We start from the raw sequence: 540,000 nt of genomic DNA, 5'->3' as shown, positions 1-540,000 counted from the left end.
GAAGGCGAAGCAGAGTAACGCATGAGTTGTTTCTTCGTCTAGCCGAACCAAATATAGCCAAGCAACAGGAGCTCACCAGGCTAAACAGTGCTTCAACAACTAAAATAAAGGCTAGTATGCTTCGCATCCTGGGCTTAACCTTAGCTAAGCCACAGCCATTTTTTCTATTCTCTTCTATTCTTCTATTCTTTCTTTCTTTCTTTCTTTCTTTCTTTCTTTCTTTCTTTCTTTCTTTCTTTCTTTCTTTCTTTCTTTCTTTCTTTCTTTCTTTCTTTCTTTCTTTCTTTCTTTCTTTCTTTCTTTCTTTCTTTCTTTCTTTTTTCTTTCTTTCTTTCTTTCTTCATATTTTGACTTTTCATTCATATCCGAGTTGTGCTACTCCTCAAATGACGGTGTGGAGCACATGGCTACATATATCTCTTTTGAATAAAGCTTGTCCTCGCGAAGCAAGCTTTGCAGTTTTCTGCGTTTAGAAATCTGAAAGCTTGATGCCATTTCTTAGTCCATGAAGTAAGGAAAAATCTGTCTTGTTCTATTTATTCGCTGCGAAGAGGTTTGGTACAGAGACGTGGAAAAATGAAGGACCAAGATAACGCACGAAAAATTAAGGACATAAATTTGATAGAAATATTTAAACAAGGGTTGAAACAGCACGCAAGTAAACCCCTGCTGCCCAGGAGGAACAGCGTCCTGGCAGCTACCAGGCGTCCCACAACGCTGGCGTGTTGAGCGCCGCCAGTGGCGGTGCTGCAGGCGTCGCACCTCGGCGCTGTACGAGAAGTGACCGACGAGAATCCGTCGGCGTTAGCCAGCACCCACTAAGATATGAGATAACGTTAGCTTAACGTTTACAGTTCAGACCAGAGCATATGCACAGCAGCTCAGCAGGAACGCTGGTGCACTAATAGTGTACGTGCCCACAACGCTCCCGCCAGCAGCGGGAAGCAGAACACTGTCCTTCTCGCCGCCACCGAGTAGAATGAACGTGGCGGTGACGGTGCGTCCATTTCGCTTTCTCGTTTTTGCAGCCAAACGCACTCCGCGTCTCGTAAGACCCTCTAGGCCTTGCGCGCGCGAGAGAGAAAACTATTCAACTTGGCCCCCTGTCCGGGACTCGCATGCAGGAAGGAAAAAATATAGGGGGGAGCATTACGTCACGCAGTCAGCCTTGGCAAGCGAACGCTCCGTGAAGCCATAGTGGTGGCCCAGCACGTGACCTCTTGCGCCGAGATCACGAAGCAAGGATCGAGATTTGCTGAGGCGTTTGGTTCCCAGTAGCTATCCTAGTACGTTGTTATATTGCGCTTAGTTTTATACACTGACGATATTAAGTGAAGGACAGGACGTGGACGTACGTAGCGCAATATAATCATGAACGTTCACCAACTAGCCCCCTTCATTGCTTTACTATCCTAGCAGTTTTTATTCGGCGCGCACTTGCTCGGCTGCCATGCCGCGGCTCTGCCTGCTGAACAGGAACAGCAAAACGAACCGCGCACTTTGACGCGTGATCACATGCTGGGCCGACAGGTTTGGCTTCACTCGTGTTGCGGTGTGCTACACGAGAACGAGAAACAAATAAAGAAGGAAGGGAGACAGCAAAGAAGAGATACACTCTGAGGATACCATTACATGAGTAATTAATGATATTAGACGAGCTAGCAACTCGTTTGTTCGATGAAACATACCACCAGCGTTTGTGGTGCGAGTGTCTTCTCTTCGTGGCCAGTTCGATTTCGCGCTGGTTACGTCTTTTGTCATGACATTAGTCTTGGGAAGCGCTAAACACTGTTTTTGTTACTCGCCCGCTAGTGCTACATGGTCAAGTTTCGATAAAATCAAGCCTTGAAGGTACATCTCTGCAGAAGGATGCGTCCAGCTGGAGTGTGCGCCTGTGGCGATCAACCTTTGCAAGCGTTCTCGGCAGATAACGAGCAGCATTCTCGGCTTTTCGACTGTAGAGGGCACTGCAAGCACCGAACTGCGCTCTCCGAGCACAGTTGCATGCTTCAAGCTATTCTCAACTGGTCGCTGTCTCGGTCAGTTCGCACGTGTCACCACGCTGCGTGAGCGAAGCTGCGCCGGCGTTCTCTCCTCTCCTTCGCCCTGTCTCCTCTGCCATCGTCCCACCCCCACTGCCTGACTTCCCATCGAAATATCTCGCGTACCTTCATCCCATGGTACAGCGGCCTAGAGCATGCCGGCAGACATAACGCCCGGCGCATTATACCGTCCGCCCGTTCTGTTTCGCGCGACTAGCGCGACTGCGAGCTCGTTCGCTGCGCGAGCTTATTCAGGCAGTCGAGAAGGGCGCCAGAAGAAAGCACCGGCGGTGGTGGCGGCGGTGGTCGGCACGTATTTACCTGTCACCGGAATCCCCATTCATCACGGGAGCCCGAAGGCGAGAGAAAAGAGCTGCGCGCGGAACAGCGAGCGGCTGCCTCTCGCTTCCCTTCTCCCTCGCGCGCTTGGCCGTCGCCACGCCGCGCTAACAATGCAGCGTGTCATTCGTGCGGTAATTGGTGCAATTTCCACGTCACCTGAGCCCGCGACTTATCTCCCTTGCTTTACTCTTCTCCTCCTCCGCAGCCTACCGCCCCCGACTCCCGGTCGTTCCATGCAGCGTTCCCGCCCGTATGACTTTCTCCCCGTCCTATAGGCTTGCTCATCCAGCAGCGCTGCTGCAGGCTTTTGCACGCGCTCAGAGTTCTGCGCTCGCGCGCTCGCTTGGCTGCCTTTTTCCAGGTCGGGCGAAAGCAGGTTGCCGGAAGGGACGACGAGGCGGTTATAGTCCTTATCTAGGGGCCAGCACCGGGTCTTCTTCCCTTCATTCCCAAGCTCCCGCCCTGCATGCCGAGCTCTATACGCTCGCTCGTCGCCAAATGTCCGAGCGAAGCTTGGACCGGAGGGATGGGTAATCTCTCGCTCCGACTTCGTGAGGGAGTCGTTTGCAGCGCACTCTATTATGTGTGCTACACATAAATACGCGTATACCCGACCTAGGGCTATAGCTAGACCTGCGTCCGTGGCCGTGGCGTTTGCAGTTCTCTCCTTCGCCCCCTCCGCTCTTCTCCTGGCAGGCAGGCGGGCAGGCCGTCACTGCCGGTGGACCGGTGTAGTTTCCCCGCGTTCCAGCCTTCCTGCAGCGTTCCCGCCCGCTTCGGTGAACGAGGCGCGCGAAGCCGTTGGCCAGTGACTCACTCATCGGCCTTGTGCGCGGCGTTGATTTCTATCTGAAATGGCTGCAAATAGGGACCTGCCTTGCTGAGCGCACAGTGACGTTAGAACAGCGCACCTTCCGCCCTGTCGCCCGCTGCCGGCGCCGCGTTGATCGGCTGATGACCGTTATTAACGGACAGGAGAAGCACGTCGCAGATTTGGTACTTAATCTCTCTCGTTGCTCTGGTCTTTACGTTTGTATTGCATGCACGGTGGGACCCCTGCTGATTAGAACGTCTCTCGTGCTCTTTAGCGATATAGTTCCGGCAACTCCCAAGTTCTGGGTAACGAAAGAGCGTAGCGTAACAGATATCATCCAGGCAGTGTCCTCGTTTGATGCGTAGCGCGAACGCATTGCCTAACAACCAAGGTCGAATGCAGCCATCCAGAGCTGTCACAAGCTGTAAGAGCGAGAGAGTCGGCCCTATCATCGAGAGAAGCTCGGCACCGCAGCGGTGTCTGGAAACAAGCTGGACAGACCTAAGTCACAGACTTTAGGGGAAGGAATAGAAGAAAAACAATACAGCCTCTCCGGACATATACATCGAGACTTGACCAGAGGATCGTGCAAACGTATACACTCATCGTCTGCGCGTGGGTGCAATCCGATGGGAACGAAGAATCCAGGCTGCTCGGAACGTTTTCGCCTGCAGTAAAGAAAAATCAGAAAAAGCAAAGCCGCATTGGCCAGAAGACGACAACTGGACCCATTCACGGGGTGGCCGGGCAATCGGCTAAATAGCCCCGACGACTCGCTCGCCGTGCGGCCTTCTTCGACGCAGGGCTTCTTCCTCCACCTCCCAACGCAAACACGGACGCACTGAGTTCGCGTCCTGGCACGTCGTCGTCACCAAGGAGAGCCTCGATGCTCGCAACTTTGCCTCGCCTAACCCCCCACCTCACGTCCCCCATGCCTGCTTGCCGGACGACCCATTCCTCTGCCGCCGAGTTTTATTTTCCCTGGCCACCACCACTACGGCGGCCTTTCCCTGCATCCGCGCTTATATATACTGTCGTACAGAGAAAGAAGCGTTCCCAGATGATGCCTCCGGTGGCGCTTCTTTTTGTCTCTCTAAATACGTGCCAACCCTTATTCCCACTTCGCCTGATTGGACTCACCGCGGTGCCCTCGGTGTGTGCGTGTGCACCCGTCGAGCTGTCATCTGCGCACACATGGTCTCGCGCGTGTGCGCTTACACACGTGGCAGCCCAGCCCATACAGTGGCGCTGCGTATGAAGGGGGGGGGGGGGCATACCGAGAGACGATGGACTATGTGTGCGCCCAGGAGCGGACGCTATTTCTGCGTACATGCTCTGGAATCAACGGCAACAAGTAGGAATTGGGAAAGTTCTCTGAAGCTGTAGGGTACCGCGGCCAATCTAGATGAAAGAACCGCTGCCAGCATTTGACGCGCGTATCCCGGTGTCTTGCGTGATTTTACTGTTATTTTTGCTTTCGTATAGCTCACAGGAGTAACCGTGACGAAGCGTGTTAAATAAATAGCGTATTTGCTGCAAAGTTAAGGTAAAGGAAGGCAGTAAAGTGAGTTTTATTTATCTTCTAAGAAGTTCGCGTACTGTTTGGCGTGTTGAATGTCACGCCAATATAATTTTAGATAAAAAATCCAGCAGCCACTCTGCCAGTGGCGTGATCTGTTGCCGGACCCCGTCGCATGACTTCTCCAGCGTGTCTGGCGTGGCGAAACTCATCATAGCGAAAAATGCCCTCCCTTGTCGGTACCTGGTGTACAGCGAGGAATGCACTCCCTGACGATACTAGGTTGTTGTTGTTTTTTTTCTTTTGAAGTTGAAGCACTAGGCGCGAGCGAACCCCAAAACGCCCAACGGCCTTATTTCACCAATGTAACACAATGCGCAGTCAGGCCACGGAAACCTCCGAGAGGCCATTCCTGACGTTTAAAGATGTCATGCGATGGGAGCGAATTATTCCTAGCGTAACGGAGGAATCGATCCACCGGCGCAATCTTGCATCTTCCGAAACGTATCGCCTGCGGCAATTTATACGAAACGTAGCAGTACTTCCATGAGCAGCGCAATCGTCCGTAGAGTGTACATGTACAGGCTTCGTCCTTCCTATATGTAGGAGGGACGTTCCGAAACTAACTTTATTGCCAAAAAAAGAAAAAAAAGAAATACATCATGGCATCATGAACTATATACCTTGCACTAGTTTCCCACATAGTCGCCAACGACATTGAGACATTTGTCATAGCGTGCGATCAGTTTGAAGAAACCACTCTGGTAAGACTCGGTGCCCTGCGATGAAAGGCCTGAGACATGACCTCTTCGCCGTACACGATCCGTAGGCGTTATTGATGACGTACACAGTGTATAGTCCCACATTCCCATTCATACCGGATAACAGCATGCACTTCCATTGGCGACCACGTTGTCAGCACAAGTCTGTCTGCCATCGTGATTTGTACTCAAATATAACCATGGGCACGTTAATCTGCTGATACTCTCTCTTTTTCGGTGCACTGCGCATGCGTCATTCCTCCTCCTCTCACGCTCCTTACGTCGTTGATTCAGCAACGGCCGTGAGTTCCTATGGCAATTGTTGGTTTCACCTGGTTGACCATCTTCTCTTTAAAAAAAATGACACAACTTGCTTTCGGAACGTCCCTCGTATAGTCAAGGCATTCTGGGAGATCCACAAGGCAGCGTGGACAGCACGTATTGTAGCCGCAAGGTTAGCAAAACTCGATCAGAGTATGATTATACACGATCAACAGGGGTCGAACAAGGAATGTCACTGGAGCCAACGTTTCAACGAGGGGATTTGTCTTCGCCATAATTCTGACGAAGCAAAGTCTCCTTGTCCTTCCCTTCCTCCTTGTCCAAATATTGGCTCCGGCGATATCCCGTGTTCGACCATTTTGGATCACTTCAAGCCGGCATCTTCACGCGAACCTCTCTCTCGTTACGATATACGTGTAGTTTCGCGCTTCTTCAGAGCGGCTTTCAATCGCCCCGTGCTGCCGTGAATTAGACTATATCTATATAGCCGCCAGCGTATACGCCGCGAACTCCGGGCCTTCGACCGGACGTGGAGGGGCCCAGCTCCAGAGTCACCGTTCGGCACGGGCTGCTCGGCGTCTCGATTGGAAGGTGTGCGCCGCTATACGTGACCCGCCTGCGCAAGAAGCGAGACTGATTTGACGCCGTTCTCTCTCACTCTTTCCCGGCGCTCCCTTGCTTCCCGGGACGGTACGCGCACCTTGCGCGACGGCGGTCGTGTGTACAAACGCGCCGCACGGAGAAGAGAAGCGCGCGACAGGGCGATGGGTGAAGAGAGAGAGGGGGGGGGGGCGACGACGGAGAGAGGGGGCGAGGAGTGTATGCCAACCGGTGGCGGAAACCGTGGACCCACGCTTAGTGTGCGCACCTTCGTGGTATAGACTTGAAAGCCAGTAGCTCCATGGGTTGCGTTGTTGGGAGGCAGGGTCCTCTATCGGCGCGTGGCTTGCCAATGGAAGAAAGCAGGCGGAACTTAATTACGGAGAGCCCCAGCCCGCGGAACCCTTTGTTTACGGTGTCGTTCAGCATTCTACGTGCGATGCGTCTCGTCTGCATTGTGGCTTCGGCAGCAACGAGCAGCTGATTTCGGCTGCTTCCAAAGCTATGTATAGATGCAGATTTCCATGCACTATACCTGAGGGTCCACTTGTTTCAACTTGAAGTGGCCTTGAAAACTCATGTCCGCCCTTTACTGCGTATACTGAGTTTAAGTGAATTTTGCAGAAATGCATGACGTACAGAAAGTTTCTGTGGAAGGGGAAATTGTCTTCTTCTTCCCGGCGAACCGGTATTGGTTTTCCACTTAAGCTTCATGCTGATGCTTTAGTATTATCTCGTTCGATCGTCGCTTCCACTTTGTGCATACGCACTCTGTTTCGTCAACTGCAGCTTCACGAGTGGACATTTTTGTACTCTCACTGCGAAGGAGAATAACCCACGACCATGAACAAATACCCCCCCCCCCCCCACCAATATTATTATTAATAAAGAGAGAGAAAAAAATCAAACGTACGAGAAAGAAAAAAAAGAAAGAAATGGATATGGAAGATTTGCCTGCCTTCGAAGACATTGCAAAAGGTTGCGCTGGACCTGCGCCCGAACCACCGGTGACGCTTGGAATGACCACACGAGAGCGAAAGTCTCGAAATCACAAACTGTGGCTTGGACGAAACGTGTATTTCGGTGCCCTTTAAGTGATACTTTCCTGCCGTTACAAAGATAATTCTCGGCACGTGCTTAACCTTTCCCTCTACACACAAGACGGCACAAGTCCTCAAAGCATAGCGCGCACGTCTGATCCTTTCCGGGAACTGTCACCCTAAGTGGCTTTTCTTTTTGACAGATGCTTTCCTCGCCGTTTATTAGAAAATTCTGTCCTCGGTGCAGCTTGTCACGTACACGTAGGTGTTGTAGGTACGACCGTAGATGTACACACCTACGTTTGAGTTGGGAATCAAGTCGTCACCTCGTGTCCTCAGCTTCTGCAGTTGCGTGTTATTGCTATTTCGTATAGTGTTGTCCGCCGCTGGCGAGAGGCCGACGGCGCCCGGAATATTTTTGCAGCGCCGCGAGCGTGTGGAGCTGCGTACCAATTGAAGGCTACGCGAACCCTGTTCCTTCAGGCAACTTACATCGCTGAACGTGGCGACAGCGGAGGCAATTTGTATTTTTTAAGTCACGTTTGTTTTATTCCGCGTATATTTTTTTCTTAGCAGTTTCCGCACCAAAAAATTTAAGTAGAAAGAAGATGTGTTAGTTTAGAACTTAAACCTCTGTTTCGTACTGGGAGGACGTGCTTTATCGCTCGTCGAGTATATGTGCAAGTATTTTATACCGTTGCGAGGATATCTTGTGTCTGTGCGCCAATCATTGCAGGTGCTTCGAGGAGTAGAAAAGAAGCAAGGCGTTGTCAGTACTTTCATTCATTCATATTTACCAGTTTGCGACGATGAAAGAACCAGCAACAACGAAAGAACGATGGCCTTCAGCGGACGTTAGTGAAAGGAAGTCTGGATGAGAGACACATTCGGTGTCGCCTGTGCGAACGTTATCCCTATCGCCGGAAACAAATTCTCTGCTCCGCACATATTCCTGGTCGCCTTAACACAAGCGTGCGCAATGAGCTTTTCTCACGAAAAAGTCAATAAAAAATTACTCTGATTTATATCGCATCACTGGAGTTTGTTGAAGAACTTCCTCTACTGCGTTCGGTTTTTGTGATCACAGTGTTGCGGCACGGATAGCCACACCTGACTTTATCATATCCCCAGTGAAATGAGCATGTGCAGCACACCGCGTGTACCCAATAGGAGCGCTAAGAAAATGATATATCTCGCGTATAGACGGTGAACTCAATGCTCTCGAACGTTTTCACACTCCGCAGGAGTCGTTGAAAGCTACAGTGACTGCCGCGCACAGGAATAAACCGTAAACGTTTCTCTCCCCCCACCTCTTCCCTTACCTCACACCTTTGTTAAGTGGGTTTGTGTATGTAAGTATGACGCTGGGGTCTGGATTGGTGGGAGGGGTAGGAGGGATTAACGTGTGTAACTGCACAGCAGGTCATGAGAGCGCCGTATTGGACGTCTCTGGATTACTTTCAACAGCCTGCGATTTTTCTTTTTTTCTTTTTGACCTGCAACTACATTTTAGTACAAGAGCGTCCATTTCGCCACCATCGAAATGCGGCCGAAGCTTGTGAGCCTCGTCTACGGGAAAGTGCGTAAAGCATTCCGGCAATGCATTTCGTTTCGAGTGAGCGTAGATGAGAATTCTCCGTCAGCCGCGCATCGCCCAGCCGACGGCCCATAGCGAAAGGATGAACACGCGCCGGCTTCATCATCTGCAGCGCGTTATCAAGAGTCTGCTGCATGGGCTATCACCCACGGAGGTTACGAAAATACGCCACTCTATGGAACCCCGTCGCTGTTACCCCTGTTTACCCTATAGCGTCTATAGACTCCCCTCGGAAAAAAGGCAGTCCTGTTGCGACTCCGTTTTCTTCTGCCTGAACAAAAGGAGCGGGCTTCTCCGCTGCCCACCATACATAAGTACAGCTCATCGCCTCCTCCTGGCCCCGAACTTCCGCTTTTTTTTCGCTACACGCGCGCGATCGTGGCGGCAGTGGTGGTCTCATATCCGCAGTGTGTATGGGTAAAACCGCAACGCGAACAAGAAAGAACAGCGAAATAAGAAATGCCGCATATCGCCCGTCGCGCCGAGATACATGCAAGCTGGACTGAGGAAAAGCTTCCCTCATTCGCGGCATTGATATTCAGGAATCCGCTCGCTCGCTCACTCACTCTCCAGCTCACTTCCTCGCACTAGTCATTTCCTGTTCCGGTTGCCCGCAGCGCCATCTTTGAGCGGCCCAGTGTCATTGGGGTCGTTCTTGCGTACCCACGAGCCAGGCGGGGCAGCCAGGCTACGTCGTCAGAGCCACGCGAGAGAGAGAAAGAGAGAAAACAAAAATTAATGTACGAAGAACGAGCATACTCTTGATCGTCGTCGATACGAATACCCCACGCCAACTTTTTTTTTCTTATTCATCGTTCTTCTCATGATCGCTGTCTTTTTTTTTTCTCTCTCTCTCTCTCTCTCTTGTCCCCCGCTCGCTTCACCGTAGTCCGCTTCAAGCATCACCAAAGCATGCGCGCATTTCGCAGTGTACTTCCATACTATCTTCGAGACCCGAAGGAGCTGGAGGACGAAGGGCCGAACAATTCACGCCGTGCCGCACGACGGCCCGGTCGCTAATGCGGCTCCCATTAGTCTGTTTGAAGAGGACCGCGAGACGTCTTTTTGTGCTGGAGCAGCGGGCGACACTGTGTGGACGACAAGACAGCAGTGAGGAAAGGTCGGAGAAGAGAGTACAGCGACGGGCCTTCGTTGGGCAACAGCGCTATCTCTTCCGGATTCGCGTGCGCTCGGTTTCCAGTGTTCCAACTCTCGCACGAGGCGCCACTGTTTGGCTTCGGTCCCGCATTCAAACTTCTGTCGTCCCGCAGAGAGCAGCGTTAAATTTCTTGCTTTCACTCTCTGTGTTTAAACTTTCGCGCTCCCGTTCCCCCCGCTCCCCCCGTTCCCTCCTCCCCTGCGACATATCTTCTTTAAATATTTCTTTTTTTTTTCAGCTGTTACTTTGCTATGACAATGGGCGCGCGCTTTGCGAAATTCTTTCTCATAAAAGCTCTAAAGGAGGAAAGTGAATGTTCGTCACGCTAACGAGAATGTTCTCAAAAGGAGCAGCGCCTTATAGTAGTGCGTGAGCATATGTTCCATGGCCTTGTCCTCTGTAGCACAATGTCTCGTTGCTTAAGTTAGTGCCGCCCTGGAAAAAAAAAACTCACAAGAGTGTTCGAGTATACACAGAGTGCGCTGTCATCAGATCATCTCTTCCTTCTTCTTTGATGGAAAGAGGGAAGAAAGGACGGCTTGCATGCGCTTATTCTGGGAGACTCGTGTGCAGTACTTAACAGGGAATGGGGAGGAAGATGGAGTGAAGCTGAAGCGGCCCCAATGTGGAATCCAACTTTCAAGGAGAGAGAATGAAGAGGAAAGGCAGGGAGGTTAACCAGATATGAGTCTCCGGTTTGCTACCCTACACTGGGGATGGGGGATAGGGGTTAGAAAACTTTCAAGGAAATCAGCATAATCGTACAGTCCTCGAATCCGGCTTCCGAACAGAGAATGCACGCAAAACCGACCGTTGACGTTGTCCACGTGGCCTATGGTAAAGCGCGTGGTGCGAGTGTGATACTTTGCTCTCGGTACATAATCGAAGTATCTACGAAGCGACACTCAAGTGTTGCGAATCTCAGTGCATTAGCAGTTCTTGTATCACACAACAGGACACAAATGGCGGTGCTTGTGCCGGCTCTTCTTTTCCGTGTCTCTTCGTTGCGCTGTTACATAGTTAATGTATTTTAACTCGGCCCTTTCACAATTCTTCAACAGGCCTGAAGCCTGAAGCTGAGCTAAAGATTCGAAGAATGGTTTGAACGTTTTGAACGGTTCAAAACTAAATTACCAGAAGGACGCGATATCTATATGAGTGACCACGTATAGACGTAGGTTATACGCTATTGAAAAAAGCTTGACTGGGCCTATAGATTGCGTCAAAAGATGGCAATCTCGCGCCTTTGTTTTCTTTCCTTCTCTCTCTCTCTCTATATATATATATCTTTTTTTTTTCATTCGCATAAAATGCGTGGTTCACAGCGTGCGCTCAGGTGTCCAATTTAGCCGCGCGCGTTGTCGTAAACCCACGCCACGATGCATTATACTCGCCACGGTTGTTTGCACGTGCCGGGTTCCGCAGATGCGACTTGTCGTCGGCAATCGGCGTCGCTCCACGGCGTCTGGCATCCCGGGTCATTACGCGACGCGACGGCTTCGCCAATTCGCAGACGCCCGCATGCACCGTACGGGAAGGGCACGGCACGCATATAAGGTCCGCTCCGCGTCCGGTGGGCGCACAAATGGCACGGCGAATTTAAAACTTCGGCGGCCCACTGCAATCAGTCGCACAACTCCGCGCGTATTACTACACGGCGGAAGGGGGGGGTGGGGGGTGGACGTGGTGCGTCGCGCGGCGGTACAGCATACTAATGGCCGCGCGCACACGCTCACGTGTACGGCGCGTATACGTAAAGCTCGACCCTCAAGACCCTCGGCGCGTAAGCGGCGGGCGGACGCTGCGGGCGAAGCACCTGTTACCGGGATGAAAAAAATTAATTGAAAGCGGCGCCGCACTCTTCCGCAAATGGATTCCCGGGAGTCGCCGAAGTTGTCAGCCCCTCGCGCTCCGCGCGTCGTCCCCTTCCTGTGGCCTGCGTTGTACACCGTCGTTCGCGCGGCTCGTCAACAGATGCCGGGAGAAGTGCGCCAGCGCTGGGGCATACAGTCACTTCGATTTCCAAGAGTCAAATATTCGAGGGATGACGCTTCGAGCGCCCGGCGCCACGTGGTTATCATACCGCTGCCGCCTGTAGTCTGTGTGAACTGCAGGGAATGAGCATCGGCGCACTTTGCGTGAATCGTGTGTGTGGAAATGTAGACATTGTGGCTTGTTTACGGGTGAGAGATATATTTTATTCAAGGCAAGAGCAATCAGGTCGGTCAGAGTTTGTGTCGTCTATAGCCTGCTCTCCAAGAAATATTTCCCCTATTTTCTTCGCGAGCAACGGTATGGTTAAGGTATGTATGGTATTATATATAGATACATAACCACATGTTCTTACACACCCAATGCGTCCCGTCGCACTGTGCCATTCTAGAGCGAAACTGTCCGCTTCGACCCTCGCTATGTCGCCTTTTGCATTCTCAGATGCAGCACGCAGCTCGGCTTTCGGCCACCGGTCAGCGCCGGTCACCGCCGTCCGGCGTGTCACCGCCGAGTACCGCAAAACTGGCCGATCCATCACTAGCCACAAAAAAGCGATCCACTTTGGCCGCACACGTGAAGCTCTCCTTGTTTGGGAGAGACGCGACCGCTCCACTACATCGTGCGTCCCCTCCCCACTCCTATTTCCCCTTGTTCATTTCTTTTACCCGCTTGTACCGAAAGAAAAGATCCTTTCTTCCCGGCTTCCCTTTTTCTCCCTCGCCGTATTCCGCCTGCCTGCCTCCTTGCATCTGCTGCCCGAGGAATGAACGGAAACGGGCTCTCTAGATTGCTCCGATATAAGAGGACCGATCGTTTACTTCCCGTTCTTCGAATGCTGCTTGCTGCTGCATGCGGGAAGCGGTGCATCCTCACGAATGGCACGTGCAACCCTTCCCCCCTCCCCCTCCCCTCTTCTTCAACTATCCGCGCGCTCTTCGACAGCAATTGTCGAAGCCTCCGCGTGCGTCTTTTTTGCGGCGCGTGCTTTTGCGAAAACGTTGTTTTGTTCCCGATCCCGCCATGCTGTCGAGAAATGTGGGTCCCTGACTCGCCTCGGACGAAGTCGCATCCCATTTAGCGGTTTAGTTTTTCCTGGCTCTTGTGTTGCAGTAAGCGGAAAGCGTTTCTGGCGAATGCTGAGGCAGGCCGCATCGACTGCCTCGCGATTGAAGCCTCCATTTATGGCTGGCACGGAGAACACGTTATACGGTGTTTGAAACTCCCTTTGGTATATATCGTTGTTTTTAACTGAACGAAGTGAATATTGTTACCACAGTACTTTACCTACCGGGTGATAGTGCCGTCCACCTACATACATAAGGACTCACTGTGCAGGTCTGGCTATTTAATCGGCTTATATTTGTGTCGAACCAGAGAGAGAGAGAGAGAGAGAGAAAGGCAAAGGAAAGACAGGGAGGTTAACCAGAGATTATCTCCGGTTGGCTACCCTGTTCTGGGGGAAGGGAAAGGGGATGCAATAGGTGAGAAAGAAAGAAAGAAGGATAAAAAAAAGGGGAAAAAAAACCTAAGCACACACACGCACGAACCAGAAGCTTGTATCTCAGTATAGCACATAGAATATACCGTTCGCTATAGCTGGAAGGTGTTTTTCTAATCATATTGTGTTTAGTATTTATATCATAGCTTATTTAAAAAACACCAACGAGATTCTTGTCTCAATGTACATGTGAATACGCTTAATAAAACATGCCACCGAAACTTTTTCCTTTTTTTTTTTTACATTTGCGTCACACTCTGATAAACAATTATGCCAAAGTAGGGCATCAGCTTTCACCAGTATTTTCCTTTTTTGTCCGAACTAAGAAACCAACTTGTTCTATTTGTTAATTTTGGTTTTACGCGTTAGGTACACTACCGAATAACCTATCAGAAATAATAGCACCGTTATGTAGTGATAAGGCGCAGTTGAATGAGTGAAAGGGTTTGTTTTACTTTTTCGCATGACTGTACAACGCGTATGCATACACGGATGTAGTAAGACAAAATACTGTTGAGGCTTTCGCGTTGCACGAACTCATCTGTAGTACACCGAACATATCTGCTTGTTGGGTCACCATGTTCAGTAGGCGTAAAACCGTGCTAGCATATTTTCGCCACGCCATATTTCACATTTCCCCTACTTGCGTTATCCTCCGGGTGCCCATGGTTGCTGGCGTTACGCAAGTCTCAGTGACCCGACATTGGCTTTCCCGCACTAAAAGTTTGCTTGTGGTGAAGTTTCCGAAATCTTGCCGTTGATTTCTCTCACTAACTCTTTAAAAACAAAAGTGAACTAAGTAGCAGCTCTATCGTGAAGACTGGGAGTATTAAGCTTTTGTTTTCAGCCTGCTTGCTCAAAAGCATTTAGTAAGTGTTAGCGTCCTACTTGCCGCTGTTGCAGCCCCAGAGTTTGAGCTGGCGTTGATTGAGAGGTAGTTTCTCTTCCCCTGTTCCCGTGTAAAGTGGTGTTTACGAGTTTAGAAAACTCTTAGGCGTAAAAATGTAGAATATGTGTAGCTAATTTATGTTCACAACTTTGGATAGTTCTCAAGCCATATGCTCGGTTCTGACGCTGCACTGTTGAAAACTGCTGTCTAGCTCCAGAAGCCAAGACCCTCCTGCCCGCACCTATAGTCCTTACATTTTGTGACTATATTTTCCCTTCCTTATTTTTTTACTTCCTGTATTTCGGTGTTCTTGTTTCTCTCGCGTCGCGCCATCTTACCCTGCTCGACCAAGTATTGCTAGATCAGCGACTTGCCGATCTACGGCGTTTCGTGCCGCTGCCCCAGTCGCGGAGAAATGTGCTGGAAAGGAGTTGCTCCGAGCGGTCCGGAGCCGTTTTCTTTACGCCTTCGTGAACTAATTGATAATTACGTGCAGGTCGCCACACCTCCTCCCTTTCCTTACCCTCTCTCCTGGCAGTACAGTACACTGGTGGACCACGTGCGAGGCAGCGTAGGACCGTTCTGTGAAGTTTTGCCGGTGATTAAGCACGTTGGCTTAGCGAGCCCTCCCCCCGTCCTCTTCTTTCCGACAAAGGAATAGCGGCGCAAGAAGTGCGGTCCTGCAACTAATACCGTATATTACGGCAACTGAGGGCGCTCCGCTTATTGTAGTTGTCTCAGAGGTATTGCCTTCATTTTGCAAGCCCCCTTTTTGACGAAAATTTGTTGGTCCTTTCCGCCGTTCCCACTAAGAGTGCGTGTGTGTTCGTCGCTGCCATCGCCGTCGCTACCAACGACTTGTAACTTGGCTTGACGCATGTATATCACCTTACTTAAGTTATGAAGTTTTTGGATCCTCTGTAGACTTTTGTAGAACACTTTCTTTTCTCCCTCACCGTCACCCGACTTGTTCCTTTTTCTTGCGCTCTTTTCTTTCCCAGAGTAGCTGGCTAGCGAATGTACCTAAAGCCAAACTATCTGTCTTTCTTATCATTAAACTTTTCTCTTCTATGAACACGTGTACGCAGTTGGGCGAACCGCAGCATTGAGAGCTCTGTGGCAGATTATGAGCATATATTCGCTGTTGTTATATGCGGTCTTGTACATTATTGAAAATGAAAGCCGTTTCTGGAAAATTACATGTAGAAGTCTCTCATTGCTAGCTTCTGTTGTGTCAGTGAGAGCGTGGTTTTATGATGTTATTAAATATAAGGCGTATAAATGGCGTCCGCATATAGTGGTATCTGAATGACTTAATCTCATTTGCAAATTTGGTACAAAGTCCTTGGAAGATAACTAAGAAAGCGCGGTAGCATTCAAAGATCACTGACTCACGCTTCCCGGTAACTTCAGCTTACGTAATCGGAATTTTTACCGGGGAAACTATCTGCGAACGCCATGCACGAAGGCGAGCGTTCTGGTAGAAACGCCGCCTCTTGCGTGGGCGGCAGGTGCTCGTAGGCGAGCGCTATCTGGAGGTGTTGCAAGGAAGCAGGCGCGCCACTCTGTGAAGGTAGAAACGCTGGGAAAAAGGGGTTTGTGTAAGTTTCCGCGGAATAGAATTCTGTTTTCTCGTATATTCAAATTACACTTCGACGCTATCTTGCCTGTAGGTTGTGTGTAAGTCGTACTTTACAATTTTTCTGACGCATTTTACTTTGGGAAATTCGGTTAGTTCAGTAACGTATCTGCGCTACACTGATAGCCTGCGTCGTTGGGTATGCGTGGTTCGGAACGATTGTTCTCTAAAAAGTTGTCGACGCGAGACGCGGGATGCCGGATTTTCTGCGACACGAGTCCCTTAACGCTGTCGCGTTAAAACGCATCACTCTGAAGCGCCACGCAGCGAACCCTTCGTTCAGGTAAAAAGACGGGGGGGGGGGGGGGGGGGGAGAGGTGCGAGGCGACGCTGTTACGAGCAATTGCGCTCGAACGCACCCGCCTTCGCACCCGCATCTGTGAGCGCGGACTGCTGCGCTTCCAGGCGTTAAGCGGTTCACGTGCACAAACGCGCGCGCGCCACCCGAGGCGCTTCATAAACATTACCTTCTCTTTCCGGCCAGGTCGTCCCGCGGGGCATAATACACAGCTCGCTTACGCACCGAGCCAGCACGCGCTCCCTCTCTCTCTATATATATAAGCACACAGCGTTCACCTCGAGGCGTTCAAACAAAGCGTACGCCTAGCTATGCGCAGTGACGAGAACTGCCGGAGGGTATAAAGGATTGTGGAGGCGGGGGAGGGCAGGCTCCGAAAGCGCAGTGTTTCCGTGCGAGGGGGCAAATGAATGAGTGCGCCCGATTACGCCTGCTTTCCAGCGGGCCAGCGCGAAAACAGACGCCGCCGCGAGCCGGCTCATAAATCCCGTCTTTCCACGTATTAGGGACCCGTTGCTTTCGCCACTGTGCTCCTCACCTGAGCTGCCAGCCGCTTCCCTCCCGGCCTTCATCCCCAACCATCCCCATTCCGCTGCCCACCGACCTTTTTTTATATTCTTTTTTCCTTCCGCGTTCACCCACCTTTTCCATTCGCGCACCGCCGGCTTTTCGGCCCCGGGGTCGTCGAGCCAAGCGCGCACCGCTAGGCTCCACCGGGAGTCTGGCGGGAAACGCTGAGGCGCTGCCTGAAAGGTGCGGGGACGGGAGAAAAGGGAAGGGCAGAGGGATTACACTCAGTTAGTTAGGCCGTGTTAAATGGAATTATCCAGCTTAATTACACCCTCCTCGCCCCTCCAGTGCCCCGCTCTGTGCACCTTCCTTCTCTTCTTCGGCTGCAACGGCGGAACGGTGCGCGGAGCTCCTTTCGTCACAGAACATTAAGCCGCGCTAGCCTTTTGTGGGAAGTCGGCAGGAACGGTAGCGGGGTATGGGGAAAGAAAGGTTAAATCTTTCATTACTGGGGTTCCCATTTTTCTTGCAGCAGCGGGTATTTGCTGCTACTATCGTCGTTGCTCCTGCTGTTTGTGCTTGTTCCGGCGACGCAGCCGTTTCTCTTGTTTACGTCATTCGAAACTATTTTGCCTCGTTCTGCTCAAGCATGTTACTCCTCTTATCGTTAGTCTGTTCGCGCACTTTGTTTCAGACTTTGTAAGACTAACGTGGCCAAGCTACGGCGGGCACTTTGAGTGGTCTTCATTCAATCTCATGCACACTTTCTTCTTTGGTTTGTGTGTTTCTTTGTTTATTGTTTACTCTCTTCTTTGGGAAGCCATGTTTTTGTTCTCGTTTAGACGAAGCCACTAAGCGAGAACGGGAGGGCAAGAGAGGTGGCTATACTTTGTATGGGAAGAGACGAGAGAGAGATTAGGTAGGCATGATGCGCCGCGCAGCGGTGCATTCGGGAACCAAAGTAATTAAAGGGTCTTCCAGTCGGTTGCTCCGCGTAATGCGGCCTGCGGACGACAAGCCGCACCCGCTCACCACCGAAACCAAAAAATGCCGACGAGCTTTTCGTGGGACACGCCCGTCGACGCGTACCGTATAACAGACTGCGTGCGCTCGAGTGTGCGCGCGCAAGTTGACACATATGCGTCGCTGGCGTCGCCATTAACGCTCACTGTCTGCGCCCGCATTGATTATTATATCAGAAACGAAGAAGGAGGGAGAGTTCGCGCAGGGCAAGAAGGCCGAGAGGGCAGTGGTAGATGTCACACCTACATTTTGTTGCCCAAGTTTTCTTTCTTTTTTTATCTCTCTCTACATCTCTTTCTTGTGCCGCACAAGCTTTGACACATTCCGTGAGGCGTCTGCTTGGATCGCTGGTTGGCTGACAGATCGTTGATGTGGAAGCCTACATGTTTCCCTTTCCCCCCTTGTTCTCGTATCTTCTTCCTGTTCTACTATTTTCGATCCATTTCTAAGCTCCGCCTTCTTTCTTGCTGCTTAATGCGCCCGCGAAAGCCGCTCTGATCCGTGATGCACGGTTAGCGTGTTATTAATTAACCCCTTGCAATCCCATACTCGCGTTTCCGCCTGACAAGGTTTGGCACGCGCAGCCAATCTCTGCGTCCCATCCTAAATGTGGGTTTATTTCCTTTCGTTGGCGTCTGTGGCACTTGCTCTTGCTTCTGGGTATCCCGGTGGTGCTTCGCTGTGGTTGTGTGCGTGTGCGGCGGGCCTATGTAGCGTGTGGACTTAGTTATGTACACGCACGAAACCGAGAGCGCGATAATTCAAAAACAACATTTACACCACGCGTAGTGACTTAACGCCAGCAACCGTGGTGGCTGGTAGATAACAATCGGTTTTCGTGTTGCATTCCACGAGCAAGAAGCGGCAGAGAAACAGAAAAGAAACAAAAGTGAGAGGTTGGCGTTTTTGCACCCTGCAAAGTCGGAAGAACGGGCGGGGCGTGCATGTTTCTTTCTTTTTTATTTTTTCTTCAGCTTCGTCGCAAGCGGGCTCGGTTGCCACGACAGGCGTGCTGTTTATGCGATCACTTCCAGTAGAACAACTTCGCGAATACGGCGCTTTGCGCTAAGATAGTTGCCCTTTGCGAGGGCATGCTAACGCCACTGCAAGCCATCACGTGGACGGGCTAAAACGTACTGCCCCAATGGTTTTGTTCATTCATCTTCGCTCGCATACACTCTCGGCGAACTTTGCTTTGTCTAGCACCGGGATGTCGTGCTGCACCCTATTGTTTGTTTGTTGCGTTGCGTTTGGCCATTGCGTTGACCTTTTTATCATTATCTCAGGTTGTATTTATGTTGGCAGCATTTTATTTCAGTGACATAGTACGCAAATCAATTTTTGCATGGTCAATGCAGTTGAAATGAAGGCAGAAATATGGAGGTCCACGTTGATGGTTTGTTAATACTCACTACCGGGAACAAGAAAACACCGCTTCCTAGTTTAAATGTGATACTAAATTGACATTGCTAGAAATGGATGTACAATGATAGCCATTCGTAATAGGTATCCTAAGACAAAAAAGGCTATGCTATCAAAGCATTAACTTTATGTTCTTCCAGAATTGATTTATATATAGTAATCAAATGAGGGATGGAATGACAGCGTCGTTTCTCAGCAATGCAGCCAGCCGGCGCTGAGAGGACGTCTGCCACCTGCAGCTGCTCTTACGAACTCGCCCTGCAGTGAATGAAATGTCTGAATTTTCGAAGTTGGTGGTCTTTCTTGGCACATGCTTTTTTTATTATTGAAATTAAAATAAAAGAAAGGACGTAGTCAGCTTATAATGGTGACGGCTACTCTTTTTCTCATAGCGGAAATAACAATGTAAAAAGTATGTAGGAAAATGAAAAGGGATTCACTTCATACAGTCAGAAATCCACAGCACAGTCCTATACGCCCATGAAGACAACAGTATAAAAGTGAAATGCAAGTTGTACCACAATGAGTTTGTAAACAAAATCACGAACACACACAAAGGGCCGTGATGTAGACTTCGATGAGCACGTAAACAGATGAGGAATTACACAGTGTTAAAATAATTCATGCAGAAAAAGAATGTATAACACGTTATATACAGGCACTGATATTTTCATTTTCGAACAACCTCCTGTCTTGGCACATGCACATTTAGCGTAACTACGATAAAAAAAATCTGTTTTGTTTCGATTGACAATGCTGGCGTGACGCAGAGGTGAAACGTCGAGTCACTTCACAATATGTTTCGCTGGGCAATGTGCTACAGCCCAGTCATTCTACGCTGCCTATTACGCCTCTGTGGACACATTAGTTACGCGCCAATGCTAGCCATGAAATGAGCATTGTAGGTCGCGCCGCAAAATATCAACACTTGGATCAATTAAAGCCCAGGTAGACGCACTCTGTCTTTTACATTCTCTCCATTCGTGTTATATTCTGTGTCCTAGATATCGCCGTATGTTCTTCGCAGAATGTTTACTACGGCGTGCAGTCGGGCACAAAAGTCTACTAGACACGGTATTTACGAAAAATCTGGATTCCTGCGAAGCCTGGACGCATGGCTTTGGAGTCCAAGTTGCAGGATATGCATGGCGGGTTTGCTCGTGAAGCTTAGGAGAGTTCGGTGCCTACGATTGTCTTTTTTTTTTCTTGAGGAGTTGCAGCCAATCCACTCCTTCGGTGCCTAAAGCCATCGACGTGCTAACTAGAGTGCCTCTGGGCAACTTTTCCTAATAGTACAGGGCCGAGGAAGACACGTATGCCGCATCGCTGCCATCTGGTGAGGGGCAAGAGCAATCGGCGAAACGAGGCAGTTCGCCGCCAAACGAGCCCCGTGGCGACAACCTGGCGCCTTCGTGTTCCTCGGGAAATAAGTAAATGTATAAAATAAACGCACGAAATGAAGAAGCAAGAAGGAGGAACAAAGAAAGCTCTGGCTTCGCCGGTGCCGAACGGAAGACAGAGGAGGGCCGAGGTAGCTCATTGTCCCCTGGCCGTGTCACTCCACGGTGTGGCAGGGTCGTCATTCAACCAGAGCCCGAGGCAGCAGCCTTCAGTTACCGCGGGGGATGACGCGGACGCCCACGGTCGTTGCGATGAAGCCGCATTACGTGGAGAGAGCAGAGTGCACGAAGTTCGCCGGGGAACCGGGCGGCAAGAGAGCCGTTTCCGAAGTCCTTCCCCGGTTCCGCTATTCATCACCGGCGACGCGCCCAACCTATCGTGGCAGCGGCCTCTTTCTCTGACCCGCGTCTCAGTGAAGCGTTGCGCGCGCACGCACGCACACAGAGATGCTTCTGCCGCTTTGTGAGGAGGATTGTGAAGGGCTGGGATGGCGTGTGAAAGCGGGCGTAGGAGGCGCTGGAGAGGCAACGGTATACGGACAAGGCCGGTCCCGAAATCGCGCACGTCATAATTTGTCCCAAGAGGAGGGCGGATAGACGTACACAGCTAAGGCGAGGGGTCACTGCTGCAAGGAAAGAGCGTGGGGTGGTAGTAAGAAAGTGTTGCCAGTGAAACTCCAGGCGCGAGGAAAAAAACAGGATACCACAGCGCTTCCCGGTTTGTCATGTGAACTAATGACTTCGACGGTGTTGAGCACGCCCTGAGATAAAAGAACCTCAGCAAAAGAAGAAAAAAAACAGTGTTTGGAGAGAGAGAGTAGACAAGAGGTATAGTGCGCCCTCGTGTACTTTTTTTTTTCTTTTTTTCATGTCAAGTGCCGTTATATTAAAAGGATTCCTTCACTCGATTCTACTCCTCCCCGGTCAGCCGCCGTTCAAGGCCGGCCGATGTCGGTGACAACGCAGGCGGAGCGAGGCTCGGACCAGTGACCAACTGCGAAAACAAATAAAATTCGAATAGAACCGTTGCATAGCCCTGGACGAGGGTTGTTTCGTGACGCATATGCGACGTTGTTAAATCTGATGGTCCGAAGAAAAAAAAACCCGAAACGCACATGACGGCCGCGGCGATGAAGGAGATTGTCCGAGGGCATCTGTCTGAAAGCATCAAGATTGGAATGTTAATAAAGAAAACACACACAACGTAGAAAAATAAGCCTTCAATTTGTTCATGTTGCGAACTCCAAAGTTAACTACGTAAGTTTGAACTGTGCTTCTAAACTACTTACCCATAACAAATATGACGATACAAATTCAGGTGGCAGCCAATCCGTGGTGTGTGCGATATAGAACTGTAAGGGCTGTTGTGGACGGACATTCTCTTGTATAGCACTAGTGATGTTCTGTAAAAAGCCTACGCACATGTGATGCTTCAAATTAAAACAGATTTGTTTCAACTTTCTCCACTGCACAGGCTTTTCCAAAAACGCTAAGCCCGCCGAAAAGTTGCCGGTATGCCAGTGGCATGCTGGGGGCATCACGTATCGTGTTTCATCCTTACGTCAGTGCGTTTTCACAAATCGGTTTCCGACATAACCTATCAAGGTCAGTTACACTATCGACTAGAATCAACTCTTCAACATCTGGGGCACGCAGCAGTAATGACTATACCTACACCGACCGCCCTTACGTTCCACCAACTCTTCAACTTGCGGCGACCGCAACACAGTGTCCATGTATATTTTAACGGACCTCACATGTGTTCCCCATGCGGTGCAGCCCCATGCTAAGAACCAATACCTCAAGCTCAGAAAGCCACCCCCAGCCATAAGCGATAAAGCAGAGTCGCCTCTCTTCGACGCAGTCCAGTTGGCATATAGAGATGCATCTTACTCCTTCCGCATTGGAATGGCCGACAACGATCTCTGTAATGCCTGTCTTTGCGAGGAGACGCTGGAACATGTTCTGTGCGACTGTCCTGAATATAATGTTCAGCGACAGTCCCTGGCATCTGTTCTAGCGCGCCTTGACAGTAGACCATTGTCCCTCGACACGATTTTCACATGCCGCCGACAGAAGATATCGCAGGTGAAGGCGACAAAGGGACTACTTCGGTTTTTGAAAGAGACGGGATTGGACAAGCGGCTGTGAGAGTGACGTCGCGTACCATGCCAGATTGATGGACTCCAACGGACGATGTGTGTGTGCTGTGCTATGTGCTCTCTCTCCCTCTCCCCCTTCCCCATCTTTAATCTCCCCCATCCCTCTCCCATGTGTAGGGTAGCAAACCGGTTAAGCCATACTGGTTAACCTCCCTACCTTTCCTTCTCCACTTTTTCCTTCCTTCCTTCCTTCCTTCAAGCTCAGAAGCCAACCTCTACAGATCTTTGCGAAAAACTGTGGTGTCGACGCGCAGCTCCGGATGAAGTCGCGCCTCTTAATTTTTGTCACTTACCCTCTACCTTCTATGTAGGGCAGCAAACTGAACGCGCCTCTGCGTGACCTCCCTGCCTTGTTCTCTCTCTCTCTCTCTCTCTCTAAGCCTGCCAGGCCTTGCCCAACGTAATACCGAAACGGTGCCCGCTCTAACAGAGGTGTGCTGCATCCCAACGTTTGTGTCTGCCTTTCAAGTTCGCTCTCCCACATACGCGCGGGGCGTGCTCTCACGTCGTCGCCGCGCGCACGGTCAGAGAGCGATGGAAGGCGACCACGTCTGGAGTACTCTTAATGGCCCACTTCCGATCGGTCTTCCCCCTCCTGCGGGCTGCGAGCCAGGGTGCGTACCCGTGGCAACCAGTCGCGTTCACGCTCTTTCACCACACACCGATCCTTTCTTCATGTTGTTCACGGACAGTCGACTGCAGCGCTTGCACGCCAAAGTGCGGGCCTCAGGACCGTCCGCCTCGCCCCTTCTGGTCATTCCACTTTCTCTCCAGTTCCGATGGCTTCCAGGAGGCTATCTCTCCGTCTGCCATCGAATAATTGCAGCCCTGCCTCGATGAAGGATGCGGCTTCGACGATGTCGAAGGGTTCGCGCGGCGTCGTGTTCCCCGGTGCTCCTGCGGCCATACCTCTTCCTCAATTTCCTCCTGCGTTTCATTTTTTCTTGTCTACCGCGTTATATATGTTGGAATTGCCGCTCGAATATGTTGCGTTTAGCCTCTCCTAGATCGCGGGTGCGTAATTTCTTTTTTTTTTGAAGTTGTTTGTTTTCTTCCCTGAGGCGACACTGAAGTCACTCGCTCCGCAGCGACGCCGTCTGCTCTCTTCGCCCTGACAGCTGTGGTTAGGCGCGTCCTATCCTGAACAACCGGGGCGAACTAGTGCTGGAGACGAAGTGATATGGTGGACCACTGCTCGAAAGACTGGAGGGAAAAGGACAAACGTGAGCTCGAGAAACGAGCGAGACGAAGATAGAATCAGGTTTGTCGTAATTAGGAGGCGTGCGCGCGCGTTCCTGGCGGGGTCCAGAGTACCATTCGTGTGGATGACAAAGTGGAGCACCCTGAAGACGACGGTATACGTGTACTGTAGTAGTGGGCTCATTTCTTCTTCTTTGTCCCTCTCTTTTACGTTTTCTGCTGCGGTCGTCTGGACAAACTCCGTTCCGCGAGGTCTTCAGTTTGATGTCAACTTCTGTGTCCCTTTACAGAAGGATAAATAAAACGAGGGTGGGGGTTGAGGCAGGGGAGAGGGGGCAGCGGGGGAGGGAGTTGTAAGCGTGACAGGAAACTGCCAGGCAATACTCTCCACACTCGATCGTTTCTCGAGTCAGCGAAAGTGAGAGAAACTGCGTCAGTATAGTTATAGCGTGAGTTTTGCTTTCTTATAGTAGTCGCCACTCAGTCCAATTCGACGACAACGGATCGCACCTGATCCGGTGCAGATCCTGTGGTTGACATACTCGCATTTCTTCTCACCGATTCATTTTTCGTAATGTCTGAGCGTCTACCCACCTTTACTTTGTGTACAACTTCACCGCGTATGTTAACTTATTTCAAAACACATAACTATAGTAGCGCAGCAGCGGTTTTCTCGGATGCATTGTGTACCAAAGCGATTTTCATATTAGTGGGAGAGCAATTGGCAAGAAAGCTATAACACCTAGTTCTACCTTCGAGGACGGCCTGATCTATAGAGTTTATGTTTCCTGCTGTTGGCACGCATTGCCGTATTTGGCTATGGGAACCGTAACTCAGGATACGCTGTACGATAGTCTAATGCAAGATCGTGACCGCAAGAGGCAATTCGGCGCTCCCCACCTCAAGGGGATGCGCGCTTCCTTTGTTTCGGTCTTCTACCTTCGACGCAGTCGCGCCAGCGCAAGCACAAAGTAGAACGCAACTCACTCGCAACAAACGAGGAAAAAAAAATCAAGGAGAATCTTTAGAAAACTAAAGCGCCCCAGCTGGAAAAGGTGCTCCCACACTCCATACCTCCTGAAGGGGCTGCAAACGCGTGCCTCACGCACACACAAGCACACGTGAGGTCGGGGAGAAGAAAAGTCCCGAGCGGAAGGGAGCCGCCGAATTTCCGGGTCCCATACTGTTGCGCACCGCCTATAAATTCGAGGCACGCGCGACATTGCGGAACAGAGGCAGGAGTGAGCCTGGACCGGGAAGAAGCGAAAAACAAAAAAGGCAAATACATAAAGTACGGTGCAGTAGCCGTCTTGCAGCGAACGGTGGGGCCGGGACTCGTCCGACCCAGCCTGCTCTGGAATGCGGCAGCAGGCGCCCACCGGAGAAGGCAGTAAGGTAGCTAGGAAAAGAGGGAGATGAGGAAGGGATTGCACGCCAGGTTGGCAGCGAGAGTGGGCCTGTTCCTGGCGTGCAGCCTTCGTAAATTTCAACCCGCACCGCGCGAAGGTATATTGCGAATCTACGCTGCGGAGCGCATCTTCCTCGCCAAGTTTTGGTCGCGCCTCCTCAATGTCGCCTTCACCTTGGGGTGAGGCACTGCGCGGTTTTAGCTCATCGCATTGCCCCTCGCGGCACGTCCTTCCTTCGTGCCCTCTGCTTGCTCCTCATCTCTTTGATGCGGTGTGATGAGCTCACAGTGCCGCTTTACAGCTAACGCGCGTTCTTCCAGTGCATTCGAAGTGTTACACATTAAGTTTGGTTGCTATTCAGGGGCATTAATTCGAAGCGCCTACCAAGTTTGTCGTAAATGATCGAGTTGCTCGAAAAGTGGACGTCTTGGATCAGTCGCTCGTCGCTCAGATTTTCGGCTTTCCTACTGCAGTCACAAAGCTGTTGAACCAATCAGCGACGCAGGAGCAGGACGTTAGTGTGCGCTGAAGCTTATTTTACGTGACAATGCTGGTGGTAGCAAACGTGATTGGCACCAATCACGAGAGATTTTAGCGTGGCATCTGGAAGCTCGCACTTATAGGTGTGAACATCGGCCGTCGTGTCTCAATACATGATCGCCAGTCTTTGTCGGTGGCGCGACCTTCGTCAATCACCGATACGAATGCCGCCTTCGCTCGATGGTTTAGAAAGTTTTTTTTTTTTTTTCAATGACAGCCAGTGCGATAGATGATGGCTGATATGTACTGATTGCACTGAGTACATGCGCTGGGAGTGACGCCATCTTTTTGGTAAAGGGGCCCTGCAGTCTTTAAGTACAACTATAATGTGCATATACGAATTAAGCTGTCCTTCAATGAAAATTGATGCAGGACCCATTTAACTCCTATCGCTAATGCATGACGGCTAAACGAAGCAAGCTATGCGTAAAACACGCACCAACGTCACTGACCATGGCCCTTCACAGTGAGCTATATATACTTTTATGAGGATAGCGCCATCGTTTAAGATTAAATAATCCCAATTATATAAGCTGCGTACAATCAGAGCTCGCAATTCATGATGCTCAGTGTCTGCCCTTTATTAAATAACAAGGCTGCCCGAAACGCTCCTGCTACACTTCCCGATATCTTTGAACTTTTTCACGTGTACACAAACACACACACACACACACACACACACACACACACACACACACACACACACACACACACACACACACACACACACACACACACACACACACACACACACACACACGCACACGCACACGCACACACACACACACACACCACAGTCCTCTTCCTCTTCGCCGAGACATCACATCATCCCGTACTTCGGTTTTCATCCTTCCTGCATGGGATGATAGCGCATGACATTTCCCACTGTTGTTATTTCAGTTTTTCTTTCCGGTCCCATGTAGCGTAGCGATTTCAGAATTCCTTGTTGCTTGATGGTCTCTATCATGGCGCAGGGAGCAGGAAATCTTGACTTTGGTTTTTCTGAACTTCTTCGGACTAACACTGTATATATATATCTCTCTCTCCGTATATATATATATATATATATATATATATATATATATATATATATATATATATATATATATATATATATATATATATATATATATATATATATATATCAGCAGTATCAGCAACAAAAGAAACATGAACGTATGAAAGTGTTGCACATGCATCGTGCGCCCTGCCTGCACATAAAGTATGGTTTTTGGAAAAGTCGGTCTCTTCGCGGTGGCCCATTTTCTCAAGCTCGGATCACTTAATAATTAAAAAGAGCACTTCAATCATATGGCTGCGTAGAAGCTGTGACGTAGTACAGAACGTCGGTCTGAACAAAGACCCGTCATCCAAGGCGCGCTTTATTTCGCGAACCCAATTTCATCAGACGTTCCCCTCTCAACCTTTGCTTCACATGCCCAACTTGGGCCGGGTCATAACAGCAGCTGCCCTTCTCTCCGCGTAAGCGCAGTCATCCGTGTGCGTCCTGTTAATGTCGTTAAAGAGCGTCATCAGACCAGTTAAATGTAGTGCGAGCTCGCGGCAAATTAAGTGTAGCGAACGGCAACCAACGCGGCGCGCCGCGGGTCACAGACAACAGCCGCCGGAGACTCCCTCCCCCCCCCCTCCCCACCCACCGCCTGCGCTGCTCAGTCGCCGTGACGGAGGGACTTTCTTGCCGCAAAGTGCGCGTTGTCTCTCGACTGTGGCCTCTATGAGCTAGGGTTTGGGGCTGCTGCCGTCTCTGCGCTATACGCGTTACTGTGGCCCGACGCTTCATATCCCTGCTGTGGCTAATCCGCTTACGGGCGGCCCCGCGGAGCCGTTCATCCCCGGAGCAACAATGCCTCATTAGCCTTTGGCCTTCTCTCTTTTTTGGCTGCCGCGTCGAGCGTCCTTTTGTGATCGGGAGCGCGCCCGGCCGCGCAGCGCTTCCCCTGTTCCCGCAAAACGGGCACTGCTGCAACGCCTCCTGGACCACGCCTCGATCCACGTCTTCTTTCCTTTTCTTTTCCTTTTCCTTTCTCTCCCTGTGCGACACGACTCGTGGCAACGTTTGGCTTTCGTCGCGGAAGGCGACATTAGCGTAACCGAGTTTACTTTTAAAACTACCCCCGCTCGCGAATATATATGTCCGTGGGACACCGCTTACGCTTGCATGGCCGCCCCGGCTTTGTGCGGAGTGGCGGCGCCCTAGTGTTGGCGCTGTGGTCAATGGGTCGACGATGACAGCACGTGCCCGAGCGGAGTCTTCATTGCGTGTAACTCGATTGTGAGCGGGCTCTCGAATATCATTCTTGTGAGTTCTGATGACTCCGGTCGACTGATATACCGACGAGTGTCATTGGGCCGGTGCCTTTTCGTGCACGACGCGTTTTGCCCGATTAGTGTTGCGCAAACTGTTTTTCTTCGGCAGCTGGTGCACGGGATTGTACAGATACGGCTACGCTCGTCTGGAGCACGATGCGCCGCTTGCGATTAACGTACCAGGCAGTCCTGCGCCTCGATAAAGCCACCGCGCCCGTACCAGCGTGTCTCTCTTGGCGCCCTAGCTCGCCTACAGATATCGTACAGCAGCAACCGCCAGGCGTCGCCGGCGCGGCCAAAAATTAACCCACTGCAGGCATAGGTAACTTTGCAAAATAACGTAGAGATAGGGGAAATGCTAGACTGCATCAGATATACTAAGCGAGATAGATAGAGGAGAGGAAAGGCAGGGAGGTTAACGAGATGCACGTCCGATTTGCTACCCTGCACTGGGAAATTATATCGAGCCGTTTCTTAGCGGATTCCACGAGAAATTGTGATTGTGAGCGCTGGCCGCTAGGACCCTCCAGACAAGTGTGGCCGTAGCTGCACGTCAAGAGAGTTAGCTTGGGCAGTGCGATAGGTTTGTGATGTCAGTATCCGCAACTTTTCCAGCGGTATATCATGTTATATCATGTTATATCATGTTATATCATGTTATATCATGTGTTGGCGTTTCGTCGCTTTCGCTTCTGTAGTACGCCGTCCTTGAAACGAACCATCTTTTACGTTTTCCAACTGGTTCAAGAGGAGAACGAGCCAAGTCAGTGTTATCTGAAAGACTTCGAGGAAGCAGGAACCCGATAAAGAAAAAGCCGCATTCCTCACCTCTTGCCACATGTGTCAGTAAGTTCCGTTTTAGAACGAGAAACAAAGCAAGAAGAAAGGCAGGGAGGTCAACCAGATGAGCATCCGGTTAACTATCCAAAACTGGGGGTGAGGGAAAGGGAGAATAGAAAGAGGAAAAGAGCGGCGCTCTAGAACGCACAGTGCACTAAACTATGCGCCAAAAAACGGACCTCTATGTCTACACCCAAGCGCTTGCTCTGTCTACGGCGTCCTTAATCACGCTTCGTTTACCCGTACCAGGCGATGACTGCTGTAGGTGAACAAGTTCGCACGGTCTTTCTCTGCATGACCAATGCCGGTGAATGCCTTTTCGGCTTCCTCGTTAACCACTGTTCTATCCTGCACGCGGTCTTCCCGTACAGCAATACACTACCAGGCCTGTTTTATGGCAGCAACCATTGTTGCTCGGCGAAGTGGCGCGTGGGGAGAGCACGGCTCGTTCTTTGCCACCGAGCGCCGTTCACACCGCGCTCTACCGTGCGTGACGTCGACAGTCACGTGTCGGTCGGGGGTAAGGATGAACAGTGTGCACGCATCAGAGAGAGAGGGAGTGAGAGAGTGCCGGCATTAAAAAAAAAAGAAAAATTGCTACAGCCCCAATGCTAAAATAAAGGGGGGGAAGACCACCCCGTAGAAGTGTCCCAGCAATGTGGTGTGGCATCGCCTGGTAACTGAAGCCCCGAACGTACCCGGGTACAGTTCGCCGTCCTAACGCAGACAGTGAGGCGGGCAGCAAATCAACAAAGAGGATCGAGTGCTGTGTAGCCTTTGGAGAACGGAGCTGTTTGAATGCCGGGTGATTTAGGTTGGGAGGTACATCGGTAAAGAGAACGACGCGTTAACGGTGTGGTAAAGGAATTGAGGGCGGTTCAGGGAGGGTAACAATTGGAAGGGATGCTCCCACGGGTGGTCCCTTCTCCTCTTGTTATCGCCACGTGTTCCACAATGGCTCCCTTCCTGTGCCTATAAGAATTTCTCGCGCAACCATTGTTCTGCGCACTCCTTCCTCTTTGCTAATGAAGAATCAAGGTCACGCAAGCTCCAAAAGCACTGCGGATTCTGGCGGCAAAAGCCACGCCAGTTCGGCGGCGGCGTCAGAAAACCTGAATGAATTCGCAGTCACGCGCTCCCGTCTCGCTCGCCCATCGCGGAGAGTCGCGCACAATCAAGAGGGTGTCGCGGGTTGGGAAGTCGTGAAAACGCTCCCGCACCGCACTACTAGCTCCTGCGGCGTCGGCTCCAACAGGCACGTATGCGGCCGAAGAGGCACCCAAGCTGTTGGCTTCCCTTGCGCGACCGTCCATCATACGGAAAGCGCGACTTAACCCAATTAAGGAGATTCGAAGGGCGTCCGGCTCGTCGGGACATACGTCCTCTAGAAGAGACAAAAAAAAAGAAAGAAAGAAGCACACGGGAGGGAGCTAGACACTGCAGCCAACGGCAGGATGACTCGTCAAGTGGCCCGTCCCCGACTCGCCGTCTCGCGTTAGCGCAGTCAACGACTCTGCACGTGCGGGGTTCCCGCTCGGCTGGCGACGACGGCGTCTCCCGGTGTCGCTTTTCCGTGCTTTTAATTTGCCGTGTGAAGTATGACCGCGGCGCGATCCCACCCCAGTCACCGTGCTTACCCCGATGTTCCCTCTTCTGATATGTCGATGCAAGTATATGGCAGTGGTTTGTCCTTGTTTCTCTTTGCTTCCTTCTTTTCTTCTTCTTCCTCTTCCTACCGCTTAATATTTCTTCGACGCCAGACACCTACGTCACTCAGCATGGGAGCGCTCGGTGTCCACGTGGCGTGATTTTGTTAAACGTAACCTAATTACGGAAGCCCTTATAGCGCTAATTGTGTTTGCACGAGATGTACGTGTTTTCGTCATCCATTGTAGCGTTAAGTGCGCCATGCCATATTACTTGTCAGTAGACGAGAAATACACGGAAATTCGACTTTGCGGGGCAGTCCTTTATTTTTTATGTATTTTTATTGTGCGGCTCCTTCTATATATGTGTGAATGTAAAGTATAGATGTATTTCCGAAAGCCTGTTGTAGCGTGTCCAAATTTTGCTCGTCATTTATTCACCCTTCGAAGCTTATCCACGACGTGTCGTAAAAATTCACGCACTAACCGCGTAACTTAAAACCTGACTGTTATGCCTGCGCTCCCAAAGCTATAGAATACTCGAAGCGCGTTGTATATCTTTGTTGGTTCACATGTAGATAGTGTTCACAGCTGGGCTATAGCGAATGCGGATTGACAGGAACTCCTACGCTTTATTTATTAGCTTTGCAGGGATAGTATATACTGCTGGCCTCGGTGACCGCCTTTGTATGGAGGAGTAATGCAAGAAAAGCCTGTGTACCGTGCGTTGGGTGCACGTTAAAGAACGGTGGTCAGAATTTATTCGAAGTACCCACTGCGGCATGCCTCATAACCAAATCGTGGTTTTGGCGCGAAAAACCGCAGTATTTTATACTGTTGACTGCCTCTTTGGTGCCAACAACTTACCCGCCGCGGTGGCTTAGCGGCTATGGCTTAGCGGCTACGCCGTTGCGCTGCCGGTCACGACAGCCACAATTCGATGGGAGCGAGATGCAAAAGACGCCCGCATCCCTTGCAGTGGGGGCATGTTAAGCAACCCGAGGTGGTAAAATTATTCCGGAGTCCCCCATTACCATGTGCCTCAAAATCATATCGATGTTTTTGCACGTAAAACCCTAGGAACTTATTTGCCAACGACTTCTCGCTAGCCAATTTTAGCGCTTTCCGTTCTAAACCATGCCTTCTAATAGACGAAAGGCGAGCCTCATAGTTTCGGTTTGGATTAACAATGCCGTTCGTTTCCAGCAACGCTTCCTACGAACAACATTGCGCTGATTGTGATGGTGCACGAGATGATTTAGTGATGACAGCGCTTTGTGTGTCGGCTATTTCTTATCGCCGGGCCTGTCTTTACGGCCATCCCAATGCGAGACGATAACGATGGCGACTGCTCAATAGCCCGGACAGATACGAACAAAAACGCCCAATTAATCCGCAGCGCTTCGTATTACACCAACATCCGCATCCCTTTCGTTGCGTAGTCGAAAGCAACTCCGCGTAACTCACGCTATATCTATACTCCGGGAACAACGTCCTCAGTTCCGCATTCTGTATCGCTTTTTCTTACTTCCTGAATCCGCAACCGCCATATACGCGCCATATAGCAGCGTCGAAGAACACTGATGGATGTCTCGGAAATGCACACTGCTGAGAGGGCGACCAATGGCGATTGAAAAATAATCTTACATAAAGTGCAAGAAGCTCTTTTCTTTCCCCTTGGTACAGTAGCACACCAACGGCCCCCAGCGTCAGCGGTGTAGAGCGTCGACATGAATGCTCGCTAGCGCGCTCGCCTTGTCGACGCCATGGGGATAACGCGCGCGCGCGCGGCGGGTCTGCCGAAACCGGAAGCGCGACGGCATGGGCCACCGGCTTCAACCCTGTCGTCTCTGTCATCCGTCGTGTCGCATTCATATTCAGATGCGCCGCTACGACGGCGCTCCGATTATTTATTCCTTCCGAAGCGATCGCCGGCAACCAATAGCCCCGCGTGCTTTCTATACACGCAGTGCATACGTATACATCGACAGAGCGGGTGGTCTCTGGCGACCGTACACACGAAGTGCTGCTGGCGCGACAGCGGCTTCTTGTGCGCCATTAGTTGGATCTTCTGCTGCGTGGGCCACTTCTCTAAAGTCGAATTCTATGGGTGAAAGTACTTTCTTTTTCGTCCCACATCCCTTTAAAAGCAAATGCCGGCGCTGGGCGTTTGGTCCTCTCTTCAGTATACACGCGCGCGCGCGCTGATCGTCGTTACGCGGCTCGAAACATGAATACGATGCGATGGAGAAATGACGCTAAGAGAAGAGGGAAGGGAGAGAACTAAAGCTTTTGCCGTCGAAGATGAATACGCCGCTCTGAAAACGAAGTCGGGCGCGTACGTGTCTGTGTCGAAACCACTCGCGCCCCTTCCCTGGCGAGGCTGGTGTCTCGCTTCGTCAAAGTCTTTCGACGACGAAAAGTTGGCCTTATTCATAAACGGGACCTATTTCGGTCACATGGGCATCGCGTTTGTTGTCCGAGATCCTTCTCATACTTCTCGATTCTGCCGTTTTCTTCGTAGGTCTCTCTCTCCAGATCTATCTCTCTCTCTCTGTCGTTATGCCGAGAAGGCGCGTGAATGAACACAGCCATCGAAACAGCGTAAGGCCGACCAGTGTCCTTCTATGCGAGCGCGTAGGCATCTCCGTGGGCGAGAAAACGAGCTCGTGCACGTCTCTTTTCCACGACAAGGAGAGCGTACGACTCGATGGACTTCAAAGCGTGCATATTTTTCACCTATTGTTAGCAGCCGCGGATGCTTCCCGCCTCTCAATTCGGTTGCCCGATATTATTTCGAAAAGTTGAAGCCGGTGTACTATACGGGACCACAATCCTTATGCATGGAATCATACGCTCTTTTCGTGCGTTCCCTATCCTTTTCCCGGTTTTCTTTTTTTTTAAGCCCTCCCTTGTTCGCCATATGCGGGATCTCCCATCGTTGAAACGCATGAAACTATACACTGGTCGCGCGCCGCCTTCGCCACAAAGCGCGTGGCGATCGTACAACGTGGAACCAGGAAGGCGGAACGCGTCGTGTACCCCGTGGCGTGAACGCCGTGCAGCAAGGCGCAGTGATAGTGCGCAAATAAATAAAAAACTTCGCTCTAAAAGAAAACAGAAACCTTAGAACTCTTGAGTCGTCGCCGCCCTCGCACTCTGGGCTTCCAGATTGCGAGCAGAGGCGGGACGACCGCGGGGATGAAGAATAGATCTCGGGTCGGGACACTCGGGCAGCGCCGATTTCGTCCCGAATCGGAATCCGCGTACCACAAAAGGAACGCGGCGCGTAATACAAAGGGACAAATTTCTGGGGGACATATTTCCGCGCTTCGCGGCTGGGAAGCAGCAGCTATAGCTTACGCATGGAGAGAAAGAAGAAGTGAAGATATATGAAAAAAAAAATTCTTGAACTGCGACAGACGTCGCTGTAGTCGTCTCGCGCGGGCGCATTCAGCGACGGAGCGATTTTCGCCGCCAAATCGGATTTAGTTCGCTCGCCTTTTGTTCGTCCGCGAAATCGGGAAGCACCGCGGGAATAAGGGAAAAGTGCGGCGTGGGAGGGGGGTTACCCTTTTGTGCGATCTGCATTGCACACGAGAGACGCGACGTGCCCGTGTGCGTGTGTCTTCCCGCTTCGGGACGCTGAATATGCATATTTCGCTCTCGTGGCATAGCCTATACGTTTCCTTTTTTCTTTCCTTTAAGGACATCCCGCGGTTCTAGAAAGTCGTGCTGATCGGGCATTCGCGTGTGCGGTGTAGTCGATGGGCACAGCGGCGACCGTTGCTCGGCGAGACGAGGTCGAGTAATGGGCCGAAACAGGAGACAAAAACTTGGAGGCCCGTTTCCGCCTTCTGTGCGGGCGCCCACACTGTGCTATCCGACAGCTCGCCGCTGCTCGTCGGGTGATTTCGTGCCACATCGCTTGCCCCCGAGTAGACGGGATTTCCATGTTTTCATTTCATTTACTTCTATGTCATTCTCCTGAACCGCTTTTCGACATTATTATAATATTTTGGGCTACGCGCATCGCCACTGCGTGGTTCCATCCTGTTTCTGTCTCTCTATTCGTGTCGTGTATGCGCTTCGGAGATTACGATTTTATCGCTTATGTGATGCCTGTTATACGGCCTGAAAAACATTTGTTATTCTGATGAAAACATCGTCTTTGTATTGTTTGTGTCTGTAGCATAGTGCAATGTTATGATGCTAACGTAGATGCTGACGTAGATGCTTCTCTAGTGTCTCCGATAGCACATGTGCTGTGCCGGCCACCCTCACCGAAGAGCGCAATATATATGTCGCTATACGCGCTTCATGAGATTGCTGGCGCTCTTCATGGTAATCGAGCTTGTAAGTCACCTGACACGTTGACGTCACGTCACGAGAGCTAGTCATCACTAACATTCTCGTAGCTTTTACTCGTACGAGTCCAGAACGAAGAAGCTGCTCTCTGGCTAGTGCACATGATTCCAGCAGACGCCTGTTTGATTAGTGTGTATATAACTTAACTTATAACTCTCTATATAACTTAAAATGTTTCAGTTGTTTTAAAGATATTTACGGCATTCGGTCCGTCCGCCAGAGGCGCGGGGAAAGACATCGAAGTACTTAGAAATGCGGAACAAACTCACCCTTTGATTAGCGAAATTTACTTGAACTTTCTTTCCGCAATATTATCTTTCTTTTCGGCGGGCCAAACGCGGCGTGCTTCCTGGTGCACCATTCTTCGACTGATCTATACTATACTTTCATGACTTCGGTGCGTCCCTTGGCATCAGCTGTGCAAACGGGGTATAGAGCACTTCAGTGTCGCGAATCCGACAACTTCAGCGGCGTACACGACAGCTTTATCCTCAGTCGCAGCGCTGTTCGGAAACTATCCACGCGCTTCCCGGACGGACGACGCTGTCGCTTCAGCGCACTTCCGAGTGACCGATTTGTTTCCGATGCACGCCGCACAGCGTCGCTTCAATCAAACATCGACAGGCGGAACCGGAAGACACGTGGCCGCACGCACGCAGACCGACCTCGGGAGCTCAAGCGGCTTTCACTGATGTTCCGAAAAGCGCGGTTCCCTCTACTCACTGATCGGCCAGCAAAACTGGCCAGGCAGGACGCCGCCGTTCTCTTGGTTTCACCTCGCTACAGAGAGTGGAAAGAGAATAAAACAAGCAAGTGTATTCCCTCCCTCCTCACAGTGTATTCTCTCTTGCGCCAAGGCTATGCATTCAGCGTTGCATTTGGTGGCGGCTCTTTACTGGGCACACCGAGAACGCCCGACACTTGATGAATGTTCGCCTCCCCCCCCCCCCCCCCCTTCCAAAGCGCTTGGTCGACACTGGGACCAACCGGCAGCAAAGCGAAGCGCAGCCATCAAGAGCACAGGGAACGCGGAGCGATCCAGGAAGGAAGCTTGCTTCCAGTGTGGCGCCGTCTAGTGGAAGAAAAACAAAAAAAGGCCTCATGAAAACCGCCCCCCAGGGCGCAAAGCGGGACCGAACTAAAAATAATAAAGCTAAATTGTTCCTGTCTATCGGAGAGCGGTGAGAGGTTTCGGACGCACCGTGTATCATGCAAAATCGTAGTGGTTGCTCCAGTAGGGGAAGAAATAAAAGGGTTGCAGCAGTACGCGGCGGGAGGAACACGGCACAGTCGGGGTTTCCGTCTAAGTTCCGGCGTTGTTTCTTTTTCTCCGCAGTGGCTCCGTAACGAGCCGTCTCTTCGTGACTCCCGGTTGCAGCGGTGAGCGGTAGAAAAACTGATGCAGCCTAGGAGGGAAGGGATCAAGAGAATACAGGGAGTTGGGAGAATGCAAAAGGAGCACCCACACCGTCTTACCCCTTGCTTCCACTATTCCCAAACGGGACATTGGAGTTTCCACGTGGCGTCCCAGCGGGGGCAAGCAAGGACAGCTCTGTCCGTGAGCGAGCCAGGCAGGATCGCGAAGGAAAGTACGCTGTGGCTGATGATGCAAGTCGTCGCGACATCCGTCCATCTTCATTGCCGGTGAAAGCGCGCGCCATCTTTTTCCAGCGACTTCGCCAGAACACGAGCGCGTGTGGTCCCAAAATACGGCGCGTGCCACCGGCGCCACGGTTGGCCTTTCCTTGACTACGGTGCGCAGTTTCCCCAACATCCCCCGCCCTCCTCATCCCCCACAGCAAGTTCTATGGAACCATTACCCCCCCCCCCCCCCCTCGCTCCCAAACCGACGAGCGCCCTTTGTCCCTGAGGCATCGCCGGCACTCCGCGAGACACGGCTTGCTTCTTTGTGGAGCGCTTTGCTACACGAGACCCCGTTACCCAAGAGCGCGTGTGCCGTGTACTGCGGGGGCGCGTTCTACCGAGAAGGAGGTCGACGACGCCTGGCCGACTCGCAACGTGCCTGCAAGCTGTGTGCCGGCGGCGACTGATGGTCATGGCGGTCATCCGTTGCGCGCGCACTTCGGCCTTACGGGCGAGCGCCCGGTCTCTTTGAAACGGTGATGGGTGGACCTTGCTGCGCCCGAGGTCGGGCCTTGTACCGAGCGGAGAAACCTCTCACCGCTTTCGCGACACTCCGGTCCTAGTTATGTCACTCCCGTTGCATGCACGGCCGGTCGCTCGTTCTGGAGAGCTCGTTTCGCTCGTCACGTGGATGGATCCAAGTTGAGAGCGCTGTATCGTCGTATACGCCGTTAGCGGGACACTGACTCTAGGTTTCCGACTCCATTTTTCAAATTTTGCTTAGTGGGCGGCGTCCAGGGAGTGCAGCAGTTCAGAGTGTTTCACAGCTGCGCGTCTCGAGCTTACAGTGACGTTAAGCTACTGACATAATCACGGTTATGTGTGTTAAATATTGCTGTGTGTTGCATGTCATCTCTGTCACGAGCTTATTATCTCACATTTCACTCAGTTCAACTGTAATTCTGACAGGTTTATGAGTAACTTGCAATTCCCTATTCCTATTTATTTATTTATTTATTTATTTATTTATTTATTTATTTATTTATTTATTTATTAGGACATGTTCTTCCATCTAAGGGTTGATAATTAGACTAATTGGAGAAAGCTCGAACAGTTGTGTTGGAGACTCCTCTAATCAGAAGAGTGTTCGCGGCATTCATACTAATTAACCATGCGCTTATCTGCAGTTGTAGAGGATACTGTGTAGGAACACATGTCCGATGAACTTCATCGTGCCTATAGGCTACAATCTGCAGCTTCTGTGCCCTGCGTTCAGAAGCGCGATACGCTCGTGTTGTGGATGGCTGCGCCGTCAGGTCACCGAGAGTCACAAAAGGCACCTTCAATCTACAATTCAAAATATAACAGGACGACTTTTTGCGGGGGCAAATCGGAAGAACAGACAAAGACAATCACTGACTAGCCCAAGTTTCCACGTTGCCGGGCTTAACAGAATGCTATAGATAGAGGCACTTATTCCATGTGCGTCGACCGAGCGGCTGTGTTATATAGGTATACACACATCCCGTGCGCTCATCAGTCAAAGCCTCGTCATGCTTGTATTGTCCCACCGTCAGGCCAGGACGCAGCACCCTCTTCACAGACATCCCGGTGAGGCAAATGCGGATCGAGCATTAAAATATAGAAAGATGGGAAAAAAGAGGACGTGAGGGGACCCGCGAGGGGGCAGCAGCTAATACGAATATCTCTGAAAGGGTGGCTCGCGCTGGGGCACGCAGATATCGCGTCGGCGCGCTCAGCTCGTCCCTGCGTGGCTCAAAGGGCAAACATGCCACTGAGGGAGAGAACTCCGCAGAGCGCGCCTCCAACTCATCGGGGCCTCGAAAACGAATCCATCTCCCTCCAAGCGGGCAATCGGGCGGGCTGCGTTTGTCTGCTCCTGCACTCAGAGCCGCGCACACGGTAGCCCCACGGTGGAACTCAACTCGGCAAGGCGGGAAAGAAGCCGCGTGGATGAGTGCTGGGATGAAAGAGTGCGAGGAGGCTAGGTGGCAGAAAGCGGCCATGCACCGCGGCCGGACCCGGGCGCGACTGCGGTAGACAGGTGGGACGGCTCCCTCGACCCAATTGATTTGGGGGAGCCTGCGGACGGGCCGCGTTCCTGACCGCCTTCTCGTCGTCCTGGGTGGGGCTCAGGTGTCAGCTGCAGCGGTGAGCGCAGCGGCCGCGGTGAGAGGCGAGCTCGTGCGCGCCCTCTTCTCCCGGCGGTGCCACGCAACGACGGGTGCGTGCCGCTGACGCGCCGACGGCTGTGCTCCAGCAGAGGACGCCGGGACCGACCGACGCCCAAGTCTGCTTGTTTCACCGCTGCCTCGTCGGTGCCCGCTATTTCCGTACAGCATTTGCGAAAGGTGGGGGTAAAAAAAAAAGAAGAGGAGACGCAATTCAGTGGACGAGGAGCTCGGGCCTCAATACCACCTTGAGTGTGTAAAGCCTATATAGATATATACCTCTGAACCGGCATCACCTATACGTTTTCGTGCGTGCTGACGAGATGGACGTTAAGGAATCAACCAAGAAAATATTTTATTGTAGGGGGGAATTAAATCAGGCAAGTTTAACAGCTGCTATTCTCTCGAACACCTTCATACCTCTGGTTTGTCACTCACAATGGAAAACAAGCCGCTGTCGCATATGAAGGCACGCATTAGTTGACTCAGTCGCGACAGCCTACCACCATGACACCGCTTCACACTGCAAGCGCTCGCAGCACAGTGGAAAGAGCAGCCTTCTTTTATAAGCTTAAATAACCGAACTCGAAGATATATGTATGAAAGCCAACATTAACTTTATCAGCGAGCGCTGAGCGCACTGCCTGCAGGATGACAACTGCGAAATGGTAAAATATATGCCCACGATATCTATACAAAGAACTCAACAACGGTTCTGTCAGAGCTAGTTGGTACAGAGTTACTGCAGCGCACAGCCTAAATTTAGAGACGACATAAAGGATCGTAACATGTCTTGTGTTGCCTCGTCTATACGTCCCGTCTGTAAATTTAGGCTGTACGCGCGTAGAGCTCAGGTGCGGACCCAAACACAGCGGCGTCGTGGTACGCGGTTCGGAAGTCACGTGTGATTGAAGAACCCACCTTGCTGGAGTTGCCCGAACGCTGCACTTAACAACCTGACCCAATCGCGTATATACCCTGTCGCATGCAGCACGGTTCCTCTTGCCGCCGTAGTTGTGGAGACAAGTGACGAATAGATGAAGAAGTACAGACGCTAAAGACGAGCATCGTGACCACCCAGCAGGCACAAATGTATGCCGTCGCGCTGTTATTTCTTTATTTTTTTTCGTATGTGGCTCGTCGGCGGTACGGTCGTACTCGTCCATGCGCGCAGGGCAGGACGTGAACGGCCTGCGGAGAGATATTGATGTCGCGCGAAAGGAGCGTGCCTCACGTTGCGTTCCTGCCTTATGTATGTGTGGCTGACGCTGCGGTCACTCCTGCGGGCTTTCTCGGCAGTTCTCGTTTGGTGATTGTGCACGAGCGCGGAACCCACTTCTGCTCGAACAGTGAGATCCCTGTAACCGCTGTGCCGGGATAGGTGCCGCATGTACCCGTCGTTGTTGCATTTGACTGTGGGCTTGCTGTTGCTAGTCATCTATAGTTAGGGTATATAACTTCGAAGTTTCCTTCCTCCCGTTCTCTCCTCGTCCTGTCTTTCTTCGCGTGCTTTCTGCGAGTCACCGTGTTGGTTACCACGCGCTCTCCGCGTGTACACGCTGATGTCACCGTCAGCCCCTGAACTTAGTAAACGATGCGGAGAAAGCGCACGTATGCGAATGCTACGCGTGTAAGTAGTCGGTCTTATGTACGCTATAGCCTCAGCACATATCGGTATTTATCAGTATACCGATTCCTGACACAGCTGCCTTTAAAAAAATTGTTGCAATAAAAACATCTAAGGTACACTGTAAAAATATTCACACCCTTAAGGGTGTTTTCTTGTTGCACTGGTTAGGGACTTACCGTTAAGGCCTTACGAAAATTGATAGAGGCCACCAACGGAACTCGAACGAGACGTGCGATGGCAAAAGAGGTAGTTGAAAACTATGTAATCATTCTGACAGCCTTGGGTGCACACAAATATCCGACAACAGAATTTCACAGGGAGAGATATATGTAACTCTCCTGTCGGATATGTATTCTTAAGCGCAGCGATATTCTTCTTCTGCTGCACCTTCTCCTCCTCCAACGCCCTGTTAATTATGCTAGTTGCCATGGAGCGTGACTGTTTCAGACAAAATACGCCGCAGATAAACACCAGCTGCTCGTAACGAACCATGGCACGAAGTGGAGTCAATGGCAAAGTGACTACAAAACACGTTGCAACGTATGCGCAGCTATAGCGCTATAAGGACAAATATAGAATATGTTCACTGAAGCTTATTGCGAGGGGAACAGCCTCGGCATCAGTTCGAGCTTTAGAGATCTCATTGTAATCTATTAAATCGAATCGTCCGTTATGTACAAGGAGAGATCGCGCAATAGCAGTTTGCCTCCCAGCAGTTCTTTTCACATATATGTTCTTCTTGCGGGTGGTGACTTGTAATATATACAGCATGTCCAACCAGTTTCCTACCATGCAGAATATAGTACGCTGCACATTAGCCCCGTCCCCGGCAGGCTTCCCGTGCGTCAGCGTATACGTCGCCAGGCTCACCTCGCCTCAAAAGAGAGCGCAACTCCGTCCCACACGCAGAGGCAGCGGAGCATATATGTCGCCGACGACTCGGTCCTCGAATGCCACGGCCAGCTGCACCCGGTCGCGGTTGCCTGTGTCCCGACGCGCACGTGCCTTGGCTGTACATACACACATGTGTACTATATGTTTATATACACGTGTCTGCAGATGTGGCTACACACACATCGTCGAGATACCGGACGCCTTACTTCTGCTTCTGCGCGTTTAATTAGGTCCTCGCCTTGGCGCCGGTGTATATGTCGTTCGCCGCACCTCCGTTGGGTATACGCCACGCGGTCTCGTCACCGCCGTTGAAGCGAAAGCTTGAGCAAGTAGATGCGGTAGGCGAGGTTGGTCTAGACGGGTCGCTGCACGAAGAGGAGTCACCACTCTATAGAGCGAGATATGCCGTGGAAGAGGCGTCGTTACCTTTGGCGTGTTGCGCTTTATTTTCTTTGCGTCCATTGCCAGGTTAGCTTGTCCAACGAACGCAGCCATCAATAGCAATAGTACACTTGGCAGCAAATGATAGATGTTTCTGTTAAATGCCTCGCCAGTGATCATGCTCATACTAACTTTAGAACTGAGATGGCCACACTGACGTTCTATTTATGCTTGCGTCGCGATAGCTAACTATAGTCGGGTACAACTTTAGAAAAAAGAAATGGAGGGGAGGCCCCGCCCAGATGACCGAAGCGCGAGAGCAGATTGCCTCAGCGACTAAAATAGTCCCGCTCAAAAAACTTCGCTTCTAAAACTCATAATTATGGGTACAAAAAACGACTTTTGTATCTTGATTACTGGTTTGGTAGAGCTCTCGTCATTGTAATGCTACAGCACAAGCCGGATCGCAAGAGAAAAAATAACCCCGTGTTTTCTACAGTGCTGCACGTCGTCTGCTTGTTAGTTTCATTGCAAGGGACAAAAGATAGAGCAGCTCTGTATGACTTTTGCTCTGGATACTGGTACACGGCACATTTACTACTCGTTTTCCGAGCTTAAATACTTAAAAAACAAGTACTTAAAAAAACAATGCATTTATCGAAACCATTACAAATCTGTGGCGAGAAGACGATCGAGGCAGGAAAGGTACAAAAATGCTTCATTCATCGTTTTAAATAGCGTAAGATTTATATATTTTGGCTTTTTATTTTTACATACTTATTTTCAAGAATTCAAGTATGCAATAGGTTTTTCTTTCGCTTCTTCTCACTTTTCTTTTTTTTTTTTTTTTCTTTGCAAGCCTGCTGTCTCGCCAGTTCGCGCAGCGTAGCGTCAGCGATGCTCGCCGCAAGCTTTCGTCGCCAGATCACGGATCAGAATAAACGCGCGCGACACAAGTAGTGCATCGTAAGCTGTCAATGTTTCCGGCATTATATACCACCACAAACAGTTTGGGAATTCACTCAGATGAGGGGCAGTAGCACACGACTGACGCGATTCGGCCTAGATCGAAGCACGGTCGGCCATCTTTTCCATCGATGGGGTCACCGGTCGTCTGGCTAGTGACGTCAGTCTAGAGTGCGCGCCCATTGGTGGCTTCTGTGCATTGGCTTCTGTGCATCCGCCTTGGAGGAGTAAACGCCCCCTTTTTCTAAAGTTGTACCCGATGTAGACGACTGTATAGCTCCTTGGAGTGTTTGTGAGAGACCGGCCATGCTCACTCAGCAACAAGTCGGCCGTCGGAGTTCGCTACCTACTTCCGTTTTTCCCTCTGTCGTGCTCTTCCCTGACACGAGCGCAACACTACACACTGTAAACGGAAATAACTCCGAGGTGGGAGTATAACGCTTGTCCTCTAGCGACCCCCCGGTTCGGAGTTTATTATGCTCCGTATGATCGGAGTAGAATTTTTACTCCGTGCGAGCGGAATTCTTACGTGGAATTATGGGAGTTATTTTTTCTATCTTTTCTTTCTTTTTTGCTTTGCAATGGACGGAGTTTTTTCGAGGCGCAACGGGAGTATAAAAACAGGCATGCCGCGAGTTCGCGCGAACATCTTTACATACAGAGGCTGCTGGTCAAATTTCGAAATATGCACACGAGACCGCGTCAAATTCGACGAAACAAGTCAATGAAAGCACATATATCATGACATACAACATTTCAGAAACGCCCAATGCAGAAATTTGAAAGACATCCCACGTACACGCGATACTCAAGAAGCAACGGTGCCAGTATATATAGCCACGATACTGCGTGCCTCGTAACCGCCTAGGGAGCAGCTGTGCTGTTTTCAGAATTACGACTCACATGCTCGTTCATACGAGATGTGCCTCTCTGATATTAACAGAATACCTTAATCAACACAGAACTGTTAATTCAGAATAGTGAGAGAAAAAAGTTAATGGCGTAAATTTTCACAATTAGCATGCCATTTTATGAGTGCTGGAGCGACTTCGCACACCGCCGGCGTTCGCGGCCAAAAAGTAGTGCGTTAGTTACAGTAAGCAAGAAAAATGTAAAGCGCGTCTCCTTCATAGCACAATTAAATTTTTTGCGATATTGTGGTAGCGTAGCAACAAATTATTAAGTGTGAGCATGACCCGCAGCAGCCGACGTAACACCGAAAAATGCGCAGTCATACATTTTATACGCCGCACTACTTGCTCCGCGTCCGAGCAAAATCTCTCGGTTGTGAAAAGGAGCTACATCGCTGACCTGTCGAGTGAATCCTTAAACTCGGAGCCAGCAGGCATGCGTCTAAATCAGTGTCTAGGATAGAGCGTAATGTTAATGCAATATCGGAAGCAACGCGTCGTGACCAAAACCTATATGCGCGATAACAATTCGATGCACATCGCTCAATTAGAAGCTTTATTTACAGTACGCATACTTATTTCCTACCGTTTTTCTTCTGGTGAGAATATCCGTTCGCAGATACATAAAAACAGTTGCTTGCACTCCGGTCTTTCTCACTGGCAACACAGCACCGCAACGAACTTGGGGTACGCCATTCATGTGCGACTAGCACGGATGTCGTCGCTCGAACAGCGGCTGCTGTTGCCATTGCTACGCGGTCCTTTCAAACATTGCACCGGACGTTGTCAGCATGTACCCAAAAGGACATAAAAGTCGTATTTCACGTAGTGAAGAACACAAGCCAAGGTAACGCAGCACGAAAACACAGTCAGAACCTGAGCCAACATCACGAGCCAGTGAGCAGCTTCGAGGTATACCTAAGCCTTTTTCTGCACTTGAAAACGTTGCTCTTGCATTCATCGTTGTCAGCAAAGTGATCCACGCTAACGTACTTGAAGCTGAGAAACAGCGAGCTGCAGGCATGCCTATAACACTTTCTGGAAGGAAATACGGGAAACAAATTGACGAAACGCTGTCACGGAACGACACTTCACAAATGTAAACAAATCGTCAGCCATGAGCACTGCCGACTCCGCCGAATGCGCCCGGTCGCTGGCGAGGCGCACAGCCTCATGGGAAGCGCCACGTGACCAAACTCTTTCGGCGGAGGGGAGTTTTTAAAACTCCCTGTCGGAGTTTCACGGGAGAACAAGATTTTTAAGCGGAGTAAAATCGCGTCATGTCGCCCTAATACTCCCGCAGCTAGCCAGCGGAGTGAAACGAAGGGATGGCGCTGTTTTGCTCCCATACATCGGAGTAAATATTTGAGGAGGGGAGGTTTTAGGGAACAGCACCTGTTAAAAACTCCCAGGTGGGTTTATTTTCGTTTACAGTGCAGTCCACCAAGTTCATGGCTAGAGTCTATCGTGGCTTTGGCCGTGTATCGCGCCCGAGCAGAGCACGCCAAGGCCTAACGCCTCGAAAACCGACCAACGCAGCGCGTTCTTCGGCGGTCGTCACTGTCCGGCTGCCGCGCTAAGCACTGACGCCAGCGCCACCGAGCGGCGGCAACTTAAAAACAAACTGCCGAAAGCTTCGAGCGCTTGATGCGCCTCCCGCGCCTGACGTCACGCGAACGAAACGAAAGCGCGCGCGCGCGCGCTAGCTAGCTCGCTCGCTTATTTTTTCGCTTCTTCGCTCGCGATCGTCCGGCCGCTTTCGGGCGGGTCGACACAGCGTACGCCACTTTCTTCTTCCGCCAACCCTTCGCCTTCCTTCCTCGTCAGTGCGTGTTGTCCCGGCGGGACTGTTCCCGCCTCCGGGACCATTAGCATACGTGTCCACTTGCTTTCCAATCCCGCGATTCACTCGCCTTCAACAAACCCTCGCCCAGCTGTTCAAAGCCCGACGCGATTTTGGGGACGGCTCAGTCGACTGAGGCCTGCAGCTGCCGTCCCGGCGAACGCGCATCTTTAAAACCATGGGGCATCTAAAGCTCCGCCCATGATAGCAGCCGCGTTCCTTCGGATTCCTTCGCCACCCTATCTATCCCCTTTTCTCTCCTCTCTCCTTTACCCCATTCTGTCTCAGTCACTATATTTCGTACACACACACACACACACACACACGCTCTGTTTTTCTCTCCCTTCAGCTTCCTTCCACAGTTTCCGTGGCCGTCCCGACATCCTTCCACGGCCTCATCACCCTCCGAAACAGCCGCCCCCTGCTTTTCTCTAAACTCAGAAAAGAAACGGCCCCCTTTTCGTTTTCTTGTCGCGCGCACGCGGTGCTCGACGTCGTCGCGGCATTGAAAGTGACGTCGAAGACGCGAGATCTTCTCATAGTCGTGGCCAAGCGTCCCGCAGAGTTTTCCGTCACAATCTCTCTTCGCGGTCTTCCTCGTTTTACTTCGTTGCGTGTATCCTTTCTTGCTGTTATCCTCATTCTGTGTTGCTGCCGCTGTAGACTGTGCGCCTCGCAGAGAGCAGCAGCAGCGCAAGTATACTGAATATAAAAGAAAAGAAAAAGCGTGAAGATGGGAGTTCGAAACGGCGGGCCGTTATATAGCCAGGCCGTAATCACGCGGTTGTTTTGAGGAAACGACGCGCTCTCCATTCTAGATAGATGATGGGTTGGCTGGTCGACGTGACCGGAGCAGCGACGGAGGGACGCTTCATAAACGACGGAGGGAGTCGACTCCGTAACGTTGCCCGGTTGCCCGTAACACATGCGTGAGGCGGCCGCTTCTTTATCGGTGCCGCTTGCGCGCATTCGTTTGACCTGTGTGCCTATATATGTCGGACGCATAATAATATCGATGGTCGCGCTCATTAAGTCAGTGTTATTGTGGCGTTTGTAAGTGCACGTAGTTCCCGTCAGTTACGGCGTGTAACTACGCAACGGCAACAGTCTAGTCCGATCCCGTCACTTTACAGTGTTTATTTTACTGAGGTATTGTGCAGGCATCTGTTTGCTATATATGTGTGGCTGTAGCGCGTAAAATAGCTCTGCGTCGATTAGCTCGCTTTATAACATTTTCGGTCTTCCCTTCCTGATCATTCGTTCTTTCCAAGGTTGCTTGACCTGTGGGCGCACTGTGCTTTGCCGAATAACACCGCTATGTCCGAAATTTTCGATTCGCCGCGATACGATCTATACACACGCTACGCTCAACTGTAAAACAGCTTAACGCGCTAATGTTAAAGCGGTGGCATATTACCATTACATCTACCACCCTCTATTCACACGCCAAGAAGTTGTCACAGAACTCGGTTCACAATCAGCAAACGTCTGAGTAAGTGAGGAAAGCGGGAAGGAATAAAATTGTACGTGACCACTCGATAGAGAGAGCGTGGATGGGTGGAGTGATAAAGAAAAGGCAGGGACGTTAACCGGCTCAGCCCGGTATGCTACCATGCACTGGGGAATGGGGAAAAGGGGACTTGAAAGACGAGAAAGAAATGAGAAGTTCACACTTTGCACAGTTGCACAGACAAGCGTGCATCGCTAGGTTAGTCGCAAGTGGTCATACGGGCTGGTGCATTTGGAAAAAACGCAGCAGCCAAGATATCCAAAAGTGTCAGCCAAAGGAAATTCAGCTGGCTCGGCGACGATAACTGCAACAACAAGGGCACGATCGACGACGACAGGGGTAACGGAGGCACAAAGATGAAAATGTAGACCGCGATTACGGGACGACTGCGACAAGGAGGACAACGCCTGCGAAATCGCGACACCTCACACGTCGCGGACACGAGATAGGCACAGATAAAACACGTTTTCTTTCTTCTTTTTTTTTTTGCCACGTCTCCTTCTGTCAGCAAGCGTGCTGATGATCGACATGATGAAAGTTCTTGTGACAGACTGGCTAGAGCGCCCTTAAAGGTTGGATAGAATTCCCTTATCTGTTCTCGCTGCATGATTAGTTCAAGCATGGCAGTAACAGCTGGGACGTTTTCCGCTGAGGAGATAATACAAAATTGCCCGACAACTCGTCCCTGTCCCTTTTTTCGCTCTCTCTCTCTCTTTTTCCCCTCTGGTCTTGACACGGTGATTAAAACAATGGAATGCAAGAATTACCTGATAATTACCTCGAAGATTCTTCGTTCACCTACTTTGATTTGGAACTCTAATAAGACCTTTTTTTTTAATGTGTCAGCATATTAGGAGCACGTGTCAAAATGGAAATAAGTGTATTTGTGAAATGTGGGAAGCCGCGGTCACGTCATATACGTAAAAAGTGCATGGGACAGCTTAGAAGCATATATATATATATATATATATATATATATATATATATATATATATATATATATATATATACGGCTACCCGTTCGCGCCCGTTGCTAATAAATCTCTTAGCAAGTGGTGGAGGTGCGAGGTTTCGACCACCCTGGAACTTCGGAGTCGCACTCGACCCCCCATCATGCCCGACGACGCACGCACTCCTCCAGCTCCTCCAATGGCGTCGGCCACCTTGGTTTGTGCCTGTGCCTTGCATCAGCGAGATCCCCCTATCTTCTCCGGCACAGATGACAAAGACGTTGAAGATTGGATCTCGTCTTATGAGCGAGTGAGTGCCCATAACCAGTGGGACGACGTTACCAAGTTAAGAAACGTCGCAACTTGCTAAGAGATGCCCATGTGTATATATATATATATATATATATATATATATATATATATATATATATATATATATATATATATATATATATATATATATATATATATATATATATATATATATATATATATCATGGCTCCGGAACCTCTAATGAGCTGCAACGTGATGCTGATGCATTTCTCTCGCATTTACCGATAAACGGCAACTGATCTTTTTTTTTAAGTGTTCAGATATATTATAAGAAGGTGAAGTAACGGAACTCATCTTCCCTGTGCGTGCGTGCCCTTACTCTGTCCTGGCCTTTCGTGCTGTTCCATTGCCAGAAATTACTGCCCTGTCAAGTAGTTCTGGTAAAGTGCGCCATATTGTAATACATCTAAACATAGCTATGCTGTTTGGCTCTCTCTTGATGCGTTCTCTCTTGTTTCGCCCGGTATATATCCGTGACATCGGTTTCGAACATCGTGGAGCATTTAGAAGTCCTCACTTTTTTAATTCTGCTGTTTATAAATATTAGGGGACGGTGACTTCAGTTTGTCGTAACATTGCCGTCCTATACGAATCCTCTCTATCGCGGCAAACCAGCATCCTTGGGGTATCAACGGAGCTTCTCATTCGGTGTTACACTTGGGCACTTCGATGACTTCAACTAACGCGGCGTCACGGTTATTGGCTTCCTCTTTCCGTCCAGGAGGCCACTCATTTCCCGTCGTGATGCAGGCGGTAGAAATCAAGCCGTGTGCCGTCACGCGCACCACACGCTTAAAGACAGAGCTCACCGCACCGGCACCACCAACACCGACACGAAGGGCAAGGAGTTCGCATGGGTCTGTCCTGACGTCAAATGGAAACGAGCGTCGCTATACAACAAGCGTACGTGGGCCACAGTGCTCATTTCCGTGAACTCGTAACGTGCGCAGAACTGTAACAACGCTATGATGGGTCAACTATTATGGGAATGACGGTTAGTATACATGGATTTGTATAATAATCCTGTATTTGGCTGCAAACGTTCCAGTGACGCTATTTATTACGCTTTATCTGTATAAGTGTCTCAGCGCGTGTATATATATATATATATATATATATATATATATATATATATATATATATATATATATATATATATATATATATATATATATATATATATATATATATGTGTATATATATACACACACACACAACAGGGCAACTAGCCCTTGAACACATGCGTAGTCATTGCGAATTGTTGCGCTTATATCGCAATATTTCGTTTACGTGATCAAACCACGAAGCCGTTTGAGGCCAGAGATTCCAGGTTTAGGAAAAGACACGCACTGCGCATCATTTTCATGCTGGCCGGACCACAATTTTTCAGCTCATGTGTAGTCACTAGCGCCAGAGTTTCCCCTAGTAATTTTTATCGCAATACTACAAATGGGGAAGACCAAGCGCATGAAGTGACTACATAGTTGTTTTCTTTCCACCTACAATCGTCAGTATTAATACAAAGAGCAGTACGGCTTCTTTCATTCTGAGAAAGCATGCAGGGCTAAAGCCCTGCATGCTTTCAAGGTGTGGTGGCTGACAGGCACGTATGCAAAGTTCACGCACCTTCTTGTCTCTGGGAAACGTGCGCGACAGCGTGTCACGACCGATAATGCTGTTATAACAGCCGTGGGCGCAGTAATGTCTGGGCATTTTCTTCCGCCCCGATGAATGCTCCAATACCGATCGACGACCATGCGAACACGCGTGTAAGATGCACCACCTGCATGGAGCGCTGACGGGGATAATGTTTCAGACGGACCCCGTGCGAACATAGCCGACGGTGATAAACAAACGCTGCGAGGGACCGACACTCCGGAAAGACCCCGCCGGCTGTGGCTGACCTTGGCGGCGCGCGCGCGGGCACGTGGGAGTGTCATGACGTCAAGTTTCAGCTTGTCCCGATGGTCGCTTGGAGGCAAGGCGCAACAGAAAATCGCAAAAGAAAGGTGTTTCTCGCTCTATTTTTCTAAGCAGCTTGTTGTATTCGTCATTTCTAACAGTTCAGCTTTTGTTCTGACGCAGAAAACCACCCACCAATTTTCGTGTCCGTATCCCTTTAAAGGAGCGTAGCTCTTGGTGCATACAAGTGTTCAGAGAAATAGTGGCAGAATCCAAAAGAACCTTCACTTAAAGTTATTTAGATGAGGTTTCACCACGTTTCGGAATTAAATAAATAAATAAATAAATATGTCAGTCAATTGGTCAAGCAGTCAATCGATATATTTATTCCAGTTGTCACAAAACTGAAGATTCGGTACTCCCAGTACCCATTGCTACTTCATTTGTTCTGTTGGTTGTTCTGTAGTACGCATCAGGAAGGAAGGAAAAAAACTTTATTTAAGGCGAACACTAAGGCCCAGTGAAGTAGAGCGGCTGCCCCGCTAAGGCTCGTTGTTCATCCTCCGAGTCCGAGTGAAGCCAAGCACTCCAGGAAGGAGGGGAAGGGTAAGGAAAATGAGGAGAGGTATATGGCAGTGTTACATGAGTACAGAATGTGTTCTGCACCTGCCATTATCTCCGGACAGTTGGGGCAGTGAGCTGTGCTACGCCAACCGATGTAGAGCATTAGTGGCGTGAGAAGAGTGTTCGTTTGAACTTTACGAAGGACATGTGCTTGTTCCGTGTTGAGTGAGGAGTGAGGTTGGGGCAAAATAGTACGGTTTTCCTTGATGTTCTTGTAGTGTTCAGCTATTTGCGCTTTGTACGTGGCAGCGTCTTCCACTGTCGTTGGATTTGGCCAGGGAATCGAGGGCGCCCGGAGGTTAATTTCGCGGGCACGTTGATGAACCAACTCATTTCCCTCCATCCCAGCATGACCAGGCACCCAACGCAGGGTGATTGTAATGTTCGGTTTGCGGTTACAGGATTCTGTTAAGATGACATGTAGGTGTGTTTCCAACAGTCGGTGTTGTATGTTGCGAATGGCTTTGCTGGAGTCGGTATAAAGGTTGATGTTACTGGAGTGGTGCTTAGTGAGTAGCGAGGCTTCTTGAATGGCATATATTATCGCGTGAGTCTCCAGAGTGGCTATGTTGGGAGGGTTGGAAAATGGCCCAGCTGTTTGGATGATCGGTGCTGTCTGTCCAGGTGTATATATTGCATACGCGTATGATCCCATGTCAGAGCGTGTGGCGTCCGTGTATATCGTGATGCATTTCCTGTCTATGTGGTGATGTTTTGCTTGCGCTTGACGTCGACCGTCATGTAGGTGTGGCGTCATATTTTTTGGTATGTTTGTAAATGCAATGTTCCGTGGTAGCGGAGGGCTTTGGTTAACTGGTGTTAACTGGATAGGGGCGATCCCTGCTCGTTTCAAGATGTCGCATCCTTGCTCCGTACAAGACAATCGCGCTACTTGTCTGTCTCGGTGTTGCTGTGTTAGTTCTGCGAAAGTGTGAAAGAGGCCCGTTTGTTGAAGGCGCTCATTTGAGGTGTATATCGGTAGGCCCAGGGCGGCCTTGTGAAGGGTGTTGAGTGAAGATTCGAGTTTTCGAGTTTGTGTTTGGGTCAATGTTAGGAATGGGGCGGTGTACAGAAGCCTACTATACACGAGCGCAGTCCGGAGCTGTGTTGCTTGTTCTTCTCTCAGTCCGTGTTTTTTGCTAATGATTCTTCGCATTAAGTGCGTGAGATTTCGGCAGTCTTTTTGATATTGTATAACGTTAGAATTAGCATTGTTGTTGTGATTTATGATAAAGCCGAGTATTCGACACGATGTAACTTTTGGTATCTGCTTGCCTAATAAGGTGAGTTGTATCAGGGCGTTTGTTTTCTTTTGGTAATGTGTTCGATTCGTGAGGAGAAGTTCCGACTTTTCTGCTGAAGGTTCGAGTCCGGCTTTATGTAAGTGGTTAACTATGGTCTTGACGCCTTTCTGGAGGGTCGTTTCGACGTTCCCTGGAGATCCAGTTTCGCACCATAGGGTAATATCGTCGGCGTAGAAAGTGTGGTGAAGGTCAGAGATTGTGGATAGCTGCCTTGATAGCGCTGTCATGCAAAGATTAAAGAGGGTGGGAGATATAATCGATCCTTGAGGTGTTCCACGGGAAATATTGACGGGGGAGGAAAGAGACTGCGCTGCCTTGAAGCGTGCTGTCCTGCCTTTGAGGAAACTGCGTATGTAATTGTACATGTTGGCGCCGCATCCACAGTCGTGAACCGATTTGAGTACATGATCATGTGTGACATTATCGAATGCCTTTTTTATATCTATCGCCAGAAGGGCTTGGGTCTGTGCTGTCTTTGGCTGCAGAAGCGTGTTCTGTAGTATGATAAATAAGTCCTGTGTGGAAATGTTCTTGCGATAGCCTATGAGCTGGTGCGGAAAATGTTTCGTGTTATCCAAATGTTCTTCTAGTCTGTTCAGTGCAAGCCGTTCCATTGTTTTGCCCATACATGATGTTAAGGATATGGGTCTGAGGTTGCAAAGCGTGGATTTTTTCCCTGGTTTTGGGATTATGGTAATGTGTGATGTTCTCCATTCGTCTGGGAGGTTGCCCGCGTTCCAATGCTCATTTATGTGCGAGAGAAGCGTTTCTTTATCTTCGTCGGGCAGATTACGCAGAAGAGTATATGTGATGCCGTCAGGACGGCGCCGTCGCCCTATTGTTTTGCAACAATGCTATGTTTAGTTCTGCCGTAGTGAAGTCACCACCGATGTTGTCGTTTGGAGGGCCCGTATAGTCTGTGTACAGTGACTGATGTGCCGCAGGTATGTAAAGGGTCCGAAGTTCATCAAATGTTTTGTTTATACCTTGTGTACTGGCGTGTTTCTCTATGGTAGGGATCACTTGTTTCTTTGTGCCGAGCAGGGCACGCAAAAGATGCCACGTGTGTTTTTTGTCTAACGTATTCTGGATGCTATCGCAAATATGGTTCCATTCTGTCTGTTCGAGCGTCCGGGCATGATTGATCGCTCGAATAGTTATATCATCTACCTTTTCACGAAGCTGATTGTTATGCGGTTGCTGGGTTAAGACTCTCAATAGTTTTTTGCGCTTTTTCCAGACGCGTGTGAGGTGCGGGTCGGGCCGGTCTGCCGGCGCTGAAGTTGTGTGCGTGTCTGTGACTGCTGTCTTAGTTTCTATGAGGCCTTTAGCCCAAGTGTCCAAGTCATGCCCTGTGTCAGTGTTATTCTGCCTCAGTTTCCAGAATTTGTCCCAATTTGTGAAGGTGACTGTAGCGCGGCGCTTTCGAGGCGTCATGTGTATAATGATGTTTAGTATGTCGTGGTCGCTAGTTAGGTTTTCATGGGTGTTCTCCCAGCTCGTAGCATATTCACCTTTGTGCAACGCGAGGTCCGGTGTAGTAGGAACTTGATTTTGCGCCCCTGCGCGAGTTGTTACCCCCGGAGTGTTGAGAATTGTGTACTGAAATTTGTTTATGTTGTCTTCCAGCAACCTGCCCGTTTTCGTGTTCGCCTTGTATCCCCATGATGTGTTGGGCGCATTGAAGTCTCCCATGATGTATAAATGTCATGAGTCTTCTCATCTTTTCTAGCGTGCTTGAAGATCTGACTAAGGTTGTACGTGGATTTTGGTGGATTGTAGACGTTGTACAGCTTGACAGGTCGTTGTGAGTTGTCCGGGTATATTGTGGTTATTAAGACATACTTTGCTAAACAGTCTAGTGCTATTTCCGTGTAGTGTTTAATGTTATGTTTTACGTACGTTGAAATTAATGGTAGGTCGTATTAATTGTGCGCTGAATGTGTAGCTGTGTATCCTGGGATGTTCTGTTCTTTGTATGTTTCTTGCAGAAGTAACACATGTGGTGGGTTTTTCAATTTTAGGAAGTATTGCCTCATTATTGCTTTTTTGTTACCGAGACCGCGGCAGTTCCACTGCCAAACGCAAAATTTTCCGTCCCTTACTTCTGCCATGGATTAGCGACCTTTGCGGTCTTAGACTGGGTGTTGGAGGTGTCGATTGGGTGATCAGGAAGTTGTCTCTTTTGCGAATGAGACATGTGGTCCATGTTTTCGGAGCCAAGATCTTCATCTGGAAGAAGGCGCTTAAGCATGCGGTCGACTCGTTGTTCCAGCACGGTTAGGCGTGTTTCGTGACGTTCGTAGGCTGAGTCAAGTTTTTCGACAATATCAGTGAGGCGGTCGAGTTTCTTTTCTATGCTTTCAAAGCGTTCTAACAGGGTCTCTGATTTGTTTAGACGAGACTCTAGTGTTGAAGGTGTCTTGTGGGAATGCGCGTGTAGGACGTGTTGCTGATATTGTAGTGCTTCGTAAATTGGAGTAGGAGACTGTGCTTGTGATGTTAGGGTCTTGAAGGATGGGGATTGCGGGATGATAGGAGTGCTTGGCTTACCAGGCGCCTTGGGTATGATGGTTCTGCCAGACTGTGGGGTGCGCGCATGGCTTTTACTCGAGGCCGGTCGTTGCACGTTCGGTGTAGCGCTTGCCGAAGTCGTCGGCTGTGACAGCAGTGTGTTAGGTAGCACGTCTTGTTGCTTCTTCTGGGGCTGCTGCGTCTGCGTTGTTTGCTGTTGCTGTCCGTGCGATAATAAAGCAGGGTATTCGCGATGGTAATCAGTTGAGGTTGCGGTGTTGGGGTCGCTGGAACCAAGCGTAGGCGGTTGCTCGTTGCGCAGTTTGATGCGTCGCAAGTAGGCTCGTTCTGTCTTGTTTTGGTCTTTTTGCCTTTTAATTTGGCAGCTGGGGTCGTTGGTTCTATGATCGCCACCGCAGTGCAGGCAGAGGAGAAAGCATTGGTGTTCCTCTCCTGCCTGCTTGAGTTGTCTCGTGCAGTCAGGACATCTGAAGATAGTTGATTTGGTGGGGCAGTTGTCAGCACGATGATCATACATCAGGCATAAGGAACAGAACTCTGCTTTGGGGTGGTGTGGCAAACGTCGGAACATAGCTCGATGATAGAGGACTTTCCTGGGGACAATGCTTCCTTCAAATGTAATAATAGCAGTCTCTGAACGGCCCATCATCCGGGAGGCTACTATGGTGGGCCCAAAAGTGTCCAAGTTCTGCATCAGGTGCTCCGAAGATGTGCCGGCGTCAACTCCATGGATAACCCCTCTGCAGGAGTTGGCCGGCGCGGTTATGTATGCCGTGACAGTGTGCGTGGTTGGTCCAAGTGCGAGTTGAGACATGGCAGCGATTTTCTCCGCTGCTATTGAACTTGGGGTCTTGATAACAATTATATTGCTTCGCGGCTTAATATGCAGTGAGAGATCCAGGGCTTCGTGAGGGCTGAGGGGGGCTTGTTGCCGCACGGCTTGTGAGATGTGGTGCAATTTGTGCTGAGGGAGGTGCACTCTGAGGCCGAATTACGACTGTGTGGAGCCCAGCAGGGTGCAGGGGGGCGGTAAGATTCTTCTTCTTGTATTGAACTGTTGTCCAGCCGTCTTCAGCAGCGTTCTCGGTTTGCTGAGTGTCCATTACATTGGCTGGCTCGGTTGCGGCGGCAGGCGGGGTAAGGTCCATTCTAAGTGAGCGAGGCGCCTCCGATTGCACGTTGGCGTCTACGGCACCCGACACCTCATGGCACGCAACCGCGCGCGGTGGCGCGAGGCTGGCGTCGACGGAAGTGGGGGCAGGTTGCAGGATTGCGTCTCAGCTCCGGCGTTAGGCGTAGCGACGTGGTCGGATAAAAAACCCTCGTAAAATCCAAAAGATGGGCTCACTTGCGGAGGGCAGGACATCCAGCCGTTCCTTGAGCGAAGCCCAGTCCGAGGATAATGTCGTCGATAGGCTGGTAGCAGGAAAAAAACGATGAAACGCATGACATTGTCGGAGCTCAATGCGAAGGCGTCTTGTCTGGTCGACGCCACCTAGCGTCCTCAAAACCCTTGCGACTTCGGCCCCAGCTGTTGTGTCTGAGTCTGGCTCTTCCTATTCATTTGAGGTATACAAATGTCGTCAACTCATGTTCGCTATATAATCCACGCTACTTTAAACTTGTACTCCTAAGATTAAGTCACGGTTGCATGTTTTGCTGGGTTCTCCCGCTGTACATCGTACGTGCTCGTCGATGGGGTGTGTAACGCAATGCTAATTACACCTACACAGTGTGCGCAGCCCTGAGAACCTGTACATGGAGAAAAGCGAAGCTCGAACGTTCACAGAAAGCGTTTCGTCCACTAATACGCCATACTTTACGACGAGCGATACCTTGTACTGTGACAAGCGAATTTGGCATTCCAGCTGTGTTTATATTTCTCAGCAAGACAAAAAACACAAAAAAGGGTGGTGGGGAAGGGAGAGAGGGTGATTGTTAAGGAATAAAAAATGGTCGTTGTTTGATGTTGCGTTTTTATCACGATTAACGAGGATGAACAAGCAAAAATTTAATAGTAACAATAATAAGACGCGAACAGAAAATCTGGAAACAATACCGCGATGTGCAGATAGAACTGCACGGGCGGAGAGAGACACCTTTTTTTAACGACCCGCAAATAATGATTCATTGTCTTCAGAACGAAACAAAATAAAGGAAAATAAAGTAAGGTATTGAACGCGCGACTGTAACGGTGCTTACGGCACGCAGCGCTTGGACCAGGGGTCCCCTGCCCTGGCGTTGTTTCCTTTGTGGTCGCGGCTCTCATTTGTTTAATGAAAGTAACCGCGTCCCCCTTCGACGTCATTCGCCCCCGGCGCATAATATAAACCCTAGCGATGTCCCTGCATAAATACGCTCAGTCGTCGCGTCCCCTGCTTCGTGGCGACACCCAGCGTAAAGAAAAAAAAAAGAGAGATACGCGATTTAAAAAGAAAAGACAGAGGACAAAAGAGTGATCGGAAGAACAAGTGCACAAAGGTGCCGCTCGTTTGCTATATACAACGCGTGCAGTTTGAATTCCGGTTTTTTTTTTCTGTTTTTTTTTTCAGTCGACCTGCCGGCATTCTTTTTAAGCCTGTTTCTTTTTCGCAACTGGCGCCCCCTCTTACGAGTCTTTTCTTCTTCCTTTTCTCTGTGGCGGATTGTCTCGGTCGCGACGTTTATTTCGCGTGGCAGGTGAAAAAACCTGGAAGGGCCGGCGCGTCGCGCGCTAAAAGCGCGCGCTGCATCGTGCGGCCGAAGACAACTGCGCGGGGTCCGGGCGGCTGGCCGTAATTACAATTTCATGCCGCGGATACGTGGTCATTAATGGCGTCCGTTATGAATATTTGTGAGCCGTCACGGCAGCCGTGCAGATTAGTATGTTACAGTTCATTGTCCGCGCAGGGAGGGGGAGAGGAGAAGAGGGGGGAAGGGGGGAGGAGGCGTTGGAACGGTTCTGACTTATCTCGAATGCGGTGCGAACGAATAGGGAATAACAGAACAAGAAGAAGAACAAAGTTAACCCAAAATTTTGTATACTAAAAGATGAAGGGTGATCTGGCATGGGAGGATAACCGTGGAGTATGTATACCTTTGTGGGGATCGATAGCGTGGGACAATAGATGCCGCAGAGTAAGGTATATATAGTTTGAGCATTTATCCTTCTCTATATTTCACTGTCTTTTCGTATGGTTCTTATTACTTATCGTCGACGCGGCGCGGCTTGCTCTTTGTGCCTCCATGTCTGTTTGCTGTTTCTTTGAATTTAAATTTTGTGTTCATTGGCACGTGTGGCTATTCTTGAACAGGGCTGCTGCGATGTGACAACGCTAGCGTCTCTTTAAAACATCGACCAGCACTGGTTAAATGGTACACGTCAGTCGAAGGCAAGCCACAGTCGATCACGCTGAGCCTTTTATTGCTACTGGAAAAGGGGGTGGCGGCTGTTAACGCTCTATCTATCACTGAGGCAACAGAGAAAGGTAGAACACGCAGCTGATCTAGGTATTAGTACGAGGTTTATGCTTGTGCATGGTGTGAGGAGTCGTGCGCGACCCTTCATCACATTCCCATGTAGTGTAATGAAACGGTGTATGATTGTGCTAGTGTTTTCACATGCCCTTATAAACCTGAAAGTATACGACAAATAAAGTATCATTTAACTGTTTGATAAAATACTTGTTTTTAAGAGCCTTGCGTAACTCAGCGGCAGATTGAAAGTGGCTTCCACCTTCAAGAAGAAATCGCAGGATATATGAATCTCGAGGCAAAAATTCAATTTAACGTTTCACTTCTCGCACGCCAAACCTCACGGATGGGCCGCTACACATTATTTAGACGTTGACCGTGACGTAATTTATTGACGTCAAAGGGGCGTCGGCTGGTCGTGACACGACGTCCGAAAATTGCTGCGGCCGGAAACAGTGCGGAAGGTTCTGTTAAGCATACAGTGATTTTAGCAACAACAGCAAAAAAAAAGACTTTCAGGAAATTGAAATACAATGTCAAATATTCGTTAGAAGTAATGCAAAGAAGCACTTCAAGTTGAACTCTTGCAGGTGCGCCATCACACACACACGTCAGCAAATACATAGGCAACTGTCAGCCCATCCCCCCCCCCCCCCCGCTTAGTTGTTCTTGCATATAGTCATCTCCTCAAATGGACAACTCCACCATCGCCGAAATCCGACACATTGACAGAAAAAGAAACAACGTTCTTACTCTATAAAACTGTATAAGAAGTTGTCTGCGGATCGTGATGTTGGCCGCGTTATTAGCGATCGAAGGCAGCCGGCCAATAAAAAACAGCTCTAACGAATGACAAGTTTTATTAATTCGGCCCTCACATAGCGATGTTTCGTCTTGTTAACTGCATGCAGTGCAGCGAACGTCAGGTCCCCGCGTCGGATAATCAGTAACGAAAGCAGAATGCGCGCTTCAGAGAAAGGAGTAAAGCTTGCCCGTTTCGCACTACTGATCCTTTCGTATAGCTTTCATTCAGTCTGCGCCACGCTGAGTGCTATATCATAGGCCGACAATGGAGGAGCCCTGCTTCAGGCCCTCTGTTCTGATTGGGCTTACCTTGCCCATAATTTTCCCTGCCCTGCATGAAGTTGCACCGGAAGATCGTAGTACACAATAACCTCGTTTCCGAAGTGACGTTCTTCACACAGCCTCCACGCTATGCTTCCGTATACATGACTCCTATATACGGGAATCGTGCTGAAACAAGATCGGTACATGCGGAAGGCCTAGATGGAGCCTGCGCTCGAATCCGTGACGAAGACTTTCGTATCGTTTTTCTTTTTTCCCTCTTAATCTATCTGGCTACATCTTCCTCTCTCGCTTTAGACTTTGTAGCTTGAGATCAGCGCGCGGAAGAAAGTTGCGCGATACGCCTTATCGCTCTCGGGTGGGCGTGACACCGTGCAGGCAAAAGTCTCCCCGTGCGCTGCGTGTGAGAGGCGGGCGTGGGTGATCCATTTCCATCAGGCGAGCGCCGCTGGGCGGCGTATAGCTTCTATCTGCAAGAAAGGGAAGATGTGCAGGGACCGAGGATCGGCCACTTCGCGCCTCCTCGTTATCTTTAGCTTAATTGGCAGCCCTCCTTAAAGATTTCCAGGACGCCTTCCCGAAGGCTCGCCCGTGGCGGCTGCCCGCTTTGCTTTTTCTTACGTGCTTATGCATAAAGGTCTCGGTGTTTCAGGCGTCAAAAACGAATAAGAAAGAAATACGGCGAAGAGAATGCATGTTAAAGAAACTTCTAAGCGTAGCTTTCCCTGTTCCCTTCCCCCTCCTGTCGCCCAGCCTTTTTAAGCGCCTTTTTATCGCCGATGTAACTTCATTTTCACTCGAGGATGCTGAGGCGGCTGAGATTTTCGCGCATGTGTCCAGTATTTTAGTGGGAGATAGAGCTTGCGGACAACGCGCGGGGCAATTAAGATTGGATGACTCGTTAACGAAAGTATCAAATTCGACTTCATCATGTGAAGCAACGATCCTGCTCTTTCTCGCAGCGATCGATATACTGAACTCTCATGGCAAGAATCTAAATGCAAACGCTTAAGTATTAAGGGCGCGTGCACGTCATGCTTTGATTAAAGACAAGCGTGTAATAACTAACCAGATGAAAAAAGCTCTCTGCTGTCTTTTTTTTTTTTTTACACGGAGCAAAAGCTCTGTAAGCGCGTAGCATTTACGCTGCCTTGTAGCTAGCGGTCTGTGGAAAGGACACGCGTTTGTCAACTCATCTCCATGATCGTTAGCACTAATGACAAGCATACGGGTAGCAGCACGTGAGTGCGAACCGGTAGTTATCACTGTCCATTAGGTAGCACTACTGGCACGCACGGTATGCTCTACTGCAAAGGTCTAGCGCTAAACACCTCTGTGCAGTTATTTCATCAGGGCTGAGCTCTTCCTTTTTTTCCAACCTGCATGCAAATATATAGGGCGCGCCATATGCCGTAGCACTGCATTCATATTCAGATATTCGCATATTCATATTCACACACACACACATACGCACGCACGCACGCACGCACGCACACACACACACACACACACACACACACACACACACACACACGCGCGCGCGCGCATGCACACACGCACGCACACACACACACGCACACACACACGCACGCACACACACACACACACACACACACACACACACACACACACAGAGAGAGAGAGAGAGAGAGAGATAGAGATAGATAGATAGATAGATAGATAGATAGATAGATAGATAGATAGATAGATAGATAGATAGATAGATAGATAGATAATAGATAGATAGATAGATAGATAGATAGATAGATAGATAGATAGATAGATAGATAGATAGATAGATAGATAGATAGATAGATAGATAGATAGATAGATAGATAGATAGATAGATAGATAGATAGATAGATAGATAGATAGATAGATAGATAGATAGATAGATCTGTTTTAAATTTCAGCTTGCAAGATTTCGTCTGACATGTTCCACACAGCTGGTATTACTAGTGTTGTGCTTGTTCGGGCAATTGTTATAAGCACTTCCATCGAGCTGGTTGTGCGTACCTGCTGCCTTACCTCTCCCTTTAGTCTTCATTGCAAGTGCAAGTTCTGTAGACAAGCCGCAGAGGGTGACGTCAGCAGAGTGCGGCGGCCCTATATACTATCACATACCGTGCGGACTGCAAAATGTTGCAGAAACTTCAATGGCATGAAAGTTCGCGGTAAAAATTAGGTTAACAAACGAGTCAAAGTTTACAGAAGGTATTTTCAGCAGAGACTCTTGTTTAGAGAAGCGAACAGTGAAAATGCGAAGTGGCAATGTAGACGTATGCTCTGTAAATTTGCCCGTACGATATGCCTACTTGTTTACAAGTATGCAGCTTGTCTAGAAAACCAGCACTGTGAGGCAGGTATACGTGCTCATCGTCGTGGTCTATTTGAGGTCGTGCATCATCATCACGCTGCCCGTGCTTCATCCCCCCTCACTCCCCCTATTCTATAGATCACTGTCTGTAGCAACTGTTATACATGTTTGCTTGTAGGCTCTTTATTTAGCCTGTAGTCGCAAGGACAAACAGCCGTCCTTTATGCCACAGTACTAACTTAAGAGTGAAACAAACGAAGAAGCTCACCTGTCAAACTCATGTAACACACGATGCGAGCGTCGCACAGGTGTCCTGTAGCACCGAGGAATATTTACAATTAACGAGTTGAGATATGTACATTGTTTGACCTTAATTCCCCTGTCTCCACTGTTCAAAAAAAAAGAAAAGAAGAAAAGAAGTGCGATAGTTGGAGGTGCGCTTGACTGCTTGAGCATCAGCAGTCAACCTCCCGCTTCAGAAACAACCGCGTCGGTGAGATTGAGCATTAGAGCAAATACCAGACAAGCATAGATTATGCACATAAAGCTCGAGAACGCGCGCGCGTATCACGGAACCGCCTGCCGGATCTCCAAACTAAGCCCTCGCCGTGTAAACGTACTCCCGACGGGTCGTACTGCACGTGATAGCGCATGCACTTAAGCTACGCGTACGGGGGTGTTGCCGAGTTCGCGCTTCTCAGCGCGCGCCCCGTGCCCGCTGCATCCACCAAGGCGCCGACAGGCCTCGTGGCACCGAGCGAAGCCGACTTTGATGGAGCCGCTGTCGCCGTATCCCCTTGCTTCTTTAACGCCCGCCTTGGTTTCTTTATCTCGCTCCTTCGCCGGGGGTTGCCACACCGGAGCCCACTGCGCGCCTAGCGCTCGGTCTCGGCGCCGGCGGGATCGCGCCCCGCTGAGCCTGCCGCGGCCAACCTTCGGGACGTCCTGCCGGGCCTGGGCGCAGAGGGCGCGGAGGCGGCGGGGCGTGCGCGGCCACTGCTCGCGACGGCGCCGCGTGCCTTCGGTTGCGGCTGTGCGTGTGCGCCGTATAGCAACGCTGCTTGCGCCAAACTTGGGCATTAGTCTAATGGCGCAGCGCCGGCCACACGGCAGGGGCACGCGCGCTCGTGCCAGCGGTGCTTGTGCTGCTTCTGCTGCTTCTCCCTTCCCCCCCCTCCCCCCCCCCCCCCCGGTTTCCGGCCGTAATCTCCTAGGCGAAACGAAAAAAGGCTCGCTGGCGCCGCAGCAAATCACACAAGTGCGCGTCGCACGCACCCCCCCTCCCCCCCCCCCCCTCCTAAGGGAAAGTGTGGGCATGCCGGCGGTGAAAACGCGCCGTAAATTACTCTGGCAGTGTTCACCATTCTTCGAGAAGTCGACGCCGCGCGCGCCTGAAATGTGGGGCGAAGAAAGAAAAAAAAAAGCGGTTCAAGGAAAACGGAAGTTAATGCAAACGAGAAAGGTCGAAAAACGCCGAAGAGCTTGCTAGTCGAAATGCACTCCTCTGCCCTGCAAATAATTAGTATAGGAAAATCATTCGCTTGCCACACTCACAACGTCTATCATCTCTGATCTCTTAAGACTGTTTCACGAACGGCTACCATTTCTGTCCCATTGTGCAGGGAAGTAGGCCACAAGCATGCTTCCTCGCTTGGTCGTCCTCTCCGCAATTAATCTCATTAAACTCACCCTCATCTTACTTTCTTTATGTAGAAGGAAACACGGAAGAAGAGGGAAGGAAAAAATTGATTTACTACCATAGCGGCAGCGCAGGGAGAGGTAAAAAAAAAGAAACGGGAACATGTAAGAGAGTAATAACAATTGTACACTCGTACAGGGCTCAGCGCAAGTCAACTAACATACATCAGGGGTTCATTCATTCATTCGTTGTGGATTACAAATGTTGGTAATAAGTACAATATGTCGTCGGCTTCTCAACAGCGTTAACTTATTAAATGGATAAAGGATGACAGATGAAGCGAAATATTTCAGCTATCTAGCAGTTCGCCGGTCAAGTCGGCATTAAAAAATGTTGTATTCGTTAAACATTCGGTTTGGTCATTAAGACAGCTTATTGTCACGAATAATCATTTGTGTGCACAGGAACAAGTAGGGTCGCCAAGAATATGTATCGTGTTGCCCTAGCTGCTATATAGTCCTTAAATGCAGCGTTGTGGGTCATTTCGACAGGCAACGCAATAAATTGTCGCTCTTGCTTGCATATATACATCCAGTTCTCGTAGTGAAAAATACCTCAGGATGTGGATGGGAAAAAGGCGCCGCGTTAGCTGAATTGGTAGAACATCGCACACGTAATACGAAGACGTGGGATCGCTCCCCACCTGCGGCAAGTTGTTTTTTCCTTCACTTTCATTTCCCTTGATTTGTCATATCTTCACTTTAATTATTGAGTACAAGTAATTTCCCCTGTGTTGTCCTTGGTGTCTTTGTTTGTTGGCTTCTTATGACATAACAAAACAATCGGACCCCTCGGTTGTTAACTCCCTTTCTTCTCGTTCATATATATATATATATATATATATATATATTCTTAGAAAATGTGAAACAGGTCACTGACCAAGACAAGTTTTCGGTAGCGCAATGGGACTATCTATTTTAATCGCTGCTGCAAACCTAACGATGGAAGCACTTGGAGTCATTTCAGCCTAGACCCAAATTTTTCTTGAGGTTACGTGGACGATTGTTCCTGTGTCATAGACTAGAAGAACGTGCAACGTTTCCTCGACAGCCTTTCATCCAGTTTACTATGGAAGAAGAAAAAGATGGCTGCCTCCCTTTTTCGGGCGCACCGATCAAGCATGCTTTCGACGGCCTTACATTCGGCGTGTGCCGAAAGCCAACGCACTCGGGTAGACACACCCCGGTTTCTACTCGGTTCATCCGGCGGCCCACCAACGGGCAGTGGTTCGTTCGGAACGCGCCATCCTTACTTGTTCTCATGCATGCAGCCTGCAAGAGGAGCTTCGGATCATTGAAGAGGACCTAACGGAGAACGGGTACCCCAAGCATTCTATTTGGAGCTCAGCGAAGTTCCTGATGAATAATCAGCAGACTGACAGACAAGCCATGGACGCTCCAGCATAGAGACAGAAGTGCGCTGCTGTCCCGTATATATATTCGAGGTGTTAGGAAAGCTTTAGCTCGTGTTTTTTTTTAAGAAACGCGGTGTACAAATCGCGCATGTGCCAGCAAGCAAGCTTAAAGGTGTCTTGATGAACGTGAAGGATCCTCTCCCTCGGGCACGTTTTCCTGGCGTGGTATACAAGATTGCATGCGCCGATTGCGAATCGGTGTATATTGGCGAAAGTGGAAATTTCTGCGGGCGTCTCAAAGAGCACAAGAATGATGTCGCCAAAAGCCACGCAGTGACAAATGCCCTCGCAGAGCATGCCGAGAAGACGGGGTACGAGATTAACTGGGACAATGCGCGTATCGTGGCCACAGAGAAAAACTTGACAACGAGGCTCAATCTCGAATCGCTAATAATTCAAACGGCAAATGACACTATCAGTAGATCATCTAGCGCTCTAAAGCACGTGTACTCCCGAACTTTGCGCCATGTGCTGAACGTTACTTAAGAACCTTGTGCTTAGCCAACATTCTATTTTGAACAAGGGATCCGTACGGATACCGAAACGTCATTTTATATTTATATTGACCTTGGTCAGTGACGTGCTTCATTTTCTAACGATATATATATATAACATTGTAAATTGATCATCTTCAACGAAATATTACGTTATAAATTCGGGAATTCGCAATGACATTGCGTGTACGCAGAGAATTATGGCCCTGACATGTTCAGCAAACTATGGCTGCGTTCCAATACTCGCCGTAGACGGAAAAGTAGGCGGCTAAGAGGAGAGCGGCCATCTTAAATCTCGTTCAAGTTCTCACGAAGACGTCAAAGTAGACAAAGTTCGCGAAGACAGCGTCGAAGTCAATAACGATGCAGGCTACTTTCCTGTCCAAACAAGATGGCGGCTGAGCAGGACGCTTGGAGGGACGACGGGAAGGTCATCTGCGCACAAGAAAACGTAGAAACGCTTTTCCGTGCCCTTAATGTATAAGTCGCATCGAATTCTTCACAGGTTCGCAGGCGCAAAGACATAACATAGGAATAATACGTGCTCTTCTCAACTTTTTCTTGTCGCCTCGAGGTGGCGTCATGTCGCAGAAGCGTCTTTCATACGTCTTCTAGAGGATTCCGAGCGTGTTCCATTACATGGCCTCGAAGCTGTCTCGGCTGTCTATATATACAAATACATATATATATATATGCTACCGATCGTTACAGTGGTAGCCAAAGAATCGAAGCGCCATAGATCCCTCTGTGGTAATTTTTGCCGGAGACTCTACGCCTCGGGGCATGCGGCCACCAGGAACGGCCGCCACAATTGCGCGAAAGACGAAAGCGTGTGCGCGGCGGCACCCTCGTCGCACACCGAGAGCGTTTCCGGCCTTGGCGCGTGTGTACGGCGGTGTGCGTGTGCGTGTGTGTGTACACACACGGTTTCGGGACCTAATTAGACGATTTCCGCAGTTCCTGCCGCGGTGCGCGCGCCTCGCCGGTAACAACCGTCGCCGGAGACGACGGCGATAACACTTCTCCGTCGCTGGACGCGTTTCCTCCGATCTCGCTGCTCCGTGCGCGAGACTTCACGTATCGAGTCCCCCGTTCGGCTGCTGACACGTAAAGCGAAGGGCGCGCGGGAGAGGGTTGAAGCCGGTGCCTCCTAACGATCGAGGTGGAGGGGAGTCAGGAAAGGAAGCTTTTTTTTTTATATGTTTGTATTCGGCACGGAAACGGCGTGTGTAGTCGCCGCGGTAGCTTGCGTAGTGGCTGTGCGGCGTTGCGCTGCCGTGTTCGAGGTCGCGGGTTCGATTGCCACCGCGGCGTCCGCATTTCGGTGAGGGTGATGAAATGCAAGCAATGTCTCGTGCGCTTAGATTTAGCTACACGTTAAAGCACCCCAGGTGGTTAAAATTAATCCGGAGTCGCCCACAATACGGCGTGTTTATTGGCCGGTCCTCATTTGTCGAACGCTCCCGCGCAGCCTGCCATACGGTTCATATTTATATTAAATTATCTGGTTACCTTATGGCACATATTGCGGTTTACAAATTCTCCTAGCCGGGGAGTTCGCAAGGTGAATCCACTTGGAACGAATTCTCATGATTACGCCAGTCTCGAGATATTAATTCCAGAACTTTGCGGGGAAACGTATTGGCGTTCCAGTGGTCTTTGTGTTTCAATGCATCAAACGACGTGCTTTTAAGAAGTGTCAGTGGAACGACCGTGTATTTTTACCTCAAGTTTGACGGCGCGTATCTCGTAAATGGTGTCATTCATACAATTATTTTCAAGTGGATATGCTTTGCAGTGTCACGTGCTAGAATTTGTAAGCTGCAACATGTGCCATAGGGTAATTAGTTAAAAACCTAATTAGTGAATTTCTATTAATTTGTCGATTGTGCATTTCAATTTTTTTGTCTAAGTAATGCCTGCCTCTTCGAGTAGACCAGCTCATGGTCTAGGAATGTGTTAACTGCCACAGGCAACTTTTAAACATCTTTGAATGTGTTCGCTGAAGCATCCTGTACAGTTTCTCCATCATTCGGGTCACTACGTGTCTTATCTCCGTTCGCATGAAAGAGAGATTGAGAAATCTGAGTGAGGACTTTAAATCAACAAAAAAAAAGAGAGAAACGAGAGAAAGAGAGAGAGAGAGAAAGCTTTCGTCGCTGATATGAATTCAACAAGCCGCTTATCTGACTTCGACAAAACCAGCGCGGCGTGCACGCTTGCAAAGGGCGGCACCAAAGGACGGGACAACAGCAAAATCTGCACGCGAGCGCAGCGGGAGACGAGCGACCCGCCCCGCGGTTGACCCTAGGCCGTCGGACCCGTCTAGGGGTCATCTTAACAAGCTGCCGAACAGTTTTTCCCGCCTCGCTCCTTCGACCACTTCCCTCGGGGCGCTTCATGCTCTGGTGTAAATAAAGTGCTATCTCTCTCTCTCTCTCTTGCACGGAGGCTGTGGTGCGCCGGAATATGCGAGCTGTCCCGGCAGCGCGGGCTCCGTTCAAGGTCGTTCCAATTTGCGTGCCTGACGACGTCGGCACCGGAGGTCCGGTCCCGTGCCGAAGACGGGAAGACGCGTACGCTGCCTTCACCGTTTGTCGAGGCGATGGCGGCGGCAGCGACGGAAGGAGTTCGGGCCGATAAGCAGCCGCGATGGGGCCGGCAACAGCAGGGGGGGAAACGAAAACCGTCAGAGCGAGCCGGAAGCCCAAAACGAGGGTCCTGCCGATTGCGGTCTCGTTCTGCCGGCGGCGAAATAAAGTGCGGACGCGGGTGCGCGCGTATGCTTGCGCGCCGTTTTGAGGAGCACGCTGGAAACTGTGGTACCGTTCCTGCTTCCTTGCCTACACGCCTCCCTTTTGCGATCCTGCGCCACCAGCTGTGGACAACGGGAAAGCGAAGGTAAAGCGACCCTGGAAGCACTTTGTACACTTAACGCTACTCGTACTCGTTATACGCGCCGCACGCGACCCACTCGCGCGGGCGCTCGCCATGGGTGGCCCGCACATCTGGGCGCGTGCCCGTTTCGCGTGCAACTTAACCAAACAATCCTTCTTAACTTCCAACCCGCAAGACGAGATACGGTTGGTGGAATGGGCTGATAACGTCGCGGCAAAGCAGACGGCCACGCTAGCCCACACCGCTGGGAAAAAAAAATCCACTCACTTGATAATAAAAGTTTTCTCTCTCTTCTTGACGGAAAATGCCTGCAGAAAGAAAATAATATTGGATCAGTGCTGAATGTAGTACTGTTACCTGGAAACGTGACGCTATGTAAAAGAAGGATGAAAGCAGATTAGACTGCGTGCTATTTCGACGAACGGAAGGGAGGAGACACTCGGTGTAGTGATCCTTTCTTTCTTTCTTTCTTTCTTTCTTTCTTTCTTTCTTTCTTTCTTTCTTTCTTATGTGATGTGGGCCTTACTGCTGTGTTGTCGGTTTCAAGGGAAGACTCTCATATAACCGCCTTGATGTGCATTCTCTCTGGAAGAAACATAACTTTGGACAGCTTGATGTTAAAGTCGATACGTACGCTTACTTTGCAAGATAAGTTAAAGTATATCCAAGTCACCAAGCTTTACTCTGGTCTCTACCTCCTGATATATAATTTTTGTTCTGACCTGGCGGGAAGGCTACTGCATTTTCGCTTCGGCCCTGCGTGCAACTGCTCTGCTATTGCCTCAGCGTTTGGCGTGCTTGAACATGCGGCACCTGCAACCCTGCGGTCTGTAAGATCCATATGTTCCCTGGGAACACGTGTGCACCTTTCACGTGAATGCAAACAGTGCCTGCTGCTGCTTCACGTGAGGGAAACTCCGCCATAAGCACAAAGCAACTTCCAGAACATCCCAGGTATATGCGTTGAGCACGGCCTCCGAGATTGCCTGCGCTAACAGGATCTCGGAGGCCATGTCACGAGCGAGGTAGTTCTAGTGTCCGCCACATGAGTTCTTTGTGCAGCTCTGCTGCATGTGCTGATGGGACAGAAGAGTGCGTTCATGCTCGGACAAGATCAGAAACATTTCACAGCAAACGGGCGTGAAGCGGACAACGTTCTGATTGGGACGGCCATATATTTAATATTGTACGTGCGAAAATGATTCGGGTTTCCGTGCATGCCGAAGCTAAGACTTGGCTTAATGTCGAAAGGATAACGATAAAAGGAAAGCAAACGAGCAGCCGATCAAGCGTTCGCGTCATACACGCTTTCCACTCATCTATAAAGCGTCGTCTAAGCGTCACGGTGCTGAAGCCTGTCGGTACAAATGACTTCGCACCATTACTCGCGCTCAGTAGTACGCCAGCGTCTGCGCCGCGAATAAAATTGAGGCAGATAATTCGTACCCGTGGTTACGCGGTGCAAACTGCTGCAAACCGTCAACGCTACATTGCCACGCGGCGAAACCCCGCTGAAGAGCGGCGCTAATCGTGATCGTCCAACTTACGCGAAAGTGACAAAACGAAACGTGGCGTAGCAGTGCATGCGCTTGTTGACAAACGACAATCGCTTTAGTGGCCTCTGTATGCAGCGGAATCTACAAAGCTTGTTGTTGTTGGTGCGCGTCGTTAATCTGACTCGGTTGACGCGTGGGCGTGCAGTATACACACGATACCGCAACGTGATTGATGCGTTCGGTTTAGCGGCGATGCGAAAGAGGCCCCCATAAAACTGAACCCTGAGAACTGTACCGCTGCGTCATTAAGTTTTATCACACGCTGCGTGATTTCGTTTAATTATGACTCGCAATATTATAGGGCAGGAGTTAAAAGGAGTCAGTAAGAGAAACAAGCACCAATGCATTGTGCACGCTCTGCCGAAGTCGTCGATCGATTCGATGCTGAAATAATATTAGAGTTACCCCAAGGTCTAAGAAGGAATGGGTGAAAAGGCAGCTGGGGTTTCAGCCGTTGAGGGAGAGGAGGAATTATGCCTAAGGCGTGATAGGAAAGAGAATGAATACTGGCTGAGCGCAAACTATTGGGCTACCAACAAACGTACCGCTTAACGTATTTTCGTCTAGCTATTTTGTGAATGAAAAAGAAGAAAAAACGCCACAGGTGATTTTCTTGTTGTCGGTCAGGAAATACAACAGGGCAGAGCTCGGGGTTTGTGTGCTGGATTGATGAGCATGCCAAGAAATCATCAGCCGCCGTGGTGACGTAGTCTAAGACGTTGCGCTATACTAAGTCCGAGGGCGCGGGATCGAATCCCGGCCACGGCGGCCTCATTTCAATGGGGGTGAAGTGCAGAAATCGCCTTGTACCTTGCATATGGCGCACGTTAAAGAACACCAGGTGGTCAAAATTAATCCTGAGTCCTTCCCTACGACGTGCCTCATAATCAAATCGTGGTTCTGGCACGTAGAACGCCGGGCTTTTGACGAATTTTTGAATTTTGAGAATTTTGAGAATATTGAGAATTTTTGACGCTAGCTTGTGCGCTGTCGCACTCGCGTTAACGTTATAAGCTTTGTCTGACAACGTGCGAAAAATTAAGGTGAACACAACTGAGCGAATATAAGCAAGAAACTGCAAGCTGCGGCTACAGTGAGCGCGTCTTTGTACGCCGTGCTTTTGAGAGTCCGGACGGCGTCCGGCAATCGAAACCGAGCCGCGGAAGGGGCTGTCTTTGTGGCGCCGCCTGTCGTTGAAAGTGAGAAGCTGTTTCGCCCAGCAAAAGGGTCCCGAAACCGAAACCCTCCGTCCGCCGTCTCTATTCGGAGTGCAGATTCCAGGGTCCGCTGGACGCAGCGAGAGGTTAGACGGGAATGTCGGTGAGGAACGGAAAGCGTGGGAAATATTCGGTCCGCCTAAATCAACACTGAGTTGAGGTAAACAAATGCCCCATTGTTAGCTGCCCACAACCTGAACACTTAATATTCAGCGAAAATGATATCGGCAACGACAAAGAAGAAAAGAAAGGAAAGGACAACATAATTAGTACTGTTCAAGATGTGTGTGTGTGTGTGTGTGTGTGTGTGTGTGTGAGAGAGAGAGAGAGAGAGAGAGAGAGAGAGAGAGAGAGAGAGAGAGAGCAGAGGCAGGAAAGGCAGGGAGGTCTACCAGATGATCAGTGTGAGAATAGCTACCTCAACAGGCAGCCGGCTGCCAAGCGTCACCTGACTGTTTATGCAGTCAATATACTTGACCGCTTTATTGGCTTCTCTGAAAAAAAAAGGAGGCATCTTCGTACGCACATACGCTTGCTAGCACACACAGTCTGTCGGTCTTCCAGTCTTGGCAATGATCGGTGACGGAATTCTAGGTTTTCTCTTAAGACTGAACCATAAATAGAGTACACATTGAACCATCAAATTCCGCATGCGCCCAGAGAACCACAGTTTGCTTCTCCATCCCACCCGGCACCCCGTTACTTATGCTTCCCTGCCGACGTAGTCAAATTGACGAGCGCGCGACCGGCTTTCCAAGTTGCAGCTTCCTCACGCTGGAGGCCACTGTGCCGTTGCAACCCGGACGCGAGCAAACACACCTGACGATCGTTGCCGGATGCCGCGGCGACACTTTCGTGTTGCCACGAGACGCGTCATGCTCGCGAAGCGGGAAACGCATGCAGACGCCTCAAAAAAACGCGGGGAGTGTCGGGGGAAGTACACACATAAGGAGAGAGGGAGGCGAGACGGAAGCTGGAGCAACAACGACGTCCAATTCGCGCGCTTCTTACAGGCTCGACGGCACGTCGCGAGAGTGAGTCACACTCGCGTAACCACCCCAGCTGCAATGGCATCGTATCAACAGAGACCCAGTGGCTGACCTCTTTCATCCTGCCGTTGCGGATGTGACTCTGGCGCAGATTGAGACGAGTGGAGATTGAAGAAAGAACGAACTTACATGAAAACGGAAGTCAGAACCCTTTAACACGTATGCAAGGGTGCTGAGGCTGCGTGGCCAAACCAGCGAATATCCGCGGATGTGCGCAATTTCTCGCCGTCGTGTGTGCGTGCGCGGGTGACGGCGCGAAGAACAACGCAGACTGCCTGTCGACGCGGCTGCTTACAGGAGCGCCGCGAAGTGTCGCATCCCGCCTTACGTGGTTCCGCTATGGAGGCTATAGTTAGAATCACGGTCGCGAAATGGATGTCAACAAGGGTGCGATCTTGTACGCGTTCCAAACTCGAACGGAGGCGGTCCGTTCTTTCCGTCGCGAAATTGGCGGTCCGTTCCGTTGCGTTCGTCCGATAGCAGACAACACGGAATGATTGACAGCAGATATCACTTCACAATTGACGTCATGGCGTTCGACACCGTTCAAACTGACCAAGCGTGTGCGGCTCGGTGGAACGGACCGCCTCCGTTCTATTTTGGAACGCGTACAAGATCGCACCCCAAATGTCTGGTTTGACAGCGGCGGTCGGGGGCCGACCCTTGTACCGTTTCCTCTGGGACTCAGATTTCGTTCGTTCCGTCTTCACGTGATTGTGTTCAGTGGCTTGGGAATGCTGGGCAATGCGCATCTTGGCCTGTGTTAACAAAACTTCTCTTACGTAGGAGGTTTTTCGTGATTGGCCGTTATATACGAGAGCCCTGCAACCGTTATAGCGATCGGCTTGATAACGAGTCGGTAGCCGCTGTATAGGCAGTCGATCACGGCATATACGCGAGGACAGTTTTGCGAATACGGCGGCTTATTCCCTCTTCACTTACTCTCCGTCCTTTCCTTACATGTTACTGCTCACTTTGAGTACACCCAGCGGTAAACTCAATGGGAGTTTCACTTTGAAGATCAAGTCACGTTTTTGGCCCGCTATTGCAATTTAAATTATGTTCGGTGGCTTTACTTGCCAACATCACTATCTGATAATGAGGCACGCCGTACAGAGGGGTACTCCGAATTAATTTTGACCACTTGGGATTCTTTCACGGGCACCTAATGTACGGTACACGTGCGGTTTTGCACTTCGCTCCCATCATATGCGGCCACCGTAGCCGCGATTTGATCCCACGACCTCGTGCTTAGCAGCGCAACGCCTGCTAAGCAACGCAGCAACTAGCTATACCGCGGCGGGCTTGACACGCGATAAGTTGGAACGGTGTGTCACGCAAGTTGGTAATCGCAAACCAGGTAAGGAACCGTATATATGGGCATCGCTTCGCTGTGCGTGTTACCCAGCCACTACAAGAAAGAGATAATACGTACATTTAGATCGCTCCTTCATGCTGGCCCCCTAGGCTCGCGGACTTCGCTCACTCACTCACTCTCGCTAGGATCGCTTATCTCATCTCTCTCTCTCTAACTGCTATAAATATTTACCAGACCTTTACATAACGAGTTTACATATAATCAGTTGCTTGAAATAATTACATTTTGAGTAATATTGTTATGTAACGATTACTTTGTTTATTGTGTAATTAACGCTCACTGTAATCCACTAACTTTTTTTTTCCGTAACCATTTCCGTGTAACCGGTTAAATTTAATGACCTGACAAGCTGTGCCGGGCGTCGCAGGTTTGAGAACCTGAATTTGTAGAAAACTACTGAATGGCGCATGTGTGCCGCGCACACTGTAAGATAATTTACGCCCTAAAAAGTCAGAAAGGGTGTAAAGTTGTCTATAACTCACACCCCTAGGGTGTCCGTTATGTAGACAACACCCTAAGGGTGTGAGTTATATAAACATTTACACCCTTTATCACTTTTAAGGGTGTAAATTATTTTACAGTGCAGCAGCCTCGCAGATGCGCATGTTCAAACAGACCCCTTGGTGTCAGTATTTCTTTGCTCGTTAAACCGTTGATGGTGTGTCTCGATAGCGAAGGCCACTTAGGACGTTAGTGCCAGGAAACTATGTACGGACAAATTTTTTCGGCTTTTCATTGTCCTAATCGGGGGAGTTTTCTGCGAGTCTCAGCAACATCGAAGCTCATTGCGCCTCGCGTAGAGCCCATATGCCGTGTAACCGCAACGTTGTGCTGAAGATCCGCATGCATTACCCCACCATCCTGTCCCCGGCGCGCGCATTGAACGAACTCTCTAACCTCCGTCTTTTCCTCTCCTTTCCCTCCAGAATCAGTTTTCAGTGTCGCTGCTGATATCTTCACAACAAGTACGACGGCCGACGAAAGTTTTGAAAAGTAATTGTTGTTTGCCGATACGCACTGAGAGTACCAGACCAGTTCGTTGTTTACTGCATTTATGCAATATCAACAACAGTTAGGAGGAATGCAACGTAAGCGTGTAATCAAATACTTTTGAGTAATTACTGAGTTACTTTCGTGGGGTAGTAATTGGTAACCGTTATCATTACATTTATGAATGAAGTAATTGTAATGGGTTACTTTTTTTTTCTGTACTGATATCTACCGGCACTGTTCACGTCCTTCGTCACATCGCCACAGTTGGAGAGAACATGCAGACAATTAAACGCGTCGTTTTTACTTTGTGGTCTCTTTTGCAACGCTCAGCCTATCAGCCTAGCAACATGTGCACAGGGCTGGTTCTCATAATACAGCTGTTATGATTGGGATCCGCTCCCTATACTCAATATAGTGAGAGTCACTCCAGGGTCGCGACCCAAATCTTGAGAACCACTCCTGCACGAAATCCCTGAAGTTTGCCTGAAATGGAGTAAAATATATTTCTGCCTGCACTGAATCCCACGGTCGAGCTCACATGAATGAAAAAAAAAAAAAAGGAAAGGCTGTGTTAGGTAGCGCGCGCTTCGGTTTCGCTTTCGCGGGAACGCTCGTTGCAAGTTATTTGATTTGCTTAAATTGTCAGTAAACTCGGTGTTTAAAGCTTGCTTTCAGCTTTCTAAAGGCAAGGGTGAAAAAACTTCGTCCTTAATCAGCGAACCAGTAGATCGCACCCAAAAGCATCGGATATTCTGTAAACAATCAGTAATGCTTGCGTCACTCTTTGCCATGGAAGCACGCCGTAAGTCCTCCTGCGTGGTGAAAATTCCGTAGGGGTCAATGTCCGCTCGCAACCACGCTTGAGAGAAAAGGTCACCAACCTATATCGAAGGTCCAACGTCCCCTTCTGTGGTGTTTCGAAACTGACAGCAACGGCATGCTTGAATTTGCGCGTATACGAGCGCAGTTCGGTCCCCCCACGCCCTTGCGTGACTTGGAGTTAAGCGAGACCAGCTGTCCCGAGCTGGAGAAAACGGAGGCTTGGAAACGCAGTGGGAAACAATACTGCGCATCTGGAACTGCTTACAAGGCGGTTCGTCACGTCTGACTGTGCGACAGAGGCTTTCGAGCCGCGAACATTGATCAGAACTATTCGCTGCTCGTTTAAAATATTCGGCGCGCTGCCACGCAAATAGCGGGTGTGAGTATAAGAGGCAGGGTGAATTAGAAAGCAAGCACTGGTAGCTAGGTGAGACCAAGAGGAACAAGTGGAGCTTAGAAGGCTTTGCAAAGCGCGGAGCAAATTACCGGTGGTCAATTAGATTCACAAAATGGGACATTAAGAGAAACGCTGTCGAAAACGGTATAGAAGACTATATATGCGTGAGGCGGTAGGATTAGTAAATTTCCTAGCATCACATGGAAGAGGGGCGGGGACTGGTACTGGTCGCTTGGAGAGGCCTTCGCCCTGCCGTGGACATAAAATAGTTCAGTGTTGACTACGACGACGAAGGAGAAGAAGAAGACAATGATGGTAACGATGATGATCCCAAAGTCAAACTAGCGGTTATTGGGACGCCGCAGGGGATGACTCAGGAACAATTTTTGGAATTTTCGTTATTTTTCCTAAACTTGTTTCCACGAGCGGTTTAGCGCTTCCTCCCATCCAAATGAAGTTTTTTATGTTAGGTATGGTTGTAGGTTATGTTATAGGTATACGGCTATGTTATGTTAGGTTAGGGTGATTTAGGTTGGATTAGTTCAAGTTGGACTATAAGGTAGGAAGTAGAGCCTGGGACCTCGGGCTCAGCAGCAGAGTGCATGCCACATACGCTGAGCCATTGCGAATAGTATCCAGTACGTGTTGAGACAAAACATAGCTGTCGCGTTGGGAAAACGCCCATACAGACACGCATAAGTAAATTACCAGCCCCTCGAGCCCATGCTTCTCCACCATGGCCCAATGGATGAAGCCATATGCCGTGCGTTCGTCTTTGGTGTTGTCTTGATCGTCTTGGGCTGTACGTTGTAATTGTGGCCTCATCTCTTTTGTAACAAAGGCTTTGTGTTGACACTACGCATAGCAAGGTATTTGGCACTTAAGGAGCAAGCGGAACAGAACCTGTTGATGGGAGTCGGTCGGTGTGCAGTGAGCTGTTAATCCAACATTAATCCAACATTAATCCAACATTTCTGCAAGTCACAGCCGACTTTTTGGTTTCCGACGGGCCATCGCTAATGTCGGCCGCGTCTAATTTTTGTCGAAAATGAACGACATGCGAGATTCTATGGACAGGCTTTCCCATGCACACGTCTAAGTTGCCCTAACGAAGATGGCCGCATTACCGCTAATATACGGTGTGTCCCAGCTAACGTTAGCCAAGCTGTTCAGCGAAAAATAAAGAAAATGAGAAAACACCGTGCAAGTTGCAATTATAAGCCTTGCGGTGTTACGTCGTCAGACCGCTAATCTTGCGGCGTGTTCTTTAATTTTTTTTTTTAATTTCAGTTGGACAGCTTGGCCAGCGTTAGCTGGGACACCCTGTATAACACCGTTGAAGCTGAGACACGCGTTTTGAAAGCTTTGGGTGGTGCAGGAAACAAAGGGTGGTACGAATAATGTCACCAGCCCGCTTGTTAACATGTAGCCCGCACGTTAATTACTACTCTAATCCGAAGTCCGCTATCTTGGTTAAGTCAAGGTTAGGCCTGGGGAGAGGCGCTAAAATACATACGGCACTTTATTCGTTTAGTCGGTAACTGGCGGAGCCGTATGCAACATATTACTGATACAGCGCTTAATCATCACACCAATGCCGTCATTCCGTCGTCGCCTTGTCGCTGTCGTCGTTGTACTCGTCATCTACGTGTCATATCGTCTTAGACGGCAGTGTCATGCCGCCGTGATCGTATCATCGTCATCGTGATCGTCATGCCGTGATGGTCTTCATGCTGTCGTAATCGTCACGTCGCTGTCATGTCACCGGGCCTGAAGAATCGGCGGCCTAACTAATTTCGAAGAGCTAAATGGGTTCAGAGCTGGTGAGGGCGCTGAAGTCTAATGTTTTTTTATTTCCTTTATTATCTTTGGCATAACGTATACTGCTTTGCGCCACCTAGGCAGAGAAGCACGAAGAGAACTCCTCAGCATTTTTAATAGTTCATGGCAAGATGGTGTCGTCCCACAGGAATGGAAACGCAGCCGCCTGGTACCGCTTCTAAAAGCAGGAAAGTCACCGCTCGAACTGGCATCCTATCGGCCCATAGCTCTTGCCAGCTGCGTCGGGAAGCTCATGGAACGTATGATCCTCATGCGTCTCGAATGGTACCTTGAACACCACAAGGTTTACCCTGACTCTATGGCGGGATTTCGACGGGGTCGTTCATCGATTGACAATGTCATCGATCTAGTAACATCTGTGGAACAACAAAAATATCGGAAGCGATTATCAGTAGCACTCTTTCTTGACGTGAAAGGCGCTTACGACAACGTTTTCCATCAAACCATTCTAGACGCATTTTTGACAATTGACCTAGGAGGACGAGTATATCGTTGGGTCAGTAACTACTTGACACAAAGGTCCTTGTTCGTACGAACGGAAGATGGTCCGACTACCGACCACTACACATGCCGAGGCGTTCCCCAAGGTGGTGTTCTAAGCCCTATTCTTTTCAACTTCGCGCTTCTTGGGCTGGCCAAATCCCTACCAGAAACAGTGAGTGTTTCAATCTACGCCGACGACATCTGCATCTGGACATCAGCGGTCACTCGCCTGCAGGTTCGCGCACGGCTACAGAAAGCAGCAACGCAGGCATCTGACTACCTTCACGCACAAGGCCTTACCATCTCAACAGAAAAATGTGCGATAGTCGCTTTTACGCGAAAAGCGATGAGTCCTTATCCGGTATGCATCAATGGTCAGCCTATCTCCTACAAGAGAAATCACCGGTTTTTGGGCGTCATTGTAGACCGAGACCTCACTTGGAGCCCTCATGTTGCCCACTTAAAGAAGAAGCTCACATCTATTGTTCACGTTTTCAAGTTTATCGCCGGTAAAACATGGGGATCGTCAGTGGGCTCCATGCTACAGTTATATAGAGCACTGTTCATCGGATTCCTACGCTACAGTTCTCCCGTGCTTGCTAAAACATGCAAGTCAAATCTTCGAGAACTTCAGAGCGTGCAGGCGCAGGCACTACGTGTTTGCCTAGGCCTTCCGCGCAGCGCCTCAACAGCTGGAACCATTGTAATGGCTCAAGACCATCCCATCACGACTTATATTAGTACCGAAACGCTTAGAGCCCATGTTCGTCATGTTTCACGGATGCAGTCAAGCTCTCTTGCGTGCCTGCCGGAACGACGACCACAGGCGTCCTTCTCCAACAAGGTCAACATCCATCGTGCCTCCTTACCATCGGGTTTCACACCCTCTTCACGTTCAACCTCAGCTTTGTGGTGTTTAAAACAACCTCAAGTGCGTCTTACGGTTCCAGGAATAAGAAAGAAGACCGACCTGCCTACCTTGGCTTTGAAGCAAGCAGCTCTGGATTGTTTGCACACTTTCTACTTTGATCGAATACACATATATACGGATGGCTCTTCCACTCAGACCAGCTCCACCAGCGCAGTGGTTATACCATCACGATCACTAAGCATCCAATACAAGATTTCTCATTTGACAAACTCGACTGGTTCGGAGCTTGTTGCCCTCCGAGGTGCCGTTGATTATATTAATAACCAACCGGCTAATCGGTGGGCTATATTCTGTGATTCCAAGGCAGCCTTACAATGTCTTCTGGCATCTCTTCGTCGCGGGTCATGTGAACAACTCGTGTCGGAGATACGAGAAATGCACCATCTCATGATCGCGAAAGGACACGACGTCGTGTTTCAGTGGCTGCCTGGTCATTGCGGTATCTCCGGCAACGACCTCGCTGACGAAGCTGCTAGAAAAGCACACGAAGGAGCAACCCTTGTTTCAATACCTTTATCGCGGACCGACGCAGCCCAACACTTAGGCAAGCTAGCGCACTCTTTGACATTGGAGAAGTGGCACACATCTGAATTCACTCACCATCGCTTGCATTCCCTCGATCCCTCTATGCAACTGCGGCTGTTACCAGGTCTTCTGCGAAATGAGGAAACAGTGCTGTGCCGCTTACGCTTGGGAGTCGCATTCACAAATGCTTATGCATTTCTGATTGGAATGGCTGATAGCGCCGAGTGCAATGCCTGCGGTGTCGAGGAAACCATAGAACACCTACTGTGCTACTGCCCATCTTATGAAAACGAAAGGCAAGACCCCTGCACAGCTCTCAATCAGCTGGATGGGAAGCCGTTCACCTTGAAGAAGATCTTGGGACCTTGGCCTCACATATCGCAGCTACAAAAGGCCACAAAAGCGCTGCTGCGGTATTTGAAAGCGACCGGATTGAGTGAGCGCCTGTGATTCGGACTGAGTGACCGACTGATATCTCCAGTGGACTTTCTCTTCTTTTCATCTTTCCGTCCCCCTTTCCCTTTCCCCAGTGTAGGGTAGCCAACCGGGCTCAGTCCTGGTTAACCTCCCTACCTTCCTTTTATCATTTTCTCTCTCTCTCTCTCTTTATTATCTTTCGTTCACGCATTTTATTGCGATAGCAGTTATCCGGACACTCCAGCCGCATTTTTTTTGTCGCCGTCGCCGCGATGTTCCGTATAAAATACGAGGGCTGTAACACCGTGGCCGCGCTCCGTATGCTGTATGTTCGAGTGAAGGCATGCGAGGGGAGCCGATGATCAGGGCTCAATCTGGCGCGCGCGAGAGAGAAAAGCGGAGAGCGAACGCGCTGTCTTCTGTCGCGCGAAGGGCCGTGGGGGGATGAGAGAGAGAGGGGGGGAGAGGGGAGTGGCGTTGTGCTCCTTCAGCAATTGCGTATTTCACGACTGGGCGCCAGGGGAACTGGCTATCCCGGCTCAATCTTGCGTGTGAAAGGGAGGAAAGCGGGGAGGCAGCGCGGGAGGAGGGGGCGGGGCGCCTTCTACTCCTCCAGCAAAACCTACATTGCGCGGCAGCGTGCGGTTGTTCGACCCGTATCTTGAAAGCGATCTTCAGACAGCTCATAGCTTTGTGCGTGCTGTTCAGTCGCCGCTGTTTGCTTCGAAGCAATAAACAGCACGAATGTCACTTCGCTCGCTGCTGCTGCCGCGCTTGTTCACACTAGCCTTTTGACAGCGAGTGTCCGCGCTGATCGAGTGTGATGTGTTCATGTTTGCTCGTCATCGCGTGATACCGTGCTTGTTGATTCAGTTAGTAAGCAAATATTTCCAAGTTTATATGGCCGATAAAACTATACTATCCTTATTTCGCATAACTGTCTATTAATTTACTATCGCAACCGATGCTTCGCCTTTCGGGCGAAACTTCGACATTTTTTTTTTCTTTTTTGAGGCACCAACCGATAACAACACGGGGTAATTTAAGGTGACGTTATGCTAGGACTTGTTATACGTTCCGTTCGAGTTGCACTGTCAACCGAGGGAATCTTATAAGCAAAGCCGGTGCGGTACCCTGAATTGTGGTTTTACCTCGTGTAGTGCACCTGGTATGTATAGCTATATGCATATTGCAGTCAGGAATTAGGAAAACAACGAAGGACGCGGCTGCTATATACATACATGCCAACACTGATTGAAATTAGAAGGTTGGTTCCTTTTCACTCTATCTATCTATCTATCTATCTATCTATCTATCTATCTATCTATCTATCTATCTATCTATCTATCTATCTATCTATCTATCTATCTATCTATCTATCTATCTATCTAAGCACACACACACGCATATATATATATATATATATATATATATATATATATATATATATATATATATATATATATATATATATATATATATATATATATATATATATATATATATATAGTTCTCGCTTTCCGCAAGAAGAAAACGTACAGAAAGTACACAGGCACGGATGAAGACCTGGAATGATTCCGTTGGATCGTGGAGCAAGTCGAGCAAACTGTCCATGAACGCGAAGGCACGCACACCAGAATGCCCGTAAAATCAAAAACTGATCCCCTTAACTCTTCCAAAGGAAGCCCGCCTACACGATTGCGTGTACCATGCCGGAGCACCTCCGATCCGCCCACTATCAGTGGCGTAATCCCATTGCTTCTCTCAGCGTTAGACACTTTGTTGCCAGCAGCTCAGAACCGCTTCTTCTAAAGGCAACACAAACGCGCCCCTTTAGCCGGCACACAGCATGAATCGTCTCAATCTTTCGTTTTCGCGTATCAATTTTTTCTCGTCTGTTGAACTCCTTGAGCCACCTTCGGGTACACCTCCCCACCATGTGCAGCACACGCGTCTCTCGTAAACGTTTTTTTTTTTTTTCGGCACGACGGTGGACACCGCGTGTGCTTATATACTGCAACGTCCCGGCAAAACGCCGTTTCCCTCTGTGCCATAGATACGATATACTACACACACCTCGCCTTCAATGGAGCGTTATGCAAAGACAGCGCACTATGGAAAGAGGTGGGCCCAGGGACCTTGCCTCGCGAGGTGCGCGCTTCGCTCGCTTTCTGACTCCGCATGGATGCAACAGAACGGGTGCTACGTATACGGGCTGGAGATGCCGACGAATAGCTATAGTGAGGCGTCGCTGGCTGATCGCGATGGACTGGCTGTCATCAATACCGTGCAGTACTGCGCAAGTCGTAACGCAATGCTGGCGTCACCCAGCAAGTGACTGATTTCACGAGCTTTATTTTATATGTAAGGTCAGTTTGTAGTCAGTCGGACGGCGTTCCGTGCCTTCCGCAAGCCATTCACGATAGCTGGCCGTCGGTCACAACGATCATTCTGGAACAACTTAGCACAAGGCATTCGCAAGCTTCGAGTCCTGACGTCACACGAATGGACGGGCCGCAGACTATTAATCGATAATGGCTACTGACAAGCAGTGGCGCATATCGCGTACGTGATTTCGTCCCAATGTCCTTACAACGAAAACTTAAGCACGCACATGCCTTTTGTTGTCAAAATGATGTTCGTCAATCGGAATTCATTCGCGCGTCCGAAGAGATTCAGAATTCGTTGTGAATTCTGAACTGATAGTCTCGCCAATTATGCCGTTTTCGTGCCTGCCTGTTCGTGTATGGTACGGCTGTACCGGTGTATTCTTGGTTGGCTATACTGCAGCCGTCACACGGTAAATTCTTTTGAGAAGCTAGCGGTGAACGCAGCGCGTGAATTCTAGAACACTGCACAGTTTTGAGTAGGACGCAAAGTACGAACGGCAGGTCTTCTTCTGCCTGCGATTCGCACCGCCAGTGGACCACGGTGCCGCAGACTCCCGTGCGCGACGATTGATGCCACCCGTCCGTACCTAAAGCCCCGGACACGGGAGAGCAAGAGCCCAGCCGTAGCCTTTCCTCCCGCTGACCGTGTACCGATAAAAACCGGCTGCGCGGGCGAGAGGACGGAAGGCGGGGACTACACTCGATACCGGCCCGACAAGTATAAAGCAAGGGCGTTCCTGCCGGCTCGTCCCTTATCGCGATGCCGCGTGCGTGTGTGTTAGCCCACCGATCGCGCGCTCACCGCCCCGGCGAAGATTTGTTCGGGGCTGGCGACTCCTTGCTCGTAGCAGGCTGTACGGAGGCGTTCTGCCTGGCCGAACCGGAAGGGGGCGACGCGGTTCTCTTCTCTCGGCTTTTGTTTGACAGCTGCACAAGGCGCAAACCGGTTCCAGATGTGCACGTATGACCATCTTACATACTTGTCGTAAATGGTAACGTGCAGTCTTTGTCAGATGTTTGGGGGCCATTGTCAGCGTGACCTAGGCTGATCTCGGGCTCTGTATACTTCGGTCGCCGAAACTACTTTCTTTGCTTCGAAAGCGTCGGAGGTTAAGAGGTAAAGTTGCGCTAATTCTCCGTAATTGCTTCGAAGTTGGAGGCATGTTGTATGGGGACGCGGACCGGCGACACGCGGACCGGCGACACGCGGACCAGCGACACAGGCGGGTGGCATTGCTACATCAGTCAAAGTGTGCAGTAGGCAAGCATCGAAACGAATCATAATTGTCCGAGTGCGTATTCCATTTTGCTTAGAAATAACTACGTGAACGATTCACTATCCCTGCCGTTTGAGCGATACGTGGTTACAGTGCTTCCATGTGGAGCAATGAGTGGAAATATCGGCATCTGTTGTCGTAACTGAGATTTCTAGCAAATAGTTAAGGACATTTCTGTCGTACGCAAGTGTCAGACAAAAAAAATATAAAGGAAAGAAGAAGCTAAATCATAACACGCAGTCGTAGATATTACTCGCACCATATTTACTCCAGCGTCAGGTCCGATTTCCTTGAGACCTATTTTTCGCACGTTTTTCTTCCAGTGTGTGAAGTGTGGGAAGGCGGCGAAGTGGTGAAGATCTATATATATATATATATATATATATATCTATATATATATATATATATATATATATATATATATATATATATATATATCAAATAAACAGACACCAAGGACAACACAGGGGAAATTACTTGTACTTAATAATTGAATTAACGAAATTATTGAAGTGCCGTCGATTGCCAATGGAAATTGTAAATCAGCAGCCACCGCCCGATCGATGACGATGCTGCGTGGATGCCACGTAATGTTCCGCGCACCTGGGAACAAGAAGGAGCGTGGCCTCATTTAATCTAACGCCAAGGATCGAGGAGGGGGGGTGGAGGGGGGGGGGGGAGATTGCGACGGGCCGTTGCCGGAAGTGCGTGTATGTGATGCGTGCGTCCCGCGTCCATGCGCCAGGGCTCATCAGCCAGTGGACAGTAACTAGGATTAGAAGAATTGGACAAATTAGTCTTGTAGTATCGAATCCGTTAATTCGAATGCGAGATCGATCGTTTCCCGTCAACTATTGCATCACTCCATTATGTGGTCTCTCTATATTAAATTCAAGCGAACGTATAATACGTTGTATAGCAGTGTACTCCGGGACTCGCTATGCAGCGGCAGTTCCCGAGAATCCATGATGCCGCGGAGGTGGTGTACCACCGCGATGCATTCAAGCGGCGCGAAAAAGGGAGCGGACGCATACATCGCCGTGAAGCCCGGGGGCAGCTTATATTGAGACCTTTCCAATGCTGTATCGGAGTCGGCGTAACAAAGAAACGTGAACGGTGTTTTTTTTTTTTTTTCGAAATCGGCACCTTCTGTCGCCACGGACATTTAAAGCGCTATTGTGCTTACGTGTGCCCGCGGAGCGAGTTTGTTTAATTGTTCGCTTGCTGCGGTTGCTTCTGTTTCATTTGTTTTCTTCCATCGTTCGGCACCTGTCCGCGTGGGCTGCTTAACTACGCAGGCATCGCCGACATTTCGTTTTCAGATCACGTCCTAACAACAAGGCGCGTGGCCCCTCATTTCCCAACAATACTGCGGAGCTCGATGCTTCGCACATTTATATATGACGCCACGAGCTTGTACACCTGTCAGCGGGCTGTGGGATACAATCGTGTCGAGCGAACGATCGATGGTGGCATTTCGGCGTGTTCCACCGTGCGCTCCGAGAATCTTCGCGTCATTTTTGGGCTCGCGGCTCAGAGCAACTGTCGACGGCCGTCACCTGCGCCGCACCGCGGCGCGTGTGTAGGCACGCTGAGCTGCACGGGAACTCGTAGTCGTCACGCCGCGCTCTCGTTCGCGCATATGCGCGGAAATGTTTCCGCGGGAAGTCCGTTTCCGAAAGCGTGGTCCATGTTGAGCGATAGCCTTCTTTCGCATGAGAGATCGACTCTGAGATGACCGTCTGCGGTGAGTGCTCACTCTTCTCTCCTTGTTTGTGCGTTTATATATATTTCTTGCTCTCTTTTAATTCACTGTTATACTGATTGACTGATGGGGATTGCCGTCCCGAACCACGACGCACGGCTTATGGGAGAGGCAGTATAACGAGGATTATGCTCTTCTTTTTTTTTTTTCGTTCGGTGCTATAGGACAAGTTCTCATTAAGGAATCAAAGGACAAGGGTTGGGGAAGTTATTGTTTACCATGCGCGGTAGAGCGATCGTGCAGATTTCAAAGACCTCACCACTGCCCATGACTCGTTCCCACGGGCAAACAGTCCATCGTGGGACACCTCGGCACTCTCTAGCCTTCCTGGTGATCTCTTATCGTTCCTCTGCAAGGAGTGCTCTGGAACCAATAGCAGCTGCTGTTTTGTCTCCTTAACCGCAGTTGCCGTGCGTATATACCTTGTTTGCAACTCGTCTGCTCTCTATCTTCGCGCCCGGTTCCGACGTCTTGTGTCGAAGCTGGCGTATATATCGGTTGTTTGTGTGGCTCGAAGACGTGTTTACCGATAAGGAGAAGGGCATGTGGAACCCGAACCTGCGCGGGGGTCAAAGTAGTGAGTAGACTGTATGGCCGCTGCCTGAAACCAGTGCGCGTGTACTCCGACAAGTGAGCTTCGTTGTTCAAACCGCGATCACTATCTTCTCATCTTAAGCGTCCCTGTGGCACTTATAACTCGAGCCCCTGGATCGTAGGGGGCTGGGCAGAGAGGGGGGGGGGGGGCGATTGCGTTGTTAAGTCGCCTCGCCTGCTGTATATACATGCCTCGCGTTCTCCGCGCATCCCGAACGCTTGACGCGCGACTGCTATCTCGCTATGCGAGTGTATGCATGCAGCATGCAGCGAAACCAGATACACGGCGTAATAAAGCGCTTCTGCATCCCCTCCCCACTTTCCCCCTAGAGTCGGCTTCTTCTCATTGTCGCGGTTTAGTGGCACAGATCGCGCTCTGGCGCCTCGCCGATAGCCATCGTAGTACGGACCCGCCGCTGGTCAGCGAGCTGATGGCCGATGCCCGCGATGGTATATACGACCCCGCACGGCATCTCTGAATCCGGGAGAAGAGGCCCGCGTGGGAGGGTTCCATATTTATAACCAATCGCCGCCATATATGGCACAAATGCGGAGGTCGGGGGAGCACCCGGTTGCCATGCGGCGCTACCCCTACAGGTCTCGGACCGCTAGGCTTTTTCGGCGTCGCAATTGCCCGGACAGAACGACAAACGGACGAGAACGCTTATTGCTGGATGGCCTTGACTAATTCGCTGATAGCCGTCCTGGCTTCGGGCATGGGGGAGGTATATACGGAGGGTCGGCTGTACACTTCCAGCTTTCTCTGATACTGACGCCGTCGTCGCTGCGAGGGCAAAACCCGGGGCCTGAACTCAAGTGAAGATGGGCTTGCCATTTCGCTGGGGTTCGAAGTCTCTCCTCCCTCCCTCTGTCTCCCTCCACCCTCTGTCTCTCTTCTTTTTTTCTCGCACTCTTGTCTTTTGGCGGGATAGGGAGGACATGGGTTGGGCAGGGGGCATTCCGACGGTGACTCATGGACGGGGTTGTGGTCCGGGAAGCGGGCAAAGAGAGGCGAGGGGTTGAAGCGAATGTGCTTTCCTTTTGCCTATCGTCGCCGCCTGCGGTGGCTGGCCGGACGGACGGATGCGAAGCGCGCTTGTCGCTGTGATCGTCGAAGAGAGAGAGAGAGAGAGAGAGAGAGAGAGCGGCGCGAGGGAGTAAAGAAACAAAGGAAATTGGAGACATCGGTTGAGCTCTGTGCCTTCTCTTGCGTTCCCCATCTCCGCTGCCCCGGCCCCATCGCTTCTCACAATTCTCTATTCGTGAACGCTGTGCTTGCTTTATGTGTTGTTATTGTTACTTTCCCGTGCACATTCGTGTTTGTTTACCTTATACCTCGCTTGCTCGTTTCTTTTGTTATTTCTTGCGGTCGTTGATACCTTTTCTGCTTCCACAGTGTCCTCGCATCAGATATATATGTCCCACCTCGTTTTTTTTTAACCTCGTCAACGTTTGTAAGCTTTCAGCATGCTTTACATAGTCATGGTTAAGCGCGAGAAAAGCTCTTCTTGTGACTCTTTTTAACTGTCAGCTTACTTTTTAACTATCGACTATCACCTCAGAGCATTTAGCGCAGCGCCGATCTGTTGCTCAGTGCGAGCTTAATGTTTCGATGTAGGTGCATTAGGTGCATAACCAAAGGATGACCTGGGCTAGGTGCTGCTGTCGTCTATTGCATCTACTTTATTGTGAGCAGTTGCGGCGATGCGACATCGTGATGATGATATATTTTTATAAACTCTTTTTTTTTTAACGGTCACCTGCGGCGCTTCTGTACTGCCTTGTATACTGCCAATTCTTGCCATAATTTGTACAATTAGGTACACCTATAGATATCGTCAATTAGAAGGGCTCCTCATGTTTGCCGCACTGCTAAGACGCTCATTAGAAAGGTACCCACGACCAGATAACTTCACAAGTTGAGCTCACTTTCTATAGATCGTATAGCCGTCAGCTCAGAATGGCCTATGGTTGCGGAATACAATTTCTCATACTCTTAATTTCCTAGGTGCGGAAAGTGTTGTCTTTATTACCATTTATTTAATTTAACAATTTTAATTTTATTGCTATTTATTTAACAACAACATCACTCTTTTACCACAGGCATCATGACGCGGTATGCTTATCAGAGCTAAGAAGTGAAAAAAAAAAAAAGAAAAGAAATACGAGTGTTGAAAGAACCTGCGCATCGATAGACGCTGAATCGCAGTTCCAAGAGCTTCTCCGCTAGCGCACTCCCCTCCCCGTCAGCTCGCGCGTGAAAGAGCGCGAGCTAAGGTGCCTCGACGAGCGCAGCGCGAGCGCTACCATAGCGCCATCTCTTAGCAGCGATGCTCACTACGGGAGCACCTCTCCCGTCAGCTCCGTCTGAGTGGCAGGAGCCATTGCGCCCTACGGGGCCGCGAGCGAGAACTTTTGAAGTGACATTCGAGAATAAGAACGTTCAAGCTGTAATCCTGCATTTCTATTTTAATTATAACTCCATGCCCGAGGTATTTGCAAGACATGAAATAGCATGACAAACGTCGCCAGTTCTACGGAAAGGCATTATGCAAAACTTCAGCAGCTGAGTATACCTGTGGCGGATATAAGTTATTTTCCTGTTTTTTTCTTATGTAGTCGAAAGGGGTTAGGTTAACTGCGTTAACCTAAATGTTCGCAGAAACTTACATGGATTCTCTTTGCCCGCAAACCGCGCAGTTCCGTAAGGAATCAGTGGCAAGACGACGTCAGCATATATTGACGTATTGCCTGTTATGTGGTGCTTAATATTTTTGTATGATGGTCGGCTCTATTGTGGAATTTTCAAGCGTTTAACAACTTTAGGCGACTGGCTTATGGTCCGAACTTTCTGCTTTATATCACTTGAATGCCGTTTTGTTAGACTTTCACTGCAATGTAATGTAACGTGCGCTTTAAAGATCAGATGAGTGATGTGACGACTCAAGAAACAAAGGAAAACTGCAACTCCTGTTGCAATTGCAGCATTTATCCTCTCGTCTATTTCGTTAATAACGAAATGGAGATCCGACCCACATGTTACAATCTAAGAGGAGCAAAACTTACGTAAAGCGGGTAAAGAAATGTTTTTTTTTTTTAGCTAACCGCGATGCGTACAATTCGTTTGCTTTAATCCTGTGCATTGTATAACCTCACGGAATGTTCGTGTTTATCTGCCACAGAGGTCACAACATTACTCTCATGCAATTTGTATATTTAACTACTGCGTTCACGCCGAAATGCAACCTCCAAATCAGGTGGATGCCCAGTGTAAGACATATACACGCAGCCATGTCGCAAGGACGAAGATGACGTATGATGCTTGTTGAGGGAAGAATGGTCATGACGGTGTATGCACAGAAAAGTACGACACGTATCAAGCAGCGTTTAGAGTTTCTGTACCTCTTGTGTCACATTGGCAAATAAACATTCTGTAGAACTGAACAAAAGCTGGCACATTTCCAGTGGCACATACGGAACGGCTAAATCAAAGAAAGCAATGCAAATCAAAGAATCTGTGAAATATAATTCACCACTCGTTAACAGATCGGCATGCGTTAGATATCTGTTAACTAAAATTATATGTTCATGTAGGAATAGTAGTAGGACTTAACCATTCTGGAGGGTTGGCCAAGCGCGCGCCCACACCCATTGGCACATACTGAGTGGCTAAATGAAAATAAACTAAAGAATCTGTTAAATATTGTTCACAATTCCGTTAACAGATCGGTGTGCTTTAGAGATGCCTGTGAGCCGACGTTAAATGTTTTTTTATGCTCAAAGATATTTTTTATAAGCAGAACGAAGGCGTGTATAATTGGTCAGCATACAAGGGTTATATAAGGCACTTCGCGCTTGCTTTCGTATAAACTTTGCTACAATTATATCAGGCGAGAGAGCAACAGTCAGGCAGCCACGCCAAACGCGAGAATGTAGGCAAAGAAATCTTCATTTAAAATTATTTGCTCATTTCAGTTCTCTCCGTTGCCTTCGTCTTACCTTTACCAGTAATTTGTGCGCGACACTCTGATATGGGATGTCATGGGAAATGATATAGCTGACTTATTTAACAAGTAAGTTAGGTAGTACATAGCAGTAGGTGACGTTTCAACTTCTTTGTCTTGAACAGTCGCTGTTGGAACAATGATTGCGTTTTACCATTCATACGGGCGGCCATTCACCTTGACCTTCTCCGTTGCTTTGCCATATTGCACTGCCTCTTGTTACATACATTTACTTGTTGCACGTGCCTGTATGTGGTCCTTATCAGATATGGCATTTCGTAACGACCCCTTTCATTTTCCATAATTTGTATTTACTTAATTGACTCGGACGCCACCGCTCCGCTGTAATCAGCCGATCGGTGCTAGCGGGTGTTAAGGAAATACGGTCCCAGCTTTCGCTCCTACGCTGAGCGGCAAGCAAAGAAAGGGAAGCAAAACGAAACGCAAAGCGGGAGAGGAGGCGACGCAGCGGCGAAAAGCTAGCCGCACGCTGTCAAGTGCGCAACCGCCCGCTGAGAGCGGCAACAACTTGCTCTCTTTGCCGCCAGCGAGCGAGGGGTCCCGCGCGCGCTTCTCACGGTGCCCCGCGCCGAAAACTCTTGCCCCCTTTCGGCAGCGACCCACGGAGTAGTGGAGAGGGGGATCGAAGAGAAAGAGGAAGTAGCGACGGCGCGCGCAAGCTGCACTCTACTGCTCTAGGAAGAAACGAACAGGAGCGCGCACGGGCAGTTCGGTGCAGAAGAAAAGAGAGGAAGAGAGAAAAAAAAAATGAAGAGCGAAGCTCGCGCAAGAGAGCGTCTCTCCTCCCTCCTGCACCGAGCACCCCCGCACGCCTGAGCCTCCGTTACCGTTCTCCCGAAGTACGGTCGCCGTGGCCGAAAAAGATGCGGAGGCGAGAGGCAAGCAGAGAGAGAGCGATAAGGAAGCAAAGCCCCAGTTTCGGGTCCGCGCGCGGTGGAGGCGAGGGGGGATAGGAGCGCCCCGGAGTTTTTGATGGCGCGTCGGTGGGGAAAGGAACGCTGTAGGGGGGTCGGATCGAGGCGAGCGAGAGAGAACAGCAAGGGTGGGGGAGCGGGCTCCTCGTGCCCCATTCCTGAGGGCGAGGAGGAAGCGCGCCAGTCAGGTGGCCGCTGCGCCCTGCGAGGGGAGGTACGCCACCGGCGCAGACCGTTTCCACGCGCGGGCCCGCTCCGGTCGGTCGCCGCTCGCTCGGCGGTAGCGCCACCCACCGCTGTTTCTCTCCGCCGCTGCCCCTGCCTGCTCGCTACGCGGGCAGCGTGCGCGCGTCCGCCGCGTGGCTTTGCTCCCGTGTGCGCCGGGTTTTTCGCGGCGTCGTACTTCGTGCGTGTTGTGTGTTGGCGTCGGCGCGCGCCGGTGTGGCGAGGCAGGCGCCGCCATGTGCGTGGTCAACTCATACCCGACGGCCAGAGGTGAAGCGGCAGGCTGAACGAAGGCCGTCCCATCTACTTCGCCTGATTAGAAACTCGTCGGACAGGTGGGGATCGGTCGCCGCAGGACCCTCCTCCTCCGTACAGGTGGGTGCGCTGTGTTCGTTCAAACTCCGCCCTGCGCCTCGCTTTTGTTTGGCGCCGACCTGGCTTTGCGAGCCTTGCCGCGCTTTGTTTTCTCGCACGGCGGCGGTGGCGATCGGTGTTGGTTTGGTGCACGGACTGTGGCAGTGGTGATGTCATCGGCTGCTGTTAACAGCTCTCCGGGTTGGCTCACGATTCAGACGCCTCTCACGCTTCGCGCTCCTGGCTTGATGACATTTGACTGGACGGAGGTCGTTGTCGTTGGGCGGGAGGCGGTTGACAGCTTGACAACCGGCGTCTCGGGACAACGGTGCGGAAGGGCAATTACTCGCTGCTCAAGTCCGAATAAAGCTTAATTGATTCCGAGTCCGTTTGACGTTTCTTATGGGGTGACTTCGTATTCGGTTACTCCCCCGGCAACTACAGCGTTCGCTAGTTTCGGACTGCAAGAAGCAGGTGTTATAAGCGACCTGAACTGTAATCGCCTTGGCAGGTGTTACTTCTCAGGACGTCCTCAGCCCGGCAGCTGGTCAGATATCACTCGCGAAGACGTTGGTGTTACCTACGCTTCATTATTTGAAATACTGTGATCTTACGTTACTATAGTACCACTAGTGCACATGTCGAAATCGTCACCTGCGTTTTGTTTCACAGTCTTGTCATTCCAGCGCTGCATTTACCGGTGAGGACGCTGATTTCGGTGCTTAAGTGTTGACATTGCGACACTGCATGCTTTTTAAACCTGCAACAAGGACGCGTATTGAAGAGCACGTAGGCCTTAGAAATCAAAATTTCTTGTTTCTGAAACGTTTGCTCATGTTGTTGTGTCCTTACGCGCGGATGTGCGACACGCGGGTGTGACATGATAGTTTACTACGATACGTCGCGTATTACTACGTTTATTACTATAGCCTCAATAGCATATAATGAAGGCGCAGTGCTAACTTACGCGTTCATAGACATCACTGAGGAACTCATTCAAAGCTGCACCTCGGCGCTTACATTTGCGTGTGACCAAGAGTCACTCGTGGATTCGAATAGACATTTCGCAAGCTTTCGGGTCAGGCACTTTCTGGTGGTCAGCATTGGTAAAGATGGGAACTGAAGGTGCGACAACATTTTTGAATCACTGAGTCGCCGGACCTTCAGTGCACTTAAGTTGCTTCTAGCCTTAAAAGCGCTCTTAGGAAAACTACATCTTCATTTAATTACAGTTCCACTAACTTTGTGTTTATTCTGTAAAATGTTTAATTCACAATACTCACAGCATAATGAATGTCGGCACTGCGAAGCACGATCCCGCAGAGCAGTGTTTGAACTGCTTGCTTTTTGTTTGTTGCATATAACGCGAGAACTGTGGGTGCGTGAGAACTGCGGTCGACTTCAGCCAGTGCTTTATATATAGGCTCGAATCATGGCTTTGAGAAAAATCAATTATAACAGTTCTATTGAAGCATCATGCCTTTAAAGATAAACGGTTACCTGTTCATGACAGTAACCTCCAGTGGCAAGATCTTTGTTTCCCTCTTGTAAACGTACATACCTATCCGTATACGTATCTTTATACAACATTCCAACTCCCGAAAGGAGGATCAGTCTACGTCACAAGGTTGTCTAATAGCAATGCGTAGGCATGCAGTCATGACACTTTGTGCGGCAGAATAGACCGATAAACGAGAAGAAAGGGGATTAACCGATGGGCCCGATTTTAATAGAATATATTTAGAATAGACTGATGAATGTTGTGTTGATTACAACAGTCAAGCGTTCTGTTTATTCTCTTAATCGTTCTTTGCCATTCCTGGAGGAACACTGACTTTTCTTTTTTCACCTGAGCACTTATCTTAACATAACCCCTTTATTATAGTATATACGTGGCTACAGAACTAAGGAATGATGTTTTCAAATTCAGAAGCAGACATACTAACCAAGCACAAATTGCAAAACAGTCGCATTCCCCTACATTCAGAGTTACTTCGGATTAGTTTTATCTAGAACATATTCCCTATATTCAGAGTGATTGCGTAGTTGGGTATAATTGGCTGTTTAACGACATCCCTCTCATTCAATGAGCGATTGAGCTGAAATGTTGCGAGCGTTTTTTCTCCTATCTAAAGCTTAGAACAAAACATGCATTATTTTTTTATTAGAGTCAACCATCAACTCTCGCACTAAATGCCGAATCGAATCAAGGACGGTAGCTTCGTAACACAGCTCTTTCTTCGAGTCAATAAACAGCCCTTGTTGTCGTCTGCATGTCTATACATTTTTGTGCGTGTCTCATTTGCGACAATATACATCTCTCTATGAGGTTAAGGCTTGATTTCTTGAATTAGACGTTAATCTATATTTCAGTTTATATACTTTTCAAGTTAGCAATTAGTCGAGTACTTAGCATGCTACCAGCATTTCATATGCTTTTTAGAAGGCTGCATTCAGTGCTTACATATTTACATACTGCTCTATAGATATAACTTCAGTACATCCGTTTATTTCATAATCGTAATCTTGTATCTTGTACAAATCTCCCCTGCAAGAAAGGAACTCTGCTTGGTGCTCGATTTGCCGCCCTACGGTTCATAATAGTCCATGGTTCCAAAGATAAGGTTGTGGTAGAGCCTCCACGGCTACAAGAATAGGGCTGTCTGCGCATGGCTGTGTGTTCCAGCTGAACAGGCAATAATGTAAGATAGGGCTTTATAGTAAAAAGACGTGACGTATACACTTGTCTTGTATCATAACATACTGGAGTTTGTCAGCGGTGTGCGCCATTCTTTGTGCCATGCGTTAGTTGATGTTTGCGACCGCCCATTAAATCTGCCCATGCATTTTTTTTTCCTGAATGTCTGCAAGCACTCATTCGGTAAATGCCAATGTAAAGTAAGACCTAATCCGGATGCGTAAGGCTTTTGTGCGACACAGAGCTCCTTGCTGGTTGGCTGACTTGTTTATTAGGCGCGCCCACACGACACAGACAGGTCTGCTCTTCACTGGGGCTGGACGCTGCTTCAGGCTTGTAATGCTTTGCATTAAGACATTGTCGTAAAGCGTCTTGTCAATTAACAAACTGCAAACGAGAAACTCCGGCGAGCGTTCATCAGGATGAAGAGGCGAAGAATCGCGTGTTTGATACGCTCTTTCATTATTTTTTGGAAAATTATCCACCAGTTGTCGACTTCCTCAAGCTGACATGTCTTAACAGGAAGTCTCTGCACTCAGAACTGTTCGCCGCCTCTGTAATTTACTATTTTTCACGTATGACGCCTATGCACGTCAAACAAGTGATCAGCCCATCTTAAACAATGCATGCATCGATATATATGACTTATACACCAGGGGATCACGAAGTATAGACCATTCTATATGTGCAATCTAACAGCATAAGCGTGTCGTCATGGCATTACCAGCTCCCCATGGTTGGGTTTCCTCCCATTTGTTGAAATGGTGAACGTAAGAAGACGTATTCACTTAGGAACTGCCGTTTGCGACCTGCCATCACCGTGGCTACCTTTTCGTTGGCACACTGCTGGCTATCACGAATGGCTTACGCTCAAACGCTCGTAAATCAAGAAACTCTCTTACGTAACAGAAGTTTTGCGAACACTGGCCCCCAAAAGCGATTTACGAAGGTAATAGTAGTAACAGGATAGGAGCTGCGAATGTCTCTACTCCTTGACCTTTTCCCTCTTGCATTCTGCGCCTCAGCTGAAGACAGAACACTCCAAGCACGCGCGGAATACATGTTACCTGCACAGCGGACAACTATCAACAACACCGTTGCGAATGTGTTTTCCCTTGAGTGTGGGCTTATCGCATGCCCCTAGTTCCCGTCTTGCTCTTCTCTCCACCCAGCTGTTTTGAGTCTATTTAGAATGGCCGTCATTGTTCTTTGTCTCTTTAAAGTACGCGTTGCTTCTGCGGTAGAACTCATTGCGCAACGTTCTTTATTCTATGGCACTGTGAAACGCGCGTCCAACGGCCGCCTCCCTGCCCGACGCGTGGGCTGAAACAAAATCGGGAGTATTTTTTGAGGTGGTGTCGCCATCTGGCGGCGCTTTGGTGAACTATTTTTGTATTCTCTCCGCTTTCGTTCGCGTTCGTACCCTGCGAGACCGAGCTCATCGCGCGGGTACGTCCTAGCTCATGCGTTATCCAAAGGCTCTGTATGAATTTAATAAAAAGGACTAATCTTTCTGGTGCTAGGAGACTAGCGTTAAATTGCAATAAATCATAAATAAAACCACTTTTATGTGGTATCGATATTTCTGCCGACAACTTCAGAATCGTGTCTGTTTCTTTTATTTATGGGAATAAACATTTAAGAAACGGATGTAGTCACCCTATATCGATGACGGCTGCTCCTTTTCGCATAGTGGTAACAATAGTAATAAACGTATCAATAAGATCGTTCGCAAGGCATGCATACCTGAGAGACGTGATGGTCTGTTACTTCACATAACTTGGACTTTCATAATATATATATATATATATATATATATATATATATATATATATATATGCGTGTTTGTCTATCAAACACGCTGTCATTTGCTATAGTACATTATTGTGCGTTGCAAGCTTTCGCACATATCGGCGTATCGCTGCCTTGAAGTTTCTTTTCCTTCTTTATCACGGGCACATAAATATTGATAAAACAAAGTACATTAGGCCACCCTTCCAACATTCCGAAAGAACAAATCACCGTAAGTGCATCAGGCAGTTTTCTGCGCGTTGCAACACATTTAAATATTCATTTTTTCCATCTGCAATTGAAGCCTGGAACCGTCTGCCGGAACCAATTGCACAAGTTGACTCCATTGAAGTATTTGCAACCAAGATACGTGCACTTTTTTATGATTAGGTCTGTTTCCGATTATGTACTGCTTCGCTACAACGTTGTGTTGCCCAACTGTGTTTTGGCCGTTTCCCGCCACATCTTAATTGTTCGTAGCTCTTACCACTTCCCTGCATTATATGCCTTGTACTAATTGCTTTCGTCTGTCGTTTTTTTTTTCGCGTGTTATATCTTTCAATTGTAATAATTGGCGTGTTTCATTGCCTTCTACTTAATTGTTCGTAGCTCTTACCACTTCCCTGTATTATATGCCTTGTACTAATTGCTTTAGTCTGTCGTTTCTTTTTCGCGTGTTATATCATTCAAATGTAATAATTGGCGTGTTTCATTGCCTTCTATTTTGACCAACAATGTTTCGTTGTTTTGATTGTGACCCACTCCTGTATGAGCCTGTAAAAGGCTTACAGTATTGCTAAATAAATAATAAAATATGAACAGGCGGTCCATGAATAGTCTGCTAGCTGGTACTTACATTGACGGAATTATTTATTTTCTACGATTGATCATATGGTAATGTTAATGGCGAAAATAACATTATTCGCCGAACGTATGTGTACAGCAGTAGAGAATTAATTTTCTTCTTCTCATTATTAGGTAAGCCATCAACAATTTGTGTCCGCATGACAGAAGCCGTTATCGGGTTATTTCGACGTGTTGAAGCCGAATTGAAGAATGAATACTCTGTCATGTAACCGTCTCTGTCACAACCTTTTTAACATTTCAACAGTATTTGAAAACAATTACGGTATCGTTTCCATGTCAGCCATCTCGTTATACTGCAATATTGATCAACATTTTCAGCAAATGTGAAAGCTCCGTATGGCTATGGCGGCACCTTATATACGCGCGCAAACACACACACAGACACACTCAGTGACTACCTAAAAATTGAGTACAAGCTCCGCCCATACAACTGCCCTACACTTACCCCTTGCACGGACCTCCACATTCCAAAACATAGTTCCCGGGAGACGCAGATGCTGTATGAGGCTCACGTCCACCATGACGCCACCAAGGTGAGCTAACGTAATTGGCTGGCGTATGAATACAAATCCTCTTTGAGCCAGGGAGCAGTGTATTTGCCCCTGGATTCTTAGATTGGCACCACTCCACTGTGCCTGCGCAGTGTCGTTGTCCGTTGTCGATGACCGTTGTCGTGTGCCATCTCTTGATCGGCTATTTCGCAAACTGCTTCACTTTTCATCAGTAAGTACCCGGCATGCAGGGCGACGCAGTGTCTATAAACGTTGGTGACTACGACGTTCTGTTGCTGAGCATGCGAGATCGCGGGTTCGATTTCCAGCGGCGGCGCGGGCGGAATACAAAAGTGCTCGTGCGCTTAGATCTGGGCGCACGTTAAAGAACCGCGAGTGGCCGAAATTAATCCGGACTTCTTCCACTGCGGCATCCCCTACGTCCAGTGCTGCTTCGGGAAGTTAAACGACGTGAATAGATCGGCTAGTCGTCAATAAATAGCGTAGGCTGCTGCGGCCGGGAGTCGAATCCTCGACCTTGGGCTATCAAAGGCACCGCGATATGGCTCTGGCTCCTTTCCTTAGTCACGAACTGCTCGCTAATCTTTTGCCAATCGCAGGTTCCTTGCCTTTGCTCCGCCGTCTTCCCGTCCTTTATGTCTGTCGGCTGCATGAGGCTCTACACTCGAGTGCTTGCAACTGCCACGCGTTTCAGAACACGCTCGCTCGCGATTCTGCGCGTTCTCGCTCGGCGTGCCGCCTGCGTGTAATAGCTGTTATTACGTCTGAGTTTACGACTGGCGCGCGCTGTCGAACAAAGGTGCGCACACGTTTGTGTACCTTAGTTTAGACGTGCATCGGGAAAAGAAAAGGGCGCCGTGGAAAGAATAGACGCCTGGAAACTAAAGCCACACGGCGCACGCACATCAAAGGTGGCACGTATATATGCAAGTTACATAACGCTCGCTATGGGCAATGCATATTTATTGTACGAGATTTTTTAGGCTGCTTTCTTTCCTCTCCTGTTAGCGCCTCAACTCGCATGTCTTTTGTCTTCCGAGAGTATAAGCCGTAACTTCTTTTTATCGCTCTGTGTGTTTTCTTTGTCCCCTTTTCTGCCAAGTTAAACGCAAGGCTTCACATAACTAGTTCGAGTCGGTTACGTGCGCAGCCAGAATTCTACGAAAAACTGAAAGAAAAATACTAAGACTGCAGCATCGCTTTGCTTCCTCCTATGGCTGCCAGCAGACCTTCGGCACGATGCAGACTTGCCGGTCAGTTCATTCCTGTGTCCTTGTCGACGTCGACAGATAACAGAGCTGACAGACAAGTGCGTCTTGGTCGAAGCTGACAGGTATAGCCCTTGAAAGTTGCGATAATTATGGCTCGGAGAGGCCCCTTGAGACGCCGTGTTTGTGGGTCTTGCTGCCGGAGAGTAAGAGGGAGAAAAATAAATAAAGGAAGCTGCAGGGAAGTTAACCAGGAGAATGCTATCAGTGGTTTTCTACCCTGTGATCAGCGGAGGGAGGAGCCGATTGTAAAATATGAGAGAAGGGATAGTGCGACACTATCACTGCTCAAACATTCCAGCGTTTCATCGATGGGGTCTTGAGAGGCTTGTCGGTTTTCTTCGTCCGTGACCAGGCTTGCTGCTAGAAAAGGACAAAGCTGTCTCTTATCATCTACTGGCGTCTAAAAGGGGTGACGTCAGCGTTTCTTTTTAATGTTGCCAGCTCGCAACCCAGAACTCTCCATTACCAGCAGAAGTTCGCGATGATGGTGTTGACATCTCTGGAATTTTGTCTTTTTTTATTATTTTTATTGCTCCGAGACGTCTTCCTTGTTTTTTAATATCTTAACTATAATTTCAAATTGGCCTCTTCGGTAACTAGCCTACTGTCAGAATGCGGAAAAGGAAAATAACCACCGATTTGCGAGAATGATTATGATATCTCAAGATTGTGATTAGCCTAGAAAAGCAGTGCTGATGCGCTCAGGTGGCTCACTAATAAACTGTTCCGCTTGTCTTAAAAAAGGAGAGACAAATGGATGTACATATGGAGGCCTTGTAGTAAATATCGGTGAGGCATTGAACATAGCCAACATCCCTTGGGTCATTTTACCAGTGCATGTTACTGGTTATTTAGGTGACCAAAATGTCGCTAAATTGAACAAAATGAAAATCGCGAAGGCTCCAAAAAGGTAAAGTTGTCGTTGAAGTGACCAAGAACTCGCTAAATTTAGCAACTTTCTCGCTAAATTGCAGGACTGCGTGATGGTATGAACATTAAAACGTACAAGGGAGGCTCGTTACAAAGGAAAGCACTACGTCTGTACAGTCATACACATGCGCATGGAGTCTGGTGCCACATGCGCATGTGAACGTGAGCTATTTAAGAGCTCACGCTCGCAAAGCACGACCCTGTGGACGTTTTTTTAAGGCCATCTCCATAACCACGCGCGAAACCGTATCGCGACGTGAAGGAACTGAGTAGACCCTACCCTATGTGCCTACTGGTGAGTGCCCCCACGACTTTAAAGGACATGGCGCCTTTACGTGGTACCGATTACTCCTCCTCGCATGGCAAACGAAATGAAATTACAATACACGGACGTGTACATTTCGTTTAAAATGTTTTAAAAAAGGTTTTGCGCTTACCGATGTACTGTTCTTGCTCAAATTTCGCAGAAAGATCGTGTTTTGGAGTGCGTATGTTTCAGTATAACGCCTTCACTGTTAATTGCCAGGTTTTTCTGAAAAGAAAAATGCAAAGTTGCTTTCGTTTATGTGGATGCATGGCTACTCCCGGGATTGCGCTACCATAAATTTGTGTCGCCGCCTGCCTGCATGCTGCAGCTGCAGAAAGCAGCCCTTCAGGAAGGATTGTCGCGTGTTGCCCGCTATCTGGAACACGCGACTATCTGCAAGATGCTATCGCCGTCGCGATAGCATCTTGCAACCCATAAACGAAGGCAAATTTGCATTTTTTTCTTTAAGAACAGCAATTATCTATGCCAAGTGTAACACTGAACAACGTAGACTCTAAAACGCGATCTACGAAATTTGAATAAGAGCAGTGCAGCGGTAAGCGCAAAACCATGTTTCGAACGTTTTAAATGAAATATGCACGTCCGTGTATGTGTCCCCCAGAAATTACGGGATAAAGTCAGAGATCACGAACACATACAAAGTTCTACGCACTAGTCCAGGAAGCAACAGAGGATGTAGTGCATGAACACGCACTAACACGAGTAAACATCTTGTAAGTCTTAATTTTCTGAGTTTTCACATGTCTGCTAGACATCTATTTTCTCTTTTGCACGTTTTAACCGTCACAATAGGTACACAGACAAAGCTAAAATGTAGTGAGCTATAAGCTGTTGCGGCTCGATTTGGCGTTTGGGCTGCAGGAATCTACCAAGCCTATTTACGAGTACGTCTGGTAATAGCGATTAAGGAAAAGTGTTTATTTTACATTACACTGGCTCCAAGTACGGAAGCCCACTCCATGCATAGGAGTATATTAAATGGTTGAGTTCACATCAGGACACCTCAGCACCTCTCACTGCTCCAAAAATCTTAATACCGTGACTAGGTAACTAGACTCCTTAGGGAATCTGATGATTGTATCGCGGCCAAACACAATTCTCGAATCGGTCGCAATATCCCGCCCATGGTATCGCACCATTCCTCCGAACTCCGCCTCCGATGTTGTACCTTCGCCCCCGCATGTTTAGTAACCTGGGAATCAGAGGTCGAAGCCGTTCCCACGGTAGCATTCGACATTGGCCCTTTTCATCGATTAGTTCAGGTTGTCGGGTTCAGATAGGGTTGTCTTTTGTTGACCCGTCAACAGTCGGCGTCAGCGCTGCGTTGACTTCTGAATAGGCGCGGACGAATGCGTGGGGTTGCATCGTGGTTCTAATTACTGCCCTTGGCCGTGTTGAGACGCGACAAAGCCCTTTAACTAAGTATTTTTCAAGTATCGTATGTTCCAAAGTGTGTCGTGGAAAACCAGAACACTGCAAATAGGTCCATGAACACATTTCCGCAGTGCACTCAGTCGAGTAGGCATATTCCAGCCTTCAATTTTATTTAAATAGGGGTGTGCAAATAGCATATTTTGAGACCGAGACGAATACGAATCGAGCAGTGTCAGAAACGAATCTATTCGAATATATTTTTTCGTATAATGAACAGCCCTTTTCATCACTAATAATAAACAGTATTCACATCCTATAGCGTAAGAAAGTGTCTGTCGTCTATTCTATTTCTCTCTCTCTCCCTCTATCTCTCTCTGTCTGTCACCATACTGCATATTACGCAACTAGTTTTATTAGAAGCGCAAATTAGGCGGCAGCAGCGGATGCGCAGTTTTTTTGCATACCAAGGACTTCTCGGTGAAGTACACAGCCCATACTCTACTATGTTGTGCTCACTATGCATGGGTCAGCTGGCCCATAGTAAAGGTTGCCGTATTTTTGCTCTATAGTTCCATGTTTCATTGCGCACAGTGGCCTGTGACGTATTCGAAAACCATACGAATACTATTCTGATGTATGAACAGTCACTGTTCTATTCGAGGGCCGCATTACCCGCCGTGGTTGGTCAGTGGCTATGGTGTTGGGCTGCTGAGCACGAGGTCGCGGGATCGAATACTGGCCGCGGCGGCCGCGTTTCGATGGGGGCGAAATGCGAAAAACACCCGTGTACTTAGATTTAGGTGCACGTTGGAGAACCCCAGGTGGTCGAAATTTCCGGAGTCCTCCACTACGGCGTGCCTCATAATCAGAAAGTGGTTTTGGCACGTTAAACCCCATAATTTAATTTAATTTTAAGGGCCGCATTGAATAGGGTGTTATTCGATACGTTGTTCAAAAGGTTCGAGCATTCGCACGCATGTACATTTAATGACGAGCTCTTTGTGGGAAGTTCCGAGAGCCGCGTGACAAGCATGACTTTGTCAGCGTGGAGATAGTGATATTTCGCTTCACTTACTTCATTCTTATCGTAAGGCATGTCCTACATTAATAGCATGCCTGCTCGTTTGTGTGCACACTGCATGCCAATCCACCCGCGTATATGCAAACTCAAGGAGGACGTCGTTTCGTTTTTTTTATCTCCTCTCTCTTCTGTGAGAAAGGACTCTCTATCTTGCCCAGCGTTTTGTACAAGTAATCGTCAAGATGGCCTTGCATGCAGTTGCCCGGACCGCTTTCGGCAGTATTTCCTATGCTCGCTGTTCCTTTTCTTGTATGTACGTTGTTGATAATCCGTCTGAAATCTTCAGCAGGTCTTCGCTTTGAGCTACGCTTTGCGGGAGCACACCAGCACTATGGCGCTGCTTATGTCTCGTAAATCTGCGAGATAAATCTCGCCTGAAATTAAGAGCTTCTCACACCGGCACTGGTAAATTCTCTGTGTGCAACCCGAGACAGTGAAGCTGAAATGTCGCGCTCGTTTCACAAATAACAGTACTGGAAAATTGAAACTTTCTTTACTGACTATAGTTTTCCTATGGATAGCCGTTTTAATGAGCTAGATTCACTTGTGACGCCTGGATGGAAATTGGCTTTGAAGTAATAAATATACTGATACGATTTTTTTATATCCGCCAAGTTATCAGTGTTCATAGCGAACGAGAAGAAAGCGAACCGAGGGGCTCTATTTTCGTTAAGCACGAGCATTTGAAGACAACAGGCAGGGAAGCCAAGGAAAGCGCAGAATAAATTAGCTCTAGTTTTTAATTGTAGTATACAAATAATAAGGAAATCTAAAATGGCGCCTATGGTTAGAAGAATATGCCACATCCGTCGCCATCGCCACGAGTGGCGCTGGCTAACACTCCTATTGCCATAGCTAGTGCACAATTACCCAGCCAAGTGAATGGCAGGATAGCAGCTACCGTATAGCTGAATTGGTATAGAGTATCGCACCCGCAACGCGCAAGGTGTCGGCTCGGCTCTCATCCAATGGCAAGTTTTGTTTTATTATACACTTTGATTTCTCTTTTCCTTATTATTTTCGCATGTGAATTAAAGCCACAGTTAATTTTTCATTGTATGTTGAATCACCTCTTTTGAGGATAGCCTGAAGCCAGTTTTCCTTCGAATTGTACGAGTCGTATTTGGCTCGCTTATCATCATGTGCTTATTCCTGTCTGAATATTTTCTCCCAGATTTCCGGTATGCTGAAATCGACTGTCCTCAGTGGTACGGACCGTATAGGTGTGACGGACAACAGCACGGCTTCACACTGCCATAGTGCATTCCTCTTTCCCTCTCTTTTCTTTCTTTTCATCCCTTAAGCCCCTTCCCCCCGCGTAAAGCAGCGAACCGGACGCGAGTCTGTCCTGTCTTTTCTTTCTTCATTTCCCCCTCCGACTTCGCAGTCAGAAGGACGAAAACTGAGACTGTGTCCTTCAGAAATAGGAGAGCGTGGCAGAAATGTGTGCCAGCTACCTTTCGTTGCAGGCAATCTTCCGGGATTTGAACACTCGCTTTTGGTGATACACCAAGTTTAAGGAAATAGGGCCAAGAAGATTGCGATATACAGAAGAAACGTGGGCAGAAGAGGCGCGTAGGCATTATCAAAAATATAAGAAAAAGAAAACAAGAAAGAAAGGAGTCGTGTACCGGCCATGAGCTACAATGTGTCTTGGGTAGGTTTAGTGAGAATAGTTTTGTATGAGGCCCCCATTTCGTATCCTAACCGCTTGTAGGTCAGAATGTGCATGCTTCCTGATTCCCGTATACTACTAAGTCTGCATTATTAGGCTAATTATCTGAGCTTGCTCTAAGCCTTAGTGCATGTTTCCCTTTCGCGAAAGCAGGAGGAACCTGGGAAGTCACGGCACTAGATGGCTTCTGTGGCTCCCTGCCTTTGCTATCTTCGTTATTTGTTTTGTTTGAAGGCTACTTTCGACAGGACTTCAAAAACAGCTTGTTTCTGTCGCCTGGCTTACTGACGAAACGGGGGCCGGTCGTCTGCATGTCGAAGGACAACCTTTGCAATATGTTCTCGGTGCGTCGCATATGTTATTGCGCCGCACAAAGAGAGCAAGCTATACATATTTTACTGTAAGAATATTTTGGGATATACAATTAGCGAACTCTCTTTAGCGTTGTTCGACCTTGTAGTCGTTATATACGTCAGGATGATATACGTGTCGTACCGATCGACCACACATATCGAGTCGTTTGTGTAACAAACGCCTGGCGATTCGGATCAATTCCCATTTGACTTGAAAAAAAATTTCCATCGTACGCTATCTGCGCCTTTTCTAAGATCGACATGCCACGTGCTCTACAAGGTCAGTGCACGATGCGCTTCCAGATTCCTTTGTGCGGATATCCGCCGAAAACCTGAATCACGCTGTGATTCTGCCAGACACTGACGTTGCTTAGACGAACCACATCATGCCGTCGTGCAGCTTTCGCTGCTTTTATATCGCTTTGCAATCGCCGTATCTTGTCAGCTTCGCCAGCTGGAGTCCTGCTGTATACCCTGATGGAGGCAAAAGGCGTAGCGCATCAGAAACAGGACAAAAGAAGAACGCAGACGACACACACGTTTGGCGCTAACATTGGCGTTGACGTGTGTGTCGTCTGTGCTCTGATTTTGCCCTGTTTCTGGTGCGCTACGCCTTTGACCTCCATCATGATATATACCGACAAGCCCAACGTGCCGCCTTAGCACTGTATACCATTGCCTTTTGTCCCCGGGCACCGGCTCTTGAGAATTCAAGTGGCCTTTGAGCCCTACGCACTGTTAAGACAATGTCGACCTTGCACGCGGGGACCCGGGCGTCGGTGCGTCATATCAGACGTGTCCCTGTGGTCTCGCCGTATCGCATCCTGGCGCGCCTGTGCCATGGCGCCCGGTATGTTAACTCTGCCTTCAGGACGTGCTCGCGGACTCGATAAATGAGAAGGCTCACCGCGGGGGAGATAAGCGACCTCTCCGTGATACCGGTTTTCAGTTCTGACCCACCTCGTATCGGCTCGTTTCCCAGAGCGGTATACGTGCCTACCGATAGGGCAGCTGGTGGAAGTAAGTCAACAAACATTCGCCGCGCTGGTTAAAAGTTGAGACTGTCCGCGCACCCTGGCCAGTTGCTAGGCACCTCCCGGACTTGTACAGGGTGTCCGCCCCGTGTGCATCCACAGGTCGCATTTGCGGGCCGCGTTTCCTCCCCGGACAGACCGTACAAGAAGCCATGACTTGCGCTGGCACTCGTTCCCCTACTCGCGCTCAAGGTATTGTGACGAGGCCCGATTTTCCGTTTCTAATGTTGGAAGTGTCATTTCGCGCTGATGCATTTATTCGAGGTGCTCGTTTATGGCCTTACTACGCGACATCATTGTTTCCTTCATTGTTATTTCTACATACTAATTACTTTCGCAAAACGAAAGCCTTTGCGGCTGTATATATAGTAAGTGGCAGGGTTAGAATCTCCTATGTCGCCCGCGTATACAGTCGAACACAGGAAGCTGATTTTCTGCAGTCTGCTTTCTGCTCCGCTATAGTCTGTTTAACGTTTCTTGTGTTTTGCCTGTTGGCATTGACTTGTGGATTCATACAAGTTTCGACAAGTCAAGCTATCAAGTGTATGCTGGCAGGACTTCATCCGATCGATATGACGTACAGTATGGTACACATTTAACTGGAACATTTTATTGGTATTTAGCGACCGATTAGGGCTAAAATGTGGCATACATGCACGCAAAATACTTTTCTTTGTATAGATGTCAGCCCAGTATGTTACATCAGTCGCTTTCCTTTCTCGTTTATAAGTGTTTGAGTTATATTGTCTTTAATAACAACTGGGTTTTACTTTTAACAGTGGACCACCATGAATAGATCTTCAATCGAACAGTATGACCCGAGGCTTTAGTGGGGAGAAGGAATACGGCACGTCGAGGCTAATATTGACCCCGCATGCTATAGCTTCAACGCTGAAGTTCCGCAGCGTGATTAGAGCAATGCGTGTGTTGTGTTCAGGGTACAGCTAGTCGTTAAGATCCCGCACTGTTGGCTTGCGCTGATCTCGGAGGAGCCTTGCGGGACCTGAACACACCTTGAGCCGGCCAGCTGCCCGAACTGTAAAACCTAATTTGTACCTACTAACAGAACAGAGCCTGACATTTGCGCTAGTTGATACAGATTCATAGCGAAATAATGGTGCAACGCGATGCACAAGGAAGAAGAGGCATAGACATCCATAAGTGGCTACTCGGAACTAAAAGTACAGTAAAGACACTAGCGCGGACACAATTTACGGCGTCTGCGCAGTATACTGGTTGCCTTTAAATACGTCTTCTTCTCTTTTTGTTTTCGAATTAACTTTTAGTTGCGAGTAAGCGCTTGTGGTGTCTATTCTCCTTGCTCCTTTGTCTACACTCATTTCACGGCAGCTCAGACTTTTTGCACTTCGTTCAAGCTTTTAGTCAGCGACCGTCGCGTTCGGATGCGGTTCGCATAAGCATAGCGACCTCTTCCTTGTCTCAACTGCTGCGAGTGTGATAACGAAGAAGCGATCGAAGGAAGCGAGAGGCAAGTCTGGGCAAATCTCGGCTCCGTATCGACGCTGCGACTTCGGCTCTCGCGTCGAGCTTTTGTATACGCACCAGACGCAGTGATTCACACACGCCTATAGAGGTGGCATGTGAGATTGACTAGCGGGAAGTGCCGGCGTGACCTTCCCGTGCCGCGGAAATACCCGTCCTTCCTCGCAGGCTATAGCTTGCGAACGCATGCGCGTAGAGTCACCCCGTTCCGCCGGTTGGCTGGCGGCTGCTTCCTTTGTTTCTTGCTCGGCCTCGACAATCTGTGCGATGTGTTTCCCTGAAACTGCGCGGCCTGACGCGGTAATGTTCTTGACCCTGTATCTATGTGAGCACCGCCTGCCGCTTTTAATTTTATTTTTCGTGCTCGCGGGCCAGAAGGCGTTACATGCACTGCGCCATTTTGACCTCTGTTGCTGATGCTAAAGGGCCCAGTGGTGGAGCCAGCAGCGACGGTCTTCAGAATGCGAGATCGTTTCGAGTGGTCATGTACATGAAATGTGCATCACGATGTTGGCCGCTTTAAAAGGCCCTGTAGTGCGCGGGTGGCAGGAGCTTGCACTGACATCGTCGCAGCCGCCATGATGACGTACCGCCAACACGACGATTAGAACTGCGATTCAATGCTATTCGCTTGTAGCTACAACTGGAAGCTGTGAATGGTGCTCCAGAGCGGCAACCGTGATGTGTGCGCGAGCACGCTTGCGGGAGCATTGTGATGAAGTCCGCTGGCAGAAGTTTTGTTGAAGAGCAAGATTAACGTATGACGCCAACTCAAAATAGCGTAGAATGAGCGGAGAGTTAGCGTATTTGTTAGTGCTTTCTTTGTGCACAAATGTGCAACGATGTCATCGTGGAGTTTACTAATCAGAAAACGCATTACAACTGGCTTGTTTCCGGTTTGTGTAGGGTCCCGGTGCAACCTCCGAATGTGGTATTGTATTGTCACCCGCAGAAAAATGGTCAGCCGAGAAAGATAAACAAGTACACGCGTCTTCATTCGGTGCACCCTGTCACCTATATGTACATGGTTTGCACTCGGTGTCGAGCTACGGTATTTGCGGTAACATTTACCAAAGCCAGAAAGAAACAGAATTAACACTCGCAGTACTACCCAAGATGGCGGCTCACATAGAACTAAAGTGGTTTAGTTGCCTTGTCAGGCAAGGAAAGCTTGTTGGGTGCCGCCACGGTACATAGTGGACTATGGAAAGCGCTTGCTGGAGAGAACCTGAAATGAAAGAGGAAAAACGGGGAGCTTAACCAGAGTAAATATCTGGTCGACTACCTGTACTGGCTATACATTGCACTTGCGAAATTATACCCCATACAGCGCACTCTGTACTGGTGAAAGGGCATCCTGTGTAGGCTACGCTGTGCTAACGAGAAGGTATCTTTGTACTGGCGAAGGGCAAAACCTGTTCGTTCTACATAGCGATGCTACGGTGCCGTAGGAAGGTCTATACAGAATTCCGTCTCTCTCCTCTGTGCGCAGGGTTGGCCTCAAACGGCCGTGCCGACGAGGAGTCGGCGAGCCGTGCGAGCCCCGTGGCCGTCGCCGCTGGCGGCGACGGCACTAGCACCACCAAGGACAACAGCACCGCCATGCTGGAAGAAAGCATGGTCCTGCACTGTTCCCACTGCGCGCTCAGCTTCACGGGGCCCAGCGCGGTGGTGCAGCTCGGGGACCACCTCATGTGCGTGCACTCCGGAGGCGGAGGACAGCCGGAGGACTTGGTGCCCGTGAAGAAGGAGCCGGCCGACGAGGTGCGGCCGCCCTCGCCGGCACCACCGCGCCCCGCTAGCAACGGGCCCGTGGTCGGCGCGACCACCTTCACCTGCACCAAGTGCAGCCTGAGCTTCTCCAAGAAGGAGCACCTGGAGAAGCACGACCTCGTGCACGCAGCCACCGGTCCCGGCGCACAGGTGAGCGACAGAAACATTAGAGGGGGAAGATTTGTGATTTACGGCCATACTGCATGGTCTATCGGAGCCGTGGATGGCAGGGTGGATGGATGGATGGATGGTATGAGCGTCCCCTTTGAGACGGGGTGGTGCGTTGCGCCTTCGCGGGCTCTTGTTCTTATTTTGGCAAATAATACCTATCTTTCTGAAACTAAACAAAGGAAAAAAGAAGCAAGAAAACACACACATACAAGAAATTCCAAGCATCTAACTTTCTGAACCGCAACTGGGAACTTTGTTTTTGTACGCTTCCGTTGTTTGTGGTCTCCCTACTTTTCTGCCGACAAACCTTCAATCACCTCTTACTAATCTCTAGTGCGGACATGTTTACTATCTCCCCGCTATCCTTGAACCCAAGAGCTTCAAGGAGACCCGAGGAGCCTAAACCGACAGCGGGGTAGATATATTCACATACTAATAAAACATGTTCCATCGTTTTCCTAGCTTTATCGCAGCAAGCACGTGCTTCTTCTTTCTCAGTGTACCTCGCTTTATAACTACGCGTTCTAAGGCATCCTGAGATCGCTTCGAAAAGTAAGGAGCTTCCCCTTGAGTTATCATCAATTATTTCTTTTCTGATTTCGTTTTTTCCCTCTTAGGTAGTTACTCATAGCAGGCTTCTTCTCCATTGCCGCCACCCATGAGATTGTATTAGTGTCTCTGAGTTTACGTTTGTCGATTTTTTTTTCCATGTTGCTTACTATACTGGTCGCATACTTGCTGGTAAGCTTCCTAATACCTTTTTCTTCCAGTGTGAATCAATGTTTCTCCTGTACAAATATCTGAACACTCTCGCAACCGATTTACTTTCTTTCGTACTCCTCAGTCGTTCCTAATATTCTCTATATTCCTCAGTAGTTGCCATGCTGGCAGCGCCGTCTTGCGCTGCTTTGTCCAACTATATATATGACGCGTTTGAAGCGGTTTTGTTTTGCTGGAGTGTTCACTTTCGCGATAAGTCTAAGGGCAACGCACTTCTTCTTGAGGCTATAGGACAGGCCTGGTCTATAATATAAGAACTCGAAGTCATGGAAGGGGGTTTATAGCGAAGAGGATGACCTGCATTTAATATGCAAAATATACTGCGGTGACAATTACACATATCGCGCTGGAGTGTCAGATTATGCGTGCACAAGTTCATACATATGTGATCAGATAACATGAATTCCTTGGATAAAGAAACAGTCGTGCGACGGCTACAATTGGATTCAGGGAACACGAGCAATCGTCTGGAAGTATAGTGAATCAGACTGACACAGAACACAAATCGGTACATAGCCTCAAGATGGAGTAAAGATGAAGTTATAAGGCAAGTTGCATCCTATGTACTATGCTAGTGTGTGGTGGCAAACGCCGCCGCCCCGTTTGAAAGAGGAACTCACTTATCAACCGGTTGTACATTTTTCCAAAAGAGCAGATACGAAAGAGCGATTTGCGGCATCTCACATTTAATCCAAAGGACACCGTATACAGTGAAGCTGTACTCTGTAGCTTCTTGACGTACGCAGGAGCGGCATGGTCTTGCAGGGATATTTGTAGTCAGTAGGCTTGCGATATCGGATCCATTCAATGATTATTGATCAGCACCTAAACTGGAGAAACATGCTTGGTTTAGAAAAAAATAAGTTGTATGTAAGTATAGTACGTGTAGTTTTCTTTTGTTTTGTCCTTAAACAATGGCCATGATTGAAAAAAAAATGGCATATCAAAGGACCAGCTAGAGAATATTTAGCGCAATGACTATATATGGTGAGAAGGGTGATTGTGCGGAAAGAAATTATGGGGATTATACTGTATCTTTACATAATATGTGTAGCAATAGATCAGGCATTGTCGCCCAATATCGTAGTCGATTCGCCTGCACCAGTACTGTCGTTATTGACCGCTAGAGCGTGCTCGCAACGTTCTTCGCTTTGTTCGCGCCATATCATCTGGATCTGGCCTGCACATTGCGACGCATATTTAGTCGTTCTTGGAAAGCAGTATCATTTATCTGTATGTACATCACGCGGGCGCTTTCAGTATTCGCAGGGAATGGGGACGTGACTGCGGCCCGAGAGCCGTTCCGTCGTTCCTTTATATACATCTATTTCGGCAGAGGACGAAGGCGGCGAGAGGAGCGGCGGCTGCGGCGACTATAGCGTATAGCAAGTTCCCGGAACAACGCTGCGCGTGCCGAGCTTGCGCCCCGAGCACGCGCTGCGCATCTTTATTTTTCTCTGAATTTGCGGCCAAGCTGTGAGCGTCTCCGCGTTTCGGCGTCGGTGGGCGCTACAGGACCTCCCCGCACAGACGGGAAAGTCAAAATGGCGAGCCAGTGAAACCACGTTTTAAAAGTGTCCGTGGCCAGTCCAACTTGTCAACGTGAAGGGCATCGTGTCACTGCCGCAGAGCTCAGGCAGGCGGCGCAGTGTTAACGGGTGAAGGACGCGATGAACGGACGCGAGGGATCAACGCGCCAACTTGACGCGATGATGGCCGCCAAATTTGTCCCGAGGACGAAGAAACGGCGAAGCCCACGAGGCCACTGGTACGTCGACGATGCCCCAGCGACCGTTGCCGTTGGCGTATCACGGACCGCACCGTTGCGCGGAGTGTAAGGTGCGCGCACGAGCAATCGAGTCGAAGCGCTGGACGAGCCAAGACACGTGCATTGCAGGTGGACGCTGTGCACCCTTTCGGGAGGCGAACGCGATCCGGCGCAGCTGGCGTTGGGATGCCTCGCGAGTGAGCCACGGGCTGGCAGGACAAGGCAGGGTCAAAGCCAGCGAGAGTGTCCGGTGGTTCAGTGGTGGTGGTGACCGACGCGGGATGCAGTGCAGCTGGCACTGCGACGTCGGAAAAGCTGGGAGCGGGACGTGGCCGTAAGGCGCACAGCGACGTGGCGCAAACGTCCGCGGAGGCAGCACAGGTGAAGACCCGGATAGAGTGGTTAGCTGGAGTGACCTGTGCCAACAGCGTCGAGGACTGCACTGACCGCAGGAGATATGGTCCAGTCAATCTCGGGCGTCGCAGAAGGTCGTGGTCTGTGTGGCGACAGCCGGCAATAAGGTCGGAGGCAGCGGAGTCGGCGCGGTGCAGAGCTTGCACGTCGGATCGGATGTCGTCACAGCGGACGGCGTGGACGGATCGGGTAGAGGTTCTGCCGGGGGCCCAGTGGTAGAAGCTATGTCGTTGAAGACAGACCCGATGGCGTGCGGCATAGGGGCCAGCGTTCGGAGGGCGGTTTCACCACTGCCACGTGCCGTCGTAGGTGGCGATAGAGGCGATGTGACCGGGGATCGCACGGTAACGCATCTGTCGGCCGACGAGTCTTCATCGTGACAAGCCGAGGAAAGAACGCCAACCTGCTGACGATGGCCCACGGGCACAGGAAGAGAACGGCCTGATGCCCGCCGTGGGGGCGATGGCAGAAGTGAATCGCGTACCGTGCGGTCAACCTCTGGAAGAGCGCGGTACGCAGCGCCGTATAAGTGCAAGATGGACTGCCGTAGCTCGTCGTATAGGGGCGCGGGCCAGGCGATGGAACGCTGAGGCGGAGCTGGAGGTCAAGCGGCATGACGTCCAGGAGCACCGGGAATTTGAACTCTTGGATCCAGATGTTCTGCTCCAGAGCCGCCTCAAACTGCGCTAACCATGCGCCGACGTAGCTAGACCGGAACGGCGGTAGAGGTAAGCAGAACTGTGGCTCGAGGCCAGTTAGCCATGGCAGCCTGTCGCTTGATGAAAGGCGCGTTCTATACCAGGTCACCACTGTAGGAGGACGTGACAGCGGCCCAATAGCCGTGCCGTCGTTCCTACATTTGTTTCAGCAGAAGGGTGAAGGCGGCGAGAGGGAACAACACTGCGCGTGCCGAGCTTGCACCTCGAGCACGCGCCGCTCATCTTTATTTTTCTCTTCTTTTGCAGCCGGCACCAAGGCGCCGGCTGCTTTCCTTAGCCAGTAAGTTGTCCAGCTCGCCTGCAGCAGACACGAATTGTTGGGAAAAAAAAAAATGCAACCGCTTGTGGCAAAGTGCTGCAGCATTTCACACGTCCTTGGCTGCTGCTCGTTTGGTCATACATTTCGAGAGCAGCAGATTTATTCGAAATATGTTGGCAATTAATATGAGTCATTCGTAAGCGTTTGAAGGCTTCAAGGCCCGCGTTTACGATGTGCACATCAGGATCTTGGTTCTCAGAGGTCGATGCCGATGGCGTTCACTTGAAACAGTCAACAACAATCGCGGCTTCATTACTGATGCCACAGTGTCGGTATTTAGCCGATCTCATGAATATGGTTCACGCTGATTACGGGCTGCCACTGCGGAGATGCACCCGGTTTTATTTAAGCGTGTGCAGACAATGACGTTGTTTATACTCGTCAAAGTAAACGAACAAGTGGTTAAAGGCCGCCAGAACTGACTGCGCCAGACGCTCGGTGTGTATAGCTCCCTTTGAAAGGCAGCTGCTCTGAGTAGCACCGAAGAAGACACGCGCGGGAAGAGTTCCTTGTTTCGCCGAGTTTTCTTCGAGGTCCGCGGCGTGCGGGGGCGGCTTGCGCGATCGTATTGTGGGCTGCAGGCACGCGCGGCTCGAGTCGGGGCGGTTGCCGCTGCCTCCGCTATCGAGGGCGACCTGTTTACGCGCCTGACTCGCTACTTCCTGCGGGCCTCGGTGCCGGCTGAACGCAGACAGCGCGCGGTAGCTCTGATTGCCCGCGCTCTTCGAAGGAGGGGGAGAAAGGAAGTGATTTCACCCCTTTTGTAATGCCATATCCTTCTGGGGCAGGGACCGCGCGCGTGCCGCGCTGTATAGAGCGAACTGTGGTGCCCTGTCATTTCCCTCTCCCCGTATAACACACTTGTTCAAGGACGTCGCGGCGCTCTTTTCGGTCGCAAGCAGTGTACCTGCGGTATACGAGGTGGTGTCGCATATGCTCGAACGATCACTTACAGGGATACCTTCCCGCTCGCGCGATGTTACGGCGCACCTGAAAACAGGTAAATAGATCAGTACTGAATCTCTATCATGTGCAAAACCGACGAGCTGGAGAACTCTGAAACAGCGCAGCACAACACGCCACGGAGCATGCGCATGTCTTTGTGAAACCGCTCTATGGCGTTGGGCGGTTCCTTCGTTGCACGGCGTGAAGCGAATTAAATCTGTTCCAAGAATAGTTACTGGCGTTCCACAAAGCAGCAACACTGGACGCCGCTGCTTTTTGCATGGCAGTGTTTCGCTTTAATATGAAATGCTCTTGGAGGTGTCACACAGAACATGCAGCTCTCTCGTTTATTTCGACCTTCGTTCGAGTTGTTTTGCTTGCACCAAACTCAAGTGCGCAGCGGGCGAGGTTTCTTGCCTGCGTATACGAAGCCTGTCCGACCTACATCCGCAACTTTCGTCGTGACATATTTTGTTAGCGCTTGGGTCATCCGCCGCGTTCTCGATGTTTCCATGCAGCCGCGGCCAAGCCAGGCACCCGCCCAGCCGAGCGTGGACGAGAACGCGGCGGTGCGCAAGTTCAAGTGCCCCGAGCTGTCATGCGGCAAGGCGTTCAAGTTCAAGCACCATCTCAAGGAGCACATTCGCATCCACAGCGGCGAGAAGCCGTTCGAGTGTCAGCACTGCTTGAAGCGGTTCTCGCACTCGGGCTCGTACTCGTCGCACATGACGAGCAAGAAGTGCCTCATCGTCAACCTCAAGGTAATCCGAAGCTTGTCCATGCACCCCCATATATGAACACTTATTCAACAATACTGAATCAGTCAAGATAGGTAAAGCATCCTCTCAAAACGCAGTTTTCATTAATTTGGTTGCAAGCGATTGATTGTCGCTGGGTGACGTCAGTCCAAACCTCTTATTTAAATTTCGCGCCGAAACCGGAGGTGACCGATGGGACGTCACACCGACGTCAGGGATGTGACCAGACGTCAATGTGGCGTCATGGATGACAAAGTTTTCTTCTTTTTTTTTGCCATTTCAGCGTAGGAAATGTTCTCCTAGCTTGCTGTTGGTCGAAGCGCGATTTCGAGTGTGTCATTGTGCGACGTCATGGACAGGTTAACGTAAACCCACCGTGCTGGAGCTGGAACTGCAACCTGACATATGTTCATGTTGGCTAGCGTGACATGACGAAAGCATGCTAGACGCCGTTGCTCGCCAGTCATTGCCCCAATCTCAATGTATGGGTTATCGGTCCAGTTGTTTGATACTAGGAGTTCAGAGCAGAAGCGTTGTGTTATCGACATTATTCGTTGGTTGGGGGCACGCTCCTTCTTCTACAGAAAAAAAGAAAGACACATTGAAAAAAATCTTCCAATGCCGCGTGATTATCTGTTGATAATGAACTGCGTGCACTCTTTCCGAATAATATGTGACACTCAAGTGGAAGCTGCAGCTGGCATTAGCCAATGAAGGCGGTGTTTATGAAATTACATGTGACTCCATGTAGTGCGTGCGAGCTGATTTACAGCGTCGCCTGCCCATTGTCGAACACAATTTCAAGGTCGACAAAGCACGGCTCGTGTGCTACATTTCACTGTCAGATTATTGTGACATAGAGTGTATATCACAGGGGGACATTGTCACATCTAAGCTGTCACATTACATGTAAGGAGTTAAACGAAAAATTAGAAGGCGGCGTCGGCGCACACGTTTCGTCTTCGCGCTGTATTCTGGCATTCGAAACGTGTGACCTAAGCAAAAAAATGTACTTATTTGATGCTGCTTGACTGAACTATACCGTCAGGGATGGCATTTTATTGGTGTGCCTAAGTATACGACCTCTTCGCAATGCCGAAGCTGGTTGAACTATATAGCAACGCGTTTAGCACCACACCATTCACGTTGGCACGACTGTCGTGTATATTAAAAAAAAAAGTTCCGGACGTTATTTTACTAATACCTGTCTGACTGCCAAACCCGCATATGCACGCTTGCGCCTGTTTTGGCTCGCGCTCTGCTTATGAATAGACGCTACAAGTCGGTGTGGCTGCCTCTACCCATCAGCATTTGCTTCTCAAATCAAGCAGCACAGCAAAAAATATCGCTTTTGTCGTTTCGCGGCGCACGACTATACAGAACACTCTAGACAAACCTGCGTATGTCCGTACACGAACCCCGCGGTTCGGATACACGAAGCGCGCGTGGCGTCTTCATTTGCGACTCCACTCAAGGAGGTGCCCGGCTGGCCCCCTGATCACACCCGCTCCTATATCTACGCGTCCCGGATTGCGTTCGTATACGCTTGAGCATCACATACCCTCCGCGGACGTCGCTTTTTTTTTCTTTTATCCCGTGCATGTGCATCGGCAACACATGCGCTCGCTCGTGTACACACAGGGGCGCGTGCAGCACACGGCCGGAGCGGACCACCCCGATGCGCTCGTTTAAACCTGGTGCGAGGGCCCCGCGCTCTCTCGCCTCCGCGAGCCGCGGCACGGGACGAACGGCGAGGAGACAGCGTGTCGCCTTCTCACCACCGCCTGCATTCGCTGAACGAACCTTCTGTCTCTTGCGGTCGGTCCCGCTTCGCGCCGCAAGAAAGCTGCCGCTGTTGGCGCAGGCTGTGACGACGGCCACCCGCGGTCACAAAAGGAACGGCGGCGACGGGCTTGCCGCGGAAGTCTCCGCTAAGCGCTCCCAGATGCGAAGTGCGAAGCCCTCCTGGGTTGCATGCGGCGCGTTCACTTTTGAGGGTCGCCCGCCCGTTCGTCCTCCGGCGTGTCTCGAAGCGAACGGTTTCCGCGCACGGATGTTCACCTCTTCGTGAGGGTCTCAGAGATGTCGCCAAATATGTGGACGGGGTCGAAGTGGAGACCCGACCTGAAATTCCGGCTGGCGAAAGCAAAAGCGCTACCGAGACAACACCTGCGCTGCAGAAGCCAGCTGGTCCCCCTATTAGGAGCCGCCAGTTACTGAGAGATAAGATGGCCGTCGCCCACGGTATACATGCCGGTTGGCACTTCCTTGGCCCATCATGTTCCAGCTTTGCTGGGCTTCCTGTGATCGTTTCGCGTGCGCTTTTTTGAAGTCGCCTCGTCGCTTCGTCGTAATAATTTCCAGTTGGTTCTTCGACAACCTGGTAAGCTTTCTCTTACGGCAAACGCCGTCGTTCGGAAAGGAAGTAAGCAGTAAAGGCTGCAGTGGAAAATGCAACAATGCGTACGTAGGTGTTTCCTTCTGTGTGCGGGGAAACGCCAACGCAAGACAAAAGGGCTGTTTTTAACGAGGTTTCGATGTCAACAGCGGGCGTAGATTGCGTGGTGTTCCCCGTGCCACTATATACTTTCCCGTAATAACAATTTGGCTGTTAGTTCATCGAGATTGAACACATTTTCGCAAACATCTGATGAAAACATATAGGTGACGTGAATGCATTGCGTGAGCGGTAAAGGGCAATGATGTTGTTTGCGGGTCCACAATATTCAAATTTCTCGCAGTAACGCTTTCAGCTAACGTTGCATCGCGGGGTCGGCAGTCATCTGTTCGCCCCTATACTCTTCTCTCGTCGAGTTGGTCGGTGACTCAGTGCAAAGACAAGGCCTCACCTTTGTACAGTGCCGGAGTTTATGTATTAGCTCTATTTTATGGAGGCGAACGAGAAAACAAATACCGGCATAGCCTAATCGAGCTTTGTTTGCCTTCTTTCTTTTTATGACGTCACAGAGGTAGAACATCTGCCCTTCGTACTCGTCGCATTTAGACCGGAAACCACCCACGCATTCAGATTTCACAACACGTTTCTTGCCATTCCAGGATCTCGTTATAGTCTAAACTAAACGCGACTGTTCGCTTCGCCGCAGCGAGCTACACCAGGGTTTATACAACGGGGCACAGACGCGCCCTCTTTCGGAGAAGCGAGAAGAATGGAAAGGGAAGTAAGGAGAACGGCGCTCACAATCTCCGCATGCCAGCAGGTGCTGCCCGGAGGAAACACTCAGCAGGCCGCCTTGTCTCCGAAGGGACAGCTTCCGAGTCGGGCCATCTTGGCCACAGTCATCGCCGTAGGAGGAGGTAGGCGCTCGTAAACGAAGGAATCTGCACCCCCTGATGATGCAGCTCGTCGTAGCCCCCTCCCTGAGTTCCCCCTCTCCCTTCCCTGCGGGCATGCTGCTCTCGCGGGGCACTAAGGTCGACGAGGAGGTGGGACGCAGGTCAGCTGTAGTCGAAGCGTATACACAGGCTGACTGTGAGAGAAACCGCAATGTGCCGCGATTTCCGCCTCATTGCCACTGACTCTCCGCTGCTTTCCACACTACCAACGAGAGCGCAGAGCACACGGATGCGTGCATCACCGGCAGCGTCCTCTGCACAGCGACCTTTCTTTATTAGCCGTGAGGTATGAAAAGTTTGGCCACTGAAAGAGCCGTCTATCTGAAACTCTCACCTAAGAAAGGCAACAACAAAAAGAAATGTAATGAAATTACAAAACAATATCAGAACAAATCTATGACGAACCAACAAAGCACTAACGAAGCAAGGCTATGAACTGTGATTGTTATAGCAGTGCTGAATAAGCAGGGTGTGTTTGCGGTCACAACAGAAACACCCCCCGCTCGAATATTTATTGAAGACGCTATTCTAATAGAGTGAAAGTAGTTACGAGCTAGGAGTGCAGATTTTTGGAGTAGTTGGTTCGTTGCATCAATTGAAGTCATATCGCTGGATTGACGTGAACAAGAAAGATGACAGGACGTGCGCTATCCTGTCGTCTTTCTTGTCCCTGTCAATCCTACGACTTCAATTAGTTACGAGCATCTAGTAATCTGTTTCGCTTGGCTGTTGAGTGCCTCATATATGGAGTGCTCACTAGCCCCGCACAATCTCTAGTGGTGGCCATGGCTGTGCACGTTGGTAGTGTCTGAACACTGTCGTGACGAAGTTAACCGTGAAGGGCAGCAAACAATAAGCACTCCTTGTGCTGTTGTGTTTCGGTTGAAGATATGTGTTACTTTTTAGACTCGTAGACAGCCGCAGTAGATTATACAGCCATAATCATTCAGCACGACGTATTCGGCGGAGCTTGACCTCGCAGGTGCGCGAGTCCGAATTTCGGCGTAACTGGAAAGCCGGGGCGTGTCGCTGCGGCTTCAGTGACGTGCGGTGCCATCGTGACAGTGTGCCCAACAGGGGATCGTTTCGTTTTGCTCGCCCATACAGTATGTCCGCGTCTGTCACCGCTCCTTGATGACTTTAGTCAGTTTCAGCTTATTCAATTTCGTCGGCGCATATACGCTTGCAGCCTAAAGAGCACCATTGTTGCAGCTCCTTGTCGAAACAAACCGGAAAATGTGGTACCCTTCGTGTTTCCGCATCACGAGAAAAAAAAAATCATGGAAAGAAAAATGCGGGAACGAAGGAAAACTGGGAGTAGAGCGAATTCCTTTTCGCAGCCTGCCGTGTCGGCTCCCCTGCCGCCGCCGCCGTCTTTTGTTGCTGCCTGCCGCGCTCGGTGCTTGTTTTTGTTGAGAACCGACGTTTGTGTCCGCTCTTCGCGGCCGCAGGGGGACGGTGCTTCTTGCTCGAGATAGGTGCACGCGGTGCCGCCAGGTTCCCACCGTCTTCTCCGCGCGGGGCAGTGGGACAGGCAGATCGCGGGACAGGGGAGGGGATTTGTGGGGGTGTAGAGAAGGCGCTTGGCGCACGTGCGCTCGCTGCCTCGCCTTGACGCCCCTCCTTCCGAGGAGGTTTCAGCCTATCCTTCACGACACTTCAGATGTCTCGCTGTTTGCTCGCACCGCTGTCCTTTATTTGTAGATTTCTTTTCTTCCTTCCTTTTCCGTACATCCTTTTCTTTGACCCGTGCAGTTTCCTTTGAGTCCACGCTCGGTTGCCCTTTGGCGGGTGTGCTTTCTTTTCAAACCTGTTTACGTGGTGGACGGGGCCCAGGACGGCCGCGGCATCTTGAGTCTCCGCATCCGGCCCAGTCGGGAATAATGTGTACGTCCGGTTATTCCGCCTACCTGCTGAATATGCGCCACTGGACGGCGGCGGCGTCGTTTAGAGGGATTGCTGCGAAGGGTAACGTTGGCTTCTTCGCGTTGTGCGCTGTTAGAATCTCGCGTTTAACGTGCGCCTATGGAGTCACGCAATTGTAACGTGTACATGCGACGAGTAACTACGCTAACGGGAGCTGGTTGAGCGCACCTTTGAGTCGAGTGATTTGGATTCGTGGCGTTGAGTAAATGAGAATAATATATGCTGATGTATTTTTTTTTTGTTGTCACGAGTTTGTCTGCACTGCTATGTTGATATATACCTTACCTGACCGTTATTATGATACTTACCTTATGTTATGATACCTACCGTTATACTTACCTGACCGTTATTATGATAAATCTGCGCTGGCTATTCGACTGCCTATGTGCGCGCCAGACTGGCTTGCCTAACAGTGATTGTATGAGTAACGGCGACGAAGGCGTATTTATGTGAGAGTCGCATTCTGAGTGCCTTCCCTGATCCTTGTATGGCGACGGTAAATAGCTCGTTCTCTTTCCATCGGTACTATTTGCCCCTTTCTTTCTTCAATGCGCTAGGAAAGCAGGACGATTTCCAAACAACGAAACATCTATATACATTTAAGTCGGATACAACTTTAGAAAAAAGGGGGCGTTTACTCCTCCGAGGCGGATCCACCAATGGGCGCGCACTCTGGACCGACGTCATGCGCCGGACGGCCAGTGACTTCGCCGCTTCGGTCATCTGGGCGGGGCCTCCCCTTTTTTCTAAAGTTGTATCCGACTATAGGTATGGTGACAGTAGGCCAAACAGAGGATCGTTTCTATTTTAGTTGTATACCTTATTCCTTACTCTGCCTTGATATCGCTTCGTACTTCGAAATATGCGCGCCGTTCTCTTCACAGCAGGCGTTTAAATACTACGCGGTAATACAAAGTACTGTCGATTCTCTCTGCAGGTGCGCAAGATGGACACCAAGGCGGCGCGGCAACGTGCTGCTAGCGGTGCCACTGGCGGCGCCCAGAGCAACACCTACCGGCCCATCATTCCAAAGTTCGGCGCCGGCGGCGAAGTGTCCGTGTCTCCCCTGGCGAACGCCTACCTCCAAGACCGCTTCCCGTTCCCTGGGGACTACACTGCCCGCTCGCCATCCTCTGCGAGCCAACCGGGTGTGCCACCACCGTTCCTGCCATACGCGTCTCCGCTCAGCCTTCAGCACCTGCTGGCCAGCCAGTTCTCGGCGATTCCGCCCCAATACCACCTGCCCGCTCTGCCGCCCTCGTTCACCGAAATGGCGCAAATGCTGCAGGCCAGCAGCGCCGCCATGGAGAAGGCCTCGACGCCCGCCAACAACGGCGACGTCAAGCTTGCGCCGCATGCTGACGCCGTCAAGAAGTTCATCGAATTTATGGACGCCGCGGCTGCCAAACGCAGCAACGGGTCTTCACCACCGCCGCCGCCCAAGAAGAACGGTCTCCTCCCCGGCCTACTGGGCGCCGGCCCTCTTCCTCTCCAGGCCAGCCGCGACGATCCCCCGTCGAGGCACGAGTACTCGTGCGTCCACTGCAAGGCTGCCACATTTGACAATCCGCTGGCACTGTGCCACCACGAACAATACTCTTGCTCCGCTAGCCGCGACGTGAACCGGAACCTTTACTCCGATCTCAAAGGCGCTCCTCATCCCCTTCTGTCGCTGGCGGCTAGGGTCGAGTCGGGTCGTGAATCGACCGGTGGTAGCGACATGACCGACGACGACGACAGTGGCGAGGATGGTAGCGGCAGGCGACCCCGACCGGACACTATATCGGCACGAGGAGAGATGCTTCTGCAGGCCGCCTTCGTGATTAACCCTTCGCCGAATCGCGACCAGCTTTCCAGCCTCGCGCGCGAGATTGACTCGAGCACGAGGACCGTGCGTGCCTGGTTTCAGAGCGCGGTGGCCCGGTCGTCTTCGGCGCCGTCTCGCCAGCTGTCGTCGCCGCCATTTTGTTCGTCTCCCGCGTCCAAGCCCGGAGACATCGCCGGCTCCCTGTTACCGGTTGCATACACGTCTCTCGGCGTAGCGCTTAATGGCGGTGCGTCATTACCGGACGGGCAGCCATCGGATCCAGCCCTGGCGGAATCCGAACAGCCGTTGGACCTATCGGTCAAGTCATTTGGCGGCGGCTCCGGTTCGAATACCCCTTGGAGTAACGGCGCTCTGAGCAGTGGACACACTGAACCGGAAAGCGACTGCGAAGTTCTGAACCTGAGCCAGAGGTCTCCGCGGACATCTACGCCCAGGGAGAGCGACGCGGTGTTCTTTAACGGTGACATCTCGCAACGGCGTAGGTCGTCGCCGTCGTCGCTTCGCGGTCCCCTGGGGCCCTACACGGCGTCCGAAGATTTCAAAGCTGCCATGCTTCACCCGTCAGGCCCGCTTCTGTCCTCCTCCGCGAACCGGATTCTCGCCCTGTCGGCTCTCAAGGGCCTCGATTTCGAAATGCAGGCCGACTTGCAGCGGTTCCGCGACTTCTCCTTGCGGGAGAGGCATCCCGGCTACCCATCGGCACCACAGGAACCCAGTTCCGTCATGGGGCTCCTGCTGGCCTCTCCGCACGCGGCGCTCTCGCCGCCTGCGAGCGCAGACCTGATGCGCTCGTCGACGTCATCGGACAGCCGCGAGGCTACCAACAGCCCTCCCTCACACGGCGCATCCGGCATCAGGGATAGCAAGATGCTGTCGTCGCCCATGTACTACGCCGACGGGGATGACCACGGCAGCAGAGAACCCGGCAGCCCCAAGTGCTACCGGAAGAAGAACTTCAGACAGGTGAGCGTTTGCAGTTTGCTCCGCAGACTTGTTTCCAGTTTTCATAACGCTTAAAACGTCGTACGCCGAATGATTTACTCCCTGGTTCACACCCTTCTACGGGAGCACTTGTGATGGCTTTATTGTTCCATCCGACCACGATCCTTCTCTTTCTGCAGTGTGCCCCGTAATTCTTGCAAGAATTTTGCTGATATGCTGAGTGCATATGAGATGGGAGACTAAATTAGCTTCCTAATCGAGTGAGCCGTGCCGTCTGGTCCTATATGTGTTACTGTTCCGCTTGTTTCTTTTAGTGGCATTTTTAAGCCGCTCTGGTTTGAAGCTGCAACTGTAATCGAAATATGCACGTCATATACTTGCGGACAAGGACAGTTGGGAAACGCTTGCATTTTACTTCTGGTCTGTGCTGGCGTATTGCTTTCAAAATAGTGACGTTAATGGAAGATGTTTAAGATGACAAACGGTGATAATGATAGCGTGACAATTAACGTTCGACATGAAGGGCTGTTAGGTGGAACGGGATAACTGGGGCATTTTTAGAGCTTTCGTAAAAGCTATATATAGCCGTCACTGACGCGTAGCCAATTGATAGTCCATCATGACTTGGTTGACAATGTATGCTATAAAGCGACTACTAAGAGCGCGGTCCTTTTCTATCATTGGCAGGGCGATGCGGAGTGCTTGGCGGACGATGACTACCCTTCGAATGACGAAGACCCACGCCACCCGGGCTCCAAGAAGCGCAAGCCTTCGGCCAAGGGCGACAGCGCCTCGGAGGAAGGCATGTTCTCCTGCGACCAGTGTGACAAGATGTTCAGCAAGCAGAGCTCGCTTGCCAGGCACAAATATGAACACTCAGGTCAGTGATCTGCTGTCCGCTATTGCATGCAGGGATGAACGTTCATGTTATAGCGTAATCTATCGCTTAAGTTTTCTTCGGTGAAGTTCTTCCCTTCATGTTAGCATCAGTTTTTTAAAGGGTTTATCGCAGTCATCACTGCCGCTGTCTATGTGAAACTGCGACTGTTAACTTTGAAGATGCAAGGCAGTATTCATTACTCCGTGCGGAGAAGTAGAAGATCTAAGACGCAGTTCGTGCTGAGCATTCATTATTTTTTTTTCTTCCTTTTCGTTCTTGCGGGGTAAACAGGTAGTGGATAGGTGCCTTGTCGTGTTTGTTAGTGGCAAGGCGAAACTTTTTTCGGAATCGAGAAGTAGGTAAACAGCAAGGAATCAGCACAAACTTGAATATGTTGAAGAATGATGATCAAGAATATGAAACCTTCTAGCGTGAAAGTCTGGCGATATAATTCTGCGTAATAATGGTTTATCATGCAGAGACACACAACTCTAATAATAAAGCCTGCGCATACACTGCGCACGGCTCTGTACATAGACCTATACGTATCGCGTTGTCTGCTCGCCTCACCTTGTTATTTTGAATAGACTGATTCTTCAGTCCCCGTACTTCTTGCGCTCCTTTATACGAGTCTTATCTTCTGCTTAGATTACCAGCTGCATTTCGGCACTTGCTGCTGCTCGAATTGCTATGCTATAGTTCTTGCGGGGCTTTGACGCGGTGCGTTAGTACGCCAATGTTTAGTTACATGCACTGGATTAGCAGTGTGAGACGTCTAATCCCAGCAGTGTATATAGTCAAGGGGACAAGTGCGCGTACCAGGATGGCAGCGCACGATAAAGGACCTCGTCTCGGTCGCACGACGCTACTATAGACCTAGCCTGCTGTCGCTATCGGGACAGCGCCACTTCGGTATACTTTCAGAGTTCGTGACTACCCTTGCGCCCGCTTTTCACGCTTAATCATGCAATCGCTTGCCTCATCGTTTCGGTCTTACACGGCCGCATAGCGCTTCTCGCTGACGAAATCATAATGGTAGCTTCTGTCACTTTGCAGGCCAGCGACCACACAAGTGCGACGTCTGCGAGAAGGCCTTCAAACACAAGCACCACTTGACGGAACACAAGCGGCTGCACAGCGGCGAGAAGCCTTTCCAGTGCCAGAAGTGCCTCAAGCGCTTTTCCCACTCGGGCTCCTACAGCCAGCACATGAACCATCGCTTCAGCTACTGCAAGCCCTACCGAGAGAACGGCAAGTAGGGCAAGCGCCGCATCCACCCTTCGCCCTCCAGCGGAGGACTGCCCCGCCTGTCCGGCGCGACCCTCCGAACCCGTGGGGAGAGCGCCGGTCTGCGCGGGACAACAGAGCCAGCTGCTTGACCCTGAGAAGCCACGCGCCTTTCCCACTGCACTTTGATTCAGTGCAGTGGCGGACGGCATATTCAAAACCCGCCGTGGGCGCAAGCAGCCGGCCTGACAGGCAGTCCACACTCCGGCGAAAAGATAAAATAAATCGGCGCACTTGTCAACGCATTCCAAGGAGCGGGTGAGCTGGGCTCAGCGAGAGTGCGGAAAAGGGCAGCCGCTGCTCCGTCGACAGAGTTCTTCGTGGGTTCAAGGTTTCGCGTCAGCTTCGTTCGACGGTGTTCCTGTAGCCTAAGCTGTGGGACGGGCTTTCTTCCCATCTGCCGCCCCGGATGTTCAGGCCTGAACTAGCGATGCCATGCTTCGTGGTGGACCGCGCGATTGGCCGGCGTTTGAAGCCGTGCTCGTGCCCAGGGAGGGAGACACCGGACGATCCGCTGCGCTCCCTGACAAGCTTGCTTCCGGCGGCGCGATTCCTTTGGCAAGGGTCGACGCCTGCGCGAAGCACCGGTGCACTGTTCCTTGACATCTACAGCTATCGAGACAGTGGTTGAACCAGCGCCGGAAGCGGATCTTGAGGACATCGGATGCGTGCGTGTGTTGTTGTGCGAATGGAACGCGTGTGTGATCGCAAACTTTATAGAGAGCAACTGGCAGTATGAGTGCTCCGTTCCGGTCGCCCCGACCCCTGCTAGTCTCCAGGCTATCGGTAACTCTCCGAGGCAGCCGCGGGTTCACGTTCTCGACACCTCGTTCCTCCATCCTTCCACGAACAAGAGACAAGCGAGGCTCACTTCGTTTCCGCCTACGACTTGCAGCAGCTTCACGGGATCAAAAGTGTAATCTTAAGAGTGGGCATGACTGATTGACTGAGGGCGTGTTTTGCCTAAACGAACGTTGTTGGAACTCGCTCTCCCCTTTTTTTTTTTGTTCTTTATCGGTTTCCTCTTTCCGTGTACATCGCTATCTTTCCTCTCCGCTGACACATCTAACACAGAAAGAGCTGTTTTTACGCTGTGCCATAGTGTTGTATACATGCTGTTCGCAAGCGTTCTTTAAAGTGTACCCTTCGGCGCTTGTATGAGCATAATAATGTGCTTGTGCGCGCTTGTGTGTGCGCGAGTGACTGTTCGCTGTTTACCGCGCTTTAGTCGTCTCGGCTGCTTTATTCGACGACCGCTCGTTTGTGCCTCGACTGGAGGCTTGTGCGAGACGTTCGTCGGTGTTGTTTCGTTCCTGAAATATTCTCAATTCAAGAAGCCACTATAGCGCCTACGGAGTCGCGTAGGAAAGTCCTAATCATCCGTGAGTGCTGAGCTACTCGCATTATTTTTCCGCCTCCTCTTCTTTCTTCATTGTCGTCTTCGTTGCTGGTTCCGTGTGTTCAAATTCTCGAGACGCAGGTTACAACTGCGACATTGTACCTGGTTTTTTTAAAATAATTTTTTTCTTAAAGCACGGTTGGGATGATGCACGATGAAGTCACAATTGCGTGGCCGACTTTTACTTCTTTTCAGAATGGGCAGGTTGCATGCGCGTTCCGAGAAAGGTGTGAACGTTGAGCTCTTTTCTTTTCAACAAGCAACATTGTAGTGAACCTCCTAGAAGTTTCAGTGCAAGGCGTTTGCCGAGTGCAGCTGTCAGTATAGACAACAAAACTCGTTAGTCGCACGTTTCTGGTCTCCCGCTCTACTTACTGCATTGTAATTCTTCGTAACATTTTAAATCATTACTTGTCCAGGTCCTCAAACGTGCTTCATTAAGTTTTTTTTTTACTTTGCCTGCTGCAAGAAGGTGCTACGATATTTTGTGTTTTTACTTTTTGCCAGCCGAATGCATTTCAACAACGTAATCTGACGATTGTCACGCTTTCCACATCAAACGAACACTGTTCAGCACCGCTACCACTTATTCTGCTGGGCACTAGTCAACTGATGCACGGCTAGTCGTTTTCATCGGGATTGACGTGCAATTTTCTCGAAAGCCAAAGAACCCAGGAGATCAAGTCGTTTTCCTTACTTTCCGCATGCGCCACTTCCCTGTTCTAGAACGACGTAGCAAACCGCTACTGCTCTGCATAACCTTACTGCCATTGTTCCTGCCTGTTGAGCGCTCTGTATAGCTGTAGCTGTACCGTTCCGCACATGCGCATTTGGTATCTGGTAATGGCGGCATCTGTATAGAGCGGTAACGGTTTGTTATAACGTTCTTGACGCTCGCATACAGAGTCGCGAAGAGCTTACTCCATTTTTTTTTGTTTTGCCCCTTGTCCTCCGAAGAGCTACAGTCGCAAGCAGCACGAAAGAAAAAAAGAGAGGCAAACTGGCATTTAGTGGTATGCAATCAACTCGTGTACATAGAAGATTCCATTATGCGTCATTCATTTCTCGCGTATTTGGCATTTCGTTTCGAAGCATTCGTTTCATGTGCAGCAACATCGCGCCGTCGCAGTTGTCGCAGTTGAACATACTCTAGAGGAACATGTACAGAAGTGGGGCGAAGTCGATACGATGCGACGAGAGAGAGAGAGAGATGCGCAAGACCGCGTCAGAAATGCAATCTCACTGCTTATCCTTCGCAGGCTTATTTGAAGATATAAATATATAAATATTATATGAATATATATATTATATATAAATACAAACAACACGAGGCATGTGCCAGTTTGAGGGAGCAGAACCTATTACGCTCCCTTCCTTTTATTTTTTTTTCTCATTTGCATTTAGGCAAGCGTTGTGCAGTGTCTCGCGGCATAAAGGCACGTTCTCTCTCGTCTGCTTCTCAAACGTTTGTTCGCAGAAGCCAAGCTTTATTCAGTATTATTGAGCAAACGGTGCCACAATTCGGTTTCTTAACATCAGTTAGTGGTCATTGAGAGTCCTCGTCAATACCGCAGCGTGGGCGTCAGATAATGACGTCAGTTGCCCATCGTTCACGGTCCTGGAAACCTGACGCTCTTTCCTGTACAGTTGTTGCCGTCCTCCGTCGGCTCGCGCACTTCCACAAACGAGCAGCGCGTCTCGTGCGAACAACCGTTGGAGAGTACAGATGAGATCGAACGACGCACGTACAGTCTCTGTCAAATGTTTGCGGGCCGTGGAACGCGCGACCGGAGCTCTTTATACGGGGACGTGGGGATGGGGTTCCGCGGCACTCTTTGGAACACCGAAAGCTATTGAATTAGATTGGCTTGAGTTCGTTCGTCCTTAATGCAATATTGAAATTTGCAAGGAGAATCGTTGATCCTAGTCTAGTCGCGGCTGAATTTTTTTTACTTATTTCAATTTATTTGGTATGTCCCCAATTGGCGACTGTATTCTCGAAATTTGTACTCGCTTTCGAACTTGTTGGGGCGCCGATAACGCAATAGGCGTATACAGGTACACGTCGTATGGTATCGGTCGCGGTCACGAGTGAAAGGTTGCTCTGACGACACGGGCTGTGCCTCTCTGCCCGAGCACATCGCAACGCGCATTTTGTAAATGACATTGTACGAGTTTCCCGTACTTTTTTTATTATTAATTTTCTTTTTCCTCAAGTCTCATACAGCGAGTGCATACCAAAGAAGGCTTGGTCTTTCGACATGGCGTCGATGACTGCGGCTGCCCCCTGTATATAGACACACGCGCGAACGACACGCCGCAATGCAGGTTGTCGTTGCGCCGAGCTTTGTTTTCACCAGTATTGTTTTATATGTCAGTTAACACTTAGTCGTTTTCGTTTCTTTTCGTTCCGTGTATAGCGTACATTGCGAGGGCGTATGCTGTATTGTTCTCGCGTTCTCATTCTGGACGCACGCGTCGCCTATTTCATCTGCCAGCGCTTTCACGAACCTTTCGGGACTGTCGCACATCGGAGGCGACTCTTCTGAACCGTTGCGCCGAAAGGTATCGGTTCGGGGGTGCCAGCCTCATATTCCTTAACTCGATTTCGTTCATTGACTTCACTTTTGTGTCGTGGCTTGATTCCGCGCTGCACTTCCTCCTACTCGCGTTAACTATGAACCACGGGATAAATAGGAATAAAGAAAACGAAAGTGGCGTGGTCAGTGTTGGTATATGCGGTATATGTCTGGAGAAGGCTTTCGAATCACAGGTAGCCGTCGCAGGGGTGGTCGCGCTCTGGCACATCTTTTTTTTAATCGCGTGTTTTACGGGCTTCATTAGTCATATTTAATCTCTTGCATCCTAACAGCTGGCTGTGCATTTTCTTTGCGCTCTGTCTACATCATTTTGTTCGTTCCTTTACGTTACGCCCCATCCTATGTGGAGGTGGGAATCTTTTGTGCAATATATATGCCATTTAAGGTATCGAGGTATACACACCATCGGCCGCAGCACTCCCTCGGCCTCGACATCTTAGTCAATAAAGGACAGGGTGAATTGCGATACTCATCGAAACGCAGCATTTCGCGGCTTCCTTATGAGGTCGCTCCCTTGACATGACCCCCGCCTCGCTTTGTCGAGCGTGTTTCTAGTCCGCTTTTTTTGGAACCGCTGTTTTCCGCGGGAATGCAATTATTCCAACGAAATCAATGCTACCGGATATTCTTTAATGGAACAACCACGGTCGCGCCGACCGATTAGGTTTCTCCAAAGCCAGAGCTATATAAACGTGCCTGCCTGGCTGTCATTGACTCATGAATAAAAAAATCGTGCCGTCTATTGAGTCTAAATTTCTCCTGTATTTAGAATGGTCCGGCGAAGTGGCAATTGAATGCAGCAAGTGTGCCCTTCTTTCGCAAACAGCTGATTTAACTAATCATTAGAAAAATGTGCATTCGTAGAAGCTTGTTTCTTAGGGAAATTTGCAGGCTGGAAATATCATCCTCATATTACGCGAGTTATTATTCCTATTGGTACCTCTCTGTCGATCTTACTGTCTTTATGAGTAGCGCTGAAATTTGTTTTTCTGTTCCTGCATTAATCAGATTATTGTAGCATTGGGCGTACAGAATTGTAGCCTGATTGATGAGTGTACCTAGTCACTCTGTAATATAGCTGATTATCGTATCTTACTTTCTGTTTCTCTGCATTTTTTTTTTTGTCAATCACGCGTCCGTCAGCCAGGTCAAGGTAAAAAGTCTGTTGACAGAGTAGCACACAACGAAATTTTCAGGGAAAATTGTCGCGATGGTGATGCTCTATGATGATCTGTAGCGTCATCCCGTTCGTTTCAGTTTAGTATACACCTCAAGAGCTCCTGAACATGTTGCTTTAGTTTTTTTTTTTAACGTAATGATGTGCCGAGGTATTTTCAAGTGTTGACGGATGAGTAGCACGTGAAAACCTGCAGTGTGTGTGTGTGTGTATTTCTTTTTTTTTTCTCCCTATCTCGTTCTTCTCGCTTGTTTGCTCGCTTGTCTGTGTTTATGTAACTGACGCATGTGCATAGGGAGAATGTCTGCGAATTCTGGCTCATCTCCCAGAGCAGATATTCGAAGTGCAGTATTACGTGAACCTGAGTACGTCGGTGCCTGCCGACGAAACGTGCCAAATAGTAGTGGTTCGGTGCCAAAGAGAAAATACACTGTGATGTTTTCTTTTACTTCGTTTCCAAAACTTTATACAGATTTCAAATGTTTGTGCAAGCAGCCAAACTTTGCATTCAGACAGTCAGCGAACGTTTAGTCTCGTATGGGGTATAATCTAACTATGATAACGGTGAGAAATGTGCCAAAGAAAAGAACTTCAGCAAAACAGTTTACTTTTGTGTTTGTGTATGTGCGCTGGAGGTAAATATGACAAAAAAAAAGCTCTTGCTCTTGATTTTGCTGCTAATTACTGCTTACCAAGAAGTGCGACGTTTTAGTGCAAGCCTCTGTTTAGGTGCAGTTCACTGAAGTGAACGTCTGATGCTCCTCAAAACGAATAAGTGTGCTATTTACTGGTTAACTGACTGTTTGGCGCCCTGCTGCTTTGCGGTCACGAAATTCGCAAACCAGACGTGAGCAGCTTAACCAGTGGACAAATCTAACTGATTCTGACAATCCGCGGCGTCCATGTGACGCGGGCGTGTTGTCGCAGCGTAAACTTGCTGAAAGAAGTAACTACTTTCAACACACGTCCACACTAAAGTTCCCGTGTTTTATTGAACCTGAAGGCAGCTTTTCACCACAGCGATTTGTGTCCAACGTCCCAAATGTTTTTCGTGAGAGGTTCGGGCTCTAGCGCCGACTCTTCCTGGCGGCGTTTCTTAGAGATTTTACATGCCTGTCGCTTTTTTCTTTTTTTGATGCGCCTGCAGTTGCCTGCACTGATTACTGGCTTCATGCGATCGCCGTGCGCCACTTGCGGTGGTTACCTGTGGTATTGAGTCTTGTTCAGGTGTGTTCAAAACGAGTGGAAACATTCGTGTTACTTCCGTGTACTGCAATGCCAGTTGATGGAGTTGTAATTATTAGTTAATTACGATGCGGATGTGGTTTTTGCTGGTTTCTATATGTTTCGCCGGTGACACTAACGTTCTGATTGGCTCTTGCTCATTCCTTCGCTCAAAACATGTCATGACACTGAAAAAGCGCAAGATGTTGACGTGCTACCGCTTTCGTAAATTGTGTCACCAATTGTGGGCTGTTAGGAATTCTCGAACGAGCATTGTTTTGTGCTGATGTTCACACCGTGATTACCATTGGAAACAATATACCGTATATGAGTTGAGAAACTAAGTTATCTGAATGCGTGCGAGAGAACGAGGACTCTGTGGCCGAGAACAAGCATATACTTCTTCAACCTTGATTCTTCCAAGTCCCTGAGCTTCGCTGATGACGTCATTATTGCAGTAACTTCTGCTTTTATTTTCGTTCCAGGGTCGACAAAATTTGTTGTCGTCATTTACGCTTTAAACCACGGAAACTGTAAAAGAAAAGCACGCACACGACGCAAAGTGCATTGCCCGATGTTTTATTACTGAATTTTGCATCACCCCCCGTGCATAAAATAATGTGCACAGGTTTTAGTTTTTGTTGTTTCATTATTTTGTGTCGTATGTGTAAGATTTATATTTTGTATAAAGCTTTTTGTTACCAACTGAGCCCATACTGTGTGGACTGTTCCTTTCGGCTGACCTTCAACGCCCTTGCACTTCATCGCTTCTTCATTAGACCTCAAGTTGAGCACGGATTAGTGCGTGCGTACGTGCGCACGTGTGCGCGCACGTGTGTGTGTGTGTGTGTGTGTGTGTGTGTGTGTGTGTGTGTGTGTGTGTGTGTGTGTGTGTGTGTGTGTGTGTGTGTGTGTGTGTGTGTTGTGCAGACGCTTCTGACTGAGTATCGTACACGCTTCACACCAAACCGAACTCATCCTTCGCAAAGTTTGAGCTCTTCGAAGTGATCGCAGTGTGTTATCATGATAATTCACGCATTGTGGCACACACTCACAATGGAGGATTGGCCAGGAAGTGGGCGGTACATATCGCGCCAACAATCACCTGTAATGATGATGATGATTAACGTCTACCATGGCTCGTTCCCACTAAGGCGGATAGGCCAAGATTAGGGCGGAAATAGGTAGCTATAAACAGCCTATTTGAGATGTTCACCGCGAGTTGATGATGATAATGATTTCCATACTAAGGCTCATCTCCACAACGGGGGACTGGTGAAGAAGCGGGCCGTATATCCAATCAAAAATAAGAAGAGATGAACAAATACTTCGCATTCAATGCAAACAATCAATTCATGCGCTTGGAGTCCGACATAATTTATGGAAGTCTGTACAACAAATCTGCCAAACCACGCACACACACACACACACATACGTACAAAAAACGAACAAAATTAAAAAAGAATCTGTCTTGAACCGGTTGTCAAAGCACGTGGGTCAGCGTATTTCTTCTGTATCGGTATATTTAGTGCTGCACAATGAGTGTTGGCAGAAACGTTTACAAAAGTTGCACAGGGTTACTAAAAGTTGCAAGGATATGCTTTCTGTAATGAGCTGATTGGCTTCAATAAGCTTCGCTGCGATACAGTAGTGTACTGCGGTGAAGCATATAAATAGGAAAAAGAACTTACTGTAATAATAATATTTGGGGTTTTACGTGCCAAAACCACTTTCTGATTATGAGGCACGCCGTAGTGGAGGTCTCCGGAAATTTTGACCACCAGGGGTTCTTTAACGTGCACCTAAATCTAAGCACACGGGTGTTTTCGCATTTCGCCCCCATCGAAATGCGGCCGCCGTGGCCGGGATTCGATCCTGCGACCTCGTGCTCAGCGAAACTTACTGTCGTGAAGTGAATGATACTAAGAGTAGAGAAGGCGAACTGCTGCCTCATATGGCGCACTGTGCCGGATCCTAGTATGCGTTAGTTAATTATACACACGCGCCCGCGTCATCTCCGGTTGCAGTACTTACGAACAGGCCTAAGGAGTACCAGATTCTTGTATGTACCAATGTGGTGAAAACAAAGATCACCCCAAGTGCACTGGCAGACTGCATAGATGTTTTATTGCGATGGCAATTATATGGACACTCCAGGCGCATTCTTGTCGTCGGCGCCACCTTGGCTGTGATGTTCCATATAAGTGCAAGGGCGATAACACCGGGGCCGCGCGCCGTTATGTGCGTAAGCTGTAGCTTTCGAATAGTTTTCGAATAGTTTTCGAATATTCAACAGCCGTTGTCACAATTAATATAAAACGATGTTCACATCTTAGTATTCCTAAAGTTAGCACGTTTCTGCGACTATATAGCACGTTATGAGTCGTTGTTTATTAAAAACACAAATGGAACATTAGGAACAAATGAGTAGCTTCTGCACACGCGCAGGACTCTTCAGAGAGCGCGAATGATCGCTGTAAAGAATGCAGAGTACGGCTACCTAAGTGACGCAGCCTGCTCCATTACACTGCTTTTCATGTTTTATGTCTATACTATGTCCGCGGGGGGGATGAAGTTTAACGTACTTTTGCTGCAATATTATGTTCCATTGGATGAAGTTGATGTTGTGATATATTCGAAAAGTATTGGAAAAATAATCGCATTTACGAATAGTGACTATTCGATTAGAATACCGAATGCGATAGGACACTATTCGATTCGTTACTTGACCGTTTCGAATATTCGCACACCCCTAATCAATATTGTTCAGAGCAATACGGTGTGCGTGGTGAGGGTTACCAGGTCACCTCCGACATTACTGAAGGTATACTATATCACCCTTGTTCATCTAGAAAGCTGACAGAAACCTAACAGTTACGTGTATAAAGCTATTTCTGAAAACAATTTTGAATTCATCAATGAAATTAGCCAGAACTTTGGCTGACCTGACCGATCCTACTTGGAAGAAGCTTTAACTCGCGGGTGCAACTCCGATGCCGCCTATTTAAGTACATGTAAAACGCAGAAAAGCTTTACTGAGATAACCACTTGGCCGATTTTAAAGAACCTTGTGGCATATGAGAGAAAAAGTTAAGTTCTAGCAACTGTTGGAAGCGGAATTTTGATTTAGGGCCTGAATGTCCTAAAAGGAAATTTCAAAACTAAGCAAGCTGGAAAAATATAGAAGGACGAAGTTTACAAACCCATAACTGTGCACCTAGAACAGATATCGCAGGTCTGTAAACTGCATCTGTTAGAACCTCCACAGAGGACAAATTTAACATGTCAATTTATATCTTACGTGAATTTGTTTTGTTGTTTACAAGCGTTTTGCAAAAGTTCTACTCACACAATGGATGTTCAAGAGGAAGTTTTAGCTCGGGTGCTCCTGTCTAAATACATGTAAAAGGAGAATGCATTTTTCTCGGCAGCCACTGTACCAAATTTGACGAGGTTTGTTGCATTTGATAGAAGAACTTAAAATCTAGTGACCATTACTTTCGAATTTTTTATTTCGATCGTCATTTCATTTCTAAACATTGGCGAAAATCTCGAATAATTAGGAAATTGAACTGCCGAGCTTACAACTCTGTAACTCAGCAATGAAAAATGATATCACAGTTATGTGAATTGCATCTAATAGAAAATCTTAAGCGGACAAAATTGATATGTTACGCATGAATCTCAAGAAATTTAGTAATAAGGAAATACACCTCTTGCAGAACCCTTGTACACAACGTAACGAATTCGCATAACATATAAATTGACATGTCGAATTTGGCCGCTTTGAATGATCTAATGGATGCCGTTTACAGAACTGCAATATCTGTTCTCGATGCAGAGCTATTAACTTGTAAACTTCGGGCTTCTATTTTTTTTTTATCTTTTGAGAAATCTTTTTCACAAAATTGAGGCCCCGCTTCCAACAGACACTAAAATTTACCTTTCTCTCTCAAATTCAACAACTTTCATTAAAATCCGTGCAGGGGTTACCTCACAAAAGCGTTTCTGCGCTTTACATGAATTTGAATAGGCCGCGTTAAAGTTGGACCCGAGCAAAAGCTTCATCTTAAGAGCCATGTATAATGCATCAATTTTTTCCGCTTTAGATGTGCTCTTAGGTGCAATTTACCAAATTGCGATATAATTTTTAACTGCTAAGTTACAGATTTGTAAACTCGAGTCACGTTTTCTCAAACTTTTCGATTTTTGGCAAATGTTTACTAAAAAATTGACTTGCTTAACCGAAAATTCGCAAGCAACAGTCGCTAGACTTCAGCGTCTGCTTTTATACGAAACATACCTCATCATTTTTGGTGAACGGGTTGCCGAGAAACACAATTTATCATTTCCCATGTATTTATATAGGTGCCCCTACAGGAGCGAACGTTGAGAGCACACTCCCATCTGGCGTCATTGGGGAAGAGCTTCCCCGCTCTGCCGTGGCATTTGCTTCGACAGATGGCAGCACAAGCGTCGGTCGAGAAAGTCGAGAATGATTGTGTCGCCACTGTATTTCGCCTGCGAATATTCAATATTTCGAATGCGAACCGAACATTTCTCGCAAATTGACTCAAAGATATGGCTCCGCATACTTATGAATGTTCGACTTCACCGGAAACCTTATAGTACACTTACTACGGCATGCCGGAATGCTTGTTTACCATCGGAAACATGAATGGTTACCGCCAGTGTGTAGAAACGGAACGAAAACAAAACCCGAAAAGCTAAAGAAAACGATATTTTTGGATGGAACGAAAACGCAACAGAAACGTTATTTGAACATTTATTATTTTGTTATGAGTATTCAGTTCATAGGGAAAGTCGGCAAAAATGTTTTTCTGAGATAACCCCTGGACCAATTGTAGTGAAATTTGTTGCATTTAAGAGAGAAAGCTAAATTCTAGTGACTACTTGAAGCGGAATTTCGATTTGGTGCCTGAATTTTGCAAAAGAGATGTTTAAATATTCGAAAACTTGAAGAAAATAGAAACACGAAGTTTACAAATTAATAGCTCTGCATCAAGAACTGATATTGTGGTTCTGTAAACGGCATTCATTAGATTATTCAAAGCGGACAAATTCTATATGTCAATTTATATATTAAATGAATTTATTACGTTGTGAACAAGGGTTCCGCAAAAGCTGTATTTTAGTATTAGTAAATCTTTTGAGACTCATGTGTAACATATCAATTTTGTCCGTTTTAGATGTACTATTAGTTGCAATTAACATAATTGTGATATTGTTTTGCGTTGCTGAGTTACAGCTTTGTAATCATGAGTTTTGTTTTCTGAAACATATAAATTTTTGCCACTTTTTGATAGAGTATGGTCGACCTAAATCGAAAATTCGAGAGCAACAGTCACTAAATTTGAAGTTTTTCTTTTGAATTCAACAAACGTCGTCAAATTTGGTGCAGTGGTTGCCGAGAAAAACGAATTCTCCTTTTTGCATGTCTTCAGATAGGAGCACCCGAGCTAAATTGCTTCCTCTTAAGTTCGTTTTATCGCAACAGCGGTCTCGCATTTCGGCGAGTACACTCGATGACGTGCTGCTTCTGAGATGACGTCCTTGTGTCAAGGCACTGATACAAGGCACTGAGAATGTTCTCAGAATTGATAATTCACTTGAATTCACTTCCCCATTTAAAAACGGTAATGTTACTTGGTGAGTGTGTCCCGCGATAAAAACAAAGCAGAGCTCCGTTTGTGAGTCCGGGACGCACCTTTCTTTTCATAGCTGATACATGTGATCAGGTCATTTGCGTCCAATCACTGGTGCTTGTTCATAGTTGCAGTACACAGTGTTCGAGGTAGGGCTCGGGCTTGAGAACGCACCAGACACCCGCCGCCCGTAGAAATTCCCAAACGCTCCTGAAACATGAGAAGTGAGTAACAACCAATTGGACCAATTTGTGTTTCTTCGTCCACAAAATTTAGCGAAGGTTTTCTTTTGGGCAAGGCCACTTGTTTAAGTGTAAATGTATGGCTTCGAAACTACTTGACCTAGCTGTAATGCAATTTAGGTGTGTGCAGAGCATCGGAAAGGGCAAGTTATAGCGGCCCTGTGCGCAGGTCGAACGCTCCGAAGCTGGAACATGCGCTGTTTGCTGCTCCTTCAAAATTTCTTGTGAGCAAATAAACTCACAACACATCGCGTTGAACGAGAAAACGGTATCTTCTGCTTGAATACTGAACTAAAGTATGCTATCAAAACGCTATGCTGCGCCGCGCGGAATAACACGGGACATGATCAACTTCAGAACTTCCGAGGCAGATCTTATCATTCCTGCTGCCGTGCCTGAAGAATGCTCATCCGTTGTGCGTACAACCGTTTAGCCATCTTCAATTAGCATCAACACGTGCCTGGGTAACGATATATGCGCCGAACCAGCGCTTTTGAGGAAGTGATTGGACAGTACAAAAACTGCATCGAGCTATAGGCTTACCTTCATTTAAATCTTTATTTTTTTTTGCGGGTGGCACAAGCCAGTCTGCGTATATCCTTTTAGGAATCTTTGAAATAAGCATCAGCCCGTACATGCGGAGTGATGTATGCGCCGAAGAAGCGCTTTCCGTCCTCGCGAGGTGGGCTGTCAGGCTCATGGTTAGCTCAGCTGGTGGAGCGACAGCCCCTGTCAAGGTGTCGCTCGCGGGTTCGAGTCCCGGATGAAGACGAATTTCTCCTCAAGAGCGAAGCGTTCTTTCTGAGGAACCCGCATGGTTTTTCGTATTGTAGCTTCGTGCGTACAATCGGGTGTATGATACCTTCTCGCTTTCATATTCTTCCTCCACCGTGCGGGATTCCGCACAACTGATTTGGCTGTAGACTTGCCATAACTTTTTTTGTGGAACGCCAATCTCCGCTTATCCGTTTGTTAATCTCTGTAGTGAGCCTCAGCCCGTGCAGGCAGAGTGATCTATGCGTCGAATAAGTACTTCTGGGAGAAGTGACTGGACAGGACGAAAGTTGCAATAAGATGTAAGCATAAAAACGTTCTATAGAAAAACAATTTATCTCGAAAGCGCTGGTTCTTCGGATAAATCAACCCCATGCATGTGCTGACACCGCTTTACGCGATAAATAGAGGAATGGGCACAGATTAATTTTCTCAGAAAAATTTAAAAAAGAAACAAACGGTAAGGATATACAGCCCAGGTAACTATCCCATCAGCCAGATAAAAAAGGTTCCCTCGAAAGAGCTGATTCGTTGAATAAATCACTTCCCACGCATGCTCTGACGCCGCTTTATGCGATAAGTAAGCGAATGGGCACAGATTAGTTTTCTTGGAAAAATAAAAAAAAATGGTAAGGCCCAGGGAAATATCGCATCAGCCAGGTAAAATAGGTTCCCTCGAAAAGGCTGGTTCGTCGAATAAATGACTTCCCCCGCATTCTCTGACTCCGCTTTACGCGATAAGTAAGCGAATGGGCATAGATTAATTTTCTTGGAAAAATGAAAAAATGGTAAGGCTATAGCCCAGGGAAATATCGCATCAGCCAGGTAAAATAAGTTCCCTCGAAAGAGCTGATTCGTTGAATAAATCACTTCCCACGCATGCTCTGACGCCGCTTTATGCGATAAGTAAGCGAATGGGCACAGATTAGTTTTCTTGGAAAAATGAAAAAATGGTAAGGGAAATATCGCATCAGCCAGGTAAAATAAGTTCCGTCGAAAATGCTGGCTCGTCGAATGAATGACTTCCCACGCATCCTCTGACGCCGCTTTACGCGATAAGTAAGCGAATGGGCACAGATTAATTTTGTTGGAAAAATGAAAAAAATGGTAAGGCTATAGCCCAGGGAAATATCGCATCAGCCAGGTAAAATAAGTTCCCTCGAAAGGACTGGTTCGTCGAATAAATCACTTCCCATGCATCCTCTGACGCCGCATTACGCGATAAGTAAGCGAATGGGCACAGATTAATTTTCTTGGAAAAATGGAAAAATGGTAAGGCTATAGCGCAGGGAAATATCGCATCAGCCAGGTAAAATAAGTTCCCTCGAAAGAGCTGATTCGTTGAATAAATCACTTCCCACGCATGCTCTGACGCCGCTTTATGCGATAAGTAAGCGAATGGGCACAGATTAGTTTTCTTGGAAAAATGAAAAAATGGGAAAAAATGGCCCAGGGAAATATCGCATCAGCCAGGTAAAATAAGTTCCGTCGAAAATGCTGGTTCGTCGAATAATTGACTTCCCCCGCATCCTCTGACGCCGCCTTGCGCGATAAGAAAGCGAATGGGCACAGATTAATTTTCTTGGAAAAATGAAAAAAATGGTAAGGCTATAGCCCAGGGAAATATCGCAACAGCGAGGTAAAATAAGTTCCGTCGAAAATGCTGGTTCGTCGAATGAATGACTTCCCCCGCATTCTCTGACGCCGCTTTATGCGATAAGCAAGCGAATGGGCACAGATTAGTTTTCTTGGAAAAATGAAAAAAATGGTAAGGCTATAGCCCAGGGAAATATCGCATCAGCCAGGTAAAATAAGTTCCCTCGAAAGAGCTGATTCGTTGAATAAATCACTTCCCACGCATGCTCTGACGCCGCTTTATGCGATAAGTAAGCGAATGGGCACAGATTAGTTTTCTTGGAAAAATGAAAAAATGGTAAGGCTATAGCCCAGGGAAATATCGCATCAGCCAGGTAAAATAAGTTCCCTCGAAAGAGCTGATTCGTTGAATAAATCACTTCCCACGCAAACTCTGACGCCGCCTTATGCGATAAGTAAGCGAATGGGCACAGATTAGTTTTCTTGGAAAAATGAAAAAATGGTAAGGCTATAGCCCAGGGAAATATCGCATCAGCCAGGTAAAATAAGTTCCCTCGAAAGAGCTGATTCGTTGAATAAATCACTTCCCACGCATGCTCTGACGCCGCTTTATGCGATAAGTAAGCGAATGGGCACAGATTAGTTTTCTCGGAAAAATGAAAAAATGGTAAGGCTATAGCCCAGGGAAATATCGCATCAGCCAGGTAAAATAAGTTCCCTCGAAAGGACTGGTTCGTCGAATAAATCACTTCACATGCATCCTCTGACGCCGCATTACGCGATAAGTAAGCGAATGGGCACAGATTAATTTTCTTGGAAAAATGAAAAAATGGTAAGGCTATAGCCCAGGGAAATATCGCATCAGCCAGGTAAAATAAGTTCCGTCGAAAATGCTGGTTCGTCGAATGAATGACTTCCCCCGCATTCTCTGACGCCGCTTTATGCGATAAGTAAGCGAATGGGCACAGATTAATTTTCTTGGAAAAATGAAAAAATGGTAAGGCTATAGCCCAGGGAAATATCGCATCAGCCAGGTAAAATAAGTTCCCTCGAAAGGACTGGTTCGTCGAATAAATCACTTCCCATGCATCCTCTGACGCCGCATTACGCGATAAGTAAGCGAATGGGCACAGATTAATTTTCTTGGAAAAATAGAAAAATGGTAAGGCTATAGCGCAGGGAAATATCGCATCAGCCAGGTAAAATAAGTTCCCTCGAAAGAGCTGATTCGTTGAATAAATCACTTCCCACGCATGCTCTGACGCCGCTTTATGCGATAAGTAAGCGAATGGGCACAGATTAGTTTTCTTGGAAAAATGAAAAAATGGGAAAAAATGGCCCAGGGAAATATCGCATCAGCCAGGTAAAATAAGTTCCGTCGAAAATGCTGGTTCGTCGAATAATTGACTTCCCCCGCATCCTCTGACGCCGCCTTGCGCGATAAGAAAGCGAATGGGCACAGATTAATTTTCTTGGAAAAATGAAAAAAATGGTAAGGCTATAGCCCAGGGAAATATCGCAACAGCGAGGTAAAATAAGTTCCGTCGAAAATGCTGGTTCGTCGAATGAATGACTTCCCCCGCATTCTCTGACGCCGCTTTATGCGATAAGTAAGCGAATGGGCACAGATTAGTTTTCTTGGAAAAATGAAAAAATGGTAAGGCTATAGCCCAGGGAAATATCGCATCAGCCAGGTAAAATAAGTTCCCTCGAAAGAGCTGATTCGTTGAATAAATCACTTCCCACGCAAACTCTGACGCCGCCTTATGCGATAAGTAAGCGAATGGGCACAGATTAGTTTTCTTGGAAAAATGAAAAAATGGTAAGGCTATAGCCCAGGGAAATATCGCATCAGCCAGGTAAAATAAGTTCCCTCGAAAGAGCTGATTCGTTGAATAAATCACTTCCCACGCATGCTCTGACGCCGCTTTATGCGATAAGTAAGCGAATGGGCACAGATTAGTTTTCTCGGAAAAATGAAAAAATGGTAAGGCTATAGCCCAGGGAAATATCGCATCAGCCAGGTAAAATAAGTTCCCTCGAAAGGACTGGTTCGTCGAATAAATCACTTCACATGCATCCTCTGACGCCGCATTACGCGATAAGTAAGCGAATGGGCACAGATTAATTTTCTTGGAAAAATGAAAAAATGGTAAGGCTATAGCCCAGGGAAATATCGCATCAGCCAGGTAAAATAAGTTCCCTCGAAAAGGCTGGTTCGTCGAATAAATGAATTCCCACGCATTCTCTGACGCCGCATTACGCGATAAGTAAGCGAATGGGCACAGATTAATTTTCTTGGAAAAATGAAAAAATGGTAAGGATATACAGCCCAGGTAACTATCCCATCAGCCAGATAAAAAAGGTTCCCTCGAAAGAGCTGGTTCGTCGAATAAATCACTTCCCACGCATCCTCTGACGCCGCTTTACGCGATAAGTAAGCGAATGGGCACAGATTAATTTTCTTGGAAAAATGAAAAAATGGTAAGGCTATAGCCCAAGGAAATATCGCATCAGTCAGGTAAAATAAGTTCCCTCGAAAGAGCTGATTCGTTGAATAAATCACTTCCCACGCATGCTCTGACGCCGCTTTATGCGATAAGTAAGCGAATGGGCACAGATTAGTTTTCTTGGAAAAATGAAAAAATGGTAAGGCTATAGCCCAGGGAAATATCGCATCAGCCAGGTAAAATAAGTTCCGTCGAAAATGCTGGTTCGTCGAATAATTGACTTCCCCCGCATCCTCTGACGCCGCCTTGCGCGATAAGTAAGCGAATGGGCACAGATTAATTTTGTTGGAAAAATTAAAACATGGTAAGGCTATAGCCCATGGAAATATCGCATCAGCCAGGTAAAATAAGTTCCGTCGAAAATGCTGGCTCGTCGAATGAATGACTTCCCACGCATCCTCTGACGCCGCTTTACGCGATAAGTAAGCGAATGGGCACAGATTAATTTTGTTGGAAAAATGAAAAAAATGGTAAGGCTATAGCCCAGGGAAATATCGCATCAGCGAGGTAAAATAAGTTCCGTCGAAAATGCTGGTTCGTCGAATGAATGACTTCCCCCGCATTCTCTGACGCCGCTTTATGCGATAATAAGTGAATGGGCACAGATTAATTTTCTTGGAAAAATGAAAAAATGGTAAGGCTATAGCCCAGGGAAATATCGCATCAGCCAGGTAAAATAAGTTCTCTCGAAAGGACTGGTTCGTCGAATAAATCACTTCCCACGCATCCTCTGACGCCGCATTACGCGATAAGTAAGCGAATGGGCACAGATTAATTTTCTTGGAAAAATGAAAAAATGGTAAGGCTATAGCCCAGGGAAATATCGCATCAGCCAGGTAAAATAAGTTCCCTCGAAAAGGCTGGTTCGTCGAATAAATGAATTCCCACGCATTCTCTGACGCCGCATTACGCGATAAGTAAGCGAATGGGCACAGATTAATTTTCTTGGAAAAATGAAAAAATGGTAAGGATATACAGCCCAGGTAACTATCCCATCAGCCAGATAAAAAAGGTTCCCTCGAAAGAGCTGGTTCGTCGAATAAATCACTTCCCACGCATCCTCTGACGCCGCTTTACGCGATAAGTAAGCGAATGGGCACTGATTAATTTTCTTGGAAAAATGAAAAAATGGTAAGGCTATAGCCCAAGGAAATATCGCATCAGCCAGGTAAAATAAGTTCCCTCGAAAGAGCTGATTCGTTGAATAAATCACTTCCCACGCATGCTCTGACGCCGCTTTATGCGATAAGTAAGCGAATGGGCACAGATTAGTTTTCTTGGAAAAATGAAAAAATGGTAAGGCTATAGCCCAGGGAAATATCGCAACAGCGAGGTAAAATAAGTTCCGTCGAAAATGCTGGTTCGTCGAATGAATGACTTCCCCCGCATTCTCTGACGCCGCTTTATGCGATAAGTAAGCGAATGGGCACAGATTAATTTTCTTGGAAAAATGAAAAAATGGTAAGGCTATAGCCCAGGGAAATATCGCATCAGCCAGGTAAAATAAGTTCTCTCGAAAGGACTGGTTCGTCGAATAAATCACTTCCCACGCATCCTCTGACGCCGCTTTACGCGATAAGTATGCGAATGGGCACAGAAAATTTTTTTTGGAAAAATTAAAAAATGGTAAGGCTATAGCCCAGGGAAATATTGCATCAGCCAGGTAAAATAAGTTCCCTCGAAAGGACTGGTTCGTCGAATAAATCACTTCCCACGCATCCTCTGACGCCGCTTTACGCGATAAGTAAGCGAATGGGCACAGAAAAATTTTCTTGGAAATATTAAAAAATGCTAAGGCTATAGCCCAGGGAAATATCGCATAAGCCAGGTAAAATAAGTTCCCTCGAAAGGACTGGTTCGTCGAATAAATCACTTCCCACGCATCCTCTGACGCCGCTTTACGCGATAAGTAAGCGAATGGGCACAGAAAAATTTTCTTGGAAATATTAAAAAATGGTAAGGCTATAGCCCAGGGAAATATCGCATCAGCCAGGTAAAATAAGTTCCCTCGAAAGGACTGGTTCGTCGAATAAATCACTTCCCATGCATCCTCTGACGCCGCATTACGCGATAAGTAAGCGAATGGGCACAGATTAATTTTCTTGGAAAAATGAAAAAAATGGTAAGGCTATAGCCCAGGGAAATATCGCATCAGCCAGGTAAAATAAGTTCCCTCGAAAAGGCTGGTTCGTCGAATAAATGAATTCCCACGCATTCTCTGACGCCGCATTACGCGATAAGTAAGCGAATGGGCACAGATTAATTTTCTTGGAAAAATGAAAAAATGGTAAGGATATACAGCCCAGGTAACTATCCCATCAGCCAGATAAAAAAGGTTCCCTCGAAGGAGCTGGTTCGTCGAATAAATCACTTCCCACGCATCCTCTGACGCCGCTTTACGCGATAAGTAAGCGAATGGGCACAGATTATTTTCTTGGAAAAATGAAAAAATGGTAAGGCTATAGCCCAAGGAAATATCGCATCAGCCAGGTAAAATAAGTTCCCTCGAAAGAGCTGATTCGTTGAATAAATCACTTCCCACGCATGCTCCGACGCCGCTTTATGCGATAAGTAAGCGAATGGGCACAGATTAGTTTTCTTGGAAAAATGAAAAAATGGTAAGGCTATAGCCCAGGGAAATATCGCAACAGCGAGGTAAAATAAGTTCCGTCGAAAATGCTGGTTCGTCGAATGAATGACTTCCCCCGCATTCTCTGACGCCGCTTTATGCGATAAGTAAGCGAATGGGCACAGATTATTTTCTTGGAAAAATGAAAAAATGGTAAGGCTATAGCCCAGGGAAATATCGCATCAGCCAGGTAAAATAAGTTCTCTCGAAAGGACTGGTTCGTCGAATAAATCACTTCCCACGCATCCTCTGACGCCGCTTTACGCGATAAGTATGCGAATGGGCACAGAAAATTTTTTTTGGAAAAATTAAAAAATGGTAAGGCTATAGCCCAGGGAAATATCGCATCAGCCAGGTAAAATAAGTTCCCTCGAAAGAGCTGATTCGTCGAATAAATCACTTCCCACGCATCCTCTGACGCCGCTTTACGCGATAAGTAAGCGAATGGGCACAGAAAAATTTTTTTGGAAAAATTAAAAAATGCTAAGGCTATAGCCCAGGGAAATATTGCATCAGCCAGGTAAAATAAGTTCCCTCGAAAGGACTGGTTCGTCGAATAAATCACTTCCCACGCATCCTCTGACGCCGCTTTACGCGATAAGTAAGCGAATGGGCACAGAAAAATTTTCTTGGAAATATTAAAAAATGGTAAGGCTATAGCCCAGGGAAATATCGCATCAGCCAGGTAAAATAAGTTCCCTCGAAAGGACTGGTTCGTCGAATAAATCACTTCCCACGCATCCTCTGACGCCGCTTTACGCGATAAGTAAGCGAATGGGCACAGATTAATTTTCTTGGAAAAATGAAAAAATGGTAAGGCTATAGCCCAGGGAAATATCGCATCAGCCAGGTAAAATAAGTTCCCTCGAAAAGGCTGGTTCGTCGAATAAATGAATTCCCACGCATTCTCTGACGCCGCATTACGCGATAAGTAAGCGAATGGGCACAGATTAATTTTCTTGGAAAAATGAAAAAATGGTAAGGATATACAGCCCAGGTAACTATCCCATCAGCCAGATAAAAAAGGTTCCCTCGAAAGAGCTGGTTCGTCGAATAAATCACTTCCCACGCATCCTCTGACGCCGCTTTACGCGATAAGTAAGCGAATGGGCACTGATTAATTTTCTTGGAAAAATGAAAAAATGGTAAGGCTATAGCCCAAGGAAATATCGCATCAGCCAGGTAAAATAAGTTCCCTCGAAAGAGCTGATTCGTTGAATAAATCACTTCCCACGCATGCTCTGACGCCGCTTTATGCGATAAGTAAGCGAATGGGCACAGATTAGTTTTCTTGGAAAAATGAAAAAATGGTAAGGCTATAGCCCAGGGAAATATCGCAACAGCGAGGTAAAATAAGTTCCGTCGAAAATGCTGGTTCGTCGAATGAATGACTTCCCCCGCATTCTCTGACGCCGCTTTATGCGATAAGTAAGCGAATGGGCACAGATTAATTTTCTTGGAAAAATGTAAAAATGGTAAGGCTATAGCCCAGGGAAATATCGCATCAGCCAGGTAAAATAAGTTCTCTCGAAAGGACTGGTTCGTCGAATAAATCACTTCCCACGCATCCTCTGACGCCGCTTTACGCGATAAGTATGCGAATGGGCACAGAAAATTTTTTTTGGAAAAATTAAAAAATGGTAAGGCTATAGCCCAGGGAAATATCGCATCAGCCAGGTAAAATAAGTTCCCTCGAAAGAGCTGATTCGTCGAATAAATCACTTCCCACGCATCCTCTGACGCCGCTTTACGCGATAAGTAAGCGAATGGGCACAGAAAAATTTTTTTGGAAAAATTAAAAAATGCTAAGGCTATAGCCCAGGGAAATATTGCATCAGCCAGGTAAAATAAGTTCCCTCGAAAGGACTGGTTCGTCGAATAAATCACTTCCCACGCATCCTCTGACGCCGCTTTACGCGATAAGTAAGCGAATGGGCACAGAAAAATTTTCTTGGAAATATTAAAAAATGGTAAGGCTATAGCCCAGGGAAATATCGCATCAGCCAGGTAAAATAAGTTCCCTCGAAAGGACTGGTTCGTCGAATAAATCACTTCCCACGCATCCTCTGACGCCGCTTTACGCGATAAGTAAGCGAATGGGCACAGATTAATTTTCTTGGAAAAATGAAAAAATGGTAAGGCTATAGCCCAGGGAAATATCGCATCAGCCAGGTAAAATAAGTTCCCTCGAAAAGGCTGGTTCGTCGAATAAATGAATTCCCACGCATTCTCTGACGCCGCATTACGCGATAAGTAAGCGAATGGGCACAGATTAATTTTCTTGGAAAAATGAAAAAATGGTAAGGCTATAGCCCAGGGAAATATCGCATCAGCCAGGTAAAATAAGTTCCCTCGAAAAGGCTGGTTCGTCGAATAAATGAATTCCCACGCATTCTCTGACGCCGCATTACGCGATAAGTAAGCGAATGGGCACAGATTAATTTTCTTGGAAAAATGAAAAAATGGTAAGGATATACAGCCCAGGTAACTATCCCATCAGCCAGATAAAAAAGGTTCCCTCGAAAGAGCTGGTTCGTCGAATAAATCACTTCCCACGCATCCTCTGACGCCGCTTTACGCGATAAGTAAGCGAATGGGCACTGATTAATTTTCTTGGAAAAATGAAAAAATGGTAAGGCTATAGCCCAAGGAAATATCGCATCAGCCAGGTAAAATAAGTTCCCTCGAAAGAGCTGATTCGTTGAATAAATCACTTCCCACGCATGCTCTGACGCCGCTTTACGCGATAAGTAAGCGAATGGGCACAGATTAATTTTCTTGGAAAAATGAAAAAATGGTAAGGCTATAGCCCAGGGAAATATCGCATCAGCCAGGTAAAATAAGTTCCCTCGAAAAGGCTGGTTCGTCGAATAAATGAATTCCCACGCATTCTCTGACGCCGCATTACGCGATAAGTAAGCGAATGGGCACAGATTAATTTTCTTGGAAAAATGAAAAAATGGTAAGGATATACAGCCCAGGTAACTATCCCATCAGCCAGATAAAAAAGGTTCCCTCGAAAGAGCTGGTTCGTCGAATAAATCACTTCCCACGCATCCTCTGACGCCGCTTTACGCGATAAGTAAGCGAATGGGCACTGATTAATTTTCTTGGAAAAATGAAAAAATGGTAAGGCTATAGCCCAAGGAAATATCGCATCAGCCAGGTAAAATAAGTTCCCTCGAAAGAGCTGATTCGTTGAATAAATCACTTCCCACGCATGCTCTGACGCCGCTTTATGCGATAAGTAAGCGAATGGGCACAGATTAGTTTTCTTGGAAAAATGAAAAAATGGTAAGGCTATAGCCCAGGGAAATATCGCAACAGCGAGGTAAAATAAGTTCCGTCGAAAATGCTGGTTCGTCGAATGAATGACTTCCCCCGCATTCTCTGACGCCGCTTTATGCGATAAGTAAGCGAATGGGCACAGATTATTTTCTTGGAAAAATGAAAAAATGGTAAGGCTATAGCCCAGGGAAATATCGCATCAGCCAGGTAAAATAAGTTCTCTCGAAAGGACTGGTTCGTCGAATAAATCACTTCCCACGCATCCTCTGACGCCGCTTTACGCGATAAGTATGCGAATGGGCACAGAAAATTTTTTTTGGAAAAATTAAAAAATGGTAAGGCTATAGCCCAGGGAAATATCGCATCAGCCAGGTAAAATAAGTTCCCTCGAAAGAGCTGATTCGTCGAATAAATCACTTCCCACGCATCCTCTGACGCCGCTTTACGCGATAAGTAAGCGAATGGGCACAGAAAAATTTTTTTGGAAAAATTAAAAAATGCTAAGGCTATAGCCCAGGGAAATATTGCATCAGCCAGGTAAAATAAGTTCCCTCGAAAGGACTGGTTCGTCGAATAAATCACTTCCCACGCATCCTCTGACGCCGCTTTACGCGATAAGTAAGCGAATGGGCACAGAAAAATTTTCTTGGAAATATTAAAAAATGGTAAGGCTATAGCCCAGGGAAATATCGCATCAGCCAGGTAAAATAAGTTCCCTCGAAAGGACTGGTTCGTCGAATAAATCACTTCCCACGCATCCTCTGACGCCGCTTTACGCGATAAGTAAGCGAATGGGCACAGATTAATTTTCTTGGAAAAATGAAAAAATGGTAAGGCTATAGCCCAGGGAAATATCGCATCAGCCAGGTAAAATAAGTTCCCTCGAAAAGGCTGGTTCGTCGAATAAATGAATTCCCACGCATTCTCTGACGCCGCATTACGCGATAAGTAAGCGAATGGGCACAGATTAATTTTCTTGGAAAAATGAAAAAATGGTAAGGATATACAGCCCAGGTAACTATCCCATCAGCCAGATAAAAAAGGTTCCCTCGAAAGAGCTGGTTCGTCGAATAAATCACTTCCCACGCATCCTCTGACGCCGCTTTACGCGATAAGTAAGCGAATGGGCACTGATTAATTTTCTTGGAAAAATGAAAAAATGGTAAGGCTATAGCCCAAGGAAATATCGCATCAGCCAGGTAAAATAAGTTCCCTCGAAAGAGCTGATTCGTTGAATAAATCACTTCCCACGCATGCTCTGACGCCGCTTTATGCGATAAGTAAGCGAATGGGCACAGATTAGTTTTCTTGGAAAAATGAAAAAATGGTAAGGCTATAGCCCAGGGAAATATCGCAACAGCGAGGTAAAATAAGTTCCGTCGAAAATGCTGGTTCGTCGAATGAATGACTTCCCCCGCATTCTCTGACGCCGCTTTATGCGATAAGTAAGCGAATGGGCACAGATTAATTTTCTTGGAAAAATGAAAAAATGGTAAGGCTATAGCCCAGGGAAATATCGCATCAGCCAGGTAAAATAAGTTCTCTCGAAAGGACTGGTTCGTCGAATAAATCACTTCCCACGCATCCTCTGACGCCGCTTTACGCGATAAGTATGCGAATGGGCACAGAAAATTTTTTTTGGAAAAATTAAAAAATGGTAAGGCTATAGCCCAGGGAAATATTGCATCAGCCAGGTAAAATAAGTTCCCTCGAAAGGACTGGTTCGTCGAATAAATCACTTCCCACGCATCCTCTGACGCCGCTTTACGCGATAAGTAAGCGAATGGGCACAGAAAAATTTTCTTGGAAATATTAAAAAATGCTAAGGCTATAGCCCAGGGAAATATCGCATAAGCCAGGTAAAATAAGTTCCCTCGAAAGGACTGGTTCGTCGAATAAATCACTTCCCACGCATCCTCTGACGCCGCTTTACGCGATAAGTAAGCGAATGGGCACAGAAAAATTTTCTTGGAAATATTAAAAAATGGTAAGGCTATAGCCCAGGGAAATATCGCATCAGCCAGGTAAAATAAGTTCCCTCGAAAGGACTGGTTCGTCGAATAAATCACTTCCCATGCATCCTCTGACGCCGCATTACGCGATAAGTAAGCGAATGGGCACAGATTAATTTTCTTGGAAAAATGAAAAAAATGGTAAGGCTATAGCCCAGGGAAATATCGCATCAGCCAGGTAAAATAAGTTCCCTCGAAAAGGCTGGTTCGTCGAATAAATGAATTCCCACGCATTCTCTGACGCCGCATTACGCGATAAGTAAGCGAATGGGCACAGATTAATTTTCTTGGAAAAATGAAAAAATGGTAAGGATATACAGCCCAGGTAACTATCCCATCAGCCAGATAAAAAAGGTTCCCTCGAAGGAGCTGGTTCGTCGAATAAATCACTTCCCACGCATCCTCTGACGCCGCTTTACGCGATAAGTAAGCGAATGGGCACAGATTATTTTCTTGGAAAAATGAAAAAATGGTAAGGCTATAGCCCAAGGAAATATCGCATCAGCCAGGTAAAATAAGTTCCCTCGAAAGAGCTGATTCGTTGAATAAATCACTTCCCACGCATGCTCCGACGCCGCTTTATGCGATAAGTAAGCGAATGGGCACAGATTAGTTTTCTTGGAAAAATGAAAAAATGGTAAGGCTATAGCCCAGGGAAATATCGCAACAGCGAGGTAAAATAAGTTCCGTCGAAAATGCTGGTTTGTCGAATGAATGACTTCCCCCGCATTCTCTGACGCCGCTTTATGCGATAAGTAAGCGAATGGGCACAGATTAATTTTCTTGGAAAAATGAAAAAATGGTAAGGCTATAGCCCAGGGAAATATCGCATCAGCCAGGTAAAATAAGTTCTCTCGAAAGGACTGGTTCGTCGAATAAATCACTTCCCACGCATCCTCTGACGCCGCTTTACGCGATAAGTATGCGAATGGGCACAGAAAATTTTTTTTGGAAAAATTAAAAAATGGTAAGGCTATAGCCCAGGGAAATATCGCATCAGCCAGGTAAAATAAGTTCCCTCGAAAGAGCTGATTCGTCGAATAAATCACTTCCCACGCATCCTCTGACGCCGCTTTACGCGATAAGTAAGCGAATGGGCACAGAAAAATTTTTTTGGAAAAATTAAAAAATGCTAAGGCTATAGCCCAGGGAAATATTGCATCAGCCAGGTAAAATAAGTTCCCTCGAAAGGACTGGTTCGTCGAATAAATCACTTCCCACGCATCCTCTGACGCCGCTTTACGCGATAAGTAAGCGAATGGGCACAGAAAAATTTTCTTGGAAATATTAAAAAATGGTAAGGCTATAGCCCAGGGAAATATCGCATCAGCCAGGTAAAATAAGTTCCCTCAAAAGGACTGGTTCGTCGAATAAATCACTTCCCACGCATCCTCTGACGCCGCTTTACGCGATAAGTAAGCGAATGGGCACAGAAAAACTTTTTTGGAAAAATTAAAAAATGCTAAGGCTATAGCCCAGGGAAATATCGCATAAGCCAGGTAAAATAAGTTCCCTCGAAAGGACTGGTTCGTCGAATAAATCACTTCCCACGCATCCTCTGACGCCGCTTTACGCGATAAGTAAGCGAATGGGCACAGAAAAATTTTCTTGGAAATATTAAAAAATGGTAAGGCTATAGCCCAGGGAAATATCGCATCAGCCAGGTAAAATAAGTTCCCTCGAAAGGACTGGTTCGTCGAATAAATCACTTCCCACGCATTCTCTGACGCCGCTTTATGCGATAAGTAAGCGAATGGGCACAGATTAATTTTCTTGGAAAAACGAAAAAATGGTAAGGCTATAGCCCAGGGAAATATCGCATCAGCCAGGTAAAATAAGTTCCCTCGAAAGGACTGGTTCGTCGAACAAATCACCCCGCATCCTCTGACGCCGCTTTACGCGATAAGTAAGTGAATGGGCACAGATTAATTTTTTGGAAAAATTAAAAAATGGTAAGGTTATAGCCCAGGGAAATATCGCATCAGCCAGGTAAAATAAGTTCCCTCGAAAAGGCTGCTTCGTCGAACCAATCACTTCCCCCGCATTCTCTGACGCCGCTTTACGCGATAAGTAAGCGAATGGGCACAGATAAATTTTTTTTGAAAAATTAAAAAATGGTAAGGCTATAGCCCAGGGAAATATCGCATCAGCCAGGTAAAATAAGTTCCCTCGAAAGGACTGGTTCGTCGAATAAATCACTTCCCACGCATCCTCTGGCGCCGCTTTATGCGATAAGCAAGCGAATGGGCACAGATTAATTTTTTTGAAAAATTAAAAAATGGTAAGGCTATAGCCCAGGGAAATATCGCATCAGCCAGGTAAAATAAGTTCCCTCGAAAGGACTGGTTCGTCGAATAAATCACTTCCCACGCATCCTCTGACGCCGCTTTACGCGATAAGTAAGCGAATGGGCACAGAAAAACTTTTTTGGAAAAATTAAAAAATGCTAAGGCTATAGCCCAGGGAAATATCGCATAAGCCAGGTAAAATAAGTTCCCTCGAAAGGACTGGTTCGTCGAATAAATCACTTCCCACGCATCCTCTGACGCCGCTTTACGCGATAAGTAAGCGAATGGGCACAGAAAAATTTTCTTGGAAATATTAAAAAATGGTAAGGCTATAGCCCAGGGAAATATCGCATCAGCCAGGTAAAATAAGTTCCCTCGAAAGGACTGGTTCGTCGAACAAATCACTTCCCCCGCATCCTCTGACGCCGCTTTACGCGATAAGTAAGTGAATGGGCACAGATTAATTTTTTGGAAAAATTAAAAAATGGTAAGGTTATAGCTCAGGGAAATATCGCATAAGCCAGGTAAAATAAGTTCCCTCGAAAAGGCTGCTTCGTCGAACCAATCACTTCCCCCGCATTCTCTGACGCCGCTTTACGCGATAAGTAAGCGAATGGGCACAGAAAAATTTTCTTGGAAATATTAAAAAATGGTAAGGCTATATATAGCCCAGGGAAATATCGCATCAGCCAGGTAAAATAAGTTCCCTCGAAAGGACTGGTTCGTCGAATAAATCACTTCCCACGCATTCTCTGACGCCGCTTTATGCGATAAGTAAGCGAATGGGCACAGATTAATTTTCTTGGAAAAACGAAAAAATGGTAAGGCTATAGCCCAGGGAAATATCGCATCAGCCAGGTAAATTAAGTTCCCTCGAAAGGACTGGTTCGTCGAACAAATCACCCCGCATCCTCTGACGCCGCTTTACGCGATAAGTAAGTGAATGGGCACAGATTAATTTTTTGGAAAAATTAAAAAATGGTAAGGTTATAGCCCAGGGAAATATCGCATCAGCCAGGTAAAATAAGTTCCCTCGAAAAGGCTGCTTCGTCGAACCAATCACTTCCCCCGCATTCTCTGACGCCGCCTTGCGCGATAAGTAAGCGAATGGGCACAGATTAATTTTGTTGGAAAAATTAAAACATGGTAAGGTTATAGCCCATGGAAATATCGCATCAGCCAGGTAAAATAAGTTCCGTCGAAAATGCTGGCTCGTCGAATGAATGACTTCCCACGCATCCTCTGACGCCGCTTTACGCGATAAGTAAGCGAATGGGCACAGATTAATTTTGTTGGAAAAATGAAAAAAATGGTAAGGCTATAGCCCAGGGAAATATCGCATCAGCGAGGTAAAATAAGTTCCGTCGAAAATGCTGGTTCGTCGAATGAATGACTTCCCCCGCATTCTCTGACGCCGCTTTATGCGATAAGTAAGCGAATGGGCACAGATTAATTTTCTTGGAAAAATGAAAAAATGGTAAGGCTATAGCCCAGGGAAATATCGCATCAGCCAGGTAAAATAAGTTCTCTCGAAAGGACTGGTTCGTCGAATAAATCACTTCCCACGCATCCTCTGACGCCGCTTTACGCGATAAGTAAGCGAATGGGCACAGAAAAATTTCCTTGGAAAAATTAAAAAATGGTAAGGCTATAGCCCAGGGAAATATCGCATCAGCCAGGTAAAATAAGTTTCCTCGAAAGGACTGGTTCGTCGAATAAATCACTTCCCATGCATCCTCTGACGCCGCATTACGCGATAAGTAAGCGAATGGGCACAGATTAATTTTCTTGGAAAAATGAAAAAATGGTAAGGCTATAGCCCAGGGAAATATCGCATCAGCCAGGTAAAATAAGTTCCCTCGAAAAGGCTGGTTCGTCGAATAAATGAATTCCCACGCATTCTCTGACGCCGCATTACGCCATAAGTAAGCGAATGGGCACAGATTAATTTTCTTGGAAAAATGAAAAAATGGTAAGGATATACAGCCCAGGTAACTATCCCATCAGCCAGATAAAAAAGGTTCCCTCGAAAGAGCTGGTTCGTCGAATAAATCACTTCCCACGCATCCTCTGACGCCGCTTTACGCGATAAGTAAGCGAATGGGCACAGATTAATTTTCTTGGAAAAATGAAAAAATGGTAAGGCTATAGCCCAAGGAAATATCGCATCAGCCAGGTAAAATAAGTTCCCTCGAAAGAGCTGATTCGTTGAATAAATCACTTCCCACGCATGCTCTGACGCCGCTTTATGCGATAAGTAAGCGAATGGGCACAGATTAGTTTTCTTGGAAAAATGAAAAAATGGTAAGGCTATAGCCCAGGGAAATATCGCAACAGCGAGGTAAAATAAGTTCCGTCGAAAATGCTGGTTCGTCGAATGAATGACTTCCCCCGCATTCTCTGACGCCGCTTTATGCGATACGTAAGCGAATGGGCACAGATTAATTTTCTTGGAAAAATGAAAAAATGGTAAGGCTATAGCCCAGGGAAATATCGCATCAGCCAGGTAAAATAAGTTCCCTCGAAAGGACTGGTTCGTCGAATAAATCACTTCCCATGCATCCTCTGACGCCGCTTTACGCGATAAGTAAGCGAATGGGCACAGAAAAACTTTTTTGGAAAAATAAAAAATGCTAAGGCTATAGCCCAGGGAAATATCGCATAAGCCAGGTAAAATAAGTTCCCTCGAAAGGACTGGCTCGTCGAATAAATCACTTCCCACGCATCCTCTGACGCCGCTTTACGCGATAAGTAAGCGAATGGGCACAGAAAAATTTTCTTGGAAATATTAAAAAATGGTAAGGCTATAGCCCAGGGAAATATCGCATCAGCCAGGTAAAATAAGTTCCCTCGAAAGGACTGGTTCGTCGAATAAATCACTTCCCACGCATCCTCTGACGCCGCTTTACGCGATAAGTAAGCGAATGGGCACAGAAAAACTTTTTTGGAAAAATTAAAAAATGCTAAGGCTATAGCCCAGGGAAATATCGCATAAGCCAGGTAAAATAAGTTCCCTCGAAAGGACTGGTTTGTCGAATAAATCACTTCCCACGCATCCTCTGACGCCGCTTTACGCGATAAGTAAGCGAATGGGCACAGAAAAATTTTCTTGGAAATATTAAAAAATGGTAAGGTAAGGCCCAGGGAAATATCGCATCAGCCAGGTAAAATAAGTTCCCTCGAAAGGACTGGTTCGTCGAACAGATCACTTCCCCCGCATCCTCTGACGCCGCTTCACGCGATAAGTAAGTGAATGGGCACAGATTAATTTTTTGGAAAAATTAAAAAATGGTAAGGTTATAGCCCAGGGAAATATCGCATAAGCCAGGTAAAATAAGTTCCCTCGAAAAGGCTGCTTCGTCGAACCAATCACTTCCCCCGCATTCTCTGACGCCGCTTTACGCGATAAGTAAGCGAATGGGCACAGATAAATTTTTTTTGAAAAATTAAAAAATGGTAAGGCTATAGCCCAGGGAAATATCGCATCAGCCAGGTAAAATAAGTTCCCTCGAAAGGACTGGTTCGTCGAATAAATCACTTCCCACGCATCCTCTGACGCCGCTTTATGCGATAAGCAAGCGAATGGGCACAGATTAATTTTTTTTGAAAAATTAAAAAATGGTAATTCTATAGCCCAGGGAAATATCGCATCAGCCAGGTAAAATAAGTTCCCTCGAAAGGACTGGTTCGTCGAATAAATCACTTCCCCCGCATCCTCTTACGCCGCTTTACGCGATAAGTAAGTGAATGGGCACAGATTAATTTTTTGGAAAAATTAAAAAATGGTAAGGTTATAGCCCAGGGAAATATCGCATCAGCCAGGTAAAATAAGTTCCCTCGAAAGGACTGGTTCGTCGAAAAAATCACTTCCCACGCATCCTCTGACGCCGCTTTACGCGATAAGTAAGCGAATGGGCACAGAAAAATTTTCTTGGAAAAATTGAAAAATGGTAAGGCTATAGCCCAGGGAAATATCGCATCAGCCAGGTAACATAAGTTCCCTCGAAAGGACTGGTTCGTCGAATAAATCACTTCCCACGCATTCTCTGACGCCGCTTTACGCGATAAGTAAGCGAATGGGCACAGAAAAATTTTCTTGGAAAAATTAAAAAATGGTAAGGCTATAGCCCAGGGAAATATCGCATCAGTCAGGTAAAATGAGTTCCCTCGAAAGGACTGGTTCGTCGAATAAATCACTTCCCATGCGTCCTCTGACGCCGCTTTACGCGATAAATAAGTGAATGGGCACAGAAACTTTTTCTTGGAAAAATTAAAAAATGGTAAGGCTATAGCCCAGGGAAATATCGCATCAGCCAGGTAAAATAAGTTCCCTCGAAAGGACTGGTTCGTTGAACAAATCACTTCCCACGCATCCTCTGACGCCGCTTTACGCGATAAGTGAGCGAATGGGCACAGAAAAATTTTCTTGGAAAAATTAAAAAAATGGTAAGGCTATAGCCCAGGGAAATATCGCATCAGCCAGGTAAAATAAGTTCCCTCGAAAGGACTGGTTCGTCGAACAAATCACTTCCCCCGCATCCTCTGACGCCGCTTTACGCGATAAGTAAGTGAATGGGCACAGATAAATTTTTTTTGAAAAATTAAAAAATGGTAAGGCTATAGCCCAGGGAAATATCGCATCAGCCAGGTAAAATAAGTTCCCTCGAAAGGACTGGTTCGTCGAATAAATCACTTCCCACGCATCCTCTGACGCCGTTTTATGCGATAAGCAAGCGAATGGGCACAGATTAATTTTTTTTGAAAAATTAAAAAATGGTAAGGCTATAGCCCAGGGAAATATCGCATCAGCCAGGTAAAATAAGTTCCCTCGAAAGGACTGGTTCGTCGAATAAATCACTTCCCCCGCATCCTCTTACGCCGCTTTACGCGATAAGTAAGTGAATGGGCACAGATTAATTTTTTGGAAAAATTAAAAAATGGTAAGGTTATAGGCCAGGGAAATATCGCATCAGCCAGGTAAAATAAGTTCCCTCGAAAGGACTGGTTCGTCGAAAAAATCACTTCCCACGCATCCTCTGACGCCGCTTTACGCGATAAGTAAGCGAATGGGCACAGAAAAATTTTCTTGGAAAAATTGAAAAATGGTAAGGCTATAGCCCAGGGAAATATCGCATCAGCCAGGTAACATAAGTTCCCTCGAAAGGACTGGTTCGTCGAATAAATCACTTCCCACGCATTCTCTGACGCCGCTTTACGCGATAAGTAAGCGAATGGGCACAGACAAATTTTCTTGGAAAAATTAAAAAATGGTAAGGCTATAGCCCAGGGAAATATCGCATCAGTCAGGTAAAATAAGTTCCCTCGAAAGGACTGGTTCGTCGAATAAATCACTTCCCATGCGTCCTCTGACGCCGCTTTACGCGATAAATAAGTGAATGGGCACAGAAACATTTTCTTGGAAAAATTAAAAAATGGTAAGGCTATAGCCCAGGGAAATATCGCATCAGCCAGGTAAAATAAGTTCCCTCGAAAAGGCTGGTTCGTCGAACAAATCACTTCCCCCGCATTCTCTGACGCCGCTTTACGCGATAAGTAAGCGAATGGGCACAGATTAATTTTCTTGGAAAAATGAAAAAATGGTAAGGCTATAGCCCAGGGAAATATCGCATCAGCCAGGTAAAATAAGTTCCCTCGAAAGGACTGGTTCGTCGAATAAATCACTTCCCATGCATCCTCTGACGCCGCTTTACGCGATAAGTAAGCGAATGGGCACAGAAAAACTTTTTTGGAAAAATAAAAAATGCTAAGGCTATAGCCCAGGGAAATATCGCATAAGCCAGGTAAAATAAGTTCCCTCGAAAGGACTGGTTCGTCGAATAAATCACTTCCCACGCATCCTCTGACGCCGCTTTACGCGATAAGTAAGCGAATGGGCACAGAAAAATTTTCTTGGAAATATTAAAAAATGGTAAGGCTATAGCCCAGGGAAATATCGCATCAGCCAGGTAAAATAAGTTCCCTCGAAAGGACTGGTTCGTCGAATAAATCACTTCCCATGCATCCTCTGACGCCGCATTACGCGATAAGTAAGCGAATGGGCACAGATTAATTTTCTTGGAAAAATGAAAAAATGGTAAGGCTATAGCCCAGGGAAATATCGCATCAGCCAGGTAAAATAAGTTCCCTCGAAAGGACTGGTTCGTCGAATAAATCACTTCCCACGCATCCTCTGACGCCGCTTTACGCGATAAGTAAGCGAATGGGCACAGAAAAACTTTTTTGGAAAAATTAAAAAATGCTAAGGCTATAGCCCAGGGAAATATCGCATAAGCCAGGTAAAATAAGTTCCCTCGAAAGGACTGGTTTGTCGAATAAATCACTTCCCACGCATCCTCTGACGCCGCTTTACGCGATAAGTAAGCGAATGGGCACAGAAAAATTTTCTTGGAAATATTAAAAAATGGTAAGGCTATAGCCCAGGGAAATATCGCATCAGCCAGGTAAAATAAGTTCCCTCGAAAGGACTGGTTCGTCGAACAAATCACTTCCCCCGCATCCTCTGACGCCGCTTCACGCGATAAGTAAGTGAATGGGCACAGATTAATTTTTTGGAAAAATTAAAAAATGGTAAGGTTATAGCCCAGGGAAATATCGCATAAGCCAGGTAAAATAAGTTCCCTCGAAAAGGCTGCTTCGTCGAACCAATCACTTCCCCCGCATTCTCTGACGCCGCTTTACGCGATAAGTAAGCGAATGGGCACAGATAAATTTTTTTTGAAAAATTAAAAAATGGTAAGGCTATAGCCCAGGGAAATATCGCATCAGCCAGGTAAAATAAGTTCCCTCGAAAGGACTGGTTCGTCGAATAAATCACTTCCCACGCATCCTCTGACGCCGCTTTATGCGATAAGCAAGCGAATGGGCACAGATTAATTTTTTTTGAAAAATTAAAAAATGGTAATTCTATAGCCCAGGGAAATATCGCATCAGCCAGGTAAAATAAGTTCCCTCGAAAGGACTGGTTCGTCGAATAAATCACTTCCCCCGCATCCTCTTACGCCGCTTTACGCGATAAGTAAGTGAATGGGCACAGATTAATTTTTTGGAAAAATTAAAAAATGGTAAGGTTATAGCCCAGGGAAATATCGCATCAGCCAGGTAAAATAAGTTCCCTCGAAAGGACTGGTTCGTCGAAAAAATCACTTCCTACGCATCCTCTGACGCCGCTTTACGCGATAAGTAAGCGAATGGGCACAGAAAAATTTTCTTGGAAAAATTGAAAAATGGTAAGGCTATAGCCCAGGGAAATATCGCATCAGCCAGGTAACATAAGTTCCCTCGAAAGGACTGGTTCGTCGAATAAATCACTTCCCACGCATTCTCTGACGCCGCTTTACGCGATAAGTAAGCGAATGGGCACAGAAAAATTTTCTTGGAAAAATTAAAAAATGGTAAGGCTATAGCCCAGGGAAATATCGCATCAGTCAGGTAAAATAAGTTCCCTCGAAAGGACTGGTTCGTCGAATAAATCACTTCCCATGCGTCCTCTGACGCCGCTTTACGCGATAAATAAGTGAATGGGCACAGAAACTTTTTCTTGGAAAAATTAAAAAATGGTAAGGCTATAGCCCAGGGAAATATCGCATCAGCCAGGTAAAATAAGTTCCCTCGAAAGGACTGGTTCGTTGAACAAATCACTTCCCACGCATCCTCTGACGCCGCTTTACGCGATAAGTGAGCGAATGGGCACAGAAAAATTTTCTTGGAAAAATTAAAAAAATGGTAAGGCTATAGCCCAGGGAAATATCGCATCAGCCAGGTATAATAAGTTCCCTCGAAAGGACTGGTTCATCGAATAAATCACTTCCCCCGCATTCTCTGACGCCGCTTTACGCGATAAGTAAGCGAATGGGCACAGAAAAATTTTCTTGGAAAAATTAAAAAATGGTAAGGCTATAGCCCAGGGAAATATCGCATCAGCCAGGTAAAATAAGTTCCCTCGAAAGGACTGGTTCGTCGAATAAATCACTTCCCACGCATTCTCTGACGCCGCTTTACGCGATAAGTAAGCGAATGGGCACAGATTAGTTTTCTTGGAAAAATGAAAAAATGGTAAGGCTATAGCCCAGGGAAATATCGCATCAGCCAGGTAAAATAAGTTCCCTCGAAAGGACTGGTTCGTCGAATAAATCACTTCCCACGCATCCTCTGACGCCGCTTTACGCGATAAGTAAGCGAATGGGCACAGAAAAATTTTCTTGGAAATATTAAAAAATGGTAAGGCTATAGCCCAGGGAAATATCGCATCAGCCAGGTAAAATAAGTTCCCTCGAAAGGACTGGTTCGTCGAACAAATCACTTCCCCCGCATCCTCTGACGCCGCTTTACGCGATAAGTAAGTGAATGGGCACAGATAAATTTTTTTTGAAAAATTAAAAAATGGTAAGGCTATAGCCCAGGGAAATATCGCATCAGCCAGGTAAAATAAGTTCCCTCGAAAGGACTGGTTCGTCGAATAAATCACTTCCCACGCATCCTCTGACGCCGCTTTATGCGATAAGCAAGCGAATGGGCACAGATTAATTTTTTTTGAAAAATTAAAAAATGGTAAGGCTATAGCCCAGGGAAATATCGCATCAGCCAGGTAAAATAAGTTCCCTCGAAAGGACTGGTTCGTCGAATAAATCACTTCCCCCGCATCCTCTTACGCCGCTTTACGCGATAAGTAAGTGAATGGGCACAGATTAATTTTTTGGAAAAATTAAAAAATGGTAAGGTTATAGGCCAGGGAAATATCGCATCAGCCAGGTAAAATAAGTTCCCTCGAAAGGACTGGTTCGTCGAAAAAATCACTTCCCACGCATCCTCTGACGCCGCTTTACGCGATAAGTAAGCGAATGGGCACAGAAAAATTTTCTTGGAAAAATTGAAAAATGGTAAGGCTATAGCCCAGGGAAATATCGCATCAGCCAGGTAACATAAGTTACCTCGAAAGGACTGGTTCGTCGAATAAATCACTTCCCACGCATTCTCTGACGCCGCTTTACGCGATAAGTAAGCGAATGGGCACAGACAAATTTTCTTGGAAAAATTAAAAAATGGTAAGGCTATAGCCCAGGGAAATATCGCATCAGTCAGGTAAAATAAGTTCCCTCGAGAGGACTGGTTCGTCGAATAAATCACTTCCCATGCGTCCTCTGACGCCGCTTTACGCGATAAATAAGTGAATGGGCACAGAAACATTTTCTTGGAAAAATTAAAAAATGGTAAGGCTATAGCCCAGGGAAATATCGCATCAGCCAGGTAAAATAAGTTCCCTCGAAAAGGCTGGTTCGTCGAACAAATCACTTCCCCCGCATTCTCTGACGCCGCTTTACGCGATAAGTAAGCGAATGGGCACAGATTAATTTTCTTGGAAAAATTAAAAAATGGTAAGGCTATAGCCCAGGGAAATATCGCATCAGCCAGGTAAAATAAGTTCCCTCGAAAGGACTGGTTCGTCGAATAAATCACTTCCCACGCATTCTCTGACGCCGCTTTACGCGATAAGTAAGCGAATGGGCACAGATTAGTTTTCTTGGAAAAATGAAAAAATGGTAAGGCTATAGCCCAGGGAAATATCGCATCAGCCAGGTAAAATAAGTTCCCTCGAAAGGACTGGTTCGTCGAATAAATCACTTCCCACGCATTCTCTGACGCCGCTTTACGCGATAAGTAAGCGAATGGGCACAGATTAGTTTTCTTGGAAAAATGAAAAAATGGTAAGGCTATAGCCCAGGGAAATATCGCATCAGCCAGGTAAAATAAGTTCCCTCGAAAGGACTGGTTCGTCGAATAAATCACTTCCCACGCATCCTCTGACGCCGCTTTACGCGATAAGTAAGCGAATGGGCACACAAAATTTTTTTTAAAAAATTAAAAAATGCTAAGGCATTTTTAATTTTTGCCCAGGGAAATATCGCTTCAGCCTGGTAAAATAGGTTCCCCCGAAAGGACTGGTTCGTCGAATAAATCACTTCCCACGCATCCTCTGACGCCGCTTTATGCGATAAGTAAGCGAATGGGCACAGATTAATTTTCTTGGAAAAATTAAAAAAATGGTAAGGCTATAGCCCAGGGAAATATCGCATCAGCCAGGTAAAATAAGTTCCCTCGAAAGGACTGGTTCGTCGAATAAATCACTTCCCACGCATCCTCTGACGCCGCTTTATGCGATAAGTAAGCGAATGGGCACAGATTAGTTTTCTTGGAAAAATGAAAAAATGGTAAGGCTATAGCCCAGGGAAATATCGCATCAGCCAGGTAAAATAAGTTCCCTCGAAAGAGCTGATTCGTTGAATAAATCACTTCCCACGCATGCTCTGACGCCGCTTTATGCGATAAGTAAGCGAATGGGCACAGATTAGTTTTCTTGGAAAAATAAAAAAAAATGGTAAGGCCCAGGGAAATATCGCATCAGCCAGGTAAATTAAGTTCCCTCGAAAAGGCTGGTTCGTCGAATAAATCACTTCCCAAGCATCCTCTGACGCCGCTTTACGCGATAAGTAAGCGAATGGGCACAGATTAATTTTCTTGGAAAAATAAAAAAAATGGTAAGGCTATAGCCCAGGGAAATATCGCATCAGCCAGGTAAAATAAGTTCCCTCGAAAAGGCCGGTTCGTCGAATAAATGACTTCCCATGCATTCTCTGACGCCGCTTTACGCGATAAGTAAGCGAATGGGCACAGATTAATTTTCTTGGAAAAATGAAAAAATGGTAAGGCTATAGCCCAGGGAAATATCGCATCAGCCAGGTAAAATAAGTTCCCTCGAAAGAGCTGATTCGTTGAATAAATCACTTCCCACGCATGCTCTGACGCCGCTTTATGCGATAAGTAAGCGAATGGGCACAGATTAGTTTTCTTGGAAAAATGAAAAAAATGGTAAGGCTATAGCCCAGGGAAATATCGCATCAGCCAGGTAAAATAAGTTCCCTCGAAAAGGCTGCTTCGTCGAACCAATCACTTCCCCCGCATTCTCTGACGCCGCTTTACGCGATAAGTAAGCGAATGGGCACAGATAAATTTTTTTGAAAAATTAAAAAATGGTAAGGCTATAGCCCAGGGATATATCGCATCAGCCAGGTAACATAAGTTCCCTCGAAAGGACTGGTTCGTCGAATAAATCACTTCCCACGCATTCTCTGACGCCGCTTTACGCGATAAGTAAGCGAATGGGCACAGAAAAATTTTCTTGGAAAAATTAAAAAATGGTAAGGCTATAGCCCAGGGAAATATCGCATCAGTCAGGTAAAATAAGTTCCCTCGAAAGGACTGGTTCGTCGAATAAATCACTTCCCATGCGTCCTCTGACGCCGCTTTACGCGATAAATAAGTGAATGGGCACAGAAACTTTTTCTTGGAAAAATTAAAAAATGGTAAGGCTATAGCCCAGGGAAATATCGCATCAGCCAGGTAAAATAAGTTCCCTCGAAAGGACTGGTTCGTTGAACAAATCACTTCCCACGCATCCTCTGACGCCGCTTTACGCGATAAGTGAGCGAATGGGCACAGAAAAATTTTCTTGGAAAAATTAAAAAAATGGTAAGGCTATAGCCCAGGGAAATATCGCATCAGCCAGGTATAATAAGTTCCCTCGAAAGGACTGGTTCATCGAATAAATCACTTCCCCCGCATTCTCTGACGCCGCTTTACGCGATAAGTAAGCGAATGGGCACAGAAAAATTTTCTTGGAAAAATTAAAAAATGGTAAGGCTATAGCCCAGGGAAATATCGCATCAGCCAGGTAAAATAAGTTCCCTCGAAAGGACTGGTTCGTCGAATAAATCACTTCCCACGCATTCTCTGACGCCGCTTTACGCGATAAGTAAGCGAATGGGCACAGATTAGTTTTCTTGGAAAAATGAAAAAATGGTAAGGCTATAGCCCAGGGAAATATCGCATCAGCCAGGTAAAATAAGTTCCCTCGAAAGGACTGGTTCGTCGAATAAATCACTTCCCCCGCATCCTCTGACGCCGCTTTACGCGATAAGTAAGTGAATGGGCACAGATAAATTTTTTTTGAAAAATTAAAAAATGGTAAGGCTATAGCCCAGGGAAATATCGCATCAGCCAGGTAAAATAAGTTCCCCCGAAAGGACTGGTTCGTCGAATAAATCACTTCCCACGCATCCTCTGACGCCGCTTTATGCGATAAGCAAGCGAATGGGCACAGATTAATTTTTTTTGAAAAATTAAAAAATGGTAAGGCTATAGCCCAGGGAAATATCGCATCAGCCAGGTAAAATAAGTTCCCTCGAAAGGACTGGTTCGTCGAATAAATCACTTCCCCCGCATCCTCTTACGCCGCTTTACGCGATAAGTAAGTGAATGGGCACAGATTAATTTTTTGGAAAAATTAAAAAATGGTAAGGTTATAGGCCAGGGAAATATCGCATCAGCCAGGTAAAATAAGTTCCCTCGAAAGGACTGGTTCGTCGAAAAAATCACTTCCCACGCATCCTCTGACGCCGCTTTACGCGATAAGTAAGCGAATGGGCACAGAAAAATTTTCTTGGAAAAATTGAAAAATGGTAAGGCTATAGCCCAGGGAAATATCGCATCAGCCAGGTAAAATAAGTTCCCTCGAAAGGACTGGTTCATCGAATAAATCACTTCCCCCGCATTCTCTGACGCCGCTTTACGCGATAAGTAAGCGAATGGGCACAGAAAAATTTTCTTGGAAAAATTAAAAAATGGTAAGGCTATAGCCCAGGGAAATATCGCATCAGCCAGGTAAAATAAGTTCCCTCGAAAGGACTGGTTCGTCGAACAAATCACTTCCCACGCATCCTCTGACGCCGCTTTACGCGATAAGTGAGCGAATGGGCACAGAAAAATTTTCTTGGAAAAATTAAAAAAATGGTAAGGCTATAGCCCAGGGAAATATCGCATCAGCCAGGTATAATAAGTTCCCTCGAAAGGACTGGTTCATCGAATAAATCACTTCCCCCGCATTCTCTGACGCCGCTTTACGCGATAAGTAAGCGAATGGGCACAGATTAGTTTTCTTGGAAAAATGAAAAAATGGTAAGGCTATAGCCCAGGGAAATATCGCATCAGCCAGGTAAAATAAGTTCCCTCGAAAGGACTGGTTCGTCGAATAAATCACTTCCCACGCATCCTCTGACGCCGCTTTATGCGATAAGCAAGCGAATGGGCACAGATTAATTTTTTTTGAAAAATTAAAAAATGGTAAGGCTATAGCCCAGGGAAATATCGCATCAGCCAGGTAAAATAAGTTCCCTCGAAAGGACTGGTTCGTCGAATAAATCACTTCCCCCGCATCCTCTTACGCCGCTTTACGCGATAAGTAAGTGAATGGGCACAGATTAATTTTTTGGAAAAATTAAAAAATGGTAAGGTTATAGGCCAGGGAAATATCGCATCAGCCAGGTAAAATAAGTTCCCTCGAAAGGACTGGTTCGTCGAAAAAATCACTTCCCACGCATCCTCTGACGCCGCTTTACGCGATAAGTAAGCGAATGGGCACAGAAAAATTTTCTTGGAAAAATTGAAAAATGGTAAGGCTATAGCCCAGGGAAATATCGCATCAGCCAGGTAACATAAGTTCCCTCGAAAGGACTGGTTCGTCGAATAAATCACTTCCCACGCATTCTCTGACGCCGCTTTACGCGATAAGTAAGCGAATGGGCACAGACAAATTTTCTTGGAAAAATTAAAAAATGGTAAGGCTATAGCCCAGGGAAATATCGCATCAGTCAGGTAAAATAAGTTCCCTCGAAAGGACTGGTTCGTCGAATAAATCACTTCCCATGCGTCCTCTGACGCCGCTTTACGCGATAAATAAGTGAATGGGCACAGAAACATTTTCTTGGAAAAATTAAAAAATGGTAAGGCTATAGCCCAGGGAAATATCGCATCAGCCAGGTAAAATAAGTTCCCTCGAAAAGGCTGGTTCGTCGAACAAATCACTTCCCCCGCATTCTCTGACGCCGCTTTACGCGATAAGTAAGCGAATGGGCACAGATTAATTTTCTTGGAAAAATTAAAAAATGGTAAGGCTATAGCCCAGGGAAATATCGCATCAGCCAGGTAAAATAAGTTCCCTCGAAAGGACTGGTTCGTCGAATAAATCACTTCCCACGCATTCTCTGACGCCGCTTTACGCGATAAGTAAGCGAATGGGCACAGATTAGTTTTCTTGGAAAAATGAAAAAATGGTAAGGCTATAGCCCAGGGAAATATCGCATCAGCCAGGTAAAATAAGTTCCCTCGAAAGGACTGGTTCGTCGAATAAATCACTTCCCACGCATTCTCTGACGCCGCTTTACGCGATAAGTAAGCGAGTGGGCACAGATTAGTTTTCTTGGAAAAATGAAAAAATGGTAAGGCTATAGCCCAGGGAAATATCGCATCAGCCAGGTAAAATAAGTTCCCTCGAAAGGACTGGTTCGTCGAATAAATCACTTCCCACGCATCCTCTGACGCCGCTTTACGCGATAAGTAAGCGAATGGGCACACAAAATTTTTTTTGAAAAAATTAAAAAATGCTAAGGCATTTTTAATTTTTGCCCAGGGAAATATCGCTTCAGCCTGGTAAAATAGGTTCCCCCGAAAGGACTGGTTCGTCGAATAAATCACTTCCCACGCATCCTCTGACGCCGCTTTATGCGATAAGTAAGCGAATGGGCACAGATTAATTTTCTTGGAAAAATTAAAAAAATGGTAAGGCTATAGCCCAGGGAAATATCGCATCAGCCAGGTAAAATAAGTTCCCTCGAAAGGACTGGTTCGTCGAATAAATCACTTCCCACGCATCCTCTGACGTCGCTTTATGCGATAAGTAAGCGAATGGGCACAGATTAGTTTTCTTGGAAAAATGAAAAAATGGTAAGGCTATAGCCCAGGGAAATATCGCATCAGCCAGGTAAAATAAGTTCCCTCGAAAGAGCTGATTCGTTGAATAAATCACTTCCCACGCATGCTCTGACGCCGCTTTATGCGATAAGTAAGCGAATGGGCACAGATTAGTTTTCTTGGAAAAATAAAAAAAAATGGTAAGGCCCAGGGAAATATCGCATCAGCCAGGTAAATTAAGTTCCCTCGAAAAGGCTGGTTCGTCGAATAAATCACTTCCCAAGCATCCTCTGACGCCGCTTTACGCGATAAGTAAGCGAATGGGCACAGATTAATTTTCTTGGAAAAATAAAAAAAATGGTAAGGCTATAGCCCAGGGAAATATCGCATCAGCCAGGTAAAATAAGTTCCCTCGAAAAGGCTGGTTCGTCGAATAAATGACTTCCCATGCATTCTCTGACGCCGCTTTACGCGATAAGTAAGCGAATGGGCACAGATTAATTTTCTTGGAAAAATGAAAAAATGGTAAGGCTATAGCCCAGGGAAATATCGCATCAGCCAGGTAAAATAAGTTCCCTCGAAAGAGCTGATTCGTTGAATAAATCACTTCCCACGCATGCTCTGACGCCGCTTTATGCGATAAGTAAGCGAATGGGCACAGATTAGTTTTCTTGGAAAAATGAAAAAAATGGTAAGGCTATAGCCCAGGGAAATATCGCATCAGCCAGGTAAAATAAGTTCCCTCGAAAAGGCTGCTTCGTCGAACCAATCACTTCCCCCGCATTCTCTGACGCCGCTTTACGCGATAAGTAAGCGAATGGGCACAGATAAATTTTTTTGAAAAATTAAAAAATGGTAAGGCTATAGCCCAGGGAAATATCGCATCAGCCAGGTAAAATAAGTTCCCTCGAAAGGACTGGTTCGTCGAATAAATCACTTCCCACGCATCCTCTGACGCCGCTTTATGCGATAAGCAAGCGAATGGGCACAGATTAATTTTTTTTGAAAGATTAAAAAATGGTAAGGCTATAGCCCAGGGAAATATCGCATCAGCCAGGTAAAATAAGTTCCCTCGAAAGGACTGGTTCGTCGAATAAATCATTTCCCCCGCATCCTCTTACGCCGCTTTACGCGATAAGTAAGTGAATGGGCACAGATTAATTTTTTGGAAAAATTAAAAAATGGTAAGGTTATAGCCCAGGGAAATATCGCATCAGCCAGGTAAAATAAGTTCCCTCGAAAGGACTGGTTCGTCGAAAAAATCACTTCCCACGCATCCTCTGACGCCGCTTTACGCGATAAGTAAGCGAATGGGCACAGAAAAATTTTCTTGGAAAAATTGAAAAATGGTAAGGCTATAGCCCAGGGAAATATCGCATCAGCCAGGTAAAATAAGTTCCCTCGAAAGGACTGGTTCGTCGAATAAATCACTTCCCACGCATTCTCTGACGCCGCTTTACGCGATAAGTAAGCGAATGGGCACAGAAAAATTTTCTTGGAAAAATTAAAAAATGGTAAGGCTATAGCCCAGGGAAATATCGCATCAGTCAGGTAAAATAAGTTCCCTCGAAAGGACTGGTTCGTCGAATAAATCACTTCCCATGCGTCCTCTGACGCCGCTTTACGCGATAAATAAGTGAATGGGCACAGAAACATTTTCTTGGAAAAATTAAAAAATGGTAAGGCTATAGCCCAGGGAAATATCGCATCAGCCAGGTAAAATAAGTTCCCTCGAAAGGACTGGTTCGTTGAACAAATCACTTCCCACGCATCCTCTGACGCCGCTTTACGCGATAAGTGAGCGAATGGGCACAGAAAAATTTTCTTGGAAAAATTAAAAAAATGGTAAGGCTATAGCCCAGGGAAATATCGCATCAGCCAGGTATAATAAGTTCCCTCGAAAGGACTGGTTCATCGAATAAATCACTTCCCACGCATTCTCTGACGCCGCTTTACGCGATAAGTAAGCGAATGGGCACAGAAAAATTTTCTTGGAAAAATTAAAAAATGGTAAGGCTATAGCCCAGGGAAATATCGCATCAGCCAGGTAAAATAAGTTCCCTCGAAAAGGCTGGTTCGTCGAACAAATCACTTCCCCCGCATTCTCTGACGCCGCTTTACGCGATAAGTAAGCGAATGGGCACAGATTAATTTTCTTGGAAAAATTAAAAAATGGTAAGGCTATAGCCCAGGGAAATATCGCATCAGCCAGGTAAAATAAGGTCCCTCGAAAGGACTGGTTCGTCGAATAAATCACTTCCCACGCATTCTCTGACGCCGCTTTACGCGATAAGTAAGCGAATGGGCACAGAAAATTTTTTTTGGAAAAATTAAAAAATGCTAAGGCTATAGCCCAGGGAAATATCGCATCAGCCAGGTAAAATAAGTTCCCTCGAAAGGACTGGTTCGTCGAATAAATCACTTCCCACGCATTCTCTGACGCTGCTTTACGCGATAAGTAAGCGAATGGGCACAGATTAGTTTTCTTGGAAAAATGAAAAAATGGTAAGGCTATAGCCCAGGGAAATATCGCATCAGCCAGGTAAAATAAGTTCCCTCGAAAGGACTGGTTCGTCGAATAAATCACTTCCCACGCATCCTCTGACGCCGCTTTACCGCGATAAGTAAGCGAATGGGCACACAAAAATTTTTTTGAAAAAATTAAAAAATGCTAAGGCATTTTTAATTTTTGCCCAGGGAAATATCGCTTCAGCCTGGTAAAATAGGTTCCCCCGAAAGGACTGGTTCGTCGAATAAATCACTTCCCACGCATCCTCTGACGCCGCTTTATGCGATAAGTAAGCGAATGGGCACAGATTAATTTTCTTGGAAAAATTAAAAAAATGGTAAGGCTATAGCCCAGGGAAATATCGCATCCGCCAGGTAAAATAAGTTCCCTCGAAAGGACTGGTTCGTCGAATAAATCACTTCCCCCGCATCCTCTGACGCCGCTTTACGCGATAAGTGAGCGAATGGGCACAGATTAATTTTTTTGGAAAAATTAAAAAATGGTAAGGCTTTAGCCCAGGGAAATATCGCATCAGCCAGGTAAAATAAGTTCCCTCGAAAGGACTGGTTCGTCGAACAAATCACTTCCCACGCATCCTCTGACGCCGCTTTACGCGATAAGTAAATGAATGGGCACAGAAAAATTTTCTTGGAAAAATTAAAAAATTGTAAGGCTATAGCCCAGGGAAATATCGCATCAGCCAGGTAAAATACGTTCCCTCGAAAGGACTGGTTCGTCGAATAAATGACTTCCCACGCATTCTCTAACGCCGCTTTACGCGATAAGTAAGCGAATGGGCACAGATTAATTTTCTTGGAAAAATTAAAAAATGGTAAGGCTATAGCCCAGGGAAATATCGCATCAGCTAGGTGAAATAAGTTCCCCGGAAAAGGCTGGTTCGTCAAGTAAATCACTTCCCACGCATTCTCTGACGCCGCGTGACGCGATAAGTAAGCGAATGGGCACAGATTAATTTTCTTGAGCGAATAAGTTCCCTCGAAAAGGCTGGTTCTTCGCATAAATTACTTCCCGCGCATGCGCTCATTTCGATTTACGGGATAAATAAACGAATAGGCCTAGAATAATTTTCTCGGAAAGAGGAAAAAACGGTAAGGCTATATATAGCCCAAGAAAATATCGCCTTTAGGCAGGTAAAATAAATTCACTCGAAAGGGCTGGTTCTTCGCACAAATCACTCTCCATGTATGCGCTGTCGCCGATTAACGTGATAAATAAACCAATAGGCATGATTAATTTTATCCGAAAAATGAAAAACGGTAAGGCCAATCCCCACGTACTGCTTTTTTTGCGACATTTTACCGCCTTTGCCTTTTAAAGCGAAGCTTGCATTGTCTCATTCGTGTTCGCATCGGCGTTGCCGAACAAAAGTAGCGCCACAGCGCGCGAATTTGAAAATTGCTTGTCGGGCGGCAGATTCGAACCTCCGACCTCCCCGTTGCGAGACCGTTAAGCTAACCGATTCAGCCACTGTCTATTCGTTGCATTCGTCCTTTTCGGGGTTTTATATGCTTGAGGAAGTAGACGCAGCGCAAGTCGGGAGCCAGTCAAGGCGTCTCCTCCCTCCGGAGGAGGGAGAGGGTGTGATCACGTGTTCCGTCGCCTCGCGCCCGCCGTTTCCCGCCAATTGAGGCCCAGCAGTCAGATGGGGAGGCCGCGTTTGGTTCGTTCTGCCGAAGGCTGGGCTGCGTTGAAGGAACGGCAGCGGAAGCTGGCCGCGTGTAGTACGTTAGTCGAAGGAACAGGCGGCGTTTGATGAACACCCCCTGGAACTCGCTCGAGAAACGGCTCGTTGTCGACTCGCCGACGGTGCCGTGAGGGAGCGCGAAGCCGAAGCGTTACGACAACAAAGAGCCGCGGATCCTGAACTTCACAGTATTAGAAGGGCGGTGAATTTTTTCATTGTATTGGGTCAAGCCAATCTGCGTATATCCGTTTATTCATCTTTGAAATGAGCATCAGCGCTTGTATGTGTAGTGATGTATGCTCCGAGCTAGCGTTTGAGAGAAGTGATAGGACCGGACGAAAATTGTAATGGGCTATAGGCTTATTCTTTTTTATATTCTCTTGGGCTTAGCTTTCTTTTTTTTTTACTTGGGCAAGCCATTCTACGTATATTCGTTTAGCCATCTTGTAAATCGGCGTCAGCATGTCCATGGGGAGTGATGTGTGCGCCGATTCACTACTTTCGAGAGAAAACGTTGGTCCGGGCCGGACGAACAGTGTAATGGGCTAGATAGGCTTACCTTTTTTCAAATATTTTTCGAGCAAGCCAATCTGCGTGTATCCTTTTATCCACCTCCTAAATTGGCGTCAACACGTGCGTGGGGAGAAATGTATGCGGCCAACAAGCGCTTTCTAGAGTGGGTATTGTAGTTGTCGTGGCCAACATTGTAATGGGTCATAGGGTTACCTTCTTTTTATTTTATTTCGTGAAAGAATGTGCTAAAGCCCTTTTATTTATCTTGTAAATAGACGTCAGTAGGTGCGTGGGGAGAGATATAGGCGCCCAACAAGCGCTCTCGAGATTAGAGATTGCACCTGTCACCGTGAACATTTTATTGAGCTATAGGCTTATCTCTTACTTGTTTTTTGGAGCAGGCCAATTGGCTCATATCCGTTTACTCATAGCCGAAGTCGACGTCATTAAGAGCATGGGAGTTATGTATGTGCCGAACCAGGGCTTTGGAGAGAAGTGATTGTGTCTGGCTGGGCCAACATTGTAATGGGCTATACTCAGGCAGAACACCAGCAATGAACCAATCGTAGACCAATTCTGGCAGAAATGGGTACCATCGCCTGCCCAACGCTGGTATTCGGGAATGTGCAACCCATTACTGTACTGGTCTATATTTAGAGCCAAGATACGGTGAACATTAGGCCACTGCAGCAACCAATCTGGCGCTAGCATCGGAGCAGCTCAGGGTCATATCGTTGCCATTATTAATGTCAGGTTTGAGCCAATTCTTTTGAGCTAATGACCTTTTGCAAGTGGCATTTTTATAGTAGTTTTTCCCATAGCGTCTATATCAATGAGTAGCTCCTGTGCCCACCTTCTCTGCGTACTTGTCTCCTGTGCGCGCTACAAATTTCACCACGAATAGTAGCTACGCAGACGTGATAGTATACATTAGTCCAAGTAGCGAAACTGCTACACACATGCAAATAATAAGTGAGAAGGATTCAGAAAGACGTTTAATGACAGCTTATTAACAAATAAATATTTAACAAACAGATTTCTTGCGGGCTTTGTGGGTGACGCTGGGTTATTTTAAAGCAACTTTTTCAAATAAATAAGTGTGATAGAGCCATCTTTCTTTAAGCTAGGTGGATGACGCTGGTTTAGGCCGGGTCCCGAGGATAGGAATTGAGCAAGGTGCCGAGGACGGTGGGCTGGCCAGGACTTTGAGGACAGGGAGCTGACGTCAGCGGGCTGGTCAAGCCCCCTCGATGACAGCGATTAAGCAGGGATTTCATGGCACTGTGGCTTCCTTACACAGCGACTTCGCCCTGGTTTGGAAGATGTTCTTGTGCTGGAAAATAAACAAAGACATTATCAGAGAGGTCAGATTAAAATAATGTATGTGACAAGGTTTTCATGTTGAAAAGTATCCATACTACAAAAATAGAACTTTAAGCCGAGTATTCGAAGGTGTGACGGGATAAATTTTGATGGAGGAGATTTGTGAGACAATGTTTTTTAATATCAAAACATATATTACACATTTCCTATAATGTGCTGCAGAGCACATTTAAAATACAAATATGAAATCCACAGGATCCGTCCGCCATGTTTACATTACAGTTCTTCACCACCAACCTAGTCATCGTAGCAGTTCATAATGAAAGATCAACTGCAGCAAGCTTTTGCACAGCATAAAAGCCTAGTTTCAAAAACTTAGTCACTTAAGTATCCTTACGTTACTTGAACGTGAAAGCCTTGTGACTTCTCTAATTAATTGGTTACGCCCATGACACGTGACGTCATACATTGTCAGGTGTCGTTCACAACTCCACATTAATCCTCCGCAAGGAGGATTAATGTGGAGGATTAATCCTCCTTGCGGAGGCGTGCGTATGACGGCCTCCTACACACATCAACTTTGAAGTTCGCGCTGCTTGATGTCCGAGAAGCAAATCGAGCGTGCGTTAAGTCAGTCTTCGACAGATGGCAGCACCAACTTCAGCAGAGCAAACGTGTGATACGTTTGGCCAATGCCGCTTCGGCGTTTGGATTTCTTTTCTGGAGAATTTCCGCCACGTTTGTGTGCCGTCTTTTCAGTCACACTAGCCCACAGGAATTGTTTCTCAAGGGGTACAAAAGCTAAAAGAGCACTGGTGTCCTCACGACGTCGGCCGTAAGCTGTCGAGTGGTTTTTCACTAAGTTGAAAGCTTTACGACACCACTTGTTGCAAGGCCAGCCACGTCTGTTGCGAAGTTACCGCTTTCGGCGGAAAATTGACGCAGCACGGAACACAAACAAGAATTGCTCTGAGCTTTGCGACAGATCATACTCGCTCCGGTAGATCAATCGAAATGCCCTAAGCAAGGCGTCGTTGGAAGGCGGCGACGGCACCGCATCGCAGGGCCATGGATCTGCCCGAGATTGCGAAGCGTTTGGGATACCTTGTTTACATCGTCAGCCCGAATGAGACGTCGTTCGAGAAGCTCGATGACGTTCCAGACTACATTGTACAGGCGAGTGGCGCAGTTATGTCTCCAACTTCATGGATTCTGAGTTACAGATTGACGCGCTTTAAATTTGTTCTAATCTGGCGTGCTATACTCGTAGGTGTTGGTCATAATTCGCCTAGCTTAGCTATGCGGTATGCAGCTGTATGTTGGTTGCTATGCGTGGATTTCAACAATGTATAAACACTTGCACTGACGGTATTCTGTGCGAATAAAAAGGCGTACACGCGTAACTGCAGAGAGTTTATCATCTATCATGATGAAGGCGCGGACCCTACGTGCATGACGTTCGCAACTAGCCTGAGAACTGAAAAACAAAATCGTGTCGGCCAGTGGCGACGCTTTGCCGCGGTAACGGTGGGGAAGAGTGCGGCGTGAACGACGAAAGTAAATTAAGTAAAGTAAATGTAAAACGAAAACACCGCTCATCTGCATTTCTTTATTCGGTTAGTCTTCCATTCGCTCGGCCGGGGCAGTGTCGTCACTGTGGTTGTGTGCCTGCGTTGGCATACGACTCTTTGTCGTATGACTGTCGACTTTGTAAATAAAGAAAAGTGGTTTTCTTTTATTTAATTTTAATGGCTAAATGAATTCTATTATGAAAAGATCCACGCCTCGTGTGCTGATGTTACGTAGTTAACGTTTATTGAGTATTTGTCAGAGTAGCGCTTCGTAAATGTTCGATTACCTGCGGAATATAAATGTTGGCAGGTTAGCCGGACTATTTCCGTCTATCTCGTTGGCCGCTAAACTTGGCGGGCGGTCTGAAGAGGTTAGATCGAATGTCTTTATGGGCCATTGTGTGGAAACAACGAGAGGGTCTATGTCCTTTATTATTTATGCTCCACAGACAAAGCACGGGTTCTTAGAGACAATATTAGGAACATGAATACTGCAGGTTATGCAGCTTCTTTGCTGCATTAGAACGCTTGCTCGAGATGGTTGAGCGTATACAGTTGTTACGCGCACTATATATATATAGGCTCAGCTTGGATTGATATATCAACTCAAGCACTGTCGGCGATGACGGCTGTACCAGCAAGTATTGGAACTTGGAGAGGCTGGGCGGTCGGGCCAGTCTTAGTTCCGGCAGAATTTGACGCCGCGGCTTCCATCACTTGACTTTACGCAAGTTACAATTCAAACTGACATTATCGATGCAATAAAATGTCAATCGTACAGAGTTGGGAAAAGAAATTCAAGAAAGCGGATCTAGCTTCAACGGAGCTTAGTTATCTGCTCTCCAGAAGTTCTGTCAAACAGTGGGATGAAGAGCTGGGTGTACCAGAAATCTAACTACAGCAAATATGCAGTGGCGGCTCAATGGAAAATGCGGTTCTGATACTTTTCGAGAGTTACAGTCGCCGGCCAAGGCGGACTGTTTGGGCCAAGCTTGGCAATGTAGGTTGGGCCAGGCTAGGGGGCTGAAATCGGCGTCACGTTAGCCGCCCAACGGGGTGTTCGGCGTTGTGCGAACTACTGGCCAACGTTAAGCCTCGGATGGCCCAACATTAATTCTTGGAAGGCTCCGATTTTTCCGATTTTTTTTTCTCTTTATTTTACACTGTCTCATGCGGGCGTAGAACCTTGTCTGCGAACGTTACATGCCTAGTCTAGGTAACTGGTCAAGGATCTTATGCCTAATTTTCTATTCGCTGACATCCCTCTCTTCTTCCTTACAAAACTGTTCCATGTACGAGCAATACCATTCACACACAGCCGTTCTCATCGAGTCAGCAAAAAGCGTGTCGTTGGGATACACCAAGGGACAATGAAGGGACATGGAGCGACAAGGGACAGTGGAAGAGGACATGAGCGCTGACTGGCAACTAAACTTTATTTTGGAATAACAGTGGTAATATAACAAAGAACATCACGTATGCGTGCTTCGAGCTGTCAAAAAAAAGAAATACACACAAAAAAGGCACAAAGAAAAGCGGGGGGGGGGGGGGGCAACAAACAAGAGTAAACCAGACATGCAAGGCATATAGAATATATTATCGGCAGTCAAGATGCAAAACTACTTTTTTGTGGAGGGCAACTGAAGGCTAACTAATGCAGACGTGCTTGTTCTTTTAGATGTGGTATGCTTCCTTGAAAAGGCGTCACCGTTGTTCCAACATAAACTTTAGCAACGATTGAGCGCTTGTTTATATCTTTTTTTTACGGTCCCTTGTCGTTTGCGTTGTTCACTTTTCTGTAAGGATGTTCCAGTTTACCCAGCTATCAATTCCACTGCAGTCGGATATGTTAGACAACTAAAAAAGTCGCAGCCCTATAGTCTGTACAGAAAACTTGCTGCATTCTAGCAGAGCCCCCCTCCCCTCTCCCTCTCTCTCGTCTCTCTCTGTGTTTCTTGTTGTGTGTAGGTATATGGTAAGGCCGCGTGGCCTTCTTCTTGGAGCTTCAGGTGCAGCTGGTCGCACTCTTGCAGCGGCACTAAATTCTGCTAGGAACTGCCAACATGTACTGAACCGCCTACTTGGAATCGAATAAAGTCTATCTCTCCTTTCACCTATGCTACTCGCAGGTTGTGCCTCTGTTTACGGCGTTCCTGCTGGTCGAACTGATATTCAACGTCCTGCAGAAGAACAGCGACCGTTTTCAACTCGACGATGGCCTGACCTCGATAGGACAAGGCATTATACAAGAGTTATCCCGGTGAGCCGTATGCGAGTGGCGAGACAAACGTACCCGCAGAGAACTTAAAGAAATTGAGACTAGAAATATCGTTTTTGTTTATTTAAAGATTGTTGTTTTCTTTTCGTGAGTGTGCGTGGATACCAGTCGCATATCAAAACAATCGCACATTATCTGTATGAGTTGTTAAAGGCAGTACAACAGCTACCGAATCTGTACTCGGTCGACACATCGCTAGTATGGGCTGCAGTGTATATGCAAAAGCTGTGAAGAACTCTGAACAGAATTAGGACCGCCCATTGGCTACAGCGCGCCTTCTCGTTCGCAGCGCGTTTGCTAATAAATATTCGCAAAAAAAAACAATAACAATCGCGAGTGATATTTCAGTTGTGAAAATTACTTCTATTACGTAATCGAGTGTGCAGGCGGGATACATTGCCTCAGAGCGAGCGGAGCCGTTGAAGAAATCGTCTGAGTCAGTGTTACTTTCTTCATAAAAGCCAGGGGTAGCTACCTAAACATTCAATAGTTGATTATCAAAGCCGTATTTCCAGTTCGTGCTAGGCAACATTTCTGACTGTTTGCCTCTGAAGATAACGTATTGTGCTACCATAGCTTCTTCGGGTCAGATCTGGAAGCTTTAGCTTGTCCGTGCACGTATGCTGTCATTTACGAAATGCTGGAGATGAAAACATCAAGAGCATAAAAGATGTGCACGTCAACAGCAAAAAGCACCACAAAATGTCGTTGCAAGTGCTGCTGACACAGAGAAGAACATGGATGAGTTTCCTACCACAGTATGCGAATATAAGGAACTGGTAGACGTTATGCAGCAAGAGAAAGACAGACACGGCAAAAAAAATTTTTTGTGTGTGTGTGTTGGAAAGAGGAAACAACGTAAGTGGTAGAAGAAGGAAATAAAGCAAGCTATAGGAGAGTGTAGGCAGGTCTCTAGGGATCATCGAGATGACAAAAAGTTGGGATTACAGGATGAAAAGGGACTTCTTAGATGGAACAAATACCGAGAAAAGGAAAGAGTGGCTGGTGAGCTCGTGCAAGTAAAATTAAATACGCAAGTGAACGTTGTGCGCTTAACATTCACAAAAGAGATAGAGGTGCGCCAAAAAGATTCCAGAACCACGTAAGAGCACTCGGAGCTCCAACTAAACATTCGCAAACGACTATAAGGAATGAAGACGGTAACATCTTCGAAGGTGACGATACCCTGCGGTACATCACAGACGTTATTAGGGTTAACTTCGGCACGAAAGAAAGCGTAGTTCAGACTCAAACATATCCATAATAACAGAGAAGACCGAGATAAAATTTAGCGTAGAAATCTCTTACAGGAAAAAAGCAGAAGTAAATGTCTCTATTAACACGGCCACCGAACCCGATGAAATCCCTATACAGCTAATCAGCAACCTCGGTCCAAAGAGAAGGCGCTGCTGACTAATTCCATAGAGCAAGTGATTAGAACGAAGAAAATTCCGGTTGGAGGGCGTGAAAACAAGGTGAACCTCATTTACAAAGGCAAAGGTGACAAAGATAAGACGAGCTCGTACATGCCAGTTACAGTAACATCAGTGATAAATAGAATGGCAATGCAGTCATCAAATTAGAACTGTCGATGATGATGGAGAAAAATGATGTACTCGTGGAACTACAGAATCTGTTCAGATCTGGCAGACGCTTAGAGGATAATATATTTGTACTAACTCAGTACATAGAGGTTGCAGTAGCTCAGAAAAGATCATTAAGGATAGCACTTCTAGATATTAAAGGAGCCTACGACAACGTAGATAGGGTATTGTGATGGGATATTCGCAAGCACGAAGGCATAGATGACGATTGCGTGAAGCTGCTGATATATGTGTGTGTGTATATATATATATATATATATATATATATATAGAGAGAGAGAGAGAGAGAGAGAGAGAGAGAGAGAGACAGACAGACACCCGAGTACAAGTTTCACGGTATGGCCGAAAATGTAATGAAGTGGCGGAAATTTACTAAGGACTGAAGCAAGTATGTCCACTGTTTCCAGTGTTGTTCACGCTGATGTTAAGGACATTAGGCTTTGATTTATCATACATTCGTAATGGACAAATGGTGCAACAAAAGGCCTCCGGACTGACGTATGCGGACGATATAGGGGAATTAGCAGACAATGCAAAAGATTTACTGACGCTTGGGAATACCTGTCCCAATGTAGCGACAATTCGAGGCTTTAAGTTTAGCACAGCGAAATCTAGAATTATCATCTTTAATGAAGACGCGAGTAATTACGTGGACTCAATTCAAGAAGCAAGTCACAGCCATATAGTCAAACAATATAAATACCTCGATGCATGCACGAAGAAAAGTCTTACTCAAGCACTCACCAAGATGATCTGAAAGTAAAGGGGAAGCGGAACGCAGCAACATTGACAAATAGAGCCCTATGGGGCACAATAAATATGAGGCGGTGCATGGAATCTGCAAAGCAGTAATGGAGCCAGTGCTGACGTTGGCAAGTGTCATTATGGGCTTAATATATTATATCCTGTGGGGGTTGAAAATTAACCAAAGATCGGTAGGCAGTTGGCTTTGGGAGCCCACAGTAGAAGCGCAAATGAGGCAGTACAGGGTGACATGGGTTGGGCCTCTTTTGAAGTCAGAGAAGCGCACAGCAAAACTAGTTTTGAGTGAAGTCCCAGGAACATGGATAAAAATAAATCGGTGGCTAAAGGGCATAAGTATCTCTACCTGAAAAGCGTGGACGCATAATGGAGGAAGAGGTCAAGAAAGTTGTCAAACAAGTACTGGGTAATTGAAAGTGTAAACTGACAACCAGGAATCATCAGAAAGAAAGTGAGAGAAACAGAAACAACGAACTAGGTGCAAGGAATGGAAACAAATAAGATCGTGCAGTATTACAATACTCAGCAAAATATATTAGAAGGGAAAGTCTGTACGACAACACAAAGATCAGTGCCTTGCTATTTGAAGCTCGAGCGGGTTGCCTCAGAAGAGAAACATACCGGAGCAAATATTCGCAACAAGATGACGCATGTGTATGCTGCAGCGAAAACCGGGAGACCATTCAGAACATCATAATCGAATGCAACGGGATTCCCCCATTGAGACCTGTAGGTAGCGTGCACCTTCCAGAAGCGCATTGATTTAAAGTGGACGTAAGCGTCAACTGGTCAGCAGTCGAGATAGGCAAGGGACGTTTAGAGTGTTTGTGAAAAAAAAAGCAGGGAAGAGATTGATACGACCGCATTCATTACATACATATGTAGCGGTACAAGGTCGCTAGAGAAGTTTCGAGGAAGAAAAACAAATATTAAGAAGATGTATACAATAATGTTGGAATGAAAAATATGTATAGCATACCTGATTAAATCAAGCTGGCTAGGTGACTATTTGTCACCGCCCTGTTTCAAGGGGGATGCCAATAAATTATCATCATCATCATCATCGTCGTCGTCGTGGTCATCATCATCATCGTCGTCACCATCATCATCAATGTATGCTTTTTCCATTCATATATCCGGTGCTCTGGTATTTCGTATGTCTACGGACCAGCTACAACTATATATAATTGAAGTTTCTGAGCATGCTCAACACCCGGTTTTCCCATGGAGTAGCTACGAACATACTATCAGGTCGATAGAGGTTCACACTTTTCAACCTTTATTGCAAATTTCGAAAGATGCAGCTTTCTTTTTCCATTAGCGAAAAATGGGGAAACACGTGCCGTCTTCGCTTCTAAATTTAGCCTATTGAATCGCCGTTATATTGTATTGCTTGGAAACGAAGAACGATAACAGCTACAAAAGAGAGTAGGTGCTTGACATTTACACATATTTATTCCTCCTTCCTACAGCCTCTTCACGGAAGGCACCCTCCTGGCCGGTTACATCTACGTGTACAATAACTTCAGGATTCTGACGCTGCCTTGGAATTCTACGGGAACATGGTTCTTCGCTATGCTCGCCATCGACTTTGCATACTACTGGGTTCACCGCTGGGGTCATGGCGAGTGCATGAAACTCATTTGTCGGCCACATTATTGGCACCGCGTTAAGAAAGAAAAAAAACTTTAAACAACTAGCGCTACACTAGTTGACCTTATTCCGTAACGTTAGAACCGTCCAAACATTTGCCTGCCTAGCTAGATGTCTACCCAAGGGGACTAAAAAAAATCCAAGGACACCTAAGCTCTTGTTAGGAGTTGTGAATACGAAAGCATTAATGCTGAACTGAATGCCGCTGAGCGGTCCTTCTAGTTGTGAACTCCTCACAAGCAAGCGAGCGCGTTGAGCCGCTTGTCCAGCGCTTCCAAGGCCGATTCCCTTCGATCCGTGACGTCGTGCTACCTTGCTCAACTGGCCATAGAATCTAGTGGGGGATGTTCCCGAGTAAGCAGCGGTGATTTTGATGTCACACTATATCGTCACGCCGGGCTTGACAGTGGAAAATTCGGTCCAAGTAGCATGACATCATAAATCAGAGTGCACAGGCCTGCTATCTCGGCTTCTGAGCGCGGGGACATATATGTTCGAAACGCACTACCACCAACGTTTTTCCATTCGAATTTGTTCTGTTTTTTGTGCACTGATTTTAATTCCGAGACACCGTTTTCCGTAGCTGGATAGCCGCATCGGTAAGACAGATTAAACTTTTCAGGAAGCGTCTACTTGGATATCGCCTGTGTTCAAAACAATGTTTGATATCCCATATTCGCAAACACTGTGGCAATATAGCTTCGCACAAAGAAGCTTCGAGATTTAGACGACAATAAGTCGTCTTTCTAGCGAAGACTAATTTCTGTATAGGATAAGCACCGGTGTAACTTCCCATTATTTAGGCACATTTGGTCTGCCATCTTTCTCGATCCCTTGTTGCATGCAGAGGTCAATCTGGCCTGGTCGGGCCACCAGGTACACCACAGCTCCGAGTTCTACAATCTGACAACGGCCATGCGACAATCGGCTCTGCAAGCTTACTATGAACCCGTAAGCATGCGCGCTGATTTCCTTCGTATACAATGGCCAGGCTGGGTTGATACACTGATAGTTGGCATTGATCATGTGACACCGGGAAGTAAACTATGCAAATGCTAAAGTAGGCAGTATTTGTTTTAATGTCTAGCATGTGAATATTAGGTAAAGCTCCGACTAAGTTTTGAAAGGAGCAAGAAAGGCAAGAAGCTTGAACTACCGAAACTACTGTATTTTAATGCGTAGCATTCTTTGGCTAAGTGCCCGGGATAATTTTCTGCTACATTCCTTTCAGTACTTCCGCTTTCTTGTCTCCCCAAAAGACCCCTAACGCCATCTAGGCTTGAATATGTGAATACACAAGCTTCTGTACCCTTACCGGTTAACTATTTGTTGGCTCACTAGCCTGTGATGCGATATTTTGTCCGAAAGCCGCCAGGTGCTGACACGCATCCGCCCAAAGCATATAGTTTCATACGATAATTACTAGAGGGAATCCTGGCGCTAGTGTCTACAGGAGCTGGAAGGGAGCTGGTTCAGTTAGCATGGGATTGATGCTTACTGCATATACTTGCCTAAAGTTGGTCCAGCAGACAGCGGAGCCCTGAAATAAGGGTCCCGACCGTCGATAAGCTTGACATGAGGTCAGTTCAAAAATTAATAATTCAATAAAGTTTACTCGCTCACTCATTCTGGCCTCAAACGGCTTCGTCATTTCGTAAATTGATCATTTTAAACGAAATGCTGTTCCATAAATAATTACATAAACACCATTAAAATTGTCGGATGGCAGGGTTCGAACACACGACGTCCAGTACAAAAGCTCGATATTGAGACCATTACCCCACGGGCGCATGCATCGACAAGCGGCATAGAACTCGCGGGTAAGTGGGCGCGTTGATACGCCTGACGGGTTTCGAGGTGCAGTTCAAACGTAGGCGAGAGCTTGCGTGGACAAGGAACACGCGAACAACGCAAGCAACTAGAGAATTGCGTCGCGACAACAGGGAGAAGCTTCAGATGGGGATGGCGTTGCAAAGACGGCAAGTGCGTCATTGGACAACTTATGCGAGAAGAAAAAAGCGCTACAGCAACATTTCTGTCATAGCATGCATGGTATTATTTGCAATTGCTTATCTCTTAAAATACGGCAGTCTTGGCTTCACGACAACAGCATAGGCTTGATAAGTAATCATTACAAAGAACGCTATACGCACTATATGTGACAATTCCGGAGTGCGGAGTTTCTGTCCAATCTCTTGTTCTTTTTTCAGCTCTCTTTCGCGACATGATTCCTATCGTAAAAAACCATGACATGGGTGCGAGCTTCTTTATTTCTTCCTTTCTTTCAGGACGTAAGTGTAATAAATGCAATAGAGCTTTAAGGCTGCTTTCGATGCCTCGAACTATCGTCGCTGACCACGTGAATGCTGTCTCCCAAATAAAAATACAATGCATACAATTGTGTTTATTTTCATTTCACGAAACGTTCGATTTATGCACCGCGCAGGTCATAACTGTAATGTCGTGCAATGTTTCTTTTTATGCACTACTGTAAGCATGCTGTGCCGACATGCAGCCACGAGGTCAGGAGGACGCACAATGTGAGACGTCGGCAACGATTGATATGTGCCTGAGGAATAATGTTGTGGAGATATGTACGTAGAGAGAACAACGACACAGTACCTAAAATACCGCTTATGTATCAGTGCAGATATGTTGGTACATTTAAGACTTGTATACACAATGTGTCACGCAGCGCGTACCATTCTGGGGGGTTGACCAGGAATGACATGTACACAGTGACACATACGCAATGACCCGAGAATGGGGGCAGGCGGAATGTAAGAAATTTCAAAGGTGCATATAAAAAGCCTCGTCCTAAACATTGTGTAGGTCAAAGCTTATCTCTTCTTTACATGTGCTTTCACATTGAATCAGGTCTGAATGACGTTCCACGTGATTCATACTGAATATAGCTACCACTTCTGAAGCCTTTCAGCCGTGATTAAACAGCAGAGACGGCACGCCGGAATACAGACGTGGCTGCGCAACTATAGCTTAAAATACGCAGCTAATGTGCCCGTGTGCTCTTACTGGGGTTGGCCGCTAGGCTTGGTAAGGCATTTCGCGGTGGATATAATGTGCGTCCCAGCTAAGGTTAGGCGAGCCGTCCAACGAAAAACATGAATAAAGAACATGGTGCAAGATACTATTTTCGGTTGCAAGAGGTCTCACGACCACACACCGTAGGTCCTAAAATCCTATCCTGCACCGTGTTTATTCAATCTTTGTTTTTTTCGTTAAACCGCTTGCCTAACGTTAGCTGGGACCTACGGTGTAGTGATACACTCTATACGCTGTCTTGCGTCGTCCCGGCCAGAAGTACAATTTATTAAGGATGATAGTTGAGGGAGTCGATCGAGTAGGTATTAATGCACTAATAAGAAACGGCACTTCGTGTACCCAAGAGTCAAGATGTCATGTTACAATCGCTATCTCTTTATGCCACGCTTTGTTACGGGCTTCGCCGCGCAACGACATGCCGGAAGTGCTGCTGAGATTTCTTCGGAGTTTGGCATCTCCAACATCGCTGACAAAGAAGGTTCAGTATCTCACGCCATCCGCTAACATGCACAACAGCGCCTGTGATACAACAAACACAAACACAATTTGGTCAGATAGTATTTGTCGTTCCGCTGACCCTCTGCTGTGTTCCAGGCCGTTCATGTGAGAGGCTTCACGTGCCGCCTTAATCTCACCGACACGTGTGTTCCTTGCAGGTCCTATACCTTCCCCTGGCGCTGGTGGTGTCACCGAGCGCCTACATGGTCCATCGACAGTTCAACCGACTCTTCCAGTTTCTCATACACACCGAAGCTGTACAGACACTGGGCCCGCTGGAGCTAGTGCTGAACACTCCGAGCCACCATCGTGTGCACCATGGTAGGCTATCGCTATCTCGTACGTTCAACAAATACGTTTAGATATCATCAATGCTAAAAAATAAAATAAAAACATAACCGTGTTCCTTGAACCAACAGACGGCCATTCAATAAAGGCGTTTGCAAGGGCGCCAGACGTTTGACGACTGGGAGAAGGAGGGGGAATGGGGAAAGAGAATGCTTCGATAAAGATAAATGGAGCTTAGAGAGCAGCTTGGCGGGGAAGTAAGAAAACTTGAGCAGAGCAGTGGATTCTGAACGGAAGCTAAAGAGAAATTTAAGGTAATATATATAGGTTGATTCTAGTACAGAAATACCAAATAAGGTTACTGATACCATGAGCGGAAACTCAGAAAACCAAAGAGCACGTTAGAGCGAGAAATGAGGGTTGACTAAACCTTGTAAAATCCCTGTTAGCGCTTGTGTTGTCTTGACTTCTCTGTCCCTGTCTCAAGTTAGCGCTATTGCACCGATGTGATGTACCAAGAAGCCCAAGCTGCTCTTGTGTCCTGTAAATCCGGCACTTGTTCGCCTTCGCGTTGCGGATTTTGACGGCATCTGTTCAGGGCTAAGTAAGTACTGTTTTTAGAGGGAGGAGTGATTGCACTGCATTCCCAAGCAACAAGACTCTCAACCTGACCGCTTATAAGAACTTGCTCTTAAGGTCGGTTAAGACCGGCGAAAATCCCGAAGTATAACGGCGTCACATTGAGCCGATGGACGTGGTTGTTCGGATGCGACATTCAAGAATGGCAGATCCTCTTCTATAACGAAACCTATTCCGCCAAAAAAAATGCGAATATAATTTTGAAAAAAAAAGTTCTGCCACTGTACACTAACTTAACATTCCCTCTATAAAGGGGACATTTGTGTGCTTGTTAAGCGCAGCGACTTGCCAGTCTTTGACTTCTATTCTTCGTATTTATACTTACAACTGTGACGTGCCTGTGTTTTTGTTAGGCAGGGACCGCTACTGCATAGATAAGAACTACGGTGGCACGCTCATCATCTGGGATCGTCTTTTCGGCACGTTTGCGGCTGAACAACGCCGGCCGGCGTACGGGCTGACCCATTCCGTGAACACGTTCGATCCATGGACTCTACAGGTACGACGTTGTCTCTGGTCTCCTGCGTATTTTTCTGCGAGCACGATCGCCTTAAAGACTGTTTCCACGAACGAAGTCATGCTATGTCCGTAATTTCTGCAGTGGCCAAACAGCATTCTTAAGTAATTTTAGTAATCAGGCACAACAGGTATTCCATCACATTAATCATAAAATTTTGTTGAATGAGCTTGACAGATATGAGATAAGAGGACTTCCTCTAGATTTACTTAACTATTACAGCTACAGTAGACGTCAGCGCGTATCGACTAATGGCTTAGGTTCACACACGCACAAAAAAAAAAATGAAATAGCTTGCGGTGTGCCACAAGGAAGCATTCTATTAATGGCACCGAATATATATCCATCACACTGCAAAATTAATACTGTAGGCTGACAATACTAGCATATTTATATCCTCAGCTTCCCACTCACACTTAATAAATATATCTAATGACGCCCTACCGCAAATTGCTCTAAGTTACGAAGAACATTGCCTCAAAGTCGATTCAACTAAAACCAAAGCAATAAATTTTCCGTACAAAAGCCACATATATCTCTTCAGACCACACTGTAGTGCTAAATTTTCAGCTTATTGAAATTGTTGACACTGAAATTACACTGGGCAACTATTTATCATGCGCATTACAGTGGAATGAACATTTCAACTTTCTTCTTTGCAAATTGTGCCAGGTGATCGCCTGGAGCCTTAAATCGTAATAACGCGCTCCCCACAGCTGTAAAGTTGCTTGTATATAACGGTTTGCTTGCTTCTCACCTTAATTATTGCTGTTTAGTATGAGCTACAACAAATGAGGCCAACTTGAGCAAATTCTTTTTTTTTAATTTTGGGCTTATTCCGTGCCAAACCCACCATCTGATTATGAGCCACGCCGTAGGGGAGGACTCCGGAAATTTTGACCACTTGGAGTTCTTTAACCTACACCTAAATCTAAGTACATGGGTGTTTTCACATTTTGCCCCCATCAAAATGCGGCCGCCATGGCCGGGATTCGATCCCGCGACCTCGTGCTTAGCAGCCCAACACAATAGCCACTAAGCAACCATGGCGGGTAGAGTCTTATTTGTACAGAAAAGAATGTTATGTGCAATCGCTAATCTCCCGTACACTGCCCATACTGACTGTGCAGTTGTTAAATTCGATATTCCTAACGTTAATGAGATATACGAAACCAGAATTATGCGCAATATATACTCTGAAAATAAACAGAATTGTACTGTCCTCAAGAACATTGTCAACGTAATCGAAAGTACACCTTCCCGTCTTACCCTTCACCCCGAACCGTAGAAGGTACTGTTCTCGAGAACAAATTATGCGCTAAAATGCTTGAGAGCACTCTACCAACGCTCCTTAACAAATGCAGCAAACTGTACATCGATGTGCGAAATTTTGAGATTGCTTTATTTTCACCATGCTTGCGCATCAGTAGAAGAAATGTACCTAAATGATGAGGACAGCGGGAAAAAAAGCTACGTTTCAGCAAAGCTTCACTAGCCTGGCCATCCCCTGCTTACAAAGGCATGCAGCAACGGAAACATGCTCACACAGAACTATAAACAGGGTGTCCCAGCTAACGTGGACCAAGATTTTAAAAATACCCCAGAGCTCTAGAGAAATCGTGCCGACTGCACAGTAGCCGTAGTCGTATGTACTTACGGCAAGTATTTTTTTAATCACGAAGTTTTACTTAATTAGGTACTTTTCATTAATGAACTTTTTAATTATTGCTTGAATCGCAAACATATCAATTACAAAGTTTTAAGGCACCTCAAATAACCTCCGAGTCAAGCATTTGTTCAGTGCTCAGCTTTGCCTCGTTGGTTTTTCCGAGAAAAAAACAAAAGCGCGTGAAACATCCAAAATACGAAATAGATAGGCGCTCGCGCGCCGCTACTCAAGCGCTCCCAAGCGAATAGCCACGGATACACGGCTTTACTAGCGGAGGCAGCTCGATACAGGGCTTCACGCTATGTGACGGTCGCAGCATCAAGAGAACACGCCGCTGACGCATCGATAAGCGTTGCGGAGCCTTGTACGATGCGGCGATAAGAGAATGCAGCCGTATATATTTCAATCGTTGCTTGTAGGCGCTTGAGCAGCGGCATGCGAGTGCGCATCTATTTCGTATTTCGCGGGCTTTTGTTTTTTCTTGGAAAAAACAACCAGGACCACTTCAGCACGAAGCAAATGCTTGATTCGGAGGTTATTTAAGGAGCTCTACAACTTTATAATTTATATGTTTGCGATTCAAGCAACAATTAAATAGATAACTAATTAAAAGTAGTTAATTAAGTAATACTTTGTGATGAAAAAAAATGCTGACCGTAAGTACATATGACTACGGCTACTATGCAGTCGGTACGACTTCTCTTGGGTATTTTTAAAATCTTGGTCTAAGTTAGCTGGATCACCCTGTATATATATAATAGTGAGTGTGAGCCAGCCATGTGTTGCTCTTATCGCAACAATACCGCCACTAACGCTGTACGGTTCAGAGCTCTTCTGCAGTAGGCTCTTCCTTGTTACGTCCTTCTTAATGCTATCCCAACGTAGATCCCTTTATCACCTAGCTTGCGCTTCTTATCTGAATAGTTTCTCAGTTATCTACAGGCACTTCCCGCAATTTCCTGGATAGAAAGCTCTATACAGTACGTTGCCGCCTTACAAGGACACATCACCGAATCATTTCGCAAGTCAACCACATTGATCATGTTCACGCGCACCAATACATTTTTGTAATTTACGTCACTGCTGCGGCTTAATAATATTTGCTGTTCCCCTTGTCGATCATTTTTTATGGACCTTTACTCTGTGCGCATGGTGTCACCTGATGCGCGTGGTAGTTTAAAATTTTTTGTCAGACTAATTGTGAAGCGAAACAATGTGCTGACTTGATGCATCGCAGGCAGCCAGAAAGTTGGCCACGTCACTCTTTCGCGTCAGTTGAACTTCGAGGAGGCTCGATCATCAATTTTATTGCCATCACCTATAGAAACGTTTCTATAGCAGCTGTGACTACATCAAAGGATAGTAAAGGGTTATAATCGCGAAACATGCATGGTCCTCAATGGGGCGTTGTGAAGAACATTAGAAAAGAACCATGTCCATGGATTACGTGTTCGTCGTGGGAGAACAGCGACTAGCGCTAATGGGGACGTGGACGTTTATGAGAGGCCTGTTCTTGTATCGCGGACAAGCATCTGTGAATGAAAGAAAGCCACAGGGTCGGAGCCTCTGCACGTATGTTACTGCGCCAAGTAGCCGGCAGATTTTGACGACACTTTCTGCATCAGTTCTCGAAGTAAATAAGGAATCAGCGTAGCTTGCTTCTTGCGATGGTTTCGTATTTGCCAAATCGCGGAAGAGCGAGGCGGAACCTTAAAATTCAGATTTGACACTGAGTGGTGAATTCTGTCTTATTAGTGGTAAGTATACTATGTGCGAGTTTTCTGCACCTCTGCTTAAACATACGTGAATGAATTTGCGGGACTATTTTCACGAGCGCTGTAGCGCATGTGCTTCTCCGTAGCTTTCCTTTCGACCAATGATGACGTGAGGCATTGCTCAAAGGCTCTTGATGTCTACCCTCACCATGCCCCTTGGCCTCTTTTAGATGCACCACTTTCTGCACATATGCCGGCAATTCTCGACCATCAAGGGACTAGGCAACAAGCTTTCCACCTTGTTCAAAGGTCCTGGATGGCAACCCGGCAAGCCGAGATTGGGAGATCCGAACGACATCCCAGACGTGAGTCACTCAGCATTGTCGCATAGTTACATCTTACAGAACAGACACGTAATGTTTTGCAGCGAACACACCTTTAAACCGCACGCACTACTCGTCTCTTAAAGCGAATATTTCTTAGATAAGCTTCCGGTCTCTCCTGAGCATGGCTGCTGCTGCTGACTTGCCGTATTAATAAGCGCGTGCCCCGCGTCGCGTAGCACGTGCGCGGGAGAGCACGTGCACGAGTGAGTTTTGATTAAGCCATCGACGAAGTGAAACGGCAAAAAATAATATTATTGCTTGTCGTACTTCTCTCGGCACACATCTGTCATCATTCCTCCCTCGACGAACGTCACCTTGGTCTTAGTGACCTATAGCTGCGTCGATGCGTCCGCCTCACAGTGTGCATTCGCACGAACTGCTGTTTAAGCTTAAGCATAGATTGTGAACGGTGTAGAAGATTAACATGAGCACGGCATCGCATTGAAGTTGTAACCGATATGGCGCATAATCATAAATATTGATTGAGACTGCTCGCTGCATAGGTGACAGTAAAGACAATTTCTCATTTCGTTTTATAGAATTTCAGTGACCGGCTCACGAAACCTTTCATTCACAGAAATTCTGAGATATGCGTTGGATCTGCATTCTTTTTTTTTCATTTTCTTAATAGAGGGCTAGGGTGAAAAGTGGAGAGTGAAGCGTGGAAACATGTCTGTGTGCACAATATAAGCAGCACTTTTGAAAAAGATCTCGCCCCGGGCTTTCCTTGTTTATTAAGTGCATATACCGACCGAATTTTTGAACATTGAGAAAATCATGGAGTGAATAAATTAGAAGAAATAGTTTGGGGTGCTGGGCATGTTCGAGCTTTCGCATTTAATGCACATTTCTAGCATTTCGCTGTTAACTGAAGATTACATTTGTTATTGTGCAGGTACGCAGGCCCGTGGAAACGTATGCGCCAAAAACCACGCTGATATGCAAGATTTATGTAACACTGCACTTTGCCATTATAGTCATCGGCTATGTGAAGCTGAAACATTGGAGTTCAGTGAGTAGTGCCGCTTTTCTTTTCTTTTCTTTGTTTTTCACGCGCATAAGGAGAAGCAAAATATGCGTCTTGGAAACATTCGGTAACTTGCTTCTTATGCAGTGATGTTTACTTGTGATCACTAAGCACAGTAAGAATGTTGACAGTTCGCCATTATGCTTTCTTTAGAGGTGAAAGTAAAGCATAAGTTCCGAGGCGCTGAAAGCGCATAGATTCACTACAATGTGAGACCCATTAAAGTTCGTCACGCAGTACTACACAGTCCAGATCCCTTATAAGAGGCGAAGCATGTTATGTTTGTTTGTTTGTTTGTTTGTTTGTAATCGGTGTACAATTTTAAATTTGAGAAATAGTATACACAGGCTGCATAGGCAACGCTATTAGAGGGTGACGTGCCATCACTAAGCGCGTGTCGGAATTAGCAAGGGCTTGTTGCGCGCTCCAAGCGCGATACTTATTCACAAAAGTGAAATGAAACCCTGGCGCTAGCGTCTACGGAAGCTGTAAGCACAACGGTTTAAGCAGCGTGGCAAGGATGGCTAGTACATGCCATTAGCATAAACTTCATCCTTTTGGCTTCAACCAGCATCGTGACTTAGCAGATTATTAACTTTCAACAATATATCACGTTCCAACGGGAACATGTTGTAACTGGAACATGAGAAAGGCAAATTTATTGCCTTGCTGTTCATGCTTGAAAAACTGTGTTTGCTGGAAGGTATCGAAAGAGTAATAAATAATGTCGCAGGAATGTCTGATCGCCACAAGCACGAAAGTGAATGAAAAGCACGCGAAGGCCATCATTCCAATAACAGCTGAAAGATCGCTCGAGCAATTTATGTCGGAAACGCTACGCTTGTCCCCGCATTTCCAGAACATTCTCGCAACGGACGCTCCACCTCGACTCAGAAAAGTGCAATGCCGCACAGCCCCGTTGCTAAACTGGTAGCTGCGCGCTTCATTGATACTCCACCTCGACTTCTGAGCGAAAACACTGCAACCGCGCACTTTCAAGCTGTAGTATGTAACTCCACTTGAGCGATTTCTCGTGCATGCGACATGACTGTACACAATGGCGACGAGCGGCGCGACTTCTCGTCTCTCGATCGCCGGTTCTCGAATTTCAGAATCCGTCGCTCGTCGCCCGGAAGCGCTGCCTCTACGTCGTCGCTCCTCTTTCGGGTGTTGTTGTGGCGGAGCGAGCACGTGTTTTCCTCTGTCGGTGCAGCTCGCTCGAGTTGTCAGGGCTCCTACAAATGCAGCGACTCGAGCCAAAAAAAATTTCGTTGCTGCCGCGCACGTCGCTGAGTGATTTTCGCTGCCACACGCGGCATGCTCATCGCCATTGCATCTTGTGCAACTCCAGGCGAAATGTGAACAAACTTTATTGCTATTGCGTTGGGGGGGGGGGGGGGGGGTTGAAAAGTCTCAAAGACGTCATCGATCCGGTGCAGCAGAAAGCGCAAATATGACGAGGCTCCGTTGGGGATAGTCTTGCAAGGGGTGGTGTGCTGGCTGCGATGTATACGACCATTTGAATTCCCGAGGTCGGTCTTTTGAGCGATGGGAGCGAAATTGGGCGTGGCACAATTGCCGACCGTGTCGTTTCCGCGTTATGATTATGGCATTCCTTGCGACATTTGAAGGTGTCGCACAAATCTACGTCGAATTACATTATGCATATCCAGTGGCGTCGATCGGCTTCCCGACACCCACTGAAGTTCTACCCTTCCCGACACCCGGCGCGGCTGCTCGGTGTGTAACAGACCTCCCCTCTTCTCCTTCTCTTGCCACTCCCTGCTATTTCTTAACGCACATTTTCTATAAAAAATATGAAATAATTTAAAAGGGCGACGCTGCTTTCCTTTGTCGCATTCGGCTACGAACCGCGGAGAAAACAAAGGCTCGGCTGGAGACCACAGCACAGCCACCGCTCAGCGGGCTGCACCCAGTCAGAGGGCCGCACTATATATATATATATGTAAGTGTGTGTGCGTGTGTGTGCGTGTGTGTGCGTGTGTGTGTGTGTGCGTGTGCGTGTGCGTGTGTGTGTGTGTGCGTGTGTGTGTGTGTGTGTGCGTGTGCGTGTGTGTGTGTGTGTGCGTGTGTGTGTGTGTGTGTGTGTGTATGTGTATGTGTGAAAAGAAGTATAGTATGTGGGTATAGACCGGTAAGTTTTTAAACTTGCTATATAAATCGTTAAATTCCTTGAGAAAGAAGATAGCTAGTCGTTGTTTCGCAATAGGCCGTCAACGCAGTGCCCGTGGGAGTTGAAATTGAGAAGTCTATGATGGAAAGAAGACGCAGAAAAGTCGAATCGTGGACAAAAAATTATTTTAAGAGGAAGCTTTATCTCGGGTGCTCCTATCTAAATACATGTAAAAGGAGAATTCGTTTTTCTGGGCAACCACTGCACCGAATTTGACGAGGCTTGTTGCATTTAAAAGAAAAACTTAAGATATAGTGACTGTTGGTTTCGAATTTTTGATTTATGCTGTCAATTTTTATTGAAAATTGGCGAAAACCTAAACTTTTCTAAAAACGAAACTATCAAGTTTACAACTCTGTAACTCGTCAACTAAAAATAGTAATACAATTCTGTGAAATGCATTTACTAGTACATCCAAAGCGGACGAAATTGATATCTTACACATGGGTCTCAAAAAATTTAATAACATGAAAATAGAGATTTTGCAGAAACCTTCTAAACAACGTAACAAATTCACGTAAGATATAAAATGGCATATCTAATTTGTCCGCCTTCAATGATCTAATGAATGCCGTCCACAGCACCGCGACATCTGTTCTTGGTGCAGAGCTGTGAATTCTTAAACTTCGTGCTTCTATTTTTTATAAACTTCCGAATTTTCGAAAATTCTTGTAACAGAATTCAAACCCTAAATGGAAATGCCGCTTCCAACAGTCACTAGAATTTAGCTTTCTCTCTAAAATGCAACAAATTTCATTAGGATCTGTCCCGGGTTTATCTCGAAAAAACGTTTTTGCGTTTTACATGTATTCGAATAGGCCGCGTCGGAGTTGGGCCTGAGCTAAAGCTTCTTCTTAAGTATGTTTATTTTGAATAATTCGCTTAAATCGAAGGCCGATGAAACAAACGATTTCATGGTTTCACGTGTGCAGGTTATATCCAGCGGCACGCTTCTTAGTGGAATTGCCTACATCTTCTTCTCGCTTGGCACAATGGGCGCCCTCTTGGACAACAGGTGAGTAAACGAACAGCACGTGTTTCGCTAGCCTTCTTCTCTCCTTGCAATGTCTTGTTCGCTTCATTCGCATTATTTGAGTGCCTCGCTCTAGACTGACCGAATATGTCCACGTGAAGTATTTCATTTCGACAAAAAAATATGTATGTTCCACATTTTCAGCCTCAAAGAACCTATAGGAAGTCCGCCTTCTTTCTATATTTCACTTTTGTTTTCTTTTTGTTTTCTTTACAGACGTTTTTACTGGAAACGAGTTCGAGTTGCGGATAACAGCCATATATTGAATGCATCAACATTTTGTAAAGCAAGTCGAATGTCGATAGGTGGCTTGTGACCGAATGCGTAGTATACATTCTCATCTTCTAAAGGCAGGGCAGCACATGGTAAGCCTAAGTGAATCCTGGCATCGTCCTCCCCCTCACGTTTGAATGGCTTCGCACACTGGGAGGTCTAAACAGGCCCTGCCACGTTTCTCGCCGACGTCACAGTTTCCTTGTCATGCGACAGCAATCCAGGTCTTGGCGCACATATATATATATATGTATCGACAGACACTGTTGACAAGAAAGCAGGTCAGAGGTAGGAGGAGTGACAAAGAAAAAAAGAAATCGCACACCACCAGCGTCATGACTATTGTTGTAGGGCGGAAGTAGATCTCAAAGAGAGTATTGTTGTTCTCTCTAACAGTGCGTAGCTTCTTGTTGCGCGTCTCGCTCAAGCCGTGTCTGTTGGTCAACACCGGGTCTTTTACAGGAGCAACGCCTGCGCAGTGGAGGCGCTTAGGTGCGCCCTGATGCTGGTGCTGGACGCCCGCGTCTTTCATTTGTCAGCGATGGCCAAGTCGGCGGCCGCCATCGCGTTCCTGAACATCGTCAGGGCAACGTACGCAGCTTCGTTGCTAGGCTGTGTCGCCGTCAGTGTTCGAGGTGTCACGTGGAGCGTCAAAGAAAAAGCGGCCTGAGAACGTCTGCATGCTCGTGTGCGTGCATGCAGACGAAGTACTGGAATGCCGTGCTGCGGGCGATTTTATACGTGCTTAAATACATTACCGGTGACTTCTCATTTGCTGTTATTTTCGTGGCCACGTTGCGCATATATCGTGAGCTCAGATTTCCAAACTCTTTTGCTTGATTTGTCCAGACGGAGAGTGTGCCTTAGCCAAGTTTTCATACCTGTTAATGTGATGGTAAGAAAGTAGAGCGTCAAAGCGTGATCCGGAATGCTGAGATGTCTTGTAGTCCTATGTGTGACGAAGGCCTCAACGAAAGAAATCAGGGAGGCATGCGATAGTCACTGCGCTTATATGTTTATGGCAAATGATTCAGACGCTTCAGATGAGTTGCGCTACACTATAATTGTGCTGTTGTTTTGGGGAATGAATCATCCAGTATATTGCCTAAAATATTACATTGCATATGATCTTCCTGGCTAACTTTACGTATTCACCATATGGAATTTTTTTATTTTTTATTGCACCCGTGCTCAAAGAGGTCAGTTTCAGGAACAAAATTTGTGGCTGTTAGTCATTGCTACATGCCGGCGGAAAAGGCAAATTGAAAGAAGGTGCATTTTGTGGGAATCTTCACAAAGGAAAATATTGCTGCAGCGGAGCTGCAATTAACACATGTTTGTGGTGCATTGTCAAGGTACCATTGTACTGTGCCGGTCATCGTTTACTTCCTGCCTTCCAGCGCTGACACTTTATCAGTTAACTTTGCTGCTTAATCCATGTAATCTTTTTATTTTTTTTAAACGAACATCGTATACTGCGCATAAGTGCATATGAAGGTATGAGGATAACCTAGTCGTTATAAAGGTGAATGAAGTTCAGTGTTTGACGGAAGCCCGTCACGTGTACGAAAAATAAACGCCTTTGTTTATTTTACCTGTGAACAAGGCTCCCGTGTGGGAGCCGAAACGTCTTCTTTTCTTTTAAATTTTACTTTGGTCGGCGTAGGGGCCGGGTTTTTGTCTGCCTTTTCACCATATAAAGCTGAATGATCATTTAGGTTAATTTTAATCGCAAGCCTAACCATTAAAATTTAATCCTACTTCATGAGCACCGCCATTCAGAGTGCTTGAAGTTAAAATGCTAACGTTGTTTCTCAATTATGAAGTCCAAATTTAATAATTTTCGATAACTGGATTATTAGCCCCACACACTTGTAGCGTCTCCTTTGTTTAGAGGATGCCGCTGTGATATCTGTTTCATATAGCACATGCCTCTAGGCCCTTGTGTTTCTAGGGCTCTGGCGAGGCAGTGGTGCTCCAGGTAATTTCACCATCTAATATATTTTCTGTATTGCATCACTCTTTCACGATGGATTTTATTACACATAGAACACGTCATTTGTCATCGACATAATCTTATTACATATAGATTTTACGCACTCTAGAGCGACTATTTTTAAGGCCCCTATACAGCCACTTTACATTAACCCCATAGAACTCATAACTACATTGCGAACTTATCAACACTGCCTTGGCGCTCTGTGGTCACACTTGGCCCTTGCGCCAATAAACACTACATATCATCATCATCATCATCATCATCATCATCATCATCATCGATAATTGGAAATTATCACCGCCTAAACCTTACGCTTCTCGATGCTCGTAGAAACATGTTTAGTCTTTATCCATTACTCTGATCGATGGATCCTTCACCTGGAAGTGTGCTCTGACAATCGTTTGAATTGTTAGCAACTGATAAATATTTTGAGCGCTGTGTAAGCATTACTTTCTGTTGCTTTGCTCACCGCCAACTTCTGCTATTACCCTGTGTCGGACTTAGTGCGTTGATATTAAGCAACAAGACAAACATTCCGGCTAACCTCATGACTGGCTTTTATCAATAGCTTTTTATGCCTACATCAATCTGGTGTTGAACAAATATTTCAACAAGAAAATTTTTTGTTACTAATGCCTTTCTGCCTGTCACAAAGAAAGTATATTGTGCACCGTGCCAACTAAAAAAGAAGCTCAAACAATGCATATAAAAAAAGAACATGACTTGGCTTTCCATCGCACTTCGTGTCTCCTTCTTCAGGTTTACAGTGGAAGCAACAAAAACACGTGCGCCCTTTCACGGAAATAAAAAAAAAACTGTACATAAGCAATCAATAAAACTCACGACCTATATTCACAAAACTTCCTTTTCCCACGTTTTGCCGACGTTGTCCACGTTTGGTAATTGACTCGCTGATCGCCTAGTTATTTGGTTAAAACGCAGCACGACCGGGACAAAAACATTAGACGCAAGAACACAGATCAAGCACTGACATACAACTATAGTCTTTATTGCACTCGAAACCTGTTTTTATTCGCAGATGGCTGCCATGTATATATATATAAACGGGGCACAATCAGACAATGGTGACACGTGATCGAGCTGTAATAACCATATATCAATATCGTGTACAAATGTTCTGATTGTGCCCTGGCTTTGGGACACGGCAGCCTTCTGCGTATCAGAGGTTAGTCCCTGTGTTCTATAAAAAAAGACTAGTTGTAAGTCGGTGTTTGTTCTGTGTTCTTGTGCCATTGTATTCGTTCCAGTCACGCTGTGCTTTAATCAAGTATGAACCAACTCGCGCAAATCAAGGTTTAACTGCGTCTGGTTATCTCGCCGATTGATAAAACTACAGGCAGGCGACCTGCCGTCTGCCAATGAGGAAATTGAGATACCAGGGTCCTTGTGTACTTTTCTAGAAACATTGGAGTACCTTACGTTTCAGGGGTTTGTGAATACAAGCCTCTTGCTTGGTGCAACATCCTCGGCTTCCTTCTTTTCTTCCTTGAAGAACTGCGAGTCGTATTCCACCATCGATTCTGAGGTATGATGCCATTGGGAAAATGAGGTCAATGCTTAAATGACCAGCATAATTGTCCATCGACAACCATAAGGTGGCAAACTTGCACTTGACTTTGTCCATGGGGCCTCTCAGGAAACTCGTCTGTCAAGTGAACGTGGCCTCACTGAGCGTTCCCGCATTTTTCCTGCGGTTTTGACGATCTGTAAGGTCTTGCATATAGTCTCGTAAATTTCGTGATTAAAGGCCCATCCATACCTTGTATTTTTGGAATAATGCGGTAGGAAACAGCTCCTTTTTTTCCAGCGACCGGAAGAAATAAAGCCGATAAAAGGAAAGCTCCCAGGCCTTGCATCATCTACGTAGTAAGTGGCGTTGAGCCTGACATGTGGCTTTCAGTATGTCCTTACTTATGCGACTTACCAGCAGTTTACTCCAAAGAGTGATTGGCCGGCATGCAGGGCTTTATCTGCGCCTATTGCACTGTCTTTATGCTTTGGGCGCGCTAGTCGTATAACATTTACTCAAATTCGCTGAGTTTCCACTCTTATGGCCATGGTACGCGCTAGCAGTGCTTTAATGTGCAAGAATTTACGGAACAAGAAACCGCACAAGACAAATAAAGTGAGAGTTACTGTTGTCTTTCGTCTCATTTTCACCATATGACAACCACGTGTATTTTTTTTCTTTTACAGCCGGGTTATTGTCCGATAATCTCAGTTTGTTCTGCATATTTGACCACTGCCGAATATCCGAATAAATTCGTATTAACATTCGTATTTCGAAATTCGTAGTCGAATTTCGAAAGTCCTGTTTATAAATTCGGGCGAAATGCGAAAACACCCGTGTATACTTAGATTTAGGTGCACGTTAAAGAACCCCAGCTGGTCAAACCGGAGTCTTCCACTACGGCGTGCCTCATAATCAGAAAGTGGTTTTGGCACGTAAAACCCCATATTCTTTTTTACAAATTCGTATTTAATGTTTTAGTTTGTAAATATTCGATCCAGAATCGAAATTTTGCGTATTGGTGCACACTTTGCGATAGCACTTGAACAGCGTTGACCTGTGGCGCTGTTAACAATAGTTCTTATCAGTCTCACAACTTCGTCGCGAAAGACCCGCCCTTAGCTCGGCATTTACGTAGTTGCGAAGGCAGGACGTGAATCACCTTAGGCGTCACCGCCATCGAATAGACCGAAGCGCGTGAGGCCAGTACGCGGGTACGCTTTCTCAGTACCTCACTCTTGACGCCTGTTAAGAACACGCCCACTACACACGACCTTTCCGCTGAGTATCTTAATGAGATCAGCTTCCTGGACTGCGGCTAGCGAGATGTGCTATCTTTTTTCCGGTAGAAAATGCGTCGTGAACACGTGACCTCTGACGGTCCGTGCTTTCAACATCCATCGCCCTTAACATTGTGCAGAACGCAGCCGCTGCTGACGAAGGGGTTGTTACTACATTTATTTGACCGGCGCCGAGAACTCGATCTATTTTGTGGCGCGGAAGCGGCTAAGCAATGCGATTTGAGCGTCGGTCATGATTGCGCAAGCGTATGGTGATGATCCGCGTAGGAGACGACGCTGTATACGTTCGTTTTGTTTCATGCTGCGAAAATATGTTGAGTGAAATCTGTTAAAGTACTGACGCTGAAGGAGGAGCACGAATCACATACGTACGCCACCTATTACTCTAGTTGGGAAAGTTTTGTTCTGAAATTGAAGGAAAAAAACTGGTTTGTCGCTTTACTGAGCTTATTCTGTAATGCGCTGACATCTTGAAAGCATTGTGTCTGTTGGGACTTGACTGGGAAATCAAGTGCCCTCTTTTTTGGTCGATAAAGGAGCATGGAAGTATGTGGGCACACAGTAGATGAACCTACCTGTATTTGAAAGTTATTTGAAACGCGCACGGTATGAACGGTGGTAAGAAACTTTAGCGATATATCGCTCTAAGAAAAGTTTACACCCTTTGGAGTGCCCCATCTGCCACACAACAATAATAGTCATCTGCCTTGACGCGTTTCCTTTCTTTAACGCTGCGAGCCCGGTACTTGCCAGTAACGAACGACATGCGCGTTATCACCATGATAGCATTCCCGACAGGAAAGTAGCGGGCGCGGCGTTTTCAAGAAAGGAAACGCGTCAAGGCAGATGACGAATATTGTTGTGTGGGAGAAGGGGCACTCCAAAGGGTGTAAACTTTCCTTAGAGCGTAACATGGCTGCGTTGTGCGGACAAAAATTATGGGGTTTAACGCGCCCAAACCACTTTCTGATTATGAGGCACGCCGTATAGTGGAGGACTCCGAATATTTAGACCACCATGGGGTTCTTTAACGTGCAGCTAAATCTAAGTACACGGGTGTTTTCGCCCCCATCGAAATGCGGCCGCCGTGGCCGGGATTCGATCCCGCCACCTCGTGCTCAGCAGCCCGGCCAACACCATAGCCACTGAGCAACGACGGTGAGTGGCGTTGTGCGGACAGCGCACTGCTCGTGCGAATGTCAAGGTAATTCCGAAGACGACAACGACGATGATGCACTACAAGAACGCGGAGCGCGCTCGAGCCAGCGGTGCACGCTCCTTACGCGTCTGGCCGGCAGCACGGGAATTCGAAGCAAGAAGCCTGAGGTGACATCTTTTGCACAGGTGGGTACAGCTTTCGAATAAATTTCTTTCAGTAACCCTGAGGCGATTTCGCTGCACGATATCATACAATTAAGCGAGCGTCTCATCTGGATGAGCTAAGCAATTTCGAGAGAAGGGCCTCTCAATGGACGCGTGATCGCTCTGTGGCAAAGCCCACTGGGTCGCCTTTCGTCAGAACCACCGGCCGTGTCACGCTGAACGCACCGGTTCTCGTCGGGTCACGAAAACCAATGATAACGAGCCCGAGCTAGTAGGGTAACGGTTCGTGGTCTGAAAAAAAGTGGGCATAAAAAATTCGGACACGACAGCAACGCTCCTTGTGCGTCCCCGATCTATTCCTGTTACAACCGTACTTTTTGGGGGGTGATTTTCGTAAACTCTCAAAACGAGACAGCGTTGTGATCGGCATACAGTTGCGAAGGAGACTACGCGTGCATCTGGTAACGCGCTGTTCTACTTCAGTTATACGCTATGATTCAAGTACGTTGTCCCCACAAGGTGATACCTCTCCTCTCAACAGACCACTTTCCTCTTTTTTTCCTTTTTTTATGAAGAAAAAGCCTCTTTAACCTACTCTTCAAAAATAAACCTTATTACGTTCATATGAATTACTACTGACGATACAGCGTCTGAGTTAATACATACCGGAATGTCCGTGAAGTCGACCTCAATCTCAGAAAAGCTCTGCTGTCGAAGAGAAATGGGGAAGAATAGGACTTGTTGATAGTATTATTTAATTCAATGTGTAGTGACGGTGCAGCCGTTCCAACTGTCATGCGCCAGGGCCATTTTTTTTTTCTACACTAACGCAGGAGTCGAATTATCGGAAAGTTCTAGAATATAAGGCAGGGGTTTCTCTCTTAAGTTTCAATCGTCCTATCACTTCGTGCGGCTGTATATGTTCTCCAAGTGAATTAGTGGTTCATTACAGATTGTGATGGATTGAGACATATGCGGTATCCGCTAAGTACATCGGTAGATTTTAGCCCTTACCTTTTTTATTGAGTGTAGTCTTTGAATATGTGCAAGATTGTTAGAGGCTCTGGTTTGACAGAGCGCTTTGTACTTTAGTGCGTATTACGTGGTGTTGCCCGACCAGCGTCTGCTAGGCGCTGAAGCATGATTCACGCCAGCCGTGCGCGCAGCGAATGTTTAAATGCAAAAAAAAGAAAGAGATCGTGTTTTCCATGTGTTGCCCCTGTGTAATTCGGGCCCGACATTGTATCATTTGCGCAGCATGGCTACTAGCAACAGACAGTTCTAGCTAAACGTTTAGCTGAGCGCACGCACACACATGCCGGCAGCAGAAAGTAGAACGAAACCGAATGAGTCGCTCATGACGCTGCGACGTATGCGACGCTCAGCTATGCACTGTCTGGTAATTTGCATTATGTCAGGTTTAATTCATTAATTAATTAATTCATTCATTATTTAAAACATATTTTACAATATACGAAAGCATTACTGGACACAGCCATTGGCTAGTCCCGGGTCCATAGTCAACTTAGGGTACAAAAACCGCAGGGTACAAATGGTTTGACGCGGCCCTGCGTGTTCGGCACCCTGTACGAGTAACTTCTTCGAAAGTCCACAAAAAATACTTACGGCCCGTGGTGTAGCGATTTACGTGCCGCTTTCTTTGTTCCTTTCTCAAAAGTCGGGCTTCGGACTGGAAGAATGAAGACCATCACGGCCTGCGCGCTGCTGGCGGCCGTCTGGGTTTTGGTCGCGCTCCCCGCCGAATCGAACGCTTCGTGGAGCGGCTGCCAGTACTTCAACTGCACACTACGAACACCCGTGAGTACGCTGATCTCGCAGCCAGCGCTGTCGCGTGCAAGTGCACTCACGTGGGACGCAAGTGGAAAACGTTGCGATGCCGGTTGCAACTCGCTAGCGTGCACATGACATGCTACAGCAGACCTGCACGCCGGATAATTTGACAAGTCACTGTGCCCGATATGGTCTGGCCACGTAAATCATGGCATTTGGGCCAGTTCGTGCGGTTGCGCCTGTTTTCGCGGCACACTATACGGTCTGTCTTCGTGATTAAATACGGCAGGAAAGCAGCTGTAACCTTTCTTTTATGGCGCGTGATCGCATATTTGTGCCAAGGAGGCACCTTTGCGATTTGGCTTCTATATGTTACTTGCGCACGTCTGTCCCTTCTTTTCGCTTTTGTCACTGTGTGGCTTTTTGCAAGCATCAAATCTTTTTTGCGAACCCTCTTCGATTTTTTCTGGCCGTGGCTGCTGTCTCGCCGAGTGGTTCACACTTCTAAAACAAGTTAATTGCATCTCCGATGCTGGGATCTAACCTCGGTGCCCCAGCCCAGCAGCTTGATGCTCTGACCACCAGGCCACAATCGTACGCGTACTTCCGTCGCGCCAACGCCGATTAGCCCTTCGAGATAATCGCTGCGTGTGTCAGGTTGCGTAGCACGTGTGCGCACGAGAGCACGTGCGTGCGGTCCAGTTTCCTTTATACGCCAAATACGCAGGAATGAAATGGGCAAATATAGTGCATTTGATTAACCACTTCACGAAAGATTCGCTTCACACAGATTACGAAAAAGTGCGTTGGATCTGCATATTTTCTTTACCTTCCTTTTCCGTGAGCTTTTTGTGCCGAGGGGCTTCTTGTATTGTGCACGTGCACGCACACCCAGTGGCGTATTTTTGAAGTTATAGGCTCCAGCTCACTAAAACAATGAGTCGTTTTGACAAATGTTTGACGAATTCTCCATTAATCTATAATTTGGAAAACTTTGCTTATTGCGCGTTTTTTGACACCTCGTAGGTGCGGCCAAGCGACATTGGAAACTTCATGGAGGCTTTCAACACATTCAACTCTCATCCGTGCATCAACTGCACCTTCTACGGAAACATCTTCCACGCTCAGCTCCATTCTGTATGAGCCCGACGTGACAAATGTCTAAAAAATTGGTCGCAAAAATAACTAAAAGAATGTTTGAAGAAAACGCGTTGTTGTTTCTTACACCTCACAATAATCTGCGCCACCAAGCGCAGCTGAAAGAGTTCCAGAGCTTGCTGTGGATAATAGTCCCTCTTAGGTTCATTTTCGAGCGTCCGAAATGTTGCATGCAGTCCTGCAGAACGAACGTCTGAAGGCCATTTCTTTCTCGTGCTTTTTTGCATGCCCTTAAAGTTCTTTGTCAAAATTTCCTGTGCAGAGGAGCAATGGTAACAGGAAGACATTCACTAGCGGCTAGTACTTTGCATAGATAACCAAATTTGTCTGTCTCGCTCGTTCAAGCAGAGACAAGCAGAAGGCACGAAGTTAATCACTTTCACTGCACGCACAATATTCCGTGTCTTCCAAATAGACACAGAGAGAATATAACTTTATTTAGTATTTATTAGCGTGCCACCGTCTTGATGTTGTCCTGGTGACGAGCAGCAGGTGTGGGGTCCTCGGTGCAGGCTCCCAGCAATCTGGGCTACCTCTCGCACCCACTCCGCCAGCTGTTGCTGGTCATGCAGGTTAGAGCCTTCCCACTGATTTTGGGTGTGTTGTTACGGCTACCGTACTCATGCGGAGCGAGCCATTGACATTAAATTGTTGCAAAGTACCAGCACCGCAACGAATGAGCGCTTTCTACTAGAGGGCAAGCTTGTTGCAACACTTTGTGGTAATTCATGTTTTCATGGCTCGTGAGAAGGGCGGCGAGTGATGAAACCTATCGTAATGGGCAAACATGCATTGTACTTCGTATAAATGATAGTGCTGCTTTAATGTATAGGCGGACACAAATTTGCTGCAAGTTTACAATTCACCTCTCAACCGAGTACGGTCATCGACAACATAACGCTGTAACCGCAGCTCCTACAATCAGCTTTAGCATCCGTACGTCTTTGGGAAGGACACCATCCGTAGGCGCCCAACACTGGTAGCTCACCATGTACATTGAAATAATCCGCGCAGTCAACAAAAGAGAGAGCTCCGGCGTCCACAACAAAGCATTCGCCATTCCCTACCCATAACGTCCCTTCGCACCAACGTATGCTTGCCCTATGGGTGCTACTTTGAAGAAGCTCCAAGAGCCAGAGTGCCACAACGCAGGAAGATGTGACGGAGCACTTACATCGTGGTTTAAAATACTGATTCCCTGTAGAAAGCAGTTTGAAGTCAGTAACTGCCAACTTTCGGCATGGCCATCAAACAACTTTGCATGTGCAACGCCGATTGCATTTCTCCTTGTTTTTTTCCGTGCCTCGAACTAGCCGGAACTTTTTTCCGAGGTTGCGCTATGCGTATTCGCGGCACTATGCCTAATCGACACTCTTTCTTTAATCCTTATCAAGGCGACGCAATAACAGGTTTTATGTTCTTTTATTTCCATGGGAAAGTACTTTTCAACTGGCCGCAGCTACAAAATGAAAACAAAACAGGAACTTTCCGAAGGGTCTAAGAAGACTATGTACACGCTCTGTATGCAAAAAGAAAGTAAAAAATATTAAAAAAATTTCTACACCGTCACATGATTCGGCAGCTCGTGCAGATTGAGGGCTCCTCTTCGAAGTAGACATCGTCGTTAAGGTGAGTGCTTTCAAGAAAGCAGTCACGACACTTTCGTGCGCAGCGGACGCCCTTACTGATCTTCTTTCCGCACACTTCGTTGCATTGGGCGCGCACCTCGCTCGCATTGAGAACGGCCGAGCAGGGGACCCTAACGACGTGGTCACAGGGACTCAGCGCGTTCACCATGACCTCGCACTCACTTGGACAAGGTTCTCCACACAAAGCCTTGCAAGGGTGATCGCACAAGAGCAGCTTCTTGCAAGGCTTGGTGCACACGGTCTGCTGGTGGTCTTTGTCCGTAAGGTGGCATGTTTTGGGACACAGGTGACCGCAAGGCAGGGAGGCATTGCACGGTGTACTGCAGCCGCCGTCGAGCACATCAGCGAAGTCCCTTGCCTTCGACACGGCTGTGGTCTTCTCCGGGTGTAGGTGGCAGTTGAGCTCGAGCGGCCCCACCAGACCTTCTGCGCAAAGGACGGGAGCAACCTGCTTCCATGTTTTGGTGTTATCCGACAAGTACGTAATGTTGCCGATGCAGTACAGTCCTATCGTAGAAGACGCGATGACGTTGTAGTGGTCCCTGCAGGAGGCGTTGATGTCGTATGTCGTGTTGGGACACGCGAATGACATGAGGACAATGGTGTTTTTGCAGCCTTTAGCTTTCTCCAATGTAGTGACCGGAGGCTCTTCTTCCAGGCCGCACAAGTTCGATTTGATGAGCTCAACTTGATCCGCTGTGGGCGCGTACACGGAGATTTGGCTTGGGTGGTAGCCCTGCAGGAGCAAGTACTTCGCCAACGACGCCAGGAATTCCGCTTCGAGAGCACACGCGATAATATTGTCCCTGTCGTAGCTCACGGAATGGTCAATGAAACGCAAGTTCGACGACACTCCCCGTATGTCGGAAAGTTCGGTCTTGAACTCGTACCTTTCAAGAATTTTTTTCGTCTTGAAAGCATCTAGAATTTTTACTGTGCTTGGGTTGAGTTGGTACTGCGTCAAAAGCTGACAGCAGGCGACCCCTTGTTTCACAAGACGGTCAAACAGCGAGTCTTGAGCTGCACCAACATCTTCCTGCACATCGAAAACGTTTTGTGTATCACTAATGAAAACAATATGGTGAGGGTTAAGTGTTATTACTGGAAACATGAAAGGCTCCGGAATTGAACGTGCTTCTAGCACAATAATAATCTGTGGCTTAATATCTCTGAGTGCCTTCCATATTTTAGGTAGCGAACAGAGAGTTACTCCTACAATCTTCGGTACGCGAAGCGTCTCGAATTGCAATTTTTCTTCCACTTCTTCTTTCAGCAAAAGTAGTGTTTTAAACTTTCCTACCAAATCGAGCCACTCACGTGATTTCCTCTCATAATACTTGTCCCTCCAGTAACTGTAGAGCCGATACCTACTCTCCATGTCAAGCGCCCACACATCACTGACGTAACAGACTTCATCCTCAGATAGAGAACCGCGGTGGCCTGAAGAAAACCTTGCTACAACATCTTCATTGTCAGCAAGCAGCCAGTCTCTCAACTTGTCTTCAGCCCCAGTGACCATCGTGAAAAACAAGCTCTTGTAGTGCTTGTCACTCATCACGGATTTAAGCTCGCTCTCTCCTAGAAGCCTAGACGGAATACGCCTTAGATGATCTTGCTGGTTCCTAGTTCGTGACTTCAGTTGTTCAAGCTCGTCGACATGTCGTCTCAGCAAGCGCAAAGGTGTCGGCTCGACTACTTCAGGGTTTGGTCCGGCAGACAGCACTTTCTTTGTCGTTTGAAAAAGATCGCTGTCTTCGCTAACGACTTCAACGTCGTCCAGCACTCCTTCAAAGTGCGCCATTAGCGAGCAGATGCTTTCCTTGTCCTTCGATACGATCAGAATGGGACCTCCACGGGAGACATTGATGTTGTCTAACATTACAGATACAAGCCGCGTGGTCACGAACGTTTTGCCTGTTCCAGGCATTCCCTCTACAAGCGTGACGGCCCTCGAAACTGCCGTCTGAATGGAATCGTATTGGTAGCGGTCCAGTTCAGTCTCTTCGCTGTTCGGCCAATCTCGGTCCTTGTGCGGGCGTATAAATACACTCTTTTGGAACAGTGCTTTCATGTCAAAAACGGTGTTGTTGTTCATGTAGCCAGGCGCAGCGGCATCGCTGCGCCTGTCGACAACGTATTTCCTGAAAGGGAGCTGCAGCTGTGTCTTCTCAAACTGTTTCATCACACCAAAAACAGAAGCATAGTCTTCATAAAACTCCGGACACTCCGTCATGACAAAGCCTCGAGCGGAAGCCACGCCCTCAAGCCTCCTAGTATCGGGAAAGGACGCAACCATGTGCCCCCGTTCTTTGTCTTTGAAACTTCGCCAGAGTACCGTGCCGAAGAAGACTGTTTCAAAGCCGTCGTTGCTTATGCAAATCATACATCCTGGCTGCAGCGTGGACTCGCAATCTCTGCTATCTACAATGGTGAAGTTTATTTTGTTGCCGACGCCATTGAACGTGCATATGGGAGGACCAATCTTCACTTTTGTGTAAATGACAGGGTTGCGGACTTCAGCCGAGGACGGGAACGACTGCAACGTGGTCAGTACTTTCTCTAAAGGAAGCAGAAAGAGCTGCTTGAGGCGGCTGTACTGGACCTTTATGTATTCAGCTGTCGTGGCTGGACGAAAAGAGTCGACTTCTACTGTTTCGCCCAGTTGCACGCTTTGAATGAAGTCCGCTGGCAGCACGGTTGTCTTCTCTCCAGCGTCTCCGTCCCCGGGAAACGAGGCGTAATGTGTCCTCCCAACGACTCGCTGGAACTCGAGCTTGTTCGCCTCAGCCAAGTGTGTGCCAACACTTTCTACCGCCTCCACAACATTCGCGTCGATAGGCTGCGTGTCCTGCAGGCTGCTGTTGACTAAGTCTAGTAAAGCAGCAGCGACGCCACAGAGGTTATTCGTTCCATCACGTGGAAGCAGTTTCACTGACTTCTCCACGACCGTCACCAGTGGTACCACGAACTGGTCCCAAAAGGCCGGAAATCTCCGTCTGTGAAGAAAAATTAAAAAACCACTGGATATGAAAAAAAAAGAAACATTGTGCGGAAGTAAAGTGTGAGGAAGTAAATACGAGGGGAGATCAAAAAGTTTTGTAACTTGGCTATAACCAAATTTTTGACAGTGATATCTCTCTACCTATTGTTTAGGTCATCTCTGCAACCTAGCAAGGTCTGAGTATCAAGCCTTCCAGTTCGTTACTTGGTCTGCATCAGTAAGTCAAACATGGCGTCCTCTCACGATTTCAAGCTCGAGTACCAGAGCGTTATCAAATTTTTGTGCAAAGAAGGGAGTTCCGCCAAGAAAATTCACAGTAGGAAAATGGCGAATGTGTATGGCAATGAATGTCCTTCCTATGCTAAAGTGGCTCGGTGGTTCAGTGAGTTTAAACGTGGCCGTGTGCACGTGGAACACGACCCAAGGTCAGCGCGTCCGACCACTTCAACCGATATGGACCATTCAGCCTCAGCAGGGAACCTTAATTATCATGAATGCTCACCGAATCAGGGTGTCTGAAGTTGCCGAAGAATTGAGCATTTCTTATCACAGTGTTTTTACTATCATCCACGATGTTTGGGTATGTCGAAAGTCTTGGCATGGTGGGTGCCACGGAATTACTCAGCGCAAGATCGACGCCACCGCGTGCATTCATCAAGGGAACTTTTTCACCTCTATTTAAGCGACCCAGAAGATTTTCGCTCCCGCCTTGTGACTGGGGATGAAACGTGGCTGTATCAGTGGGACCCAGAAACAAAACAGCAGTCTATACAGTGGAGGCATTCGGGGGTCCACTCCTCCGAAAAAATTCAAGAGCCAACGCTCAGGGAGAAAAGTGATGGCGACACTTTTGGGGGCGCAAAGGGGATCCTGCTCATTTGAGTATCTTGAAAAAAGTAGGACAGTTACAAGCGAATACCACGCCAACTTTCATCGAAAAGTGCGTAAAGCCATCGTGGAAAAACGCCAAGGATTAGTGACAAGAGGTGTCCTCCTCCTGCACGACAACGCCCAGGTTCACAGGTCTCGTGTTGCCCAAGCTGCCATTCGAGAGTGCGGTTTCGAACAGCTGGACCACCCACCCTAAAGTCCCGAACTGGCCCCGAGTTACTTTTATTTATTTCCGAATTTGAAAAAAACACCTCAAGGGAACGAGCTTTGATGACTTGAACTCGCTTCAAACTGCCGCGGAGGAGTGGCTTTGCAACCAGGCAGATACTTTCTTTTTGCAAGGTATCAAAAGCCTTCCAGGAAAATGAAAGAAGTGCATTAGTGTGCGGGGAAATTATGATGAAAAATAACGTTTTTCCAAGGTCTGGCAGTTTTCCTTATGTGCGAATTGCTAAACTTTCTGATCACCCCTCGTAGGCATACAACACGACAATTGGGCAAACCAAAAAGACCATGCGCTGATGACAGCTCATTTTTTTTTACTTTATGCGAAAGCCTAACTATGCAGCCTGTGAGACAAGGCATAGCCTTCCACGTGTTTGTATAACCTCCGCAAGACAAAAACATTGATTAATCTGTAATACAACTGTCAGTGTCGGAGTTTTACGACTCCTTTAGCACACAGAATTGTGCACCCGGCCATTTGGTAAGTTCAACGCTACTAAACAACAGCTGCAACGTTGTGACTAATGAAACGCAGTTCTATCAGTGCATTAGACAATGAACGCCGCAATCAACTAAATTCAAGGGATTGTGGGTCTATAATTGATAGCGCTGAAGCAAAATACACGATAGCTTACTTCCTTTAACAAAATAGGCTAATAGGATCGTCCACGTGGCACTAACGCCAAGTGGACGAATGGATCGCCCCAGTTGTCGTAGAAAAAAGCCAACAGCTTGGCAGGGGACAGTATAATATCTGTATATTGAAATCAGATGTATAGAAGTTATCCGTACACACAACACGCGCATATGCACGTACACATGCACATACGCTTGCTTGTTTGCTTCCTTAATAAGTGGTTATCTAACACATAGGTAGAGCATAAGTTTTCATTCTCAAATCTCTGTATAAGATAGCGAAATTTCGAACGATTTTAATTGAATTCGACTTATTCCGAGTTCAACTACGTCCAGAAGATAAGAACGCGCGTTCGTTGTAAGCTACCTGCAGACAAGCTGCTGCTCGACGTTCCGCAGGAACCTGTTGTTGGCCGCCACGGTTCCCAGCAGCAGTCTCAGGTGTTCAGTCTGGCGGCACGCGCACGCCTTGGCGAGCAAAGCGAGGAGCGTGTTGAGCGCTGCGCAGTCGAGCGCGGCGTTCTCCAGCAGCGCGTCGAAGTTGACCCCCATGAGGACGAGCGTGAAGAGGGCCTCTGTGTCGGAGCAGTCGAGCAGCTGAGACAGCACGTACGTGTCCGCGGTCCTGGAGATGTGCCTCCACGACCTGTTTCGCAATGAACGAAAATATACGCAGATCCAACGCACATTCTGGAATGTATACGTGAAGCGAAGATTTCGTGAAGCAATTAATTAAACGCTATGAAACACTTAATTTGCTGCGACGAGTTTTGTGGCATAGAGATTACGTGTCTGCCCGGAAAACCAGCAAGACGCGGAAACCTAGCTCCACCAGCCGACCCACGTGATCGACGTGACTGCGGATTGCACGGCCTCTGGGATCGGCCCAGTTTTCATTACGCCATCTCTGAGATTAGCCTCGCTTACCGCTGCACTTTCTTCAGGGCTGGCCCACCTTACTCGACAAAAAAGCTGACGACCGCGCAGACGCGCCAGACTACGAAAAAGAAGGCATAAAAATAATCGCTTTGATAAAGTAATTGCGTGTTTGAAGGGGTGTGTTTGCTGCAGTGAAGGTATTCAGGCACCGTTTGTTGTTCCATTGCGTTGAGAATGGAGCCGGCTACCGGCACATCTGTAAGGTTAGCGCAGCTGGGGGCTACATAAAGCTGATATAAGCCGATTAATTACATGACTGCTACTCTGTGTGTGTGAACTCGCCAACAGCAACACGCAGCAGCAATGTCCAGCAATGTCCAACAACGTTCAGCAATGTCCGAGACGGTTCGCCCGGGACACTTCCTTTTGAAAGCATCATGTCTGCTCGACAATTGCCACATACTTCCATGGCTTCAAGGTCTCCATCTAGAATAGTGCATACAAACGGCCGTTTCTTACATCAACACTTGACATGCTCCTTACGACAGGATTTCGGCTTTTGCAAACAGGTCACGTCTGCTTTTGAGACTTTCCGGCCCACGAAACAAGTGACGATTGTAACTTTCTCTTGTCATTTTTTCGACACGTCTGCGCTGGTGAATTCCCTGCAGTTCCACAGCGTATAGGCGAAAGCGTCAGCATTGTGAACGAATGAATGAAGTATAGGTTCCTTCAGCATAGTCCATAGTGAAAAATGAAGGAAAGATAGATTAACGAGTAGAAAGAGGGTAACACGGGAGATCTAGCAGGGCATCGATCTTCTCATCAAAGCATTTATTTATTGTAGCTAGGTGGTAGTGCTCACCCGCTAAGCTGACCTCATAAACAACTCCAGACTTTCACTGCTTTCGAAATTTACCTGCGTGTTGCTTACATAGAAAACAGCCACTATTAATTTTTCTTCGTGCCACAAAAAATCACTAAGGACATGTCTCACTTTGCCGTAGACGCTAAACAAAATGCCACATCCCATGGCTCGGGCATTATGATGTCATGTGTGGACTGTTGCACGGTTTTCGGTGTTGGTGTAGCGTTCTAAAATACTTATGGCGTCTGTAAGTATATTAACTATATAATAACACAAACACACTGAAGATGAGGTATGGCGTATTAGGCGCGCTACGTACCCTCACTGTGCCTCAATTCAAGGTCAACACATAGTGAGTATGAACCACTTGACATACGTAACGCGCCGCTAGCCGCGTGGGCGCCAGCAGGACGTTCTCGTAAATTGTGCATGAAATATTGCTCGTAAGACTCACAGTTAGGTCATTCAAGATTTAACGACCCCTTTCATATTGAGCGTTTTCATTAGCAGGTTGGCATACGTCGGGACGTGAACACAAGCGAAAACTACACGCACGCGTTCGCGCGCTATTCCGCCAACCTGCGTACTTTGCGTAGCACCAACCGCAGTGAAGAGAAACGTGAATACCTATCCGGAAATTCCAAACGTTTGGACACCATTTTTACGTTATTCTTTTATGCGAAGCATATTACGAGAGCTCAACCCAGCTCCTCAGGCGCGGCGGTGTCGCCTTGAAACCACGTGACACCGTGACGTCACGACAGAGGAGAAGTGGCTTTGGCTCAACTCTTGCAAGACGGGCTGGGTGGGAATCGAACCAGGGTCTCCGGAGTGTGGGACGGAGACGCTACCACTGAGCCACGAGTACGATGCTTCAAAGCGGTACAAAAGCGCCTCTAGTGAATGCGGTGTTGCCTTAGAAACGAGCTGTTTCTAAGGCGTGCGTCTCCTGCTCAGGCGCACATTTCGTTGCCGCGCCGAACGCTGCTTTGCTCGACGCTCACCGCGTCCAATGCGGGGCGCGTAGTCGCTGCCCTGTAGCCCATTGTCTTACACCCCTTGGCGGGTCGACGGGAACGCTGTCGCGTTCCACTCTTGAAGGCGAAGCAGTAATGCATGAGTTGTTTCTTCGTCTAGCCGAACCAAATATAGCCAAGCAACAGCAGTTCGCCAGGCTAAACAGTGGTTCAACAACTAAAATAAAGGCTAGTATGCTTCGCATCCTGGGCTTAACCTTACCTAAGCCACAGCCATTTTTTTATTCCCGCTTCATATTTTAAATCAGTTTCTGTCAGCACTTTGGCCGAAGACAGGAACGAAGATCCCTTGCGATACAAGAGGAGTTAGGCTTAGCACCGCAAAGCTAGAATGGTCCTCCACTTAAAAATCCACTTCGACTCAAAAATGTGCATGGCAGCGCCGCGCCTCGACACAAGCGGTCATTGCGTTCCCATGAGGCACCACAGCAATTCTTGAGAGGCGTAGCGTTATCTTCAGTTGAGGGGCAACGCTATGGTCAACTCGGCAGAGTGGAGGAAGAGTTTCGAGTCAAGAATGGTTTCACAATACGGGGGACAAACTGGTGTCGTCTACCAGAACGACTTGTCCTGCTGTCGCTCACAGATCAACAGCTGTGGCAGCTTGCACAGTCGTTAGGAGAAAAGGAAACGAAAAACAGGTGCGATGAAATTAGGCGAAGCGCAGTAGAATTGGGAAAATTGCTTTTTGAGTTCATGCATGTGCGCATAAGCGCGGGATGGGTGGGAGGAGCACCAAAGCCAACGGTTATGACCTAGGCTGTCGAATCCGTAAATACCCATTAAAACTACCGCGTCATTTGCGCGCTCGCTTGCAGCTGGCATTGAGGAACTTTAGACGTCACCCGCAAGGTGTGCCCCGCATTCCGGCTAACTACTGCACTCTGTGTCAAAACAGTGACTGCGCATGCGCCGATATTGCACCATTACGATACCTCGCAAAGAAAGCGCGACTTCCGTGGAGTGATCAAACAACATTTATAGCAATTATTGTCCGTCCGTCCATCCGCCTGTGTGCGTGTGTGTGTGTGCGCGTGCGTGCGTGCGTGCGTGCGTGCGTGCGTGTGTGTGTGTGTGTGTGTGTGTGTGTGTGTGTGTGTGTGTGTGTGTGTGTGTGTGTGTGTGTGTGTGTGTGTGTGTGTGTGTGTGTGTGTGTGTGTGTGTGTGTGTGTGTGTGTGTGTGTGTGTGTGTGTGTGTGTGCGTGTGTGTGTGTGTGTGCGTGTGTGTGTGTGTGTGTGTGTGTGTGTGTGTGTGTGTGTGTGTGTGTGTGTGTGTGTGTGTGTGTGTGTGTTGCATGCCCCTCATCTCTCACGCACGTACTGGAGTCTGAAGTACTGCCCGGAGAAAAGGAGCATTGCCTAAAGGAGTCCTGCCTGCTAGTGGAGTACTATGTTTGAAGGAGTACTGAAATTACAACAGGTTAGACTTTTCGCTTCCTGCGCTAAGCGAAGGTCCTGGACCTTGAAACCGCGGAAAAAAATGCTGGCGACACCCTGAGCAGCCTAACGAATGTGCTTCCATAGCTTTTCTTTTACGGACAGTTTAGGGTTCCTTTTCCAGGTGGTGTATTTCTCGTGACGTCATAACACAGAACGCGGTCACGGGGGTGCACGACATTAAGAAACCACCGAGCAAGCCGGATCTTGTGTCAAAACGTCGCGACAACTTGCTACCAGTGTTACCGCCTTCTGCACCATGCAGTTACGACGCGCACACCTCCTGGAAATTGAAACCCAAGCTGGTTCGCAGTCAGCCATTGCAGGTACTCACTTAAGGTGCTTTGAGGATAACCGTTTTCTTTTTGTTTCTGTTTTTCTATGGTTTGGAGGTCAGCGATCTTGACTTGTCAAAGATAAATGAAGAGTAAAAAAAAGTTGTGGTCAGTACTCCTTTACCGCACTACGGAATCAGTGGGGCTGCTGACCTTGATTTCGTCGTTGGCGAGTGCGACGAGTCGCCATCGTTGCCCAGTGAGAAGCCTGCCCCCTTGCTGTAGGTGTGGCAGTTCCTGCCCTGCCGCCCGGTGTCTCGGCAGCCGGCCTTGGCGAGCCTCAGCCGGGCCACGGATTCGTCCCTGAGGCGCGGCAGCGGGGACTCGAATGGCGCCCCGTCAAGCGTGACGTCGTCGTCGTCTTCGCTCGAGCTCGAAGTTCGGGAGAAGTACTCGTCGGTACTCGCCGCGCCGCCATGCTGTTTCAACCGGTGCATGCTGCAACCATTGAAACATGGATGCGAATGATGATTGACGCCCGAATTGCCTGCTTATACAAAGGAGGTCGAGACGCTTATGTATATACATTGAGTCGCAACACAATTTATTTCGCATGCTTCCGCAGTGCACACTTCTTGCGGAAAAAAAAATTATGGGGTTTTACGTGCCAAAACCACTTTCTGATTATGAGGCACGCCGTAGTGGAGGACTCCGGAAATTTCGACTACCTGGGGTTCTTTAACGTGCGCCTAAATCTAAGTACACGGGTGTTTTCGCATTTCGCCCCCATCGAAATTCGGCCGCCGTGGGCGGGATTCGATCCCGCGACCTCGTGCTCAGCAGCCTAACACCATAGCCACTGAGCAACCACGGCGGGTAAGCACGCAAGAGCTTGGCAGAAACAGAAATGGAGAAATTATAGAAGCGTTCCTTTACACAGTCACAAGATTCGGTGTGCAGATAGAAGCTTCAGAAGTAGCCTCAGCGTCTGAGTTTCCAAACTGAGGACTTCAGATAAATAAACCATAGCTACAATGAGAACTTGACAAACTGGGAGTTCCAGGATTTAGAAAAGGAAATAAAAGGTTTCGGTGATCTAGCGTACATTGGCAAAGCGTTCAATTCAACGCATTAAAGGACAATGCATTGTAAGTAGTGCATACGATTCGGGGCTTATAAATTATTTCAACCGTGCCAGAATCTGTAAAACCACCTTTGCGATTTTAGAGGTGCGAGTTGAGGTATATTTGAGAGGGCTAAGGTCGCCACAATGGCAAAAGCGGTGCCTGAAAATAAATATCAGTTCATTATGGATGCGTTCACTGAGGTCAGAACTGGATTTGCACGTTCCGCCCTAAACTACAGAGGCGTACTCTAGTAGTGGAAGGCACACGGTAGAATAAAACTTCAAAAAGGCAACAAGGGAGTGGAAATCATACGATATAAGACAATACCAAGAGCTCGAAGCGCTCGTTGTTTCGCATACTTAGCGTGTGATGAGAAGCTTAGAGTTTTGTCGAGATACACACCAAGAGCTTTCATTTCATCGACCATGGGCAGTGGAGCATCCCGAAGGGTGTACGGATATTGTACATGGGGTGTTTTCTGGGTGTAACTTAATACCATAGTTCTAGAAGCATTTAAGAGTTTAGAAGAGTTAACTGCTGGGCTAGTTGGTGATCTTGCATACTGAAAAGATTTTGCGCCAAAAAACAACACACACAAGAGGAAAGACGACGACACCACGGGCGCTACTTCAACTGTTTAATAAGGGTGAAAGCACTCGACATATATAGCCCTCCAAAACACCGCGCATGCGTACAAGGCAACATGGAGTACAAGGTTTTATCAGAATAGGTGCGATAGAAACTTCAGCTCAGCCTCGCGTTGTTTGTGTGCGTTGTTTTTTGGCGCAAAATCTTTTCAGTATGCATTTAAGAGTTGCTTATTGTTTTTGTCCCTTGCGTTCCTTGGTGAATAAATTTCTTTTTGGAGGTCCATGCAGTACTGAACACTGTTGACTGTTTTAAATAACTTTAAGTTGTCAGCATATAGAAGGACTGAAGAGTGTCTAATTGCTGACGAAATGTCATTTATGAACAGCAGGAAGAGAAGAGGGCCAAGAACAGGTCCTTGAGGAAGTGCGTTAGTGACCTTATAACTAATAGAACTCTGTCTGTTAATGCCAATGAAGCACGTTCTGTTGTTTATGTCATTTGATACCAGGGCAGTGATGTAAGAAGGTATGTTCATTTGCGAGAGCTTTGTCATAAGACCATTGCAAACTAACTCAAACGATTTACTTATCTCAAAATAAAGAGCATCTAATTAGCCCCTATTATGTACCAAACTGGAAGCATGGGTCATAAGTTTGTTGCTGTGGAGTTCCCCGCTACAAAGCCGTGTTGTTAATCTATTAAAATGTTCTTAGCACTAACAGAAAGCAGGAAATGTAGTAAAGATTCAAACACAGCCGAACAAAAAACATGAGTGTATAGGGCTAAGGCGAAGACGAAACCTAATTACTTATAGAACCATTCTCAATATAATGTCTTGAAGGAGACAACTCCCTTTGTCGAAACTTGGGACACCATGCTGAGCATTTGTTCGCTCACTGTTAGTCATTTCGTCTCTACATTCCTTGACCCCGTTTTCTTCTTCAACAAGTTCAACAAGTTCAACAAGCAGTGATTAGGTAAAGATAGTATGCAGACGAGGGTCCCAAAGTCAACGCCTGCAATGGGACCTTCAGTTTTAAATATATGGTGTACAACACGTGAGTTTAATAGAGCAAAATTTTAAAGATATACACAAAATAAACAAATGAACGCACAAAATGCAATAAAGGCTTCGGTTACACAGAGTCGTGAACGTGCAGTAAAACGAAGAAAACAAACAGGTACAGTCGTGCTTTGAAGTGCATTTTACCACTCTTTGAAGCCACTGTTGTCTCTTATACCTTGCGTTTCTAAATAACGTCCTGTGATCGTTAAGGAATGAACCGTGTCATTATCATTAGAATTGGAGCGTGCGAATAATTTTTTTCGCCAAGTAATCGAAAAATGCCAGATGCAGATCGAATCAAACATATCAAATAGTTTTCGTATAGTCAACAGCCATTCTTACTATCAGCATAAAATAATCTTCAGATCCTAGTGTATTCAAAACGTTACCACGTTCCTGTAATTATCATTTACGTTATGGAGTGTTTATTAAAAGCACAAATAGACCATTAAAAGCAAATGAGCAGTTTATTCGCATACTCGGCACTCAGTGGAGAGTGCGAATGATAGCGATTGAACCCGAAAAGCCTGGCTCCCCGAGAGGCGTAGCGTGCTCCACTACGTAACTTGCCGTGTTTTACGTCTGCCATGGTTGCCGAGATGACATTTACTGTGCGTTTGCTTCAATTTTATGCTTGATCGCGAAGAATTAAACGATTTGAAATATTCGAAGACTGTTCAAAAGCAATTCGTATTCACGAATAGCGACTATTCGATTCGAAGACTAGATTGAACAAGGCAATACTCGTTTCGTTAATCGCAAGTTTTCAAAATTTGCACACCCCTACAAACGATCGATTCGTGAGAGTTAACATCCTTATATGGGAAGGCTCCGGGTTTTTTTCTTTTTTTCCTACAACGCTCGATGCACGGACGTTTTTCTATTCCACTACCTTTTGCAAGCGGATGGAAATCGTACCCGTGACATCGTGTACACAAGCAGAATGCACTTCGCCACTGAGCCACTGCGTCTGGTTGCGTCATTATCGATTCCGGCTCCTATGTATGCAGTTCGAATTGGCAGACGCCTCATTCCCGCGGCTCCACTTTTTTTCTTTTACAGCCACGCGCAACATCTCATTCTGTCTCCTTGGATCGACGTGTAACTGATCTGATATGAACGGCAGATGGTCGCGTGCACATTGAGTACGACATCGAACATGACGAAACGCTTACCCGTTTAGCAGGAAATGGAGGTTGCAACACCATAAGTCGAGTCAATTTTGGACGGATATTATTGATTGAGAGATGAAAAGCTGCAAGAAAGAAAACCAACCTTAGTCTTCATCTTCTTCGCCAAATAAATTAACAGTGTTGGTGTCCGAGACAAATACTACTTCTCCCGCCGCTAAATTCAGCGGTAGTGCGTTGACAAGATATTTGTAAAACAGCTCAAAAACAGAATTTCGAAATAAAAGTGAAATCGAAAAAAAGAAAATAAATTACGAACGCGTGCGTAAGATCTTGCTCATTCTTAAGTATTCTTCTTCTTTTTCTTTTGTACGGTATGAGCCAGTCGGCGCATCACCATCTCTTAGATGACCGCGTCGTTTGAACAAGCTCACCAAGAGTGCATTGCTATTGGCAAAGCTTAAATTCGAGGATACGGTGAGCATAGCGAACGAAGCTATAACGTGGCGATGTTTCCCCCATTGACAAGGAAATTGGTCTCCACAAAATGAAGATTTTTTGCCAAGGCACTTGCGAGAATGTGCTGTAAGCCTAACTGGCTTGACGTAACAATATTTTCCCGCACAGGAACTGGACAGCCGAGATCAGACGAGGCAGAGCACTGTCTTGTCTTGTCGATGTGGTTGACTCGTTTTTGTGCAGGAAGATATCACTAAGCCATGACCGTGCCATTAAGCTGCAGCTTTGTTCAACTGCAGTCATGAACGCAGCTGAACAAACACTGAAACGACTGAGCAGAACAGAACGACTGAAAGTTTAGCAAAAAGAGAACAACGGCGTCCGAGTTGTCCTGTTTCTACTTGCGTCTGTGTTCGAATGTCTGCATTTAAGTAGCCGAACACACTGTTTGCTTGCTTTTAACAACACAAAGCTGTGCTGTGACATATAAGAAACGCCACTAAAAAGGACAGTGCTTAACTTTGGTCACCCGGAAATCCTTGCCACGCACATAAATTTAAGTGGACTGGCCAGTGTTTCCCAACGTAAATCTAACGTTAGTCCTGTTTTTGACAGAGTGTCGCGCGTAGCGAAGTGGAAGTTGCAGGCGGCCTAGACTTGCAATTTGCTTTGTACAATGTAGCCGCGGAATAGCTTCCACGAACAGTGTGAAAAGACTAGGATCAGAAGAGAGCACACGCACTGTGCAGCATAACACAAAAATTGCCTGCATGTAAGCACCCTAAATTGAGGGAACGGCATCGCGCACGTAGTCATGCCTACGCAGCAATCGAAACGGTGGACCCAATTTCAGAAGCATTTGACCTCACCTCGTACCACGACCGTGTCCACGCCGTGTCTTGAGCAGCGAAGTATGCGTCGGTCTGTGGACGATGAACACGTACATACGTCAGGCCACCGAGCCGTCGAGCTTCCTTTGTATCCGGTTGCGGACGTCGCCGATCGAAGTGCGCGTCCGGACTTGGCCGGACTATGGCACGCTTTGATTGTTACACCTGAGAACGTTCGCTGCACATTTCCGCTGCGATACATCCACAAGAAGGCCCGCTGGCATATCTCCACGTATATGGAGGTCTACATGGAGTATATAAGAACGTCAAACACTTGCTTTTGCTTCGTGTTGTCGACAAATTTGACTTCACCCTGCCGTCTGCTAGCCGCCTGGTTAACTCAGATGGTAGAGCGGCTGCCCCGGAAAGACGGTGGTCCCGGGTTCGAGTCCCGGACGAGAACGAATTTTTCTTCAACTCTGAGGCTTTTCTTTCGAGGAACCCGTTTGGGTTTCCTTTGTAGCAATTGCTATGAACGGGTGGATGTCTGATTTTTCCTTTATTCTCCACGTATAATACAACCATATGATGCGAAGTTTAGTTCTTTCAGTCTGAGTTGAGTCTAATCTCTGATATTTAGTCTTATGGTAGTTATGTTGACGGTTTATGTAGTGTTCGTCTGCGATGCTAAACTAAATGCTTCCTCAAAGATAGCAAGTACAGCCTACGAATGGGCATTGTTGCCTTCATAAATCAGCCATCTTACCCCAAGCATTAAAAGCAATGCTTCCAACGTTACATCTGCGGAGGACCAATGAGGCTCTACCAACCACGATGCAACCACGATGCAACCACGCCCCAAAAAGCGTTACCTAGGGGCATAAAGCAGAATGTTCTGAATTGCCAAGATATTCCGTATGTCCGTGTACATCGCTACTTTCGCCCACTTGAATCTCAAATTACGAGGACTACCCCGAAAGTATGATCCGATTTCACAACATTGTTTTCAATTTGTTAGTTTTAAAGCGCAGCCCTTAAGCGCCTGTTTCTGCGGCGAGTGTCGGCGTCAGCCTCGGCGTAACCAAGCGAACGAGCAGAGCGAAAGATGAAAGCGAACGCGGAGGGCAGCGGGCGGATGAAAGAGGCGAGGATGAAAGCGGAGAGAAGGGCGCAGCGGAACCGTAAGGCAGAAAGCGGAAGAAGGTATGGCGAAAGCGTGAGAAGGAAAGCGTAGTTCGATGACGATGTCTATATGAGATGGGAGCCAGAGTAGCGCGCATTGTCTGGGAGATCTGTCTGGGAGCTATCTGCGCGCTATCATATTATATATGGTGTAAAAAACATAGTAGAAAGCTTCGGCTCGGGTCTAAAAATAAGAGCACCGAGGAAAGCACGTACACACAAAAAAGGGACACAGACGCGCGCAAAACAAACACTTGCTATCAACTGGACAAATGTTCAAAGAATGGGGCGAAATACAAAAATCACAAGTAGCAGATTTTTATTTTTTTTTCTTTTACTGCTGATTCAGTCGACTGCCAAGGCTGCGTGTGTACGTGAAGTCCTATCTTAGTTTATTAGAGCGCAGCTCTTTGGCGTCCGTTCCTGGGTTTCGCGTCGTCGTCGGCGTTGTCGTCGGCCTCGTAACCAGCTCCGCCCCCCTTTCATCCCCCCAGCGCTAGCAGCGACCGACTGATACCGCTGGATGCCGCTGACGCCGCTAGAGAGTCAAGATAACGTGACTGCATAGAACACCGTCGCCGCCATGCAGAAAGAGGAGGAAAGGGTCCCCCCCCCCTGTTCTTGTGTGGCGGATAGGGTGCTCTTCAGTTGCCGACGCGCCGGTTATTTCACGTAGGCCCCGGCACGTCGACGAATACGTGACCACCTTCCCACGGCTAGACCTGGTTCTTAGCGCTGCGGAAGCGAGGGTATCATATTGTTTGTGTCGGCATCGGCGGCGTTGTCCCTGAAACCAACTCCGCAGCTGGGGTTGACTCACTATCGGCGTCAGCGGCATCAGTCAGTCGCTGCTATCTCTTCCCTCCTCCCTTTATCGTGTTGTCCGCTTGCTGCGCGCGCTTCTGCCCCCATCGTTTGCCGCTGGGTGTACACGCCGCCCCCCTCCCCCCTCTTCCTGCGAGTCTCCGGTTGTCAAAGCGCCGGCTCGAACTTAATTCCTTTCTTCGCTCCTCCTCCAATGCAACCCCTGTGCGGTGGCAATCAGAGAGCCAGATCGGTGGCGGCGGATCTGTATATGTGCACCGCCCGAGCCGAAATTGCCGCTGCCGTTCGCCCTGTGCGGTGGCAATCAGAGAGCCAGATCGGTGGCGGCGGATCTGTATATGTGCACCGCCCGAGCCGAAATTGCCGCTGCCGTTCGCCACTGCGAAATTATCTGCCAGTTCTTTCTGAGCCATGAGCGAGACGACCGATGGAAGTCCTCCGTCTGCTGCTGCTGCTGCTGCTGCTGCTGCTGCTAAACGAGCTGCCAGAGCAGAGGCCCAGCGCCGTCGCCGTCAGAATCCAGAGGTGCGTGCCGCCGAAGCAGAAGCTTACCGTCGCCGCCGTCGAGATGATCCAGGAGTACGCGTCGCCGAAGCAGAGGCTAAGCGCCGCCGCCGAGAAGACCCTGCCGTTCGCGCCGCCGAAGCGGAGGCTCATCGCCGCCGTCGAGAGCAACCAGCAGTAAGCGAGGCTGAAGCAGAAGCTCATCGCCGCCGCCGAGAAGACCCTGCAGTTCGCGCCGCCGAAGCGGAGGCTCATCGCCGCCGTCGAGAGCAACCAGCAGTAAGCGAGGCTGAAGCAGAAGCTCATCGCCGCCGCCAAGAAGACCCTACCGTTCGCACCGCCGAAGCGGAGGCTCATCGCCGCCGTCGAGAGCATCCAGCAGTAAGCGAGGCTGAAGCAGAAGCTCATCGCCGTCGCAGAGAAGACTCTACCGTTCGCGCGGCCGAGGCCGAGGCCAAACGCAAACAAAGGCTCGCAAACAGTCAGGGTGCAACAAATGCTTTCCGGCGACAGTTTACAGACAATCCGTTTGGAAGTGTGTGTTCAGTGTGTGATCGGCTCTGGTTCCAAAATGACGTGAAACCGCTTCCGGACACGTGCCGCGAGAATCTCCGGTGTGCGTTTCCCAACTCGGACTTGTGTCAATTCAGACTGTGTTCTTCATGCATGCAATCTGTGCGGAAAGGTGACATTCCTCATTTCTGAGTCGCAGGTTTCTGAGTCTGTGATAGCGCATACATGTGTTGCTCGATTTCTTTGCCTCAATCTATCGAAAAGGTGAAACAGCTTATTTGCTGCGCTCAAATTTCGCATTAGGAAGTAACGTAATCGTCGGTAATTTTTTTGTTTTCTTTATCGTTTCGGTATTGTTTATTTTACGACGAATTCCATACATATACTTGTTCATTCATTTATTCGAGTATGCGTGAAATGCAGAAATTATCCCATAAAGGGCGACCACTGCGCCAATGTCACTGGACGTTCCTGCGAGAAAAAAATAATGACCTATTTTAGCGCCTGAAGATTCTAAAACTTCAATTTAGGTGGTCGAATATTTCGCAGTTATGCAGACAGCACCTGATAAAGCAAATGTCTCACTCTATAGCGTCAGGCATCTCGCCACGCGCGTCGTGCACAATACGCATACATCGTGCTCCACACGAGCTGAACCGCAGCGTGTCGTGGGCGGTGTCGGTAGAGAAACACAAGTCTTAGAAACTTAGAGGAATGTGTAGAAATGTACGGGAAGACCGCGCAACGTAACCACGTGTACGGCCTTGATTATGCTACTCCCATTAGAGCGTCATTTAACCGTCACGATAATCGCCGTCATCCTTGCCGGCACTTCCTTGCTCCAACGCTGTGTGCCGGGTACTCAGCTGATGACTGAAACGAAATATGTGCGTACCCACAGCATTCTTCCAGGAAAGCTGATAGCCATTAACCTACGGCGAGAGTTTCCTCCAAGCAGTTGATGCCCTTTTCATAACAGGGTGCCTGGCCGGACATCGCTTGCAGCTGTTTTACCGGTGAGTGTCCGGCGATGGGGTTAGAGCCCAGCGCTTCCCGCAGCCGATTACAATGCACACTGCCCAACGCTCAAACGAAGTGCTCAGGATTGTTTTGTGAGATGAAGTTGTATTTCTAAATTATGGAACATTTTGCAAGAGAGACGGGCTTCTCGGCCAATATATACATGAAGGCCTGGCTGTGACAGAGCTTTTACAGCGAACAAACTTTATTTAATCATATTTCATTTTGTATTGCAGTGGTGTTTTGCGAGTATAGCCAAAACCAAATTCCCGTAACCGATGTAACAAGTACTTGTCGCCGAAGTGTAGTTTATAACTATACTATTGCCCGCTCAGAGGCATCATGAGGAGCAGCTTGCAGAGCTAATGTGTGCTTCCTTGGTGGTACTTGCGTAGCTTAAAACTTAATTCCCTTGCGATATTTGGCATCCTTCATGAAACATTTCAAGGCTTGAATAAGAACTTGTAATCGTGAGTGGCGGTGCGTTTGTCTGTGTTGGTTTAGTGCAATAAATTTGAATCCAGGCAGTTATGGAGGGGGGTATAACACTGTTAGAAAATTTTCTACTATATATATGCCTCCTAACCACATATATAGTCATCCAATGCAAATATATCGCATACTATATCAAACTTGCGTGTCTCCATAAATCATATGGAATATTAAAGCTACGCGGCATTCCTTTTCCATCTGGTAGCGCTAATTTTTTTTTCTTTTACCTCCGGGCATTTAAGCTCACCCAAGAACATAAAGCAATGCCCATCTCTCAGTTACTTGTCTCAATTCCTGAGCCTCGGAGATAATAACTGCACGTTCATTATTTTATTATTCCCCGTCACAGTCAACAAGCACTGCACTTGGGAGGTCGTAGCGCTTTGAACATCGACAAAAGAGCGACAAAAGAGTTGAATGCCTTCTCATGCTGGCTGTCTTCTAAACCACTAGCATGAGGTCTATGTGCGGGTACTGTACAGACATTACGCAGTATTTCCTGAGTCACTAAAGGATATGAAAGGAAAAGAAACGATATAATGGGGTATTACACCAGTTGTTCCTTGGGGTTTCACATTGTGCTGCCCCGCGTCTTCTTTATCCTTCGCAGTGTGGTGTTTACTCTACTTAATCATGCAAGGAAAGACACTCTTGTATAGAGAGGGGCCAGTGTCCGAGCAAAGGTCACATCTCTTGCATTCGCTGTGAAAATATGCAGCTGCTTTCCTCTAGGAACGACCACTCTGCCGAAAGGGACTCGCTGTCGGTCTTTTTTTCTTTTCTCTTGGGCCGCCCCTGCAAAACGGTGGCTCAAGCTAGGCCACGTGCCACAAATACTCTCACGCCGTCGTGCTGTGACCGAACGCCACACCGTTTTAAATTTGAATACTTTAAAATGTGTAAGCCATGCGGGGGCGTTTTGCTACCGTAAGCGATTCATCCTGTTGAGTTCAAACCGTTACGCCCTGGAAGGTCCAGAAAGGTATCAAGATTAAGCCTTAAACACTTGCCATGGGGAGTGACAGCGCATGAGCAATCTCTACAAATCCTAATATGGCCTCGACACACTGCGAGATGTCATAAGCGCGCTACGAAATGCTGGCGTAAATTAATTTATCGGAAAAAAAGTGACACTTTTCCTCAGCTACCGCCATTACACCTCATTCGCTCTCAGAATGGACTCCCGCAGTCTTTTTCATGCGAAGCATTCTTCGCAGAGTCCGGTAAATTTTTGGCGAACGCGTATGTTTCGCCACCCGCCGTGGTGGCGTACAGTCGCTTTGGCGTTGCGCTACTGAGGGCGAAATGCAAAGACCGTCCGTGTACCTGGAATCGGCTACTTTAATAATCAGTCTAATATTCAATTTAACGTCCATCCAATTACGTAAGCGGGAATTGCGGGCACGTTAAGGAACCCCGGCGGGTCAAAACCAATCCGGAGCCCCCTACTACAGTGTGTCCCATGATCAGATTGTGGTTCTGGCAAGTAAAACCCCAGAACTCATTTTTTTTACATTTGTTTCACCGTTTTAGAGGACCGATCCCGGTGATAGTGCAGTCTAAAATTACAGGCCACAGGGATGACATGATATCTGTGTCTGGGTACGTGCACTGATGCCACTGGGTATGTACGACTGAGTATGTGCACTGGGTATGTGTCCCTTTCAATGTTATATCTTGCCACTGCAAACATTCTTTCCTGCTTATTATCAATATAATGACAACAGCATATAATCTTTACACGTACGTTCGCTTCACAACAGTTACATTATTCCGGCAACTATTCTCCACAGATCATGAATGCTTCGCACTACGTAGACGTCAACTACAATTGAACCTTTCATGCTGTTTTCTTTTTGTCTTTTTACGAGCGAACAAATTGTTATGGGCTCTAACACTGTCGATTAGAATGTTTTCGCACTGCCGCTTTAAGATTAACAGAGACGCCACAAACAGAGGTCACAAAATCTTTCGTTCGCGTGGCTTCAGCGACCAATTTTGTATATTCAACATTATGTGTTCTACTCTCACTTGCAAGAAAAAGGTTGCACACGTAAGCAGTAGAGAAACCTGCAATGTTTTTGTTTGCTTGTTTGTTTTCTAGTAAACATGTTCCCGTGGAAGTGTATTAAAATTAGCAATGGAGTGTGTAGTGAACTATGGCACCGAAGTAATTTAAGTATATTTGGACAGGGGTTTCAGATTGTTTGGGAACAATGGCTCAGAGTGAATTTGCAAACAAGTAGCACTTGTCAGTGACTCGCAAACTTTGTATCTTAGATGGCATATTTTATCCTACAATGGTCGCCGTCAGAAATACAGTACATAGGCACCCCCCCCCCCCCCACACACACACACACCTCTACATGCACCACAATGGACCAGCCAATAAATTAATCAGTGCAAATTGCATGCAACCGTCTACGTTTCCGGGGGTTCACTTTGATAACGAAATTGATATTAGTACAACTGCACAAAGGAAAAGTCGCCTTATGAGACTAAGTGGTGCCCAAACATGTCGTTGGAATTAACACTGCATGGTTCTGACGCAAGCTAATTTTTCACGGGCCTCTAACAACAACAAAAAAAAAACGCGCGCTTTCAAGGAAAAGAATCTAGTTGGTGCCTTTACGAGAAAGTGAAATAAGCTTAGCCACGCGTACAACTCACACACTCTTTCAGACGCGAGCAATAAAAGTACGCGGAAACTATTTCACCGCCTTTCCTTGAGAGTAAAAATAAGGAGCGTCCTAGTACTCCGTTTTATTTTATTTTTCGTTCAAGAGATAAGTAAGTCACCGCAAGCTTAAACAGACGAGCTCCCTTTCCTCCTTGCCCAACTCAGAGACACTTCAACCTAACTTCTAAAGTAGGTGTATTCTGTGCCGTTGCTCCTTGGGGCGTGTCGGGGTGACTACTAAGAATCCCCGGAGGTATAACGATGCGATAGCTCGATTGGCAGCGGAGCTACGCAACGCACTTAACACTTCGCTCGCATTCTTTTGCCTCTTCTTAGCGAACAAAATACCTGTGCCGTAATTTTTTTTTTCTTCACCGTCGTTTTCCTTTTTTCTCACCCAGACATTCAAGATCGGGCCTGTCGCGTAGCCTCGCACATACCGTCGTACACCAATAGCGTGCAGCTAAAACGGGTTACGTTCATATATATATCTCCTTTTCATCTGTTTCGAGCAGTCAAAAAAAAATGGCTGTGGCTTAGGTAAGGTTAAGCCCAGGATGCGAAGCTTACTAGCCTTTATTTTAGTTGTTGAACCACTGTTTAGCTTGGTGAACTGCTGTTGCTTGGCTATATTTGGTTCGGCTAGACGAAGAAACAACTCATGCGTTACTCTGCTTCGCCTTGGACGCCCCGCATTGGACGCGGTGAGCGTCGAGCAACGCAGCGTTCGGCGCGGCAACGAAATGTGCGCCTGAGCAAGCGACGCACGCCTGAGCCTTAGAAACAGCTCGTTTCTAAGGCAACACCGCATTCACTAGAGGCGCTTTTGTACCGCTTTGAAGCATCGTACTCGTGGCTCAGCGGTAGCGTCTCCGTCTCACACTCCGGAGACCCTGGTTCGATTCCCACCCAGCCCATCTTGCAAGAGTTGAGCCAAAGCCACTTCTCCTCTGTCGTGACGTCACGGTGGCACGTGGTATTCAAGGCGACACCGCCGCGCCTGAGGAGCTGGGTTGAGCTCTCGTAATATGCTTCGCATAAAAGAAACGGATCCACGTACACGGTCGCGTAACTGACGGTTTGCGTATACGTCCGCACGCCTGCCGGAGCCGGTAGTGGCGGCGTCGCCGAGCACCCCTGTGTGTGACGCACGGCGATGCGCACGGCGGCGTGCGGTCGTCGGCTCTGAACCGGATCGGAGCGCGCCGGCCGCAGGAAGCGGCGTCGGCGCACGCCGGCGCTTGTCGCCCGCGAGGAAGCGACGCCAATTAGCGCGGTGGCGCGGCGGCGGCGCTCATCATGTGGAGGCGCACGGTTGGCGCGCTCAGACGCGGCGTGGGGTGCCCCTTGCGGTTTCTCCTCGTGGCCCGGAACAGCGCGTCCGCCTCTCGTTACGTTGCACTGTTGGCAGCGGTGACATCACGCTTCTCGCTTTCCTCCTCCTAAGCTGTTCTCGTGGCGTCCTCCTGCAGTGGCTGAAACGAGACACAGCGGAGCAATTAGGATTGAAGTTGACGTCAGGCGATGAAAGCGTTGCGTGGCAGACGTACAGTGCTTTCGTGTAATGCCTCTTGGCTAGCGGTGCGTAGGAAACGCGGAGCAGTATACGAGGAAGTGAAAGTCGCTGCAGTTGCTTGCAGGGCGCGTTGGCACGCGAATAAACCGGCACAGCAAGCGAAGAACATGCACGAGGAGCATCGGGCAGGGCAAGAGCGGGACCATTGTTTTCTTCCCAGATCCCGGCACCATCCGGGATGCGCGAAAAGGAAGGGAGACGACGAACGCAGACCGACGTCGAAGCGACTAGCTGTGCGTCCAACGATGCGTTGACTCTGTTTGTCGCCGTGAGCGCGTAGTGAACTACGGGAGCTCGGCACAACGCGCCGCTCACGCCGAAACATGTTATAACGTCACGAAGCAGGTCCACCCTAACCTCCACTCCCCTAAACAACAGTCCGGTCCGTTCACGCAGAGGCGGTCACGCTTGAGCACCCGGCCAGCCCCTTCAACAGCCATGTCTACTCGTCCTCGTACTCCCTTTTCCGATCATTAATGCGCGCGACTGTCTCGTCATTATTTTCGCAGCCATAATTTCCTTGTTGCGAGTATGCGCACTCGTCCATTGACGTACGTCGGGCTCTTCACGCGAAGCAGCGGCTCTTTCCTGCGCCTGCACTCGCGAACCGGCCGAGATGTATCAACTTGACCAAGATGCCACATTGTCAGTCTTCTCTCAACAGCTGTTCACGCTTTAATCAGAGCAGGAAACAAGTGCACTCACAATCCTGTCTTTTCGCAGCGAGAAGGGGAAACGTCCCCCCCCCCCCCTAGTGTGCAGAATAGTAGGCTAGAGCACGCTAGGTCAGGCGTTCCTCTCTGCCTTCCGTCAAATAAATTCCCTCTATTTATTCGATTTCCTAAACCGGAGGCATATGGCCAGGTCACGTCGAAGTGTGTTGGAATTTGTGTCCGAACACTCCCGTCGTTGTTATAACCCGCATGAGAATGCTATCGATCTTAGAGAGAGAGAGAGAGAGATTACTAATAAGAATGGCAGCGTGGTTGGACTAAGAGTATATATCTTCTCGCTACCTATTACGCGTTGGAAAAAAAAGCGAAGAAATAGCACCATGGTGTGGGGTGAAGAGGACAGAGGGAAGTCGCGAAGTCCATAACAGAAAGAGCACAAAAGCGGGTGTGTTCCAACCAGCACCACTTCCAACAGCGGTGCTGGTTGCAAGTTTTGGAATGTATCCACTGACTTGGAAGCATTCTGATAATAATCCACTAGTTATTTGGTTGTTAACAAAGAACAGAAGAAAGCGCTAGCGCGAGGCGGTACTCAATAACAACGCGTCGATGTCATCGCCGCAAAATCAGGGCGCTTCAGATCGGGAAATTTCCGAATCGAATACGAATATTCGAGAAATAGGACTCCCGAATATCGAATACATTATAGAATATATTCGCATATCCGAATTAACGTCAAATACAAAGTTTATACAAAGCCCGTTTTGTAAATAAAAAATGAATCAGGCTTATTACATCGACACTTCCATGCAATATTATTGTCACTTAGACGCAAGGATAAGCGAGGAGCTTGTAGATGATAAACAACTGCTGCCAATTACATGGAGCACCATGGTAATGACAGTGATGAAGCAACTTGACAGAATGTTAACAGATTCACGAACAGCGGTGCGTTCGCTGAAGTAGAGAAGTCTGTTACTACAACATCGCACACTGTGTTAAAGAGGCGCAGACACGGGGAGACTGGGCAAATAATAAATTGGAATGTAATTCGTGTGTACGTTTTGCAAGAATAGACTGCCTCAAAGCGAGCCATTCTTACTGAATGACTGGAAATTATTGAGCATAAATTATCCGCGCCGAGTGCTCGCCCACGAACTGTGCGCCACTGCGCGAGAACCGCAGCTATCTTGCGGCAGAATCATTCGAAAGTGTCCTCAAATCCACCGTCCTGTCTCCCTCAATGTTCCAGTAAGTATTTCTAGCCCTTAATATATTCGGAAGAAACGAATATTTCAACAACATTGACTAGTTGATTCTCGAATCGAATACGAATCGCGCAGCTGCAACCATTCGATTCATATTCGAAATTTCGTATATTTACACATCCCTATACGCGGAAGGCATCAATTTCGAAGCGATTATTTTCCAAGGCCGCAGTTGCCTTTTCTGTGCTGCTACCGCCGCACCTTTTAAAACAGTACAGACGGTTGAATGAAGGGCCAACGTAGAGTTACGCGTATATTTTTCCAAGAGGCCGGGATGAAAGGTTTCATAACCCCTGCGAGAAGCTGTTCATGTGCCGTGGCTTTGTTTAACAAGGCGCTCTTCCTCGATTTCGCGCGCTGATTTAACGTTAAGCACGTGACTGCACTCATTTTCCTCCTTTCGCTTACGACGCTGAAACGCCGCCAAACGCAGACTGCACGCCAACCTGCGTAACGCCGCGACTAATGCGCGCTGAACCGTGAAAGCCCGCACGACTCCGCCAGACACCGGAAGATGTCGCCCTCGTCACGAACGCCCAGAGTAACGTGTGTGACGCCGAGCGCCATCAGCGCGTCCACGGAGTGACGTCATCAAACCGGCAAGGCCAGATAAACCCGTTGCGTAAACAACAACCACCACCAACCTAGGCGCAGGGTGAATGCTTTGACGGCGCGGATCCGGCGGATCCCCTGTGCAGGATATATATATATATATATATATATATATATATATATATATATATATATATATATATATATATATATATATATATATATATATAGACTAATTATGCAATTAAGCAGAATACAAGAAATTGTGTGACTTTCTCCATACAATAGTCAGCAACATTCATTTGGTCGTGACGACTCAAATTGCATCGGCATATTTTTAAACTCGATCGCGCTAAAGTTAGCCGGGATAACACACACACACACACACACACACACACACACACACACACACACACACACACACACACACACACACACACACATATATATATATATATATATATATATATATATATATATATATATATATATATATATATATATATATATATATATATATATATATATATATATAAGCTGAGCACATTAGCCAATAAATAAAAGAAACGCTCACTGTTGTGCCATTTGAAATTTCCTAAAAGGGCTCAACGCCCTTTTGGCAGCTGAGAAGCTTGCCATGTGTCGCCGAACGCAGATACAACTTGCTTTTGCAGCAGGAAACAATATTGCATTTTGCCGATATACGAAGCTAGAACTCAGAGAGGAAGCCGTGAATGTCACTCTCCCGGCCAATACGTGTATGTGCTGCGCGCTTGATAAGAAGTAGAGGTAATCTCGAGGGATGGCACGCGATCGCCGGTCGGGCGATAAGCTCACTCTAATGTAGCTATATATGCAAACACCGCCGTACTGAACGCCTCTCGCATAATGGATCTTTGCGGTGCGAAGTTCGAGGGTAAAAACGACGTCCGGATGTAGAATTTTTCAGCTTACTGGTTTAATGCAAGCTGTCCGCGTGCTTCATTGCAACAGATACTCTTTTTTGTGCGTTTTGTTATGCTTTTTCTATTCCTTTTTCTTTTGTTTAGAAAATACACTACTCTGTCCCAACACGTGACATGTTGATCTCTTATAAGCACGCACCTAAATCTCGGCACACCTGCGCTTTCGCTTTCCGCACACATCGGAATGCAGCCTCCATGGATCGAACTGGCGACCTCGATCTCAGCAGCAGAATGTTACAAAGGCTGAGTTAGGTCGCAGCACTTTAGCAGTGTATGCTGACAATCTCGCACCATACAGAAAAGCCAGGAAGGAGTACCAAACACCACATAAATCCCTCAATAAGTTGGAAGAGAACACTCTTAGGAGACTACAAACTAATACATACCCAACGCCAGCTAAGTTACACCAGTGGTACCCTACACTATACTTCCCGCAATGCCCACACTGTGCAGAGGTAGCTAACCTCTACCGCATGGTGTGGGCTTGCCAGTTTAATCCCATAGTTGACCCCAATCCAAATCCCTCAAAAGAGCAGTGGGAGGCTATTCTGATCAGCGATGATCCTGACCGTCAGCACTGGCTGGTGGGGAGGGCCAGCGCAGCAGCAGTAACCAGTGGGCTACCGGAATAGGCGGCCCACCCACGAGTTCTACGAATATCCTGCAAATAAAGATGTTTTCAATCAGTCCATCAAACAAAGGCTGAGTGGCAGCGGTGTACGGCTCAATTCAAGGGAATTACTAAAACGCGATTCCTATAAAACGTGTACCTTTAACACAAGAATGTTAGCATAGAGAGCGTGTTTACTAACATCTTTATACATCCCGCACAGTGCAAAATGTTATACACCTCTCCACTTGTTAAACATTTCAGAAAGAGGTATTGGTGCCGGCAAAGTAAAGAAAGAAAGAAAAGAAAAGAAAACGTCGAATCGAGGCTGGGTGATTGCGTTATACAGTGGGTTAAAAAAAAAAACGCTTTACACCGGATTCCCAAACGGAACACCGCTGCGTTCCCCGCGTTCTTTGAATGCGTAGGCGTGTCGGCACCGTCCAATTAAGAAACGTGATGCGACTGAGGCAAGCGGCACGGCAGGTGTTTTGTGCGATGCCGCAGGGTTTTTCCTACGTCAGGAACTGTAACGAGCCAACGTACGGCGCCAGCGGGTGCCGCAGACCGAGCGGCCTGTCGAGGTTGGGGGCGGCGTGTAAGAGAAGCGGCGCGATGGAAAAAGCGCCAAGGAACGAAACGAAATTGACTCGGATCCCGGTTTCATCACGAGCTTGTGGAAAACGCTGAATGCATCACAAAGCGCTGCTGTCGTGGGCGTCTGGAGGAAAATAAGTTTTCCTGCACTACCGTTCCTAATTTTTCCCCTAGCACTGTTCGCAATCCACCGTTTTATAGCCTAACAAATAAATATGCATTTATTTATTTATTTATTTATTTATTTATTTATTTAAGTAAATATGCAATTTAATTATTGTTAGCATATTAATATTGCATACATTTACGAGCTGTTTCAAGGTGAGGGAAACGAGAAATACATCTCTAGAAAAGCAGTCCACTTACAGATTGGATTGGATTAGAGCAAACTGTATTTGTGCCCCTTACAGAAGAAGTATGTCGACGCGATTCTTACAAACCGTGATAAATACCACAGATGCCTCGAACTTCGCAAGTGTAAAGAAAGCAGTCGTCGGCACCGTTTTCTTGGATGAGCACAGCTTTTTTTTTATTTTGTGGCAGGCGGCGCGAAGAGGAAGCCGCCGCGGCCGCGGTTTATTTAGGCCGGCCAGCCATGGTGTCGCGGGATCTCGGCATCGTGCGCCGATACCGCGACCTCTGAGGTCGAGTGCGCTAGCGTGTTCTATCCTCGCGCTACCTGCACGAGAGCCCTCTTCTTCTTTGCCGACTTTGGATGCGATAGTCGTGCCGCCACAGGGTCCCCCTCCTAGTGGGAAGCGCGATTGAAATAAAGTGCAAAGGTAAAGTCCGGGTAAAGTGTGCAGATGGTGTCGTCGTTGGTATACTGTCGGGTTCACGTAAGCCGAGAGAGGTGTATCACGCAGCACCGGCAGCGTAGGGTGGTAAGCGAGGCAGAGCCACAGTGATGCCGTAGTGCGAAATCGCGACCTGCCGCAGGTTCCCGTAGATGCATGCCCGGGCCTGCCGAAGTCGAAGCTCCAAAAGTAGGATCCCGAGCTGCCAGAGGATCTCTGGCAGCTCGGGATATGCGTGGAGATAGCGCAAGTGTTGGTCACTCACGTTGCTGTCGTAGAAGTGATTCGCGAGATGAAGAAACCAGATGGCAGAGCTTCTCCAGTAAAACTTCGGTACGCTATGCATCCGCGGAAGATGTGGGCACGGAACATCGGAAGGCTTAGCCTGCTGCAGCTTGCGATGAAGTCTCGATCAGGGTTGCGGTGGTCGCTGAAGGCATCGGGAATGTTGTGACAGCTTGAGGGAACGTCCAAGGAAGTAGAGTGCGGACCGTAGAATAGCCGAAAGAGCTTACATGTGGCCCAGTCAATTCCTCGAAGAGTCGTGGCGCAGCTGCCTTTGAGCTGGGGAGGAGGCTCACGGACCAAGTAGAGGTTTGATGCTAGGGCCGGCGCCTGCTGAGGATCGGCACGAATGAACGCAGGCGATGTGGGCCGATAATACGCAGAATGACGCGATGGTTCAAATGCTGAGAGCTGTTGTGAGTGAGCGCTCGAGGTGACGTGGTGAGCAAGTCCGCGTAGACGTCGAGGCCGGGGGATGACAGCCGAAGCCGGGAACGCAGCCGAAGCCTGGAAACTTCTTGAGAAGAAGATGGCTGTCCAGCTGGATGAACCAGATGTCTGGCATGTCGATGTAGACTTCGTAGACACCCTACAACCACGGGACGTCTGCCAGACTGCGTCAGGCCACGTCACTCGCCTTGGTAGAGTCGGTGCGCCGATGCTGGCATGGCTGGGCTCATCACGCCCGGATCACCAATGCCGAGAACCGAGGGGTTGCAGCGGAGCGCCAGGACCAGAGGACCAGCGTAGCCTTTAGGGTCCGCGCGTAGCGGCGTCGGTGGGCGCTATACACGTTGCGACCGCAGCAACCTCTCGGTTTCCGACACTTTCAAGACAATAAAAAGAAGAACGCACACTACCTAAAGCTTGCTCGACCAGAATTATCCGCGGCTGTAAAATATCTCTTTTCTATACATAAGTGTACGATGTATCTTTATGTGTGTGGGCAATCTAGGAAACGTTGTATACGGAAGTCGAAGTGACCACAGAATATATATATTCATATATACTTCATATATGTTCCCTGTCTACGCAGCGATATTATCATAGGATACAGCTGCATGTCCTCCTGCTTCTTCATTATTCACCTTATATCAAAAGAGAGACGCTATTTCGTTTGAGTTGAAAAGACTTGCATTGCTAGCATGCTGCTGCAAATTAACGCGATGATATATTGTCGCGTAGTAGTGACGGTAAAGAACACAGTATCAATACTGTGAATGACGAAACTAACTTTTATTGGGCGAAGCTGTGCCCACAAAAAGAGGCTGCACTCAAAACACAACGACAGCGGCGAACATAGTCGGCGATCGTCGAAATCTGATCTGCTGGTCAAGCGCGTCGGCTTTTATGCACAGGTCATCGAATGTTCCAGAGTAATCTATGGTGCCCGCGTGTGCTCCAGAAAGTTCTACACACTTCGCGTCATACGTGCAATCGGACTACACAAGCTATGGTAAAAACAGAACAATCGATAACATTGGAGAAAATTCCAATACGTGCGGGCGCGTCCCGCGCTGAGCGATAACATTTGACAGACGGTGAAAAGCACTCACCCGAAAAAGATAAACAAGTCCATATGTCAATTCCCCCTCTCAGAAAGCATCGACCCGATGCTACAAACGAGAGCGAAACACAAAAAGACACTTATCAAAGAAACAAAGTCCAAAGTAACATACTCCAAAAAAAAAGAAGGTCCAGAGTTCAGCTACGCAGAGTCCCAAAGTTCATTAGCGCTTGTAGAACGGCTTAAGTCGCACAACGTGGACTATTTCACGTTGAGAGTGGCGCCACTGTGATAGCGAAATGCCGTCTGGTACTACCTCGTAGTCGAGTGCGCCAATGCGTCGGATATGATCTTCTAAGGTCCGAAATAGCGGCGTAAAAGCTCCTCGTTAAGTCCTCGTCGGCGTATAGGGGTACAAACTAGAACACGATCGCCTGGCTGGTACTCGACGTAGCGGGGTCGAAGGTTGCAGTGTCGGCTGTCGGTCTTCTGCTGGTCCTTGACCCGCAGGCGGGCGAGCTGTCGGGCTTCTTCAGTGCGCCGGAGATAGGTGGAGACGTGAAGATTCTCTTCGTCGGTGGCGGGCGGCGGCATGGCGTCTAGAGTCATTGTCGGGTTCCTGCTGTAAACCAGCTTGAACAGTTATCTGGATTGTTTCTTGCACCGCCGTGTTGTAAGCGAAGGTTACGTACGGCAGGACGGAATCCTAGGTCTTGTGTTCGACGTCGGCGTACATTGCTAGCATGTCGGCGAGGGCCTTATTCAGGCGCTCCGCAAGACCATTCGTCTGCCGGTGGTAGGCAGTTGTCCTTCTGTGGCTTGTATAGCTGCATTGCAGAATGGCTTGCGTGAGCTCCGCTGTAAAGGCCGTTCCTCTGTCGGTGATGAGGCCTTCTGGGGCGCCATGTCGCAGCAGGATGTTCTCGACGAAGAATTTTGCCACTTCGGCTGCGCTACCTTTCGTATCAGCGAAGCGGGTGAGGTAGTCGGCGATGTCACGAGGGCGCTCTCCAAGCTGTGGACGCGGCGCGTTGACGGCGAACCCCCCCCCCCCCCCCCCCCCCCCCAGTCCCAAGTCGCGGTATGGGCATCGGCGGTACACATGGCCGGCTTCTCCGCAGTGATAACAGAGCGGGTGGTGGTCGGAGGCTCGCCAAATGTCCGTCTTCCTTGTGTAGCTGCGCTGGGTGACGGGTGGGTGTTGTGGCGTTACAGGGCCCTGCCGCGTTCGCGGAGGGGGACCTTGACGACCGGCGACGGTGGCGTAGGTCATCATTTCTGGCTGGAGCTGCGGTGATTGTGGTTGCACCTCAGGAACTCCAAGCGATCGCTGAACCTCTTCTTTGACGATGTCGGCGATTGAGGCCACTTGAGGTTGCGACCTTGAAAAGAGTTTCTGCAGTTCCTCGCGAACGACCGCTCTGATAGTCTATCGCAGGTCGTCACTGCCGAGTGCTTGAACGTCGGTGTAGTTCGCGGTCAGCGGTCGGCGGTTATGCTGCCTTGTCCGCATATCGAGCGTCTTCTCAATAGTTGTGGCGTCGGAAATAAATTTAGCAACGACCCTAGGCGGGTTGCGTATCAACCCGGCGAAAAGCTCTTGCTTCAAACCGCGCATCAGGAAGCGAACTTTTTTCTCTTCCGACATGTCTGGGTTGGAGCGCCGGAAGAGGCGAGTCATTTCCTCCGTAAAGATCACGATGTTCTCGCTCGGCAGCTGCATGCGGGTTTTCAGCAGAGCTTGGGCTCGTGAACGTCCGCAGGCAACCGTTGCTGAACAGGTCCCATGTAGTCAGGGTTGGCTCTTGGCTCTCAAACCACGTCCTGGTGGCGTATTCTAAGATGAAGTACACATGCCGGAGCTTACCGTCGGAGTTCCAGTTGTTGATTGCATCGACCCTTTTGTATGTTTCCAGCCAGTTATCCGAGTCTTCAAATGATGATCCACAGAAGGTCGGTGGCTCTCTGGGCTGTTGCAGCCCCATGGTGGCCGCTGGGACTGCCACTGGGGTTCACTTGGCGAGGATCTTCCTGGTCGTCTCAGGCAAAAGTCCGTGCTTCGGGGGCAGAGTTTGCAGCCTGCGGCTACCTGGCTGGTTCTTGGCGACGTTGGTGTTCTCTTCCACGTTCGGGCTTGGGTCACGGCTTTGTTGGGGCGTCCGGTACATGAACGCAAAGCACCTCCACCAGATACACGCAGTAGTGACGGTGAAGAACACAGTAGCATTACTGTGAATGACGTAATTGGGCGAACCTGTGCCCACAAAAACAGGCTACACTTAAATCACAGCGATAGCGGCGAACACAGTCGGCGATCGTCGAAATCTGGTGTACCCGTCAAGCGCGTCGGCTTTTATGCACGAGCCATTGAAGGTTCCAGAGTAATCGATGGTGCCCGCGTGTCTTCCAGACAGTTCTACACACTTCGCGTCGTACATGCAGTGAGATTACACAAGCCTCGGCGAAAACAGAACCATCGATGGTATGGTATGGTATGGTAAAACTTTATTAATTAAAGTCCTGCAGATCGTGAGTCTTCACGAAGCGGGCCGCTCCCACGTGGGAACCGGAAGGCCGAGCCTCTCGGCCGCATCGTGGGCCTGCTGGACAGCCCAGAGTTGGTCAGCCAGAAGAGGGCTGCGGAGAACCGCCTCCCATCTGGCCGAGCTGTTAGCGATGATAGAGCGTGACCGAGCACACCGCCAGAGCATATGGTCTAACGTGGCTATATCTCCACAATCGTGGCAGGTAGCGTTGGTGTAAGTATGCGGATAGATTTTATTTAAGAGCGATGGATTCGGATAGGTATTCGTTTGTAGTAGACGGAGCGTTAATGCTTGAGCTCTATTGAGGCGCGGATGAGGAACAAAGTAGGTTCTACGGCTGAGATAGTAGTGTTTAGTTATCTCGTTGTAGGTGGAGGGCGTGTCCCTGTTCTCTAGTGAGTCGGCTTCCGATTGGTCGAGGGTAGCGCGGTGGGCAAGTTCACGCGCAGACCCGTGAGCCGACTCATTGAGGTTGGGAGGAGCACCCTTTATCTGACCCTGATGTGCCGGAAACCAATAAATGAAGTGGTGCGTGATTGCCTTGCCCCCAAGAAGTCTGAGGGCCTGTTTGGAAATGGTGCCTTTTTCAAATGCTCTGACTGCAGATCTTGAATCACTATAGATGGCATCCCGTGAGCTATCTAGCAGGGCTAGTGCAATAGCCATTTGTTCAGCTATTTCGGAGTCCCTCGTCCGAACCGAGGCAGCATTGGTGATTCCTTGGCGACCATCAACAGTGACGATGGTGAACGCCTGACGTCCCTTACAAGAAGCGGCATCCACAAAGCTGACCTGTCGCTGATCATTGTGTATTTGCCTAAGGAGGTTGGCCGCCCTTGCCCTCCTTCTACCGCGATTATGATCGGGGTGCATGTTCCTAGGTATTGGCGCGACCGTAATGTTCTCACGAATCGACGGAGGAACGTCAGAGAACTCTTCTGCTACTCTATCGGGGTGATATCCGAGTTCCTGCAAGATAGATCTCCCTGCCTTCGTTGTTGTGAGGCGAGATAGCTGTGCGCGCTCCTGGGCCTCTGCGATCTCTTCAAGAGTGTTATGAATGCCAAGCTGCATTAATCGCTCTGTACAAGTGTATACGGGTAACCCGAGAACCCGTTTGGTAATCTTCCTAAGCTGTGCATTCAGTTTATCCCTCTCTGCCCGTTTCCATCGATGCATGGCTGCCACGTATCTAAAGTGGCACAGAACGAAGGCATGCATTAGTCGAATGAGGTTATCCTCCTTGAGTCCATGATGCCGATTTGATACTCTCCTGACTAAACGAACAGCACTTTCAGTTTTAGTAATTAGCTTGCGTATAGTCTTGCCATTTGTACCCCCTGACTCAACGATCATGCCCAAGACCTTGATTGAATCGACTTTGGGTATACGACAACCGGTTTTTGTACATAAGTTAATATCTTTGTCTTCTAACGATGTCCATCCCTTGGGCCTTGGACCGCGTTTCTTGGGACTATACAACAAAAGTTCCGACTTCAAGGGGGAGCATCTGAGACCAGTGGGTTCTAGATAGGTTTCAATAGTGTCTATTGCCTCCTGTAAGGCGCCCTCAACCTGACCGTCATTGCCTCCTGTGCACCATATAGTTATATCGTCAGCATACATAGTGTGTTTGATGCCTTCAATCTCGAGAAGCTTTCTGCTTAGGTCAACCATGGCTATATTGAATAAACAGGGGGAAATGACGGACCCCTGTGGGGTGCCCCTCTCGCCAAGTTCCAGTAATTGGGATTCGAGATCGGCCACCCGGATGGTAGCCTTCCTATCCGAGAGGAACGATCTAACATAGTTATAAAATCTCTCACCCAGATTGAGCCGAGATATCGAGGCTAGGATATGCGAATGTAGAACGCTGTCGAAGGCCTTTTCAAGATCAAGTCCCAAAATGGCTCGAGTGTCGCTAGAGTCGTTGTCTATGATTTGATTCTTAATCAGTTTCATGGTATCTTGTGTGGATAGGCCTGGTCTGAATCCTATCATACTATGGGGGTAAACGTCGTTATTCTCCAGGAACCGGGAGAGTCGATTCAGGACCGCGTGCTCCGCTACCTTACCCACACAGGATGTAAGCGAGATGGGCCTCAAGTTGTCAACGCTAGGTGTTTTTCCAGGTTTGGGTATGAGTACTGCGAGGGCAGTCTTCCAAGGTAACGGGACGGTTCCACTCCTCCAAATTTCATTAACCATCGATAACATTGGAGAAACTTCTGGTACATGCGGGCGCGTCCCGCGCTGAGTGATAACATTTGCTAGACGGTGAAAAGCGCTCACCCGAAAAAGATAAACAAGTCCACGTTTCAATATTAAGTGACGCACACACGCAAAACGTTTGCAAACATTCCCTTAACGTACACGCAGACGCACTCGCCTAGTACTCCTTAACATAAGTAACGCGAAGAAGAAGAAAAGAGTGGCCTCTTAATTTACAACAGACAAACGGCAATGCTTCGATGTCGGGCGCCGTGTGCAGCTCGTAACGTTTGCTCAAGACGTTATTCACGGCGCTCGCTATGGTGAGCCTTTAGACTTGCCCTGGCCTAGGCCAGGGCAAGTCTAAATGCTCACAGTTTGTGCTAAACGCATACAGGCATGGGATGAAAGTTAGGCAATACATTGCACGCAGCACACAACGACGCGTATAGGATCGCTCCTGGCAATACTACGCATCATGCGAAATGAGCTCTATTCATTAGAAGTGGCGCCTTCAGTTTTTTCATAGAAGAATGCCGAATATTTTCTCGTTTCCTTTCCTTCTTTTTAAATTCTTGCTTGAGCAAGGAATTTGGCTTTTGGCATAGCCGTCTCTGATGTACCCTATCTTCCCCTGCTTCTACATCAACATAACTAAAGAAGGACTTGGAAAGTGGAGCTTATTGGTGATGCATAATTAGACGTAAGTGCAAGAGAACAATGTGAGCGCCATGCAACAGCGGACGCGAAAGCTTATGTTGTAGCTTCCTTCAGATGAACGAGTCGTTATCGCGAGCCACTGCGTGCCACCTCACCAAAGAAGTCAGTGTAAGGGATGTTCAGGCGGAGTGACTGCTGGCCAAGCACGCCAGGCTAACCCCGCCTGTTGCAACACTGCCACCACCACCGCAGTCAGAGTGAACGGGTGGCCCCAGTGGCACAGCCAGCGGGCAGCTACTCCGTCGCAACCCTTTGCCGCAAGCAGCAAGCCTCGGTCCATGTAAGACAGCTGACACCGCTGACAAGCTGGACATTCACCTGGAGATAAGTTCAAGGATAGCCGGGCTATATAAATCCCCTTGACTGAACTCATACAGCTGCGGTAGACGAACCGTATGTCAGAGAGCTAAAAGTGCAGGCGCTATATGGCATTCTTCATGGCAACTATAATTATCCTGTAGAGTTAAAACACTTCGTATTCTAACCCACGCGTATGTTTATATTTTTCTTAATTTCTGACAGAGACAATGAGCGCACAGTCCTCAGCTTCCATTTAATTAAAACACCTTACCTCTGGGTAAGGTATCTTTAAATGTTCAAAAGCTTTTCGGTACGCAACGCTGTTCTGTAAAAGGAAGTTTTCGCCGTGTTTATTCTTTATCATATACGAATGACTCGGCATTAAATGGTCGTAACTAGGTGAGGACAACCACTGCAGATTTGGGCGACGTGAGGGAAATCATGAGCAAGATGGAAGCAGCTGCTGCACAAAAAAAGGAAAAAAAAAGGCATCTTCGGATTGTTGCCACGTTCCGCGTAACGCAGTAAAGAAAACAAAAACAGAGTGCGAGCGAGAAAGAGAGATATTCACAGATGCAATCTGTCGCCTTAATTGACTCGCTAGCCCCGTACCGTCGCAGGTGACGTGAAGCTGCCGTAACGCAATTTTAGACACTGGGTTGCAGCAGAAAAACAGGAAAAGAAAACAATGCGCTTCAGTATACTCTGCTGCTTTGTTCCATTTCGTTGAACCGTAAACAGGACGCAGCATGCAGTAACCCTTTTGCCGCTGCAGGTGACGTTCAAGGCTAAGGCTAACAATTAATGACAGTGGTGGCTACGCTATGGTCGGAACGCATCGGAGCCCTGATTACAAAAGCAAGGCTTCGAGCGCGAAGAGATACTGGTATGTTAATGACAGCTACGACGTTAAGTGCATATATCCGTGACTTCTACTATATGTCTGCGAACGCATGAAGATAATTGGAAGAACTTGACTTTCAAAATTGACAAAATAAGCTTTATTCGGGGAATGGTGCTCGCACTCGCAACCTTTCGGTCCCTCGACAAATGCTTAACCATATGAATCACAATATTTTTTTCTCGTGCATCAAATTTATAACAATGGTGGTATATACTATGATCGTTATATTATGTGTTTTTCTCTATTACAGCTATTACATGCCGAATGTTTGCGCTTTGAATTCACCGAGGTACTGACGACAAGGCTTTCTGTCATGTTATATGCCTGATACGTCGCACCGCCTCCACAAAGCACCCGCAGTAGAAGGCTCCGAAGTTATAACACTGCCGGCACATGCTCAGAGGGCTCACTAGGCTGAGTGTCTTTAACTGGCAGCGCATTTAGGTCGATGCAAGCAACGTCAAAGCGTTTCTCAAATTTAGCTAGAGTGGTCGTAAAATACGCAACCTGTGACAGACATGAGTGACAGCCTAATTTTAACGAATGATTTCGTTGTGTATTTAGGTCTGTGCCAACTTTCGTCCCTCTTGTACGACCAGAATTCCGTGTTAAGCTTAGTGGGCAGAAATGAATCGGCAGCTCAATATATCCGGCCGGCTTGCCTACACTGATTTTGCAGGTGCAGCGACTCGCAGGACGTCGGAGAGACCGACCTCAAGAATGCATGGGAATAATCAAATTAAATTATTGGGTTTTACGTGCCAAAACCACTTTCTGGTTATGAGGCACGCCGTAGTGAAGGACTCCAGAAATTTCGACTACCTGGTGTTCCTTAACGTGCACCTAAAGCTAAGTACACGGGTGTTTTCGCATGTCGCCCCCGTCGAAATGCGGCCGCCGAGGCCGGGACTCGATCTCGCGACCTCGTGCTCAGCAGCCCAAGACGATAGCCACTGAGCAACCACGGCGGGTAATACATGGGAACACAGGCTAACGAGCTAGTCTCACAATTATCGTCATGCACAAGGTGCAGACGCGGCAGGCATTTGGCGGACCGAGAAGAAAGCCAGCGCGCACAATGTCATTGCCACCATCTCCGCAAGAGAGAGAGAGAGAGAGAGAGAGAGAGGGGGGGGGGAAGGGGGGGCTTTTTATGTAAATGCAGATAGGTTTGCCGGCGTAGAAGTGCTCGCCTGCATGCTGCTCTGCGAGAGAGTGGAAGAAAGCAGAGAAAAGCCCTAGGAGGATGGCAGGAAAAAAATTTAAAGAAAAACCATATCTTCATTTCGCTTTGGCTCCTACTTGTCCAAATATATGAGTCGTCTTGAATTCACTGATGGCTTTTATGCGATGTAACAGTCCGAATAACAAATAACAGAGTTTTCAGAGAATGCCAATTGATTGAAGGTAATCAAATGAGAAGTCGAGTACTTGACACTCCGTTGATGGAGTGGTTCCTCCCCAAAGCAAGCCATGCGCAGTTAGGACTCCCGAAGAGCAGCGCTAGTACGATGAGCTACGAAAAGAACAGCAACGTCCATACGCACGACGGCGTAGTGCTCGGGCTCGGCATGATTCAGTTCAAGGCTACGTCGCACTGATCTATCGGATCAGGTGCTACCACAGCTTTGCTGGCCAACCACCTTCATAGCGTGGATTGGAGCCCATTTTCTTTAGCGCCTGGGCAAAAAATAAAAAAATAAAAGTTAGTTTACAGTAGTTTACGACTTTGAGCTCTCGGATGTATGAAAAATATTGCGCATCAATGTGTTTTCGTTGCTCGGCATTTGAGAGTATGCATAGTGTTTTACATTACGTTTGCCTCATTTCTACGGCTTCCCAGGTGCCTCTCACGACACTGCCCGTGCTTCTCAATGTGTTTCCGAATTACATGCTAAGTTGTCCAACAATACATGGACATTGGCTAGGTATACTTGATTGTGGCGCGAAATACATTTCTTGAAAAGGGAAAGAAAAAAGAAGGCTTCACTGTCTTCTTTTTTCTGTCCCTCTTCACTAAACAGATTTCGCGCCACAATCAAGTATACCTAGGAAATATAAGCACCAACTTACCCAAGAAGAGGTCCTTTTGGAATATCTGGAATGGGAATGGGAATTTGGAATGGGAATCAACTCATCTGCAATGTGTGCGTCTACTTATGGAAAGTCACCACACAACAGAGTCAATATCGACTGCACCTTCTAACAGAAACACCAATGTCTTCTACATACAACTCTTAAAAATCACCCCGAGTTGAAAGCAGGGTGAAAAAATAAACCCATTCTGCATAACCCTCACATTACGTAATCTCATACGATCATATCAGACTCCGAAATAAACAAATAAGGTCATTTCAGAGAATAGAATAAGGAGGATTTGAGCATAGGCTTGATATCATAGGCACCATAGCTGATAGGCTGGCGTGAAAAATTTTCGGGAAATAAGTTTTATTACACTCTAAGAAGGCAGACTTGTCGCACTTAAACTGGGGCGCTGATTTTTTGTCGGTCGTGATGTCTTTTCACGGTCGTATGCGAAGTCGTTGCACAATCAGCAAGTCAAACGATGCCCCGCTGGCATGATAATAATCATCGCCATAGAGCACACGCCACCAGTCTATCAGCACGTCGCTCTATACTCGTGCTCGTATATTCCTGTATACTCCGTTTCCTCCTTCATCAAGGTGTGCCGACCTTCCGCCAGAAAGCTCTGAACGGAGGGCAAAAGCAGGGACACCGAAGCCATCGCCCAGACGCTTTACCTTGAGTCCGACTATGCAGCAATAACATTCGGCATCGGCAATGTGACTGCCGGCAGCTTTGTGCAAATGCAGCCGCATACGGGAATCATTCATGTTGCCGCACGTCTCCGAAGAAACGGCTCGAAAGGCTTCCGCCGTGAACGCGCAGCTTCCTTGAAGGCTCATGGATGTATGCATCTTCGAGGTCTAGCTGAAAGATTATGGATGCTTCAGCGCCAACCACTCTTTTTCCCGACTTGTTGAAGAGCTTGTCATTCTAACAGAGGAAACACTTTCCTACCTCATTTCGCTTACGCCGCAGCATGCAGAACTATGCACGGCACTTCCAACATCTCCACCTGATTCCCTAGCTCAAATAATCTACGCGATTTCAAAAAAAAAAAACTTTAGTTTCTTAGTCATGGGAGAAAATTTGAGCCTTTATTGCCTTCCTAATGGTCAGCGATATGGGATATACCCTGCTTTAAACAGCGTCAGGAAGAACGGGGACAAAAAAAAAAAAGGAAGGACACTAACTGCGCTGGCTTCCAACAACAATTTTATTTCGAAACAATGATAGGCAGACAGACAGAAAAAATCAACAACTATAAAAAGAAACTCACATGCTTTCAATATAGTACAAATCTACGAAACACTCCAGGCTTGGCATCGCACGTGTCGGCACGCCGATTTCGCACCATGCGGTAATTAAGTCGCTATATCAAAGGGCACAAGCGTTATCACGGCGGAAATTCGTATACCATGGAACATCCGCTCTAGTTCGTACGACACGAGAGGGATAGAGAGAGAGACGGAGCATACATATATTGGCCGGACACACGGTCATCGCATAGCGTAAGATGGACCGACGGGTTCACGGAATCATCACTTCATTATTTCGCACGCTAGATCTGATAAAGATCACCGAGTCATCCAAAGCATAACACCGATGACTTGAATTTACAGCTTAAACAAAATTCATCTCAGTGCGATATCGACCGGCCGGACTGAATTAATCGACCGTGTATGTGTCTAACGGTTTATGCATTTTGTTTACTTTCGTAAATGTACTCAATAGCACCAGGCAGAGCAACTACATAGACATTGCACGCCTGGTTATCTTCGGAGTGCATCCGGACAACCACGAGTCAGCCACGGTAAATGTCGTACTACGATGTAACATGCCGGTAAGCCCGGTGCGTAGCCCAGACCTCTTGGCGGCCTCGAGCGTGTAAGTGGCAATTCGAGAGAGCACCGCTTTTCCTCTATGTTGCTCGATGGTCGATGGCGTAACTCCTGCCAGAAGACAACAGAGCGCACGCACGCTGCGGTAAGCACACAACTTGTCATTTCTGTGCAGCACAACCGAGGCGTCTTCATAGGCGAAACGACACGCCCAAACCTGTGCGAGAAAGTACGTGTGGTTTATTATTCATACAGAGGCCTTCGGCTGCCGTCGGCGCATGTGTGCAACTGAGACAGCTGACCTTCGAAGGCAGCGTCTGCTGCTCCTTTCTTTCGCGAAGCGAACGCCGGCGAACTAAAGAAGGCCGTCGTGAGGTCGAGAATTCGGTCTGAACCGAGGTTGTGACGGGGCCGAGGATCGGAGCTCCCAAGGACAACTGCACCTAACCGCGCAATGGAGCGGCCTACACCAGCACCGGCACCGGCTACTAACTACCGCACCCGGCCACGGTGGTGCCGTCGTCGACGCGGCTGGAATGCAACAGGAACCGGTGCACGCCGTTTTGTTCGACTGCGCCCGGCCACGCTCGAACTGGCAGCGAGGATGCGCGCGTTCCCCGTCGCCGACGTCGCCGTCACTGCAGAGCCCGGCCGCCGTGATCATCGCTGAGGCTGCTGCGTGTGCCGTCTGTTGCTGCACACGCACATACACACACACACGGCATGTACGCGTATACGCACGTACCGCGAGAGCAGCGTACACGTCGCCGAGGCCGCGATCGCTCGCTCGCCCGCCCACTGCTGCTGCTGCTGCTGCGACTCTCAGCCTGACTGCAGCTGTGCCTGATACACACGAGCGCAGTCACGTACGTACGAGAGAAGAGCCACTTCAAAACCGAGTGTCATGTGACTACCTCTGTTTGTTTTTTTAGCCGAGCGTTCTGCTGCCTGTTCCATACGTTGTGATCAAAGACGTGATGGTGTTCTTTCGGACGCCTTGTGGTCTCAAAGAAGAACTGGACCGTGACCCTTCCTGAAGTTGGCTTCTGGAACGTGTTTGTAATCTTTCTGGTGCCACGAACTGTTGCATCTACGGCGCGGATTATTCTGAGGTGAGAACACTTTGCTCTTAATCAAGGACAGTGGTGCGAGGGCTCCTGCCGTTTGCTCATTCGGCTGTATACGTTTTGAAACGCACGCGCCTATGTAGGATGCGGAGTTTTCTGCCCTCCGTGGCCTTGCATTGCGCCTCGTAAAACACCGACATAATTCTGTTTCTTCTTTTCTGCTGGCATGACCGGAGAAAATGTGACCACTCCCGGTAGAGAATGTAGGCGGCCGAGTCTACAGCGCGTTTCTGTGACGTCGCAGCACTGCTTCGTAGCCGCATGAACGCTCTCGCTGTAGCGTGCGTGCGTCCCTGTACCGTTTTCTCCGGCTCACCTGCTTGAAACGCACTAGTGGGTGGCGGCAGCCACCGCAACACAGCATCTTAGCAGTGGCACCGTGAGTCGTCTATTCGTGCGAGCACCGCGGAGTTGTCGAAGGCCTACCACGCTGCTGCTACATTGCCTCTACAATCACAGTTTACAGGATGACTGTCCTCCCGTCATTTCTGAGTGTTATGCGGTGCTGTGGACAGAGCCCTTCGCAAGGACTTTTGTTTGGATAAGACACGGAAATGATAGGACCGCACTGAGAAGAAGTTGTTGTCATTGTTTTACGAACATCGCGAAACGTTATTAGAAACAGCTCGCATGAGCAGTCTCTACATGAGCAGAATTAAGAGCGCATCTTCCTGTCTGTAATCTCTCTCTCTTTCTATCTACCTCAGACTGTTGCCGTTCGCGTATATCTGTATAACCTGACTTCAGGCGCGCAGGTGGCGCTGGTGGTGCTGGTATTCTTATTGCAGGTGGCATTTCAAGTGCATAGAAATATGCAAACCAATGCACTCGAAGCTGGAAAAAATGTCGTCAGGCTTGTTCTAGGCTTGGCATTCGTGCAGCCTCATAAGTATACTGTTTTCATCGTCGCAAAAGTTAACGACGAACATTTTGAGCACAAACATGGATGCGTTTGTATTCTTGCGCAGAAATTCTGGACATTCAGTTCAGTTTGACCACTCCCCTATGATGCCGCACACTGTTACGACTTCTAAATTCGAGTCTTAAATTCGAGGCTTCTAAAGCTAAGATTTCTAAATTCGAAATTCGGGATCGTCGAAAATATCTGCGTTCGATTAATCAATGAACGTAATTAGTGATCGTTGCTAAAGAGTAACAGATCGGTGCCAGAATATAACCCCAACTATATTCCATGTGAGTGCATGTGATTTAATGACATGCGCGCTCAGATGGTGTCTCCTTTTCCCTTTTTTCTGCGCTTTTCTTAATAAACTTTAGTTGTTAGACAGCGCTCGTCCTGTGTTCTTCCCTTTTTCTACTGCCCGAATTCGTTTTCCGCGCTGATCCAAAGAATGAAACTCTTTTGTTCACCTGGCTTGGGCCAACCTATATCTGCGGCAATTGAAACCACTCGGCTACCTACTTCGGTGGTAGTTCTTCGCGCTGACATGTCTTCAACTCGGCTACACGGTGGGAGTGCGCTTAAATAACTGTCACTTGCTATCGACAGTGGGGGACCAAGAGACTTTCCTTCGTCGTCCACCAATGGTATCGCCTAAAGCAATAGTTTCAATGAGGGGACTTCAGGGCAACCACTGTTTTCCTTGGCAGCGTTTGCATAGCTCACTATCCCCCAATTTCTCTCAAGGAAAGTAGTTCTATGCCGATAAAGATAAGTCCCCTTGTCAAATTCTTGAGTCTACCACAATGCGTTGGTGGGAGTTGGCGCGAATCCATAATTACATTGTTTAGCACGAAACAACGGACACAATAGAGACGACAGGACAAGGCGCTACTCTCAACTGACACCATTTTGTTGCGTCACGCCTTTATAGAGAGCAGAATCCAGAAGAACATGCGCAGTGAGTACCATGTGCAGGAACCACCAACATCCGATCACCAGAGCGCACTCATGTGACAGAACCACCAAAATCATATTCAGCGCTGTACAAAGTTAAAGAAGGCACACTAATACGCTGCGAACCTAATGATTGTGTGAAAAAAGCTTCCGATAATTCTCGGGAGGTGGTATCACCGTTCTTTTTCAAAAACGTAGTATCACGAAACATAGCTTTGCACTTGCATACTTTACAATGTTGAGCTAAATGGCAACCTGTGCCTGTCGGCATGGATCGCTCATGTTATCTAAAGCGCTTGTTAACACAGCGGCCTGACTGCCCTACATACACTTTGCCACAATACAACGGAATCTGATATGCCACACCGACGCTGCAATCTACAACCTTCGCGTGGTTCTTTTTACAATCTGGCTTTTTTCTTCTTTTACATATACGGCTGCAAGACATTGACAGCTTCTGAGGAGTGGAAAACACTACCGGAATTGGGTGTCTAGTGGCGATATTCTTAAATTGTGAGCCACTCTATGGCAATACGGCACGACTTCAGGCCTCTTCTTTTGTGTAACACACAGTTACTTTTGTGACGCTTCCCTTTCAGTTTTTGAAGCAATACCTCAGAGACTGACGTCACCACCACACTTGGGTAACCCGCAGCCTGCAGCCTATTTAACTGTGCAATGAAACTCTGGTTCGCAGAGTGATGGCAGGATTTCATTAACAAAGATTCTAGACACATCAAAGCAATGGCGCGTTTCACAATCTTTGAGTGCGCAGACGCATCAGGTAAAAGTACCTTACGTGCACATGGCGAGTACATCCGACTGGCGTGACCTGTTTGTAAGGATAGCTGCAAATCTAAAAACTAGAGTTTACCGTCCCTATAGGTAGCTCATGTGTGAAAGTTAAACCTTTGCCATTGTCATTGAACAGAGTTAAAATATCAGCTACCGTAACGGAACATTCGTTGTTGGTCTGTTTTATTACAACAAGAAAATCGTCAACATATCTAGAAATTTGAACCAAGTCGTTGTCTAATGCACTCTCAAGAGCGCGGTCGACAAACGTTAAAAAAAATATTACAATTAGCAGGCGCAACATATGAATCAATACAGACACAATTTTCTGAATAAATAGCTTATTTTCGAACCAGATAAAATCTGCACTTAGATAAAATTCGAGAAGAGACAAGAAATTTTCCGAGGACAACCCGATTGCATTGCGAAAATCTATCTCGCCACTTTGTTCGATGCCCGTCATCACACTACGAAATAGCTCATCGTACGGTATTAAGAAAAAAAGATCTTCGATGTCCACAGAAAAAATGTCGGGTACTGAATGGTTGTCTTCAAGAAAGGAAACAACACCGAAATAATTCTTTATGCTATGAGGATCATCAATAGTTCAATGCTTCAACTGTTTTTGCAAAAAGCGGCTAACCAAAACCTGCCAACAGTTGTTTTCCCTGACTATTGTACGGCAAGGCACATTCAGTTTGTGCGGTTTTGCAGTAAAAAAAAAAAAAACCTCTACGACAAGCACCTTACATTGTTTGACATCTTTCACAATTTTGGTGAGGCCTGTATTTTCCAACAAAGAAACGGCTATGCGTTTTAGCCTATGAGCTTTCTCGTTTGCCAGAATGAAGTTCTTGTCGACAGCCTGAATGGCTTTTTTGTTGAAGACAGCAGCGGGAGTTATGACAAACCCGCCGTCCTTGTCACTCACTAACGATCGAAGTTCATTGTCTCTAAAGAAAGATACTACTGTCTTGATCACAGCTGTCGAATGTGGCGCGTTCTTGGTGACCATCCTACGAAGGCAATCCACTCCATCCAGGAGGCACCGCTCCTGGTCTTCTAGTCCTGCTTTCCTTGCGATGCGCCTGTTCAAGGCCAGTAGCTCATGTGCAGGAATTCTTGGTTCCGGGCTAAACTTCGGCCCATTCTTTAGCAATTCAGCAACTTCGTCAGGAAGCCTGACGTCACCGTGTAGCTGAAATCCAGCGGGGACAGGTTGTCATTCTTCCTTTTTGTGCGGGGCTCTGGACCGGCGGAATAGCAACAGCTGTCTCCACCAGAATTCTGTAGTCTGAGCTAATAGACGCCTGTAGAGACGAAACTTCCTCTCAGCCACAATTGAAGCGTCCCGCGAGTAGCAGACGGCCCTCGACCAGTCGTACAAAAGACGTACCTGCCGCCAAATTTCAGAACGGAGAATCCGACACATACGCCGCGCTTGACCAACGGAAGGCTGCCGAAGAGACCCGCCACGTCTTGAGGAATGTGTACATTCTTCATGCAGAACGAAAGCATCCTTGCACGGCAGACAGCAAACGCTATGTGACTGACGAGAACAGCAGGTTCAGGGGATGACACAGACGCACAAATAACAGGGCCCACAGTAGAAGAAAGATGGTTCAGCACAATGCGCCTGTTGGATGTACTCGCAAGGTGCACGTAAGGGATTTTCGCCTTATTCGTCTGCGCACTCAAACATTGGGAAGCGCGCCATTGCTTTGATGTGTCTAGAATCTTAGTTAATGAAATCCTGTCGTCAGACTGCGAACGAGAGTTTCATTGCACAGTTAAATAGGCTGCGAGTTACCCAAGTGCGGTGGTGGTGACGTCAGTCTTTGAGGTATTGCTTCAGAAACAGAAAGGGAAGTGTGATAAAAGTAGCTGTGTTACACAAAAGAAGAGGCCTGAAGTTGTGCCGTATTGTCATAGAGTTGCTCACAATCTAAAGAATGTCTCCGCTAGATACCAAATCGCAGTAGTGTTTTCTGCTCCTCGGAAACTGTCAGTGATGTACAACCGTATCTGAAAAACAAGTAAAAAACCAGATTATGAAAAGAACCACGCGAAGGTTGTAGATTGCAGCGTCGGCGTGGCATATCAGATTCCATTGTATTGTGGAAAAGTGTATGTAGGGTAGTCAGGCCGCTGAGATGACGAGTGCCTTAGAGAACATGAGCGATCCATACCGACAGCCACAGGTTCCCATTTAGCTCATCATTGTAAAATATGGAAGTGCAAAGCTATGTTTTGTGATACTACAATTTTGAAAAAGAACCATGATACCACCGCCCGAGAATTATCGGAAGCTTTTTTGATACAGTCATTGCGTTCGCAGTGCATTAGTGTGCCTTCTTTAACCTTGTACAGAGCGGAATGTATGGTTTTCTAGAGTCTGTCACATGAGTGCGCTCTGGTGACCGGATGTTGGTGGTTCTTGCATATGATGCTCAGTGCCTATATTCTTCTGGATTCTGAATTAACACGGCAAGCTGGCCGAGTTGGTGATTGAACATGTTCCTGTGGGTGGGCAGCGCAACCCGGACGAAGGACGAAAGGAAGTACACAACACGAGCGAAGACTAACAACTGATTTTTTATTTCAAGCAACGGACTATAATATACAGAAAATGTAAACACGTGTAAAATGACGTTTACAAGGGTGTTAGCCTATCTTGCCATTCAAAAAATCGGCTTCTTTATCCTGTAGAGTGATAGAAGGCTGGATGACGCATGCGCCTGAGTTCACATGCATAAAGTAGGCCTCTACAATCTCGCGGTAAATTTCTGCTCTCTATAAAGAAGTGACACAATAAAGTGGTGTCAGTTGAGGATAGCGCGTTGTCCTGTCGTCTCACTTGTGTCCGTTGTTTTGAGCTAAACAAAGTACCCTTGAGTATGCTGAAGCTTCGACCCATGTTGATCTCAAGTCTCAGTCTTCCCGAGAGTCTGTGCTTGGGAAACCCGCTGTTAAAAAAAAGACACTCGATATATAAATGCACATGTCAGTTTCACAATGTGGAGTGTTTTCCTGGTACATTTTTTAAAAATTGATTCTCGAATGCTGACAAGTACCGCAGTCTCACATTGTTGGCACTGTGCATGTGATGTGAGGTAAAAACAGCAAGCTTCAGTGATTTCTTTGGCTTTGATTTACCGGTACAGCGGAATTTTCTGACAGCCGTGGCAGCCATATTTTGCTTGCTTGTTCCTCAGTCGAACATGGCGCTTGCCCGCTGCGAGGGTATCACTACAATCCAGCGGTTGTAAAATATTTCGGGAGTTGCGGAAGAAGAATAATGCAGTAATTCAAAAATATGTGTAGGTTTGGCGTTCACGGTACGCCCACATCCTTTGACGCTTGAGTTACTATTTCTAATGGCACGCCTGAGCTTTTCGGCCTTTGTGAGTCGTCTTGAGGAACCAGGCTGCGGAATATCCACCTCAGGACCCCAAACGTGTTATATAACGGATCTCCCGAGCGAAACGATGCAGTGCCACCTAAGTTATATGCGCAAAAGAATGCACTTTCTTACTCTACATTTTCTTGGCGGCATAGAGGCCACCTGACCGCTGTGAATTGTGCGAGCTAATTTGCAAAACAAATCGCAGCACTGTCATGGCAATATCGTGGCTGCAGTGACTCCGTCGATGATTTCGGCATCGTTTTCCGCGAACTTTCTCGTTTTCGGTACTCCAAAGAACTCCACACTCCGAGGAGCTTGTTCAGTTGAACAATGTTCTTTTTTTTTTCTTAGTGTCAGGCAGGCATGTCCGGCAAGGGACGAGTTCTTCACGAAGGAACCTTAGAATCGGGTTCAATTTTCGGCCACAGCGACTTTATTTTTATCTGGTGAAATGCAAAAACAGTCGCGCTCTTAGATTTAGGTGCCCATTAAAAAAAAATCCTAGGTAGTTAAACTTCATTCGGAGCCCTCCACTACAGCGGCACACAAAACCTACTGTGGAATTTCAGGACATTAAACCGGCAATTTATTTTAAAACATCCGCTACGGCGTCTCCAGTTGCTTTGGAACGCCAGGCTCCTTGAAATGAAAATGGTCCATCTGAAAGCATTCATCTTATTTTTGTTTTGATATCGCGCTCACGTCCACCCTCGGTATGCAATGGAAAGCACCAGGCCTGGAACCGTTGTTTTCGCTATTCCTCTTTCTCTTGTATCTGTTCAGCCATCTGACTTTTCTTCTTTTCTTTTCTTATGGTTTTATCTGTTTGACTAACGAGCGAACATAGCCATCTCGCTAGCTTACGAGGTGCAGCGTCTGGGACTGACTACCTATCATCGACCTTGCGCTGTCGACGCACATTTATGCGAACATTCCCGTTACTAAATTCCGATCACGTCCCATCAGCCATTTATTCAAGCTGCGTCTGAGGCGCGACTAACGGCACAACTTAACAAGGAAAATTCGTCTCCACCGGAAGGTCACCTTCGCGACGATACGCTGTTGTTTCTGATCGCGCATCAATTTTTAGTTCATCGCTCCGCTTCTGAAACGTTGAGGCACAGCGTTCTTGCTTTTCTTTCGCTTGCCCTTTCCCTTTCACTCCTTTGTTTTATTTAGGTGTGTCATACCGAGACTTGCGACAAGTTAACTGCTGGTGCCCACCTTCAAAACTAATAATAAAAAAGCCACAAAAAGTTTGACGCGTGTTAAGCCCTTAAATACTCCTTTCATTCATTGCTTCCTTTCTGAGTAGACAGGTAAACATGTAATAATAGGCCCAATTGTGTGCTTTTGCGTTTCATTGCGCTGTCAGGACTTTGCCGTCGCTTGACGAGAACGCAAATGAGCGCACGTGAAACTTATCTTACATAAGTGGTCATTCGCCGATGTCTCTGTTATGCAGCACACTTTATATGTGATCACGGTACATGTGCTGTTTCAGTAACGAAGCGCGTAGTTCGTTATCTTTGTGTAAAGAATCCACCATGACTTCCGGTAACCCACTTCTAACTGTGTCACTCTGTAGACGTGTGGCGTGATGGTCGGGCGTCGCAAATGATTGCGCACATGCGTACTTCTGTCATTCTCTCTCTATGTGGCGTGCGCGCGAGGAAGAAGGATCATACCGGATAGACCATGCCTCATGTTTACCGGAAGCTAAACCTTCTTAGATAGGGTGCACTAAGTAACCAGCACATTTTTAAACGATAATTACATACAGCGGTTGCATTGTTCTTGCTATTATGCTGCGCACTTCTTCCTCTCGTCGTCGATAGGCGAAAACCACAAAGATGCACCAGCTGCTCAGTATCCACCTTTGCCCCATATGTTGGGCAATTGTGCAGTGCGAGAAAACGTGCCCCTAGGGTTACTGGATATGTGCAGCTGGGCCTATTAGGGATGTGTCACTATATGGTATATGCAACTGGGCATGTGCTCCTGGTGCCTTAATACCTTTCAAAGTGGACCAATTATTCAGGAGAGAATAGACTGGAATCGCTTGTGAAATGGGAAGGTATGACTCACCTATGTATCTGCATGAGACATCTTTCAATGTAACTAGAACTTGTGGTGGTTTCGCTGTGATCCCCCCCAAAAAAGAGGAAAAGAAAGTCGCAACTGGCTCGTTCTTCGTTTATGCTACGCTATTCGAGGTTTCTCTTTCTTTCTTTTTTTGCCTCGGGTCTCAAGAAAACAAAAAAACGTTTAAAATGTTAAAAACTCGCGCGTGAGCACGCGGTTCCCGGTGGCTCGATCCCATCGCCTGTAATCGTGCACTGCTGAAAGAGAGAGAGATGAAAAGGAAGGATAGGCAGGGAATTTAATCAAGGCTGTGCCGGGCTGGCTACCCTACACTTGAGGAAGGGACAAGGGTGAAAGATAGATGAGAAGAACGATAAGAAAAATAAAAGAACGAGGCAGTCATGCACAGCTGCGAGTGCTGTGAACGCGCATCTGCCAGCGGGCCGAAAGAGATCACGCATTTTATCCAAACGGGTCAAGGTTCATTTGCGGTGCAAGCGGTATACCATTCTCAAATTTCATCACCAGACTCTACAAGCACTTCTCTCAGCGCTACAATATTTAATGTTTTCACGAATTTCTGGTCGTTATGATCGTAGTTAAGTAGTAGTCTCTCAATAACTGAAAACTTAATTTACCACGTATATAACCCCAGCGATGCGACTGCTAAGGCTTTGCGCAGGTTTAAGTCGGGGACTGAGTTCTTACCGTCCAAGCTGTATATAGCATTTAGCATACTTGAATGTTTCCCGTTGTTCCTATAATCTTCGAGCTCTCTGCAGCCAACGCGAACCGTGAGTAAAGAATATTCAGCACACGAAGGATGACCGCCGATAATGATAGGTGGCGATGTATGTCCTTGAAGAGCTCTGCCGCCGCGTGTACCTGTCACCATCGTCGCTATCTTCGGTTGATATCTGGCGTCTCCACCGTTCTCCGCTAAACAGTCGTGTACGTGGAGAGACTGACCAGCACGTACACAGCGGAGTGTCTACGACAGAACCACCATGTATACGACGCGAGGAGGCGTGCCGCGTCTGACCCCTCCGTGCCGGCCGCGCTGCTTTCAAGGCCGCGGTTACATCACGCCTACGTGCTGCCAATCTCGCAGGTCGATGGACGGGCTAGGTGACAGGATTCAACGTGTGGACAGAGCCGAAAGTGCGGTGCAATTAACTCTCGACGCCTTAATGCAAACTATACGAAGACGACGTTCACTGCGTCTGTGTGCACGCCTATAAGGCACGTCATACGGCGCAACCTCGCACCAGAACATTGCTCCCGCGCCTATTGTGTCTGCCAGCGAGTAAATGAATTCACGGCGTACATCAGTGCTGAACGAGGCCTTGCAGTTACCCACACCGTACGTGTTACGAGAGAATGAGCCGTAAACAAGTGGATGGCTGGGGACGAAACGAACAAAATAGGCTTTTCATCTTGGCTTCTCTTGCCTTGTGTTGCCTGCGTAATACTGTTGAAGTCAGGTTGAAAGCAAACATTTTATCCCCCCATCCACAATGCCCATTTGACCTGTTAAGTTTCTCTGAAACTTTCTGTTTCCTTCCTCGACTTAACATCGATGTTAACGTGCAAGAGCTAAGCTTTGCGTCTGCCATTGTATGAATTAGCGAGTAGCACTCGGCTGCGCGCCTTCCCTTTCAAAAACCTTCTTTGATCGTATTATCCCAAAGATGTATCATTTGTTGATTAAATCATTCATTCAATTCATCGTTCATCAAGCGGTTGCGCATGACCGATACATACGTGATTTACACGCGAAGAAAAAAATGCGGCATTCACCTCCAGCATAATAAATCATGTCCCTCTCAACAAACCTGTGGAGCGCATCCTGCATGGCAACTGTTCTTGAGGCACACACTATAAATTTCCCTGTCGAGATTCTCCTGGCGTTGCTCTAGAATTATCCGCTCTGTGTTTTCCGTCGCTGCTGTCGAATTACTGGCCTGCTGCTTTGATCCCGAAAAGCGTGCTTGTATTGCAATCGTCTTTATTGTCATCGTGAGCAAGATAGCTCCTGAGGAGAGATTGGGCCGTACTATACAATACGTTGGTTTATATGGCATTGTCGCTTTTATTTAAAATTATTGCAGCACTTCTTTTCTTCCCCTCATTAGTGCGAACGTTTCGATTGCTAGGTCGAACTGCCTCGTTACCGTTATCAAAAATCACCTCTACATTGGTAGATAGAGTTCCTGCCGCTAGGCTTCGTTCTGCAGGTGCGCAGCCAACGAATGACAAATTACGAGTTTAGACTTTATTGCATTGGAACAAAAAGACTGAGTCCGCTCTCGCAGGAATACTGCATTGTGCGTCGTCGCTCTGAACGGATGCGTTCACAACACCTGTTTCCGTTTTAAAAGGAGCAGCGCTGTGGATAAAGCACTGCTGCTTTTCCAACGTGGAAACCAAACTTATTTTTGAAGCATTTCCGGCACCGGGTCGACGTTTGTTTCACACTGCGCAGTGATGGCGGCTCTTTAAAGACTGAATCTTGTAGCGCGTAGTTCGTGTTCGGAGGGATTTCGTACGTGAAATACAACATCTGAGTTGTCGTGATAGCTCAGAAAACTTGCAGTGCGAAATGGAGGGGGCTGCGCTTAGAATTCGCTTGAAACACGTTCCATTTGGTTGCTGCTTTTGAAAAGCTTTTTTTGATCGCCGAAGAAGCACATAGAATAATCGACAGTGGAGTAATCCGTCCGCATACTATCACGTGGTTCCGGGCATGTCTCGACCACCGGCTGGATTCCCTCCCCAACCTCAACGGCATCGCAAACGCCCAAGCGCGCGCACTAACCCACCGCGCGGACGCGAATGCGAGTCGAGGTCTTGTCGAACCTAGGCTTGTCGGGTTCCGAGACATTCTTTCCACCTTTAACGAGGTAACTAAGCACTATTACCTTGGCAGGAGACTCTACTCCCCCCCTCCCCCAAGGCAAACTAAACAGGCCACAAGTTATCACGTTGCGCATGCTTCAGACAGGATCGTATCCAAACTTGACTTTATTTCGCTCCATCAGTCCAGACGCCTTTAGTTCGGACTGTCCAAGCTGTGGACAGAGAAGTAATTTAGAACACATGCTCTGGGTATGCCCCTCGTTACAGAGAAGCCCGCATAGCTGTATCGCATAAGAGTGGAGCTCTGCGCTGCGGAGCTCCGAGCTTTTACGTCAAGCATGGGCTGTACAGAGAGCCGACGATGCGGCGGTGAGGCTTGGCCTTCCCGTCCCAACGTGAGAGAGGCCCGCGGCTTCATCACCTCCTCAAAAAGGTGATGAAAGGGGGCATCGGAGCCTCTCAGGACCATCAAGAAAGTTCCTCGACCTTCCATGAACAAACCGACAGCAGTGATGGGCACCCATGCGGAAAAATGGCAAGATTAGTGCGAGTTGTCACGTGTATATAGTACGCACTTCTACGTGTGTGCGTCAAGCCGTGGCTGCCAGGTTCATCGCAGCAAAGCACGAGGCCAGACATAAGCCACGAAGCGCATATTACATACGATGGAAACTCCTCAGAAGAGGCGACAGGAAAGGCAACATTGATGATCCCTAGATGATACATTAAGCTCCGTCTAGTACCTGTACTGCAGCTCAATGACCAAATGTTCAGTTGACGGTAAGCACCGATGTACAGGGCGTATACGTTGGACGACTAAGCCGCACGAGAAGTACGCTGACGCAAAGGTCATCAAGGCAACAAACAAAACATCTGTGTCGACACTTCCAACAAGCTTTGGTGTTTGCTTTCTTTCCGATATGCACGTGGGCATCTGTTTGTCACAGGAACGGAGCAAAACAAAAAGAAGGAACGATGAGTCAACGAACAAGGTCAGCTTATGTCATATTAGCGATTTCATTAAGAAGATAATCAATGCTTGCGAAACTGCGAGGCGCGATTACTAGACAATCTGCCACCTTTACATTCTGAATGAAATGATACAGACAAGTTTTTGAGCTTCAAAGAATGAGCAACGAAATAGCCACCAATACGACCACTAAAGAAGTGAGTTCCGGAGTAAAATGAATGAGCATTGTCTTGGTGGACAAGCGAATATGGGGAGAGAATAAAACAAATTAATAATAAGAAAGCACAATGCTCAGAAATTTGCGAAGATATGCAACCGCAAGAAACATTATGCTTCTGTTAGGTATCGATTATTAGTTTCTTTTTATTGTCGTTTTCTTTCTCTTCTTTGCTTTTTTTTTTGTCGAATACTTGGTTGTCCGACCACACGTATGTTGCTGGCGCGAGGGCAAATAAACAACGCAAGCCGTAAACGCAAATTTCTGTATGTTCGGTTGCTGCACTCGCGCGTTATCAGTTCAATCTGGCGCTCTTTATTTTTAATTTGTAGGTAATTGAGTGACGCATTCGGTCACGCTACATAGTAATATATACGTTTTAACTCTCACACTGGCGAACATATGGCGATCGGGGAACAAGCGGCAGACCAAGCGTTGCAGCTTCATCATGTTCTCCCTCCAAGCCGACGCACTGCAAAAGAAGTAGACGCTACAATTTAAATTGCAGAGAAATGGAAAGGTGGGCCCCTTTAGGGACGGCTATCCCAATATTTCAAATGCCCTACTCACGTAGTAAAGTAAGGAAAAAAAGCTGCGTAGAAAGAAATCTGAATACTCACTGGAAACAGACACAAATTACAATTAAGCACACAAATAGTGAAAAAAGCTGCGAAGAAAGAGATCTGAATACTCACTGGAAACAGAGACACAAATTACAATTAAGCACACAAATAGTGTTATCACTATTTGTGTGCTTAATTGTAATTTGTGTCTCTGTTTCCAGTGAGTATTCAGATTTCTTTCTTCGCAGCTTTTTTTGCTTACTTTACTACGTGAGAAAGGCATTTGAAATATACTATACCAGCATTAGCAATGGCAGCATAGTCCAGTACCTGGGACAGTCATCTATCGCACAAGAGATGTGAAGTGTACACAATTCCTTTTATGTATACATATATATGCAGCACCCGTAATGGCAAATATGCGAAAGGAACGGAGCGGAAAACGAACCGGCGAGGAGGCTATTGAAGCAAACAGGAACTCGTGTATCTGCGACTTTGAAACAATGGAAGTAAGACACAATGGGCAGCAATATTGACGACTTTACTGGGGTCAGCTCATGACCTTCAATATGTGAAACACGGCCGTGAGGTCAACATTCCTGACAGCTTGCTAACGCTACTCGGGTTCACACTAAACAGCATCATCTCCAAAATAACCCTGGGTTATTCCCAGCCTGCCTCGCTGCGACGCCGATAGGAATAATTGCTATCCTATAACAAACACGATACGGCCCCTAAGTATACGCCAGCCTTGCGCCACTCGCGGCAACCCCGTTGCTCGACAACTCTTTATGCACACACACACAAAAACGGCCACAGCCTTTCGCGAGGAACCTTCGACGGATGTCCTATATTTAGCGGCACACTACAAGACGAGAGTGAAAGGGATGCGAAAGCGCGGCGTTCCACTATCCGACGTGACGCAATATTTCGCGCCCGCGCACGTGACGTGATGCAGTCCGGAAATCCCTACGTTCAGCCGCGCAAGCTCTTTTCCTTGTCTCCCTCTCTCTCGCTCTTTCCGCTGCCTTCCTACTTTTCCGCTGTCGGGCGTCGCAGCCGCTCCGGACTGAGTTACGTTGCCAACTGGTCTGACGTAACTGAGTGCGGATAATGCCACACGGAAGGTGAGCCTAGGCAAACACTGGCTGCATTACGTAGAGTAACCTGGAGAGAGAGAGAGAGAGAGAGAGAGAGAGAGAGAGAGAGGGTAAGGGTACAGGCAGGGAGGTTTAACCAGAGGGCAAGATCTGGTTTGCTACCCTACGCTGGGGAAAGAGGGGAGGGGGAGGTAAAGTGATAACACAGTAGAGATAAAGAAAGAAAGGCGCTTAGACAGACAATCACAGTCGGTCACTGCCACCGCATACTGTCACCGCACAGCACAGTAACACTTACAGCACTATAAACATCTGTTATAAATCTACACAAGACCAAGGAGTCAACGATTGGTGGAAACTTGATGTGGTCACACCATTTTCGGCTTATTTTGTCCTCAAACAATATCCGTCTGGCTTGAGTGCACTTCCGTTACTAAACGCTCTGAGCTCGCTGCTTTTCGTTCAAGAACGTGGTGTCATGCTGATAAGCACTTGCTGTTTGTGACCCAGAAAGTATCCACGGCGTAGCGTTAAAAAAATAGAAGGCGCGCAAGATAGATGACGATTATTGTTTGGGGACAAATAAGCACCCCAAGAGGTGCTTACTTTTGCTCGTCTTAATGTAAACAGTTCGTTAGCTGCCGCTTATCTTAAGGTGCTGCCGTGACAAAGACAAGTCACATTGTCGAAACGTCACCTCGTGGCCCGTCGTCTCGACAAGCCACCTTGTTACCACCATGCAGAGGCTTCCGCAGCTTGTTCGGGAACTCTTGATCAATTGACAGAACTGTTTTCTTCCCGTAGTAAAACCGTCTTGTCTAGATTAGGAACTAATTATGGTGACCGCAGAATTGTCTGTTGCAGCTAAATCTGCGAAAGCTATTTCGTAAACTTTCGTGGCGTCTCTGGCATATATGTTTATGTTTATCCTCGTAAGGTCAATTTGGCAAGTGAAGTCAACGCGGGAGAAAGAAGCGGCTTCTCCCCACCCACGATCAGATCTCGAGTCCCTGACGGGTCGGCCATCGTGCCGGCGTCGTCGTTATTTGGCGTCACCGTCGTATGACAAACAATGGCAGGTTTGGGCGGCGCCGATGTTTGGGCGGCCTTGAGCAGCCCAGTTGTCGCTATAGCTAGCATTTCTGGAATTGTGTGTCTGCGTGTGTGTCTGCGTGTGTGTCTGTGTGTGTGTCTGTGTGTGTGTGCGTGTGCCTGTGCGTGTGCGTGCGTGCGTGTGTACGGCAGCACGCAACATTTGTCTTCTGACGTTCACGTGCGAGGCGAACGCTCCTCCGCGCCCTCCTACGTCTCTTCATTCGCCCAACTGTGAATGAACGAGTAAAAAAAGTGCGGCAGCGTAAAACGAAACATTAAATTTAGCGTGCAAGTGAAGAGGAAAACCATCCGCGCGCGAGCAGCCAAGCGGATCGGCGAAAAAGAAGCGCGCGGCGCGGCGACACGAGGCCGTCCACGCGACGGTTGCTGCCCGTCTGCCGCCGGCGACGTCGAAAGCGAGGAAACGGTACCAGCAGGAGAGGGAGCCATTACGTCGCCAGCGTGGCGGCATAGGCAGGGGAAAAAAAAGACCACGCGGCGAGGCCACCTTGCCCACTAGAGGCGCGCGTTGTAGCATACGCTGTGGAAGCGGCACGTGCCACGTGCGTTCTTTCTATAACCGGACGCCCGTGTCCCTGAGCTGCATGCCGATACACGCGCCTGTGCTACAGCGCACCCCCGCTTTTCGATGGGGCCAAAATAGCGCGTTCAAGGTGTGCATTTCGGAAGGGCGCGAGGGTGGACGGAATGCCCCGTTAAATCCAACGCGTTCGAGGCGGGTACAGCGTTAGGCTGCCAGTGCCCCTTGTACTGACACATTATTTGCGAGAGGGGCAGAGAAAAAAAAAATTAAAATAAACCTGTCATTATTTTGACCGTTGGAGGCAAGCTCAAGAAAATGGCGGATGACGGAAGTGCGGAATGTAGAAACGTAGGCTTTTTTATTATTATTGTTATTTCTTCTTATTTCTTTATTTATTCTTTTCGTCTTGATTTGTCGCTTTTGCGAGGAATGAAGCGATATACTCACCGTACTTGTAAGGAACTCAACCAACTTGCGCAAATTTCATCGCATGTTAATCAAGTATAAGACACTAATTCAACGCACAATGATTCTGAAGAAAACAACAGTCAGGTTAATTATTCACTTCTGTGACTTTCTTTGGCTCACTTGTGTGCGAAAACGCATGGGCCAGGAAACCGCGAGCATGCGTGCGTGGTAGGTGGGGGGCCTGAGGAGGGGTACGCGTGCGTGTGTGCGTGTGTGAGCGGAGGGAGGGAGGGAGGGACGGGGGGGTGCAGACGGTGCGAGTGGAAACGTGTTTGTTCAGCTCATCTGTTGACAAAATGCGCTGAACAACAAAGCGTCTAAGAGTTTCGCCACGGCTTCGCCGATCGAAGTATTGGCTTACATTGGCTGCGTTTTGGCCGTTGCGGAATGTCAAAAACGCCCGAATGCAGCATTGTCAGTGCAAGCGTGGAAGCACCTGCAAGACGAGACGTCTCTGGTTTTGTTGAACACAAGCCCCAGTGCATCAGTTGAGCAATATTCACGCCAAACTGATCGTGTTATGCGATAGGTAAACATCGATTGATTTTCCAATGTGAGTTTATAATTCGGTAGGGAATGAGCGTACGTTGTCTTCTGTTCCCATTTCAAAATGTTCCTACCTTAACATAACACATCGTAAAAACGCATAATCCGGAGACTGGCTTGTCCTTCACGCGAGTCGTCTGTGACCGCGTGAAAGTGACCGTATATTGAGCATCGCAGCGACAGTCCACCAAGGCAGCATCTGTGCATTTAGTTGTTCACCTGAGGCAATACTCGCACGTATACTATACCACAGGAGGGAAACACGAATGGAGGAGCGCGTGGCTATGCATGCTAAGACGTCGAAGCATGTCTGCGATGAACCACTGCGCACCCACAGTTAGGCTACGTAGTTCACGGCTTCGCGTCAGGCTTTCATTTTCGCTACCATCGCTCGGCTTATCAGCGTTTCGTGAGCATGCCGGCGGAATAGTGCATTGTTCTACTTTCGTATATTAGGAACCAAGGAAACTGCTCTCTCTCTCTCTCTCTCTCTCTCTCTCTCTCAGGGGGTATCTATGGGGCCTGTATCTGCCAGCGCACAGTGGCGAGCATAGATCATTGCAGTACTCCACCGGCAAGCTCACGTTACGCTGATTAACCAAGCCAAGAGCCATATGAGCCCGTGCCTTAATGCATCGCGCGTGCTGCAGTGTTTTGAGGGCGCGATTACACGGTGCAGCGAAGTTACGAATGCTAAGCTCTCTACTCTTCGCATTTCGTTCCAATGCGTAACAATTAAACCCATACAAACCCATACAAAGCGCACCCCACGCTCTTGTGGCCTGTTGGATCAGCGCACTTAAGCAGCTCTTGTAACAGATATAACAAGTTTTCTGGCGAAAACAGAGAGTAACGTACAGATGTGACAAGTGCAGCACCCTAAATTGTTACGTTGGCTGTTCTCTGGAAGCAAGGGCATGATGTGAGTAAGTTCAAGCCCTTCTGCTCCACTAAGTGTATCGCAGGAAGGAGGCAAAGACAGCGAGGTGATCGCTGTGGCGTATGACTGCAACGACATGCTGACGTATATTATACGGCGCATATGAAACTACGGACGAAGGACACAGTCGTTTCGTGCTCTCTCTCTCTCTCTATACATACATACATATATATATATATATATATATATATATATATATATATATATATATATATATATATATATATATATATATATATTATAACCATGTCGAACCAACAATGTAAACATGCCATGGAATGGTAAGTTGTCAAATCCCCCATGTAGCCAGGTAGCAGTACTCAACTGACCTCGGCGCACGCGAAAACACATTACGTGCCAAATTCATCGCTTGCGGGCGGTTGAAGCGCGCGAACTCCGGAGTGTTTATAAACACGGAGAAGCGCGTGAATAGATGCTTCCGCACACACTCGGCCGCGAGCCTTGCACGTGTCCCGCCACACACGCGCGCGACCTACGAGATCTTGTGTATACGTGTGACCGCGTGTTGCGCGACAGAGTGAAATAAGGGTCAAGTCCAAGACAGTTGCGTATAGGTCAGGCACGTGGAAGCATGTACACCGAGGGAGAGAAAGCGGCGCAGATTTCCCATTTCCCGCCCTGCTGGCAGAACCTGCAAAGAAAATAGGGGCTCTCCACCAAAAGGAGCTACAGGAAGATCTTACGGAGTGGCAGTGCCCGCAGCCACCTTCAAAAAACGGGCCATGACATACACACGATTGAATCCTATGTGAGCGACAAGCAGATCGCATATAATAAAGTGTCAGGAGATTCTACAATATCTTTGAGACGGGCTTGTATTTATTCTAGAAAAAATAAATAATAAGAGCCTGTCGTTTAAATCTATAACGTTCACTTTTCTTGTTTCTGAAATTGGCGTTTGTGGTAAGCAATTCCTTAGGATTTTCTGTTGGCTAAGCGAAGTCGTGACACCAGGATACCTGTCAGTCATGTATTGATCCCAGTGAACCTGCGAAATTTAAAATTTGTAAGAGGTCTGGACATGGCACCGACGAGGAAGGGGGGGCAGGGAGAGACGATAGTGACCGTTTATTTATTTATTTATTTATTCGTTCAGCAAGCTCTGAGCAAAGACCTCTGGAGGGATACGTAAGCACTTCATTAAAAGGAAAAGAGGACAATGTCGTCGACGGTGAAGACGATGAAGTGGCAACAATATTTTACCTTTAGACGCAGCACACATACAGCAGCCAACTTAAAACAGCAGAGGCTAACAAGCAACGCATTATTTTCAGAGCACAGTTACTTTACCAGCAAATACGCTGTTGCCAGTTTCGTTTGCTTCAGGAATTTGCTCGAAGCACGTACTCCTCTCGCGTCCTTTCACCGTCAAAAACCTCCAATGAAAACTTCGGAGACCAACGAGGAAATTGATTTTTCTCTCGAACCAAATTTATTTTTCATAAATCTCGACGCAGACATCGCAAAGTTGTCACACGAGCCCAAATGCCTAAACGTTACGAACGATTCGGGAGGATTAACGGGAACGTTAAATCGGCTGGTACAGTTGGGAGCCTGCGCGTAAGCGGAAGAGGAAAGCAGTGGCCGCCACCACTTCTGCAGCCATTCTGCTACGGTGTCTGTAGGGATTCACACTTCACAACTGCGGCGGCGCCTCCGTTCCTGGAGCTCTCTCACAACGTGTTCGGTCTGCCCCAACCGTGCCAGGCCGTAGCCGCACGTGCGAAAGGGTGTTTGTGCGCAACGTGTGTACACCCGTGTCGGGTGCGAGGACGTCCCGCGCAGGTCAGGCATCAGGAACCGCCGAGATGCGGCGGCAGCGCGCGGAGAGGAGGCCCAACGGCACGTGTCTTCCCCTCTCCTTTCCCCGTCTAGCAGGAACGGCACGCGTTGCGCAACTCTCGTTTCCGAGAAAGCACGCGACCTAGGCGGGACAAATGAATCGCTCGGCGCTCAATTACGCTCGCAGTATGAAAAGAACGCCAGCCGGTCTATCTCCACTACCCACCCAGACAGCCACGCATCTTTTTGCACATCATCCTTTATAACAAATTATGGAGTTTTACGTGCCAAAACCACTTTCTGATTATGAGGCACGCCGTAGTGGAGGACTCCGGAAATTTCGACCACCTGGGGTTCTTTAACGTGCACCTAAATCTAAGCACACGGGTGTTTTCGCATTTCGCCCCCATCGAAATGCGGCCGCCGTGGCCGGGATTCGATCCCGCGACCTCGTGCTCAGCAGCCCAACACCATAGCCACTGAGATCATCCTTTATCTTCGCGCGTTCAACACCTCCATATATCCGCCTCTGCACGCTCCCGATACCCCTGCAGGAAACGCCGTCTCGGACTTTCTGCTGTGCCATATTTGCACCCTGCATGGACAATTTTGGCGTTGTCTTTCGTACTTCGCTCTTTCTCTCTGCGCAGAGGTTACCTTTAAAACACCATCTTTTCCTGTGAATATACGTCGCATAACATCATGTTCATTTTTCTAGAAGGAGATTATAAAGTGGTCCATGGCGACCACCTAATGAATTCGTAGGTCTTACTCTAACACCTTGGCAGTAAGCTGAGCGTTGCAATTTTTGTTGAAACGCTCAGAGAGACCAAAACGTGAACCTACGGCCTCGAATGTACGTGCGTGCAAGAGTGCACAGAGACCTAGACATGCACACAAGCGAAGAACGGGACACAGACAAAAGATACGCAGCCTATCGAGAATCCACAGTGTTACGTCATGATGAACGCTGCGAAGGTAATCGTGCCGTAGAAGCCGGAAACACGCTGAATTCAACACCTCTGCCCTTTCCAGCCCTCCACCGACGTGCTTCTTTACCACTACTTCATCGTCACGCTTACTATGAGTCGTCCTCCGCCGGCGTTTCACCTTTGTTTGTCGCGCGTCTCATCCAAAAGATGCGCCTGAACAATAAGAGAGACTATAGTAAATGTTTTCAAGCGTGCATACTTCAGAATACCGTGATTCACGGTGGTAATATTAATTTTAGAGGTTTCCAAATACCAACTTTTTCAAATACGAATCAAATACGAATAGTATCGAACATCGCATTGAACATGGAATAGTCACATTTGGATGCATATATCTACAGCACGAGTATTTATTTCGGTAAAATTAGGTACCACGCCTGCATTGACTACAGTGAAAAAACAACAGCTAACTATCAAGGTAACAGGATCAATTTTAAAAACAAGATCACTAATTGCCATTAAAAAGCTACACGCAGAGCCTCTCGACATCTCTACTGCCTGGTTGCAAACAACCTTTCGAAGAATGAATGGTTGTTGTATGGAATTGAGCTTTCCAAGTGCGCTTAGTAAAAATTTGCCGAAAAAGATCGGTAGTTGAGGGGGGGGGGGGGGGGGTGAAGCTGCAGAATGACTTGTGTAGTGTAAACACAGCTAAAAAAGGTCCGCTGCGCGGAAAGTATCACTCAGCGTAGCGTAAAATATAAACTTCACAGCGTGAAGCAACCGTTGGTGACATGCCTTGAGCAAGCGTTAGCGTCGGTCGCAGATCCACTCATGTACAGTTCTTTGACGAGCGAAATAGCTAGAACTGAATTTATGAACATGGAGCTCTAGTTGATATATTACAGATAGAAAAGCAGCAATTAAACTATAGGAAGACTGGGAATTCACATTTTGACAGTGCTTACATAGACGACTTGTACCGTGGTCTACGAGTAAACTGCAGTAAAAGACAAACATCTTCAGAGAACGCTTCTTACTGTACACATGTTCAGATAAGTCTTTGTGATAAGGCGAATTTCATGGCGATGTAAACACTGCTGACTTATAGATGATGTACTATAAGCGGCGTTTGAAAAGAGCTCCTCGTTTAGACCTCCTGATCATGGTGGTACAATACATGAAATGCAACTTCTTAAAATGTTAAAGACTACGTGAATAAACTGCTTTTTAATAGCGGAGCGGACACCAGTAATGTATTTAATAAGATATTATGGCATTGTGGAAGCCGGCATCTTTTATTTTTATTTCGTTTTTATTACTGTCTTAATTCTTCTGTTGCTGACCAGAGGAAACCAGGCGAGCCAAGCTATTGACTTTCTCAGCCCTTTCACGACACATGTGTAAATAAACGGAACAGAAAAAACAGCGCCAAAATTACGAAGGACAGCGAGAAGCAGCAGTCGTATGTAGTTATCTCTGTCTTTTCTTCTTTCGGCGATGTCTCAGCCTGTTTCAGAATGTTCTTTTGAGTAGTATCAAGTTAGAATGATAAGGTAAATGTTTAAACTAACCCAAATCCATGTTGATTTTGCGGCGTCCCTGTATGTTATGCGAACGAACAACTCCCCAGATAACCCGCCGCGGTTGCTCAGTGGCTATGGTGTTAGGCTGCTGAGCACGAGGTCGCGGGATCGAATCCCGGCCACGGCGGCCGCATTTCGATGTGGGCGAAATGCGAAAACACCCGTGTACTTAGATTTAGGTGCACGTTAAAGAACCCCAGGTGGTCAAAATTTCCGGAGTCCCCCACTACGGCGTGCCTCATAATCAGAAAGTGGTTTTGGCACGTAAAACCCCATATATTATTATTATTAACTCCCCAGATAAGTTTTTTAACAAAAGCGTTCATGGGCATCGCACACTAGCCGGTTGTTATCACACCTGGAACTCTAAAAATAGCTAGATTAGCGTGGTCTACGTGACATTCGATCCGGAACTAACAGTGAGTGGACCTGCGCGTATGCTGCGACTAGAGTCGGGCATTGTATCCGCTCTGCTACATTTAATGGAGCATCGGTGTGACGTACATCCCAGCCGTTATCTCTGTAGTTCATTTCTCTCCTATCGCAACGCCCTTTGCGGCCCTTAGGAATCATGGCGACCAGTATTTGAACAACGGAATTTCGTATGCGAAACTTCGCGTGTGAACCTCCGAACTGCATAGATGCACCACTCTTAACATTGTTACGCTTATGTTCTAGCTATGGGTGTAAAATTGTTGTACATACTTTTCACTCTCATAAATGAAACGGTGTTCCACACAATATCGCAATAAACGTGGAACGCCGTTATACGTGTTGGAACCTGTTATGTTAAAATTCACTTATCAATAAATATCTAGAGCAATGTTCCCGTGAACAAAGCACTGTCATCCTGGAAATTCATTCCGCAAATTTGCACCTACTATCTGAAAAATTATTCCATACACTTGTAACTGTAACCATGTTTAAGTAGGTGTAAGGATGTCCCACGTACTTAAGCATGCTTCCAAGTATAGAGGTGTTTGAAATTAAGTTACAGCTAATATGTACAAGTATGTGGGGCACTGTTCGATAACAGTGACTATTTAATTGAAACATAGTTCCACATATCTATTGCTACGTACATGGTGAAAGAAAAATATTCCAAATATGTGGAAAGCCGTTTCATATAGTGTTTTTATGTCGAACGTCGTTTCATTTAGGCAAGTGAAAAATAACAGCAAAACTTTTCCGCTTATAGCTAGAATCTATGTGTAACAACGTTAACAGTGTATCAGTGCTGTCGCGCCACACACGGCGAAGTCGCCGGACATTTGCGATGGTGGTAGCATTTGTTGTTGGGCTCTGTTGGTTCACGTCGAACAGTAAGCATTCTATAGCGCCAAGAACACGATCACAGAAGGACATTAAGACAGGGTGAGCGCTTGTCCCGTTTTCACGTCCTTCCTTCTCCGTGAAAGTGTTCTCGGCGCTAAATACTTCACTTCTCGATTTGTGCTGATCTTCGAGAGTTGGCGTCACTGAATTTTGCAAGCCTCCACACGCGCCGCGATCGAGTTCGATCGGAACCGGTGCGGGGCGGGTTATCCTGCGCTGCAGCGGTTTATTAGTGGCAGCGGGCGGTTTCCCCGCGATGTGGTTTCTATAGGCGAGCCGACCTCGTATTCCCCCGCGCGGTTTCTCAGCCGAGAACGTCTTGAGAGGAGCGCAAACATGCGATCGAAAGATATCAGCGTGTTTTCAAGGTTGTTTGTACAATCGGAAGTGAGTACTGAAGCCGTAATATGTTTTTAGAACAAGCCATGTCTGCGCGTGGCATGAACCAGGTTTCAGCCACGCTTTCCTGGCCTGTCCGGTCTGTTAAAATCACGCGCAGTCTAGTCAGTCTGAAAGAGCATCCGTCGGTCTCCCGCAAGTCTCGACAGAAACCCTCCAACAAGTGCCCATAACCTATCGAGGCAAACCGAAGCGAAAAAGATCCCGCTCCTTTAGTCTAGCCGACGATCACTCAAAGTTCTCGATTCCAGCAGAGACAGGTCATGTGTATCGACGAGACCTTGCACAGAAGAGTAGACTCTTCGCGCTGGTAACGTTTAACTGATCAATATTTTGACGAAAAAATCAGAGCGCAGTCTCGAGCGAAGGGTCATGCACGAATCACGTTGTTCCGTAACCGCTTGCTGGCCACAATTCTACGTATGTGCGCTAGGTCCGTTCACATAATCCGTGCTTGCATTCTGTCATGAAAGTGACATGGTTACCGCTCACTCTAAATATGCTGCCATGTGCAGACGCTGGCGCTGCTGTACCTGGAATTCGTTGGAAACACGACTGAGTCCCTGTTTTTCATCAAGTGAGCTCCGGCAAATTCTTCGCCGAATCGAGTTTGCGCGCTTTAGCATAAACAACGGTGGCCTTTACCTTCTTATGACAGCCCGATGATTTCTTTAACACCGCTGCACCGGCTAGCGATGATCAGGAAGCTCGTATTCGGCCCTGAACCAAGACAAGATGTCCGTCTCCCCTGTTCGTTTGTTTATTTAGGAGGGGGGGGGGGGGGGTCGGTTCAGGACAGCGCTGGACAGAGTGTATTGTATTGTATTAATATTGTTTTAGTAACACGCATATGTACCGTTTAAAGCGTGCGACATCATATGGCATAATGTACAACATCTATGGCAAAAAAAAAATGCATAGTATACTATAGTGTACCATATGTTTCCTAAACAGTGGTTCGCATGGGATGGGCTGACTGCATACGGGGCTGTATTCGTACGGTGCATTGATGCACATATTGGATCGCGCCACTGCAAATGTTTGCTCTAATTGATAGTGCGCGACACACGGCGGCTCTACTGCGCCTATATATAGCATTAAACTTGCTACCTCACTAGCTGCTTCACACTTTGGTCGAGACTGCGGTTTTTCTTTCCTTTCTTGCCTCGCTTGGTACACATAAGAACTAAATGTTCGTTATCAGACCCCCCGGGAGTTGGAGAGGAGCGTTAAGGCAACCAGTTATTGAACTCAAAGTGCACTAAATCATTTTGTAGAGTTCACTAACTTATCAAGATCCTTCATAACGGCCCAAGATTGTACAATCAGTATTGTTTGTTTAAAGCCTTAAAGGTGCTTCGCTGGTGCCTGTAAATTCCACGAGCGTCTGTACCTCTATGCTTAATCCTAATCCTAATTTAAGTCCCTGCAAAGCCAACAAATGGCATGGAATCCCATGTTTTATCGTGGCGAGGTATTTCTTCTTGAACGACAAGCGGACACGATTTATCACCCTCTTGAAACATTACGAGGCAGTTTAGGCCGTACGCCCTGCACTTCGGTACAGCGGTGAGGCTTGGATTCAATGTTCAATTATATTTCAGAACGTGACCTTCTCGGTAATATTCAGCCAGAGTTTGCTTTATTATATAGGAAAGCCTGCATTTTTTTTAAATCACCTCACTCATAAATATAATATGAAGTTTATTCGCACGTATAGTTCTCCTTTTTCATTATTTTTCCTTGAATCTCTTTAATTCCCTTCTGCACAAAGTTTCTTAAATAATTGCCTAGAAGGGAAACTGGTGTTGCAGTGCAGTTGTATGCACAGCAATGCAGGAATGGGGTGCCCTCTGTTTGACGTCCTTCTCATATATCTAGGGCACCTGGAAGACGCGCAGGGACTAACACCATTCCGTCTGTTCTAATGGTTCATTCCTTAATAACATAAAAAATACCACAACACATAAGTACCACAACAAATACCACAACAGAAATGACTGTACTTTTTGTTATATTGCACATTAACATTTGTTTTGTTCAAATATGAGGAGTTGTGCTTGCATATACAATTATATAAATAAAAGGCAAAAAGTATCAGCGGGGCACAAAATTTAACGGACAGAAATGATCAGGTCTGCGCTCGTCACAGTTTGTCCCCGTTTTAGTTTTTTACTCGTTTGCTTGCGCACTGTAGATAAATAAATTTCAGTAAAGACTATAGTATGAGTGAATGAAACCATTTTATGGTGGTTTTACTTGAAGAAAGATTTATCTGTGCAGCCATGACCATGCTTTAGGGCAAGCCATGTTCGAGACAAAGCCTCGCACACCTGCGTGCCCGCATTACCAAGGCGGCACAGAGGCCGGTAGGAAACTCGCATAGAGGTTTGGTGCCAGATTTCCATCTAGATAGTGCTGTAAGAAACTCCGTACCCCACCCTATGCACAGTAGCGTTGCAGGGGTCATAGTGCCGCCGGCAGAAAGCTTTTCTGGGTCTCCTGCTGAAAATCACTGAAGGTATCTAACGGCCAGCACTTCCTCCGCTGCGGACTTAGTCTAGACTTCGTCACCCTTGTTTGATAGTACTTGCATTCGGCGCACATATAACGTTCGTTTTTATATGCACAAATATATCTGCCGGTACGCAGGTAGCAGCGGCCACGTCGAAACCGGGAGGGTAGGCAATTAGAGTATTTCTTTAATAATTTGTATCGATCATTTGAGCGGCACTACAAACTTAGGACACACTTAAAGACAGTACAGTAAAAATCGTACAGACGAAATAGGAATTTGTGCATTGGTTTCGTTACGTACAAACTATCCACATGCACGGCTAATCAGGGGTTTTACGTCCCAAAGCTGCGCAGCGGGTTCGGAGGAACGCGGTAGATGTGGGGTCCGGGTTCACCTGGCCTGGGGTTGTTCTCCAACGTACAGCTAATGCACGGGTATTTTTTCGATCGCCCCCACCATTATAATGTGACAACCATGGGGTAGAGTCGAATGCGAAACTTTATTCGACGCAGCAGGACGCCATATGCGCTGTAGTCACCGCATGTGGCAGATCGTTTACGCTGGCGGGATCACGTGTACAGTGCGCCCGGGAAACCGGCAAGGAAGTGCACGCGCGCGCCCCCAAGGCTGGCTGCCGCGCTTGCATTCCACTGGATTTCTTTTTTTTTTCCTTTTCTTGATTTCGCTCATTCGGGGATCTGAGATGCACGATTCAGATAGGCCGGCTTTGCACGGCGCGTTCTTGGGCGAACGGGAAGTCCCCGTGTCGGCCTCCGGTGCAGGCGCGTCCCTCTCCACCGAGCTCGTTTAACCCACGTTGAACCCTCGCTGATTTGCACTGTGTACACGTGTGTATACGTGTGTATACATAGTGTGTGATCGCGTACATGTGTCTTTCTTAATCAGTGTTAACGAAAGAGGTTATAATCGCAGACCTCTGACCTCGGTGCAGTAAGCGAGCAACTTGCGTGCTGAAATTGAAATATTACGCTCATGTATACCTAAAGGGCGCGTGGCCTCCTTCTTTAACACGACTGTGTTTCATGCCAGGCTCCAGTGAAAGTCTGTCCCATGTACATACGCACATCCGCGAGCTCGCGATATTTGGCCCTTTTTGGCGCCCACACAACGGTTACGCAAGTAGGCGTACAAGAATTGTAAATGTTTTCTTTAGTAAACGAGATTTCATCTTGATGACGCATATTTGCTGCAGTAATGGTATCTAAGTATCGTTGATGTCGTCACTGATTAATTCTGTGGGGAAAATGGCCGGCAGCCTGGACACCGATAAGGATAGCAAAAAATAATGGTGCTCGAAAGTGTCATGTGGTCTAAATTAGTCCGCGGCCGTGAGCGACTGCGTTTGAGGCGGTGCGAAGGTTTTTCGATGGATTTCCAAGGTGATCGGCGCTCGGTGGAGCGGCGGTGGCTCACGTTTGACCATCTGAGTGGGCGCGCACCCACGATACCGCCGGAGCTCCAACGACTTGGTTTCGCCACATGCGCACTCACCGTCGCGTCGGATATACGCTAGGACGCCTGGTAGTCTCCGAGGTGCTGTTTACGCTGTGAAGCAGCACAGGCCTCACGTGCTTGTTGTCTTGTCATTTCTTCGGATCCTGTAATAATGAAATACTGCTCACATTTATGCATGTGTATTTCTGAATGTGCACCGACGCTGGCACATGCTTCTTAGAATATACGTTTCACCCTTGTGCTACAACTAGTTCCTCTGAAGGAGGAATCAACCATTTTTTTATTTACTACATTTATTTTACATTGTTCCTTTTAATGGTCAAATACATTGAGTACCATTCGAGGGTTGTTCGCAATTTTCTTGCCTGCATGCATTCTGGTAGAAATGGAAACACAGCGCGAAAATTTCAAGATTAAGTTGTATAATTAACTCGGCAAGAAACAAAGGGCGACGCTGGCAGTGCCAAACCTATCGTCATTCATATTTGTATATTTGTATTTGTATTGTATGGCGTATTCGTCTGGCTGGCTGTAAATATGTTCTGCAGCAAGCACCAAATAATCCCAAAACAAATTTCCTTTTTCTTCCTTTGCCAGGATACTTAACATAGCCCAAAATAGTGAAAACATTATTCGGCCACTAGTCCTTGTATTGCCTATTAAAGGGTTAATGAGTTATTTGCCTCAGTCGGCAGCGATTTGAATTGATTCGCTCGTTGAGAGGGATCATCCGCAAACACGCACATACTTCTGCGTGTCTGCGATACGTTCTCCTGATTGGCTGCACAGAATCAGTCGACGGAATAGCGAAATTCAAGAGCGAAAGCTCTATGGAGAGACAGCGCCGAAGCACAGAACGCAAAGGCGAAAATAAAAACAAGCATTGCGCTGTCACCTTCCTGCCTCGCTGTTTCACTGCTGTCGCTCTTTTCATAGAACGTCTCGCATAGTGGCCCGGCAATAATTCTAGGCTAAAAGCCACTGAAGCCGAGAGTTACTTTTTGTTTTGTCTCTATTTTGGAATTTGTTCGGTTATATAACTCGTGTTTGCGTCATTTTCGTCCTTCGTTAGCACGCGCTGTATTAGACGCCGAATTCACAAAGCATTTCGTTCGTATAAGTGCTTTCTACCATGGGCCGGCCACCTTCGCTGATAATACGTCCAGCATTAGGATTGGCTGAGATGTTCGCTTATGAACAATTCTAGCTTAAGATGTTTGTGTGAATACGCGTCCAGATACGTAAAACTATGTCAAGCCAACTACAATCGGTTTCGTAGATAGTAAGCAACGTTTCGAACGCTGTAGAGAAACTTCCCTCGTTGCTCGCACTTAGGACAGAAAAAAAGAAAACAGTGCGTCTCATATAAACGAAAAAATATGAGTATGCCTCATGTAATTCTATGCGACATTAAGTGTAATACTTTTATGCGGCAAACATATGACGTAATCCTTACATGGACGGAGTCGCAGATCTTAACCAAATTGCGACTGAATCAGCAGAGTGACGCATTTCCGAGACCAGCGGCTACATTACGCAGTCCTAAAATAAGTACACTGCGAAACGAGAGTAGTGGGACTCCCGTGACCTCACTATACTAGCTTAACCTCCGCAGGCTTGCCTGGCAAGTATGAACTGGAGTTCTAGCTCGCCAGGCATACCTTTACGAAGTACTAATCTTCAGACTTAATCTGGAGCTCATCCCTTTCAGATTATGGAAACAGATGCGGTACTAGAATAAGAGCGCTATAAGAAAGTTATTCACGTCATCTTTAAAAGTAGTTTGCCCATTATTTTCGTGAAGCGAGCTTGTGAGCAATACTTGAGACCACCAGCCACATCTACCTATAGTCTGCAAGCCTGTTCTGTATGAGAGAAACCACGGCATGAAAGATAGCAAAAGTAAAAATAAAGAAGTTGAGAGGGATACTGAAGGCGAGAATGACGCCAGCATAATATGAGACAGACTCATGGATCCCACTAAGCAGTGACATACACTAGGACCTTGTGTTGTCGGTACAATGACGCCACTATCACTGCAAGCGCCGCAAAACCTCGAAATCTGGCCTTGCGTGTATAGTAGAGGCGTGTCGTATAATTTTTTGACGCGCTTCATTGTAATTCAGGCAACGCTACAATAGTAACTTGTCTTGCTGTCTCACTTCCTAAAGCTTGCCAACGTACTGCCATCTTATGCGTCCTGGCGTGCTGCTCACACCTTAATCGGGTGCAAGCAATGGACTGTTGCCTGCCTACTCTCTCAGTTCATTTTTTTTTTTTTTGGTCAGCATTCGTGTTCTGAACAATCTGCTTACTTGGGGAAGGTAAACATGGCAAGAACAAGAAAGATACAAGAATGGGTTGTGGTAGGAACTCTACGTTCTTCATTCGTGTGCCTTCAACCCAACCCGTCGCCTTTCTTTTGTGTGCCTCGTGCGCGCTACCTTTATTTTTCTGCAGGTACGAGTCGACTCTCCTTGAGAGCAAGTACCGCTAAGCTGCTTAGTCTTAAGCAGCAAAAAACCGTGGGGAACGTTTTCCTGGTGTACGCGTATTCCGCGCTGCGTTGACGGGTCTGTCAATCCACGTCGCTTGGTTGGCGGCATAACCATGCTAACAGCAGCGCTCAAGGACAGACCAGACAATAGCAAGGCATGGCTTATAACAGCAGCACAGCAACTGAACATGCGTGTCGGAAATAGTAATAGAAAAAATAAAAGCTTTCGAGGGTGTATGCAAATCCGAGCAGCTCATGCATACGTAAAATACAGATTAAACTGTCTAAGAGACATCTCGCAACCCCTTTCGGAATGTACGTAAATCCAAGCAACTCGTATGTCAAAGACAGCAAGCTGCCCTCGCACTCTTCGTAAGCCCTGGCTATCTGGTTGGGCCGGCCCGGGAGATCTACCCAAGACTTTGCAAACTCTTCGCTATGTGCAGTGCAGTTGCTACGCTATAGACCCGAGTATTTTCGAGCGCTTCACTGTATCCGAGCTCAGAGCCGCTATATCGGATGCATGTCCCTGTATGCTGAGCTCGCTTCGCTACAGTGCGCCTGTGCCTTTTAAACCCCGCCTGTTCCCAAGGAGGTTTAAATAAAATTGCTGGAGCGGAGCGGGCGCCCCCTGAGTTGAAGCCACGCACCACCATGCAGAGAGCGCGCCTTCCGCCACGGCAGCCACACTGCGTAGTCAGCGTGGTAGCCTCAGGATGTTGTAATGGTTAGATCGCGCGTTGCTTACTGCTGCACAAATCGAGCGAAAAAGGACTCTGGGATTACGTCATACTTGTAAGTAGCACATCTTGAGCTTCATGAAAACTTCTCTGCCTGTCGCAACCCAAGCTACCAGCTCGCAATCTGTCTCCAATTTCACATCTGACGGTCATTGTTTTTTCCAGACAGGTTTCCTTAGGACCCAAATGTTCGAAATAAGTGGAAGTGGGCTGTTCGGTGGGAAGGCTGGAAGCCAACAGACGGTGATTACATATGTTGGAGGCACTTCACGCCGGATTTTTTTGACCGGACCGGGCAGACGAAACGGTACCGAGGGGGATGTTGGCCGACCGTGTTTGACGCATTTCCAATACACATGCAAAAGCCAGTAAGTACACATTCTAGTGCTAGTTGATATCGCCGATGCGGAGCACGAAGAGGAAAAGAGCACACCATTTGCTATTCGCTGAAATTAAATATTTCAGCGGTTCTCATATACTTCTATAGTTCTCATATTTGTTTTCGCTTTACGCAATGCAGCGAGCAAAGCCAGTAGCTTTAAAATGTGCAATTATTGTTCCAGCTGAAAAGAAAACGACCACCACCGAGGCCCCGGAGTAATCCAGCGGACAGGGTGTTGAAGTTGGCAAGGTTGTCGAAGATGTAGCAATTGCATCATATACAAAGCAGCATTACAAATAAATTCTTCATGTTTCTCAAGAAGAGATAACGCAGCTCAAGAAGAATATCAAAATTCTGCTGCAGAGCAAACGGAGATTGATTAAAGAGGACGAGACTGCTCAAGAGATAACAAGGGATATCAAGAACCAAAAGCTCATGTCTGAGGAGGGCATGAAGGTGTTCACTGCAGCTTTCTCCCCTGATGTACCGTAAGTCCTCAACAGGGCAGGAAAAGACCAGAAAGGCACGTACCTAGCCGAGCTGCGTGCATTTGCGTTAACGCTGCACTTGTATTCTCCGTCAGCTTATGAATATGTACGCTCAAAGTTTAACGGAGCACTGCCAGCAGAGCGCACTATACGAGAATGGCACAGTTCCATCAGCGAACATCCTGGCTTCAAGCTGAGAGTCACTGTCTTTCTTGAAAAAAGCTTGTTCAATGCCGCACGGAGACTATGCTGTACTTTGATTGTCAATAAAATTTCGAACAGGGAACATGTTGAGCTTGTGGGCCAGAAAATGGTTGGATATGTGGACTTTGGGACTGGAATGCATGATGACAGTCTGCCTGAAGCCAAGAATGCACGTTTGTATATGCTCAGTGGCTTGGACTTGCGACTTAAGTTGCGAGGTGGGTATTTTTAATTCGTTGATTGAAAGGAGCAGAGAGAGCCGGGATAACGAAACAGTGTATTGAAAAGCTAAGGTAAATGGGTGTTGAGGTTGTTTCACTGACATTTGATGGCGATGCATCAAGCATCAATACAGCTAAGTTGTTCGGTGCAATTCTCCGACCATGCTCTGGGCACTTTTCAACATCTTTTGAGAACCCCTGCGACCCTAACAAAAAGTGTACATAATCTTGAATGCGTGTCACATGGTGAAGTTCATCCATAATTCCTTAGCAACCGTCAGTCACTTGTCTGATGGTGACGGCAACTATGTGAAGTAGGCATGCATACATAAAAGCACTTGAAGCCCTACAATGAGAAGAAGGGCTGCAGCTAGGCAATAAATTGGCGGATGCCCATGGGAAATGGAAAAAGCAGAAAATGAAGGTTAGGTTCATAGTCCAGGCATTGAGTGTGTCAGCTGCTGATGCTCTGGAGTATTGTGAGACTGAGCTAAAGTTGCCCGAAGTCAAAGGTGCAAGTGGTACTGCAAGGTTTATAAGAATTTTTGACCACCTTTTTGACATGCCCAACTCCAGGAATCACTTCGCCAAGTCGTTAAAGGCACCGTTGAGTAAGAAAAATGAAGCTTGCTGGAGTTTGTTCTTTTGCAAATGCCCACCTAATGTCTGTGAAAGACCGAAAAGGGCAGCTCATCATAAGAAGTGCAAAAAAGTCTGAATTTGCTGGCTTCCTCGTGAACATAGAAAGCACTGAAAAAATATTTCACAAGCTGGTCGGTCAAGCCGATCTCAAGTACATCCTGACACACAAAATTATTCAAGACCACGAGCAAACATTCTTTGGATGTATTAGAGGACAAGGCGAGTATGACAATAACCCTACAGCAGTGCAGTTCATGGCTTCGTACAAGCGACTCATGGTGTAAACTGAAGTAAAACCTTCAAGCAGTGGAAATTGCACACAAGACATCGTGTTCGTTCTGAGTGGCACAGCAGCTCTTCAAGAAAGCGTAGGTGCAGCTGTGACTGCAGCAAGGCGGTCGCAAGTTTTGCAGCTAGAGGACCATGACTACACACACCGGATAGACTATCCTGAGAGCCTGTCATCTTTTGTTGAATCTGTAGTTCCTTGTATCGCAGGCTTTGTTGTCAAAAAGGTGACCATGACAAACAGTTGTGAGGAATGCGTGGTGGCTCTGCAAGCAGATCAGCAACCACACCTTCTGAAGCAAAAGAGCTGAGGTGGGCTTGTCTCTACTTTGCGGGACGTGATCGGGATTTGCACTGCTGCTGAGGAAGGGTTCCGATGACTGCAAGCTGAATGTACAAATTTGAAGTATGTCCATGCAAAGTAAAAAAACCTGGTTTTGGAGGCCCTGAGCTTGTCTGAGCTTGTCTTCAGAAAAGAAATTATCTTCAACCCTCGATGAGCATATCCTTGACTGTGATGCTTTGGACAACCGCATTTATATTCTGTGCCAAAAAGTGGCCGAACTCTGCATAAGCATCAGACTCCATCACATGAAAAAATAAATAAACAGGGAAATGAGTGTCGTAAAAGTCAGGTCTGCTATTGTGAGGCTTATTATTTTTAAGGATCGGTGATAATGGCCCTTCACCGGTGTTCATGTTTGCAAGACGAGTGCCAAAAGAAACAAAATAAAGTTGATTGCATTGTTATCTGCCATTTGACTTCTTATTATTGACTACACCCCCTTAGTGCTCGCCATAACAGTTAGCAATCACGGCGGGGGGGGGGGGGGGGGGGTAGGGGGGGGGGGCGGGCGCTGTCAGCGCGGCAGGTGCGCTGCGGCTCCCGTTACTTGCAAGATGGCCGCCGTGCGCGCGGCGCGCCTTCACCGCCGCTTATTGGTAGATATAGGCGACCTCCGCTCCAGCAGTTTTATTTAAACCTCCTTTTTGCTACCAGATGCCGCTGCGGCAGAGCAGAAACCATTGTGAACTTCCCCTAAATGACTGTGCTGTTAGATGTTCATTTGTTTCTAGATTGGGCCTGTTACTTTCTTCATCGCTATACATCATCTTTTCATATGGTGCATACAATGTCATTGTCATTGTGAGCTCCGCGTGGAACATACGCAGTATGAACCAGGGTTAGAATTCACGAAGCCTTTCGTTTGTTTGCCCTATTTGCCACTGTTCAAGTGCATGGTATGTCCGACATCACGACCTTCTGGCGCCTGCTCCTAAAAACTGCTCTAGCGTAAGAACGTGTTTGAGAATACGGCCCAAGATTTTTTGATCGCGTGACTGTATTCTTTCTCTAAGCCGAAATAAAGGGAAGAAAGAATTTTGTTGCGTGAACGTTGTTCGGATAAACCACGGAAGATCATCTCAACGCATTCGCAATTGTGCGCGCTGTAATAATTAAGGGACGAATTGATAGGTGGATGTACAGTTTCCTTCAAGTTGCAGATGACTTCGTCAACAAGGTGCCTTTTGTGAGCCAAGTGAATAGCTACGACACTATGGCAGCCGTCGCTGTCTCGTAAGTCGCCACTCGGCACGTATACGTCGACGTAGTGGACCACCCTGCACAGGCGTAACTGTTGACTGTAAGCGCTCAAGGATCGTCCCCAAAGTGAATAAATGAATGAAACTTTATTTGAAACGGCTCTTCGTAGAATATGCATCGCTCCTTCAGCTATGCTATACTCTCTCAGAGTGCCTCGACGTGTTTGAAAGAATAATTCAAGGATTTCACGGACCTGTAAAGCTAAGCAAGTACCGAATGATGGGTGTCTGGAGTTCGCATTCTGGAGTTCGATGGGTGTCTGGAGTTCGCATTCAAGGTAACGTACAAGGCAAAAGGACAAAATTTTATAATAGGTAAGTTAGAATTGTAATATAGAGATTGGAGAGCATGTATTATTTCATGAAAATGAAAAATTGTACCATAAACATAAGATAGCCCTATTCAACTTCAATTTGGATGAATGAAAAGGAGCCGTATAATTTTTTATTTGGAGTTTAAACCTCATTGATCCTCAAAGAAGATGTTGGATGGCAGCGTTAACCTTCCCGTCGGTGTGCCCAAGTGTAGAGGCATCTAAAGATAGTAAATTTTTAACAGTTAAGTCTAATCTAAGAAGGCGAAGGGTTTTTCTAAGTTTAAGTTTCTTAAGCTAATAAATCTTCGACAAGAAATGAAAAAATATGCTCTATGGTCTCATCTTCCCTATGCATACGACAGATGGGTGAGGGTGGGTCCTGTGTAAATAAAAATTTAAAGAAGATATGCTAGAGCTAAACCTACTAATAGCTATCTCATTTTTTCTCGTCTGACACAGATAACTTTTCCAGGGGTACAATGAGTATTTGAAATCCGAGAAATTTGTTGTAGATGGCACAGATAATTCCCGCAGCATCATTTGAATCCGAAATCTTGCACCTATGATCAAGGCTGATGTAGGGAGAATTTGAGCGGTTGGGCCAACTATCGACGCCTTCGCCAATTAACCTGCTATTTCATTTAGAAGTAGGCCTGTACGCCCAGATACCCAGACTAAATGGATATTAGTTATTAGTTATTAGGATATTAGTTAAGTGTTGAGGTACTAATGATTTAAACACTCGCAGTGCCTGGGACTCATTAGGTGCTGTGAATGAAGTACACAAGGATAAAGAATCAGTTACAATGACTACCGAATCTACCGATAGGCTTAGTTTACGAAGGGCCAGAACCACCGCTAAAAATTCTGCAAGATTGGTACGAAATCTGAAAACTGAAGGGAAAATGATCAATCAAGAATAGGGGTGTATATACTAATACCACATTTTTTTCTTCGTTTTGCGTGGCATCAGTCGCTATGACCACATTTGTTTGTGATTTCATTAAATAATGCTGTAAAGCAGCAATTAAAATACGCTAAGACAGGTGTTTTTTTGCCTTACTTGGAAAAATATGAAATGGTATGTCAGCAGAGTTTTCCCCGTCACAAACAGACTTCACCTCCCTGATTCTAACGTTCAACAATTCGAAGAATCTTTTCACAAATTTAACTTGAAGTGTATGGAATCGAGGCGAATTTACATCGAAAAACATTCTAGGCTGAGAAATGAACACGGTTTGGCAACGTCTTATTGGTGACTCGTACGCCCTTTTAAATGTTTGTATGGCAAGTACACGAAACCAAGTTACAAGAGAAGGAAATGTTTGCTTCTAGATACAAAATATTATTTTCAATAAATTTAGGCAGCCATAAACACACTCTTAATGCCTACTTTTCCAGAAGAACAAGGGGCGAAGCTTATAGGCTGACACCCCAGAGTATAACACTCAACCAAGTTTCAGGATAGGGCGTACATACATACGGTCGACTGATAACAAGGTAGCCCTGTACGTAAGCATACTCAAGCGACTCAACTTTGATGCTTTGAAGTGACTTTGAAGTGAATCAACAGTCGCGGCGACTCAGAGAATATATATACAGGGTGATTCTTTTCCGGAATTTCCGGGAAAAAAGGAGGAATGCGCAACGAAATTTTATTCGCAACCCTCCACTACAGCGTCTGCTATAGGCCCCTTGTTGGTTCGGAACCTTAAACCTCGCCTATAAGCCTTGTTCTTTGGAGTAAGTCTAATAATAGCCAAATTCTCTTTATATAAAATTATTCTAAGCTTATATAAATATTAAAGGCGACAATTTTGCATGTTCTGTTCTCTCTTTAAGTGCATAAATTGCCTAGAGATCGCAATGGGGGAAGACACCAACATTTCCATGTTCAGGTCTTGTGCGAAACATACAAAGACAGGCTTTTCTGCTCTCGGTTAATCGCATGCGGAAGCGTTGGCGTCAGTGAGAGTATCATTAGCATCTTCGATCACGCCACGTGCCCTCTTGGCCCACTCCGCACTATTGTGCCATGTCCGCATGGCGTTCGGACAGCCGGAGTACTGCATCAGTGAAACCATTCATTGCGCAACACAAGGTGTTCGCAATGCCTGCGCACTACCGTCTGCCGGGACACGGCTGACATCGGCTGCAGGGTGGATCTTACATTCGCGTGTGAAAGGAGGAAATTTCGTCATCTTATAACAAGGCAGCGGCAGACTTGCACCGCGTGCGTCTTCCGAGCAACGCCGCGATGTTAATTCGTGGCCGTGAGGACCATCGCATGCAAACGTTCTTGTCCACCTACGAATAAGCATACGTTCTCTCCAGTCTAGGCACAAATTGCACAAAAAAAATAGAAAGAAGAAGCAGCTTTAATTAAATGCAAGTTGATCTGCGCTGAAGCTCATCCGCAATGTGGGAAGCATGCTGTGGTCCTGGGTGGGCGTCACCTCTCGCGGGGAAGCATAGACAGCTGTCTCCAATGGCGTTGTTGATTGCAATGCGCCTTTCCTTTTTTTTCTTTTTTTTTCACATTCTCCTATCAATTCTTCACTCCTTCGGGGCTCCTTCGCTTCGAGACCGTAGACGACAGCGCGCACAGCCACCTCTTACGAGTGTCAGCGTTTCTTTTCCCCTTCCTTGAGACATCAATCTCCATCCCACTGATGCAGCGGCTGTGCCATCTCATTACGTAGTCAAAACCACTTCACCGTCAGTTATTAATTCGCGAATCTCGGTTGTGGCATTCGAGACCTTCACCACCCATCGAATATGCTTGTTTCGAACTCAAGTGCTTCCGCATCGCGCCACACACCTACCTTGAATATGGAGAAGTCGTACCTGGAACTTTTGCATGATGGAATTCTTCGAAAGAAGCGTCGCGTCATTGCGCGTCGCACAGCTGTCGTCCACACTTGGCCATTCATCTTGAACGATGCTTCTCTGTCACACGTCATTGTGTGCCTCGTCCCTTCCTATATTCCTATATCGCTTTGGCGCACGTTACCACAGTCCTACACCATTCGTAATTGTGGTTAGAAAGATTAAGTTATCATCAACTGAGAATCAAGAAGAAAAAAAAGGTGGGAGGGGCGAGGGAAGGCTACAGCAGCTACAAAAGCCATAAAACCAATGCTCAAATCAAGCGTGAAACCAAATTGCCACTTTCAACGAAGGCTAAAAGGAACGTGCTTTCCAAGCGTTTATCAGACATCATTCAGCCGTGACTTTTGCTCGCAAACGGGCAAGGGTTCGATTTAGATATCATGAATGCCGCGAGCAGTTATTAGCAGTGCATAAATTATCTTCGACAAAAGTTTACAAGATCGGTAGTTCCAGGCAGGCCATATTATATGTGAGCCATTCTAATAAGTAGTGTAACAGGTCGTTTTCTGACGCTCGCAGTTCACATATGACGCACATCTTCACGTGACGTGGCCTCGAAGTGGCTCCATTGAAGTTGCCTCAGATCATAACGTCAAATTACAGGGTGTTTCAGTGACACTTGCAAAAAAATTTTTTTCAACTTGCCTGGGGCAGATAGCGCAATTTTAGACCGTGGGCTGATCTACTCGAAGAGACGGACATTATTCGCACAAAAAAAAATTGAAATGCATAATCGTGTAACTGGAACGCCAATGCATTTATCCGCAAATTTCGGGAAGTAATACCTAGAAACTGGTGTCATCCTGATAATTCCTTCGAAGTGGATCCACCTTAGGAACTCCCCAGCTGGAACTTGAAAATTGCAATATATGCCATAAGCTAATTAGATAAATATTAATTAGTGAATGCTTGTTAATTAGTCGATTATGCATTTTAATTTCTTGTGGAAGTGATGTCCGCCTCTCCGAGTATAGAACAGCGCATGGACTAAAATGGTGCTCCCTGCCACACGCAATTCTTAAATTAAATTATGGGGCTTTATGCGCCAAAACCACGATCTGTTTATGAGGCACACCGTAGCGGAGGACTCCGGAAATTTGGACCACCTGGGGCTCTTTAACGTCCACCTGCAATTCTCAAAAAATTTCGAAAGTGTTCGCTGAGACACATTGTATATGTCGCGGGTAACTCTTCATGGGCTCCATATCACCATTGTAAAAACATACCAGCGCTCGAATTGAAACCTAAAGCGATGGTATCAAAGGACGACTGCCACTGAACCATGATGCCGTTTAATTGCTGTAACCCATACTTCGTGTTTTCTTCTTGAAACTTTAGAATTGTCAATGATCACAAGGACTATATTTCCAAATTTGTTTCTCTAAAGTACCGATAAATAAAAGATGCTTAACTACCAATGAAGACGCCATATTGGCACTTCATTCAATATTTATTTACAGAGAGCTAATACAAGGTTAGCACTACGCCTGCCGGTCATCGCTTTCAAAGCGCCACTTGAGTTGTGATTAAAGAGGAGTCGAAGTGCTAATATATATTCGTTCCATTGTTTTCGTCAGGTGGAGAGCTGCCCCGATGACTTTATTTGAAACCGACACAAAGAAAGGGAGAAAGAAACAACACGGAAACTGCTTGAGGTGCCCGCTGGTAGAGTCAATTGCGCAGAATTGCTAATGCCGTGCTAGGGTGATGTCCAAAGGCGTCCTTTGGAGCAAGGAATTGCGCAAAAAGGAACATTGAGGGAAAATGTGACGATCGTGTTATGATGCGCCCGGTAATGTGTTGTCCATTATGAAACACAAGGTGGTCAAGACAAGCGAGTCTACGGAGACCTATAAATTGAGCGGCCCTCGTCGTCTTGACCACAGCGTGAATATATTGAAATGAACCAAAGGTTAAAACCGAGTAGGATTAAAATGAGATACGCGAAATTGTCAGAGAACCGCTCTGGTGTGTGTCTCAGCGTACTTCTATATGTATACTATAGGCACAACCGTAGAAATTAAGACACCCACTTTTACTTCAGCTGCCGCGGACATGATAAATCAATGCTGGCCTCAGCGGCCGAGTGGTCACTTGTTCAAAAAAGATTGTTTTTTCTTCTTTTTATTTGTTGGGGCTATAAACACGCGTGTTCTGTTCACATACATGTTATCTTGCATCTACACACATTGTCATAGTCTGTGTACCGTGCGCGCATTTAGTTATTATGAACTTCTCAAGATAGACTGCGTCTGTACAGCATTGGGAAGCCAAGTGCTTAGTTCACTGTATTATTTGATCACCTTTCCTTTTATTTTATACTGCCTTCTTCTATATGCCGCTTCCCCTCTGTCCCACTGGGAAGTAGCATCCTCGTCTAATCAACGTCACCTGCCTTTCCGTTCATTAAAATTTTGCACCTGGCTATCTGCTGGTCAAAAGCAGTTAGACCCTACACTGTTTGGCAACCATCAAAGACTACAATAAGGTACCTATCGGTGACGGTGACGGCAATTTTTGGGCACTTGACATCTTCAACACGCACGCACAAAAAAATATTAAGCCGTTTCACCCTGCACACGACACGGAGGTGACAAATAATTTTGTACAAAGGTAAATACTAATATATTGTATTGACGGGTGGTCACCGTGACAAGGTATGCACACTCATTTATTGTCTTGATCGGTGGTCGTTATTTCACTCGCAACTGCAAACCCATTCTTTGATAATGTCGAATCGATGCACGTACGCCACTGGGTGATCGGTTGGGCCGGACCGGCGTGGCATCGCAAGGGATATGTCTGCAACATGGAACGCGCAGACCGCTCCCTTTTCTTTACACACACATCTACATCTAAATCACCGACAACGACAACAGGGGTAGTGTCATCGCAGCTAATTCACGCAAAGTGAACTTGCGGGACTATAACTTTGCGGGACTATAAGTCATTGCATTTTTTGCTTGCTTACGAGGGTATGAGTTATTGCTCACTGGGGTAGGAGCCATTGATGATGACAGTTTTTGACATGCTGTTCTGTATGTCGTATGCATGATTAGAAAGAATTTAAGCACTGTTCGCTTCACTTTGCTGAGTACTTGCAGCCTCCGCCTTACTATGAGTCATTGCATTTTGTTTGCTTACGGGAGCATGAATGCCTACGGGCGTATGAGCCATTGATGATGATAGTTTTTGTTCACGGAGAACAAAAATGTATGAAACGCTAGCAATAAACTTTGCTGTAAAATTAATCTGCTCGATATTTCAGCTCTCTACCTTTCTGCAAAGACAGGGATAACTGAAGGTCGCTGGGAGAGGCCGTGGGTCTGCAGTGAACATAAATATGATGAGGAAGGAGATGACGATGATTATGATGGTGGTGGTGGTGGTGGTGGTGGTTACGACGATGATCATCTGATGATGCTAACACATTCGTAGTTATTTATTTATTTATTTATCTGTTTGTTTGTTTGTTTATGTTTGTTATGTTTATATTTATGTTTGTTATTTGTTTATGTATAAATACTGCAACCTCGACTTGGAGTTTTAGCAGAGTCAAGTTGCATCTCTTGGGTTTGGCAAACTGGCAAACAACTGTAACAATAAAATAAATTTTATATCACAATTTTATATCAGACTTATAGCAATTGAATATAACTATTGGGTGTCATTTGTCCGCGGTCGCTAGATGACAAGTTAGTCTACATTACGTCAGTAGATGGAGTATAGACTGCTTAACTATATTTCTGTAAGGGACCAACCAGACATATCGCAAGCAGACCAGTGGTAACGCACACAGTGCTGTGCTGACTTTTTCAAAGCGCTGCACTTGAGTGCATCTCTTGTGGCGTTTACGGTTCACAGCCGCGTTCAATAGAACGACTGAGTGAGATGCTGTGCTCGAGCAGCTAGCGGATAAATGACACTTTGCTGACGCTCGCCAGGCAGCTCCTTCTGTGTGCTTCCTACCGTGACCTCCAGGGCGAGGCCGTGCCCATCAATTCTTTTCTAGAAGCACGCTTGGGTATATTCGTATTCCGGGCGCGAAAGCGCCACCCGTACATTAGGGGGATTCTCCCACTTCGACATTGGCAATGACCCGGGCATCGGAAAACTACCGGCATGCATGGAGGCCCCGTCTTCGGCGACGCCCGCGGGAAAAAAAGTGGGAGGCAAGAAAAAAAAAAGAGCAAAGCAGAAGCCAGCAGTGCCTTCGCACTGCTACCTTGTCCGCGACACTGGGACCCAAACGACCAGTGCAGACAGCCAGACGGGCGGTCAGCGAAGCAAAGCCTAACGCTCACAAACAGCGAAGACGATGCAATCACGTATGACAAGCCGGCGTCTGACACAGATACCGAGCCAGCTTTCGCTCTCACGTGGAACACGCCGTCAAGAAAGCCACTCAGAAGGAGAGAGCGCGCCGAGGTGCTCCTCTTTCCCATCAGGTCTTCCTCTGGACCGGCCACAGAAGAAGCCCACCCGTGACCTAGCCCGCAGCAGGAAAAGCGGCGCGTACACAACAGAAACAACAGCAAGCATCCCCGAACGGCCCCCAACAAGGAGGGTCATTCCCCGAACAACCGCTTTCGCGTTCACTCCGCCGCCGAGCGTCGAGCGGCGAGGAACTACTGCCAGAGAACACGACCGGGGAAAAACCCGCCAGCGCGGGCTCGAGGACTGGCAGCCACCGCGGCCCCGGAGCAGCTCAGCGGCTCAGCCCTTTTCCTCTCCCCTCATCACCAGGCTCTCGCCGCGCAGATCCGAACCGACGAAACAGCTGAACCGCCTGTGCTCCTGCTGACATTGCAGTGGGATCGCGGCCGCTTCAGTACGGGCCGACGGGCAGCTGCTCACATCGGAGTGCTAGCACGGTGACCGAGCCACGCGACGCGGAGCGCGTGCCCCGCGCCTGTGTTTTGATTTCGTTCTCGTCGTCCTGCCCTCGGCGACTGCGTGGCGGCGCCTGGAACGTTCTCTGCTGGTTGCCGCCGAACTAACCGTTGCCCCTTCCGACCCGAGTCGGCTGTTTCCGTTCAAGGAGATCCTAGCTGCGTGTGAGGCCGTGGTCGCCAGCTCGGCGAATCGGCGACCAGATGCCAGGATCAGCGTGCACCCGCGTCCGCGTCAGGATGTTTCCCATCCACAACACCAACCTCTCCCAGCCTCGCATCACCCGTGAGTTCGTCTTTCTCCGTCCACATGCTTGGCCGTAGCTCCGTCGTTCGTTACGCCAGCACTAGCTGGGACCACGCGAGACTGCTGCTGGTGCTTTAAGCGCCAGAAAAGTGCTTTTGAGTTTCTTTGTGAACGGGGGGGCCTCAACGAGGTCTTGCTGAGTTATTCAGTTCGCGTATCTGTGTACCATTTTTGAGAACGTTTTCATATGGTTTCTGTGCGTACGCTCGCGAACTTTATCTATTTCATCTATCTTACTCGTTTCGTTTTTCATTATTTTTCCTATTTCAGCCCACTCATTCGAAGTAGAGTTTCACGCGCATATTAATGAGCCAACGTATCCTACTCTTATCACAATAATATTCTCCTGCCCTTTCTTTTACCTGAACTTATAGCACTATCATTATAGTACGCGATCGCTGTATCCTCTCTCGTAGCTTTACCGGAACGCGAGTTTCACGATTATTGACGAAGAAAAGTCACCTAAATAGAACCCTGGCTATGTGGGCTTCCACGTCAACGTGGGTGGGCTTAATATTATCTTTAGTGATGCCTTTATTTTAGCTGCCGTAACGGATCTTATCTTCACATATGGCTTTCGTTCATGTTGAAAAGTAAATGCATTGCTATATGTCAGTATTGCAATACGGAATTTCTAATGCTACAATTATGCCGAGTGTATGCGTGCTCATCGAAGATATCCAAGCCTCAAGGAATCACACGAAAGCTTACTGAAGACTGAACTCTATTACAGAGCCATTTTCGCTGTTCAAGCTCAATGTATACTGGAATGTGAATGTGCCGGGGGGCTAATACCGCTTAACTTCCGGCGCACAAGGGCCCAGGCTGAGGTGACCCAGCGTTGTAAACATTGTGAACAAATGCCTCTTGTACAACATAGTCGATGCTAATAACTCCCACTTGGAATTAATGCCACCACAGAAAACGATGAATTCATTAACTTGGGTCGCGCTTGAGGCCACTTGCCTGCATTTCGGCCGGCGCATTTCACTCTATAGGTTGCTGCAAACCGAGAATAATCATATGTCTACCATCCCAACTTTCTATGCAGTTCTAGGACATTACAGGTAAATGTATATGCAAAAAAATCGCAGTTTCGCCCGAAAGGCGAAGCATGGATTGCGATAGCAAATCAGTGGACAGCTACACGAAGTAAGACTAGTTGCTTTATCGGCAGTATAAACTTGGAAACATAGGCATACCAACCTAATCAACAAGCATGGTGTCACACACGCACAAGCCAGCATGAACACATCTCACTCGACGACCGCGGAAACTCGCTGTCAAAACACTGCAGTGAGGAAACGCGGCAGCAGTAGCGAGCGGATTGACCTTCGTGCAGCCGCTCGCAACAAAGTGAACTACGCCGCGAAAACACAGCGCAGCGCGGACTCTGTACCTGCCGCAGATGGCTTTCGAGATACAGCGGCCCAGCCGGGACCGCGCGGCCGCCCGGGTCGCCCGGCCAGCCTGGAGTCGAACGCGCCGCCTTTACCTACACTTCCCGCGAAGCCTCGCGCCCAACGGAAGACGGCGCGCTTCCTCCCCGCTTGCCGCGAGCCGCGGTGGGCGGCTCACCCTCGCACATTTTCACCCGCACATAAAGCATGAGGCGCGCGGCGACGATTTTATCGTCCTTGGACTTTATGCTGAACCTCACGACGACGACGACGCCGACGGCGGAAGTGCGCCTCGAGTGGCCGTATAATTGCTTCGCAAATAAAAAATTTTGCTTAAGTACAACACAATTAGTTTCGCGCTTCCCTTTTCTAAATTGCGCCGTTTAAGTGCAGGGCACTGCAGTGACGTCCCGTCTCACTGCTTTGCCTAATGCCCGCCATATTTACAGTCGACACATATGCCACACGAGCGGACGGTTTGTTTTCGTTTAGCGGAAACCGCAGTTCAATGTCTCGACCTGCGCAGCTGCCTGCACGGATATTTTTTATGGCCAATAGCCGCACTGATTGGACAGAACTAAACACAACCGTTTGGTTTTAGTAATAGCGAACACCCAAAGCACACAACGTCTAAAGAAGCACTTCAGAATGAAAATATATATACACACACACACACACACACACACACACACACACACACACACACACACACACACATTATATATATATATATATATATATATATATATATATATATATATATATATATATATTGAGACAAAAGACATTTGCAAAGGCTCTTCTACCATGGCGCGCGCTTGCCATTCCACCAGGTTATTAATGTATCACCGAGGGCGTATGTAATAACTTACGTCACTATAATGCCCCTGAAATTCATGTGTTAGTATGGGGCCTGCCCTGCCCCCACCTCCTCGTCCTTCCCCTCACGCTCCCCGTCTCTGGTCAAGTGTGTGCCCTCCCGCTCCCTCCCTTACTGAAAAAAAAATTTCTGGCTACGCTACTGCAGTAAGGCACATGCAGACATGCAAACAGAGTATCCCACGTGGCACTCTTCTACGTTTCACGCGCAGATAATACATTAAAAGAATGCGTCAAGAGTACAGAAGTATGAGCTGTGGTGTGTTTGTGGGTGTTGTGCTGTGTTCGATCACTTTTCCTCGTCGGAAAATGTCCCAGCCGTGCCAAGTCAATTACCTATAGCAACTGCAGCAACGCAATAAAAGGATCAATTTTTACCTAACTTCTTGCTGAGTCCCAATTATTGCCACCCCCTCCCCCAGGCTCTCAATATTTCGAGAGAATGGGCATTTGATGTTGAAGCGCTAAGGGAGGCGAGGGTCGCAGGGACGGTGTGACCATGGTCCCCATGCAGGGCTGGGCAAAGATACTTTGCAATTGTATCATGATACGATACAAGATACCCGGGCAAGAAGTTTTTGAGATACAGATACAAGATACTACCGAAATTACTGTATCCGATACGATACTTTCCGTTTGTATCTTAATATACTTCGATACATTCGCAAGTTTCTTATTTAGATCTATATAATGTAGCATTAAACGTGCATGCACAAAAATTTTTGCTTGGAAATTTAACTCCGACCAACCTTGTTTCATTTAAATGAAATGTCCGTTGGTATCTCAACATTTTTTCTTGTTCAAAACGGCCGCCTTATGCACAAGTCACCCAGAAGCAGCGCCATCGACGCTTTTGTTCGCAACAAACTTACATCCACGAGATCCTTCAAATGGTCGGTGTGTGAAAGCAAATAGATGCAAGGCAATCCCATTCCTGCATTCTTCAGACTTCGTAATAAAGCACCACGCAAGAGAAACTTCGATACCGATACTACAGCGGCATAAGAATTTGCGCTAAAGACCCCGCACGTATTGGCGTTCACAGCATGGTACGGTGGCTGCGAGCAAGTGTCATGGCACCGGCGCAACTAAACTTTTTTTTTTAATTAAGAAAACAAAAAGTCGGCGGCGCGCAGGCGTTCGCGTGCTTGTTTTTGTGTAACGTGGCGCTGCTCCGCCAATAGGGACGCGCAGGCTTCATCGCCTGCCGTCACTGGAGAGCTCTGGTGGAAAGATAAAAGTCGCTACTTTTAGTTTTATTCAGGTGGCTCAGTGGCAGCAGTATCAGCTTGAGAAGCAAAGTTCAGCCAACGTTTAGAGTTTCGCATGGTGACGTTGGGATAGCAGTATCTTAAGATACACGATACAGTGCGACGCATCAAGAAACCGATACGAGATACTCAAAAAGTATCTAAGACAGTATTTAAGATACGTGTATCTTCGATACTGCTCAGCACTGTTCCCATGCCACGACGACCATGCCGGATCAATAGGGAGAACGATTATTTAGATGTGAAGCCAGAAATTGCGACTAAAAGTGCATTGGTTTGATCATCTAAATGTAACTTCGTAGTGAAGCTTACGAACAGAATTAGAGAAAGATAGAGACGAAACAAAAGGTGACGTATACTGGGAAGCAGTAGATAAAGGTCGTAAGAAGAATACGATGCAAGCAGTGATATGGACCGTGTGGAGACTGTAGAGGTACTGAATATGCGACCAAATGAAGATAGATAGATAGATAGATAGATAGATAGATAGATAGATAGATAGATAGATAGATAGATAGATAGATAGATAGATAGATAGATAGATAGATAGATAGATAGATAGATAGATAGATAGATAGATAGATAGATAGATAGATAGATAGATAGATAGATAGATAGATAGATAGATAGATAGATAGATAGATAGATAGATAGATAGATAGATAGATAGATAGATAGATAGATAGATAGATAGATAGATAGATAGATAGATAGATAGATAGATAGATAGATAGATAGATAGATAGATAGATAGATAGATAGATAGATAGATAGATAGATAGATAGATAGATAGATAGATAGATAGATAGATAGATAGATAGATAGATAGATAGATAGATAGATAGATAGATAGATAGATAGATAGATAGATAGATAGATAGATAGATAGATAGATAGATAGATAGATAGATAGATAGATAGATAGATAGATAGATAGATAGATAGATAGATAGATAGATAGATAGATAGATAGATAGATAGATAGATAGATAGATAGATAGATAGATAGATAGATAGATAGATAGATAGATAGATAGATAGATAGATAGATAGATAGATAGATAGATCTATCTATCTATCTATCTATCTATCTATCTATCTATCTATCAGCTAGATAACAGCGGAAAGTACAGCTTGCGTTATGTAATGTGTTTGCAATCTGACACGAAGCTTAATTCAGTTTTGTTTGAGCAACCTGTCGCAGTCTATTGACGTCGTACTCATATATATGCGGTTCTCTATGTATACCCAACCATTTCGCGATGGGTGCTCATACTGGCCGTTACTGCGATATCCTGACGTGGTAACAGGAAAGAGATAAAGAGTATCCCTCTACATAACATTGAATGATCTCACGCTGTGTGCGCAACCTGAAGTTTCCCATCTGCTAATGACACCAGTATCATTAGCGACGCCTTTCCATTCCAGTTTTCCCGCGTAGGCGTTTCTCGTGTACTGCCGCCAGTGGAAGCTGATCGTCCTTCCTCTTGCTACAAGCTATAATATAGCCGGCGACGTACTTTTGCTTTATTTTGAAATTGGTGTAAGAAACCACGGTAAATCATTTTATGTTTACCATTGTTCAAGTGAATAAACGCCTTGATGCGTAGACAATAATAATTACCTCCTCTGGGGCTGATTCTGGCCTTTCTTAATGTCACTCTGTTTTCGAGCGCACTCGCCATTACGCAAGAACTTGAGGAATAAAAAATATATATATGGGCTGGAATATTTCTTATTCAAGTGCTGAAGTAGGTGAGTTGGAATCGCGAATGCGTATTAGCTAACCGGTGCTCTGTCTACCTTTCGTTGTGTTCTTGTATGACTGTGAATTTCTAAGCTGGCTAGCTAATACGGAATATTTCGTCAGTGGGCGAAAATCTTGCCGCGTCTTTTGCAGGTCGTATCGCAAGCCAGGCGCCACACGTGTCAGTGAGAGCTCGCATAGAAACAAACGAGAAATGTCGGTGCGTTATTTGATGACACCACCCTCTCCGACATCTCCTACCCTCCCCCTCATCGCGTCCTCTCGCACTAGCCGACCTTGCCTATCTTGACCCTGCACTGGAATTCTCTCCCCGCCAAGGGTCGTCGGGAAGAAACTCGGTCTCAAGGACCAATGACGCCGCTTTGCTTTCTTCGTGCCAGCCTGTTGCCTTCCATTCGCACTTTTGCATTCATTGCGCCCAGACCATCGGGAGGTACCGTAGTTGCTCGCACTTAGGCCGATGTAGATATGCAGGCCAACGCAAAAGAAATGAAAGGTCTGTAAATAAAGAAGCTTGCTCGAGTGCAAACCGACTCGGAAGAAGAGAAACTAACAACGAACTTAAAGTGATTTTGTCCTTCTCCGTACGCAACTAAGCCATGAAGGTGGCGTTGGTGCTCCTCTTGAACGCCGAGAAGACCGGATTTATCCAAAACATATCAGAACACCTTGCTGCCTAAACCCTAGCGCCAACTCTTGTTTTTCCCTTTCTTTATCTCATCTGCGTTTCCTTCGCTAGGGCATGAGCCATACTTATCGAAATAAATTCATTCATTCATTGAATTATTCATTTGTTCGTTCAGTAATTTTCTCCGCTTATACTAGTCGAAAGTAATTTGTATCTTGAGCTCCCTCTGCAGTGTGGGTTGTAAGCCGGTGCATGGTGCGCGAAGCGTGCTGTGGAAGCCGTATAGAAACCAGATCTTCGAATTCAGGCCGACCCAGTTCTTTCGCGTTCGATATCTCTTAAGAAATGTACTGTGTCAGCCTACATCCGAGTAAATGCGGTATCTGCGCGAGCCACAGAACCCGTGCAGTCGGCCAAGCAATAAACAAACCCGACGGAGATCCCTTACGGCGCGCGAGACCCACTTGGAGTGACCGTGACGGCTATACGCCGCGGTGAGAAAAAAACGCGCCACCGAGGGTTTCCTAACCGTCGCAATCGCGCTGGAAGAAAACTGAACGCGCCGCTATCGCCGACCCGTTTTTCTCGAGTCGTACGATTGCGGTCTAGCTTGCTGCTAGGCTGGCTTGCCGACGCCGGCACCGCTGCGAGCGAGAATAACAGCCTACGGGGTCAGAGACTGCAGCGCAACTCTCAAGAAAGTCCAGCGACAGCCCAGGAGTCTGTAGCGAAACGTTGCGTGGATGTCTAGAAGAGCGTGTGGCATCTGGAGAAGCGAGTAGTTGAAAGTTGGACGTGTATGACGTCGCCTGGATGCCTAGAAGACTGTGCACGTTCCTCTGGAGGAGTGAGTAGGTGAAAAGAGAAAGTCTACCCAGCAAGGCGCCGTCTGTGCGCTTCTAGGGAAGCGAGTAGTCTGCTGGACGTCTGCAGCAAGACGTCGCTTGGACGTCGAAGATTGTGCTCTTCTGGAGAATCAATTGTTCGACAGGAGAAACGGACCGTTGTTCTCCGGAATGTGTCTTGAAGGTGAAGATTTAGCAGTGAGCATACCAGGCCATGAGCAGTGGCGAGAACCTATCACCACTGCGAGTGTTTGCGAGAAGCGGCTGCGGTGACCATGGCGAGGAGACGAAGCGAGCAAAGACGGTGCCTGTCTTCCCGGTTGCACATGCGTAAGTGGACACGAGTTCAAAAGCAAAGCCGGCATTTGGGCTATAGTCACGCGAATTTGGCGCCGCCGTCGTTGAAATCTAAGAACACGCGAAAAAAAAATATTGCGACATATCTGGCCGTGCTCCCTTAAGTCCATTATTTGAACTAAATATAGCTAAATATAACTATATAACTAACTTTATATAAATATATATATAACTAAATATGTAATGAAGAGAGAAGCATGTCGAAACGGCTGTCAACAGCTAGCAGTTGCCTAATGTGATTGTTTTCTTTCTTTCTTTTTCTTTGTTTTTACATGATTCAGGATCAATATCAGCTATTTTACTACTCATGTACTTGACCTATACGCGTCAGTTTGAATATTCTTGAGCACGCCGATAAGACGCTGTAACGAAGATATTCGGAAATCTGCTTGCGTGGCTTGCTTATTAGTAGATTTAAAAAGTGAAGCCTCTGAAATTATTATCTAACACTGGTTCGGCGCGCCGTATCCACGGGCCGTATTCTCGGATGAATACCGGCAAAAATTTACTATATACCACTTGACGTCCAGAAATGCTTGTACAGTATCATCGTGGCTTCGGTTTTCATCATGCTTAGGCGATTTCCGAAACGGTTCTCTAAAACTCTGCATAATTTGTGGCGAGGCCTTTTTCATGTTCCTTGAAATCTGTGCGCGCACACAGTAATCATACGCACAGTATTGTGATCTTAGCATGAGATGGGAGGGGACTAGTTGAAAACAGCGCATGGTATTTGCATAGCGAATGTGTTCTTTAACGCACTGCGTGCATACGCCTGTACCGTTCGTACATCTTCGCGCATAAGTTTTCGGAACGCGAAACGTCTCCTCTACGTTAGCAGTCGTGGTACGCGCTCTTCATTTCACTGACATGCTAGCTGCTTGACTTTGCAGTTAATTTGACGCCTGGGTTGGAACAAATTACAGACCGACCTTTTTCGTCTCTAACTCTTGTACTGAACCATCACGCGAACCATAACGCCTACAGCTATGACCGTTCGTGCTGCGTCTTGTGGTCGCATTCTCGGTCGATAACTCTCTCAGGTGTTAATTTCAATGGCGCGTTGATTGGCTAGATCAGCTGAAGCAGATGGAAGGACCGGCGTTACTTTCACCAGCGTTACTCTACAGTCATATAGACCGAATGCGTTGACAGCACACCCATTGCTTTAGGGGGCGTCGCACTGGTACCGTTACAACACACAACGCACTAAAGTAGGACGGCCTGCCACAAAGTGATGTCGATAAGGTTCCTGCTTACAGAACTGGGGCAACATATGTCGGGAGTAAAAGACGAGCTTAAAATTGTTTCTCCTGTTCTGTTGCTTTGTACTAACACACTTCGCGCTCAGCTTCGTGAAAATGCGTAGTAGCGTCGCAGTTGAGCGTAGTGCTAGTGAGCAGAAGTGATGAGTACCGCTCTCGAAGGCAGGACAAACGAAAGGGTCGATAGCGGCGTGTGTCAAGCTTTTGTCTTAGCGTTCGAGAGAGAAAACTGGCATTATCGCTCAAGTCTCCGGCAGCCGAAGATTACGGTCGCCACGACAAGCGCGACCAAAACCGCGAAGTGCTCTCGGGACATCAGAAGGGACCGTCTTGAAATCTGAGAGTACACGAAGCTATCGGCGCTGGGCGGAGAGACGCTTTGGGCTGAAGTGCACACATGTCCAGCGCGTGTTGTTAAACGGGGCGTGTAACATGTGCCGCTGACGCCTACGCGGTCCCGGAGGAGTGTCTCGGTCACACGGTCCCATACAGCACTGTCCATTGTGTTCTTTCTTCATTTTTTCATTATCACCATTGCGTGCGTCATTACGGGCTAGAGCTTTAGCGGTACTGTGTGTGAAATTCCTTCGCAGACAATCGAACCACTTAAGTGGAACGCGAACGCAATTGTGCAGGGACTGAATTAGCGTCAATACTGACGTCAGTGCTGTCACTGAGACAAAATAAGTGATATATAGTAGCCTAACAATTAAGAAAAGAAAAAGTGACAGCAAGGCATTTTTGCGAGCAATGATTATTAACTGCAAGAATGAGTATGCTGGTGAGAAAACGCTGGCGAATATGAGGCCATGATCGACATATAAAAGGCACTGAACATATCAACAATCTAATAACGCCCGTTATTACATCTCACGCTGCTAATGTTCCTGCTTCACTCATTTATTTTACTTATTTATTTCTTATGTCGGAACTTTGTGGTTAGCCTATCTGGGTACGTTCGGAAATAAATGTTTTGTATGTTCGTGGCGTGAACGCCGCCATCGAAGTATTCTCGGTATAGCGCACAATCTCATATGATGCATAGGCCGACGCTAACAGAAAGCACAACAACGCGGCACTCTTTTTATACCATTCATAGGTGTCGCTTCATTTGGTAACCGGACTCTAATGACTGTCAAGATAGGTCGCTTATCAAAATTTTGATCTTGTATACATACGCTAATCACACGGATGAAACCCGATCATTTTAGCACTATGGCGTGTAATGTGCACTCTGCACCTCTTTTCAGTTGGATGGGAACGCTATCATTCAAGAAGGACCAGTTTGCTAATCAGATTTTCCCTGCGTACTGGTGTGCGCGCGATCGAAAGCTCCGCTATCTGTAGCAGAGATGGTGCGTCGGAATTCTCGTGCTTCATTAGTTGATGGTTGTGTCTGCTGTGACTGAATGGCAGGGCATGCCAGTCGGCCGCTGCAAGCACTTGGAACTATATTAGCGCCGTTTCGTGCAAATTCCCTTGTTTCAAGTGTAAAATTCAAATTTTTGTTTCATCTCTACAGCTAAGCCGGGCATTTGGCACAGGAAGTTTCGTTACGTGCGTTACGATCCCTATGCCTTAATTGTCATGATGCCACTCGCTACGGTCTCGACCTTTCGGGTCGTTATTCCCCTAGCCATTCGTCGAACTCAAATGCAAAGGCACCGCTTTAATGTAACGGCTATCGGACAGCATAAATTTTCCTGCATCCCAAGGCCGGTGTTAATATTCCGATTCGAGTGGGGTCGCAGCGTCGAGCCCTCTCGACGCAGATGTCTATCTATCGGTCATTCATTGACTACGATGGTTTCTGCTGAAAAGATTGTATTGCGTTGTTCTTTTTTTTTTTCACGGTTACCATGGAGTTTCATCGACGCATCTGCTTAAATCTACAAAATACATCAATGCGTAGGGGTCACGGCTTTTATTACTTTCACCCTGAGGTGGCTTGTGTGCAGAGGGTGGGCAGAAAAATAATGATAAAACAAATCGGCTGACTGTCGGCTTTCTTTTTTTTTTTGTCGAGATTAAACGAAAATTATTGTGAGTGTCCGCATTAACTGGCGCTCCCTGGCGTTAATCAGGCAGCCCCGTGTTACGCACATGCCGACTAATTTTTATTCACGAATGTGCGCGATGCTGGAAACTTGTAATTACAAGCCCTTCGATTAATTGTGCGGCTTCTTAAAAGCTGTTTGCTATGCTGGGCGAACCCCACGTGTTGTTCGACAGTAATACGCGCTATGTATCTCTTCTTTCGAAGTAGTAGTAATAATAATAATAATAATAATAATAATAATAATAATAATAATAATAATAATAATAATAATAATAATAATAATAATAATAATAATAATAATAATAGTAATAATAGTAATAATAACAATAATAATAATAATAATAATGAGAAGAAGAAGAAGAAGTCTAAAGATCAAGAAGTAAAACAAAATGAAAACAAAAGAGTTAGTACGAATGTTAAAGGCACCTGACATAGAGTAACGTTTTTCTTTCTTTTTTCCCAAAGGAGCTGGCAATAACGACTAACCGTGGCTTAGGTGCAACGACGTGTTCCAGATGCGCGTTTCCTTGAAAAGTGAAGTGACATCCACAAGCCTCGCGTGCACACTGACGCCCACTTCTCAAACGTGACGTCAGCCCAGGGGCACCTCGAGTTTGCTTACTCACAAGTCCCTCATTTAGAGGAGTCAATTCGCTGGTGTGGCGCGGTCGCCCTGGCCGAGAAATGACTAACGCTGTCGCCTTGGCAACAGACGGACAATCGACGGAGGCTTTTGTTAGCTGTCCTGGCTCCACGTGATAACCGTCAACAGACGTGCCTAAATCACAGCGCCAGAGTTGTCAGGTTGCAAATTCAAGTGATTGCCATGTTCTGGCTTCCGCTTCCTGAGACCCTCGTACATTATAATCGACAATGGTTTAAACCCCTTTCATGTTTATTTAGGAAACGAGTATGCAAAATGTTCATACAGAATACGAAGTCAGATGCCCCCGGAAGTCCATGGAATCGGTTTAGTTATATGATTGGCGCCAGCTTCCGACAAATAAAGTTCACACTAATTTGACATAAACCGCTGCATCGTCGCAGACGACTATGAAGTGAGTTTCCAATACCGCGAGATGTCGCGAAAATCCAATATGGCAATCCACCACACGATGCTGCACCTTCATTATTCTGTTTATGCGAAGGAAACAGCTTTTTATCATATCGAACACGAGGAGTTGGTCACTTTATCGAAAAACGGAGGCCTTTCCTCTGGCATCCAACCCGGATATCTAAACAAACCAAAAAATCATCATCTTCTTCTTCTTCTTTATACTTTTTTTTGAGGGGGGGGGGATGCGTCTGTACCATACTATTCAGTAATTATAAGTGACCTAAAAAGTTATTATGTCCTCAAGCTGCCTTCGGTTCTCAAAAGCATATATTTAGTTCCCCAGCGGCAGAACTCAATACGCATTCACACTTATCTGCGTTTTATTTTTGCTAGTTAATTTTGCTTGCTTGCTTGCTTGCTTGCTTGTTTTTGGACTCTGCGGTGTGAACTTCGTCGCGCATCCCCTGGTCACGGCCGCTGTATTCCGGCTCAACTGTTTGTTTTCTTTCTCGGTTGCATCATACTTCTTATTTTTTGCGGAGTAAGCTGAGCGGAAATGGAGGGGGCAGCAATTGTTGGCGGCCAAAGGAGGGCGCGAAGTGCGGTTGCCACTTCTCTGTAGCTACAGCACCACGTTGTTTGTCGCGCCACATCGATAAGAACAAAGCCTCCGTGTGTGCGTGTGCTTCCGGCGAGAGAAAAAAAGAAAGAAATTGGTGTCGGGAGCAGCTTATCCATTATCTCCAGCCAAATGCGAGCTCAGAAACAATCGATAATTGTTCTCACCGCATCTTCTGCTCTCCCCCAGTACAAGCAAGCGGACGTTCGCCGCCGTCGGAGGCGATGCAAGGCAGAAGCCCGATTTCCTATCACCACGCACGTCACACAATGTTGAAGCGCAGCTGAGATTGTTAGGAAAGCCCGTGGCTCATTTACCGACCGGTGAGAAGCTCGCGCTGTGTGGAGACACTTTGTAGCTGGGACAGAGCGGAAGGACCGAAGAGAATCCCCTGTGCGCTGTTGCACCAGTGTGGAACTCGGAAGCCACTGCGACCGCAGTGGCGACAGTAAGCTGTTGGCCAGGCCAGAAGCTGTCTTCGCAGAGTGGAACTTTGCAACGTTTCGGGTTGTGGAACGTCGCTCATCGGGAACAGCCTCGTCTGAAAGAAGATCGCGCGAGATTTCGCCAGGAGCAGGCGTTGTTGCGCGGACCTCGGTGTTTTTGACGAGAAGATCGTGTTAGACACGTATTGGCATCGCTTGAACCACTAAGTTGCCCAGAGTGTCAAAGCGTGATGTTCGCGTGACGGCGTTCTTCTCAAGTGACGTTTCCACCGCCCTCAAGGATATTGCAAGATGCAGATGGGTTCGAGTCGTACGCGCAAAATCAGCGCTGGCTCCGTTCCGTGCGTAGTATGTCGACACGCCAGCTTCGATGTGATGCCCGTAGGTGCACGGTATGGCGGCTGCATCGGCAGGCGACCTTCCAAGGCCAACCTCATGCAAAGCCGGTTGCAGCACAACGCGAATGGTCTGCTGCGTCTGACAGGCTACCGCAAACGGCGAGGTAAGACGACGACTACAAAGTCACGCGCGCGGAGTCGATCTTTTTAGCTGCTGCTGCTGCTGCTGCTACTAACTGCCTTCGCGTAGTTATGCATGACTATATTTAGCATCGCTTCCTGCTGGCTTCCACAAGTACCAAGAATAACCGAGAATAACTAAGCTGGGTATGACACTGTCGGTCGTCCAAGTTGTTTTTCCACTCTCTCTAGCTTCCATGCAGATAGATTGTATAACCCGAGTAGATTTGCTGATTCTCCGAATAAAGGTGCACGTGACAACGAGCGCATGATTTCCGTGATCCTGCATAAGCAAATCGAATAATTCGGTTCGGCTGTCAAAGTTCTTTTCGTTTGTCATACACAGCTGTCAATGAAATATTCTTCGGTTGAGTGTCCCAGGTGATTTTTCAGGATAAGCGATATGAGAACCTGCAGGTTTCAGAAAAAGCCGGAAATCGTCCAGTATTTTCACAGGTAATCGCTACATGTTGAACCTGAAGCGGTGCCACCTGCTCCGAGTCATCGAATGCCGGCGTCGTTGTGAAACAATGGGGCGCCCAGCCGAAGGCCGTGTTTAGACTCGTTAGCTTCCGATGGAACGTACCGAGGGTGATAGCGAATAGTAGGACAAAGGGCGCATCGTAATTTACGATCACTGCAGGGCGCCTCGGCGATCCCGTAACACCTGCCAAAAAACCATTGTCTCCCAACCCTGAACCAAACCAACAGCAAGAAAGGCCTCAGCAGAAGCGCGTGTCTGGCACAGCTTCCGAGTGACGTCAGAACTGTTTACCGGCTCCCTCGTCCTTTCGTTGGCACCTCTATCTCTGCCGCTGGGAGTCGCCGGTGAGCCTATGGTATAAACATGTGACCTATACGTAGTATACAACAGTACACCCCCACATCATACCGTGTCGCAACTTTAACGGTGAATGCGAAATCGTAGAAATGTTACCAGTGAGACATTGATGACGGATTTCGGGTCACTGATCGGCTGATGAGATTCGGGGTCCGCCGGATATCTCCGCGATGGTGAATAGTCCGTTACAAAAAGGTTAATTGGCCCGTAATGGTCGTCAGACCGCGAGTGTACTTAGGCAACGGGGTAGAACCTTGGTGGAAGTGAAATGCAAAGAAAACGACGTATTTTGAGACCGTGGCGTACCTTGTAGATGCCGGGGTTAACGAGTGATCTCACGAAACGCGCGCTACGAGTTACGTCACGAGATTGTAAGCTCTCTGTGACGTCAAGTTTAACGATGGGAATGTTATAAGCATGTTCCTATCGTTTCAATGACAATACATTCTCAAACGACGCATTGTTGGTTCATGTTCATTTACGCATCTGGATGCGCGTCTGCAACACAGAATGGGACTTTCTGTCTCCAATTAATTAAAAATTGGGTTTTACATGCCAAACCCACGATATTATTATGAGGCGCGCCGTAGTGGGGGACTCCGGATTAATTTTGACTGCCTGGTGTTCTTTAATGTGCACCCATTGCGCAGTAGACGGGTGTTCTTGCATTTCACTCCCATGGAAATTTTCTGTCTCCAAAGCATCGACGCAGTGTCGTAGAAAACAGCATTTTCCTTTGTCTAGTTCGTTTCGTCAGTTGTCTAGTTCATTAGCATCAGCTGAGTCAAACTGTGCCCTCCCGACTTCTCGACTGTTGAACTTACCCTGCTTTCGTAATACCCTGCTTTCGTGATACTTCGCATAACTGTACAGATCCTAAACATCTAGGGTATTGCTTATAAACGGCAGCTACATGTGTAGTCTATGTAAAAATGTTTTTGTACAGTAAGTCTACTTACCACTCCCACACGGCTGTATCCTAGACAATCTTACCCCCATTCTTCTATCATCCTTTCTTTCACCCTCTCTCCTTCCAAAAACGACAAAATGTCGAGCTAGTTGCTCGGGATTCACATTAGAAAAAAAAGTTAGGCCTGCAGTCACGGACACAAGTATAGGAAAACGGACAACATACATGCCGTTTGTGTTGCAGTTTCTCTCTTCTTGCGTCCCTGTCCTCACACCTAGCTTTTCTTTTTTTTCTAACACGTCTCTCCCTACACCTGTCGCATTTGCCTTTCATACATTGATGCACTACATAGCTACCTTTCTACCTTTTCTCGCGTTGTTAAACTATGCGTACTTCAGTGAAGCGGGAGCGGCAGTGTTCACGCAAGCGCATGCTCGCAGTGGTGGCGATGCAGCGAGTGTACGCAGGCAGGCACTGCAGAGGCGCGGTTTCTGGGGGGACGGTTGCTGCGCCGTCTTTCCTCTCGCACGTCTTTGTCGGCGCACCTGCATACCTGTACACGGATCACGAGGATGTTTACAATGCCAGACATGGCGAGTGGACAAGGACGTGGCACAACGCCTGTTCTCTTGGCAGCGTCTCGCTGCAGAGCTTCACGCGCAGCGCAGTTGTGTGAGATATGCCAGCGCTGGCAAATCTTCTCTAATACGAACTATGCGTTGCGCAGAAAAAGAAATGATAGACTGAGAAACGAGCACCACGGCAGCTTCTGTTATTATTGCAACTTTGTCTGAACTGGTGACGAAAGCGCCTGTACAATATTATTCAGCTGCAACTTTTGCAATTTTAGACGGCAGTTTACGCGATACGCCAAAATAAGTTTTTCGCACTTCAGATGCGTTGTCCGCGTTCCCGAGCAATTCGTAGAAGTTCCGTGCTGCGAAGTCGGCTATTATGTGTAAATTGCTTTAAAGAAATTGCTATAGGGAAAGTGGGTGGCCTCGAGGCTTCTGCGGAGGCAACGAGGATACTCTTGTCGCTTTTGCGAGTAATTCGTTATGCAAAGTGAGTTTGGGAATCCGCTTGGTGTACTGTCTGCGAATAAGCCATTTTCATTCCCGCATCATTTTTTTTAAATTTAGGCGTGTTGTAGACATTTTGCGGGCGTAGTAGGGGTGTACACTCGGTATTTATTTTATCCCTCTGTCCTGCTGCTGTTTGTCTTTAGTAATTATGAAGCTGCAAGGAGTGCATTACAGACTCTCTGTCGACAAACAAGCTGGCGCTCGAGCGGTTCGCGTGATCATTTTCCGTGCTTCTGACGCAGAGGCGATATTTTGCCAAATTTCTACAGCGCACATATCTAAAGGAACGCTGTGCAAAATATTTTCTCAGGTCATGCTAATAGTTCAGTCTAAACCGTGGGAGCGAATTCTCGCCCAAATCGGAAAGGGCGCAATAAAGAAAGATGCGAAAGGCGGGCGACGGCGTCACCTTGAAGTTACAAAACCAATTTCCGGTGACGTCACAGACTGCGACACCATGTGGCATTATATGCTCAGGGTAGGTTAAGTGCTTCAATAAGAAAATAATGCATTCTAAGGTAAGCAGACTCTGTCTAGCGACCTTCGTAGACTTTGCCTATATGCCAACGAAACCCGAAATGCGGGAAAATACTGTAAGGTCTGTGACGTCACAATAGTGTCATCAGCGTCGTAGATTCCGAGATCATTTCAGTAAAGGCAAGTTTGGTGCTCATTTCCTCCGCTAACAATCCACCTTTCTCGAGTCTGACAGACCCAATTATAGTGTTTTCAAAACATGATATGGTTGCATAAGGCAGAACTGTGTCTCATTAGCGTGAAAATGTGAATGACTCTTAGTATAAAAAGATGTCTCCTTACTTACACACTGGTATATGTGAACGCCAATATTTAGACGTCCATCCATGTGTCTGCAACAGTTCCCTGCGGCTGCTTGCTCTCTATTAAGCACTGCAGCTCGGCCTCGCAACGAGGTAGTCGCACAGCTCGCAGCCCAGCGGACGTTGAGCGGCCACACACAAAGGCTGCTGCAGCGGCAGGCAACGCTTAATTGAAACCGTCGCTTGCCGCACAATGGTGCAATGTCTCGTCCTCCTGATGATGTCCACACAGCGCGAGGCGTAACGTGCCATTGTCCTTCCCAGCGATCTGAGAGCTGTGGCTGCAGGAAAAGAAAAAAACTCACGGTCGGTGGTATAGTCGCTGGAAATTTCTCAAAGGAAAACAGCAAATCAGGGGTAGGGAGCCAGCCTGGTGCGCGTAGCGCACATCGTGACGTGCGATGTCACGCAAGCTACGTTTTACACGAACACGATGAAGCGGGGTCGAGCCCGCTTGTCGGGCCGCTATCGGGTCCGGCCGAGCAAGTGTCGAGGCTCAATTCGGTCAGCCCACTTGCCAGCGCGCCCAGCCCGCCTAACAAGATGCACGTAAATGCGAGCGGGTCAGGCTGGGTCAGCTCGACTTCTGACTCAACCTGCTCGCGTTATATTCACATAAGCTTAGCTATAGTTATAGGCTTCCCCAAGCGTTCACTAAACTCGCGAGGTGGATAGTTGGGCCAGTTGGTAGGGCAACGTCTTTCATCGCCCTGTGTTTCTCATCTGCGTCTCTTCGCGCTGCAACGAAGTTATGTGACTAAACTCGAGTGTGAGTGATTCGAAGTGATTTGCCCCCATTCCCCTATGCCTCTGACAAAAATCTATTGTGCAAAGTAAAAAAAAAGGCAAAATATAGAGGATTGGCAGTTTCAGCGAAGCTGCCATGGATTTCAAAACAACTAGAACAGCTTTTTAAAAGGGGGGCAAGCTAAGTAAACGAACATGTAGTTGGAAAAAAATGAAAGCTTTGCTTATGTGCCAAACTTAAGGCAAACGTAAGAAATACCACGTAGCCAAAATTAATCCGTAGTCCTCCACTGGGATGTCTCTCATAGCGCGATTGGTAGCCCTATGTTAAAATTAAGCCCACTCAGTTAACTAGCCCACCATGCCTTCAATAAAAATCGATCTGTTAATCAGTTATTCATTTATTCGCCCTCACTTTTCTGTGCTCCGTAGCTGCAGGCTTTTTACGGCAGTGCTACAACCCCGGGAGCCAAATAAATACAGTCACATCGAACTTTTTCAAGAAAAAGCTCCGCTCAGTTTCCTCGCTGTAGCTGCACCCGCATTTCATCAGGAACACTTAACTGCTTGATTCCACCTGTCTCATTAGAAATTTTACTCACGCGACGTCAGCGGCTCCTGAAAATAATGAAACAATTACTCCCGGTCTCCTCGGCTTCTGTAACTTTACTTCTTTCGGCACCTTTTCGGCAGCGGCTAAGTGAAAGCCTACTTTCTGAGTCCTTTCTGTACCCCGAATGTGCCTCGTGCATTAATCTCCGCCACTGCGGGTGCAGACGCCGGCAGGTACCGGTTTATCTACGCTGTGTGACGCACTTGACCCCTTCCGCGCGTCATTCTTTCTTCTTTGTGCCTTTTCTCCGCGCACCTTTGCTTCTCCCGTCAGTGGCACTTTGTCGTGCATGGGGCGACGCTACATCCGAGCGAGTGAAAAGGGGCGACACAAGTTATGCGCAGCGTCGGCGAAAAGCAGTCGTTGCGGCCGTTTCGATATCAGCCTTGCTCTCCTTCCATCTCCCACCCTTTCCTTGCCCTCTTCCTCCTGCAAGGTGCGGTAGATAGAGCTTATATGCACTAAGAAGCGCGTTCGGCAAGCAAGGAAAGAGCGAGAGAGAGACAGAGCAGGTGGACACAGCAGCGGCCACAGGAATGTGAGCAGTATGTAATGGCCAGCTCGCCTTTTTTTTTCTCTCTCTCTCTCTCTTTTCTTACGAATGCCGTCGGTGCCTTCTCTCGACCTCGACGCTTTAGGTTCTCTCAGCAGAAGAGATAAAAAACTGAGAAGTCAAGTTTGACCTCGGCACCCTCAGCGATTGCAGGGCAAAGAAGCACTCTTGTTCGCGGTTTTTATTCTTTTTCAGGGGCCGGACCGTCCCTCGAGCTTACCGTGCGCTCACGCTTATCTCAGTGGAAGATAATGAGCTCTTCATTTGCTGAAGAAAAAAAGAGGGGGAGGAGGGGCAGAGAAGATCCCGCTTGAGGTACGATAAGCGACGGGACGGCGCAGCCCTTCCCGTCTCTCTTGTGTGCAGCAAAGAAGAAAGAAGCATTGTGTGCAGAGTGGAAAACACAGAGCGGTATTAAAAGCTGGAGAACGGAAAGAAATGAAGAACGTGGAGAACGTGATGTTCTTTCATAACCTCGTGTTTTCGTGTTTCTTCAGGCACCTGTTGTCTCCAGGAGGGCCTCAGTTCTGTGCCTCGCCAATGACAGGCTCGGGTGGCCGCCGCGCCGCCTCTCACTTCCTCTTGCCACAGCTGAGCAGCTACGCTCGTGTCACGAAGTCATATCCCGCACAATGCGGACGTCCGAGTCGGTGTGAAAAGCTAGGCGTCATGATGCATTATCAGTGATACTAAGCAGCACGACTAAACAATGACGCGAGTGGAAGAAAAGTAGCTGTCCTGGCGCCTTGGGCTTTCCTGGACCCATTGTTTAGCCGCTCCATACCTGGTTTCATGAATATCCCTGCTCACAACGAGTCACATGTGTTTCTCTCTAATGACAGTCTCGGCGCTCTGAAGGAGCTGAGAGTTTCTTGCGATAATGCTGGACATTGAGCATGCCACGTGGCGCACTTGCGACCCTGCCCGTGAAGCTCTTCGTCGTTCGCAGGTGCCACAGAACAAGCCCGCAGATGAACGTTGCGGGTGTGACTGAATGTCGCGCTCATGGCTGGCTCACTATACTAGCTAAACACTTCTGACACTCATATACCAGTTTAGACAGCAGCGTGCAGTCGGTGCAGCACTGCAATAGGCAGATGGGGGCCGTGGGCTCGGTCCCCTAACTAGGGCCCTTTCATTTAGTGCTCCGTTATTTGCCTTGGGTAAATCGTGTATGCTGGTGTTCGTGCTGTAAACAACGTCCGCATTTTAAATTCCCTCTTCGCCATGGCCCCATCGCGTCATTTGCACGTTAACACTTTCATTGTGGCAGTGCGATGATGACAGGACATGGATGCTTCGTACAAACCGTCCGCTGTTATTTCCAAGCGAGTGGGATGGAGGCCAAGTGCAAATATTGCCGCTGCTTGTCGGCGTTTAGAGGGAGAGACGACGAAGTCAGCCGCGAAAACCTCAGCGGCACCTTTTAGCCTTATCAATGTGTCTCACACCGCTGTGCATGCGTCGCGTTTTCCGTCCTTCCTTCGCCTGTTTCGCCTTACTCGTCACATCACCTGCCGCCACGACAGGTCGTACATTACTATGGAAGTTGCCCAAAGCCTTACTGCCAGAAGAGCTCCCTCAGTCAGTTACGAAGAGATAGAATGCCTTCTCTGCGTCACCACATGCGTACGTCTCACGCCTCCACCTCATCCATCTTATTTCCATCGCTGCATTTCATTTCCCGGCTCGTAAACCTACTATCTAGCTATCTGCTCACAATACAAGCCGACTGTTTTCTCTATAAATGGAATATTACTAGCTCGTGAACGTTTTCTCACAGCATCGTCACGCTATACATGTGTTGTACCGCGTAGCTCATGCTCGTACACAAGGATGTTATCTATAATGTGTTTAAAAAGGCGTGTTAATACGTGTTCATGTTATTGCCATTACACGGGCTGAAATATCCCTCATGTTATAACTTTATTAAGTACATTAAGGTTAATTAATAAAGCAGCTACCTGTGATGCATAGAAGCAATAGCTACGCATGCGCAGATGACGCCACGATTTTGCGTCGTCACGAAACCATCGCTACCAGCGCTATGCTAAGCGTTCTATCAAGCAACAGTCAGATGCGGCAATTCTAAATCTGTGCATATACGTGTAATGCCTCCGAGGTGTGCGCCTTGCTCTCCAAGGTTGCTCTGGGCACACCCTGCTGCAGACAGCCCAGCCCATCGGCGTCAGCAACGAGGCTGAATTTTATCGGTGCTCCGCACGTCACACCACCTGTTTCGTACCTGAGCGGACTTGCCAGGTTGGTAATTCAAATTTAACCGGAAAGAAGATATGCTGTCTTTGCTTCCATTACACATTACACATTGAATGGTTGATTTGCGGTATGTTAAACTGTCATGCACTTAAGTACATTTGGCTTACTTCAATCGGACTGGCTTTGCCTTGGGTTGTGTTTTATCACTTTTTAAACACTGGCAATTGGGACAACAAATGTCTCATTATTTTATTTATTTTTATCTGTCTTACAAACCATAAAGACCGACGAAAGGTAGTTATGTACGTGTAATAACACTGGCACATTGCAGAGGGTACATTAAGCTCTTGATCCCTATCGATATAGTACGGGCAAAGTGGGGTTCTCCACCTACAACCAACAATATTCCAAAGCGTTCTGATGTGCTAAAACGTCCAACAGCGATGACAACGAAAGCGTCCAATAATGTGCTAATTCGGTGTGTGAAACCACAACATTGCTACTGCAACACGTGCAAGTGAATCAGCAGTAGCAGCGTACCTTATGTCCATCTCAGGACGAAGGCACTTCTCATCGATTTCCATTTACCTCTGTCAGCCGATTACATACTACACTTGCAAGTTTCCTAATTTCATCATACAGTCTTAATGCCATGCTAAACTAAGTTTTCTTTCATTTGGTACCGGCGATTATCTGTTCTACGCCACCACACGCCCAACTGCGCGCACTTCTTTCTCTTAAGGTAGGGGTAGGCCAAGTTGTACAACAGCGGCGGCACAGTCAATCAGGGAAGAATGGGCGGCCAAAAAGTCGATTCCGAGGATCACATTGTGAGGGCAACGTTCTAGTCCACTAAACAAAACGGACGTGTGGCGACCGACGACACTGATACGAGCAGTACACATTCCAAGCACAGCCCGAGTTCCACCGTCGGCGACTCGGAACAGTCGAGTCGGAGCAATATCAACTATGTCAACTATCAGATAAATCCTGTTTGCTCTCTATTAATACCGTCACATTACATCTATCAATTTTTCGTTGCATCGCTCCTTGCGCGGTCTCAACACCTTTTTCTCGAGATTCGTTAGCCTCCAAGTTTCAGCCCCAAAGGTGCTGGTAGAACTGATTGTATGTACTGATTGTATGTGCAGTTTTCAAGGATATCGGCATAAGCCACCGGACATGACGTGGGAGCGCGTGCCATTGCGAACAAATATGGGTTGGCGCGCGTACATGCAAGCATCAGTGGAGAGTCTGCATACAGTCGCAGAGGTTTTGAGTTGGCCCCGACATTCGCGCAGCGGAAGCGCTTCGCGTTGGGAGCACATAGACGAAACAAGAGCGGAGCTTGCGGTCGGAAGCGGTGGCAGTGGAAGCCCCTCTTTTACGAGCCTCCTTCAGTAATGCGCGTCATTTCGCTGCTGTGACGTGGCATTAACACACAATGGCGCCCACTGCGTCGCCCCGCTGGTCGCGCGGCCAAGCGCGCCGCTGAACAAACACTAATCTATGCGGTGTGCGAACTCCGTGCCTCGTATGACGTCTCGCCGCGCGCAACCAACTTGCTCGTCGTCGCTGTGTATATGCGACGTGGAGGCGGTCGGAGCATCGACGGCGTCGCGGCAAAGGTTGCACCGCTCTCGAGCGAACGTCTCTCGCCCAGCAAGCGGGGTTTTTTGTGACAAGTGTTTTTTTCCACCGCACGCACCGCACCCGCATTGCAGAAGCAGCTCGTCTGTGCAGCATAACCTCCGGTTGTTCGTTCGTCCGTTTGTTTGTATTTTGTGTCCGGCTGCGTAATGTAGCGTGACACTGCGTCTGCCGGGAGGATGACTTTCCTGCCACCGTAGTGACACCATGGAGTCGGAGCCGCTTTCTCTTTTTTACTGTGAGTGCGTCCATGTCGACTGGAAGCCAGAGGAGCGTTTTGGAACTGCAGTCGGATAGCCAGGTACGTCCCAGTACGAGTATACACATATAGTGTATGAGTTGCTCTATTAAGGTGACGAGTTGGTAGCGAACCACCGTGAAGCAGGCGCACTTAAAGTTAGGCCATCAAGGGAACCACAGGAGATGCGCAGTAAGTGTGCTGTTCTTCTCCCGTGTCCTTGCCCTTACGTTCCGCCACTTTGCAATGGCTCGCTTATTGTTCGTCGGATTTTGATGCCACTTCCTCCATGCCGATTCACCCCTGCACCCGGGTTGTGGGTTTCATGATTGTAAGAGATTGCAGGTCTGGGTTGTTTCGTGTTATGATCTGCGTATATGAACTCCACTATGGGACAAACGCCTCTGCCAAGGATATTTCCTACTTCCTCTGTCCTTCAGAGTCAACCAAACGCACCTTACCGCTGATTTCCTAATCTCATAGCTCCGTCAAAATCTCTGTTGCCCGGCGACTCCGCTTCCCCTGCGTTCCGACTCTCACCGGTTGTCTATTCTATGGAATTCGTTCCATATTTCACGTGTGTACTGGTGTTGTCACTCGGAATACCTTGGGGACGTCGTGCCTATATACACGCGAGAAGCTTTGGAGCTATTTGTGTGAGCGCCGCCGTGATAGTTAAGGAGCACTTAGCTGGCATTTCGTTTCATTGCACATCACTGGAATTGGTTGAGAGAACATGTTCTTGCTCACTAAAGCTGAGACAAAGGAATTAACGGGACAGGTGGGCAGTGACCTAAACACTAGCACGTGATCTTATTGCTGTTTTTTTTCCCTGCTTTCCTGGTATAGGCCCATTGTGACTTCTCGTTAAAGACCTACTGTTTACTGCTGCTTCCTGCCCTCTTGTGCCTGACTGAATTATGCGTGCGTGTGGTGCTTGTATAGAGGGTACAGTGTTTGCTGCAATATTTTCTTTCTTTCTTTCTTCAGCGGCTCCGATGTCTCTGTAACTTTCAATTTTGCGTGCACAACTTGTGGGTCCAAGTGCCCAAAACGGTTTTCCTTTCCTTCTTTCTTTCTTTCGTTCTTTCTTTCTTTCTTTCTTTCTTTCTTTCTTTCTTTCTTTCTTTCTTTTTATTTATTTCATTTTTCAGGGCCCCGTATCGTAGGAGCGATCAAAATCGGGGCGAGCAAGAGAAGCCTCAGGCTGAAAACAACGTTTCGCTCACTACTGATTGCTTGTAGGGTTAAGTCAAGTTTAATCAAGTTAACCTTCGACGTAACCAGCCGCCCAGCTGCCGATTTTCCAAGCTGTCACCACTCACTAGCAACTTTAGATATGAAGTGCAGTAAAAGCGAACGATCTGTAACCGCAATGCGGTGTCTGGATTTCCCCATCAGTGACCACTAGCTGTCATGGCTACACTACACAAATTTTATGAAATTATAAACTTATATTATAAATTATGAAATTATAAATGCGATAAAGTTTTGACCGATTGGCTTGATAGTATATGTACCTCTGCAAGGCGTGCGGTAACAGAGCGTCCCTTTCGTTATTGTCTCTGCACACTTGAACTCCATATATCAGCCCTTCAGGTGGTTGCTGCGCTGCGATATGTTTTAACGAAGTAAAAACAGACATTATAGGCAGCTAGTCCGGGAGATCGTCGTCCACTATTGTCATTCGACTACTCGTGACGAGTGTTAGCTTTCGAAACAATAGGTATCTTTGTACGTGAGGTGTTTTGTCTCACCTTATCGCTCATTATATTTTATCATTTTATCAATCAGCCCATCTCCGTCGGCGCTAAACAAAACACTTTCACAATTATTACGTTCTGCTGGTGGCGCAAGCTCTCCATTATGTGTCAGTTAAACGTTCGGGACTTCTTTAAAAAAAAGCCCCTCAGCAGGTTACATTGCAAATTTTGGTTTAGGTTGTTGTTTGGGGAGCGTTTCACCGCAAAAGATTTTCAGATCAGTTCATCTAAATGTCGTGTCGTCATGCTGTCAGGAGGCGAGCTTCACTGCCAATATAGGCACTTGTCAGCTAGCAACATTTTTTTCCCCTGCCTTCCTCTATATCGGAGGCGAGGGTCCGAGGCTAGAACCACCTAGACTACCTAGAGGCCGAGGGACCATGGCTCGTTCACGCCGCAAGCCCCGCCTCCTTTCTTTCTCTCTCTCTCTCTCTCTCTATCTCTCTTTCTGTTGCGCTGCGCACTGCCAGAGGCTTCATTGTGCGTTCTGAATTGAACGATTCACAGATGTCACGTGCCATAATCGGTGACGTTTCAGGGTATGCGTTTTACGCAGAGGTATTCGTACGTGCGACGTGACTCTCTGGCTGCAACTGGGGCTACGTATACCACGACAGAACGGGCGCACGGGCTTTACTTCCGAATTTCAGCTGTTTCTGTGTTGTGCAGCCACCTGATTGATCATTTGCAGACACGATTTCCATTGCGTGATCTACGCGCCGCGCTTCTCTGTTTGTTATGCCCGAAACATACACTACTTTCATTTTTTATTATTATTTTTTGTCTATATTATATTGCATCTCTGGGCTGTCAATTCAGCGCACTCGCGCCGTTACAGAGTTGTGAAATACGTCGTACAAGCTGCCGTTTGAGACTAAGCGGACTGTGTAACAATGTAAGTCACTGTTCGCAGTACAAAGCGGGATTCGTCTTGTAAAAAATTCAGTCGGTGCCTTCGAAGAACATTGTGGCGCCGTCTGAGAGCACGTTGAAGGCATTGCTAGACAACTGCCTCGGACGCCGTCTGATAATCGCGGGCGAACTTTGGTCCCTGTAGCTTTTATTCCGTATCTCCTGCGCCGGCTATCTTATCCTTCAGCGCGGCTATTCAATTATGGTTCGCCTTCAAGGAAGCGAAGCCGGACAGGCAACGCCACCGACAAAGGGAGCCAAGGGCGACTCACGCACGCAAAAGAAATAGCAGACGCCGGAAGCCTAAAGCAAGCGCTGCTCTACAAATAGCTGACATTAACAAAGTACGTGAGGCCTCAGACGCACGCGCATCCAGGTAGGTGCAGTACGCTCGGTTTCGCGTGCCGTTCGATCGTGTAGAGACGACTGCAGTCACGTATAAATTTGCAAAGCAGGAATCGCCATCACAGGCGATCAAATCAAATTGATTTCGACATCGCAACGATGTACAGAAAAACGCCCCTACGAAGGCTTGACTGTGGGTCTGTGCACATTACAACCTTGTACCAGGTACACATGATAAACAATAATGAAAGTGATAAGTTATCGGCAAGAAGACGCATGGGAAAATTAAGCTAAGAGCTACATGACATGAGAAAAACAATGCGATAACAATGAAGAAACGAAACAGTAATCAGTAGCTCCTAAATCCAAAGCTTAAGCATAACTAAATATGCACAAGAGATGCACAAAGCATAGGCCACACACTAATGGTAATAAGGTTGACATGTACTTGGTTTAGGAAATTACACCAGAGTTACTCGTATACTTTAGAGAACCATTCCATCCTGAAGCATTCAAGGATGGGCACGGTGTACTTAACGATATGCATGTCAAGGCCGATCGCGATAACAGCTATCAGTGTTGGTTGGCAGCGATGGAAGTAGTTTACCAGTCTCCATGAAGCTATCAACGCGTCGCAGCCTTATTGGGCATTGTGCCTCACAGGTGCTATATTTCACCTGCGTAGGCATGCACATACCCGACGTTATGGTTATGTGTAGCGGGGTGACGAATGTACTTGGGTGAACTATGTCGCTGGATCATGCCATTCAAAGGGTTTTTCGCGAGCGCCTTGCCGGTTATATTTGCGACAGATATCACCTACGTACCTCGAACGAAATGGCGAGTGTGCGTAGGCAGTATATAGACAATGCTGCGATGATGAACACATTGTTTCTTTGCTTGCGCTCGGCGGTTCTTGTTGACCGAGCCGTCTCTGATCTTGTTTCTTCTTTTTTTTTCCTTTTTACGTAGAAGATATGTTTGACTGCAGAATATGAAAGGCCCTAAGTAAGTTATCCTATAGCTAAACCCCCCGCGAAAAACAAAAGAAGAAACAAAAGAGAAATGAAAGCTTCCGAATCAGCACATCGGAGTCGCAGCCTCCAGAGGTCGCCTATAAGTTGACGGGAACTAAACAACGCCGTCTTTCCTTTTTTTTTCTTTCTTTAAGCAATCCAGATGTTAAGAATGAATTAGTTGACTCCCTTCCGGTAGCTCGCAGTCGTGACGCGCGTGCGCTGTGAAGATACGAGGGCGATCGACGTCACTCGGCGCGCCATGGCACGCGTTGATTATGCGGTGCAAGCAAGCAAGCAAGCTCTGCCGCATATATATGGTTCTTTCACCGGAACAACGCGGTCTTTGCTCTCTTTCTTCCTTTGTTCGCTTTTCGTTCGCTATACGCCGTCATTTCGGGTCGGCGGCGACGCGGAGGGAGGGGGGTGCCGGTCGTTACGCAAGCGATCTCGGGACGAGCACAAAAACTGCCTGTTATAACAACACGTACACACATCTCGCGCGCGACGACGCGTCAGCGTCGGATCTCCCGACGCCAGCTCGCTTATCACGCCGGGTCCTTGACGTCGTCGCCTCCAGCTCCCCTGGAATATGTAGACTCGGCAACGTCGTCCCGTAGCTGTACGGGTGCGCGCACGTGCGCTGCTGTAACGGCACATGTATCGCGGCATATATGCACACGGTGACGGCCCCGCGCGCTGCGTTATGTAACTGTCGCAAGACGCCATACCCCCGGCGCCACAGCGAAAGCGTGCGAGGCGTTCCTGCAATAGCTGTCGCTGCATTGCGAGTCCGGGTGCGACAGTCTCGCTATTTGGACGCGCGTCTGCTATACGCCGGCGTCGTTATCGCGATCCGCTCGCGGATCGTATACTTTGCGCAGCGGCAAGTCGCACGACTCCCTCCGCCGCCACTCGTTCTGCAGCGATCGCACCGTTTGAGTGAGAAGGACGCGCCGATCTCTCTTGTCGTAGTGGAGCCTCAAATGGCGCTTCGCGCCCTACGTGGATGGCCAGCCGTACGTACATGCTTATACGTGTTTCGTGTGTATGTTGATCAGTTGCACTGATTCTGTTTGCACTTGCGTAAGGGCGAACGCCTGTTCCTTCGGCGAGTCGAATTGTGTACGCTTTAACTGGGTGGCAGGATGTGCTATAAGTACGTCTGGACTCACGATAATGTTCTACAGCTTTCGTTTGCCGCATGCATGCACTGCGCGCATATGTTACCTGATGAACGCTGGCGGCGGGCCGAGAGTTTGCAGCCTTCAAGCTCATTCTGGGGCCAACCCGTTTGTACGCGTAAACAGCATATAATTACTCGACATGTCGCTTCTCGATAAGCAGCGCGTTTACAATGTATTCGCTGCCGCATGCTACATGTTCTTGGAAAGAGAATGACGTTAGCTCAAAGCACAAACTTGCATCGCACTGTTCCCGCGAGACTCTGTCCCAGCTCTCTTTGTAATGCTTGTCAGAAGTGAAGAGACCATTGCATTCGCAAGATCAACAGCTATCGCACGTCAAGTTATTCATACTTTGTCGTACACCCTTGACAAAGTTATTCCTCGGAATTTTGAGAACGGGTGCCCTCAAACAAATGTTATGAAACAAAACGCTAACAGCGCATGCATTTTGTGTTAAATCCTCTCAGACCTAAACATTAACAGTGCGAAACAATAATAGGAACGTGAAAATGATGTAAATTTTTTTTGGCGCGGCTGTGAACTACCTCCGGGATCGACCCATGCAAAAGGCTCCGTTTCTGCCAGAAACCTCGCCTTCCTGCATAGCCTTCGCCGCCAGCGTTCCCTGGTAAACATTGCGGTTACATAAGCTGCAGTGGCCGGGAAGTGTGAGAAGCAGTCAGGGATCTTTGCTGTCGCATTCTATTCCTTCGTCTAAGCGTCCTCCAAATTTTTCTGAAAAAGCGGTTTGTTAGAACGCGGGTGGAATGCGGGTGCTATGGGAGCTCCATCGCGTTGACCGGCACGTGACGTCATTGCACATTGATGGCACGTAATACGAAGTGGTTTATTTTTACCTGAACGCGTGAGAGGACGTCTTATTTTGTTGTATTGTTTTTGCCTGCTTTATTTGACTGTACGTCTTACACAACGCGCCCTCGTATATTTTCGTAACGCGTATAGTTTTACGCTTTTGACGCGCAGCGTTACTATACTCGCGGACAACTTTCTGTGGCTACGAAGGGAAAGCTACGAAGGCAAAGCGCGCACAAATGAGAGCGCTTCTGAAAAGAGTCCCGCGTTTTCATCCGGGTTATCCTAAGCTGGTGAAGGCAAAACATCAATACATTATTAGCAACAGTTGAATAAGAATAGACCCCTGCGTGTAAAGGTTTAGTTATTTCGCGGCTTTTTCCTTCCGCGTCTGGGGAAACGCGAGACCGTCGCACGTGGAAGCTTCGTCGATTCAGCGTCTAGTTCCGAACAACCAAAAGCACTGCCAGACGCTGCCGGACTACTTGGCGCGACAACAAATGTGCAGCAGCCACGTGCCCATAGTTTTTCCTTCATACCCGCAGAAAGTTGTCCGCAAGTATAGTGAATAACGTTGAGCTTCCAAAAGCGTAAAACTATACGCGTTACGACAATATTCGTTACTAAAATCAAATTATAGTGTTTTATGTGCCAAAACCACTTTCTAATTATGAGGCACGCCGTAGTGGAGGACTCCGCAAATTTTGACCACCTGGGGTTCTTTAACGTGCACCTAAATCTAAGCACACGGGTGTTCTCGCATTTCGCCCCCATCGAAATGCGGCCGCCGTGGCCGGGATTCGATCCCGTGACCTCGTGCTCAGCAGCCCAACACCATAGCCACTGAGCAACCACGGCGGGTAACGTAATACTTTTACGTTTGGTTGCAAAAGCTAAACTAAAACTGTCTGTTGTTTCCCACTTTTAATATTTCAGTCTAAGATTGAACACACAAGACATGCGCTGTCGGTGTTTTGTTTTATGACATTTATTTGTGGGCTGTCATTCTCAAAATTCCGAGGAATAACTTTGTCGAGAATGTAAGACAAGGTATGAGCAACTTTCGTGATAGAATGGTGTGGCAATATAACCCGCATATACCGCAAGTCATATGGCAAGGCGTCGCGTATACATATGCCTAAATATATGCTAGTATTTTCGCTCACAGAACGCCCACGCCGGCTACGACGCCGACACCAGATTGTCTGCGACGCGGGGCCCCCAACATTGCAAAATAAGTTACACCCTAAAAAGTGAGAAATGGTGTATATGTGTCTATAACTCACACCCTTAGGGTGTTATCTATATAACGGACACCTTAACGGTGTGACTTATAGACACATTTACACCCTTTTTCACTTTTGAGCGTGTATATTATTTTACAGTGAATGCTATCGCGTTAAAAAGGCTTAGTTCATGTGGCACGTATGCCACGACCACCTCGCAGCGCGTTTATAATTTTTTATAACGTTGGTATTAGGAGAGAAAAATTCTGCTAGCCGCACTTATAGCTGACAGCTTACACTTGAACATCGGCCAGCGGAACAGGGGAGGGGGGTGGCAACGATTTTGAATGTCGACAAAATATATGAAGGAAGGTTACAGCGAGGATGAATATTAACAATAACGGGGCTATCTACAATATTTTACAAAAGCTTCGGGATCGAAGTTGCGGACTCCGCGTCTGCTTTCTTTTCTCTCTTTTTTTCTCCAGGTGAAGCGGAGTATCGACAGCTCCGACTTCTCCGTGAAGAAGCCGTATATACGCAGGCTCCGATGAGGTGCACTTAGCTTTCCAAAGGCCACGGCACGCCGCTCGGTTTACTAAACGGCGTTGTGATAAAGCGCTATCACGTACACGCCGGCGGCGTACGCCCGTGCAAAACAAACAAACCGGCCCGGACTCGATGCAGCTAGCTATGCAGCACTATCTGGCTGCTGCCCCATTGTCCCGAGATATAGACCGTGGCAGTCATTCGGTACGCGTCGGGTCGGGAAGCGGCGGTATAGTCCGGCTTGACGCTTGGGTTTTCCTGGGTGGCTTTTTTTTTACCGCATGCCGTCACATTCTTTGGCGGTTTATGAGCTAATGGATTCCTCACGATCTTAATACCCACGAATGAAGGAAGCTTGTGTACTCTCCGACCATGTACCGTTTCTTGGAAACGTCCGCCCTCATACCATTAACCTTGGTTTCCCCCTCAACTTCGCTGTAATGGCGCTCCTGGTTCATATCCGATGGTTTGACACTGCGAACCGCGGATACAAAAGGTCAGAAGAATACACGGAAAAAAGGCAAAGAACGAACTTAGTGGCGCTAAACACCACCCTTTTTCGAAGGAGACGCTGAAGTCATCTGTTTTGTGTCATCAGGTACAGGGATAAATGCGTCGACTAACGTTGCTTTTGTCTGTGTGGCGTCTAGGGCTGTCCGATTATGTGACGCATGCGCGTGAGCCGTGAGGTTGTATACTGGAGCGTGCTAAAACCACTATCTGTTTATGAAGCACGCCGTAGTGCGGGACTTAGGATTAATCTAAGTACGCGAACGTCTTTTGCACTTCGCCCAAATCGGCGTGCACGGTGGCATGTTCCCTCCAAAAATAACAGGCTTGCAATGCAACGCGGACGACACACGGGCCAGTCCTTGTCCGCTCTGTTGCCTTCGTAAGCGAGTCGTCGCTGCATCCACTACTGCGCAACCATTTCTAGATGCCGAACGCGGCACATGCCAAATTCCGAAGGTCACCACGACGGGACAGCGGCGGCGATAAGATCGGACTTCGCGCTTATTGTTCGTCGCCGCTGGAGAGACGTTGCCGAGCATTCGGAGACCCCCCTCGACCACTCGCTCCTCCTCGGCAAACGTTGTTGCCTTGAGCAGAAGCGCGGGATTTTACTCGTTTCAGTAATAGCCACGTTTCAGCCACAATGCGCTCCTTGTCCCTGCTGAAAAACAACACGAGCGGCGTTCTTGATTTGTTCGGTTGTTGCTCTTCTTTCTCCGAATAACCGGCGAGTTTTCAAGGAATAACTGTCAGGACGACGGCATGACATGGTAAGCGCGGGGTGTGGTTCGCGCTGTGAAGTACGGACATCACAATTGCGTGTTTAGGTGCTCGCACACGTTCGTGCCAGCACGCGATTCTTCGTTCCAAGACGACGAGACGACTGAATAATGCCGGCAGTACGGAGGCCAGCGACTCGTGGATTTACTCGGGAATCGCTCCACCTCGCGCACGCACGCGATAAACTGTTCATATATATGGGGCGTCGCCTGACTTCGCAACGCAACGGTGACGCAACGCGTCGTGCTTCGGTCGCCCTCGACAGCATCGTTTCGCCGGAAAGCGTTATCTCTGGCTACACGTAAACCGAGCGAGCGCCCGTCGCCTGTGGAGGAAAGCGAAAACGCGCGCGGCGGTTACATTTAACAGTTCGAGAAGCCGCTCGGCAAAAGTTGCGTAATTGGCGCGCAATAACCGCGGCGGCTTCAACTGCGGCAGCGTCGTTGAACAACGGGACCCAGCCGCGAGCGTCGTTATACAGTGACGCGCGCGGTTACGCGCATTGCATACTGTAAAGAACGGCGGGTTGCACAACAAGACTGCCACCTTGCCACCTGATTACGACAAGGGGTGCAAGACGCGCACCTGCACCTCTCCGTGCTGCAGCTGCGAGGCGTTCAAAGAAGCGACCTTTGCGCTGGAACCCGCCGCCTTCCTCCAGCCCCTTCGACATGGTGACGGGACGAATTCGGTGTGTGGACAATGATTCCAGAGTTCCTCAACGCGGGGCTGATTTGACACGCCTGGAGAAGCTACCGCGGGAAGACTTATTTTTGTGCTTCTCAAGGTTTGGAGTGGCTCGGAACAATGAGCGACGCGCGATCGACAACGTCGATTTTCCGGAACGGCACCACCTTCAACACCGTCGCTTGGGCTTCGGAATGTGTGTGCCTTTGTGTCTGTAAACTGGTCTTCAGAGCAGCTGCGAGTTGGTGATGTGTAAACGAACAGCCGCCGCGTCGTGGACGGGCGGATCGAGTGTATAAAAACTGTGGTTGTGCGATTGTTGGACGCACTTCTCTTGAGCAGTCATGTTAGACTGGTTCACTTCTCTCATGCAGTCCTGTTGGACTAATACTATTTTTCTCAAACAGTCATGTTAGACTGAGTTAATTTTCTGTAAATAAACCCCTTTTTCCTCGTTCTCGATGAGAAGCAGTTCTTCACTTCATCAACGATCTCAGCGTAAATAAGTTGGACGACGGCATGGGCCAGCTACCTTCGAATTCATGCCGTACTCCAATCTTGGCAAAGGACCACGGACGAAGGGATTGAGCCCCCAATCCTGACAACTGGCTGACAGCGGTGGGATGGACTTTGCGACATGGTGCTGTATCTGTGGTGAGTGCTTGGTTTTTGCTTTGACTCTCTAGGCTTCATTTTGTGGTTGTTCTGTTTAGAACAGTAGGGAAGCTAGATTGTTGTGTGTTAGCTAGGTTGTGTTTTCCTAGCTAGATTTAGAGAGCAGAATCAAGGCAGTAAAGCAGCAGTCATGGAGTTAAGGACATTGCTGAGAGACGAGTTGTTGATTGTTGGTGAGGAACTGGGCCTAAATGTACGCAAGGAAATGCTCAAATCGGAATTATTGGAGCTAATTTCCAATCAGGCCAGTGAGCAAGATATTGAAATGGGATTGGAACTTCTCAAAAAGAGAGAGAAACGGGAAAAAGAAAGAGAAGAACGGGACAGAGAAAAACGAGAGAGAGAGGAACGGGATAGAGAGAGAGAGGAACGCGATAAAGATCGCGAGATAACAAAAATGCAACTTGAACTTGAAAACAGACGTTTGGAGTTGTCTCAAGGAAGTGAAGGAGCTCTGGGTCGATCAAGTGAAGCAGAATCGTACCGCATGGACAGGCTATTAAAGCCATATGAGGTCGGGACCGACATAGGCTTGTTCCTAAGCAATTTTGAAAGGACTTGCGAAAAGATGAACTTCGGTCCGAGTACATGGCCACAGCGGTTGCTGTCTATGTTGCCGTGTGAGGCGGCGGAAGTAATCGCCAGATTGAGTGTGCAGGATGCATATGATTATGCGAAAGTTAAGGCTAGTCTCCTGAAGAAATACCGCCTTTCAGCCGAAGCTTTTCGGCAAAGGTTTAGGAGCACAGGCAAGAAAGATAGCGAGGGCTATCCGGAGTTTGCATATAGCTTAAAGGCCAACCTAGTCGAGTGGCTTAAAAGCGCGGAAGCGTACGACAGCAGAGACATGATCATTGAATGCATGTGTCTAGAGCAGTTTTACAAAACCATTCCCCAAGCTGTGAAACTGTGGGTGCAAGATAGAGGTAATGTAAACACTGTGGAAAGGGCGGCTGAATTAGCCGAAGAGTACGCAACCCGTAGAAAGTTGAACGCCGAGGAGGGAAACTGGGACGGTCGAAATGGACCGCGGAAGCCATTTCCGTTCAAAAAGGGTGCGCAAGCTAGACGATCCGAGCCTGTAGACATGGCGGAAAAGCCCGCAGAAAAGAGCGAGGAGAAAGTTAACGGAGAAACCGCACAAAAAGAACAGAAAAGAAAATTCGAATCTGTCAGACCAATTCGCTGTTACAAATGCCACAAACTGGGACATATAGCTGTAAACTGCGAGAAGCCAAGCGTAGTTTTTTCCTACGTGGAGGAAAAGGATGAGAATATGGAACTTTTAAGTCCATATCTCCACGACCTGCAAGTTAATGGAAAACCATGCCGAGTGCTAAGAGACAGTGCCGCCACGCTGGACATTGTCCATCCGTCTTACGTGATGGTAGAGGACTTCACCGGAGAAGTAGCATGGATAAAACAGGTTGTAGAAGAACACAGCGTGTGTCTGCCCATGGCCAAAGTCAAAATCAGTGGACCATTCGGGGAGCTAGAGACTGAGGCTGCAGTTTCCAAATTTTTGTCACTGCAGTATCCCTACATCTTTTCGAATCGTTCGAATCAGTTACTGCGTGACAGAGGGCTCAAACTGGGAGAGGGCATAGTACAGGCATTGACCCGAGGCCAAGCTCGTAAGATCGCGGCGCTTTCGGCTGAAAATGCTCAAGCTCCTCCAGCTGAAGCAGAAAAGGGGATAGCTTCAATACCCGAATCCGAGCTAGGCCCGAGGGACAAAAGAACAGTTGAGGAGAGCCTGCCAGTTGACCAGCTCAATGAGAGCGTAGCACTAGAGTGTCAGAGTTCTAGCCTGCAGGAAGAGCATGCAGACGCGCTCCCAAGCGAGACAGGGTCGTTGTTATCACCGGCCTCAAAGAACTTTGATCAACTCTTACGCGTGGATAGAGAGTCACTGGCAGCTGAGCAAAAGAATGATGAGAGCTTAGCTAAATTACGTGACACAGCTAAAGAAGGCATTGCTAGGCGCAACGTAACGATACATGAGAGAGGAGGATTGTTGTATCGGCATTACAGAGATCGAAAGGGTAAGATTTTAGATCAGTTAGTCATACCTACTAAGTATAGGGAGGACCTTTTGAGTCTTTGTCATGGAAATGGGTGGTCCGGCCACCTAGGCATAAACAAATCAAAGGAAAGATTGCTTATGGAATACTACTGGCCTGGCTGTTTCAAAGATGTAGAAAACTTTGTAAGATCATGCGACGCCTGCCAGCGTTCTGGTAAACCAGGAGAGACTTGGAAAGCTCCACTGAAGGTAGTGCCCTTAATAACAGAGCCTTTCAGACGACTTGTAATAGACACGGTAGGGCCTCTTCCAAAAACAAAATCAGGCTACAGGTACTTGTTTACCATGCTGTGTCCGGCCACCAAGTTTCCAGAAGCAATCCCTTTGAAAGAGCTCAGCTCCACTGAAGTAGTAGACGCGCTTTTGACAGTGTTTGCACGAGTTGGGTTTCCAGCCGAAATTCAGGCAGATCAAGGGTCAGTATTCACGAGCGCACTGACTTCCACATTCTTGCAAAAGTGCGGGGTAAAGTTAATACACAGTTCTGTCTATCACCCTCAGTCGAACAGTGTAGAGAGGTGGCATTCGGTGCTTAAGCGAGTTTCGCGTGCGCTCTGTTACGAGCACAAGGAGGACTGGGAGAACTGTCTGCCGGCAACTTTGTTTGCTTTGCGAACGGTTCCACATGAAGCGACAGGGTTCTCACCAGCAGAACTAGTGTATGGGAGGACACTCCGGTCTCCACTGAGAATGTTAAGAGAGATGTGGGAGGAAAGAGGGGAGAGTCCAACAGTGATTGAATACGTACTAAATTTACTGGAACGGCTAAGCGCAACCCGAGAACTAGTCGGAAAGAACATGGAAATAGCTCAAAGGAACGCCAAATTCTATTACGACAAGAATGCGAGGCTTCGTACGTTTAAAGTCGACTTAACGATGAAAGCGGAAAAGTGTAGGTTTGGTTGTTCGCAGGTTACCTATCTGGGCCATGTTGTCGGTCAGGACATGAGACGGCCGGCTGAGCTGAAAATAGCTACGATTAGAGATTTTTCTCAGCCGCGCACGAAAACGGACGTTCGTTCATTTTTGGGACTTGTGGGGTACTATCAACGGTACATTCCGAATTACTCGCAATTGGCAAGTCCATTAACAGACGCCCTCCGAAAGGGAGCACCGAGTACCGTACTCTGGGATAAGGACAAAGAGAACGCTTTCCAAAGTTTGAAAACGCTATTGGTTTCTCGCCCTGTGCTTCGCGCGCCAGACTACACTAAGGAATTCATAGTTCAATGCGACGCAAGCGACAGAGGTATGGGCGTGGTACTTAGTCAAGTCGGCGACGATAACGAGGAGCATCCTATCCTCTACGCCAGCCGTAAACTAAATGTAAGAGAGGAAGCCTACAGCGCTTCAGAGAAGGAATGCGCTTGTTTGGTTTGGGCCGCCCAGAAGTTGTCGTGTTATTTGTACGGAGCGAAGTTCATCTTCGAGACCGACCACTGTCCTCTGACGTGGCTCAATCAAATGTCACACAAAAACGGCCGCTTGCTCCGATGGAGCCTCACTCTCCAAGAGTACAACTTCTCCGTTAGATATAAGAAGGGAAAGTTGCATAGCAATGCGGATGGTTTGAGCAGGCTAATTTGAATTCTGCGTTTGGGGGTCCCGCCTAAATTTTAGGGTTACTAGTGTTAATTTTATTAAGCGAAGAAGATCCCCTCTCGTTTAGCAGGATTCCCTCCATGATTGCTGAATTTGTCAGCAGGATTTTGCTTCAGAAATTGGCATAGTGAAATGCAGCATTTTTTTGTTTCTGCACTTATGTTGTTGTTTTTTTTGAAGCCTAGCGAGTCTAAAGTGAGAGCCAATGCACGTCATCTCGGCGCAGAGCCGTGTTGTGGGGTTCATTTTGCAGTTGCCTGTCCTTGTTGGATGTTTTGGGGCGGTGACATCAATGCACAGGTGGTCGCTGCGAGCCAAGACATCAATCCCCCCCTGACCAGCAGCCATTCTCTTCCTGCCTAGCGGTTGTCAGCGCTAGACAGTCGAGACTTTTGGGGCCATGGAGGCGCTGTAAAGAACGGCGGGTTGCACAACAAGACTGCCACCTTGCCACCTGATTACGACAAGGGGTGCAAGACGCGCACCTGCACCTCTCCGTGCTGCAGCTGCGAGGCGTTCAAAGAAGCGACCTTTGCGCTGGAACCCGCCGCCTTCCTCCAGCCCCTTCGACATGGTGACGGGACGAATTCGGTGTGTGGACAATGATTCCAGAGTTCCTCAACGCGGGGCTGATTTGACACGCCTGGAGAAGCTACCGCGGGAAGACTTATTTTTGTGCTTCTCAAGGTTTGGAGTGGCTCGGAACAATGAGCGACGCGCGATCGACAACGTCGATTTTCCGGAACGGCACCACCTTCAACACCGTCGCTTGGGCTTCGGAATGTGTGTGCCTTTGTGTCTGTAAACTGGTCTTCAGAGCAGCTGCGAGTTGGTGATGTGTAAACGAACAGCCGCCGCGTCGTGGACGGGCGGATCGAGTGTATAAAAACTGTGGTTGTGCGATTGTTGGACGCACTTCTCTTGAGCAGTCATGTTAGACTGGTTCACTTCTCTCATGCAGTCCTGTTGGACTAATACTATTTTTCTCAAACAGTCATGTTAGACTGAGTTAATTTTCTGTAAATAAACCCCTTTTTCCTCGTTCTCGATGAGAAGCAGTTCTTCACTTCATCAACGATCTCAGCGTAAATAAGTTGGACGACGGCATGGGCCAGCTACCTTCGAATTCATGCCGTACTCCAATCTTGGCAAAGGACCACGGACGAAGGGATTGAGCCCCCAATCCTGACAATACCTCCGCGTACGAAGCGCACCGTCGAGTTTAACGAGGCGGACGCGCTCTCTCTTCGGCCATGTATAGGCTCGCGCCGAGTAATTCCCGGCGCGCGCGCCTCGGGACTTTCCGGGAGCGGCCCCGTCACCGCTTGTCACCTGCGACGTCGCGCGCACGTTTATGAGAAAGTGAAAAAAAGAAACTACAAGAAGCGCGGACCTCCTTTCTCGTCGTTTTCCGGCGTCTCTTCACTTACATACGCGCCGGCGCGGCGATCCGAGATCCAGTCTTGCGAGAACGCCAGCGGTGCGCGACTCGGACGTTTCACCTTCGATCTCGACGTCGGACCGGTTGTGTGCGTGTGCGTGTGTGCGCGTGCACGCGCTGTTGTCAGGCCGTCGTATACGGAAACCAGCTACCGCGGGTGCGCGCCTCACGGGACCATTTCGACGCATGTGCTCCGTCGTGGATGTGTGCAGTTATAGGTGTGGGAACGGCGGCGATGTCGAAGGAAGCGAGCATCATGCGTAAAATCCACGTCGTGATATACTTTCACCACGGCATGCGCAAGCGTAAGTTTTTGTGCCCAATTCAAGCGAATGATCTTCGCGTCGAGCCCGCTTGTTCGGGGGCCACGCACGCACGTGGGACGCATTTCCGACGTATCTCCGACGCGGCGTGGCTGCGCGCGCGAGCTGTTGCCGACTACATAATCCAGTCGCAAACCTTCTTGCGCGAATTCCTTTGATGATGACGGCGCCTTTATTTGTGAAGCGTGAAATTCATGCGTGGACACCGGAAACGCGTTTCACGTTGTGGCCGTATCTATACCAGTATAGTTGTCATGTTGTTGCCGTATCTATTTGCTGGCTGTTGAATACAAGAGTCGGCAGTAAAACACGTGGTGCGGCTAGTTGGTGCATAGCTTTCAATATATGAAGCGCCAACAGGGACGGCACACTAGGGAGGAACAAGGACAGGAAGTGCCTTGTCCTGTCTTTGTTCCTACCTATAGTGCGCCGTCACTATGGGCGCTTCATCTATTGGAAGAGTCGGCACGTTTCCACAGAAGTGCTGAAAGCAGCCCATGACAAGAGCATACTTCGCGTGTTCTCATTTCTTAAAATCAACGACATTATTAGGTTTTATGCGCCAAAACCACGATATGATTCTGAAGCTCGCCATAGTGGGGGACAACGGATTAATTTTGACCACCTGGGGTTCTTTCAACAATGTCTTCGTTACGCGAAAGACATACTTGTACGCATGACCCTGAATTTGAAAGCTTTATTAATTACTGGTCTGACATTCAGTTTGTTTTTACAGCTTAGCGTTCTGCACTGCAGTGTGTGCAGCTGTTATTCGTCTGGTTCGCATCTGGTTCTCTTTCACTTCTTGAATCTATGTTCTTTCCTGCACCCGGTTTTAGAGGTCATCACAAATGCACTGACTGCCTCACTGGCGGCGGTAGCCCGATTCTGTCCGCAGCCGTCCCTGTACAAATGTCAATATGTTGCTGTACGTTGGAAAGGGTATAGAATTAAATGCTATAGCGCAACCGTCCAAATCCGGTTTGTGAATGGTTCCACAATCACGGACTGAATGTACGTGCAACTAGGAACAAACGGGTTTAAGCATTGCGACTAACATATGCAGTTGGAGTTGTGCGGCAAGACATAGGCAGGGCACTGGTGGTGCGCATTAGTGCAGTCGGGCACACGTTGTTTTGTGGACCGCGGCTGTCGCGAAGATGTCAATTTCGCCGCCGTCACACCTGCACCCTATATAACTCACAAGTTTATAGCGTGAATGTTTTGCGTGGAAGCACCATATGATGTACCAATAAGTTTCTGGCCGTGCGCCTACAGGCGGCAACGAAATTGGATGGTTGTTTTTTTTTTTTTCGAATCACCGAATGTACACGGCATGCCAACTATAAGACGATTTTGTCGCGCCTGCTGCATCCTTAGTTTGCTATAAAAACCACAAATGAAGAACTATGCACAGCATCCAAACACTTGGTCGAGGCGCGTTTTCCGCCACCTGAAGGACGAGTGTTCATGTAGGCAAATCGCGCATGACTTGGTGATTTAGTGGATATATTTCGGACAAGAATGTCTGCTCTTCAAGTCTCAGGATCACTTGTCGTGCCGCCATGTTGTCGGTGTAACGTTTTTGGGGTGCGACTCGCTTCTTAATTCCTAGCCTGTCCTTGCCTAAAGAATGAGCTCAAAATGGTGTTTCCGAAAATTCTGAGGAAGCTCGTGCCCTCGAACGGCGCCGAACGGATGCTGCACCAACATGGTTTGTCAATTTGCGAGCTTCGCCTTGGCACAGACGTTTCTAAACACTTTACACAGGGGAAGGACGGTGCAGGACAGCGCTAAAGCGAAGAACGTGCTATCAGTACATGTGCAAGGCAAAGAAGCGTGTTTTTATGCAGCAGCGACCCTCGTCCTCTGACATTCCGGCCTCAAAAAAGCCCATGGTGCGCGACTATTTTCATATGACAAAAAGAAGAAAAAAAGGTGGGTAATAAAGGGTTGAGGTCGCAACCTTCCAGACCAATGGAGACCTCACATAAACGTAGCTGCATAATCGGCGAACACGCTTTCGAAGAGTTCGTGCCAAGCGAGAGAAGGGATATGCGTAGTGTTCGGATGCCAAAAGACATCCGAGGGGCAGCCTTAGCTCGAGGGTCGAGGTCACAATACGAACCACAAGAATCGCGACGTTAACAAGCGTCCCTGGCCGCGCTATACAAGCAGGAACGACGCGATAAACAGCGATAGAAACTCAGAGCTCGTGGCGCGTTGCTTTGAACGATGTGGTGTATTTGTGTATATGCGCCCCCAACGAAAAAAAAGCGCAAAATCGAAGCCTCACCTTTCGCGCTTCTCCTCTCTGCAGCGGACATATTGAGCGTGATGGAGAACTACCGGCAGTCGACGCTAAGCCGGCTGACGGCCTGGTGCCTCTGGTTAGGCCACCTCATTCTGCACCCGACCAGTGCCTGGAAGTCGAGCACGCTGTGGCACAAAGTGCAGCTATTCTTCTGCTACGTTCTCAGCTGTAAGTATGCGGCACGTTCATGCCCGAAAGCAGGTTTCCGCTTTTAATTACGGAACACCTGTAAATGCGTACCGTTTTTCACAGCCTCACCGCGCAGGGGTACACAGCAGAACAATTTTAATAACTTGCTTGGTCTCTCGGTCGAGTCTAACGACTACACCTTTCGCGCGACTACTAAGATTAAGGTGCGCAAAAAAAAAGAAAGACGTGATACTGTGCAGGTTTAACGAGTTTTAACGTTATAACAAAGGCGCAAGTTCGCCAGAAGGGCCGCACTCGGGAATGAAATCATGCCAGAATAATGACGGAGTCCATATCATTCGCGATCGTCAAAACATTGCGTCTAGGAAATAATGCGATGCTGAAGATGCAAAACATAAGCAAGTAGTCATATATGCACACGGCGTCGACAAATTTCGGCGAAGTCCTCGCGACAGAAAGCTTTGAGAGACGCGTAGTGGTGGCGTTAAAACATCTGCCACGGACGGAACCCGTAGATAAGGCTGCGTTGTTTTCTAGTTAGTTAAGCATATTTCGTGCACTTCTTTAGAGCGTTGTGTAGCCCAAGCAATGCGCAGCCTATTGTTTCTAATATTCCACTGCGCTGCTTTTGGCCGTCAGGTATATCTGTGGGCTACCACGAGAAGAAGACACTGCTCGAGTGGGTAAGGAGCCGCGTGAAAAATTATCCCGTTCCTGACAACTTCTCTTCGGGCTGGAAGGACGGCATCCTGCTGTGCGCGCTGCTCGATTCCATGTACCCGGGTTCGTGTCCTCGCTACGACCTGCTCAACGCTGATAACTGCATCAGCAACGCTCAGCTGGCCTTCTTTCTGCTGGAGAAGCACACGCCCATTAGACCGGTGAGCTGCTCTCTAGACTGCGTGGCCTTAAACCCACACGCTGCCCACATGCCGTCTACTTGCTGCTTTACACACATTAGATGAGCGACTAGAACTCCCTTTCAGACAGGCTTTCCGATGGAATGCTTTGATTACTTATTCCTCGATAGGCATCGCAATACGCTTCGAGTCAGTCGGATGTTTACGTCCACTCTGCCGCATCTCTAAACAGAAGTCTTAAGTAATGGCATGCACAGGAGTAAGCGCCACGAAGCCAGAAAGATTCAGCGACAGCATTAAATTGTCTTCAAGATATACATTTCACATAGGCAGGCTTATATATGTCAAAGCTACTTGTAAGCACTACAACGTGCCTGGATACATGCGCATGACACATGTTTGTGCCTTGTTAATACATAATAACATGAATTGACAGTGCGATCGACTAAACACTGAATTCCAAACCTCGGTCCTATACTTCTGATCACCCGCGCTAATCTGCTTAGCCCCTGTACCGTGTTCACGGGAAATGTTTCTTTCTTCTCGACAGGACATCACCGCGGAGGAGCTGGCTGAAGGCAGCCCCAACATCGAGAAGGCTGTGCGTGCCATTGTGTCTCGGCTGAAGGTGATATCCGCCAAGGCTCAGCTGCAACAGGCACTGGGCAAACGGCCTTCCATAAAGGACGACGGCGGCGGCGAAGACTCTAGCAGCCTGGTGGCGCGCAAGAACTGCTTCGCCAAGGGCATGGGCCTCATCCTCGCCGTGCGAGGACGCAAGGCCAGCTTCAACGTGTTCACCAAGTCCACCAGCAACTTCTGCATCGTTGTCGAAATCCGCGGTCCCGACAACACGGTCTGCAAGGAAATCATCACCAACAAGTCACCGCGACGCAAGATCACCGCGAGCAGCCCGGAGGCCGACAAAAGTGCGCTGAACGGAGCTGGTCAGGATGACAGGAAGATCCTGATCGAGTACGACATCCATCCGGGTATGGTGGCCGTCAAGTACACGCCCGTTCTTAAAGGCAAGCATCAGCTGAGCATCATCTGGCACGGACAGCACTTAGCCGGAAGCCCGTTCACGGTGAACGTGGACGACTCTACCGACTACGCGGACGACTTGCTCCTCCAGAGACAGGACTCGGTCGACTCGCAGAGCTCCGACAAAGAGGACAAGCTTTACCCGGCTCCAGCGAGCCCCACCTCGGCAGCGCAGCTCAAAGGAAAGATCAAAAGGCGCCGCGTGTTGCGCAGGATCGTCAACGTCAACGGCCAGGACGTCGTCATCGAAGGAGATGACAAGGACAAGCTCTGCGAGGTACTACGGTCCTTGTCATCCAACGTGTTCAGGCAGAACGGAGGCGACTATAGCTCGGGACGCGAGAAGCGCACCACTGCGACGGCTGACGGCACGCGCGTCGCCAAGCCTTTCTTCTCGCCCACGACTAGTCCGGAGTCGTCTCCAGACACCTACAGCTACGTGGACTACGACAGCAAATCCCTGTGGGAGCGGTCCAAGCACGCTCCTTCTAAGCTCGCGATGCCGGAGATCATCGTCTCCTCGTGCAGTCCGCACGCTAGCGAAGAAGAGCGCACTCCGGAGATCGTCGCTGAAGCTTCGGCTGACCGGTGCTGTCCAGATGCTCTCGGCGGAAGAGCGTCCCCGACTGTCAAGGTTTCACTGAGTGGCAGAGCTTCTCCGTGTGGGACAGTGTCCCCGAGCGGAACTATCACTCCGAGTGGAAGAGTGTCCCCTGCCGGGACGCTCACTCCGAGCGGCAGGGCGTCGCCCTGTGGAAGGACATCCCCGAGCGCATTTCCTGAGGTCAGCGATTTAGACGACCTTTCTTCCGCCACACTAAACTCCCCAAGCGGAGGAAGCAGTGCTGCGCGGGCACTCTTTGTGAGCGATATGTTGCGTCAAGAGACGTCGGTGTCCTACAATGAGGCATCGCACGAGCTGGAGGTGGTTGCACATCTGCCCTCAGATGGTGAAGGCGGCGATGCAGCGTTCGTCGGAGTGGAGTCACCTGCAGAGAACGATGACTTTGCAGAGTGCGCTGCGCACAAGCAGCTGGAGAGGACCTTATCAATCATATCAGAGGAGAGCGACAAGTCGCCTTCCGATCAAATGGAGTCGCCGGAATCGGTGGATGCCGCAGACAAGATCGACACCCCGCCTTCGTATGAGTACGCCGTTGCTGAAGCAGACGGCGACCTCAAGCCTAGTCAGCTACAACCAGATGAAACTGCCTTCGCGAGCCGTCCTGTTCCCTCTGAAAGACATAGCCGGATGTCGGTTCTCGAGAGAGCGAGATCGCTAGAGAGTGCGTACCCTCAGCCGCCTCCTGTGCAGAGGCAGCTGTCTCAGTTTGACGTGTCGCTGTCTCAGCAAACTACGTTGTCAAAACTTGACGAGTTATACCTCGACACTGTGAAACTGAAGCAATTCTTCACTGAAAACTTCAAGAGGACAATGCAAACAAGCAGCACTACGCATACACTAATCTCCTCGGGGGATCGCGATGAGTTCGTGTCCGTGAGGGACATGGTCAAAGTTTGGGAACATCGGCAAAGCCCGAACCAGTGCGGTAGCCCTGAGCAGGTCAGCCCACGCGGCGATGGCAGCAACGGACGACAGAACCTCGAGAGGAGGTTTAGAGTAACACAGGTCGCAGCTTCTAGTAAGGAGAACGAACCAGATTTAGTCAAAGACGCTATTCATCCGCAAGCTGCTCGTCGTCAAGTCCCGCGCTCGGTGGACAGTGCCGACGGTTCCAGTGATCAGTCATCAGAGGACAAAGGTACGCGTGGGGTAGATAAGTCACCGTCGTCGTCATGTTGACTCTGTTGTCCAACGGTGCAATGTGCGGTGACATAATGTTCGTGTGCCTATGTGTTCTGTGTGTTGGTACTCAAGTTTCTCGTGCCAACGTTGTGACTGTCGTCTCGGTGTCTTTTCGTCTGTGTTCGCTAAGCAGAGAGGACTCCCGCCTCGTTGAACGGGACTGTGCATTTATCTAAGTCAAGAGGAGAAGCCAATGAGACCACAGCATCGCTTGCCGCCCGTAGATGTGTGATTGTCCGACACGTTCCGGCAAGGTACGTCCGTTATTCTGTCCTGTGATTAGTGTTGTTCTGTGAAGCTGTATTGCAGTCTTGTACAAACTTGCCTGTTGGTCAGCTGCGATGCTAGAAAGGTTACGTAACAGCACTGAAATAAAATGGATTATGACTCTAAGCATTGGCCAACGAGCATCGTTCGATCGAGCCAGTGCAAAGTAATTACATGTGCGACCAGCGTTCGTTACTCGTTGCTTTGTTTTGTACTTCGTCTGACAGTGAAGGCACGTGGCTTATTGTGTGTTCATTTGCTCGCTGCACAGTTAATACTGCTAGACGAACCGGCGGAAAAGATCGCGGATAGTTGATAGAGGGATCGCTTTGTCGTAGACGTATACAGAACGCATATAAGCGCGGAGACCATAGTCATACGGCAATGATCGCACTGGATGGCGTATTCCTTTCCACGTATAAGACGTCAGGCGATGACGCACACACTGATTACCTCGCTCGGCGCTGCTCCGTTAGGGCGCATGAGCTGCGTCACTGAAGTCGCTGTCACGAACAAAAGTGACGGAGCTTGCCTGCAGCCTGACAATTAAGGAAGCAGGGGATATATTCACAATAATTGAGGAAGGGCCCTAAGCCGCTTTCAGCACTTCGAGTGCAGTCGCTTTCTTACGTTAACGATGTTCCCCGCGACGGCACCGCTTCGGTTCGTGCGACGTATGCCTCCGACACCACTGATGTCAGCAGGGTTTCGCAGCTCCCTCGGGGAGCTTACACGTGTAGGGAAAAAATATGCACAACGTTCGTAAGGCAACGTGCTTGCGCAACGATAGCATTGAGGCATCTCGCTGCGTTGATTCATCTGCACGTAGTGATGAAAGCAGACTAAGATGGCTATTACAAGCAGGCTATCTCGCTCCGAATGAAAACGGAACCGTAGGTGAGCGCAGAGATATGCAGGTAACGTGTGCGCTGTCTGTCAAGTAGAAACAAGAAGGTATATAGCGTATCATAATCAGTGCTCTTACGACCAGTGCAACTCGCTCTTAATTCTCGCTTCTTTCTTGCCGTCTTCAGCTTCACATTAGAGCGTGAGCCGAGTTCAAGTTAAATATAGGCTCAATTATTTTATCGTACAGCTACACAGAAGATGCCTGTCTAAGGAAAAGACCATTAACCTGCAAAGTTCGCACTACTACACGTGACCGACAGCCTTCTGAAGTGTGTGAGTAGCGAAGCGTACGAATCACACACTTATCATTTGCGAGTGATCGTTAACCGTGAGTGTGCGACGGTTAAAATTTCCGCCACCCGTACCGTTAAATAAAGGTACCTCTGAACTGCGATATAGCAATAATCAGCCTGAGCTCATTGAAACCAAATGTTAGTGAATAAAACCAAGAACATTCGCTTAACGCCACAAGTTCGTGCCAAAAGGCTTAATCGACTTCTTAATGTTTTGGATCAAGAACACAAAAACTGCGACCTGAATGCCGCAGCAATTCAGTTCTAACATTGAAGTCGCGACCACACGCAGACGTTTTCAAGTACTTCCATGCGCCCACGCGTCCCTACATAAGCGTCCGCCAGGTAAGGGAGCCAGGTGTTCGACGAAATCCAAGCTGCATTGCGCATTATCTACAGGCCATCGCAACCGAAAAGGCCCAGAATGAAATCTCTGTTGAAAGCGCAAGGTTGGCGTATGGATGTCCTTGCCACTTTATGCTCTGAAAAACTGACTCAAACTTCAGAGTTCTTACCGATACGTCCTTGCTTTCTTCACTTCTGCAGGGACGACCACCTCAAGTGACAGAGCGCTGTACAGCAAGACGCAGCGTCAGCGCAGATGCAACACGCAGGACACCCTCCGGTTTCCCGACAACTGTAGAGTGGGTCGCCACGGCAACACATGCCGTTCACCGACGGAAATGGACAGGACCCCGGCCGCACAGCATGGCTCCGACAAGGCAGATCGAGGTTCTGCCGCCGTCTGTTGCGACGTCAACGGCACCAGCGGCAGCACTGCGCATCCCACGACCCGACCCGTCAGCCCGACGCTAGTCGCACTGCGGAAACGAAACGCCCCGCTGTGCGACTTTCGCGACAGTCATCTACGACAACACGATTCTTACCGGAAACCTTCGTACGAGTTTTGGTTCGGCGCTCGCAGTAGCAAAAAGGGGGGTGGTGAGGGCAGCCGCGCCACCGAGAACGACGACCGAGATTGTCTGCTCGGGAGGCATCCTTCAATGGTGGCAGGCCGGTCGGACGAAGATGCTTCCGAAGAGGAGGATTGGGAGGATGCCGAATCCGAGGACGACATCGCTTACTGTTCTTCGTGCGAGTACGGTTCCGAATTCATTGACGACGACTCACTGCACGACTGTTCCCTGATCTTGGAATCCTACGCCTCGTTCGAGCTGGTCAAATCCTCGAGCGAAGTGGTGGGCGGCCTCTACTACGACTGCAGGGAGCCAGACGACGAGCTGTTCGCCGAGCCAACTTCTCGCCCCGAGAAGTGCGTGGCTTCCGGTGCACGGCTCTACTTCGGACAGGTCGGCGCCGAAAATCACTTCCAGGTGCGTGTTTTCTTGGTCATGGAATTGGGAAAAGTGTGTACTCGGGGGGGGGGGCAGTTATTTATGGCCTACACCGTTCTTTACGCGTTCCTGCAGCACCAGTGACATAGTGTTCGACGTTAGTACAGGCTGCCTGCCGAATATGACGCTGAGTCGATGGTCTATCGGATCCTCTGACAAAATATCGATGAGCCAAGTAGATAGAGCCTTATCAAGGACATTGCGGCCCATGTTTACTGTAAAAAAAAACATTCGCCAGTCACCGTCTTGTATAAGTTGTATTTACATGTTGCAGGCTGCCTTTACGCGTATACGACATTGCTATAAGTTCTTCGACCATACAAAATCCATGAGCCAGAACCGCACGAATCATCTTCTCTTAATGCTTCATGCAATACAATAGTTCGCACAGGATACGCCGTTTATCGGCAAAGAAATGGAAGAGGAGCGGGCAGGTAGAAGGCTATCTCTGCAAAATGGATGCAGCACTGTTTGCAAAGACGAAACGATGCAAGTGCGTGCGAGGGCACGCGTATGCGCGGCTGCATGAAAGTGCCATTGTTCACGCCCCTTTCTGTGTGGCATTGACATTTCCGCTGTTTCAAAAAAAAAGTAATTCCCACTCATTCATATTACCCCCGTTCTGTTCGCAGGTCAGCACGAAGGACGCCGGCAAGGGACCCCTCTCTGTCAGCGTGCTAGGCCCCAACGCCAGCTCCGTCATAAACGTTTCGGTCAGCTACTTCGGCCAAGACAAGTACAGAGTCACGTACAAAGTCACTGAGCCAGGATACTACATCATCCACATCAAGTGGGCCGAGTGGCCCTTACCGGACAGTCCAGTGATGTGCAAAGTGACTGCGTGAACCTAGCGCGCCGGTTGCTCTCGGAACAACACACACTCGCTGCGAGCACCGGTCAACACCGCAGTTCTCGCGCAATTCCTGTCCGAGAATGCATGCATGCGCCGTTTCGGTCTTCTACGTTCCTCTACGCAACGGAAGGGTTGCATGTGCAGTGTACAGAAACTCCCGATCACGAAACCTTAATTTATTGCGAGTCATTCGCACACATCTCATCCATTCATCGTTAAATAAAGCATTCATGATATATTTACTATGCACATTGACTTTCGTGTGTACTGGTTTCGAAGCTGATGCTGCTGTGGCGCTCTGCCGCAGAGGAGGACACAGACTCTGGAGAAAAGATGACGGCGGCATCGAATCCCGGCTACGGTGCCTTTACTTGGACGGGGGTGGAATGCATCATGCAAATGCACTACTTCGACATAGACATTTATTACGTTAGAAAAGCTGAGAGGCTGGCCTGAATCGAAGCTCTGACCTACTACTCAGCATTAAGAAGGGGAATGGCAGTAAAAAGCAATATCTTAAAGAAAAATGCCGAGAAGGGCGAAAATATGGTGTTACGAATGAACATGAACAGAAACGAGACAAAAATTTGATAGTCTTTAGAATATATCACTCCGACTACATGGGCCCGGCCAAAATCCCAAGTACTAGCCGTGGTTGCTAAGTGGATATATGGTGTTAGGCTGTTAAGCACGAGGTGGCGGGACCGAATTCCGGCCACGGCGGCCGCATTTCGATGGGGGCGAAATGCGAAAACACCCGTGTACTTAGATTTAGGTGCACGGTAAAGAACCCCGCGGGATCAAAATTTCCGGAGCCCCCTGCGGCGTGCCTCATAACCAGATCGTGGTTTTGGCACTTAAAACCTTATATATATATTTTTATTCCAAGAGAACTTTTTAGACAAAGGTTGCTTGAGCAACTCTGAAAAAAGCTCTGCCATTGATTCTCTCTGCATACAGCATACCGTGCACATGTACAACACGTGTTCTGTAGTCTCGCGCAAGACTGTCTCCACGATCGATATTGTTTAGATAACGACGAGTGAACACCGCTCCAAGTCGTAACCAGTGCAGCAAACTTGCGTAATTTCTTGAGGTGGGCGGATCACTGGCAGTAAACTTATTCCATAGCCTACACCTTACCTTCGGGACATTGAGCATTTGCAAAAGCACCCACCCAAGATAGCTTCCTTGCTGACCGAAAACTGAACTGATAATATATACAGGGTGTCCCAACTATCATGCACCAAGATTTCAAAATATTCAAATACCACGTGGCTGGGCAGAACCAAAGTAATGTTGTTTGCCGTTGGTTGGAGATATATGTTTTTGGCATTCCGCGTAATTACATGATTAGTTTTAGTTAAGAGATGAACTTCTCAAATGTTATAATTAATTGAAAAGTGTCAATGAGAAAAATTTAAAGCAACATGAAAAACTCCGGATACAGCTTTCTGTCTTTCAATACGTGCTGCATAAAAGTGTTTTTCCGAGCGTGAAAGAAGCTCGCGAATACACGCAAAGTGCCTCGAGCGGCCAGCTTGCGTGCATTCGCGGGCTTCATTCACCGGGTCGGTAAAGCAGTAATAGCTGTGGGAGCGTTCTGCAGGGTTGTTCTGCCGGGACAAATTTTCGAAGCAGTGGTATTGGACACGCGCCAGTTCGGAAGTCCGGAAGTGCTACTCCGGATACTGTCATATATTCCGCTATCCGACTGGCTCGCAGGGCTGCGACGACCTCTCTGATTGGCTCAATTTGCCCGCATTGCTGTATGTGGCTCATATAATTTTGAGACACATACAGCGCTAACGTTCAACTACAAATCTTCATTATCGCATGCATGCGCACGAATGCATACTGTTGCGATTCGGGTGTCCGAGCGGTCATTGTTTTTCCGTGGTTGGTGATGTGCCAGGTGCCGGGCGATAGAGAGGTCCGGGGCGACGTCCAAGGAATGAGAAACTGGATTAATTACACATTTACATGGTGAGAGTTTACATCTACTAGCACGAGTCCTAGTACGAACAAGAGTAAGAACACACGTACGAGTCAAATGCTCACGTACGCATCGTAGCACACGTCCACAGCACTCAATCCCGCATTTTATACATTTATTATGCGTTGCATATTGCAATCACTCAGTTCAGCTCTTGGGCGCGGCCGGGCAGCCACCATTGAGGGTATGAGCCATTGTTCATTGCTGCGCGTCTCATATGTAGGTCTATTCTCTTTTAAGTTTGCTATGTTTGTTATTAAGTTGCTTCTATTTTTATGCGTTGCATATTGCAATCACTCAGTTCAGTCCTTGGGCGCGGCCGGGCAGCCACCATTGACCTTTAGCGCAACCACGTGACGTGAGGTCACGACAGCCGGAAGAAAAGCTGGGCCCCAACTCGCGCAATATGCAACGCATTCTTGGCTTAACCAAGCTAAGCCTGGCCATATTTTTTCCCCTTTCCGGCGTCGGGAAAATCACTGTTCTCGGCGAATAACCGTTCGAAAAATCCCACCCATGACGCCGCACCGTCCCGCCGGCCTACGCCCCCAATCTCGCAGGCTACGCCCCCGCATACGAGGCAGTGCCGTGGCAAGCTGAGAACGCGATGTTAAAGTCGTTCCCACAGAAGTCTTAGACGTCGGCCGCTTATATCAATTAGTGATCCATTCGTGACGGTCCGCTTGTCAGGGTCAGGCTCCGGTACTGCGAGATTGCTTTCACGAAGGACGACGGTCCTGTTGCCTCGATGAGAACGCCTTTGTTGGTGGGTCGCCGTCTATGTCGGGTCAACTCTAGTCCAGGCGGGCGCTCGTTTCGCTCGTCAGCTTTGGTTACGCTTATTTAATATCGTGCTTAAACGTCAATCGTAACAAGACGTAACCGGGCGATAGAAAACAAAAATAACCGTTGAGAGGCGCGCACCAAGGAACCGAACATGTCGAAACAGCTTAAGCGCAACTTGCCTGCACTTTCTCATGGCTATCTCGATAACTCGAAAAACAGCACCACTTTTTCCGATAACGCCACCGGAGGCATGCTCACTCACCTTTCTTCCATTTTTTTTTTCACTTTCATAAGCAAGAATTTGTCTTCTCATTCTGCATTGGGCCTGATTCAATATAGTAGTTTTTGTAAAGACCGGGACGTAGCCGCTCTCCCAGCAGTGCATGCGTAGATGGCTAAAAAATCACCACCCAAGCACTCCACACAGATGGTTAACCAGCGAAGCTGAAACGTGCGGCCCCTGTGTTTATCACTGGGTTAATGCCGACGGTTCACTAAACGACGGCTTGGTAGGCTGCCGTATCCTCGGTATGCAGTGTAAGAGTTGGGGTCGGGCATGAAATAAGCGGTAGCTGGCCCATGCCGTCGCCCGACTCAGCCACGCTGAGGACGTTGTTGAAGTGAGGGACTCGTTCTCATCTAGAACGAGGAATATGGGATTTATTTACAATATCTACATGAAGGGTGGAGAACGTTACATTTCATCAGTCTAGCAAGACTGGAAGAGAAAACCACACCGTACAGCCGACAACGGCTGCTTAAAAACCTTCTGTCCTCCCTAGATCCCTAGGTGAGGGAAAACTGCCGTTCAACCTTCGTCCAATGGGAGCGTCCAAAGTCATCGTAGGGGGAGGGTTCACATACTCACTTCTGCAATTTGGTTTCACTGAACACACCGAGAGGAGTGGGTCGGCGTAGACAGGGTTTGATACGCTTGACCCAAGCAGGCGCCTCTTGATCCCAGAGCTGAATCCGCAGCTAGCCGCCGGGTCTGTCTGTGATTGACTGTGACGACTTCTGGGGCCCGTGAGAAAGCACCGCAAAGCACCCTGTTCCAGGAGTTCTCTTGCTCCAAATAGACCGTGAAGGCGACAGCGAATCAACTAACAATACTCGGTCCGCCGGAGGTGGCTAGACTCGCTGGCGCCGCCGGCTCTTCGCATGAGGCGCACTGTCTGCTTTACAAAGCGAGTCGTCGCAGCGGGCCAGGAGAGGTTCGAAGGTCGCTTCTCCGAAGATCGCTAACACCACAGGTCGATCGAATCAACTGAAGCGGGCCGTGAAAGGTTTGCAGTTCAGTACCCCTGCAGGCCGATCGTAACAGCAGCAGTTGCAGCTTGCGCTCAGCTGCACGAGCTTGTTCTTGTGCCCAGGATGCAGCATCGGCACAGCGTAGACGAGCTCGTTCCCGATTCTGCTCGCGGCATTGTTGATCGAAAGCTGCATGCTTCTAGGGAGAACGTACGACGCGTGGCCTACCCATTTCGGAATCGGAGAGAAACTGCACGCGCGCTCGGCTGCTACAGAGAGCAATGATGTCACTACTGGCGCAGCTAATGCAACATAGATAGCACAAGGCCTTTTCGTTCCAATCCATGACGTCATGTTACCTGGCCCGACTGCCATATAATCTAATGTGGATGCTCCCCAGTAGGCAACAGTGATTTTAACGTCACCGCTTTCATCACGCCAGCCTTGTCAACGGAAATTTCGGGCCAGGTAGCGTGATGTCGTGGATTGGAGTGAACAGGCCTTGTTGGCTAATCGCGCGCCTCTCATTTCTTTTTTTTTTTCGCGCATGTGCGTGGGGTTTTGCCGTGGAAGTTTTCGGCACACAGGCGCGACCGACAGACGGACGGTGGTCGAATCGGCTAGCTATGTACAGCTTCTCTGTAAAATAACTTTTGTGGCATTTGCTTTTTGGCCTGTCTGACCGATTTAGCCCCACAAACTTGTTTTTAAGCTTGTGGTCACGTGATCAGGTTAAGCGTCTGGTCAATTCCGGCTATTCCTTGCGAGTAACCTCGGTAACGGAGGGTATGAGTAAAAAGTGAAGGGCCGATTAGAATGTCGCCAATAGCACTGTCAGGCGAAAGAAGGTGGCGGTCGTAGCTTACACACATATCCCGCAAATTCTGAAAATGATAGCGGGAAGGGCCGGAGTAGTGGACGTGCGTATGTCGGTCAGACAGGCCGCTTTATTCATCTTAGGCTAAAAGAGCATCATTATAATGCCACAAAAGTTATTTTTGGCTATCTAGAGATATGCATTGCTGGGAGTGCGGCGGCGTCCCGGTCTTTGCAAGAACTACTGTTTTGAATTGGGCACAATGCGGAATGACGAGAGAAATTCTTGAGCCTTATACGAAATTGAAAAAAAAATCACCGCCCCTTCTATTCCGTGAAGATGGTCGAACAGCGAAGCTGTGTAAGTACACCGAGTGTTACACCATGCAAGTCAAACTTCGCAAACATACTATATTGTAAATCTTTTGTTCCGCCATTCTTTCACCTCATTCGGTTTTGCTTGCTTCGCCTGGTGAGCATGCTTTGAGAGTGCCTTTTTTTATTATTGCGGTTCGCCCAATTTTTTTTCCCCCCGCGTGAGGCAGGCCCTACGCCAACGAGCCAGTTCATGAGCCAAATGTAGGTGGGATGGAATGTGCGGAACCACTAATCCACAGCTCTGTATATTGGCCGCAAGGCCCACCACTGGAGATGCGGGATCGTTTAGACGATTGGTTGGATTGGTTTGACGATTGACGTAGCTGCCAGCACTTCTTGCGCCAGCGAAAAGTGCCTGCAGCCACGCGCTCCTAGTATCGCGTTTCAATCGCTGGGCACTGTTCGTTGACCGCAAACCGCCAGCATAACATTTGTTTCTTTCGCTGCAGGTTGGAATCAATCATCGATAAATTCGATGCCGATATGGCTCAATCGCCAAAAATGCACCGTGTGACAACCGTATAAGATTCGCATATAAGATAGCATCACCGCAGGGGGAAAGAGTTTGGTGTGACCCCTTTCCCCCTGTGATGATGCTATCTTATACGGGGGAAAGGGGATCACTCCAAACACTTTCCCCTCTGTTGAACTTTCTCTCTCCTGCTGGGTCACGTGGCCCCCTTTTAGCGACGTCCGACAAAGATGGCACAGGAGCCGAATAAACAGCTTCGCTGTAAAAAAAATCTAGAAAGGTGTGAGCATGACTTCGGCGGCGTTATCGAAAAAAGAGGTGCGGTTTTAGTTATTGAGATAGCCGTGAAAAAGTGAAAGCAAGTTGCGATTAGGCTGTTTTTAACACGTATTGGTTCCTTGGTGTGTGCTTCTCAATGTTGACATTCTTCTTTATTTTCGATCGCCTGGTAAGTTAGCGCTGTGTGTGTGTATGTCGAGATTCTCCCTGTCCTCGTCCAATGTCACGCTGCACTGTTATCATGAACCCCAACCAACTAGCCGGCCAACGTGCCTCAGCCGATATGGTTAAATTCGACAAGAATGGCGTAATTCGACAGTGCCTTGTCACATAACACAGGTTGTGTGTGGCGTCCTCCCACGTTGCAGCGATGCGAAGTCCTTCAATTCAATATTTCCGCCGCGTTCGAACATTCAATTTCGTGGTGGAATATTAGACTCCCGACAGCACGACAGCTTTCAATTAGACAGCCCGACAGAAGCTTCTGTGTCAACTGATGATGCCGTCATTCAAAAATTAAGTGGCCGAGTCGACCAAAACGCAAATTTTGCATTGTTTATTGCGGAGGCGCTATAGAAGCACTGTAGGGTAGTTTCGACGATACCTCCAGTCGAGGTTATATTTTTCCAGACTCCCCAATCTGCCAAAAATAGTCAAATCTAACCAGTACATTTAAAGTTCAGCCGTCATTTCAGACGTTTCCTGGCGTTGCTAGCATAACAACTCCAACTGAAATGTTTAAAAACGTGTTGAAAAACTGTGATCAAATTAATCTATTTCTATCGTTCCGGCAACGAGAGTTAGATACAACAGTGGCCGAACAAGGGATGTCTCTCGAGCCAACGTTTCGATAATGTTGGCTCCAGACGACATCCCTTGGTTTGACAACTGTTAATCATTTCAGTTCTAGATCTATACCTTTCTTACATACCTCCGATCTTCTTGGCGAGTGCCTCGAACAGATAAGCAGCGTCCTTCTTCGACCCAAGCTTGTTTGTTTGTCTGTTCAATTTGAGGTATTTACCGTGAACGTCCGCCAACTGGCCCACTTTTCTAGCGTCCTGCAGTGCCACGATGTCTGGCACATCGATCGCAGCGCTGCGACGCCTGCGACCATTTGGTAGCATACAGGCGCACTCCTTCGAATCGATTCGGTAGGACAAGCGAGCATACGACTGGCGTATAAAAATGCATCAGTATATAAGGGTGCTTCCGTAAACACCAAAATCTACAATAGTTTCACTGGTATATAGTGACGTATAGCTCTCACCTGCAGCTACGCTGTTCCAAAAGGGCAATGGGGAACCGGAGCAGCGTCAGTGCAGCAGGACAGGGTATGTGTGTCACGTACACGTCTACACCTACGCGGCATAAGCCAATGAAGAACCCCAGCAAGGTACCGGATGCATACCAAGCATACTGCCATCGTAGTCCTGGTCAGGCACACACACCTTGGCCAAATGAAGAGATGAAGGGCACGGACATGCGCGGTTCTTGCAGCGGGCGCGCAATGCCGCCTCTTTCAGCGAACTTGCAGGCTTCGAATTGCTGGTAGAAAAAGCGCTTGGGAATGCTGCACCCAAGCTGCGATAGTGTTAGTGTTTCACGTTTTGCTGGCGGTATTTGTTCGAAGGCGGGCGGGTATGTGTGTGTGGGGGGGATGTTGACAGACTTAGTAAATGAGTAAGTTGACGTGTAGCTACTCAAGTAACACTTCGTGAAAAGTATTCTGGCCTGCTTGAGCGCAGATTAGTGTGACGTCATACCGTTCTGCTCACGGCTTCCACAGAGGTATTCCACCATGTTAGGGTGCACTAGAATACCACGTTCCCCAACATTATGGCCACAGCGATAGCGTCAGTGCATACCGGCGGCAAAATATGGCGTTCCCTTCGTCGGCACACTGCGTACTTTCGTTTTTTAAGCGTTATTCCGAGTGTCGGTACCGCTAAGGCGAGCTCCAGAATGCATTCCGCGGCACTGCCTCCGGTAATTAACGCTTTACTTTGTCTGCCGAAATGAGAGCAGTGACAATTCGGAGAACGTCACCAGCTATTCCAGCGGGCAGTTTCTTGGAGGTGCAAAGGCTATGCGTACAGCATGTACGGCGCGCGTAGTGCGTTTGCTGCTCAAGCGAATACCACGATGAAAAGGGCAAGTACCGAAAGCGTCAACAGCAGGCTTCGTATTTTAATTTCTTATATTTTTTTCCAGAACATCTGGCAGCATCTCCGCTGCACATCAGTAGGCAAGTGTTGAAAATAGGGAGAATTGGTGACGTGGCATCTTGAATGTGTTCACAGCGCACACATATTTCAAGAAGGGGAGAGGCAGAGTGAAAGAGCGCTGGCAACGCCTCCAGTGCTCTATCATACTGCCTGTTCCTTTCCTAAGTATGTGTGTGCTGTGACAACATTCAACATTAGTGGAGTATGCACAGAAACGAGACAAGTTTTGATGACTGGGGTTTCTTTTATTTTATGTTTGGATAACTTCATAACCTTCATTTGTACTCCACTCACACACACTTTCTCAATGTAATGTGCAAATATGACTGACGCATTGTGCCGTTTTAGCAAGACAACCCCTTTGTTGTAACATGAGCAGGCGGCATTCCCGAAAGAGGGATACACTGAACGTAATATTCAGTGCGCAAGAAACATCTCTAACGCCAGAAGTAAGGGGAAAGTAACACAGGAACGCACCGCAATGCACATGCAAGAATGATTAGTATTCATATCTATAGTTGAAAGCAAAACGGTCCGTCTATTTGTACAGTATGTACAAACTACAGTGCATTAGCACTCGTACAACATGCGAAAATGTACAGCTCACGAGTGAACTGTCATGTTTACCGACAAAGCACTGCAATAGTCTGTACACAGCATACAGCAACTGCAGTACTTGAACAAATAAAAGCAAAGAAACAAAAAATAGGGATGTCATAACAATGAAGCAGATAAGAAGACACCATATCAAATATGTGTAAAACCTAGCAAAACACTTTGCCTATTTGTCTTACAAAAGTTTGGCATCAAGGTATACTAGGAGCTGCGTCTGTACACTTCATTACGTTATATGCTACGCTCAAACTTCTTATCCATGGATGTAGTAAAACTACACGACTGAATGTTGTGCACATGACAACAGCAAGTAAGTTGTATGTATACAGACGATTAAAATTTCGGACTATATAGTTACGAGCAGAAATGAGCTCTTACATGGGATAAAGCACTGTTAACGGACAAAGCTGCAGCAACAATCTAATAGCAAGCATGAAAAAGTGGTCAAGCGCACAATGCACGAAAACAAAAATGGCACAGATGTGAGACGAAGACATCTCTAAACGCGTCAAACTAAATTAATGCGTCCATCGATACAGACTGCTCCACAAGGTTACATGGCTGCACAAAAGCTCGTAGTGCATTGACTAGATTCCAAAAGTTTTGTTTAAAATCCTAGCAGAACATCAAGTGCCCACTTTGTATCAACAGAAAGTCAGTACCAAGTGTAGCCGTTACTTTACAGGGACCACAAATATTGTTACATAAGGTGCTTGAGAGAATAAAACCTCACAATGTTAAATAAATGCACAATTAATGATCGCATAACAATGGTACACATATATAGCTGCTACGACAAGACACATGGTACATACTCATAAAAAACACTGCAAAAATGAGGATGTAAGAAATGCAGAAGTGGCTGATTCACATACAACACCCCTAATAAATACCTCTGTGTAAAGATTATCTCGGTGATATCTACAGCAGACGTCTCCAAGTAAACATAATGCCGTAAAAATGAACGGGAAACAACAAATTCCTGTTTTTACTGCTTTGCAATAAAACATTAAACAGTGGCAGGACACTGTTGCGTGTTTAAATCTGGTACCAGATAGAGGACAGTGCATTTTTCCTGGAAGGAACAGAAAATCACTCCTTTGCTCAAGCACATGTTACCACTAATGATTTACCATGATACCAAAACGGCACTAGGAACCGCTACATCTTGCGAGGCTTTCTTCAACCAAAGTGCGCAAACCTCTTGCTGCAATATGTGCCCATGTTGTGCTCACCTGCTGGCATGTATGGATTCGGCAGCGATCTAAGCCATTTCTGAACATTTCTAGGAAATAAAAGTGCTGCAAGTTTCTGACATATTTTGGTTCCACAAAGCATCACAAGATGGTACCACCAATTGTTTGTTTGCGCTACTGTGCCTCGGTATCAAAGTAACAGGGAAACAGTAATTACATATAACATTAGCTGAAAGCTTTCGTGATGATGACTCGCCACTTACACCTGCCCTTTAAATAACTCGTTGGGCCGTGTTTACCCTAGTTCGCTTGACTAATTAACGTTGAATTAATCCCCCGACATTAGTATGCTTGAAGCGAGGCGATACTGGGAACGGTTGTGCTCACCACAATAAAGTCACGTTCGATGCAGCCATTGCCAACAAATGTTGAAGCCTTTGAACAAGCACACACCCTGCGGCAGGGCTCACATAATATTCCTGTTGTTCCGAGGTTTCAGAAGCAAGAGGTTTTTTTCTCAATATATAAAGCTTTGAAGCAACAGAAGTTCAACGCAAGTCACTCGCAGCTTCAGTCTGTGAAAATTCATAAACATACCCCATCACACCCATCCTGGTAACATATGTTAGCCACCGTAGCAGAGTGCCTTGAGTTAATTTTGGCCCAGAAGCACCACAACATCCAACAAATCCATATGACTATATGGATGCAAGCATGCGTGTTATGGGACAAATGTTAACTTTTCTCTTTCTTTCTTTCTTATTTTATTTTGTATTTTCTTTTCTAACGCACAGTCGTCAAGCGATTACTGGCTTGAAAAGTTTCTGCCAAGACTGTATACCAGCGATGACCACAGTAGTGGATTGCTCCGGATGGTCAAGAAGGCAGTCAGCCATACTGGCAGTGAAGGACAAGAAATTAATAAACATGTGTGACCTGTGGCGTGTGCACGAACACGGCATGGTGAGCAGAACAGTTTTCAGAAGCAACAAGTCTTCCGATTCCATTGTTGACAGGAGCATAAACAAACTGCACATATGCATTTTAGGCGTCCTAGCAATGCTCCGTAAAGTTTAATTGTCATCCACCACGTGGCGAAGTTGCATTTCATTAACTGAATGGTTGTCTCTGAGAGTTATGAGTAGTTTGGCGGTCTTCCAACCCAATGAACTGTTATGTGCCTTCAGTGCTATACCAGTTTGTATTTGTTTACTTGGGCGGTTGATCTAGAAAATTTGACAAACATGTGATCGCTCAGCTAACTATTATAGACGGTCAACTAATTGCTTAGAAGGATGGAACGAATACACATTCGGTTTCACATCTGCTCATAGTACACGAAATTAAAGTACAGACCATGTTGAATGGACAAGTATATTTCATTCCCTCTCCTCATTGGCGTCGCTGGTGGCATTCAAACATGACCTTGACCGAAAGTAACAGTGTTTCCATTCTGCTGTGCACAGTTCACCTCTTATAGAATGCATCAAAGTGTCTGGTGGTCACTCTGGCAAAACGTTGAAACCTTTCGATCACAATTTCTTTTTCTATCTCTTCTAACACAATGTACTCTGCAGCGAGAGTTTGACGTACCATTCCTTTCGACGCAAAGATCTCAAGTGGCCAACAAATAAGCATGTATGATCTGTTAGCAAAAGATATCATAAACATAGACAGCAACTATAATGACCTCACTGTGCATAGCACACAACACCCGCCACACTGAGCAGCCTGAACAATATAAGTCTAAAAGTTATGGAAGTAATTAAGGAAATATAAGCGTTGATTTTAACATATTTAGGTTTGTGTTGTAATCTGAGAATTTCAGCGTGGTGCAAAGTTGCAAAAGAATAAAGAAGGGTTGGCACGTCTTTTACTCATATCCTAAGAAAAGTTGGGAGAAACAGATTTACATTATCCACTGGGTCTTTCCGAACCGCTGAGAAAAGGTGGCGAAGCATCACATAAACAAAGCCATTCGCGACAAAGTCGCTCTCAAGCAAGCATTTCTTAAGGGATTCCCCATGTGACCACATGATTCAAATAAACATCCTCCACAAGTACACCATTCATGCACAAGCAAACAAATGCCTATGACGCACACTTTCAGCGCACTTCAGCCCTCAATGCTTCATTGATGCAACACCTGTCCGTGATCTGCTTGAGGACAGCACAACGCCTACTTGACCTGCAGCTCCTGTTCACCGGAACACCGTGGGGTGCCAGCCAGTTTGACGGGAGCTGGGATTAGGGAGCGTGTGCCTCCGGGTGTGGTGGGCGTCCTGGGCTTGTAGTTGAATGGCGACACCACGGCTGACGCCGGCGATGAGCCCTTGGAGTCAGCAGTGGGCGACAAAGCTGTGGCGCCCGGCTGACTCATTGGACTGTGAAGCAAGGGAGGATGCAGTTGCTGCTGCAGAGGAGATGCTGGTGCTATGGGGCTGTTAAGCCTGAGGGCAAGGACCGTGGGTCTGCAACTCTCCTTACCAGAAGGCAGCAAGGAAGGAGAGACCACGGGACTTGATGAGGCATCCGAGATCTTCCGGTTGGCGCCAAACACACGCTTAGTGCTTGCAGCAAAGCTTGTAACTGTCTTCATGGAAGACTGCGATGATGAAGCCAGTGACGAGGATGGCTCGGCCAACTTCTTCCAGAAATTGGTCGGTCGGACGGCCTTCGCGGGCTGCGCCGGAGGCACGGAGGACCGGTGGAGGTTCTGTTGCTGTTGCTGTGTGCAGTTTGGCGTCTTCAAGCGAGCTTTTGAAGAAGACTCCTGGTCGCCATCTGCATCAACACCAACATCCGTAAGCTTCTCATAAGTAGAACTCCTGCAGATCATGGGCTGTTGTTGGTGTTTGTTGGTGACAGAAGGACCGTTCAGCTCCCCTCGTCCTGTGGTCTTGCAGCTGAAACAGATGTGTAAACTTCTGATGTCTGATCACATGACAGCAAAAAAAAAATAAGAGACCTCCATTGTAATTGCCTGTAAAGTGCATATCGTTTTTCCCTACCACCACTGTATCATCCAAGAATAAAATGGATCTGATCAGTATGAAATAACTAAATTGACAAATTGAGAATCTCTCGGCGTTTTCATTCCCAAACTTAATTACCACTCTGAACAAGATACATTAGAAACATTTCAAAAGAAATGTCAAGAGAATAAACTTATAGCTGTCCTGATCATAGGCATTAATGATATTGGCATCTGTAAGATGCAGAACCAATAATATGAATACTAATCTAAAATTTGAAGTACAACGTAATTTCACACATAATATGACTTCGTGGATACTCATGCATTACCTTTCAGATTTAGCCGCTGCTCTGATGCTAGGCTTTGCAGAATTCACAGCCACAGTGCTAGCTGGCGGAGAGGAGCCTTTGCGCTTCCACAGAGATGAGAGCTTGCCTGGAACAGTGTCCTTCCTGGGTGGAGCCGGTGCCCTGCCACGGGGCAACACAACACTGCCAGAGCTCGACTGCGAAGTCAGACTGGCAGCGCTTCCAGATTTCTGAACCTGTGCACTGGCAGCCAGAAAGCCCCCGCTGCTGAGACTTCGCACGTAAGGCCCCTTTTTTTCGTCACAGCCAAGGCTATGTGAGCTCGGTGACAGTGGGATCGTCCTCCTCTTCTGCACCGCGCCGCCACTCGAAGATGAACGGCTGCTGTTTGCCGGAACACTCGGCGCGGATGCGCTCTTTGCCGGTCTTCGTGAGGAGTGCTGAGGGCTGCTGTGAGTGCTTGATCGGCCGCTACCAGCAGAACCCACGTCCTGTGCCATTGATTTGCATGGTTTCGGATCTGGCCCTGCTGTGACTGATGCGGTGGGATCGGTGGGAGACTCCTTGGTAAAAGTGCCCTGCCTAACCAGTGGTGGAGGTACCTGTGAAGGCTCTGGAGAGTCAGATGCCACTGTTGTCTTAACGTCTTGTTCCAAGCTCTTTGGCCGTCCAGTAGGCCTGTGAACCTGTGAACTTGTTGCACTTGTGGTAGTGGTCCTTGTCTGTACTCTCGGCGCTCGAAGTCCTGGCCTTTCACTCAATGTTTTACCCGGTGAGCTGGGAGCTGTACGCACAAACCGCTGTGGAGATGTACTTTTCGCTTGTCGCGATCCTTCGGACGAGGACCTCTGATTTTGTGAAGCTCTGAGCGCTGAAGCTTTCGTGTGCTTGATAGGGGAAGGGTTTGAAGACGTGGACTGCTTTGGCGAACTGGTACGTTTGGCACCAACCTTGGAAGGCAGTGATTCTCGCCTGCGCACAACTGGTGGAGACGACCCGGCTCTCTCCTGTTCTTTCTTGTCCTGCAGTTGCCGTATTGTCTCCCTGTTTATTGGCTTCACAATTCGCGGCCCTCTAGATGTGGGAGCCCTTAATGTGGATTCTGCCTTCTCCTGCAACTCCGGCTGGGTGGCATCCTCTATGTTCTCCTGGTCAGAATTATTCGATATCAGTGAGAAGGTTTCGTCATCAATGGTGTCGTCGCCTTTCCTATGGCAAAAGACGTCGTAGAACCTTTCCCTAGCTTGCTTCACCGGCATCCCAAGCAATGAAGGTCGATCGACATCAATACTTGGGCAGTCGATTCTTCTTGACGGGCTGCCGTGACTTAAGGAAGAACTATGATGGGCCGGCGACGAAAAGTGTTCATCAGATTCTAAGGGTTCTATGTCTGCTGATGTGCTGGCCAAGTTTTCCGTGCTGTCTCCAAACTGCTCTTCCTTCTGCAACGAGGCGACAGCTGGAGGCCGCAGTGTCTCAGTTGTCGATGTCAGCGGGACATCGTCGTCATGCATCAGCTCGTCATCAAATTCGACGTCAGATGCAAAGCCATCCGAGCACATTTCTGTCATGTCCTCGAACGTCACCTCGTTCATATCCTGGTAGACGGAGGGAGGTTGCACATGCTCAAGCATCTCTGAAGTGCCACTGCTGCTTTTCATGCTGCCATTTACGAGTGAGTTGAGCTCACGGGAGTACACTTGCGCCATGTTGGCTGCTGCATTGAGTCGATCTGACATGTCACTGCCACGCTTAGACATCCTTCGTGGGCTGGGCTCAGGCACGAGTGGACTGGACTGACTGTTTGCTTCATCATCACTGGGTATACTGTTAAGGCTCATGCAGCTGCCACTCATCGAGAGATCATCCATCGTGGAAGGTGGGTTGACGTTGTTCAGATCGTCGGACTGGCCACTTCTGCTGCGAATGCTAAGGTTCTCGATTGAACCCATGGCGGAAGGTGGTCCAACGTAATCTAGGAGGTCACAGTCACTGAAAGGTGACTCCATCGATGCTCCCAGGGCGCGCCGCACCGTCTCCGGCACACGACCACGCTTCGGTGCCTTCCCACCCTTGCCATTAGATGAGACATCTTCAGAAAGACCGCTGCTCGTCATACTCATGGATAGCAGGTCCCCCATGACAGAAGGTGGCTTTGCGCCTTCCAGATCGGACATCAAACTCGTTGTACTTTGCATCATTTCGTCGTCAACGTCGGGTCTCACCGAGCGAGCCTCAAGGGCTGCGTTACCAGCGTTGAGTGTTATAGCCGGCACTTCCTCATCAAAAAGCCTAGCCACCACTCTGCTCGTGCCAAGATTAATATGCTGTGCTGATGGAGGAGCCTTCAATGTTGATGAGCTTGTGCTGGACGATGCCAGAAGGCTTGTGGACCCCGATTCTGCAGAACTCGGCAACTCCAAGTCGTTATCCAACTTAGCAGGTTCAGGCCGAAACTTTTCCTGAGCTCTCTCATCCTTCTTGCCTTTCTCTTCGGGAATGTTTCTGTCGTTCTGAGTGCGAGAGTTTGCCATACCAAGGTTGCATTCAGTCTTTTTCGTCTTGTTTTGATAACCAAAATGCCTCTGGCGGATGCAAGAGGGGTCTTTGGGGGCCTGGTTGAACCTCTCAATTTTTTCCCTGAAGGACATGGCAGGTTCGTCTGCCATTGAAGTCCCTGATGTTGAAGGTCCCGGTTCAGAGTGACACATACTGTCAGATGTATCCTGGGAGTTTCCTGTCGTGCCTGTGAAAGCCTGAGGCAGCACAGGAGGGTTCGCATTTGTCCGAAAGATCTTCGGTGCTGCAACAAGGCTAGGTCTCCCTGAAACAAAAGTTTATAACTTGTCAAACCCATGAGTGAGAGTGACAGCGACAACAAATGCATCTTGGCAAATTAATCTGATGCTACGCAAGTGCTTTGAAAGGGACACTAAAGAGCAGCAATAAGTTAATTTCCACTGTTGGAGTGCTCTCTCAAGGCTCAACCTGCATTCATTTAGGGCAATTATAAGATTATAAACTGCTGATTATAAGCAGCGAAAATGAAGGGCACATTTTACTTCTTTGAATTTCATGCCCAAACTGCAAAACAGACACATTGCATCTTTAATATGTTCCCCAATATGTTCCAATATGTTTAGAGCATTTTTGTTTGGTAAGCGTTTTTAAAAGTCACTAGCTTGAGTCTATACTATGTTTAGAATTAACTAAAATACTTATTTCGTTTACAGATGGATTATATTGACCAGTATTTGTGCACTGTGAACATATTCAAGATGCAATGTTACCAATTCCCCCAATCTTCAACCCCTGACACGTTAGTGTGATGTCAAGAATTTTGTAGCCAACACTTGTTCGGAATAACTTAGAGCACAGCTCTCAGGCGGACATTCCTGCGTTTCACATTGGCGTCCCTTAGCGGCGGCCCTCGGCACAACCGAGCAAATGAGCACAGCGAACACAGAGAGAGCAGCAGGGGATGAAAGACAGTGACAGCAAGGAGAGCACGAGGAGGAAAGTGGAGGAGGAGGGTATGGTGAAAGCATGAGATGAAAAGTGTAGTGCTGCGTAAGACTGGCTCTGCAGCAACAACTGCTATGAGATGGCGCCAGACTAGCGCGACATCGTCTGTTCACCAATTGGCATGCGGTGAGCATGTCCACTGACAGCATATATGAAAACAAATCGCTGCATGAGCAGAGGTCTGTCTGCGGCAGCTGCTGTGAATGGCACTCACACATCACCCACACACTGCCTCTAGTTGTCTTCTGATTAGCAAGGCAGTCGCACCATACTTCACTCGGTTGCAATGTAATGCACGAGACAGGCTGTCCATACCAGCCAATATATCGCGAAATGAAAACAGGCATAGTGCTGCGCTAAAATTTCGCCTTAAGGAGTATCGTAATCGTCTGTGAACTTCATGTTCAGTAAAAGTTGTTAAATATCTCTAACTTGAGTCTATGGTTCATTTAGAATGCACTAAAGTACTTATATTGTTTACAGATGGATTATATGAACAATTCCTGAGAAGACGCTGTCCAAATCTCTTGCATTATGATCAAGAAGCCAACACGTGAAGATCAAGCCTGTCTTTTGTTGTTGCTTCTTTTCTGCCTTACCAAGACTCCACTATAGATAATACACATTGCTGGTATTCCAAATAAGTGTAAGTTACCCATCCAGATTAACCCTCGTCTTTGCAGACCCTTTGATACATGTTATGGAAGTAAATCATTTTCATCACAATGTAACAAATAAATGTCCCCTCACAACGGCCACATAAATAAGCTGTTCACATATGTGGCTGGGGTGCACAGGTGTAATGGAGTGCCTTAGTGTTCAAAGGTGGCTTAAAGGCAACAGCCTGTCTCATACTCTTCAGGTCATTAACCCTTTCAGGTTCACGTTTTTTTTGGCATTGACGCCACCCCAGTGTTGAGTTTTTTTCTCGAATATTATAAAATGAACATGAATGTTATAAAATGGCTTATTGTTGGTTGTACAGAAATGAAAAAATGATACACATAATGGCAATTGCTCTCTTGATGTGGTCTTCACATACTTATCTGACAAAAGGAATGTCAAAAAGAACATGACCAGTCAGAAACAAACTGGTACACCATTGATGATGAAAGGTTTAAGGATACTAGCATTTTTTTCATAACAATAAGGGGACAATACCATCTACCATCCTCGCTACATTTCGTAAAGTGCACCAGGAGGGAATAGGGTTGCCAATTCTTGAGTGTACGAAGTTGGGACATGCGTGGGTGCAGGGGGGGGGGGGGGGGGGAGCTGGCGATGACTGACTGCGTCGATTCCATGAACCACCACTCTGTACATTCAACAAAGTTGCAAAATTTTTTTTTCATACCGCGTCGCGATTTACAAGAAATGCGCAGTAGTTGCCTGGCTAGCACTGCTGCCAATAGATAGAGGTACTATGAACAGTTAAGGCCTACAACAGAACTAGAACCAATACAAAAACGAAACTGCCCTTACGTTTCTGACATAGAAATGGCAAATGTGGTTCGTTATTCAGTATGACAAAAAAAAAAGTCGGGACATTTGGCCATCCTGACTGGGTCAGGATGGACTTGAGGACTTGAGGTCAGGACTTGAGGAGCACTGGCAGCTTTGTACCCAGTCTGCCACAGTCTAAGACATTTAAGAAATGCAGTATCTCAAATGCCATAGACAGCAACAAAAACTGGGTGTTCTGGATCTATTAGTGATAAGGAAGCAACCGGCAGTGACTGTAAGTGATGACCAGTCCACTCAAGCCTGGATACAATTAATTTTATTTTTTTATGTCAAAATAGACTGCCATACCTCTATCTCTCTCTCTCTCTCAGCATGAAAAATTGGCGAGTGGAATATCAAGAGGATTGCTTTATTATTTCTTAAAGTAAGATAATCAGAGTGTTACATTGGAGAGCACTGCACTTTTCATTTCTGGCTATGAAAACTCCAGTGTGCCTTACAATCAAGCAAATATATTATGTTATTTATTTTTTTCATCACTGCCAGAAGTTCAAAACTCACCAGTGAACAACTTTTTAAGATGGACCCTTTTCATCTCTCTCATCCACAATGTTTGCAGCATTGCAAACACTCCAAGGTGTTAAAAAAATGTTTTAAAATTTTTGTCACCCTCCTTTAAAACCATCAATAACTGTGGCCCTCCATTTGCTTACCTGACTGTGGTATTTTGGTAACCGATGCAATGGAACCGCTTTCTGGCACAAGTGGTTGCTCTACGTCAGCTTGAGAATGCTCCAACTGCTCCGGACGTGGCACACTCTGTTGCTGCAACTGCAGTGGCTTCACGGCCACTGGTGGTTTGGCACCGCCTCTCTTCTTACCGTAAATGTACTCATGCAGGGACGGTGCCGGTGTAGAGTGGGCGAAGCTACAGCAGTGGCCAGGTGGCTTTCTGCTAACCATAGGTGCCACAGTTTGCTGCTGTTGCTGACAAAACATGTGCGATGATGGCACTACCCCTGGGTGTTCTCCTGCTTCCCCACTAGTTGGTGCATGCGACACTGCTGTGGTGCCTAAGTCTGAACAAGCCTGCTCGTGTGTGTCGGGAGTGCCTGGTGTGGTGTCCATTAAGTCTGAGGATTGTGCTCCGGTCCTGGAATGTTGATCTGGTCCTTCATTCACAGCACTAGGCTGGCCCAACGTGGACCTCTGTGGGATACTTGAAGGCCGTGAAGCCCAAGTAGTGACTGTTGCGTCCTTTCTGAGAGGTCTGGAGAAGTTGGCCATGATGGGAATCCCACTGCCCTTGCTTGAGCCACCGACTGTGAAACTTGTCTGCTGGCCAAGAGGTCCACCAGTGTGAGCAGCATCACTGTGATCTGCCTCGGCTGCCTCCTGAACACAGGACATGAAGGGCAGCAAGTGTGAAAATGCAGAGGAGTAATAAATGATACCACAAGCGTAGGCAGTATGCAAGAGTGCAAAGATACCCTGCATGTTTGAGAAAATGATGTATAGTGTTCATTATAAGAGTGTGTATGGGCTACAAGTGGGCCAAACCTGAAGGTCTGTCAAATTCACTCACTTAAAGGAACAATAAAGACGAATATTAAGACAAGCTAAGGTGCTAGATTAGCGCTTGAGAATGTCTAAGGCGTCAAGATTATCACAAACAGAGCTTTAGTAATAAAAATTTAAGTAAATGCAGGACACGATTAGAGACTACCCTGGGACATTCAAGTACTAGCCCGATGCTGAAGGTACTCCCCATTATCATTCTGTCGCCAGTACTCAAACAACCCTAATAAAAAGATAATTGTGTTGCATTATAAGACGAAAGAAAGTGTTACTTATCCAATTCTATTTGACCTTTAGAAAAAAGAACTCGTTGACGTTATCCCTGACCAACAATGCGGGCAGACAAAAGGTTTAGTTTTCTCTACTCTGTGCCACCTGCTTTTTTGCGTTTCGCTAGTTTTGTTGTCACATAGTGCTGCGCTAGTTTTGCTAGCTCACGAAACACACACAAACTGCAACTACTAGCAAAGAATTCCACATCCATGTGATGTCACGGTATTCTCGAACGGTCCGGGCCACTTGACCAAGAACAGCTGCAGCGGTGAATCCAACGCTCTGGCTTGGCGCAGTTTCTCCATGGCCGTACATTTGTGTTTTGCGCAGAAAACCGTAATACCATCTGTCGGGACACCGTTTTACTCACCGATGGCTGTAAAGGGAAGTGATGGCATGTGTAACGTCACCACTCCCTGCTCGGGGACTGGCGATTTGAATTGCGCTAAAGGTATACGGACCCTTCAGAAGCAATTTTCTCATAATTCAAGTCTTTTCTTGGCATGGGAGAAGCGCTGCAAGGTTTTTGGAATGGTATTTCAACAGTACACGTTGACTTAGTAATTGCCTTTAGTGTCCCTTTAATTACAAGAATCACTAACTTTAACACATGTAATGCCACTGTATTTAACTCTGACCTCACCACTGATGCACCAAACATGCTAGTCAAACCTCATTGAAACAAAGCCACATCTAAACGTGAAAATAGAGTCAAACCCACTTACAATGCTCTTGGTTTTAACAATATATCAGATATAACAATGAGCAGTCAATGCACCGTCACCTTTTGTATGTGTTATATATGGTAAAATAAACCGCTTATTCAATGCTCCAATGCCGCATTCTCAGCTATAACAATTAAATATGGCTTCTGGGTGTGTGCGCCTAAAGACAAGAAAGCACAAAATTCTATAAAAAGAAATAAAATTTGAGCTGCTTCGGCACATGAAATCTTGTGCTATTCACCCCTCCAAAATCTCCAAGGATGTGTGGACCCTGCACAGCACGCCTTCATCACACTGCATCGCCACCCTCGCGCGCTCCTCTCCTGGCTCTCTTCTACTCTCTCGCCCACGTTGGAGGATTGGAAGATAGGTGGTAGACAGGCTATGAAGGCCCGGCACAAATGCGGGTGTGGTGAAGCTGCTCTTTTCTTTTTCTTCACCTCGCCCCTACCCAGATCACGCATCCATTTAGTTATCAGTGCAGACATCCAGTAGCCAGATTTAATTGTTATAGCTAACAATTCAGCATAAGAGCATTGTAGCATGCAGTTTATGTTACTATAGAATACACACAAAAGTTCATTGTGCAGCAGGTGCTCATTGTTACATCCGAGTATTGTTAAAACCAGAAATCCTATAAGTGAGTTCGACTATACTTCTTTCTGTCTAATTAAAATGTTTGAATGTTTGTACCCCCTGCTTTTTTCATGCAAACTATTAACAACAATTATCAGTTATAACAATAGGATTTTCTTGGCACTTGAATATTTATTTGAAGTGAGTTTGAGTGGACCATCATCATATCCTACATTCATCATAAGGATATGTTCGTTATAAATTAATGCCAGCATGAGACATCTGAGAATTGCTTCTTTATATCCAATGATTCATTATACCCGAGTTCATAGCATTGAGGCTCAAGTGTACTAAGATAAATCCTTATGAATGCCACAAGTCAGTAGCCTTACACTTACATCTTCATCATCACCTTGGAGAGGAGGAGACAGAAGGTCCTCATCGGACAGGCACTCATCCTCTTCTTTGTCCTCAGCATCAAGTTCTTGCTTTGACACTGATGAAATAACTACGTCTGATATGTCTTCCAAGCTACCCAGGTCAGTCCAAATAACTGTGTCATTAGCACACTGGACATGTAGGCCTCTCAGTGAAGTTTGCGGGCTCTGTGCCCTTTCAAAGATCCTCTGGATCTCTTGAACTTCCCGGCAACTCCGTTCCAGAGGCTTCATGCCATGCAAGTGCCTCAGGCCAGCCGAACCCGAGTGGTCTCTGCAGGCATCTACTTCCAAGTCGTTCTCATCCCCATCTTCAACATCCTCCTCATCATCCTCTTCAAGACTGTCATCCAGCCTTTTCTTTGCACACTCACTGGGATCTCGCCACAAGGGACCCTTTACTAAGCTATTCCGATCACTTAAAGTCTGATTTAGGGGCTCTTCTAAGTCGTTTCCATTCAAGGCTTCTGCATCTTCTTCCTCTAAGCTATGATGAGGGAAATATGGATTCACAAGTGCTAGATTCAAGTTGCCAAAATCACCACCCCTCCCATATCGCTCCAAAAGCTGCCTGCCCCTGCGCCGCTGCCTGGAGAACACCGACTGTGGAGGCCTCAGGTGTGTTGGCTCCGACTGTGTGCTTCCGATGCTATCACGGCTGTCTGACCGTGGAACGTCCCTCTCGCCTCCGATGCTATGATACATTCTCCCAGGAAGATAAGTGTGAAACCGTTCCATAATATCCGGCTGGTGGAAGTCGAAGCCGAAACGTGGCTCCCCCGTGGGACTGGCACGGGGACTGTCGATGTTGTCGCACGTTTCTGACAAGCTAGCGTCAAGCTCCGTCTCCAGAGCCTTGCGTTTCCGAACAGCCAGTGACGGCAGGCTCTCATTGTCATTGTCATCTTTGTTGTTGTTGCAGCCATCACAGTCGGCCAGCTTCAGCTCCGTTGCAGCTGTCAGGAGATTCTTGAGAGCTGCCGAGCTACCCATGGCAATCATCTTGTGCTTGGAATGGACAAGGTTCCTCAGCATTGACACAGCACCCATCTCCCAGAGTGTGCGCTGATCTTGGGCACAGTGTGCAGACAAGTTCCAGAGTGTGCCGCACGCATTGCTGACCACAGTGAGGCTGGGAGACTTGAGCTGCTTGAGGAGAATCTGCAGGCAGCTGTGAACACGCAGGGTTTGTCGGTGCTGTTCCTGTAGTGCAACATAGCTGGACACATTGCGAAGTATGCCACCCCCATTCTCGACGACGGCCAGCGTTTTGGATGGGCTGCGATAAGTTAGAGTACCTACGAGGAATGCCAGGGCCCCTTCTACATTGCAGATGTCCACCTAGGGAAAAGAAAAGCAAAAGAAATAAGGAATGACAACAGTGCTTCATTAAAGATAATAGACAGTATGTTTAAAAAGAACCAAAAGGCAGAAAATGAAACTGATTTGCTCTTTCATGACAGAATAGCTGCACCTTCACTAAAATTAGGTTTTAGCCCCAAGAAATAGCAGTATTATTTCTAAATGCACTGTTGTGGTATGTTAGTTACAAGTTGACAAAAACTATATTCGATACAGTAAAACTATCACACATAAAATGAATGTAAAGAATATTGTGTCCGCACGCTATAATAAAGCAGGTACAAGCGGCTTAAACATTACCCTCATTTAAAGCCGCGGCATTCCCCGTTAGCTTTTGCACTGTGCGCTCATTGCTATGTGCCACCCCTTTGGCCACGTGATTCCCATGACACAAGTGTAGTTTACTTTTGATTAATCTGAATAGAGTGTATTCCTGCCCCCTGTTGGAGAGAACCTTTACGATGAATTTTGCACGGCGGATGGAAATGAGGTGGCATGATGTGCAAAGTTCATTGGCTTATGCTACATGAAGCAATAGGCGGACCCCACTAGGGGTCCGCCTATTGAACTTGTCTGCAGTATTAGTTCAACTTGATATAGCCTGCTAACATGTAAATATCTATAATGTACGTTTACAATTGTCCACGTATTACACTCGTAAGGCTTTTCTTTGTAGCCATCGGCAGTAAAAACAAGTGCTGCTACAGCTAGGCTACAGTTGCTGCCGATTTGTGAATGTGGTGAATTGGGCTATTTATAACATTTCTTCCACTCAAATATCTTTTTTTTATTTCAGAAAAATAAATGTACACGGATGTTGGGAATCAAACCCACATTATCCTAGTGAGAGGCAGAAATGGTACCACTGCACTAACGTTCAACTAAGCATGACGGCTTTCTGATGGACGTTTTGAGATGTTGTGAGGCATATTGAGTTGCCTTTGCAACACTATTCTTTCTGTATCTCGGCTGGTTAGAATATATTTTTTTGTTAATTTTCGAGGCAAATTAAACACAAAGCTTGTGTCTCTCTCACAAATGCGGAATCAGCGGTTAACACTAAAGCACCTTTTCGTTAGCAAGTGATCTCTGTGTTGACCAAGGAGGTTGGTGAAGACACTGACATGCAGCGCTCATGCCTTTTACAGCGAGCAGTTGCTGCAGCTTACTCCCTGCACACAGCACTGGTACCAGTCATGTTCCTCTCACCAAAGATGACATCACTGCATCTATTTTTACGAGAACCCTTTCGCATTTTATCAGCTGCCATCGCCATACCTTTAGCAGACAATCCACATGCTCAGGTGAAAGTGGGCCATTGATTTGAAGAAAGGTCTACATTTGTTGCATTTGTGTGATATTTTTGAAGGAGCCTTGATCAACTTTTCACGAAGTGGGGAAAGGCATTTGAAGTGAAAATAGGCTATTTCAGAAATACTTTGCCACAAAAAGTACTGCACTGCATTCAGCAGAAGTGGAGTTATTGGCAAACAAACACTGCCTCCGCTGTGCTCCCATTCCTTCTTCAATGCCTTGCACTGCAGAGGCTACGGCGCCCAGATGCATGCCCACAACGCTCGGCCTTCTAAATGTCACTGTGGTGCGCAGTTCAAATTTCATTTTAGATGTTAACGTAGAGGCCATGACTTCCTCCTTTGGTTCCTACGACATACTAAACATCAGACAAACACTGTTGTACTCAGCGGACCGCAGGGCACTTAGTCAGTGGACTCGTGGCGGCCCGCCGCAGCGGCCACGCTATCTGTGCCACGTAACCTACCACAGCTTGATGTCAGCTATCAGCCAATAGCAGCCATCTAAGGGAATGACTAAACAGTGTGCCCAATGACCAAATAGTGCATCTAGAAGAGAGTAAGGACATGGCCTTCTGTTGAAAAGAGAGAGTTTGAGAGAAAGGTGACTTTGCAATCCGCTTGCGAGCTCCACGCACCGCGTACGACAGCAAAACTTGGCTGAGATGTTCACAGCAGCGTATGCTACCCGCGGACTATGTCATTTCACAAAACCCGAGGGGTGGTTCAGGGCCCCTTTAAAGGTAAGCAAATTACTATGCATACATAGGCTAGTAAAATAAGCTTAATTAAGTTACTTGTATCTAGCATTCCCGATGACATAACATGGGTAGCCAATCGGACCGCTCGCCTGAGTGACATCACTCACGCACGCTATGTAGCGTGGGCACAGGTGGCTGAGAAAGCAGGGAAGCAGCACCACTGTCATTGGTAGCAATGCAGATTTTTAAGTGCTTATAATAAATTACATACTTTACGCAAAGCGCTCAAATCTGTCCCTTATGTTGAATTCCAATGGCGGAGTCGGAGCAGCCGACGAACTCCGCGAGCAAGCACTTGACTCTGGCGTAGAGCAACGCCTCCAAATCCGCGAGTGGAACACAACCTGCACCACCGGAGCAAGGCGGAAGCGGAACTTCTATCGCCGAGTTACCCAGGATACCTTGCGTGTTGTCATTTCCTTCCGCTGTTTGCTCCCTGCATCGCCGCGCCGGTCACTTGTCTTAAGTGTCTCTTCAGCGCCGTTCACCTGTTGTATTTTTAAAAGTGCGGAATGGATATCTCGCCAAGCGTGTAGCAGCTTTTGCTTCCTCGTGAGTCATGACCAGTGGCGCCTCCAAGCAGACAAACGTGGTAAAGGAAATACGTCACACAGAGTTCCGGTCCACTCTGCCGATATTGGCAGAGCATCTTTTTTTGCTCCACGGAGTGACTACCGCTCTGAATCCACTCCGACTCTCTCATTGGAACACCTTACTCCCACCCTCACTCTGTCATTGGAACAAACTTGCTCCGAAACGAGCAGAAAAACTTGCTCCGACTCCGCCATTGGAATTCAACATTAATGATGAGAAGGATATACCCTACAGACTCAGTTCGTCTGTACACATTCGTCAAAATCGTCTCAGTGTCCCTTTATATACAGAAAAAGTAACGTAATGTACTTCCTTGAAATTGCTTTTACCATAGCAGAATACATTTTAAAATGAGTCAAGGTAAAAATTAGACGAGTACCATATTTACTCGATTCTAACGCACCTTCGATTGTAACGCGCACCCATTTTCCGCGACCAAACTAAGGAAGAAAAGAACACTCTCGATTGTAACACGCACTCGTTTGCCATGACCTGAAAAAAGAAAAGTCCTTTACAGTACCACGCACCTTATTCTTTCATACAGAAATGCATCTTTCTCTCATTTGGAAAAAAACAAAGATTTACTCCCAATGCACTAAAGTTTCGATTGATAAATAAAGTCGCAATTTCACCCGAAAGGCGAAGCACCGGTTACAATAGCAAATTAGTAGATGGCTATACAAAAAGTAAGGATAGTAGTTTTATCAACCGTATAAACTTTTAAACGTTCGCTGAATAGCTAAATCAACACGCATGGTGTCATGCATGCACAAGCACACATGAACACGTCTTACTCAATGACTGCGGAAACTCTTCATCAAAACGCTGGAGCGAGGAAGTGCGGTAGCAGGAACGAGGGAATTGACCTTCGTGCGGCCTCTCGCTTTAACGCGAACTAAGCGATGAGAACACAGCACGGTGCGCCTAGATGCGCAGACTCTTGTCACCGTCGCAGATCGCTTTCAAAGACAGGGGCCTTACAGTGGGGCCGTGCAGCCGTGCCGCACGTAGCAGCCACTGGTGTAGAACGCCTCTTCTGTGTGCGCCAGTCCCGCACGCAACTTTCGGGAACTCTGAATGCCCGTGATGCAGCCTAATTCCCATCCGTCTCCACGCACGTGATCACTTTTCTTTTAATTGCGGCATCGTGACGAACTCGACATGTTTTTGCAGTCAGCACTTCCATGCTGATAGAGCAAACACAGAAAATGGGAAGATGGACGGTGCACTAACCTAAGCTGAAGGAAGCATTGCCTAAGCACACGTACTGCAGCACATGGAGGAAGCTACGGCAGCTAGGCTCGAAGCGCGTACGAAGCGGCCATTTTGAAATGCCGATGGTGATATGATAATGCAGATTTGGGGTCATACTCGATTCTAACATGCATGCAATTTTTGGATCCGTTTTATCAGAAAAAAAGTGCATGTTAAGTTTTAGATTCAAGTAAATACGGTAATTATAAAATTGACCCTAATGATTTTCTCATTGTAAACGTGAAGCAATAAATCTTAATGCGAGACTTAAAGATTATCACATGAAAAGTGCATTATTGTTTTCAAAATTGAAAATTGGATTATAGTATTTAACTCAGTAGTATTCTCGATAGTATAACTCAATAGTTATCGTATTTAACGCAATGCAACTCATAGGCTATGAGAGATGCTGTAGTGTGGGACTACAGGTTGGGTTCAACCATCTAAGGTAGTTTAGCATGCACCGAATGCATGGCACAAAAATGGTCTTTTCATTCTGTCTCCATCAAAATGCAGCTGTGATGGCTGGGAACGAACAGCCTCATGCTTAACAGCAGAACACGGTAGCCAATGAAACAACACAGTAGGCAAACCACTCTGATACTTGCAAAGAGCTGATGCTACTAATTTCTGCAGAGTATAATGAAATCCAGCCAGTTTTACCAAGAAAATTTATACTTAAATGCCAACGAACACAACTTTCATGTTTGCAGCAGGTACCCATGAGTGAGGTGATTGCACAAGCCTCATCAACGGGTAAGCATGAAGCAAGGGAGTAAAGGTGCTTACTAGTGAGTTGCAACGCTACTAACTTTCTAAAGCCTATATGCCTTGCTCTCTATTGGTTATACGGAAGGAGGTCAATGCTCAAGTCGACAAATTATTTACCTAAGCCTACAAAAAAAACAAAAAAAACAGCATGAATTCTCATATTTCCTTGTTTTCCATATCCATGGTTGGTGCACTTTATATGGACTCCAGCATAAGGAGGCACCATGTAATACGTATTTTCACGATTGTAAGTTGACACGAATGCAAGTCGACCCCGCCATATCGTGTGTGACAGGAAAAAAGAAAAGGAAGAGGGCGCCTTCGATAACGAAAATTTATTAGTAGCTGACATGGTCAGTGGACTACACGTCTTCACTAGTGCTGCCATCGTCATCGCTGCTACGATCCCACAGCGCGCCGTCGTCTAGCGAAATTCCACATTTGGCAAACGACTGCACCACAACATATTGTGGAACAGCAGCCCACGCCGAATGCACCCAACCACACGCAGCCATCAGGGAGGCTCTTTTGACAGGGTCGGTTGGCGTAAGTTCCCGGTCTTCTGCTGCCAGCCACTCATTGTACTCATGGCGGAGCAGGTCCTTAAGAGGCAAAGATCCTGGCTTGTTCCATGACCATGTCGCAGTTCACTGGCAGGGACCGATCACACATTTCAGCAATGCACGTCGCAAGCTTGGCCTACAGATCCGGAAAGCGTCCAAACTTCGGCACATGGGAAATCCCTCACTTGCCGTCACAGGCGAAAATTTCGCCTCGCTGCAGTTGCCAGTCTCGCACCACCCATTCAGAAACATCGAACTTGCGTTCTGCTGCACAGTGATTTGTTTCTTCGGCGTAAAGGATGGCTGCCCTCTTGAACGCTGCTGTGAACGAGTGCCGAATGGTTAGTGGAACTGGAGCACTCATGACGACTGAGGAAGCATGGCAGTAGCACGTAGCTGACAGTCAAGTCGAACGTGTCGAACCAATACCTTTGGTCAAACTAAGAGCATAGAGAAAGCTAAGAGCTACAGGGAAAGAGAAACACGTGAGCGGTGTCCGCTTTTCCACGAACTACCGATACTCCCCGCAAGCGCCGCTGTTGTGAGGGTGCCACCGCGAATGGAACAGCGGCGCTTTCATCAACTATTGACACCCTCACCATGAGTGTTGTGTGCACTGTAATAGACTCGAAAATGTTGAAAAACCCTTCCAAAAAGAGAACAAACACATGGGATAGTGAAAAGCTATGGGTAGGGCCATAGAGCAAACATAAAATTGTAACTAGGTTGCAGCTCCCATTGCTCTTGCTTTTTTGGCAGTGCCATGTTTTGGTTTCAATTGTAAGTCAACCCCCCACTTCAGATTTCCTAATTTAAATATATAGGTCGTCTCACAATCGTGTAAATACGGTACTACTCATGATTTGATGTTCGCTCAGGATCACTTGTTCAAGAGGTGGATCAGCTCTTGGCGACATTCCTCAGTGGTGCCAAATTTGCAAGTGCTTGGCGACATTTTCCTTTACGGTTTGCTAGTGCATGGATAGGATATTTTAGCACCAATGGCAGCCGGGTGGATTTAATGGGACAGGAGCTATTGGTCACATTTCCACAGGGCCCACCTAGTTCCCAATAGTCTTGCTTGTCGGTCTCCCACAGCATACATATGTCCCAGCTACAATTTTACTATGTTCTTTTACTTTTTTATTGACCTTTATCGTTTACATATTAAAGGTGGTGCTTGGGCACCACCTTTAAAAGGTGGTGCCCAGGATAGCTGGCAAGCTTCGCACCTGTAACTACAGCAAACCTGTTACGTTACCATTTCATACATAATGGTTGCAAAGTTTACACATAGTCTGTATCATTTCACAGTGGTAATACGATAAGCATAAGAAACTATGAGAACACATGCAGAACCCCCCCCCCCCCCCCTTTTTTTTAAGGATGGTGCACAGGGTGAAAAACTGTGGGAGGTGTGTGAAGGTATGTGCTCAGCACTCTTGCCAGACCTTGTTGGCAGTGCAGTGTGCAGAGAGGTTCCAGAGAGCCGAGAGGATGCTCTTGAGCGTGGCCTCCTTGCGGGCCTCCATTGAGGCTTCCATGAGAAGGGGCACAGCACCCACCTCCCTCAAGGTCTCGCGGCTTGTCGAGTCAGCTCGCCACGACAGGTTGCGCAACACGCTGGCTGTCACCTGCGTAGAAGCCATGGGCATGTGTTTTGTGCTTTATACTCATTTCCTTGTTTACCAATTCACATTTGTATTTAATTTTTATACTGTGTGCTATGCTGAACGAACTACACTGTTGGTGGTTAATTTGATCGATAACGAATAGAGAACAATGATCATCATCACATCATCATGACAACATGATGATCATTACCAGAGAGCTGCCACAGCAACAATGGCAGTGCCAGCGATGCAGCTGAGAGGTACCTATGATCATAGGTCAGCAAACTCACTCATGAGTTGACTCACTCAGGCTCACTCAGACTGCTCCGTAAGTCAAGAGCAAGTCCAGTTGAGTAGAATTTTATTGAGCATGAGTCCGGGTGAGACCAGTTGAGTACAATTTTGGTGAGTCTGAGTTCGAGTGAGCCTTAAACAAAAAATTAATATTGTGAGTGAGTCTGAGTGAGTTCCAATTTTTTTTTTTTATGCCCTATGGTCAATTTCAAAAAGCCATCACTATAATCATGGCAACAGCAGCAATGCATAAAATTAATCCCAGTGTCATGCACAAGAAAAAGTAACCCAGCACAGAAACTCGCAGATGCCATGTTATTAGAAGCTGCAGCGCTTGCATCCTCAGTGTAATGGCCCTGTCTCCTTCTCCATAACATACACACTCACATAGATGAGCTTTACATATATGAACTTTGTTTCTCTATGGCATAGTAATGCATGTCATGGAGCATGAAATATGTACATTGATAGAGAGAGATGGACTCTCAGATTTTCCATGTCTAAGTAGGCTAGATTTATTTAGTTGAAATCCGTAGCTTTATGGAACTTTTTGTTCATAGCTGTCCAAAAGTTCGTAGCTGTCCATAGTTGACCAAAGGTGTAAGCTACTTTTTTTTTTTTAAGTGGTTCAACATGTTGCTGTTTGAATATATTTGATTCAGAAAATCTTATTGCATCATGTTTAATTTATTTTGCATGTTATTATGGTGAAGTTACATTGTTTGATTAGTGTAATAGGTTTCTAGAACTTGTGAACACAGTCGTAGTATCTGTTTATATCATTCAGTAGAACAACATCCAAGCACCTACTTGCCCGACGTATCGGCAGCATGGAACTGAGATGACCCATAAATATAAAGCTTCCTCATACCACTTTTTAGACTCAATGTTTGTGTAAATCATGTTTAAGCTGCCGGGGACGAGAAAATTGCTGTGTTAAAGGCTTCTTGGTTTTCAGGCTCCAAGAGTTGTTTTGAAGGCCCCATCTGGGATTTAACCAATTCTGAATCCAAAACTTCTAGTACAACTGATGTCACAAGCGAAACGAGCAATGCCACATATAAGATTCGAGTGAATTCGTCTTTTTATCCTGTGCATTTGGTGTGCTGCTACATCAGGAACATTGCAGTTCTGAATCCTGTGTGCTGCTGTGTAAACTATGTGTCACTATCACTGTGACGTCGTCAGCATTCATGCCGTCAATCCTTTCAATGTTGCTTTTCACCAAGAGCCTGAATCGCGGAGCATCCTCTATTGTGGGTGTGTGCCATATTTGAGGCTGATTATCATCATTGTCAGGTACGCGTCCTTTGTGCCACCAATGCTGTTTTCACGAGCACAACAATGAAGAAGTGCGCGCCAACAGACCACCACCTTGTCAAGAACAATTTCTACGCGATGCACATCATGTAATTCTCGTCGACTCATTCTGGCCTCGGCAATGCGCGCACGGATGCCACTGATCTCATAGTCTGTGTGAAGTGGAAAGCTTTGCACTAATTGCCACGTACTCTTGTTGTGCAATAGCTTAGTGCTTAGCATGCTTGACTCTAAAATGCACATTGCTTCACTGACATGGGCTCAAATCCTACTGTAGGTGAGTGTGATGATGTTTTCTTTTTAAACATGCTGTGGAGGCAGCTGGGGATAATTAGGTGGCCTGACAATGATAAAAGCTGTCGCTGTTCGTCATCAGCAACAACAACGGTCGTTGTCAGGGTAGCGGAATGGACGGATAGGTTGGATGGACAAGGCAAACCCAATTTTCAGCACTTAGCTGCAGCCACAGCAAAAGACAATAATTGGCCAGGCATGAGCTAAGAAAGAACATGCCCAACCGAGACAGGATAACGGTGTGCTACACTATTGACCAGTGACCCCTGGTAACGGCCACAGATAATATAAGCTGACAGTCTGCAACTACCAACCACCCACAAGTATTTAATGTAAGTCTAGACCTACCTGGCCCAGTGTTTATGTTCAATCTTCCATCAAAGCCTCCTTTGCAAACACTGCAATAAAAGTAAAAACAGCCCTCCCATACCTGACGTAGGTCTTCACTGGGTGAGTGCAGCTGTGAGACTAGGGCACGCATGAAGCCCTTCATGGAGCAGAGCAAGGCCTTGTTTGTACCATCCCCAAAGGTCAGATTTGTCAGTGCCATGCCGGCGTATCGTCGCAATGTCACACAGCTCGGCTCAGCTGTGTTGCCATGGCTTGTCTGGTCCACTTGGATCAGCTCTGCTATTGCTTGCAGACCTCCTGTTTGGCATAGTACACAATATGCAGTCATAAATACACACAGCTGTCATCTTATGCATACAGATGTTCATGAGGAGGATGAACATTAAATAATTAAACTGCATTGTCTCATGTGTATGATGACAATACATAGTTTCATTTAATAAAAACTGTCTTGTCTAATACACGTAAGCACTTAATTCTTGCCTCTTATCAACCATACAACCAGAATCACTGAATGTTCATTAACATAGCAAAAATGCTTCACTTAAGTTCAACGTCTATACACACAGTGCGCACCGATGGACCCACCACTAGTGGCGGCCTTGCAAAGTGCGCTCAGGAAAGGAGGCAGTCATGTGCCATAATTTTCCGCGTCACCAATCATGCTTCTCTATTTTATTCACATTTTCAGAGCAAAATATGCAACACCTTTTGCATCTGGGGGGTGGCCAGAGCTTCAAGAAATGTCGAAGAAGAATTGTTGCGCAGTGGGGTGCTCAAATACCAGCAACAACGTGCCAGCGATGGGGTTCTAATTATTCCCTGCAAAGCCTCAGCAGCGGGAGCAATGGTAGCAATGGATCGCCGCCATTCGGCGGGAAATTTCCTGTTCTCATTCTTTCTTTTGTTGTGTCGGTGTTTTTCTACTTGATCATATTTAAACGGGTAAGCGACGAAGTTCGTCTGCAGTGCAGCATGTGGTTTAAAGGCATTTCGCTAAAGTTCTGAATGCTGTTTGCTGCTTCTTTGCCATGTTGCGCTATCTAGGCAGCACGATTGCATGAGTGCATCGTGTTGTATGTTAAAGCTACTGAAGCTTGCAAGAGCTGAAATTGTTGGTTTCATGCGGCTAGTAAATCCTCGCACCAGCTCTCTCGCACTTCATATTTTTACATCTATTTTATGCGTGGCTTCATGCATGTTGAACTCTTGCTAGTTGCTTTGTGCATAAGTGTCGCTGATATTTCTTTAGGTGCAAGATTCTCTCTGCCTTGTTTGTAAAGACTCTAAATCACGTTGTGTCTTATCGGAATGATACCAGGTAAGTTTTGCCCGAGGACATCTTAGATATTGTAGTTTCTTGAGAAATGCCTTAAGAAAATAAGTAGTTCAGGGCAAGAATTGCTAATAGTTGCTGCATATGGTATTTCTATTCCATTTTCGCTGAAAGGTTAATGTCACGTTTGGGAAGTCATCACACCTCGATGCTGTCTCAGCATACTTGCCTTGTCGAGTGATTTATTTGTTTCACAATATAGTCCCTTTTTGCATGTGAATTTTCTACTCAACTGAATTCTTTCTTATAATGCTTACGCTACAGAGGACTAAACCTGGCCTTGCCACCAGCACCTATCCACTTTGGCTGGCATTGCTCTGCCTTTAAGTATATTGTGTGGCATCTCTCTCTAGTAACATTCGAGAAAGAAAAAAAAAAACACTACAGAAAAGTTCGTCAGACTTTAGCTTTGTACGTTTCGAAGCAGTTCTCCTACAGAATTTAAAGTTGCAAAAACTGCAGCGGGAATGGCTCACACTCTTATTAACTCATGGGTTTGGTGACTTCATTGGCTAGTGTACGCATTTCCATCGATAAATTTGCAATTGCTCTTCTTGAGGCAACATTGACGGCACTTATTCAGCAATGTCCCAATTATTCATTGGCAGAAAGATCCCTATGACATGTGCAGACATCGCACCATGCGGATTTGTTTGAGATATAAGTCTGCACTAACGACATGTGCCTATTATTGATGTACAGAAGCAGTATTATGGCAACGGTAGAATTTAAAGAAAGAAACGATCGAGACATCGCATTACTCAAGAAAACATAGTAGCTAGTTAACATGAGCTCCACTTCATGTAAGTGGGGTTAACTGCATTTGTCTGCAGGATGCAGACAAATGGCATCTATGTTTTGGGTACTTTGGCATCTCGGGTTATGCAGACAACACTGAGAGTTCACTGATGCAATGCAGGAAAAGAAAGTAATATGCAGACTTCAGAGAGCCCTTTGGCTTTGTACTCATTTACTTCCACAGCAGCAGGCTCTCACAATGGACAACCCTAATTTCTAAAGAATAAGTTTTTCCTTGTGATGCACATGCTGTCTTCATCCCCTACAGTATTGTGTGCTGTGCCCTCTTACATATATGCAAAGACACCAAGTCTGCAAGGCATACAAAACCCTGCACAAATTGCCAGGACACAAAGCTGCATGATAAAACAGTGGTTAGTGTTTCTAACTTCCAACTGCTTATTGCCACAAGGGCAAGAGTTCCATCACCAGTTGTGGTTGTGGTAGTGGACAAAGTTTGTTTTTTCTTTCATTGTGTGGAAAGGGTTAAGCTGAGGATGAGAAGGTTGCTCAAGGATGTCGCGATAGCAACATGACAACAAAAATGTACAGAAACGATGGACACATCGATGGACACAATGAAGAGAGTAAGTTTTAAATTGCTTTCTTTCGCAGTTAAACATTGTTTACGTCACCGAGCCATTGATCTGGCCTGATGATGGTACAATAACAAAGAGGAAAGTAAGACGACAATGGCAACAACTGGCGACAACTGCTTGGCATGTCATGGACCAGGAATCAAATCCCAAATAATGACAAACAAGGGTTTTCTCTTCTGCCGACTATGTCAACCAAGAAAACATAGTACTAATACATAATATACCTGTGACAGATGCTGCAAAAGCTGGAGCTAGTGCCCTTAACAGCTTGTAGAAGAAAACTCACCAAGCTGGCACATGGCATGCCTGTGTTCTTCATCAAAGGACAGCTTCATGAGCGCTGCGATGGCTGATCCCGGATGCTGGTCACCAGCTTCTGAAAAATAAATACAGGGGACCATCAGCTCCTAATCACAATTAATGCACCTACTAGTCCACCATGCTAAAGCTTCCTTTGATTATCTGTGCTCACATGGCAGCAATATAAGAAAACCCAATTTATCTTTAAACTGCAGGCACGGCCTACTATTCTGACAGGACTATTTATGCCTCAACATCAAGCATGCACACTAGGGTCATACATGATTGTGGATAATTAATTTGCATTCAAGACAATAAATTGTCTCTGTTCTTGCGTTAAAATAAAGACACCACAACAGGGGTAAATTCTTACACAAGACTTAGTGAAGCACCACTGAGTCAATTACATTTGTTTTTACACACCATGGGATTCCTCTCACTGTAAGGAAAGTCACTGGCACTCAGTTCTTGTAAAGTGAATTTGCCAGGTTTTTACGACAATGATTTCAAGAATTACACAAATAGCCTCTTATTCCCACAGCCGAATGGGGTAGCAGAGTGAGCCACTGGCACCATCAGAGCTGCTTGTTAAGCCAGAAGATCCATACTAGGCACAGCTTGAGTTATCGGGACACGCCCAGTGTGTTTGGTAACAGTAAAGTTCAACTCTTATATGGACAGAATTTGAGGATTGCCCATCCAGATCTTAAGAGGGAGGATACCCACAAACGCCCTTGCTGGATCATGTTGCCAGGAAAAACAAAAGGTACAAGAAGAGGCAAGCATTATATTTTTTCAGTAGTTCCATGCAGCAGAGCCAAGGCTATGTGGCCTGCGAGCGAAGACTTTTGCGCAGTGAGATGAAATGCCACAGTTCGGAACCGTTGGATGACTAAATGGCCTTGACAAGTGGTCTTGCAGGCAGGTGTTTACTTGGAAGCTTCTCTGCAGGTCGCAGGGCAGTTTAATTCGAGATTTCACTTCATTCTTAAGGCTCTATATAGAGCCTCTTCATTGAGGCTCTATATGATAATGAAAATACAGTTATCCCCTTGTTCGAATGAAAACGTGCAAAGAAGAAAAGAATTAATGCAACGCTGCCATACAAACATTAATTTGCATTTAAAAAATACAATTAGTGGCTTTGACAGTGGCTAAATTCATACATCTAGTCAGCACAGCCTCAACACCATGGAGGACTCCCTCACCGGCAGTGCGTCATCATTCACAAAAATGGTGTCCTCAGACTTGATTTTGTGGTATAATTTCAAGCTGCTCTTTTACACGAAAGGAACAAACAAGTTGGCATTGAACATGCTTGGAACAGTGCCTTTCTTTCTCTTTGGTGCCTTTTTCTTCTCCATGGGAAGAAGATATAGGTAAGCTCCCTCATCAGCTGGTAAACGGTCTCATCAGACAACTGCCCCACCCTTAAGTGGCTATTGTGCCCTCCGTGGACACTCTATCATTCATCCAAAGTGGTTGTACTTGTGAAAAAGTGAAGAAAATGTACAGGTTGCTATCTTCAATGCCACAAGATGGAACGTGGCATCTCTGTGTTATGTGCATATATGTTCTAGTTCGAAAGTAAAGGAAAACATTCCTTTTCATAATCTTCCCCATCTTGTTCATAGTTGCAGGAGTCCCAAATTTGCCCTAACAGCAGCCACGATCAGGCTCCAGGTTGGTGCTAGAAGTGATGACACTGTCCAGTAAGTGGCATTTTTATGACACTGTAAGGACATTTACAGGTCAAACTTGCTGCTTACTGCAGTCTCCTAAAGTGGGCAGTATAGATGACACCACTGTTTAACCTTTTACATCAGTTTTGTGAAAATAGCCTACACCACCAACAGATCTGCTGGTGAGACTCACCATTCTGGTTGGGCTCTGTGATGCATGCCTCAAGGTCGTGCAGGTAGTCGCAGAAGTCTCGAATCTGCTCCAGGAGACGCAGAACTCGAGCCTCGCGGCGGCTTTGACGGTCATCAGGGTGGGCGTGCACGACGTTATGCAGTGCCTGGCTGGCCCGCAGCCGAAGTTCTCGCACAACTCGACGCTGTTCGGTCTGGCTCTCCTGCGAGTCCCCTTCCTGCTGTTGGCTGCTGCCATGCAGAAGTTGTATGAGCAGAGGCAGGCAGCCTGCGACAAAAAGAAAGCAAGGACAGCATATAGCAGCCGCTTGATTTCACAAAGCAACAAGGCAAACCCCAGGAAACCAAATGGATAATCTTAACGCAAGTGGAAAAGTTAGTTCAATATTATAGCCCACAGAAAGCACAATATTGGCACGTATACATTCTTTTACTCGATGCCAGAGCTCACTTTCACACAACATACACCGCGACAATAGGTCTTTTTGATTCGCTGTCCCCAACTGTCCAGGACTGCAAGAGGTGTTGATTTCAGTCTGTAAATGTAGGTGTAGGCAATGTCCCTGGCAGTCCTGGGCAGCCCAGGACAAAAAAATCAATTATACCCAATATTTCATCTAAAGAATGCACATTAATGTACCAAGAACAACTCACTTGCAGGTGAAGCAAATGGAACACATACATAATATCAATGTAATATTGCATAAAAAATGCCAACAGCAACAAAATACTTTTTAATCTTTCAATGCAACAACTATACAGTAGTGAATGGCAACATGCCAATCATCTAACTGCAAAACATGTCTTGTAATGCATGACACAAACAGAGGGTGACAGCCGTCTCATTTCCAAGCTTTACACACACTTCTTCTAGAAGCACTATTGCATGTAGCATAAGGCCAAAATATGGGCTTGAATGATGCAACTAACATGCTAGCACATTCTTAATAGTAAGTGCACTTTTTAAGGAAGCTGATATATTTTGCATTACAGTGTTTGCTGAGAAGCTGCTCCTTTCTATTCATTAAGAAATCTTCCAAAGTGATCACTACCTATACAATAAATGTGCTATCACACATTCCCTCTTGATACAGATTATGGTGTTAGCTTAGCCAATTCTATCTCGTGCCCCATAAAGTAAAATGAATACCTGCCAACAGCCACAACTAGGAGTTATGTTTTAAATATTTCTGCTTCAATGTTGAAGCCTTCCACAGGTGAAGCATCGTGCTAATTGAGTTGAGAAGCACCATAGTGGAAGTTTCCAGACAGACGTCAACCACATGGGGTTCATCACTAAAATTTCAACATGCTAATATTTGCACATTCTATCCCAATCAGAACATAGACATCACCGTAAGGATTTGCATCGGCAAGTGGCAACACTGTGTCATGACAATTAAGCAACAGAACCAATGCATTGAATAAGCTCCCACGCAACTCAGCAAGCACTTTCCTTTAACTATTGCTGAGGTCGACTTACCTGACTGTCTCATAGCTAGACAGCTTTCCTGGGAACCTGACATAGTGAGCAACGTCCGACTCAGGTCGTCCTTGTCATGTGTTCCCAGCATAGACAGCAGAGAGTATACCATCTCCACCTGCGAGTGTGTTTCCCAGACAACTCTGTGAAGGTTCACACTGACGCAGCATGGAGCCATGGAAGCAGCATTGTACAGGCACCGACAAAAGTGGTACACTCCACGCAGACCACGCAGCGGGAGCCGGAGCAATGGCAAACTGCATCGCAACGCCATCTACAGGCAGCATCTGGGATCATGTCTGCCGATAATAAAGGGAACCCATTGGCTGTCTCGATCCCAGATGCCGCCTGTAAATGGCGTCGCGATGCAGTGTGCCGCTGCTCCGGCCCCCGCTGCGTGGACTGCGTGGAGTATACCACTTTTGTCGGCGCCTGTACAAGTGCTTCATGGCATTACTGCCAGGAAGAAAAAAATGAGAAAAGCCCAGTCAAAGTTGAAGGCAGCTACTCAACGCACAAAGTTGTCTCAATTGTAATGATATAGGAGATCTGAAGTTGCTTGGCATTATTACACATACCATACGAATTCCATAGCTGCGGAGATATTTCATTATGCAATTAACATGATTCAAGCACTATGTACCAAACTTTTTACCACAATGGAGGGCCTTTAGAAAACTTTCATGACCCTTATACCCATGGGCATACCTACCTGAGGTGTGACACAACAGTTCACCTTACTGGTACTAACAGACTTCCTCAGAAAAGAAAATTCGTGAACGCCGTCTTCAAGTGTGCATGTAATTATCCAAACAATAATATTTCAACCAATACTTGCTTAAAGCTACCAATTTTCATATCACACTGACACTGTTAAAGAATGTTACTGTTTTACTTCCTCCAATCTCCCTGACAATGTTCAACACATCATTGACAGGTTTCTGAACCTTACAATCACAGGACCCACTGTCCTGTTTAGCAGCAAGGTGACACATGACAGCATAATTCACTGCGATTCACATTACCTAACTTTTGCACACTTCTATTGATGCCTTATTGTGAATAGTTCCTGCAAGTCTTACAAGACCAGGCACCAATGAAAATGCGGCAACCGAGGACGTTACCTTCGAGCTTAGATGACGGGAGTGTGGTCGCCGACCCCCATAGTAGCTTGCACTCATCCCAACGCCAAATGTTGGCCCTGCCATGTAGTCCTCCTCAGGAAAGCCATGAGAACCATCTGCGGCACCACTCACCCCCACACTGGTCGGCAAGCTCCGCCACAGAACTAGAAAAGGAAAAGAATGTGGCAAATGAAGAAAGAGCCACGCAACCCAGTAGTGGCAGCAGTGTACTATTATGGCTTCATCACTGCAATATTTACAATTACTCTAACTTCACAAAAGCAGCGTAGAGTAACTTGAGAGAGTTTTAGTCTTGGTGCATCATGAAATTTAAGTGCGCTTGGCTGCATGATAAAAATGTATGTCCAACAAAATACGTTAGGTGCAAGGTAACCAATACCATTTTATCGTACCACCAGGTGCATTCCCATGAGTGAATACAGCATGTTTAAAATACTCTGCCCACGCTCTGTCCTGTGCTCTTTACTCGCTCGTCCTGCATTGTGCTTTTCCTGTTTTCTATTCTTAAAATACTCTACTGAGCACTGCACAAGAGAGCAGGAGAAGAGGAAATGCAGCACGGAGGCTAACGAGGTTGCTCCTGGTCCACTACTTGACATTGTCAGAAGAGAGGGAAGGAGGACATAAAGAAAAGAAGAAGCTCATTTAAAGGTACACCAATCTCCCATTTATCTAACCATTGTTGCTCATGTGGCTGCACACCGAATTTTTCAAGAACCTCTATCATCATGAGAGGCAAGGATCAGTGTGTACCCGTGACATAGCTGAAGACGTAGTCATAGTCACAATCACGTGCAGGTGTGTGTAAATCAGCACTCCATTTCCCTAACAATGGATGAATATGTGTATCTGAATCATGTTTAATCACACGTGCTTGGTGCATAGGTGGTAAGGCAAAGGTTTTGGTTGTTTTTATTCTGTCTTTGTACTGGCACGTTTCATTTTGCATATATTTGTCTCGTGTCTGTATTAAGCATTCAATTGAAAGATAGAACTTGTGTCAACTGTCAATCACTTGTGCGTATGTTTGCCTCTGACTATACAACATAGTAGCATCACTTAACATGAGTTAATAAGCACTGCAGTAGAATGATGTTAGGAGCTCAATATTCAGGAGCAATTAAATTTACTGATTTTCCCAACTGCCTCAGTTTGTGAAGAAATGGTGCTACAAAAAGAAAGTCGCGTGTGCACCACAAAACATATCCATTCCTTCTGTCTGATAAAATGTAGCTGCCAAGAATTATCCAATTATCCAGAAAGCTAAGATTGCATTGAAGATGCAAAACACTGAAATTGCAAATTAGGTACAGTGTATATCACAAAATTTCTTAAATGAAATTTCCAACCCATGATCATGGAAATTGATGCATAGTGAAAAAAAAGTAATCAAAACAAGCAATGTGTCCCACAAGGTTAGTATAACTAATTCAAGAAAAAGCTCAACACAGCACCCGTGCATGGATTCAACAACCATAGGGCCGCCACCACGAAACATCAATTTGATGCTTGCCAGTCTCATCAGACGCCTGCCCAATGTAAGCTCCAACTTATAAATAATTACAGTAACACAACGTGATTGTGTAGTGAGGGAACTACAAAGATTCATGGCATTTAACAAAGGTGTCTTTGTCACTTTCACGTTCAGTACAGGTAAAGTCAAGTTCTCAGTACGAGCCACCAGTAAGCACAGACAACTAGATGCAACTAAGATTAAACATGCAATCCCAGTTGCAGTACAATTTAGTGACGCCATCTATTTAATGCACCTACAGACACACGCTCGCATGCATACCAAATATTATATAGTCACCAAATCTTTCTCAAAAATATATGGAATGAACTTTACAAACATTCTCCACATACATGCCACATGCAGAAGATTACTTTGATATAACATTGTGAGTATTTGTAGCATAATATAAGATTAATGTTAGCTATTCTGAGAATGACTGCAGTGTCCACTATCGAGATTTTGCATCGCAGTGGTGGCATACAGCTGACCCTTTTCCGACCAGCTTTTCCTCTAGAGTTAGTTATACTAACTCCAAACTAACTGGGAGTTAGTTGTACTACTAACCAGCAGTTGGTTACATTAACTCTATGACACGTCCAAAGCCACTGAATATATATTTCAATGACACAAGTGCTGCCAATTAGAGAAAGTATCATCCAGAGACTATGTGACAAGCAGTAACACAAAAAAAATATTGCACAGAAAAAAAAAAGCTGCCGTAACGCTAAGTGGAAATGCCAAGTTACTGACATGCTACAACTTAGTGATTATAGGTGACATAGCCAAACATACCTTATGGTACCTTACCTTAAAGCAGCACCTTATCAGGCACATTATACTTAAAGGGATACTGACATAATATCAACTATTGATTTTCTTTTAGTTTAGGGAATAAGACATTGCGACATTTTGACACTCACTCCGGCTTGCTCGGTCCCCTCGTATGCTGCTACTCATGGTGAGGGCCATGTAGCAGCACAGCAGATGACTGAGCAAGCCGGAGCAAGTGTCAAAACGTTGCAATGTCCTGCTTCTATGTGACCCCATACTGCGTAGTGTCACCACAATATATAAGAAACGAAATCGAAACTGACCGTATGAAAGCTACCACATTAAGTTATTTAGGGTGCTCTGAGGCTTAACAGTAGCTTTTCTCGGGCTCAGAGGTAACAGACCTTCATTTGAAGCAAAAAAAGAAAACTCAAAATGTCATGTCAGTACCAATTTCAGGTACCATCCAAAGCTACCACAAGCATTTTGAGACCTAAAGTGATCATGGTTTCCCATGGTGCAAACAACATGTGCATGTTTTCTGGCATCAATGAACCCTTACTACTTTCAAGTCCACTTGTTCCTCGAATGCAAAACTTAATGATGCCATACAGCTTGGCTAGCACAATATGATAACATAGATTACTTGTAGCCCCATGTACACTCACAGACAGCTGCAGAAATAAACATGCTACAAAGCAAGACTAATTGGTGTAATGTGCTCAAAAAATGCTAAGAACAAGGCAATCCAATGCAAGGCCTGAAACATTGAGGGATAGATGCACACCTATGACATATGTACTGCTCCCTGAATGGAGAAGTTGAAAAATATGTAAGATGCTTCCATTAATTGTGATCAGAACACACTTTCAAGCTGCCGCTGCTCTGGTCAGTCTATGTCTACCAAAAAAGACCTTCCATATAAGGTGACGCTTTGCCTGACTCAAAGTTGCTCAAGAAAGCCTTTCGGTCAACTGATTATTAACAAAAAGGAAGCCGTAAAATGGCTTAGACAAAATGAGATTATCTGGTTGGTTTAAAAAGATAACAAAACTGCATTACTGGAGCTGATTACGCAAATACAATTATACTTTGTACGGTGGGGCATTGCTTGCTTAAATGTGACCAGTGCCATATGTGCGTCTAAGCTTACTGCCTCTTCGGTTTCTTCTACTCGGCTCATTGGCAGAGGTAAGCTTTGCTCCCTACTGTGCAGGAACTGTGAATCTATTGCCTTTCAGGGACCTTTCTTGGAGGCACATAACATAAACATAGTGAATGGTGTGGGTCAGGCACGTACCCAGGGTGGTGCCCAGGCCTCCCCCCCCCACTAGAAATTAAGCGGCACCCCTACCCCCCTCCTCAACCACGCCACCACTCCTCACATACATTCCTAAAGCGCCGACAAATAAACTTATTCGGCGGTCAACATTTTGCTGCCTTTTGCAGCGAAAGCTGTGTATGACTAACCTTCTGTGGTTTTTTTCGGCGTCCGTCAACAGAAAAAATCACGTGGGCCGATCCTGGTGATGGTGCAGAAAGGGTCCAAGCTCAATGCCACATACACCTGTGGGCTTGGGAACCTGTAATGCGTCCTTCGGGATCTTCGACATCGGCCCACGTATGGGGAGTGCTTAATGCCTGCTTCACCTCCACCGCGGGTCGGCCTGGCATTGCAATAGCGTTGGGATTGGCCCACGTATGGGGAATGCTTAACGCCTGCTTCACCTCCGGCGAGGGTCGGCCCGGTGTTTCACTACCGTCGGTGTCGACCCAGGTATGGGGAGTGCTTAATGCTTGCTTCGCCTCAATCGGGAGTCGGCCTGGTGTTGCACTATCTTTGGGCTGACCCGCAGCGGAGGTGAAGCGCTTTTTGCTTTTCGCTTGAGAGCTTTGACTGTCGTCAGTTTTCGCTGTCATTTCGTCTTCACAGAGTGGAATAGTTGTCAATATTTTTACTCCTTTTAGATGGCGGTAGTTATCGGCATCTCCTGTGGTGCGAAAGCCAGTTTTGTCATCGATTCGGTGCCCGTGCGATTAACTCAAGATAAGTTCAGTTGTCACCATCTATTCAATGCTCACGCGCATCGCTGTTGCTTTGTTAGTTCAATCTTCTCTGTTTAGACTGATCCAGGGACCAGGAAAGGGATTCGGTTTGTAGTCAGCTAGTCTGTATGCTCGTGGAACGAGTTGCGGCCGGAGAAAACGCCAGTTGCGTTTAGCTTTTCCTTTTGCTTCATTATTTCCTCGAGTGACGGCTCGCCGCGACGCTGGCAAATCCTCGGGACCATATACCCTCGATGTGGGTTAGATAAGGTGGAAAATAAAATAGTGCGAGACAGCGTCCATCATCAGACCCTGCAATAACCGTTAAACCCATAAGCAATATGACTGTCACTCGTTACCTCGTCTGGTTTTTCCCTAATTGTACAGCACTTTTCGTGCAAAATTGACAACTGGAAACAAGAGTCGCAAGGAGTCGAGAAATTAAGTGATCTACTAAGACAGAGAGGCAAGGCAAAAGCCAAACAGGAAGGAAAAGCGAAAATTAACAAACTTAACCGATGTTTGTGAAAATATTTATCGATCAACATCTTATTTAAAAAGGAACTAGAGAAAACGCCGCTGGAAGTGGAGAATAATTCCGTGTGTTTTGAATGGCGCTTCTACAGTTATCAGTCGAGCTGCCCGACGTAGCCACTTCTCTGCTGTGCTAATGTGGGGTGTTTTCCTGACCTTCTGCGGCGGGCGCAGTATGTCTAGAACCCGCGCATCCTGCGCTCTACGCGGTTGTACAGGACTGCTGACCCCGCATCATTACGCAACTTCCCAAATAATAACGCGATTCGGTTTTGCCACTTGGCAGAGCAGTAAACGATGGATCCAAAATAGCTGTGGTTGTTCCACAAATATTTATTTCTCTATAATTCTTCCAGAGCTCATTAAAAATGCGCTACTAGAAATCTTCATTTTATACTTTCGCTTGTTTACTTCTTCTTGGCAGTGTTCTTCCTGCACTTCTTTCATGCGGGAGTGCATTTGATGTGGTTCCTTGTTTGCCAAGTAAAGGGCAGGTGTGTCTCAAAGGCATACCAGTGAGATACACCTCATTTCTATTCTCTTTTGCGGGTTTACGCGTCTTTATAGCGAATGGTGGGCATTATGCACAATTGTACTAGTAAAGATACCTCCCCCCCCCGCCTCATTTGCATAGAAAAGTTACCTCGCGTCGCCCCCCCCCCCCCCCCCCGCGAAGAAATATCCTGGGTACGTGCCTGATGTGGGTAGACAGTTGTCTTGCCATACTTTACACAAAGCTCTGTGCTCTATACTGACAAATGCAACATGAAGCAAATGAATATACTAACATGTAGGTTCAACAGTGTGTCCCGGGACAGTATATTTTGGAGCGTTCATTAAATAAACTACAACCACTAAATAATGCACGGCAGGTACAGGAAACAGATGGAGGAACATGAAGGCACAAAACAATAGTCAACTACCTGGTATCTTGGATAATAATAATAATAATAATAATAATAATAATAATAATAATAATAATAATAATAACAACAACAACAACAACAACAACAACAACAGCAGCTATTATTATTATTATTATTATTATTATTATTATTATTATTATTATTATTATTATTATTATTATTATTATTATTAACTTGCGGGCAGCTTTCCCCAAAGCACAAAGCAGTGACAACAATTGCTAGCACAACCGTGGAGGACTGCAGCTTGTGATTATGAATATGGTATATCACACAGATGATGCTACATGCTCATCATAAAAGAAACCTACAGAAAGAGCCACCAAACTTCAACACATTTGTGACTGCTCACCTTCCATCACGCACAGATGTCTTTCCGCCACCTTTTCAGCTGCACAAAACATGGTGCACTAACTCCTCACATACTTTCGTTTGAGTGAGGCACCAAAGGTAGCAATTTGTTTCTTAAAAATATAGTTACATAGAGTTTCAGTAGCAGTGACCATGCTTCCTTAATAGCACATCCCAAAGTTCTATGACTGTACACCTTGCTGCACGCCAACACTGTGGCATATCTAAAGCTAGATGGACATCTGCATTTTGCACCAAACCCAACCTTACCCTGCCAGCACGGCTTTGAATTCTGGTGCCGGCACCTTTTTTCCCATATGCCAGCTGTTACCAATGTTTGTCAGTGTTCTGCTAGCACCATATGCCAGTCATGTACAGATATACACCATCTAGCATCCACAAATGGTTCCATTGAATTGATTTGCTGCTCTGAGATTAAGTATTTATTATATGCTTGGGAGGAAAGGTGGTTTGACACTTACCTTGGTCATCTGCCCAATCTTCCTGGCAGAAAGGCCCTGCCATGTGCTCTTCTGAAGACAAGCCCATGCCATTCCTCAGCGGTATGTCAACCCCTGTTGGACTTTGGGGCAGTGACTGAAATGCAGCAAATATGAAACAGAAATTAGCCTTGAAGTCTTTCCCTTTGTTTGTAATACATCACAGTTGTAAACCTCTGCAAAAAACATTTCAGCCATTTCATAGTGCTCATAGCCAAAGTTCAGACATAAGAGACCTACACTGTGTTGCAACTGTCCATAAAGTGCAAATGCTAACACGTTCCAACAAAGGCAAATATGATCACACACAATATTTTTGCCATAAGCGTTGGTGCCTGTTAAATTTTGATGAACTTGTCAAGCACCTTCTAAGCCTTCAAAAGCTCAAAGTACATGCACCAACAGGGCAATCTATGATGACAAAATAAGCTCCTAAATGTAAGTGCGATTTGCGTATGGAAGTGTTGTACAAGAAATTTCAAGGTGGTTGTTGTCGTCATTCTCAAAACAGGCTTCAAAGAGTATGTATTATTTGTGCACAGAAGTGGTGCAAAAGTAAACACAATAGTCATTTATGTCTTAAAGAATAAAGGCAGACAGCTGAAGAAACACTAAAAGAAGTACTTCTCGAAGTAATGTAGTGGCAAATCAAACCTAACAGTAATTGTTTTTTTTTTCTCTTGGGCCACAACAACGTCAGAAACAGCTATTAATGTGTGCCAGCACACTTATTAGACGTCTCAGTGCACGTAGTGTGAACGGAGCTAGCGTGTGCGTGCATGAATAATTAAGGAACGTAGTACTATGTCCCGTGACAGTGGCCCCTTCCAGCTCTTAATATGCTTCACTGCAATAGTTTGCATATGCTTCACCGCACAACAAATCCGTACTGCAGCAAAGCTGACTTAAGGGAGCCGGGCGATTAAAGGGACACTAAAGGTTACCAGAAAGTCAAGTTAAAGTGGTAGAGCAATGTTCTAGAACGCCTAAAGCGTCAATATAATCGCGAACAGAGCTTTAGTAACCGAGAAATTGAGGTAAATGCATGACACGATTTGAGACCCCCCAGCGACATTCCGGTACTAAACCGATGACGAAAGGTCTCCCCGTAATTTATGTTACTAATACTCAACTACTCGTATTAAAAATATCATTTCATTCGATTATAAGACGGAAGAAAATGCTACTTGTCTACGTCTACTCGATTCTAACAAAAAATAAGATTTTGACGTTACCCTTCAGTAGTATGGGTGGTCGAAAGGTTTCGTTTTCGCTCGACTCTGCGCGCACGACTCTGCTCCGCGCACGCTTTGGAGTTTCAGTACTTTCGTTATCGCGTCGTGCTGTGAGGGTTCTGCTGGCTCGCGAAACTTTCATTTGGAACAAGCAGCGAGAATGCCACGTCCATGTGATGTCGTGGGAAGCCCTCGTTGCTTTCCCGCTCCGGAGAGCCGGTGTCGAGGCCGCCGTCGTAGTACGCAATTACGCCGGCAGTGCGAGCCCTCAGCAGCAGGTCGCGCTCGTCGGTGCTCAAATCGCTGAAGTTGAGCCCACCATCGCGAGCCAATCTGTCGGTGTCAGGGTCCATTGCGACGAGCGTCGAAGTTTGCGTCATATAATGAAGTACCAGCTTATGGGCGTCTTGCGCTGGAGCTTGAGGTATAGTAGCGGCGCCTGGTGGCGGTGCGGGAAACGACATCTGGGTCGGCTGTGGCGAAGCACGTTTCTAGGCCGAGTTTTGCGTCGATTCGCACTTTTTTATGCCCTGTTGCGAGTGCGGAAAGTCTCGTCACTTCTCACAGACCACGCTGACCACGCTGCGAGCTCGCCGCAGCCTATAGTTTAACGAAAACGGACCTTCCGTGTGCCGTGGGACGTAATTAGTTTCTCCTTCCGCTAGCCACCATACTCCCGCTTTCGTTCTGCTGTCGGCTCTGTCTTGGCTCTGTTTCTGACCGCGCGTTTGCGTTTTGCGCAGAAAGGCCGTAGCGCCGTCTGCGGACGCCGTTCTACTCACCGATGGCGCAACGTCACTATGAGACCATGATGTCAGTTCTCCTCGATCGGAGGGCGGGCGATTTGAACTGCGCTAGAGGTACGCGGACGCTTCAGAACGCATTTTCTCTTAAAGTAAGTCTCTCCTTGCCACGAAACAAGCGTTTCGAGGTTTCTGTGATGGTATTTCAACAGTCCACGTTGACTTAATAGTAACCTTTAGTGTCCCTTTAAGCAACGCATATTAGTCCCTTGCCACACGTGCACTTCTAGGTGAATTGAGTTGGGCCTGCACTGCTTACACACACACAGCTTGAATTTAAATTTAACTTCAGGTAGCTACCTAGCGCATAATGACAATTACGATGCGGCTGTGCTGCATAACGCGGTTTTTCTTTTGCGTGTGTGTGTGTGTGCTTTCTGGCGGCAAGGTTGGGGCAGTTTTTTGGGAGATTTAATTGGTAGGAATTCGAGTCTCCCAGCCAAATCGGGAGAGTTGGCAGGTATGTGCTAACAATTACGCTAGTACTGCAATTAAATTCACAGCACACAAAGCCGCCAACAAAAGTATACAGAGCAGTGCTACACCATAAACCACTCATTAGTTCTAGATGAGCCTTGATTGTCCAGGCTTTCCTATTCGCAACTGTTATGTTCTACATGCTACGAGTTCATACTGTCTGGTTGAATAAGGAATTTAGCTAAGTTTAGAGAATAAATCTTTCAATATAGACACTTGCAGCATTGGGACTGCAGCGGTACATATCAAGATAGCACTGCAGAATCAGCAGCATTCACAAAAGTAACTACGTTTAAAATGTGCAGCATTAATGTGCAAAAATGTGTAAACATCAATTATCACACTTCCCATTACATTTATGCTGCAAGCTCAAACTGCGTGAAGTGTATTATACACGATCTCCAGGTGGGCACTGCGAAAAACAATCGAAAAATAATATTCTCGACCAGCCAAATTGTGGCACCAATAGAAAGTAGTTGAAAAGTTCAGCGCCCATATCCACAAAAAGATTCTTGCGTTGCCAGAACTGTTAATAAGAACTTGTGTCAGTCAATCACGTTGTTGGACATATTATTTGTGAAGGCAGCCAGCCAATGACAACCAGCTCTTACGAATTAAAAGCTGCTGCGAATTCAACCCCACATACGGAGCGCTCATCTGTCGACAAAATAAAACTGACTAAAAGATCCAGAATGTCCAGTATGTTCTGATGGCCTCCGTTTTAATGACCATGAATGTACAAAAGAAAATCATGCAGAAACTCCTCTGGGGGTTGTCTTCGCATGCGTAAGCATTGTGCAACTTGCTCATCTCCACGCCGACCACGGTGTCATTGTCAATGTTGTGAAACTTGACCCGGCCAGTACAAAGAGCGCTGCGGCTACACGAACTGGTGTGGACGGCGGCGCAAGGTGCATTGATAACGCAAGCAAAGGTGGCGGCGCCGGGTGCGCTTATGATGTCCCGATCATTATAAGCCGTTATCGCTCATTAGTGCCTTATCCATCCGCGTAAAACCATTACGAACCGTGAACAAACCTAGACCGGCGGCGGCGTACGGCACGGCAGCGTGGGCCTTATCTTGATAGCGATCTGCGATGCGGATAGAGAGTTCCCATTGCTGATAGCTCTGCGCGCTGTGATTTTCGCCGCTTCGCGTTGAAGAGAGACGCGCGGGCGCACATCTTGAAAGCGATGTGAGAAAGGGGCTGGGTGCGGCTTGTGCTGAGAGCTTCGTGAGCACTGTGTTCTCGCCGCCTCGTTCGCGTTGAAGCGACAGACAGCATTAAGGTGAAGTCGTTCTCTGTTGCGGGGTTTATCTTGAAAGCGATCGTCTTACGGGACGGACGGACATTTTTCTCGTTTGGTAAGCATTGAAAAGCTTAAGCATTTATATGCTTAATAAAACTGAACTTCCAGCAGAGTAAATAACGTTGTGTCTGAAAGGAATACTGCACTGGGATAAGGATTGAACCCTTTAACTCCCAAGTTTTTTTTTTTTGTCAAGGAATGTACAAAGCTTCCATTTCTTTTATTCCAGCAAATATGCTATACATATGTAGTAAAAAATATGTATCATAAGTGCAGTTTAACCCTCATATTCACCGGAAACATCGATTATGAACACCTGCTCTGAAAAAGCGACTTTCCCTCAGCCCACATGTAAGGTTCGAGTGTAATTATGTGAATGGATGATAACGAAAGGAATCTAAAGCATAGAAGAATATGTTCAAGTGTCGAAACTGAAATGCATGACGCAAACAGAGTTGACGAGCGCGGTTCATTTCCGGCAGGGCAAAGCAGCTGTGGCCTGAACTAGTAACTTGGTAATATCGGTATGAACAGCTAGGACGAACACAGCTTGCTTGGTAGTTGATGGGTTAAAAAGAGGACATTTCATATCAGAGACTACACGAAAAATTCACTTACATGTCCATGAAGAAAATGTGAAGAATCCGCCATGTTTATTGTAGTAGAGAATGTCCCAGCTGGGAAACCATGCACACTCCTGTTGTCATGCCTGAAGATGCCAGTGTGATGCGTCGACATGTCTTCACATGGACTGATGGACACATACTCACTGTACACCTGCAACAGAGAAGCGCCACTGGAATTTGCTGCCGAAATTTCCTACAACACCAAGATGTCATTTCAACATGCAAAATGAAACAGCAAAAGCTCTTAGTTCTTTCAAGGAAATGCTAATATACATTTCACTGGAGCACACTGCCTAGCAAACTGCTTAGACACAACCGAAGAAAGTCATTAACTAATACGGTACGGCTAAGACACAGGCAAATGAGAGTAAAGCAAAATGCATGCAAAATGGAACGTTGGCTCGGAAACGACAGGCTGGATACTATTCAATAGTGTTACCAAACGCAAAAATATTTGGCATTTTAACTGATGCCATTGGGACAATAAATTATTAAATTAGCTAATTAATTGCGGCAAATCATCTAAATAAACACCACATCAAAATGTCCAAGCTTACAGAAGGCTACAGCTGAAAGAACACCATTGGTCTCATCTTCGAGTCTTGCATCCTGCTATTTTAAGAGCTTGGTCCCTGTTAGCTGGGACACCGTGTATTTGCTTGCAAAAAAATTCAAGCAGAAACTCCTCTGGGAGTTGCCTAAGTATGCGTGAGCACTGTGCCGCTTGCTCATCTCCACGCGGCCCGGTCTCGATCATTATCAATGTTACGAAACTCGATCCGACCAGTGTAAACGAAAGCGCTGCGGCGACAAGAACTGCTACGGATGGCGGCGCAAGGTGAATTGCTGAGGCAAGCAAACTGCTCCAAGTGTTGATGCCAGGCGCGCTGATAATGTTCCGATCATTATAAGCCGTTATCATTATTTAACGCCTTATTCATCAGCGTCGAACCATTATGAACCGTGATCAACAGTACCCCGGCGGCGGTTGCGTATATGGCGCGGCCGCCTGGGCCCCGTATTGAAAGTGATCTGCGATGCGGAGAGAGTGAGCCGAGTGCTGATAGCTTCGTGTGCGATGTCTTCTCGCCGCTTAGTTCGCGTTGAAGCGAGACGCGCGAGCCCTATTTTGAAAGCGATCTGCGATGGGTACAGAGTGTGCCGAGTGCTGATAGTTTCGTGCGCGCTGTGTTCTTGCCACTCAGTTCACACTGAAGTGAGAGGCAGCGCGTAGGTCAACTCGCTCGCTACTGTGGGCCCTACCTTGAAAGCGATCGTCTTACGTGAGGGACTACAATAAGACTTCGGTTGAGGCTAGCTATATTGAAGGTGAAAAATTCTGCGCAAACCACAGAACAACCCACAATGAACCGCGCCAGTGCTTGTCTCGTCTCTTCTTTGTGGGTTGTCCTTGGTCTTGCGCTGAATTTTTCACCTCCAAAATACGTGAGGTACCGACGGGTTTCCTCGTTTGGTAGGCATAGAAATGATTGCGCCTTTAAGAAGCAGCAAATAAATAGCACAAACACAATTAGATCCGTGTAAAAAAAAAGGGGGGGGGGGGGGAGGCTTTTCTCGGGTACCTGGAGTCCTGGTGACGGAGGCCTCTTATTGTCAGTGCTGCAGATTTCTGTACCTTGCCACAGCTCAAGCCTGTGGCACTGGTGAAGGTGATTCAAATGATGTGAACTGCATGAGACAAAAGAAAAACAAAATGCGCGAAATTAAGTTAGAACGTTCAACACTTTCACATAACCCAAAATCACTATAAACATCACAAGAGCCATGTTAACTGAGAATTATGCACCAGTAATTTGTAGCTCATTGCAAGCTGCGCTCATAGTCACGAAAACCCTTGTACATGATACTCAGTGCAGCCCAGTCAAAGTGCTAGGCACGTAAATAGTTTTCCTCTCACATGAAGGCAGGCAAATAGCATTAACACATGTATTCAAACAAATGGCCTTGATCTAAAAGTCTTCCTCGTGTCCACTGAGTGCAGAATATACATTGCCCACACCACGACCAACTGGGTAGACAGTGCAGTTTAATACTGAAATACTGGACACACTGGAATGGGTTTACCCACATGCACATGATAGTTCAGAAGCAGGTTCGAAATATCCTCATCGTTATATCTTCATCATAAGCATATTTAACACTGTTATGCCCCGCGTATACACACGTGATACGTACAGCACATTGAACTCAGAAACGATAGCATCTCACTTCTTTATGTGTGCTTATCGGCCGTTCGCTCAATGCAGACATTCTGCATGTATCACTCAGACATCGCTGCCGAGTGCTTACAGGAAAGAAGGACCCCTCCGCATTGCCAACGCGTCGCGGAAGATTGAATGAGCAATCGACCGGCAGGCAGCCGAAAAGCCTCCTCTCTTCTCTAAGCCCCCTAACCCCCCCCCCACCCCTTCTTTCCTTTTTTTTTTTTCTTCCTCCCTAGCATGATATACGAGCAGCGCTGCTGCTGTTGATGCAGGTCGTCGTAACGGAAAGGACGACGCCATCGCCAGTGGCGAGCCAAAATACGTAACAGCGAGAGCAAACACCCGGCGACTCTCTGACGCGCGCATTGGTGGAGGCTCCTCCGCCTAGCCCGGATGGACTCGCGGAGGGATGTATCACGGTTCAACGAACGCACAGCACCACACGCTCACGCACAAAACAGCGCACGTCCGAGATGGCGAGGACCGCGCGCGCATTGCCCGAGAAGAGCGAGCTGTCGCGGCGGATTTTCCGCGCTTCCCGGCTCCCTCCTCTCGCCGCATCGCTTCGGCTGCCGGAGCCAGTGGAGCCTCCGACGGCGTGATCGAGAGGGACTCGGCGCCAGGCTTAGCTGGTTGAAGAGACGGGCTGTCGACGTCCAGTGGGCAACAACGACGGCGCGGTGTATACACTGTGGAATGTCCCGCTATAGTGCGTTCCTTGCTTGTACGTTTTTAACGGTTGTACTGCCGTTAAAGTATGATCCCCTTGAACGTGACGCTAACAGCGTGCGAAGGAAAGACTTATTTTCCAGGCTGCTACCTTCTATTTTAGAGGTACCGTTAAAGTTAGAGGGACTCTATTGTATATGCAGCGCGCTACGCAATATCGAACAATGTGTAAAACACTGACAGCTAAATTTCTAACAGATCAGACAGACATAATTCAAAGAAACAATACAAGTACATGTAATAGTTTGACGAGGTACGATAGTAGATCAGCACTAATTATTCTGACAAAGATGGCAGCTTAAATAAAATTGCCATATATATGGCACCTCACTAAAGAAAAAAAAATTACCGGCTTCAGTATAAAATCCCTACCTTTAAATCGCCACTCCCGCTTTCACCGAAGTACCGCCTGTAACGAAGCCATTTGATATCTCGCTAATCTTTTTTCCTCCTCTGTGAACCACGGACGCAGAGCCATAATAAATTTACGTGGGAAAGCACACAAGCAAGGAAAGGCGCATTCACACTGAGGAATCCGGAGCCTATACAGCGAACGGAACTCTGCCGTCGAAATCCGCGTCGCTCACACTACTTGCCCACCGTGCCGCCGGAATAAAGGCTTTACCCTGATGATGACATGATGCTTTTCCTTTTGTGTAGGGCGGACGAACAAATTACACCCCGGGGCACAACACAGCGCCATCCACCATGTAAAAAGCGCTAATCTCCAAGCAAGCACGGGGTATCCTGATGTTCCCGCCCGCTCGAAAATCCGCAGTTGCCTCCGTTCGCGTAGAGTTCGCGCGCTTTTATTTTGCTCCTCTTCTTCACTGCTTGCAACGGCGATGATAAACCGTGAGCAAGAGGAGGCAGTACTCTGCTGGCAAGCACCTTTCTGGCGATACATGACACGAAGAAGAAGCATTCGCCGAAGCGGCGATGCCAGCGGCGGTTGTCGTACCACTCAATCGAAGTTTGCAATGGATCTTATTGGACAGGGGGGGGGGGGGGGGGGTACGCACGAACTCACTGAGCATTTCTTATCTCGCGAAGGACTTTGAAGACTGCGACATGACGAGCTCATCGGACTTGGCCGCCACCTTTCGAATTTCTGACTCGCGCTGTGATTGATCCGCAGTGCGGGAATCTTGGCTTCTGCTGCCGCAAAAATCGGTCCGGGACCGATCGACGTGAAAAGGGCTATGCCGGCGGATCTCGCCGCCGCCGAACTGGGTCTCGCGCCGCTCCAGACGCCGAATGTCTCAAGTGTGAACGCGCCTGAAGGATGTGGGGGCGGCAGTGCAGCTGAACGGCAAGTATGAACACAAATTTCACAGACATGTCATCACTGCTTGGCACATACACGAAGTGACAATGTACAAAAAAAATAGGCTGCGTGTGCTGCATTTTCGTGGTGCCCGAGCGGTATCAAACGAGTGCGCAGCATCCGCGTCCGATGGCGAGATATACTTGTACCGCTTCGTTCCCGACAAGGAACTCGACCGCTGCACAGATGCAAGCAGGAAGCGATAGCGCGGGCGGGGCTTGCACAGAGAACTGTGCAGTGTATCTCGCCAAAATACGTGCAGCTCCCCTGTTTGTGTTTGCTTGTTTTCTTCTTACTTTTTTTTGCTAAAACCAACAGGCACTTGTTAACTTCGCTAGAGTGGGCAACTGGAGCGACAGGAACGAAACAAGTCAGTCAAAAGGAAAACCGATCATCTACGCGGTGCTCGCGGCCCAATACCCCGAGCGCGACAGTATGGACCTCGAACGCACGTTTCCTTCTTTCATTCTTTGGTTACGTTTCGTCGCTCTCGTTTCGTTGCACTGCCCTCCACTATACTGTACAGTACGCACACGATTTACGCGCGCCGACGGCTGCAACAATGCACGTATCGAGGAAGAAAAGGAGGCGAGCAGGGTTCCGACCGCCGCACTGTCGAACGTCGGCTAACCTCGTATTGGCGGCGGCGGCTTTCTGCTCTGATAACTGCCTCCCTCGATTACGACGCGTAGTGTACGCTCGAGGGAGATGTGGCAATGTAAAGGGGGGGAGGGTTGGTTGGGGGGTCGCTGGCAGGGCGTCCGAACGCTACAATAAAACGCAGCAGACACGCGCTTGCAGCCGGCTTACAGCGAAGCGGCAATGACCTACAGAAGAAAGAAAGAAAGAAAGAAAGAAAGAAAGAAAGAAAGAAAGAAAGAAAGAAAGAAAGAAAGAAAGAAAGAAAGAAAGAAAGAAACGATGGAAGGGCAAGAGTGAACGGCACTATGTCGCCAAATGCGAACGCTGCTGGCTTCCCAGTCTCCCTATAGATCACGAGCGGTGTCAGGCTACCACATCGGTCGGATAAAAGCAGCGGTTGCGTACAAAAGACAAAGAGAGCCGTGCAAAGAACAGTCCAGTTAATGACCCCATCTCGATAGATAAATGTATCGACATCAGTAGCATAGCCAGGGCTTAATTTCCGGAGGGCGCTTTCAACCAGCCGTTGATTTGGGCGAAAGGGTAAGGGGGAGCAAAAGAAGTTCCTTTGCTCAACACTTGCTTATCGCCGTTCTTACAAGGTTTGATAACATTTCGGAATGCTCCTAGCGCGCCTCATAATTTTTACTCTCGGCCGCGGGTTCAATGCAATCGGCGATATCGTATGTGTTCAAAGAAATCGCGATTTAAGATTTTTGCCGCGTGTGCTCTGGTTGGTCGGCGCGCCTGTATACGACACGTATTCACGGATTTTTAGCACGAAAGGACCGTTTGAAAACACGAAGAGTCGATCAGTTTCGTCTTTCGCGTAGTTTTCCAGAGTAAGCCTCCTCATCAACTATCCTAACACGAAAAAACGCTGACAAGAGCCAATTAAAAATCAGAGCAGTAGAACAGGACAAGGCAAAATCGTTGAATAAGAGCAACAGGACAGGGAGGTTACTAACGAAGCTAAAGGGCTGCGCACATGCGTTTTGAAAGCTGTAGGAGTGCGAGTGTATGCAGGTCCGGAACGGCTGCTGCTACGAGCCCACCCGGTAACCTAGCGCAGCAGGCGAACCATGTTGCTCCGTTAACACCGGGACAGTAGGACAGAAGGGGTTAAGAGAGTAGGGCGGGGCGACACATGTGACAAAATTGAGACCGCAGAGCAGCAATGTTGGCAACTTAGCCAGAAAATGGCTAAACATAGCGAGTTCTCTAGACACTTCTGGAGCCTATTAACGGCTGTGTTAGTGACTCTTCTTAATGGCGTAAGTATATAGCCAGTAAATTGACCTATAGATTAAGTGCCCCAAGGAACGTTGGCTGAATTCAGTGCGATCGACCCCATTTTATCTTAATGGGCTTCCATTTGACGCTATCCTTCTAAAGACAGGCCGAAGAGCTCATTAATGAGTTGTTTGGATGCATCCAAATAACTCACGCTTCTTCATCCACTTTCATTGCCATTAGTTTATCATTTCCTTAATTCAATTATTAAGTACAAGTAATCTTCCCTATGTTTTCCTTGGTGTCTTTCTTTGTTGGCTTCTCATGATGATTAATAAATGTCGGGCCCCTCGGTTAACCCCCTCTCTTATCGTGGATGCATCAAAGCTGCTTTTCCAGGCGAAGCACAATGTTTACATGTGATGATGCTTTAGAAACCTGAGAATGCATTCGGGCCGATGACTCGCCAACGCAGGAGATAATCTAAAGCTAAAGTTCAAAAACTGATAAGGAAGACGTCCAGGAACAATTAAAACATAAAAGCAACATTACGAGCACTTCCTCATCATCGTCACCACTTGGCGGCTTTTCGCTAAAAATAGTGTTTGGGGCAGAGACCTGGCGCGACCTGGCAACTTCGTTAAGAAAAGAAAAAGAAAGTCAACACCGCACAACAGGGGTGGCACAGATTAAGTTAACAACTTCAAATCAGATAAGTTTCGACAGACACATAGGAAAGCGGTGGCGGGGGGCAGATTGCAGTTGGGAGTCCGCCCTTTGTTTCGAACGCGGCGCCTAAGGAGGTATTGTTGGCGTCACCTCTCGTTCGCGGTGAGCTGCAGCAGGTCAAGCGCTACAGAGGCGGGTCACGAAGGAACCACCTCGTTTTCTCTTTCGATCAGCTCCCGCACCGTATACCCCGTCGCAGGCCTAACGTACTTAGCATATATAAGAAACTTCTCACAAACAGTGGCCCGGCGAGAGCGGAGATGGCCGGAAGAGATAAGGGAGGCGACAAGCCGCTCGGTATTGCTGCTTTGACGCACGCGAAGGCAGCCGCATTCTCATGAAGATTTCGGCCATAGACCGTTATGCCGGGCGCTCCGAAGCTTTGTTTCAAAGAAAGGCAAGAAAGACCAAAAGAGAAAAAAAGGAAGAAAGACAAAACGAAAAGGCCCCAGGCGCGGTTCCGCCGAGATGAGCGCGAAAAACGAGTAACAAGAGGCAAGAAGCAAAAGTAAAAGATTTAAAAAAAAGAAGAAAAACTCTGCGCACCGCTGGGCATTGGGCGCAACTTGACCATCATAGTAAATGCACCGCACAAGGCGAAGGGCTAACGTCACGCCATATTTCCTGGCCTTTCCTTTCTCTGTCTTCCTTTTTCTTTTTACGCAATAAACAATTTAAGACACACACACACACATAAGTACGCACGCAAATAAAGTTATATTGCCGCGGCGGCTCAGTTTCTGTGGCAGTGCGCTGCTGAGCACGAAGACGCAGGTTCGAATCCCGGCAACCGCGGCCAGTGCATTCCAATGGGAAAAATGGTCAAATGGTCAGTGGTCAAAATTTATAGAAGGAGCGCTCCACTATGTGGAATTCCCTCACGAAACACTGCGCAGTTGCGGGGTGTCAAACCCCACAATTTGAGGAGGAGGAGGAGGAATAAACTTTTATTGTAGAACCAGCACTTTATGATGGCCGGGCCTAAGCCTCCCACGAAGGGACGTCGAGGGCTTGACTTTAAAAAATAAAAAAATTAAATATATACAAACAGTTCAGCCTGTTAGATTTGCCACAGAAAAATCTGAATTGAAGGGGCCAAACTCCAATTTCTCGCGTTTCGCGCACAAAACAGCAGCTGATGACGCCATTCTGACACGACGAAGTTCAGGGCGTATCTGGGCCGTTTCGGTGTAGCACGAGTCCACGAAATGTTCTCGGTTGACTATTTGCTCGTTGTAAGATACAGTGTATAGCCTTTTGTACTGGCGAACAAAAAATAACTATATAGAGTCGAGTTCAGGATTCCAAAACATACGACGTCACAGGCAGCTAGTGCGGGAATCTTGAGGTGGCGACGCCTAAAGTACCTTAGCGACGCCGCCCTGCATGCTGTGCCAGACAAGTGTTCACGGCAGGGCTAACCCATTTGAAATTACGGATGTGTAATGTGCCGACATCGTACAACCAAATAGTTCCCTACGGTGGTTTATTGCGTATTCGTCTGCAAGAGCTCCAGGCTCTCATGAGCGGATGAAATAACAAACTTGATTCGCATACGTACCACTGCTCCGGTTGTTCGCTGGAATTAGCGTGCGCGTCCGGAATTAAAGTCGCGCCGTTTGAAGCCTTTACTCTTCTCGATAGGACAAAAGTGCCAAAATTGTAAGACAACAGTTACAATTAAAAAAAATATTAGAAACACTTTGCAACTAGCAATACTGGCCGCTCCACTTACTCCAATTGCACGCAAGCTCGATCGCTCCTCATCGAGGCGCGGCCATCGCCGAAGCGGTGTACAGTTACCCATGCCCGCGCCTGATTGCAGCGTGCATGAGGTGAGGCTATAGGAAAGGAGGCACACTTCATGGAATGCGCAGCGGGAGTGAGTGTATATTCTCTATACACTGCGACTTGGCCTTCCTCCAAAAGGCATGTCAGCGAACAGCCTTATACTGACGCACAAAGTGAAGCATCCTTCTCGGCAGCAGAGGAAATAATATGGGGTCACGCACGTCGCTGCTTCACAAAACCGACGTGCCGCATTTTCGACACAGACGCGCATACAGACGACAGCAGTTAGAAAAAGGGGACGGCAGCAGACGTCCCCGACGGGATTACTCGTTGTACACGGAACAAAATGACAGCTTTGATCACGCAGATATGCGAATACAAAGCCGCAGCACGACACCTCTGTACCCTCTGTGGTTGCAGGCCTTTGAAAATGAAGAGATTTAGGTTACAGATCCGGGCGCGCCGCGGCTGCGTGCTATACCGAGCCCCTATGCAGTGGCGTCGAGAGAGGACGAGTAGATACGAGCACGCTCCGCCATCGAGATAGAACACGCTCACACCACCTTGCAGTACAAGTTATCTTTGCAGACGAAATATACAGGAAAGATAGGAAGAGGTGCCAACCGAAGGGAGCGCGCCGTCCAAAATGTGAATCACTCGAAGCTACGTCTTTGTCTGCAACCCTGAGCTCAAGTACTGCGATCGCAGCAATCTGCTGCGCAGAGCCCGGAGTACAACAGCGAAGTGGCTGCGATCATAGCTTTCATAAAAAGGGAGACAATGAAGTGCCTTGAGGTGTCGTAGCCTATCTCGTCTCAACAAAAGCGCGGACGCGTGGCGCGGCCAGCTACTCAACTGCTCACTTTCCGTTATCTCAGTCGTCGTCTGCTTTGCCGACGAACGTCCATTGCACATCCAAGTGGACGCAAGGAGCTCCGTTCTGTAGCTATCGATACGAGGAGTGGCGCATACGATCGACAGTCTGTCGGAAAGTAGAGAGAGCCGAGATACTGGCACCAGCTAGGCCACCGAAAGAGCGATGGAGTTAAGAAAGATGCTTCGGCGATTACTTCGCCGCAAGCAATTGCCAGATCGGTGAGGCAGAGTGCTCTAACGGAGAAAACCTCTCACGACCGAGTCGGAAAGGCACGCAAACGCCGCGATCAAGCAGATAGATATTGCTGTTGTGCACCAATATTTTACCATACGAATCGACCAAGCAATCGTTTGTACAGTGCGGTCCAGTGCTAAAGGGAACGCTCTACTGTGCGACTCTCACTTTACTGGCGCTCATAGCTTCAAGCCCGCTGCTTTCGGCAACTGAAAAAGAAAGTAGCCGGCACCCTCACATCCACGCTAAAGACAAACGGGCACGCCTTGCCTTTGCATATTTTGTTTTTATTACTCCTTTTCTCCCTCTTTTACTCTTGTCTGTCCCAGCGTGTTTCCTCGAGAGAGAGAGAGCCGGCGTAAACGCTTTCAACCCGGCACGACGGCCGCGGTCAACTTCGAGGAAGTGCGTGTGAGAGCACACACACACACGCAGGGACAGCGCCGGCGGACCGGCGAGGTGTTTGCTTTTCACCCTGCGTGCGCGGGCGGTCGCACAGAGCGCGACCCGAGCCGCCCGCTGGTGCGCGGCGGTCCCCTTCCAGAAAAGGAGGGGGGAGCCTAATTGAGAGCGTTTACCCCTGCGAGGTGTCTTTGCCCCCACTTGATCGAGACCGAGGCACGCGAAAGGTCGCACGCAACTGCGAGGAAGGGAGCAACGAAAAGGGCGACGCGCTGCCCATAGGTTGGTGGTGGTGTGCATAATTCACCAACTGCACCAAGCGAGCGCTAGCAGCTAGCGCGCGGGCATCGTGGGACTGCACATTAGCGCCCGCGATGAGCGCACCTGTAATTATGAGCGCTTGCATTCAAAAAAATTAAAAAGAAGAAACAGAATAAGAACAACAAGAACAGGAACGGACCACGTTTTGAGGCAAAGACTAAAAGAATAAGAAGAATAACAAGAGAGAGAAGTTCTTTATTCGAAGTCAGATACTTTTGCCGGCGTGACGACAACAATAAATGCTCAGTACGCAGGGCTCAATAATATGAAATTGTTCACAGACTGCCAAGACACGTGTCCTGAAGGTCACTCTAAAGAAGTGATCACTCCCGATTCTGACTGACAGTCGCGCTGGAACGCTGAAATGAGAGCACCCGTGCGGCTTTTGCTGCAGCTGACCAACTCGTTCTGGTGATGCTTTGGAGATGTATGTGCTGTTTCTTTGTATGCCTGCTGTTTTTACTGGTTTGCTTTGCGGCGTCCCTCGCTTCACCACTCTTGTCTGGCTAGCCCCTTGCAATCGCGCACCCGTGACGGATTAACCGAGCCGTGTGCAACCTGAACTACAAACGCCCGCCCATCATTACATCCCTGTCACGAACACAATCTGCTTCGGACAGCAAACGTGAAGTTACATTGCGGCGGGGTCGCCTGCCCTCCCCCCCTGAATCCTTGGCGACGTAGAAACAAAAAGAAAGAAAAAAGAGAGAAACGGAAGGCATAGAAACGGAAGAGAGAGAGAGTGAGTGAGTGAGTGAGTGAGTGAGTGAGTGAGTGAGTGAGTGAGTGAGTGAGTGAGTGAGTGAGTGAGTGAGTGAGTGAGTGAGTGAGTGAGTGAGTGAGTGTGTGTGTGTGTGTGTGTGTGTGTGTGTCTGTGCGTGCGTGCGTGCGTGTGTGTGTGTGTGTGTGTGTGTCACGTTTGTTCCTTCTGTGCGGTGCACTTTATTACATGCAACTTAAGTGATTCTGCCACGTACGACCCTTAGGTGCCGCGCATTTGATTGGTGTTAAATATACTCAACTGTGCCGGAATGCGGTCCACAATTTTTTTTTCTTCTCAAGTGTGTTTATAACATTAGACTTTCAAAGGAGAAGCGACCTAATTATTTATTTGCAACAATGGAAATTCCGCTTGCAAACAGAACAAACAGGCCCCGCTAACCTAACTGGGTAACAAATGTCATTATACCATTTGCGTCGTACTACGTATGGTTCGGAAACTTACTGCCTGTGCTAGTCGTACCAACAAAGTCCTTCGGCTTGTCAATGCTACTACCTGAGCTGCTACTACCTACGGTTACTAGGATGTTCGTGAACTTTGTGACAAACCGCTACTACCTCATAGCTAGTAACTGGTACGAGTGCTCTGCGCAGTTTCGGGACGTCAAACCCCAAAATGAATATTATTTAACCGTCTGGCTAAATCTTCCTAGAGCTACCACAAGCATCCCGGTACTACCTCCACGAGGGCTACACACTGTCAGCTAGTAAGCAGAGCGAGTCTACAAGGACTGCAGTAAAGTGAAGCGTGCAATAGCTTTGAGAGAGAGAGAGAGAGAGACTCGCGCATTGCGTTCCATGCTGTGCGGGCCGGAATACACGTCATCGCGCGGGATAAAGAAAACAAGGCAGCAGCAGCAGCCGCAGAGGAGGAGGCAACGTAAACACCTTTCGAAACGGTTCAAACGGCGCGCCGGTCGTTCAGGACGGCCGGCGGGCCTTCGGCGTCTCTCGCCGCTCGCGTAGAGGCCGCCGCCGCTGCTAAAAGACCGCCAGCGTGCGGTGTAAACAGAGCGCGAACTAACAACTGGCCCTACGGGCAGCAAGGTTCGCGTAGATTCCACGGGGGAGAGAGCGATTTGCAGGCCGGCCAGCTGACAAAAAAAACGTACGCAGCTGCTACTGCTGCTGCTGGGACTGCAGCTGCCGCGCAGAGCCTCGCTCGCCTGAATGTTTCGCATGAATCGGCGCTGAGCTTGGGACGTGAGCACTATGCAGTGCACTACACGGTATAACATTTAAGGCCTTACGGAGAGGTTTCTCTATGAAAAAATAAAAAATCTGACGTCCCGAGCCATGACGCACAAAACAGACTTTTAAGGGACTTTCACCAGACATCCTATACAAAAGTTTTATTATACAATGGAGGTTGTATAAAGCGCCGTCCATGGGTATATTCTATACCCTGGACGGCGCTCATTGGCTCAGCATCCGCTGAGTAAATTTGACGAGGTTCTTTTGCATTTAAAAGAGAGGGTTAAATGTGTCGACCACTTCGAGCAGATTGATTGTTTAGGCCATAAACGGCTTCGACAAAATTTGCAAACGATAACGAATCTCTAAAAAGAAACAATTAACGACGCATCAATTTTACTATGCAGCCCAGGAATAAACGATATCTGTAAACTCCGAACTCTTCTGACATCTACAAAGCGGTGGCGGTATAAACGTCCTTGTTTCAAAGAAAGAAGGCGGACAGACTTGCTGTATTATACAAGAACACTTTTCGAATAGAGATGTTGCAAACGACTGCAAAACAATTTCACCTAAGATATAAACTAATGCATTTGGCGATTTTCCTGAACCAATTTGAAAGACAGTTATAAGACAGTTTATAAGAAGTTAAAGGAGACTTATGGAATAGTAGGCTTTATTTTATCCCTCCATTCTTTTTCGGTTTTTTTTTTCTTTCTTCCCCAATAAATTGGGCGCGTTAAATCAAAGTACAGCTGCCAGCAGTCAGTAAATTTTCTTTTCAAATTCGTTTAGCGGCTATTATGATAGCATTTTCATGTAACACGCATTTGCATTTGCAGTGAAATTAAGAGTTGGCCCAGAAGTTGACGGCTTCCTCCTAACTTGCACATTATAAACAGCAACAGTAGTGAAATCGCTCCTCCTTGGAGCCTCGTGTTTCGAAAGAACGCAGTGCTGATTCGATAAAACAATTTCCAGTTCAGAAAACCGCTATAACGGGCCTGTCAGACGACTTCTCTGAGCGATGAAAGTCGGCATGATTCTCGTTCAGAGAGGGCGCAGGAATGTTTGCGAAAATTGAGTCAGTTTATTGAGAGGCTTCACGCGCTCTATATAGAAAGTGTCCTTCTGCTACCTCCCCCCACCTCCCCCACCCCCACGAAAAAATAATAAACTTACTTTTTTTTAGTTTTATCTGGTTCTAGATGGCTTTATCTTACGAGTGATATATAGTTACGCGACTGGCCCTCCGAACAGATGCTCAACCATCGGCGAGATAAAGAGGATCAGGAACACTAAAAAGCGAAGCAGCAGAACACACAAGGCGAGACGGAACAGATGGCCAGACGGTCGGAATTCGCGGTTCTGCGCTCTTTCCGAGTCTTGACAGCCCCGGAAAGAAACAAAGAAATCGTGCGGCCTGGGCGGTCGCGGTAGAAGCGAGAAAAGCAGACGCGCCGAGGCACAGACAAGACACCACGCTCCGTTTTCCAGGTGCTCTCGAAGGTAGCACACATTGTGTTTGTTTGTTCGCCAATTCCTTTTTCTACTTCTGCGGGGGAGTAGGGAGGCTATGCGAGGCCGGAGGCTGCAGGAGTCAGCGAAGGCTCACCACGCAGGACGGGCGGAACACGCTGCCACAGGCGAGCAGATTGACACAGATGTGCTCATTCCCGCAATACGAAGAAGCAAGCCCCCTCCAGTCTGGAGAGATATACAGATTCCCGTGACGCCAGACACGAGGCAGCCTGCGTCGTTCGGCGGCTTTGGCGCGGGCTGCTGCTAAAACAATAGCACCGCTGCGCGCGAGACGCCGCCACGAACAATCATCGAGTCGATTCACTTTCAATGAGCATCGGTAGATAAGTAGAAGGAATTTCATTTGTAGAAAGGCAGAGAGGTATGGTTGGCCTGGAGCCACGGCCTGAGCTTATTGCGCTCTAACCTGGTATACTCTGCACTGTGGAGAAGAGGAAAAACGAAGCGAAAGACGACTGGACCACGATGGTTACATGAATGAGGTTGACCTGAATGATGATCGCCATAGCGACATACTTGAATCAGTATCGGTGAATGTGAATGACTGAGAATGACGGCGATATGTTCGTTAGCGCATGGGAACGACGTTCACAAAATGTGTAAAATATTTGAAAGCTATATTATTTAGGCTGTAGTTGTTAAATTGTGTATGATTTCGGCCAAGTGCAGCACAATTATAGTTTGCAACTGAGAAGAGCGCGTGCTAATATCCGTGATGCCTTGCAGGTAAAGGAAAGATCTAATGACACGGCCACGCACGTGTAGAAATATACGAGAAACATCCGCTTACGTATACAGCACCACAGCAACGGAAGCACACAAGACATACATGCCAAATTATGCGCACACCCGACCAAATATACTCATTACACGTAGCGGCCGCAGAGAAATCCGCGAGCGGCAATCGCCAACGTGTTGTCACCACGTTTGGTGCAGGTTGGCTGAATATACATTTCGGGCCGAGCGTAAATGCCAAGGGCCGGGAGCGCGACTATCATCAGCGTGTTGTCACCAGCCGCGCATTACGTCTCATTTCTTCCCCGCCGCTTGGCCACACGAGCAGCGCGTATACTGTTACCGCGCTATCAAACTGTTGCGACACGATCGGCACGCCGTATAACGATGCGCCGCGCAGAGTCATACCTCGGGCCAACCGCAGGCGGAATAAGGATTGGATGTTCAAGGGGACCGCATTCGCGTGAGCCGCATCCTCCACGCCACACGCCCTGCAGCTGCACGCAGGCACCGTCCAAACGGCCAAATTGAAGTCGGGCCGCCGAGAAGACGACGTTCGAAGTCGCCTTCCACGCGGCTCCGCCCAGCGTCAATTGAAGGCACAACGAAGAGAGGCCCGCGAGCTGACCGGTGGCAATAAAGAAGAGGAAACAAGTCAGCAGCAGCATGCACATGGCGGGGACTCCACACGGCGAGGCCTCCACTTGTCTTCACGGTCAGAAAAGAAGTCTCGCGCTACGAGCCGGCCGGCACGCAAGGGAGCCGGCCACAAGCCCGCTCGATGGAGCTGCCCAACCAGGCCGCCGATTGTTTCTTAGCCGCCAACTTGTACTACGCTGGGAGACGGGGGAAAAAAAGAAAACCGCCTCGTCAATCGAAGGGCTTGGCGTGCGGCAGCACCCTAGTTAGATAGATGAAGGCCCTGATGATCGAGGCTTCTCCACGATGAGCGAGAGGGGCAGCGGACAGAAGCGCGTTGCAGCGCGTTGCAGCGAGCGGCGCGTCCCCCCGCATCGCCGCGCGATCAAAATAGCCGAGCGCGTGTTAAGTATAGAGGGGCTATAGCTCTTGCAGCGTGATCCTCGGGCTCTGCAATCCTCGGCGCTGCTGAGGAGGCAGACCTGTTATAAACCGAGAGTGCTATAGTGTGTGCGTGCCAAAGGCGGCCGTCACGAGTGCGCGGCACGGCTCTTCTGTTGTCCCGAAGCGTCTCGAGCGGGCAGCCAAATCAAATCGCGCTCGACTCGCCGTCTCCTCCCATGCACATATACACACGAGACGTGAGACCCACGGTGTGCAAGTCCCAGGCGTGACGTGCGACAGCGTCACACGTCGGGAGAAGCGTGCGGTCAGCAACGCCTATGTCCAAGTGCGGGGCGGCTATATAGGCGTGTACGGTACCTTGTTTCTGGTGAAGCTCCCGCTTACGTAGCGGCGCGTGAAAAAAAAAATAATTCAAGGTTGTGCTCGCAGCGCGCTCTGCCGTCCGTGATACCAGGCGCCCGCGATCTGGTTCACCGTGCAAAAGAAAATCGCAATTTCGTTTTCAGAGCCGTGTTCTCGTGGGTGTGCCAGAAATAAATATATAGCTACGGTTGGTTCGCTACAGACTCTTCCAGCAGAACAGCATATAGCACTGAGACATAGGAATATTCCGAGCAGCAGACAACCCAAACAACACAAACTTTGTCGTTGGTGACGCTGAAAGGTTTCTCTCGGCTTCCAAGTTCAGAATCTAACCCCATGAACATAAACACATGAAGGCGGTGCCTATATATAGAAAGCTTGCGCAAAGCTTTTAAGTGGTAATCTAACAAGTGAGGACCAATAAATTCTGTCAGAAAAACACACATTCTATAACCGTGGAAGCTATATAAAGATATATAGCGCCAACAGCCGATGAGAAGTAGCAATCAAAGGAGTCTCCGAATCGTCATTTTCCGCCAGCTCAGATACCGCTTGCTAACATGCATTCAGACTGGGATACATAGCGCAAAAAATTACACAGGGACAAGCAGAACACAGGACGAGCGCTAACTTTCAACAAATGATTTATTGCAGCTGGTGAGTATATATATACTCACTGGGACGCCACTACAATAGAGCAGACTGAAGGGAAGGAGGAAAAGACAGTCATGTGACTACTATGCCCAAAAATTCAAGCTCTTTCCTTGATAAAAATACAGATGGCGTGCTAACGCACTCTTCACCTGCTCTGGCTATCTCAGCTGCTTCCACAATTTCCCTCGTAATCTTATTCCTGTGGCGATAGACAACAACGGTTGTCGTTGTTGTGTTGCCTACAAACTATTTACTAAGGTAATCGCAAATAGAATCAGGAACACCTTACACTTCTGTCAAGCAAAGGACCAGGCAGGATTCCGTAAAGGCTACTCAACAATAGATCATATTCACACTATCAATCAGGTGATAGAGAAATGTGCGGAATATAACCAACACCTAAAAAAGCGTAAACAGGCTTAAACAGGAGCACACCGATTTCGGCTAAATTACGCCTCGGCTTCGTATAGTGTGAAAAGCACGTTCAAACTCGCCCAAGTTATCCAGCGTCTCCCCATCTCCACTGTACTCCCCGTCATTTTCCGTTCGTTCATCAATGCCACCTTCTCGTAAGAAAAGAAAGAAAAGGAAAGAAAAGAAAAAAGGGAAGAAAAGAGGGCCATGCGTCTGCGCCACAACTTGGGCCATACAAATGGCTCTGTCGAAATACACGCAGCCCTGCCAACCAGAGGGCCACGAAGCGTGATGGCGTCTTGCTACGCCTACTCCCAAGTCGCGTGAGTAAATAAACTAACAACGACGCGACTGAAGCAGCAGCACGTCGCATGTCGCGAGGACAGCGTTACATTAGTTCTGTGCAGCATACTTGGCTTTGGGCACCTACAGTGGAGTATTAAAAAAAATGCACAATTCTTTTTTTTTTTACATTTTCATATTGCCCGTTATATAGCACACTATTACTTGTACAGAAGAGTTCATCGTACTGGCACATCAGTGACAATCCAATTACGCTTGTCCGCAAACTTCCTAGAGCTTTCCCTCTCGCTTTCTGCTTTCTAAATCTTTTTACTTCGCATCTTTTACTGATATGTGCCACTGGTGCAAGCAGCGCAATAATTTTTAAATCGACACAGTGTAGCAGAGTGTATACTCCACAGTTCACCTTGCAATAACTATGACTGTAGATATACCTACACTCGATGCAGGAATGCTTCTACGGAGTCCGCGCCCTAATTGCGTCAACTCGCTCACGCTAGCAATCAATACGGTTAGATAATAATCTTAGGATAAGAAATGATTCGAAACGTATACACTTGAAACTGTTGTCGGTGCGTTATAATCTGCATTCGAGCAATGCTTAAATTTATTTTAAAAAAAACAAAACAAAACAATAATCTTAACCGAATCTTATGAAATGTGTCGTTCCTTTAATACGTATGATGGCAGGAAGGGTATTTTAGGAAGTCAAAATAAATAAAGCCCACTGTAAATCACAATAACAAAAGTTCGTAAAAATTCATTCATTCATTCCAAAACATGAGTTCGGAGGTTTTCCACGGTGAAATGTCAGGCCGGAAACGAGACCGAAAGGAAGCGCCGTTTTCCACAATCTGAGTATAACGTGAAAGAAACAAGACCTCTGGTGCTTTGCGGCTGGCGCCCGGGGAACGACCACACAGCGCGACAGTTGCCAGGCCATTCGCGTGAGATCAGTTTCCGTGTAGCATATAGGAAGTCGGTCGCAGACCCCGTGCCATCCAGTCCCCGCAAGCCAGCCAGCACGTGGTAAAAGGGTGCGATGAGAGTACTATCTTCGTTCTCCGGAACTGTGATTAGCCTATCACATAACTGAGGGTGTTAGGCGCCTCGAAAGCGTTGGCGAAAAACCGTATCACTACATACGACGTGCTATAGCGTGTATGTATGTATGTATGTATGTATGTATGTATGTATGTATGTATGTATGTATGTATGTATGTATGTATGTATGTATGTATGTATGTATGTATGTATGTATGTATGTATGTATGTATCTATGTATGTATGTATGTATGTATGTATGTATGTATGTATGTATGTATGTATGTATGTATGTATGTATGTATGTATTTATGTATGTATTTATTTATTATTTATTTATTATTTATTTCAACATACTGTCAACCCTTTGACAGGGTTATTACAGGAGTGGGGTACAGAAAGAAACAGTAATAATAGTAATTGTCAGGGTAGGTATGCTAAACAAGCACAAATAAGAATGAAAAATATACATACAAAAGTAAGTATGAATATGAGCATTGACAAGCATGCTAATAGAAAAAATAAAACAGCTAGTCATCTAGAGAGTACAAATAAATGACATCAGGTTGATGAGTACGTATTAAGCGAGTCATGTAACATCTCAAGGAAATCATAAATTCTTTGCTGTTCGACTATAAGTCGGTCGATGGTGTTCCATTCCCGAATGGATCTAGGGAGAAAGGAATAATAGAATGTATTGTTGTTGCACGCATATTCTTGTAGTGTGAGATCATGTGTGTGACGTAGTTGCCTTGTTTGTTTAGTTTCAACGTATGTTGTGTGGTCTATCTTAAAATAGTTGTACAGTAGCATATATAAGAACTTCAGGCGGTGGATTTTAGCGCGACTTTGGAGTGAGGGCAAACCTGCGCTGCGTAGCAATTCTGTCGCGGAATCAAGGCGTCGATAGCGGTTAAAAATAAATCTAATCGCTTTGCGCTGCACATTTTCAAGCATGCCGATGCCGCTACTTGTGAAAGGGAACCAGATTATATTTGCGTATTCTAGAATCAGTCGGACAAGTGTGGTGTACGCTAAAAGCTTAGTGTCACGGTCAGCGTGCCGCAGCGTCCGCTTAAGGAAAAATAATTTTTTCATTGCTTTCGCGGTTATAGCTTCCGTGTGAGCTGCCCAGCTGAGATCAGAAGTTATTATTACACCAAGATATTTGTACTGGGTTACATTTCGGAGTGCGACATTATTAAAACCATAAGAGAATGCTAGGCTTGTTTTCTTTTTTGTTATTGTCATTGCAACTGTTTTGTCTGTATTAATCACCATTTGCCAGTTAGGGCACCAACTTACTACTTCATTCAGGGCAATGTTCAGCTCATTTTGGTCATTGTAGCTCTTGACCTCTTTATAAAGTACGCAGTCGTCTGCGAATAGCCTAATATTTGCGTTAATGTTGATTGCCAGGTCATTTATAAACAGCAAAAATAATATTGGTGCCAAGACAGATCTCTGGGGCACACCGGATGTGACATTTAATGTGTCAGAAACGTGCTCATTGCATTGCACAAATTGTTGACGACTGGACAGATAGTTTGACAACCATCGAGTCATGTATGTATGTATGTATGTATGTATGTATGTATGTATGTATGTATGTATGTATGTATGTATGTATGTATGTATGTATGTATGTATGTATGTATGTATGTATGTATGTATGCAGTATGTTTGTATGTATGTATGTATGTATGTATGTATGTATGTATGTATGTATGTATGTATGTATGTATGTATGTGCGTGCGCGTCTCTCTCTCTCTCTCTCTGTGTGTGTGCGTGCGTGCATGCGTGCGTGTGTGCGTGCGTGTGTGTGTGTGTGTGTGTGTGTGTGTGTGTGTGTGTGTGTGTGTGTGTGTGTGTGTGTGTGTGTGTGTGTGTGTGTGTGTGTGTGTGTGTGAAAGAGAGAGAGAGAGATCATGGTCGCATAACTATAGGTTTGCACATCTCCAACGTCCTCGAGCAGACTCGGCCAGATAACGGCAGTATACGCGTACGCGCATGTCGATCCGCTCGTGAGACAACACAGTGCACAGCACCGACAACGCACGCAGGGCACAAGCTACGCGCGGAGATCGCGTCATGAGTCAGCGGAAGCACAGGGTGGTGGCGGGGGTGGGTCGGCCCGCGGAGATCTTCCAGACGGTTTCTATTCCGGGATCGCGACGGAGACGCCGCGCCGGCGACCGACGCCACCAGACAGTGCCAGCCAGCACGAACGCAGCGTGCCTGCAGGGCAGCGGCTCTCTCGCACGTACACACACGGTACAATGTCACTGAGGCCTGCGTGCGCGTCTGCTTCCCTCGGTTGGCAGCCGAGACGCTCACGAGCGAGCCGGGCGCGAAGTTGGCGAAAGACAGCGGTGCTCTTTCGGCACCGGCAATGAAATACGACGATTCGAAGAAACGAAAGAAGGGGAAGAAGACGGCCTCGTCGGCTCGTTTTAGAAAAGGAGGCTAAACGCGTATTTCCATCTTTCTTTCTTTCTTTGCCTTTCTTTTCTTTAACTCTCATTCCGAGCGAAATTTGGGGGAGTGGGCCAGGGCTCGGACGTCGCGGAGCCAGGAGCGCTAGGAAAAGCCCCGCCGTCACGTATATCGCACGCGCGCATCTGTTTCCGGTAGAAATTTGGCAGAACATACACACACATCGTGTTTACACGGTGACAAGTGTCTTCAAAGCAAGCGTTTGTGCAACCCAAGCAGTCGTGTATACACGTAGAGATCCTATGACCTTTCGCGCGAGCGCCATGGAAATCTCGGCTCGAACTTCTTGACGCTGAAGACCAATTTAGATTTAGCGCAGTTGGCTACAGGTTAGTTGGTAAAAGCAAATTCTTGAGCGGGTAACGCAAAAAACGACAGGAGAGAACCAGACATTCCAATCGCCTAGTGCTTGGCGTAGACGAGAGAAAGAGCAAAAGGATAAATGAAAGGCAGGAAGGTTAACCAGAACTGAGCTCCGTTGGCTATACCCAGCACTGGCGGAAGAGAAAAGGGGAGGGAAAGATTAAGAGAAAGTCTGCTGCGGGTATCGCAGACGTAGTAACAGTTTTCTGCTCTATATCACAAAATGCAACTGTACTGGATGTGTCGACACGATGCAGTTCATGGCAAATATCAGTTCTGCGGGGAGCCCGCAAAGTGAAGGAAAGAAATGGAAAATGGTCATCGACCCGTAGCTCGAAACTACAAAGGAAAGCCGATACGGTTTTCCCAGAGAATTGCAGAAAAATTCGTCCTCGTCCGGCGATCCAACCTGGGAACAACTATTTTCCGAGGCGGCCGCTCTCTGAACAAACTAGGCGGCTTATAGCACATCGCTGGGCGAGACCTAATTTATCCACAACTGGAAGCATAGTCGGGTGTAAGGAAAATTTTCCTTTTCAAGTGCTCAGTTCGTAGAGTACCGTGCACACTAGAAGAAGGAAATCGACGACGAAGGCCAACAGCATACCCCGCATAATTCCATCTTCGTCAAATATATCGAAAGGTCTCTAAAACCACGAATGTTCCCGCCTCGTTTCCATCACGCCTCTTTAGCTTACGCTATGTATACGCCTTTACAACTGTTCATCGCTCGAAACTATACAGCAGTAGACGTCGTTCCCCGCATTCGAGTGACATGAATAGACTCTCTACAAATGGCTTCTACTATATCTCTACGGAGCGCGACCCCGCTGCAGTTAAAAAGTTTATGTTCTCCCTCTTTCTTATTCGAGCCGGCCGTCATACGACAGGGCGATTTTTTTTTTTCTTAGTCTAACTTGCAGTGGTACCTTCATTGACTGTTTCGCTGCAGTTCGGGCAAAAAATCCGAGGTTCAAGTGTGACGGAGTTCCTCTTATTCGTGCGCACGGGATATTGCACGAAGAATACCGCGAGTTGAGTGTTGGAGGCCAGAGAAACAAACAAGCACAGGTTCACACCGCACAGCGCGCGAGAAACGCTGAAGCCACTTTCTTTTTTTCTTTTTTTCATGAGGCTAATTGCCCTGCGACATCCGTGCTTACGCAGAAATTGCGGTAGGGCCTTCTCGAACTTATCGTCCATGATCCGTTCATAGTTTGGTAACACTTTTTCATAGTATCCTTTCTAGAGTTGCCCTCCTTCCTGGGTAAGGCCACAGCAGATGACGAATGCCTGCTTCGAAACCACATACTTACACCGATCAGCGCGCCTAACTTGCGGGGTTTCGGCATCTCGCAGTGGTTGTATGGAGCCGTTGCGTTGCGTTTCTAGGGAGTGGAGTTCAGCGTTGTTTGTGCGGGTCACGCACAAACAACCACTGCGGTCATGCAAGGGTCACGTGGGGTGGTCAGAAGAGACACGTGGTTCGATACCAAGATGGCGGCTGAGAGTTATAGCCATCGGGGGTGGGGGAGCCGCGGTTTACGGAGAGCGCGTAAGCGAGTTGACTGTGAGTCGGGGCTTCCGCCAGTCGGTTCGCGGAAGCAGTGCCGTGGCTTTGAAGTCAGCCCCTCGCCGCTGAGCCGCACCATGCCGAGACATTCCGCAAACGGAACAGATGCGCCCCAACGGGGCGCGGAAGTGTTTTCTTCGGGGGAGGGTGTCTTGCAAGTTTGTGAGACAAGAGACTCGTTGCACTGCAAAGGATGTGTGGCGACCATGGTGGCGACGGCCTTGACGCGTTGGAACTCCGTATACCCTGGAACGCTGGAGCCCTGTTGTGTGCACACTGCGCGCACCGCAGTGTGATTGGACGAACGATGGGGCGAGGAGGCTGTTCGGGATGTTTTTAGCTACGTGCAAGGCCGTTGGATGGGGATTCGGTGGAGATTCGGCTAAGAGAAAGAAGACCAAATTCTATCTTTTGACTCGTAGTTTGATGTTCGTGTAAATACTTTCCATTCTATCGCTTGCCTATTCTATCTTAATAAACAGTTAACTCCTTTTCACTCAGCGTCACTGGCTTGCCTACTGTAACGTGACTTCGCGACATCCCCAACATCTTCAAGTTTCCCTCACTGACATCGAGACGAACATCAACTCGGGGGCTCCGTGTCCATAAAACACTGTCACCCGGCTGTCATCCCGCCCACGGGAAGGTCAACGGGTTGCCCCCATTGGCCGACATTTTGGCGGGATTCGGGCCCTGCTGGCGTGCGCTCCGGGTACGCGCGCTCAATACGGGGCCTGGGGAGACCACATCGTGGCGTCGGAAGGCGCGTACGCGTTCCTCTCTGCCGGCGGCGGCCCCCTTTGTCCGCCGCCGGCCGATGGTCACCTCGTGGTACCGGGCCTCGGCGGACGCGGGCACTCTTCCGTCGTCTCGATGTCCCGAGGCAGTGCCTTCCGTTCGTGCCTCCGTATGCCCTTCCGTTTCTTTCTGTTTCCATTTCCTCTGCTGTCGGGCGCGCGATGGCGGGCGCTGGCCTAAGGGTATAGGCAGCCTCCTTCTGTTGGCTTCTTCGCTCTCTCTGTCGCGGTGCGCCGTTAGCGGCCACCAGCGACCATTTGGCCATGTTTTGTGTCTTAATTAGATTTAGATTCGGACGTCGTGTTCAAACTTATGCTTGTATCAAACACCAGAGCTTAATAAATGTTCTTTGTTGCTACTAGATAGCTTCGCCTATAGGTCCCCCTTGCAGCGCGCGCGGTCTCGCCTTCCTCCAGCTGGGTTTGGCGAGGCGCGCGCGCGCAGCGACGCGTCGGCACGCGGAGCGGGCCGGGGCAGGCGCGGCGCCCTGCATGCGTGGCGGCTCGGAGGGCTCTAACCCGCGGTGGTCGTCCGGCGCGCGCGATATAGGAGCGTGCGCGCCGTGAGCGTGGCGAGGATACCACAAACTTAACACAAGCCTTAGCGGCAATATCAGCGCAATAAATCGCACGTCAGTGTGTTGGATGGCGGTGGTTGTGCTGTATGAACGGACTCGAGCTCACGTATAAAGCGCTCCGCTGCACGTCGCGACTGCCACCCCGTTTTACTCGTAGGAGTGATGACAATGAATGCGTTCGGAAGACCATCGGAGCCTCGACACGGCATCACGAATCCATACCCCGCACACGAAGAAAAATGATACAATGAAGACAGGGATGCCTGTCGGCATTATAAGATACTGCCGCAGCGCTGGAGGATCCTTTCGACACGAAGATTGAATCGGAATGCCTCTTGACCAGTCATTTGTCCGTCGCTTCACACTTCGGCAACGCAGTTTCGCGTCTATATAAAAAAAAAGGCGCATTTCACAGTATAGCGTGAGAGCGAGAGGGCCGGCTCTAACGTAGCCCACCTTCCCTTGCTTCCACATCTAAAATATGCAGGCTTCCACGCGCAGCTGCCACTGATTCAATGCGAAAGCACTCCGGAAATCGGCGAGGGGAAAAGCGCGTGGCCCCGGCTGGCGGCGAAAAGGGCGTCCGCAGAGCGCGAGCCGAGAGAGAAGAGGACGACGACAGAGCGGCGTCTTCGTGGAACTCGGTCGCGGAGGCTCGCGCGAGCGTCGGCAACCCCCGCGCAACGCGACGCAAGAGGCGAGGGAACGGCGCGGCGCGAGACGGCGACAGCTGTGCGCGCGGCGACGATAGTTACGTGCGCGTGCTGCTGCATGCGCGTGCTGCAGCGAGAAACGCGAGACTCGGGAAATTCGCAGACGGGAACGACTCGCGCGGCCCCACGAGGCTCGCGATATTTTCTTCTCATTTAGTTCTGCACATAGCAGGTTCATCTGCGGAAATCAAACGAAAATCAAAAAAGGTTAACAGCCTCGAGGAGGCTTTTGCTCAGAATGCGCCACAAGCAGGAACGGCGGCCGAAAGAATTAAAAAGATTTAAAAAGAATTAGCGTAGAATGTTGACGCATACTGCTGCTTCGACGCCGTCACTACAGGCGGGCAGTGTTCGCACAGAGGCCGCGATTGACGTGATCCACGATCTCTGGATATAGAGGACCAACTGAAGTTACATGCGCAGGCGGTGGTGGTGCTTTGGCCGGCATCGAAGAAGTACAAGACGAAAAAGAGACGAAAGCGCGAGGACGGTATACCTCTGCCGACAGCCGTGGCACGTCGTCGTTCTTTGAGAGGCTTTGGTGGTGGTGGTGGTCGCTCAATCAACGCTCAGTTTTGTCAGCGCGTGAATTTTCTGCGAATACCGGCAAGACCAAGTCATGCGTCAGAAGGCATATCACGATAAGCTAGAGAAAGGGAGGGGGGGTGTACGTTTCCCTTGTATCCATTACTGCGTCCCGGAGCAAGCGAAGTGGGCCGCGATGATCGCGATGACGATTAGCGATATGTTATTCTTTGTCATTACCAAAGTTAAAACGACGAACCGAATCAGTCGACGCTTCCTTTCTTTATTTCCTTTTCTTTTTTTTTCTTTTTAATGGGGAGGGTAGATCAATTGCCAGGCTAAAGAAATACGGCCGCGAGCACCTAGGCATCGGCCAGAGGGGCCTCCCTCGCTATTAACAGCCACAGAGCGGCCTTCGCTCGAATCACCTGTCAACGAAGATAAGGAATTGAGGAGGAGGAGGAAGGGGGGGAGGTGGGCAAAATGCAATTAGTGCGACGTGTGCGAACGGCATATACAGCGATGGCAGCGTTCCAAGGAACGCACAGCCGCGGCTGTCCGTCCCGAAAGTGCCGCCCTGTACTATACACACAGAAACGCGCGCGCTCGCATCAGCGGCCGTTGCAACAGCAGCGGCAGAGGAAAAGGAAAGTTCACAACACCACGCGCGAGGGGGGGCTGGCGTATTGCGGCGAAACGAAAAAAGATCGCCGGAGCACCCGGTCAGGAAAGGATGGGAGAACAGCAGGTCGCCTTTCCCGCAGACTCAGCAGAGACCTAGAAACTCACACGGCCAAAGAGTATATCGGGGCCAGGGCACGGGGCGCGCGACCCCCACGAAACATTCCGAAACCCGGTGGCAACGCCGTGTGCTGTTTATACGTGTATGGGCCCTCTTCCACTATATAGGTCTCTCTCTCTCTCTCTCTCTCTCTCTCTCTCTCTCTTTAATTCTGTTCAAGAAAAGCACGAGCTTTCTCGCGTTCAGGAAACGGCATCGCCAAATCGAAAGAGTGACAAATAAGAAAGAGAGAGGATAAACTTTATTAACGAAGGAAACTGTTGTTGGGGAGGATCGAGCCCTCAGTCCAGGGCCTCGATGATAGCGTTTGCGACGGCCATTGCAGAAGACCAGGAAACGCCGTGGCTTCAACGACTGTCATACTTGCTTACAGGGCTATATAGTTCGCAAATATAGCTGAACAATACACTTTTTCTCTTTTATTTCCATTGTTTCTTTTTTTAATTTTATTGAGATAAACATAAACATTTTCACAATCGCTATGTGCCACTCGGCTGCATCCCCTATATCACATTCCGACATGTATAGGCATAATTGAACCCTGCAACATGAAAAACCTCACTTGGTGTCCGCATGTCACATACATGAACAAAAAGCTTGTCTGCATTGCGAACATGTTAAAATTCGCAGCTGGAAAATCGTGGGGACCGCACGTGCACTCCCTGCTGTAGCTATACACGGCACTTTTTCTCGGATTTTTCAGAACGCTATTCCTCTAGCTCAGGTATATTCGCCTGATTTCTGTGCATATCTCGGATGAGCCGCCATGAGTTGTGGCACGGATGCAAGCTCAAGTCCCCGCGCCTCTGTTCGGGATGGCGTATTCAGCGTCGGCAGCTTCTACGAAGCGGACCGGCCTCCAGAGCGACATCGACCGCGACGGTACTAGTGTCTACTCGCTCAGCAGTGAGGACTTCTCCGATGACGACTTTCAGCTCGTGCGGAGCCGCAAGGCTAAACGAAAAAGACACCAGGGCCTACCTGTCTTCAAGCACGTCGACTGTAGAACCAACTCGGAATACTGCCGTCAGTACGATTCTATTTGTACCAGAACTGGCTACCGACAATCTGAGGCGACTCAACAGACAGTTTGTCTCGGTGCTCCTTGAACCGGTGACGCCAAATCAAGTCACCAACGTCGAAGTCAACATGCGAAAAAATGTCTTGGCTATTGACGTTGTACATGAGACTGTGCTGATCACTTTAAGTAAACTAACGGACTTGACGGAATCAAGGTCCGCTCGTATATTCCTCTGGACAGTGACACCACTACTGCTGTCATCTGCGACGTGGACGTCTCCGTCTCCAGCGCTGACTTGCCTATTCTAGTGAAGCCAACAGTTGATGGCTTCGCCATAACTCATGTGTCTCGACTCAGCGCATTCCGCTGTGTGAAGATAATTTTCAAGGGCGAATCTCTTCCTTCACGCGTAAAGGTGGGCCACTTTAGTCATCCCGTGCGACCATTTAGCCGAAGGCCACTCCATTGTCGGATTTGCATGAAGCTGGAACACGTGAGCGCTGTATGCGCGAGCACGAGAGTTTGCTCGCGCTGCGCAGAGCCCCACGCTGCAGACTCCTGTGTAGCCACGGTTCTCAAATGCCCCGATTGCGTTGGGTCCCATGATGCTACCTGAAAAGACTGCCCCAGAATGAAGAAGGAAAGGGAGGTCTCGAAGCAGATGGCAAGAGACCGTTCGTCTCGTCGGGAAACTGTATCGGCCCAAAACAGGAGAAAGTTATCAGACTCTACTCGTAAACAAAAAGAAATCAAAACATAACTATTTATTCAGTACGCTCCAACTAACTACAAAACAAGCATTCGCGGAATCAGCGTGTAAGTATGGAAGCTAGGCTGACCGAATTGCAAGTGACACAACGACCAAGTAAATCTAGTCGGCTTTCCATAGAAGCATTGATTTTGGCGCGTGGAGCTTAAGTAAGGATGCACATCCGGGCAACAGTGGCCATTCTCCAAGTTGACACTACATACACTGGTGCGAACAGATAGATTTTTTTTAGCATATATGGAGGGGGCGGGGGGGGGGGGGGAGGGGGAGACCAAAGCCAACGATGACTCCAGACACCCAATTAAGCGATGTCAAGAGATTCTAATGGCGGTCGCCGTAAAAAGTTTATGGTCGTAAATACTGGGCACGATATCTGAGACGCAGCTCCCCGCAGAGTGCTCGGCCAGCACAGCACCTTTCGTTGTACATATGGCCAACACAAGTGCGTTACTTGCAAAACGCGTTTGCGTTGCGACGGCGAAAACTGCGCGAGGCAGTGTTCTAAAATAGCTCGAAGGCGCTTGCGCTAGCGCTGCTCCACGAACGCAATCCCGTTAGCAGCGGAGCGCGTCACAGCTGCACATTTAGTACGCAAATGCACGCCAACGCATACGTAAGCTCTCTAAGACAGGCTGCGAGTTTGTAAACAACAAAAGATTGAGAAACAGAGCAGCTGCATTGTACTGACTGCATACGGTTCTACACCACGGCACATGACGGTATATATCGCGCCACTGCCGCTTCGTGACGTCACCTTTTGAGTGTTGCTGACGCTGGAATTTCGTACGAACATTAATAGAGACAAATTTGGCCTTACGAAGTGCGTGTGGCGCCAGTATGACAGGCGGTTTCAGAATAACTGGCGGCGGTACATGAATTGGCGTCGTCCTTGCGAACTCGATTGTACTCGTGGCATTTATTATTCTCTTAACTTCTCTGTCATCGTAACTTTGTTCTATGGGAATGATCAGTGTCGTTTAGCCTGCACCTGCTACCATTCGACAATTTCCAGAACACACACACACAAAGTAAAAAATAACTTATAATACAAAACACAACTCGTGCTGCATGCATGTGTTGCGTAGAAATGCCGAGATAAAGCAACACATACATGCGAGAACACCGTGATCCATTGATAAGCTAGAAATCTAGTGATAAAATTCATTCACTGCGAACGTGAACCTCTTGCTACTAAAGATAATACAATAGTCATTTAACACTTTTCTCTGCTTACACTAAAGATCGTTGCGAGGCAAGCTGACAATGCGTTTGATCACCGAAGGACGACAAGAGAATCGGCAACGTGCTTTCCCAGTGGCTCCGAGACGATTCCCAAAACTCATGCGACAACGCACGATTCCCATGGCGATGGAGCAATTGCACCGACACATTTTCCTCCGTAGTAAAGGAAAGCAACGCGAAGTCACGCCAACAGGGACCAATGCGCACGCACGCTGGAAACGCGTACGCATGCATGGCGTGCGGCGTAGCGTGCGTACACGGCGCATGCGCAACACCACGGAAGCCGCCACGCTTTTCTCGTCATCCTGCGACCCGCAAAACGTGGCAGAGAGAGCAGATTTCTCCTGAATGCGGACAACCCTGCCCCGCGCGCGGCGACTGCTTTCTCTACGAAAGTAGACTTATTTGTTTCAACCCCGCGGTCGTACATAATCAACGAATTTAGACGAACGCAGTCATCGTAGTCATCCTACGTACACAGAAGCCGCATTGTACTACACGTAGACGTGTTCCTCGGCCACCACGAAATTTTTTGTTACGTTTTTTTTTCTTTTTTGCTTAAGGCAATCAACAACATAAATGTTACGCCGGTTGCTTCAACGAGAGAGAGAGAGGGGGGGGGGGGGGGATACGAAAGGACTGATGCTAGAGCGGGCAGGTATGAAGTTTGTAGAAACTGGGGCGTACATCCGTGTAGGCACGTACAAGAGGTCAAAACAGGTTTCCGCAAGCCAGTCGACCCGCATCAGTTTAATACCACAAACGCATCGCTACGAAACATCTCTTCTATGTTATCCTCACATTGCTCCTTTGTTAGTAAGATGCAACGAAGCTAAACGGAAACGGACCGTGAGAAAGCTATAGCCGTTGGGACGGGCCGATAATATTCGCATATGCACAGTCATCCTGCCATGAGGTGCGGGACAAACGAGCAAAGCTACACGCGCCCGGCAAGCATGTATGTTTCTACGGAGACGCAGAAACGGCCTTGTGAGCAAGCGTCCAGAGCGGGTTAAGTCCGCAGTCCTTGCGCACGGAGCTTCTCCGGTCAACTGCCTCGCCCCGGGTCCCCATATAGTGCTGCTGCTCTCATTCCCAGGCCCTCTAATTAGCGCGAAGCCGAACGGGACAAGCCCCAGCTGCCTGCCCCACCGCGGTTGTCGTAGGCAACAATAAGCCCGCTTAGAAAACGACGGCGACAAATGAGGACGCTCTCTAGGAGGGCCACGCACAGCGGTTCTAAAACCCACGTATGTATACCGCCGTTCCAAACTCACGCATACGCCCGTCGAATATCACGTGGCTCAGACTTCGAGCACGACAGCTTTCGTGCGGCGCACACGGGACAAAAATGATTGGCGACTCGAAACTGCATAGTGAGTTATGAGGGACGCCTTATAGTGAAGGGCACCGGATTATAATTTTGACCACCTGCTGTTCTTTAACCTGCCCCCAATTATAGTGCCTAGAATATACCCCAATGCACGGTAGTGCGCGAGCGTTCTTGCATTCTGCCCCCATCTGATTGCTGTGGCCGGCAGTGGAACCTGCAACTTGCGCCCCCTCCCCCCCCCCCCCCCCGACAATCGCGCGACAAGAATGTCCGAAATTCTATTGCGCCGAACATTTTCAGTCTTTCTGAATAATCTTGCTTGCTGGCTAGCTGTGAATCATTTGAAATGCTCACTAGCTCACTCGTTCCTTCGTTCGTTCGGTCATTCAAAGGTATCTGTATTCCACAGACTCGCTCAACATATCGTGGGTTCATTCAATTGTGGTGCCTATTATACACTGCACTGGCACACTCAACATTATTTAAATGATTACGCCATATAGTTTGTATGGGTTCCTCGAAAACATTTAGTCATTTAATACGACCCGCTGCCAACGCTGAAAGCGATGAATCAAGTTGACTCTATCCTAGAGGAAACGCCTAATTTAACTATCGTCACATCCGAAGATAGGGCGTTAAAGAAAGAAAACATATAATAGGGCATGTCACCGGTTCGCTTAAGAAAGGGAATGAAAGTGAAGAAAAGTAGCCCTGAAAAAGAAAAAAAAGAGAACATCATGCCCGTAACTTGACGAAATTATCACTCCTTTGCGGTAAACAGGTCATATCGGCTGGAGCTGTAGTTCCGGTATGAAAAGCTCGGCTCACATCAGCGCTTGTTCAGCTTCAGTGCTACAGTATTTGTAAGCAGTGCGCACACTCTTGCGCCGAGAGTCGAGGTACATCGGCGTCCATCTCGATGCTCTTCAGAGCCCTACAACGACCCATATGCTTACACAGGAAGGTGACTCTGAAATGACATCCGCGCCGCCTATTGCAAACGAAGCTATGCCTCGAGAGCAATCGACGCCGGCGACGACTCGGTCCCCAGTAGAACGAGCGCGCGTTATCGCCTAACAATGGACAATGTCACCAGCACAAGCAAACGGAAGTTCAGGCTCACGCTTACAGAAAACAACTTGCCGTATCGTCGTGCAGAGGGATGTAACGAAAGAGCAACATATGATATCTTCTTCCTTTTTTTTTAAGTCGCACAATACAACCTTCACAACAGCTATAGTCTATAAGGGCAGTGCGATGCTGAACAAAGTCGCAGCACCAAATAGAGCAGGAATGTTCGCACACTTCACTGATATTGAGCTATGAATATTCGTTCATGGCTGCGATAAATGCGGTTTGTACTTTTTTTATTTGTTTTCATGTCTTTCAAGGTCGAAACATTCACGCGCTTGCTCAAACAGCGTTTTGTCTTGGATCTGTTATGTAATTTGTGCCTGAGCAGCTTTTTCCCATGCCCCCCCCCCCCCCCCCCCCCCCCACCTCCCGGCCTTTATCTTTATGTTTCCTCTTACATGTGTCTGTGTTGGTGGTTATTGCTTGTACTTTGTTCCCCTAGCTGCGCTTCGTATTTTTTCGAGACATATATAGCCTTGTATATTTTTTTTCTTTTGAAACTAGATTATTATTTACCTTACCACCTACCCCTATGTATAATGTCATGAGTCGAAGGCCTTTAGTTGAATGAACGAAATGCAATAACTCTGAGACGCGGACGTCGGTCACCGACAAGAGGAACGTAACAATACGCACGCTTTATTAGTCACTGCGAGTATGTTTCTTTGGAAACGTCAGCAGCCGGTGCAGTGCAGATGAGGAAAACGATTTCTGCGTTCCCGTGTACCTAAGACAAGAGCTTAAGCTTCATCGTAACGGCGTGGCTTAGTCAAAACTTCTGACGTGCGACCGCGGGGCTGCTCGTGAATGAAAACGAAATTTCTGCGCTTTCTGTGTTCACGTTCTCTATACTTACTTGCCCGCGGCGGTATATACACCGGCGTCAGTTTGCAAAATTCTATAGAAGCAGCGAGAGCGCGCGCGATGCCAGATTAAAGAAAAGCAGAGATACTGATGCATTTTTCAATGAGCAGCCGCACAATCTCGCCCCCCACCCCCCGGGTGCCGACGGGGCAGTTTAGCCTTCCGCCGGTCCTACACGCACCTGCGGGTGGGGCGGGCTACGCGCCGGAGACAAGTCGACAACCGGAACAAAACGAACGCTAAGGTTGGCCGCGCTCGTAAATTACGATCGGCGTGCAGCGCATTGTTTTCGCCCGTGCACAAGATGGTGGCCCAACGACTGCGAATCAAGGCGGTCCGCAGAGAGAGAGAGAGAGAGTGGGGGGGAGGAGGTGCGGCGGCTTGCGATGCAGGCTTCCGGCGTCAACGAAAAGCGGCGTCGCGTATATACCCGGCCCGCCCAGCTACTCACGGCGAGACAAGCCCAACAGCTCTATGGCTGGTTGCCCCGGAACAAATCGCGGACCGGAAGCCATCACGATGGCCTCCACGTAGTGCCCGGCCAAGTCTGTCTGGCACTTCGCTATAGCCGAAGGGCGGTATACATGTATACCTACATAGGGCGCTGCGGTCATGTTACGTCGCGATGCACAGGTATGGAAGTACAGAATCCCGGAGAAAGCTCCTCCAGAGAGCCACACATCGAGTTAGACGATCTGTGTATTCGCAAATGCGAAAAACTTCACAAATGCCACCGGTCCATGATCGGCGAAAGTGCTGTAGGCTCGTCCATCCACCGTGCTCCCCATCCCCAATCTACTCGAAGCCCGCTGGAAGATAGAAGCCTCTCCCAGGGATATTGCGCAGCGACATCTGTCCTACGCCAACTGAACCCACCTTCTACCTAAGGAAGCGTTGTGCTTAAACAATGGAGCGTTGCGAAGACGACAAGGCCCATCGCGGGAAGCTAAAACGGCCTTTCGGTAAAAGTGGACCATCGAACGAAGATTGCCGCGGTAGCTAATGCAGAAAGCTATGCATAACCCATGAGATAAGCCCCACCCAAGCTGCCACTGTCAAAGCCGCGCGTGAACACTAAATGCGCCGCATGTACAGACTACGGAAGACACCAGTCTGGCGGCGCCTTCGAGGGCGTTGGTTAGCAGCGGGCTGCTATCGGCACATGCATGCAGCAGCGCCAAACGAAGCGAAAAAAATAAAAAGGAAAAAGGCACACAGACGCCAGCGCACGACGGCGAAGCGCAAAATAGAACCAGACGCCGGCTACACGCCGCGCCAAGCGTGACAGAAATACGGGTTACTAGTTCACGGCAATCAATCTTCGTCCATTAAGATGGAGGAAGAGGGAGGGAGAGAAGTGTGGCTGCGAAAGCAGAAATAATAAAACATTTAGTGGGGCCATCAGAGAAGGCTGCCTTTCATCGTCGGTGGTACGTGCGCAATGGCTCGATAGGGCCGGCGCACTGTAGTATAGCGCTCGTCCCTAAATATTAGGCGTATAATTGCATAATTGCACGGCGCTCATTAGAGGTGCCATTAGGGGCGCACGGCCCAACTGCTGGAGAGAAACGCGCGCTGAGCTGAAGGAGACGCAGACTCTGTATATCGTCGCTCGCATCAACCGTGTATATGAGAAGCAGCTGGTGCTAAAATGGGTCCGCGGTGAAGAGCGAATGCAGCTGTTCTTGAGCGCGGCGTGCAGCAGGGGGCCTCAGCAGGAAGAGACGAATGTCTGACGGGAACCGAAGACTGGCCTCATCGGGACACTGGAGTGCTCCTCGCCACATGGCAATTTGGAGTCCCTCACATGACGTATAGGAACGAGCGAAGACGCGTGTCGTAAACGAGAGGGCTGGTGTGTGCAACACTTTCACCGCTATACGAGTGAAACGGAGAAGGAGGAGGAAGAGCAGATGGCGTCCGTGGAAGTGCGTATAATTTCACGCTACACACCAGGAACAGCTGGCGCCCGCTGCCCATGTGCTCTGCCGTTTGATCCCGGTATGTCAGTGCGTGCGTTCGCGCGTTCTCGCTGTGGCCGGAGAGATGATAACGCTCATTCAATTAATTTGATTGATTAGTTGTTTTTATTGATAGGTAGCGTTTTCAGATGACAAAGCTGCAGAGTGGGGTTATGAAAGGCGCCGTAGCGGAGCGCTTAGACGTATCGTTGTTCTTGCGGTGAGACAAATGTCAAACCAGAACAGATTATCCCGTCTTCTACACATCACAGGACAACGAGGAACGTGATTCCGCAATCCATAGCCCACAACCGGACAAGGCCGAGAAAGAAGTGACGAAGACAAGCGCTGATCGCAAACTTCTGTCCCTTCCGGCTACGCGCTGTGAACTGTACAGTATCGTGGAGCCTCACCTTGCGAGACAAGCACAACGCGCACTCTTGCAAACCACGCAAGCACGAGTCACTTCAGACGTTCGCAGAAGATGGCCGAGCTCGGGAACACAACCGTCAGCTGCAACCGTAAAGGCGAGTTGTCAGAGCGCACTCTGTCGGTCGGACTGTCGAAAGCTGCTGTGTGGCAGCTGCTACTGCAGAAAGCGTTCGAGCTACGCCGACCAGCCCGCTGCGCGAGAGCGCCGGTTTAACGCCTTCGCGCGAAACAATAGTCAGGGGGGAGAAGGGTGCCTCATCGACACTCCAGCGTTTCCAAAACGGCGGCGCGCCAACACAAACGAAGCCGAAACAATGTGCGGGCATGCGCAATCGGCCGCGACATGCAAATGACGCACGAGCGCGCACACGCGAACAGCGGCCGTTGCTCGGACGCAGCTAGAAAGACCCGCGCCGCAAGCGAACTTTCCTTCTCGTGAGCGATTAAAATCGCGCCACGCTACGTTCGCTGCCAGGCTACGCGTGCGCGAACGCGCATCCACGACATATGCACATTAGCGTACGCAAACGCAGCATGCATGCACGTACGCGCGTATACTGACGAATGGGTCAGCAGCGAGTCCGAGACGTACGTTGCCGCCACGCTGCGTCGCGTGTGCCTAGGAACGGGCATGTCCCGGCTTAACGGGAAGGTTTCTCTCCCATGCCAGTCTGTAATCACGGCCTAGTTATAACGCTCGCGTGGGCGCCGCCATCTTGTTGGAGCCTGCCGCATATGCGACCCAGTGGACCGTGAAGCGAAGAGCGATCAGGGAAGGCCACACGAGTACAGACCTGTGGGCATTGTACAGCAGTGCATGCACGAATGAGGGAGACAGAAAAACACGCCGCGTGTTGTTGCTGTAGTTGTGTAGCCGTCGTCGTTGCTGCTGTTGTAAACAAGACAATGACACATACTACACGCACTACTATACGCTACTTCAAACAATGTATAGCACGCAAACGAGCACTGCTATATATATAATGACTATACAATGCAGAACAGCAATTCAAATCAGGGTTCGACGGACGGCCTTCTCAAGACCTGACGGGCACAGAAGCAGTTTTACGCCGCGGCAGGAAACCAACCGAAATGCTTTCAAAAAGCGTTAGTCCTATACCAGGTGCTACGGCATACGTTGACCTCTTCTCGCCCTGACATGAACACGATCACCAGCACTGCGACGTTCGCGTATATCCCACGCACGCCTCACATTTGGAGTCGTTCAAGGAAGAAACACGTTAGGTTACTGCAGATTCGTTTGATTTCTCCTCTGCCCTACGTACACAACCTACAAACTTGCAAACAGTTAAAGCATTGGTTCTAGCTCCCATATAACGCGTCTATATACACGAACTTAAAGTAGATATCAGCGCCTTTCTCCTACAAGAAGGAAAACGAGAGGTGAAAGGTCTTTCTCCTATGCCAAGGGTAAACAATACCTAAGACACTAAAAGCACTGAAAACAGACAAATGACGCGAACATTTGCGAAATTCCGCACGCTAGTAAAGCACAGAAAAGAGTTGTAATGCAGCGAACCGCTGACCGAACGAATGTCAGTATGACGACATTGATCTATACAGTCAGCCAAATAGTAAACACAATCACTGCCGCTTCCCTTAACTCAGAACAGTTGAATAGCGCGCGCCCTGGTTTATTACACGCAAAAAAAAAAAACTTCCATAATACCAGCGAAAGTTTTCGATGGGCGTAATTTCCTGCCGAGTGTCAGACTTTATTCCTGCCAACTGCATAGCCCTGCTATAAGAGCCCAACCGTTGATTCAAAGGTACAAGCCACGCACCAATGGCCCTAATGTCAAGCACCGTTTGGCTTGCGTGCGGTCAGACTGGAACGGGCGGTAACGCCGCAAAGCTGAAGCAGAAGCACATGCGCGCTGCCCACGGGCGAGGGGGTTGAAAGGTGGTGGGAGCCGTATCAGCTTTCGCCGCGCGCAGCTGCCCGTAAAGCACACACGTCGAGGCTCGAGAGGTCGTTAATTGCGCGCACACTTTTGCGCGCGCGCACGCGCGCGCGCTTTTACGTGGGCAACGTGCATTGTACACGTACGCCGGGCAGGCTCGGGTTTCTTCCGCGTGCAGAACCGCGGCGTGCAAACAGGTCGCTCACGCTCGCAAAACCTCTCGGTTTCTCCGTATATACGCCACGCGCCAGCTACCGCCGCGCTAGACGAGAACAGAAGGCCGTGACGCGAGGCGAAACCGATGCGCACGACCTCAGCACGCGAGCCCCCTCCATACTTTCGCGAAAAAGAAAACAGAGAAGAAGAGGAAGGGTGTTGGGAGAGGTGGATACGCGAACTCCCAAGGGGAACGACCGTTCTCGTGACGGAGTACACATACAGTGTGCGTGTGAGCCACCTTACCGCCAGAAGCAGCGAGATCCCACCACAAGCTCTGGAGCAGCGGCTGAGGAGCATGCAGGTCTGGGATGCGGAACAACGGCTGTGCGTGGATGCACCCGAATAACGGTCAATGTGTGCGGAAGAGCGGTTTTCTTCAACGACGCACCATCCGCTTCGAGACTGGGCTAACTTTTGACAGCACGAGGGTACACTACCCTTGTGAGGATTGCTGCATCCGAGGGTTCCGGGTTCTGAGGGCTCAATACGCGGTCGCTTACTCTGACATAAATGGTGGTTATGGTACTTGCAGTGCCTCGACAGTAACGTACGGGTCGCCTGGAATGTGCTTTACGATCAGGGCGCGAGACCAGCACCCTTCGTCGTTCTCTGTGGATTGTTGCACGTGGGTCCTGCTGCACGCTGTTCCAAGCACGCTGCTCCTCGTTCTTTCGGATATCTGCTCACGCGGACTCACAGCAGTATACTAAGAACACTATGGATGACAAAGAAAATAACAGGTCACCAGACTATGACTCTCCGATTTCCTTAACGAGACGCGAAAAAACAACTGTAGATCAGTCTACAGTTAACTTCTGTACACCCGATACACAGGCAGCATGACAACGCGTTTTACATGTATTTCGTCAAGCTTGTCGAGCAAGTCACCCGCCCTGATGCTCCCCGAGTTCGGCCTGGTAGCGTTTACGTGAACTTAACTACCGGACTTTGGCACCACAAGGCGACTCGCACCGATTTTGTCAGTTTCATGCTGAAGTAGCTTCTGCAAGCGCTCTTACACGCCGCTGAGCTTGATCCTGAATGGAGTTTTCGCACCTTTGCCTTTAATAAGATAGATAGAGTGTGTGATTGTAGAAAGGAAGAGGCGTTTCATTCCGCAGCCCTTTAGGCGCCTTGGGGAAGGGGAGGGGGGACAATTAAGAGGTAAGAAAATAGAGAAAGTCGTCGCGGTAGCAGGACCCATGGCTGACAGCGCACCAGCTGGCAGGCGGAGTAGTTACAGGTGAGACAACAGTCCCATTATAATCCAGGAACCTGAGGAGATGCCTGAATGCGGAGCTGTGGTGCCGGCCTGGGAATAGAAGTTGCGACGCCGAGACCGCAGGAAAGCCCAGGCGTTGAAACGATGTGGAGAGAGAAGCTCTCTCCTTGGAGTAGGCGGGGCGGAAGCAGAGCCGGTGCTCATCAATAGCCTCTCAACTAACACACGCGTATACATAGAAAGACGGAGAGTAAACCATTTGATAGCACATTTACTACGACGTACAAAAATGCGCAGGGCACAGCGTTTTGAATATGATCACGGCGGCAAGCGTGGACGTACGAAATGCAACTCTCGGTGTCGGATACCGCTGCAAACGTTTCCAACACCCACGCGTTCATCGCTTCCGTCCCTCGCCTGCCCCCTCTCCGAGCTACCCGTCCCTTTTCCGGCCCGCAGACGCCGCCGGCCATGGTGACCCCTCAAGGCCCCGACCGGCTCGCTCGCGTGCGGCCGAAATCCACTCGGCGGTCACGACCTGGCCGCCAGTTTTCACTTCAAAGCGAGCGAGCGAGTGACGGCTCGCGGTTATTCCTCGCACCGCCTTCGGTCCAGCCACACGCTGACTTCCGGCGCCGTGTGCGTCCACCCGTTCTCCCTCGCCGCCTTCGCGCAGTGAACGCGGTCACAGCGAGCGAGCATTGTTCGCTGACGCTGCACTGAATCCACCCGCATTGCAACGCCCCCTCCTCAGTCGCAGCGTGATGATGCATGCACTTGGCGCCCAGCTACTAGCGCGTGAAGGACCTCCGCACTGCTCGAAGGACCATCGCGTAGGCGCTGTCTCACTAAAACCGTTCAGCGTTGCAGAAGCTACAGCTAACGTAGTCAAAGTCTCAATATGCACAGATAGGAAGAGAAACGTGTAAGTGAAAAAGCAGGCATGTTAAGCGGGACTGAGCTCGGTTGGCTACCCTGCACCAGGGGAAAGAGAAGGGGAAGGAAAATATTAAGAGATGTATAGAAACTATATTTGATGTGCACTGGACTCCTCGCCGTGTTGAAAGTCAGCGTTGTCACAGACAGAAGCCGAGTCCCGTTGACGTCAAAAATTTCAGCCGTGATGTGCGAGACAACGTTGGTCCCGAGATCATGACCACCGAGAAACGTCTTCCGTCTAGCTCGCTGGCAAGGTGCAGAAGGAAAGCCTTTCTTCATCTAATGACGGGCTGTATGGCTACCTACCGTGCCGGTAGATATGAAAAGGGCCATTCAATCTCTATGAAAACACAGCAGTCAAGCGCTCACGAAAGCTCAAATTTTGTACAAAGGCGTATATATCTCACTCATCTTGCATTATGAAGTGCCGGGTTAACACGTCACATCTGCCTCCCCTGCTCTTCTTTTCTTTCTTTTTTTCCTTTTTTTCATTCGTCTTTTCTTTTCTTATCCATAAAGTTGAATAAAGGCACAAGTTATACCGGAATGAATACGATATAAGTGTTTCTCCTGCAGGAGTAAACAATATGTTTCCATAAAAGTGGGAACAGGTGTTTGTGTGCGGCCCGCTCTTAGGAGAGCACATCTCTTCAGTACTAAACTCGGCATTACTTCAGCAAGTATTCTGTTACGTTTGGTGGATAAACAAGTGGCCAATATGATGCCGTTGCACGGACATCTCTACCAACAAAATACTAGTGCGCAGGCCTTCGTGTCGAAATCGGATTGACATGAGTGCTCTGATTCAACGTTGATGAAATGTTTACTGAGCGACCCTGCAGAAACAGATTCGTCATCGACCAGTGTCTGTGTGGCAACAACTCGGTTTCGTAGCAAGCCAGCATTGCGCTATTCTTTCGCCCGGTGATGCACAGTCAATCGTTCGACGGAAAACAGTCTGTTCAAGCAAAACTATCGTTATGAATAAAGCAGGTCAGTCATAACACTCAAAATATCTATGGCATTTCGAGATACTCACAATTTCACTGCTCACAATGTGGGTTTCGAATCTCTAAGAGTGGTGATCTGCGCTATTCAGGGCCAGAAACGAGCCGGCTCTAGCCTTCACAGCGCTGCACGTATTTATATAGACAGATTGCATAGGCAGGAACTGAAGTCATCACTGTGCAAGAGAGGGATGCGTCTCGCACCGGTGCAGTCTTACAATGCATAACAAGGGCTTATTCGTATGCCGGAGAAACGACCTAGACGACCCGCTGTGAGCTGCGCGGGTAGCCGTCTCCTTAGGCAAGCCAACGAGAACCATTCGCGCTTGCCTACAAAGGAAATGCCGCAACACAAGATCGAGCGAAAAAGAAAAGTTAATGAATAAAAGAAGAAGGCGTACTACGCGTTCGGAGAGGACTAGTTGCGATCAGACACCTTTCGCGTGCAACCAAGAATTTTCCCTGACCGGTTCAAATCCCGCGAATTCCCGTTGGCGTGCGCGATTTACCTCCCCCCATCGTGTGCATCCACACAACGACCTACTCAGTAACTCGTGGGATGGAAGGCACCGAAACACTGTTTCGAGGCCGCAACAACACTAAGAAGTCTGCATATACTGCGCACTGGGTGATGGATGGCAGTGGCAGAGCCAATACCCCATAAGTACGACTGCTGTGCTGCCCGCGGCCGTTGCTACTGCTGCTACTGTTGGCGACAGGTGTGGTCGCAGCGGCTTCCTAGAAACCTGCTCGCTTTCTTGAACGGCGCGGCATTTTGCCCGCCTTGCCTAACAAAGTGGGCGTGCACACACGCTTTATCCGCGGATTGGGGCCGCGCCTGCAGCGTATAGTATACCGTTTCCTTTTTTTTTTCATTTAAAGTGCATAAACGCTCAGATATACGGCACACTTCTCACACGTGTGGCGTTCATTTATTTCTCCTGTCCTCTCTTAGGGGCGCTTCTATTTCTTCTTAAGGGCAATAAAGCTCTCTCTCTCTCTCTCTCTCTCTCTCTCTCTATATATATATATATATATATATATATATATATATATATATATATATATATATATATATATATATATATATATATATATATATATATATATATATATATATCCTATGGGTAAGGCTAACAATTGGGTGTTTCACGCTCGATGCATTCAGAGGCGCGCTTTCCGTCAACATGCACATTGGTTACATACCCCGGAGTATGTTTTGGCCCGAATGGACACCAGGCCGTCGTAGCTAGATGTTCCAGGGATGAGGTCATCAAGGACGCCGAAGCTTGCGAACCGCGAGCACGCGTGAAAACAAAGCTGCGGCGCTGTGCTACGATCCACCTCCTATATTTCAAGAAGCTCGGCAACGACTATCGGCACGATGCAACGGCATCGGTCTTGTGACACCGCACTCATGGTAGAGTTTGCCCTCAACGTATGCAGGCAAGCAGTATAACACTGCGCTGTCCAGCACTCGTAGACCTTAAAATACGATACAAATAGCACGACACCCGCAGCATCTCTTACGTCATTGGGAGCATCACACTTACGTATAGTGGTGACGCACGGACGGCCATTTGTTCGAAACAAAACTCAGTGCGACATCGTTAACACGAACACGCAATAACATGGGAAGCTGCGTCACACTGCTCGCGTTGTAGCGGCAACGCTGAACGGAGCAAAAGGGGGGATTGTGAAATGGAGACGAGCTGGGCGTTACGGTTACGTCACAACATGGTTCCATATTAGAAGGAGCACTCGGAAGCTCTGTCGACTTATTGTTTCGAACTCGTGAAGAAAAGCCACACCGTATGTTGTACAGCATACAGGGAGCTGTTTCGTGCAAAAATGCGGCGTTGCTTTATAGAGTGAAGTGACACATGCGACACTGCATGCAACTCGCGTGTCCTCGAAGTACGCGAGAAAAAAAAAAAAACATCGTGTACTCACGAACATGGCAGCAAAGATGTATGGCGACACAATGGAAGCGAGATTCTCTCGCAAGAAACAGAGAGCGAGAGAATGGGGAAGGAAAGAAGGGGGATCTATACTGAATACCGGAGAGGCTAGCCTGCAGAAAGCTGAAGCTGCGCAGCAACTATCCTGCCCTATGACTCCCGTATCATCGCTGCTTTCCTTGATAAAAGAACACGGAAAGACAAATAACGAACAATAGTCAACGTCAATTATCTCCTGCATTCAATAATACAGGGGGAATATTCTTTACCACGCGTATATGTTGGAAAAGGCACATGTGGTGGCACATAAAAAAGCCACACCGTATCTGTAAAGTGAACCGCGTCCAACACCGGAAACGTTTACGGTGCTCCCTTTCAGTTCAAATGAGCGCGAAGTCCATATATTACGAAAACAAAAATAAAGCAGGAAGAAAGACCCAATGCGCCTGCACTTATAATAATACAGACACAGTTCTTGAGGCGCACCCATAATGGACGTCTTTAATGGGTTAACGAACGCTTACAGCTGCACAAAAGACATGCATGCAGCGTGTACTTGATAATGTTAGTCGATGCTGCCCTGGTGAGCTGACAGGCGTGGTGCTTAGAGTTTCCCGATATCAAAGAGGCCATCAAAATGTACTCGCTTTGTGCACCATTATTATTCGCCGTGAAAGCGGCAGAAATACAGCAGCGCAGGTAAGCAGAACCTCAACTTGCGTACAATTATATTTCAACCGAGTAAAACGGTAACGCCGTTGGCATTCTAACTGCAAGCCTACTGAACTCCGATAATCAATAACTTAGTCGACAGTGTATGCCACCTTAATCGCTCACTAAAAGCTTGCAAATATACAAGTGACGGGCTTCTTTATAGCTACGCAAAATACCGACGCACTAGCTTTCGAGGCCCGCTCCCCGATATCTAACTTTGATTCCCAGATCAAAGTTACACGTACGTGAAGCTTCACAGGGTATATTACGCTATCACGTATTGGACTACACATTTGCGAACCAACCAATTTAACTTTAATTCTGGGGTTCTACCAGCCAAAAACACAATCTGATTATGAGGCACGCCATAGTGGAGGGACTTCGGATTAATTTTGACAACCTGGAGTTCTTTAATGTGCACCCAATGCATGGTACACGGGTGTTGTGGCATTTCGCCCCCATGGAAATGCGGCCGTCGCGGCCGGGATTCGATCCCGCGACCTAGTGCTTAGCAGCGCAACGCCGAAGCCACTAAGCAACCAGAGGTGGGTGAGACTCAACCCATCTCGGCTCTTAGCGAATTATTTGACTACCACGGCCTCAGCACGCCGAACTGGTTTTGCTACTTGAGCTTTAAGATGACGATGAGCCCATTATTACAACGAAGCTTTTACAGCAAAGCTTCCTCCTCCCCTCCCACCCCCACCACTCTTCTATATGCGTGGACGGCTCTCTCGCCGAGTGAATTGGGTCGATGCAGAAGACAGTGTAGACAACGGTAATGACTTGGCAAGGGCTGATCCTGATACCCGTGCACGACTTGTCTCCTCGCAAGTGTGCTAATGTGAGTTGTAACGCAGGCAATTCGTGGAGTCAGCACAACGCCACGTCACACACCCACATGCTCCTTAGTGTTAACGAATACACGACTAACCGACAATTGTACCAAACAGCATATCACAGAGGGTCTACCGGGAATCTATCGCTTCACTTTGACAATCACCCTCCAATGGTTTTGTGTCCAAATTTATTTTCAATAGAAATCATTCCATGTGTCGTCGGCCGTAGCGAGCATGCTCGAGGATGGGGACGAAATGCAAAAACGTCTGTTCACTTGTATTTAGGTGGACCTTAAAGAACCCCAGATGGTCCAAATTAATACAGTGCCCTGCACTACAACGACTCCTATTGCCCCAGAATTACGTTGGGACGTTAAAATCAATCAATCGTTCTAACTTTTGTGCCGTGCAAGTATGAATCGCGATTCATATAGAAAGTGCGTGATTTGACCCATGACCGTCTGTCAAGTTGCTTTTTCTATCATTATCGTTACATTCGAGTTTACTTCGCAAAGGCTACTGCCACACACAAAGGGTGATCCGGCGCAGAACCGTAACCACGGACGTAAACATACGGGGTGATAATTCTTTCTTAAGTTTTCCGACATATTTAAAAATCGCCTGTCGCTGATAACAGAATTATAGTTCTTGAGCTGCATCATTCGAAGAGACAGAAATTACTACCACGAGAAACCGAAACGCATATTCAATTTAATAACAACAATTCACCAATTAACTTCTTCATTAATTACTTTACGGTACATACTGGAATTTACTAGTTGTAGCCGGTGAGTTTTCAAAGCATATCCACTTGGAACTAATTTCCAGAATCACACCAATTTTAAGATCTGCGCCATTAAAATCGCCGTAAAAAATGCCCCGTTGCTCCATTTTTTTAACAAAACGCTCTTTTTAACATTGAAGCACAGAAGTAACTGGAACGCCCATGTATTTCGTTCCACACTTCAGGAAAAAAATATCTCGAAACTGTTGTCATCCTGGAGATTCATTTCAAATGTATACGTCTTGCAAAGTCACAATTCGCAAACTGCAATATGTGCCGTGAAGTAATCAATTAAGAGATAAATTCGTGAGTATCTTTAATTGGTTGAATACATGTTTAGATTTCCCGTGCTAGTAGTGTCCGTCTCTTCGAATAATCTAGCTCCAGGGCAGGCATTATTCTATCTGCCAGCAACGATGCCAATGTGCGCTGCAGTGCAACTCGATTTCCAGGATGTTCTAGGATTCCGGAAAACTGAAAAATAATCATCCCGTAAAATCCGTAAATCCGTAAAATCCGTAAATAATCAGCGTAAAAGAACGGAGCCGTTTTCCCACGTAGACGTTGACATACCTGCACCACACTATGCGACGAGGACGATCGAGCCGCATGAAGAGCCACCCGCCCACACCGTGCGGCCGTAGAAGGATCGTAAAGGTCGGCGTGATTCACAGCCACTGCTTCGGACGACATGGCCGGAGCGCGCCGCAGCCCACACGACAGAGACGGCGTCGTTATAGCCACGCACGTATCCTATGTACCTTGAGGTGGGCGCGAATGCACGGCTACTGCGGGAGCCCACGAGTACGGCTATGGCGCAAGGTGATCACACAGCCGGCGCAAGATGATGCGCCGGCGGCAGGTGAAACATGTCCCCGGCCTCGCAGTCGCGACGAAACGTATACGACTTCGCTATATATACAAGATACGGTGCTGAGAGGTCCAGTATAGAGAATACATACACAAACAAATTCAAATGAATAAGTTAAATTTTAAATTAAATTCAGTTTCTCAAGTTAATAATAATCTATCCCAGTACACACTGTGAGAAACAGGGCGATTCGCTGCTCCCACATGCTGCACCGATGAAGCCCACGAGATATGCCTCGGCTACATGATCGCCGATTCTTTAACCATTCGCTTCTATTCCCCTTCTTAGGGTTGCAGGCCGACTACCACGCATGACAGAGGCCGGCGGATAAAGTCTAGAGCGTGAGACTCGCGTCTCCGAGATTACGAGTGTCCATACGTGTAACGTCTTACTGCGGCTGTGCCGGCGTACCTGTGCGAATCCGTGAATCGGCACTGCGCCCTATAGGAGCAAAAGCGATCGGCGCACCACCGGTGCAGAAATGCGGGCGAGAATGCGGGGATAAGCTAAACGCAGTTGGTTTCGAATGCGTGCATTCGGACTACGCTAACTATAGTATATAGTACCAGGATGCGGATGGAGACCACTTTTAGACATCCGAATGTATGTTGTAAGGCTTCAGTGCTGCTGCAGAATGTTGTTCAGATGTCTACTTGCTCCGGCAGAATATAGTACCACGTGCCCCCCCCCCCCCCCCCTCCCCCTCTTCCCCCACCACAATTTATCTTCTCCAGCACAAGTTATGCGCCGAGTCCCATAGAGGCCGGCATCCTACAGGAGTGGCATACATGGACGTGCAATGAAAGTCAATAACAGTATTAGTGAGACTTCTTTTTCATAAGACCTGCTGGAATAGGATGTATGGAGTATTCCTAACCGGACACACGGAGCTTCAGCGGACAGTAAGAAAGCAGCACGTCAGCAACGAGCCCCGCCAACTGGGTTAAAGCAGTTACGACTGACGAGCGCGGACAGCTGGCGCCAAGAATGCACGGTGTAAAAGACAGCACAAAGAGCACCTGCTCGCTAGCAAGGACGCTCAATGACCTCGGTTCAGAAATAAAGATGAGGACGAATAGTAGCGCAGACCATCTGGCTACTATCACGTGGGAATCCATTCGTCAAAACTGAGCGTACTTTCTGCAAGCATCGGTATTCATACAGAAAGTGGCTGCAGGTGCCAGGCGGGTGAACCGATCGACAGCGCATTTCCGCCGTTCTTGTAAATGGCGAACGAGTCATTCAGACGGCCTCGAGAGGAGCTCATATGCCTAATTAACGCTTGCACTGCCTCTCAACAAGTCAAAGAACGTATGTTTGCATGTGACGTTCAAGTATTATAAGAGCGAAATGTGGAAGTTGTTCGAACTACGTTCGGCTAACCTGAGTAATCTTTATAACCCGGCCCCTGCCTCCATCTTCCACGCATCGAATCTTTTTCCGCAGCATCGAGAGCGAAATGGAAATAGTGAGATAACAGGGAGGCTAGAGTAAGTTCCGGCTGGCAACCCTGTAGTGAGAGATAGGGCGAAAGGTATCGAAGACAAGGGAAAGAGAGACTTGTAAGACCTGTGGAAAAGAAGGAAGGAATGCTAACGATAGAAAAGGAGATGTGATAGAGCAAGAGAGAAACTTGCTAAATATGGTTGATTAAACGGAATGTTACATTTTGGCGGCAGTCACAGTTTTCAGCCATGTCATGCACCATTGACAGTCATGAAGATGATCATCTATTGGCTAGCCTCAGAATGTAACCTGTTCTGGACTGGGAATACACAGTTTAAAGAAATGTAATTAAGACAACTCGATTCGAATCAATCCGGTGGCAAGCCGTACAAATCCAAACGTATGCGATCGTCTGTGACTACAGAAGCAAGACTTTTTTTTTTTTAATTGTACGTACGAGTGGTACGAGGTAGACCTGTACTTGACTCTGAAGTGGCAGCCACAACACGCATTACACCGAGAATACCGCCGATCCCGAAATGAACAAAGTGCAGTCTACAGCTTCCGGCAAAGGCAGCGCCGAGGCAATCACTTTGTCCCCTCTATGCACGGGTTTCTCAAAGAAGGGACGGACCTTGACGAACACGCGCACTTATAACACGGTCAGACACACACACACGCGCATCGCTCTACCCGCCCACAAAATTACACAGCGCCGCAGCAGTCTCCTCTCTCTGCCGGCGACACAGCAGCCTGCGATCGAAGAAGCCGGCTGCACTGCATCGTGCACACGCTGCTGCCCCGGGGCTACCGCTGAAACGTGCCTGCACGCTGGACGGGCCTTTAATCGATTCCGGCACTGAAACCATTATTCCCTCTCCTCCTCTTCCTCTCGGCTTCACGCACTCGTCCGCGACTGACGTTACAGCGGCACGACTCACACGGCGACCCGGCTATGTATGCGGGCTCCACGCCGCCGCGGTATGGCACGTCTTGCTCCCTTCCATCTACACGGCCACACATGAAGGCAGTTTCAGCAGAAGAGGGCACATCTGGACCAAGACATTAGCGCGGAAGTGAAGACAACGTACACGTGTTGTCAGAGTGTTGTGTTTACGGTCATTCTGCAGCCGTCCAACTATGGTTGGTGTAGGGCGGTGGTGTTTTTCCAAGTGTTATCCGTGGACTCCAAAGCGTACTTGAGAGCGTTCGCGACGTCCGAGGACAGCGCATGGAGTGAGATCGAGTGAAGCGAGACGTTTGGCGAAGCAGTCGCGAGCACTATACCCTTATGTGCGTGAAACTGCGTTATCCGCTTTGATCAAAACCTAATGAAAAGAACTATGACTGACGTAGAGCGGTACACGCGCGGCTTTTTCCATCAGGTCAGCATCGGTGCTTCAATCACGTGACGTCACCACTATCGTTAATAGGAGACCGCGGGTGGCATATCGTGGGCCTCCCCGGTCAATTGCGGAATCCCGCCATCGTGGAGTTCCGCCAACAGCGCCAAGACTCTTCAAACGTCGTCACCGGCCAATCGGGAAACAAACCGAAGAGACGTTAGTCGAGTCAATAACCGAACCCATGACGTCCTGGTCCTGGGACTGTCGCTGTACCGTCTAAGCTGTGAGCTCATCAGCGCCAGCGTGTGTTCGGACGAGACACTGCACGCTTTCGAAACGCCCGGAGAACGTTGAGGAAAGAACCCCTTGAAGACAATTTCTTAAGAAATTACGAGGTAGATATCAATGTGTCATTAAACCGTGGAGCAGCGAGAAGGTCGGTATAATGATGTTCGTGAATACGAAAGGAAAAAGAAGCCATTCCGCTGGACGCGGGTGTTTCCGTGCGCACGTTTATGAGAGAGTCAACGGAGAGGCAGTTAGGCATTTCGTCGCAGTGCAAGCACGCATATGACAGCGACGGGCGCATACAGCGCGCGCGTAAACGGCGGATAGATTAATAAGAATTTCCTGCTTCGCGAGACTCGTACTTACGTATTCCCTCCGCCCTTCCCTGTCCGGCTGTTCGAATGTCACGTGGTCACCGATGTTGGCAACACGAAAATGTTCAGTCCGGGTTACGGAAGTTTACGCTTTCTAGCTGGAATATACGTAGCCACAACTATAATCCCGCACCTTGCTTGGTCACAGCCGCACGTCGCTTAAACTTGTTTCGCATGCCGCCACGGCTCTTTTGACTCGTGCGCTTTCATATCGTGTTCACTCGTACGCAATAATATGCGAAGCCTCGCGCGGACGTATTTTCTTTCAATACTTCCCTGGTTTCATAATGAGACAGTGGCGCAATAAATTTCAGCGAGCAAATGCACGTATCCACTCTTTCTTTTTTAAGAGACCGTGTGCAAAGTGTCTCCTACTTCCCTGCTGCGGCAAGAAGGGACAATGAAACGAATCTATAAGCACATGCGTAATATATATCTCTCGCTCTCTGTGGGGATAAAGTGATATCTGACAGCACGATACCTCTTGCACACAGTGTACAGTCGCTTACTGCACAGCTAAACAAGCGGGACTGACACGCTGGCCACGACCCGTCGCAATTCTCCTTTCTTCGGTGAACTTCGGGCGTGGCACAGCAGAGCCGTCGCATCTCGCGAGAGCCATATTGGAGCGAACATACAGCAAAGGTGAAACCAAATTAACGAAAGAAGAATGCAAGGAACAGTGCCGGAACCTTGGAACAAATAATTAGGTCAAAACTATGTCATGGGCACGCCCCTGTCACCCTATACAGGATGAAGAAGAAAAGTATGCACATAACCATCAAGCGAACGAACACGCGGTAGCATCCGGGTTACAGTGCTGCCCTCCCAACGTAAATATTTGATGAATCACCTACATTTGCGTCTGGTCACGTCCGGTCTACAAAGTCTTCGTCGTCGGGTACGCGCGCGACTGGCGACCTTCGCTTACAGCAGTGCAAGAACGCTTGCTAACACACTTCGCCAGTTGCCGAATCCACGCAGAATACATTGAAACATTCAAAGAATACATAGATTAACGAGCCTCTATACCTGCACAGAATAAGCGGAAAACGCAACGTAATATGTATGATAGCCTAGCAAACCGCCATGATAATTAACAGTGCTGTTGAGGCCGTTATTAAGGAAAGTAGCAGTAAGGTTCCTTGTCATGGCTTGAGGCAGTTACGTATTTTGCTCTAAATTCCTCTAAATCTTGTTCTTGCACCCAGCCACGATGATGAGAATTCCGTATTCGCTTACCTTGGCACATATACACCGAGGGAGAGAGCAACGACACAAACCAACATCCATCTCCATACAGCCCCCGACAACGCCAGCCTGCCGCTGACAGCGTTCGCAAGACATCGCGACGCTATGACACCACCCGGACAATGAATGGCACAGTAGTGAACGCACGTACCACGGATCTCCACAGGTTGTCGGTTCGCCCTAGGAGTGTTATCCGCGGATCGCTCTTTCCGCACAGGCGCCGGCGCCACACACGCGAGCCCCCGGAGGGAGGTCGAAGCGCCGGGCCCGAAAATGCGTCGCACGGTGCCGACGATCAATAACACGGCCGAGAGCGGAGCACAGAGCGGCGCAGCATCCGAGCGCGGCTTCTGCATCCACGCTGTCCCTTCTCTCTCTCCTTCCGGACGCCGGCAGGAGTCGGCCACTAATCGCCGCAAGAAAGCACGCGCCGGCGTCGGCAGCCAGCACACGGCGGTCACAAGATCGCGCGCACCAGGCGCGAACAAATCACGTCACAAGCGGTAAACCGCTTCGGCGACGGTCTCACAAAACTCGAGATGCGCGTCCCTTCCACTGCTTTCAATGGGGAGGGCCGTGCGGCAAAGAGAGGAGCGGCGGCCCGCACAGCCACCCGTCTCGCTCTTTCCGCCGGCCGGCAGAGCAAAATGGGTTCTCGCAGAACGCGCAGTGCGGGAGCGGTGAGAGCGGCTGCGAGAGGGTGACGCCGAAAGAAGGAGGCGACGTAATCGCTGGCGATGCCGGCGGCGCTTGGCGGCGCGTCGCGCTACTAGCGGGGGAAAGCATCGCCGAACGTGGTTTGCGCGGCACCGTTCAAAAGCTCGCTCCCGTCAGCCGTTAGTGAAAGTACAGTCGGTGACCCGCGTTTAAAAGCACCTGGTATAACCCAGAGCACCTGACGGCACCGTCACATTAAGTTGGTAGGACCATTAACGAATGAATCTCGTGCAGTACAGAAGAGTCAACTTCCGCAGCCAATGCCCCGAAGGCATGTACCGCATAAGTTCCCGTACGTACATAGCAGCGACAGCCAAATAATTTCGTTAAGAATCCCGGCTATCGTTACGCAGGGGAGTGTCAATAAATGAACAGCAAGATAATAAAGAGGCAATGGAGCTACAATAACAGAAAATGACAACGACTCCACTCTGTGAATATGGAATGGCAGCGAAAGCTGACGACAGTCAAAGCTCTCAAACGAAAAGCAAAGTGATTTCGCTGCCATCTTCACAGAGCGTAATGGTGTTGCTATTTTTTTGCATTGCGAGACTGGCGTCGTTGCTCGATCGAAGGTGCCCGGGCTCGCGATTGTCGTTTTGTTCAGCATCGCGGGAACGTTCGTTCGTCGGTGGTCGTTTCGCGCCGGCGCCGTTCACATTCTCGTTACCATTCCCTCCGGCGCTCCTCGTACGTATGTTGTTCTTCGGGTGTACGAACTATACGCGTCCGCCTCATCGATAACGCAGCTGTTTTTAGCGCCGATACTTTTCCTGCTTATGTACTCCGATAACCTTCACGTCATGCAATTGTTCACGGCGAGCGTTCTAATCAGTTCCGCATTCTGACATCTGCGCCGCCGTACTGTACCTGTATCGGTTTATTGGAAATCGCTTAGTCCGTTTCTGTTGCCGGACGCCGAGAAAACTACGGAAGGTTAGTCATATACAGCTTTTGCTGTAAAATACTGTTGCTTACAAAACACTAGTATAGTTACTACACTACGAAAGAGTACACTACACGTTGATATTAACTATATAGATTATGTGGGATAATGCTCTTCTGGAATGGCGACTGCAATACACAGCTACAGGGCTCTCAGAAAGGCAATGTATTAGCAATTCATCAGCTCCGCCTCAGAAATGTATCAGACTTCCTTAAAAAAAACATAAGAAAACAGTCATCGGGAAAAGATCTTCGCATTACTCCACAATAGCGGCATACCTTAGGTAGGATTACTTGGCGGTCGAAGAAAAAGGTTGTCTTGCAAGTTGGATAGTGGTATACGCTATACAGGGTCCATTATGAAAGTGATGCGCATGATTTTATTATGACGCGACTATTCATGGCAGCACGGTAAAACTGGTCGGGAAATGTGGCGAGAGTTCTGCCCTAGACATGTCCACATTTGCGGCACATGGGATAGTGACCGAGGATCTGCAAACGCGCAAGGTCTGCACGAAGCTTGTGCCGAAAGTGTTGACGGAAGATCAGAAAGAACTTCGAGTTTTGCGCTGTCAAGAATTGTTGGATTTGATTAATAATGAGCCAGACTTTCTTAACTCTGTCGTAACCGGAGACGAATCCTGGATCAGGCACGTACCCAGGATTTTTTTTCGGGGGGGGCCCACCACCTCCATTATCATCATCATCATCATCGTCGTCGTCATCATCATCATCATCATCAGCCTGTTTTATGTCCACTGCAGGACGAAGGCCTCTCCCTGCGATCTCCAATTACCCCTGTCCTGCGCCAACCGATTCCAACTAGCGCCCGCGAATTTCCTAATTTCATCGCTCCACCTAGTGTTTTGTCGTCCTCGATTGTGTTTCCCTTCTCTTGGTACCCATTCTGTAACCCTAATGGTCCAATGGTTATCTAACCGGAGCATTAAATAACCTGCCCAGCTACATTTTTTCCTCTTGATGTCAATTAGAATATCGTCTATAGCCGTTCGATCTCTGATCCAAACCACTCTCTTTCTCTCTTAACGTTATGCCTAGCAATCTTCGTTCGATCGCTCTTTGCGTGGTCCTTAACTTGTTCTCAAGTCTCTGCCCCATATGCACTGGCAAAATGCACTGGGAAATGCACTGGCAAATGCATTGGCACTGGACATATTGCACTGGCAAAATGCACTGATTGCACACCTTACTTTTCAATAATAATGGTAAGCTTCCAGTCAGGAGCTGGAAATGTCTGCCGTATGTGATCCAACCTATTTTATTCTTTTGTGAATTTCCTTCTCATGATCAGGGTTCCCTCTGATTAATTGACCTAGGTAAACGTACTCCTTCACAGTCTCTAGTGGCCGACTGGCCATCCTGATCTCTTGTTCCTTTGCCCGGCTATTTATCATTATCTTCATCTTCTGCATAATAATATTCAACCCCACTCTTACACTCTCTCTGTTAAGGTCACCAATCATTTGTTGTAACTCGTCTGCATTGTTGTTGAATAGAACAATGTCATCAGCAAACCGAAGGTTGCTCAGATATTTGCCGTCGATCTTTACTCCTAAGCCTTCCCAGTTTAATAGCTTGAATTCTTCTAAGCACGCAGAAAATAGCTTTGGAGAAATGTCTCCCTGTCTGACCCCTTTCTCTATAGGTATCTCACTGCTTTTCTTGTGTAGAATAAGGTAGCTGTAGAACCTCGTAGATATTCTAACGCGAAAGACGAGTCATTAAGACGAGAAACTATTTACAGATTATACCGACAACAACGGTTGCAGCGCTGACCGGTTAGGTTCACAGCGCGAGCCCAGCTCGTTCTTCCTTCTCTTTTCTGGAGTGATGGCGCCTACGCGCCTCGTTCAAACAAACAGATACCTCACGCATGTAGCAATATTTTCCAAGCTTTTTACATAAGCGTTCTGTACTCCTCGATTACGTAGTGCCTCTAAGATTGCTGGTATCTCTACTGAATCAAATGCCTTTTCGTAATCTATATAAGCCACATAGAGAGGCTTTTGTACTCTGCAGATTTTGCGATAACCTGGTTGATGACATGGATGTGATCCATTGTAATGTATCTCTTCCTGAACCTAGCCTGTTCCCTTCGTTGACAAAATCCAGTGTTAACCTTATTCTATTGGAGATTACTTTGGTAAATATTTTATATAATACTGGGAGCAAGGTAATGGTCCCATAATTGTTCAATTCTTTAACGTCTCCTTTTTTTGTGGATTAGTATAATGTCTGCATTCTTCCAGTTTTCTGGGACCCTTGCAGTCGATAGACACTTCGTATAAAGAGCCGCCAGTTTTCCAAGCATTATGTCTCCTCCATCTTTGATTAAATCGACTGTTATTCCACCTTATCCTGCCGCTCTTCATCGTTTCATGTCTTGCAGGGCCCTTCTGACCTCATCGCTAGTTATAGGAGAGTTTCTGTATCCTGTTCATTACTGTTTCTAAGTGAACTATCGTGACTCCTCTGGGTACTGTATACAGGTCAGCTTAGAATTTTTCCGCTGCTTTTACTATATCTTCGAGATTTCTGATGATATTATCCTTCTTATCTTTTAGTGCATACATCATGGTTTGTCCTATTCCAGGTTTCTTTTTTACTGATTTGAAGCTGCGTTCATTTTTTACGGCTTCTTGAGTATTTCTCATGTTATAGTTTCAAATATCAGTTATTTTTGCCTTGTTGATCAGTTTTGACAGTTCCGCGAATTGCGTAACGCTGTGCGGCCGCCAGTCTCATATAACCGCGTAGAGCGCAGGACTCTGCCATTCTAGACGTACTGCGCTCACTGCGAAAGGTTAGAAAAACACCCGCATTAGCACAGCAGAGAAGTGGCTACGTGAGGCGGTTCGACCGATAGCTGTAGAAGCGTCATTCAAAACAAGTAATCGTTCTCCACTTCCGGCGGCCTTTTCTCTACTTCCTTTTTAAATAAAAAGATGTTGATCCATAAATATTCTCATAAACAACGGCTAACTTTTTATTATTCGCTTTTGCTTGCAGTTTGGTTGTTGCCTTGGCTCTCCCTTAGTAGATCGCTTAATTTCTCAACTCCTTGTGATTTTTGTTTCCAGTTGCCAATTTTGCACGAAAGGTGCTATACAGTTAGGGAAAAACAGGAATTTAAGAATGTGTGAGGAGTGGTGGCGTGGGTGGGGAGGGGGGGGGGGTGTATGCCACTTGATTTCGGGGGGGGGGGGGGCCGGGCCCCCCCGGGGCCCCCCCCCCCCTGGGTACGTGCCTGTCCTGGATGTTCGAGTACGACATAGAATCGAAAAGGCAGAGCAGCGAGTGGAACACAAGATCATCCCCCCGCCCCAAGAAAGCGCGAATGAGCAAGTCTCACACCAAAACAATGCTCATTGTCTTCTTTGACGCCCGAGGAATCGTCCATTTTGAGTTTGTACCACAGGGAGAAACTGTCAACTCAGCCGTTTATCTGCAGGTGCTCAAGAGATTGAAACGCCGGGTGGCGCGCGTGAGGGCTGACATGTTGACAGACACGGTCAAGCTCCACCATGACAATGCCACCAGCCAGACGTCCATCACTACCAACTTCCTGGCCCGGAGCAACACCCCAGTAGTCCCTTACAGCTCCGACTTGGCTCCGTGCGACTCCCCCCCCCCCCCCCCCCCCCGACTGATGAGAGTGCTGAAAGGAAAGCAGTAGGAGACCGTGGAAAACATCGAAAAGCATGTTACAGCGTTCCTGAGAGTCATTCCTGTCGAGGAATTTCAGGGTGCCTTCCAGGCGTGGCACACACGTCTCCGCAACTGTACTGACGCAGGGGGAGAGTATTTTGAAGAATTTTAACCATTTGTACAGGTCCGGTAAATAAATCTATTTGTCCCAGAAAATGCGCATTACTTTCATAATAAACCCTGTATATAATGCATTGAAGAACAATGCTGAGTGGTGCACCATGTGGCGACGTGCCAACTGCGCTAAGAAAAGCTTCCAAAGGAGTTGCTTTGTTACACAGTTGTCAGATACAGATTAACAGTGATGATTAAGAGGCTGGCTTCGTAATCATTCGGATACGTTACCACTCGCTACTGCCCTCGAGTTGCCTAAGAAGACTCCGAATAGTGGTCGCCCTTGAAACTGTCGCGTCGTAGATGCACGTGTCAGGCGCAAGCCTGCATATCTGTCTACGTAACATGTAGCCCAGTGTCCTCGACTTCAACAATTTATGTTGCACATGCACCCTTCTCACAGCCGACGCTGGGCGCACACTTCTAACCAAAGAGCATCGGTTAGTGTCACAGCCTTTTTGCATGACCCTGATCCCCCCTTCCTCTTCTCTTCCCCTTTTTCATCTCTCCTCTTAGAGCGGGTGGCCGTGGTAGGCGTTTCAGAAGAAAATTGCTATACGGCCCACTTTTCTTATATGATTAACAATCGTATAACTGTTTCCGTAGTGGTCGCCATAGTGCACGACGTGCAGGTGTCTATCGCTGAGAAACTCGATCTTTCTGCACCAACAGATGAGCACTTCCCAGAATTAGAACCAAATCAAACACTGCAGCTCCAATCCTAGTCCGCTTTGCTACAAGTGAGAGATAAGTGAATTGGTAAAAGGTGCTGTCTAAGGAAAGAAGGTATTTTTATCAACGGAAATCTTAGTGCACGTACGAAGAAACTGCTCTGGGTGACCAAGGCGCGAAAGAGAAACAATACCGCTTTGTCTGGGCTCGCAATTGGCGAATATTTGTGAAAAAACAAGGTGATTCCGTTATTCGAATACACAAGGAAGAAGCTCTAACCAAATTGGTGTGAAATGACTGAGAACGTTAACTCTGTAAGTGATTGGGTGAAAAGGAAGACGGAATGGACGAGTGAAAAGTCTAATGATCTCGTTCTTGAACTAATACATATCAATGTGAGGAGCTTACGGAAAAATTGAGACACGGTACAGGCGTACTTGAAAAAAGCTCTGTCATCCCTGCAGATTCTTATCTGGACGGAAATTAACGTTACTGACCGCGAATGTTTTCACTTCTCATTAACGGGCTTTCAGTCATTTGCACTATGTAGGAAAACCCAAAGAGGCGGTGGTGTGCTCTTTTGTAAATAATGATTGGTTATGCGAGCAGGTGCAGGCAGATTTCATTGAAGCAGAAGTAATTGCTCTAAATATTACAAAAGGTAATGAAGAATGGTTAGCGTGCACAGTCTATACAGACCACCAAACAAAAGCACAGGTGTTTTTCTGGAAGAACTCTCACGCTTCCTGCGTGCCCAAGTGTCAAAGCAACAAGTTATACAACTAGCTGGTGACTTTTAATTTAGATGTCTCTAATGTAAACAAACCGGGAATGACAGAATACCCCTAACATTACTAGCAAGCTTAGAAATGGAAAATCAGATTCAAAGTTACACACGTGAAGAAATCTTACGCAGTCATTTAACAAAAAGCTGTATTGACCACATCAGTGCAAAGACAGTTCCTTTGAGTGTGTAATTAAGGAAAAAGTAGCGGATCACTATTTTTCTAACCCAGCCATTTTGGCAGGCGCGAACCAATACAGCCAACAGTTTACCGAAAATTCTGAACAGCGCTTATGTTGATAAACAAATAAGGTCTTTTGACTGGGACAGGCTCATATTCGCTGACCATTTACAAAGCTGCTAGCTTTTGGTACAAAGCTTTTCTGATATTTACCGCAAGACCCGAAGGAAAATTAGGCTCGCGCGTAGAAACCCTCGTGGCCCCTGGATTGATTCAGAAATCCTGGAAGTCTGCTGCATTAAAACCAATCTTCAGAAAAAACTGCAGAAAAAACCCGATGATAAAACCACAAAAGAAGAGTTTAGACAAATTAGAAATAAAATTAAAGCGGAAATAAGAGTAGCTAAGCGTTGTAATAAGCGTTGTAACACTTGCAGAAATTTTCTGCGTCCCGCTACGATTCCGGAAAAACCTGGAGTATAGTCAGCACGGTATTAGGAAGACCTCCTAGGCGTACGATTGACAGTGCAATAAAAGACTTTCCCGAATATGGAAAACAGAATACAGACTTAAGATTTCAATAAGCACTTCGTTGAATTGGTGATGAAGCTACTTACACCCAGTGCATCGGGTTCCGCACGTAACCCAACAAATAACTCAAACATTAATTCTGCTTACTTACCTTCTATCTTAGAGACTGAACTCTGGAACATAGTCAGGAAATTAAAGATGGCGAAATCGCCGGGTTACGATGGCATTAGAATAAGGGATAACCTTGTGAATGTTGATAAACTGAAAGCAATGTTGCATTACATAATTAAAGAAACGTTAAAGACAGGCCATATTCGTAAGAAATTGAAAATCAGCGTAGTAAAGCCTCTTTTAAAAAAAGGTTCACTAAATTCTTACGACAACGACAGACCAGCAGCTATCCTTTCGCCTATTGCTTGTACTCTTGAAAAATGTGTTCTTTTAATATGATGTCATTCTGTCAAAAGTATGATTTATTAAGCCAAGTTCAACATGGTTTTCATCCTGGACAGAGCACAATTCACCTCTTAGAAGATTTTAATGACTTTATCTGCGCTGAAATCGATCGCAACCATATTGTTCTAACACTTTTTATCGGCTTTCAGAAGGCATCCGATACCATCAATCATGAACTTCTACTGCATAAAATAGATCATTTTTGCTTCAGAGGGCCACACCGGTCATTCTTTCATAATTATTTCAAAGAACGAAAACAGTGTGTAAAAATAGAGGACTATTATAGTACGTTGTTAGATATTAAATCAGGAGTACTTCAAAGGTCCGTCCCAGGACCTCTTTTATTAAACATTTATATTAATGAACTAACCAGCTTACCATTCCAATCCAAGCTGCGCTTATACACAGATGACACTGCTCTTATGCTGCCTGGGACATCTTATAGCGAACTCGGAGATGCACTTAAAACAGATATAGAATGTGCGCTCTCTTGGTTTTCTCTTACTACAGTAGTCATTAACAAAGACAAAACAAACCTTATATTAATAAAGGGAAATGAGACAATAGTTCATTTTCTATTAATTACTTCCCCCCACCTTGCGGGTTTTCGCAGAACTATTACGTCACGAACCTTATTTGTTTCCACAATTCACATAAAGTCGTAATAAATTCCAAGCCAATTTACTTGCACCACACATGCTTTGGAAATTGTCTATGTATCCCAGTGAAGTTAGTAGATAGTGCAAAATATTTAGGAGTGACATTCGACAAAACACTGTCTTGGAATATTCATATAGCGGAAGTCGCAAAGCGGTAAACAACGGTTTGTGCTTATCTATATGCCCTGAGATCGCTATGTGATGCACCTATAAGAAAAATAGTTTATAAGAGCTTAGGCGAGTCGATAATAAGATACGGTCTTACTTTATACGGCTCCACATCTGTTTACAAATTAAATGTGTTAAATAATATTCTAAGAAAAATTGCCAACAGCCTGTCATACGGAACACAATTTCATAGTGAACATGCATTACTTAACATGAATCGTTTCGACATATTACTCGAAGAAAAGCAGTTACTATTTGAAATTTTGCATAAATATTATTTCTCTGGTTCTTTTAAACTGAAGAATATAAAAACACGGAATTTACGCAATACAGTAAAATTCATTATTCCTCGCGTGTACACTCATTACAGAAAGAGAACCCGTAACTTTTATGTACCTTCAAACTTTAACCAATTTGAAATGAATACCACACTCACCTCTGTTCGACAAATTAAGCAATTCGTACGGTCATTTGTGCAGTCAATTGAATGACTCCACATGGTCATACTGACCAGTGCAGTTATTTGTGTGCAAAAGAAGTATCTTCTATTGTTTTTTTTTATGTATAATATGGAAAAACGATAATCTGGCGTTTATGATCTGTCCTTGTGCAATGCCTAGTTTCTTGCTTCGCTGTTTCGCGACATGCAAATGTTGTACTTCACAGCCTATGTTTCCTTGTGATGTGAACGATACCTGCTTCTAACATTACGTTTAAATGCTTAATTTGCGCGCTGTGTGTGATAATTGTGCAGATGTAACGACTCGCCCAGCTAGCTGCCGTATACTCTAGTTTGTGCATGCCTCTGCACTGATGCAACAACGCTGTACTGCCCAGCAGCGCTCACAAGCATTAATGCTTAAGAGGGCTGGCTATTACAATGTATGTCTACCTGGCAATAACGTTATTATTATTATTATTATTATTATTATTATTATTATTATTATTATTATTATTATTATTATTATTATTATTATTATTATTATTATTATTATTATTATTATTATTATTATCCAATCACTCGCACTGGTGAAGGCTACGGCGGAGCGAGGCATGCCCCCAAAACTCCGCCTACTGAACCGTCACCGTGGCGCGCAGCGTAAACTTGATTTTGGATGTTACTGTAGATGCCACCACTTCCGAATTTGAAGCGTATACGACACATCAAACGTAAGCCAAACGCGGCCGCGGTGTCTACGCTACGTATAGCAGGCCGCAGCTACATATGCAAGTGCAGTGCGTATATACGCAGCAGCATTTGCATTGTACACAACAGGGCTTGAGTGCGTGTTCGCGCGCAGATACGCACCAGCCTGACCGTATACGTGCTACGCGGTGCGGACTCGCTTTGACCTTCACCAGCTTGACCGACGGACAGGTAGCCACATCCAACTTGCGCATTTTGAAGCGATGTGAAATAAGTCCGCCAAGGCGTCTAACCAGGAGCGGCCTGGAGTGAGCGCCCGCTGGCAAGCGTGCATGCGTGTGGTCTGGACTTAAGTGCTCCCGTGGTTCGGGGCTGGTTGAGCGTTCAAAACTATATTCGAAATTAGCAAGGCCCGACGGCTGCGGTACGGATAAGCAGTGTGGCCAAAGTTGAATTCTTACGCGGGCTGCCGCGGCCAAACGCGAGCGCACGAACTGCAAAGCTCGGCTGAGATGTTCACAGCAGCGCATGCTGTCGGCGGACTACGTACTTCTGTAGTCACACACACACACACACACACACACACACACACACACACAACATTGGCGATCGAATGCCCGCTTGCACGCCGGTGAAGTCTAAACAGAGCCCCGTTTAGGCCGACACTTTGCGCCCTTCCCTTCCCTGGCCTTCTCTCTGCACTCCTATATATATACTGCGCTGTAGTGCGCACTGCCTTATAACCCCGTCTATTCCCAGTAGCCGTCACATCGTGCTGCAAGCCGGCTTCCCGATTCGTCCGGCTCCACTCGGCGCGGGGCGGAGAGTTCACGCCTATATTTATATAGGAACCCGGTCTTCCTATAAAGAGAGAAAACAGTGAACACGAGTGCGTATACCGTGCACGGCCATGCAAAGAGCTCCGCTCGGCCGGCGGTCGACGTGCGTGCCACTGTTTTTTAACACATTCCAGTCGTAAGCGTTAACAGCTCCTGCAAAGAATATTAAGCCGAGTCAAACTTACTTAGAGACGAAGCTTGCCCAAGAGAGCTGCACTGCACGGAAAAGGAGTACAGCGCCTTGGTGAGAGAGGGTGCTTGTTCAGAAAGCACAGATTTGTGCGCCGATCTGTGCATCAAAGCGAAAGTTGGAACAGTGTTTTTATTCATCATAGCCCAATTTTCTCATCAGGTAGTTACAACGAGTGTGAGTGAACATGGCTGAGAGTGAGTACACGGAGCGCAAAAACATTGGTGAGCTAGTGTGACTGAGTATCCACTCATTCTGACGACATATATACCCTGTGGCACAAGTGCTGCCACGCGCATACGCGCGCGTGTGTGTGTGTGTGTGTGTGTGTGTGTGTGTGTGTGTGTGTGTGTGTGTGTGTGTGTGTGTGTTGTTGTTGTTGTTGTTGTTGTTGTTGTTGTTGTTGTTGTTGTTGTTGTTGTTGTTGTTGTTGTTGTTGTTGTTGAACCCTGTTGTTTCTCGCCACATTGAAGGATCCGTGAAAATTAGCAATCAACCGAAGTCGCCGAAAACTGGCCCACAACATGGCCCCACTCTCTCGCTCTCAGCGTGGCATCTCGCGATGATTCCGCGGATATATACGTACGGCGTGGTAAAGGAAACCAGCGCTGTAAACACCACGCAGTGTGCCTCGCTTACAGAGAAACAGGACGCTCGAGGGAGGAACATCCCGGGCCATCGCAATTTGCGCCGCACCGCCCCGATATAGAAAGCCGAGCGCCGACCAACGCCGCGCGCGTACAATTATTCATCTCTCCCCGGCAACGCTTATGCGGCGGGAGTGGCCATCATAGCGCTGCAAAGGCTGCGTGTGTACGCGCTCAAGTCGCATATGTCGCGCGTATACACACGCGCAGCGCCGCAGGCGAAGCGCATGCATCATCCGAGTGCGTGCGTGCGCGCGAAGATTAAATTGAGAACGTTGATGCACGCGTACACAGGCCGAGAGAAAACGAGTCTCAACCGTTTACACGTAGAGGCGCCGCGCGGCAAACACCTGGCGGCCGCTCAGTCATGGCGAGCTGTATAGTAGTATGGCGCTCGGCCTCGCGACTTCTGCAGTAGGCAGCAAAGCGCACCTGTATGCATTAGCTGTACGCAAGTGTAATGCGGTGGCAACGACGGGGGCGGCGGCGTACGGCGTATTCGCAGCTGCACAAACCGTGTTGCCTGTGCGTTCTCCTGCCTCGGGTGCGTGCACGGTCGCAGGTTCGACACCATGCGCCGTGTTGCGGCGACGCTGCGATGGAGCTGAACGCAAGAAACACCTCTCTGCGTGCCTACATCGGGAAAAATAACCTGAACTGAGAGGCTCCTTTCTTAGTTACAATCACATGAAGCTGTCTTTTCGTTCACTTTCACTCCCCTTTTCCTTATTATTTATACGTTTCAAAAGTATACAACAGTTAATCTTCCTTACGTTTCTTTCCGGCTTCGCTGTTCGTTTGCTTCGTATGATTGTAGCTGTGTATGCCAAAATTTCGTGGGACATTGATGGCGCCAGAGGAGGCGCAACTTAATCCGGAAGCCTGCGCTTAGGGTACTCCTTATACAGGCAGCTAGCTAGCCGATAGCTTTATGTCTCGATCGAACGATAAGTCAATTCACTGATAGATCGATCGATCGGTGTAGCACGGTAACAACACCGATGGAACACGGCTGCGTTCTGTGACCTCCCTGCAGCCATCCACGAAGCAAAACAATACGAGCGGGCAATCCTCGTTCAGCTAAAATAATGCCCATTTCACACATAAAAAACACATAAGAGAAAATAAAAGAAGACATAGGCTACGTGGTAATCAAACAGCGGACAAAGCAGCAGTAAATGTGGGAGCTCGCAGCTTCACAAACTGGCCAATCATGTTTCGAGCCAGGCGGCGTGCAAAAATATTCTGGCATCTCGGCTGTGGAACACCGTGCGGTGGTTCCCTCCGTATACGAACCGCGATTCAAAAGCAAGTTTCCCACGAGCGTCGCTTTGCGATCAAGGGACAACAACGCGCCGCCTTCTCGTTCCTCCCTATGCACGCACCGGATTTTCACGGCCATTCTAGTATTAACCAGACTTTTTAATCGAGCATCGAGGACTGCTGCTCTTTCGTGCTGCACGTGGAGTCTGAGTACGACAACTGAGCGCCGAACTCCAGCGTGGCAGCGTCATTACAGAGACTCGGAGGTCCGCAGCTTCGTCAAAAAGTTCGTCAAATGAGACTATGCTTCCCTCAAGGGTTTACTTGAGCAGCTCGAGGATGTTGTATTACTATGGTGCTACTGGGCGCAAAGGAAGAGGAATGTATTCGCATTAGTCGAGCAGCTATAGGCAAGCCCACGCTCTTTCTCACCCTCGGCACGCCCGGTTGGTGTCCACAACCATCGCCTCCTCGAACTCATCGACAGAATCAAAGAGCTGGTCGAGGCAAACCACCGCAGCGTCGACGCCGTAGCCAGCTACCCGCAAAATGCTTCGCGCAACTTCGATTCCCACGGTATACGTGGGATCTGCATAACTATACATATATAAGCATGATGTTTCTTCGCCCTCCCCTCCCCCCATATGCTATACGTTGCGATACACACTATCGCGGAGCATGGTCGAGGGAAAACTTCTCGTCTTCGTGACTGTTCCTATTTACCCCTCGGCCTCGCATGCAGGCACTCAAAGTACAGCGCGTGTTCGCACCGTGAGCTGTCCGGATGTGCGGCGACGCTCCGCGACTCGGATGCGGTGTAGACGGCGCCGACGCGAAGGCGCGCGTCGCAGTGGCGACACTGCTATGCATGCGTGCAAGCGTCGTCGATAGCAGTGCGCGTGACGACCTCCTTACGCATGTACGCCCACCGGTCAATTAACGCGGCGCAGCCGAGCAAGCAGCATGCAATGTCGCGGAAGGGAAATAAAAAGCTAACCGGCGGTCTTGCAGGAAGCCGTTACGTTTTTCTCCGTCCATTCACGCATAGTGCAATGTAACATTCCATTGGTGAGATTGAAAAAAAAAAAGCGTTTCCTTCATTTTAAAAATCGCCTGTGACAAATAGCACAAATCTAAACCTTCAGCTAGATTACCCGATGAGGTGGCCATTACATGTACGATAAATCAAAGTGGTCAACTGAATAAACGACATAATTAAACCGATTATTCTGTAACTAATTACGCCATAGCACGTATCTCTATCTACGAATTGTAGCTATAGTGAGCTTGCAAGACATACCTATCGTCTTGGAACGAATTCTGAAGATCTCACCGGTTTCGAGGTGTGCGCCATCAAACTTGCGGTAAAAATGCACGGTTGCTCCACTTACTTTTTTAGGAAAACCCCGTTTTATGCATTAACGCGCAAAAGTAAGTGGAATGCCAATGCATTTCGTCGTGCACATTGAGAATCGATATCTCGAAACCGGTGTAGTCCTGAGATTTCGTTATAAATGGATATGCCTTTCGAGCTCACTGGCTACGATTCGTACGTTGAAATATGTGTGGTAAAGTAATTAATTAAAATTAAATTAGTGTGATTATGTTAATTATTCGATTAAGGATTTTGATTTCTCAAAGAACTAATGGCCGCCTCAAAGTAATTTAGCTCAATGTTTAGAGTTGTGCTATATGCCACAGGTAATTTTTAAAAAATTTTAGTGCCGCTAAAAAACGAACACTTGGTATTAGCAATAGTACATTGCAGACTGACTTCAATACTTTTCAGAGCTAATTCAAAAACTAAAACGCAATATATTCATACTGAGTATGAAGGGAGATACCTGCGGAAGTGTATGGAAGTGGTTCAGTCACTTTCTTGACGCCAGGTTTCGATAAAATTGACACCCATTTGGCTTACGCCGCTAAAGCGCCACAGAGGACGAAAAGCAAACACGAAGTGTGCTTCGAATATCCCGAAATCACATGAACATCCGGGATGCAGCTCAAGCATTGCAACCCGCCTCACGATTTTGCATCTTCCTCTATCGGTTCATACAAACAAAAGCAGTTTTTGCCGTCCATATCAAAATGAGGAGAAGGTCATTTTGTCCACATACATGGAGGTCCTGCTTCTGCATTTAATCGGGATATTTACACAAAGAGTTGGTTTTCCACGCTTGTAACACACCAGTGAGTAATGAGAACCGACACTGCAAAGTGATTACGCCCTCGAGCTGCCTTCCGATCTCAGAAGGATGTGGAACCGTGCGCGCCCGTCGAATAGTGCGAACAGGGCTTCAGCGAAGAGTGATAGCTGTGACGGAAATTTCGTCCGCGTCGTGAAGTTCAGAAGGCAATATCGCAGGTGCGAAGCTTAGCGCATGACGGGTGCCTTCTAGCGTGTAGTTAAACATTCCGCAGTTGCTATGACAACGCGAGAGAAAAGCAGATAGGACACGCCGGGTGAAATTATAAAGAAATGAAATCTAGTAAGAAATCAGAGAAATTTCTGAAACAATTCCAGGCAAAATCGACTGTCAGTGGTTGTAGCAACATATGTAGCAGCATCACCACAAGCAGCGCCTGTAGCAACATGCATCACCAGCACCAAGGGCGGCTCTAAAGGCGGGCGGCCGACCCCGCGCCCAGCCCTACAGATATTTCTTCCTGCGTCCCCTCCCCCTTATCGCCCCCTCTCCCCGTCCTGGCACCATCAAGTGCAAAGTGACGTAGTGCCCGCCTGCCCCCGAATGAAAAGAAAAAAATCACCGCCCATGCACTCCGTACAGATGGTTAACTAGCGAAGCTGAAACGTGCGGCCCCGGTGTTACTGGGTTAATCTCGGCGGTTCATTAAACGACGGCTTGGTAGGCAGCCGGATCCTCGGTACGCATTTGCTGCTTGCGCTCCGCTGCCGAGCCTGTTTTGTGCCCCGGCTGCAGCATCGGCACGGCGTAGACGAGCTCGTTCCCGGTTCTGCTCGCGGCGTTGCTGATCGAAAGCTGCCTGCTCCTCAGGAGCACGTATGACGCGTGGGATACCCATTTCGGAGCCGGAGAGAAACTGCTACGCGCGCACTCGGCTGCGACTGCGGCTGCGGAGAGCAACGACGTCACTACTGGCGCAGCCAATCGCTTGCACCTTCCTGTTTTTCGCGCATGCGCAGTGGGTTGCGCGGGAGGAGTTCTCGGCATACAGGCGGCAGACGGACGGACGGACGAATACGAATCGGCTAGCCATATACAGCTTCGATGTAAAAACGTGCGAGATCGTCGATAAAAACAACAATCACCAGGCAACCTGAACGACTACAACGCGAGAAGCCTTCTATCTGCTGGAAGCGGCAAAGAGGCTACACACCGCTACTCCCAGCTAGAGGCGCACAAGTCTGAGACGCAAGTCCAAAGAAGCACGAAGCCTATATTTACGCTGGACCTAATAGAACTCGTATATGCGTTCTCATCTGGGAGTCTTCCAGCTGACCCTGCAATGGCAAGAAAGAAAGTAGGAACGGTACCCTAATTTCCCCGGCATGACGCCGTAAAATGGCACTGCTCTGTTTTATATGTCTTGCAATTAGCCGGCCAATGAGGCGAGCAGGTCTATTGAGAAAGTACAGCCTAAACCAGACTTTCCTAGAGGGTTCGGGCAGGTCGTAACGATTAGAAGAGCGGGTCAAAACAAGTTATCTTATTTAGTTCGTTACTCACGACTCCAATGTGTTCTTCGAAAGTCATTAGTGTCGGCACGAGGGGAAAAAAAACGAAACTCGACTCTGCGCTCGCCATTTCTTCCACGCGCATCAACCTCAATGTAGCGGGCCGCTTTCACACTATAAGTATACGCATATCAGATCAGCGGCATAGTACGCTGAACTGTCTTTCCTATATGTATACGCACGACGATCGTCCATTCCTATCTGGCTTTCATCTGGCTCGCAACACAACACGTACTTTGTCCGTCGTCCCGACTTGGGTGTCATTTGCGATCGAGCGAATCGCGCCGCTAGCTGCGAATCTCTGTATACTATACGAGCAGATCTGGAACACGACACGCACGTGCCACGACACGCGCGCGGCCGAGAAAACGACGAGCGCGCCGCGCCACGTATAGACAAGAACGGCACCGAGAGCGGCGCTGCTGCGCCGGCGTTGAGAGCGCCGCATGCGGAGCAAAATTCTATTAGCCGGTGGTACCCCTCTCCCATCTCTCGTTCGCGCCGCCTTGATTGCCTCCTGCACTGCTCGTGTTTGGGCACGTTTCGCGCCGCGCGCGGTGTGTGCGCGTGGACATTTCCTTCGAAGGGCGGTGTACAGTCTCTCTCACATTTAGGGGAAAACTCGAAGCGCAGCAGCTCGCGCAGATGCTCGAGGGGCGGGATCTTGAACGGCGTCGTCTGCTACGGCGGTGCACGCTGGCCGCATTGTCGAGAAACGTTCTACTGTCAGGTGCAGGGCGCTGATCACATCGTTACTGCGTGAAAGGAGCCGGTATTCTTTGCTAAGCGTTGCGCGACGCCCACTGATACGCCTCGAATGTAACTTCATCGCTGCATGGCAGTCATAGACGACGTACTGATTCCATACATTCTTGACGGCCCGTTTCTGGAAGGCGACTATATATTCTAACGCGATAGGACGCCGATCCACACTGCTCGTGCTGTGCAAGAACTGCTAGAAGAGCGCGCAGTCACTCTCTTGGAGCGGCCGCCTCAATCCCCGGGCGCCAACATCATTTAAAATGTCTGGGGCTCGTTGAAAGTATCGCCGGCGCAACATCCCCTCTATCAGTCGCCCGAGGATAGGCTTCGATCCACCATCGTCAGTGACTGAGACGTGCAGCGAATGAACACATCCCTGATCAAGTCATTCTACACTTCACTGCCTTCCAGGATGAGCGCTGTCATCGCTGCCGCTGGGGACATGACGAGATACTAACTGAAGTTCCGAGCGTGACGTGTCCAATTCCCCACCGGCGGGCAGGGTCTGTCTGGTGTAGCGAATGATTATCGAGAAAAATCACTTCCAGCTCATTGTCTGAACCTAAAACGTTCATTTAATCGTGTCCGTTTGTTTCACCGTGTTCGACTCCCATTGTTGAGTGCTTTGTTTTCCTTTCGAGTCAAACAAAGACTGAGCACGTTGCGCGCACATCTTGGTGCGTTTTGTCGCTGCTCATTACGGTAGCACATACAGTGAAGAAATATACGTGCACACGCTCAGTACTCCGGCCCTTCGAAAGAACAAATGAACCATGTTGTCAAAAGAAGTTTGTGGAACTCCATTAGCGCCAATGAAGGATCAGAGTGTGGCGACGCACAACGTTTAGTAAAGAATATCAGCTCAGTTCCCGCAGTACCGATGAAATCGGTGCACTGCCCCTGACAGTACCACGCTTCCCGAAAATGCGGCCAGCGCGCGCCGCCGTAGCAGACGACGCAGATCACGACACCGCCCCTCAAGCGTGTGCGCCTGCTCGAGCTGCTGCCGCCGCACGACTCCATTGCTTGCCGCATCGCGATGCAATACATTCCGAGTTTTCCCCTTAGTGTGAAACAAACTGCACACGCTATATTTGCCTTTAAGAAGATCGGTACGCTTGACGATTATTTTTATATGGCTGCAATGCGGCGAAAGGGCAGCGTCTGCTTAACCATGTAAGGGACGCTGAGCAGGTAATTGGAAACGACATCGTATGTGCCGCCGGAAAAATCGTCAGCACATACGATGCGGCACATACATACGGCACCTACGAGCTAAAGTCATTTTTGCAGTTTCTCACATTATGTTTGCTACAAATCCGTGTTGTCTCTGATGGCGACAACGGACTTCTATCGACACTGTGCGGAAATAAACAAGATATATCGCTGCATAGCACAAGTACGACATGCGCACACAACTTTAACTAGTACGTCCCCTACAATATGGAATAGAGGCAGCAATGTAGACAGCTTGGTCATTTTTTAACAGTACTCAAGAGACGGAAGTTGAAAGTATTATTAATCATTCCTGCTTCAGCAATGCCGGCGCGACCAAGACGCGGGTGTGTATCGTCCAGTAACCCGATCGATCGGTGCGATGGTGAAGCGGGAATGAACTCCGGTCATGTTCAATGCATCATGCACATATTCAATTTCTCGGCACGCGTGAACTTCGGCCACTGCTAGCGCATACAACAGACGTGGTTTCCATTCTTAGACAGCGCACACACAAACGAAACACGAGAAAGAAGACAGGACAAGCACTCGTTGAACTTAAAGTTTTTGTATGAATAAAAGGATTATGTACCGAGTAATTATTAATTTCACGTGGGTTAGATATAGAAACCGTCATACACTCAGGAGTGATCAATAAACGATCTCGCTTCGTTTGCCAGATGTTTACTTCGCTCGGCGCACCGCAGTAATCCATGTCTGTCGTCTGCTTCTTTCGTACCATTTTCTTGTGAATCGGTATAATTTCACTGGTGGCATCAACCTTTTCATGTTTACATTGCTGTCGTGACAGTTAACAACACAATAATAATTTCCGGTCATCCGAAGAGGCGCCGTCGCAAACAAGAGACGTTTCGCGCGCAGCGCGAACTGAACGCGGGCGCGACCGCGAAGAGAAGCGGCGACGGAAAGCTACACCTTTTTCGCGTGCAGCGCGCGCTCAGCCTGGCCTCCTCTGGCTCAGCGCGAGCGAAGGGAACCGGCGGAAGCAAACCCCCGGGGGATTGGAAACCGTGCCGCCAGGGGAGAAACGAGCGCTGGCGTCTCGGGCGAAACTTGGCGTGCGCTCGTCTATACAAGAGTGTCCCAACCGCGTGTGTATAATAGGCGACGCCGCGCTGCCACACCATCGCCGCAGCGCTCTCGCGCGTCCTCACAGCGAGACGCACTTCCGCGCATCCGCAAGCGAGGCAAGCAGTCGCGAGGATGCGGCAGCGGGGCGATCTCGTGTGCTGCGGCAGGTCGGCGAAGTGGAACGGGCGCCACTGCGGCGGCGCCGCCGTCGCCGTACACGAACGCAAACGCACGCACAGTATCGGAGAGCACGATCTCGTTCTCTCTGCCCGGCTGTTCTCAGGCGCCCCGACGCGTTTCGTGCGAATGGAGGCTGGCTCCTCCAGGCGCGAAACAGCTCTCAGCGCGGGTGGGATGCATGCACAGTTCGACACGTGATTTTCCTAAATAAGCTGGGCCGCGATAAATATCCGAACAGCGTGTAACAATATCGCGCGCGATATTGTATCAGTCGCACCTCTATTTAAAGGAGTCGTGCTTGCGGAAGAATATATATATATATTGTACTGTAAAATAGGGAGCAGTGGGGCTGTGGCTAGGAGAGAGACAACGACGACGAGAAAGAACAACCTTGTTTCGGTGCTCGGTCGGCTACACTACCTCTCGCTGCTCCAACGTTCTAGTCGCGAACGCTTACTGCTCAAAGTGCTTCGCGACATTTGGTGGAGGTGCTGGACTTATTGCCCACCTGGAACTCCGAAGCCGGACGATCCCTGTCACATCTCCCATGCCTGAGGAGACTAGTCCTACCGAGGCTCTCCTCTCCTGTATCCTATGCTCCTGGCTCGCTAGTGCGGCTTTGGGTGCCAGCCTCTACCACTGGACTGTCACCGAAACTCGCGTCGAAGTACCAAAGCCCATACCGCGTGATGAAACAAACGTCTCCAGTCAACTATATTGTGGAACACCTCGAGCTACCTTTGGATCATCGCCGTCGTGGACGCGAAATTGTGCATGCCCAGCGTCTCAAGCCCTACTATGATCCGCCTGTGCTGTCCTCCCGTAGGTCGCCGGGACGGCTTCCTTCTCCGCGGGGGAGATAACTGTACTGTAAAATAGGGAGCAGTGGGGCTGTGGCTAGGAGAGAGACAACGACGACGAGAAAGAACAACCTTGTTTCGGTGCTCGGTCGGCTACACTACCTCTAGTCGCGAACGCTTACTGCTCAAAGTGCTTCGCGACAATATATATATATATATATATATATATATATATATATATATATATATATATATATATATATATATATATAAACGAGAAGAAAGGGGGTTAACCGAGGGACCCAATAATTATTAGTCATATGATGAGAAGCCAACAAACACTGACACCAAGTACAACATAGGGGAAATTGCATGTGCTTAATAAATGAAATAAAGTAATGATAAATTAATGGAAATTAAAGTGGATGAAAAAACAACTTGCCGCAGGTGGGAACCGATCCCACAACCTTCGCATGTCGCGTGCGATGCTCTACCAATTGAGCTACCGCGGCGGCGTTTCCCCATTCACTTTCTTGGGTATTTATGTGTACTAGTAGAACCCTGGGAGTGTTAGCCAGCGCCCCCACTCACAGACCTTGGCGGCGGACGTGGAACGTCTTATTTGCCGCAGGCGTCACGAAAACGTGATCTTTACGGGTGAAGGGAACTGGTCAATAAACCCACATATGCTACCTGAAGGCATCAATGTTGCCGGATTCGAGACCCTCGTTAAGTAATAAACGAGAAGAAAGGGGGTTAACCGAGGGACCCAGTAATTATTAGTCATATAATGAGAAGCCAACAAACACTGACACCAAGTACAACATAGGGGAAATTGCATGTGCTTAATAAATGAAATAAAGTAATAATAAATTAATGTAAATTAAAGTGGATGAAAAAACACGTTCCACGTCCACGTTCCACGTCCGCCGCCAAGGTCTGTGAGTGGGGGCGCTGGCTAACACTCCCAGGGTTCTACTAGTACACATAAATACCCAAGAAAGTGGATGGGGAAACGCCGCCGCGGTAGCTCAATTGGTAGAGCATCGCACGCGACATGCGAAGGTTGTGGGTTCGGTTCCCACCTGCGGCAAGTTGTTTTTTCATCCACTTTAATTTCCATTAATTTATCATTACTTTATTTAATTTATTAAGCACATGCAATTTCCCCTATGTTGTACTTGGTGTCAGTGTTTGTTGGCTTCTCATTATATATATATATATATATATATATATATATATATATATATATATATATATATATATATATATATATATATATATATATATATATATATATATATATTGGTAGAGCATCGCACGCGAAATGCGGAGTTTGTGGGTTCGGTTCCCACCTGCGGCAAGTTGTTTTTTATGCACTTTGATTTGCCTTAATTTGTCGTTTCTTTATTTCATTTGTTAAGCACAAGTAATTTCCTCTATGCTGTCCTTGGTGTCAATGTTTGTTGGCTTCTCATGATATGACTAATAAAAATCGGGCCCCTCGGTTAACCCCCTTTCTTCTCGTGTTTATATATATATATATATATATATATATATCTGATTATGAGGATTCCGGATTAATTATGGCTGTCTGGCATTCTTTAACCTGCACCTAAACCTAATACGCGCAAGTTTTTGCATTTCGCACCCACAGAAGGACCGGGATCGAACTCACGACCTCAAGGTCAGTAACTCAATGGCCATATCGCCGGTTACGAAGCTACCGGTTACCAAGCTACCGCGGCGGGTAAACTATTCAGGTCCAAAGCGCACGTTGAAATATGTTACAGCGAAGCTGTTTATGGCTAGGGTTCCGTGACATTTTCCATGTGTGCGAGCAAAAACTACCATCATCAGCAATGGCTCCTGCCACTTCTCGCGCGTTCGTCGTTGTCACCATCTTCCACAGTTGGCTCCGTTGCCGCTCATCACGCCAGCGTTCCCACACTGCCCCTCGCACTCGTGCCACTTCTCGCGCCTTTGTCGTCGTCGTCTTCCACAGCTGGCTCCGATGGCGCTCATCATGCCAGCGTTCGCATACTGACCCTCCCTCTGCAAAGGCGTGGACGGCACTGGCCAGTCGTTGCGGTGATTTCGGTCTCAAATTCTTTGCCTCAATACATCGCGAAATGAAAACACGAATGTATATAACGAATGTGTAACACGAATGAACGCGAATGTATAAAAATAAATGTGTGCGTACCTTTCGTCACGATGACCGCCGATGAAGACAATAAATGTGTTCGTACCTTTGTTCAAAATTCTGTGTCACCACTTAGTCGTTTGCTAAACAGCTTCTACAGTCATCTACTGTCACAAAGTAGAATGGATCATGCATTCTTTTGGAAGATAAGCTTTCCTGAAACTGTTAAATGCTATAGAACATGTTCATCTTCTGCATCGCGTTTTGCGGCATAACGACTATGTGCTTGCGCGGCAAATCAGCAAGACGCGTGATCCACGCATTACACTGCCTTCGGTATGGGCCCAGTTTTCAGTACACCATTTCCGGGATCAGCCTCGTTAGAAAAGGCTTTTCTCTAGGATGGCGGCCAACTTTGGTTGGGATTAAACCGACCGAGAAGATGCGCCAAGCACGGCAAGGCATCGAATGGCTTCGCTCTAAGAAAGGTATATCGTGCACTTGAATGGTGTGTGTTCGTTGCAGTGAGGCTATTTATGTGACGTTTGTTGTTTGATTGTGTGATTCCGCCGGGAAGAGAGCCAGGCACAAGATATACATCCCAAGGGTATATAGTATACATGAATATGTACTTAACCCGATTCGTTATACGATTACCGTCCTGTGTGTGAGCCACTCGACAAGACAACGAAAGCACCAAGCTGCAGCCATGTTCAGCAAATTCCTAGTGGTTTCGCCAAGAAAGCTTCGATATCACTTATATACGGTAATGTTCTAATGATTTAGCAAGGAAATCGTCTTGAATCAAATAGGCATTCCCGAACGGCAGTGCAAATCGTCAATGTCCAATGACGTGATTTATTATTATTATTATTATTATTATTATTATTATTATTATTATTATTATTATTATTATTATTATTCGCATTTATTTTTCACCGCCACAAAGCACACGGGCCTCTGTTCCACGGCAAGGTTGAACGCACAATTGCGATTCTTTTTTAGTGTGCGTCTTTTGCGGCGATCAGCCTCCACCGAAGCTGTCCCTCCGCGGTCCTTCTTCATTTTTCATTCTTTTTTCCCGCGCAGTACTCGTTCACTCTTAGCACCTGCACGATAGCGTTATAGCGCGAACACGGACTCCGAGAAGTGCGTACACAAGCTTATCGCAAATCGCCCTAAACGGCAGCTTATAATAGATCGCTGCGCAGTTGTTTCGGGAGAGACAAACCACCGCCAAATGGAGTGGACGATAATTTTTCTTGAAGCAGAAGGGAAAAGAGAGGGCGGAGAGGAGGAAGGCGGCGACGTATAGGCCGCAGCGCGAGACACGTACGTTCGTTATCACGAGGGAAGCAGTAAATAAAACTCGTTAAACTGCGGCTACAGAAGTCGACGCGGCGGTTGTCGAGCGCGCCCCGTGCAGAGGAGCCATAATCGGGCAGCGATCCGCGGACTCGACCGCGGGATTTGCAGGCGTAGACCGCAGCCGCTCCACCAGATAATAAACAGAAAAAAAAATGCATAAAAGATGCAACTTGTTAGGCAGCGCGGTGAAGAGGAAAGGAAAGCGTTGATAACGAGAAAGGGCAGAACAGAAGCCGTTAAAGAAGCGGGCAGTGGGGCCACATTCCACAAGAGGTCACTGCTTCTCGGATATTTTTTTCTATATTTTTTTTCAGACATTCGAGAAGGGAGGCTGCGGAGTTTACAAAGAAAGAAGAAGAAAACCAACAAGATAGTCGTTTCCGAGCGCATGTGTGCACAGTGTCAGATTTGTTCCGTCAGGGCCAGGTTGTAGTTCCGGTAATTGTGAAAACCTGCGCCTTCCGACTAGTGATATGCATCTAGGAAGGTCAACGGCCCCCTTTTTTTTATTATATATTCATCATCACCAGCAGCAGCAGCAGCCTGTTTTATGCCCGCTGCAGGAAGAAGGCCTCTCCCTGCGATCTCCAATCACCCTTGTCCCGCACCAACCGATTCCACCTATTTTTCTATATTCATTAATTTACTGTCAATTAGTACAAGAAAAGACGATGCGGAGTTGCAGGAGATCTGATAGTATGGAGTTGCAAAACCGCCAAAGGGAAAACTGTCAGACTGCCAGTGTTGCCATGAGTACTACTTAACATTATTACAATAACACATTACAACATTACAATAATATTATAACAAAACGTCACTGGCGAACAAGCAATGATAACAGAGTGAAATAGGCTAACTTAGCCAGGCTTAAAAGATTAAACGGGCACAATTTTAAACCACAGTTTCAGAAAAACAGACCAAACAATAGATAACGCCTGGATTACCCCCTGAAGTTATGGACTCTCGGAATCGGCGCGCGACGATCGGGCAGGAAGCATGCCTTGTCATGGATGCACTCTGACTTACTCGCTATATTGTATTTATTGTATTTTCATGTAAATAGTTTCCTATTACCTCTCTGTCCTCTGTTCGCGACGTCCTGGCACTCGCTCCGACTTGCTCGGTCGCGCGTCCAATGTAGCAGCATATAACTGATGCCCGAGCGAGAAGCGAAACCGAAACTCGTTTGCCGAAAACCTACAACAGCAAATTATTTAGGCTGCGGCTCTGAAGATTACCCGCGTTGTTTCTAGGGCTTCCAAGTCTAGGACCTTCATCTAATGCAGAAAAACGACGAAGAGTCGTAAGTGCCATGTCAGCACTCCGTCAACGAAGTTCTCACTCACCGTTCCCGACGCAGCTGCTGCAGCAGGGAGGCGAGATGTCGCTCGGCGGTCGGGGAGGCGAGCCGGGGCGGGGCCCTAGCGCCGGTCCCGCGGGGCCGCCCGTCCCAGGACCGGCGACCGCAGTTGGCGGCATTGTCGGCGGAAGGACTCCTCGAGTCGGGCACCGCCGCCGGCGGAAACGCCGACGCAGTCCGAGTTACGGCGTTGCCTGCGAATGACCGCCACAGTGGGCGCGGGGATCTCAAGACAACAGCCCCAAAACAGGTCATTAGCCCCCTGCAGCAACTCACAGATCACGAAATCGTCAGCAGTTAATAAGAACACTTTTATCACCGGCCCGAACGTGCAGGTGTCTTGAAAACTTTCCGCTCATAGCACCGGCATTTTCGATCGCCGTGCTGTATGCATCAGTAAGCTAAAGGATACATTAGCACAGCGTGACACGTACGCCGGAGTCCCGGAAGACGTACACCAGAGGAGCAGCGATCGTGCGGCATCTTGGGACGGAGTCATCGTCATGGATGATGCATAACCTCGGTGGTGGAGTTGCAAAAGTATCTGCTGCTTGCATAAAGTGCGGGACTTCGATCCAAGTGCTTGGCTGAGTATAACCACGACGGCTACATTGCTGGAATCGGTGTTGAACGCTACCATGATGTCCGCCGCCAGCTGGCAGAGACACAAACCCGGGAGACGGTGAATTGACAGACGCCGTATGGCATATTAATGTCATCCTGAGTGTGCGACACGGCTTGTCGGGCGGTGTCACAGCGAGCAGCACGCGACACCGTATCGACTGCTACGTCGCTACGCAAGGACAAACGAACGAAATTAAACTAGAACTGCTCACGGCGTTGCTCGAGGCCTGACTCACCGAGCAGCATCGGAGGAAGAGCCCCCGCGGGGTACTGCGAACGTCTGGGCATGGGAGGATCGTATGACCAATTTTCACGACATCACGGCACACTACCAATTACAAAGACGCATATACCCATTCCCTCACGCTAGGTTAGACAGGACGCAAGCAGTACACTTCAGACAATTACAAACAGACTCTTACAGAAACCCCAGACTCATGCACGCCATGTATCCAGACATGTACACTACAAACAGATGCACATCGTGTGGCGAGGTTGCCACACTAAATCACATGTTATGGGAGTGTCGGGACCTAACAAACAAGTCGGGCAGTGCCGACCCCTCCGTCTCTTCCACCGCCAGCCTCCAGTCACGCTGGATGACCGCACTGCTCAGTTCTGACCTGACAGCACAACTCTGGGCCGTCCAGCGAGCTGAGGAAGCCGCTTCGAGACAAGGTCTCGGAACCGCGTCCGCGGCGGGTGCCCAGACCCACTAAAAGACGCCGGACTGAAATCTTGCTGATTTGAAATAAAAGTTTACGCTCTCTGCTCACGGCGACGCTTAGCTATACTAAATATTTGCCGCAATAACTTCTATCGATGCCGCTTGGACGTCCAGGGCACGCGTTTCCATCCGATCCCTTTCTTTGCTGGTCAAGTCGGCTTCGCCATTCGGTATTCAGCTCTCGACTACACGCAGCCACAGCTAAAAGCGCCAGGCACGTCAAGACAGGGACCTTGCAATGATCGTTTATTCGCCCTTCCTCTCTGCATGTGCCCTCTGACACCGGTGACAAGCGCTAGCTACCAGCTTTTATTGGTACCCTATCTGACGAACTTGCGATGGGCTCCCATGCGGAGGAGCTATGAAAACTTCGAGTGCTTGCACGAGACATCGCGTTCGCCATGTGGAACACCCCAAATTTTCAAAACAACCGGCTACGCCACCTGGGCTCCTCACTCCACCTTCGCATCGCAACTGGACTCAGTCGGCGTGAGGCCACCCTGCTTTGCCGGCTATGTGGCTAAGAGTGGCCTTTAGAAAGGCTTCTCTTCTTCGCATGGAACAGGCTTCGACGCTATACGTGTGACTGTGGTCACGAGGAGACATTTCAAGACGTTTTCTGCGACTGTCCTCAGTATACAGTGCACAGAGACGACTGTTCGCAACTGTGCTAGCTCACTTTGATATATCAAAGTGAGCTAGTACAGCTTATGATGGCGGCATTCCAAACTCGTTGGCTCTGATAATGGTATAACATGCCATTATCAAAGCAAACGATTTTGCAATTCTGGCATCATAAACCATCGCAGCGAAGAGTGATGAAGGCACTGATACAGTTTTTAAGAAAAATAGACCTACACACGCGGATGTGGCCTGAATTAGTGTTCGTTGCGCTGCAGGTGATCCTGTGCTGTGATAGCGTGCGGTAACGGCCGTGGTCGTTAGTCTGTGTCCCTATCTCTCTCTATACCTTCTTCCTATCCTTTTAGCTCTCTATCCACCTGCGTCTATAGAGCCACATCATCCATCTAGAACACTATACCATTAATATGAACAAAGTGAGGACCCGTTCTCTCTATGACATACACCACGTGGTGCATATCCTCGGTCGAGGCCATACGCCCGGCGGAGTCTCTCGCCACCGTGGGGTCCGGCCCGAAGCAATCAAATTAACGCGTTCCGCAGATCTCGGCGCAGATCTGCGGAAGGCGAAGGAGGGCGCCGCAGATGGAAGTAGCCGTCAACTCGGCAGCGCCAGAGCAGGCGGGCTTCCCACCGCCCCTACCCCGCACAGGGTCCGAAGAAATAAAGAAAGGCCGTGATCATCCGCCGGCGCCATCAATTTCGAGGTCACGCCGTTCGGGGCGATGTCAGGATGTTGCGACGACAGCGCAGCGGGCAGCGGGGATTTTGAAGGGCACGAGAAGGTTGCCCCAGCAACGGGACCCTTGCCTGCGCGCACGCGCTCTCGCGCACCGACGAGAAGCCCCCAGCGCGCTACAGCCCTGCGCCCGGGCCCGCGGCGCACTGCACAGCGACCCGCAGGACCCGCCCTTGTCGATGATCGTCAGGGATTTATGCAGAACACGCAACAGCGTCGATGCTGCGGCCCCGATGAACGCAGCAAAATATTTTGGGATACCGCGGAGACCAGCTGACAGCACGAAACGGCTCGAGAATGGCTTCGAACTCCCTCCCGTATTTGGCCGCGTTGCTTGAAACAATCATCATGTGCGCGAAGTCACATATACGAGAAAGGAGGAACGCTCGGGATGCACCTGCTACGAAGCCGAAGCCCGAACGTGATCGAATTCGGCGGCGGCATAGCGCGATTAACCGCGAGCTGCTTCCTCTCTCACACCGCGCGGGGCTCCCAATCGAACGAGCAGGTCGAGTGAGTCAACCCGTGCACCTGCTGCGACGCAGGTGAGCTGACTCGACGACCCGTCCCGCCATACGCTATGTGCGATCTCCCGGACATGTCCGACCTCCCGGGCTTGTCATGTTGCTGACAGCCAGTTTTCGATGCGACGAAGCATCCCAACTCGGCACAAGTGACAGCCAAACCAGGGACATCAAGCACAATACCTGCACGTAGTTTTTCTTTTTTATTGTTGTGATAGCAATTATATAAACACTCCAGGCGCATTTCTGCCGCTGCCGTGAAGTTCAATAAGGACGACAAAATCGTCGCGGCGCGCCGCATGCTGCAGTCACGGATTCCAGTGTATGTGGGAGTAAAAGCGTGCGAGAGTGAGCCGGCATCTCGCGCACGCAATAGAGGAAAGCGGGGACGAAGTGCGCCGTCTTCCGTCGCGAGCTAGGCTCAGGGGAAAAGGGGGGGGGGGAGGAGGCTCGATCTACTCCGAGCGGCTTGGTCGGCCACGCGCGCCAATCCGTCCGCGGCCCCGGACAGTTTATCTTGAAAGCGATCTGTAACGGGGACAGACTCCGCCGCGCGCTGCGTCTTCGCGGCTTAGTTCGCGTTGATGCGACACGCAGCACGAAGGTCAATTCGCTCGCTGCCGCGCTTCTTCACCCCAGCGTTTTGACAGCGAGTTTCCGCAGTCATCGAGACAGATGTTCATAAGTTTATACGTAATCGATGCTTCCCCTGAACAACACTCTTTTGCAATGTGATTACCTCTGTTTAAATGATGAATTCGGGACCCCAAAGCGGTGCTACGTAGTGCTGACGCATTTCTCTCGAATTTATCGCTAAATAGTCAGTGACTTCTTTTTTTTTGTGAGAAGTCGTTAACCGCTGCTTTCTCGAGTCAAACCCATATTATGCAACGGATAGAGAGTCTTTCCGCTTCAGCTGTTTGTACCTGAGAAAATAACAAAGGCTGACGAGCCAATGTGAGCGTCCAGCCTCTAGACGACAGCAACGCACATCCTGACCATGACCACCATTCCTGAGCATGCGCCTGAAGAGGGCTAAGTATGCTACACACTCCAACAAAAGTATTCTGACCCGCCGTGGTTGCTCAGTGGCTATGGTGTTGGGCTGCTGAGCACGAGGTCGCGGGATCGAATCCCGGCCACGCCGACCGCATTTCGATGGGGGCGAAATGCGATTAACACCCGTGTACTTAGATTTAGGTGCACGTTAAAGAACACCAGGTGGTCGAAATTTCCGGAGTCCCCAACTACGGCGTGCCTCATAATCAGAAAGTGGTTTTGGCACGTAAAACCCCATAATTAAATTTTTTTTAAAGTATTCTGGAACGTCCCTCCCAGACTCGACATCGAATCTAGAAAGTGGATGGTACCCCACGGCGCTTCCTGTGCGAAAATGTTGCAACCAAATCCGCTCGGCGTATACACGAAGGCACTGTAGTGAAGATTTGCTTCTGAAATCCCTCTTTATGGCAGGTATCACCGAAGAACGTGTCTTCATCAGCCGAGTGGTAGCGCTGTGCTCCACTCGGCATTTGGCAGTTATGAGGATTATTTGTTACATAGTAGCACCCCGTATGACTTCGCTTAGCGCGTATAAGGAAATCCTCACGGAGCTTCTCGGCGCTGCGTAGACGTTGGCATCACTGTTGTCACTTTTCTTTTTGTCAGTCTGGAGAGGGTTAACCTGCTATACGAAGGTCACACCGTCACGTTGCAGCAGCTCCTCGGCATTATGGCTATCACACGATGATAGCTCGCGGATGCTCGCGGACGGGAGCGTGCACAATCTTGAACTGTCGAGTCGTCACTATCGAGCAGCGTCTTGTTTCGACATACTATTTACGAGCCTCTGGGTTTGTGGGCCAGCGTTAATGTGGCTGTTGTAGAAAATCCCGCTTTTAACGAAATACAGCTTATAACAAAGTTCGTTCTCCGTTTCGATGAATTCGTTATATTTGATACGCATCCACGTAATAAAGGCACGGCTGCACAAAAGCTTGATGCATGGGAAAAGCAGATTAAACGACGGCAGCGTTCTGTGACAATGCGCCTCATTTCACAGGTTCTCATAAAAAAGCTTTCAGGTAATGAAGTAAAAAAAAAAGACAGAAACATCAACAGCATAACTCCGCATGTCTTAATGTTAAAACGCTTCAAAATACCAAAGAAGATCATGGATGTAATTCCTCACTCCAGAACGTCCGGTATCAGTCAAGTAAACCGCTGCAGTGACAGAGCTTCTGACGGTTTGTCTAGTTCTTCATCGGGCGAAGAGGAAAGAGCGCGCGGCGAGCAATTCCTCCTCTCTTGCTTGTGCGAACCGGTGCGGCGCTGCTTGAATGTGTTGACCTCGCGCGCTGCCGAACTATTTGGAGATACTTTAGCTCGTTCTCCGTAGAATTAACGTGATGTCAAGGTCGTCGGAGAACTACTGTATAGCCTTACTACGCAGTGATAACTACAGTAGGCGGAAATTTCTCTTGGCTACGCAAACATGCGATGTACATCATCAGGCGCGATTTTGTACGTGTTATGAACTATATTTTGGCTGTATTGGGTTTTCGCTCGAGGAGAAGAAAAAGGCATCTGCGAATTTCCCGATTGAATTTGAAAATCTTCTCACTATCTGATCGCTTGGAGTGGGAATTAAAACATAAGAGTGCTCGCGTACGGCCAACCCAATGTCACCCCAAAATATCTAAGTACCAATAGTTAAAATATTTGTGCAAGCCACCGGCATCGCCCTCACGCATTTAATATCTAGTAGACTTGAAATCACTATACTATGTTAACGTCAGCCTCCTGTATGAGACCGATGGCCTTGTTCAACACAGTGCTCACTGCAGTTGGCAAATCAGCACGACACATATAAGATCTGTGCTTCGGCATTGCCTTTTAATGCGTGAGCATTAAAAGACCACCATAAGTTCCCCGCTCCACCTCCATCACGTGACCAGCTTGCTACACTTCACACAAACCTATTTTTCCATTTTGACACACTCCTAACGCTAACGCATTAAAGAAAGAAGAAAAGGTGACTGACGAAGAAGAAATTCCAGTTCTATCCCACGGAATGGCTCATATGCGCCTAATACATTTGTATGCTTCTGCAGCTGGCTTTCTCTGGGCTAATTCAAGAGCTCAAGATCCTAGTCAAGTAATTTCTTGGAGTAGCTCGCTGAACAGAAAATACCATTGGTCCCGCCCTTTTGTTCCCACGGTGTTGTAGGAAGCTTCGTTTCTGAGGCGAAATCAATTCCAATTGGACCCGCTAAGCACTACTGGGACGGGCAAAGGGTTCCAGGCGTTGCCCATGAATGTACTGAAAGAATCTCATTGTGAATCGCTAGCGTCGGCCATGTTCTATACGGGCCGCAGTTGAACTTGCACTTGCTCCATCCAGGCAACAAAAGGAGCCACGTACGGTCATTCTCTCCCTCCGATTCTCTCTTTCAGCCCGGCTTGTGCTCACGGCTATACGCCACTAAACGACTGATCCGTATTCATAAGACGCATAAACACAAGCCGGCTAAGTCCTGCGGCGACTTCATTCCACGACTCTCGCACGTGGTTGACTCTCTGTAGCTAAAGTTGCTGCCAGGCGTTCGCGCTCCGAAATGCACACTGTGACATGCTTCAATCGCACGCTGGTCCGAGAAACACTGGCAACGGTCACTAGATTGTTCGCATGCGCGCTGACCCACCAACTCTTCTCCTCAGGCCCTCGACCTACGTTCGCTGTGGGTGGTTCCGCGGCCAGCGTTAGTTAACTTACTGCGAGCCATTAAATATTCAGCTCGAGTTCCTCGAACTGTGCGTCGGCCGTACTCGTTATCTCTCCGTTTGCTTCAGCACAACACGTGCGCAGCGTTATACAGCCAGGCATGAGGCAGAACAAAACAGCAAACCACGTATACTCGTAAACAAAAGGGCACACAGGTGCGTACTCCCGGCCGCGAGGTTCTTTGAACCTCGTGCGGAGCGGAACGATTAGGAGGAAGCAATGCTCGGGCGCTCTGCAGCCCATCAAGTGCATGATGGCGCGCGCGTTTGCAAAACCGGATCGGCCGGCGAACCATACGGCAGCAGAAAACAACGAAGTTGGCCGAGCACTAACGATATAGGAGGAGAGCAGGAACTGGTTTACCGATCAGCATACTCGTTTCCCTCATCAAGCAGGCGACGAGAAATCGGCAAACAAGAAACGAGCGACGCAAAGCGCATTTCTTCGCGAACGGAAACGTTATCAAGAAATACGAATAAGTTTGGATGCCTGCGGAGGGCATATACAGGAAAGGAGTGCGCGCACAGCGCAACACAGCGCGCGCCGCCTGCGTTTCACGCGCTCCTCGTCCACGTGCTCGCGCACGCATGCATATACGAACGCGCCCAGGGGGCTCATTGAGGCGTGCAGACGCGCCCTTGCAACACGAACGCGATGCCGCGCTCGCTATTTCCATCTCTATCCATCCTCTCGTTGTTCCCTGGCCTTACGACTGCAATTAGCATGGGATTATTGCGAGCCACCCCTAATTAGTATGCAGCGCGCGCGCCCGTGCCGAGGCGCGTGGCGGTGCACAGCGCTGGTGCGGCGTTTTCTTGGGCAGACCCGAGAGGCGACCTCCAGGAAGTGGACGACAAGATGCGCGTCGGCCCGCGTGCAGTATTGCTTGCAACGGCGAACGAGCGCGACGGCAAGTTGTAGGCACACCCACTTATAAGGATTGTTGGAATGCAAGCGCGTGCACGTATCGAGGAAGCTGGGCTCGTGCAGCGCGCTCCCAGGCGCTGGCAAGACGGATGATGACGCAGAGAGACGCCCGGCGCAGCGCATGCGGTCCGTTTTCTATCATTGCAGGCTTCCAGCGCGGCATTTGGTGTAAACAGAACTTCGCATATACCGTCACCAATTTAAAATTAGTTCAGGCTTGCCTCAAGGTCCTCTCCATCTTCCGTCACCTTTTACCGTGCACCAGGCCCGCACCTGCAGTAGCCCCAGGACGATGTTCTGGCCTATAAGGAACCTCCACGTGGGCGTGCTAATCCAAACAGAGACGGGATCGCTGCCTGTTAGGCCAATCAGAGCTGACAATGCGGCGGATTTGACAATATAGCGGAACTTGGCAAGGTCGATCCACAAAATCATACCCGAAGAAGGGCCGGAAATGTGTGTGTCCGGAAGTCAATAAATATTCGCTATGCCCCTCAAAGTCTCAGTAAATGTTCGAATGAGGAGAGGGAAATCTACCGCGCGACGTTCTTGTCAACAGAAACCGAGCACGTGCTCCAAAGTGCATTTGCTTATAAAAGCTGAAATTTGGACGAATTTGTTAGAATGCATACTCGACTTGAAGCGCAAAAAGAAAGAGAAAAACACGTTTCTTGTGCTTCAAGTATACATTTGCTCTAACGAATGACAGTTCGTGACACCTAAAGGAAGTTTAGCTCTGCGCGAATTCCACACTCTACAGAGTCGCCGTAAACACAAGAGATCAGTCACTATATATATATATATATATATATATATATATATATATATATATATATATATATATATATATATATATATATATATACTATAGAGTGTGGAATTCGCACAGAGCTAAACTTCCTTTAGGTGTCACGAACTGACATTCGTAAGAGCAAATGTATACCTGAAGCACAAAAGGCGTGTTTTCTCTTTCTTTTTGCGCTTCAAGTCAAGTATGCATTCTAACAAATTCGTCCAAACTATATATATATATATATATATATATATATATATATATATATATATATATATATATATATATATATATATATATATACTGTATAAAATTGCTAAACTGTGGCATCCGACGGTATGCCACAGTTTTCAGCAATGACAACCGTATATTGGCTTGTCTACACGTGAGCGGACGCTAACGCAATTCCCCACAGATGTACGCTGCTGATAGCGCCGTGACTGTACAAACCATGAGGCAAAGCCATTCACTTCAGGTCAATAAGTTTCTCACTTCACGACAAAACTTGGCACGGTGTGCCACTTACGAGATACAACCGTTCCAGCGTAAGACAGAAGTGGTTTATGCATGACTATACTTGTTCACGTCGAAAAGCCGCCTATCAAGACTCTCTCTCTCTCTCTCTCTCTCTCTCTCTCTCTCTCTCTCTCTCTCTCTCTCCAAAGGAACAGGACCATTCAGTTTTCAATTCAGTTCATCGTCGCAATAAGGGCGCAGCGATGCACATATTCGCCCTTTGCAGGAGCGCGATGCTTCTACACATCTCCTCAGCGGAGCACTAAACTATGCGATATTGTGGAACGAATGAAGAGCCTTACACAAAAGAAGTCTTAGGTGAGCAGCGTCCTCTAAAACTTCCGCGCGACTGTCCCGCAGCATTCCTCAGCTGTATACGTGCGCCACAACGAAAAAAATGAAATTCTTGGGTATTACTTGCCGAAACCACGATTTGACTATGAGGTACGCCATGGTGGGGGACTGTAGGTTTATTTTGACCACCTGAGGTTCTTTAACGTGCACCCACTGCACGGTACACGGGCATTTTTACATTTCGCCCCATTGGAGGTGCAGTCGCCGCGGCCAGGATTCGATCCCGCGACCTCGTGCTTATAGTAGCACAACGCCATAGCCGCTATAAGCCACCACGGCGGTGTTATACGTGCCCCATAGTGGGTCATGGCGTGAAGCAAATGTAGAGTGTCGATGGCAACAACGAACGGTGCGAGAGGTAGGCCCTAGCGGCTTTAAAGGTCAGTTCGTTACTCCGGGGAGAGCTGTCGGTCCTGCAATCGAGCTACCCATCCTGGCATCGTGCGGTGCGCCCTTCGGAGACACGGTGCAAGCACCCGCGTCGGACACCTACGGCACCTGCGCGCATACAAGAACGGTATAGTCACTGCGGCCAAAGCACAAGCTTTATCACCGAGAGTGTCGTGTTTTAACCCACTTCGCACGTTCGCACATACATGCTTTTGAATGCGCATGCATGTGTACAGCGCTCATTCGAGCGTTATAGTCCAAGCTGTACGTCTCAGACATTTCGACGCCGGCAAAGCACCACGGGAACTCGCCAGTCGTTAGCGTACCGTACTCGCTTAAGAAGAAGCGCCGCGGCGTAGCGCATATTGCTGCGTCGGTGAGAAAATTAGCATTCAAAGCAAGCAACCGCTGTCAAGAATGGCGTGCTGCGAAACAAAATTGCCACACAGTTACGACAGGGCGACACGACGCGCACCTCTCCCTCTCCGTCGCTGCAGCTGGGAGGCGTTCAAAGAAGCGACCTTTGCGCTGGAATCCGCCGCCTTCCTCCAGCCCCTTCGACATTGTGACGGAACTAGTTCGGTGCGTGAACAATGATTCCGGAGTTCCCCAACGCGGAGCTGATTTGACACGCATGGACAAGCTGCCGCGGGAACGACGTATTTTTGTGCTTCTCACGGTTCGGAGTGGCACGGAACAACGAGCGACCCTCGTTCGGCAACGATAGTTCCCGGAACGGCACCCGCCAACGCCGTCGTCGGGCATCAGAGCGCGGTTGCCTTTGTGTACGTAAACTGTTCTGCAGAGCAGCGGCGAGTTGGTGATGAGGAAACGAACAGTCACCGCGTCGTAGGACCGGCGGATCGAGTGTATAAAAACTGTGGTTGTGCGAATGCTGAGGACACTTCTCTTGAGCAGTCATGTTAGACTGAGTCACTTCTCTCATGCAGTCATGTTGGACTGTTTTTTTTTCTCAAGCAGTCATGTTAGACTGATTTAATTTCTGTAAATAAACCCTTTTCCTCGTTCTCGATGAGAAGCAGTTCTTCACTTCATCAACGATCTCAGCGTAAATAAGTTGGACGACGGCATGGGCCAGCTACCTTCGAATTCATGCCGTACTCCAATCTTGGCAAAGGACCACGGACGATGGGATTGAGCCCCCAATCCTGACAACTGGCTGACAGCGGTGGGATGGACTTTGCGACATGGTGCTGTATCTGCGGTGAGTGCTTGGTTTTTGCTTTGACTCTCTAGGCTTCATTTTGGGGTTGTTCTGTTTAGAACAGTAGGGAAGCTAGATTGTTGTGTGTTAGCTAGGTTGTGTTTTCCTAGCTAGATTTAGAGAGCAGAATCAAGGCAGTAAAGCAGCAGTCATGGAGTTAAGGACACTGCTGAGAGACGAGTTGTTGATTGTTGGTGAGGAACTGGGCCTAGATGTACGCAAGGAAATGCTCAAATCGGAATTATTGGAGCTAATTTCCAATCAGGCCAGTGAGGAAGATATTGAAATGGGAATGGAACTTCTCAAAAAGAGAGAGAAACGGGAAAGAGAAAGAGAAGAACGGGAAAGAGAAAGAGAAGAACGGGAAAGAGAAAGAGAAAAGCGAGAGAGAGAGGAACGCGATAAAGATCGCGAGTTTCAGTTAAGGAAAATGCAACTTGAACTTGAAAGCAAACGTTTGGAGTTGCCTCAAGGAAGTGAAGGCGCTCTGGGTCGATCAAGTGAGGCAGAATCGTACCGCATGGACAGGCTATTAAAGCCATTTGAGGTCGGGACCGACATAGGCTTGTTCCTAAGCAATTTTGAAAGGACTTGCGAGAAGATGAACTTCGGCCCGAGTACATGGCCACAACGGTTGTTGTCTATGTTGCCGTGTGAGGCGGCGGAAGTAATCGCCAGACTGAGTGTGCAGGATGCATATGATTATGCAAAAGTTAAGGCTAGTCTCCTGAAGAAATACCGCCTTTCAGCCGAAGCTTTTCGGCAAAGGTTTAGGAGCACAGGCAAGAAAGATAGCGAGGGCTATCCGGAGTTTGCATATAGCTTAAAGGCCAACCTAGTCGAGTGGCTTAAAAGCGCGGAAGCGTACGACAGCAGAGACATGATCATTGAATGCATGTGTCTAGAGCAGTTTTACAAAACCATCCCCCAAGCTGTGAAACTGTGGGTGCAAGACAGAGGTAATGTAAACACTGTGGAAAGGGCGGCTGAATTAGCCGAAGAGTACGCAACCCGTAGAAAGTTGAACGCCGAGGAGGGAAACTGGGACGGTCGAAATGGACCGCGGAAACCATTTCCGTTCAAAAAGGGAGCGCAAACTAGACGATCAGAGCCTGTAGACATGGCGGAAAAGCCCGCAGAAAAGAGCGAGGAGAAACTTAACGGAGAAACCGCACAAAAAGAACAGAAAAGAAAATTCGAATCTGTTAGACCAATTCGCTGTTACAAATGCCACAAACTGGGACATATAGCTGTAAACTGCGAGAAGTCTAGCGTAGTTTTTTCCTACGTGGAGGAAAAAGATGAGAATATGGAACTTTTAAGTCCATATCTCCACGACCTGCAAGTTAATGGAAAACCATGCCGAGTGCTAAGAGACAGTGCCGCCACGCTGGACATTGTCCATCCGTCTTACGTGATGGTAGATGACTTCACCGGAGAAGTAGCATGGATAAAACAGGTTGTAGAAGAACACAGCGTGTGTCTGCCCATGGCCAAAGTCAAAATCAGTGGACCATTCGGGGAGCTAGAGACTGAGGCTGCAGTTTCCAAATTTTTGTCACTGCAGTATCCCTACATCTTTTCGAATCGTTCGAATCAGTTACTGCGTGACAGAGGGCTCAAACTGGGAGAGGGCATAGTACAGGCATTGACCAGAGGCCAAGCTCGTAAGATCGCGGCGCTTTCGGCTGAAAATGCTCAAGCTCCTCCAGCTGAAGCAGAAAAGGGGATAGCTTCAATACCCGAATCCGAGCTAGGCCCGAGGGACAAAAGAACAGTTGAGGAGAGCCTGCCAGTTGACCAGCTCAATGAGGGCGTAGCACTAGAGTGTCAGAGTTCTAGCCTGCAGGAAGAGCAAGCAGACGCGCTCACAAGCGAGACAGGGTCGTTATTATCACCGGCCTCAAAGAACTTTGATCAACTCTTACGCGTGGATAGAGAGTCACTGGCAGCTGAGCAAAAGAATGATGAGAGCTTAGCAAAATTACATGACACAGCTAAAGAAGGCATTGCTAGGCGCAACGTAACGATACATGAGAGAGGAGGATTGTTGTATCGGCATTACAGAGATCGAAAGGGTAGGATTTTAGATCAGTTAGTCATACCTACTAAGTATAGGCAGGACCTTTTGAGTCTTTGTCATGGAAATGGGTGGTCCGGCCACCTAGGCATAAACAAATCAAAGGAAAGATTGCTTATGGAATACTACTGGCCTGGCTGTTTCAAGGATGTAGAAAACTTTGTAAGATCATGCGACGCCTGCCAGCGTTCTGGTAAACCAGGAGAGACATGGAAAGCTCCACTGAAGGTAGTCCCCTTAATAACAGAGCCTTTCAGACGACTTGTAATAGACACGGTAGGGCCTCTTCCAAAAACAAAATCAGGCTACAGGTACTTGTTTACCATGCTGTGTCCGGCTACCAAGTTTCCAGAAGCAATCCCTTTGAAAGAGCTCAGCTCCACCGAAGTAGTAGACGCGCTTTTGACAGTGTTTGCACGAGTTGGGTTTCCAGCCGAAATTCAGGCAGATCAAGGGTCAGTATTCACGAGCGCACTGACTTCCACATTCTTGCAAAAGTGCGGGGTAAAGTTAATACACAGTTCTGTCTATCACCCTCAGTCAAACAGTGTAGAGAGGTGGCATTCGGTGCTTAAGCGAGTTTTGCGTGCGCTCTGTTACGAGCACAAGGATGACTGGGAGAACTGTCTGCCGGCAACGTTGTTTGCTTTGCGAACGGTTCCACATGAGGCGACAGGGTTCTCACCAGCAGAACTAGTGTACGGGAGGACACTCCGGTCTCCACTGAGAATGTTAAGAGAAATGTGGGAGGAAAGAGGGGAGAGTCCAACCGTGGTTGAATACGTGCTAAATTTACTGGTACGTCTAAGCGCAACCCGAGAACTAGTCGGAAAGAACATGGCAATAGCTCAAAAGAACGCCAAAGTCTATTACGACAAGGATGCGAGGCTTCGTACGTTTAAAGTCGACTTAACGATGAAAGCGGAAAAGTGTAGGTTTGGTTGTTCGCAGGTTACTTATCTGGGCCATGTTGTCGGTCAGGACATGAGACGGCCGGCTGAGCTGAACATAGCTACGATTGGAGAATTTTCTCAGCCGCGCCCGAAAACGGACCTTCGTTCATTTTTGGGACTTGTGGGGTACTATCAACGGTACATTCCGAATTACTCGCAATTGGCAAGTCCATTAGCAGACGCCCTCCGATAGGGAGCACCGAGTAACGTACACTGGGATAAGGACAAAGAGAACGCTTTCCAAAGTTTGAAAACGCTATTGGTTTCTCGCCCTGTGCTTCGCGCGCCAGACTACACAAAGGAATTCATAGTTCAATGCGACGCAAGCGACAGAGGTATGGGCGTGGTACTTAGTCAGGTCGGCGACGATAACGAGGAGCATCCTATCCTCTACGCCAGCCGTAAACTAAATGTAAGAGAGGAAGCCTACAGCGCTTCAGAGAAGGAATGCGCTTGTTTGGTTTGGGCCGCTCAGAAGTTGTCGTGTTACTTGTACGGAGCGAAGTTCATCTTCGAGACCGACCACTGTCCTCTGACGTGGCTCAATCAAATGTCACACAAAAACGGCCGCTTGCTCCGATGGAGCCTCACTCTCCAAGAGTACAACTTCTCCGTTAGATATAAGAAGGGAAAGTTGCATAGCAATGCGGATGGTTTGAGCAGGCTAATTTGAATTCTGCGTTTGGAGGTCCCGCCTAAATTTTAGGGTTACTAGTGTTAATTTTATTAAGCGAAGAAGATCCCCTCTCATTTGGCAGGATTCCCTCCATGATTGCTGAATGTGTCAGCAGGAATTTGCTTCAGAAATTGACATAGCGAAATGTAGCATTTTTTTTTGTTTCTGCACTTATGTTGTTGTTGTTTTTTTGAAGCCTAGCGAGTCTAAAGTGAGAGCCAATGCACGTCATCTCGGCGCAGAGCCGTGTTGTGGGGTTCATGTTGCAGTTGCCTGTCCTTGTTGGATGTTTTGGGGCGGTGACATCAATGCACAAGTGGTCGCTGCGAGCCAAGACATCAATCCCCCCCTGACCAGCAGCCGTTCTCTTCCTGCCTAGCGGTTGTCAGCGCTAGACAGTCGAGACTTTCCGGGCCATGGAGGCGCTGTCAAGAATGGCGTGCTGCGAAACAAAATTGCCACACAGTTACGACAGGGCGACACGACGCGCACCTCTCCCTCTCCGTCGCTGCAGCTGGGAGGCGTTCAAAGAAGCGACCTTTGCGCTGGAATCCGCCGCCTTCCTCCAGCCCCTTCGACATTGTGACGGAACTAGTTCGGTGCGTGAACAATGATTCCGGAGTTCCCCAACGCGGAGCTGATTTGACACGCATGGACAAGCTGCCGCGGGAACGACGTATTTTTGTGCTTCTCACGGTTCGGAGTGGCACGGAACAACGAGCGACCCTCGTTCGGCAACGATAGTTCCCGGAACGGCACCCGCCAACGCCGTCGTCGGGCATCAGAGCGCGGTTGCCTTTGTGTACGTAAACTGTTCTGCAGAGCAGCGGCGAGTTGGTGATGAGGAAACGAACAGTCGCCGCGTCGTAGGACCGGCGGATCGAGTGTATAAAAACTGTGGTTGTGCGAATGCTGAGGACACTTCTCTTGAGCAGTCATGTTAGACTGAGTCACTTCTCTCATGCAGTCATGTTGGACTGTTTTTTTTTTCTCAAGCAGTCATGTTAGACTGATTTAATTTCTGTAAATAAACCCTTTTCCTCGTTCTCGATGAGAAGCAGTTCTTCACTTCATCAACGATCTCAGCGTAAATAAGTTGGACGACGGCATGGGCCAGCTACCTTCGAATTCATGCCGTACTCCAATCTTGGCAAAGGACCACGGACGATGGGATTGAGCCCCCAATCCTGACACCGCCCGTCGCGCTGCGCCTGTAACAGCATCGATTAACCTTCGGCCTGACGACCAGCATGGAAATGTCGTTGACCCATCCAGAAAACAGGCTGCGATTTCATTCGCGACGCGCAGAATAAACGACTTCTGGAAGGCATGCGAACCATTTTGTAACAAAGCAAGCTAAAGTCCGTATCGACATGGTTCGTATACTCTTTTCCCTCTCTCCCTTCCCCTCTGGAGCGCCGCTGTGGAGCTCAGCAAGACCGATTAAACGCGGCCGTTCAATCTGTTCGATATAAATTACCGGTCCGGTGATAAATGGCACAAAACGTATGCCCGACTGATGATGCCGTTTGCGCCGGCATAACTGTGCCGTACGACAGACGTACGGCACTAGACGACAGACGTAGGTATCTACACGGCCAAGGTCGTAACATTAAAAATAAGTTTAAAAAAAAGAAAATAGAGGAGGCCCCTCTATGAAAGCCGTTCCTCGATCCTGAAGAAAAATATTGCAAATCCAACTGAAATAGCTTGTCCTGCCATTGGACTCTTGTTCCGTTCTTTTTCGGGCCGTCTGTGCTGTATAGGTCACTCCCATGGGGATATACGCACCGACACAAACAAATTCATTTGCGAATCAGAAACATCATAGTTATAAAATTCACCCGACTCATGGCCAATCACCTTGAGTGGGTATATTCTGCTGCCTTTATAAGGCCGTCATCGTGTGCAGCGGAAGCAACACCGGGATCGTGACGATGACACCTGCCGTTCCCGGAAAGACGGTTAACACGGACACACGTTGTGTGCGAGTGTGTGTGTATATATATATTGCCATGTGTCATTGTCCTTCAAACCACATACCTAGTTGTGATTTGCTACGCGCGGTGCATCTGCACGCAGCACAATTGAAAAGCATGGCCCCTAAGATGTCGTGCGATCACACTGCACTGTCAGATATTCGGGGCAATGCATATTTTAAGCCGCTTGATTATTTCCCATGCATTGAAGAAGTAAAACCAAGGACACCGACCAACATAGAAGTGCTAAAAAATGAAAAAATCTAAAAGACGTTTCGGCTTCGCTACGGAAGCCTTGTTCACAATGGGATGACGGAAGGTTCATGGAAGCTTATGTATGCTCATTTATTCGATTTCATTTCGATTTCATTTCCCATGCATGTTCTCACGTTATTCACTATACTGACTACTCATCTACCGTATCCTAAGACATCTGCCTGATTTCGCACACCTAGCGTAGCGCTAAGTAACAGATATTCGCATGACAATGTCCAACAATGTAAACCGGATGTCGTTATAAGTGATCCAATAAGCGTACTGTCTTGGGCGGCATTGCCTATCCGGGCCGTGGGTTGTTTAACTCATTGACTTCCCCAGCCGCCGGCAGTTCGTCTACCTTTCCACCGGGATACGTCTGCACAAGAAGGCGCGAATACACTGTCTGCATCTTTGTCAACGTCTGTCACACCGAATTATCGTTTGACGCTGCTGAGCACGCGCCAAGGTAACTGATCGCGCGGCTCACAAAGGCTTCAGAATTTGTTCCGAAATATATATATGAAGCCGCCGAAACGTCGCAGTCAACAGTATTTTCATATGTTCCGCAAGTCTGCCAACCAGAAAGAAGCCTGTATAACTCGCCGAGGGAATCATGAGCCGAAGTCCCGAAAGGGCAAGAATCCCCACCGCGAATGCGGCACTCCCGCTCGTGCACAAGCGACTGAGGTCGCCGTGCCAGATGTACGAGTACACTACTGTGAGTTTTAAGGCTAGAAATGACACGTACGACACGTTCAGCGCAATGCTGGCGGGGAAGTAATTACGTTTCCACCCATCCTCACGATTAAGCCGTGGTGGACAGCGTGTACACATATCACACTGAAGCGTTCTGTTATGATGATGTCGCTGCAAATCCGATAAAGTTATCAATTAATGAATGAGTGTGGCTTTGTCCAATTCCGTGGTATACGACTGACCTTTCTATTTCTTTTTAGTTTGTCAGGTGGCTATAGAGGACAGCCATGACAGAATAAAGTATTCAGTGTTCTGACAGCCTCCAACTCGTGTTGTTGCTCCGGAAGCTGTGGCCATCGCTGGCGAGGATACAGCAAATATGCAAATATGAAACGGACGGAGGCTGCTGGCTGCACGGCGGTTTCGACTGGACGAAGTAACCGAGTCTGATAGGCTTACGGCTGAACTGCATGCGTGGACCACGTGTGGTCAGCTAAACTTGGAAACGCCGACGAGGCTTCATGTCAGAGAAACGCCTAACAGGTATGCACCAGTAATTAAACGTTTTGTCCCCATTAAAAGCGACCGTGAAGCAGAAGCGACTGCCGGCACGCTGTCGTAAGTGCTACAAGGCGATAAAAGAGCGCAATTACTCGGATTTTTCCGAACGCAAGCAAAACACGCTCAGACGCGACAATGCGCGCTGTAAGAAGCACATATCCCAGAAGGGGCGCTTTCTGTGCTACACGGCAGACACACTACGCGCGAATGAGCACTCGTGCTCATACCCGGTGTAACGCGAAAGGAAAGCGAAGTTCTCACTCACAGCCGCATGGAAACCCGGCGAGCCACCACGAGCAAGGGGCACGCTTCAGCGCAGTACACCGGTACCTGGGGGCAGAGCCAAGCAGCGCAGGGGAGAGGCCTCGCCTGTCGCCGCCACGCTACCCGCGAACCCATGCGAGGTCGGTTTCGATCAATGAAGAGAGCAGTGGGGACTTTTTTTTTCTTTCTTTTTCTATTTCCTCGTTCCGCGTGGAGCCCGGCGTTCGCCGGGTCCGAGGTTGCGCAAAACAGAAATGTCAGCGCGGTGCTTCGGGACCGCCACTGTACGTGAGCTGCAGTCAGCTGCCGGTTGCGAGTATCTCCTGAAAAAGTGAAATGATACTGTCGCAAAAGAGTGCGAGGTGGTGTTTGTATCGCCCACCAGATGGCATGGGTGCGGCAACTTGCAGGATAATGAAATAACTAAAAACAAGCTGTGCTTGACCTTCTGTGGAAACACTTTGGGAGAGCACAGACTATTGTTTTGGAACTTTCTCTTCGACGGAAAGAATTAGAATAATTCCCAACTGAAAGCTGAACTTCGCTTACTCACCTTTTCTCACTCCTTAACTGTACGGCACCGATGACGTCACAGATTTGCAGACCTAACTTCATTAGTTTTCTTCTGCAGAAAAATTTTGCAACTGTCAGGCTGGATTTCGTTTTATTTAGAACGCTCTTTAATCACAATTAGTTCCTCGTTTCGATCAGTCTTAATAGACCTACTATGTCATAATGACAGTTTTGAAAATTACTTCGGCTTTAATGAACAAGTATATGCTATATTCTTCATCTTGGGTTGTTTTCTAGTATATAAAACCTCTGCTACACACAAAGGCGACCTAGATAACTTTGCTCCTTTTTTATATGACTGAAGTAACACCAGTCATGTCTCCTAACACAAATGTCATATATCCAAGGCCATAGAAAGTAATGAGCCTGCACAGTTATTTGCCACGGCAGGCTTTGTAGTGTATAGGCACCACATATATTGCGTAGTGAATGCCTCTGATATTCACCCCATGGATATGCCATAAGCTAATCAAAATAGTGTCAAGCACAAAAGGCATACAGCCAAAAGTAATCTAGCAATGTGAAAATTTGTTGGCCATTCTTGACACATTTACTGTATTTTTCTCAAAGGTGACCAGCAGAAAAAAACAGTGTTCTTTTTCAGATCTGCTGTTTCCAAACTGCATAATCTTTATCACTTTGTCAAACAGTAAAATGATATCCGCACCTACTAGTAATGCTTAAAAACAAGGCCAAAGCAACGAGAATAATAGGCAATAAGCCTCACATGACTGCAACACCGTATCAGATTAATCACGATTAAATTTCTCGGCAATAAACAGTATTAATCACAACTTTGATTAATGACGTCAGTAGAGATGTCCTGCTGCTTAGAACAAGGTTTCCAGGATCAAATTCCAATCTTGGCAATCACTAGATTCTGATGGCAATATAGACACAAATCTCCAAGATTTAGGCACATTATAAGAAATGATGTGGTCAAGATTACCATCAAAGCTTGCCACTATGGTGTCCCTCATGCCACAAAGTGCAGCATTGTAAAACAGGCACCCAAGCAAAACATTTAGCAGATCACACTGGCAAAATTCTCTCCTTACACAGCTAGCGAAAAGAGCCAGCTTACCATCACCGCAGCTCCTCTGAAGCCAGCAAAATTGAGGCAAGCCACTTCGGTCCATACCCTCCAGGACGGGAGATGGGCTGAGCACATCAGCAAGAGTCTTTGGTGGACAGTCAAGGAAGCCAGGTGTTGGTGGTCGTTCAGTTGTCTTGAGACCCATGGTCCTTGCAAAGTGAGCTCAATTCTTTACTAAGGCACCATTCTGTGGTATCAGGAAAGTGCACTATGGAAGAGAAGTGTGTGCAAGGCCCTAGTGGGAGGCCCCATTTTTTAGACCTCCTCATCTAGACCTCCATGATCGAGCCATACCTGTGAAAAAAAGCACAATAATGCAGAAAAAAAAATAACCAAGAAATGTAAACTAGCAACAGCCCACAATTATTCAGCAACGTGGCCTATGCCACTTAAAAAGCTGCAATGGCCACAAAATTTCCTTAATGTCTTGAGGATGGAAGCAAAGCAGGTAGCCTTGAAAAAAAGGTAAGATAGGAAATTTCGTAACAGGGTATTTCAGCAAAAATATCTGTCAGTTTGCTATGACTGCAGCTCTACATCTCTGTACCCCCCTGTGGGTTTTTGAAACAAGCTGCACTTCTTTCATAACACAACCATTCAGAGTAGATATATGGTATGCCTGTTAACAATATTTGCTGCATTTACATGGCTTTTGTCCCTAAAGCAGATAATGAAGCTATTAAACGAGAGTGCAGCCATGACATGCCTCTGTAAGGCACATGTGACAGAGCTACAATGACCGATCAGTACAACAATGAATGGTCACATCTTGGCCCACTACATTAATGCACTTGCCTGGAAGATGGTAGGCATTGTTAAAATAATTCAGGTTCATATAATTGGGTGCCACAATATTCACAACTGCATGAATTCATAAACAAACAGGACTATCCAGTCGCACCGTAGTTCTCAATCCAGTTTCACACTGTAGAAACGTGTCTCTACAAATGAAATGCTTTCACTTAGAATGCAAAGAGCTACCGCTGTAACCGTGCCTAAATATCACCATACTATGTGTGACATCTCCAAACATGGCGCGACTGAGCTTATCAAAATATCAGCAAACGGAAACAGCTGCACTGTGTTTTATCATGACTTAAGACGAGAGAGAGAGAGAGAATAAACGGAACCGCAGAATAACCATACTGGTGGAAACGGAAAATCGATCACGATGCATCAGAATATGATCCGATCCCGCAGAAGTAGCACTTATTTACAGAATTGCTCCTGAAAAAGTAATGTATACGCTTGTCCATGAACTGTGCAGTCCTTCAAGCGCAAAATTTTCTCAGCTCACGGTGATCCTCATGACAGAGAACCAGCGTTGCGCTGGGAGCCCGTACGCCAGGCACAGAGCGTCCGGCACGGCGCACAAATCAATAGCGTGGGATTTCCACCGCTTGTGTCTCATAGCGCACCTGGGCCCCAGCAACCCCTTTCCAAAAGAAAGAACAATCGGGTAAAAATTAACGATACAAAATTAATTTTATAAGCTTTGCTGTTAGCGGACGGTATTGCAGTTGACAGTGAAGCGGTTAAAATTAGCCGTACCAGTCGATGATTTTCTTGACTGTGTAGTGTAATCGACTCTTACAGGGCGCAGAGACTGCGTTAACAACAAACTCGACGAAAAGCACCGAAAAGGTTCCCTGTTCAGTTGTGGCAACTAATTGGAAAGCAGCGCGAGGTCGCGGCGCCTCGAGTTCAACGCTCGCCGAGAATGAGGCGCCGTAGCGAAAAGGATGAAAGTAAAACGAAAACTTACCGCGTGTCCCGGAGCAATCGAGCGTCGTGCCGTGGAGCAGGCGTCCCGCGCGAGTGCGGCATTGCCGCTTGAAAACTGCTCCTTCCTGCTTCGGAAAGGGTGCTGTCAGGTCGAGTGGAGAGGCGGCAAATGAACTGTCTGACGACCAATCAGTCGTCACCACCCTTTGAGTCACATTGGACTGTACAGCCGGTCGACCGAAAGAAAACCCCGATTAGAAAAACTGCAGGGACGAGACAACTATTTACCCTGACGACGAAGGCAACGTTGCACGTGCTGGGGTCATCTGTAGCTCATTCATACTGCTCGAAAACATCTGAAGTGGAGTCGTTGAGTTCTGAGCTAAGCAGCACATTACGTTTCGTACCGCTGCACGCTAGACCCGGCTTCGGCGTCGGTTAACAAGCTTATGTGCGTCCAGCCAAATGTCAGCGACAGACGCGTGCGTTGTGGCGCCATCTCGGTGTGAAAATTCCAAAGACATAGTCGTTGCCATAGATACGAGTACGCCAAAACATGGTCCAACATAGGCGCGCTCATTCAAGGTGAAATTTGATGCAGCTGTTGTACTTGAAGCTCGGGAGACGAATAACGGTCTCTTCGACAACTGACTAATACTGGCACGTCAATTGTGCATGAATTTGAACGCTGTTCTGCTTTAGAAACGGGTGTTTTCGCAGAAGCGAAGAATGAGTATCGTTGTCTTACACGCGTACTTCCGTCTCGTGCGTTCTTATGATGTACAAGTTCCAAGTCTATGGCGGAACGATAATCTTTTATGACAATGGTTGCTACGATTCTAGCACACTGCATCATGGTCAAGCTGCAGAGCAAGTTATCACCTGTAGAGGGCCAGGCTGCTGTATTTTCCGTACCGTATTTGCGCGCCCAAACGTTAACGGGCACTTACTAACGTTGACCGGCGGTAGATGGCACTACGTGCTTTGCAAAGTGACGTCCCTCGAGAAAGAAGGCGATGGCAAAAGTTCAGCGCTTTGACGGGCATCTTTCCTGACCGCTGTTCAGGTGCTTCAGGTGTAAGCATACCGCGCTTGACTCTTACTGCGTTCAGTAGCAAGTTTTTCTTACTTTCCTTTTCCTTTACATAGATATCTATTTAGCTTAATAAACAACCACTTACTACTACCTCCTCCATGCTTAGGCGAAATTGAAGACCAGAACGTTCGTAAATGAGGTAATAACGGTCTTCGACCCATTTTGTTGGCGAAATATTAAACCGCCAATGGCGTAGCCACATGTTTTTCGGGAGGGGCACCCACTTGACCGGAGAGGTGGAGGAAGGTGGGAGAGGGGCTGGCAAGTCCGCACACTAACAGAAATTTCGAGTGGGAGGGTGTTAGGGCCCGGTGTGCCATTCCCAGGCTACGCCACCTTTAACTGCTAGAAATGCGATCACATGTGTTGCATTAAGCATATGTCTAGTATTAACGCCTGTATAATTTTTTTTTTTTTATCGTCCAATGAATGCTGAAACTTGACATTTCAGTCCACCGCGAAGCATATGTATGTGCGTAGGAACAACTCGACCCGTCGTACGACCAGTCGTACCAGCAAGACATAAACTAATTACCAACAAGTTTTCGTCAGGTTTCCCAAAGGTTGCAACATTCCGAGCCTCCATCGTCCAACAGAACTGACGGTTTTGACGCACGCGTGGTCAGAGACACATATGGTACAACGCGGCGACCGATACGATGTGCGACGCGTATGAATGAGGAATACTGCGGTAGTCGGAATCTGATGGCACGTCTCGTATAGCTGTGGGAGAGCACGACCATGAGGATGTTGTTGACCAAGCAGTGAAAGAAGTCGTACTGTTTTCCTCACGAATATCGAATACACCGCAGTGACACTGGCCCGTATCTACGAACTTTGCCAAAAGCCATGCTGTAACTCTCGTGTTTGCGTCTTTTGCTGGTTTACCAAGCCTTCCGTCACAGTAAAAGAGGCTGTTGGAAAGGCGATTTACTAATACAGTACTCAACTTATTTTCCTGAGGCATACCCTTAAAACGTTCATAAAGCTTCTTTTCTATATTTTTTTTATTTCTTTTTATTAAGAGAGCAACAAGCCTCCATTGATGCGACTGAAATAGATATTTGGCATAGTATATAAATGTGCTCGTGTGTGTAAATAGCACAGTAAAAGCATTAACCTTACTGCAAAATAACGTAGCCTTCGTCACTTTACGAACGACGGTTGTACAAGCTTGCACAAATGACGGGGTACTCCTCAGGCGCGGCGGTGTCGCCATGAAATCACGTGACACCGTGACGTCACGACAGAGGAGAAGTGGCTTTGGCTCAACTCTTGCAAGACGGGCTGGGTGGGAATCGAACCAGGGTCTCCGGAGTGTGGGACGGAGACGCTACCACTGAGCCACGAGTATTTTTTATGCGAAGCATATTACGAGGGCTCAACCCAGCTCCTCAGGCGCGGCGGTGACCATGAAATCACGTGACACCGTGACGTCACGACAGAGGAGAAGTGGCTTTGGCTCAACTCTTGCAAGACGGGCTGGGTGGGAATCGAACCAGGGTCTCCGGAGTGTGGGACGGAGACGCTACCACTGAGCCACGAGTACAACGCTTCAAAGCGGTACAAAAGCGCCTCTAGTGAATGCGGTGTTGCCTTAGAAACGCGCTGTTTCTAAGGCGTGCGTCTCTTGCTCAGGCGCACATTTCGTTGCCGCGCCGAACGCTGCTTTGCTCGACGCTCACCGCGTCCAATGCGGGGCGCGTAGTCGCTGCCCTGTAGCCCATTGTCTTACACCCCTTGGCGGGTCGACGGGAACGCTGTCGCGTTCCACTCTTGAAGGCGAAGAAGTAATGCATGAGTTGTTTCTTCGTCTAGCCGAACCAAATATAGCCAAGCAACAGCAGTTCACCAGGCTAAACAGTGGTTCAACAACTAAAATAAAGGCTAGTATGCTTCGCATCCTGGGCTTAACCTTACCTAAGCCACAGCCATTTTTTCTTCTTCTTTATTACCGGCTTGGCAAGTACATGCAAATATTGTCAAATAAATCCGAATGTTAAAAAGTCTAGTCTTTACTAAGACTGACGTGTCATGTTAAAATGGCTTCATCGAAGCCAAACTGTTCAACACTGAAAGCCAATTTGGCGGATCACTTAGCAGTTTCAACACTTCGCTTGTATAATTAACATTCTCGGTAAAATAATACATTGCTGGCCTTGCATCAACATCAGCATTGCGTACAGCCATACGAGTTCGCCACACACTTTGCATACACAATAGCATCAACATGTCCACCGGCACACCGTCAGGTTCAGCACATGGCAAAAACCTTATTCCGAACGCAGTGATAGGAAGCTCCTCTTTTAATGTTCTTTGCAGGATGTCCCAAAGAAAGCGGGCATCGTGGCAGTCAAGAAAAATATGTTCGCCAGTTTCTTCCTTGTTACATATAAGACAGTTGTCTGACCATGGGACAAACAAGCCCTTGCTTCTTAGCCATGGCTTAACAGGCAGTGTGCCGGTATGCAGTTTGAAAAAGAATGATTTTGTGTTAGCTCGTACAGGCATATTATTGACTCGCTTGAAAACATCTCGTTCAGGCCCTAAGTAATACATAGAACGATACACTGGTGTAGGTATAAACACTTCAACAAGATCCTTATACAATTGTTTTCGTGACACTGCAAACAAGTAGTCTTTCGAAAAACGAGCGTTTAGAAGACGTATCGCCATGGAAACTTCACGCAGATAGCCCTTTAGTGCCATCGGTTTGATTGCGTGCGACGATACAACAAAATCGGGCAAAGCGTCGCGCAATCTCACTTGGATTACCGTCCGCAGAAACCCATCGCTTTGGTCGCGGAAGAAAACAAATCTCGATACAAGTTGCTTGAAAAACAAATGCGTTAAACCAAGTCCCCCACTGCGCAATGTGTGAAACAAATTACTTCTGCTCGTGCGTTCCCACACCGAACCCCAAATAAACTCTGCAAACACTCTGTGTATTTTTTGAATTGAAGATCGGCTCATGCATAGCACCTGCAGGACGTAGAACACTTTAGCTACTAAAAAGATATTACATACTTTGGCCCTAGCAAACATCGAAAAGTTGTGGCCTCCCCATTTGTTAGTTTGCTCTTTCATTCCGTCTCTCTCGCTCGTCCAGTATTCGATTGGCTCACGGTAGGCACTGAGTGGAACCCCAAGATAAGTGCCGGGTAATACACTCCATTGCATTTTGCAAAAGACCTCTGGTGCATCTGGCCAATTCCCGTGCCAAAGCCCTAAACATTTTGACCAACTTATGGCACTACCGGAAGCCTTGCAAAAAGCTTGGGCTTCCCTCACAGCTTCTGCAATGCTCTGTTTATCACGACAGAACACTGCTATGTCGTCGGCATAAGCTAAAACTTTTATTTCTCTACCAAAAAATGTGTACCCGCGAATATTATGGTTATGTAGTAACTTTAAACAGAAAGGTTCTAAATAAAGTGCAAAGAGCAAGGCTGAGGTCGGACAGCCTTGCTTTATGCTAGACATTACTGCAATCCGCCTGCTCAGTTTGTTGTTAATGATTAAGTTTGTGGTACAACCATCATACATCATTTTTACCCCGTCCAAAATGACTGATCCGACATTAACATATTCAAGAAGTATAAACAGGATTTCGTGGGACACCCTGTCAAAAGCTTTGGCCAAATCTAGTTGTAGCATAGCTACATGATCTCCCATCGTATCGCAACATTCAAGTATGCTTCGCGCTATATGTATATTTGTGAATATAGTCCTGCCTTTTATACCGCATGTCTGATGTGTACCTACTAGGGATTTGACTACACTTTGAAGGCGATGGGCGAGCACCTTCATAAATACTTTATAGTCAATATTTGCTAAGCTTATTGGCCGGTAGGTCTCTACAGATTGAAGTTTAATGGGGTCTGTTGATTTAGGTATCAGTACTACGTGTGTCTGTCGGAAAGAAGGAGGCGTCCATTTTTGTTCGTAACACTTGGTTATGACGCGGTGCAGAGCCTCAGCCATTTCAACCTTGAAAATTTTATATATCGCTGCCCCAAGTCCATCCGGTCCAGGCGATTTCCTTACACTAAGGTCATCTATAGCCTTTTCAATTTCTGCTACAGAAATCGGCCTCTCAAGGGCATCCTTGAGTTGACCATCAATTTTCGGCATAAGAGGTAAATATTCACTCTTAAACGCAGAGATCTCGCTTGTCCTCTTGCTTAGCAGCGTGCTATAGTAGTCAACGAAAGCACGTTCTATCATTTCCCCGTCATTTGTAAGCTGCCCTTGAAAAACGATTTCTTTTACTTCCTTGGTCATAGCGTACCTCTTCTCTTCACTTAAAGCTCGCTTGGTGGGCGTTTCACCCAGCCATACGCGTTCAGCGCGTGCTCTTAAAACCGCGCCACGATATCTCTCTTCATCGATCACTTCAAGTTTCGCTTTAATTTGTTTAATATCATGTGCAAATATACCAGCCCCGCCGCTTTCCATGTTCAACAGGTATGCCAACGTGCATTGCAGTTGCTTTTCTTCTTGCTTTTGTTTCTGCCGCAACACGCATGCTCTCTCTAAAGCAATTGTTTTCGCTTCGGTTTTGAACATCTCCCAAGCTTCTACAACATTTTTTGCATCCTCAAGGAGAACAGCGTCTAATTTCTCTTTTATTCTTTTAAGAAATACTTCATCTTGCATAAGGTTGTCATTAAGTTTCCATAGGTGCCAATTAAATTTCTGTTCTTTCTTTTTCATACCTATCGTAACCGTTACCAAACAATGATCGCTGAAACTGACACATTCCACACCATATTCAGAAAGTAGTGGAACTAAGTGAACAGGAACATAGATGCGGTCTAACCTTGAGTGGCTGTCTCCTTGAAAATGCGTATATTGCACATGACTGTAAGAACCAAGAACACTCCCAACATCCTCTAGATCAACATCACACAAAATTTCATGCAGAAGTGCGGCACTTTTATCGTGGCTAAGTTGCTTTTTCGATCGATCTATCGGCCGGCATACACAATTGAAGTCGCCAAACATTAGAACGTGTCTTTCACACCGCAAGAAAGACCTCAGATAAACGAAAAATTGTTCACGTTCTCGAGCATTATTAGGGGCGTATACACAAACCGCCCGCCACAGCAATCCAGAAAAAGAAAAATCACAAATAAGCAAACGCCCCCCTTCACATGAAGTAACTTGTTGCTCTATTATCCCAATGCTATTTCTAATAAACAAAAGGCAGCCCCCAGAAGTACCACTCGCGTGGCAAACGCATACATTGTACTTATTTCTGAAAATTTCAACCAAACGAGCCGTTTTTTCTTCAGATTCAATTTTTGTTTCTTGTACAGCCATCAAATCAATGTCTTTTTCTAGTAACATGCGACTTATCTGACACTGTCTTCGCCTCTGCGACAACCCTCTGACGTTTAATGTCGCCAAACGAAGCGGACTGGTGAGGTTAATAGCGTCTGCCATTGTTTTAGTTAGATTTAGGGTACGCCCCTACACAATTTTTCTTAGGAAACATACGGACTCTGGTATGCAGTGATGCTCGTTGAACATGGCCCTCCCTTTCGAGCCGACGACTGCCAACCCACGTAGTCGCAGGCCCGTTCCCGATCAAAGATCGGGTTTTGGAAGTTCTTCCCGGGACACAACCTCCACTAAGGCGGAGGTGGCCCGTGTAGCAGCCGTCTGTCTGGCGGCTCGTTGAGTTTGACCTTCAACGTCGACCTTCGGCCTGTCTGGGTTTTCTGTGGCGGTCTTTCGGTACCCGCGCCGTCGGTGTCTTGGCTGAGGTCCTCAATATCGTCGCGCAACCGTTTTCCGGCACCTTTAGCGTTGGAAGTCATGTCCATGCTCTCGGAGATGCTGACTGTCTCGTCAACCGCGGTGGTTGGGGTTGCTTGGATAGTTGAAGACGCACTCGTCGCCTCAACACCACTTTCCTTGACTTGAACCTTGGCAGGTGGAGGCGTCGAATCGGGCACGTTGCCCTTATCAGTCCCCTCCGAGTTCACATTTTCGGTCTTCATCTCCAGAGATGTAGACTGAGCATCCGCCCCTTCAGCTGCTTCCTTAGCGGCCTCCTCGGCATCCTCTTGATCCATAAGGAGCTCCGATGTGTCTTCGCTCCCGCCTGGACCAGCAACGTTGGCGTACGTTCTCACGCACTGGGTCTCGTCGTGGCCGAAGCGACGACACAGCCCACAGCGTGGAACCCGGCATTCTCGTCTAATGTGTCCGGTGCCACGGCACCGGAGGCAGAGGGGTGCTCTGCCCGGGACAATGACGAGAGCCAGGTCTTCCGCGACCCGAAGCTGATGTGGTAGGTCGTCCGCTGTCATTCCGGGCTTGAGTTTAAGGACCACAGACCGTGTCGTGGTTCCTTTGTCGTTGCAGCCTTGTACTTTCCACTTCTCCCTCGTCACTTCGGTCACTCTCCCGAACGGTGCCAACGCTGTTCGGACGTCTTCATCAGGAACACCGTGCAGCAGCCAGAAGAGCTTGAGCCTGACACCCTGATTGCACGGGTCAATGACCACGCATCGATGTTCTTTAACAAGAAATGCTTCAGCGTCAAGTATCTTCTTTTTGCCGCCTCGTTCGAAAAAGTTACGGCCCACACATGATTCATCTGATAAGCCCCGAGGGCCACCACTTCCGGCAGCAGCATCAGTCTTGAAAGCGCGTCCCTGAAGTGCTCAACACGATAAGGCCGTGCTTTAACTTCGCCGTGGATAAAAATAGTGTTCAAAACACTAGCACCTGAAGGAAGTTGTGGTAGAACCATCTGGTAGTCCGGAGAAGGCTTTTCCGTTGACCGGGAACCGCGGCCAAGGGCCGCTGTAACCGCTCCTGGGGAGCAAGACATTCCGCGTCCGTTCACTGCGGTGGCCGGAAGTGGAAGCCACTGAGCCACGAGTACGATGCTTCAAAGCGGTACAAAAGCGCCTCTAGTGAATGCGGTGTTGCCTTAGAAACGAGCTGTTTCTAAGGCGTGCGTCTCTTTTTGCTCAGGCGCACATTTCGTTGCCGCGCCGAACGCTGCTTTGCTCGACGCTCACCGCGTCCAATGCGGGGCGTGTAGTCGCTGCCCTGTAGCCCATTGTCTTACACCCCTTGGCGGGTCGACGGGAACGCTGTCGCGTTCCACTCTTGAAGGCGAAGAAGTAATGCATGAGTTGTTTCTTCGTCTAGCCGAACCAAATATAGCCAAGTAACAGCAGTTCACCAGGCTAAACAGTGGTTCAACAACTAAAATAAAGGCTCGTATGCTTCGCATCCTGGGCTTAACCTTACCTAAGCCACAGCCATTTTTTTTTAGAACTTTCCATTTTCGAATATTTTACACCATTTATTCTTCAAAGGTGGGCTGTTCAGCGTCGTGTGCGTTTCCGTTTAACCCGTGCACTAGAAGAACGGCATTCGTTCAGAGAAATTATTGATATATCGCTTTCTTCTTCAGTGGCCGCGCTTAGTTAACGCAAATTTTGTCACTGGTTAGCACTGCGCGTACATCAAGACATTAGCAAAACTCGTTGTTGAATGTGTAATTCTCCGGCCACGACAGGACGAATCTACCTCTGTGGAGGAATAAACATCTACAGGTATCCTTGAAGAGCTATTTCTTGTTCAAAACCGTCAGGTGTCTCTGGCGCACCCTGTATTAAAGGGACACTAAAGCAAAACACTAAATTCATTTATGCATATAAAGTGTTCTTTGAAAACTCTGTTATCATTCATTTTGAAATATCAGGTTGATTATTAGAAGAGAAAATGAAGGTCGAAGTTTCAGTTTTGAATTTGGCGCCGAATTCCCCAACGCCGCAACGTCATTGTGAAACGTCTCGGATTTCAAAGTAGTTTTTCTTATTTAGGCAGCGTTGGCTCAGCAAAATCTCACTTGACTCGTAATGTTCAATCTTTGGCTCCTTTAGAACAAAATGTAGTCTACATCTTTACGGCTAAATAATTAACTATAGGCCTAGAAGACGCTGTCCAAATCCGTGACGTCATAGAGGGCTGGTGCGGGGGAACTTCAAGGAGGCTTCGCCACGCTTCTTTTGTTATTGCGCTTTTTCTGGTTTACCAAGCAACTTATCGTAGTAAGGGTGGTGTTCTTGGTATTGCTTGTTTTACTCGTGTGCTTCTGTGCATGAAACGACGTTTTGTTAACAAATTAACTGGAACGCCAATGCGTTTCTCCGCAAAGTACGGGAATTTATATTACGAAACTGGTGTCATCTTGAAAATTTGTTCCAAGTGGATCCGCCTTGAGAACTCCATGGCTATAATTTGTAAATTGCAATATGGGTCATACTGTAATTAGTTAGAAACTTAATTACTGAATTTTATTAATTGGTCGATTTTCCATCTCAATTTCTTGTGCAAGTATTGTCCGCCACTTCGTGTAGACCAGCTCATTAACTAGAATTGTGATATCTGCCACAGGCAACCTTTAAAGATTTGTGAAAGTGTTCGCTGAAACACCTTGTATATGAGAAAATGTCGAATTATTATGCAGTTTGTTGCCGTATGGCCCGTAAGACCGCACAACCCAACGTTGTTCGCATGTACTATAACGCACAGCCTAGAAATCCGAATACCAGACCGCGCAGAAATATTCAACTTTTCCTTAGGTCCTGCGGTCTGCCCTCTCAGTGGATGTCCTTCCAACCTGTTCTCCATTGCGGTGTGCGCGGCGCCGAACTTGGTGCCCAACTTTTGACGTTCAGCTGGAACTGGGGAAATTTTAGTGCAGAAACTTGCTTGCTGTCTTCGAATCAAATCGAAATCAAATCAAAGTATTTCCTTTATTTACACAAATGAATGAATGGGGCTGAGCGAAAATCCACAATGAATGGCTTGAGGAATTCTTAGCCTCCTACGACAGCCTCGACAACATTACAAAGCAAGAATAGATGAAAATTAAAAATCGTATCGCTACCTTGACAAAAGCAAACCTGCGGAAGCGATCTGCCAAGTGATCAAGCCATTGTAGCGCAATTAGGACAAAGAACACAGGACCAGACATCACGGACATTACACTCACAATTGGTTATTTTGTTGCTCCAGCCGAGCTGGAAAAAACGTACAAAATAATGCCCATGCGTACAAGTTCATCACGACAAAGAAAAATAATGAAAAATCGAATCTCGCTTCCGAATAGACAAATAGGCGTGCCGCTGGCTCAGTCCGTCTCTTTCAATTATATGGAAATCCTTCATATGTTCTTGTGCTGTAGTATCTTCGCTTCTGCCCGAAATCTTTATCTCGTGAAACCGTGGTTCACACTTACAGGTGTTGCGACTCGGGGTTCGAAGATGTGGGATCCTCTTTCCTCGTGGAGGAGTGAGTGAACGTGAGGCTGGGTCCGATATTCATGACGTTGGACAAACAAGTATATATTTACGTATGTACAAGAAAATGCAAAGAAATACAAATAAGTCGATAATGAAATTGTAGTCGCTCATCACTCCCGCCGTCTGTAGCTCCTTTTATGCCTTGCGTGATCTTTGTTTAGTCACTTCCCCCGATCCGGTGCCAGGAGGCCGATGACATCAGGCACCACCAATCCCGAGGTTGGTGGCCCCTTTTCGCTGACTCCGATCGCACTCTGACAGGTGATGGCCGGATGATCGCACTGACCGCGTCTCCGGCTTCGACTCGTCAGTTTGTGCTGCTGACAGGTGACAGCCTGCTAATTGCTAAAACCTCTCCTGAACGAGGTATTCCCGCGCTGATCGTAATTCATCCGTGTCGAGAACCATTTTTGACGAGGCCTTCGCCCCGTTCCCCATAATCGTGTGAGCAGTGACCGAGGGTTGTCGCGGGGTAAACGGCCGATCACAACACAGGCCAAGCAATATGCGGGTAGATCCGCACTGCCTTTATCCTTAATTGAAAGTTGAGCTTAATTAATTAGATACATCACAGACACAAACCCGAATCCATGATCTAAACGGAGAAGGGAAAAATATAAAATAAGGATAGCACAGAATAGTCGCGGTAAAAATAACTTGACAAGCACAGAGACGAGAATAACAAGGACTAATAAGTCTACGGAGCAACGCACTCGGAAATAAATCCCTGGCTTAAATCCGACATCTCCACCTGAGGCGCGTCCAGACCTGACGCGTCACATTTGTCCAACAAACGAGGCAGGTTATTTTCCAACAGCTGCAGGCCGTACGTTGAGCGGCACGTCGGGACCTTACGAGACTCCATCTTTGAGTTTCATACGCCTATTTATTACGCTATGAATTGGCTATGGCATTTAACGTGAACTATGGTCGGGTACAACTTTAGAAAAAGGGGGCGTTTACTCCTCCAAGGCGGATGCGCACGAGCCTCCACCAATGGGCGTGCACTCTAGACTGACGTCACGAGCCGAACAGCCGGTGAACCCGCCGATGGAGAAGATGGCCGCCCGTGCTTCGAACTGGGCCGAGTCGCGTCAGTCGTGTGCGTCTGCCCCTCGTCAGAGTCGATTCCCAAACTGTTTGGGGTGGTCCAGGCACGTACCCAGGATTTTTTTTCGGGGGGGGGGGGGGGCCCACCACCTCCACAATCATCATCATCATCATCATCATCATCATCATCATCATCATCATCAGCCTGTTTTTGTCCACTGCAGGACGAAGGCCTCTCCCTGCGATCTCCAATTACCCGTGTCCTGCGCCAACCGATTCCAACTAGCGCCCGCAAATTTCCCAATTTCATCGCTCCACCTAGTGTTCTGTCGTCCTCGATAGCGTTTCCCTCCGCTTGGTACCCATTCGGTAACCCTAAAGCCTGTTTCACATGCAAGCGAAAATGCTCGCGAATCCTGCCGCCGCACCGCGGAAATCTGTTCCGAGCGGCGGCGGCGGCGAGGTTCGGGCAAGTTGGAATTTCATCGCAGCGGCAGAGCGGCAACACCGCTTCCGAACGGCCCGCCTCGACACGTGGAGGACTAGTGCGCGAAAGCCTGCGCATAGGACGATGTTTTTTCACTTGCTACACGTGGTACAGGCAACATGCAAAGAGAGCTTTTCAACGAATTGTTAATTGCTAAGCGCAGGATATGTATTTATAATATAAAAATTTGAGAGGCAGGGACAAAGCAACGCTTTTGTTGGCAGTCAAAAACTAGCAAAACTGGCTGAAAGTCCGGTGTTTTTTGGCAGCAACATTGCTATTCGCAGCGGCGGAAAACGCGCGGCGGCAATGCATGTGAAACGAAACCTCGCGAAAAGCTTCGCAGCGCCGCGCCGCTGTTCGCTCCATTCGCTCAATCGCTTGCAAGTGAAACGGGCTTAATGGTCCAACGGTTATCTAACCAGCGCATTACATGACCTGCCCAGTTACATTTTTTCCTCTTGATGTCAATTAGAATACCGTCTATACCCGTTCGCTCTCTGATCCAAACCGCTCTCTTTCTCTCTCTTAACGTTATGCCTAGCAATCTTCGTTCGATCACTCTTTATGCGGTCCTTAACTTGCTCTCAAGTCTCTGCCCCATATGTCAGCACTGGCAAAATGCACTGATTGCACACCTTACTTTCCAATAATAATGGTAAGCTTCCAGTCAGGAGCTGGCAATGTCTGCCGTATGCGATCCAACCTATTTTTTATTCTTCTGTGAATTTCCTTCTCATGATCAGGGTTCCCTGTGATTAATTGACCTAGGTAAACGTACTCCTTCACAGTCTCTAGTGGCCGACTGGCGATCCTGATCTCTTGTTTCTTTGCCCGGCTATTTATCATTATCTTCATCTTCTGCATAATAATATTCAACCCCACTCTTACAGTCTCTCTGTTAAGGTCTCCAATCATTTGTCGTAACTCGTCTGCATTGTTGTTGAATAGAACAATGTCATCGGCAAACCGAAGGTTGCTGAGATATCTGCCGTCGATCTTTACTCCTAAGCCTTTCCAGTTTAATAGCTTGAATTCTTCTAAGCACGCAGTGAATAGCTTTGGAGAAATTGTGTCTCCCTGTCTGACCCTTCTCTATAGGTATCTCCCTGTTTTTCTTGTGTAGAATTAAGGTAGCTGCAGAACCTCTGTAGATATTCTTACGCGAAGGACGAGTCGGTAAGACGAGAAGCTATTTACAGAATATATTTACAACAACGGTTGCAGCGCTGACCGGTTAGATTCACAGCGCGAGCCCAGTTCGTTCTTCCTCCTCTTTTCTGGAGTGATGGCGCCTACGCGCCTCGTTCAAACAAACAAATACCACACGCATGTAGCAATATTTTCTAAGCTTTTTACGTAAGTGTTCTGTACTCCTTGATTACGTAGTGCTTCTATGTCTACTGGTATCTCTACTGAATCAAATGCCTTTTCGTAATCTATATAAGCCACATAGAGAGGCTTATTGTACTCTGCAGATTTCGCGATAACCTGATTGATGACATGGATGTGATCCATTGTAAAGTATTTCTTCCTGACGCCAGCCTGTTCCCTTGGTTGACAAAATCCAGTGTTGCCCTTATTCTATTGGAGATTATTTTGGTAAATATTTTATATAATACTGGGAGCAAGCTAATGGTCCCATAATTTTTCAATTCTTTAACGTCTCCTGTTTTGTGGATTAGTATAATGTCTGCATTCTTCCAGTTTTCTGGGACCCTTGCAGTCGATAGACACTTCGTATAAAGATCCGCCAGTTTTCCAAGCATTATGTCTTCTCCATCTTTGATTAAATCAACTGTTTCCACCTTCTCCTCCCGCTCTTCATCGTTTCATGTCTTGCAGGGCACTTCTGACCTCATCGCTAGTTATAGGAGAGTTTCTGCATCCTGTTCACTACTGTTTCTAAGTGAGGTATCGTGACCCCTCTGGGTACTGTATACAGGTCAGCTTAGAATTTTTCCGCTGCTTTTACTATATCTTCGAGATTGCTGATGATATTATCCTTCTTATCTTTTAGTGCATACATCATGGTTTGTCCTATGCCAGGTTTCTTTTTTACTGATTTCAGGCTGCGTTCATTTTTTACGGCTTCTTCAGTCTTTCCCATGTTATAGTTTCGAATATAAGTGATTTTCGCCTTGTTGATCAGTTTTGACAGTTCCGCGAATTTCGTAACGCTGTGTGGCCGCCAGTCCCATACAACCGCGTAGAGCGCAGGACTCTGCGATTCTAGACGTACTGCGCTCACCGCGAAAGGTTAGAAAAACACCCACATAAGCACAGCAGAGAAGTAGCTACGTGAGGCGGTTCGACCAATAACTATAGAAGCGTCATTCAAAACAAGTAATTGTTCTCCACTTCCGGCGGCGTTTTCCCTACTTCCTTTTGAAATAAAAAGATGTCGATCCATAAATATTGTCATAAACAACGGTTAACTTTTTTATTATTAGCTTTTGCTTGCAGTTTGGTTGTTGCCTTGGCTCTCTCCCTTAGTAGATCGCTTAATTTCTCAACTCTTTGCGTTTTTTGTTTCCAGTTGCCAATTTTGCCCGAAAAGTGCTATACAATTAGTAAAAAACAGACGAGGTAACGGGCGACAGTCATCTTGCTTATGGGTTTAAGGGTTATTGCAGGCTTTCATGATGGACGCTCTTTCACATTATTTTATTTCCCACCTTATCTAACCCATATCACGTGTATATGGTTCCGGGCATCTGCCAGCGTCGCGGCGAGCCGTAACCCAAGGAAATAATGAAGCAAAGGGATAAGTTAAACGCAATTGGCGTTTTCTCCGGCCGCAACTCGTTCCATGAGGGTACAGACCAGCTGAGTAACAGCCGCATCCCTCTCCTGGCCTCAGGATCAGCCTAAACAAAGAAGGTTGAACTAACAAAAGTAACAGCTATGCGCGTGACGGTTGAATAGATGGTGACAACTGAACGCATCTCGAGTTAATCGCGCGGGTGCGGAATCTATGAGAAAACTGTCCTTCACATTACAAGAGATGCCGATAACTACCGCCATCTAAAAGGAGTGAAAAAGGCAGCATAATGCTGACCGATGAACAGCTGCCAAGTCTCAACATTGATCCGGCGGCGCTTTAGGAATGTGTGAGAAGTGGTGGCGTGGGTGGGGAGGGGGGGTGGGGGGGGGGGTGGGGTATGCCACTTGATTTCGGGGGGGGGGGGGCCGGGCCCCCCCGGGCCCCCCCCCTGGGTACGTGTCTGGGGTGGTCTACCATACCGGAAATATTATTGCGAGCTTGCGATGCACCATTCGTGCCGTATGCGTTGATTCTAAGCCGCGATCCGGCGACAAAAGATTGCAGCGAGCATCGCTGACGCTGCGCTACGATTCGTCTGAAAACAGGATCCCGCGGCGACGCACCGCTACAAACAAACATCCTGCGTGTTTGTTCCATGGTGTTCCGTTTTGCTCCAACGTGAAGTTACGGCGAGGAAAGTTTGCCAAAGCCTGGTGCCTACAAGTGCAGAGTAACGAAAAAAGAGACAAAAACCATTCCCATTCTTGATTATGAGTTTGTGAAAATACAAAACCGAAAGAAAATATAAATCTTATGCTATTTAAAACCAAGAGTATTTATTTAAAACGATGAATGAAGCATTTTTTGTACCTTTCCTGCTTCGATCGTCTTCTCGCCCCAGGTTTGTAATGGTTTCGATAAATGCAGTTTTTAAAGTATTTGTCAAACAGTAACTGATTAATTACGAGTAGTAAATGTGCCGTGTATATGTAAACCGGCGTGAAAGCCATGCAGAGCTGCCCTTTCTATATTTTTTTTTCTTTCAACGAAGCTAAAAAGCAGACGATGCGCAGCGTTGTAGAAGGCACGGGGTTATTTTGCTCTCGCCATCCGGCATGTGTTGTAGCATTCCAACCACGAGAGCTCTACGAAACCAGTCATCAAATTTGAAAAAACTATTTATACCGAGAATTACGCATACCGAGGCACGGCCTCGAGCGTGACTATTTTAGTCGCGGAGGTAATCGGCTGTCGCGCTTCAGTCATGTGGGCTGGGCCCACATGACTGAACATGGGCCCACAGTCATGACTGAACATGATGACTGAACATCATGACTGAACATGATGACATGGGCCCACAGTCGCGCGCGCGCGCGCGCGCGCGCGTGTGTGTGTGTGTGTGTGTGTGTGTGTGTGTGTGTGTGTGTGTGTGTGTGTGTGTGTGTGTGTGTGTGTGTGTGTGTGTGTGTGTGTGTGTGTGTGTGTGTGTGTGTGTGTGTGTGTGTGTGTGTGTGTGTGTGTGTGTGTGTGAGAGAGATAGAGAGAGAGAGAGAGCATGCTGGCCGCTTCCCGTTGCTCAAAGCGTCAAAATTCCAACCCTCGAGCACGGCCTCACCTTGCATGGGACATTCAAACATAAGCATTTGTCCTTTTCCCTTTGCCCACAGTGAGGATTATCAGGTTCGATTGAACTGCCGACCTTTCCTCATTTATGTTCATTAAAACCTCAATCCTCCTCACAGGCGAGGCCGACTGTTTGCACGAAAACAAGTGATCTCCGGGGAATCATTGCATATACCTAAAGTTTCGCATAGTTTCTGAGTTACAGACAACTGTGGCGGCATTTATTTTCCCAGAAACCCTTCCTCAACCAATGTGCAACAATACTACGGTGAGCATCTTGTAAAAAAGTAAATATCATTCATTCATTCATTCATTTATTCACAGAATGACAAGAAAGCTCGATTCAAGAAGCTTGACATGACTCTGCGGCCAGGCATGGAGGTATGGTCGAGCTAATTCGAGTCCCCTCGTCATGGTGTTTCCAACCATGGCTCATTGTGTCGTCAATGCTCCCAGCGACCATAGAGAGACAGAGTAATACCTGTGTCACACGGGCACATTTGGAAGGCCTTCCAGTCGACGGCCTTCGAAATGCCACAACTCTATCGACTTAAAGGAGTTGTCGCGCTGCTACACGGCACTTTCGAAAGGCCGTTGAGCGGTTCAGGTGTTTCCCGTAAAATTGTGTGGCGCTGTGGATCTTTACATTCGTTTTCATGTCATGAAAAGTTAAGCAACATTAAAACCACTTAAAAGCACTATAAATTCTTTTATGTTTGTTTATACATTTAAAGATATGTTTATACATTGCCATACATATATGTTCTTGTTTCTAAGCTGTTGAGTAGCGAAACTGCGGCAACGTTTGCGTCGCTGCATGTCGCTGTTGTCGAGAGTATGTGCAGTTCGCATATATCAAGTGGCGAAAATACTTTATTGAATAATTATTAACGCTCATATATAGCATTTTTAGAGCATTTTGGTTTGATTTGTTCTTTCTAACCGATAATACGAGCACACTGTGAACGAGAGGGCATGTTCGCACTGTTTCCGTTTCCGTTGCTCAAAGGCCATCGAGATTTCGATTGAGTTGTAAGGTGCTCCGTTGACTCGATAGACTATTGACTCGGCGGCCTTCGAAACCGCACGTGTAGCAGCTCGAACTTGACCTTTGAGTAAACTGATTATCGGTTGGAAGGCCTTCCAAACGCCCGTGTGACTCGGGTATAAGTGAGGATAGGAAAGCAGGGAGTCCAATCAGACAAGTGTCCGGTTTGCTATGCTACATTGTGGCTTAAGGAAAGCAGGAATGACAATTTCACCGGTGACGCTCCCTAATGCGAATTTTGAGCGCAGCTGTTTAGGGGGGCTTGAATTCGCGATATATTGTGGCAAAGAATTTGATGCTGAACTACGCAGGGTGCTCTCGGCGGCGGCACTGAGCTTCTGCTCGGGCAGCTCGTTCAGCAGCAGCGGCAGACGAAGCATTTCCACCGGCTGCGTCGTTTATTAGAGAGTTTTAGCCCAGCGGGTTTACGGCCAGCGGAGCGGAGCGGGCGAGCGGAGACGCGACTGCGCATGCGCACCACGCTGAGGCGGCCAGCGGTTTTACGGAGCAGCGTTTACGCCTAGGGTGCCTCGATGCGAGGCACCCTATTTACGCCCGCTGGAAAGCACTCCCCAGCGGAGGGTATTGGCGGCGAGGAGTTACGGAGTCGCCATCTATCGGAAGCGCCTCGCTGGCGTAGTATGAGGGATCACGTGGCACGCTCCTCATAGGTTTTGCTGTAAGCGGTCACTGAAAACACCACACGCGAGCTCTGCCGGACATTTTTGTAAGTACTTTCGAAATGAGAGAAGTTTCTTAGTGTCTAAATAATAATCTTGGGTAAACTGAAAGCACACAATCGTTTACAGACGCTATTTCTTTACCGAATACGTACAGTGAACGCCACTGCGCGTGGTTGCCGCGATGGAGTCTCCCGAACCGGCTTCTTGCGTGAAAGGTAGGTAAACGCCGAGAGCAAACTATGTGAGATATGTTCTTATAGTGTTTGTATAACTAAATGGAGCGTAATAGAACGAAGCCTCAATGCAGCGATCGCGCAGATTCGCAGCGACCGACTGCGCGTCTGCATGCTTGTCCGCGCACTGTTTCGATTTCTCCGCGCGCGCGTTTTCTCACCGTGCCATGAGCTTTAGGCCGCAGAATATGAGCATTTGACAGTATACAAGCAACCATTGTTGCGTGGGCGCTATCAGAGCTGTTCAAAAATAATTTCATTGTAGAGACTTCGACGCCTACGGGGACTGTAATGTGCCGTCGCGACGATTCAATCTTTCTTTCTTCTAAATTCTTTGACCTTTCAGTATTATTCCTCGAGTTGCATCGCACTGTATGTTTATCGGTGTTCTCAGCGTGCAATTTCCCACTGCTCCTTTTTTGTAATCCAGTGCATTAATTCATAACACAAACATGACCATATATGCCATGCTTTTTTTAAATGTGCTTGTAACCGCTGCCTTTCCACTCCACTGAACTTACCAGTATCTATAGCATCGACAAGTTCATAGACCAAACCGTCATGACATTAGTCGGGCAGCGGACTCGGCCGAGCGTCTCAGTGCGCGTTTTCAGAACATCACAGACCGGGCGCCGTAGCAGAAATCTTCCTCGCGTCTGTGCTTGCTGCATACCCGAGTTGTAGCCGACGACTGTTTGCTGGTTGTATGTTTCGCGAGCCAAGCTTCACGCTGCTTCTTGTCCTGCGGCTACGTGTGAATAAGGCTGACACCGGCCTCCGTTACGTGCGTCTGGCCCTGCGGCACCGAGCAGTCGCCGACTATGTTGCGCGCCTTCAAAGGCAGCCACTACCTATAGTAGTGCTTTGAAGCGTTGTGAAGGAGACACTCGAAGCGGGAAAATTCCGCCACAAAATGAGGACCGCAGCGTACGAGGGAATTTTAACTCGTTTTCAGCTCGCTTCGGCGCGCCCGAAGCAGCCGACGCGGCCACTGTAACGCGGCCGCTATGTCCACGTGATCCCTCCTAGCACGCCACGCCGACGGTGGCGCCAGCTTTTCCAGTGGTGGAGCTCGAGGCCAATACGCAGCGCGCGAGCGTGCGTAAGGGCGCGCGGGCGTGTATGGGAAATGCAAGACGGCAGCCGCGAACATGAACGCCGGCAGTTCTGCATCGAAGACGGCGACTGCCGCGCTGACCCGTACATTAGTACTCAGTACATTATTAACAAATAATGCACTGAGAACATGTAATATATCTTTATTCAACATTTCTTGCATAATAAAAGCAAGCGTAGTTCAATTTCATTTCGCAGTAACTTCTATTCGAACCACTAGGTGGGGCAGCAGAGCGCCCGCTCTTTACCCCGCTCGAGCGGGTGATCCGCTGGGCTAAAATTCTTTTTTCGCGAGCCGCTCCGCTGGCGCAACGGTGGAGACCGCTTCGCTCCGCTGGCCGTAAACCCGCTGGGCTAAAAATTGGAGGACGCTTAAGCTTCGCCTTCAAGAGTGGGACGCGACAGCGTTCCCGTCGACCCGCCAAGCGGTATAAGACAATGCGCTACGGCACAGCGATCACTTACGATGCGCCCCGCATCGGACTTAACGCCCACCTATCACGCGGTGAGCGTCGAGCAACGCAGCGTTCGCCGCGGCAACGAAACGTGCGCCTGAGCGAAAGAAACTAACCAAAGAACTCGGTGTCTCGGAGGGGAAACGATCTACGCCAGCCAAACGTCGTGATCGGCACGGGCAGAGAGATAGATAGTAATCTAAACCGGAAGCACGGCGAAGCGTCGTCAGGGGAGAGGGAGTCCCGCGACGCGCCTGGCAGCGGTCCCAATGCGCGCGCGGCGCGACTCCTGTCGGGGCAGCGCCGTACATTGAGAGGAGGGGGTCTTCTGTGTTTGCCGCAAGATGGCTCTGCGTGTGCGGAAAGCGCAGAAGAAATGCAGCGGAAACGCACTTCGCAACTCGTGTAATTGTGACTTCTGTACGTTACATGTTCATAATTACCGATATACACCGCAGTATAACTTTCCACGGCTCGTTTCGAAGGCAACACCGCATTCACTAGAGGCGCGTTTGCACCGCTTGGAAGCATCGAACTCGTGGCTGAGTGGTAGCGTCTCCGTCTCACACTCCGGAGACCCGGGTTCGATTCCCACCGGGCCAATCTTGGAAGTTGCTTTTTATTTATGAAGCGCCTGCCGTGATTTATCGCTCACGGTCAACGCCGCCGACACCGACGCCGACGACACCGGCTTTTCTGCGACACGAGCTCCTTAACGCTATCGCGTTAAAACTCTCTTCAGGACGTGAGCGTGAACACGGGAAAGCGTGGCTCGCGCGGAGCGCAATCTCTTGCGGGGGCGCCGCAGGCGAATTAGCGCATGCGCAGTGGGTCCGGAGCCTACGCCAGCGCTTTGTTTCCGCGCTGGTCGCTTGCCTGGTCGCTGCAGGCACTCCGCTTTCCGCTTCACCCTTTCGCCGTATCCTCCTCCGCTTTCCCCCTCATGCTTCCGCTGCACCCTCCTCTCCGTTTTTCTCCTCGCGCGTCTTCGCTCTAGCCGCCTGTTTCATTCCCCGCTACGCGCCGCGTTCGCTCTCATCTTTCGCTGTGCTCGTTCGGGTGAATGTCAGCGAAAATAAATGTCAGAGAAAAGAAAGCACACAGAAGCAGAAGTGCTAAGTGGTAAGGGCGACTTGTAAGAGAGAGCTCTCTCGAGGAACGACGCGGAGCGATGGTTACAGTGAAACTCAAAAGTTTAAATTTAATGAGGCTCGCAATATGTCACTTCCAATCGGTGCGAAAAGTCCACAGAATGAAGCTCCGATTGTGACTCCATGCAGCTCTTCAAGAATCGACATTGCCAAATTATCTACTGCAGTGGGCAGCAGGTTGCACAAACCCATGCAACCGTTGTAGTCAGCTTATCAGTGGCCGGTTGCCTTCAGATGAGCTTTCGAGCTCTGCCTTATCGCTGTACAGTGGCGCTGTGTGTAACGTGGCCGCCTGCTGCGATATTTAATATGACCTTTGAATGGAAAGGTGCGTTATCCGGTTATGTATTCTGTCAATGCCCTGGAGTGAGACTGACTCAAGCACGCAGATTGACTCCTGCTGCGGCGGCGTGCGAGATTAAAAGGAACCCGCGTGACCTGCCTTGTGACCAGATAATACACGATTTCGACCGGAAGAGAAGCGTTGGTGTATATACCGGCATGGAGTGTGTGCCACATGTTTATATAGAGCAGCCACATCAAACGAAGGATGAAGACGAGGGAGTGTTTGGAGCTCTCTAGGAGTATCTGTCCCATCGACAAACCACTCGATCGCGAGTTGGCTGATAACAAAATGCCCGGCATGCAGGCATCCATAGCACGCCTTTGCCGGGGCCCCGTCCTTATCTCGGTCCCCGTATCTCCTTCCAAAACACATCGTTCGGCGTGCACAATTCCCAAGCTTGCAACGCCCGTTTGTCTATCTCTTTCGTCATCAGGTTCAAAGCCGAATCGCACTGGTTAGTGAGAAAGAAGTGTGCCTGACGCTTGGCTTCAACGCAGCCGCTCCACGGCCAGGTATATTAGGACGTTCTGTCTTTGGGTTTGTGCTCGTTTTCAAGCCAGAACTGGCGTGTGCGCTGTGCTAAACTGCATGTACACCAGCAGCAGGGACTGCATCATTGCCCAGCGGATTCCGACGCGACGCAGTGAAGGCGGCAAGAAAGGCGTTCCATGAGTGAAAAAGCTGCGGACGGAGTTCGAGCAGGTCAAGGGACTATGTGCGCAGCGCAGGCTTCGCCCCGGACAGCCCAGAGACGGTGCGGCCAGACGAGACCGCCCGAGGCTGCCGCGATGGTGGCGTCGGGGATAGGTGGGCATAAGAGGAAGCAGCTGAGCCTGGCGTACGAGGAACTGACGACCGTGCCGTACAGCCTCATCGAAAAGTACACTGCCGACGTGGAGGTGCTAGACCTGAGTCATAATCGACTGACGTAAGCTTGTGCACCCATTCCCCTGCTTGCCTAATTAATTCTGAGTGCCGATCGCGTAAACCACGTGTACACTTTGGTATAGTAGATGTGAAACCGGTGAGCGTCATTCATGAAGACCCTGTTCAGTTCATTGTCCTATAACGACGTCACTTCCGTTCGGCGTCACTTCCGTTCAGTTGGAATCATGAGGGTTTATAATTAACAGTTGTGTCGGCTATACATCTTAGCGGTGAGTGAACAAAAGTTAAGTGACGTGATCGATTCGAGTACCGTTTGTCGCAAGCACGAGTTCACGAAGCTGGCGACCTTGGTGCCAACCGGAACCCGCGCCGGTTAACATTCCGATCCTTTTTTCGCTTCATTCTCCTCCCCGTGGTGATCGGGCGAAGGACAAATCCATGCATCGGGTCGCGCCACGTATATGGACACTATTATATCAAAGTGAATTACGAATACATGTGTCCCAAGAAGCACGCATAATTGACGGACCGGAGGCAGCTATCTAGTATATCGCAGCCCATATTGACAATGCATGCGTGTATGAGCGTCACGAGGAAATCCAATAGATGCGCGTCACGTTTCTCTTTCGGAGTACATACGTCGGCAAAGAAACTCGCGTTGCGTGTAAAAGCCCGAAGGAGGTGTAGGGTACTCATAAATTACTTGTTATTTTGCTTCAAAATGAAGGTGAACAGTCAGCGCTAAAGACGGTATACAAGCGCTTGCAATGGTGCGCACTCAACAAGAATACGCATGCATAAGCGCCGCGGTTAGCAAAACAAGGAGCTTGCTTGTTCGCTACACTGTGCAAGTATAGGTTTCGGAGGTTATGCTTATCTTCCACAAAGCGCGGCTGTGCATGTATTAGCTCGGCTCGCAGCCGGTCGTAAAGAACCTCGCCTGTGCCGCCAGAGATTCGCGAGACAATGAACGGGGAGATAGCCATCGCGCGCGTGCCCATACAGAGCGCCGTCGCTGGACAAAGGGTTATTACTATCTTTCCATCGTCCAAAAGGGCATAATCATGCGACATGACAAACAACACTTTCCCTTCCGACCACTGGCCTGTGGTCATTCGGTTTGTGCATGAGGATTGATGCGCCTTTAAGGAGTTGCGTATAGTTCGAGATCGTGGTGGAGCGTAGGACGTAACTCGTACAACATGCAATCTTGTTGTAATGAGCTTTGCGAATACTCGCACCGGCCATTATAGATTTTCTTTTTTGCATATGTATTGAATATGTTGACACCCATGTCTGTTCGTTCGTTTCTTTCTTTCTTTCTTTCGTTCGTTTCTTTCTTCCTTTCTTTCTTTCTTCCTTCCTTTCTTTCTTTCCTTCTTTCTTTCTTTCTTTCTTTCTTTCTTTCTTTCTTTCTTTCTATGTTGCGCCATGCAGCGGACGTACATGGGAAGAGATTGAAGAGAAGTGAATGTCAGTCGCCGTATTGTGCGGCGCAAAAAAAAAAGGAAAACATTAACGCCAAAGTAATCTGACCGAGCAAGAAGCGCGTCTTGGTATTGATCATGATTCAGTGCGCCGCATGTCGGCATAGCAATTCCTGTTTATGCGAGGACTGCGATGTTGCACATCCCAACTACATCAGCAACGCATGGCAATTGTTTCCGTTCTATCACCCCGTGCATACAGTTTCACTATCCAGTTGTATACCACCAACATAATTGATGTCTCGTCTAGGCAAGAGGGACAGACGAAATCATCGTGCCCATTTGCGTGTGCCTTGTACGCTCGTTATCACCTGTTCCCGTTGCTTACGTACGCAGCTTCGTGACGCAGCAGTCCCGTATGTGCAGTTTGCCTATTTAAGCGAATGCTGTTTTGCCGGAACGGCCGCTGTTACACTACTGGCGCACTTGGCAAGCAGTAACTCTCTGTCTGTCCGTCTGTCTGTCTGTCTGTCTGTCTGTCTGTCTGTCTGTCTGTCTGTCTGTCTGTCTGTCTGTCTGTCTGTCTGTCTGTCTGTCTGTCTGTCTGTCTGTCTGTCTGTCTCTCTCTCTCTCTCTCTCTCTCTCTCTCTGAGTACTTCGTGTGGCATACCAGTCAATGCTATGTTAATGTGTCGAGAGGATACCTGTGCTGTGCAGTCGCGTTTCCTTGGAGCTACTGTCTGTCTGTCTGTCTGTCTGTCTGTCTGTCTGTCTGTCTGTCTGTCTGTCTGTCTGTCTGTCTGTCTGTCTGTCTGTCTGTCTGTCTGTCTGTCTGTCTGTCTGTCTGTCTGTCTGTCTGTCTGTCTGTCTGTCTGTCTGTCTGTCTGTCTGTCTGTCTGTCTGTCTGTCTGTCTGTCTGTCTGTCTGTCTGTCTGTCTGTCTGTCTGTCTGTCTGTCTGTCTGTCTGTCTGTCTGTCTGTCTGTCTGTCTGTCTGTCTGTCTGTCTGTCTGTCTGTCTGTCTGTCTGTCTGTCTGTCTGTCTGTCTGTCTGTCTGTCTGTCTGTCTGTCTGTCTGTCTGTCTGTCTGTCTGTCTGTCTGTCTGTCTGTCTGTCTGTCTGTCTGTCTGTCTGTCTGTCTGTCTGTCTGTCTGTCTGTCTGTCTGTCTGTCTGTCTGTCTGTCTGTCTGTCTGTCTGTCTGTCTGTCTGTCTGTCTGTCTGTCTGTCTGTCTGTCTGTCTGTCTGTCTGTCTGTCTGTCTGTCTGTCTGTCTGTCTGTCTGTCTGTCTGTCTGTCTGTCTGTCTGTCTGTCTGTCTGTCTGTCTGTCTGTCTGTCTGTCTGTCTGTCTGTCTGTCTGTCTGTCTGTCTGTCTGTCTGTCTGTCTGTCTGTCTGTCTGTCTGTCTGTCTGTCTGTCTGTCTGTCTGTCTGTCTGTCTGTCTGTCTGTCTGTCTGTCTGTCTGTCTGTCTGTCTGTCTGTCTGTCTGTCTGTCTGTCTGTCTGTCTGTCTGTCTGTCTGTCTGTCTGTCTGTCTGTCTGTCTGTCTGTCTGTCTGTCTGTCTGTCTGTCTGTCTGTCTGTCTGTCTGTCTGTCTGTCTGTCTGTCTGTCTGTCTGTCTGTCTGTCTGTCTGTCTGTCTGTCTGTCTGTCTGTCTGTCTGTCTGTCTGTCTGTCTGTCTGTCTGTCTGTCTGTCTGTCTGTCTGTCTGTCTGTCTGTCTGTCTGTCTGTCTGTCTGTCTGTCTGTCTGTCTGTCTGTCTGTCTGTCTGTCTGTCTGTCTGTCTGTCTGTCTGTCTGTCTGTCTGTCTGTCTGTCTGTCTGTCTGTCTGTCTGTCTGTCTGTCTGTCTGTCTGTCTGTCTGTCTGTCTGTCTGTCTGTCTGTCTGTCTGTCTGTCTGTCTGTCTGTCTGTCTGTCTGTCTGTCTGTCTGTCTGTCTGTCTGTCTGTCTGTCTGTCTGTCTGTCTGTCTGTCTGTCTGTCTGTCTGTCTGTCTGTCTGTCTGTCTGTCTGTCTGTCTGTCTGTCTGTCTGTCTGTCTCTCTCTCTCTCTCTCTCTCTCTCTCTCTCTCTCTCTCTCTCTCTCTCTCTCTGAGTACTTCGTGTGGCATACCAGTCAATGCTATGTTAATGTGTCGAGAGGATACCTGTGCTGTGCAGTCGCGTTTCCTTGGAGCTACTTGTAGCGACTTGCTTCCAATATGCAATTCTATAGCTTCCTTCGAATGCGTGCTCTGACCAGGCGTAACTCTGCGGACACAACGCATGTGTCAACAAACGCACTTGGCGAAAGCAAGTCCATGTCATGACCGGATTGACGCTCAGTGACTGCGAACCACACGTGTGTTCTCAGAGACTGCTAAGGTATACCAGCGTCAGGTAGGAATGTGTTCTAGCAAAACGTAGAAGTATTTGATGACCAGTATAGCACATGATTTAGTAGACGTTCTAGGAAAACTGATACACTAATATTTGACGGCCCCTTCTCGCCTGTATTCAGGCTTTACACGAGCTCAGGTTTACCGCTGCCATGCAAGCGCACACGTATCACAGGACGAACGGTTCCTGCAGGGACGTCCGCTTCCTGTCGCACTTCGAGCGCCTTCACACGGTGATCCTGGACCACAACTGCCTGAGCTGCCTCAGCGTGGTGCCGATGCTGCCGACGCTGCAGGTGCTCTGGCTCAACTACAACCGGCTGCTCAGCCTGACGGTGTTCGTGCCCGGCCTGTCCCGGAGCTGCCCGCAGCTGCGCGTACTCAGCTTCATGGGGAACGAGCTCGCGCCGTCGTTCCTCAACAACGGCACGGCCGAGCAGAACGCCAACTACAGGTACGCGCGGGCCTCCGCTGTGCACCAGCCCTTATCCCGGCGCAAACCAGTGTAGCTTATTCACTCTTTCAGAACTTTTACCATTTATAAATACTAAATCATCTGCGACCGCCTTTGAATGCGCAGTGAACGCTGTTAGGAGTTCGCTCGCTTCACTTGTTATCCTTTCGATTTACTCATTCATGGGGTTTACCGTCCCAAAGACACATTGGGCTATGAGAGACGCCGTAGATGACGGCTGCGGATTAGTTTTGTCCACTCGCGGTTATCTAACGTGAACCTATGTCTAAGTACACGAACACCACTGCCACATGCCCCACCGCGGCGGGTAGGTCATCCACTTCCTTTCCTTTTAGTACGAAGCATTCTCTTCAAAGTGCAGCTACTTTCTTGCGAGCGGGTGGTGTATCTCGCCGTTTAAGTTGGCCTATCCCGGCGAGTGAAGTCTGAAATTACGTGCCACAGGCGCGACTGGTGTGTGCACTGGGGCCACTAGGTGTGAGCCGCTGGGTTTTGGTTTGCTTTCAATACTATAAGTTGCCAGTACAAGCATTCTGTCTTACTGTAAGTATAAGCACTACATCGTATAATATGTGCAGATAGCTATTCGCTGCACAGAATTTACATTAATGATACAACCGTTCTCTATAAATCACCGATGCTTGGCATTACGTATACGTCAACTACAGTTGAGTCTGTCCAATTTTTCCCTCACGATTTCCCATCCCCCCATGTAAGATAGCAAACCGGAGATTCCCATCTGGGTAGCTTCCCTACCTTTCCCTATGTTCCTCTCCATCTGTCCCTCTAGCTCTATAGGTAAATGTTCGAATAGGAAAAGACGAGCGGAGAAAGTGAATGCACGTCTCTTGTTGAATTCAGCCGAATTCAGGAGTGAGGTGCCGACGAACGTTATTGTGACGTCATTGATTCCACGATACTTTCGCGTGTTTGGGTCCTTTTCGTGCAAGAAAAGTGTACAAAATATGTCAAGCAAAAATTCTGTGTAATTTCATTAATAAAAATATACAAATGCGTAACAAAACCGTATTATCATTTCGATAATTCATTTCATTAAAAAAATCTATATGGCATCGGGCAGAGTTGGTCCCTATGCGTTGCCTCAAAGTGTGTCCTCGCGGGGCTGCGAGAGTTCAATGCTGTCTTTCCTCGAAGTGTGTTAACGGCGACAACTATTGCAATTGCCAGGGACCACATCATCAAGATCCACATCACAGTTGAAGCACTAAGAGTGCACGTAAGGCACCTTGTCCACACTCCTTGCCACCATCTAGCCTCTCTACCTGCGGAGAGACCATGTTCCTCGTTCTGCCGAAGGGTATGCGCAAGTCGTGAGGCTATACCATCTTGCTTCACACCTGAAACCAGACCTTCGATTCCTCCTTGGTGCGTCATTCAACCAAAGATCAACCTGATAATACCTCGCGTCCAGAAAAAAAGCAAATATGTCATCGCCGGCTCTTAAACAGCTTACCTTACTCCTATTAAATGAGAAGTACCGGTATTAGGTCCACGTACACACCGACAGTTCCGTCCTGCCGAAGAGCTCTACCGCAGCTGTCGTCATTCCAGCAAAAGCCACCACTATCAAGTTTAAAACATCTCACTTGGCAACGTCGACGGCAGCAGAATTCGCAGCGCTTCGAGTCACACTACACTTTATTAATGACGAACCAACGCACAAATGGTCGATTTCCTGCAGCTCGAAGGTTTCACTACAGTGTTTATTGTCAGCCTTATGGCGCGGTCCGCATGAACAGTTGGTATTTGAAATCGCAGAAGTCATGCACCACTTGACTGAGAAAGGACATGAAATAGTTTTTCAGTGGCTACCAACTCGGTGTGGTCTCATCGGCAATGAACGTGCCGATCAAGCTGCTCATTCAGCTCGTTCAGAAGACGGCCGCCCATTGATCCCGCTGTCTAGGACAGATGCCGCAGGGATGCTCCTCCTACTTGCACGTTAATGCACTGCATCAGAGTGGAATGAACTACATTTTATGCACGCCCGTTTTATACATCCTGGATCGAAGCTTAAGCCTCGGACTTCCTGCAAGACTTCCCCCAAGAGACGCGACCATTCTGTGTAGGCTATGGTTGGGCGTCACGTTTACCAATGCCTATACGCGTTCCGCATATATCGCCACATGCTGCGATGTCGGCCGTGCCTATAGGCACGGCGGACACCGCAGCATGTGGCGATTTCGCCGACGCGGAAAGAATTCGTCACGTTCTTTGCTAGTACCCACAGTGCAGTGTGCATAGACAATCGCTTTTCGTCGTGCTGAACCAGTTGGACGACCAGCCTCTGTCGGAAGAAGGCATCCTGAAACATCGACGCAACTTAACATCGCATCAGAAAGAAGGCCGTGCAAGCGCTACTGCAGCTTCGTGAGATCGACCGGCCTGTGTGAACACCTGTGATTGGAACGCCTTTTCTGTTACCTGTCTTGTTTTTATTTTTCTTCATTTTTCCGACTTTTTTTTCTTGTTCCTTTCTTTCCCTCCTCTCGCTCTTTGTTGTCTTTAAAACCCCTATATCCCCCACACCAATGCAGGTTAGCAAATCGGAAACTCGCCTCTGATTATAACCTCCCTGCCTCCCTCTCTCTCTCTTTTCTGTACAAGTATTTTCTGTTCTGTTCTGTTTTACATGAATTGCTATGAAGAAATTGAGATAGACAGTACATTGGGTTATACTTCATTTTTTTACATTATACTTTTAAATCGTTTTCTGGCATAATTCGCATACTATCGCAAACTACCCTTACCTAGTATACACATCTTGCCTCATTGTAGCCGACGCCATGCGTAGCCCCTCAGCGGCATTTCTCAATGTGTTTCTTTATGAACCGTATCACAAGCATGGAGAACCTGCACAAATGGCAAACCGGTTCGTCGTCGGCGTATGACCTAACGAGGGCGCTGATTGCTCCAGTAACTATATACGACGTATTGACACGCTTCTTTCTACCTCGCCAAGCTAGGCGTTTTCATGATGCTGCGGGACGTGTCACTGTCATACTAGTTTCACTCGTAAGCCTTTAAAGAAAACATTAAGCCCTGTTGCACGCTCCCTTGTTAATAATGTAGCGCATTAAAGGCAACGAAGGTGCTCGCTGCCCTTTTATGCCACAAGGCTCGGGCTCTGCCGTTTCACTGGAAGCACGATAAACTGCGAATACCGCGGGCGGCGGCTGGAGAGCGCTGGCCACGACGTTGCGCGAGAGTGGTAAACAGGCGTGTACATTTTTCAGCTGTTACGTAACTAACTTTGACAAATGTGGCGTCCTTGAAAACAGCGCGCGCGATGTGTAACGTCATGGCTCACAAGTCCGGCGACCGAGCGTCGCCACCGGCTTCCCTTTTTCAAACTTGTTGCGTAAGCACGAAAGCGGCACCGCGCGCATTCTCCGGACCGAGTGCTCGCGCGCGATCATCTTGCTGAGCCTCGTCGTTGTTCTCTAGAGTTAAAGGTAGGGGTGGGCGAATATCCGAACTTTCCGAATAACAAATAGAATAATGCGCCTTATTCGATTAGGTCTTCGAATCGAATAGTCGGCATTTGTAACTACGGATATCTTTCTCATAGCTTTCGAACAGTAAGTCATCTGTTGTGCGCGATAAAACATTATTGGAGCTGAAGTGCGATAAGTGTCATCCCGACTGCAACGGCGGACACAAAACGTGACAGGTTACGCAACGGAGCGCGTCATGTACATCGCTCGGGGAGCCGGTCCTGTCCTTCTAAATCTCTATAATTCCCACTATCCGAGGAATTCCAGGTATGTGAGCGAACTGCCTTTTTTGCACCGAATGCTCCACTTTGACGTCTAATGAAGAACGATTGACAACGTGCCATCTTATGACAGAAACTTACTAACATTGTGAGCACTAGTACATGAACATCGTTTTACATAAACGGTGAAAACGCCTGTTTCTATTTGAAAGCCGTATCCCGAAAGCATTAAATAACCAATTCGATTTGATTCGTTTCTGTCATTCGCATTCGATTCGGTATTAAAGTTAGTATTAGCGCACCCTTAGTTTAGAGACACAAAGCGGATCATGGACGAGCCGTTGAATGTACGTGTGTGGGTGTTGCGTCAATGCGCTGTCTTATGTACGCTAACGAACGCGTCAGTTGCTTGACAACATTTGTGTCTCGTATTAGCTGTTGCGTATCGCTAGCCGGGAATAAAAAAAACTCCGGCCAACTAATTAAAGCAAAAGTGATAGGAAGGGGCAGTCATGCAGTACGACTCGTGCAGGAACGGTATGCTGAAACGACTCGCCAACCAAATGACCCAGTCTTCTACAGATTGCCTAACAACAGCTGAATCCCGGGGAAGGTGAAATGTAGGAAAGTCCTTCATCTCAACTGTCCTCCCCGTATAAATTTTATTTTCATCGTGGGAGTACCAGTAGTGCGCAATTTCTAAACTAATTTCTAAGCGCATGCTTGCCGCGCTGTCTCGGCTGAGTCCAAGAAGAAGTATTCCTAACAAACGCGGATGTCACATCAATTCAAACAAACTAGATATACGCGAATAATGGCCTCGTTACAACCTCTGTTGCCGGCAGCAACCATAATGAAGTAACGAAACAACTTTGAAGGTACACTAATCAAGAAAGACCAAACTAATAAAAAGCGAGTGGTCTCACTCCACGATGGACGGAAGCAAGCATGTCAACGCAGCAGAGCGTCAAAAGTGTGGCGGGTATTTTCATTAAACAACATAAAAAATATAAACGCCTAGTAGAGAGACAGAGAGAAAATGATAAATGAAAGGCAGGGAAGTTAACCAGGACTGAGCCAGGTTGGCTACCCTACACTGGGAGAGGGGGAAAATGGAGGTAAATATATATGCTTGGCAAATGCTACATCAAGAGGTACCGAAGCGCGATACGACAGTGGGGTCATTTATAGAATTTTCGAACAGGGCTGCAATTGTGTAGATACGAAAGAAGCTAGACCCATATTAAGCTGAACAATATTGCAAGCAGGTAAGAAAACAAAAGCAGGACAGCCAACGAAAGGTGAACAGGCATTTTAGAAAACTAATAGTACATGGCGATTAATTGGAAACGTGGGGAGGCGAATAAATGGGGAAGCGGTCGCTTGCCCTCCACTGAGGTGCTAGTGTGTGAGCAAGCCGTGCCTCGTAACAAATGTGCGTAGTGTATGAGCAAGCCACGTGCCTCGTAACAATAATTTCTGGAAGCAGCTACTTGATTAACTGTGTTGAATGTGGCGCGACGAACGAACAATAGGAGACCTGCGTTACCCTATCTGCTTGTCTTATCTTAAACAATGCGACAATTGCCGTGAGCTGTACTGCGAGCAATGACAGTAATAACGAGGCGCGTGTGTGAGCCACTGACTCCTTCACTTGGCCAGTGTTAGTAATCGAGGGCTTCGCTGCGAGGTCTTTTCGTTGCCACGTTAGAAGATATTCCAGGGTTGGTGGTTGGCTTACCTGACATCAACATTATGATTAACTTCAACGAGAGGATGTTTGTGATAACCTAGCATTCATGCCTCCTGACGTTGGTTTAGCGTTGGCTGAATCGCCCCCGTCTCCCGATGCTACATCGTAGACGCAGAACTTACCCGCGGTGGGCCAACGCCAATCTCATTAAGTATTCGCCCATTTATTCCTTAATTACACGGACATGGCTTAGCGCCGCTTATTTTAACGGCACTTACAGCAAACAGTTAATTTCGGGAGGATAAAAATGAAGGAACTAACCTCATGTAAGCTAGCTATTTGAGCAATTTACATAATCAGATAGTATATATAGTTTAGTAATTCGCTCTGCTCTTGGATGTCTTGTACGAATGAAAGAAATACCTTCGTTTGTTTCATGGGTTGATGCTATGGTGGATACCAGAAAATATAAGAATAAATGTCGAATAAATGAAAGTGAAATGGTATTTAGTGGCCAGCCAAAAAGAAAAATCGTACATACCATGTAATCAACTAAAGTTATCACACATCGAAACTTCATTGGGAATCTGAACGTAGCAGGCCTCTCGTGTAACCAAGAGAGAAAATATGCAAGGATTCAAGATAGCAGGATGCCAGAACGTGAATAAAGGAAATATGTTGCGATTATTTAACACATTTCATTTCAAGGGCTATGCGCAACAAGTACGGCGCCTATCACACCACAAATTCAGATAAGAAATATACTATACATTTTTTTTGTTGCGCACAACAAATCAGGTCAGCGACATAAGCGATGATTTGCGTGCTGTGACATTCCAAACATTCGTTTGTCTTGGGAGGCGCTAAGAGACTCACTACATTGGCGCCTAGGAACACTGACAGCGAAATCTTAGGCAGAAGGCTAAGAAGCGTTAGACACATTCTGTGTGACATTCAACTGGGGCATCTGGTGAAACTGGTTCACCCCCGCATCCACGTCAGCGCAACGCAAGATGAGAACAGGCAGACAATTTTTTTAAGGGCAACAAGTCTGCGAAAATGGCTTTAGCCTTAAATGGTGTTCATTTTGCTGCACCTGACCCTGTACCGTGATAGTGTGCGGTAATTGTGGCCGCGGCTGTGGTCGTGTGGGTGTGCCCTCTGACCGCCTCTCTACTTTCTTCTTATATTTCTACCCCCTACCCTTGCCTATTCCCCCGGTGTGAGGTAGGAAACCGGATTTTCTTTTGTAATTCATTGCCCTGCCTTTCCCCATTCCTTCACTCTAACTCTATAGGTCTTGGAGGCTAAATGCGACACCATTAGAAGTTGTTTGGGACGTTATAGTGCCTATACCCAATATGACAGCAATATCTGTGTCGACGTGTTCGCAGGCTGTACGTGATCGCGCATTTCCCGAGGCTGGTGTTCCTGGACGACCGGCCCGTGCTGCACGAAGAGAGGCACAAGGCGCACGCCGTGGGGCACCACATCGCCGAGATGCTGCACGCCCACGAGGCCACCGTCACCCGCAACAGCCTCAAGGGAGTGGCGCGGTGATCGCCGGCGTGGCTGTGGAGCCCGTGTCTAGTATGTGGGACGTCCGTCTGTCCGCTCACTCAGTGCTGGTGACGTGGTGCACGAGTGCGACAGTGGGAACTCTAATGTCGGTGCTATGACGTAATGACGGTGAAAAGGAAAGATCGTCGACTGAAGTGCAGCAGGCGCCATCGAAGAGAAGCGGTGCACCGTCACCTTCTTCTTTTTATTGCTCGCTGTCTCTTCTTTCCCGTCTCGTTCCCTCGCGACATTTCCATATTCTATACTTACGAAGCATAAGTATTAATAGCAAATGACAGCCGTTCCGCTGGAGTCAATAGAACGCCCACGAGCTTCGTGCAGGGAGAGATAGCGATAGAGAAAGGATGTACTGAAAGGCAGTGAGGTTAACAAGAAACAGCTCTGGATGCATACCCTTCACGGAGCGGAGGGGTAAGGACGTAGAGATGGAGGGAGAAAGTCACTGTTCAAATCGAGCTGGGGCCCACATGTTTGGTGTGCATCTACAGGTATACAGGGTGAGGATAATCGAGAGGGCATGCAGAAGGTGGCACTGGAAGGAGGATGTCTGTTCACAGGGAGGAGAGGAACGGCCATCCACTTGGTCCGCGGAAGTAGAGTTGATGGCTGTCAGCCAGGTGCGAGGGGTCGCCTTCCTGCACAGTGGGAAGACTTGCGCTCCAGACACTCGGCAAGACAGCTGAGTGCCCCCTTTTCCGCTATCAAGAACCTACGATGCCCCTGTTCTCATGCATGACCAGTTGCCCGTGTTGTCATTTTTTTTTTTGCAGGCATTATGGCTGTCAATTCAAGGGCTTTGAAGGTTATAGTGTGCTTTTAAGATCGTTGGGCCTGTTTGAGCACCTTTGTTTGACGTTGTCCTCACGCGCACGTTGTTCACCAGTCCATCTCCCCCTCTTGAACTTCTGTTCACCATTTTCTTGCTTCGGTAGCCAACCAGACACGCCTTCTTCTGTCCAACCTGTCCTCATCAACTCCTTGTGTCTTTGTATAGCGTCGGACAGGGGCCTGTATGCCAAGAATTTCCAGTGTACGCACACGAAGTGCTGCACTAGCTCGGTCACATGGTCGGCGCAAAATAATGGATGACGCTGACGAAAACGCAGCATAGCGCCGGCTTTATTTGAAGAAACGAAAAGTGTATATACAACACAGTCATCCGTCCTTTCGCACTGCGCCAAATGACACCATACGAACTAGCTTTCGGCAAACGGTGTACGTGCTGGTCGTATACCTGAATACGAAGGCGTATACACTCGACGTTGTTTGCAATGCCATAGTTAAGGCCCAGATGATAGACGGCGAGAATTCAAAGCAGTCTGAAAAAAGATCCTCGTAGCTGCCATACGGAAAGTGTCATGCTGCACGACAATCATGAGAAAGTATAACCACTGCAGATCGGTCTTTGTTTCGCCTATAACTGGACGACCCTGTGAGTGTCACTTCACAATGCATAATTTTTGTTAGCCACACCAATAAAAGCGGCGACGTACCGTTTTATAGGCATACTTCACATGTAGTCATATTCAGGTTTAGGAACTGTCGGGTAGCAGTAACATCCCATTCAAAGTGTCTGCAAGGTACTCTTTCACGAGGCGACTATGTGCTCTTGCTTCCTTCGATAATAATCATAATAACAAAACTTGAATAAGCGCGCTCTTTGTATAAACATCAGTAGCAGGAAAGTCGCCGCAGCTAAATTGTGCGAAGCTCAGCTGGGTGTCAACACAATGTTACTCGCAGGCGCGAGTGCAGACGAACCAATGGCGGCTCAGCTGCATGCTGCATGTAAGGGACAGACGTGCAAGCATGGAATCAACCCTCGAGACAGCCCCTACCAAATTACAGTATCGTGCTTGCAATTTATCGCACGATTTCGCGTGCACAGCCTCTACACTGGTCGATGCTATTCTCTCACCCGAATGCGAGAGGCCAGGCTGCATCAGTCAGTTGTAAAACGCCTTTACTAAATCGGGTCGACCAGTCGTCGTAGACTTGGCTGCGTGAAACATTTGGTTAAGCAGCCAGGACGTTTCATTTTTCCTCAGCACTGCTGTTTCAGCGAATTACAAAAGTAACGCAGCCGTTGGGTTTTTACCAATCTCGCTGGCAATAAATAATATCCTTGGATGACTTGCTTTAGTCCTCTTCTTTTTTTTTAACGTTTAGATAAATCACGCTGTCGCGCTCAGTACACAACTTCTGCAGCGCCGAGATATCATCAGCCAATTTTGCTAAGAGCATGTTTACGACGCTCGCGCTCCCGTTTTGCGAATTTAAACGATACATTTTCGATATATCGGGAAATATATATACATTAGACTCCGCCTAAATGGAACTCGAAGGGACAGAAGACAAATGTGTTCCCTTTATACGAAGTTTCATTTAAGCGAAGGACACAAAGATCGCCAAGAAATTGTTCTGTTCGAAAAGCGTCCGAGTGTTTCGATATTACTGTGGCACAAAGAAACTTGCCGTGCCTTCGACTTCGCATTGTGCAGATTCTTTAGCGCAAGGCTGCGTTCGATCATGCGCTAAAAAAATTCTCAATAATTTTACGTAGTTCTCACGTTCGTAACACCGCTATAGATCGACTTCCAACTGCTTAGCTTGCCGTATGATCCGAAACTGGAAGAGTAATATCTATGTGTATGTCACTAGGTAGGACTGAACAGTCACTGCCACGAACTTCAACGATAATATTTTCAGCTGTCTCCTCGGAGCCGGCAACAAGGGCGTGGTCTCTTATTCGTGGCGGTGTAAAGGAATGGCGGCCTGGCTGCACGATCTATCGCACAGTGCAGGCTCTCGTCCTCCTCGGGGATCATCACACTCCGAGCGAAGCCTTCCCGATGGTAAACATCCTTGCAACTTCGACATATGTAATTTGCGTCAACTTTACCGCAACCGCCTGATGGACTGCACTTCCTTCGTTATCTATAGCATCACGATTCGACATTGCTTGTCGGATTTTCCTGTTCCGTATACGCCGATGAGGTAGGTGGTAGTTTCGACACATTTACCCGAGGTTACAAAAAACATGGGTTCCGTTTAACCAAAGTTTGCTACCATTGTGCCTGTGGGCAGCCAACCAAAGTTGGTACCATTCTTCCTTTTATCCTGCATTTCCGTTTAAGCGAGTTTCGATTATTTGGAGACCACTTTACTTGTTTCATACGTTTAAGAAATCCGACGTAGTCGTTTCGCAAGAACGAAATATACGTTTATATTTTCTTTCTCCTTGTTGTGTTATGTAAATTACTTGCTGGTTTTTCTTGAAAGTTCTGCCCGTTTCTCTCACAATGAATGTGCTGTTTCTTGTCTCTCAGCCAGAAAGTTCACGTTGTCTATATTGGCCTTGATCCAATCCTAGGGGGATTTAAGAACCATCCAGTAAAACTTTGTTCGGCCTTCAATTAAGTGCGAATTTTAATCGACAAACGGGTAAAATAACACACGCTCTACGTTCGCGGCTCAGGAGCTAAAACGGTATTAAAGGTCGCCGCGGTGTTAAAAAAAAAAATCACCGCATTGTCTCGTCGCGGATACCAAGGGTCGTTGAGAATAAATGCAAATGGGAATACTAAAAGAAGGCACCCCAGGCACCTTCGAAGCGGGATACATCGGTCCGCGTATACTGACACCCCATCCGACTGCCCGCAGCTGCGACAACGGTAAAATTCGACACAAGCGAGCGGCGTTACTTTATGCGTGCGTGTTTCGTGAGAAATGAAACACGACCGGACAAATTTCTTTCCTGCCGAAACGCAATCGCAAGAATTTCCGAGGCGAAGATGTCAAACGGCAGGCAATCTTGCAACTGCGCTCTTCACTGCGCAGCTCCAGTGCACGCCGAGCCCCCTTCCCTCGGCACGTTCTTTGATCATCCTTGTTTTCGCGCGATATGCACACGCGGTACGCACGCGAACGATCAGCGTTCACGCAAGGAAGCCCAAGCAGGTTACGCGAACGCCGAAGCGCATACGTACTGACGTAGGTATCGCACGCAACGCGTCGCGCTTGACGTGCTCTCGCGCGCGAACGGTTTCGCCGCGAAGCTCGCGAACTTTCTCGCAAACGCAACCGCACCGGTTGCTGGAGGAGAGAGAGAGAGAGCCTGAGAGCGCGTCATCCCCAGACGGCTTTCGAAAGCCCGAGCGCACGGCTTCGCGGCGAAGCACCCGAACGGTGCGCGAACTTCAGCGCCCTCCTCCTACCGTTATTTTATATCGTTACGTGCGGGGAATGCGGAGAATATTTATGTTTGCTCGACTGTCAGAGGCACTTGCCGGGCGTCGCACGAGGTGCATACGCCCGTACATATATATGCCTTTCGGATGTACATTTTTTTCCATCTGCCGCACAAAGTAGGTGGGACGCTTCGCCGATTCCCTTTATTGATCGGCTGCATTGCTTTACCTGCGACAGATGGCTTTTGCAGCGGTTAGTCGGTTGAAAACAAAATCTTTTAGAACTACCACGCCTTTTTAAAATATTGCGTGAACTTCCCTCGGGATAGGTGCCGCGTTCAGGTGATTTGCAGTCCGTCGCAGATCGGTAAACGGTGCAGTTATTAAAGCTGCTAGCTGGAAGCTCGATCAGGGAATGTGTTGTTTAATTAAGGAATGCACTTGAGCCACTAATTGAGGAATAGAAGTCGAAGACGGTCGGTTAACTGTTTTGATAACACCTCCTCTGCAATAGCGGTAGCCCAGATACAGCATAGTGAAATATGAAAAATTACATTAATTTATGGATTTTTACGAGCCAAAACCACCATATGATTATGAGGCGCGCTGTAGTGAGGGACTCCGGAAATTTTGGCCAGCTAGGGTTCTTCAACGTGCACCTAAATTTATGTACACGGGTATTTTCGCATTTCTCCCCCACCGAAATGCGGCCGCTGTGGCCGGGATTTGATTCCGCAACCTTGTGCTTAGCAGCCCAACACCATAGCCACTAAGCAACCACGTCGGGTGCAGTGAAATGTAGTAGCAGAAAGCAGACGCTTCCGATCTCTTCACCTAATCCCCTAGGTCGATCTATCGACCTAGGGGATCTATCTATCTATCTATCTATCTATCTATCTATCTATCTATCTATCTATCTATCTATCTATCTATCTATCTATCTATCTATCTATCTATCTATCTATCTATCTATCTATCTATCTATCTATCTATCTATCTATCTATCTATCTATCTATCTATCACCCACCGTGGTTGCTCAGTGGCTATGGTGTTGGGCTGCTGAGCACGAGGTCGCGGGATCGAATCCCGGCCACGGCGGCCGCATTTCGATGGGGGCGAAATGCGAAAACACCCGTGTGCTTAGATTTAGGTGCACGTTAAAGAACCCCAGGTGGTCAAAATTTCCGGAGTCCTCCACTACGGCGTGCCTCATAATCAGAAAGTGGTTTTGGCACGTAAAACCCCAATTATTATTATTATCTATCTATCTATCTATCTATCTATCTATCTATCTATCTATCTATCTATCTATCTATCTATCTATCTATCTATCTATCTATCTATCTATCTATCTATCTATCTATCTATCTATCTATCTATCTATCTATCTATCTATCTATCTATCTATCGTGTTCTTTTCTCTTTCTCTTTACTAACCCTTAAAAAATTGTGGCCTACAGGCCGATTCGCTCTGTTCGGTTGGGCCTGCGCAATCAGGCGCACATTACGTTCTTAATGCGATTAGTATTCTTAGAATTCTTCACGCACTTTGCGGCATCGACATATGTCCGCATGTAGCCGTTTTCCTTTCAAGCCAACTTGGGTCCACAGGATATGCGGCGCTGTTCAATGAACCTCTTGAACACACACTCTGTTCACATGGAACTAGGGCGCGTGCGAGTTCTCGTTGCCCGTGGGCGAAGAGCTCGGTTCCTAGCACTGGGTATGTGCCACTGAGTGCGTGTCGCTCTTAATAATAATAATAATAATAATAATAATAATAATAATAATAATAATAATAATAATAATAATAATAATAATAATAATAATAATAATAATAATAATAATAATAATAATACCATATAAACCATATGATCACCAATTGCACAACCGTAATAATATAAATTGCTCATCGCATTAACGTCACCGAAAATCTCCAAAGGGTGGATACGCCGCCAGCATTTGTTATGATTTTAACATATACTGCCCATTCCGATTGGGGATTATTGAAATAAAAGGAGCAGACAAGATACAAGAATACAGAATAAATCGAATAACCAGAACTCTTTAGGGATGCAATGTCAATGTACACAATTTGGTTAGTTCTCCTAAAAACAAATGGTAAACGTTAGCACAAAACTGACGAGATCGGTAATCAACATCACTACGGGTTGCACACGCAAAGTGTTTTAAAATACGAGTCATAACTTCAATGATATTATGAACACTGCATCTCCCGAAGCTCAGATAGTAAATAAGAAATTTTCGATAACTATAGCTTTGTTTTCACATTTTACGGCACACGTTGCAATCGTGGATTTGAAATTGGGCCGCATGTTGAAGTCATATCTGCTTTTCAAAAATGCTGAGACGACCGACATTTGCGAGGTGTCTGTCTCCAACGAAAAACATTGGCGTTGCGGGGAATAGCTTCCCAAGAAACTTTCACCGAACACTACGGGTCGATACTAAGAGAAAGAGCAACGTACTTTTCGCTTCTTTTTATCTCAGTTTCTTTCCCTTCAAGGCGTGTTTAGGGGACGGATAATGAGAAACTCTGGTACAACGAGAGATACGCAGAACAATTAGGCGTTTCGAGACCAAACGACAATTTCGGTTTTTTATCCCCATCAGGGGATCAAAATTTCCACATCAATCGCCAAACAAATATTTCACCAATTCCGCCAAATAATTGTGCATATGTTGTGAAGCTTGGTAAAGAAACATTATAATTTTGTCTCGAATTCCGTTTTCTCTTCCTAAATAATCATGCAGTGACAGTCCCTTCTCACACTGTACGGCTAGCTGCACAATACTTAATCGTAACTGTATTCATACTGTGCTTTTTTTGCTACGTGCATCGACGTTATCGCGGTGGTAAGACCAAAGATGGCGCACAGGCAGGCGGTTCCCCGGGTTCCTTTCTGCAACGCCTAAACGGCATAGGCCACGGCAGTGCCCTCGGCGGTGCCTCCGGGGGGCCCTGCGACGGGGGTTTTTCTCTCTCACTCGGGAGAGCGAAAAGTAAACGGAGGCCGTGTTTGCCATCACGCTCGGGATGTGTTGAAATACCGGAGACGAGAAGGGGCTCTGCAGACATTTACACTCCTTGGCGGGCAAGTGAACTTTATTTGAGCATTTTTTTTTTCTGTACGAAAATAACATAATGCTAGGACAAGCACGAGAAGCTTCGAATCTGCAGCTCGAATGCGGAAGCCTGCCGAAAGCGTTAGCGCAACCAGATTTATGTCTTGAGGGTTTGAAATGTTTGAAAAAAGTCGTGACGAATTTTAACTCATTAGAGCCCTGTGTAATTACGAAAGCACAGCGAGTTGTCTATTTTTATTTGTAGCTAATTACAGAAGAAATACTTTATTTTTCTTTCAGCACGCCACTTTGCTAGAAAGGGCATCGCCAAGAGAGCTACATCGTAGTTTTTTTTTTCTCAGCTGCATGATGTCTTTGGTTTATTGTTCACCAAACTTCGAGAAGTGCTGAACATCGAGCAACCAAATTATTTTGTATCGTGCTTAGTGTTAGCTTCTCGAAGGTGATGTTAAAAGCGAAGCTTTTCTTTGCGTACGTCGCGGGTTTTCGTGACCGTGAGTGCTGCGTGGCTGTTCTCCAGCCGAGCAGGCACACCAACCACAGCGGAGGACACGTGCAACATCACCGCCGCTGGGTTTCTTGCAACGGCACCAGATGGCGCTAGCTTCGGCTCAGCCGCGGCGCCGGCCGCGCCGGCCGTGCGGGGAAAGAAAACAAAGGAACCAGAAAGCTCGCCTTCGGGCAGCGGCATTGCATTAAACTCTCTACAATGCCCTAATAAAGCATTCCGTGTCACTTCGTGCGGAATTCAATTCACGCTCGGCCGTCAAAGCCTTTCAGAAAGGAGCCGTTGCAAGAACAAGCACTACAAGTAATCAATACATCCGCACCGCTGCAGCATCGCACCATCTGCTGGTTCCCGGCACACCTCGGAGAGATCGAGGACGCCCCTCCCAATCTCAATGAGATGGCTCACAGGAGCGCACGAGACCTAACCCTCCGCGACGCCACCTATTGTGGTCGTGACCGTCCCAGCGGGAATCGAGACCCTCCCTCCACATACAACGAGATTACAAAGCACTACTTCTAAACCCCAGAATATACAGCACACCTCACAATAAGCTCACCAGGCCTCAAGCCCTCACGTTCAGGATGCTTCAAACCAACACGTACCCTAGACAGAACAGACTACGTCACTACATGCCTGAGCTATACACAACATCATATTGGGAAAATTGCCTTAGCACACTAGACGTACATCACTTGCTCTGGCCGTGTGGTCGGACCCACGCAAAGAAGAATCAAGACTCCGCCTGGCTATAAAGAAGCACTACGCAGCACGGACCTGGCAGAGCAGCTCTGGGCCGTCCAGCGAGCCCACGATGCGGCCAGGGAGTTAAAACTCCCGGTCCCAACGTGGGAATAGCCCACTCTATGGGGGCTTCCGCCCCGTAGCTCGCAAGACCTTTCAGTAAAGTTATTTTATCCATCCATCAACTCGTGTTTCGACTTTTTATGCACTCACACAGGCCTTCACTGTGTATTAGACTTCAACTTGCTGGATCTGCATTTTTGTGCGTATCTTTGAGAGTAGAATGCAGTAATTTATAGATGCGTGACGTTGCATATACAATGCTTCTTTATAGCGCCGCAAGAAAAACAAATGCAGGTGTACTTTATAAAGTGCGCTGGGCCTATGTGTATGCAAGAAGGGTTTGCTTTTGAACCCATATGATTCTTTTGCCTGTACTTCGGGAAAGTATATTTTGCTGGCTACAAAAAAAAAAGGAAACGGTTGCAAGTTTAAAGAAAGAATAGCACTAACTTCAACATTTAAATTTTATCTCCCGGTTACTTGCTTGCCACTGGCAAAATTAACAGTGCTCTTGCCTTTACATTCAGTAAACAGCGAATAATGTCCAATAAATTTACACAAATAAAGAACAGTATTGATATATATATATATATATATATATATATATATATATATATATATATATATATATATATATATATATATATATTGTATGTGTGTGTCCAGCTTTTTACAAAGCCTACTGACCGCGTTGTGTGCTTGTGACGGGCTAAAGCGAAAAGATCGCTGATCGCTCCCAACATACGGCTCCTGTTCTCCCCGCCTGCTGATCTAAATATTTCTGCCTCTCACGCCCAGCTACATAATAATGTAAACCACCCGATGCCAGCGGAGGAGTCGGCTCTCGAGGAGCGCTTCGTTTCCCCGAATGTCCCCGCCTCCCCTCTCCCCCCACATGATGGATACATGCCCAGGACACGCAGTGCCGTGCCGGCATGCGTACGCCGTCCGAGTCTGAGGTTAAAGGGAAGCTGAAACGGTTTTCAATTTCCATGAATTGCTGGAATTGGGAAGAACAGACCTAATAATTTACGGTTCCGAAATTTTTTTTTCGTTCTGTTAATATAAGGGGCGGAAATCGCTTTCTAAATCACCCGCGCGGACACGCCCCCATCGCTTCCCGGAGCGCCGGGTGAGGTTGTTGCCAGAGGAGAGAACCGGTGAGAGCGACGTCATGGGCGGAGACCGAGCCAACCGAGCTGCGGACCGGCGTGCTGACATGTGCTGGCATGCCTCTTCCCGTCATGCGCTTTACTGAACGACGCTACGAGAGATCTGCCACCGCCACCGCCGCCGCCGCTCACGTTTGTTTTGCGATTTTCGTAAACTGTTGTTTCCTTCGGTGCTGCGTGAGTGCCTACAGCCAAGGGCGCCCAACATGCCCTCGTTCTGGGCAGCATTCGGCTGCGCGAACACAGGCGGGCGAGACGATGTGGTGTTTCACAAATTCCCGAAGGAAAAGAAGCTTGCACAGTGGGTAGGTGCGGTGAGGAGAGATAAGTTCGTGCCGACGAAATCAACTGTGCTGTGCTCGGACCATTTCCGCGACAGTGACTATCATCGGAGCTTGACAACGATGCGGGCAATCGGTATTCCAGTTAAATCGGCGCGACTGAAGCCCGGCGTTGTTCCATCTATATTCTCCTACAAGAGAATATACCATCCGTGTACTTATACGGCTGCTAACACGTTCTTTTAAAAAATTTTTCTTTTCGGTATTTTTTAATTGCAGCCCGTCACGGCAGCTTCACGTGCATGCTCGCGCGAGCAAACGCCGCTGGCACGCTGCGAAGCATAGACGGAAACGCGCGCAGTAATAAATTTTAGTCACCGGACTTCGAGCGTAGCTTCCAAAGCGTTGCACCTGAGGTATCAAATGGAGTGTAGGCTTGCCTAGTGACATTCAACGTACGGTTCAGTTATCGTGTTTACCACACGGCGGTGCTAAAAATGCCTAATATCTTTATGTCAACACTAGCATGGAGCACGCATACCGATTCTTGATCGAGCCGCACTCGCAAAGTCGTCGAACCATATTATGAATACTGCTCATATAATACCTCTGGTCATCGCTGGATGTGTATGATAAGCAACTTCCATGACTGTACCTCACAGCACTGCATGTGCGCGCTTTGAAACGCGGCACTTATGTTCGCGATCGTGTATCAACGCTGAAAAAACCACGGGACTTTAGACAAGCAGCGGCAAGGTGCTTGACATCGTGGAATTGCACCCGTGTTTAGAATCTAATGAGAAGTTAGTGCTTCGGCATTCTTCCAGCAGCATGTTCCCAGTGACACTTTAGCGCATTTTTTCTCCCGTCATTGCAACGTGCAGCTACATGAACAAAAAAAAACATACGTACTAGCTAAGATTTCCAGCGCGCGAGAAGGTGCACACATCGCTCTCGCTGTTGGCACACTCAACATTGTCGTTGCCGCCGTTGCCGCCATCGTTTTCCGTATCGGCTGTGGTTTCAAACATGTACGGGGAAAATACAAGCTGTCGGAGACAGCAAGAACGTTCCATCTTACAACTCAGCTATGAAGCCAGAACAGCAGAACCGCATGCTACCAGAGAGAAAGGAATGGTGCTAGGCTCTGAAACGGGGACATGCGGCGGCGCCGACCGGCGACTACCGCCAACGACGTCACAGCGGCCCCGACCAATCACGGGCAATAGCGGCGTTCGCATGATGCCCTGAGGCGCTGGTGTGCGTTTTCTTCAAACAACAGCCGCTTGCGTTTGTTTCCGCCCTTCTTGAACCAGATATTCGTGTTCAGGGGACTCAAAACTGTAGAATGCCGCAGAGAACTCATTTTTTTTCGAAAAGTGTTTCAGCTTCCCTTTAAGGGAGGAAATTCATGTGCCATGGTGTGCAAAGCTGGCCGTCATTAAATTTTGCCGTCGTGTAGGGAGCACGGCCAGAATAACGGATCACTGAGGCTGGGCACCTGTGCAGTATCACAACGTACTATAATGTAGCAATGTGTGGAGGCAGGCGTCTTGTAATCATAGTGTAACGACGCCGCAGAGCGCTGTGTCGGTGGAGCGTAACGATGATGAGAACAACTTCTCTCTTCACGGAAGCGTGCACGGCCTCTCCTTTCCAGCAGACGACGTTCGCAGCAGACGACGACGCCTGAAAGGCGACATATGTTTAGGAGAGCTATCACCTGATCTTCCCGTTTGACTCGGACGGATCGCTGTTAATACGATACTCATAAATGAAACTTCGCGTCATTGTGCCTTGTTTAACTCGACTCTCATTGCTGCACTCTCATAATGAGTAACGACACACCAACACTACCTGCAAGCAACAATCGTTCACGGAAATAAGGCTTCGTGTCTGGACCTCGCGACGTGTTGGCACCTCGCACCGGTCAGAAGGCGCTAAGACACTCTCATTTATAAGACCCCTATTCTTGGGGCTTACTCATTTAACACCGCAGTGGCGCCGACACCGGCCGCCAGGAATGCGAAGGGAATAGAGAAGGGTTAAGAAAGCCGCAGTTTCACCCGAAAGCCAAAGCACCGATTGCGATAGCAAATTAGTGGTCAGCTATACCAAGTGAGGATAGTAGTTTTATCGGCGGCATTAACTCATAAACATAGGCATACTAACAAAACTAACAAGCATGGTGCCACACGCGCACAAGAAAACATGAACACATCTCACTCGGTGACCACGGAAACCCGCTATCAAAACGCTGCAGTGAGGAAGCGCGGCAGCAGCAGCGAGCGAATTGACCTTCGTGCTGCATCTCCCATCAACGGGAACCAAGCCGTGAAAACAAAGCGCGCTGCGGACCCTGTCCTTGTCGCAGATGACTTACAAGATACAGCGGCCTGTATTTTCAGGTCTCCTACTCTTAACTGCTTCCCAACAAGCAATCGGAGATGTCACGAAAAAGTGTTTATCGCGCCTCTCCCATTCTCTTCCACCGGTCGCTATATAGGATGTGTGTTCTCGCGCGCGCTGTTGTCAACTATAGCCAACATCAGTGCAGTCTAAGTGCGCGGAACAGGCCCGTTCGTGTCAAGGTCCTTTTTGACACAACGGGATCAGAGCTAGGGAAACTATAGATAGAGAGAAAGCAAGCACAGAAAGGTAGGGAGGTTCACCACATGTAATTCCGGTTGGCTACCCTGCACATCATCACTCTGCATTAGCTACCACACACGTTTCTGGCCAGTGACAGGAGCGCACGCGTGCCTAACACAAAAGCTTTTCTCTTCGAGTTCACGACATGCTGGAGCCCGTGAATTCGTTGCCATATGCCGCTCTCTCGGGCACCTCATTTCCACAGCTGCCGAAATGCGTGCCGCTTCGGTATAGCAGCGCGTCTTCCTCAAAAGCCTCCTGGAATGGGATGCGTTGAAGGACTGCCCCATTTCAACTCCGCGGCATCAGTGTTAACTATCGCCGCGTCACGTACGCACGCGAGGAGCACAGCGCACGCACGCGCGCGTTCTCGTGCACGCGAGCTGCGTCGCCGCTGCAGCTTCCGAGACCCAAGGGCTGCTTGCCAAGAGTGAGGAACGATCGAAAAGGGCAACACAGCTGCTGGCGCCGGGTTCGGAGAAGAGCGCGCGGTCTCGAAGGGGGGGGGGGGGGGGGGGGCGTCGTTAGTATATATGCACGCCGCTGGTCTGCTACGCAGCAGCCCGAACGGCGCCGTGCTGCTCTTCGTGTTTGCCCTGAGCCCGAAAAAAAAAAAAATAGAGATACATATAACAGCGAGAAAAAGGAGTACAATGAAACTAACAGGCAGCGTGCGCACGCATATAAATCTTGCACCAGGCTGTTTTCGCCGCAGCTCGCGCGTGCCCGAATTCCACTGTCGGTCTCTTCCCATCTCGGGTTTTCGTGTGCACGTCATAGTAAATGGGGCACCTTCGGATGCACGCCTGCGCCGCTCGAACGAATGTGTGCGCATACGTTCGCTCCCAGGTCGTACGCAAGCTTCGTTTGCGCTGGTGTAAGGTGTGTTAGTTGCCGAGCGTGCAGTGCGGTGTTATACAGCGCACGTTTTTTGAGGCGTACAAAGCTGGCAAATAACGTGAAGTCTGTCGATACTGGTAGCTAAAGTTTGAAAGTACCAGCAAATACTGGCGTGCGCACGGATATGAATGATGCATGCATGCAAAATATTTCTTCGCCCCCTCCCCCTTCTTTTATTCAACGAAGTTCATGCGCCATCATATTTCAGCTCAGCATCTGACACGTCTGCAACTTCTCCAGAAAGCATGCCCTGTGTATTAGGTTTGTATTTCGTGGGACCGGAACGAACGCCATATATCGCGTGTACAAGCGCAACTTACACGCCGTGCGCGTGATGAAAAACATTGCAGCGGTCCATGGATCATCCTTAAACGCATTCGTGTGAGAAACTGTGCAAGCACGGACTCGCGCACGCAATATTCATCTCAATTGGGTGGCTGCATAGCTTGCTCTTCCCGATTCTCTTATGTGCCGACAAACTACTTTCCCGCCCCAAGCCGCCTTACAGCTTTAGCAAACCAGTAATGTCCAAACAGTGTTATTTTCTTTCTTGTCGTTTTTTTTTTCTCTGGAAATGCTTTTTCTCCGACAGGTGGGGAGGCCATTCGGGGGGAATCTCAGGAAGCTCTAATTTCCCGAACTGTTCGTTGAACGCTTGCCGACTCTTTTGTGTATTTTCAGTTGCTATAGATAAGCATGGTTCTTCGATCTATCGTTCGTCAAAAGCACATATGGCTGCCTCGGTAGTTTTCTGCATGTTGTTACTTTGCTTTGAGTTGTAATCCTTTAGGCAGACGGCTGTCATCGAGGTCAAACTCGGCCAAGTCCGCCTGCTATTTGATGTGCATGCTTGAATTTGTGTGGCCCGATTGATTCTGGTCCACGATGAGTCGTGATTGGTCTTTTTTGTTTGCCCTCTGGCAGGGTGTAGAGACGCCTCCCGAGGCGCCCGGTAGAGAGTTCGCGCCGGAGACGTTAAGGGACCGGGTCGCAGCGAGCGCTGCTCATATGTCGTAGTTACGCAATCTTGCCTAAATTGCCTAAATGTGTAATTCGCATAACTAAGGTCAAATAAACGGAATCAGGAAAATGTCTGCGGACCTCCTGCGCGCTCGCCTCATCTCTCCGGAGGGAACAAGTAGCAGCGACAAAATTCTACGCTACATTATAGTGTACAGAATTAGGACTCGCATATGCTGTTTGTCTCTAAACCACCAGACTACGGCAAGTCTACAGCACGAAAACGGCAGCATGACGATGATGGTGGCAGAAAGGCGAATTATAAGCAGCCCTGACGTGTATTCCCACCGATGTGCAGTTAATAAACGCTAGAAAAAAAAAATAATTGACGCGCGTTTTTGAACGTGCAGAAACTGCCACACGCTTTCCGCACGTAGAAAGATGACGACACCTGGTGAGTATGAAGGTCGGAAAGCCCTCCTAATATATCTCGATTTGATAATAAACTTGAGGACCTCGAAGCGCCAGACCTGGCGTCATCGACATAATTGTGACGTCATTACACGAAGCAAAACTTGCTGACGTCGTGCAGCAATAATAGGTCTAGATACGACGGCGTTTGCTCGTGGCAATAAAACAAAATAAAAATAAATCAAGAGTGAATTGTTCTCGATTCGAATGACGATCGCAGGAACGCAGCGGACCCGCTCATCATGGCGTCGTGACACTGTCGAGCATGCAGGAAAAAAAAATTAGGAGACAGCATTGGCAAAATACAATTGAAGCCAAACGTATCAACCCAACACGTGATCGTCACGTCAAAGCACGCGGTAGGTTTTAGTGATCCCGCTCTGCAGGCAGAGCTGTGGCAGAGCAGGGGCGCTATTCTGGACATTCCGCCATTTTCTTCGGTGCGTGACGTAGGCGCGACGCAAACAAAATGGCGCCGGTGGCCCAGTTTTGCTTACGTAACGTGACGCCAACTTGACGTTTCGCCTAAGAAACTGAAATGAAGGCACTGAATGTAACGTTATCGGTAAAGCAAAACAGTTTTCCTCCGCAGTAAAAATAAAGCAGCTATCTCAAAGCGTATGATTGTTCCGTCGAAAACGCTTCGCGCTTCCGTCGTCTGCTGCGTACAAGCCGTCGTCTGCTTCAATAGCTAGGATGCGTGTCCCCGGAAAATGCAATGAGTCATCGCATGTTGGCGCCAATGCCCTTGTTTTCTTGCTTGAGACAACATACGCGACCTACCAGTGGTGATGCGCGCACGTTCTAGGCCACGTTATCGCTATTTCGTGAAACGCAAGTGACTCAGCCCGACTCGGCTGGCTCAGAAACGGCCGAATATCACCGATAGCGTTGCGGGCGCCAGAGATAACCACTAGCGCGACGCAAGCGCCGGCGCTGCCATCTCTTGTTCATTTCGCTAGTTACTCGCACCGCGAGAGGAAACTTCAAGGCGCCACCTTGCGTACATTTCTTTTTATAAATTAGAAAGAGGCCGTTGTCATAACGTCTGATTGTGCGAAAAGGCATTAATCTCGATTACAATAGAAATGCAGCAGTGAAAAGTGGACAATATTGCTGAAAGTTTGCTATATTCAACCAATATTATTTCGTATAAACGCGTTCTTTTAAAAAACGATGGCCCCAAACACAAATGCCAACACCACCCGAGAGCGATGCAAATACTATGAGCACGCGTTATGAACAAAAGATTTTCGTGGCGCCAAACGACGGGGAAAATGTGGCGATACGCATTCCTCTCGGCTGCCATTGCATATGGCTGCTCATTAGCATAATTCGCGCGGCTCGTCGCAGCAAAAATTATGGCGGAAAATCTCAGCAATGGCGGCCCAGTGCAACGTCACGCATCGTCAAACTGACGATTACGAAACAGCCCTTCCTGTGACGCTCCTCACAAGATATTCCTTCAGCCAATCAGCAAGCTGGCATGGCGCATATCTTGAATCGCCACCACATATTCGCGCAATTGCAGATGCATTGCACTGGCTTCTGCACGCTACCGCTCACATTCTTTTTGAAGCGCTAACATCACAATATATCTGCCAAGGACCAAAAAAATGTATTAGTCCATAAAATTTGCAGCTCCACGTCACGTTTCGTCATCTTGATGAAAACGCAAAATGACATTTCGCAAAACTTCCGTTTCCCGGCAAAAATTTCAAGGCACGTGAGCTCGCCACAGCCAATAAGAGATTAAACATGGCGGATAATGGCGGCTGTGCAGCCGCCATGCGTGTCCAGAATAGAGCCCCAGGGCTGCCGAACAAGTGCCGCATCGATTAAAAACTACCGGGAACCAAAAATGTTCGGGCAAAAAGCTTATTATCAGAGGTCACGTGTTTGGTTGATACTGCGAGTAAAAACAGCGAAAGGAATAGCTTGACTGGGAGTTCGCTGGCTGCCCCGCTCTTGACGCGATGCTCCCTTCTGGTTCCTTTCCTTTCTCCGTTCTATGGACGGCGAGCCAGGGAGCACGAAAGGACTGGGACCAGTACTGACGAGCTGACCTCCAGGGTACCGAAATCAAAACTGGTTCATGAAACCAAATATTATAGTAAATAATTAGGGATCTCTAACGCTTGCTAGTATGCTTTCCAGGCTTTAGAAGGCTTGAAGCTTCCCTCAACAACAAAAAAAAAGAACGAAAAAGAAAACAAAATACCAGTCGAAAATTTTATGTCATTAGACTCCTTGAAGAGCCGTTGCAGTAAACTGTTACAGTTTAAAGACGCACAAAAATACATACAAGTTCGAAATCACATTGAAGCGTCTAGAGCTCTTCGGGTGAGAACTGACGACGCGAAAGCGAGATGAACCCGACGAATGTTACCGCGTTTTTAAACAAGTGCGGCGGACGCCTTGTCATGAAGAGAGGGGGGAGGGAGGGGGTAACGAGCGCGGTCGCTCGGTGATAAAAGGTGCCTCCACCGAGCTCCTGTGCCCGCCTAGAAGCATCGCCCCTGTTCGCAAATAGCTCTGGCTTCGTTCCCGCGTACAGCGGGTCGTCTTACCGCGCAGCTCCTTGTCACCTGGGTGCGCAAAGCGGGGGGGGGGGGAGGGGGGGAAGCGACGGAGTCTCATAAACAAACCAGCGCCACGCAAGGAGCTCGCCGCACTGTTTGTAAATTCTCGCGAGACCTCTTGCGCATTACTAGCGTGCTAAGCCCTGCGCTGCCACTCCGACCTCCACTCGGACTTTATCGACTTGCGGCATCGCTGTGTCGGCTGTTGTTAAGGCGTTGTCTCCATGCACGAAGGCTTATTACACTGCACTAACTGAAATGACCCGCAGGGCTGTGCGCGGTGTCTACGGCTGCGAAGAGGACATCGAGCCACTGTCGTCGAGTTAAATAACAAAGTCGCTCACTCTCCTACGGACTGCGCCGACTGGACTTTTGACCGCCCCCGTCACTCGTTGGCCCACGGGGCAGTGAAGGCTATTTTGCGCTTCTTCGAGGCGATCGGCCTGAGATGACGTCATTGTCTGCGTGGCGCCGTCCGTGCGCACGCACGCCATTCACCGCCGTCTTTCCTTCTCTCTCTCTCATCTTTCCCCTGTTCCCTTCCCCAAGCGTAGGGTAGCCAACCAGGTGCTTCACGGGTTAATATTCCTGCCTTATTTCTTTTTTCTTTATCTCCTCCTATAATGAACACCACCTTTAACCTTTTCCAAAAATTAGCTCGGAATTTATTAGGGAAAATATTCATCCGTGATATGAAGTCAGAGGCACGCAAACTGTATGGAAGTTGTTTAATCATGTTCTTGCCGTCAGCTTTAGAGCAAATTGACACGAAATACATGCATGGACCGCTGCGTGGGCTCAGGCGAGAGAAATCATCCGCGAAGTACGTTTCGAATAACGGTAGTTGAAATGAAAATCGGTGATGTATAGCTTTCACATGTCGACCTATCACACCCTGCTGCAAGTTAATTTCCGTGCTTATGCAAAGAATATTGCTCTTTTTATTTTTTAAGACAAGAAACATGAGGGCAGGGAGATACTGTCTTCTTG

At 47.8% G+C, this 540,000-nt stretch overlaps 6 protein-coding genes and 4 long non-coding RNA genes across 25 annotated transcripts in view; 6 read left to right on the top strand and 4 right to left on the bottom strand.

Annotated features, from left to right (window-relative positions):
• The window catches only part of zfh1 (Zn finger homeodomain 1), a 663,681-nt gene extending 531,896 nt beyond the window's left edge, over positions 1-131,785 (top strand). For 2 of the 3 annotated variants that reach the window (XM_070537686.1, XM_070537687.1), the window contains exons 4-8: positions 108,305-108,735; positions 114,220-114,462; positions 120,677-122,530; positions 123,197-123,389; positions 124,446-131,785. In XM_070537686.1, coding sequence (XP_070393787.1) covers positions 108,305-108,735; positions 114,220-114,462; positions 120,677-122,530; positions 123,197-123,389; positions 124,446-124,648 — 2,924 coding nt within the window. In that variant the 3' untranslated portion in view covers positions 124,649-131,785. The remainder of the gene's footprint in view (positions 1-108,304; positions 108,736-114,219; positions 114,463-120,676; positions 122,531-123,196; positions 123,390-124,445) is intronic. The other variant, XM_070537688.1, reaches the window with a different exon arrangement.
• Positions 131,786-173,566: 41,781 nt separating this feature from the next.
• LOC139059374 (alkylglycerol monooxygenase-like) lies at positions 173,567-194,892 on the top strand. 2 transcript variants are annotated; one of them, XM_070537684.1, is made up of 10 exons: positions 173,567-174,127; positions 176,652-176,782; positions 180,639-180,790; positions 181,667-181,770; positions 184,539-184,701; positions 185,661-185,806; positions 189,439-189,573; positions 190,490-190,606; positions 193,748-193,830; positions 194,584-194,892. In XM_070537684.1, the coding sequence occupies exons 1-10, from the start codon at positions 174,020-174,022 to the stop codon at positions 194,789-194,791; spliced, it is 1,347 nt and encodes a 448-aa protein (XP_070393785.1). In that variant the 5' UTR covers positions 173,567-174,019; the 3' UTR covers positions 194,792-194,892. The 2 variants fall into 2 exon arrangements, with proteins under 2 accessions (XP_070393785.1, XP_070393786.1); XM_070537685.1 differs by lacking the exon at positions 194,584-194,892 and having other exon boundaries at positions 173,571-174,127; positions 193,748-193,834.
• A 5,245-nt stretch (positions 194,893-200,137) lies between these two features.
• On the top strand, positions 200,138-203,273 carry LOC139059375 (uncharacterized). Its single transcript, XR_011514117.1, has 3 exons — positions 200,138-200,296; positions 201,954-202,093; positions 203,093-203,273. It is a non-coding gene; the product is annotated as an uncharacterized lncRNA (long non-coding RNA).
• A 1,354-nt stretch (positions 203,274-204,627) lies between these two features.
• On the bottom strand, positions 204,628-219,494 carry LOC139059367 (NFX1-type zinc finger-containing protein 1-like). Of its 3 annotated transcripts, XM_070537680.1 has the most exons (5): positions 219,365-219,494; positions 218,082-218,161; positions 214,336-214,620; positions 209,994-210,272; positions 204,628-207,869 (listed from the first exon to the last, which is right to left on the bottom strand). In XM_070537680.1, the coding sequence occupies exons 3-5, from the start codon at positions 214,617-214,619 to the stop codon at positions 204,791-204,793; spliced, it is 3,642 nt and encodes a 1,213-aa protein (XP_070393781.1). In that variant the 5' UTR covers position 214,620; positions 218,082-218,161; positions 219,365-219,494; the 3' UTR covers positions 204,628-204,790. The 3 variants fall into 3 exon arrangements, with proteins under 3 accessions (XP_070393781.1, XP_070393782.1, XP_070393780.1); XM_070537681.1 differs by lacking the exons at positions 218,082-218,161; positions 219,365-219,494 and adding an exon at positions 218,182-218,224; XM_070537679.1 differs by lacking the exon at positions 219,365-219,494 and having other exon boundaries at positions 218,082-218,204.
• A 26,422-nt stretch (positions 219,495-245,916) lies between these two features.
• Positions 245,917-338,901, top strand: LOC139059366 (uncharacterized). 9 transcript variants are annotated; one of them, XM_070537677.1, is made up of 7 exons: positions 245,917-246,845; positions 246,912-247,091; positions 331,121-331,282; positions 331,904-332,145; positions 332,675-334,931; positions 336,991-337,778; positions 338,432-338,901. In XM_070537677.1, the coding sequence occupies exons 3-7, from the start codon at positions 331,138-331,140 to the stop codon at positions 338,642-338,644; spliced, it is 3,645 nt and encodes a 1,214-aa protein (XP_070393778.1). In that variant the 5' UTR covers positions 245,917-246,845; positions 246,912-247,091; positions 331,121-331,137; the 3' UTR covers positions 338,645-338,901. The 9 variants fall into 9 exon arrangements, with proteins under 9 accessions (XP_070393778.1, XP_070393777.1, XP_070393773.1 ...); XM_070537676.1 differs by having other exon boundaries at positions 245,917-247,091; XM_070537672.1 differs by lacking the exons at positions 245,917-246,845; positions 246,912-247,091 and adding an exon at positions 289,476-290,055.
• On the bottom strand, positions 258,391-346,238 carry LOC139059371 (uncharacterized). The gene is made up of 4 exons (XR_011514113.1): positions 345,901-346,238; positions 306,849-307,145; positions 274,638-274,744; positions 258,391-258,595 (listed from the first exon to the last, which is right to left on the bottom strand). It is a non-coding gene; the product is annotated as an uncharacterized lncRNA (long non-coding RNA).
• Positions 344,536-357,982, top strand: LOC139059372 (uncharacterized). 2 transcript variants are annotated; one of them, XR_011514115.1, is made up of 3 exons: positions 344,536-344,669; positions 355,963-356,125; positions 357,844-357,982. It is a non-coding gene; the product is annotated as an uncharacterized lncRNA (long non-coding RNA). The 2 variants fall into 2 exon arrangements; XR_011514114.1 differs by lacking the exon at positions 344,536-344,669 and adding an exon at positions 346,631-346,784.
• Positions 347,449-488,243, bottom strand: LOC139059365 (mucin-4-like). 2 transcript variants are annotated; one of them, XM_070537668.1, is made up of 16 exons: positions 487,856-488,243; positions 486,079-486,384; positions 465,696-465,903; positions 391,234-391,339; positions 389,643-389,801; positions 385,181-385,295; positions 378,537-378,700; positions 377,413-377,530; positions 375,931-376,197; positions 374,042-374,131; positions 371,102-371,319; positions 368,602-368,784; positions 360,494-361,873; positions 357,657-358,338; positions 351,976-354,778; positions 347,449-351,575 (listed from the first exon to the last, which is right to left on the bottom strand). In XM_070537668.1, exons 2-16 carry the CDS (start codon positions 486,233-486,235, stop codon positions 350,849-350,851), a joined length of 7,377 nt encoding a protein of 2,458 aa, XP_070393769.1. In that variant the 5' UTR covers positions 486,236-486,384; positions 487,856-488,243; the 3' UTR covers positions 347,449-350,848. The 2 variants fall into 2 exon arrangements, with proteins under 2 accessions (XP_070393769.1, XP_070393770.1); XM_070537669.1 differs by lacking the exons at positions 465,696-465,903; positions 486,079-486,384; positions 487,856-488,243 and adding an exon at positions 440,175-440,689.
• A 21,145-nt stretch (positions 488,244-509,388) lies between these two features.
• LOC139059369 (leucine-rich melanocyte differentiation-associated protein-like) lies at positions 509,389-521,721 on the top strand. Its single transcript, XM_070537683.1, has 3 exons — positions 509,389-510,136; positions 514,084-514,344; positions 521,192-521,721. Exons 1-3 carry the CDS (start codon positions 509,877-509,879, stop codon positions 521,355-521,357), a joined length of 687 nt encoding a protein of 228 aa, XP_070393784.1. The 5' UTR covers positions 509,389-509,876; the 3' UTR covers positions 521,358-521,721.
• LOC139059373 (uncharacterized) overlaps positions 516,198-540,000 on the bottom strand; it is an 82,988-nt gene continuing 59,185 nt past the window's right edge. Inside the window, exon 3 of the long non-coding RNA XR_011514116.1 lies at positions 516,198-516,336. This is a non-coding gene — a long non-coding RNA (uncharacterized lncRNA). The remainder of the gene's footprint in view (positions 516,337-540,000) is intronic.

The sequence above is a fragment of the Dermacentor albipictus genome, chromosome 4 (genome assembly GCF_038994185.2).
Source record: "Dermacentor albipictus isolate Rhodes 1998 colony chromosome 4, USDA_Dalb.pri_finalv2, whole genome shotgun sequence".
NCBI classification, from domain to species: domain Eukaryota; kingdom Metazoa; phylum Arthropoda; class Arachnida; order Ixodida; family Ixodidae; genus Dermacentor; species Dermacentor albipictus.
The sequence above is the reverse complement of the archived record's forward strand: the minus strand, read 5'-3'. Positions and strand labels throughout refer to the sequence as shown.

Excerpts from the sequence above, each read along its gene's own strand:
- LOC139059367 (XM_070537680.1), bottom strand. The coding sequence starts at position 214,619 with ATGCACCGGTTGAAACAGCATGGCGGCGCGGCGAGTACCGACGAGTAC. Across the intron at positions 210,273-214,335 it reads TCGCCAACGACGAAATCAAG|GTCGTGGAGGCACATCTCCA; the intron begins GTCAGCAGCCCC and ends ATTGCGAAACAG. Across the intron at positions 207,870-209,993 it reads GAGCAGCAGCTTGTCTGCAG|ACGGAGATTTCCGGCCTTTT; the intron begins GTAGCTTACAAC and ends TTTTCTTCACAG.
- LOC139059365 (XM_070537668.1), bottom strand. The coding sequence starts at position 486,235 with ATGGGTCTCAAGACAACTGAACGACCACCAACACCTGGCTTCCTTGAC. Across the intron at positions 385,296-389,642 it reads CACATTTTCTTCATGGACAT|TCACTGCCCCAAAGTCCAAC; the intron begins GTAAGTGAATTT and ends GCTGCATTTCAG. Across the intron at positions 377,531-378,536 it reads CCCGTCATCTAAGCTCGAAG|GTGGAGATGGTATACTCTCT; the intron begins GTAACGTCCTCG and ends ACACACTCGCAG.
- LOC139059366 (XM_070537670.1), top strand. The coding sequence starts at position 302,963 with ATGCAGATGGGTTCGAGTCGTACGCGCAAAATCAGCGCTGGCTCCGTT. Across the intron at positions 303,174-331,120 it reads AGGCTACCGCAAACGGCGAG|CGGACATATTGAGCGTGATG; the intron begins GTAAGACGACGA and ends TCCTCTCTGCAG. Across the intron at positions 334,932-336,990 it reads TCAGTCATCAGAGGACAAAG|GGACGACCACCTCAAGTGAC; the intron begins GTACGCGTGGGG and ends TCACTTCTGCAG.
- LOC139059374 (XM_070537684.1), top strand. The coding sequence starts at position 174,020 with ATGGATCTGCCCGAGATTGCGAAGCGTTTGGGATACCTTGTTTACATC. Across the intron at positions 180,791-181,666 it reads GGTTCACCGCTGGGGTCATG|AGGTCAATCTGGCCTGGTCG; the intron begins GCGAGTGCATGA and ends TGTTGCATGCAG. Across the intron at positions 181,771-184,538 it reads TGCAAGCTTACTATGAACCC|GTCCTATACCTTCCCCTGGC; the intron begins GTAAGCATGCGC and ends TGTTCCTTGCAG.
- LOC139059369 (XM_070537683.1), top strand. The coding sequence starts at position 509,877 with ATGAGTGAAAAAGCTGCGGACGGAGTTCGAGCAGGTCAAGGGACTATG. Across the intron at positions 510,137-514,083 it reads CTGAGTCATAATCGACTGAC|GGACGTCCGCTTCCTGTCGC; the intron begins GTAAGCTTGTGC and ends CGGTTCCTGCAG. Across the intron at positions 514,345-521,191 it reads GAGCAGAACGCCAACTACAG|GCTGTACGTGATCGCGCATT; the intron begins GTACGCGCGGGC and ends ACGTGTTCGCAG.